The sequence below is a fragment of the Canis lupus genome, chromosome 31 (genome assembly GCF_003254725.2).
Source record: "Canis lupus dingo isolate Sandy chromosome 31, ASM325472v2, whole genome shotgun sequence".
Taxonomy (NCBI): Eukaryota; Metazoa; Chordata; class Mammalia; order Carnivora; family Canidae; genus Canis; species Canis lupus.
In genome coordinates this window covers 29,725,927-30,297,102 of record NC_064273.1, presented here as the reverse complement: position 1 = coordinate 30,297,102, position 571,176 = coordinate 29,725,927, and the positions used below count along the sequence as shown (strand labels likewise).

The 571,176-nt window shown below is 42.8% G+C and overlaps 1 protein-coding gene, 5 long non-coding RNA genes and 1 other non-coding gene across 16 annotated transcripts; 3 read left to right on the top strand and 4 right to left on the bottom strand.

Moving 5' to 3' along the window:
* The first annotated feature begins 32,507 nt into the window (after nucleotides 1–32,507).
* On the top strand, nucleotides 32,508–34,756 carry LOC112661881 (uncharacterized). The gene is made up of 3 exons (XR_003138065.3): nucleotides 32,508–32,586; nucleotides 32,903–33,080; nucleotides 34,488–34,756. It is a non-coding gene; the product is annotated as an uncharacterized LOC112661881 (long non-coding RNA).
* Nucleotides 34,757–216,326: 181,570 nt separating this feature from the next.
* Nucleotides 216,327–216,429, top strand: LOC112661945 (U6 spliceosomal RNA). The gene has a single exon (XR_003138103.3). It is a non-coding gene; the product is annotated as a U6 spliceosomal RNA (small nuclear RNA).
* A 60,480-nt stretch (nucleotides 216,430–276,909) lies between these two features.
* RUNX1 (RUNX family transcription factor 1) lies at nucleotides 276,910–530,854 on the top strand. 5 transcript variants are annotated; one of them, XM_049104777.1, is made up of 9 exons: nucleotides 276,912–277,136; nucleotides 277,257–277,373; nucleotides 430,654–430,692; nucleotides 436,618–436,871; nucleotides 443,115–443,271; nucleotides 463,892–463,996; nucleotides 487,059–487,250; nucleotides 519,123–519,284; nucleotides 525,777–530,854. In XM_049104777.1, exons 2-9 carry the CDS (start codon nucleotides 277,316–277,318, stop codon nucleotides 526,247–526,249), a joined length of 1,440 nt encoding a protein of 479 aa, XP_048960734.1. In that variant the 5' UTR covers nucleotides 276,912–277,136; nucleotides 277,257–277,315; the 3' UTR covers nucleotides 526,250–530,854. The 5 variants fall into 5 exon arrangements, with proteins under 5 accessions (XP_048960735.1, XP_048960734.1, XP_048960732.1 ...); XM_049104775.1 differs by having other exon boundaries at nucleotides 276,914–277,136; nucleotides 525,774–530,854; XM_049104776.1 differs by having other exon boundaries at nucleotides 276,918–277,047; nucleotides 525,774–530,854.
* LOC112661564 (uncharacterized) lies at nucleotides 318,885–339,456 on the bottom strand. Of its 4 annotated transcripts, XR_003137792.3 has the most exons (7): nucleotides 339,092–339,456; nucleotides 337,728–337,827; nucleotides 325,383–325,450; nucleotides 325,088–325,283; nucleotides 320,933–321,077; nucleotides 320,283–320,473; nucleotides 318,889–319,821 (listed from the first exon to the last, which is right to left on the bottom strand). It is a non-coding gene; the product is annotated as an uncharacterized LOC112661564 (long non-coding RNA). The 4 variants fall into 4 exon arrangements; XR_007407681.1 differs by having other exon boundaries at nucleotides 318,885–319,821; nucleotides 320,283–321,077; XR_007407682.1 differs by having other exon boundaries at nucleotides 318,886–319,821; nucleotides 320,283–321,077; nucleotides 339,153–339,456.
* Nucleotides 470,148–472,227, bottom strand: LOC112661563 (uncharacterized). The gene is made up of 2 exons (XR_003137791.3): nucleotides 471,997–472,227; nucleotides 470,148–470,787 (listed from the first exon to the last, which is right to left on the bottom strand). It is a non-coding gene; the product is annotated as an uncharacterized LOC112661563 (long non-coding RNA).
* LOC112661565 (uncharacterized) lies at nucleotides 498,080–511,256 on the bottom strand. 2 transcript variants are annotated; one of them, XR_004811204.2, is made up of 4 exons: nucleotides 501,105–511,256; nucleotides 500,713–500,769; nucleotides 500,225–500,455; nucleotides 498,080–500,080 (listed from the first exon to the last, which is right to left on the bottom strand). It is a non-coding gene; the product is annotated as an uncharacterized LOC112661565 (long non-coding RNA). The 2 variants fall into 2 exon arrangements; XR_007407686.1 differs by having other exon boundaries at nucleotides 500,225–500,451.
* Nucleotides 515,193–525,636, bottom strand: LOC125754162 (uncharacterized). Of its 2 annotated transcripts, none has more exons than XR_007407684.1 (3): nucleotides 525,352–525,636; nucleotides 525,039–525,184; nucleotides 515,193–518,934 (listed from the first exon to the last, which is right to left on the bottom strand). It is a non-coding gene; the product is annotated as an uncharacterized LOC125754162 (long non-coding RNA). The 2 variants fall into 2 exon arrangements; XR_007407685.1 differs by having other exon boundaries at nucleotides 525,480–525,636.
* Nucleotides 530,855–571,176: the final 40,322 nt, after the last annotated feature.

Sequence of the window (571,176 nt, the reverse complement as noted above, 5' to 3'; positions counted from 1 at the left end):
AATAATATTATTCCTTGCAGAATTGTCTCTAATAATAAAAAGTTATCTGCTCATATAGTAAAACACTTATAAATATTAATAATTCTTGTGGAGGACTACAGTGATATATTGCAAAGATGTTCACTATTGACTTAATACAGAGATGTTCCACAATGCCATATAATCATTTCTCAGGAAAATATTCTTTAGATTAATTGTTTTCTGGGATGCGTGGGTTGCTCAGTGGTTGAGCCTCTGCCTTTGGCTCAGGGTGTGATTTCCCGGAGTCCCGGGATCGAGTTCCACATTGGGCTTCCTGCAGGGAGCCTGCTTCTCCCTCTGCCTATATCTCTGCCTCTGTGCATCTCTCATGAATAAATAAATGAAATCTTAAAAAAATAATTGTTTTTCTACTCAGATGCTATTGATTAAAATGGGGATTTATAGCAACTTCTGGTATGAAGGCTATACTTTTTAAAAGATATATTTATTTATTTATTTTGAGAGAGAGGGAGAGAGAGAGAGCACATGAGCAGAGGGAGGAGCAGAGGAAGAGGGAAAGTGAGAATTCCAAGCAAACTGCGCTGAGTGCAGAGAATGACACAGGGCTCGATCCCACGACCCTGAGATCATGACCTGACCCGAAATCATGAGTCTGAGGCTTAACGACTGAGCCACTCAGGGCCCCTGAAGGCTATACTTAATTTAAAAACAAAAACAAAAACAAAACAACAACCCACAACGTTCAGATAAATTTCCATTTTCCAAGGAACATGATGATTCTCAAATTTTGACTCTTAGAAAACTACTTTGTTAGTGTACTCAGCAGTCACAGTTACTTTTGATGTGTTAAATAAAGTAGTCTTGCTATACTTTTAGTGTCACATTCCTCTGGAATCTTTGGCTCCTTAGTGGAGGATGTGAAAGCTATGAACTGGAGCATGGCCGCCCAGGGATGAATATTAAGTAAACGAATGGGAGGCTGCATTTATAGAAGAGTAACCCTAAAGAGATGGAACATTTTCTTCCCATTCATTTATTTAAGAACATTAACTGAGCGCCTACTATGTGCTGGGGATACAGGTGTGAAGAAACACTGTCCCAGAGGAGCTCCTGGTCTAGTATGGGTCTGATTAGACCAGATCATCCTGCTATAAATCAAATCAACCTCATACAAGTTTAGGAACAAGAATTATAAAAAGAAGTGCAGGGAATTATGAGAACACTGAGAGGCAGGGTGCCTAACTTACCCCAATTTGCCCCAGGATTTCTTGTTTTTAGCACTGAAAATACAGAAACCTCTTCAGTCTTAGTTTGGGATTGTTGGCCATCTCAAAAAAGGCATCTAACTCAGCTAAGCTCTCCCGAGGAGGTGGCTTTGGACTTCTGGACTGAGTCTCCAAGTCAGGAAAGGACGAGCATGGGGAGGATAGGTTGCAGGTGGAGGGCCAGAGGAGTGAGGGAGAGGAGAAGATTCCAGGCAGGGGAGGCTGATTCGAGAATCAGCACAGTGTATGAGGGGCCAAGCAGCAGGTCTAACATCCCTCGAGCTTTAGGAATGCAGTATTAGGATGAGGCTGGGGAGAGAGGAGTGCTCAGGTAGCCAAGGTCTGATCCCAGAGGACCACAAGGGGCCATGGTAAGTGTATCAGTCAGCTGGGGCTGCAATAAGAGAGCACATAGTTGGGGGGCTTACCCAGCATAAATATATTGTCTCACAGTTCTGGAGGCCACAAGTCCAACACTGAGGGGAGGGCAGGGCTGGCTTCCTCCGAAGACTGTGGTTGCTGGCGATCTTTGGCATTTCTTGGCTTGTAGATGCATCCCCCTGGTCTCCACTCACATTTTCACGTGGCATCCTCCCTGTGTTTGTGTCTGTATGCGTGTTATTCTGTATTCACTAGATTTCTCCTTGTTATCAGTCCCTAATGGATTCAGGCCCAACATAATGATTTTTTTTTTTTTTTTTAGAAATAACAATACATCTTAAGTCATTTCATTTTCAAGGTGGTTTGTTACACAGCAATACGCCGTAACAGGAGCAGCAGCAAATTAAGCAAAGACGTGAACAGAAAGGTGGCAGCTCTTCCATATTTTTTAAAATTGAGGTATAATTGACATATTGCATTGTATTAATTCCAGGTATACAACACAGTGTGACTCAATATTTGTGTGTATTGCAACATGATCACCGCAGTAAGTCTACTTAACATCTTTTCCAATACATAGTATGGTAAAGTTAGAAAAAAGTTGGAAATTTTTTTCTCTTATGATGAAAAATTTTAAGATTTATTCTTTTAGGGGCACCTGGGTGGCTCAGTCAGTTAAGCATCAGACCCTTGATTTCAGCTCAGGTCATGATCTCAGGGTCTGAGATTGAGCCCCCTATTGGGCTCTGAGCTGGGCATGGAGCCTGATTAAGATTGTCTTTCCCTCTGCCCCTCCTTACCTCTTAAAAAAAAAGTGAAAAAAAAGAAAAAAGTGATTTATTCTTTTAGTAACTTTCAAATATGCAATATAGTATCACTAACTATAGTCACCGTGATGTCCATTATAGCCTCTGATTTATTTACTTTATAACTACACATTTGTATCTTTTGACTCCTTTCACCCATTTCTCCAACCACCAATCTGTTCTCTGTACCTGTGAGTTTAGGTAGTTTTCCTTCTCTTAGACTTATTTCACCTCGCCTTATTTCACAAGGTCCATTCATGTTGCAAATGGCAAGATTTCATTCATTTTCATAGTTAAATAATATTTCATTGTTTGTATATATATCACATGTTCTTTATCCACTCATCCACTGATGGACATTTAGGATATTTCCATTTCTTGGCTATTTTATATAACATTTCAGTGAACATGGGGGGGGGGTATAGATATTTTTCAAGTTAGTGTTTTCTTTTCTTTTCTTTTTTTTTTTTTTTTGGACAAACACCCAAAAGTAAAATTGCTGGATCCTTTTAAAGGATCTAGCAGTTCCTTTTAAAATTTTTGGAGAAATCTCCATTCTATTTTCCACAGTGGCTTCACCAATTTGCCACCAATATCACAGGAGGGTTCCCTTTTCTCCACACCCTTGTCAGCACTTGTCCCTTGTCTTTTTGATAATAGTCATTCTAATGATCTTATATTTTTTAGAATTTTTTAAAGATTTTACTTATTTATTTGAGAGAGAGAAAGACAGCGAGAGAGGGCATGAGCAGGGAGGAGAGGAAGAAGCAAGCTCCATGCTGAGCAGAGAGCCTAATGCAAGGACTCATCCCAGGACCCTGGGATCATGACCTGAGCCAAAGGCAGACGCTTAACTGACTGAGCCACCCAGGCACCCCCTAATGATCTTATCTTATTTTAACTAATTACATCTGCAATGGCCCTATTTGTAAATAAGTTCACATTCTAAGGTACCTGGGGTAGGACTTCACCATATGAATTACCGGTGGGTGCAATTCAGCCCATTACAGTGTATGGGGTAAAGGAAGTTAAATGGGGTGCCTGAGTCCTGGTGGCCTTGCAGCCCAAGGAGACTGTTGTTCTTATTGGTCATTGTGGGAGAGATCCAACCATGTAGGAGAAGACTCCACTTCAGTACACCAGATACACAATAAGGGTGAACAGCTGAGCACTGAGGAAGGCTCTAAGAGGGGCTGACCATCCCCATGTGGATGGTGAGAGGAGCAAGGGGTGAGGGCCGTCTCCTCTGGGCAGCCAACACTGAGGCCCCTGAGATCTCTCTTCAGGTAGGAATAAACTGGATACGACACAACCTACTAACCATTCCTCTAGGTCTAGAGGAAAGAACCGTTATCCTGAGGAATATATTCAGAGGAAGCCTTCCTAGCATGGCTTATCAACATAGCCAGGAGAAAATAATACAGCAATTAGGATGCAAATATATATGGTCTCCCTCCCTCGAACAGCTGTGAAGAGAGGACTGGGACAGGAAGACATGCCTTAGTGGAACAGGAAAACTGCAAATAAAGTGGAAGGAAGCAAGATCAACGGCTTCATCACACCCTGTGAACTGCAGAATTGACAGAGCAGAAAGCAGCTTCTAGAGTTTTCCCAGAACATGGAAGTAAAAGGCCCACAGTGAAAAGAATGGAAGGGCCAAGAAGCAAAGATTTCCAACGCACTTGTGGACATTTGTGAGAAAAGGCCAGACCAGTCGGAAAAGAAGACCATTGAAGAAAACATTCTTGATCTGAAAAAAAAAAAAATAAACAAACATAACTGTAAACTCATTTAGGTGGTTTTTTTCATATATTATGTTTATTGATTATACATTTAACTTTCATTAAACTGTAATCATATTTTTCATACATGGCTTTGTTTATTTTTTCACCTGTAACAGAATATTGGGAGTATTTTCACGTCAATAGATAAATCACAAAAGAGATTCTTTTTTTTTAAGATTTTATTTATTTATTAATTAGAGACACACAGAGAGAGAGAGAGGCAGAGACACAGGAAGAGGGAGAAGCAGGACTCGATGGGACTCTATCCCAGGACCCTGGAATCATGCCCTGGCCAAAGGCAGACGCTCAACCACTGAACCACCCAGGCGTCCCAAACACAAGAGATTCTTAATTGCCACACGTTATTTTATCGTATCATTACACAATAATTTATTCTGTGATTTTTATTTTGTGATTTATTTTGTAATTCCATTATTTTATTTGTAAAAAGCAATGAAATTTTGCTTTTTACAAATAGTGCCGAGGCGTATACTCTTTGTTTATACATTGTTTTCTACAGAACACATTATTTCTGGAGGATCATTTCGTGGAAGTTGAATTACTAGGTCAAAGGGCATGTAAAGCCCTGGTTCCCAGACTTTAGGATTCCACCGACCAAGAAATTAAAAAAATAAAGGACCAAAATAGGGTTGTCTGCTTTTTCTTCTGTCAAAGTCCATTAGAGGAAAAAAGCCTATGGTGTAGCATGATCATGCAAAATAGAGAATAAATTTTATACCCAAACTCTGAGAGGATATGATCTCACCATAAAGGGCTATGTTTAAGCTGCATGATTTCATGACATGTCAAATTCAGGGCATTGCTTTTATTATTTTTTTCCTTTACACTAGTGACAATTCTATCATGAACGGATGATGGCCCGTCAGCGGGCACTTTGGAAACATCGAGTAGACCCCTCTGTCTCTGCAACATGGCAGTGAATTGTTTGCTTTTTTTGAACCTACAGCTTTAACTTTTCACTTTTACAATGTTATGCATTCTGTAGGTGCGTGGACTCATGCTAAATATGTCATTTTGAGTTCTTTTTAATAGTCCTGAAGGCATCAATCATTTTGTCAGTAGTTCCTAATGCAGATTAGCTCTTTCTGCATTGTCAGAAACATCCCTGTCTTTTGAGTGACACACAGAGAAACGTTTGTGCTCTGGAAGTGAGGTGAAAGGTAATTTCTGTATCAGAGAGATCTGGAATCAACTCCTGCTCCTGCCAGGCTTCTGTGTGTGTATTAAAGAAAAAAAAATCAACCAAAGCATTGAGTGTGCTGTCTGACATATTTTAAGTGCTTCGTGAATGTTACCTGGTCTTTCTGAAAATTCCTATTTGCTTTTAAATACTCTAAATCGAGAGGTGACAAACTTTTTCCCTGTAGATTAGATGGTAAATATTTTAGGCTCTGCAGACCCTGTGGTCTCTGAACTACTCAGCTGGAACACTGTAGCATAAAAGCAACCACAGTCATCAGGAAGCAAATGAGTGTAGTTGTGTTCCAATAAAACTTTATTTATGAACACTGAAATCTGAATTTCATATAATTTTCATATGTTATGAAAGATTCTTCTGATTTTTTCCCAATCGTTTAGACATAAAAACTATTCTTAGCTCAGGGGCTCTATAAAAACAGCTGGCTTTGGAATTCATAGTTTGCCAACCGGCTATAAACCATAAGGAAATGTTAGAAAAATTGTATCCAGTTGTACTTTTGTGAATCACACATTTTCTTGTAACTAAGATTAAAAATAGTTATTTTGGAAGGAAGGCTTGAAAACATTGCCCTGATGTATGGCAAGAAAAACTGTAGGATTGTTACAGGTATAAAAATTTCAAGTCCCACCTCATAACCCATGGATCAGGGAGCTGAGGGACCAGCTGGCTAAGCGAGCTACAGGTTCTCTCTGGAGAGAAGGAAGGCTGACATGGAACGTTCCTGACTCCTGGCCTCCTGTTCTTTCCACGGCATGGAATCCCATGATTTTAGAATGCATACTTCATAGTTAAGTAGACACTGAGATTTTTATTCGTCAATGAAAAGCTTATTCAAAACTTTGTTCCCCTGAGAAGAAAAGATAAACAATAATTTCACGTGGTAATTTTCCAAATTTCTGTATCGTATCTACATATCCAAACACAGCTGTATGAAGGCATAAATTGACTCCAGGCAAAGAATAAGGCTGCCTACCCTTGTTTTCCAAGGCAATGCATCTTATTTGTTCAATGAAATGTACTGCATGGCCCCCACCCCAACTAAAAAGGAAACAAAACAAAACAAAAAAAACCCTAAAATAATAATAACAATAATAATAATAATAATAATAATAATAATAAAGGACAGTGGTTAACAATGTTTCCCATTGGTTCTCCATTTCGGATGTTGAGAGAGAGAGGGGGAGAAAGGGAGGGAGAGAGAGGGAGGGAAGGCAAGGAGGGAGGGAAAAGAAGGAGAGAGAGGGAGAGGGGAGGGAGAGAAGGGTGGGAGAGAGGGAGGGGAAGATGGGAGGGAGGGAAGGAGAGAGAGGGAGAAAGTGAGAGGGGAGGACGGGAAGGAAAGGAGGGAGGGAAAAAAGGAGAGAGAGGGAGAGAGGGAGAGGGGAGGGAGAGAGGGAAAGGGAAGATGGGAGGGAGGGAAGAAGGGAGAGGGAGAGAAGGAGAGGGGAGGGAGGGAAGGAGGAAGGGAGGGAGGGAGAGAAAGGGAGGAAAAGAGAGAGACTTCAAATTTCAAACAAAAAGATATCCATTAACAATTGCTTAGTGAAATCCTTTGCCTCACTGTAAGAATTTAACTGAATGACATCTTGGGCGGCTTTCTCAGACCTGAGTTTGTGGTTAAAATTTATTTATGTTATATACCCTTATTCTTGGAGGTTCATAACTATTCCTTGTAATAAAGCAAAAATAGATTATGAATGATTCAAAAGTTTTCTTCTCTGTATTTTGTAATTTTTCTATAATGTGTCTACTAGTATATATGTACTCTATAACCATGTTCAAAATAGTAAGAAAATGAAGAACAATGCATATTGTATGCAAGCTTCAAAGAAAAAAAAAACCTCTTTTTCTTTCTTTCTTTTTTTTTTTTTTTTTTTAAAGAGAGGTTCTTAGACTTTATGGTACTTTATAGAACTGTGCTATTCAGTGTGGTGATGACTTTCCATATGAGATGTGTCTGGTCCAAACTGAGATGTGCCCTGAGTGTACCTATACACTGGATTTCAAAGTCTCAGTAGGAAAAAAAGAGTGTAGATATCTCATTAATATCTTCATATTGTTTACAGGTTGAAATAACCTTTTGCCTATATTGGGCTAAATAAAAATTAAGTTTTAATATTCATTTCACTAATGTAGCTACTAGGAAGTTTTCAATCCTATAGATGGATCACATTATCTTCTTACTGGCCAGTGCTGTGATAGCTGTTAAGCTCTTAGAGTGTATGTCTTGGGTGGTTCTTAAGAACTGTTAACAGTAGTTAACTCTGGAGAAGGGAACCAGCAGAGCTGAAGAGGCTTGTGCCTTTTATATTTTTTCCACCTTCATATATTACCTATTTAAAAGCTAAATAATTTAAAAATAATAACAAAATAAAGTTAGTTCTTAAAGAAAACTCTACAATTATTGTTACTATTGATCAGACCTTGGAAGGTCTTAGGTAGGGGTGGAGTGGAGGGGTGTTTCCTTTACTGTTCAAAAAAATAATTATTGAGATATACTATTTCTTGTTGCTACTCTCTGTGTTGAGGGGGTTGGGGGGGGGCGTGTGCCTGCATGTATGGGTTAGTGTAGGCATGTGCATATTTACAATAGTTTCTTGTGGACAGATTTAGATATCATTGGCTCAGGGCTTTATTATCCCAATATATTAAAAAAAGCACATTTCATTTAAGGAATAGAATAATATTTTTGTGGGGAAAATTAAAATACATTCCCAAAATATCCTGTATTAAGAGGAAGACAGTAAATAGAGTTTAAACCCCTGGCTTGGGACCCATTCTCCACAAAGGATGTAACTTAATGATTCTGTGGTCATTTAAAACAACAAATATTTTTTCCACTGACATAAAAATGCAATTGTTTGCTTTTAATATAAATTCAGTTTACTTTCAACTTAAAAAAGGAATCAATTGCAAGGCTATAATCTTTAAAATTAAACACTTTATCTCAACTAACATTTAATTTTCTTTTATGAGGAATTATTCCCTGAATTATAGCCAAAAATCAAATTCTGTTAATTTTGTAATTATCAGTTTTATTACTAGTCATCTGGTTTATCACACTCTTAAAAACAATTAAATTCTAAAAGCTACTTGAAAGACTAATTTGTATTCAATTAATAGCTTATTTTTCTAACACTGTAAAAATGTGATAAATTGCATAAAACTCACACGTTAAGACTCTAATTACAGCAACATCACCATTTAGAATTAGGTTAAACAGTACATATGATATTATGATTAATGACGAAAAATATATATTTGGTCTTCATCCTCTTTCCTGGCACAGGGCTCCTAAAACCTTTGGAATTTCCTAAATGAAGTGAGAGATACAAGTGAAAAGAGCGTGTTTTTTTTTGTTGTTGTTTGTTTGTTTGTTGTTGTTGTTGTTGTTTTTTAGTTTTTATCCAATTTCCAGTTAGTTAATGCACAGTGTAATGTTCATTTCAGGTGTATAATATAGTGACTCAGCACTTCCATACAAACACCCAGTGGTCATCACTCAGTTGCACTCCTGAATCCCCATCAACTATTTCACCCGTCCCCCATCCATCTCCCCTCTGGTGACCACAAGTTTGTTGTCTGTACTTCAGAGTCAGTTTCTTGAATTACCTCTTTCTCTCTTTTTACCCCCTTTGCTCAGTTGGCTTATTTCTTAAATTCCACATATGAGTGAAATCATAGGGTATTTTTCTTTCTCTGACTTATTTCATTTAGTATAATACTCTTTAGCTCCATCCATGTCTTTGCAAATGGCAAGATTTCATTCTTTTTATGGTTATGTAATCTTGTTGTTCATAACAAGCTCCCTTCAACCATACCCGAGTTAATGTTAATGAGGTGGTCTTTGGAAAACCTAATGATGGGAGCTAGTTGCTAGGGAAACAAACATGTGATTAGAAAGTTGGAACTTTCAGCCGCCCACCCTCACCTTCAGGGAGTGGAGAGAGCCTGGAGTTTGAGTTCAATCATCATTGGCCAAGGACTTAATCATGCTGATGGGACGAAGCCTCATAAAAATCCCTGAACTACAGAGTTAAGAGAACTTCCAGGTTGGTGAATTGGAATACATCCATGGGCTGAGAGGATGGCACATCCCAAAGTCCAGGGGACAGAAGTTCTTGTCCTTGGGATCCTTAGACACCTCCCTTTGTGTCTTTTCATCTGGTTGTTGATTTGTATCCTTTAATATCTTTTGTAATAAACTAGTATTCTAGTAAGTGAACTGGTTTCCTGAGTCCTGTGACCCACTCTAGCAAATTAATTGAGCCTAAGGAGGAGGTCATGGGAACCTCTGATTTGTAGCCAGTAGGTCAGAGGCACAGGTGAAATGGTATCTGAAATGAGGGGAGGCACAGTCCTGTAGGCTTGTGGCATCTGATGCTCTCTCTACATACATTAGTGTCAAATTGAGTTGAACAGTAGGACACTCAGCTGGTGTCCCAGCTTGATATGTGGAGAACCCATAGTTTTGTCTACCAAAATGGCACCTTTATCTGGTTCAACCCAGTACTTAGAGCAGTCTCATTACTTCCTGTTTACTGGAAAGAAACCTGTGGTCTATGGAATATAAGTCACTATTTCCCTATATATTTCAGTTTATTCATTCAGTCACATTTCGTATGTCTTTTTTTTTAATAATTGAACAAAAATTGATAGTTTTTGTTAGCAAGTTCATTCTTCCTATAAATGGCTTCCAAGCTGCTAAACAATATAATCTTTTATCTTGTGGCCTTCAGAAATATCACAGATTCAGCTGTTGAAATATTTTAGATATTTAGTAACTTTGCTTCCCAAATGCTCACTATAAAACTTAGTATTATCAATCTCAAAATATTATTCAAAAAAATACCCCACTATCTTAGCCTTCTTAGGCTGCCAGAACAAAATACCATAGACTGGGTGATGAAAAATCCAGACATGCATTTCCAACAGTGCTGGAGGCTGGAAATCCAAAATGAACATGTCAGACAGTTCAGATCCCAGAGAAGGTTCTTTTTCTGGCTGGTGGAGGGTACCTTGTTGCTGGGTCCTCCCATGATGGTGAGTAGGAGGGGAGCAAAGAGAGCAACACTCTGGTGTCTCTCTTTACAGGGGCACTAATCCTATCCCAAGACTCCAACCTCATGACCTCATCTAGCCCTAATTACTGCCCCAAACCAGTCCCACCTCTAAATACTATACATTGAGGAGTAGGCTTCAACATATGAATTTGGAGAGGGGAGCAACATAGTCCCTAACACACACACACACACACACACACACACACACACACACACACACCATCGCCACCACCAACAACAAAGAGCTATCTCTTATACCATTGAATGTTGTTTTCTAAATACTTCGAAGGGGGAAAGACTTTTATTTTTAAAAAGTATTCATTTATCTATTCATTTATTTTAAAAGTGCTTACCAAGCTACAGTCTGGCTCCTATCTACTTTTCCTGGAACCTGTTGTCTTTCTCCTACTCACTGACTACATCCTTGGCTCTTCTCACAGAATTTTACTTATTCTTCTTCAAGGAGTCTAACTAAGCATTAGACCTCTGGATTTTCCATCAGTATCTATGGAATGCTCCTCTTCATTGCTCTACCCCCCTTGTCTTATATGTGAGCTAGCCTGCCTTGCTCATCTTCTTAGGTTCAACTCAAAGGGCACCTCTTGCTGTGATGTACTTTCTTGTTCATCTCCTTAGGTTGTGAGCTGCCTTCTTGCTTATCTTCTTAGATTCAACTCAAAGGGCTCCTCTTCTAGAATGCTCTTTCTATTTCTCTGGGCAAAACTAGCCCTCCTTGTCTCTGTGTATATTGTTTCTCCATCCCCTCTGACATAGTTTCTTCTCCTTACATTGTACACTTTTTGGGGTATAAGATTTTGTCTCATACAGTGTCTCACACATGGTAGGAGCTCAATGAAGGCAGATGGAATGAGCGGTTATATAATTATTATTGTTACCAGGGACCAAGGACTCAGTCACTGAATTCAAGAGCCCATCATACAGAAGATAAAAAATTCCTTATATGTTCTCATTCATTTGGGGAATATAAATAATAGTGAAAGGGAATATAAGGGAAGGGAGAAGAAATGTGTGGGAAATATCAGAAAGGGAGACAGAACGTAAAGACTGCTAACTCTGGGAAATGAACTAGGGGTGGTGGAAGGGGAGGAGGGCGGGGGGTGGGAGTGAATGGGTGACGGGCACTGGGGGTTATTCTGTATGTTAGTAAATTGAACACCTATAAAAAATAAATTAAAAAAAAATTCCTTAAATGTATTGTGACTCTTAGGTGATGGGAGCTGAGGGCTTCTGGGGTTTTCAGAGGACCTCATCATAAGAATTTGTAGTTCTAGATATGCCCACAGATTTTAGGGAAGTATATTCTGACATAAGGCTAGCCTATGGGCCATTGCTGATTTTAGATTTTTGAGGACATGGTGAGAGATCGTTTCATGTTGAGGTTCTGACACCCACAGGTAAACAGCTTACCTGTGCTTTGGCTTTGTAAATTTCTCTACCTTCTCCCCACCAACACACACACACACACACACACACACACACACACACACACCTCCATTTGACTTTTTGTTCTCTTGGTCTAATGCCTTCTAGAAGTACATAATAAGTCTTAACAGAATTTTAATGCCTTTTCTGGGAAAGAATTTCTTTTCAGAATGTAAAAACTTTTCCCCCCACTGCGTGCACATCGCTATGAATTTATGAAAGCCAATGGGATCATTGGACTTATTTGATAGCACTTTTTTCAAAGCTAGCCTTCTTGATTGCATATATTTATTATATTATGATTAGAAAGGGAACTTTCATGTTGAAAGGGAAAATAAGATCACATACTTAACACTGGAAAATCAGCAAACACAGAAGTAAAAGCTGTAAGTTTATCATAAGGAAGGAGCATGTGATTGGAGGAAGAAGAAATATGAACATTTACCAAAATGCAATACTAATGGCAATTCAGGCCTGCTTAACAACTTAACTTGAAAAGCTTTGAAGGGTACGTTTTAGGGATAAAAAGATTGTGAACTCCCTCCCCTTGCTTAGAGGAAAAAAATCTCATGATTCCTTAATGTTTAGCTTCCAGGATTTGCAGGCTACATCGAAATGATAGTTTTTTATGCATTAATGTTTACATAACTGCTATTTTTGCAGACATTTAAATTATAGAGAACAGCAATTGTTGAGGGAAAAAAAGTAGTATAAATAAATAGAAGCTAGAATTTTCCCCCTTCAGAGGTAAGCTTTTGCTATTCCTAGCACAGAATTCTTGAGCTGTTTGTGTGAGGTTGTTCTTCAGGCCAGCAAAAACTCGTTTCCCCAAAATAAAAGTGTTGCAAGAAGGTGAACATACAGTAGGCTAATAAAACAATTTTTGACCTTCACAAGTGATATAATGAAGAATATATTTTTAGCTGTAGGTACATTGGCTCACATCAGAATCTCTGTCATTTTCAGGAAGAAAATGAGCAAGAAGAACAAGTTTCGTTTTGCAGTGTACATCCTTAGCTTGGGCACAATGTAAATCCCCTGTTATTGGGTAGCTTGGGATTTTATACCACAAAATGCATGTTTGGAGGTATTCTATCCTGTGATTCCCAGGATGGCTGCAAAGAAGATGCTGCAGGTCCTGAGGACTGAGAGGGGTAGGCTTGAGGGGATGGTATGGTAGTGAGTCTTGGTTGACCACACATCCCTTTGCCTAAATGATCCCTAGTATCTCCTCTTTTACTCCCCCAAAGGGTCCCAGTTTATTGGATGATAAACTTGATTATCTTCAATTTAGGATAAACACCAAGGATGGAGGGAGGACCCAGCTCCATGAGATCCTCAAGTCACCTAAAAAAAAAGCAGTGATAATATTCCTCAATATAGGCCGTTGATGCTTTCTTGATCTCATATAAAATGTGAATCGTAGTTCTTTTTATGGATCTGTAATTTGTCTTCTAAATAAAAATATGGAGCAAGCTAGCAAATGTAGGGATGACAAAGCCTCCAGCCCTTACTTCTCTCCCCTCCCCCACCTCTACCACCGGGTTTCTTCTGCCCACAAGTTTCACTTAGATGTCTCTATGGAAGCCCTGAGGTCCTCACTGCCAAAAACTATCCTGAAAGGGCATTACTGAGGAAGAAGGTGCCTGGTCCTGGGATCACTCCAGTTGGAAGGAGGGAAGAGATGAAGAAGTTCAGGAAATATAACAAAGAAGAAGTGTAACATTTTGGGAACGAGGAAATATTTCTGCACCCATGTTCATAACAGCATTATTTACAAGAGCCAAAGTGTGTAAGCAACCCACTTTATCAGTGTATGAGTGGATAAACAGAATGTGGTGTATGTATAATATATGTATATTTGTATAATTTAGCTTTATAAAGGGATGAAGTATTGATACATACTATGCCATGAACCTTGAAGACACTACACTAAATGAAAGAATCCAGACACAAATGTTCAAATACTGTAGGATTCCACTGATATGTGGTCTCTAGAGTATTCTGATTCAGAGACAGCAAGTAGAATGGTGGTTGCCAGGAGCTGGGGGAGAGGGTAACAGGGAGTTAGTGTTTAATGGATAAAGAGTTTATGTTTGGGAAGATGAAAAAGTTCTGGAGATGGATGGTGGTGATGGTTGCACAACATTGGCCATACACTTAATGCCATTTAATTGTACAGTTAAAAATGATTAAGATGTAAATCTTATGTTTTATGTATTTTCCCAAAATGAATACTTTGAGGAAGGGATGATATCAGGACAGGGGTACAAGCATGAGCCAGGGTTTCTTCTTTGGTGTATGCATTTCCTGGGGTTGTTGTAACAGATCCCAACAGATAAACTTGGTGACTTAAAATAACAGATTTATTTGCTCATGGTTCTGGAAGCTGGAAGTCTGAAGTCAAGGTGCCAGCAAGATTGGTTCTCCACAGAGGCCCTGAAGGAGAGTCATTTCCTTGCCTCTTTCTGGCTGCTGATGGCTGCAGGCCATCCTTGTTGCTTGCTCTTTGGCTTGTAGGGGCACCAATTCGGCCTCTGCCTACCTCTTCACGTGTCCCTGTGTCTCTGGGTCCCAAATCTCCCTCTGCCTTTGTCTTATAAGGATACCTGTCATTAGATTTGTTTTATCCTAAATACAAGATGATCTTATCTTGGGATCCTTAACTTAATTAAATCTTCAAAGTTCCCGTTTTCTAAGGTCACATTCACAGATTCAATGAGGACGTATCTTTTTTTGGTGGTGGATGGTGAGGGGTACAGTTTGACTCAGTGCATTTGGAAGAGCTGGCTTTACTCAGAATTATGAAGCAAAGCAAACTTGTCATCAATGAGCTGAGCCCACCCTTCCAATAGGCTATGGAAACTTGCCTCCTGCCTCTCCCCTGAACCTCCTCTACTACTCTCCCTTATGGACGTACCTCACCTGACCTGATAGATGCCTGAGCTCAGAATCAGCACAGATGAATTTTAAATTCATCCGTTGGGTTCCTTGTTTCCATTTTACGTGAGAGACCAAGCAGGCTGATGTCATAGGAGTGGGGGAAGGTTCTGTTTTATCTCCTGCAGTCATAGATTTTCATGCAATGGGGACTTCTTTAAGTAATACGTTGACCTTAGGGGCACTTATATGGTGGAGCTAGTATGTAAAAGTCCAGCTGAGCCTTTACACTGTCCTCAAAGTCATGCTGTATCAACACCCACCCCTCTGCCAAGCCTGCGTGTCTGCCTGCTACTCCCAGTCTATGCCTTTTCCTTGGCCAAACAAACTTCTTCCAGGACCCTTTGATCATTTTCTCTTTCCATGCCAAATATAAACCTTGTTATCCACTGTGTCTGGAACATCCTCCCACTTTCTAAACCATATTGTTTTTCATTTTTGCATTGATTTCAAAGTCTTCCCCCTTCAGGTGGGTTTAAGTGATGTCAAAACATCACAGTCGTTATTCCTCATTAAGATGGTGGTTTTTAAAAACAAATATTTCATTTTGAAAATATTTAAGAGCCAAGTAGTTGCCTATTTTACTGTAACCTGTGGAGTGGACCGGGGGGTGGGGGGGCATGTGGGTACATGAGACTACATTACAAAGCCCAATTCTGGGTAAATAAAAGATATATCTTGAAATTCCTGGGTCTTTCTTGTCAAATGGCTTTGAATAAGCCAACATATCTGGGTGAGGACAATTTACAGTGAAAGTATTTGAGAGACCTGTGCAAGATCTATCCCTGATGAACAAAGCAAGAAAAAATATCATAGGTCGATGGCCCCAGCATACATAAAGGTATGAAGTCCATTAACATTATTTTTTCTTTCTGCTTTGAGACTCTCATATTTCATTTGAATGATTTAAAAAAATGCTCAGTTCACTGGACAGTTTGATTACGTAAGTATTCTCTACTTAAATGGTAAAAATAAATATCAGGAGAATAATCGCACATGCCAAGTGTGTTCAGTGAAGCAATATGTGTAGGCAGCATTGAAAACAGTGACACAGTGATTATCTGTGCATAACTTGGTCATAATATCATCACTGTCTAGACTAGTAGACAATTAGCATCCAGACATACTATAGCTCAGATTGAAGAAGGTCATTAAAACATGAAAGAGAGAATATTTGGGAAAGAAAGACTCAGTCCATTCTTTTCTAGAAAGGTATACATTGGAATTTAACTTTGGATTGAGATATGCCTTCAGGGTTGGCTTTCTTTTTGAGTCTCTGCTTGGTCCTTAATTTCTATACATGTAGATAATGAAAGCTACTTCTTTCAATCATATAGTTTAATCATTTTATATATATATTGAGGGCAAGGTACATTTCTTTGATGTGACGTTTACTCTGGTTTCTACCACTTTGCACTTCTTATATTGCTTTAAGGGACAGACTTCAGCATTTAGGGAAATAGCATGTTATATGGAAGCCCCTATGCAGAAGATACTATGACCCCCCCAAAAATCTTCAGTGATATGCTTCTTCTACAAAAGCTACACCACATTTCCCAGACTCCTTTGCAGTTGGGTGGGCTTATGTGACTGGGTTCTGGCCAATGAAATGTGGACAGAAGTAATGTCTCACATCTCTAAGTCTGGCCCCTAATCTCCCACTTAATTCTGTATGCTTTCTCTCTTCTCTTGTCCACTAGCTGATGTGGATAAGAGCTGCAAAGCCCTAGATGATGGTAGATTCAGGGAAAAGAGAAGCCCGGAGTGGCAAGTCACCACTGAAGGAAGCACAGCCCCACCCAGAAGTCCTAAGTTTACCTCTGGCATGAGTAATAAATATAATTTGGTTTCACTAAGTCACTGAAATTTTTGGATTGTTTGTTAGAAAAGATAGCCCACGCTGAACGACATACATGGCTGGCACTATAGTTATTTATTCATTGTGCTAAAATAAGGGAAACTTTCAGATGCACAAAGGTAGCTGAAATCTATTTTTCATATGAGTCTAAGGAGCTACATCCAGTATAGTTTACCAGGAGTCAGTCACTCTTTGCATGGTTATGTCCCATGCAAGGAACGCATTCCCTATCGAACATCTATGGGTTCTCAATATGCAAACATCATAGAACATATGTATCTTTCAGTGCAGCATTTATACTTACATCCCTAAAGGTGAACCCAACACCCAGTCTAGTAATGAGAAAAAAGATGAGACAAAGTCAAATTGAGGAATATCCTATAAAATACCTGACCACTGCTTCCCAAAAAAGTCAAGGTCATTGAAAATGAGAAGAGTCTGAGAAACTGTCATGACCAAGAGGAAGCTAAGAAGACATGACGGCCACATGTGTTGTGGTATCCTGGATGAGATCCTGAAACATAAAAAGGACATTAGGAAAACACTGGAGAAGTCTGAATAAAGTAAGGACTTCAAATGATAATAAGGTGCCAGGGTTGGATCATTGGTTTGACAAGTACATAATAATGTAAGATGTTAACAATGAGGAAACTGGGTATGGGGTATACAGAAACTCTCCTTTCATTCCTTTTTTTTTGTATATCTAAAACTATCTCAAAACAAAACAAAACAAAATACTGATTTTTTTAGAGTGTAAATACAACATTTTGACAGAATGACTTATAGGAAAAAATCTTGGATTACATTCCAAGTACAATTGGGTGACCACGAGTGGTGAAAAGCACACTTCAGGGCAAGGAGTGGTGTGTGTACCTTGGACATGGTCGACACCATGAGAAGCCAGGCTCTGAACACACAGTAGCTGTTGTTAACAACTGTAGCCATTTTTTCAGTGATCAGAAAGCAAAGATGCAAGCATTTATGATGTTGACCTGACATTGATGAACGAGAGTCAACAGAAGGTTGGAAGGGTCTGATGTTTGGATTGAGGACATGTGGGATTGCCTTGCATCATGAACAACCTCTTGAAATCTATTCAATTATAACTTCTTTGGATTGTGCGTTCACTTTTCATCTGTTCTGTCTAATTTCAGCATTGGAAATAAAAACCCCTTAAAGGATTGGCTGAGTTATATTTCTCTTGCCCCCTCCCCATCTCCTGTAGCACACATGCACGTGTCCACATGTGTATGTACTCCCACATAGATGCACAGCCCCTAGCTCACAGGAGACCCTCAAAAACTCTGGGAGCATGGGGAAGAAACACCACTGCAGGGTAGATGGAGTAAGGCAGGCATTACAGGCAAAGGGCCTTGAATCCTCTGCAAAGGACAGATTTCTTCTTTTGATAGGCATTTGGGCAGGACGTTTTATAGAAATGCTGATACGGAACCAAGAGAGCTAGGGATGATGCATTTTCACTTGACTTAATTCTTTTCTTAAACATAGGTCAGCTCTCAAACTGTTGAAAGAGTTAATGTTTTATTTTTGTCCACTCTGCGCTGCCCTCACCACCCCCCCCCCCAACACGCCGGCAATGGAAACACAACACTAGAGATACAGAAAGCCAGCTTTCAAAGACAGATGCTGAAATAACAAACTTGCTTTTTAAATGAGTACTTAAGAAAATGGCCATTTTCCGTGGCATGGCACCAACATGGTCACACCAGTATTTACTTTTCAGCAGAACGTGTGTGTATGTTGTGGGTTGCAAGTAGAACTTTGGCCAACCCCGGCCAGGCATAAAGGAATCATTTATGGCCCTTCAAAATCATTAGGGCTATTAGTCCTGACTTGAAATGAGTGAAGTGCACAAACTCCTGCCAAAGGGGGAACGGGTTCTGCTGCTTTCAAAGTCTTCAAAGGGAGCTTCTTGAGGATGAACTGGTTCCAAGCAGAACAGCTTCCCATGCAACTGTCATTGACATGAAACATGCATGCCAGGCTGGGGCTTTTGGTGGCTTCACAGCCCTCCACAGGAGCGCACGAGGAAGCTGTCATTGGCCACCCTCCTGGTGTCTAGCAAGTGTCCTGCACGAGGCAGCATGGACACCTTGCTTTATCTAGGGGTGGAGGATGTGCCCATGCTAACCGACTTCCCTCCTAAAGAAGTCAGTGTGGGATCTCAAGTAGCTCCCCCTTATGAGAGGTCATGGCCTCCACTCTCCACCTCCCTGAAGTTCCTCCCATCATAGCACAAGGAAGACTTTGTTTATTTTACTGATCGTTAAATTGAAGTGTCACCTGACACCTGCACTGCTGAAAACCTTTCAAAATATGCTGATATGCATGTGGTTTGGAAGAGAACATTTGGGTAGATGAAATAAGCTGAGTGTTTTTCTTTTCAATAAGTGTACAAACGTACACACCCACATCATTCCAATCACATATATTATAAATTTGGAAAAGCCCCTTCACCTCACAAGAGCCTAGAGATTTTACTTTTTAAATGGAGGGACTGGTCTTGACCAGCAACTTTCAAACTGTGGGTTGCAAAATCAATTTAATGGGTTGCAAGCAGCATTGAAATATAAAGAATAGAACAAAACAGAATATAATAATATGAGGTTTTGCTTGTTTTTTCAGGTGGTAAGTGTAAGTACTCGTTTTAAGAAATCTGTACTATTAAAAGAATATGTATCTAGGCATATGGCCACTATGTTATGAAGTAAAATGTTTTCTGAATTCTGAAATCCCCTGGTAGAGTTGATATTCTAATCTCTTTACTAGGGATCAAGGCTTTTTTCCGTGTGCTGGTTACTTTCCTTTGCCTCTTGATCCTTGATCCTTCACAATGTCCCATGCTCTTGGAGAATGAATTCTGACAGTTGCCTCAGTAGACCTCTGCTCTCTGATTCCAATGGGGTTCAGCTAACAGGGAGCCCCGCAGGGCAGGAGGGAGAGTGGAGTGGTGATATCAAGCTCTCTGCTCCCATTCTGTGGGATCTCATTGGTGAAACACACCCTGCCCATCCTACTATATCCTCAGCTCATCTTTTTTTTTTTTTTTTTTTTTTTAGAAAGAGAGAGAGTGTGCATGTACATATGTGTGAGCTCATGCATGCAAATGGGGGGTGGGGGGCAAGGGGAGAGGAGGCTGAGGGAAAGAAAGAGAGAATCTTATGCAGGCTTCATACCCACTGTAGAGCCTGACTCATGGTTCCATGTCATGACCCTGAGATCATGACCTAAGCTGACATCAAGAGTCAGATGCTTTACTGACTGAGCCACCCAGGTGCCTCCTTATCCTCAGCTCATCTTAATTTTAGTGCGCTTTCTATTTCTTCTGGAATTGAGACAAATACAATGGGGTAGCCTTAAATCACAGTAGTGTATGTAGGCTTTTTCCAAAATAGTTTTATATATCAAGTTTAAAGGGAAGAGGTAGGGGATCATTGTGTTCTATAAAATGAGTGTTCACTTGGTGGTGGGGAGGCTACTCTATTAAAAAAAATATAGAAGATAGCAAGTGAGTTTCTTGGATATAATCAGTACAAATATATTTTATAGATATATTAGAATCTCGTTTTGTTGAGTGCATTCCCAGATAAATCACCAGACAGATCAGAAAAAGGATCATAGAAAACACTAAATGAACATATTACAGGTTAGCACATTTGATTATGATTTATTGTTCAATTTGATTTTCAACTCACGTGAGAGATTAAATTTCTTTTGAATGCTCTTATTTGCTGGACACTATTCTAGAGTTGGGGATACATCACGAAACGCAGCAAAGACTCCTGCCCTCATGGAGCTTACATTTTAGCAGAAGGAAATAGGAATTAAACAACATTTATTAAATACATGCTTTATATTAAAGGTGCTAAATGCTATGGAAAAAAAACAGGTCAAGGTAAGGAGGGTGAGGATAGGTGGAAGGTTGGAGACAAGTAGCATGGTTGCATAGAAAGACCAGGTTAAGCCTCACTGAGGAAATCTGAAGGGGAAGAGCTAATTGGCTAAGATGATGTCTGAGAGAGCACTCTGGTAGAGGAAACACCCTTACCTCGGGGAGGTTGACTGGAGGGCACAGGGTTAACACAGGACTAATTGTGGCTGGTGCTGATGGGTGAAGGGGGAGAGCAGCAGATGGGTGAAGATAGGAAATTGTGGAGGCGGTGAGGGACCCTTTATGCACTTCAGCTCAACCTCTTTTATGAAATGATGAACCATCGAAGAGTCTAGGCAGAAGAAGGACATGAACTGCCTGGGGTAATAAGTGCTCTAGCTGACGTGTTGGGAATAGGCCATGGGGAGCAAAGTTGGAAGGTGGGAGGTCTGTAGGAGGGCTTAAAGGGTCATGAGGGAGAGACACTGTTGGCTCAGAATACGGAAATACTAGAAGGTGGTGAGAGGTGGTTGGATTCTGGATATCTCTGACAGGGAGAGCCAAGAAGACTGCAGTGAGCTGAAGAAAATAGTCTAGGATAACTCCCAAGATTTTTGGCCTGATTAAACTGAAAAAATAAATGCCAGTCATTAAGCTCAGATCACAGAAAACTGTGGCTCTGTGAATCATTACGCTCTTCTCAAATGACAGGGTGCATCTCTTTGCAAATACTTGTTTACCAAGGAATTCACAATTAACTGATCCATTGGACCCCTCAAACAGAATGCAGTTTATAACCCTGACTTTTGGTCTTCTCGTGTTATTCCATGAACTTTTTGGGGAGGTTTTCGTTTACATGGGTCAAATTGCGCAAGGTGATTGTGGAAGATTTCTGAATGAGCCAGATTGCAAGTTTGGTGCCAGATTTCAAATCAAGTGTGTTTGGGTGAATAGCATCCTATTAAAATAACATTTTGTAGCTTGCTTCCATGCGCACATAGCTGTTGCTCCACATGCAGGCAATTAACCACTGACGTATAGACATTTGTTCCAACTGGTGCTAAAAAAAGACACATTCAGTGAATTATTTTTTAAGATTTGAATGCTTTATAGTGCTGATTGGGCAGTAACTGTATAAAAGGGAAGGGATATGAAAAGGCTGCCATGTATTGTTATTAATCCCAGAGAGAAGTGCTTTAATATGGTCCAGATAACCAACCGAAAGTCTTCATAAGACACAGACACAGAATTTGTAGCCAGAGGGATTATGTAAATCACCGAACTCAACCACCAGCATGACACGTTGAGGAAAATCAGGCACATCATGTTAAGTGGCTGAGCCAAGAGCACGTAGCTGGTTAGCAGCAGAGACACCCAGACAGGAACCTGGATGAATGGGCTGCTGGCTGGTGTTCTTTCTCCATCCGATCTATTTTCCTTCTCTCTATCCTATTACAATTGAGATAAAGTGGGCTTATCTTCTAGGGAGCAACAGCATGCCTAGGAAGCATGAAGACAGTTTTACTGGGGCAATGAGATCTCTCCAAAAAGCCCTGGTCAATTTTGTAAAGACTCTTCTCATCATCTCTCAATTTCTTCTTTATTTCTCTCCTAAAGCTACAGATGACCCACCTCTAAGTTCTACTGGCCCTGTTTTTTGAAGAATCCCAGCAAGGCAGTGTCCCCAGCCCCAACCTGCTCATGGGTTCTCTCATGGGTTCCACACTCTCCTGTCTCTCTCCTTCATATTGTGGCCATATAAGCAAAGAGTTTGAGATCAATCCTAAAGAACCTGTCATTCTTTTTGGTGAAAGAAGCACTGGACCACGAGTTAGGAGAACACAGCTCCTGGGAAGAGGAAAAATATGCCTTGCCCTGTGGGCTTGACTTACAGAGTTGCTATTAGCAGCAAACAAATAATTAATGTGAGTGTAGGCTCTTTGTAAACAGTGAGACACTAAGCAGCTATGGGATGAGATTATGAAAAAGCTATACTGCCTTTCACTGATGGATAATTCCTTTGAAGTGCCAGATTTTTTTTTCATTGGTTTTCTCATTCATTCAACATTCAATAAATATTTTTCAGATACTTGTGGTGGGTGGAATCTAAGATGACCCCAGAGATCCTGCTGCTGTATAGTCAAGCACTAATGTAGGTGAGCTATGAAGGGATTTAGCAGATGCAATTAAGGTCCAAAAATCAGTTGGCTTTAAGAAGGGGAAATTTTTCTTGGTGGGCCTGACCTAGTCAGGTGAGCCTTGAAGCAAGACTAGTCTCTTCCTCGTGACAGAGATCCAAGAGGGAGAAACATTCCATGTGAGGGAGATTTCTCACCACTGCCTTTGAAAATGGAAGGGCTCACATATTGGGAATGGGAGTGGCCTTTAGATGTTATTAACTGTCGCCCCCAGCTAATCGCCAGAAAGGAAGTGGGGATCTTGGTCTTACAACTTCAAAGGAATGAACTCTGTCACAAAAAAAAACTGAGTAAGTGTGGAATCAGAAATTTCCTCTAGAGTCTCCAGATGAGAACATAGCCAGCCAACACCTTAATTTCCATCTGAAGACCCAGAGCAGAGAACCCAGGCATAGACCACCCTATAGAACTGTAAGCTAATAATTGGGTATGGTTCAAGGCTGCTAAGTGTGTGGAAAGTTGTTATGTAACAATAGAAAACTAGTATGAAGGTCCTAAAGGCAAGATTATGATATCTATAGTCATACCTTTCCAGAGTCAATACAATGGCTTCTAGGTACTCAAATAATAAACGTGTCTTGAATGAGGTGGGTGAAGGCATCACATGGTTCTTCTAAAGCAGGATGGATATAGATTTCTCTGCTATATCACCAGCCCTCAATCAGGACTAATAGGAGACTGGTAAAGGGCCAGTGTTTTCAAGCAGCACCTTTGGTCATAGGCTGCAAAACCAGTTGGAGGACTTGGTGGACCAGGCCGTTGACCTTGGATTCTTTGTGAACTGCACTGGTCAGCTGGTGTCAGTGAAGACGGTCAATCAGATTTCTAATCTGATGAGCTTTCTGCCAGTCTATGTTTTCTTGCTAATGACTTTTCAGTTCCATGCAGTTCAGCAATTAGAAGAGTGAGTGTGTTTGTATGTGTGTGTGTTTTCTTTAAACAAACACATTTTTTTCTCTTTTGGGGCTATTGGATTGTGTTTTTCAAAGTTTAAACAGAAAAAGAAACTATAGCTTGGCCTGGTATTATACTGCTGTTCTATTTTTATACAACTTTATATATATATATATTTTTTCTCTTTTTATGAGTATAGTACACGAAAGTACCAGAATGGACATTCTCTAATTTCCTCCGATCATTACAATCCTCTTGAGTTTTGTTTCTTGCTGTTCCTCACCTGCTCTATTTGCCTTATTGATTTCTTGAAATGTTCCTTGAATGGTTTTCAACTTGAGAGGAAAAGAAACCAGTTAAGGAATGGCAGAGCCATCTAATTCTTCTAAAAAATGAAGCAAATGAGGGCACTTGATTTAGAAGCTTTTCAGCCTATCATATTGGAATTGCCCAAGCATGGGGAGAAGGAAGGAAGGAAGGAAGGAAGGAAGGAAGGAAGGAAGGAAGGAAGGAAGGAAGGAAAGAAAGAAAAGAAGGAAGGAAGGAAGGAAGGAAGGAAGGAAGGAAGAAAGAAAGAAAGAAAGAAAGAAAGAAAGAAAGAAAGAAAGAGAAGAAGGAAGGAAGGAAGGAAGGAAGGAAGGAAAGGAAGAAGAAGGAAGAAAGAAAAGAAAGAAAAAGAAAGAAAGAAAGAGAAAGAAAAGAAGAGAAAGCAAGAAAGAATAACAGAAGAAAAAAAGGAAGAATGTTAAAGGTAGGAAGCTAAAAGAAAGAAGAAAGAAAGAAAGGAAAGAAAAAAAGAAAGAAAGAAAGAAAGAAAGAAAGAAAGAAAGAAAGAAAGAAATTGCCCAAGTGATACCTACACCACTTGCTCTACCCTTCAGTCAAAATGAATCCCTACCTTTTTCTCAGACATGCCTGTTAGAACATCATCTCCCTGTTCCTCAATTTACCCACCTATAAAGAGGCAACAATGATGTAGATCGTGTCTACATAATAGTGGTATCAAGATCACACAAATTTATTGTGAAGGATCACACAAATTTATTGGCATTCAGGATATGCCAACCAAATTGTTGCCACTTTGGCATAAGGATTATTTGGAGCCAAAGGCAATTGAGAACCAACTGATGTAGAAAGAGTTCTCTGCCCTGCCTTCATCTGTCTAAAATCAGGGTATAAATTTCTCTTTGAGAAAGGTGCCCCCTGTCACCTCTTGTAGGAAGAAAAAGCAACTCTTATCACTGAACACAAGGAGTCGACACTAAGATGAGTTTGCATAAACAGACCTTATGAAAATAACCCTTATCTTCAATTGGTTCCCCCATATATTTCCTAGCCACTTCCCCACAATTTATCAACCCTTCCAACCCAAGCCCTCTTTCTTTTGTTGAAAGAGTGTGTAAACCCCCAAGTCTAACCACTTACTTGACTTTTACTCCTTTTTTTTTTTTTTTTGGTGAGATCCCACACACATGAGTATTAGTAAAAATTGCGTGCCCTTTCTCTTGTTCATCCATCTTTTATTAGCTTAATTCACACACCCCTAGATGCTGAACCTAAGAGGATAGACAAAAAGATTTTTCTCCCCAACAATTAATTTAAAAAAATTAGCCCTGTGTCTGGCATTGAATTACATAATGTTAGCTATCACCATTATCATTTTTCTATCTCTATTCCTTCCAAATTTTCAAACACCTGTCATTCACATTTCATCTTCTCCACACAGCCTCCTCTGCCTTGCATGTTCTATCCCTCATGGTCAGGTTCTCCCGCCTCTAATTCTGGAGGCATTGATTTGCCTCTCCTAACATTGATTACACAATGATTTTCGTTCAATACTGTTTATTCATTACTCTTACTGAGGACCAGAAGCCTATTTAAATTGTGTGTGTGTATCTTCTCTTAGATTTAACTCAGAAACTGACACAAAAATATGGCAGCAGGTGAGTTCTGTTACCTTTCACTGTTCTTGTACCTTCTCTTCTTTGGAAATGTAACCAGATTTCTCATCCGAAAGGAATCATTGAATTGCCAATATCACTGCTCATTTTTCAGAATGGAGAATAACGCTAACTCTTGTTCTTGTTTGTAATGGTATGTTTCAGTGTGGGGACCAAACCTTTTCCCTAGTAGTAAAGGTCTTTCAGAATTTGGGCCCACATTCCACCTATCAAATAGTTATTTTTTCTCTCTCTTTATATAGACATATATTTTTTCAACTCCTTCTTTTCAAGTTAGAACTATCTGCTGGACATCCTTCTAAATCATGACAGCCCTGCCTTAGTTTATGCTATTCTGATAAATCCAAATCTCTATTAATATTTAATGCCTATGTTGAATCACATTTCCCAAGGAGCTCATCCTAATTACTTAAGTCCATCCCCTCCTCCTTGAATTTTTCCAAATTTCATTATTTTCTGTAATACCTACACTGTATATACTTTTTATACCATCTAATCTTATATTTAATAAAATAAAAATATAGTATCCTCCTATTTTAACCTATACCTTAAGTCTTAAATATTGAACAAAGTTTCTAACACTCTGAAGGACAAAAGACGGGTTTTGTGTTGGTATTTATTTTCTTTTGTCTCTCTCTCTCTCTCTTTTTTTTTGCTCCTTGGCAAAAATACTCACAAGGTCATATATGAAGTCATAATTCATGAACATTCCGCTTATTTGAATATAGTTGAAATAAGTTGCCCTTGTTGACATGATCAGACACTGACTCTAAGAAAAAGTGGAAAAGACATGAAGAAAGAAAACACCTTTTAATATTTGGGAGGATGGTGGATGAAACAATGCCATTCCCCATCCTGATATCAAGCCCTACTTCCTGGACAGTGTAAATGTTACCTTACAAGGAAAGGGGGACTTTATAGATGCAGGTAATGATTTCAAACAAGAGAGATTATCCTGGTTTATCTGGATGGGCCCTAAATCCAATCACAGGAGTCCTAATGAGAGAGAGGTTGAAGGAGATCAGATAGAAAAGATGTTGGGACACTGTGGCAGAAGTTGGAGTCGTGGCCACCGCCAAAGAAGCCAGAAGCCATTGGAAGCCAGAAGAGGCGAGGAAAAATTTTTTCTGGAGCCTCTGAAGGGAGCTCAGCTCTACCCACATCTTGATTTTAGCCCTTGATTTAGCCACCGTGTTGGACTTCTGGCCTCCAGAACTGTAAGAGAATAAATTTCTGTTGTTTTAAGCCACTCTGTGTGCAGTAATTTGTTACAGCAGCCATAGCAAAATATAATGTATAAACTTGAATGTATTCCCATCGTCTGTTTATATTTTTAATAAAAATGGTATTATACTATTACACCATGCAGATTATTTTTGTAACATGCATTTAAATATCCTAAATAACTTCTTGTAGAGAATTTTAATGGTTACAGGGAATTTATTGTTCATTATAATTTATTGATGATTCAATTTATTTTCCTATGTCCACTGTTGCAGATTTTTAAAATTGTTGCCAATTCTTTGTCACTATAAGTTATATTAAATAACAATCATTTTAATGAAATCTTTGTACACATTCATGTATTGTTTTAGGATACAAATCCAAAAAAATTGAACTAGTTTAAAAACATTTACGGTTTAGAATGCTTTTAATAGTCATGTGGTTTGTTCAGGCATCCTCTTTATTTTAATATTTAAATGTCAGCAACTAAAAAATTAAAACTTAAAAAGAAATAAATGTCAGTAACTCCAGGTTCCTGCCTATATGGTAGTTGTCAAATTCACGCTATTCCCAATACACATGCAGTATTTTCTGTCCTCCTCACATGAACCATCTTCCCTGCTCTTCTCTCCATCTGGCTACCAAGTGGCTGCAAGTACTCCCATGACACCACTTTGAGAGGGTCAGTCTGCCTCCATTACATGCATGTATTATAAGTTGGAGATCCTTATTTCTGAAGTACTGCTTCCAGAAGCTTCCAAAGCGACAATGCTCAGGACACTTAATCCATGCTGGTTTCCATGCTGGAGTCCATTCTGGTTAGGGAAAATGGTCTCCTTCCCAAGAACATTCCACATGTGGACATGGAGGCCATCCCAAGTCTTACCCTCACACAGAGACTATCTCTCTAAGACATGGGTCCCAAAGCCAAATGTGAACCATACTCAGGCCTGGAGGTGGCAGGGAGGTGAGATGGAGGGCAGCTGAAGAGGTCATCTTTTCTCCTTCACACTTGTGATTATTGACTGATCGGAATGAGGGTCTGGTGTTGCCAGACCTTCAGATTTGTCAAAAGGAGCCTAAAGTCTCTAGCTTTATGGGAAATATCTATAGTCTTATGTGTTGAAAAATTATCTAGTATATTTTAATACTGGACAGCAAAACAAAACACCCCAGCAGCTGAATCTAGCTCAGTGGTCCAGGGTAGGAGTGCTGCACCAGCTAAGGACTCAGGTCCTGCTTTCCATGTATTTCTCCTCCTGCATCCCCAAGTTATCTCCATAAAGACCTATTTTTTCAGTTCTTTGAAACTAAATCTTCAAATACCTGTATATTATTAGGGCTTTTTCTTTACCTTTGCATAACCTAAAACCACTTTTATTAGTTTCAAGGGCTTTTCCCCCAAATCAGCAACCACCTGCCTTGAAACCCAAATTCAAGGCATTACATGTTAAATACAGAAATGTTTAAAACTTTGAAAACACTGAGATTTGTTCTAACTTTTATGCCCTAAGACTCTGGAAACATTGGCAGCAACTTTTATGCAGAAGGCAAGTTCTATGGGTTCTATGCTGATTTTTCTTCTAAACTCTTCTTAGGAAGGAAGCAGACATGTCCCCGTTTCCCTCACTGTCATCTCCGCATTTCACACATTACAGTGTGTGCACAGTAAAATGAGGCTCCTTGTCCAGTCATTTCACTAGCACATAGTATTCCTGCTCATCCTGCTTTCTGTCATCCCTTCTCTGTGAATTATCCACATCTGCATTGTGGAGCATTGTGCCTTTTGTGGTTTTGCTCGGTTTGGGCTTCCAGGAGGCACAGTTGTAATGTTGGTGAAGCCTCTCAGCTGCCTGAAGTCTTCACATGTCTTATGTAGATTCTTTTTTCAACTTCTGCCTTAGAAAAAAACACTGAGATTTGTTTACATAATTTCTTTTAAAAGTTTGCTTCTTGAGGGAATGGATATGATAGAACAGAAAACTTCCAGAATGTACTCCTTCTTAGCTACCTCGTATCCTAACTTATTTGATTGTTGGAGCCTGTAAATTCCTGAATTGCTTAATCCCCTTCATTGCCTGGGATATAAGTTGTGTTCCTTAAACACACCCAAAATGTAGAAAGAAAACCTCTCAAAAGCATCAAAGGAATTTGACTCTGTTCCAACTCAAATGATCTTGAAAATCCAATTTAGTGAGGTGTCCTTAACTTCTCCCCTTTTGTTCTCTACATCCAATTGGACTTCATGTCTTCAGTGCTAACTTTTTATTTTCCTTTAAATTTTGTCTCTTCTTTTGGTTCCTGTGCCGCTGCCTTGTTCTGTCCTCAGTCAGTTCTCTAAGTTCCCCTCAACTGCCTCTCACTCCCTGACAGACAGGTCTTATCAACTTCAATCCCATCTTTGTGTGGCCACATAAACTTGGTTGTGTCACCCTTGAGGAGCCCTTGAGGAGCATTTTTCTCTGGGTCCCCATGGCCACCCATGTAAGGAGCAGCCTATAGAAGGGTGTGTCACAAGCACTCTGTGAGTGGGCTGTTGGTTATGCTTTACCCTCACTTCTTTTCTCCTCCCAAGAGAATTAGGTATCTTTGAGGAATTAGAAGCAAGGTCACTCTCTGGAAGTTAAGCTATAAAACAAAACACAAGGATGAATCAGGAATCTTCCAAGTCACCCTAAGACAATGGACTGGGTCACCAGCTAGTGAGTTTTACCTGTGAAATGACTGAATGTAGCAACACACTAAGAACCAATATGGCCATTTTTAATTAAAACATACAGATAAAAAGCTTATAGAGGTAAACTAGCTCATAGCCAATGGACTTCCAAATGTTCTAGTCTTGCCTTCAAGGAGAGTATTTCTACTAACATCATGAATGAATCAGGCCATCCTAACTTAGAGATAAGAACTCTGAAGCTCATCTGTCAGTGCTCTCAGCCAGGGGCAATTCAGCTCCCTCTAGGGAACATTTGGGAATATGTTGGGTGAGTTTTGGTTTGTCACAATGATGGGGAAGAGGGAATGGCATTTACTGATGTTTTAGCAGCAGGACCAGGGGTGCTAATGGCCCTCATCATAAGGAATTGGAGATCTAAAGGGCTAATAGTACTCTCACTGAGCACATACAGTTTTGGTTCTGATCTCAGCTTCCCATTATTTATCTACCTGCAGGAAGAATATGGTGGTGAGATCGAGATTCAGACATCAAATCTAATTCAGAGGTTGGAAAAGAACTCCACCTCTTTAATTAAAAAGCTTTAAGGATGGGCAGCCCAGGTGGCTCAGCAGTTTAGTGCCGCCTTCAGTCCAAGACGTGATCCTGGAGACCTGGGATTGAGTCCCTTGTGGGGCTTGCTGCATAGAGCCTGCTTCTCTCTCTGCCTGTGTCTCTGCCTGTGTCTCTCTCTCTCTGTCTTTCATGAGTAAATACATAAAATCTTTAAAAAAAAAAAAAAGAAAGAAAGAAAGAAGCCAAAAGTAAGGATTAAAAAAAAAAAAAAAAAAACCTCCAAGGAAGAACTCCAATTGGGCCAATTATCCCTGCTCCTTCCCTTTTGCCAAAGAGTAAGGCTGCAGGGATGGACACTTGGACACTATGATCAGCTCAGTTTGAGTTTGCCCACCTCTGAGACTGTGATCATGGCCTCCCATGGGTTGAGGGGCGGGTATAAAGCAGATGGGTATCAAGTAGACACAAACAGTAGCCACCACAATATTTTTGGCTCCTGGTAAAGTCTATGTAAAACCTATGTTCTGACCTGAACACTGGGGCATGTCTTCCTTTGTTCCAAGGAACTCAATGACTCAACAATTAATCTTCATCCAATGTCACAGATTGACACTAAGTATGTGAGATTCCTAGGGCTTCCTTAATAAACACTACAAGCTTATTGGCTGGAAACAACAGAATTGTATAATCTCATGGTTTTGGAAGTCAGAAGTCAAGATGTTAGCAAGTTAGCCCCTTCTGGAGGCTCTGAGGGGGAATCTGTTCCATACCTCTCTCTTGCTTTTTCTTGGTGGCTGGCACTCTTGGCATTCCTTGGCTTGAGACTGAAAGTCTCAACCTCTGTCTCTGTTTTCACATGACCTTTCCCTCTGTGTCCTTGTCTCTTAAACAGCCCTCTTCTCTGTCTCAGAAAGACACTTGTTATTGGGTTTAGGGCTCATCTTAATCCAGAATGATCTGTTCTTGAGATCCTTAGTGACATCTGCAAAGACCATATTTCCAAATAAGGTCACATTCACGGGTAGAGTGAGAATATGTACACATCTTCTTGGGGATAGAATTCAACTCACTCCCCTGAATGATATGGTTATATTCCCAGAAAACCAAGGTAGCTTTTTCTTCTCTGAGTGACTTGGTTCCCCAAATTCATAATCTATACCCATGGAGCATGAATCATTCATAACAAACACACTTTCTAAAAGTAAAGCTTTTGAACAAATGTGTGGATGGAGAAAATGAGCCCCAATTAAGCTTCCCTTTGTGACAAACCTCTCAGAAAAGCATTAACTCTAATCTTCAGTGAAAAGCATTGTAAAATCAAGGTCGAATGGGAAGATGGTGTTTGAAATGGCCTGGGTTTCCTTTAATGGAATGAAGAGAGGTAGATTTTACTGTGATTATGATATGCTTTTAGCCACACAGAAGTCAGGGTCAGAGAATTAAGTGAAACCAACAAAACTGTGGCCAACTGTGGTTTTGTCTTTGGGAGACTTTGAATTATCAACAGGCGAGATGGAAATGCTCTCTCCATTCATGATACCATCAGGGATTGTGTGAACTGGGCTTTCTCTGGTCTTCAGAATAGTTTTTGCTTTTCCATCCGCATTTTCAATTTTATTATTTTGTTGTTAGAGGATTGCAAAATGGGTGAGAAGTTGTGCTTTGGTACTGGTGACAAGAACTCGCTTTGGTTAAGCTAAGACATTAGCACATAATTTTATTAAGAAAGCAATAATGTTCCCCAGGTCTTCATGGCTTCTGCTACCTTCAAGTCAAGGCTTGGCTCAAAGGTGACTTCCTCACAGAGCCCTTTCCTCTAACTGGAGCATCCTCCCCACCACGCTCCACCCATGCCTTCCCATCTCCTAGTATCTCTATCGCTCTCAGTTTCCTGCTCAACTTTTCTTCAAGGCACTAATGATATATTATTGAAAACATACTGATTTGGCTGAGGTATGTTTCCTTTCCAGACTATAAACTCCAGGAAGAAAGGTACTCTTATCATCTTGTACACTGAAGACCTAGAACATTGTCTGACACATAAGAAGACCTCAGTCAATATTGCTTGAATGGATGAATGAGTACATGTGTGGATTCCTTGGCTGTGTGCTGTGTGTACTGATTGGTTTCCTCCTCAGAGCAATATTGTGATTCAGATGGCTGAAGTGAGTCAGACTATTTCTCTGGTGAGAAGCCTAGTGGTCTGGAAATTAGAGAGGCAGTATAAGGCATGTGTGAGAACACCAACACTTGCTCTACCTGGGTATACCTGGGCACTGGGCCTTTGTTTTCTTATTTGTAGAATGGTGTGACAGTGGTACCTGCCTTGTGGGGTTGCTATTATGACAATTAGATGACATTGCATTTGGTTGGAACAGAACTTAGAACATTGTAGGTGCTCAATAGATATAAGCTACTATGGTGCCCTTTTCCAGATGAATGAGGTAATGTGAGCAAGAATACAGGTGGCAGAGGCAGACTCAGAACCCAGATCTAACTTCTTCTAGAGGCTGAGTTAGGTCTTGGCCACAATGTTAATTTTCTTGATATATTTGAGGTAGGCTTCAAAGAAATTAGGCAGATAACATGGGAGCACTCTAGCAGTGGAAGGATGGAGTGTTCAATACTACAGATGGCGTGGCTACCAGTGGGTCACCACAAGGACACTGGTCAATATAGAGAAACAATATTAACCAACACAGGAAACTACTTCATGGCTGTATGAATCAGAATCTCATGGCTTTCATTTTGATTTCTCAGAGATGGAGATACAAAAGGAGCAGGCCAACCTATGCCAATTTACCAACAAGCAAGTTTCATGAGAACCACTTCACCAGATGAGAGAATAGTTTAGTTCATACTGCGGTATTGTATGACAAAAGGCAGAGGTCAAGTGGATGACTCATAGCATGGCCAACATCACTCAGCTACAGCTGCGGTAACCCCAAATTCCTACCTTGCCTTTACCAGTGTATCTGCTAAAGCCCTTTGTGTAATTACTTCTTGATTTTCTGCTTTTCAGTCCATTGATCAGCTGATTCCATGGTTAATTCCAAATATAGGCACACTGTTCTGTCTTTTCAACCTTACCTTAACTTCCTGGCTATGTTTTGTTTCACCAGCAATTATTTTATTTTTTTTTTAATTGGAACACAAACCAGTCACAGAGTTTTGAGATCTCACTAGGTATATGTTGGATAAAAGAGATGAGGTTTTGAATTTTTTCCACGGACAATGCGCAATGCAATTGTGATTCAGAACTAAGAGTTCTGAGCCTCATAGTGGTACTGCACTATTAATAGTCCTGGTCATCAGGCTTAAGGATGCTTGGAATAGTGCCACCACGGTCTTGAAATCCAAGCCAAGAGACTGGGTCCTTTTCATCTGTTGACCTTCTTTTCTTATATGTGGCTTTTAGAAATAAAATCTATTGAAGATAATTGACCAGCTACTTAGCTCTACCAGGAAGAGATAAAAATAATTTTCTTACATATTTATTTGTTTAACTGATCACCAACAGCCCTGAAAATACTAAACTGAAAAATATACTACTTTCCTCTCACTGGTGACACAATTAAATAACTATTTTACTACAAAGTAGTAATAATAATTGAATGTGTTTCCTGATATTCTGCACAAATATTAATGAATTTCCTAGCTGGTTTAGCTGGTTTATTTTTATTTGATTTCTGTCTATCTTTGAAGTGTCCAAAGAGCACTCACATAGGTTTTGTTTTGTTTTGTTTATGAAGTTTGTTCAGTATTAGAAGAATCACTCATTCCTTTTTATGCTGGTTGTTGGGGATTAGTATCACACTCTAAAACACAGTGAAATTCGATGTTAATAAAACGTCATTTTTCATTTTCTCCTAGCTTATACTTCTTTTCCACACATATTGCATGTACTAATAGGTTATGAAAGTTTTAAGTTACTACAGCTTACACTGTATTTAGAAAAACTTGTTTCAGAACAATCCAGTAAATTATCTATTACCCTGTACTGTGTTAGAATGTGCTGTGCCCTAAGAATATAGCAGACAGAAGTTCTCACACAAATTCTTACACCTTCGAGAGATACAGAGCTCTCTTCCAGAAAGCACATAATCAGGGCCTCCTACACTAAGTGTTAAGTGCTTAACATCTTTACAGAGACCTCCTGGGCTTCTGACCAAACCAATGGTGAACACTGAGCTAGGAGAAACTTCTCTGTAAGAAAGCCTTGTGGTTGCCAGGAATGAGAAAATCTATTGACTATTGCATTCTGCTCTTTTGATATGTTTTGTTATTGTTGAAAGCAAAGTGCAGGAAGCTGCCATTTATTAATTTCCTTCAATCTCCTTCCCAGGATCTGTAGCATGTTCTCACTGGCCAAGAGACTGCTGATTCAGGCAAATCTTCTGTGGGCTGGATTATGTGAGAAAGAAAGTGTCCATTTTTGGGTCTCTGGAAGGAAAAGGAGACTCAGTTTTTAAGGGAATTAAGAGGAAACAAGGCAAAAAATAATTTCTCTCACAAAAAAAAATAAATAAAAGGGTGTGCTATATTACACTTTACTTCAGAATTTTAAGATAAATTTTGAGATTGTTTATTAAGAATTAACTCTTGGGGTGCCTGGGTGGCTCAGTTGGGTAAGCATACAACTCTGATTTTAGCTCTGATTGTGATCTCAGGGTCATGAGATCAAGCCCCAAGTGGGGCTCAGCACTCAGTGCAGAGTCTGCTAGAGATTCTTTTTCTCCTTCTGCCCCTTCCCCTTGTGCTCTCTCTCTCTCTCTCAATAAATACATAAATAAAATCTTAAAAAAAATTAACTCTCTCCAACCCATATAAAATTGCTGCTTTATAGAACTAAGGCATTTCTTATCTAAGATGTTTACCTTTTAATAGCTGAATCAGGGTGATGTCAAGACTTTCAAGAGATGATGTCTCTCGAGTACAGTGTTTCTCAGTGTTGATATAATTGGCATTTGGGGCTGTCCTGTGCATTGTAGGATGTTTGGGAGCCTGTCTTGTGCATTGTAGGATATTTAACGGCATCCCTGGTTTCTACCATTAGATGCCAATAGCGTTCCTCCCTCCCTGTTTGTGATGACAAAATGCCACTAAGTATTTCCAAATGTCTCCTGGGTGGGGGTGGGGTAGGCATAATCGTCCCAATTGAGAACCATTGCTCTAAGTGCAAGAAAGCAAGACTTCTAATCTACAACTTGCAATTAATTCTCATTGGCTGGCTATGGCTATCTGGAAGACTAAGTTGAGGAAGATTTGGAGGGTCTATCTGTAGAGAATGTCTTATTTTGGTCACTTAGCAAGGTCTTTCATGGGTTTGGGAGTAGTAGAGAGAGGTGCTACATTAGGGTTCTCTGAAGAAATAGAACCAGTAGCATGTGTGTATGTATCTATAATAATATCTACTTCTATCTTTATCTATCATGTAGATAAATAGAGAAAGAGAGAGAGAGGGATAAATTTTAAGGAATTGACTCACATGATTATGAGAGCTAGCAAGTCCAAAATCTGCAGGGTGGGCCAGGAGGCTGGGGATCCAGGGAAGAGTTGGAGTTCAAGTCCAGATGCCATTTGTTGTTGGGAGGATTTGTCTTGCTCAGGGAAGTGTATTTTTGTTCCATTAAGGCCTTCAACTGATTGGATGAATAATGTTTAACCAAATATTTGGGTACTATGGCCTAGCCCAGTTAATGAATAAAATTTACCATCACAGATGCTCACTACTCTTTCTAATGAAAGCACTTTAGATTACACATTTTATTGTATCATACTTGACCTGCCTGCATGGTCAACACCAGCTATATCCACTGGGTGGGTCCAGGAGAAGAGATATCAGCCTGCACATCCCAGGGGTAGCCTGCAGTGCCTTTGCTGCTGTAGTCAGATCAGCATGTCTGACCTGACAAAGGGAAGAAGTCAGAAGATGACAATGAACTATAACATGCACATTAGAAGAGAAGAAAATATTCCTACCAACTATAAAGATGGAAATAAATGTATCCCAGGCTGGGCATTAGGGATAGATTTTTTTAAATGGAAAGATTTGGGGCATCCAACCTCAGGGTCATGAATTGATCCCCACATTGGGCTCTGAATTCAGTGGGGAGTCCGCTTGAGAGTCTCAATTTCTCTCTCTCTCTCCCCCTACTCACACACACTCTCTCTCTAAAGTAAATAAATCTTTAAAAAACAAATAAAATAAATAAAATGGAAAGAATAAATATGCTGCAACAGATAAATCTCATTGACAGGAGCACAAGTGAAAGAAGCTGGAAACAAAAACCATGTACTAGAAGATTCCATTTCTATCAAATAAAAAAAAAAATAGGTAGAATTTATCTATGTTAGAATTCATGATGGTGACTTCCCAGATGGATTTTTGGGGTGTCAGTGCACTCTTCTTTGGAGCTCAGTGCTGGATACAAAAGTGGGTTAAGTTTGGAAAATTCATCAAGGTATATTTATTTTGTATATACTTATCTGTAGGTATATTATGAATAAAAATGTAAATTTAAAAGGCACAAGTGGCAAGGAAAGGTGAGTGGGAATGGGAAGGGGAGAGATGAGGGAGGTGGAAATAATGATGTTGTCAAATCCCAGGCACCACCCGCTGCTTTATCTGCTCTGCAATATTTTAATACTGGTTATGCTAGTGTTACAGACTTACTATTTTTTTTTAGACTTACTATTTTTAATTAAGGAAATGAAGAGACCTTTAAAAAGACTGACAATGTCCATTTTTGACAAGTGATTAGATAACAGGATCACAGGAACCAGGAGGTCCTGAACTCCAAAAGCTGAGCCTTTTGAAGCCATTAGTACCCCACAGGCCTATTCTATGACAGATAAATAAGTGTCCCACAGAATTCCAGAAGAACTCAGCTAAGCTAGATAGATTTTCTTTTAGGTAGAAAAGTGGAATATGTCAACACAAGCAGACTCACTATGCTAGCAAAGAGTGCTGGGCTCTTCAACAACACTCTACAGAATGACCATGTTGGCTCACCCCTGGGGTTGACCAGATGACCTCAAAGCCTTTTCGGCTATCCATGTTCTTTATTTTCTGTATTTGTCACACTGTGTGAAATATCCACTCAAATTGTTACTATAACACACTGTTATGATTTAGTATTTTTCTTCCATTCTTAGCTTCTCCTTTAACAAGGAAAACAGAGACCTCAATGCTCATAAGCAAATCACTGTTTTGTTTGGTCTGAAGTCAGATGGGAGGCCTCCAAGGACTACTCCCTTTTAGCATTTTCCAATTAGAAAGTGCTGCACACTGCACTAAGAAACCATGTTCTTTCCCACTTTCCATTTACTTTTATTGCCATTATTTATCTGAGAGGATCATATTTCAAGAAAGACTTTTTCCCTAACCAGAGGGAAAAAATACATTTCTTTATAAAGAAAAAAAAAAAAAGTACAGCAAATGCAGATCCTGTAGAATGTCTATCATTTTCAAGGCATGACATTTTTAAAGGAGTTTTGAATAAGAGGATATTAAGAACAGTGGTAGCTTATGAAAGCTTGCTGGATAAGGACCTATTTGGAAAGGCTTTTAAAAAGTGCATCATTTACCCAGTGGAGCTGTCAGGTTACTGTGTTTACTCAAGGGAAGACAGATTTTCTTTTTTTTAATCTGGCCTATGCTTTTCTTAAAACAGGCTATTGACTGAAATCAATGCAGAGTGGCCTGAAAGACACAGAATGGCTGGGCCTCTCTGGTACCTAAATAAATTGTCAGCCCAAGGTTATCCCTTCCATCGGTATTAGAAGCTATTTTTGAGTGGCTTATATGGAATGTGAATTACTAGAGGCCCAAAATATAGATAAGAAACATTTTGGGATGAGAAGCCACTCCAAAAAGCCCCCTGAATTCATCAGGTTTGCCTCCAACGCTTAAAGAAACAAAAGCACATTTTGCATGTGACAATGTCCATTTTTGACAAGTGATTAGGTAACAGGATCACAGGAACCAGGAACCATTTTGCATGTCCAGTGTGATACACTTTTATTAGTAAAACTATTTGTAATTGTGATTTTGTTTCTTTGACTGATCACATAATTTAACCAAAATTAAATGTGAAATATAATTGATTTGTCTTCTTTCTTAGTTGGGCAGACTCATGCTATAATCTGTGATTTGCTCCTTTGTCAGAAGTGTCCATAAAAGGTTCCAGAGGACTCAGAAACAAATTCAGACCCTATTCCTCAGGGGATGCACCACTGAGTTACCCGTACATGATAAACAACAAGCTTGGTTAGGCTGCTATAACTAATATGCCCCCAATCTCAGTGGCTGCGCCCCACAGAGATTTATCCACCACATACCAACCTGGCAGTCCAGACTCTTTCCATCTTTGACCGTGTCAACTCAAGGCTTTTTTTCACAGCAACCACAGCAAGGCCTGCAGAGAGAACTAGTACTCTGCTGGTAACACATTGAGCAGAACTAGCCACATGAGTCCAACCTAATGGAAGCATAAGGAAAGTAGAATTGCCATATGCCTGGAAAGACAGGGTGGCTGGATACAAAGAAGCCCCAGAAATTCTACCACAGTGGGAAAAAGGAAGCAATCTAATGGTTCATCTTTTGGATAAGAAATTGCATATGCATGTGTTTGCATATGTTTGTGTGTGTGAAAGAGAGAGAGAAAGACAGAAAAAAAGAGAGAGGGCAGAGAGAGAGAGAGACAGAGAGAGAGACAGAGAGAGAGAGAGCTGTGTGACAGTGGTAGTTATTCTTCTGACCTGAAAATGAATTTTTAATTAAAAATTTTCAATTGGTCTTTTGCCTAGATAATGTGTATGCGGTTGACCATGAGGAAGTGTGGGTTGTGCTACTAGAACATAGAAAGTAGCCACTTTAGATGATTATATTCTTATTATTTGAGATGATTGATTGAATAGGAGCTTTGCAAACTTAAAAACTTTTTAAATGAAAAAAAATTATATAGGTAGAGAAAAACAACATCTGAGAAGGCTCTTCTCTATCATTCTACAACTGGTTCTCAACCAAGGACAACTTGCTCCCCAGAAAACTTTTGTCAATGTCTGAAGGCAATTTTTGCTTTCACAGCTGATAGGGGGAGGTGTCATTGGCATCTAGCGGATGCAGGCCAAGGATTTTACTAACCACCCTACAATTCACAGGAGAACCCCTACAACAGAGAATAATCTGACCCAATACATCAATCGTGTTAAGATTGAGGACACTCAACCTTGAGTTCCAGATTGTGAACTTAGTGGTCTCCTTCTAAGCAGGTTCTACCTGATTTAAGTTTTTCATTTAAAGCAGGTAACTTGGGATCCCTGGGTGGCTTAGGGGTTCAGTGCCTGCCTTTGGCCCAGGGCGTGATCCTGGAGTCCTGGGATTGAGTCCCACATTGGGCTCCCTACATGGGGCCTGCTTCTCCCTCTGCCTATGTCTTTGCCTCTCTCTCTCTCTCTCTCTCTCCCTGTCTTTCATGAATAAATAAATAAAATCTTAAAAAAAATAAAGCAGGTAACTTTTTTCATCTCTTGTATATTTAAAGATTGGTAAATAAGAAATTATAGACATTGGAGTGCTTGGGTGGCTCTGCTTCACCTTCTCTCTCTGCCCCTCTCCCCTACTCATGCTCTCTTTCCCCTTTCCCTCTCTTGAATAAATATATAAAATCTCTACAAAAAAAGAAATTACAGACCTTGAATGACGATGGATCCCACAGAAGCAGAATTCTTCACCTAAAACATCGTCAACATGGAGAGATACCTGGTGATGTCACTTATTCATTCAACAGACTTGTAGACATTCCCTGAGCACCTGTCATGCTCCAGGCACCATGTTAAGCACCAGTTGGGTGGAGATGAGCAAGGCACAGAAACCATACCCAGAGACCAAGTCTGAAGCAAATGCATAAACAGAGTCCAGTCATGTTTGGTGGATGTTGCTGGGTAGGTTTATACCACAAGCCATGATCACTTCACTTAGGCATATGAACACACACACACACATACATGAAAGGATGTGGGAACAGATAGATCTCAGTCTGATGAGGTAGGGAGCAGCTTTTCAGGCACAGAGATGTGCACAGGCAGGGAAGAGAGGCAGATCATAAGGAATGACTACACTTGCAGGTGGAGTGGGCTCTGACTGTTGCCTCATGTAAGAGGGGGCAAAGTAAGGAAGAAGGGAATGACTTTCAAAAGTCCAAGGTTCAGAGAGGTTGGAAGAGGACAGAGAAAGCCAAGAGGATCTCACAGGCTCTGACAAACGGGGTGACCTGCCTGGAGTCAGATCATAGGTCCCAGGAGCTTAAGTAAATTGTGACTGGCTTCAGATTGGGGGCTCTGATGTCCGCCTACCCTCCCCAACTCCACTAAGTGAAGAGCAGGAATTTGAACCTAGCTTTGTAACACCCAAGGATGTGACTCGTGCTCAGGAAAAGGTATTCATTTAAATCTACTTTAATTCAAGAGGTAAATCTATCATTAAAATATTAGGAAGCAGGCAGCCTGGGTGGCTCAGTGGTTTAGCCCTGCCTTCAGCCCAGGATCTGATCCTGGACACCCGGGATTGCCACGTCGGGCTCCCTGCATGGAGCCTGCTTCTCCCTCTGCCTGTGTCTCTGCCTCTCTCTGTGTGTCTCTCATGAATAAATAAATAAAATCTTTAAAAATAAATAAAATATTAGGAAGTTTTTTGTGAAGCTTACTAGATACAGTATTTTGCTGTGACAGCCCGCCAAACTGGCAAAGCAAAACCATCGCATTTTGTTTTGATTTACTGAGATATAATTCACATAGCATAAGTTCACTCAATTAAAGTATCCAGTTCAGTGGCTTTTAAGATATATTCAAAGTTGTGCAACCATCACAACTGTAATTCCAAAATATTTTTATTGCCGAAAGAAACCCTATACCTGTTAGTAGTCATGCCCCATTTCTCCGCTCTCCTCGGCCCCTGAAAACTGTTTAAAATCTATTTTCTGTCTCTATAGATTGGACATTTTCATGTAAATGGACTCTTACAATGTGTGGTCCTTTGTGACTGGCCTCTTTTACTTGGCATAATGTTTTCAAGTTCATCCAAGTCGTAGCGTATGTCAATGTTCCATTTCCTTTTATTGTCAAAAATATTCCTGTGCATAGGAATATTACTGTTATGACTGATTATTTTCCCCAAATTCATATGCTGAAGTTCTAACTTCCCAGTACCTTAGAAAATAATTGTATTTGGAGATAAGATCTTTAGGGAGATAATTGAGTTAAAAGGAAGTCTTTATGTTAAGTCTTAATCCAATATGAATGGTGTCCTGGTAAGAAGAGGAAATTTGGACACAGACATATGCACGCACAGTAGAGAGACCACATGGGGACACAGGGAGAAGGTGGCCATCTACAAGCCAAGGAGAAAGGCCTCAGAAAAAAATCAAATCTGCCAACTCCTTGGTCTTGGATTCCTGGCCTCCAGAACTGTGAGAAAATAAATTTCTGCTGTAAGCCATTGAGCTTGTGGAATTTTGTTATGACAGCTCTAGCAAACTTGGATGGTCACATTTTGTTAATCCATTCATCAACTGATGGACATTTAGGGATCAAATGCTTTTTATAGGCACATTCCATCTGGCTCTGAAATGCCAGATCCATTTCTGTGTGTCTTCAGGGCTCCAGAAGCTCCCTCCATTGAGTCAGTCCGTGGGAGCTTGTAGGTTGTAAGTCAGCATAGTGGACTGGTTTCCAATCTTGCTTTCTCCAGGATAGAGATTCACGGGCATACATATTGTATGCCGTGAGGATGGATACTGTGATTTCAGGGCCCTGGAAATGCCCATTTGCACAAAAGTATTTCTCTCACTGCTTTGGCAAGGTGCTACCTACATTCTGGTCTAGTTGTATTGATTCCAAAGAAAGGTTCTGGTAGAGAGTAACACCTGAGGGGTGCATGGGTTTATAGAAAGCCTCCATGAAAATATATGTTCTCACCTGGTCTCTCCCCAGCCAGACAGATGACAGTCAAGTCCAGTACCATGTGGGAAAATTTGCCAATCTGAGCCAAGTGGGATAAGACAGAGGATTCATCGATCTTGGGGGAAGTTATGATTCACAGAGGCATTGACTTAGACTCCCAGCAATTGAAAGGTCACAGAAGGCCCTGTGTAGATTAGGGCAGCCAGGTCAGCCCAGCCCAGCCAGGAATGCAGAGCAAGAAATTGCAAACACTGTATAATTACCTATAGCTTTACAGCCTGCTTTTGTGCGTTTGCTCACTGCACCTCTTATGCATGCAAGAATATAGTTATATATGAACATAAATAGTGAAGTGCATTATGCTCAATTTAGAGAGATTGAGGATGAAAAGGCATCATTCCAGACTGTAAAGGAATGTTCTCCTGTTCCGTTGGCCTGAGGCAAAAATCAAGTTCCTGTGGCTTCACCATGGATGGTGACGGCTGCGTACTTTTCTTATGTTGTTCAGTTCCTCCTATTAGGAAGCTCCCCGGGGCAACTGAGTGATGGAAAAAGGGGAAAGGTTTCTATCTGGAGGTGAAGCTTTTTGCTTATTGACACACTAGTCTAGGCTTAGTGCCATAAGGACAGTGAAAGGTGGGGAGCAACAGGTAAAGTGACCTATCACATCATTGACGCTTTCTGTGTGAGGGTGGAAATCATGCATGTATAACAGATATTGTGCTTCTACCCCAGCCATCCTTTTATGGGATCTTGGATACTCAGGGCTGTTTGTGTAATTGCTTCTTGTAAATGAGCTCCTACTCTGCAACACTTTACAGTAAACCACTTTCCTTTGCCATCTGGTATCCAGTTGTTTTAACCGGGTTTCCAGGATTTGCATCAGTCATTTCCAAGAACCTTTTTAACCTTCACGAAATGAAATAATTGAAGTCTATCCTTTCAACTTCACATTTGCTTGAGAAAGGCTTTGAAATCAAGGAATGGAGAGGCTGAAGGACGGGATGAGATATGAAAACAAAAGGGCTCAGCTCTTCTGCCTTAGAGATGGTCAGAAATGCTGCCTTTGGGATGTGGGGGTCCCAAGACTTGAACAGGTTAGCACCTCTGCTGTGGGCTCATCTGGACAAAAAAGCTCTCTTACGATGGTGAAACAGATTGGTTGGTGAGCTGGGAAAAGGAGTGCCCTTCCCTTGACCCGATCTAGAAATCCTCTCTTGATCTAAATCGGTGTCTCTCTGCCCCTGCTTCTCCATTATTCATCCTCCTTCCCCTCCTGCTTAAACTGAATTACCTGCTTGGCTCAGAGGGAGAGGGAAACGAAGAGAAATCTGAATGTGTGCGTTATGTTACTTCTCTTGAGCAATTCCTGTTCCACTGAATGTGCAGGTGGAAGGGGCCTGGAGCACTGGGTGAGATGGGTGCATGTTACTTAAGTTCTCCAAGCAGTTAGAATATAAAACACTTCAGTTGCAGGTAAGTGGATAGTTCAAAGCGTTTCTCTCTTCCACTACCTGGCCACCTCCTGTCTTCCCTATTTCTAGTCCTAATCACAGTAGATGCAGAGAAGCCTCCAGAGGCCTAAGTAAAGGGAAGATTTAATTAAAAATAAACTTTCCACCTTTCCCGAGAAAGACTTTTCCAACATGCCTGTTACTTACATCTTAATCGCATAATGACCTGCTAGCCCTTTGAACAGTAGCAAAAATTCATTTCTGACTCAAATAAGCCACAATTTGCTTTGGTTATTCTGATTATTTTCTGATGAATAATTCTAATAGCCCCCAGATCTTCTTCATCTGAGAGCTACTTTTTTTTTTTTTTTAAAGTATCAAAAGGTCTTGAAGTTTTGAATGCTTTCTAAGGAAAAGTTCCCATTCTCATTTATCTTCCTGTCTTTCACATTCTGGCTTCTGATTGTTGAGAACTCAGAGAGTTAGGAGGAAAGCATGGAAAGTGTTCATGAGAAAGAGCTCAATCTATGGAATTGGAATAAAATGGGATCCTTAAAGCCCATCTCAAGCAGGATACGCATCCAAAAGAAACAAATATCCAACCGCAGGAGAAGTGACCAGTAATGCAGTTACTCGCTGTGTCTTGGTTTGGGGAAATAGGGTATCATCGTATTGTCCAGGAAATCTTCCTGAACATGCGCACACCCTTCTCTCTAAATCCTCACTCTCTGTAGCATTGGCTTCCCTTACTACCCACTCCCCATACACGTCCACTGACCACTACCCTCTCTACCTCCTTAGTGTTTCTCCCTCCTCCTCATCCCCCATCCTAGACAACTTGGTGAGCTCTGTAGCGGCTCCTCCCCACTTCCCAAAACAGAGGTCTGGTGGCTGGTCCAGGAGATCCAGGATCCTATCCCCTTAGAAGGCTAAGGTAGGGTTAGGGATGTGGATACTTGTACTTGAATATCCTCCAATTCAGTGGAGGCAAGAAGCACCACTCAGCGGGGGATGCAGTCCAGTGAGCTGCTTTCAGGGCAGTTTACAGGTTCGTTATAGTCATGTCCTTACATTCAAGACTTCAGTTCAGAGCTGCCTTGTATGTAGGTTGTTCAGTGCCTTGATGGGCCCCTGGTTACTTGCATTGTATTAGGTGAGAGAGGAGGACAGGCATCCTAGAAAACCTGCATTTTCCATTTCCTTCTTTATTGTATTCATTTTCCTGGTTTCTTTAAAATGCAGGAAATAAAAATAAAAATTAGAAATTAAAAATAAAAAAATAAAACCCAGGAAAAAATATATTCTTGCACCCAAAGAGAAATCTCAGAATGCAAAATGTTGATAGGTTTGAGTAAGAGTTTTTACTGTGTTGTTTTCTGTTACTGTGATCAAGCAAGGCTTCACTTGCAGTGTGTCCTAGTGTCTCCTAAACCCATAAAGAGAGACTGCTTCTTCAGTTTGAACCCATGGCCATCCAAGGGTGGGGCCCTCCTGAGAGTTAAACCCTACAGGATTTTATCCTAAGGAAACCATGGGGTTCATGGAGGAAGTGGGTCCTATCACCAAAGCTAACATGGTGAAGATCCACCCGGGAGAACCAGGTCCCCTTAGGGAGTCTGCGGTTCAAGCCAACATTCTCTGCTATGAGTGTTGAATTTCACCCAGATGAGCTTCTGAATGCTCAGACTTGTCTGTGATGTTGGCAGTGGAGTTCTGGAGGAAGGGGATGCGGCCGTCATCTGCGCACCAAAGAGGCCTATAAGGACTACTGCACCCAAGAGCTTCATTCATTCTCAGTTTGATGTACATCCTCTGAAGGTGGCATCCGAGACAACCAGTATCAGAAGCGCTGATGGCCAAGGCTGGTTTAGAACAACTGTTCTGTTTAAGGAGTCTCGAAGACTCAATAGCAGATTCATCTGGTGCTTTTAAGTGGGTGTGATGTGTTTCTTTAGTCAGGCACCAAGCGTGCCCTTGCCACTGGCTTATTGGAGGAAACTAACTACCTTCTGTGGGGGAGCTTGGCGGCTCGCCTGCTGGGCACCTTCCTGTGTTTGCCTGGGTGTGATTCCCCTTTAAGGAGGGAATAGATCCATCATGAATCGGAGCCTGTGCTGAAGCCGATGTCCAGTGTAAGCAGAGCAGGCCTGGATTTTTACTGCGTGGTGTTCCAAGTCAACGTTTTGCTGAGAAATATTAAGTGTAACCAAATATTACAGGGAACACACTGTTCCTGCTGTATTTCCAGGGCATCTGATCAATGGGAAAAATGAGAAGTAGAAATAAACAGAAAGGACAGGGAACGGAGCAGGCGACTGGGCTCAAAGGAAAACTGAGTAAAGCAGAGGAAATGATTTTCAGAGTAAATACAGATAACTAGGGGGCCGGGGGGGTGGATGCTATACAGAGAAGAAATGTCTGACTGTCCTGCTCTGGGTCCAGGTTAAGCCAGGGAGTGTGGTGGGGCCATGCGGAGCATTTTCCTCAATAAGTCCAGCTGTCAGAGGTAATGCCAGCAGCCGGCAAGATGCAATGCAGTTGGGCAAGGAGGTCGAACGTCCAGGAGAAAACAACCCAGCAAAATGGGAGCGGAGGAACTGCTGCCAGCAGGCCAGGCAGCCACAAGGCCCTGCAGGAAACTCTGCAAGAAAACAGGGGGCTCCTGGGGGAAGTGGATCCTACCATTGAGGCAAATGTGGAGAAGATCCACTGAAGAGAATTGGGAGCCCCTGGGGACTCTGACCTTGAAGGCAATGGTGTCCACCTCGAGATTTTCCCCTACATCAGCTCCTGGCACATCAGAATAGTATGTGATGTAGGCTGCTGGTGCCTGCTCTGGAGAACTTTTTCATTCTCCTTTGTTGTGAGGCCATCTTTGCATTGTGGGGTGTTGAGCAGCACCCCGGCCTCTAATCAGGAGATGCCAGGAGTGCCTCCCTGCAAACTGTGACAACCCAAACATATCTTCAGATGTTGCCAGATACCTTCTGAGGGACACAATCCTTCCATGATTGAGCACCATGCAGCTGTCAGAGTTGAAGAATAAGGACCCCAAAGTCTTTGTAGCATGTCTGGGATTACACAAGAAAATTGATGCAACCTGTAAACTCAGACCTTTATAGGTATCCCAGGCTTTTCCATGAGTGCAACCCCAACCCAAGCAGAACAGCACACAGAACTCAGTCCTGGGTTCAAGGTTGGGATCTGCACTTGATTTATTGTCTATATGAGTATGGCTACCCTCCCCTATTTTGTTGTCTCAGCATATTTATCTAGTAGAACAGCTTTTTCCACCTTACAGGGTGTCGATGAGTCCAACAAGATCATCCAAGCCAAGTGTGTAGCACAGGCTTGCTGCATAGCAGGTTCTCACAACAGATGGTCTGCACCTTCTCACCGTCCACAGTTCTATTAAACTGCTTTGAGTTTCCTTTGCTCCGGTGGTCCCCTCTCCTTGGAATCCCCTTCTACCAACTTCTTCACGTGACCAACTCCTTCCTTTCCATTGAGACACAGATTAAATTACATCCTTGCAAAGCAGGTTATTGGTCCCCATGCTATGTCCCCAGAGCTGCCCCCAATGCCCTGCGTTTACTGTATTAAATGTGTTGAAATGTCTGTTTGTGTCTGTCCTTCTAACCAGACCTTCTATGAACAAGTAGGTCAGGGAGCCTGTGTAATTAATGTGTACACCCCGTGGCACTCAAGGAAAGGATAGCATTTTACTAGGTAGGAATGGGAATGGCAGGGAGCCTGCTGGCTGCAGACAGCCTTATGAGAAGAAATGATTGAGATGTCAGAGAGCAAGGAGGATGCTGAGAGTAGAAGTCAGCTGGAAGGCCTTAGTGCCATGCTGCGCCCCCTACAGAGGCCTCCCATGAAGCTTTTGTACTCAGTTTACCAGTCAACTGGGAAGCTCTCCTATGCCTTTGGGAGTATGCGGTTGAGGTGGCTTGATCAAAACAATGCCACGAGCAGATTAAACTGGCAGTGGTGTGCAGTATAAATTGGACTAGACAAGGTCTGGAGGCAAGGAAAGATTAGTTAACAACGTAAGTAACTGCAGGAGAGAGGTATTAAACACAGCTGTAAAGTATCTTCAAGTTAGTAAGTGTTACTTTCAAGAGAAGGCTAACAAATGATGGACCATTGATTGTTTCCGGAGATGAAAGAGAGGAAGAGCCCTCAGAAGCTGTGTATTTTGGGTGTGTGGGAAGGTTGTTCTGACAGTGAGGATTATTGCACGGAGGGGGTGGGTAATGTCCAAGAATGTTCTAGAGTCTTCTCTGGAGATCTTTAAATGATAGATATGGCCCTTCCCAGTGAGGGGTGGTTAAGTGCCCCGACTGCAGTCAGGGAATGAAGGCAGTGGGGAGGGGGGATGGGAAGGCTGGTAGGGATTGAGTGGAAGGTCCTGTGTATTCTGGGCATTGGAATCATTTCTCACAATTTTAATGAGAAATCTCAAATAATGTCTTTGACCAGTTAGATCTTTTTTTTGTGGGGTGGGTGAGGAGAAATATTGAACATAGCAACCTTATAAGGGGGGAATATTTGAGGACTAGGTGGAGAACAAACAATACCAGAGGTAAAGCATATTGACGATTTTAGAGAGAAGAAGGTATTAACACCTGCCTGTGTAGGTCCCTGCAGCTCTGAGACTTATACCCAACCTGGAGGTAAAGGCCCATTTCGCCTCCTTCTGGACCTCATGTAGAAAGTCTATCCAGCTCAGGCTGTAAGTAGGGTCTCTTCAGCCCCAGCCACATTTTCATCTTTGAGTCTCATATGAATATTTGTAAAATCAAATAATGAATTCAAAGTCCCCTTACCTGGTCTGGTGTAGGAAGCTTGGGTCCGAACCTGGGATCAGAGACTTCTGCAGGTAGCTCACTGCTGCTCAGAAGGGACAGAGAGGCCTCCACCCTAGCCATGGCCTCTGATATTCTCATAGAACAAGGAGAGCTGGTAAGTAGTTAAGAGAGAACACAAAAGCAGATCTCAACTCCAAAGTCAACGCTTACCGTGCTTTCCTCTCCAAGTGCAGCTGTGGTCTGGCCAGTTAGGAGCCTTGTGTGATCTCCACGGAGTCTGGCAGGAGAAAGCAAATGAGCTGCTGGCCTGGGCTAGGCCCTTTGCCCTCACCTGGGCTTTCAGAAAGGGAGCCAGTGTCCTGAATTATTCATGCCCGCCTAAGTAAAGGGCTGCAGAAAATAGAGGAACCCCCTCCCCTTCCATCAGCATAAGGAACAGAGGAGGAGGGAAGTATTTCTTCCAGGGATAGTAACAAATTTAAACAGAATACTCCTAGAAGAGTTGGGTCAAGGGCAGCCCTCACGTGGAGCCTCCTTTCCAGCTTCCCTGCATAGAGATCTCTCATTTTCTTTCTGAAATTAAGACTATGATAATGAACTGGAAGATGCCACAAATTAAGACACTCTGAGCTAACACAAAAAGAGACATCATGCTAATGTTTGCACTGAAGTACACACACACAAAAAGCCCTTTAAGACAGGAAAGAGAGAAGGAAAGGAACGACCAATGTTTTCCTTACCTGGCCTGATTAAATGAGCCAAGGAAGGAGGCTCTTTGCCAGAATCCCTGCCAGATAGAATGAAGGGTGTAGGACATGGGAAGGGTGAACGAAATGGTAGAGAAAATGATATGACTCCCAGTGATGGCAGGCAACAGGTCAGATGGGAAATAGTTGATCGTACTTGCCCTTCCATTTTTATCTAATGACTGCCAGGTGGCGATTGGGCCAGCGTAGGCAGGGAAAATGTAGTGGGCCTGCCTCTCAGTGGGCTCCCTAACTACAGAGTGAGCTGCCACCAAGGGGCTTCTCCTTCCACGTGGGCTCCTCAGGAGGCTCCATGCTCATATGGGCCATTGTGCATTGGACCAATGTGTCCAGAGAGCCTACTGGGCACCAGGCTCATGTTGTCCTGCCTGTGCTAGACGAATAAACCGTGTTTAAGGAGTTCACAGTTGAGTCATAGGAGCAATTGAGAATATACGACTGTTGGCTTAAGCACCTCCATTTACTTTGAGTAACAGGAGTTAATTGAACACATTTCGTGCTTCCCCACAGCCCTTACCAAGCCTTTGGAGATTTCAGACCATTGTTGCTGCCAAATGCAGCCCACCAGGGACAGATACTATGTGTAAAAGAATAGTTTTGCATCCTCTCCATTGAGCTGCTTCGGAAATGACATTGAAAGGAGCTTATGAAATAAAAATAAGATGTTAAATGCAGAGAAAGATCTACATCAGCAAGGACACAATCATTTATTCCTTCAACAAATACTACTGCACACTCACGTCTAAGATACTGGACAGAGGTGCTAACTCTGAAATAAGGTACAGGAAGACATTGAAGAGGCACCCAGCTCATCCAGTACTTTCTCACACAGAATGGAAAAGCTTAAAAATAATCAGGATATGATGTAGTGTGCTGAACACTGCATATATGAGTGATAATTTGCGCTGGAAACTTTTCAAGCAATAAAGGGTAAAATTCACAGAGGAGGAAGATAAATCTGAGGTCTTGAAAGGTCGTTGAAATCTCCAATGGAAGGGAAGTGCATCCCGGGCTGAGGAGTGAAGGTGAGGGTAGGGGTGGGAAGTAGAGCAGGGAGGAGTCTGAGCAGCCTTGGGAGTATTTAGTCCCATCTGGCTGTCACCCAGCAGGTGTGTTCTCATCTCTCTGTGCCCCAGCTCCCAGGATCGTCCAACCACCACCTGCATATCCTCTTGCTAGATGCCACTGAAGGTTCTTTACTGAACTCCTGCTTCTACTCTTGATGCCCACATTCCACCTGAACCCAGTCTCCATAGACTGGCCAGAGTGGTCTTATTTAGACATGACTTAGATCATGTCATGCACCCTTAAAAAAGAGGCCTATGTACAACTCAAAATCCTAACCTCCTCCTCTCTCCTGCCTGCTGATTCTGGCCTTGTCTCAATGGGTTTCTTTCTGCTCTTTGCACGACCATGCTCGTGCCCCCATTACAGGTTGCAGATTCAATTTGTCAAGAATGGCCTACCCCGACCCTGTGAATACTGAGTCTCTTCTCATTTATCCATCCATCAGCGACTTATTGAGTGCTCTTCTGTACCACCACTGTAGCAGATTCTGGGGATACAGATTCAGGGAGTTTCTGGAGTGCCACCTCCCCAGAGGAAGATTCAGCTACTGGCCATGGAGTGTGCTTCCTTGCCCTTCCCACCATGACTGTTTCATCCGTGATATTTCTCACTAGCTGTAATGATTGGGTATGTTTATTTGCTTGTTTGTTGTCTTCTCTGGTAGAAAGTGGGCTCTGTAAAGACAGACATTGTCTTATTTTTTGTCCTTAGTATCTAAAATAACACTGGGCACATCGAAGGCCTTTAATAAAAATATGTTTAATGAATGGATGAGTAATGAGACATGAAGCCTGAAGAGGTTGATGAAGACCATGTTTTAGAGGGCAATACCTTAGGGAAAATCTTATCTATAGTCATGTATGCTCTCAACTCTCTCTACATGGAGAGATGGACACAGATAGGAGTAAGACAGAGAAGACACCTGGTATCCTGGGGCTTACATTTTAGACCATTGTTATCAAGTAGAACTTTCTGTGATGACAGAAATACTCTATCTGCTCTGTCCAATATGGTAGCCATTAGCTACATATGGCCATTAAACACTTGAACTGTGTGTGACAGGTGAGACTAAGGACCTGAATCTTTGGTTCCATTTCATTTAATTTAAATTTATTTATTTATTTTTTTTGTTTTTTTTTTTATTTTTTATTTATTTTTTATTTTTTTTTCATTTAATTTAAATTTAAATTGCCATCTGCAGCTAGCTAGTGGTTGCCCTATCACACAGTAGAATTCAAAGTGACCGCACAGCTGCTTGATTAGATGTACTTCTGTGTCTTTCATTTAAAAAACTTAATTTAAACTTGAAAAAATAGCATAAGTCTTAGTTTTACCAAGTCTTACTCTGTCTTATTACTAACTCTTAATTAGTCTTATTAATAGTGTAAGTGATAGGACCATGTAAGTAATTAATTCCAAGTCTTTTGGACAAATGGTAACTCTTCCGAGGCTTTGCTTCTGACACTTGCCCTCTCCCTCAACCCCTTAGCCAGCCAAATCCTGCTCTCTCAGGTGGCATCTGGGCACAGAAGGCAGCCTCTGTGTACTCATGGCAGCAGTGAGGGGAGGGCCTCACAGCTACATATGGATTATTTTTTTTTTCTCTGGTTTCTTCTGACTTTTCAGACATGTCCTTATCCTACCTGGTCACAAGATGTCCCACTGACACTGATCACTGAGGTCTACAGCTGACAAAGTCCAAACATAGACAAGACACATGACCTTTCTTGGAATGTCCTGGAAGTCACTGGTACTGCTTCAGTACCTGCTGCTCTTCAGCCCCACCACCCTGCCATGCCTTGGGCTGTCCACCTTGCAGACTCACCCACAGGGTGTCATTGCCTTAACATGGTAGTCTCTCCTGAAACTCCCCCGGGAACATAAGGTACATAATGCAAGAACCAAGGAACATGGGTGCTCTGTCTACCCCAGGCCTTAAACTTAAATGTCCATGCCTCTTCTGCCTACTATCCTACATTTAATCTTGCACAGGGTGATGGCACAGGCCTCTAGCTGAAACAGGTTGGTTTAGGCCCTGAGAAAGTGCTCACATACAGTACGGTGAGTTTGAAGCGCCATATATTCCTGCAAAAGTCTGAACGCTTGGGCTACTGTCTCAGAGCATCATCTCTTTCCTTATCTCTTTTCAGGAAGCTCATGAGTGAACTGCTTGGCCAAGGGTAGGATATCTGCAGGGACCAATTTACACAGGGCTCAGCAACTCTCATGTCATAGGTAGGCCTCATTTCTGCTGGAAGACACAGAGAGGCCATATAGTCCATTCCCAGTGGATGGGTCTGTGCTGGTGTGCTGGTGTAGCCTTCCTGTTCTGTGCTGCCCCATGACTGCTCTGCAGGCACTGACTGGCCTCCCTGTGGGTTTTGGTTGTGTAGGGCAACTAACACTCTAAAAACACAATTTTCTAATAAGATTTGTTAATTGGTTTGCTTATGACCATCCATAAATTACCATTGCAGGCTCTTGACCCTGCTAGAATTTGCTTCCTAAAGCTCATGAACTCCAAGGAAAGCAGAAATGGGGGCAGCCCAGGTGGCTCAGCGGTTTAGCGCCACCTTCGGCCCAGGGCTTGATCCTGCAGACCCATGTCGGGCTCCCTGCTTGGAGCCTGCTTCTCCTTCTGCCTGTGTCTCTGCCTCTCTCTCTCTGTTTCTCATGAATAAATAAAAGTAAATAAAATCTTAAAAAAAAAAAAAAAAAAGCAGGAATGGGTTTTCTGTAAGACGTTTCAGAAACTCCGGTAAATGAAGGAAGAACGGATCAAGAGTGGTCCACACAGCCAAAGACACACAGGGCTATCTTCTCCAGGGTCTCAAGTCACTAAATGACCAGAGGCCAAGAGCACTGCACAGGTGGGGCTCACAGTGACAATCCCAGGAGGACGGGGAATTAGGTGCATTTGGGGGTGGGGTCTCCATAATAAAGCAGAGCAGGGGGCCACATCAACACATGGCCTGTCATCATAGAATCATAGTCTCAGACTGGGAAGCGTCCCAGACCCTGCCTGTCACCCCTCTTAGACACTTGCTTCTCTGAGACATCTGAGTAGATAAGATAACAAAATACCTTCTGAAGGAGTCAGCAGCAGACGCTGCCAGTATTTTTGCTTCTGCTGAATTTCAAAATGGTGTGTGTGTGTTGGGGGGTGGGGGGAGAACACAGGAGAATCAGCGCTGCAAAGGCACTCCAATGGCACTCCAGTGCTCTTCCTGATGTCTTTGCCTCTTCAGGTCCGTAACTCCTTCACACTGGGCAGTGAGTGTTTGCCCCTAACTGTATCCCAGGCATAGGGCCATCGGCAGGGCCTTCAGTCTGAAACCGAAGACCCCGGTCACGCTTTGTGTTGCCAAATCTGCACCCTCCCTGCACCGCTTTTACCGCTGCGATGCAGCCAGACCTCTAGGCTCCAAGAGAGAGTGTAGAAGTGAGCTGCACCAGCTCTGATTTTCTTCTTACATTCCTGCTTACTGATGCACTGCCACTACGCCTTACCAGGCCTCCATCCATGCTTCTCTGAAAAGCTGGAAGCAGCAGAACTGGGGCTCTGCTTGGCCCAGAAATAACGCCTCTGACCCAACTTTTAGCAGTGCGAGCTAATGCAAAGGCCACGAACAAACCGACTGCTATGCATTCTTGTACCATGCTATAACCTTTTGTGTAATAAGAGTGGAGACTAAGTTCCTTAATTCTCTGGAACACATTGGAATGAGGAGATTTCTGTACTCCTAGTCAGGTTCTCACATCACAGAAATCAGGGAACCATAGCCAGCTTTCTCCACTCCCACAGAGTCTAGCCTCAAGTCTCTCACCTGTAGAGGAGCAACGATACTATCTCCATCCTGGGGCTCTGGTGAGGACATGCACCCCTTGGTAGAGTGCTAACAGGTGGGCCTTGTGACTAGTTTTCCTGGTAAGCTTGCCTCTCTTGCCACCCTGGCCCTCTCTGAAGAAAGTCATGACCCAAGAATCCCCTTCTTTAGCATGCTTTATCACGAGGTTTTCAGAAAAGAAGCTGAAAACAGTAAACACACAACGGACAACCCATAAAGGGAGATCTGGTCACTGCCATTTCCTAAACAACTAGACTCCCACTCCTGTGGCTGTATTCCATTCCTGGTTGCTGCTGTGATGGAGCCATCTGGGTGCAGCCTTCTTACTGGTTTCCATGACATGTGACTCATGTCCATGGCTCTGACTTTCCCCCAACCTCAGTCATGGTCAATACCTTTAGTTCTTATGAAAGCCCTACTCCTTCTGGTCATGTCCTAATTTCCTGATTTTATTTACATCTGCCTCTTGTACTCCCAGTCTCAGTCTGAGAAAAGGCAGAAACCCTCAATCACGTTTGGGAGAGGAGATGCTATTCTCCTGTGTTCTTTCACTCAGCCTCCTTCCTCCTTGTCTCTTTCTACATTTCAGAGAAGTGGTTCTGGAGAAATGCCCTCAGAATCACTCTCCCTCATCAGTTTCCACTCTTCCCTTTCTCTGGTTTCCTTCTATCATCCCTGTTTGTGATAAGCTAAGGATACCCTTTTGGATTTTATATCTCATGGTAGCCATCTTATCCTCGTTATCATCCTCAGTCACCAGGCCCCAGAAATTCAAGGGAAATTACTTAATGAAAATGATTGTTAGATTATGTCCCTGAAAAGGGAGTGCTGAGTGTGTTGGGAATCAACAGTTCATACCCTTCTGAGAGATAAACAGCTTTTGCTGATTGGCCCCGGATGTGGCAAAGCAATTCAGCTGGAGAGCTGGAGAGGATTCCAACTGAGAGCTACGGTATAAAAGAATTCAAACAGGGAGTTCCAGAGTAAACCCAGGGGATGTCCAAGTGCTGAGGCTTAAACCATGGCATAGTGGAGTATAAAGACCAAGCCAGGGCATTGCAAACACTCTGCATGACTCCTGTTACCTAGAAGGAATGACATGAGTGTCTAACAAATTGTTCTTGCCTGAGTATCAAGATCAGCAAAAGATTGCCAACTGCCAACCAGTCTGCCTTGTGCCTGAGTAAGCTCAACAGCACAAAACTAAAATTTAATGAGATGATATAGTGATAAATTTTGCTTCATCGACTTAGAATTATTATGTCTTAATAATGAAGGCCAAATTCCAAGGGACAAAAATTTCAAGCATAGTCTTAATTATTATAGATAACTAAGAAGAAGACTCTTTTGTTAAACATACATTTTTTTTTTTTTAATGGAGGGGCAAGTGGTAAAAAGTGGACTTATCACAAAATAAAGTGAGAAGCATCGGTCTTACCAACATGCATCCCAGTGAGTGATGTAAGAGTTCTATCCAACCCCACTACTGTTCTTAGGGGCACCATTAGGTATCCCCTCCCTTCTATGAGAATTGACCAGTGCTATGCAAAGCACCCTTCTCCTTAGCCACAGCTGATTGGACAAGGGAGTAAATTAGTTTCAACCTGGGCCAATCAACCTGCCTGAGAGGGTCTCTAGGGCTGCTCCAGGCGGCTGGCTCTGGACCAGGAGGAGAAGAGACAGCCAGTCTGTAGACAAAAAGAAATGAAGAGTATACAGAAATGTGATTCTACACACTGCCAGAGAGATGGAAGGAATAACTTGTATTGATAGCTTTACGGTTCATGGTTTCTGTCTCTTACAAAACTGGACTCTATCTCCTTCCTGGGATTTTTGAGATACTTCCACGTGCTTCCAATTCTATTGCCTGAATCTTTGGTAATTCAAGTGAGTTTTTGTTCCTTCAGAGTAAAATTGAGCAGGAAATGTTCCTTTAAGATTCCCCACTAATGTCTCTATTAGTTAGGGTATCACTTGCCGTGCTAAGAAACAATCCTCAACATCTCAGGGATTTCACATAATAAAAATATATTCCTTGCGCATAACAACAGATGTGGATGCTCAGTGAGTGCCTTCCACCTGGTCACACAGGGACTCAGACCCTTGTGGTTCGCCATCTTTTAGGGTCTCCTGATCTTCTCTAGGATGTTTGCTTCCAGCTGACAGACTAAGAAGGAGAGTTGTAGAGTATTGTGGAGAAGTTGTTATGATCAGGCCTACAAATAGCTTGTATCATTTTTGCCTGGAAGCCAGTCACATGGTCACATCAAGCCACATAGGGTGAAGAAAAAGGAATATTTTAGATATAATTAAAAGAATAATAACTCAACAATAACAGTAATAATAATAGTTATAATAGCTATTGGTTTTTGAGAATTTCCATTTGCTGGGCACTGTGTTTAGTAATTTCTATCCTACTTTTATCATTGTAATAAAGGTTCAGAGAAGTTAAGCTACTGGCCCAAAGCATACACTTTTATATGACTAGTAGTTGGAATCCAGAGCCTAAGGTCATCGCTGCTGAATAGGACCAAACTCAAGAGTTAACTGTATATGAGAGGCAAGAAGGCCAGGCTAGCTTCCTCGAGCGTAAGAGACCACCTGGAGAAGGAGACCTTGCTGACGGCCAAAGCCAACCATCAGGCATGTGGATGAGGTAATATTGGGCTACCAGTGACTGTTGCCACTGGCTGAGCCCAAGGAAGACAGGCAGAAGAACTTCCCAGCTGAGTCCTGCTCAGATCGCCAACATACAGAGTTGCTAGCCAGTGAATGATTGCTTTTTTTCAGTCTTTAAAAAATGTATATAGGCCTGCCTGGGTAGCTCATCTGCCTTTGACTCAGGGCGTGGTCCCAGGTCCGGAGATCGGGCTCCCTGCAGGGAGCCTGCTTCTCCCTCTGTCTATGTCTCTGCCTCTCTCTCTGTGTCTTTCATGAATAAATAAATAAAATCTTAAAAAATAAAAAATGTATATATAAGTCATATAGATGTGTTCATTATTTATTATGATAGTTATTTTACTTTATAATATATATGTTTTTACATATATTTATAATATATAACATTACATGTTTATAATATATAATCTATTACATATATGAATTATATATAATTATAACATTAACTATAGTAATTATATTTATAATATATAACTTATTGCATATTATATAACTTATTACATAATAAATATTATATATTTATACTATATAACTTATTACATATTACATAATGTATGACTCATTACATAATATAATTTATCACATATTACATATAGTATATATACTATACTTAGTAATATAAGTAATATATAAATATATAATAAATTGGGGCACCTGGGTGGCTCAGTCGGTTAAGCGTTCACCTTCAGCTCAGGTCATGATCTCAGGTCCTGGGATCGAGCCCCCACATCAGGCTCCCCAATGAGTGGGGTACCTGCTTCTCTCTCTGCCTGCTGCTCCTCCTGCTGTACTCTCTCTCTCTGTCAAATAAGTAAATAAAATCTTTAATATATATATAAAATAAATTATTATATATATTATGCATCATATATCTCATACTTCCTACATTTTACAAACATTTATTGATTCTTCACCTTCTTAAAGCATTTAGTCTAAATGTTTTGACTGGGCATATAAAATCCTTTTCACTCAAGCCCCAAGGTGTATTTCTCTCTGGGGCAGCTGTCCAGATTGAGACCTCTTCTTCAGTCAGACAACAGGGTATCTAACCCCATCCACAAATAAATGCAGATGCTTTGGCTAGAATTTTGTCACTAAAAGATCCAAAGCCTCAAAAATGAGTCATTTGGCCAGCTCCTAAATTTTAACAACTCTGTACTCTGTAGTGGAGCTAAAGCCTCTTCAAAATAAATAAATAAATAAATAAATAAATAAATAAATAAATAAAAGCAATTCAAATAAATCTGTTGTGGATCTCTAACTTAAAAACTGCGAATGTAGGTGATGTTTTGAGACATATGTGCATCTGTTTATTTCAAGTGAAAGGTAATAATTTTCTTTAATGTTTAAAAACAGATGAAAGGATGGGAAGCCTGGGTGGCTCAGTGGTTGAGCATTTGCCTTTGACTCAGGTCATGATCCCAGGGTCCTGGGGTCGAGTCCCACATCAGGCTCCCTACAGGGAGCCTGCTTCTCCCTCTGCCTGTGTCTCTCCATGTCTCTTATGAATAAATAAATAAACTCTTTAAAACAAAAAAAAAATATATAGAGTTCTGTTCATAGTAATATACCAATGTTGGGTTCTTAATTGTACCTAATATATGATAGTTTGTAAGATGTTCGCTGTAGGGGAAACTTGGGTGAAGGGTATATGCAATTGTCTGTGCTATCTTTGCAACTTTTCTGTAAATCTAAAGCTATTCTAAAATAAAAAAGTTTATTTTTTAAAAAGCTGGCTCTCATGGTCATTAACAAGCAGAGTGGGCCATTTGAATGCTGTGGGATAATCTAAATTGACGTAGTTTAATGGTTTTCTTCTGTCTGATTCTGTTACTCTCTGCCTGTCATTGCGTATGGTGAATGGTGAATTATTCTCTGTTATTGGGCCATTTGTGCAATTGCATAACTTGAAATTATTTGCAATATCACTTTGAAAGCACTTATATTTGAGTGATCTGTGCTTGAAATTAATATTTATAGCTTCTGCAAATCTTCATGTTGCATATAAAAGGATTCTGCTGGAATTTTTTTTAGATGATTCGAAAGCAACAAATATTTCCAGCTTTCACCTAGAATGACCTAAGAATTTGTACAGAAAAAAAAATGTAATTTAGAAGATAAATGAAACCTAATTTTATGCTCACTGATTATTTATTAATTTTTTAACATTATAAATTTTTAACATTTAACATTAAAATGTTAAGAGAGTATATGGTATGTGATCTATATGTTTTTTGATATTGATAAATACTTAGTTGTAATGATTTATAAAGCCATTTATTGATAATCCATAATCACATGATCATGAAAACAGCAAGTTGAACCTCTCTTTTCTGGTTACCCATGTTTTAAAAAACTTGGTCCCATATATTGAAAGCTTATTGATCTTCAGCTTTACAAATAATTTTATTTTTTTAAAGATTATTTATTTATTTATTCATGAGAGACACAGAGAGAAGAGAGGCAGAGACACAGGAAGAGGGAGAAGGAGGCTCCATGTAGGGAGCCCGATGTGGGACTTGGTCCCGGACTCCAGGATCATGCCCTGGGCCAAAGGCAGGCGCTAAACCACTGAGCCACCCAGAGACCTCCTACAGATAATTTTAATATACTTATTAAGCAATTGCATTTAAGTGATGACAATGGTTTTCTTATCTTTAAACAGGGCTTTGAAACAAAACATAAAGCTTCTATAAGGTTATTTCATGAATCTTGAGATTCTTCAGGGTATGACTGGATTGATAAGGTGAAGTCATAATCAGTACTATCTGACTACAATCATCTCCCAGATTTTCAGATCTAGAGAAAGCTTTACCAATTTACCAGGATAGAATGTCAAACTAAGCTTATTTGTGCTCTACACTCAGTGTATTAGTCAGGATTCTCAAGAGAAACAGAACTAATGGCTGTTTATATAAAGAGATTTATTGTAAGGAATTGGCCCATGTGATTATGAATGCTGGAGAGTCCAAAATCAGGATAGGCTAGCAGGCTAGAGACCCAGGAGACCCAATGTTCCAGATTGAATCCAAAGGCAGTTTGCTGTACAAACAGGAATAAACATTGTTGCAGATCAGCTCTGAAGGCCATATGCTGGAGAATTCACTCCTGTTTAGGGGAATCTGGTCTTGGCCTCCTCAGGCCTTCACCTGATTTGTTGAAGCCCACCCACATTAAGGAGTACAATCTGCTTACTCAAAATCTATCAATTTAAATGTTAAAGTCTCCAAAATGCCCTCAAAAAAAACCCCCAAAATAATGTTTGATCAAATATCTGGCCATTCTGTGGCCCATACAAATAGACACAAAAAATGAACCATCTCACTAAGGATCCCTTTATAAATTTGGAGTAATAAAACAAAGGACTACTATATATCTAGACCTGTCCTAGATCAGCTCTGTTCCATGAAATCTTCACTTCAATATCCCAAGATAGGTTTATTATCTTATTTCATAGATGAGTAAACAGAAGCTCAGAGTTACTAGCCCATAACAACACACCTTAGAATTGGTTGAGCTCTGATGTGGACCCAGATTTATCTGTTTCCAAAGTCCACTCTATTTCTTGTTGGGTGAATTGCTCTCACTGTGCTTCTCAGTGAGTGGCCCATGTGTCTTAGATCCCAACACTTGCCGAGAGTCTCAACCAGGATCCTTGGTTTCTTTTATCTCCTATGAGTTGCTCAACTTGGGAGTGAATGGGAAGGTGGGACAGGATGCCAGAGAAATCTTGACCCTTGCCCAGCCTAGAAGAGAACAATAGTCTTAGGTCAAGATCATTCTCTTCACATAAATAATTACTTTAAAATCATCTCAGTATCTCAGTTGTCAAGGCTTTTCATTGTTGCTATTTATTTTTATTTATGTTTCATTCAGTTCTATTGAATATTTATTGTTATAGGCTCTCTATTAAATGCTTGGGATCCAAATTATCTTCAAATAATTTCTTTTCTGCAAATACACATGAGTTTTATTTGTTAGAATGGAAAATCCAGGCTTCATAACTAAAAAAAAAAAAAAAAAAAAAGAAAGAAAGAACAAATTTATACCCACTCCCATGTCAGTTAGGATGATCACTGCTAGTATCCACACAGAAAACCCCCCAAATCCTACTGGCTTAATGAAAAAAGTTCATGTCCTGTCATTCAAAGTTCAACATGGATCATTGATAGCTTCTGTCCATCTGGTGACTTAGGGATCCAGGGTCCCTTCAGCTTATATACTGGCATCTCCCCACTGTGGCTTCATGGTGGCAGAAAAAGTTCCCAAAAGATATCTGCACCCTAATCTCAGAACCTGTACATGTTCTTATATACCTTATACAGCAAAATGGACTTCGTAGATGTGATTGAAGTTGCAGGTACTGAGATGGGACTACCCTGGATTATCTGATTATGTGGGTGGACCCAATCTAATCCCATAAATCCGTAAGAGGATTCATCTCCCAAATGAATCAGGAGAAATGTGACTACAGAAGAGTCAGAGACAGGTGTGAAAATCACTTGACCTGCCATGGCTAGCTTTAAAGATGGAAGAGGGGGCCACAAACCAAGAATGCAGGAGTCCTCTGGAGGCTGAAAAACTCAAGGAAACCAATTCTCCTCTGGAATCTTCCCAAAGGAACTCAGCCCTATCAGCATCTTGATTTTAGCTCAGTGAAGTCTACATTGCACTTCTGAGCTCCGAACTGAAAAACAATAAGTTTATATTAAGACATCAAATTTGTGATCATTTATTAGAGCAGGAGTAGAAAAGTAATACAGCTTCTGAGCCTCTTTGGCAGGGAAATTAGGAATGGAGGTGGCACATAGAATTTTCCATTCCTCAGAACACAAGGGGGAGTTGCCAAACCTTGAAGAACTCAGCCACTTCAAGGGAAGGTAGCCTCCTGGGAAATCTGAAGGAACCGTGTATATGTGGGGAGCACCAATATGGAGGAACTTTGGATATTTGGTCTTTGCCAAAAGACCCTGACACTGTTTTTGGCACATGACAGAAATACATAACACTAAGTAGAAAGTCAACAGCTATACAAGAACTGATCTCAATTGCCTAAATGTGCTCAGAGGAGCTTATCTGGTTTAGAAATAGCTTCCACATAGCAGGTGGATGACCCCTTTTTGGGTTTGCAATTCTTTCTTCCATTCCAGGTCTGAAGTAACTATGGAAGATATACATAATTCAGTTTACAACCACTTTCATATTTCTCAAACATACTCTTTTCTGGCCCCAAATAATTCCCATCCTCTTTAGCCAAATGTAAACTATCTACTATTCAAACACTATAATTTAGATAAATGATGATTCCAGAGTGTGATTATTTGAAGCCTCTATGTATCTGTGCTGCTAGTTTAGACCTGGTCCTACAGAGAGCTGATAATTGGTTATACAATTGAATTTCCTTGAAATTGACTTTGCATTCAGTAAAATGGGAAAATGAAAATGTAATTGCTTTAATGGATTGGATTAAAGAAGTCCATTTGAAAGTTTTAGGGGAAGGTATAAGAATCCACTTTGAAAAAAATATCTTCCGGCATCTAGGAGGTACTTGGTTAATACACAGAACTCCTGTAGTCTTTCATCTGCTGTAACTAAAGGTTCTAGATCATATAGTTATGCCAGCATCTAAGGTTGCTATTTGCTGTTATTCATTTCTTCCTTTTTAAAAAGTTTTAGTTAAATTTTTATTATTTATTTATTCATGTATGTACTTATTATTTTCAGACATAGAAATTAGTGATTCATCAGTTAATAACACTCAGTGCTCATTACATCAAGTGCCCTCCTCAATGCCCATCACCCAGTTACCCTATCCCTCCACCCACCTTCCCTCCAGCCACCCTCAGTTTGTTTCCTAGAGTTCAGCATCTCTTAAGGTTTGCTGTTTTTCATTTCAAAAAACATTGAGTAACAAAAGAGCACTTAAGTTGAAATTAGTTTTTCTCTTATGTTTTAAATTGGTAAGCTTCACATTCTTCAGCTTTCTATCTCAAAAGCTTTATTAGATCATTTAATATTTCCCTTCCCTTAACTCTCTCAACTTTTTGTGTCTCTGTTGGAAGTTGGCCAAGGCAATATCTGATTTGTGTTCATTTCATAGAATCTGTTCCTGTTATACTTTGAAATATTGATTTGCTCATCATTCCAAATTTAAAATCTGTAATGTACCAGTTTGTCTCTGGTGCTTAAACATGTCCCGGGACATTTGCTAAAGATAAAAATAAGATCCTGTCATTAAGTGAAATTTAGTAACAGATCAGGTTTTTTGGAACTCGAAGCTTAAATTGCTAAAGGGCATCATTATTATTTCATAGTCTGGGCAGGAGAAGCGTCTTGCCAACAACAGAATGAGCCTAAGAATGGAGGATTCCATCCTTTGAGCCACATTTAAAACTCTGTGTTCAAGTTCATTTATTCTTGGCAAGAGCCAACTTCCTGTTTTTAACAAAAATGGAATTGAGAGACTCAGAACTCTGATGAATATCAACCACCTTGCTCACAAAACAATTTTTGTGAAGTGAAGAAGAGTAATAAATTTATGGATTTTTGTTAAGGATGAATGAAAATAAGAATCTAAGGGAAGAAAAGATTTGTGAAAAGCTTTAGAGATTTAATCAAATACTTGGAGGTTTGTTTGATGGGGACAACTATTCACCCATCCTTTAATTTTATTCTGATTTTACTTGTAATCAGATTTGGGTTGGCTTGGTTCAAGTTAATGACATCCTCCAGCTTCAAAGTGATAAAAACCATACTACAGGGTAGATGCTTAAACAAAACCAGGCTCCATTACAAGTTACCACTGTTCACATGTGCACCATAAACTCCATGTGTATAGTATGAAAAGTTTTGGTTACAGTTAAATATATTCCCATTGCTGCATTTTTCCACCCAGAAGGGGAATTGCATTAAGTATACAGGGCTTAACATTTGTATTGGCATGATTAAATCTATTTAACTATTTAAAAATACTGTTAAAAATAAAATAAAATGCTGTTAATAACAGACATGCTGCCATACTAAAAACATTATTGCTACTTCCTTCCTTCATTAATTCATCTGTTCAATCAATCCACAAAAACATATGAACCATTTGCTGTATCCTCAACCCTGGTCCTGAAACATGCTCACATGGTTCTAAAGAGAGAGTTTTTCCCATGTCTTCCTTATGGGGAAGACGTTCTCTAACCCATTTCCTTCTTATGTTCCCAAGCCTCAAGTCTAGGTGGTCTCCTGTGACTTGCTTGGCCAAGAGAGGATGGGAAGGTGTCATGGTGCACTTCTCATGAAAGATCACAAAAGCCTTGTAGCTGCTCCCTTTGTCTTTCAAAAACCCTCCTCCCTCAGAATCCTAAGTCAACATATAAAAAGTCCCAGTATACACAGATTGAGGCTATCACGTGTGCTATGAGGAAGCCAAGCCACAAAGAGAGGCTCTGGAAATGTCACATTTTAAGAAATCAAGGAGTACCAAGGAACCAGATGTGTAAGTAAAGATGCCATCCTGGGAGTGGTTCTTTCTGCTACAGTCAACCTATAGTTGATGCCATGTAGAGCAGAGATGGATCACCCAATCTAGACCTTCCAGAATTCTTGACTCCCAAAATTTTGAAGAAAATAAAATGAAAAAAAAAAAAAAAAAAGAAAAGAAAATGGTTGTTTTAAGCTGCCAAATTATGGGATAATTTGTCGTACAGCAATAGATAAGGGAAACAAGCCTTTGCAAGTAGATCACTAAAGTATTAAGGACTCACAAGCAAGAAGAAAATAATTTTCCTTGGAAATTTTTTAAAAATTCAGAAAAAGCTATAGTACTTTTATTTTCTGAATGCAGGCAGTTGAAAAGTTTATACCATGACACCACCCTTAAAAACTCTGGATCTTATATAAAGTCAGTTTTTCATTATTATAAGGATCTTATATAAAGTCAGTTTTTCATTATTATAAGGATCTTATATAAAGTCAGTTTTTCATTATTATTGACAAATCTACAATCAGTCCCTTGTTTTCTTCTTTCTTTCTTTCTTTTTGTTTTTTTTGTTTGTTTGTTTGTTGTTGTTGTTGTTGTTGTTTTTTCTAAACACTTGATCCATACTTATTAGATTCCAGGTACTATGTCAGTGCCTGGGGACTCAACAGTGAAAAAAACAAATCCCAGTTCCTGCCTTGAAGGAATATAATGAGCAGTTGAAGAAAGAAGACAAATAACCAAAAAGGGAGTTGTGGCTCAACATAGTGAGAGCAAGCGTGATGGTGTACAGAGGATGCCAGGGGCCCCAGACGTGAGAACCAGAGGATGTGTAGATGGAGATGCAGACAAAGGTGCAGTTGTAAATGTGGATACAGATATATCCAGTGCTCTTTTAAAATAAAACAATATATGTACATATTGTATGTTATTTATGCTATTTATGTTATTTATGTTATATACACTCAATTATGTGAGTGTATATATGGATGTTTTGGCAGTTATTCCCTGGAAACCATTTCTTTGACATTATATGTTATCATATAAATATATCAGCCATCTAATGCTAAGTTCTTTGTTATTCTTTTATGTTTTTAGAATGTAATACAATAGTTAATGCTGAATAATGAGGATGCCAAATATGTGCTTTTAAAAAAAATATCTCAACTCAATACCTACATTTTCTGATAAAATTATGCACAGTTTTTTTTCTGTAAGAAACTCTACCATATACCTTATTCCCAACCCATTGCATTTGCTCATAGTTCTTCTTTTTAGATTTAGAAAGGAATGGTGAATTTGTCAAGAAGGGAGAAATAATCACCTCCCACACTTGAGAACAAACCTTGTATTCTTCCGCATCTTAGCCTTCAACTTGGAAAAGTTGAAAAGCATGACCCAGGAAAGCTACACATAGCTGCAGAATATTCATAGAAACATAATAAAGACTAACTCCTCTGCCCTGCCCGCCTCAACTCTAGTATTTCCATATGTCAATTGTTCAATGGGTTGACCTCATTTCAGACTTTATTGCAGATTGATTTAAGAAATATGTCTGATGAAATTGCCCTTTCTAACAGTATGTAGGAAGATTTCTAAATGATGCGAATGTTAAATTTCATTTGTAAATAGTGTGTATTTTATTATGCCAAAGACTGGAGATGTGTTAAAACTGGGATTCTTAAGTGCTTTTCCAGCTGGCAAAATTGTAAGTTTCCAGAATCTTCTTCTAGTTCTTTCCCCACAACATTGTTCTTATGAATAGCCACACACACACATACACACACACACATATATGCACACACACACGCTAATGTACAATTTTTCATATGTGTAGGGTAATTAAATCAAGCAAGAGCAAAGTGTTCAGAAATAGACAACAGGCAACCCAGAAAGAATTTGAGTTTTGGGTGAGGAAAGGAATTAAGGAAGAGAAGTAGCAGGGCTTGTCCCATTATCTGACCAAGTGCCTGAGCTTATTCTAGGGACTGACTCACAATGGGTCACATGGAAGGGATGGACTAAAAACTGGAGGAGACTATGTTGTGTTCATCTTCATAGGGAATTTTTATGGTTCTTTAGGAATTCCTTCTGTGGCTACACTGGTAGATCTTCTGGACTCATCCCTAAGTAATGGCAGTTAGTCATTCATTCTACAAGCATATTTTGAGGACCACGTACTCAATGGGCAAAGTGGTGGAAGGTGAAAACCCCATCTCTCTCCACACTCTGATGAGATACCAGCTAGGAACAGTGACTAGCCATGGCCACATTCTTAAAGTCTGGGCTTTTGAAAACAGGCAATCAGTGGACAAGTCAATTTGTCCCCGGTCCCCTTCTGAGGCCATTTCACTGCCCCAGATGGTATTGAAAAGAGGGCATATTGTATGGGTCAAGAAGATGAGTAGGTTATCAGGGACAGATATGAAAAATAAATCTCTAATAAAAAATAAGGCACATTTTGGCTGATGGGTTAATATTTACAAGTGATTATTATCACTAACTTGTCCACAGGACTGCTTCCTTTCCCTCTTCTTAACCACGTGGTTGTTGACATTCCTATTCTTTCTTCCACTGAACTTGGCCCCCACTTGGTTGAGAGTCTTGGCTTTTCAGTCTAGTTTTGTTTTCCAAGGTCAGCCAGGAGGTAGAGACATTATTTACTCTTTCTTTTTCTCTCTTTGGTGAAGGCAAAAAGGCAACTCTTCTTTTCTTTTTGCCTGTCAATTAAATGTAATGATATGGTGGGAATAGTTATGGGAAATATTTTCCTGCAGATATTTTTTTCTTCTATCCCAATCCTGTTCTCTGGGGGTTAAGAAGACAAACACCACAAGTTCTGAGAAAACTGGGGGAGGATGTGCTCTCAGAACCTGCCTAAATGACTGTTACCAGAAGATCATGGCAAAAGGACACTTGTTCTAAGAGTCCAATGTGACAGTAACAACTAAATCAGCAAGATTTTGTTTTTTGTATAATATCATCTGGACACTTTAAAAGTTAACTGGAACACTTGGACTACAGATCTGCTTTCTACTTATTTAGATTACCTGATGAGTAAGTAGTTAGCAATTTTGCCTCTTCTGACAGCACATAGATATGGTTCCTGCATGATTTAAATATGACAATGAATTGAACTAAATGTGGTTTTTTTTACTGTTTTTAATTCAATCAAATTAAACTCATTGGAATTTGTTATAACATGACCATCTTTTTCAAAATTGCTTATAATTCTTTTTAAGAGTAAAATATTTGACAATTAGGACAATAGCTCTTTCACAACCACACTGTTTCTTTTTTCCCTTCCAGTTGCGGACATTGGAAGATGTGAGTTTAAAAATATCAGTGGGCTTTGGCATGTATGCTTTGGTTGGCAAAGCAATTCCCCAGCTGCTACTTTCCAGTAGTTTGCTGTCATTTTCCATGCATCTCTTGATACTGGGCTTAAAAGTTTGGTCATTCAGCACCACAAGCCTTCTTAACATATATCCATAACCTAAGGATGTGGCCTCCTATGCACCTGTAGATGCCACCATGGTGGGCAATACACATGCAACACCGCTGTGGTGGAAAGGGCAGTTTTGGAGAGAACTTTCAAGGGGACATGGATTCTAAGAGGGGTGAGTTGAAGACCAACCAGTGTGGGATATTTATTGGGGAGAAGAAAACATCATCCCCCTATTAGCACAGCATCTGGAGCATCTGGCTAGTCCTCATAGACATAGGAGTAAGGGGAAACTCAGAAAAGAATAACAAACTTTTATTTGAAAGTGTATATGTGTGTGTGTGTGTGTGTGTGTGTGTGTGTAACAAAGAGGAGTATACTTGTTGGTCATGGCCACCTGGAAGGGTAAATACATACCAAATTACTCTTAAACTGTGTCTTAAAACAATAATGTTTATTATCTCAGAGTTTCTTTAACTTAGCCACTTGGGAGTGGCTCAGTGGGATGCCTTTGGCTCAAGGTGTCCTACAAGGCTATGATCAAGGCATCAACTGGGTCTGTGGTCACCTGAAAGCTCAGTTAGGGGAGGATGTATTTGCAAGTTCAGTCACATGGTTGATGGCAGGCCACCTTTAGTTCCTTCTCCATCTGGCAGCTCACAGATGGCAGCTGGCTTCCATCAGAATGAGCTAGAGAGGAAGCACAGGATGCAAGCCACAGTCTTTTTGTAACCTAATCTCAGAGTGAACCTCTATCACTTTGGCCAGATTCATTCAGTAGAAGAAAGTCCCTAGATCCAGCCCCGATTCAAGCAGAGAGAATTACAGATTGTGAAAGCCAGAAGGCAGAGCCTTTGGGGAGCCAAATTAGAAGCTGTCTTCCACATGATTCAATTTTCAAAAATTCATATATCATTACCTCCAAGATTGGTACCATGTTTTCTCTTGCATTTATGGCCATTTATCAAAAGGTTATGAGAGATATAAAAGAAGAAAAAGAAACATGTTGGAAACTTACATTGTGATAAATCCCTGCAATAGATACTTATATGATATCAAATCTCCACAAGAGGATTGAGAGGTGGGTCCTTATTACCATCATTTTCAAATAAGGAAACTGAGGCTCAAAAAACAAGGCTTTAGACATATGGTTTTGTGGCACAATCTTACATTTCCACAAATATACATTAGAAACAAAATTATTATTTTCCCATTATATTTTCCTTTCTATAAGTTTGTATTCAACTTAATACTAGAATTAAGCATTTAAAAACTTATTTCATTTATTTTTTCAATTACTAAAATAATACATGTTTATTTTATAAAGTTAAGAAACCGTAAAGAGTTAGATATATGAGGAAGAGCACACCATGTCGTGTCAAGTATATGTGAGTGAACACTGTAGTGTTGTTAGAGCAAGTTTTAGCCAGTAGCAGCAAGGCAAAAGCTGATCTCCATGGTTACAGAATCCAAAGAAACAGGAATGCAGCGAATCTTGCAAAGCTCAAGGGACCAGCCAGGTCTTGCTGATTGAGAAAGATTCCATTTAATAAATTTCTAGGTAGCATGGATCAGTAGTGCTAGTGAAGAGGATGTCAAAGTGATGCCAATGACTAAGGGTTAATGGCTTATTTTTTATAATTAATCTGTTCCTACAACTTTTTATGGAAAGTTTTATATTAAAGATTTGTGGCCTTAAACTGACAAGTTCATAATTGTATCAGTTGTATAGGTATAAGTCTTATGGTAGATATGTTCTAGAAATGATTGCCATACCCAGATTGATGAATCAGAGACCTAAAATGGGGCACATGAAGAGTAGGAACCATAGTAGTTTATGTCTGATAATGGTTGACATTTGTTAGGAAAACCAACATCTATTAAGCATCTTATGTGCCAGATGCAATGCAAAGAACCTGACATATATCTGTGCATCAAATCATCAATAAAGGAGCCTCGGTGTCTATCAGAAGATGAATGGAATGGATAAAGATGTGGTCTATGTATACAATGGGATATTACTCAACCATTAGAAACGACAAATATCCACCATTTTCTTCAATGTGGATGGAACTGGAGGATATTATGCTGAGTGAAGTAAGTCAATCGGAGAAGGATAAACATTATGTGGTCTCATTCAGTCGGGGAATATAGAAAATAGTGAAAGGGAATAAAGGGGAAAGAAGAGAAAATGAGTGGGAAATATCAGTGAGGATGACAGAACATGAGAGACTCTTAACTCTGGGAAACAAACAAGGGGTAGTGGAAGGGGAGGGGTGACAGGGTGATGGGCACTGAGGGGGACACTTGAAGGGATGAGCACTGGGTGTTATGCTATATGTTGGCAAATCGAACTCCAATAAAAAATATACAAAAATTAAAAAAAAATAAAATAAAATTACAAATGTAAAAAGAATCCTCAATAAACTCAAGAGGGAATTTATTATTAGTAGCAGTATTCCCATTTTACAGAGATGGGGATCTGGGGGTAGAGAGATCAGAAACCTGGTTAAGGGTTTCCCGTCATGCATAACTTAGGGCTGCTGCTCTGGGACACAAGCTGGGTATCATGGTACCATGAAGTACCACCAACTGGATGACTGAAAACACCAGGAATTTACTGGAGTTCAGATGTCTGAAACCAAGGTATCAACAGGGCCATGCTTTCTCTAAGATTCTTAGTAGATCACTTCTTTGCCTCCTCCAAGCTTCTGGGAGTGGTCATCAGTTCATGAAGTTCCTTGATTTGCTGCTCCATACTCCATGTCTGCCTTGGTGGTCACATAGACCTCTCTGCATGTCTTGGTGTTCATATGGCATTCTCCTGTGTGTGTGTGTGTGTGTGTGTGTGTCCCCAGATTTCTCTCTTCTTATGAGGACATCCATTATATTGGATTAGGGGCCATTCTAATGATTTCATCTTAAGTTGATCGCATCTACAAAGGTTCCATCTTCAAATAAGGACAAATTCACACACATTGGGGGTTGGGACTTTGACATATCTGGGATGGTTAATTTTATGTGTCAAGTTGAGTGGACCACAGGGTACCTAGATCAAATGTTTCCCGTTGTGTCTGTGAGGGTTTTTATGGAAGAGATTAGCATCTGAATTGATGGACTCCAAAAAGTAGACCGCCCTCCTCAATGTGAGTGGGCATGATCCAATCTATTGAGGGTCTGAATAAATAATAAGGTGGAGGAAGGAGGGATTTGCCCCTTTTTTTCTCCTGCCTCTTTATTTGAGCTGGACACCTCATCTCATCTTCACCTGCCCACAGATTGGGATTTACAACATCAGCTTCTCTAGTTCGCAAGCCTTCAGATTCATACTAAATTACACTATTGTATTTCCTGTGTCTTTAGCTTGTGGATGGGATATTGTGGGACTACTTAGCTCCCATAATTTGTTAGCCAAGTCTTAAAATAAATCTCCATGGGGAAATCTATCTATCTATCTATCTATCTATCTATCATCTATCATCTATCTTCTATCTATCATCTATCTCTGTTTCTTTGGAAAACCCTGATTGATATAATATCTTTAGAAGGGACATAATCCAAGTCATAACAGTAATAAGTGACCAAGCCAGGATGAACATTTACCATTGCTTGTGTTGACAGCCCAACCCATGTTCTAATGAGCATGTTCTATCTTCTTAAGTAGTCCTAGATGGCACTTGCCAGGATGATTCACAATTCTGACACATCCTCTTCAGTATCGATGGTCTCAGCTGAAATTGAAAGGAAACTCACTTGCATTAACTATCAGATGATGAGGGACACCAGGGTGGCTCAGTGGTTGAATGTCTGCCTTTGGCTCAGGGCATGATCCCCGGGATCCTGGATGGAGTCCCACATCAGGCTCCTGGCAGGGAGCCTGCTTCTCTCTCTGCCTGTCTCTCTGCCTCTCTGTGTGTGTCTCTCATGAACAAATAAATAATATCTTAAAATAAAAAGCTATCAGATGATCAAAAGTGACTAAAAGTATTATCAAAGAATTTATAATATTTTGTAAATTACTGTCAAACCAATAGTCTTCTAATTTATTTAGGACTAATACTAGAGCTGAGAATACAGATTGGCCTGACCAGCTTAGGTCAGGCTGTGAGACTATCCAAGATTTTTTGATATGGTAAAGAACTACTTCTTATTTCTAAAATACTTGACAAATTTGAATTCATAATTAATGAGAATTATCAAGATTGAGGGGGAATCATTTGATACTGCAGTACTAAAGTAAATAAGTATATAAATAAAACTGTCTAATCTGAAAGCTACCATGAATAGCAGTGGAGATCCCAGATAAAAGACAAAGGAACAAAGGGAGAGCTAATCTGTCTTTTCCTGGATCAATGAGAACAGGGATTTAAGGTTGTGGAGGTTGGAGAAGAAAGGACAAGGAAAGAGGAAGAACATAGTGAAGAACATCCCCAAATACCTGAAGGACTTTTATGAATGAGAACCTAATATCTAATTTAAGTGTTTAGAGTTTGACATCTTTGACATCTCCTAAAGCAATATCTGTTGTATACAAGGATGTTATATAAAGGTTTTGCATGTGTGAGTGTTTGAGAAGTGGGTATGTGCTTGTGAAGGAAAGAGCCTGAATCTGTGTCTGAAAGAGGTGTGACCATGTGTGTCTGTATGTGTGTGTGTGGGGGGGAGAGGGAGAGAGAGAGAGAGAGAGAGAGAGAGAGAATGAATATTTGTTAGAAAGGGAAATGTAGGGGCACCTGGGTTGCTCAGTGGTTGAGCGTCTGCCTTTGGCTCTGGTCATGATCCCAGGGTTCTGGGATCCCTCACCACAGGGAGCCTACTTCTCCCTCTGCCTGTGTCCCTGCCTGTCACTGTGTGTCTCTCATGAATAAATAAATACAATCTTTAAAAAAAGGGAAAGGTGGTGAGCATGTGTGTCCACCTATGTGTGTGTATGAATGCATGTGAGAAAGAGAATATGTGTCAGAGGTGTGCATGTGTGTGTGAGAGAGAGACAGATGGAGAGAGAGAGACAGAGAGAAAAGGGTCTAAGGGATAATAACCGCTAAGTCCTCTGTCTGGGTTCAGGGGTCATAGAAGGAACAACATGCATGGAATGGCAGGCAGACACATAACCCCTAACTATTTCAGCTGAAACAGGAGATGAGAAGGAGCCAGAGCAGATCTCGTGCCCTCATCACCTGTTCATGGGTCCACATTCTCACCTCAACCCTTCTTCTCTCAAACACCAGAGTTTGAAGAACCTGGGTATGGGTCTCTTCTCCTTTCCACAAATAGCAGAAAAGGCAGTTGAGCTAAACTCTGGATCTTCAATAATTTGGGTACTCCAGCTGTCGCCAGAGTTGATCATAAAAATGAATCTAGACACTTAGCTTTTAGCAAAACAAAATGATCATCTATACCTGAAGAAGATCCTATATGATAAGCACAGGCGGTGTTTGAATGTGATAACAGCACCCTCACATGTTCATATGGTTTGGGGCTTGTCAACAGTGATGGCCAAGCAATCCTAAACACTAGATCCCAGAGATTAACTAAAAAACCAGGTCAACTAGTGACCATGTCTAGCACCTGCAAGATAATACTATAGTAAATTTCTTTCATTGCTTGAAACACCTTCTAAAAATGATAGGGACCCGAAAACTCAGATTGTTCTTGCTCAACCAGACAAGTAAAGTAATCAAGTCCTGACAGGATAGACTTGTGAGAGTACCTGGACTATAATTGACCGCATTCTGTTCTGAAGTGCTTTTGTTTCCGTCAGGGCCACAGGTTCCCCTTAAGCAGCCCAGAGGAGGTGAGAGCTTCCCATTTTAGCAGAGTGGTTGAGAGGTTGAGCTTTGCTATAAAGCAGGCCTATCTGCTGACACTCCTAAGCTTTGGAACATTGTACTGTTAATCTCACCAAGTTCTAGATCTTCTTCTCTAAAATGATTAAACAGTACTGCCTTGTTAAGGTTGTAGAGAAGAACTCATGAAATATTGTATGTAACATGGTTAAGACAATATATGGCGTACAGAAAGTATTTTTTCAAATATGGGTTAAAATTGTTAGCATCAATGACAAAAGCATTTGAGGGATATTGTAATTATTTCATAGCAGACACCTGTCCTCCAGGCAAGAAATAATACTCAGTAGCCAGAACTTTCTGCCATTCACTTGTGAGTTGTTTTTCCCTGATAAGCCTTGGTTGAGCTAATGGAGAAAGGCCAGTGGGGACTTTTCAGATGTGTCACTCAAAGGTAAAAGTCACATCACTAGCCTCATTTTCTTGTTTTGATAATCACCTTTACTTCATCCAACCCAATTGGTGATAAAAAGCAATTTGAGCTTGGTTGGTGAAATGGAAACTTTGGGGGTTGCAGTTCACTTTTTTACTATAGCTGATTTGCCCTTGCTTTTTAGCATTGATAAGGAGATACAAATATAACCAGACCCTAGGTTGAGAGAGAGTGAGAGACAATGTAATCCAAATTCAAAACAAAACTAGATGCCCCATGCTGATATGAGGGCTCAGGGCCAGTGTCTGGCAGCATGACAGGAAAGGCTTAAAAAAAAAAAAAAAAAAGGAAAGAAAGAAAGAAAGAAAGGGGAACAGAGCCTGAGCCCTTCACCACGTAGTAATTGGACACAAGGAAACTTAGCACTGGCACCTGGCCTTTGAGGTAATTATCCTTCTTCTAGGAGCATAATAGCCTCATTGTTTGACTAGCAAGTAGCCCAGGAGTCCTATCAGAATGGGAGAGAAGTCAGAGGAAGAGCTTGAAAAGAGGGAAGGTGTGGCCTTTGATGTGTTTCCAGGCCAGGGTTGGGGACCTGCACTGTGAGAAATAAGCATGTCAGTGATCTTTGTCTTCTCACCTGGGAAGACACTTCTAACATTGCAAATCCCGCCTTTATCTGCACAGAGCCCATTAAATCAACTTGGCCCAGCTGTCATCAGCTGGGGCTTGAAACCAAAGCACACACTTGGATTTGACTTTATTGACACGCCTCACTAGCAAAAGCAAGATCGGATAACTTTAGGCTGAGATAATTCAGGTAGATCTAGCGGGAGTGTGATGTTTCTTAGCATGGCTTATCAGATATTTCCCAGACAAGTTCTTTTGGTACAAGTGAAACAATACTGAAGTTCAAGAACTTCACTACACTTTTCGGTGTAGAGGATGCCAAGGGTGCTTCACTCAAAGGCCCGTGTTCTACTAAGCAGTTGCATTCACTCACTCATTGGTCCCTGGAGTATTCGGGGAAGCCTCTCAGGCACAGCGGTGCTAAGATACCTCCAAGTGGACTTGAATGTCAAGGAATGTCTAGTCCAGAGGTGGAATCACATACATACAACTATATGACTGTGATAGAAATAGTACCTGCTATAAAATAAATAATAGCTAAGTGTGAGAAAACTCTAAAGAAGATTTTATTTTATTTTTTCTTGAATGGAGATGGGAAAAGATCAGACAAGCCATAATGAAGGAAATATCATTAGAAAGGGACTTTGAAGGATTCCCCGGGTGGCTCAGTAGTTGAGTGTCTGCCTTTGGTTCAGGGTGTGATCCTGGAGTCCTGGGATCGAGTCCTACTTTGGGCTCCTTGCAGGGACCCTGTTTCTCCCTCTGCCTGTGTCTCTGCATCTCTCTCTGTTTCTCTCATGAGTAAATAAATAAAATCTTAAAAAAGAAAAAGAAAAAAGAAAGGAAACTTGAACAATGGGATGGGGTTTGAAATTCTAAGAGGTAAATATCTCTAATGATAAACATATACAACTTGTATTTGTTTTCCCTTACATTACAATTCAAGATTTTATTTGTGTTATAATTCCAATGTGTACATTCCAAGTTTTGAGTGTAGAACAGAGAGCATGGAAATATTTAGAGAACAGGGAAAAATTCCTTTTCATTTACCCATTTGGCATTAGGGCTCCTAGTCACAGAAAACAACATTTAAAATTACTTTTAAATTTTAAAATGATTCCATATTTATTATGCTGTCAATTGCTCAGGTACCAAGCACTGCATCAGCTATTGTGAGAGAGAATAATATGCAAATATGACAGAAAGCATTAGGGGATCAGCAGGTATCTAAAAAAAAATTAGGCATTAATTTTGGTGCTCTTCAAAATTAGGTGAAAGGAAGAAAATAAATTTGCAGTCATAATTTTCAAGGCCATAAGTGTTCTTCTTTTCCAAGTTGCTTTTGGGTTTTTTGTTGTATCCTCCATTCTCTGTTTGACACATTATTCTCAATTCATTTTCTCCCTGAAAAGAGTCTACTTCTCAGGCAGGTTTACTTGTACACCAATTAAATGTAAAAATTAGAGTATCCTGTCCAGGCTACAGAAATCCACTTTTTTTTTTTTTTTGTCTTCATTGTTTTGTATTCACATACAATTAAGTTCAATAGACATCAGTGCACCTATTAAAGCTCTCTTTAAAGTCATTATAATATAGCTTTACAATTGATTCTGTAATTTGAATGCAAGCTTTTATGCTCAATCATGTATTAAATGCACCCCTCTGGTTTCTTTGCTTTCAACTACTTTGGCTGAACAGGTGGCGAGGAGCACAGCCCGAATGCTGCCATTTTGGTGACCAATTGGTTACACAAAGAAATGAACTGAGTACTCTCTTGGTGAATATGATGCTACAATACATTTGGAAGTTGAATGAGTCTGTTTAACAGATCCTTTTCTAAAATAAATTAAATTTGAAATAATTTTAATTTTGCAAAATTTTCAAAGCCACTTTAGAGAATTCACAAGAATATCTTTCACCTAGTTTCTGCAATTGTTAACATCTTATGCTACTATGGTATATTCATCACAACAAAGAAGTCAACATTGGTTTATTATTGTCAACTAAACTCCAGATCTCATCAGTTTTATTTTTTTTATTTTTGTCTTTTTTTCTGTTCCAAGATCCAATCCAGGGCACCACAGGCATGTAGTTGTGTCTCTCCAATCTCGTCTGGCCTGTGACACTTTCTTAGTCATTCCTTGTTTATCATGACCTTGAAAATCTCAAACAGTATGCAGGTATACTAGAGAAGGACCCCTGATCTTGGTTTGTCTCTCATTTTCTTAATGTGATTATGTGACTTTGGAAAGAATGGCTGAAATGCTCTGCTCATCACATTCTCTTAGGAGGTACATGGTACCCACATGATATTATAGGCTTCCTAACCTTCATCACTTGGTTAAAGCAGTGTTTCTTATGTTTCTTCGTTGTAAAGGCAATATTTTCCTTATCTGTCTACCTTACCCTCAAGGTTGAAGGGAGAGGAGGGCAACTGAGCCTCACCTTGTGGAAGAGGAGGTATCCACATATATTACTTAATTTTTCCTGAAAATATTTGGTCCTTCTTATTTATTTATTCATTCATTTCTTCAATCACTTATTTATATCAGTATGGACTAATGGATAACTTTGGGTTATAATTCAATGATATTTATTTTGTTGCTCAACCTACATTAGATATAGTTAGTAAGAGCTCTTTTAGGTTTGCTCTAGTCCCTTTGATGTGCCCCTATCCTATATGTATGTATGTAACTATGTATGTACATAGTGTGTGTGTGTTTTACCTTTCAGTACCCCTAGGTACTCCAGGCATACTTTGCACATTCCCTTCTTCAGCCCCCAAATTGACAATTTCCCTGAGGAGCTCTGACTAACAGATTCCTTTAATGTACTAATGAAAAAAAAATTATCCTTTCAAAATGTGGTATCACCATTTGATCAGCATATTATTTTTAGAATTTCTGGAAGTTAACGGACTTTCAGACATTTGTAAAGGTTGGGCACCTGGGTAGCTCAGTTGGTTAAACATCTGCCTTTTGCTCAGGTCATGATCCCAGGGTCCTGGGATCAAGTCTCAGGGAGCCTGCTTCTCCCTCTCCCTCTGCCTGCAGATCCCCCTGCTTGTACTCTCTCTCTCTCTGTCAACAAATAAATAAGATCTTAAAAAAAATTTATAAAGGTTAATTTTCATTTGCTGAGATACTATCAAATTTTATTAATTTCTATTTTTCTTAGCCCATAATGTTTCAAAAAATAAAATATTTCTTAACCTTTAAATAATTTTTAGCAATAAATACTTCTAAAGAAGTTCTAAAGGAGTGCAAATGAAATATTTGATCACATTTCAGTTTTTAAACTATTTCCCTTTAAAACATTTACCTCAAAATTTAATCCATCAGTCAGAAGGTTCCAGGTTACACCACAGTGACAGGAAACACCAAATTCTAGTGGTTTAAGACAGCAGTAGTTTATTCACATTCAGGCTCCATTTCCACCTTGGGTGGGTAAGAGGCTCTGCTTCATGGTGTCCCCCTAAGACTCCAGGCTGAACAAATTTCTACTGTCTTAATTGAAATTTGTCATGTCAAGAGGAGGAGAAGACCATGCTTATGACCATGAGTGAAACAAGTTACCTCTCAAGTATCATTAGCCAAAGCAAGGCACCTGGCCATGCCCATCCTGCCATGTATCCTGAAGGAAAAGAACTAGAAATATGAACAGACAGCTCTAATGATTACTTCACCTGAGCACATATCTACTGCCAGGTGACCTAGCACTCCCTAAGTTTTCCATACAAATAAGATTCATAAGACCCGCCCTTCTAGAAGATGGAAGGAGGTCCTATAGCTTTCCCTAGTATTTGTGAAGCCCTCCTAAGGGGACTATATTTTCTTGGTTGTCGCTTGTGACCTCTCATTATAAGCTGGTTCTTCAACTCCAAAACCACTCTGTGCTTTTGAAATTATCCTACCACCAGCACAATGGTCTTTGAGAAGAGTACAGCTCAGAGAAGACTGCATTTCCCTCATTAATTTATCCCAGGTACAGACACTATCCACTATCCTAATTATGAACAATAAATCTAGAACTGGATGAAGGTGACTATTAAGTTTTACTGAAACACTGTGGCACAAACTTGACAAAAGGTAAAATTAGATATCCTTCATCTGTAATTACCTATGATCTTTCCAAAGACAAACATAATTACCATGCTACTGCATTTTTTTGCTCTATTACCTTATTTCTTCCATAGGTACCTATATTAATAATATAGTTTTGGATTCTACTTTATCCCCTAACACTACTGTGTTTTATGTCATTATACAATTTTTTAAAATCTTGCTTTAACAATTCCATAATACTTTATCATAAGGAGATTCCACAATTTAAGTAATTTCTATGGTGGACATATCCTTATACTGTGAACCTCAATTGTTACACTGAAATAAACTAATATATATATATATATATATATATATATATATATACTCTATATTTTGTAAATATATATTTATGATTATCTCTGGTTAATATCATACCATACATCCCTCAAAAAAGAGCTACTGAGTCATAGGATTAACCATTTTATGCTCTTACTACTGACTGTTAAATTGTTGATCAAAGGGATTGATTTCAGTTTATGTTCTCACTAGCAGAGTGTGTGACTGGATCCTCATCAACATTGAATCACCTTGGGAGGATAATTTTTAGTTCTCATTTGAATAAACAAACCCTACCAGGAGAAATGAAAAAAATACAGAAATGGCATAGATAGATTTTGAGGTAACAGAGTATCATCTTATATTTTAATTGAAGAGCAGTAGGACATCTATTTGGCTGATAAATAGCTATGATAAACATTAAACAATACTTGGTTATAATAGACCTAATGTGAAAATAGCAACCTTTCTAAAACCTTGTGATCATTAAAACCTGTCTCATTACTGACATGCCAGTTTTAATAACCTGCTTTCTCAAACATGAAAAGGTCTTATTTGTATGGTTTTATTTTTTTTTAGAGGAGATTATACTTTTGTATAATTAAAAACTGGGAAACATACCACAAAAGAACATATGAACACCATAAGTCAGTAATTTAAAATCTGATAAAAAGTCTTGGAAAAATAATAAAATTCAAGATAATGGAACTGTATTTGTCAGTTCCCTCAAAAAAAAAATTAGTCCATGTGACTGAACTAAAAACATTAGAATTAACGTAGAAGAGTTAAATTTTACACTTTGTGTAAAGGAGGAGATTTCTATTTTACAAAAACCACCATGGAAATCATCTACTGAAAATTAATAATGGTGTTACTCTCTGTTTATAAGACTTGGAAACAATTTCAAGTTCCTGCTAAGGGTTATGATTCATAGGACAAGATTGAAACCAGAAGTAGGAGTGACTTATATGATTCCCACATACAGGCTAGTTTCGTAGACTTCTATGGCTTAGTTACAATGCCCTATAACTTGTATGAAAATCACCTACAAATATGCAAAAACATATACATACACACATAGCTGTTAAAACAAAACTAGACAACATAATTTAACCACAAAATCCACAGTTCCTAAAAACCAAGACAGCTCCAATTATTTAACCACAGAAATACAGAATAATTTAACCACAGCATATAGTGCATATAACCAGAAATATTAATTTAATATTCATATCCAAGATAGTTCATATCATAAAAAGATGAAGTTTCTTTTTAAAAAAATATTTGTTTGTTTGTTTGAGAGAGAGAGAGAGTGGGGAGGGGTAGAGGGAGATGGAAAGGAAGAGAAAAACTTCAGTAGACCCCCTGCTGAGTAAAGAGCCCTAGTGGGGCTTAATCCCATGACCCTGAGATCATGACTTGAGCTGAAAACACGAGCTGGAAGCTTAACTAACTGAGCCACCCAGGTGCGTCAGATGATAATATTTCTTAGCTCCCCAGCCAAGCTATCTGAAAGATTGCCTACTACATTGACCCTAGATTTGACAAACAACATTATTTACTGTAGTGATACATGTTTAGCCAGCTTGGTTTATCCCTGTGCCTGTAGTTCAGTAATGTGATGTATTTCAAGCTTCTTTCAAAAACTTTGAGAAGTCAACACTTCAATTAAAATATGATAATTCAGTTAAATGCAATACCAAAGCCAATTAAGTGTGTCTTACCATGAACAGTTTATCTTGCCTAAAGGGAAATAACTATTAATGGAGAAAACATTAAGTAAGATAAATGGAGCTGGTGCAGTGTTTTCTCAAATTATCTCTGTGTCATTGTTTTGGTGAATATAGAATGGGTGTTGACTTTCAAGCTATAGTGTTGAATGATAACTACATAATGTCCTATATCTAGTGCCTTATTTAGCAGTATGCTTTTTAAAAGTGCTAGTTAAGTGGATGGCAAAGTGCATTGTACCACAAACTCAATGGCTTTAAAACAACACACATTTATTGTCACAGTTTCTGTGGGTTAGGAAGAGTCTGGGCATAATTTTCCTAGTTCTCTGCTTCAGGGTCTTACAAGGTTTCCTTGGAGGTGTTGGTTGGGGCTGTGGTCTCATCTGAAGCTTGACTGGGGGAGGATCCACTTCCCAGCTCACATTGTTTTTTACAGAATTCGGTACCTTGGGGTTGTGGGACTCAGGAGCTTATTTCACTGAGGGTGTCTGCTGGAGGTCCTTGAAGGCTGGAGACTGCTTTCAGCTTCTAGAGACTGCCCCTAGTTCTTTGCCATGTGGTGTTCCCCAACTTGGTTATTTGCTTCTTCATTTTTTAATTAAGGATTTATCTATTTATTTGAGAGAGAGAGTGAGAGAGAGAGAGAGAGAATCTTCAAGGAGACTCCCTGTGAGCAAAAAGACTGAAACAGAGCTCAATCCCAGGACGCTAAGATCATGACATGAGCCGAAATCAAGTTGGCCACTTAACCAGCTGAGCTACCCAGACACCCCAGTTATTTGCTTCTTCAAGGAGAGCAAGGGAGAGAGAAACTCCAGCAAGATGGATGACATAGTTTCATGTAATGAAATCATATAATCACATACATGCAATTCCATCCCATATGTCCTATCATCCTTATTGTATTTTGTTGGTATTAGCAGCAAGTCACAGATCCGGCCCACATTCAAATGGAGGGGAATCAAACCAGGAAGTAAAAACCATAAGGGAGGAATCATGGGGTCACTTGAAGAGTCTTTCCATTATAGGTGGGTATTCAAGTATTAAATGATGACTTTCAACATGAATGACTGTATATTTTTTTGAAAGGAAATTAGAATACACACACACACACACATATACCTTTTTAATGGTGCACTTGTATTTGCTGTGTAAAGTGGCTGAAAGTGTCCTTTCATTATGAATTTTTTATTTTATAATCCACATATTCCACACAACATTGGCCATGTAGAAATTAGAGACTGATGTTCCCAGACTGTGGTTGCATCTTTAGAAAATATTTGATGGTATAATGTGGTGTCAATTATGTGCTATAATATCAATAGTAGGAGTAGTAGTAATAATGGTAACACATAATAGTAGTTTATTTGTTGAGCGTCAACTCTACGTCAGCCCATGTGTGTGTGGTTCCTTGTGCGACTGAGCTTCTATATAAGAACGAAGCTCAGTCGCACAAGGAACCACACACACATGGGCTTAGGTTGACCATATGACTCTAACCCTCAGCCACACTTAATTGGCTCAGGGGGTCAATTAAGGGGGTTGACCATATGACTCTAACCCTCAGTCACACTTAATTGGCTCAGGGTTTGTCTTCTCACAATACTCTGGGGCTATCTGGAAGGAGTGGGTTGCCTCCTCACATTCTCCCTGGACTTTTCAGCACCACAAAGAGAATATGGCACTTAATGATGCTTAAAAGCTACTGTGAGAGAAATGACAAGTCAGGAAGCAGAACTTACAACTCAGGAAGAAACAGAAACTGAAGGAACAGAATGTAATACTTGTATGTTCAATAAATATTAACCAAGTACTTAAAAATATGCCAGGCACAGCACTGGATGTTAGGAGTTTAAAAGTAGACAAGATCGACAGGTCCTAGCCCTCACAGAGCTTAATTCTACTGGGGAAGACAAAAATCAAGATCAAAAATTAAAACAGAACTCTTGATATAAGCTGTGAAGGCAAAATATACACCTGCCCTATGATCCAGCAATTCCATATCTAGCTGTATATCCAACAGCAAAAATGAGTTCTTATGACCATCAAAAGATGTGTGCAGTTTTAATTGTAATAGCCATAAACTGGAAATAGCACAAATGGCCACCAAGGATAGAATGAATAAATAAGCTTTTTTATGGGACCCCTGGGTGGTTCAGCAGTTGAGTGTCTGCCTTTGGCTTCCAGGGTGATCCTGGAGTCCTGGGATTGAGTCCCACATTGGGCTTCTTGCATGGAGCCTGCTCTGCCTATGTCTCTGCCTCTCTCTGTGTGTCTCTCATGAATAAATACAGAAAATCTTTAAAAAAATAAGCTTTTTTAAAATTATCACACAATGGAATATATATATATATTCATAATAAAAAAGAACAAATTATTTTCTATACAACTACATGATGAATCTTAATGTATTCTATTGAGTGAAAGAAGCCACACACAACAGAGTCCATGCTATGTGATTATATTTCTATGCAGCTCAAGAACAGGGAAAACTAACCAATGATTGAGAGAAGGCTGAATCGTGGTTGCTTCTGGAAATGGGAAGAAGGCCTGTGAGGATTGACTTGGAAAGGATATAGGGAAATCTGGAACTGTAGTAATGTTCTATTTCGTGATCTGTGTTGTAACGACATAAGTAGGCTATACTTATCCATCAAGCTACACACTTAAAATCAGTGCACTTTACTATATGTTATAATGCAATAAAAATGAAGCAGATAAAAAAATAATCACAAACTGCTTTCTGAAGGAAAAAATAGCAGGGCTGAAATGGGGGAACACTGTAGAGTACGGCTTGCTTTTGTAGAGTGGTCTGCATGGGTCTCTGTGGAGGTAGCCATTTGAAGGAGCTTACCATGCAGAGATCAGATGGGAGAGTCAGGGCACTGCAAATGCAAAGACCCTGAGGTGAGAATGAGCTAAGTATGAAGGATAGAGCTCAAAATTAATGTGTAAGAAATGACCTGATATGAGGTGGAAAAGTAGACAGGGACAAAATCTCTCAGGGCCATGGAGGCTGCCCTGAGAATGTAATTTTACTCTCAGTGCACTGAGAAACCCTTGTAGGATTTTTAGCAGGAAAGTGAAATGAGCTCATTTACAGTTCAAGAAGCAGTCAGCTGAAAAACTAAAGAGATCGGTGGTAAAAGGGTGAAAAGATAAAGAGATCAGCGGTTAAAAAAAAGGGACCAAGAGTCTTGGGTAGTGGCAGGGAAATGAGGATGGGACCCTGACACGGCATCAACAGAACTTGCCAGAGAATTGACTATAGGATGGCAGTTCTGGCTGGATTGTTTCTATGACCATGATACCATTTTCTGAAAGGTGGAACCAAGGAAGGGTGGGGGTGGGGTAGGCAGGAAGCTATAAAGCCACTTGGAACATTTTCATTTTGAGACATCTGTGCTCCAAGTGGGGGAGGAGTTGGTTGCATTAGCTGGGACTCAGCAGAGAGCCATCACCATTAAGGTGGTACACTCATCCTTGGGGATAGAGGGGTTCACTCAGGGGCATGTATGGAGGGAGAAAGAGAGAAAAGGAGAACCACAGCAGGGGAGGATGAGCGTGATCATGAAAGTGTGGACTTATGTCATCTAAAAGAGGCCCCTCACTGTGCCTAATCTGGGAAGGTCCTGGGATCTGCCTCCCAATCTGAGATGTTTCCTCATGGCTCTGGGTATAGCCCCACCACCCTCATCCCTCTGAAAGTGCTGGTGTGAATGCATCTCCTGTTCTTATAATACAAGAGAATAACTTTTTAAAAATGCCTCATTCAAAGCTTGCACAGCTCTGAGATATTAACATGCCCATTTGACAGGTGAGAGAACTTAGTTTAGAAGCTAAGAAATGTATCCTGTGTCAGAGAGCTATTAAATATCATGGCCAGCACTCGACATTAGGTTATTTCCAAATGGGTGTGTGCTGAGCCACAGAATGAAGGGAGCATCTGGTTACAGTTTATGCTTGAAGTAAAGAAAGACTATCTCCCCAAAATGAGAAGACAAAAATCACCCTTGCACGGGCACAGCTGGCAAAGCAGAAAACCAACTTCTCAGGCTGGGGCAGGCCAAATTTGTTCCAGTTAGAAGGATCCAAAGCACAAGAAAGTCCTTGCGTTTGGGTGGAAACAAAGGCAAGACCTGGTAGAGGTTCCTGAGAAATGCAGAGCGACTGCCTGGCCTAAGGATGACAAGAAACGAACGGCAGAGTCCCCAGACCAGCTCTCCACCAAGGTGTCCTGAGGGTCACCCCTGAAAGGCGCCTCCCACTCCTTCCTGGGGACATAACAGTGACTCATCTCAGAATCGGCCCCATGCCCTATAGAGACGGCTTTATGTAAATCTGTAGGGTGAATAATACACACTTCCTCCTGTGTATCCGGTAACAATTATCCAAGTCTTCTGTGATCGTCATAAATTTCTGAGTTGAAGAGCTCTGAGGGCTGTTTTATCAATCCCTGAACTGAAAATGGTATCGTCGATGTGTGAAGCCAGACTGAGAGGAAAAAGCCAGTAAGATATTTCCTAAAACATGTTCTTTCTTGATGAGGCTTAATGCTGTTGAGTGTACTGCACCACACACACACACACACACACGCACACGCACACACACGTGCATTATGTGACATGCTTTTTTACACCTTATGATAAACGATGGGTTCTATTTTGTGAGCTATATTATCTGTTTTGGCTAAATGTACATCTGTACAACAGGATTCGGGGGGTGGTTTCCCCGGATTACGTCTGTGATGCCCAGTTCACATAAACTGTTTTTCTCCGTATTTTGAATTCTAAGAAAATCAAAACAAGAAAGTAGATGCATCTAACTTCCCCATTTTCCAGAATATGTCTCCTCTTTCCCATGTCATAATTATTTCTCTTCCCCTTTGCTACAGTGCAAGACCATCCTTTTCTCTCCGTAGAGCCCTGCCTTTGCTGCCTGCAGCCTTCAGCCTGAGCCCCCAGGCATTGCTTTTCTGAAGCCATCATAACAAGACATCATAAACAACAGAGATTTATTCTCTCATAGTTCTAGACACCAGAAGTCCAAAATTAAGGTGACAGCAGGGCCATGCTTCCTGTGAGGCTCTGAGTTGAATCTCGAATCCCTTCTTGCCTCCTCCAGCTTCTGTCCTTTGATGGTGATGCCTAGCATGATTTGTCCTACAAGCGACTTACTCTCATTTCTGCCCATGTGGTCACACAGAGTCCTCCTTGTGTGTCTGTATCCAGATCTTCCTCTTCTCATGAGACACAAGTCATACTTGGATTAGGGCCCACTTTAATGATGTCGTCTTAATTTGATTACATCTATGAAGACCCTATTTCCAAATAAGGTCACATTCAAAAGTACCAGGGGTTGAGACTTCAGCATATCTTTTGGGGGACACAATTCAACCCCTGACACCCTGTGCCATTTATGTTTACTTGTGGTATGAGTTCAAGTCCCAAATGAGTTCAAGTCCCAAGGAAATGTGGCTTAAAATTTCCTTAGTAAGCCACATATTGAAGGCCTTATAAACAGAGTTCTCCCAAGGACAAGTCATCACAAAAATTACCTTTTTAAAATAAAATATCAGTATTTTGAAGACACCTTAGCATTACCATGCATGCTTACAGGTGCACATACACACAGTCTCTCTCTCTCTCTCTCTCTCTCTCTCTCTACCTCCCTCTCTTTCTCTCCTCCTCCCCCACCTTATTTATTTCTTTTTTAGGGGTTTAATAGTAAATTGTAATACACAGCTTGAATTATTATCCATCCAAGAATAAATTTTATTCTGGTTTTGCTCCTTTCCATTTAAAATAAAACAAGAAAGAAACTAAAATGTCAGGCCGATGAGCTCAGCCACCTGATGTGACCCCTCCTTATTTTCCATTCTGGCCTTTCTTTTAGCCCTCACAGTCTTAAAACCAGAAACCAGGTAGGATTCAGTATTTTGCTAGCAGAATGGTGTATTGATTAAGAGCATGAGCTTTGAAGATATTCAAGTTGGGTTCTCACTGACTCATGGTATGGCTTGGGTTCTGTGACTCAGCTGCCCTCAAGCGATGGTTGTAGAGATGACATGAGGTGATACATGCAAAGTGCTTAGCACTTAGTAGATGATCAGTTAACACTAGCTGGTTATCAGGCAACATATATGTAATGCACCAATCAACCACTGGCTGTAACTTTAAAAATATTATCTATAAGTGTTATAGAAGGAATTCTGTAATTACGTTTAAAATCTTTTTTAAAAAAATATGCTTTAAATCTTTGAGTAAGAAAAGGGTTAGGAACTTGTATTTAGAATTTCTGGAAATGAGAACATTTTATTTTATTTTGTTTGATAAGTCCTCGAAAGCTATAGACCTTGATTTGTGTGAGATGTCTAGTATAGGACTCTTCCTAGTTAGAGTTTATGAAAAGCAGCCAGCTTTGATATTAATATTACTAGCATGAGATGGTCCTTGGCTCAGAACAAGTACAGGATTTGGAGGCAAACAGATGTGAATTTGCACATGACATTGGGCAATCACTGAACATTTCTAAGCCTCAGTTTCCTCATCTTGAAACTAGAATTGTTAAGAGCCAAGAAGACTGGAGCTTAAATGGTATGACTCATATTTTCAGAAAAATTGAATGTTCCTTATTTTCCATAACTGATCTCATTGTCTTTTGGAGCTTCCCTATTCCCCCCATGAAAGGGGAAGAAGAAAACTCAAACTGGTCAATATGAATTATCTCAGTCTCTTCTGGTTTAAAACATTCTCTTTCAGATGAACTCAGTTACTTCTAAATAAATTCAGTCAACTTGAGATTTCTTCCCAGGCCCATCAAAACCCTCGCTGGACTTATACATCATCCAGGTATCAAGGTGTAAGAGGTGGGTACTGGAACCAAATAAGAGTCCCTGGGGCTGACTCATGGGTCTTTTCTGGCTCACAGAAGTTTAGCACAAAAAGTCACACACTGTATGATTCCACTTATATGAAATTTCCAAAATAGGTAAATCCATAGAAAAAAAGTAAATTAGTTATTGATAGGGGTTAGGAGAAAGAATATGTGGAGAGACTGCTGATGGACATGGGATCTCTTTGGGAGGTGATGGACAGGACATGTTTTGGAAATCGATAGTGATGATGTTTGCACAACTTCATGAGTGTCCTAACTAGCACTGAATTGCATACTTTTATAAAGTATGCAAATTTTTTGATATGTGGATTATAACTCAATTTTTAAAAATCACATGTGATCAGAGTTACAATTTCTGTCTTTTATTATTATTTCTTATATGCATAATTTATTACATTTGGAATTAACCTTCTATAGAAAAAAATCAGTTGGTCATATTGATGTGGGTTTATTTCTGGATTTTCTATCCTGTCACGTTGATCTATATGTCTGTCTCTCACTGTCTTGATACCATACTGTCTTGATTATTGCAGCTATATAGTAAGCCTTACCATCAGAGACTGATTCTTCCCACTTTATCTTTTTCTGTCAAAATTATTTTAGCTATTATAGGGCTTGTGCCTTCCCATGTAAAATTTAGGATGAGCTTGTCCATATCTACAAAAACCTTGCTGAATTTTGATAGAATTACATTAAATCTCTAAATCAATTTGAGGAGAACTGACATCTTTACTTATGTTGCATTTTTTTAATCCATGGCCACCGTATGTCTCTCCATTAATTTGGGTATTATTTAATTTCTTTTATCAGCATTTTGCAACTTTCAGGCTCAGATCCTATACATGTCTTGTCAGATTTATAGCTAAGTATTTCATTTTCTTTGACACAATTGTAAATGGCACTGTTTTTTACTTTAGATTTTCACCTGTTAATTTTTAATATATAAAATATGCAGTTGATTTTTGTATATTGATTCTGTATCCAGCAACCTTACTTAATCCATTTCTTAGTTCTGAGAGTTTTTCTTTTTTCTTTTCTTTCTTCCTTGAGATCTCTGTAGACATTCACATTATTTGCAAATGGGGACAGCTCTATTTTTCCCTTCCAATTTGTAAGCCTTTTCTTTATTTTCTTTGCCTTATTGCAATAGCAAGAACTTCCAGTACTATGTTGAATAAGAGTGATGAGAACAGACATCCTTGCCTTATTTCCAATATTGAGAAAAAAGCATTCAGTCTTTCACCATTAAGTATGATGTTATGCATGAGCCATTTTTAATCATGTCTTGGGCAGCACTTCTCTGCTCCTACACCATGCTGAGTATCAGGCTTTTCTTAGGAAGTTGATGTTTTTCTGGAATATGCCGTTGAACTAGAAAGAAGTCCCTTTTCCTTGGGGGAAATTCCCTCAAATCTTTCTGATTGTTTCCTACCTTATGTCTGAAAAGCAGGAGGACATGGTCCCACCTACCAGTAATTTTCTCTCTCCAATTTGTTCCACAAAGAAGAGACAAGAAGATCTTCCCTCCTTCCTGAAAACTACAGGGAATGGGGGCTTCTCTTCCATCATATTTCTGATTACTCTAGGGCAGCAGTCTTCGAAGTGTGATATGTAGACCCCTCAGGACTCTGAGACCCTTTCAGGGGGTGCATGAAGCATTAAACTATTTTAATATACTGAGATACTTGTTTTTCTTTTTAAAGATATATTGATATTTTCACTAATGTTGCAAAAACAGTTGTGGATAAAATTGCTAACATTTCAACAAAAATTGAGTCAGTGGCACCAAACAGGGCTAGTATTCATTGTGTCCTTCACCACTATCCACTCCCAGTAAAAAAAGTAAAAATAGGGATCCCTGGGTGGCGCAGCGGTTTGGTGCCTGCCTTTGGCCCAGGGCACCATCCTGGAGATCCGGGATCGAATCCTACGTCAGGCTCCCGGTACATGGAGCCTGCTTCTCCCTCTGCCTGTGTCTCTGCCTCTCTCTCTCTCTCTCTCTCTCTCTCTCTCTGTGACTATCATAAATAAATAAAAATGTAAAAGAAAAAAAAATTTTAAAAAAGTAAAAATAAAAATAAAAAAGTCAACTTAGTTAAGCAATGTCTTTGATGATACAATAAAGATTATTAATGCTATTAAGTGTTAACCCTCAAGTACACATTTTTAATATTTCATGTAACAAGACTGAAAGTATATATAAAACAGTTCTACTTACAAAACTATGGTGGTTGAGGCTAATGTTCTAAGAGAGGACAGACAGAAACTACATACATAAACACATTAAAAAAACCACATTGGTGGTAAGAGTTCTGAAGAGAAACAGAGCAAGGGAAGGGAATAAAGAGAGTATGTAGGTGAGCTTTTAAAGATAGGACCATTCCGAAGTCCTCTCTGACAAAGTGGCCTGAAGACACTGAGAAAGCTGAAGGAAGCGAGGAAGAGCTCCATGCCAAGGAGGGCCGTGCAAGGCAGAAGAAGAGAAAGTTCTGAGCTCTGAGGTGGGGGATTGCTTGGTACAGTCCAGAAGTGAGAAGGAAGAATGGCTGGAACAGTGGCTGAGAGCAAAGCAGAGGAGCAAGGCCAAGAGGGTCCTTGGGTAAGGACATTGCATTTCATTTCAAATGAAGCTCTAGGGCACTAGGAGTTTTAGGCAAAGCAGTGACACTTTCTTTTTCTTTTTTTAAATTTTGTTTAAATTCAATTTGACAGCATGAAGTATAATAGCCAGTGCTCATCTCATCACGTGCCTTCCTTACTGCCCGTTTGATAAACGTTTTGAAAGGTCACTTGCAGGGTGACGCCTGGGTGGCTCAGGGGTTGAGTGTCTGCCTTCAGCTCAGTGCGTGATCCTGGGATCCTGAGACTGAGTCCCACATGGGGTTCCCTCCAGGGAGCTTCCTTCTCCCTCTGCCTATGTCTCTGCCTCTCTCTGTGTGTGTCTCTCATGACCTCTCTCTCTCTGTGTCTCTTGTGAATAAATAAATTAAATCTTAAAAAGGGGTGGGGCAGGGGGACGTTGTCAGAAGCAGCAGGTGATGGTGGAAGCAAGATGAGTTAGGAGGATATTGCAGCATTCCAGGTGAGATATGATGGAAATGTGAGCGAACGTGGGAGAGCTGGATGTAGTGGGAAGTGTGCAGTCCAAGATGCAAGCAGAGGGGAGCCAGCAGCATCAGATTTGGGAGTGAGGGATGGTGGAAAGTCGGGGATGACCAAAGGCTTTCTGCCAGAGCACACATCTGGTCCTTGCAACAATTCTGTAAGGTTGTTGGAAAAGCGCGTTCTGCAATTTATGAATGAGACACGGAGGCCAAAAGGAGGGTAAGTGAATAATACAAGAGTGATAGAACTGATAGTGCATAAGTACAACCACTCACCACCTGCCAGCTCTTCAGGCTGCAGGTCCAGTTACTCCTACTTTGTCCATCTGTGAGGCTGCAGTGATACATAAGAGCAAATCTCACTTGCCTGATGTTTATAATCTAATTGTGGAGTCAGGACCTAGAGATAAATACTGTATTAACTGACTTGATGCTAACTACCATCTCAAGATCGGAGATGATCCCAGGTGAGTGAGTTGGGATATCTGGGGGTAGAAGAATCTAGTAAAAGGAAGTTTCAATGAAAGGGTTTCAATGAAAACCATCATTACTCAAGGAGTAAAGGCAAGGAGCCTAATCCATGTACACATCACATCCAGACTTCAAAGTATAAAGCTATTTGATTGGACCAGAGGGTTTTGGATGTGTGTCAGGAGAGAAGAGGGTAGAAGAATCAAGGAGCTAAACATGAGGTTAAAAAGATAATTTGGGACCAGATTATAGGAAGCATTAAATGCCCACCTGATAGTGAGTGAGCCCATAGCCTCTTAATAGAGATAACAGAGATTAGAAAAATATGAATGTGATTTCAAGGTGATAATTAAGCTTATTAGGAAAGTAATAATAAAATCTTCAGGAAAACAGGTCCAGAATATAGTTCTAATTTAATAACAAGCTGGATTAATCAGCTAGTCCTTAGAAGAAGTTTCATAATCCGGAGAGCCTTTGAACTTGATGGGTAATTATTGTCAATAAGAACAGACATCCTTTTGAAATTATAAGACATTAAAATAAGGTGTAAAAGCAGTTGAGTGGCTTTCATTTGTACAAAACAGCAAAACAGCTTTAGGCCAAATGTGTGTCTGACTGGGGAGAGGCTGGAAGCAGAGCTGTATTTGCCCACCCGGCTCTAGAACATTTTCATTTGTTTTGTGGGTGTAGCCAAGACGGAACAACTGGGAAAATATTTGAATGGCAAAACTCTTTCATTAAAGCCTGACTGGTTTGGGGAGTTTGGAGGGTGTGTTCTCAATATAAATCGGGGGTATTTAGTTAGGTCTTCAATCCATCATAACATTACATAAGGTATTGAGCAAAGAAAAATGAGCCAGGAAAATGATCTAGACATTTCAGGGTATTTTTGTCCTAAGAAAGAAAATTGGGACAAAAATTATTACCTAAGAAAACTATGTCTTAAATTGTGTTTTTAAAATCAAAATTGTGTACTACTTCGGAAAACTGTGGCCACACTGAATATGTTCAAAAGAGAAAAAAACATGAAACTGAGTTTCTTTAGCCTTTTAAAATATGAATCTACTGGATACCTTTTCTTCTGCTTTAGAGGAACAGTCAACACGAGTAATATGGTTTAGAATTGGAAGTATCTTTAGCAGTTTAGACATGTTCAGAAACAAAGAAGATGAGTTCAATGGGGTAAAGAAGTCAGTGTACAGTGAAAAAAGAACCGGTCCAGCAATTTTGACACCTCCTTTTCCCAAAACACTTGGGTAATACTATTGCATGTTAAATGTGTGTAAATCTTCAGCTATCCAAGGAGAAACTTAAATGTAAAAAAAAAAATAATCCTGAAATCATATAAGTAAGGTGTTGAAAAATCAGAAAAACCAAACAAAAACAGGAGAAAAAGAAAAACATTATCACTGAACTAAATAAACATAAGATGGTGCAGAAATATTTAGATGTTGGGTTATGAGATGAGGTGAGGGATTGGTTTCCAATTGCCAAAGTGGATTGGTTACATACTTCTGGTGAATCCAAACTCTAGATAAAAGGAAGATGGAGGAGTACTTTGGGCCCAAGTATGATGTGTGGGATGGGAATGGATTACTTTGCTCTTTGCTTCAGTATACGTGGCACAGCCCTTCCAGATGAGTTTGAGGGAGAGTGACCAATCCAACGATGTGTTTCTCCTCTACAAACACCTTCCATCTGGGGTGGTCAGAAGAAAACAGACTAAATTGCAGCTTTGGTGGAGCAGGAAGTGTAAGCAGGAAGAGGAGGGAGGTGCGGACCCATCCCTCTCATCTTGCGGCTGCTGTGGAATCTGGAAAGATTTTTAGATGTGGAAGAGGATCTTCAAATCCAACTCAGCCACTTACTTGTGATGTGACTGTGGATAAATAACTAAATTCCCCTCTCCCTTTAGCCACTTTTCTAAATGGGAGTGATTAATGCCTCACATTTGTGTGTTTCGCTTTGTTTTATTTTATAGGCATAGAAGTGTGTGAGAGCTTTATGTAAGGGAGTGTGCATAAATGCTATTGAAAATCAAAGCACCACACATGTGGGAGGTACTGTGATTATTTTTACTGGTGGTGGTTCGGGAGGGTGGAAGTAAGGATTGACCATGGGATCCCTGGGACTGGTTTGCCTTTCCTCATGCCTGTACCCTGGCAGTGGTCGTGAGGAGGAAAATGATTTTTGTCCTCTGATTTTCATTGTGAAGTCTGGGTGAAGGATGCCAGGGAAATGGAAAGACGTGCAGAATATTTTTAGGTAAGCTGCACATCATCTGGCTTTGTGATCTGCTTTCCAGGACTTAAAAATTGTTTTTGTTTTTGTTTTTGTTTTTTTGTTTATGTTCAATGGAGAAAATGGTCTACTTCTAAGTCTCAACCACAAATTGCTGTTATATTTAATATTCTTAAAACTCATAGTGTTATAATAATATAAGAGAATTCATGTTGTTTCTTTGCATTTTTAACAGAACAAAATGACGATTTTTCTTAAATCCCATGTAAGGGATTTTGCCTTAACACAAGGAATAATTTCTTGGTGCTTTGATTGAAGACCCTATGGTGGGTTCGTAAGAAAGGTGGCTTATCTGTCCAGAAAATATTGAAAAATAGGGCAAATTTCTGCCTAACGTTATGAAGGCAGATTCTATTTCATTTACGCTAGTTTATTATGGTTGGTTTGTTAATCAGTATAATCAACACTTCTTTTCTTACAGAATGGTACATCATTAAATTGCATCCTCACTAGAAAATCACCAGGTGGTGATTTATGGTACGAGGGAATATACAGGCCTCACAAAATGGTTTTGAGGTCACGAGATCTCCATGTGCTACAGCCGAAGGATGAAATCCAGCCTGCTTCTCACTAGCCAACATTTGCCAAAAGAAAAATGCCGCAAACTCATCAAGTAGGCTAAGAGCTTCCCTAGAAGCTTCCTCAGATCATCACAAATATCTCAAATCTTGTATCAAAATTTCTATTCCTAATCATAACCCATTGTAGTTAAACATACAATAATCTTGGGCACAATATATACTTCTGTCTATAAAAGGGCATTACTTAATTTATATACTGAGGAAACATTTGGTCATGAAGTCAACAATTTTTTTAAGAAAATTGAAATTATCTTCTTGGCCTCATTTATCTCCAAGCATTTTATGATAGACACTGCGGTGGTTAACTTTATATGTTAATTTGAAGTGCGTTTTTGGGTGAGATTAGCATTTAAATTGGTGAACTTTGAGTAAAGCAGATTATTTTCCATGTGGGTGGGCCTCATCCAATCAGTGGAGGGCTTGAGTAGAACAAAACGTTCAGCCTACCTGAGCAGGAGGAAATTCTTCTGCCCAGTGCTTTCAGACTTCATCTGTATTATTGACTCTTCTAGATCTCCAGTCTGCTAGCCTTCAGACTAGTACATGGGGCACTGAGCACTTGCAGGAAATAGGAAAATCTCATTTTGGTCACAATGAGGACATCTGGACTTCCAATGTTTTGGCAACTCTGATACCCACAGTGTGTCCTGAGGTGCCCGTTCACCTTTCTTGGGGTTATCACCCATGAAATGGGGTGAATAGTATTACCTGTCATCTCAGTGATGAGTTGTAAGCATTTACTAGGCAAAGCTTGTAAAGTACTTTGAAGATGAGAAGTGTTGCACCCATCCTGTTTTATTGTTACGTCTTACATTTGATTATATTCCTCCTCAAAGATCTCCACAGATTGATCTCCAAAGATTGATGCACTCTTTGTGTTTTAGTGGCTGATTTCTGTGGTAGATTTTATATCTCAATAAAAAGATTATATAATGTTTTAAATTGTTTGAGATGTTTTTCCTAGGCATCAAAGCCATGATTTCTAAAACCTCTAAACCAGTTTCTTTTGCTTTCTCGGCATGTTAATGTGGGTAGGCAGGGTCAAAGACAAAAGGAAGGGGCAATAGCAGGCCATTTATAATATCATTTACAGGAGCCAAGATACCATCCCTAGTTCACAGAAGCTATACAGTAACACACAGAACCTCCTGGACCAACTGAAGGTAAAGGATATCTGTCTCTTCACTCTGTTTCAGGAGATCATAATTGAAGGCAATAGGTCTTTTTCAGCTATCCTTGGCTCTTCAGTTTTTTCTAAATCATGAAGAATATTGTTCTTTTTAGAGCCTGAGGTATAGTTGAGAAGTATAAAAGGGCATAGATCCAAGACCTTTAAATATATATGCCAAAATTATTCATTCTTCCAAATATAGTCTAACAATCTGAATATGTATTTGGCAACCTTTGTTTCCTAGGTACATATGAATTCTTGTATTTTCTTTCAAAGGGTGCCAGTAAAAAGAAGAGGAGCTAAATAGGTGCTCCTCTTTTATGGTGATGAACATGGGAGGGGTATGAAAACATTTGCCAAATATTTCCCAGATTTCCCACATCCCCAGGGGGCAAGAATTAATGAAATTCTGAATCAGACAGTCCCATAGAGACTGCCTAATCTTGAGCATTAGCCAGAGCTCAGCTTGTACCTCAAAGTGCTCATGGTCTGTCTATTGTTCTTTATCTGACGCTGTAAATTCAAATTCTTTGTCTTCCCGACACTGAAAAATCTGTCAAAAGAAAGACTTACTGGGGTCAAGATGTTTCAATAAAAATATTGATCATAAAATCATGCCTCTGGACATTGATTTGACTTCGGGTGAAGACAGAATATCATCTGAGAGGATTTGTTTCTAGGTTGAATTATATCAAAATGATGTTAATTGCACAGCATCTTATTTGACATCGAAGACTGATTCCATTTAAATAAAACATGCAGAAAGCATAATGTCATATTTTAAAATGACATAGATTCAAAAAGGAAAGTTACTCTGGTTAATGACAGAATCTGGATTTTGGAGTATCTCCATTGGCCATGATGTGGGCTAAAACCAACGAGAAGAAATCTACTGAGAACAACTAGGAAAGTCTGCACAAAGGTTACATTGCAAGGTTTATAGTTTTAGTATCAGTAGATGTAATGATATAATTCATTTACCTGTTTTTCCATTTAGTAATCAGTAGTGCATAGAGAGTGGAGGAAATTGGGGAATCAGTAATGCCCAGTCTTTATGTAGCTTAAGTGAATGGTGTTATCGTAGGAATTCAGGATCTCTGTTCCAATTTTTTACTCATTTTCTAGAGAACCTGGAAATTTGGGATTTCATTGAAAAATAATTTAATTGCACCAACACCTCGAACTTTTAAAAACAGGCTGTAGCTAACCAACAGGACTCCCATTTTTACTTCTGTGTTAGACATATTGTCTGAATCTTAGGAAAGAGATGTGGAGTGGAGACAGAGGTTAAGATTTTGTCATTTTATAGGTCATCTTACAGGTGCAGGTGAATCAATGAAAGTGAGTCACTGGGGTGTGTATATAGAAGAGGAAGTTAAAGTCTTATGTGTGCTTTATTTTGGGGTAACTATATATTTTTTAGAATTGATTTTAATTTATCTGCTGACTTTTTAGCTGCACTTCTTTGCATTACTTTTATAATTGTTGCTCTAAGTACTACTAGTCACATTCTTAAATTTCCAGTACGCTTAAAGTTCTTATCATACTACTTCATATAAATATACAAACTTTCCTCTATATAGGCTCATTCATCTATTTTCCCATCCTTTATGCTATAGTTGTTATGTATTTCATTACCTCCTTGTTTTACAAATCTCATAATACAAGGGTATAATTTTTTTGTTTTAAATAATATTCACCCACATCTTTATACTATTTGGAATGTTCTTCATTCCCTTATAAAGATTCAGTTTGCAGCTAGTATCAATTCCCATCAGTCTAAGAACTTCTCAAAGCACATTTTATAGTATAGATCTGCTGACAATAAATTATCTTAGTTTTCATCTATCTTAAAATGTATTTTGCCTTCATTCTTGAAGATTGTTTTCATTATATATAGAATGCTAACTTGAGAGTTTTTTCTTTTATCACTTCAATAGGTATTGATCCATTGTCACCTGGCTTTTATGGTTTTTGATGAGAAGATAGCAGTTACTTATATTGTTGTTCCCCTGTATATAGTGTGTTACTTCTCTCTGGCTTTTTAAAGTATTTTTTGTTGTTATCTTTTGGTTTTTTATTTTTGTTTTTTGTTTTTTTAGATGAACTATGATGGGCCTCATTAAAGTTTTCTGTGGATCATGATTGTGTTTATGGAGTTTCTTGAATCTGTGAATGCCTTTTACCAAATTTAGGAAAATTTCAGGTATTACTAATTTGAATATTTTTATGCCCTATTTTCCCTCCCTTCTCTTTGTAGAACTCAAATTATTTATATGTTAGAATTTTTCCTATTGCTCCACAGGTCAATCTGTTTCCTACCTGTTCTTCAGATTTTATAACTATATTCATTTACCTTCAATTTCACTGGCTTTTTCTTATGTTGTCTCCTAGTTGTGAAGCCCATCCAGTTAACTTTTCATTTCAGATTTTGTACTTTTCAGTTCTATGTACTCTATTTTGTTATTGTTTATAAATTTAGAACTTGTTCATTTATTACACGTATTTTCTTTGTATTTTGGATCATTTATTTTATAATCTGATAATTCCAATGTCTAGGTCATTTAGGGGTCAGATTTCATTAAGTCCTTTTTCTTGGGTTTGTGTTGTATTTTCATATTTCTTTGTACGCTTAGAAATTTTGTCTTGTATGTCTAATGATCCTGGACATCATGGATACTAATGTTCTAGAAGCACTGGATTCTGCTATTTCCTTTAAAGAGTATTGAGACTTTGGATTTAAGCAGGCAAAACATTTGATTAAAATTCTAGTTTTGTCATTCTTGTGGTGGGCAGCAACTGAAATTGATGTTCACTTCCCTTAAACTCAGCCTTATGGCTTGGACTCTGCCTTGTGCATAGGTATTTCAAGAGTTATTCAGAAATTTGGGCAGATGGGGATCCCTGGGTGGCTCAGCGGTTTGGCACCTGCCTTTGGCCCAGGGTGCGATCCTGGAGTCTCGGGATTGAGTCCTGTGTCGGGCTCCCTGCGTGGAGCCTGCTTCTCCCTCTGCTTGTGTCTCTGCCTCTCTCTCTCTCTTTCTCTCTGTCTATGTCTATCATGAATAAATAAATAAAATCTTTAAAAAAAAAGAAATTTGGGCAGAGTTTATATATAAAATTTTGTGTATTCTTCTCTGACTATAGTCTATTTTTTTCAGTCTCTCTAAGATGTGCCTTCTGGTTCTTCATGTATGTAAGACTGCTACTTCTTATTCAAATTTAGTTACCCAGTACAGCCAAACTAGTACCTGTTGTCTGGGAAAAAGAAAAAGAAAAAAACAAAAACAAAAAACTATGAAAAGCAGAAAACTTATCAGTGCTCTTTCCTCCTTCTACGTATACTTTGCCTCCCCATCTCTGCCTGCCTTTAGTATCTCTCCAGTGCTTTCAGTAATGGATTTTTGTATTTTGTGCAGAGTTTATAGTTGTTACCTGTGATACAGTTTGTCTGATAGGAGCTACTCTGCTGTTACCAGAAGCAGAAATTCCAGACTATTCAAGAAGAATGTGAAGTTTAGAGCAATTCCTCAATTCAGGACCAATAGGCAAGTTGACCGCAACTGGACTAACTACTCACAATGGTCTAGGATTCCTTCTCTCTGGAGCTCAGACTACCCTAGAAACACTGTGACCTGCATATAATCTTCTCAACTAAACTGGCAGCACATAAGCAACCAGCTTTCTAATTGAGCCCCTCTGTATCCTGAGTTTTTCACCCCAAATCCACTTCCTATACTGAAAAATTTTTATAAATGCAGAAATTGTGTAGAAGGGGCACCTGGGTGGCTCAACGGTTGAACATCTGCCTTTGACTCAGGTCGTGATCCTGGGGTCAGTGATCGAGTCCTGCATCAGGCTCCTCACAGGAAGTCTGCTTCTCCCTCTGCCTATGTCTCTGCTTCTCTCTCTGTATCTCTCATGAATAAATAAATAAAATCTAAAAAAAAAAAAAGAAATTGAGTTGAAAAACTATAAGTCTATAGTTAAATTATTATCATCATCAAAGAAGGTAAGAACTAACCTATTTGTTGTCTCTTCTGAAATCTCCTTTAAACAAACAAAAATAGTGAGATGGGGGAAAACTTTCCAAATGAAAAAACTATATTTACCCTAGTCATCTATTTTTTTTAACTCTTGCTAAGTCCCCAAAACCTATATTGCTGTTTGTTTACTGCCCATAAGATGGTAGATAATCCCAAGAGAACAAGTACATGGTCACCTCCTCCATGACCCTGGTAATACAAGAGTTTTTTTTTTTTTAAATGTATACATGTGTTTATGCACACAACAATGTACATATAAATCATGGACTTCCCCTGAAATGAAACTGAAGTCATGTGAGCATATTTCAGCCTTTAACTTAGACACTTAGGCTACATGCCCAGCTATGACACATAGCCCATGTTTATAAAGTCAATTTAATTTCAGTTGTTAGTATCAGTTACCATCATTCCAGATTTAAAACCACCAGCCCAGAGCCTTTCTCTGAGTTCTTGCAGCCCCTAGTAGCTGTACCAGGCATTTGGCACTCATATGCACCCTCCTTCATATTGTTCCTGGATGATCTATTTAAACAGGCTTTTTCTCTTCATTTTATTACAAATTCTTGAATCCAAGGATCGTGTCTGATATTTCTCAGAATCCTCGTTAATGTCTAGTCCAGAAGCCTGTTCTAGCAAATGCTCCAAAAAAATTGTTGATCGATTCAAAATGGATTTTCAGTTTTATAAAAAATATTTTTAGAGTAAAGGAAATATTCAGTTTTGTGCTCGGAAAACAGGATGGATATGTTTAAAAACAAGTGGAGATGAGGTGACATCTTAGGAGCCACACATTTCCACATCAGCACATAATCTCAATATAAAATCCCAACCCAACTTCATGAGAAAAATAATAAAAGACAAAATAAAGAGAATATGACAAACCATGTTTAGTATTTCTTCTTCAAAATTTGTTTCCACCATAATCGATGGAAAAAAACAGAGTTGTCAGTCTTCTGTGAGAGGAGGCATATGTGTTTTCTCTCTTTCCCTCTTCTTCCCTTTCCCTCCCCCGTGTCCCCTTCTGAAACTGAGTCAGACCAGGCCATATTTCCAGTTAGAAGTAGACACTGGAGCCAAGCAGCTGTTCAGAAATGTCCAAGTGGACAGCAAATGGTGCTGATGGAGTTAACGGTGGTGACTCACTTAGGACATTCACAGCAGGTCAGCTGAAACCACCCCTTGCTGTAAAGAGAATTTAGTCCCTGTCGGGCAAGCACCCAAGAATACGAGCTGGGGTTGATAACAGGATAGTGCCTCTTAGTTGCCACTGGTTGCTCTGCTGCTCTCAGTTTTCACAATTTTTTTTAAAGGTGGATTTTTTTCTAACGCAATCATGAACAGTGATGGGAAGAACAGGCTGAGCAGCTGTTGACTGTTTGAAATAACAGAGGGAGGTTTGGTATCTGGAAATGCTCAACACAAGTTGTCTTGCAAGCTTTGATGATGACTTTCACATATAAAATTATGGGTCAGAAGCAGGAAGCTGAGTATGCTTCATGCCAGTAAGTCTAGCCTGGCAAATGTAAGATTTGGGGGATTTCAGAAAGATTTCATTCATCTAGGAATACTTTTCTACAAAATATTGTGATGGTTTAAAATTTACTCAACCTAACAACAATAAAAACAAAACAAAGCCACCTCAACAAAAAACATGGGAAGTAGAGTGTAGTCATGTTTTGTGAGCTTATACAACTTTCTCCTTAACACAGAAGGGGATGTATAAAAATATGATGAAAAACTGTTGTGTGATTTTGTATTATAAAATATGATATGAAAGACTAATAAAGATGTTTTTGGAGAAAAACTGTAACTGCTGGAAATAATGCAACCTTGACACAACACCTATTTTTATTTTTGTCTTTTCTTCAAATTATTTTTCTTAAACCCTTTTAAGGCAAATATCTTAGATTTATTCTCTATTGGTTGACATTTTAACAAATAAGGAATAATAATTACTGATATTAATGGTCATTTGACTTAAACTCCATTTCCCTAAAATCCTGGCATGAGCTCATGATTTCCACATTTAGACAAGATCTTATTTCCTTTTGCACTTATTTGGTTGAAAAATCTGATTTGGTGATCTGTGTTCACTAAAATCAAGTTCCTTTTTGTGACTGGATCGTAAGCTCATTCTGATAGTTTCAGACCAGGCCAAAGACAGAATGAAAAAAAATTAACTTCCTTTCCCAAGAACAAGTCTTTGCCTTACATGAGCTTGGTAAAATAAATGACTGTTTATCAATCAGTATAGTTTGCTAGGCACTTTAATGCCTTCAACAATTTTAAGGTACATAGTTTTAAATGCATTCAACAGTTTTTTCAGCTCTGCTCCCTTGAGAATATCTATTTTAAGCTCAAGGGAAAATAGTTGTGTGTCTATGGTTTTATAGACACTGGTGGAGGGGAAGTTTATAAGGGCAGGGATTGTGTTGGTGTTGCTTGCCTACCATTTACCTCATAGTAGAGGCTTAATACATATTGATTGAATTAATTAATTTTGGCCACAGGAACTGGGGGATGACAAGGAGTGTCTTCTTGGCAAAAGAACAGATTAGTCATTAGGATCAAGTCGAGGAGAAGATGGGATTTAGCATGATTTATTTTTGTGTACAGTGTAAGACAATGGGCTAGTTTCATTCTTCTGTATGTGGCTGTCCAGTGTTCCCAGTACTACTTATTGAAGAGACTCTTTTTTCCATTGGATATTCTTTCTTGCTTTGATGAAGATTAGTTGACCATAGAGTTGAGGGTCCATTTCTGGGTTCACTATTCTGTTCCGTTGATCTATGTGTCTATTTTTGTGCCAGTACCATGCTGTTTGATGATCATAGCTTTGTAATACAGCTTGAAGTCAGGCATTGTGATGCCCCCAGCTTTGATTTTCTTTTTCAACATTCTTCTGGCTATTCAGGGTCTTTTCTGGTTAGAGTACTGTAGCAATTTGTAGTTGAGGCTGGGAGGCACACTGGGGAAGGGAAAGATGAATAAATCTGTAGTCGCTTGGGCCGAATTCATTTCTTCATGCGGCATCAAAGGCCAACCAAAAATTCTACACTTAGAAAAATGAAAATGAAACAGGTCATCAAGGTATCAATGGGGGCAAAGAGAGAGGAATGAGAAGACCATAGTGACACAAATACATGGGCTTTGAAAATTTATTGCTTTGTTTCTGTTGCTTCCGCTCTGTTCTTTTTCACCATCCTTGATGTCCTCTCTTATATGTTCTTGATTTCCATCTAAAATTGGACTCCCAGGGTGGCTCAGTGGTTTAGCACCTGCCTTCGGCCTAGGGCATGATCTTGGAGACCCGGGATCAAGTCCTGTGTCGGGCTCCCTGCATGGAGCCTGCTTCTCCCTATGCCTGTGTCTCTGCCTCTCTCTCTCTCTCTCTTTCTCTCTCTCATCAATCAATAAATAAAATCTTTAAAATAAAAAAGTAATAAAATTGGACTGCCAAAGAAAAATGACTGGTTAGATGTTAGAAACTTTGGCAACTCTTCTACATTCTTGTGAGTATACATGTTTTCTCTCCTTGATTCTGTTTGTCTTTCAGACACATTATTTCTGACAGTGAACCTAATCATCCTATGATTATGGTAGTGAAATGCAAAAGGGCATTGCTATTTTCAGGTGAGAAAGAACTGCTCCATATGTATGGAGATATATTTCCTATTTTTAAAAAAATCAGTTCTATTTCTCTATTGACGGAAATAGAATGGACTTTTTATAAAGATAAGAAAGTAAATTACTGAAGTTTTTACCTTCTTACTATTCTGTGTATAATTTCATTTTTTCTTCCAGCATATTTTAAATTGCTACCATTTGATATGTGCCTTTTAAGATATTCTAATTTGGGGTTAATAATTTAATATTAAATGATAGCTGTTTTAATTATACTAAGGACAAATCACACTATCCTAGTCATCATCGTGGAGTAGGCACTGACTGTCTTTTTGGTGATAGCAGATTGTTGAGAAATCCAAGTTCTACACAGATGTGTAGAAAGGCATCATCTGATAGGTGACAGGTAAATAGATACACATACACATGCACAGGCACACACACAAATACCAAAGCATAAAAAAAATGACCCCACAGTAGGGGATATTTATTATAGCATACCAGTACATTTACATTGTTTAAAAAGCTGAAATGAGTCCTTCCACTCCCTTTGTTTTATTTCATTACTTTAGTTTCACGTAAAATGAGACTGAATCTCCTACATGAATATCAGGGTGCTATTTGTCAGGTCTGTATCAAGTGTCTGAGCTCATTTTTATTCGCAACCCATTTCCCCATCGTACTTCCTGTGTTTGGTAATGCAAACAAGCAGGACATTGTGTCATTGTGCTGGTGACACTCCCTTTGAAAGCCCTCCCAGAGTAAAAAAAAAAAGCTAAAAAAAAAAAAAAAAAAAAAAAAAAAAAAAGCTGGAACTGGAGTTAATGGGACTTATTATTACAAGGAAAAGAAACTGTTTTGGTACCACTCTCTGATGCAGAAGACCTGCTAATCTTGAGATACGAGCGAGGTACCTCATGCTCCATGGCACACAGCTTCCTCTAGAGAATGTCCTGCACTTAGTGTCACATTTTGTCTAATTTGCAAGAAGAGTATTAAGCGATTTGTGAACTGATTCAGGAGATGTTTGCAATACGCTGGAAGAGTTCTCCTTTCAATGCGAGAAGCTAATGAAATTAGGCAATCTGTAAACTGAAAAGGGAGGGTAATCTATCTGGTTTCAAGTCATTATTTCTGAAAAATGTCCTTATTCCCAAAGTGTAGCCTGGCAGTTTGTAAGGTATATTTCGAAGACCTCAAAATGAGTTTGGAGGAAAGATCAAAGAGGTTAATCCAAGGTTTAAGGCAACTACAGAGCTTCATTTATGGGTCTATGCAGTACGTTTTCCATTTTTTTGTCTGGACAAAGTCTTTCTGGCTATAGTGCTGAGCTTCAGAATCTAGGGTTGTCACTTTTCACCAAGTACTAGCTTTATCTTTCAACACTGTGCCTCAATGGTACCAGAAGATCATTTAAAATGAAGTTCTGGTTGCTTTTGTGAAATGTTCCTCCATTGTCCTGTAAGGAAAATTTTTTATAAAGATTATCTGATTTGTTCAATTTTGTTATTATTTTTAGCCAGCTGTATTTGGCATTAGAGTCTGCCTAAATGCCTGTCCTTAACACTAGTAAAAATGATCTAAGGTGAGATGGCTGAAATCTGAAAATGTTCAGGGTTTAGACCCCTACACTGAGAATGCCATGGTGTAGGACAAACCAATGGGGACCATTGGGTCCCAAAGTTTACTCCATCAATGAGAGTCATAAAATTAAGTCTCAATGGAGGTTAGGGCTTAAATAACTTAGTGATACTGTTCACATCAACACTGTTTAAATGAAAGAAGGTAAATCAGTCATTGCTGTGCTGGCTTGAGTATTAGCCTGTCTCTTGCCAGATGGGATTGGAGGCAATGCCATCTATATTTAAATCCTGGCTCTGGTTTCTAACTGGATGCTCTGGCGCTGTGTTTCTCAAACTAGATGGCTAGGTGCATCAAAATCATCTGAGGGTTTTATTAAAAATGATTATTGAATCCCATCCCCAGCATTTCTGATTCAGCAGGTCTAGAGTAGGGCCTTATGGTATGCATTTCTGGTAAGTTCCCAGGTAATGCTGATGCTGCCAGTCTAGTGACCACACTGAGATCACCAACCTAGGGCAATTAACTTAATCTTTTTGTTTTTGAGTTTTCTCCTCTGTAGCATAATAACACTTACCACAGAGCAGTTTTAAGGTTAAATAAAGTGCTATAGGGAAAGTCTTAGAATCCTATGCAGCAAATTCAAATTGTGTTAATTAAGCATTAGCCATTACCACTAGTGATAACAATGATAGAGCATTCTGTCCCTCAGATTGATTTTTGTTTAGACATAGGCTGGCTTTACATTGGGAAAACCCATATGAAACATATAAGCATTTATTTTAAAGATTTATTTATTTGTAGAGAGAAGAGAGAGAGACAGAGACAGAGAGAATGGGGGGAGGGGCAGAGGGGGAGAATCCCCAAGAAGATTCCCAGATGAATGAGGACCCTGACTTGAGGCTTGATCTCACAACCCCTGAGATCATGACCTGAGCCAAACCAAGAGTGCTGGATGCTTAACTGGCTGAGCCACCCAGGTACCCCAAACATAAAAACATTTTAAATAAAACTTTTCAACAGCACTGAATATGTAAGCTTAGGAAAAACCATTGTGCCTTTGGGGTTTTTAATAAAAGCATTTTGCCATTGTAAAACCTCTTTGGGAATCAGAAACTGTTTGAAAGGTTGGAAATATACTTGCGCTTGCCATAGACCCCCTCCCCACAAAGTTGCTCACACACATGTACCTGAACATGTGTTTATGCAATGGTTGCTTTGGATCCCCAGGTGAAAGATACTGATGACAGAGTTGCCTTGGTCAGAGGGGCAGTGGGTCCAGCAAGATTGTGCTTTCTCTTCATTATCTCTTATCATTTAAATTATGCAAAATGATTCCATTCTCTCTGAAGACTTACCTGCGGGTAGGGAAACAAAAGGGTTACAGCAGATAAGGTCTAATCCATTTCCCGAATGGATGATGGCAATTATCTTAGAAGATAAACATGTTGAGTGGTCTTAACAACATGGTTTTCTTTCTCACCCACTTTCTGTAATAAGTTTCTTACATCACTGCTCAGTTATATGACTTTTCCTATTATTAAACTTGTAGGAATTCGAATTCTATAAACTCAGTGTCCTATAGATCCTCTAAAACATTAATTTTGATGCTCTGCCTTTTTTACCTGAGCCAGTTGGGGCCATCTTATATTTATTCTCACTTAGATCATGAGCATACTGTATTTTATCCTCAGGGCTTGCCACCTGGTATTTCCCCTGTGTGGATCCTTCTTTCCTTCCTACTTTACTGCCTTTTTAGCAGCTCTCTCCCTTCCTCAGTACTCATCTCTTGCCATCCCACTCTGGCTTCACAGTATCCTTCAGGTGGTAGCTTAGATTCATTTCCTCTGAGAAGCAAGGATTGGGCTAGTGCTCCCCACCCCATGCAAACCCACAGCACTCAACCCTTTTATTGCATTTCTATTGATGTTCTGACTTTGGAATCTGATACTCATGCACTCGCCCCTTTAGTTCTGTTAGTTATTGACAGTATGGCCTTGAGCAAGGTTCTTCACTGAATTCCAAATTCTTAATCTTCTTAATAGAAGATAGTAAATAGCTACCTCATTCAGCGGCTATGAGGATTAAATAAGAAAATGTGCAATGCCTGGTTCAGTGGGGCTTCTTTCATGACCAATTCATCATCATTATAGTCTTTCTTAAATGTGCAATATCTAAAGTAAGCTTTTAGAAGGTCGTGGATCACAGTCAAATTATGGTTGAAGTCTCGGCCATCATACTGATCAAAAAAGGGGCTCCATTTGCTTTATGTCAATAGTTTTCAACCCTCTCAGGCTTCACAATGACCTTGGCAGTTAAATCTTGCCCTGTCCCCCCAAATCCTGAGAGCCAGTCATCTGGCTTGGGGGAAGACACAGCCTTTGAGATCTGCACAAACTACCAGATTATTCCAATGAGCAGCAAGTTTGGGAGCCACTGTTTAAGGTGAGCCAGAAGCAGGAAGAGCAGAGGTTGACCTCTGATGGAAGTCTATTTGCATCTTCAAAAGTGTACCTTATACCTTTATTCAGAAGTGACCATGGCAGTACTTTAATAAGAGATATTGGGACATGGGAGCAAGAACAGAACAAAATCTTTACATATACTCTTATACATACACACAACTGGGAGCTCCACCTCATACAATGGGAAGATTAAACTGCTCCAAAATCCCATTCTAACATAAAATTTTAGTCCCCAGAGTTTCCCAGTGGTGATCTCAGCCATCAAAGTGTGGCCAATAGGAGTGCTTGAGTGGCTCAGTGGGTTAAGCATCTGCCTTCAGCTCAGGTCATAATCTCAGAGTCCTGGAATCTAGTTCTGCATCAGGCTCTCTGCTCAGCAGGGAGTCTATTTCTTCCTCTACACTTCCCCTCTGCTCATGTTCTCTCTCTCAAATAAATAAATAAAATCTTAAAAAAAAAGACACAGGTTTTAGAGCAACATCAGGAGCCTAGGATGGTTATCACATTTATATAAAATAACCATAGTGTGTCCAGAGCTAATAGAAAGTGATGAATGCTTGTAAAAAGTCAAACATCATTCTCTACTTTAGTTCATGGACTAACAGAAGTTATCACTCTCAACAGACAGTGGAATAAAATTCTCATTCTTTTTTTTTTTTAAATATTTTATTTATTTATTCATGAGAGACACAGAGAGATAGAGATGCAGAGACACCGGCAGTGGGAGAAGCAGGCTCCACGCAGGGAGCCCGATGTGGGACTCAATCCTGGGATCCCGGGATCACGCCTCGAGGGAAGGCAGACACGCAACTGCCAAGCCACCCAGGTGTCCCTAAAATTCTCATTCTAACATAAAATTTTAGTCTCCTAAACTCACTATTCAAGTTGTGTATAACATCACAAACTAGGATTGTGTATGTGAAGACCAGCACTAGGAAAGGAATATAAGCAAAAATATAACTCTTAAGAAGACAAATATCAAATACTTCATAAAATATGTATTTTAATTGTGGCAAATAAGGAAGGCTTATTTTCACCTGCACAGTAATTCTGATCCCTTGATAATAATAAGTAGAATTTTACCTATTCTTCTCAAGGGTTGTTATATAGAATTATAGGTTGTCATAAAGTAGATTATGACAATAAGTGAATTTCAACCAGGCATTTGACTTTTTCTGTGCAGCTGCTCCTAGAGAATTGAAACACAGGGAAGCACCATTGCTCACCTGTTTCCTGTGATAGGATCATTATCAATCCAGCATCACCTCTGCACCCCCCCTCCCCTCTCCCACATACCCTGCCTTGCATTTCCTTTGTGTCATAGATTGGTAGGCTGAGTAATGCCCCCTGTAAAAAAAATAACAATGATAAAATAAAAATATCAGTGACCTAATCCCTGGAATCTGTAAATATGTTAGCTTCTATTGCAAAGACCTTGCAGATGTGATTAAATTACAATTTCTGAGATGGAGAGATTATCCTGGATTGTTTAGGCGGGCCCTTAACGTTATCACAAATATCCTTATGAGGGAAAAGCAGAGATTTCATGCAGACAGAAGATAAGGCAATATGACCCTGGAGGCAGAGATTGGAGGGATACAGCCAGAAGCCAAGGAATGCCAGCAGCTAGCAGAAGCTGAAAGAATTGTGTCCCAGAGACTCCAGAGGGAGCACAACCCTGTTGACACTTGGATTTGGGCCCAGTGATACGGATTTTGGACTCTGGCCTCCAGAATGGCATTAAAACACATTTCTGTTGTTTTCTGCCATTGGATTTGAGGTGATTTTTTGTTATAGCAGTCAGGGGTAACTAATAGAGACAGTAATTGTAACCTCCTATCACACTATAAAGATTGCTTCTTCATTATATTTATGGTTCATATTGTTGGTTTTCCATTACTAAAATGAAAGCTCCAGGATTTTTGTCTGTTTTTTCCCTCATGTATCTCAAGTGCCTAGAATAGTACCTGTACGTAATGTGCACTAAAGTATTTACTGAGTAAATAGTGAATGAGTTGTTTCCACTTGCCCATATCCTCCCATCTTCCCAATCACTCCCCAACCTGTTTTCTCTTAGATTACTGACTTTGTGAATATTATCCTTTTCTCTTCATGTTCCTCAATTTTCTCTCTTCCTTGCCCCCTGCATCCAGCCAGTGACCACAGCCTATCTGCTCTACCTCTTAACTCTCTCTCAATTCTTTTCTCCTCTAGTCAAAATCCCCAGCCATGTCCCTGGTTCAGTCATTTATCATTTCTTCCTGGATTGCAATAGACTCTTGAGCCTTCATGGTTAATTATACTCTCTTTTCCTGCTACTAGGTGCCTCATTCTGACCTGCTTACCTCGCCAGCCTTTGCCCTTCCACAGCATGGAGCTATATTCTTGCTAAACTAGGCACCAAAGAATCCTTGAAACCCTGCCTTTATTCCCCTGTGAGCTTTGGGTGCACAAACTGATTCCCCCCTTGTCCACCTGCAGGCTCTAGAGTCAGGTATCCCCTGGTACCAAAGCTGTGAGCACAGTTTACTCAGCTATCAAATGAGTGTAATGATATTACCTATATCAGAAGTTTGCTATAAGGCTTAAATGAATCAATGTGTGCTGTGTTTGATAACAAAAATGTTTCAAATTTTCCACCCTTCCTGTGTCCATATCCCTTTGCATTGTGCCTTGCAATTTCTCCTGTCAAAAGGTGGAGTCTATATTCCCTTGAATCTTTTTCTCTTGGTTCCCCTGAATTTTGTGTCCTACTACTCAGTTGAAAAGAGCAGTAATGCTATGCTATTTTCCTGCATCTCAAGGGACTGTGGCTTCTTTCTATGAACAAGCCTAGGACTAGCATACTGGAGGATACAGTCCATGTGAGGGAGACTGAGGCAGCCTAGTCTCTAGCCATCTGGCCTCCAATCTGCGAGAGAGCCCAGCCTGGATCATTGGAGCTGCCCACTTGAATCGCAGATAACCACAGATATATGAATGAGTCCAGCACATTCCAGGAAAACCATCTGGATGATTGACAGACTAGTGAGCATAAACAAGTACTTATTATTTTAAGTCATTAAGTTTCAGAGTGTTATGCAGTAGTAGCTGACTGATACATAGACAAAGAGCAGCTAGCTATCATTATTAATTCATATTAACATAGAATGTTACTATTCCAGAAAACATTTTTTGTATCTTTCTAAAAAGACTATCACTTTGACAGTTCATAGCACTTGGTGTATAACATGTCTTCTCTTACTGTTTTACTTATCACATTGGCATTTATACTATTTGTATATTATTTGTATATGAAGCAGTGTGTTGTAATACTCAGTGTCCCAGGCTTTGGAGCCAGGCCGTGTGGGAGTATATCCTGACTCCACCATTTATTAGCATATGACCTTGGCAGACTCTTCCTCTATCTGTGTTTCAGTTTTCTCATCAGTAAGATGGGGATAATGATAATATCACTCCTTCTAGAATTGGTGAGAAATAAATCCAATTAATGCTATAAACTTCCAGGTGTGTACACTTTGTTCTGTGAATGGTGAAAGAAGATGAGGATGAGGATGAGGAATATTTTTCTTCCATATGGACAATTGACTTCTCAGGAGAAGGTTTTCTTTTCTCTTCATCACTGTGTCACTGTATGACACAGTATCTAGTACTCTGTATGTTCTGAAACACAGCAGACATCTTTCTAGAATGAATGACTATGGACAATGAAGACAGATCCAGCTTGACAAGAAGGACATGAGATGTTATATGTTTTACACCTGTGAAACCCGCTGAAGAATGGCTGATACTGCTAAAAATTCTATAGATCTTATTATAGGTAAAGTACTAGTTTTCTATTGCTGCTTAATGAGTTGCCATAGATTTAATGGCTTAAGCCAACTCAAGTTCATCTTATAGTTCAAGAGGTCTGACTCTAATCCTGGGTCTCCTGGGCTAAATTAAGGCATGGACAGGGCTGCATTCCTTCAAGGAGGTTCTGGGAGAGAATCTCCTTCTTAGCTTTTTCCAGTCTCTAGAGGCTGCCCATGTTCTTTAGCTCACAGCCCCTTCCTCTGTCTTCAAAACCAACATGTTGCCTCTCTCTGGCCATTCTTCAGTTCCAGTTATCAGGAAAAGTTATGTACTCTTAATGACTTACATGATTGGTATGCACACACCTGGATAATCCAGGATTATTTCCCCATCTCTTGGTCCAACATAACCATATCTATAAAGTCCTTTTTGCTATGTTTAATGTAACATGTTCACACATATTCATAGGTTCTAAAGATTAGGATGTGGGGTGGGGGTGACTGGCACTGAGGGGGGCACTTGATGGGATTAGCACTGGGTGTTATTCTATATGCTGGCAAATTGAACACCAATAAAAAATAAATTTATAAAAAAAAATAAAGATTAGGATGTGGAAATCCTTGAGGGGTCATTATTCTGTCTAACACAAGGGATAATAACATTGGCCAAATCTGTAAGGATGACCATGGAATCACCAGAGAAGCAGTGAATCACCAATGAAGACCATTTCATTCACCATCTTGGGGTACTTTGTGCAAGTATACAACATGAATGGAGCTCTTTGGAGGAATGTGAAGTTAACAGGACTACCAGAAATAGGGTGAGAACTCAGAGAGGGCTTGCCAGTCATCCATGTCATGATCTTTTTTTTTTTTAATTTTTTAAAATTTATTTATGATAGTCACACAGAGAGAGAGAGAGAGGCAGAGACATAGGCAGAGGGAGAAGCAGGCTCCATGCACCGGGAGCCCGACATGGGATTCGATCCCGGGTCTCCAGGATCGCGCCCTGGGCCAAAGGCAGGTGCCAAACTGCTGCACCACCCAGGGATCCCCCATGTCATGATCTTAAGTTTCAACTGTGAACCTGTAGTTTTTCTGTGTATATCTCTAATTAGAATTTTTAAAAATTCCATTCAAGAAATCCTAAGTCCTACCTTGCCAACAGGAAGGCTCAGTTTATCTACAGTCTAGGCTAGGTACAGTCCAGAGCACTGGTTCTCACACTGTGTTCCAAAAACTACTTCAGAGTTTTCATGTTTCATTTAATTTTCATGTTAAAAAATATTTCAAACATAAAACTGTATAATAAACCTGAGCACCCATATTAATCTACTGAATTTTGATGCACTTATTATTACTTTATTCTTTGACATTCACTGGTTTGGAGCTGACCTCAACTAAAGTGTCTCCAACCATCTTAGTTTAGTGGAAAAGGGTCCTGATGTCACCAAGCAGATGATTTTAAATAAATAAGTAATAAATAAATAAATAAATAAATAAATAAGGGAAAATGATCTTTCATGGCTGTTTCTGTGCATGAGTTAAAAGTTTTTTTCCCATATTGTGTCACAAAACATCAACCAGCAGGGCAAAGAAATAATAAACTCAAAAGAAATAAACTAAACTCATGAGGCGTTTATTGCATACCTAGCACTGTTGTAAACATTTTACACACACACAAATATCAATTTGTGTAAACTTTGCGATAATCTTATGAGGAAGGAACCATTTTTCAGATGAGGAAATCGCGATATGGGGAGATTAAGTGGTTTTCCTGAGGTCAAACAGCTGATAAATGGCAGATACCATGAGGCTCCATTCTGTGCTTTAAACCACAACATGGCCAATATTTAGTTATAATTCTGATTTATCAGGACCGCCTGTGTTCTTACAAATTGACCTGTGTTAAGTGAATATAATTGTTTAAGATTGGAAGAGAGTGAGAAAGTATTCTTGTTCTCCCTGCCTAATTAGGTGAGCGATAAGAACAGGCATCAGACCCATGGAGATAAAAGCACAGCATAGGTCATTACCTATGAACAAAAGCTAGATTGAAGGAGGACGTTGAAGTTTGTTGCTGTAATAAACAACTTAGTACCGCAGAATGGGATTTGCCCACCCACCAGACCAGGCATGGGGCAGGCAGTGTGGGGCAGGCTTTCCCTGCTGGAGTGCATTGATGACAAGGCAGAGAGCAGGTGTATCCCAGAGAGTGGAGGGAGAACAAGGCCCAGTCATGCCTGCTTGGCTTCATTTCTAACTTCCAGCCTCACCCCCTAAATCCGTGAGAGGCTGGAAGAGATACTTAGTGCGGAGGCTTAGGGACCTGAGTTCACATCAAGATAAGTGAGAGGAGAAGATGAGTCCTCCAAGCAATTACAAACTAGAAAACTTATTAAATACGGTTTTAATTTAAAAAAAAACCCACTTAGGTATAGTATGTATCAGAGTTCTAGAGACATTTTTGTTTGAAAGAAAAATAAGTTTCCATTGCTAAATGATTTTGTAAGCCATATGCAAATTCGTTATGTCCTATTTCAAAAGGCTCAATCTTACCTTTTTCAAAGGATCATTTAGAAATATTTTTTCAAGCTTTTATTTAAGTTCCAGTTAGGGATCAATCAGAAATTTTAAGAGAATTTTGTTCTTTCCAGAAAACATAACTGCGCTAATTCAAGGCACCATCCCTGAAGTCTGACTTTCCACTCGATACTGACTTTCCAGCCCATGATACTGTCTCCGTTCTCAGGGCCAAGGAGTAATTGATACATATTTATGTTCTCCATAAATATTGGAATTACAAATGACTGATGAAGAAGGCTTGCCCAGTGCCAGAAAATTACATAAGTCTAAGACAAGATCTTCCCATTCCTTGAGATCAAGCTACTCAGTCAGTGGTTATGAAACACGGCTGCTTCTGAGAATCACTCTGGCTGCTTTTTAATTAGTAAGGAAGTCTGGGGCCCGGCCCAGACTCACCTAATCATCAGACTCTCTGGAGGTAGAGTCCGCGAATCTGTCCTTTTAAATGCTCCTAGAAACCAAACGAAGTAAAGTAAATTGGGATAAAAGATATTAAGACAAAATGAAATGCTTTTTGAAAAACGTTTCTAGATTTAAAAAAGAAAATCACTGAGATTAAAATAGCCTAGTTTATCAAAACCACTGTGCTCTGGAGGCAACAAACACTACAAAGGCAAACAGCCTTTAATCCCCAGGGGCTGTGCCAAAGAAAATCCCCTTTGGAGATCCAGATGCATGAATTTCTGCGGAGGTCCATCGGAGCTTGGGGTTCCTTGGCTGGGGGTAAGACCCTTTGTCACAGGCAAGTCAGAAAAGGGCTTCTGCAGCTGATTCTCCTGCCAGGCCATTCACTGTCAAAATCCTGGGCCAGGAAACTGTCTCTGTTCCTCTCTAGCCCTCTGGTCACCTGCAGGCATCCATTATCTGCTTTTGGATGCCCAGCCTTGGGCTGAAAACAGTGTGGATGTGTAGAATTTCGATTATTCCTTGTCATATCCTGAATAGAAGGTTCCAGGGTGCAGGGCATGAGCTAAGCATCAGGGACTCCAAGGTACAGTCCTAGTCTTTCTACAACTCAGGATATCGTGAATGCTTTTTATCTATCTGAAGAGGAAAAAGATAGGTATTTGAAAGGAAAATACTTACAAAGCCAACTTTAAACAAATCTATGACAACATACGGTGAATTACTTGATATCAAGAGAGAAGGAGACGTATCGTATCATTCACCAAGGCTTCTATAACTACCACGTATGAGTTACCTATTAGCAGAGAATTAGAATACAATGCAATTATTTGATGACTGTAATTTAGTCTTTTGATGAATCAGGAGGTACGCATGCTTCTAAGCCATCAGTAAGACAGTCATTAGTGTTACAGCAACGGAGCGCTCACAAGCTTATTATTCAGCAAATCAATCTAATTAATCTATTAATCTAATTAATAGACTGACAAAATATGCTTTATCAGCATGTGATGATCTATAGTTTGCATAGTCTCACCATGTGCTGTTGGGTATATGGTATAAAATATTTTAGACCAATGTATTTAATAATAAATTGAATCATACCTCCAATAAGGTATAATGGGGTAAGGAGTGAACTTCAAATGAACTCAGCAAATACTGAGAGGAGAAAGAGAAAGAAGGATATTTAGAGAATCACAGGGGAACAGTCCCCTTGATACTGATTTTATTTTCTCTCTCAAATGCCAGTCTTCCAATGTGAATGACTCACTTGTACTCTGAGCAAACCAGGAATTTGGGTTGGATGATTGGTAGATTGGACACACCAGGTGAGTGCTCTGACAACATGCAGAAAGAAAGTGTCCTCAGATTTTTAGTAAGTTATTCATAGTGCACATAAATCTAGAGTTTTGGCACATCTTCCTCAATCCATCTCAAAGTAAGACAGTCAAAATCTTGTGTGTCAATAGAGTGGAAATACACCCTGAGTCAGCTAATTATCACATGTTGCTGTAGCAAGTAGCACACCCAGACTAAATTTAAGGTAGGAGCTACCCACATGCTTTTGCCCAAACTGGGAACTAGAATCTATTTTTCTCAAAAAGAAAATATCTTCACTGTTTTTTTAGATTGCAAAAATAATAGTATGACTTACAAAATCCCAAATGATACATAGACTGGCTATATGGGAAGAAAAATCTCCAGAAACATCATAAGAGACAAGAGCCATTAAAAATTTGATAAATATCTGTCTAGACACATCTCTGTGTATATATAATTTTATATAAAGGGAATCAGATAGTTCATTAGCTTGGTTTGTTACTTAATAATCTGCGGTCATCTTTCTATGTTAATATGTACACACTTAGACCATGGCTTTTGATAATTTCCCAGAATTTCATTTTATGGCTGTATTAAAATGTTATTAATTATTCCCCAACTAATGAATTTTAAAGTTGATGAGATGTAGGATTTAAGAAACAAAACAGATGAACATAGGGGAAGAGAAGGAAAAATAAAATAAGATAAAAACAGAGAAGGAGGCAAACCATAAGAGACTCTTAACTATAGGAAATGAACTGAGGGTTGTTGGAGGGGACATGGTCGGGGGATGGAGTAACTGAGTGATGGGCATTAAGGAGGGCACTTGATATAATAAGCCCTGAGTGTTATATGCAATTAAGGAATCACTAAATGCTATCTCTGAAACTAATAATATAGTATATGTTAACTAAATTGAATTTATTTTTACAAAATTGTAAAAAATAAATAAAAGTTGATAAGCACTGCGTGTTATACGTAAGTGACGAATCACTAAATTCTACTCCAGAAACTAATATTACACTATATGTTAACTACTAGATTTTAAATAAAAATGGAAACAAACAGAAAGTTGTCTTCAATGTTATTAACAATGTTTTAATAACCATCCATATGTATATACATTTTTGTGAATATATCTGCTTTTATTCTTAGGATCAATTCTTAAAAGTGGATTTGCCAGGTCAAAGTGTATATACATTTTTAAGGCTTTGGTTTCTTTTTATTTTATTTTATTTTATTTTATTTTATTTTATTTTATTTTTTTTTTTTTTAAGGCTTTGGTTTCTGTTGTCCTATTGCCCACCTGCAGAAAAGTCATCTCAATTTACTCCTCCACTCACAGTGTTTGAAAAACCTGGTAACATTATTTCTAATAATCAGACATAGTCCACTCAACTTGAGTGTTACCATAACAAGTGGAGAATTGTTGGGTGCCGACCTTCATGAAACCAGTTAAATGTTCTGTTACAGATGACTGGATTTGAACTCTGGAATGAGATCTATGTGCCCTCCATCACCTATAAGGAGCACAGAGGACTGGGGATGGGTACCCAATTCATCCTCACGAAGAAAGTGACCCTCTCCTTACCTAGTATGGCCATGGAAAGAGGAGAAAACTCCCTCCTCTGGTCCTACGTGGGTCATGCCTGCTTCACCCTGACATTCCTATTTCTTGATCCAGGCTCCTACTCTAGTCCCATGCATGTCAGCTGCAGGAAGCCCTTTCGTGGCCATGATCCCCCCACTAATCTGACCTTACTGCCTTTGTGGCCAGAACAATATGAGAATTTCTAAGACTACAAAGCATGAAAATGATTTCTTCTTGTTTGAAGTTCCATACAGACAGAGATGTGCTGTGTGCATAGAACCATGGTTCACTTTCTGTAGTCCTTTATCATGTGTGTAAGATTGGGACTCTATCGGACACCTCTTACAACCAGATTTTACGCCAGCTATTTACTGCAGCAGACATCTGCATGTAGCTATGACCTGATAGGATCTTGCATTGGCTATCGTGATATCTCTCTTGTTTTCTGGGTTTAGCTCAATTACATGCCTTTGGTAGCAAATGTTTCCTTTTTAACCAACCCGTGATATAAGAGATGTCAAACATCTTCTTAAAGAAAAAAAAAATGATATTGACTTGCCGTAAAATTCTATTCTAGAATTAAGAGCCCAAATTGGGGAATTGAATGGGAAAACTTAGGGCCACAAACCATGAGAGACTCTTCACTCTGGGAAACAAACAAAGGGTTGCGGAGGTGGGTGGGGGATGGGATAACTGAGTGACAGGCACTAAGGAGGGCACTTGGTGGGATGAGCACTGGGTGTTACACTGTATGTTGGCAAATTGAATTTAAAAAAAAATAATTAAAAAAAAGAAAGAAAGAAAAAAAAAAACCCAATGGTGACATTGGAGGAACAGTAATAATTCTATTTTGAGAAAACAGGGGTGGAATGATGGGTCCAAAAATTATTTCAGTGACTCACACTAAACAAATTTGTGTCCTAGAATATATAATGGAGAGTTACATTATCTATACATATATAACCAATTTTCAATGAGCTGCCTTGGCTAAGTAAATCTGAATCTTTTATGCTTTTTAAGAAAATAAAATTTTATTATAAGTTTTCTGTTTATATTCTTTATAAGACACTTTCCAAGAAACAGATTTTTTTTTTCTTTTTTACAAAGATATACAGTCTTGAATTAAAAGGCCCCAAAAAGGGTGGCACAGTTGGTTGAGCAACTGACTTTTGGTTCCAGCTCAGGTCCTGATCTCAGGGTCCTGGGATCCAGCTCCGCCTCAGGCTTCCTACTGGGTGGGAGTCTGCTTCTTTGTCTCCCTCTTCCTGCCCGCCCCCCACCTGTGCATGAGCTCACTCACTCTCTCTCAAATAAATAAAATCTTTAAAAATATAAGATAAATGTCAGTCTTTTAATACTCACCAACTCTAATTCATATTATTAGATACATAGAAATCTGTTAATCAAAAGCCTTTCTAGAACTGTCCAGAACAGGAAAATCCATAGGATCAGAAAGTAGATTAGTGGCTGACAGAGACTGAAGGCAGGGAGGAACTGGGAGTGACTGCTAATATGAAATGGGTTTCTTTCTGGGGTGATAAAAATGTTCTGGAATGGGCAGTGGTGATGGCTAAGTACCTGTGTGAATACGTTAAAATCACTCAATTGTATACTTTAAAAGGGTGAATTTCTTGTATGTGAATTATATCTCAAAAAAACCAACAACAACAAAAAAACAAAACAGAAAAAAAACACCCAGAACCTAAAAACAAAACCCTTTCAAAAATAAAAAGCAAAAATAAAACCCTTTCTAGAAGTAGTTGATAGTTTTCCCTGGGAAATATTTTTGAGCACTTATGCTCACTCTTTTTCTTTTGCTCTTTTTGCTGAAAAAAAAAAAAGAAAAGAAAAGAAAAGAAAGAAAAGAAAAGAAAAGAAAGAAAAGAAAAGAAAAGAAAAGAAAAGAAAAGAAAAGAAAAGAAAAGAAAAGAAAAGAAAGGAAAAGAAAAGAAAAAAGAAAAGAACAGCAGGAAGCTCCCACCTGACTTCTACCACAGACATGGTCAATTCTGGCCATTTGCTGTGTTATAGGAGATCAAAGTGTCCTTTGCCCCCACCCCTGGAGTTTAGCCCCCATAATCTCCCCCAGTTGGATGCCTCTGCCTCTATCAACGGGACACTGTGATTTTATGTCTATGAGGAAGCTTGCCTACATTCTTCCCTAGATCAGGTCTGTTGACTTGGTGCTGTCATACATGGCAGGGCTGCAAAGAGGACAGTAGTCACAATCCTTGGGACCTAATCCCCATCACCACCATGAGCTGCCCTGTGCCAGAGCAAGTTAATAGTCAGCAGAGGAGATGTGAAGGCTTGGCTTTTTATTCACAAGAAAAAAAAAAAACATTCCCTATTGGCAGCTGAGGAGACAGTCCCTCTAGGGACCAATTATTCTATTTTGTGCTGTACATACTAGAGCGGGCTGCTGCCAGCCCCCCTGGGAGCCGCTCTGCTGGGCTTCTCTAACGGAGGCCAGGCTGGTGCTCCAGACACAAGTTGCTCTTCATGTCAAAACTGCTGCTAATGACACAATTAAGTAACAGGGGACCACAGAGAAGCTCTTAATTAGGTAAACACGGCTCTCTGAGAAATGATTGCCCAGTTTTAGGCTAGCCATTACTGTCAGATTGCTAGAAGATGTACATTCTTGGATACACGAAGAAGCGTTTTAAGGACCCAATTGCGCACTGATTATTTCTTCTTATTTAATAGAAGATTCTTACTATTTTATGAGAAATAGTGAGGCTTCCTCCATTTTAAGAATTTATATCCCACGGACTTGCAACACAAAAGGAATCGCGTGGAGAGGAAAGAATTGCTGAACATTTTCCCAGGTGCCAAACAATTTGTGCCCAATCATCTTTTGGGATCTCCAAGCAACCGGTGTGCTCTTAACATTGGCCAAACTAGATTCACACACATTTAGGCTGATTTCCTGTTCAGAACTTCCCCACCCCCACTATGAATCATACACTTCCATAATTTTTTCCTAATCATCCTTATTTAGATTGTTTTTAATATCAGATTATATTTAAGGACTGTTGAAGATATGCGACATTTTTTCCATCATCCACCAACTCTATTTTCATGGGCTCCACTCAGCCCAGAAGCTGGAAGAGCTACATCCCACTGGCAGGTCCGAAAACGAAGACCACATACGATTTTGCAAAGCAGTACTCACATACACACTCTCTTTCTCTCACATTGTTCAGATTTTGGTGTTGCTTTATGTACACTTTGTAAATTTATATATTAAAAAAAACAACTGAGCCAATGCTTCTAATGGACTCCACTGGTTGTCAATGATATTTTGTTTTTTTGACCAACAAACCTAGAAGTTCAGTTAACTTATCTTTTCACATTACAAAATGGCAAACCAAGTCAGTGTTTTCTTCAAATTATTTATTGACCCAATTATTTAGCACTCCCGAGTATTTATTGTCATGTAATAATGTTTATAGGAACAATATGCACGTATGTCAATTTTTATCATTTTTTCCCGTCTTGGTTCGTTCTTCTATTGGGTTAGCTTAACCTATCCTAAAATCGATGGTCAGACATATCAAACATGTGGAAGAGTCAGCATAATTAGGATAGCTTGTGGATTGGAAGATTTGTGGTGAAGGACCATATTAAGTGGTATAGAGTCCAAGTGGCCATTTCACATGGTTCTCGTTGTATCTTTCTTAACTGGATGCAATTGCTTATCCTTAGAACTAGTTCTTTGTGCTTTTATCAACCCAGTTTTGTGTCTATAAAATTCAGATCATTGGTGGATGAGAGAAAGAGCACTCTCCCTTCTCTTTGCGTCCCACTGCTCCGTGACCCTCACTCCACTTTTCGTCTAGGGCTTCTGCCATCTTCCTCATCATCACTGTCCTCAATGGCAACCTTAGTGGCTGAAGCTCAAGGTTCTTTGCTATAACCCAGCTGACTCAACTGATAGCACTCTTCATTCATAGTCGCCCAGAAGTTCAGCCGCCACTCCTGCTGTATCCACTCTTTGTCCCCAGTGGATCCTCCAACCTCTCCCCCTCCCTGCTTCACTTCATTTTTCCCACCGACCCTCTCAAGCTCTGTTCAGCTGACCTGCTGTAGTCAGATGCTTCAGTGTTGCTCTTGAGTTCAGCTGGGAGTCTCAGGGCCCCTTTGACTGGCTCATGGGCCTGCTGAGCCAAGTACAATTCCTGATCACTCCCACAATTAGCTCTTCAGTTCTTGATTTTACACTTCAGAGTCACTTAAGAAACTTGCAGACACTTGCACACCTGACCCTGGTGTGATGTGATCCTGGTTCAGTTCCATAACCTCTCATTCCTCTGGGCTGTAGGCTTAGGTATACTCCCCACAAGGAAGCTGAATAATGCCTTTCCTTGTTTAAAACCTGATCTTAATGTTACCTCCTGCCTTTTCCTTATTTAGCAAGCATGTTTTGACCATCTCCTACGTGCTGTGAATGAGTGTGTATGTGCTGAAGATGCTAGGGTAAAGAAAGCAGGTACTACACGCCCCTTCAAAGAGTTTATGTTGTGGTGGTGGTGGGAGGGTTGTGGGGAGGACAGGTAAGCACTTAGGCCACTGTGAGACACCATGTGAGAGGGCTCAGAGACAGGGAAACAGTGTGAGCCTCTGGGCCAGAAAAGGGTCAGGTGGGGCATTTTGGCTTCTTTATTCACTGAAATCAACACCATCCGGCATGAGCTACTTTAGCATATCCTCCAAACATCAAAGAACTTCACCCTCTCTGGTTCCATCTTTAATTCCATTCTGACTTCAGAGGAAATGCTGTCCATTCTTATTACTAATCACCTCCTCCATCTGCTGTCTTAATGCTCTCTTCTCCTACTTATTCAGGGGTCCCACCATGTAAACCATCACTCTTCATGGAATATAACCAATACTTCATGGAAGTATCACTCTCTTCCTACAGGCTGGCTTCTTTCCCTTTAAAATGGCACAGGTCACCTCAGTAATGAGCAAATTCTGCTGCTCACCTTTGCAACAGTCTGCTTTCTCTACCAAGTATCTAGAGAGAATCGGTCTCTAGTACTTCCTTCCCAAGTACTTACCCCTTTTGTCTAGATGTTTAAATATATAGTAAGTATTTTATAGGCACAAAAAGGAATAAAGGCTTGTATAATAAAATATACTTGATTAATCAATTAATAAAATTAATTAATTGATCAATCAATCAAAATGGTATAGTGATGACTCTTGTGTTTACTGTTCAATAAAATATTAGTATAAAATATTTCTCAGTCAATTATGTCCTCTGGTATTATTGACCTCCTAGTCTCATGGAAAATACCAGTCTCTGGAGTTGGTGTTTCTCATCCCCGAGCATTTCTTTATAACTTTACTACATGCTTATTATGAAACACACCAGAGGGTCACCTGAGTAGTTCAGTCAGTTAAGTATCTGACTCTTGATTTTAACTTAGGTCGTGCATGATCTCAGGGTTGTGAGATTGAGCCCAGCATCCAGCAGTGTGCTCAGCGGGGAGTCTGCTTGAGATTTGCTGTCTCCCTCTGCCCCTCTCCCCTCTCATGATCTCTCTCTTTCTCTCTCTCTTTCTTTTTTTCTCTCTCTCTAATAAATAAATCTTTTAAAAATAAAATAAAATGGGATGCCAGGGTGGCTCAATGGTTAAGCATCTGCCTTCAGCCCAGGTCATGTTCCCAGAGTCCCAGGACTGAGTCCCACATCGGGCTCCCTGCATAGAGCCTGCTTCTCTCTCTCTGCCTGTGTCTCTGCCAATCTCTCTGTTTCTCATGAATAAATGAATAAGATCTTAAAAAAATAAAAATAAATTAAAATTAAAATTAAATTAAATACAGCAGAGTATGAATTTCCATATAAAGTGCAAATAAATGGTACCGTACCAATATGTCCTACTTAAAATTGTTACTTTCATTCAATACTTTACATCTTGAGATATGTATATGTCAATACATACATTTCACTCCTGTATCCCATCAATTTTGTGTGCATATGTCCTCACACACACAAATATATGGACATGCGTGCATCCCACTTAGAATCTATTCTCCTGGTGTTAGAAATTTACATTTAAAAAATATGTACCATTTTTGGGGGTTGAATATTCTTATCTGTGTGTTTCTGTGCACATGTGCCAGAGTTACTCCAGAGTAGATACTTGGGAGTGGAATTTCTGGGCTGTTTGAATGAATGGACAGAAATAATGGTGTCCTTGCCGCCTTGATCACATATCTCCCTGGACGCAAGGAACCCCACTTTGTGGCTATAATAAAAATGAGGCAAAAGGAGATAATGTGGCATGATGGCATAATGATGGTGGGACACAAAACACAAAGTTAGATTCCAAACCTACATGCAATAGTCATTGAGCCTATAGGTAGGTTGAAAGACATGGAAACCCAAGAACTAGACTTCAAATTTTGGGCATCCAGTTAAGTTATTTTCCATTAGAAAGCATGACTCATGCATTAGATTTTTAAATGCCTTTTCTCATCTCTTTGTCTCTTTTTATTTTAAAATCCAGAGCAGTCTTTGCTTGTTGAGCTAACCAGGACTAGCTTGGCCAAATAATTCCAGAAGGCATGTGTGACTCTCCTGATTGGAGTCCAAGTTAGTCTAAATTAACCTGCTGTGGCAGTTTGCAAATTCCTTTCCCTACCCTGAGCAGTTTTTTCCTCTGCTCAAGTATGGTAACTAACAACTGTGCGATCGGTCTGAAACCAAAACCATAATTGCAGTGCTTAAATTTAGGCCTTTGCCTTATGTTGCCAATTTAGAGAAGATGTGGTTAAATCAACAGTCACTTCGACTGCTGACATTTCTGATGTTTTGAATTAAAAATAAAAGTCATTTTTTCTTCTATAACAAAATTAATTTGCCATTGACATGGGAGTTAGACGACACATTCATCAAGATATTTCTCACCCATATAATAAATTGAACATCTCAACCCGAAAGCCTCATGGGATAGTAATTTGCCAATATTTAATACTTACTCTATTTCAGTGCTTCCAGTAAATTAAAAAAAAAAAAACTTTTCTTTTTTTTTAAATTTTCTGCTTGTGACATGATTTGTGTAACTGGCATTAAAATATTACAGTTTCTACCTGTACTGATGACATGCTTATCGAGGAGGAAAAATCAAAATACACTGAGATGATTGGGCAACGGGAAGATTCCCCATGGAATATGAACCCACTGATTTACATTCTCCTTCCTGACAACATACATTAATGGACACAGGAAGACATCAGTGGGAAGGCTAGCTCATCCGTAAGTGAAGATATTGTGCCTTTTCTATCTGAAGCACACTTGACAGCCATGTTGTCATTTCCACCAGGGGACATAGAAATGTAGGAAACAATACTTTTTCCTCAAAGTCATTTTTGATGAGATTTTCAGAAGACCCCAGTCTGTCTCTGGAGATATTCATCTCTTGCACAACCTCAGCCTAGTACGGCTATAATGTATTCTGGATTTGGGATTATAAAGGGACAATATACATATTAGATAGTTGGAGATGGAAAATAATGCAAATTGATTTGTGAAAAACAAGGGAGCTATTTTTAGAAGAAATCTTTGCTCTGCAATAAGGAATACAGCTGAAAAAATATTTTAATAAAGATCTGTAGAGTCACTTTACATGTAAGTGGACTCTGATTCTGGTTTGGTTATTAGGGCTAGAGTCATAATCCTTCTATCACTGGGAGCACTTGTGAAACCAAACCAAAGTTTGGTGCATCAACATCAGGTTCTGGTCCCAAGCTCCATTTCTTCTAATTGACACCTGAAAGTCAGCTATGGATTTCAAGTCCTCACTATTCCGCCTTTATTCTTTCCATGGTGGTAGATGGTACAATTATCTATTGCTCTTGAATAATTAGGAGAAGGTATAACAAAACCTATTGAAGATCTTCTCTCTCTCCCACATTATCAATAAAAAATGGTTAAATTGAACCTGTAAGTGCTAGCATAAATCCTCATATTACTTTGGCTTTCTGTTTGCTCATTTTTTTAAATAGTTGGGTGCCATAGAAGACAAATATTTATAAATACTCTCCACAGCAAATTTTCCTTAGAAGCTTTAGGCGATAGGAGTGTATTTTTAAAAGGCCTGGAATTAAATGACTGAAAATAAAAGAGATGAATTGAACAAAAACAAATGTGGGTAAATAAGGTTTCAGTTTGAGTAGAATACAGAAGCAATAAAGGATTAAATTAAAAGAATATAAACTAATTTGGAAAGGTTTTGCTTTTGGATTAAATTATTGAAAGAGACCTAGTTTCCTTTAATGAAAATCATCATCATTTTTTAAGAGCTGACAGATTACAGAAAGATTAACAAACTTTAAAAGAAAAGTATAAGCGTACATAAATGAGTATCTCTCTAACCATCACTGAGCCACTTTGGGCACCAAGATTTTATAAACCCATATTGTAAATAATTGTCTCAGTAAGAAGAGAAGTTGAGTAGGATGGGGTGCCTGGGTGGCTCAGTGGATTAATCATGGCTCAGGTCATGATCTCAGGGGTCCTGGGATCCAGCTCTGTGCCCTGCTCCCTGCTCAGTAGGGAGTCTGCTTCTCTCTCTCCTTCTGCACCTTGTTCCCCTTGTGCTTGCTCTCTCTCTCTCCAATAAATAAATAATTTTTTTTTTTTTTTAAAGAAGAGAAGTTGAGTAGGAGAATAATCAATGACTGGGTGTTAATGATTCAGTAGATGCCAATCCCTATGTCATTGCTGGCCACGATTCTTGGCTAAGTTTTAGGAAGCTTGGCCCTTTGAAGTGGTCTTTTTTTTCCCCTCCAGACTTAAAACCATTGCTTTGACCTGGCTGAGTCATTTGAGAAAATGCCCTGAAAACCTTAGATGTACAGGAGCCCTGACACCGATGTCTTGACCACTTCCTAACTCAGAAAATTACATTCTGATTATCAGCGTTCTCTTCTTGTGGCTCTATTTTTAAAAGATTAATGACTCTGGTTGGAATCTAATTTCCTCTTAGAATTAATGCTGCAAAATGAATGGGCCAGCTGGTCACATTTCGAAGGGCAAACAAATGGCTCTCCTTGCTATGGTCAGGGTCGCAGTTAGGGTTCCTCAGGTCAGGGGTGTACACGGATGATTGGACTCGGGGGCTGAGAAGTCACCAGCAATCAAGAGGGCACCCCACGAGAGGAGCTGGACAACATGCTCATCATCTTTCTCCTGACTTATTCAATACTCTGGTCTTTCCAGGAATTGATGATTGCTATGGGAAGGGAGCACAGCCAGGTCCACAGACTCCTTCACTTTCTGAGGACGTGTATGTGCACACGTGCATCCATAACCCACTATAAGTCCAATCAGGGCAGGAGATGTATCTCCCAAATCTGGCACAATGCCTAGCCCTCGTATGTGTTCAATACATGTCTATGGAAGAAAGAAAGGGAGCAAGGAGGGAAGGAGAGAAGGAGGGAAGGACAGAAGGGATGACAGAGGGAAAGAAGGAAGGAAGGAAAGAAGGAAGAAAGAAATTGAAAATAAATGGAGCTGGGTGATGGGCATTAAGGAGGGCACTTGAAGTAATGAGCACGGAGTTTGTATGCAATTGTGAATCCCTGAATTCGACCACTGAAAATAATAATATAGTATATGTTAATTAAATTTAATTTAAATTTAAAAAATTTTTAAAGTAAATACAACAGCATAAATTGGAAAGCCTTCCTTTCCTTCTTTCACCTCGCTTTCCACCAGTGTGATCCTGAACACTGTCTTGAGTCTCATGTGCATCCTTGCAGTTGAATAACCCATCACCACGTTCTGCACATATTTGTTTGGGAGAGCAGTGAGGCTGCTCTTTGCACATGCTCGTGCTTGCTGGCGCACAGCTGAACATACACTCGCTCCCATCCTCAGAGGCATGCTGATGGCTATTGGGAACATTTTCTCCAAACAGGACTAACACGGATTTTCTCCATTTGGAAGGATTGCCCCCATCTGAAAACTCCATGACATTCAATCATGACTCTCGGCCATTCCTCATTTTTTAGTCTTATTTTTTTAAAGATTTTATTTATTTATTCATGAGAGAGAGAGAGAGAGAGAGAGAGAGAGGCAGAGACACAGGCAGAGGGAGAAGCAGGCTCCACGCAAGGAGCCCGATGTGGGACTAGATCCAGGGATCCCAGGATCATGCCTTGGGCCAAAGGCAGGCGCTAAACCGCTGAGCCACCCAGGCATCCCCATCGTTTTTAGTTTTAAACCAAATAACATTTATAAGTAAATTAACTTCAATTTTAACGCTCGTATTTAAATTCTACAAAATAGCTCATGGAGGAACCAAAATTTGCACTTACCGAGCAAAATGACTGCATCTTGTTGTTTGCACTCTGTTTCATTATTGTAAGTTTTAAACATGAACAGAAACACCTAAGTGGGCATCTAAAACATAAGAATTGGAGCGACTCAAGCTCTTTTTCTACTACTTTATAAGCAGAGTGCTCTCATCATGATTTTGAACCTACTCTTAAAAGGCAAGAACACTATAAAGGCTGGAAAGAAACAGAGCCCAACCTGTGACAAACTTGTTCTCAAAACAAATGTATGTAGCAGAGTCCTCAAACATTATATACCTAGGAGTTGTAGAATTCACTTCCCTTATAGAATACAATGTTTACAAAAGAAAAAGTGATAAAAATTTGCTGATTAAAGTTGATATATATATATATATATATATATATATATATATATATAAAATCAAAACTCATTATTAACAGAGGCAATTGTTTAAAACTGAGACCAGCGGTTGGCAATCTTTTCCTGTAGAGGCCAGATAGTAAATATTTTATCCATTGCATAAAGAAAGACCATCTGGTCTCTGTCGCAACTACTTAACTCTGCCGTTGTAGCACGGAAAGAATGCAGCCTTGGGTAATACATATATTAATGAACATGGTTGTGCTCTAATAAAACTTTATTTACAAAAACAGACGGTTGGCTGGATTTAGTCTATTCATAACCAAGCCCTGATTTATTTTTTTATTTTATTTATTTTTTAATTAATAATAAATTTATTTTTTATTGGTGTTCAATTTGCCAACATACAGAATAACACCCAGTGCTCACCCCATCAAGTGTCCCCCTCAGTGCCCGCCACCCAGTCACCCCTACCCCCCGCCCTCCTCCCCTTCCACCACCCCTAGTTCGTTTCCCAGAGTTAGGAGTCTTCATGTTCTGTCTCCCTTTCTGATATTTCCCACCCATTTCTTCTCCCTTCCCTTCTATTCCCTTTCACTATTATTTATATTCCCCAAATGAATGAGACCATATAATGTTTGTCTTTCTCCAGTTGGACTTATTTCACTCAGCATAATTTAAATCAACAAAAAGACTTTCTTGTATTTTATCACTGACTTTATTTAGAATGACTGACTTTTAATCAGTTGTATTATCATTTTTAAAATTCCCTAAGAAAATGCATCCTTTATTGCCAAAGCTGGCTCGTACCCCACTGCCTTGTCTACTTCTAACTATGGTTTGGGCTCCTGAAGGCAGATTACATGTCCAGTTCTTCTTGGCAGCCCTGGGATCTACCCCAGGACCTTGTTCTTTGAGTGGGCTTAATAGTTGTTTTTGAAATATACTGATCCAGATATTACTTAGATTTAAATCAAGCCTCACCTACCATCTAATCTCATATAGTTAATTCACAGTACTCATCACAGACTTTTAAAAAAATTAATAATTTATGTATATTTATAGTTTATTTATATTTATAAATGTATTTATTTATATTTATAATTTTCTTTCCACACTAAGCAAGCTTCTCTTGCTATTCCTGAAAATCAGGTCTGTTTCTCTTACAAATAATATTTATATATATACTTATGAGGAGCTTTGGGGTTCAGCAGATGGATTTTACATTTCCACCCTCTTCCTTCTGTGGCATCCACTTCACCTCTTACCAGACCCACAGCCTCCTGATCCGTTGCCTTTTGGTTTCATTTATAAACCTCACAGCATCAGCTTCTCTGTTGCTGCCACATTGTTTCCTGCCCAGTCAGAATCCTTTGTTCTTTCTTATTTGTCTGCCCTTATTTATCGTCCTCTGAGGCCAGAACTGGCCCATCTTCCTGTCTGTCCTCTTGGACAAATGCCTCAGAGCCTGTGGCCGTGGCCGATTAAGAGGACAGATGCTGCTGTGTCACTGCCTCCTCTCCCGCCGCGGCCTCTGCACAAGCAGGTGCTGCTTCTCCTAAAACAGACACCTGTTGGCTTTTGCCATCAGCTTGTTTTGAAAAATGCCGCAGGTGGCATCTCCCCGAATCTTCTCTCATTTTCTGAAGATGCCTTTCTTTTCCTTGCAGATTTTCTTCTCTTCCACCAGTTTCTTTAGCAGTGTGTATGTGGATGGCCCTTTGCACTTGTTTTCCTGGGACTTAGAAGAGTGTCTGCTAGAAGCAGGCCCCCGAGGGCCAGCACAGTGGGACTGGATGCCAACCTCTCCTTGAAAGGACGGCCTTATGAAAACATCCTTTTTAAGCCTCAGTTTACCCAATCTTTAAAATGAGAAGAATGATATGGTATGGATATGAAAATTCAATGAGATAACGTACATAGCGTACCTAATCTGGTACCCCCTGGCCCCAGCAGGAGCTCAGCGTGTGGAACTGTAATGTTATTTTTAGGGCTGCCATGTCTGGTTGTGCAGTTCGTGCACTGCACAGAGATGCCTAATCAGCATCGAGGGGAGTGATTCTCCTTGTTTGAATCTGTCTTCCTACATGTCTGTCTTCTGTTTTGTGAGTCTGCGGGGAGGGGTGTCCTTAGCCTGCCACTGATTGGAGGTCTTTCTGCTCTGACATCATTCACAAGCTGCTCCTTTCCATTCTCCTTAGGATGGCTTCTGAGGGCTTTCTCCTCTGCAGCAGGACAGAAATCCTATTCTAACCCCTGGCACGGTGGCTGACACTCATCCTTGGTTGGGCAGAGAGGAGCTCTCTGTGAAGCTGTGCACTGTGCCAGCCCTGAGCTGCAGAGGAGACACTGAGGCCTCTCCATGGCTTAGGGTTTCATGGAGGAATGAGCTGCGAAAAGAACCCACATCCCTGACATGGGGAGTGCTGTGGGGGAGGGACGTTACCCACAGGGTTCTCAGAGCAGCTGATGGGGCCCCTGCCTAACCTACCCATGGCTAAACCTCCCTGGAGGAGGCCTATCCCTGTTGAATCTTAAAAGACCAACAGTAATCACCCAGGTGTAGATAGGAGACAAAAGCTTTCAGGTGGAAAAAATTGTGGATAAAAATTAACCTTCATGTTGGACTGCTGTGCACCTTGCCAAGGGACAGCCCCAGAAGCGCTGTCACCAGGACTTTTGGATCCCGGCATGCTCAGTCTCTCAAGCTCCCTTGGTTTTCTGGGAAGTAGCAGGATGGTGTTGTCAGAGCCCCCTGAGGAGGTGAGGAAAGGGCCTGCCGAGGCTTGTCCCACTTGGCTGAGGCCCTTGGGGTGAATTAGTTCCCGGGCAGTTCTCAGGCCTTGCTTGACCCCAGGCCTGGCCTTTGCTCCAGCTCCGCAAGCCTGTAACCGGACCTCCGTGGCCACTTGCAGAGGAGCCAAAACCCTGTTCCCAGAGGAAGAGATGCCAGCACCCATCGGACAGCCTCCTGCCACCAGCACCTTTGACCCAGTTCACCCAAGAAAACAGCGCTCTGACATCGAGCTGCTCCCGGGCTTTCTCCAGGAGCTGGGTGGGAGCTGTTGTGTTTTAGCTGGAGAGCTGTTTTGTCCACAGAGAGCAAGCCCAGAGAAGGCCAGGGCGCATTTCCCACTCCCACAGCTCTCCCACAGCTGATCGCAGGCCCCTGCAGGGGATCAGATCCAGGGAAGCAGCTGGAGACAAAAACACAGCAAGGGGGATACTGTGTCTCTCTGAAGAAGCTCCAGCCCTCTCTAGCTGGGACAAATCAGATCTGCTGGTGCCCCATTCAGGTCCTTTAATGCCTCCCTCTCTGCCTCCCTGCCCCTGTAGACCTGCAGACAGACCCCCTCCCCCGCCCCCAAGAGTGGGAGTCCCAGAGAGGGGTAGGCTCATGGATCTCCTGGGCTGGAGCCCACAGTCAGGCCCGCTGGGTTCTGCACTCACCAGCGATGTAACCTTGGGCAAGTAATTTCGTCTCCCTGCTTCTCACTTCTCTCATTTGTAAGATGATATGATGCCATTACCTACCCCATAGAGACCTTGTGAGTAGCCCGCGAGATTATGCACGGAAGATGTTCCGCATCCTGCCAGGTATAGAACAAGCTCCCCAGACATCCTGGCTATTCCTGCCTTGAGTCTCTATTGACATGTGCGCTTCTGAAAGTAGTACTTAGGCAATGCAAAAACCTTCAAGATACTGGACCCTGTACAGAAGAGAAGGAAAGAGAAAGAAAGGACCCAGAGGAAACAGGAAAGGAGAAAAAAAGAAAGCAATCTCCTCATTCCCTCTCCCAAAAGATGAAAACCATTGAAACTTGGGGTATCCCTTTCCAGTCTGCTATTCATGCACATACAATATTTCAACAGTGTATTATGCATTATGCCTTTTTCTTTTCCTTATTTACAAGAAATAGAAACCCAGTAGACAAACTACCCTGGAATTTGCCCTTCCTGCTTTATGTGGGTTGGAGATCACTTCACAGGAGCATCTGAAGACCTCTCTCTCTTTATTGACCGAGCAGGATCCCACTGCCTAACTAGACCACCAGTTATCCAACCCATAGCCCACGGACTGACATTTGTTGTTACTAGGTGTTTCATTTTATGAACAACGCCAAGCAAAGCATCACTGAGTGGATCTCCATGTGCTCCTCTGGCAGTAACTCTTTACGATGAAATCCTAGGGGAGGAATTGGTGGATCAAGAAATAAGCGTATGTAAGTTTTTAGAGAAATTGCTGAATTATGCTCTCCAAAATACTGAGTTGTTTTCACAAGGAACAGCAGTGTGTAAGAGGACATGTTCACCATACTTGCATGATACAGGGTGTCAACATTTTATATTTCTTTAGAAACATCACATAGATGGACCACATTTAAAGAGTCCTTACTGGCTCTAACCAAATAATTTTCAGTGTGCCGACGTCCACAGCCATAGCCCATCCTGGTGTGCATACCTTGTTTGCTCTCCCAGAGGACAAAGAGCTACTCCACTCAGTCAAACACTCATTTCTGTGGAGGGGAATAAACAAAGTGATTCCTTGGGCTTATAAATTAGGGGTGTGTGTGTGTGTGTGTGTGTGTGTGTTTGTGTAAGAAGGTCACATCCCACCCCTAGTGCCAAACATGCTCTTATAAATTAAGCATCGAGCTCCACAAAGGCCCAACCTGCGTCCCATTGGCGAGAAGGAGCAACAGGATCTAGGGTTCCTGGGTCTCAATTTTGCATGCACTTATTGGGTAGACTATTTCCCTACCTAAATCTGGACAATGTACCTACCTCTCCAGAACCTGATTTGCCTAACTGGTGGAGTGAGTCCATGGAAAACAGGGACTTGAACTGACTCCCCAAGAGACTATGACAAAACCAATTCCTTTGTACAACAGATCCTCATAGTCCAAAAATATTCGGGAGACATGTTTTCTTTACATGACAATCCAGAATTTATCATATTTTCCAGTTTCAGGAATGTTGACCCATCCAACGAACGACCAGTTTTATTGAGAAAGGGAAGGAGCACTTGGGGGAATGATGTCAGTTGGATAAATACCTGTACCCTTGTAGCAGTACCATGGTCGAGTGGGTGGGACAGCAGGTGGGACAGAGGTGTACCAGGACCAAATTGCTAGTGTGAAAAGAAGCTCTGAATTCGAGTCCCGATTCCTCCACACAATAGCTGTGTGACCTAGAACTAATAACTTAGCCTCTCTGAACTTCAGCTTCCCCATATACAAGGTGGGCATGACTCCTTGCATAATTCATACAGTGGTGGCGAGGAGAAACGCAATAATGAGTGTAAAAAACATGCTGTCCAGTGGGAAACACTGACACATGAAAGGTATGGTTAATATTTGGTTTTAAAATCTAGCCTTGATTTTATGGTGTCTGATTTTCTTGGCATTCACAACATTTAGAAACCAACAATAAAGCCATGCTGTCAGGAGTACAATTAAGGGCAAGTTGGAAAACTGCCCAGTCCCCGTGCATTTGATCTCAGTGAAGCATAGCACCATCGAAGGGCTTTTGATGCAGGAGCCAGATTTCTGGGGAAGTCCCTCCGTGTGGTCCTGTCCTTCCCACCCATGCCACCTCCTTCCACCTCCCCACTCCTCAGCAGTTTGCCCTGCTCGATCCCCTCCAACCCTATGAGTCTATGATCCCATAGTCAAGGTTTGTCCCAGAGACTCTTGGGCCCAGGCCACCCCACCTTTCATTCCCTCCTTTCTCACCCACCTAACTTACTTGTGCTAATAAATGCTCAGAAAAACCTGGAAGGAGGTTTGAAGAGGATACAAGGATCTCTGGTTTCAGCAGGTGTGGAGAAGGAGGAGGGCTATTTATGAGAATGTCCGACTCTCTGGGCCATGAAGGGGGATCTCCCTTGCCCTACTTACCATCTTTCCAGAAGCTGGTAGAGAAAGATCTCCTGGACATACCGCTCATCAACTACCTTGCTGCTGGACTTCCTGTGCAGGTTGTGTGGTCTTTTATGCTCTGATCAAATCTCAAGCAGCTCAGGAAACAAACCGGGTAGAGATGTAGTGTCACAGATAATTCAGTAGCTGAGTCCGGTTCTACCTACAGGGCCAACCCAAGCTCCAAAAGCCATGTACCCATCTCCACATCCTGTGTCACTCCCCCGGGGATGGGGACTTGAGAAGGGGGCACCTGACAAGCTCTGTGAGTGAGAAGGCTGTCTCGTTTTGCTGAGGCCAGGTCACAGGCTTGGTATCCCCGAAAGTGGTGACAGCACGACTTCCTGTAGGGCTCTGAGGGCAGGAGTCTCAGATCCCACTCCCCACTTCCTACGTTCACACCATACCAGCTGCAGCAGGTGGTTCTGGTTGGTTCTGAGCAAAGGAACTTGGGTCAGAGTTCTTACCAGAAAAGGTGAACGTAGCCAGGGGAGCACAGAGCTGGACGGTGAGGCAGTTTTGGTGAACAGAAGGACCTTTTCAGAAATGCTCTCTGATGCTACCCAGCACTCTCTACCTTCCTTCCTAGAAGTCGGTGACAGCCATGCACGGGGGATCCCCAAACTGCCCAGCACAGCACCAGTGCCCTGCCATGCATTAATGTTGCTTCCCATTGGCGGCTATCTCTGCTCTCTGTGGCTATTTCAACTTCAGTGTCTTATTTTTTATGAACTCATACTCTTATGACCTGGTAACATGTGCAGAATAATCTAAAATATTTCATGTGATACTGACTTTAGAATTCTCAGACGATGGCATGAAAACATTGTGAAACGTTTGCTTGTAAGTGATGTATGTGTGGTAAATGTGGCTTGTGTATATGGCTTGTGTATGTGTGTGTGTGGTATATGGGGTGTGTGTGTGGTGTACGGTCTTGCGTGTGTGTGCATGTCTATGTATGTGGTGTGTATGGTGTGTGTATACGTGGTGTGGCATGTATAGTGTGTGTGTGTGATGTGTACATGTGGTATGGTGTGTGTGTGGTATGATGGGTATGGTGTGGGGAGGGCATGTGGTGTGTGGTATGTATGTGTGATATATATGTGTGGTGTGCTATGTATGGCATATGTAGCATGGTGCGTGTGTGTATGTGTGTATGTGGTGTGTGTGGTATGTGTGTAAGGTATAGGTGCTGTGTATGGTGTGTGTGTGTATGTGTGTATATGGTGTGTGGTGCGGTGTGTATGGCATATGTAGCAAGGTATGTATGTGTCTATATGGTGTGTGGTGTGGTATGTGTGGTATGGAGAAGGCATGTGGTATGTGGTATGTGTGGTATGGTGTGTGATATGTGCGTGCACGTGCATAGGTGCACACAGGTTCATGGGCATGCACACGCACATGGCCAGTGTCTGCTACACTGAGCAACAGCGCACAGAGCAAAGAAAATGTACACAACAACAGATGCATTTATAGATTAATTGATTAATCAGAAAACCATTTACAAAAGGTTCAAATACTCAAAATACATGTTGGCCTGGTGCATACATAGGAGGAAACCTATAAGGGCAGCCTGTATTGCCCGGTCCGTGATCCACCTTTTTACCTCATGGACATGTTTTCAACCTCTGTTTAGTGTTTTCCCTCAGCTCAGCCCAACCCGCTGCTAGTCCCTGCCCTGAACTTCACATTTTATTTATTATAGATTTATTTCTGAAGCTATGCTTATTACTTTTTCAAATCAGAGTCATCAGTTTTATGTTCTTTTTCTCTTTTCATGTTTTCAAGACACTCCTTCCTTTTTAAAACACGTAAAATATATTTATTTTATATTTGTTTTCAATAGTTTCCAAATCTGATAGTCTCTGTCTTCATTCTGCGGTGTATTGCGTCTGCAGACTCTCACTCATGGTACCCTGTTTACTTATGTGTTCTATCATTTTTTTTAACTCATGAATTTTGGAAGTCTCTTTGAAGTCTGAGTTGAAGGCATTTTACCCTTTAAAGGCTTTCATCTACTCCTGCCAAGTGCCTGGGGCCACCACCGGTCTGGCACCGGGATGTCCCATTCTTAGCCTCATGTTTTGCAGACCATGTGCGTATGTGGAGATGGACCTCAAACCTTCATGAAAGATGGTCAGATATTCTCAAAGAACACGTCTCTCTGCCTTCCCAGAATCAAGGCTGTTACCAGATAAGTTCCCTGGCCATTTACACTCCTGGAAGAATGAATTTTGGTTCATCTTTTCACTGAAGGCACAGGTTTCCAAAGACCCTGGTTTTACACGGAGTCACCTAACCCAAGTTTACCATTAAGTTAAACCCACAGCCGAGTTACCCAAATAGCCAAGCAATCTAGGGCTCCGGACAGCGTTGGCACTCCCTTCTCTGGATTTGTACTCTTACTTAGTTTTTGGCCTCTGGTCTTTTCCCCAAGCCATGCACTTAAAAAACATATCAATGTTAAAAGAACAAAAACAGAAACAAAAAAACATTTAAGAGGCATCAGTTAGGCATTAAATCTTGATTTCGGTTCAGGCCATGATCTCAGGGTTGTTGATTTGATTTGAGCCCCCCATAGGCTCTGCATTGAGCATGGAGCCTGCTTAAGATTCTCTCTCCCTCTCCTTCTGCCCCTCCCCCTTTACCATTTCCCCAAGCACACGTTCTCTCTCTTTCTAAAAAAAAAAAAAAAAAAAACACATCTAATATTTTCTCCAGTATTGTTACATGTTTGAAGAGGGAGAAGGAGGGTTTTAGGGTGCTACAGGTGCCTCATTTCCTGAGCAGAGAAGTTTAACTGCTCTGTCACAGACCTTCACAGCTGGGAGCCAGATCTTCAGCGTAAGAAAGCTCATTTTATCTAAACCTAGGGGAATGAAGTCTAGCAAAAGGGAAAAGATTTTAGGGGAAGAAGCTGACATTTACAGAATGTCTACCATGGGCAGTTGTTAGAGAATGTAATCCTCACCCAACCCTTTGGGGTAGGTCCTTTTGTCCTTAGAAATGGAGCCCCTGGGGTCACCTGGGTGGCTCAGTCTGTTAAGCATCTGCCTTCAGCTCAGGTGATGATGCCAGGGTCCTGAGTTCGAGCCCCGAGTCAGGCTCCCTGCTCAGCAGGGAGTCTGCTTCTCTCTCTCCTCCCTACTTTTGCTCTCTGTCATTATCTCTGTCTCTCTCTTTCAAATAAATAAAATCTTAAACAAAAAAAAAAAGAAACAAAGCTTCTGATAGTTCAGAACCCATTCACAGTTACACAGGGTGGAGTTAGGAGTCAGCCTGATTTCGCAACTTTGTAGATTCAATTCTTTGTGGCCTTTCCTCATCTATGGAAGTTTTTCTCTGACACTTAGAGATATCTAGCGTCTCCTTAAATAGCAAAGGACTAAGACTTAGCTTTTATCAGCTGATGCCAGACAACCTCAAACAAATTCTAGAATTCTCGCCAATTCTTTGAAAACTTAATTACCAACATCTTTATAACCTAGGAAAGAGAATATACAAAAATAGGCATATACGTGTGTGTGCATGTATGTATGTACATATATATACATACGAGAGTGTATATGTGTGTGTGTGTATTTTTTTCTTTGAAAATAGTGAATAAGAAACTTCGGGACAGAGACAGACCTTGCACACCTTCATAGCCTTCACAAGTCCCAACGCATGCCCTCAAATGATAGACATTCAATAAATACCTCTTAAGTGAACAATTGCTGTTACTCGTTGCAGAATCAGAATGTATACACAAGCATCAATGCTATGGGCAATTCGAAATGTGTCCAGGCGAAGCCTTGCAGCCCTACAAAGGCATATGTCTCCAAGATTAGGGTTTGGACATTCCAATCCACCCATGCCTTTCTCGACCACATTTCTTCTCCCTGAGTCAGTAAGCATCAGCTCCTCGTACTGTGTCATTGACTTTGGCCCCTTGCACCCTTCTCTAGGGTGCAAGAGAGTTTGAATCACAGATTTCAGTGACTCTCAAATCGGTCCACTCAGTTCTCGTTCTCAGCTGCCATCCCTGGTCTAGGTGCGTGCACCTGCCCCTGAGGGCATTGATCACTTGGACCCCTCCCGTGCTGGGCTAACCCGGGTGAATCACTGCCATCTTGCAAATCTGCTATGCTTCCTGCTGCATTATCATATTTCCTGTGAAGGGACACTTTGGGTTCTTTCCTAGTCCCCATTAATGTCTCACTTATGAAGGGCAACATCTCGCTTCTCTTGTTGGTGGAGTCGCCCAGTCTCATTCCGAGGATTACCTTCCATTAGTGGCTTTGAGAGAGCCAGTCTCTTTCCCTGGCTACTTCATCTTTGGAAAGAGGTCACTCTTGAAAAAAGTGGATCTGCAGAGGCTCCAGCCTTGCTTCTCCGCCCTGAAGGGACAAGAAAAGCAAATAACTCTTTCAATCTCACTTAAATATGAAGTGTACGACTTAGAACTGGAAAATGTTTATTCATGAATGCACAGCTCCTGGCAGGTTTGCATCAAAAGGCTCTATGTAGGGGGAAAGGAGGTGGAGGTAAGTTGATTGCCTTGAGAGAAACAACTTATAACATTAGCCTCTTTCCTCTATCAGCAAGTAGGAGGGGAAAGAAAGCTCAGCTTGTAACAGTGAGTCCTTGCCTGGATGCTTGAGAGCTCTCATTCCAAAGCACACCCATGTTCCAGGGAGACAATCTCTAAGTGTTTTGAATATCAAGAAACAGATTTTCATAGAGCCTGCCCTAGCTTATTGAAGGATTTTGTAAAATAAAAAAAAAAAAAGGCACTTTTATTTGGCCTCCTTCTCTAGAAGTTTGATATTAACCAGTGCCAAGAACCAACAAATATAGTTTTTCAGAACACTAAGCATTCTTCAAAAGGTAGTTAGTTTCAGAAAACTGATTTTTTTAAAAAAGATATATTTATTTATTTGAGGAGGGGAGAGTAGAGGGAGAGAGATTCTTAAGCAGACTCTGTGCTGAGTATGGAGTCCAGTGTGGGGCTTGGTCTTACAACCCTGAGATCAGACTGGAGCTGAAGCCAACACACCAGTGCTCAACTGACTGTGCCACCCAGGCACCATTAAAGTGATTCTTAATTACAAGAAAAGTTAAGCTTGCATCAGCTGAACAACAGGCAATTTAAGTAAACTCACATTAGAAAAGGAAACTTTATTTTTCAAATTGGTAGCAGAGACCATTGAAAAATATCAGACTACATTAAAAATAGTGACTGCATACTATGTATCTTCAGTGAATGAGCCCTAAATAAATGTGGCTGTATTGTGATGAATAGAAATCTGCTTTTTATTTTGGGAGGAAGAAGACTTCAACTTTTTGAAATTGCTAAGCATGATTTTAGAAGGCTAGCTAGAAAATGCGATACATCAGGATAAAACAAGGGCCTCATTTATTTTCGTAGGATTTTTTTCTTGACAAAAAGGCACCCTATTTGCTCCCCATTCAGTAACCTTACCCTTTTCACTGTCATCCTGCTTGAAATTTTATTCTTGAAGTTCTTATAGGTGAGCACAAGTTCCATTCCCAGACATTCCTTCCCATCTGTCCCAGTCCTGGCTGGCTGACTTGTTTGTTTGTTTGTTTGTTTGTTTGTTTGTTTGTTTGACAGAGAGAGAGAGAGAGAGAGATCACAAGCAGGGGGACCGGCAAGGGGATAGGGAGAAGCAGACTCCTCACTGTGCAGGGAGTCCAATGGGACTCGATCCCAGGACCCTGAGATCATGACTTGAGCCAAAGGCAGATGCTTAAGTGACTGAGACCCCAGGCACCCCTCCCAGCCCCCGGCTGACTTCTCTTTGGCCTCTGAAGGCATGTGCTGCTCTTGTCACTCATGAAGCTCTAGTTCCTTCAACAAATCATTGTCCGACCCCCATGTTGTTCCCAGCTCTGTTCTGGGTCCTGGGGACACCATGGTGAGCATGACCCAGTCCTCGCTACCCAAGAGGAAGAGGTCAGTAAAATTCAGGGTGAGTATCACCAGAGGGGCAAGTGCAGAGGGTACTGGCAGCCCGAGGGCTGAGCATTCTAGACACAGTGAAGAATGCACCCAGAGGTGCAACTGTAAGACCGCTCTGCTTAGCTGCTCTGGGCCCCTTTTCTTCATCTTAAAGAACAAGTGCGCCAAGAGTCTTATAGAGATTAAAGGGAGTAACCCGCCTCAGTGGCCAGCGCTTCTGCACACTCAGCACATCCCATCTGTGGGGGGCTCCCTTCTAAAGAGCTTCTGCCTCCAGAAAACAGAAGGAAAGTCAACTTTCAGCTCAAACCAGCAAGTTTCTCAAACCAAAAGTTTTATAATAACAACACAGTGTTGTTCATATTAAGGAACTTCTGTTCCAAATTATATTAAAAAGTCAGCATAACACCAAAAAAAAAAAAAAAAAAAAAACCCACCCTAAATAGGTCTGTTCGTGAAATGAAGGTTGTCATTTCTATTTCCACCAATTCAAGAGCTAACATCTGCTGCATCTTCCCAGAGGTGCACATATTGCTTAAATTCTATCCATTCAGCTCATTTCTTAAAAATGTTTGAGACTGAACTGGAACATAAATAGATTCCTCTGTATACATCCCACCATTCCAGTGGGGGAAGTTATTTTTATAGAGAAATTTTTGGTTAAGTGCTAATGTGGCACCTGGCAGTGAACTCAACAGATATTTCTGTTAAACTGGGTATAAAATAGTGATTATTTGAGGACATTTATTTGCTACTTGGAAGCCATCAGCTTATGATTTGGGAACACTTAGTAGTTTTTACTTGATCCAAGTTTGTTGAGGGTGCCTTTCAAATTCAGTGGTGACAAACATCTAAGGGGCCAAAGCTAATCCTCTCTAGCCCCTGTAGTGCTGAGCAGTGGAGTTGCATTTGGTGGATGAAGGGCTGGTAGACAAATATTACTAATTGTCTGGGGCCTGACTGAATTGGAGTTTTGCCTCCTGGCACTGGTGCCATGGCTTACCCTCTTCTCCATACCTCTCTGTCCCTGGGGTCCTCCTGTGCTCACTCTATCTGTCTGGCCCAATGAATAGAGGGGCCAGGAAACTCAAGGTGTAGATATAAAAGAAACATAACTTAAAAATTGGCTTGGAGCAATTTTGAAAGATTTTATATATTCAATTGCGTGTGGGAACATTCTGATTATAATTATTTTTTAACAAAAACTGGTACTACACTTGATTTATCATTCATTTTTTTCACCAGCCCATTAGTCATTTACAGAGTTCCAATCTACCTTCTAAGGACACTGGATGATAGATATATTTTTAAAATCGTGGCCATCTCCAGAGCTAATCTAAGTATAAGCTTATTCTCATGCAAAGCAAAAAAAAGGACAAAAATGGGGGGAAAAAATCCATTGAAACCTAAAGCAATTTAAATTTGACTCACATTTGGATGTTTCCCTTCTCATAAAGTCAGGAAACCTTTTGCTAGCTAATTCCCTTATGGAGTGGCTGGAGGAACAGATCCATTGAATGAAGAGAACCAAACAAATACAGAAACATAAGCAATGCTTCAAAATGAGTGAAGCATTGAAATTCTAACTCATTCTCTGTATGGAGAGTATCCCAAGGGAGTATCAGACAGTGCTCCCTGACAAAATAATCAATTTCAAAACTCTTGTGCTACTCTACACTCAACTTAAAGGGCCTCCCTGGACTTTGCACACACTGCTTCTTTGCCTGAAAAATTCTTCCATCCCTTGTCTGTCTGGATGTCTTATTCAAACAAGAGTTCATTCTTCAAAACCTAGAACTGTCACTCACTCTTTTGTAGAAACTTTCCTAGTCCCCTAAGAAGAATTGATCACTTCCTCTTTGCACTGCTGTGGAATCTCATGACAGCCTGTCTTGTGGCATGTGTCCCTCATGTGTTTTTTTTAAATTAATTATTTTCATATACATACATATATATATATAGCAGACTGAGGCCTCTTTATTTTTACAACATTGCACACAGTAACCGGGGTGGGGTAGGTGCCTTGCAGACATTTCTTAAACTGAATTGTACTGACCTTGAACTTATATTACTATATAGTTCATTTTCCTTCCATCAACTCTTCCTTACATTGATCCCAATTCTACCTCCCTATTACTCCTTATCACTCCCATTCGTTGACCCTATTTCACTTCTTTGAAGCAACACGAAATAAATCTACTTCTTACTACAAAATGGAAGGCACCATTCATGGCACCCATAATGAAACACCCTTCAATCTTTCCCCTCATGACACTTCTGAGACCGTATGATGCTACACTACTGACTCAATAAAGTTCACTTTACTTTAAATTTACTCTAAGTCAAAGATTATCTGGCATTTATGTTACTATAATTTCTCATATGCAGATGTTAACAATTGGAGTGGTGGCTGTTGTCTTAAAGGATTCTCCAGATATGGACAAAGACCATCTCGCAACTGGCAAACAGGGATGTCCCTCTGACCTTGAGAAATATCCAATTGTAGGTCATCATGTAAACAAGGTCGATAAATACCACAAGGATGGACAAACAAGATGATTATTAAGGTTGAGGCTGAGGATTCTCCAGTTCTTCCACATTCCACAAATATGGAAATACGTCTCATACCAATTGGCAAATTGTTGTTTCTCTGAGCCCCTAGAGTCTTTGACAAAAAAGCCTCTAGGAGCCAGCTCAAGCTCTGTGGACAGCATCCATTCTGAATGGGTAATGCTGCAGCCTTAACAGTTGTTAAGTTTTACCAGTTGTTAAATATTTTGATCACTCATCCCCCCTCCCCCTCACTGAGCTGAAAGGGGATTTCACTAATGGCCTCCAAGTACACAAATGATTATTTCAGTGAATCATAGCCAGTTAGTCTGAATCCACCAGGAAGAAAGCAAAAGGAAATGAGTAGAACTCTAGCAAAAACTTAGTGTGGACTCCAGGGTGTGGGGGAGTGACACTGTATGTTCCCATTCTCCCATTTGGTCAGACTTTGTAAAGCAGATGGAGCCCCAAGGGTCTTGAGGATAAAAGCCCAGGCCTGCCAGAGAATGGCTCTGCATGGTTTTCTCAGGGTCTAGGATCCTCTAGGCTAAAAGCCAGAAGAAAAGGAGCATGTGTGGGAGGAACTATTATCTAATATTAGTCTCTTGATGCTTATAAGAACTGAAACAAATGATCGTTTACTGGTATCTTACACCAAACCCGCCTGGAGAAGAGAAACTATCAGATGTTTCAACTCAACAGCTGCACATCAAAAATAGTAGTCTTTTAGACACCAGGAGCTTTGTGACATGAATGCTAGAAACAGGTCCAGTATGTTGGAGGCTCTGATGTGTTTTCTTTCTGGAATGAAATGAGACAATACTGCTGCCACAGGTCCAATTCAATGCATTCGTGGTTGGGATCACACTACCTTTGTACACGTGCATGCACATAAGCACTCACTCAAACATAGGCAAACAATGATTAAGGAGAGCGTATGCTGAATGGCTGGTTAAGGATCTATCCTTAGATACTTATCTAACCTTCCAAGGATCTATCCAAAAGTATCTATGGATATCTTTCTTCTGAACAAACCCATTAGGAAAGTCACAAAGAAAGAAGAGCAACCTCCATAGACGTGGGCATTTTGTACATGTTATAAGCATTTCTCCTGCGTGTTATAGCATGGATTAGTCAGAATGGGGTCATGGTTACTGCACAAAGGCTGCTATTGGTATCATCAGACTGATACCACGCCAGCACTCACCAGGATGGGCATACTAGCTGTTCCATAGCCAGCATCTGTTCGGATTGGTCAGGATCCAAACTGTACAGATTGATAAATATTTTGAATATTGTTCCCAGTCATCATTGGCTTGTGATTGAGAAATAGCACCACAAACATAAGAAGAAAGGCTGTTGTGTTCTATGCTTTGGAAAACACAGCTGCTTTGTGGAGTGACTGGCTGCTCAGTTGACATTATATTCTTTTGTTCCCAGTGGCATTTGTGAAATGTTCTGCTATGTGTTTTGAATCCAGAAATCCACGGATTTGGGGCTGATATCTATAATTTGCTTGGTTATGTTTTTTAAAAAAAAAATTAAAAATAAATAAATAAATAAATAAACCTCTTACATTAATACTTACAATAACTTAATCAAATTAACACCAATACCCCCCAAATTAACGCCAATAAAAGCATTATGCTTTTAAGATTCCATTATGAAAATTCTTCAATAAAAATAGTTTGGAATCCTTTTAAATCCTCTTTTTTTTCCAACTGAAACAATTGCTTTTGTATGTGTTTCTTAATAGATGAGGTTTCCTTTAATCCAAGTAGTTTGTACCAGAGCATAAAAGTAATAATTGCTTTAAGCAAATAAAACAATCAGAAGGTAAGAGGTCCAGGCTGGTATAAGGGTTACATTCTTGAAAATACTCAGAGACCCAGGCTCCTTCCAGCTGTGTACTTTACCAGTGCTAAAGTAGAGCCTTGCTCCTCAGAGTCCAGAATGTCAGTCAGAGCTCCAGCCATCACATCTTATTTCCAGGCATCAGAGTGGAGAAAGAGGAAAAAAAGAACACAACAAAGAATGCATCGCAACTGTCATTCAAGTAGGATTCCAGAATCTGCTACACAAAACGCAGTTAATGGGTGGCAGTGTCTGGTGGGCCTTGACTACATACTTTTAGCTTGGATTTTGCAGAGAATGAAGTGAAGATGAGCAACACCTGGCCTACGTCTAACTGTAAAGGATATTGGTGAATGTAGGGTTGTTAGTTAGTTTGTTTTTTTTAATCAAGGGCCCCACTAAAAATCAAGACTCCTGTTGCTCTGGGAGAAGAGGGGAGTGCACATTAGGGGACAGTTAGTCTTTTTTTTTTTTTTTTTTTTCAGCAAAAACCATTCCTTTAGAGAAGAACAGATTGCATCCTATTCATTTCTTCATTGAATAATCGACATCCTATTATTATCTCATTTAGAGATCTATTCACTTCTGAATTGAGCCACCCTGAATGAGCAGATTAAGAATTTTGAGTCCCTAGGTGCACCTGAGTGATTCAATCAGTTGAGCATCTGGCTTTTGGTTTTGGCTCATGTCATGATCTCATGGGTCATGGGACTGACCCCCCTCCCCAATTGGGCTCTGTGTTTAGCAGGGAGTCTCCCTCAAGACTGTCTCCTTCTATCCCTCTCTACCCCTCTCTCTAAAAAAAGTAAATAAATCTTTAAAAACAAACACACAGACAAAAAATAATAATAATTTTGAGTCCCCTAAGCAGTTTCATAACTTTATTCATTCCTTCAATAAATATCGATAGCACTCCTATTTGGGGATAGGAACTCTGCTAGAGCTTAGGGATAGCAAGATGAGCAAAACATAGCTGCTGATTTCATAGACCTTCTGGTCATATGGAGAAGATCTGTGCAGAATGAGGAACTATTATGGAGTGTCTGCTCTAGGAAACATAGGGCAGGGAGACCAAACTTAGAGCTGAAGTGAGAAAGGCATTTAAACTGATATGTGGGTGAGGAGGGGATGCTGATAAAGTGTTCCAAGGAAAGGAAACACAAATTCCAAGTCCTGGGAGTTAGAGAGAATGCAGGATTTTTTGAGGAACTGAATGATTTTCAACATTTCTAGAATATTGAATTCAGAAGGGAGAGTATTGAAAGATAAGGCTGTTGAGACACTGGACCCCAAATATGGAGGGTGTCCCAGCCATGTGAGACTTCATACATTTCCTATAAGCAATGGGAAGCTATTGAAAAGAAAGCCCATCGAGATTGCTATATAATAGCCATCGTCAGCATCTCCTGAGTTTTGAATATGTGCTTGACATTGTGATAAGTGTATTCCATGCATCATCTTATTGCAAGTTCACAACAAACTCTAATAGGCAGATAACATGCCATTGTCCTTGTTCCATAAATGAGAAAAAACGAAGCGTTTAAGAAACTCTCTCAAGGTCATTCAGTTGACAAGAGGTTGAGTCAAGATCAACCAAAACCGTCTGATGCCGTACTCATTCCATAGTCTGGACTCCGCTGAGATTGGATTAGATGGAGTCAGGGCTAAAGGTAAACAATCAGAAGTGACTAGGTGCCAACACATTTTCAGAACCATAACCTTCATTGCTACTGTGAATCAGTTAGAAAGTCCTGGCTCTGAACCCGCTCTTTAGTGCTGGTGCTGTGACAGTTTAACCTCTCCTCTAGACCCCTCTAGACTTCTTCACCTTAAAGTGGAGATTGCTTCCTAGATTCTAACAGTCAAACAGCCCTCCTATCATGCTCTGCCCACCTGAGTTGTCTGACTGGGGGTCACAGGCACCTCTGACTGATGCTAGGACCACGTGAACACTCTCAGCACCGACTCCACCCCTGTTACACTGAGCATGTATGATCCCCAGTAATTTACAAAAGAAAGGGGAACGGGGTATGCAAAGAGGCAGAAGACCCAACGTTGATACTTTTGCAAAATCTCTCTTGCTCTTGTTTTAGAACTTTTTTAGAGTCCATTTGCTTCCTTTGGCACAATTAATGTTACTAACTGCCATGGGTCAAACATGAGTGGCCTCTGAGTCAGGTGGATCCTCGGACCTATGTGCACTAGTTTTCTTTGCTGCACTGAAACTGCACAGCCTTGGGTCTTGGTGCACAGTTTGAGTCAAACCTCCAGGGGCTCCCACCCCTCTCTGTGCATGCAGGCAGCCTCATCTCTGTTGGCTACTGTGCAGATAGCTTAGCCAGCACCAGGCAGCATTGAGTCCAGATGCCAGATACTGTTGTTACTATTTTTGACAGCAGCGGTAACTTACCACCAAACCTTGGAACTGGAGGGCCAGGAAGGCCCATGTTCTCATCCACATCTGGTGCTGCTGCTAAAACCAGTCTGTTTTGTCTGCATTGACAGCATACTGAAAATATCCAAGCCTCCGCAAAACAGAAAATCTGACAAGTAAAAATACCTCAGTAATGTACAGGGAGTTGAGGTAATGGGTTTATTCATTGTAAAAGCAGCTGGTCTTCCTTGTTAATGTTTGTTTGGTTTAAAACAAGGGAAGATCCCAGTTGCAGAGGGAATGGATGGGATGCACTCTGATTTCTGCTCTTCTGGCTCTTGCACTTCTAATGGAGGCAAATTGCCCATGACTCTGCCAAAAGCCCTAATCTCCTTTGTCTGGATAGTTTATTAGGTGAAATTTAAAATTCGAGGCTATAACCTTTTCTTTATCACATGCTTCTCTTTGTGGGTGAATCATCATTCCACCTTCACAACATAAATTCTATGATGGAAAAGAAAAAAGAAGTTGAATTTATTCTGATGAAATAGTGTATCATGCTCAATGCTGTCTTCTTTCCAGACGGAATCAGAATATATTTTAAATTTGTTTGACATTCACCAAACCATAAAATATTCTCAGTGAGAGTGTTGTGTTGACACTTACCTACACTGTAGCATGAAACGAGAATTAGTCATGTGGTGGAGGGGAGAAAAGAGAGTATTAATTTGGTCTGTACCACAAAACTAGTGGGAAATGAGACGTTCGGTGACTTTTGTCTTTTATTTTGCAAGTGTTTGTGCATGCCACAAAACACAAATCTGTTACTGTGAAAATGTAGGTTGTGATTTGAGCTCTAAAGAAGGAATCAGATTTACTGGGCCTTCCAGTTGAGTTTGGTTGGAATATCATTGTTGGTGTTTGTGATTGACAATGGGTATTCTGAGAAAGAAGGTAAAGGTAGAGAGAGTGAGCACAGGAAGAGAAAACCCCAAGGCCCCCCAAAAGCAGCAGAGGTGGGTCCCGTGGGACTAAACTTCACCATCTGGGACAGCCTGTCCAAATACAGCACAATTTCATTTTTGATCTACATTTTCCATATTTCCCAGAACTGTGGGCTGTTTACAGAGTCAGGAGAATTTTTGCTTTGACATGAAGTAATCCTGTCCTTTGGGAGCCCCCAAAAGTTAGCCAAGGTTTAAGAGAGTTCCAGAAACCACATTTTCAGTCCACTGTGGGTTTGTTTGCTTTACTGTTGTGGGTGCTTATGTTGGAGGAACTAAACAACACCGCTAGCACTTTTAAAGCTCTACAATATGGGAATCTTTTTTTTTTTTCTCCCTTTCTAAAACCGGTTGTGTTGTGAAAATTATGAAACTACTTCAAAACGTTCTTCACTGTCATCAAAATCAGCTTGACTCAAAATATTATGACACTTAAAATTAATTGTACATCAGCAATTTATTTCAAGATTATCTGGGGCTGAAGAAAACAAATAAAAAACAAAAAAATATTGAAACGATTCTGCAAAGCAGATTGCTTTCATTAAATATATCCATTTGTATTCAATTCATTTGAGCCTACGTAGGGCAACAATTTCTAACGAGCACCCTTACAGTGAAGACTGCATGGATGGAGGACATTTATTACTGAGTTCTGTGCCAGGAGCTTAACACCCTGTACAAGGGACCAGAGTCTTCCAGAAGGTTCTAGCTCTCCAGGTGGAAACACTGCGTGTTCTGACACTTCATGTTGGTCGTGAATGTAGGTTGGCCCCATCAGGGTCTGATGGACTTCTCATCTTTTTTCTGGGATGGAAACTAGTGATGGATCTTCTCACATGTTAATAATACCAGGTCAGTTAACCAAATGAAAGCATTTGGAAGAGGGAACCTCAGGCTACCTCACAGATACCCTTACAGTTCCTGGAGACACTTGCTGACTACACATGCCAGTCAGGAAACCTCAGTTTCTTTCAGGAACACTTTGAATGGTGAAGCAGGTGGGAGGCTGCATATGTCCCTTTGGGGATCAGCTCTGGGCTTCCAGGTGGTCTACGTGGTGAACCGAGGACAGGGGTGAGAAGGGCCTGGGCTGTGAGAGCCCACAGCAGAGTGTCCTTGCAGACCTCGCTGGGGGCCTGCAAGGCCACGTGCTAGCTGCAGTGCTCTGTGCTGGACATAAGGCAACCAGCAGGCATGTCCCCCAACCCCAGAGGCTCAGTCGGGCAGGAAGACAGACACACAGACAATGAATCACAAAATAGAGCCCAGGGTGGGGACCCAGGGTCCTGTCCTCTCAGGCTTTTAAATCCCAGTTGAGCACTGGGTGTTATACTATATGTTGGCAAATCGAATTTATTTTTTTTATTATTTTTTAAGATTTTATTTATTTATTCATGAGAGACATAGGCAGAGGGAGAAGCAGGCTCCCTGCAGGAAGCCTGATACGGGACTCGATCCTGGGTCTCCAGGATCACAACCTGAGCCGAAGGCAGACGCTCAACCACAGAGCCACCCAGGTGACCCGGCAAATTGAATTTAAATTAAAAAAAAAAAAAAAAAAAGTCCCATTTTACACATTTGACTCTATATTGCAGAAGATGTTCTTTTCCTCCGGGTGCTTTGTTCACTTTTCTTGTTTTCAGTCACAGAACCACACCATGGCACGAATTATTTCACTCACAGAAGGAAGAGAAAGTATTTTTACAATTTGAAGTGCACCATGGTGTGAGTACCAACACCCATGACACAGGGACATCGGGGTCCCTCCGGAACACTTGGGTGTCCTGTAAGGTTTCCGAGGGCCAGGATGTGCTTACTTTTCTTTGCCTTTGCATCCTTGGGGTGGGAAGGACAAAATGAGGGAGGAAGAGAGAGAGAGAGAGAGAGAGGACAGAGAGAGACGTGACATGCACTACGAACAATGAATAGAGTCACTCTTGTCTCTCCGGTGGCTGGTCGGTCTGGACATTTACCCACCGCCTCCTGATTACCCACGCTCCCCTTTCCTTCCTGCACCAGGGTCCCTTAGCCCAGGCAGATACTGTGGGAACATCACTCACGTTTCCCCAACACCCTGGAGTTAGATGTTAGATGTGGGAGATTTCCGCACCCTTCCCTCTTCTGACAAGTGCCAGGGTGGCTGGTCCTCAGCTGGCAGCAGAGGCCCCCCTCCATCCTCGGGGCCCCACCTCTTCTCTGTCCCCAAGGCAAATGGAAAGCCAGGTGTGTGTACGAATTCCAGCGAGGCAAGGAAAACAGAAAGCGAGCAACTGAGATGTTGAGATTAAAAATAGGATAAACAGGAACTGAAAAGTCTGGGTTTCTATTTCTTTTCTGGTTGACTTTGTTTTCACGTTCCCCCCAGTGAGCCGCTGTACTTAAGAGTTTCTCCCCATTAAGCAGTCGTTTGTAGTCTGGGAGGAGAAAGTGAGGCTTCTCGGACCCCTCGGTGTAGACTTCTCCACCCCTCAACCCCAGAACGTGTTAATTGCCAGCACATATGAGAACAATTGTCTAGAGGGGAGGGGAAAAAAAAGAAAAATCCACTGCAGGCTTTGCCCAGAAATGCTAACACAGTTCCCTCCGTGGCCCTCAATGGCCTCAAATTGAAAATGTCATAAATGTAAGAATATCTACGCCACATAAACAGCCAGGCCAGGCACACGCTTCGAGTTTGCATTACTGGGGTTCAGCCCTGAGGCTTGCTGGCACCACTGCCTGGGATCAGGTTTAAATATCCAGGCACCCACATCCTCCATTCGGCTCGCCTGGAATCTTCCTTAAGACCAACCCAAGGGAAAAGGTTTGTAGGCCTCGTGTGTGTAGAGATCCATTAGTTGGACAGCCAGAGCTTCATTTATCATGGCTTTGCTTCCTAAAACTTTAACTACAGGCATGTAAAGCTCTTTATAAATCAAAAGGCCCCAGAGCCTCCGCTAGCCTGGGCCGGTAGAGACAGTGGGAGCCGCCTGTGTTGTCTGAGTGAGCCGCCCACTCGGCCAGCTGCGGGCTATCTAAAGCAAATATCCCCACGGTGGCCACTTGCCCAGAAACAGCAGCAGCGCCTGCCTCCCCAGGCAGGAAGGAAAGACAGCCCAGCCTAGAACAGAAAGCTGCCCGTGCGAGGGTGGCGGCGATGGGGAGCTTGCTCTTGGCCCCACTGCCCTGAATCACAGTAGAGTCTGGAAAATGATACCAAATATGGACCATCTAACTGCTACCCATGTTCATTAGATTCTTAGGGGCAGGGACTCTTCTCGACTTCCTGTGATCAAAAGTGCTTGTTAATCATTCTTATTAAAAACCAGAATCTCACAGTATACAACTTTGTTGCACAGGGACCAAGTTAAGAGCAGGGGATTGATTGCGTCTCCAGAACACAACTGATGCCAAAACAAAATGTACACTAAAATGCTGGACCTTTTTTTTCTTCTTCTGCTTCTTCTTTTCTTTATTTCTTCCTGTATTTTCCCCTACAGGAGGCAGTGAAACATCGGAAAGAAAAATGAGTAAACTAGAACCTGAACCTCAGGATTACTGGCAGGGAGTTTGGATGGTGTCTGCGTAGAAGTGTCGGGTCACAACAAGATTCATTAAGTCGTCCTGTTACTTTTACTTTTCCCCTGCTGCTTTGCCTGGAGTTTGCTCTACGGTATGTGTCAATGGCTGGGAAAAGCCCCTCCAGAGTAGCTATTTTCTTGCTTTTATTAAATATTTTTATATGCTTCCTCTAGAGTCTTCAGTCCTTGCAAGAAAATATTCTGAATGTGTTTGTAATAAAATAGCAGCGAAGTAAAGGCCTCGCATCTCATAGCGTTGCCAGATGAAATCTAGGTTACTCGGTTAAGTTTAATTTTCAGATCAACAACGAATTTTTTTTTTTTTTTTTAAGGTTCAGGTGAACGACAAACAATGAAGTGTTGCTTGGGTCCAACGTCCATTGAAACGATACTCGTGTTTATCGGAAATTCAAGTTTGTGTGCCATGTATTTTTATTTGTTAAGTTTGGCATTCTAGAACAAGCTGGCAACGTCAGACTGAAAAGCACACTTGGACTTCCCGGTCACGTTTTCTCTTTAAGTTTTTCACGTGTTTCGTTCAAGCCCAAAAACAGCCACTTGCTGATAGTAACCTGTTCTCTGGATCTAAGAATTCTGCTATGATTTAGTTAATTCCTTCTTGGTTCCAGGGTAGCAACTGTTTGCTGTAACAAGTCTTTCTTTTCTATGCTGCGGCTTATACCAGGTACCCAAAAGCAGTTGAGTCAACTAATCTAATATTGCCAATTTGTTATCAGGTCATATGAGACCATCACTGGTAAGCCACAGCGAGAATCTGGAAAATATTCCAACCACAGTTTCTAACAAGCTTAAGCCCTTTCTACATGATTGGAAAAAAAAAAAAAAAGATTGAATTTTAGCATGAGTGGAACAGGTTCTCTAGTACTGAATAATTAGAAAGCCTGGGTATGGAGAAGGGTGGCCACATTTCTATGCATGAGGCTGAGTGCCAAGGCCAGGGGTGCCTGTTATTTGCAGAAGAGTTTCAATAGAAGATTTTCCCCCCCAATCAGTTCCAAATACCCCATTTTCTGGAGTGTAAGGGACTGAAGAGTATGTATGACTATGATTTAGGACCTTTCTTTCAAAACTCAAGTGCCAAAGTCAGCGGATTTGACTCTGCATTTGCTCTGCATTTGAAAACATTCCCAGGTCCAACACACAAGATCTAAAATTAAACTTAATTATCATCACTTCATGATGCTCTATTAGAGGAAAGTCTGTGAGTCAACACGAGGCGTCCCACTAAACCTCTGATCATCACCTGCAAAGTGGCCCAGCCAAGAACTGCTCGTGACGTCATCACCCACATGTGGTCTAGGACATTGTATACATGATCGGATATTCTCGCTTTAGACATACATTTTCTTAAACAGCAAAAGCAGTAGAATGATTTTCTTGACATACTATTGGATGCACCTTTTTGCATTTAAAATATGTCCTTACCACACTAGCAGAGATCCTGCTGCTTGTTCACTCAAAACACCTCCTGGGAAACTCTGAGAAATGCTTTATTTAGAAGCAAATCAGCCTGTGAGTCATGCAACTTTTTGCTTGTGTTTTTCTTCTTCAGTTCTCCTGCTACCATAAACATTTATACGAAGACAGGATATTTTACTGCGTTTCAAAAGTCCATCTGCCACAGCTGCTTGTTCCCCACCTGAAGTCATCAACTTTCATGAAAAGAAAATATCTGGTTTTCTTTCAACTGCTGATAAAGCCAAAAGGAAAAAAAAAAGAAAAAAGAAGAAGAAGAACTTTGAGCAGAATTCCCTCTTTTCTTCACTGAGCATTTCTCACACTTCCCCGCAAAGCATTGGAACTTTTGGACATTGGAATTAGTCTTGTGGTCAGAGGTATAGTTTCATAGGAGGAACAGTATTTGAAGGCAAAGAACTCACCAAACACTTTGTCCCTTTTATGAGGCAGTGAAAATATTATTATTCCTTTTCTTTTGGTGGGGAGGAGGACCGGAAGGGGAGTGGGAGTGGTAGGCGGTGTAGAAGGCACACATTGACTTCTTGATCACATTTTCTTCCTAAGTTTCTCACATGTTTCATTCAGGCTCAAAAGCAGCCACTTATCTGACAGTGATGCATTCCCCAGATCTCAGAATTCTGATATGATTGAGTTTATTCCTTCTTAGTTCTGGGGTATAGGTTTATGGATTTTTAGACATTTGATTAAAAGGTAAATTTCATTTACAATCCAGAATATTTCTCCCTGGTGCCAATATCAATCCTCTTTCAGTTACAATTTCCCAATACTTCTTGGATTTATAAAAAACAACAGAAAAGAATTCTTTGTTTTTGTTTTCCCACCAACATACAGCTACCCACTTTCTTTTTGGATATCCTTTCCTGTTCTGATTGTCCCTTGTCCCCAGTGCACTAATGATGCTGTCAAATGTCCCCAAGATGTTGCTTAGTCAGTGACAGAACTAGGTTTAAGAGGTTGCTTTCTCTCCCGTGTCGATACAAAGTAGATGTTAAGGAAGCAGAAAAAAGACAATGCACGTCATTGCACATCATCCACTGGACCTACAACCTGAATCAAGAGCCCCAAGGGAAGCAATGTGATGCAGCGATGGAGAACAGGGGCTTCAGAGGCAGTCCACCTAGATTCAAACCTCAATTCCATCATTTGCTAGCTCCATGAGCTTTGAAAATAACCTAACTGCTGGGAATCTCATTTTTCCCATCTGTAAAATGGGGATAAGAGTGGTATCTACTGCATTGGATTGTTTGTGAGTACTAAAGAAGTTGGTATTGATATTTAGCCTACTTGTCTAGGAAAGTAGGGGAGACACTCAGGGGGATGGTCATGGAAATTCTGCATATGATGAATGATACAAAAATAAATTGATATTAATATGCATTTGTTCAATATTTATTGAGCACTTACGCTGTGCCAGCTACTGTGCTAGGTGCAAGGAGACAGAGATCCAAAGATACAAGGTGCGTCCTAAGGTAGCTTAATTTTGGGAGGAAGCTGTGGGTTCGGTTGTAGTCAAAAGTAACAGAATACAATGCATGCACAAATTGGACTCAATCAGGTTATACATTATGTATGTGCTTGTTTATGTCTGTCTCTGTGTATTTAGAGAGTGAAAGAGAAAAATCATGACACAAGATAATGCTCACTTTGGTAGGTTTGTTCCAGGTGAAGTTGAAGGACAGAGGAAGAGTCCTAGCCTGCCTCGAGGGTCCCAGGAAGGGATGGGGTGGCCACAGTCGAGACCACAAGGACAACCCAGTGAGCCCTGCAGGAGAGCAGATGTCCTGGGCAAAGTCAATAGTATATGAAAAGGCACAGAGGCTGGAAGGATGGCGGATTTGGGAATGACCAAGGATGGGCACAGAAACGTGTAGCAAATGGCCCTGCACCCAGAGAGCAAGTGGCTCACACCTTTGCCAAGATATCACCATCTCATGAGGCTTTCCTTTATCACCCTATTTAAACAGTCCCCTCCACCAGCATCCCCAGGACCCTGCCCTACTTTGTTTTTCTCCAAATCAACTTCTACAACTTTTCACCAAGTCACTTTTTATTTTTATTTTTTTTAAATTATTATTTATTTATGATAGTCACAGAGAGAGAGAGAGAGAGAGAAGCAGAGACACAGGCAGAGGGAGAAGCAGGCTCCATGCACCGGGAGCCCAACGTGGGATTCGATCCCGGGTCTCCAGGATCAAGCCCCGGGCCAAAGGCAGGTGCTAAACCGCTGCGCCACCCAGGGATCCCCCAAGTCACTTTTTAAAAAAAATTTTTTAATTAGTCAACATATAGTACATCATTAGTTTCAGATTAGTTTTCAATAATTCATCAGTCACATATACCAGCAAGTGCTCATTCCATCACGTGTCTTCTTTAATGCCCATTCCAGTTACCCCCTCGCCCACCCACCTTCCCTTCAGTTTATTTCCTATGATGAAGAGTCTCTTATGGTTTGTCTGCTTCTCTGATTTCCCATTCAGTTTCTAAATATAAATATACATGTGCATATGTGTGTGTGGCATATGAGAACATGAACTTTGATGGCTGCTGTACCCCCAGCACCTAGATCAACACCCCTGGTGCAAAGTACGTGCTCAATAAATACAGGTTGACTCAAATTAATATCTAACCTCCTCTGACAGGCAAAAAAGGTGATCAAGGACATTGTAGCAACTCAGTGGTTGACGAGTGATTAAAAATAGAAAGGAAAAAATGGGCTGGTTGGATTCTATTAATTATTAAACCTATAGCTTTTCTGAATTCCGTGTGGTCTGAGAAAGGTGATAAGACTTGAGAAAATGTCTTATTTAATAGGAATGGGAAGAATCCAGCAAAAATATATCTGTGAAGACCAAATGACTTATTGACAGTATTTCACTTTATATTACCATTATTTGCTTTCAGAGTATTCTTTCTGCCCAGTTATGAGCACTGTAGGTCATCTCTATTGATCGACATCCACAAGACAGGCTGAAGAACCAGTGAAATATAGAAATAAAATGCAAGATTCTTCTCAAATGCCTTCAGGGGCAGATGTAGCATCCAGGAGTCACCAAACCTGCATGATGACCCACCTAACTTACATTTACAGAACATACATGTATCATATGAAGTTCCGGGCCAGGTTGTTGAGCTACTCCCACTTCCAAAGAGGGATAGAATCCCAGGAGGTCATGCATTTGGTGTGTCTGGGTGAAGTCCTTCAATAGCCTTCCAAACACTGGGACCCAGTGATTCTAGGCAATGGCAAGCCCAGCAGGGACCCTCTGTTGGCTGGCCTGGCAGACACCAATGGGATGGTCCAGGGTGTAGCATTGCCTACCACTGGCTAGGCCATCTTAGAGACCAACCTTTATTTACCTCATCCAGTAAATTAGGATAATCCTGCACTGTTTTGGGGGTATTAAATGGAAAAAGGCCATTGAGTGTCCAGCACAATGCTTCAATAGGAAGGTGCATGATCAATGGCTGTTAGCTGTGCGGTCCTGTTAGTGCTCAGCCCTATCTCTACCTTGGTGGTAACCTTGACCAAGTGCTAAAGGAAGATATGTAGATACAAGTTCTGAAATGAAGAAAATAGCAAAAATAAATCATTGCAATACTAAGCAAAAAGAAAATTTGAGTTTCATGAAACAATTTGATAATTTTTTCCAAATTGACATCTTTAGCTGAAATGGATAAATACGGTTAAGCTAATTCAGCATCTTTATGACTTAATATGGACTATTATTGTTAATATTTCAAAAAGGGTATTCTGTGAGAAGAGTGTCTTTTTTTTCCTTCTCTAACATTGTGCTTCTGTGTGTTTTACTGTGTTCTTCCTCTGTTTTTGACTGAAATAGAAAAAAAAAATTGTTCCCTAAAAATATACATCTCTGATTTTACGTTGGGAATCAATGAAAAACCTGGTTATATTTTTTCGAAATTCACTTTGTGGCAAAATTTGAGAAGCTCTAAATTCAGTGGGAAGTTTCATAAAATAAAATATATCAATATCTAGTGTTACTTCAATTTTTAGCTCAAGTCAGCTCTGCCAAGATTCAATATTTTGAAACAACTCATACATATGCATTCCCATTTATCATCTTAAAAGTCATATGTTTAGCTTGCTAATTTACCACTTCTAAGGCCTATCTTTCCTCCCATCATTTTCTCAAGGTTGTTTTCTTTTATATCACTTCTCTTTTCCTTTATATTGTAATTTGCCTTTTATAATAATTTAGTTCAAAATCAGGTATCAAATACTGGCTATGTACTGTGTATTGTCATATCAAGTAAATCTAGAATCTGCTGTGCCCAGAACAACATTTGATTACTCTCTTTTCCTCCTTTCTCCAATTCCCAAAAGAATTTAGAAGAATCATGCTTGCCAGAAGTTTTTGATTGGAGATCAAGCTTTTGGAAAACACTCTTCTCCTCTTATTTCATTCCATTTGAATCTATGACTGTTGAAGTTTGCCACGTTCTTTTACTGACTCAACAAATGTCCCTTGGGGTAATTCCATCCTCTAACCATTAGTTCACTTTCTTTGCTTATTCATTTCCAGTTGCTTCACGGACTGAGCCAGGGTATCAGTGATTAATGACGCAGGGCTATTTCAGGAATCCCTAGCATTTTCCATATGCTGACTCACCTAATAGTTTTCTGTGTTCACCTGTTGGGAGCATGGCTGTGGTATAGCACATGTGGCTTTGAGTGACCAGAAAGCTCCTGAAACTTATAAGGAATTGTAAAGCTGTGATCTGAACAAAGTCCATTTGCCTGTTTTTTCCTTTGGCATTTTTCTTTTCTTGAGAACAAGGGATTTGTTGTAGTCATCTTTGAATCACCAGTGACTACCATAACACCACTATAAAACATTCATGCTCAGTAAATATTTACTGAATGATGGAATAATGTAAGGTATGTTAAAGAACTTGAGAAATGTTAAAGATTGTTCATTTGTTTTGTGAATTGTTGTCATTGGAAAAATGGAAAAACCATTTTAGGAAGAAAAAGGTCAGTATCTGGAGAGGTATTTAAGTGACTAAATGCCTGGAGTTACCTATAAGGAACGTGTATGACCAGAAAGTGACAAAAATAGTTAAAAGAGTTAAAGCAGTCGAATGAAAACCTGCCTGAGTTTTTATCACCACACAGCCTTTTGAGTAATCATTTTCTTAAGCCCATCTTTCCAGTACTCATCCCTCCTATATTCCTGCTCTTAGCATTCAATCCAACTCTCTGGTTCATTCTAACCTCTTTCTTCAAATATGTGACATAAACTCATGAAATAAGTATACATGTTATATCAGGGGTCCCCAAAACCATCTCCAGATGTGATGATTCACCAGAAAGATTCATTGGACTCAGCATGTAGTCATACTCAAGGCTACAATTTATTATAGTGAAAGCATATCAAGAAAAATCAGCAAAGGGAAGAGGCACATGAAGTGAAGTTCAGAAGAAACGAAGCATGAACTTCTAAGAGTCCTCTTCCAGAGAACAGGACATGCATAACTCCTCCAGCATCAAATTGTGACAAAACATGTAAACTGTTGTCTTCCAAGGAAGCTCATTAAAGATTCGGCACCCAAGGTTTTTATTCGGAGTTGGTCACATAGGCACTCTCTCCCCAGAACACACCAATATTTCAGACTCCCAAAAGGAAAGGAGATATTCAGCATAAATCCCATCATGTGTACAAACAGTTTAGGTACAATAAGCTACCCTTATCAGTTGCAGAATGGTGACAATGCTACTGAAATTCAAGTTTCCAGATGTCAGCCAAGGACCAGCCTTGCAAGAGGGCCTTTATAAGGACAACAGTCTCAGGTCTGTTTGTATTTCTTCTTTTCTGGACACATTTGTGTACCAACCTCATCTTCTTTCCCTATTTTGGAACATTCCACCCTCCCAACACCAGTTCTCTGCATGGCTGATTTTATTAATCAAACCTTAACCAAAATGATATCTCCTGAGAGAATATTTCCCTGGCTGCTTTCATAGAAGTAGTTTCCCTCCAAGCTACCCTTTGCCATATTTTTTTAATCATGTCTGAATTAAGGCTTGCAAATTCCATGTTTCCAGGGATCTTTTATGGGTTTTTTTTTTCACTACTCTATGTCCAGGACCTAGAAAAGTGGCTTGCCTGAATCTTAAGCAGGAGCTGAACAAATGTTTGTACAATTATGTGACTGATAGTACTCTATGAAATTTTCTTGTTCATTAATGTATTGACTTTTATATTATCAGAATACTCTGCACCCTCTGGAATGTAAGTTCCCTTAGATCAGACTTCTCCTGTCTCTAGCAGCTAGAACAGCACCAGGCATATGGCAAGTTCTCCGTAAATACTTCCTGAGTTAAAATGAGTGCACACACACATACACACACACATATACACATCAGACGATGCTTTTTCCAAAATATAATTACTATTCTATATATTCTGGTCTGCTTAACTCTGAAAGAGATGGGACTATGTTTTTTCCTGAATGATTTCCTGAAGGACATATGGATGGAATACAGAATCTTCATTTAGTCCAGGTACCATGGTACTCACTGGAAGTTCATTACTGGATTTAAGTTGTTCACAGTGAATAGGGCTAGGCAAACTCACAAACAAATCATTGCAAGTGTAATAATATATAAAGTATATAGGTTTGTGTGTGAGAGTATGTATACATATATATCACACAAAAATATATACTATAAGGCAAATGAAATAATAAATGTGAGCTTAAGGTTTTGTTCACACAGAAAGGAGAGGAATTGACTTGGCCTAGAGTGTTATAAGAGGCATCCAGGAGGAGGTAATTTCTGAGCTTAAAGACCCTTCAAGGAGAATCTAGGTAAAGAGGGGTTGTTGAGAAGCATGGCATACTCAGAAACTTCTTATTGATGGAGCACAGGGGTCAGGAAAGGTGAGAGAATTTTCTAGGGAAGTAGGCAAAAGTCTTGCTAAGGAACTTTGGCTTGATTTCGTAGGTGGTGGCATCCACTAAAGGGTTCAGTCAAGGAACATGTCATGTTTGGGTTTGATTCAGGGCTAGGCAAATTTGGTAACTCCAGAGAATGGCTTTCAAAGGAATAATGTTAGTAGCAAGAAGAGTGGTTTAGAGGCTCTTGCACTAATTCAGATAGAGTAGTAATGCATGGTGGCAGAGGAAAAAATAGTTGAGAAATGACCAGAAATTAAATAAAAAGAACTTGGAGTCTTACTTATTGAGGGTGAAGAAGGTGGCAGGCAAAATGATGTCTGCACACTTTATTTCTTTAGGTTATATGAGTCAATTGATGAGAATGCATAAAAATAAAGAAGCTTAAAGGAAAGATCATGAGTTCAGTATCAGTCAAATAAAGTTGGAAGGACCTATGGATTACCTGGTGTACAATAAATAGCTGGATATGTAAATCTGAAGTCCACTGTAATGGACACCAGTGCTAACGGTGTGCACAGAGGAATCAACAACCTACCCCAGGCACTGGAACACATGCCAGCAGACAAGATCACGTAGAGACAACTTCTGGGCAACAGTATTTCATTAGTGAGCAGAAGAAAATGTGGCTAAGAAAGAGATAGAAAGGGTGAAAAGAGAACCAGAAGCATGACAACTCATAGAACTAAAAAGTTTTAAAAGAGTGAAATTGCAGGACCTCTTCATAACTTCTTCATAACTTCCATGCTCCTCAGTTGAGCACATAAAACCTTCCATTGGCTTTGGGTGTATCTTTCCAGTATCTTCTTCTACTGCTCCGTGAACAGCAATGTTGAGAGCTTCAGAAGTCCTGGAAATTAAAGACTGAAAATTTTATTAGAATTTTCAATAAATTTTCAGTAAAAAGATAGTTACTCACTAAGAGAACTATCACAGTAGAGCATGATGATAGATGCCAGATTGCAAAGGACCAAGAAGGAAGGAGAAAGGAGGAAAGTACATCTAGAAAATATATGTGGCTGTTGTGAAGAGGTGTGGACAAGATGGGACAACATAGAATAAGGTGATGGCTAAAAGGAAGCCCAATCCAGGGAGAAATGTTTAAATTGGAAAAATCTTGAACCTATTAATAGTTGAAGTTGTATTAGGAATAACTCGGTTCTCCTCCTGTGTGTCTTCTTCATTCTCGTACTATTACCACACTCACAACATTTCAGACACCAGAAGTGTGGGGTTTTTCCCACACTGAGCAATTCTTTGCTTCCAGTTTGGAGCTGTACAATTTAATTCAACTCTGGTGCTATCTACCTGGACATAGCATCAGATCCCAGAGAATAAGGGCTCAATCCCATGAGACTGTCCCCCACTTCAGATGCTAGTCACAAGTAATAGGTTCCCAAGTTACCCACAACTTTTGTCTGACTTGGCTACAAATCAGAGACTCCCATGAACTCCTCCACCTTGGATTTGATTATTTGCTAGAACAACTCACAGAGCTCAGGGAAACACTTATTTACATTTATCAATGTATTAAAGGATATGGTAAAGAATATAGATAAATAGTTAGGTAAATTCATAAAGAGAGATCTGGGAAGATCCCAAGTACAGAAGCTTCTGTCCCTGTGGAGTTGGGATACATCACCCTCTTAGTACATGGATGTGTTCACCAAGTGGAAGCTTTCCAAACTCCAGACTTTGGGGATTTTTATATGGAGGCTTCATCACGTAGGCATGATCAAGCACTAACTATTTTCAGCCTTTCTCCAGAGAGGGAGATGGAGCTAAAAATTCCAAGCTTCTAATCTTAGCTTGTTCTTTCTGGTGACCAACCCCCACCCAGGAACCCATCAAGATTGCCTCGCTAGAGCAAAAGACACTGCTATCACCCAGGAAATTCCAAGAGATTTAGGAACTCTGTATCAGGAGCTGGGGTCAAAGACCCAATATTAGAGCAAAAGATGCTCCTAGTGCTTTTATCACCCAGGAAATGACAAGAATTTTTGGAGTTCTGTGGCAGGAACTGGGGTCAGACATATTATCTTTTATTATCTTATTATCTCACAGAAGTACATAATTCAACTAGGAAGAGGTTGAAAATATGAGAGAGAACAAGGATGATGAATAAAAAGAACCTGAAAGCAGAAAAAGATGCCATCAAAGAAACAGTTTGTGGATTCCAATAGGAGAGAGATACCTTGTGGTCTAAAATGGAAAGCATAGCATATGGGGTTGGTACACATAGATTTCCAACAAAACTATGGAATAAACTGTCTATTTGCCTTGATTTTTACATTAAAGTGGCAAGTTTGTCTACCATTGCTGAGAAGTTTGTACAAGATAGGGTTCTTAAAAAGAGTGATAGAGGTTCTTAACAGACATTGAAGGGTATTTGAAAATTAGTCACCCAACAGTAAGTGAAAGAATTTGATAGGTGAGGGGCACCTGCGTGGTACAGTCTGTTAAGCATCTGACCCTTGGTTTTGGCTCAGATCATGATCTCAGTTGGGACTCTGCACTCAGAATGGAGTCTGCTGAGGACTGTCTCTTCCTCGCCTTCTGCCCCTCCCCACCCAAAGCTATCTCTCTCTCTCTCTTTCTCAAATAAATAAATATATAAATCTTTTTTTAAATAAAAGAGTCTGACAGGTGATGTTAAGAATCTAGTTGAAACACGAAATTAATTTTCTCCAACAGTTCTCAACCACCTTGGTACAGGAGCCAACAAGGGGGTTTGAAGCATTGATAAGATATTATAGTTTTGTGGAGTGTTTTGGAAGGATAGAGGGTAAGGGAGCCAAGGGTCCTAGTGATATTTGTTATAGGGTCAGAGGAAAGAAAAACAAAACAAAACAAAACAAAACACCAGAAAAAGGCTAATTCTGAGAGAACAGGAGGTATCAAAACATGTGGTAAGTTTAAAGACCACTTAAAGATAGAATAGGAGTAGTTACAAAACCAAATGAATTGAAATTTTTGATCAAAGAGTAGAATATTTGCGTTTCAGAACGTAAGGATGAAGAAATCCCTGGATTTAACCTGGCGACAGCGCCTGAAGGAGAAGAGAGATGAAGGTAGTTGGAGATGAGGAGGATAAGAAGCAGAGGGGAAGGAAGTCAGGAGGGTCATCTATCTAAACTGCAAGGTCACTGAAGATAATGGTGGGTCAGTGGAATTTGGGTAAAGAGGCAAACCTTTTTTTTTTTTTAATGGATATGTAGAATTGGCTTAGAAGATAGCAGGCAACTAAGATAAAAAGTGGAAAAGGATAATGTGAGAAGAAATTAACCTCAGTGGAGCAATGATATTTAAAGGGCCATTGGGGTAATGATTTGGAAGCCTCAATGGGAAATAAGGAGAGTATTTAATCCCACCCCTGACACATTTTCTCTAGGGGCTGCAGGGAAGGAGTATAATGTTCAAAGAGAAAATAAACCAAACTGAAGTTATACTCAACCCTTAAAGTCTTTATCATTGTCTTCATTATAATATGAGTTAACTATCTGGGGATATCTTGCCTTCTCTATAGTAGATTTAGTAATGACATCAGAAACTTTCAACAATGATCCGTGCCTATTTGTATTAAGCCAAATCAACATAGACAAGCCCACGTTCATGAAATCCATTCATTTCTAAAGAATGAAATATAAGAGTCCTTTTCCTAACTGACAATTAATTTCAAATAAATATTCAGGACTGAATTTTAGCGGAAATATGTATATCATAGGGTTTTTGCCAAGGTTGTGTCCAGTGGTCATGGTTTTAATACAAGCAGTTTGGTGTGTAGGTAACTTTATTCCGGAAAAAAATGCAGATACTATAAATAGCATAAAGTGTGTTGTCAACAATGGGACACTAATAAATATTAAAATCTGGTTGTCACATAAGATTAATGAGTGATTACTTAAGATTGAACACATGTTAAAACAATTTGGCCACAGAGTAGCCCATTAAAATAGTGATGATATGAAACCAGATATAATCCAGAAGCAGTTAAAACATGGTAATATTTAATCTGTCCATCATTTTAAAAATTACTATTCGATATTCATAATTCAAAATTCTCATGTTTTATGCAAAAATCAGCAATTCGGCAGATCCTATGTGAGAGAGCTAAGCAGTTTCATATGCTGTCCAGGTGTCTTTCTCAAAATTATTCTCCGAAACATTTTTAAATATATTATTCTAGAAAAGCAATGATTGGTGTAAGAAATGTAGTAACTGACAGGTATTTTCCTCCTGCTAGCAATATTATTTCTATTGAACATATGGAGCTATTTAGGAGCTATTTCAGTTCCTCCAGAAGCATAGTGTCATAGAGTTGTAAGAGACAATCAAAATAATCATAGTAGCTAGAATTCTTTGCTTTTATTATGTCCTTGGCATGTTAAATAGCCTTATTTGCATTATTTTATTTAGTCATCACCGCCTCCCCAGCCAAAAAAAGGACCCAGAAGACAAATACTATTATTCTTTACATTTTCAAAATGAGGAAACTAAAAAGTGCAACCCATTTCACAAAGCTATTGCAGGTCAGGCTGGGATTTGAACCAAAGTCCGCCTCTCATGCTGTGCCTGTCCATTTACATGATCTCAGAAGTCTAACTTCCATGGACAGACCCTCAGCAAGGAATGCTGACAGATCTGCTGACCCTTCCTGTCTTTCAAATACATTAACTCAAGCTGTAGACCAACCTTCCTTAAAAGGCAGAGAGCATGAGGAAATTTCTAATTCACTAATGGATTACTTTTGGCATTTCCTTAATGATTTGCCCATGTTTCTAAACATGAGACAATGTAAAAAGTAGAGGGAAACTTATAGTTCTGGAGCCCAGCCTCCCACTCTGGGCAGAAATCCCTTTCCTCTTCTTGGCCCTTCTTAAACTTTGAAAGCCTGGCTTTGGATTAAATATTACCTACTATTAAACTAGAGTATGCTGGTTCCTTTCTTCTCTATTCCACCTAGTGTTCTCATTACAATACTGACTCCTGACTTTGCCCCTCTTTGAATCTTTTGTACCTCGTAGCCAGATCCTAATACTCTTAGTTGGTAAGAGCCGGTGTGTTCAGTGAGCATTAAGACCGTTGTTGCTATGGATCTGCAGGCACAATGAGAATGTGAAAGGAATCAAATATTTCATTCAATCCTTTCTGTTTCAGTTAAGATAGCTTCAGGTACAAGCTAAATTCACATTATGAGACGTTCAGAGGTAGGCATGACCAGTCTCAGTTTGGTGGCACACTGATATCATCGAAAACCCGAGACTCTTTCTTTCTTTCTGTGTGCTGTCTTCGGGTCACAAAATGGATGCAGCTGTTCCAAAGATCACTTACAGACACAGCAACATCTGGGCAGAAAAAGACTGGCATGCCCTCCTTGGCATTGTTTTCTAACCAGGGAGTACAACTTTCTTAATAAGTCTCCCATATGAGTTTTCCCCCAGTCCTAGTCTATAGTCAATGCCCATGACCTAGCTATAAGGGGGGTTGATGAATCCAATACCTGGTATTTCTGGACACGCTATTTGAAAATAGCAAGGAGGGGGGTGGAGGGAAGAAAGAGCTGAGTGTAGACAACCAACTTACCCTCCTATTCTACTAGCTATGTCATGCTTACGTAGCCTGGCTAACTGCAACGAGAACTTCATACGTACTTATATTTCATGAGCCACAATTTCTTAGGCAAATAGAGCAACCATTGGGCTCTAGTTTAAATGCATTAGACAGAGATTAACATATATATTTATCTGTCTCTAAATTAAAAGTCTCAAAGAATTTTAACCTAAGAGGTCGATTAAACTAAAAAGTATCCATAGTCAGAGCAAAGCCAAATACTTCTCATATTTGGCTAAACCAACTGGCATTGAGACTACCAATAAGGTTAATTTTCATTACTGTCTCTCTGGTGGTACTGTGTTCAGACTCCAGGAGTTACAACCTTACTTACCTTCCCAGAGGCCAGCAGTCCCATGGTTGTCTGGTAAAAGTTTACGCTAACGTAGTTGAATATGTCAGGAATGTTATTAGGCTCCCCAAAATCAGATGAAATAAAAGAGCCCCTGGTGATGCTGAAAACCCCGCACAGAACATCTTCATGTGAACTAGAACTTCATTTGACCTTGACCAGGTTGAGATAAGCAGCAGCAGCCAGGAGACAATGACTCATTTCTGAATAAGCAAGGATAATTTTCACACCTGTCTTTGAAAAACGTTGCTCCAGGAGTCTAGAGTTCCAGCAAGAAATCTATCTAATTCTGAAAGTCCTTCAAAGGACAGGGTCATACTTGCAGGCTGAGGGGTGTTAGTTCCATTGAAAAAAAAAAGGCGGGGGGCGGGGAGTTACAGCATTGTGTCAGAACTCCACAGTTACCAGTGCTGGCAAAAACGTTCGTCTGAACCCCAAAACCTCCTCCTGGTAGTCGATGAAGCTATCATGAAATGATCTTAAAAAATGAAATGTGACCTGAAATAAAAATTGAAACACTGACTCTCTCTCTCCCTCTCTCTCTCATCTATCTAACCATCCATCCATCTATATATTCTATCTATCTATCTGTAGATACTTATATACATACATCATAAGAGCTACTTAGGAAGGATATTGTATTTATAAAATATTTAATATCCAGAAGTTTAGGGCATGCGTAAATGTACAGACAAGGTTTTCAAATTACATGTGTAATGCCAATTTGTCTTTTCGAGAGTGCAAATAATGATTCCTTTTAAAGTTGTTTTGGTGTTTGGAGATAAACGACTTAGCTATCTTTGGTTAGCTGTTAGGCATCTGTCAAACTCAAGGATGAAACAGAATTTTGTTATGTGTTTATGAGCAATTTTCCTGAAGCCACCTGTTTTCTTTCTTTCTTTCTTTCTTTCTTTCTTTCTTTCTTTCTTTCTTTCTTTCTTTCTTCTTTCTTTCTTTTCTTCTTTCTTCTTCTTTCTTCTTTCTTTCTTTCTTTCTTTCTTTTCTCTCTCTTTCTTTCTTTCTTTCTTTCTTTCTTTTTTTCTCTTTCTTTCTTTCTCTTCTCCTTCCTTCCTCCCTTCTTTTTCCTTCCTTTCTTTTTCTTTTCTTTTCTTTCTTTTCTTTTCTTTTCTTTTCTTTTCTTTTCTTTTCTTTTCCTTTTCTCTATTAGTAAACATTTAAATGTATTCTAACCTATGGAGCTTTCAACTGTGAAATTCACCTATCCCCAGCCTCATTTGAGTAAGACCAGGTGCTTCATACTTTCCCCCTCCTACCCACAGCAAGAATCCCTTAGAAAAAAAGGGAGGAAGTGGGACATTTGACATTGGTGCAGTTAAAAAGTGTCAATTGACAATCTGAAAATGACCAGAGGCATTCTATCAAAACCTAGTGAAAATGATCTAATAAGCCCCAACTTTTAAAATGTAATACAAGATTCATCTCCTTTTCTTGCTTAAAACAAAAAGCGCTCCTCCTTTCTCATATTTAAACAACAGCTATCAAAGATTTAACGATTGCACCATTGGACACAGTTCAAACAATACAGGCAGGAAAGAATGTACAGCTGTCAAGGAACCGGCCCAGTCAGAAGTGCCCCAGACAAATCGCCGTACATCATCGGCTGGTTTTAATTAACAGCAGACTCCAAGCTGCTTTTTCTTCCCCCTCTTTCTTTGGTAACTTTAAACAAAGTGATTTGTAGGGTTCTGTCTTATATAGTATCTACTCCAGTGGAAACGGAGGACGTCCATGGAAATCTCTTGAACCAAAGTTCAAAGCAGATTACAGCATCTGAAGGATACCTTACGATTTTTATCTTGGCCCTCGAAGAAGATTGAACGAAGTTCATTCATTTTCCCTCCTGAAGGGCTGAGTCTCTTGTGAAGGGAGTTTATGCAGTTATTATTATACTAGATTTCTATGAATGCTGATCTGATTTCAAGGACATTTTTATCCTGTAGTTAATGAAAACATATCTTATACTGCAAGCAGCCACAGTCAAGAGAGATGTTTAGAGCTTTGTTTAATGGAGGACTTTCATAGTAAATAAAGATGTTCTTCAGCAAAGAATGGCTCCCCTCCATGTGCAAATACTACTTGCTATTGCCATTAAGTAGTAACAATACGACTGATGGAAGATGTCCTAGAGGCCATACAGTCTGATCCTTTTATTGTACAGATGAGATGGCATGGTACTCTATATAAATATCTACAGAATAAATGAATGATATTGATCCCAGAGACAGAACTTTCCCTGAGGTCACAGGGCCTGGTGCAGGCAATGCCTCAGGCTGCATGCCTCTGACCCCCACCACCCCCCCCCACCATGAAGGAAGGGGGCTTAAGAATGATTAGGAACCATTTAACATATTGACATAAAAGATGATGTTAAAAGTAACAACAATCCTTTCTTATGATAACATTGTGAGCACAGAGGCTCAGTGCCATAGAGACTAATCAGATGATTAGGAAAAAATTGAATTAGAACCCAGCGCCTCCCAATTGCCTTGAATAACTCAAACAACTTAATATAGTCCACTCCATCCCTGAATTGAACACTGTTCCTTACACAGCAGGTATTGCCCCCATAGGCCTAACCATTTTTCTGAGTCAATTCAAATGGATTATCTGGTTTTCTGTGCTTCTCCCATCTGAGAAGGGAGGAAGTGGAGCTTTGCAGAGATTGCCCTGAGGATTAAATAAGTTATAAGTAAGAGTTAGAATTGTGCTAGGCACACTGTAAGTTCTATAGAAATGCTGGCTATTGGGACACCTGAGTGGCTCAGTCTGTTAAGCATCTGACTCTTGGTTTCTGCTTAGGTCATGACTTCAGGGTCCTGGAATTGAGCCCCACATCAGGCTCCATGCTCAGCGAGAATCTTCTTCAGCCTCACCCCCTGCCATTTGTGCTCTCTCTCTCTCTCTTAAGTAAATAAAATCTTTTTTTTTAATACCCTGGTATTATACGTTATATTGAACTTCATCCTTCCTGATTTGATTTCCAACAGTATGACACCAAAGATCCAAGGCATTCTCCTTGGCCGTGTTATTGCTCTGTAAATTATGTGGCTCCAATACTTTCTGTTGTGATTTCTGATGTCTTTTGGGAAAAAAGAAGGTTTTGAATTTGTTTTCCAATTTCAATAAAAGTCACTGGTACTTTTAAATAAAACTGTCAGGAACAAGGACATCCATATCTATGAAATATCACCTGGTGCCATTTTCAGGAGCAGAATGAGGGCTGAGTAAGGCATAACCCCATTCCAGGGCAGCATGTGGAACCTCCTATAAGCCTGACCCCTACACAGAAGTTACTCAAGAAAATGAGTTCACGGAGTATAGATAGTATACACTCAAAACACCCTTCCAGTTTTAGTAGATTCCTAATTCTCAAAAAGAGATGTAAATGAAATATTCTTATTAATCCTGTAATTTGACAGAGAGATTACACAGATATCATACCCAGTATATCAAGCTTTGATGAATTACCAGGGGTTTGGAAACCACAGCCCATGGGCCAAAACAAACAAATCATGCCTTGTTTTGAGCTAATAATGTTTCTGCATTTTAAAGGATTGTAAATACAACAAATTATAACAAATATGCAATAGGGTCTGATGGTATCCAAGAGTCAACATTTACTATTTGACTCTGTCTAGATAAAGTATTGGTTGTGGAATTAAGATGTAACAATATACATGTAACATAAAGGTCTCACAGAGCATGATTTAATTTTTTTCATGATTCAGAAATCACTTCTGACTCTTGTAATATCCTAGGCTCAAGAGTAAGAACATTAGTTATGAGTGAACTACATAATGGTTAAACGTGTAAATTCCAATATCAGATTTCCTTGGATCGTATCTAGGCTCGACCACTTAAGTGTGTGATCTTTTTCAAGTTACTTAATCTTTCTAAGCCTTGGTTTCCTCATCTGCAAAAAATGATCATTAGAGCAACCGCCTCATCCGGCTGATGTGAGGATCAAAGGCGATAATGCATTCAAAGCACTTTCACATGGCAGACGTTCATTAAACGTTAGTTGTTGCTGTTAAAACTCCCAGCTGAAAGAGTCTGGTTCTCTGAGCTTCCTAGTTATTTACATGTAACATGTCATGTGACTAGAGGCCGACAACACCGTCATCCTGCCAGAATGGTCTACCAAGTTTCCTGACTCTACTTGCTGGCACATCCATTATCATACATTGGAATTAGATGTGCCATGTGTGGCTGTCACACATAACTGGAGTATGAGGAGAACACTCCCTGCCAAAGTTCCATACTCACACTTACACCCTCCTGTCATATCTACTCTAGCGCTGGGAGTGATGCATGCCCTTGAAGGCTTCAAAACCACTGTCTTGTTCCTAAAAAAAAAACTAGCTTGATAATGGTGATTATTTCACAAGGCATAAATACATTAAAACATCAACTTCTACTCTTTAAACATAATTTTGTCAATTTACCTCAATAAAGCTGAAAAAAAAATACATGCCATGAAAAGGATACTTACACTTACAAAGAGGTTTTGAAATGATGCTTAAAAAAATAAATGAAATGATGCTTAAATAATAAATGTAATGTGGAACTAAACCAAGAAAATAAAATGAGAGTCCCAAGAAGGAGAAAGAGAATGTGTGTGAAAATAATTAGTTTATAGTCACAAAGGTAGGATGAGTCCAAATTTGCATTCGCTGCAATTCTTGGCTAAGGCCATCCGTGAAAGCCTGCTTCTTTAATTCAGATGCTGGAAAGGAAGAAGTACCTGACATATAACATGAGTGAAAAATGAACTTTCATTTTTAGAAGCCTCTCAGATTTGGGAGGTCATGTATTATTACAACATAACCTCGCAAAATCAGATTCATGCAATGACCTAACAGGAAAAATGTATTTCTGTAAGGTTTTCTGTAAGTCTAGATTCTTCAAATGAAGATCATCATTTGCCCCATTTCTAAATACAAAAAAAAAAAAAAAAAAGAGGGAGAGAATAAAAGAAAAAAAAGTAAGCAATGTAAAGAAAGAAAATCCTTCAGATTTGTGATTGGAAAGGCACAAGATCAAAACGTAAGAAAACATTTACATAGGAAAACATAAAATCACAAGTTCTAAATTCTACTGGAAAGTGTTTCTTTATCCACATTTGAATACCCTTACATGCTCACTTCTCTGTTTCTTTAGCATCCAAAAAGCCTGAATTTTCCTTTAGGCTTACATGACAAGTATTTCCTTTTAACACTTCAATAAAAAATATATAGAAATTTTCCATAGATCTAAAAGGCTGACAAGCAAGACAAAATTTCCACCGAATATTGGAAGTCGGCCTCCCAGATGGAACACAGAGTGGAGCTAGGAAAGCAGTTTTCTTTTACAAGGTTTGGAAGCCCCATAAAATTTCTCCAACTCTCAAAACAGTCTTTGACCAAGGGTAAAAACAGCCCTGCTCTATAGAAAAAAAAGAAAATGCCCGTGACTTAGAGGAATATTGAAATAAACAATTTGAGCCTCGTGCACCCTCAAATACAACATCAAAGGGCTTTTATATTTGGGGGAAGATAAAGCAACATTCCCTTCTACTTGGTTTATCAAAGATAGCATAAGTATGTTCTAGAATATTTCATACAACTTTAGGTAAGATGTAAAACCTTAGTGGGAAATTGCTTTTAAAGATTTTCTCATTAACCAAAAAACCTGTCATTTTAATAATTGATTTGAATCACTCAGATTATCACCTTTGATAGCTGAGAGCCTAGGATTGAATAATGAACGTAGGCTTTCTCAAGAGTTTGCTCTTCTGTTTCTTTCTTAGCAGGATTCCCCAGGAGCAGTGTTTTTCTTCATAAAGTCCTAGGAAGATGATAGAGGGGGATTTGGTTATACACTGCATGCTGTTTAGTACATGCCACAACTGCAATGAAATGCTTATTTTCCACTTCTTAAAGAAGTCACTTCAGCTTGCAACATTGCCTCATTACGGCCATTAAAAGACTTCATCTTTGTGTGTGGAATGAATTAGTAGAATGGGTCCAAATTTGTTCTGTTACTAGAAGCAACTCCCCATACTTAAAGTAGAAAGCATCGTTCTTGGAGACTCTATGCAATTTCCACTGGAATTCCAGCCTACTTGATGATCTCCTTAGACTTCATCAAATGCATGTATTGGCTCTGTTGTTGTTTTTCTGGAAATGTTCTTCTTGGCCCCAGCAGATACATGCGATCGTAACCCTCATGTCTGTTATTTTATTCTGCAGTCAAATATAGTATGAGAAGCAACTCATGATGGAGATGATAACACTTCTTTAATAATCAGGGCTGGTGTCGTACAAATAATGGCTTCATTAGAAAGAGAATTTCTTCATGGAGGCTCCGAGGTCCCTGAGATTCCATCTCTCTCAAGGTGATTACCACTAACTCCCATTTTTGTTCCTTTCCATGCTTCCCAGGACCGAAGTATAGCCTCTTTGAATATCTCTCCCCAGCAAGGTTATTCCCAAAAAACTTCTAAACACAATGACCAGTTCTCTCATCATCCCACTTCAAGGGCATCCTCCATGGCCTTCTGAAAGCTCAATAATGGTGACTTCCCATCCCAACAGGAATTGTGACATTCTTTTTTCCTTTTCAGTTGTAAGTCCACCCAACAGGCTAGGCCAGCAGGTGAAGACTTTCTTATTTATTGTCTTTTGTTTCCTTTCGGTCTCATAAAACCTCCTGCCAGAAACTTCCATCTTTTTAAATATATGTAATCCTCACAATGATTTTAAGTGTTATTACTTTTATTGCTTGAACAGATAAGGAAACTAAGACTCAGAGAGTTTGAGCATTTGTCCAAATGTTGCAACCAGCAGGCAGAGAAGTTCCAAATCATTACCATGCATTGCTTCTCTTTCAGACCCTTTCTGGATTAATTCTTTTACCCATGTCAATGTCTACCTTTATGTTATTTATATCCCTATTGGATCTTCTGTTTCACCGAATCACATCTCTTCCCTCCCTTCAAAGGATCTCTGATAAATCTGAATCTCATTCCTGCCTCCATGCTTTTTCCTAACTGATGTTTATTAAACATCTACTTTGCCCAAGCTACTCTCAACAGTATCATCCTTTATTACCAAAACCAGATATTGACAACAGACTCATCCTGTTGACAGCCATTCCAAGAATAGTCGGGACACCAAACCTGCAGAGTCAAACTGCAGATTTTATACAGACAGTAGAGCTGAAGGGTTCAAATTTGTAACCAGGTTCTTACGGAGCTGAAAGCATGAATCTGTCTTTTTCTCCTCACTTATCTTGTGGGCTTCCCAGCAACTGCCCATAGCCTGGGAATAGGTGATGCCACCAGACCATCTGTGACCCCTGTGAAGCTAGTGGTCTGGAGATGGGGCGGGAGAGTTTGGGTCTCCCTTGGAACTAGTCTTTATGACAAGATTTAGTTGGGGGGAATTTTACTTTGGATTACCTGTATTGTATTCTGTGGAGCATACTGGAATTCCAAATTATTTTGATAATTTGACAACCTAATGTCACCTGGGTTGAAATATCCTCAACTTTATGAGGAACCTTGGGATTTCTCCTTTCAGTTTCTTTTAATTTTTTCCCCAACATTTTTAAAAGAGATTTTTAAAAATTTATTCATTCACGAGAGACACAGAGAGAGAGGCAGAGAGACACAAGCAGAGGGAGAAGCAGGCTCCATGCAGGGAGCCCGACATGGGACTCAATCCCGGGTCTCCAGGATCAGGCCCTGGGCTGAAGGCGGCGCTAAACTGCTGAGCCACCCGGGCTGCCCCCAACATTTTTTAAATGAAATTTGCAATCATATAAAAAATTGGAAGGGTTGTAGAGAAAATGTCCACATCCACTACCTAGATTCTACAGCCAATGGTTTGCCATGTTTGCTCTGTTACATATCTAACTATTCATCTCTCTATCAATCCATATTATTTCTGATGCATTTTGAAGCAAGTTTCAGACATCAGTACTCTTTATCTGTAAACATTACCACATGCATACCATTAACTAGAGTTCAATGTTGGTTAATATATTTTTTAAGGAAAAAAATACCCACAGTGAGATGCATAAATCTTATTGTAGCTTTCTAAAAGTTTGAGTAATGTATACAGGTATATAATGTAACCCTTATCAAGATATAGAAAAAGACCAGTGCCCACATAATTCTCTCACTCGCCTTTCTGACTCAATCCCAGTCAGTCTCAGAGGAAACCACTTGTTTCTTTTACTTTTCATTATATATGAAATAATATTTTTCCAAAAGGAAAGTAATTCAGAGTTTACATCCATACCACTGATGGAATTTGGAGACAAGTCATCTATTACTATCTCTAGTATAGAATTTTCCTAAATAGGAATCTCACACTTGCCTCATATCGCAACTAAGTCCATTTGTCTTTTCTCTAGCCAAGTGTTTTCTTCTACCATTGACCAATGGTTCATCCATCTTTCTGTGATTCCCAAAGCTGCTTGAACAATTTCAAGGAAGTGAAGACTGGCACTCTGTATTTTCCTTGTTTGGCTTTTACAGCTTCCGTTTTGCAATTGAAGCTTCCTGTTTGACTTTGGACATGATCTTTTTATTGGGCACTGATTATGCACCATGCACAGAGATCACTTGTAGCAGGCTGACACTGAAGATTTCTCTGGACTCATTCATGAGGTTCCTTGGCACAACTGGGCATTGCTCATTTGACACAGGGTACTGTAGAGTGATGGGGCACCTGCTAGGCTATACTGCACAATGTTCAATTCAGATCGTCATTAGTCATGTGGCACATGTTTCTGACTAAGCTGATTTTGTGCATGTGTCACAGGATGCCATGCAGCAGAGTGACCTTTTACAGCATGAGCTGGTACATTCCATTGTAATCAGTGAGTTTTTGTTGGATTTTCTGCTCTAAGAATCTGCCAAAGAAAATTTGTAGGAGAAAGAAAAGTAAATCCATGCTATAGTGCTCCCAGTTCAGTGAAGGAGAGAGCTGGTAAGAAGCCACAAGCATGGGTACAAGTTGTACAGTTGCCACTGAGATGTCCTTGGGCAAAACTTTAAGAAAGGAGAGGGGTACTAATAACATCTCTGTGGCTTGTGTCAAAAGAAGGTGGAAATATTCCTTCAGCAGATATAGAAGAATTCTTTTAAAAATAAAAAGGAAATAAAATAAATAAAATAAAATAAAATAAAATAAAATAAAATAAAATAAAAAAGGCATAACACAAAGCAAAGTGCTCTCAGAATTCTCAGGCTCCTTTGGAGGTACGATTTCCATGTGGTGGTCAACAGACTAAACAGGTTAATCCTGTAGTTCTTTCCCAGGTAAAGACAGGCTCTAGATTCTCACTAGAGATACCAGAGCATAAGCCAAGGGTAGCATAATAGTAATAAAAGTAATTGCTAATATTTCTTGGTCTTACTATAACCGTTAGATTCCTAGTGGGAAGCAGCTGGCCCACCACCAAAATGTGGAAGTTGGGGAGAATTTAATGAAACTATTAACAGATGTGTACAGTGGGGAAACTAGCAGGGAATGGTGAAGTGCCCAGGGACTAGCGATTTCTAGGTCTCCAAGAGCAAGAGGAACAGTGATGTCCTCCAGCTGGTTGAGAGCTGGAGCTACAGAAGAGGGACCATCCAATAGGAGCCGTGTCTGGAATTGGCACTGCCCCATAGAGGGTGACTCTGGGAGACACCACCTTTCCATGCTTGTCCTGATAGGAGCCCCACTGAGAACAGAGATTCTAGTGTCAGCCTCTTGGGGGTCCTGACAACTGGAGGAGCCTCAGGGCAGAAAGGCAGCTGAAGCTAGGGTGAGTGGGGTGAGGACCCTCTCTGCCTACATCTGCCCACACAGGCTCAGAATGAATTCCCATATGCCCAAGGCTACAGCATCCCATCATTTTGGTTGAGGGGGAGGCAAGTCCTCCCATGTGGGCTCAAGCTGCTGACTCTGGCCTAAGGCACTAGGGGCTTTCACACCTCTTTCTTCTAGTGCCCAGATACCTTCCACATGTTGTATACACGGGGGTGCTAAATCATTTCCTTCTTTTTTTACTCTGCTGATTGGTTGCATATGCCCATTCTGTGGGGGTCTATCCTATCTGAGGCATCCGACACACCCGGAGACCATCTGAGCAAGCTTGGAAAGCTTGAGACCTGGAAGTCAGACATGGGCAGAAGCACATGCATTCAGGGAAACAGGAATGCCTCGCTGCTCCCTGGGCAGGAAACACTCTCAGTTGGTACCCCATTTTCATGGAGGGATGAGTAGTAAAATGAGTAGGAGTCTGAAAGATGTGCTTTTCAATCTTGATGTTACTTGATTCAGGGCAAGTTGCTTGTGGCCCCCCTCAAGCCTCACCTTCCTCCTCTGTAAAATGGAACCAGCTTTACCACAAAGGAGTTTGTGAAAGCCAAATGAGATGAAGAATATAACATGCTTTGTGTATTGTACTTCAATACTACTCAGTGATCAATTGTTCCATAACTAACGATAGGCTTATCATTTTGCTCTACACACCTGCCTGGTGATATGAGCACACCCAGCAAAACACTTTACTGAGCATCTGGGGAAGAAGAGAAGCAGGGAAAGAGGGGGACTCATGAGCCAGTTGTCCACCTTGCCCGAGGCCCATCTGCACAATCCCTATCTGATATACTACCTGTCAGAGTACTCCACATGCTGGAGTGGAGAGAAGGCGACGTCTGATCTTTAGGGCATGTCAAGTTCCTCCACCACCCAGGCAGCCCCATTCTGTGTTAACTTCAGGAATATCTTTACTGTGGCCTCCAGGATCTCTAAACACTTTATGGAGCAGATTTATCACTCCATTGCTTACAAGCCTCTTTTAACTCCAAGCCCAAGTTTTATTTCTTCCCCTGGACTTGCCAGCTGAGCTATGTGATGGGGAAGGAAGCACCTACTGAAGTGAGCCACAAATGATGTAAAAGGAGTATCTGCTGATTTACTTATTGATACATTTGGCCCCAAAGTCAGTGTTATGAGAACACAGAGCACAGCATTCATGTCATAGGTAATTATACTATTGCATCATTGTTGCCTATATTTTGTTATCAGACATTTCTAATTCATAAGAAAGCTTACACACTGAAAAAAGGTAGACACTCTTATTTGTTTTTGATGAGGTTAGGAAACTGATGCTTATGCAGTTTTACAGACATTGAATCAAGAAAAGGAGATCTTGAACAGAGCATTCACCTACCTACTCACTATACGATTTTAACAAGTTCATTATTTCATCAGAACTTCTATCTGTTGACCTGGTAATGACAATATATATTTCTTAAGGTCATTGCAAAGAAAAAATTAGGTCACATACACAAACCATAGTGCTTGGTACACAGCAGATGATCTTACATAAAACAGTGAGAAATGACATTCCGCAATAGGCATTCAGTAAAGCTTCCTGCCCTTCATAATCACAGGACCTGGACAGGAATAGACAATTTTTTTTTTCTGAAAGCCAGATAGTAGGAATTTTCAACTTTTAGCCATATAGACTCAATTGCAACTATTCAACTTGCTGTTATATCTCATAAGCAGCCATAGTTATTGTTAAATGAATGATTGTGATTGTGTTTCAATAAAACTTTATTTAAAAAAAAGCAGAACTGATTTGGTCTATAGCCCAGAATCCAATGACCCCTGCCTTGGATAAAAAGTTGTGTATGATATTATAAATGATAACATCTAGAAGACAAAACCTCTTTTCATCCTTTAGCATTCTAGTTTCAACCCCCTCTCTTTTGTAGAAACCGTTCTTCCCCAGCAATGCTGGGCAGACTTAAGGATCCTATGACCTCTGTCTTTTGGACACATTACACAGCAGCCCACCTTTCCACTGTGAGGAAAATGCAAGCATGATTTCCCAAAGGTCCTTGAGGTCCTGGAAATTAGTGGCTATCTCTTCATCTTTCTCAAATAGTTAAAAAGTGAACAACAGTGCTTATTATCTTCCCAGAATTTAAAAAAAAAAAAAAAAAAGACTGAAAGACTTTAAAGCTGATGTTGGGAAACTTTAGACTAATCAGTTCTCAACTGTGGGTGATTTTTTTCCTTGGGGGACATTTGACCATGATTGGAGACATTTTGGGGTGTTATGACTAGAGGAGGGTGCTATTGGCAACCACTGCGAAGAGATCAATGTTGCTGCTAAATATTCTCCGATGAACAAGAGGATGTACAAGAAAGAATGACCTGGTGCACATGTTAGCAGTGGTGATGTGGAGACGCCTCAAACTAGTAAAAGTGAAGCATTTTGTAAGCTATTGGTGTAAATCATGCACACAGCACTTTACAGTTTATACAATGCTACCTACCCTGTTCCCCCAAACCTGAGAATCAAATGCGATTATGTATGTAAAGGAAGTCTGCATAAATCATTAAGTTTCTGCAAAAGCAAAGTCTTTTCTGTCAGTGCAAAGTCAGGTAGGTTAATTCTAGAACATTCTTCAGCTTATCCCGCCCAAATCTCTCCCTTCAGTTTAAGCCCTTTTTCCCATCACTCTCTTCTCAGCAGGAATAGGAGTGCCTCTGGCCACCTTTCAAATGCGGGGGACTGGGAAGCCACACCTCAGTCTGCTTTTCTGTAGGCCAAATTATCAAATTCCTTTTAGCTTTTTCTCTGGGTCCTATTTTTGAAGCCTTTAATTATTTTAGCTTTTACAAAGATCCCACTGTGGATTTTCTCCTAGTTTGCCACATACCTCCCACAGTAGTCAGTCTTAACCTAAAAGGGCTTCCAATTAATCTTCCCCTTGGACAGAATTACCCCACAGTTTTTGCAAGCCACACTGGCTTTCATCTTACACTCACATATGCATATAACTTTAGTGATAGTTTGTCTTCCTGCTTGAAAGAGTTTGGCACACTTTTCTCTTTAATGTGAGCGACTGAAGTGGGAAGTTGCAGCAGCTATTGTTTAGGGGAGCTGATCTAAAACATCTAGGTAGACAAGGGGCACATTTCCTTGTTAGGTGTTGCCCACTTGGGGATGCCAAGTGGGACATGGGGGTGGTTTCTTTCATTTGCTCATGTTATGGGTTGAATTATGTTCCCTTAAAAAAGATATGTGGAAGTCCTGGCTCCCACTCCCTCAAAATGTAAACTTATTTGGAGATAAATAGTCTTTACAGAGGTAATCAAATTAAAATGAGGCTGTTAGGGTGGGCCTGATACAAAGGGACCAGTGTCTTATAAAAAGGGGAAAATTGGACACAGACAAACCTGGAGGAAAGATGATATGAAGATGCAGAGGGAGAAAATAAGCCAAGGAACAAATTGAGAGACCTAGAACAGATCCTTCTCTAGAGCATTCTGAGGGAGTGTGGCTATACTGTTCCCTAGATTTTGTACTTTCAGCCTCCAGAACTCTGAAAAAAATATATTACTTCCTTTCGGTACCTTGTTACAATAGCCCTAAGAAACTAGCTGCCATAGTTTCTGCCACTGATGCCCTAGCTGAAGCTCATGAGCATCTTGGAGCACTTCTGCCAAGGACTGCTCACCACTGACTCCTCTTTGTATCAGATGTTATCAGTGCTCTACCCATTTCTCCTCAGCGTGTCCCTGGGAGGCTTGCAGCCACAATGAGGGCATCCTGCTTCTCCTGGTGAATAACATTCTCTGACGATAGACACATGTACCCACATACAGAACAGGCTAGAAGGACTAACAAGGTTCTGGAGTGACTCTCAATGAAGGACAGGCAGCAGTTGTGAATAAATAGCTACGGTAGGGCTGACTGTTCTTCACCCCTGGTAGGATCACTTGGAGTCAGATTCAACACGTTTCAGAAGCTCCCCAGCAGACAGATCCCCAGTTTCTAAGTAACAGAACCTACAGATTTAGGCACCTCTTTATAGTTTTCCATCTTTTACTTTATTTCCCCACTTGCCCCAGTGCAAATAAAATACCTGGCCTAAATCATTGTCTGGGAACTGCATTAGAAGAACTGTACCTAAGTCACCCCACAACAAGCATATGGATGAAAAGCTGGGACCTGAGAGCCAAAACCATCTTTTTGGCTAAAATCCAAAGGAAAGGGAGCAGAATTCAGTACTTGTCCCAGAAAAGACCATCACATATCAACCGGGGGCAAAGTCAGAAGTCAAAGCCAAAACCTGAACAGATACTTGATAAGACTCAGAGGCCCCACGCAGAGTCACATCTGAGAATAAATGGTTCACGATTGTTGCCATCCAGCCACGTGGCCATTCTTAATGTTCACTTATGTACCATCCATATCCCAGACAGTGGGATATGAGTTAGAGGTACAGGAAGAGATAAAACTCATCCCCTGAACTCAAGGAGCTCACCTTCTTACGGGAAGAGACCAAGGTGCAAAAAAAGTATGATTAAAGAGCCATGCGACAAATGCTGATTGGAACCCTGGGAACCCCAGGGTGGAAGCTAGAGGGTCACATTCTGAAGGGCCTTGTACACTATGCTAAAAATTTGTAAGTAATAACCAGGGCTGGGTTCATGAACCTGTGACCTGGGCAGTCAAACAAGACCCTGTGCTTAGAAGAGCTCCACATTTGGGTTACTGTTCTTCCATCACTATCCTCAGAGTATTAATAATTTTTTAAAAAAGGGCATTGATTTTGCACTGGGCCCCCAAAATTTATGTCTCCAGGCCTGACAATAAGGAACCAGGAAACGAATATCTTGAAGAGTGTTTTGAAGCCAGGCCTAAGGTATACTGAGTTAGAGATTACTATGGAAAGCAGAGTGCTAATGGGGCAGAGTTGGAAACCAATGGTGGTTGCTACATTTGGGGGATTTTGAGGAGCTCACTGGCCAATCAGAACCTCTGCTTCAAATTATATTGGATATAGAGGCACTCAGGCTTTTAATGCTTGCTCATTCATTCATTCATTCATTCACGCAATATTCATGACTTGTTCCAAACGCTTCAACATAGTAAAACATACTACACAACAATATTTATTATAAAGTGGGGTCCACATGTGAGTCATGTCCATCTGGCCTGACAGTCGAGGAAATTTAACCAATGTGCTCCGTATCTACCATAAATTAGAAAGCATTTTTTTACCCTGGAGTATAATTCTTTCAAAGTCTTTCAACAGAAGATAAATCTGAAGCTCAAGGAGGCTTCAGTTTTCCCAGGATAAGTCCAGATTTGCTGAGGGTCACTTCCACAGTAGGACTGGTGAGCCGAGAGGAGTGTGCAGGGCCCCATTCTCCTGTCTATCACTGCCCCCCTAAGTCACCAGCTACTGTAAGGGCTCCCGTAAAGTTGTCTCCAGATGTGAGAGCTTCTTAAGGTGGTCCTTGTTTCTTATGGATTTATAAGACAATATTTTATAAGCAGTTTTTTCCCTCTCTTTCTCGATTATCCTTCAGATTTGTAAAGTATTTCTGAATCTCTGTGGGAAAGCATTTCCCACGGCATGTGTGTAGGTGCAGGTATGAGCTCATCCATATTGACTATGATGCCCGGTCTCAAAACAGGGACCACTGCTGAGGGCTGTCCAAGCCGTGACCTTGTGCCCCCGGTTCTCCTCCAACACTCACACAGGCATGGGCACAAGGCCATGATCGTAGTGGAGCCTGACCCACACCCAGCTCCCAGGAGCCTGATTGGCCTAAGGATATCCCCTCCTGCCATGATTGGTTTAAGAATGAGTATGTGAAAAAAAAAACAAAAAAACAAACAAAAAAAAACAATGGGTATGTGACCGAATACTGGCCAATGAGACATGAGGGGGAAATTAAGGGCATGGAATCCCTTCAAAGAAAAATTCTTTCCTCTCTTAAGAAAAAGTCACTAGAAATTTCAGACTTCCCCTGATGTCTGTGCATAGACTTTACCTACACTGCTTCAACCACCCCAGTAACCCTGGGGGAATCACTAAAATGTGTGTGTATTTTCATAGATTTTCTTAATTGTCCCATGTTTGTTTGCTTGAACTGAGGTGGAATTCACAACATAAAACTTACCACTTTAGAAGTGAACATTTCAGTGGCATTTAGCACATGCGCCGTGTGTGCATCTACCACTTCTAACTTCAAAACGTTTTCATCACAACCCATCCCCTGCTCCCGAGCAAAATAAGCATTTCCCTCCATTTCTTCTCCTCGCGACCTCTGGCAACCACTAACCTGCTTTCTGTTTCCATGGAGTGAGCTATTCTGGATATTTATATAAATGGGATCATACAATATATGACCTTTTGTGTTTGGCTTCTTTCACTTAACATAATGTTTTTGCGGTACATCCATGTTGTTGCATGTATCAGTACTTTATCCTCCCCCCCTTTTTTTGGCTAGGTAATATTCCATTGTCTGCACCACAATCTGTTTATCCATCCAACAGTTGCTGAGTATTTGAGCTCTTTCCACCTTTTGGCTATTGTGAATGATGCAGCAATGAACATGCATTTACATGTATTTGTTTGAGTACCTGTTTTTAATTCTTTTGATATATACGTAGGAGTGGAACTGCTAAATCACGTGGTAATTTTAACTTTTTGAGGAACTGCCAAATTATTTTCCACCCTGGCTATACCATTTTACATTCCCACAAGTATAGCACATACACTATCTTATTTTGCCCATGATACTGACCTGCTAAGGTTAGGTTATTTTATAAAGGAGGATCCTGAGATTCAGATCTAAAATCATTTGCCCATCTAGTTTGTCAAGTGTCAGAATTTGATTCCGCGTCTTTGACTGAAAGTCCCATTCCTTCTTATTGCATAAACATCTCAGCTGTTTAGCTTCCTCCTTTGGAGGGAAAAACCCACAGATCTAGGATAACTATGCTTGTCCAGATATTAATTAAGAACTATGGATAAATCCCAGCTCAGAGGCCCAGGTGCTTAATACTATATTAACACAATTATGAATGTTTACTTTGCAAACCCAGCATCTAGAATAATATCCAGTCCATCATTGGATAATATTTGTTGAGTGAATGAGTCTTAGGCATTCAGCTATGGGGTGTCTGTCATCTAGGGAGGTAGCTAGAGATCTAGATCCTGCCGTTTCTTTCACACCCTTCTTTGCTAGTGAAGTACTGCTCGTAGAATAAAGAACTGGATCTACCTAATGTGATATACATCCAACAATGATAGAATGTCTCTCTAATCCTCTAAATTGAAAATACGCCATTTTCAGGTATGTCAGTATTTTTTAAATTGGGCAGCACTGCCTTTCTCAATCTGACTTTGTATTATTTAATCTATAAACAGATATATCACTGACGTATTTTAACCAGCATGTTCACTGTTTATTTATAAATCAGTTTTCATCCCTCAGTACTTTGATGTTTTCTTGCCAAGAAGTAACTAGTACCAACTCCAAATAACAAATACATTTTGTAGTTAATAAAAATCTTTTCAGATCAATAACGTTAATAAGTGATACTGTCACTTGGGTATGTTGATAAAGTTAAAAAAAATAAAAAAACAAAGGCAAGCCAACTGAAAAGCTGGAACTGAAAATAGATTATAGCATTTTGCCCCAAGGCTTTGGCAATGATTGAAACAAAGTGTTTTGAAACAGAGCAAATTGGCATTTCTCTGACTTCTAATGTTCGGTCTGTCCAAGCTCAACACCTGGTTCAACTACACAAAACAGCCATTCAGAATTATAGTCTGGGCTTTTGTTATGCAAAGGTAAATGAGGGCAGCATGAACTCTTCCAGGAAAAGCTGTTTTTACTTTTTCCCTAGGGAGAGCTCTCATGAAAAAAAGAAAGAAAGAGAAGAAAGAAAGAAAAGAAAAGAAAGAAAGAAAGAAAGAAAGAAAGAAAGAAAGAAAGAAAGAGAAAAGAAAGAAAAGAAGAAAGAAAGAAGAAGAAAGAAAAAGAAAGAAAGAAAGAAAGAAAGAAAGAAGAAAGAAAGAAAGGAAGAAGAAGAAAGAAAAAAAGAACGAAAGAAAGAAAGAAAGAAGAAAGAGAAAGAAAGAAAGAAAGAAAGAAAGAAAGAAAGAAAGAAGAAAGAAAGAAAGAAAGAAAGAAAGAAAAGGAAAGAAAAAGTAAATCGGTGTTGACAGGAAATTAAGAATCTTGAAGATAAGTGGGTTCTGAACCTATTTAATAGAAGAAAAGTTCATACAATGTTCTAAAATGTGTCTACTATAAATGGATTATTTATTTTAAGATTGTATTTATTTATTCGTGAGAGACACAGAGAGAGAGGCAGAGACACAGGCAGAGGGAGAAGCAGGTTCCCTGCAGGCAAACCTGATACAGGACTCGATCCCAGGACCCTGGGATCACGACCTGAGCCAAAGGTAGACACTCAAACACTGAACCACCCAGGTGCCCCCTCTACTATAAATGAATTAAAGTGAACCCTAACTCTCTCTGCTTGGGAACATTAAGCTACGGTAAAACATTTTGAACCGTTTCCCACTGGTCCTCCTTTGCCTAGCTCTCAATCTGCAGAGACTTTGGTTTCAGTTGCATTTATGTTCTAATCAAAATAATTTGACCAAAACAGTGATTGGCCCATTGTAAGAGGACCCACATCTCTATATGATGATAAGCCTATGAACATCTGCACATACTCATAGGCATGGATGTGGTTTATGTAATACCTTGTGAACGATGTCAAAAACCACACTTGGATTGAGTGTTTGAGGTTGCCGGCCATGTGGCACAGCCTAATATTATAAAAGCTTAAAGTCCAGAATGAAAGTTGAGTGAAGAAAAAGCCATTTCACCAAAGCAGGTGCATCTAAAATGCCTGCCATTTGCCTCCATGACTTGTAATTCTCTGGATCCAGTGCCCCCCACCCCCACCCCCTTGGTGAGTCCCTCATTATGTTGAGTGAGTGTTAGATATACATGGAGCCAGACAACTTCAAAATCTAATTGAAGAGTTTTTACTAGATGAGTACTGAGAGAGTGAGGGGAATCACACACCACTGTTCCTCAGGAACCTTCTCTACCTCTCAGGGCAGGTTTCATTCCCTCCTCAGTTCATTTGGCAATTGGCTGTTGAGGTTCAACTGTGTGTTGGGCCTTTGAAGATGGGATCTACAGCAGTGAACAGGACCAAGCCTGTGCTATCATGGAGGTCACCTCATAGCAAGGAAGACAGATGAAAAGAGGCCATTAAGCATTATAATTGCATATGATCAGAAATGCTATGAAGAAAGGGGAGGGAGTGGTGGGAGAGAGGAGCTAGTTGGTAGGATCAGAGAAAACCTTAGGAAGGAGCACGCTGTACAAACATTTAGGAGAAACACCAGAAGGAGCAGTGAATGCATGTCCTTAGGAAACAGTGATGTGTCTGGGAAATCTAGACTAACCCAGGAGGAATACCAGAGACAGTAGGTAGGGTAGGCAGGGCCAGAGCTTGAGTACCCTATAGGGCAGGATCTTTGACCCATAGCACTAGTGACATTTAGGACTAGATGTCCTAAATGCATTGCAGAGGGAGATGGTCAGAGTCCTATGCAGAGTAGGACATATAATAGCATCTCAGGCCTTTATCCACCAGATGCCATTAGCACTTGCATAAGTTGTGACAACCCCAAAAGTTTCCAGACATCACCAAATGTCCCTTGATGGCAGAGGGAGGGGAGTAAAATTACTCCCATAGATCATGGCAAAAATATGTGGTGGCAATGACCCTGGGTTTTATTCTAAGTGTGATGGAGATCTGCTGGAAGGTTTTAGCAGAGGAGTGCCACGGTAGAATTTATATTTCAGAAAGAATACTCTGGCTGGTGGGCAACAAGGGTGACAGCAGGCACAGAAGCTTGGGCTTCTACAGAAGATCTAGCTTAGGCGGAGAGCCTCATCTTCATGTGTGTCCCTGTGTAACCATGGCAATAAAATGACTCTTCTCTGCTCTCCAGCACCAGCTCTAACATTGCTGAGGCCAAATGTAACCTCTGATGGGAAAGGCATCCAGAAACCAACTTTTCAGTGGCTGAAGTTTCAGTGGTCTGCAGCTAAGGCTGTGCATTGACCAAGTAGACCCAATCACACACTGTACCTTGGGCACATGTTCTCCCTCTGGCCCTGACTATCCCATAGCCTCGAGGGGCGCCACTGTCAGTACCCCTAGAAAACAGTAGCTAGCAAACCTTCATACTGGAAGGTCATTTTCTTCACATTGCCAATCCATTGTGGGGAAAATGCAGATATCATCTTACCCTGGTCTGCAAGCCTCCGAAAGTCAGTGATGGGTCTTCTTATCCATGTACTCCTCTCAAGGGGTGCATCGTTCCTTTTAGATATCTCCTTAGAGAAACAAACTCCCTCCCTACCTCTGAAGTACTGGGTCTTTGGAACTCCATTCCATGTCACTGTTTCCCATCACAGCTCCTGTCACTGACTGAATTGTGCTCCCCGCCCCGCTCCATTCCTATGTCGAAGCTCTAATCCCCAGTGTGACTGTGCTAAATGGTAAGGCCTTCAAGGAGGTAATTAAGGTAAAGTGAGGTCATAAGAATGGGGGCCTATTTCAATAGGGCTGATGCTTTTATAAGAGCATAAGGCGACCCCAAGAGTGTGCATGCACAGAGAAAGGCCCTGTGCTTATTAACACAGTGAGAAGGTGGTCATCCATAACCCATGAAGAGGCCTCGGGAACAAAAAGATCTAATGGCACCTTGATCTCAGACTTCCAGCCTCCAGAACAGTGAGGAAAGAAATTTCTGTTGTTGAAGCTCCCCTCTAACTCCAAGTCTTTGGTATTCTGCTATGAGCCCAGCAGACTAGTGCAGTCCCCTAAGTGTTATCCTCATATGGACAATTTCATTTCACCTTCAGGATATTATCTCAGACCTCAGGTTCTGTAGCTACTTTTGAAATTCTCATTGAAATTCTCACCACCCACCCCCTGCCCCAAGTTTTCCTCCCATGGTGCTTCTGGATTCTCCAAAGGATAGTCTGACTTGTCTCCTTAAGTTTCCCTCACTGACTCATCTTTCCTGGCTCCACCCTTACACGTTAGTGTTCCCTGGGGTTGTGTCCTCAAAGCTCCTCACATCTCAAGTCTAGACACTCTCCTAGAAAAACGCGTTTATTCCCATAGCTTTAACTATCACTTCCATGTGGATGACTCATGCATTCATTTTCCCAGACTCAGTATCTCTCATCTCTTTACTTTCTGCCTTTAAATTGACCTTCCCCAATTAAGGATGTCACCACCAAACCTCTCACCTAAGCAAGAAAGTTGAAAGGCACCTTTGATTCTTTCTTTTCTCTTTTTCTCCAAATTCAGATAGGTCACAGGAGCTTTTTGATTCCCTGTCTCCCTTCAATGTGTCATCTCCTGAATCATCTTTGTAATGCTTGTGTCTGATCATGCTGTTCCCCTGCTTATAAGTTATTAGTGGCTTTCCATTACCTATTGAGAAATACCAAGTCCAGGCTCCATGGAATGCCACCTTTTTGGCATCACCTTCTCCCATTTTCCCACTCAGATAACTCTTGTTTCAGTTCCACAGACACCAGTTCTGGTCCCCAAAACATAGGTTCCTTTGCCTGTTTTGCTTCCTCTGATTGTAATAGCTTCATTATCGACCCCATTCCTTTGTAACCAATCCTTCTCCTGAGTCCCTTTTCTACTTTGACAGCCGTACTTATACTCATTCTTAAAGACCACATTTAAAGGTACCTTCACCCACAAAGCCATGTTCTCATTTGCCAGAGTCCCCTGCTCCATGTTCTGTGTCCTCAGAGCCTTTTGTGTGTCTATCTCTTCCGATTGATTAAGCTCTTTTAGTATTGTAATCATGTTGTATCCATCCTTGAAACCCTAAGTAATCTGGTACATTCCTGACATTCAATATGGTCTCTGAAAAACATTAATTGAATGAAGGAACAATGAATAAATAACTTCTGTGATTATCTCTGATGGAAAGCTCTTCCTTAGTCTGCCATTCCTAAAACTTTGAGATGATTATAAGGCTTGTAATTGGAATACAACAATAAAGGGTATAATTCTTTCACTAGAACTAAATTCAGAAGAATATTTGGGAGAATAAAAATAAAAAGGCATACATTTTTCATAGATATCTTATGCCTCAGGTCCAAAATAATTTGTGAAATAGCTGAGTGAGAGGAACAATAAAAATAAAATAGTATTCCCCAAATGAATGAGAACATATAATGTTTGTCCTTCTCCGACTGACTTACTTCACTCAGCATAATACCCTCCAGTTCCATCCACGTTGAAGCAAATGGTGGGTATTTGTCATTTCTAATAGCTGAGTAATATTCCATTGTATACATAAACCACATCTCATTCATTTGGGGAATATAAATAATAGTGAAAGGGAATATAAGGGAAGGGAGAAGAAATGTGTGGGAAATATCAGAAAGGGAGACAGAACATAAAGACTGCTAACTCTGGGAAACGAACTAGGGGTGGTAGAAGGGGAGGAGGGCGGGGGGTGGGAGTGAATGGGTGACGGGCACTGGGGGTTATTCTGTATGTTAGTAAATTGAACACCAATAAAAAATAAATTAAAAATAAATAAAAATAAATAAAATAAAATAGTATTATCAGTGTCATGAAGGTTTTTAGAGGTTGCCTAGCCAGGTAGAAAATACAGAAGATATTGCCCCATACCAAAATAAGCTGTGACAGTGATCAGAGATACAAAACATGCAGTATTGTACCAGTATTGCTTTACTCTGTTAAATGCAATTATATTGAAATATAGTTATCAAAATAGTTTTTTAAATAGTGGTAACTAGTAACAATTATACTTCTTTATTAGTTCATTAAATAGTAGGACTTGTTGCAAAATGAATGGCAATAATTTTAGGATAATAATAAATATACATAACATTTTGATACATGTGCAACAACTATAATGTGGTTTGGAAATACCTGTGATTTCTATTGATAAGAAAGCTGTAAGTACTTATAATACTACTTACATGGGTTATCTATATTTATGATTGAAGAAAATACTATATTTGAATTAGTGGTTAGTAAAAATAAAGATGTATTTTGTCTTTACCCAGTTTATAAAATTCCTAACTGTGGAAGAACTCCTGCGATGCAGAAAAACTAGTTTACCTCTACTTCCTCCTGGATGAACTACCGTCTGAAAAACTTGTCGTTAGAAGAACACCAAGAAGTATCCAGTAGGCTCTTTGATTTTTCAGGGTAACCAATGCAGGATTTCTGGAAGGATTGCAGAGATTAATGCCACCTTGAAGGACTTGAAAGACACAGGGATGATGATTCCCATGACATCTCCATTCAACTCTACTATTTGTCCTGTGCGGAAGGCAGGTAGATCTTGGAGAATGACATTAAATCATGATAAGCTTAACCAGATCATGACTACAATTGCAGTTGCTGTACCAGATGTGATTTCACAGCTTAAGAAAATTAATACATTATCATGGTACCTGGTATGCAGCCCTTGATCTAGCAAATGTTTTTTTCTCAAAATATAGTAGTAAAGATCACCAGCACTTTGCTTTCAGTTGACAAGACTGGCAATACATGTTCATGGTCCTACTTCGGGAGTCTATCAACTCTCTCCACTATGTCATAATTTAGTTTGTGGGCATCTTGATTATTTTTCACTTCCATGAAAGATGATACTGGTCCATTACAGTGGACAGATGATATTGTGCTGATCAGAAGTAGTGAGCAAGAAGTAGCAGCTCCTTTAGACTTACTGGTAATACCTTTGCATGTCAATGGGTGGGATAGAAATTCAATAAAAATTCCAGAGTCTTCTACCTCATTGAAATGATTACATGCCTACTATGCAAGAACTGTTGAGATACGCCTTCTAGGGTTAAGGATAAGTTGCTGCATCTGGCCCCTCCTACAAAAAAAGAGGTATAATGCTTAGTGGACCTCTTAGGATTTTAGAGGCAACATATTCCTTATCTGGATGTGCTCTCCAGCCTATTTACCAAGTGACTCAAAAAACTGCTAGTTTTGAGTGGGGCCCAGAATAAGAGAAAGCTCTACAAGAGATCCAAGCTGCTTTGCCACTTGGGCCATATAGTCCAGTAGATTCCAGTGGTGCTTGAAGTATCAGTAGCAGAGAAAAATGCTTGTTTGGAGGCTGGGGGTGAATAGCAGTGCAGTGCCTTAGGATTTTGATGCTGATTAATGTAGATAATATTCTTCTTTTGAAAAACAATGTGGCCTACTACTGGGTCTTACTGGAGATTAAATGCTTAACCAAGGGCCACCAAGTTATCATGTGACCTGAACTCCCATCAAGAATCAGATATTTCCTGACCCATCAAGCCATAAAGTTGGGCATGCACAGCAACACTCTGTCATCAAATGGAAGTGATACGTATGTAATTGCACTTGCCTGAGTAGCCCTGAAGGTACAAGTTACACAAAGTAGTGGCATAAATGCCTATGGTCCTCTCTCCTGCTACACTACCTTCTCTCTCCCAGCCTGTACCTATGTCTCATGAAGAATTCCCTACAATCAGTTGACAGAGAAAGAGAAGACCTATGCCTAGTTTTCAGATGTGTCTGCATGATACACAAGTACCACCTGAAAGTGGACAGCTACAGTACTTGGCCCCTCTAGGACATCTTGGAAGGACTATAGTGAAGGGAAATCCTTCCAGTGGACAGAACTTCAAGCAGTGCACCTGGTTGTGGACTTTGCTTGGAACAAGAAATGGCCAGATGTGTGATAATATATTGCCTTATGGGCAGTAGCCAATTAGTTGGCAGGATGGTCAAGAACTTATAAAAGAACATGATAGAAAAATTGGTGACAAGGAAATCTGGGGAAAAGGTATGTGGAGAGATCCCTCTGGTGGGCAAGAAAAAGTGTGATGATATTTGGGCCCTGTATGAATGCTCATCAAAAGGGTATCTCAGCAGCGGGGTATTTTAATAATCAGGTGTAGAAGATGTTCTTTTCTGTGAATACCAGTCAGCCACCCCATCTCATCATTACCCAATATCCTCATGAATAAAGTGACCATGGTGCCAGGGATGGAGGTTATGCAAAGCCTCAGTAGCATGGACTTCCACTCCCCAAGCCGAAATGGCTATAGTCCTTGCTGAGTGACCAGTCTTCCAGCAACAAAGACCAACACAGAGCCCTTAATATGGGATCATTACCAGGGATCATCAGCCAGTCACCTGAGAGCAGGTTGATTACATTAGATCACTTCCATCATGGAGGGGACAACATTTTGTTCTTACTTGAGCAGACACTCTGGATATGGATTTGCCTATCCTTATGCAGTGCTTTCACCAAAACTACCATCTATGAACTTACAGATGCCTGAATCATCATAGTATTCCACACAGCATGTTTTCTAATTAAGGGTCTCAATTCACAGTCAATGAAGTACATCAATGGGCTCATGCTCATGGAATTGACTGGAATTCTAACCATGTTCCCAACCATCCTGAAGCTGCTGGCCTGATAGAACAGTGGAATGGCTTTTTGAAGACTCACAGTGCTAGCTGGGTGGAAATACCCCTAGAGCTGGGACAAGGTTCTCCAGAAGGCTGTCTACACCCTGAATCAGCTTTCACTATACAGTGCTGTTTCTTCCTTAGTCAGGCTTCACAGGTCCAGGAATCAAGGGTTGGAAATGGGAGTGGCACCACTCACTATTACCCCTAATGACCCTGTAGCAAAACTTTTGCTTCCTGTTCCCATGACCTTATGCTCTGCTGGCCTAGCAGTCTACTTCCAAAGGGCAGAGTACTTCCACCAGGAGACAAAACAATGATTCCATTGAGCTGGAAGTTAAGACTGCTGCTTTGCCACTTTGGGCTCCTCAAAATCCAAATGAACAGACAAAGAAGGGAGTTACTGTCCTGGCTGGTGTGCTAGATCCTGACCAGCAAGGAGAAATCAAATTTCACCTGGGTGACTACAGATCTCAGGACTTGTTGACCTCCATCGTTGCCTGTCAATTCCTTATGGTAAATCTCTTTATATAGAATAAGCCTTATATGTGAATCTTATTAGTTCTCTTTTTTCTCAAGAAACCTAATATCAAAATAGCTATCAAAATAGGGTTTTTATAAAAAAAAATTGTATGTAGAAACAGTTATACTTCTTCAAGTCATTAAATAACAGGAACTACTGCCAGGCAGAGTGATGAGCATACACAATATTTTGATACATTTGTAACAAATATAACATGATTTGATGTCATCATCAAATATCTGTGATTTCTACTGGTGAGAAAGTTGTATGTCCTTTTAATATTATTGCCATTCGTTCTCTGTGTTCATGATTAAAGAAAATACCACGTCTGAATTAGAGGTTGGTAAAAATTAGTATATATTTTGTCCTAACCAAGTTAGGTTAAGAATCGTAATCATGGATCCTCAGCATTCATAGACTCTAGAAAAAGACTCAAGGGTAAACTACCCTTTGAGAAACTAACTTTAAAGGAACATAGTAAATAGACAGCAGGCTCTTTGATTCTCAGGATAACCAAGCATCTAAGCAATATCATATCAATAGCAGTAGAAAAGGAAATTGAAATTCACCTTGGTTTAAAAAAAATTGATCATGAAGTCTCCTTGGCCATTATTGATTGGTCTTTTATTTTTTTATTTTTTTATTTTTTTTTGATTGGTCTTTCAGACAAAAACTGGATCTCTTCCCAAACTACTTTAGCCCCTTGGCCCCTAGCATAGTACTTCCATATGACAGACATGAAATACATATTTGCTAAGAAATGATCATGGATGGATGGATGCATGCATGCATCTATAAAAATATCACTTAAGCTTGCAAAGAGAGCAGTGGACTCATTCAGGTTGTTCCCTTTTGTGTTTTTCTCCAATGTCCTCTTTCCTCTCTTCTCTTGGCATTCATAAGGTGTTCCCAGACAGGTCTTCCCTTAGAGCAGCTGGCTTGGGCCATTGCTGGACATCATCTACCAGAAGCATTGGGGCCCTCCATGCTAAAGCAATGGGTGAAAGACAAGTGAGCCCAAACCACTTGGTATTCATTGTTGGGTTTTCCCTGGAAGAAAACAAGCCTATGTTCTATCAGGAACTTTGCCATCTTTGACTAACTGATCCTTTTCTAAATGCACTCAGGGAGAGCACAAATACCCTCTCCTCAGATAAGAGAAGATTTCACCATTTCAAACCACCATATTTGGTGTTAATGAATTTATGTATTAATTTTAATGCAGGCCCCAAGGAGAACTGGACAATAAAAGAGGAACAAATACATGTCTAATCCTACAGCCCAAATAAACATATTACTAATATCTTAGTGTATTCACTTCAAAACTATATCAGATTTTGCACAGTTCTCTTTTTCTTTGGGGATTTTTTGTCAAGGAGAAAGGGGGATTGTATATATCTATGATTATTCTAGCATATGCTATTTGGTTTCCTTCTCTGTCACTTAATATAATGGCTTTTTAATTATATACATATAAATGTTGTATGTATACATAATGCTTTTATTTATCAGTACCCTTTCAATGGCCAAATATTACCTCATTCACTGAACATCATCATTAATAACACATTTACACTGTTTCATTTTTTTCTCTGTCACAGACAAGGCTCCATGAACTCATCTCTGCTCATCCATTTCTTCCTGTACTTAATCTTTGGGACAATGTCCTAGAAGTGCCAGGGAATACTACACCCAAGAATAACACTTCCTGGGGCTCTTACTATTAATGGCCACCAGGCTGCTCTTGATGTGTTTTTTTTTTTAGTTTAACTTTTAATATATTGGTAGCTTCAATTTTTAATTCTGGAGAGATTCCTAAAGTCTCACACTATATTTTCTTTAACACCAGACAATAAGTCTGGAATTCTCTCAATGATGCCACATGAGGGGCAGAATCATATAGCCCAACATGGTGATCAAAAACGCAGGCTTGGTAAGAGACTCTTTACTATAGGGGACAAACTGAGGGTTACTGGAGTGGGGTTGTGATGGGGTAACTGGGTGATGGGTATTAAGGAGGGCACTCATCGTGATGAGCTCTGGGGGTTATATACCAGTGATGAATCACTAAATTCTACTCCTGAAACCAATATTGCACTGTTTGTTACCTAACTGGAATTTAAATTAAAAAAAAAAAAGAAGAAGAAGAGACCAGGACATGAGTATGCACAGAGGAAAGATGGTGTAAACACACTTAAGCAGAAGGTATCTGCAAACCAAGATTTCACCAGAGCCCAATCATATTGATCTGGAATTTCCAGCTTCCAGTCTATGGCCACACTACCCGAAAGGTGCCCAATCTCATCTGAAATTTCCAGCTTCCAGAACTGTAAGAAAATAAATTTCTGTTGCTTAAGCCAAAATGCAAAAACAAAACCAAAACACAGGCTTGAATTTTTTTTTTTCAGGCTTGGATTTAATTGCACAGTTTCAACCCCAACTCTGCCCCTATCTGCTGGGTTATCCTGGGCCAGTTATTCAACCACTCTATGCCTGAATTCCTTAATTTTTGAAGTGGGAATAAATAATGGTTCTTTAGACAAATGAATGCCATGAGGAGTAAATGAGTCACTACTTGTTAGGTGGTTTAACATATGACTTCCATAAGTTAATATTTTTATTGTTAGTCACCAAAATCACAGTTTATAGTAACTAGGTGTTAGAAATACTAATATATTTGATGCTGAATTTACCATCTTATTATTTGCTTTCACCTTGTCCTACCTGTTTCTAGATTCCTTTTCTCTCCAACACAGCATTACTTTGGGTTTATGGAGTATTTAACATCTGTCCTATTTTCACACCTCTGTGAGTGTGAGAGGTCTTGCACAGCTTCCTTAGAGATGCTGCTGGCCCTGATGCACCCAAACCTAATCCTTTCCACCCTAGTCACACATACAGAGACTCCTTTTCCTCACTCCCAGTTTATTTCCTTTTGCATATATCTTTGCATATTCTATTCAAATATTATTGTGGATCCATGCAGTCAGAATTCACTTTAATATACAGACATAATCGCCTTTCCCTGCTCTTCAATCTTTCTTGCATCTTCAAAGCTCCACCTGGGACCACCTCCCTCCCTCCTGAAGAGTGCCTCCACAATTCCCCTCCGTTCAAGTTTTACCAGCCACAAATGTGCTGTTTCTGTTTGTCTGCAAATGCCTTTATTTTGTCTTCATTGCTGAAGGATATTTTTTACCCAATGTAGAACTCTAGGTTGAATATTGACTTTCTTTCAGCATTTTGAAAACTTTCATTTATTATCTTCTGGCTTTTATTTTATTTCATTATTTTTTTTATTTGTTTTACAATTTTTATTATCTATTTTTACTGTATTTACTGTTGAGGGAACAATTGTCTGTCTAATGTCCCTCCTTTGATATTCATGTGTCTTTCTTCCTCTGGTAACTTCTCATATTTTCCCATTGTCTTTGGTTTTCAGTGGTTTTCTTGGATGGAGTTTTTCTCTGGATTTCTCCTGCTTCTTGAATCTCTACCAGTTTGGAGCATAGTGAATAATGTCTCTTTATAGACTATATCTGTACCATTCCTTTCCTTTTATTTTTCTGGCAGCAACCTCATTATATGTATAATAGAACTCATCACTTTATTTCCTCTTTTACTCATTCTTCTTTTTCCATCCTTTTTTACCCTGTGTAATTCCCTCTGGATATTTTCTCTGAATCTGTCTTTCAAGTTGCTGGTTGTCTCTTATTCTTTAATATGCTTTAGTTCTTTCATTATTTCTAATTCCAGCTATTGGGATTTTTCTAAGATTTCTCTTTGATTATCCTGACAGTTCCCAAATACTCATCAAAATTTTGCATCTTTTTCTTGTCTCTTTGACCACTTAAGCCCTGTGATTTTAAGTTCTGTTGTTTGGTAACTTTTGGATCTGGAGCCCTTTGGGATCTGTTTTGATTGTTTCTCCTGATCACCTCCTATGCCTTGATATTTTTGATTGACTACCTGATATATGTGGCAAATTATAAATTTTATTTAAGACCTTATCTTCCTGGAGAGATGATTTACTTCTGTTTGCACCAGCATTCTGGGACCAATTTCAAGGATTGATGTGACCCTTAGGAAGGCTTCAGTTTCTGAAGGGCTGTTCTTCTTTCCATCCATCCCAACTCCCAGGATGTAGGACTCATTTGTCTTAACCCAAAGCATGAGAGATATACCAGGACTCTTGGCAGGTCCTAAATTCCCGTTTTTCTCCCACTCACCTTATGAAATTGGCAAAAGCTCTGAATATCTTTTCAAGGTCTTAATATCCTCTTCAGGTTAAAATTTTTACATTATGGTGAAAATGACCCAAATGTAGGAAACTTTTCTGTGTCTCCTGGATCTTGGCCTCCCACTTTTTCACTATATTGACAACTCTCTAGAGCCTTCAATCAGAATGTGTATGTGTGTATGTGTGTGTGTGTGATCCACTTTCTACTTGTCTTCAGCAGAGAGTTGAGCCAAATCATCTGGACCACCTAGTCCATTGTTTCAGGAAGTAGATGTCTGGAGTCTGTTTTTTCAAAGGTATGCTTTTTTTTTTAATTACTATTATGAAACGAGATCCAGGATAAAATATGTTTAATTTCAGTATTTCCAAACTTATTTTACTACAGATTGCTTTGTTTTTGTGAAGCAGTTCATGAACAAATGTTCCATGGCATCTCAATTTACAAAAGGCTTAGATTTCAAAAGGCTGTCCCTAAGAACTTTGCTTCGAAGTTCAAAGTGGTGTTAAACAAGGCACCATTGTATTCACGTTTATGCAAAGTTAAGTTACAAGAGAAGAACTCTGTTTGATGGTTTTGTTATGAGTCATCCCACCCAAAGTAACAATTGACATTCTTTCACCACTGTCTTTTTTTAAAATTATTTGTACTTTTATTTTCATTGTAATTGTACACATAGGGAACACTGGATTGGTGAAGAAGGCACCTGGAGACAGATATGCAATGACATTTTTAAACATGTTTTATTTTGAAATAAGAATAGATTTACAGGAAGCTATAAAAGTAATACAGAGTCCAAGTGTATCCTTCATCAGGCTTTCCCTAGTGATGACATCTTACATAACCAAAGTACAATGTCAAGACTCAGATGTTGATATTGGTATAATACTGTTAAATTACCTGAAAATCTGTTCAGTTTTTAGCATTTTTTAACATGCATTTGTGTGTGTTTGTTTGTGTGTATGTGTGTAATTCTATGCAATTTTATCTAGGGTATGGATTCATGTAACTACCAATACAATCGGACATAGAATTGTTCTGTCACCAAAGGAATATTCTCTTGCTGCTTTTCCTCCTCAATCTGTTCTCCAACTCTAAAATTGTGTTCTTTTAAGAATGTTCTATACATGGAATCAAACAGCATGTAACTTTTTGAGATTTACTTATTTCACTAAGCATAATGCCTTTGAAGGGCACCATTAAGCTATATATATCCTTTTTACTCAACCTAATATCTTTTCAACCTTATTCTTGGAAGATGACATTTTCTTCTTTCTTTCTTTTTTTTTTTAACAAAATGAGAAACTAAGAGAGAAAACAAGAATTTGTCTAAAATCACGAATAGAATTAATGACACATTTCTTGACACTGTAGTTCAGGGTTCTTACAATAGACTTTGTTTCCTCTAAGACCCTTCCTTCTTTCTTCCTGTCTGGTTTGGAACAACAGGTCACCTGGAGGTCATGGTTGATAATCACAATCCACAGAGTATCTAATCAGAATTTTGTGATATGAAAATCAAACACTCAACTTTGCCTGCAGCAACTACTGCATTATTCTACTTAGTAAGAATTATAGAGTGGGAATCTTGGAAATCATTCACATAGTTACTTTTGAAAGAATGCCTAAATCTGAATAGAACTTCTAAACTCTTAGCTCAAGAGTTGATTACTTCAAAAACAAGAAATGAATGCATGGACTGTGTCAGCAAGTGACATTTCCTAGTTTTCTTCTTTATCATCTCTCATCTTTGGGGGTTTGCCTAAAGGTCACCAAGTTTTGAATGAACCTAATAAGGATTCAACAGCTTTTGTGTAGTGGCAGAGAATGTTTCTGGAGAGGGCAAGACTACTTAATGAAGTCCAAAAGCAGAAATTAACAATCTGGGGTTTGTACAATCCCATAAGTACTCCTGAAACATCTTTGGGAAAAAGTACTGGGTACAAAGAGGCCTAACATAATCTGTAACTATGTTTTCTCAAGTGACCTCCAATGTAGATCAAGGAAGCTTTCCACCCTAGCCTTTGCCTGCTGTAGATTTTGTATGCATGAGGCTCAGGAGAATATCTGAGGAGAAAAAGGCCCTTATAGTCTCCATCTGAGTACTGATTACTTTGTACAAGTGTAGAAACACCTGTTAAACACTCTATTAAGAGGTAGAATTTAAGGATAAGGAAGGAAAAGGCCTCATTGCACAGGATCTTACATTGCACAGGATCCAACCAAACATCCCACTGGAGTTATATTGCTTGGGAGGGAAGGAAACTCTCTTCTTGACATAGAAAATATAGCAAAGCAATTATAACCTAAGGAATCACAGGAGGATTTTAAAAATATTAATATCTCTGGCACAGTCTCTCCCAAACCACCTTCATATCCATCTTCAAAGTTGTGTTGGATTCTTAGGCTGAGACTGTGGCTCAATGAGTGATCTCCCCTATAGATTCTTGAATACTAAAGATATTCTTATACTTAGACAATCAACTTATACAATTTATTCACCTCTGTAATAACAGATGAACTCTTCTCTATTTAGGGTTTTTAAAATTCACTTAGTCCTTTTTCTCTGATGTTTTTTCATTATAACTAGATTTTTAAATTTTTGGCTCACAGGAGATCTACCTTAAAGGCATTTCTCTCAGTTTTAAACAGAGTAAGCCTCATAGTGCCATAGAACAGATTTGGAAGTTGGAAGGTGCTTATCTAAACAGAGGCAGACTTTGAAGACCTCACCATTCTCTCATGTATGCTCCCATCAGTGATGGGTTTCTCCATCAAAGGGGAGAGACTGTGTTTAATTTCCTAAGCAAGGCAAGTCAGCCGCTAGGAATGGAAGGGCTTCTACCCCTACCAATTTGCTGTTTGGAGAACTGAGACAATTTAAGATGTGGAAAAATTTAAGTTGCAGAAAATAGACTGAAAATGCTGGATATTGAAGATAATGTGCCTTTGGCAAAGGCAACATCCTTTTTCTAGGAAAAGAGCTTAAACAAGTCTTATTTAAAAAAAAAAAAAAACACTGAGTATATTGGACCTTAAATACCTCTTAAACAAATAACATTTGGGTGAGTTAACTGTAAAGGTACCAATTATGTATTAGGTTTTTTTTTTTTTTCTAAATAAAAAACTCATGGGTATAAAAAAAATAAGGAGGAAAATTCACAGCTTTTTCCTCACACTTATAAGGTAGAGGCCACCCACCCAGTTTGGGGGGGTCTTACACACTTCACATTGAAAGTAGATCAAAGGACCGGAAAGCCCAAAGCTGACAATCTAAGGATATTTTTATTACCCAAGGGAAGGGGGAGAAATCACTTTGCAGTTTCCATCACACATGGAAAAGTGATTAATTATATTGGGAGGGGAAAGCTTATAATATTCAAAGAAGCCATATTGAGTGCGTCTATGACTCCTCATTTTATACATGATATAAAGGCCAAAGAGCTTCATGGCAGTACGTGGGAAGGGAGTTGCATGGAAATGAATGTTTTCAAGAATCTACTATTGAAGTTTACAATTTGTAGACATTTACCGAATTCTCAATGGTGGCAAAGTCTCTAAAGATGAATTAACATTGTTGTTGTTTACATCGAATGAACATCCATGCATTTCAAGAAGGCTACAAGATAAAATATGAAGTGTTACCTTAAAAGACCATCAACAATGAGTCTATTTTGCAAAAACCCCACCCCATCTAACAATGCTATCATTTTATCGACTTTTCCCTTGGACTATGCCTTCCAAAGATGGGGCTGTCCTGACTTGTAGAAACAATAAACAATCTTGAGAGATTAAAATAAATGACTGCAGGCTTTTTTTAATTTTGTGCAAACCTTTTATGAGAATAAAAGAATCACTATCCTTAAATAACTGTAGAATTACATCATTGATCAACTATGTCCCTAGTGGATAAGAACTCAAGGTGAGACATGGTGTATGCGAGGAATTACTTCTCTGGTAAAAACCCCTCAGCAATTAAAAATTCCCGACAAAGGGCTTTCTCTCTGCACCCCTGCACTATCCAACCGCCACTCCTCCCCAACCCCACTGGTGAAAAAGACCAGAAGTTTGGTTGTGGGAATGTGACATAGTTCTGGGTATATTTTTGCTCCCTCTAAGGTTAATCATAAAAATATTATGAGCTGTGGGTTGGAAGTGGTTTTGGAGAAAGTGTTTTTAGGCATCACAAATGTTGAATAGTTTGAGAAAAACTGACTGTATTGAACTGAAAATTCATTCAAGTGGCATTTTTTTCTCCTGCTATTCTAGAGTGAGTTTAGGTTCTTCTTGGAGATACTTCTGGGGTTGGTTCTGTGTTGAGTTTCCTGTAAACCACTGCAGAGACCCTCTTATAGGAAAGAAGGCGAGCTGCTAAGGGGTATATTCTGCTCAGTGAACAGTGATCTCCATGGGGACTCGAGTTGATGGTTGGGAGGTTAGACAGCTTTTCTCTGGATAGTGAACCATGTGCAACAACCAAAGAACAGGATTCTTTAACATTCACTTTGAACAGAAAGTATTTCAAATTGTGCTTCTATACTAACAGGTTACATAGATCACTTCAGAGGATGAGATGACTATTTACAAGTCAAAATGCTTTCACCCTGCTGTTAACTAGCCTGGGAATGATAATGACAGTGGTGATTATTACAGTGATGATGATGACCATGATGTTAATAATGGCTAACAGTGAGCAGTTACTGTGGGCCAGGTCTTCCACCGAGCATTTTAGGTTAAACATGTCAGTTATTATCTGAGATAAATACAATTATTCTCAAAGAAAAACAGGTTACAAAACCTTATCATGTGCTCATGGCCACACAACCAGAAAAAGATACAGCTTGAGAAGGGATTCTATATGTTACTGAGCCTTTACTCATCCTGTCATGGTTTTTCATATCAGCAATGCTTTGCAATTGTTACTTGAACTTCTTTGTACAAAACCTTTCTGTCTGAAAAACAAGTGACATTCAGATTCTGCTAGTTCCCCCAAACTAAACAGATGATTCCCATTTACTTAACCAGTTGTTGCTATGGACTGAATGCATCCCTCCAAAATCATATGTTGAGGCCCTAACCTCCAACATGATTGTAATTTGGGGATGGGACCTTAAGGAGGTAATTAAGGTTGTGAGGTCATAAAGGTGGGGTCTTGATCCAGTAGGAGTAGTGTCCTTATAGCAGACTGAGGGACACCAGAGCACTCTCTCTTTTTCTCTCTCATTCTTTCTCTCTCTCTCTCCCTCTCTCATTCTCTCTTTTCTTTCCCCCCTCCCTCCTGTTCTCCTCCTCCTCCCCCCTTCCTCCTCTTCCTATTCTTCTTCTTCTTCTTCTTCTTCTTCTTCTTCTTCTTCTTCTTCTTCTTCTCTCTCTCTCTCTCTCTCTGTCTCTCTCTCTCTCTCTCCCTCCCATGTGAGAACATATCAAGAAGATAGCCATCTACAAGCTAGGAAGAGGGCCTCACCAGGAACCAAATCAACTGGCTCCTTGATCTTCGACTTCAAGCCTCCAGAACTGTGAGAAATAAATTTCTATTGTTTACTGCCCCCTGCCCAGGTCTGTAGTATTTTGTTACGGCAGTCTGAATAGACTAATACAATTGTCTATAAAAAAGGAAGGAAGAAATAAAAGGAAATAATTAAAAAGAGCAAGAAAAAGAAATCAAGTGACTCATAAACAGATAAATTGTTAGAAAAGTGACCCTGAAATCCATTATCCAGTGTTAGCCACTTAGTGGCAGACCTAAGACGGCGATTGAGGTCAGGGTTTAATCAATTTTGATATTTAAAAGAATTGGTTGAGAAAAGAATTGGTTGGTTCATTTTCATAATTTTTTGTGACATAGCTAGATTTTGACAAACTAAGTTAGTAATACAGTAAAATTAGTTCAAAGCTTTTACTATATACACAAACATTCTATTTGGTTCTCTTTTTCCCAAATCATTATAATCCCATAGCTGTGTTTAAGGGAGTGACATTTGGATTAGTATGTTATTTTCCGGAGTATCCAGAGAAAATACACACAATGCTTTTAATGGTCCATATTCGGAAATGCAATTTGTATTTTCATCTTTCTGGGTTAAAAATGTATTTTAGACAGGAAGAGTCTGGAGCTGTGCATTAACCAGGGACAGTTGCATTTCCAGCAAGCCAGCCTGGGATCTGATGCGCCTGCAGTCTAGGCACCCTGACAGTAAGGAGGAGATTGTAAATATGCCTAGGAAAACTTTGCAAACCTTTTCTGATTAATTAAAATAAATTTGGGGAAATACACTTCAATAAGGAGAAATGTACTACAAGAGTACTATTAATTTATCATCGTTCCCACCAAACAATTTGTAAAACTGCAGTAGGAATGTTCATGTGAAAACCTGTCAGGAATCCTGGCATGTGAATCAAACCACTCACGCTCATGAAGGAAGTCATCAGACTGCCTCATCAAAAGCAACGAAGAATGTTTTGGAATCCAGGTGTAATTTCCAGACACAGAAGGAAGTAAAGGGGTTCCCAAAGGCAGAACTGTCAGTGATTTTGAAACTACCTTTGTTTTTTCCCAATATAGAGAACAGAGCACAAAGAATAAGGAGTTAGGAAAAAATTTCAAAAGTTACGGTGTTAACAATTGTATCCAGTATTCAGGTGTTGGGTTTAGGCACATGGCCTGGGGGTCTGTTGGGAAGATGGTAGCGGGTCTTTGCAGGGCACAGCCTCTAATTTCTCTTGCTTTTTCCAGACTTTTCCAATGTCTGCAGCTGTTAACAAGACAGGTGAGAAATTGGTGGGGGCACTTCTTCTAGAGGAAGTCAGGACCTTAGATATGTGAGAGGTACCAGAATTAGCTTTCCATCTCATGCATGTCAGAATGTGCAATTTGGACATTTCAAGGAACAGTCTGTTTGATCTCTACCCACCTTCCAGGCCACGGCTCATGCCAGGAGACGTGTGCCAACTTTTCCTTCCCTATCACCATCTCTAATCAAACTAAGAGAATCTGTGCTTGACCCAAATCTAAGCCTTTTTTGAGACATTTCCTCCTGTTTCCCCAAACTCAGGACTGCAAAACTTAGGACGGACTGCTTCACTTGTCAGTTGGACCCTTCTGTTAATAAACTAATATCATCAATACAGGATTTTTCCAAAAGCATCACTATTGAGCCTTATCAATCAAATGAATATTGCAGGGCTCTGGGTAACTCAGTCGATAAAGCATTGGACTCTTCATTTTGGCTCAGGTCCTGATCTCAGGGTTGTGAGACTGAGCCCTGCATCAGGCTCTACACCCAGCTCAGAGCGTATTTGCGCTTCTTCTCTACCTCTCCTTCTGCTCCTTCCTACCCCCACCCCACTCTAAAAAAATTAAAAAAAATAGAAACTTCCAAGGTGAACGTTTTTAAGCAACCCATACTCACTTGGAAAATTGTTCGTAAGCTGCACCCTTCTTATTTTGGGAACAAAGTAATTAAGTCTTTTCAGAGCCAAATCGAAAGTACACTGAATCCATATAGGGAGGTTATTGCTATTTCCATAAAAGAAGGAGTAATTTTGGTTTATTCCTTTATCATTTCTGGTCTAACATATTGTGGTCATAGAGGGGGAAATTATCCATTCTTCTCTGTTCTTAAATCTCTGGTTCCAACTTCTGTTTTGTAGTAAATGTCTGTGATTGACATTCTGTGGAGACACTTCTTTACTATCATTTTGCCATTCTCTTGGTACCGAAAATAGACCCTAACTGACCCTGGGGTTATTTTTAATATAAACCACTTTTTGGGGGATGCCGGGGTTGCTCAGTGGTTGAGGATTTGCCTTCAGCTCAGGTCGTGATCCCGGGGTCCTAGGATCGAGTCCCATATTGGGTTTCCCACAGGGAGCCTGCTTCTCCCTCTGCCTGTCTCTGCCTCTCTCTGTGTGTCTCTCATGAATAAATAAATAAAAATATTTTTTAAAAAAACACTGTTTTTTGTTTTTATATTATGAAGATGGTGGATATGAACTCTAAAGAAATATTGAAGAAGAAGTTTTAAAATGCCTATAATTCACCCTCCAAATAGAAACATTGTTAATATGGGAGTGAGTACAAATTTTCCAACCACTGCTATTTCAAATAATTTGTTTTAAGAAAGGAATATTCTCCACAAGCATGAAGAAAACCATGTTCAAAGTCACACAGCTAGTGTCATCCTTGTTTGGTCATATTGTCCTTGGGTTAAAATGGAAAGTCTCACTTTCTGGAAAACCTCTCAGTCCCTGAGAATCCTGGACTTTGGCAATACCAAGACTGGGACCGCAGGTTTTGTGGTCCATATGTAGTGCATATGTGGTGCATACATACTCATTCATACATGTTAAAAAGTGAGCTCCTGCGATATATAGTTTGGTAACTTTATTCACTTTATATACATGGAAGATATTTCTATGCCAACACATGTAATTCTGCAATATGATTTTTAATATTTCCACATTATTCCATTGTGGGGATCAACCAAAATATATCTTGTCAATTGTATATTCCTGGCTGATTTGTATTTTTTCCGATGTTTGATATAATAAACAACCCTGTGATAAAACAAAGATACTTACATATTCATCCTAATATCCTTACCTCTTAGGAAAATTTGTTTCCAGTAGAATTTCCAAGTTAAAGAGTAAGCACATGTTAAGGCTTTTGGTACATATTGCCAAATTGCTCCGCAGAAAGATGATGCCAATTTAATCTATCACCAGCAGCCATAGGCTACCCAATAGCAGAGATGATCAATCATGTAGTCATTCATAATTTGATGAGCAGATATTAATAATTCACTGATAACCTAATTTCTGTCTTTATTAAGGAAGTAAAATACATTTTTATATTTTTATTGGTCACTTGAATTTCTTTTTGTCAATTTTCTATTCATTTCGGTCACTCTTCCCTGGATTATTCATCTTTTTATTGGTTTCTAGAGATTTTTCACAGAAACTTTTGTCATTTATGTTACAAGTGTTTCCCCAAATTCATGCTTGTCTTTGAACTACCTTAGAGTTGATGGTGGTAGTGATGGGAATCATACAGAAAATTTTGACTTCTATGTAGTCGAATGTTTTACTAAATTCCAAATTTAAAATTTTTTAATGTTTTATTTATTCATGAAAGACATACACACACACAGAGAGAGAGAGAGGCAGAGATATAGGCAGCGAGAGGAGAAGCAGGGTCCATTCAAGGAGCCAGATGTAAGACTTGATCCCGGCACTCCAGGATTATGCCCTGAGCCAAGGCAGAAGCTCAACCACTGAGCCACCCAAGCATCCTCTAAATTTTAAATTTTTGAATGATGGTTTTTTTTTTTCTTTTCTTAAGCTAATGTAATCAAGACCTTTTCCTTCACATTTAAAAGAAAACTTATATCAAGGTATTATGGGCATCAATCTAATGTGGTGGACAGAGTGAGAAGCAGAGTCAGAGGCTGGGGGTGTAGCCCTACATTGCCACCAGCCATTGGACAGCTTTGGACACAATTTTTTACATCTTTGGAAGATTAGCTTCATCAAACCCATTCATACTAGTTCATTGGTACAATGACAGAGCTTGCTCTAGATCTTGGCTGCCCATAGTAATCACCAGGGAAGATATTTAAAACTATGGACATTCAGACACTTCCCAACACATGTAAATAAAATCTATAGGGTTGGATCTAGCCATTCTCATTCTTCTAAGGTCCCTGGTAACTTGAGACCACTGACCTAGATGGATGCTGTGCTTTCCAAATTTGCCTGATGATTTCTGTAATTCCTTGCCAGGCCTCTGCCAAGAGTTCGAATATACTAAGTCTAGGTTGGGTCCTGAGAATCTGTGTCATTAGCCAGCATTTTAGTCATTCTTATTCTTGGGCATCTGGGGACACACTGAGATAAGATTATTCCTGATCATCTTTTTAGGTGGCCTTCTTTCAGAAATCTTATTCTGATGTGAAGTTATCCATGAAGGCTTGAATTACATCTTGGGAGTTAGCATTCTGACATCTGACCAGTCTCCCTGCTACCATCACAGATTATTCAAACCACATGGGACACTGGGGATTGTCCATCCCAAACCCCTAAAAGAAAGTAAAGGAAAGCACCCAAAGTCACACTGCTAGCTACTGAGTTCAGAGCCAGAGAGAAAGGATTCAGACACCTGGCCTCTAATCCAAGACCCCCCTCACGTCCTCCTAACTCAGTGGCTTCACCTGAGAAATGGGGCAAGAGTCTTTCCTTCAACCTTCCTTTGAGAAGAGTTCCAAAAATGAGTCTGGTTATGTCTGCAAGGCTCATGAGCAACTTAAACGAAAGACACTGTAGTAAATATAAAGAATTATTTTTCATATTATACTTCCAAGCTCTGCAAACATCGAAAGGCCCTTTTAATATAAATATGCAGAAACAATGGTTGGAAGGAAGTAGCCCCTGTATCCCACTGTATCCCACTTACCATTCATTTTGTCAGTGTTGCATCAATAGTGCATTGGCCTGGCTGGGAGCAGGAGGAAAGAACGCAGATGACAAAGCACTGTTCCCACTCTGCTGTACTACTCTGCACTTTGCTTTTCACAGCACCAATCCCAGCTTACACTAAAATATGTATCTACTTAGTGCCTGACTACGCCCCCAGGCATGACACATGCTTTGTGTTCCCAGAGCCTAGTACAGGGCCCACTCCAGGTGTTTTTTTAATAAATGAATACATGAGTCCATGAATGAATGATCCTGGTCAACTGCAGGGTTAATTGCTGAGTATGGCCAAGAGGGTCACTTTTACAAGCAAAAGGGTCAGTTTGTACTTGAGATTTGCACCTTTCATTCAAGGAACTTCATGTGTTCCTGGGCACATTATCCCCTTCCCTCTCTACCTCTATAAAATGTGTGTATGATGCCGGCTTCGGTATTGAAGTAATTGGGGTGTATGGGACTTACAGGGAATATGAGGAGTGAGGGTTGGGGTCTGGAGTACTCAGCATTTTTAGTTATTTTGACTGAGTTATAAATGTAGATGAGGGATCCCTCCCTTTTTAGTTGAGGGCTTGCTAGGGGATAATATGCATTGTCTCATCATCATCACTAAATCTCTGGGAAGTAGGTATTACCAGCCCCATTTGGAAGATCAATAAACCAAGGCTCAGAATGGTTAAGCAACTAGCACAAGGACACACAGCTAAGACTTTAATCAAGTCACCAGGTTCCCAAATTCCTGTTCTTTCTGCCAATGTTGTACTGTCTCCCTGACACATGAACTCAAGTTTATTTTTTCTAGACTGTTTCTCGTGGTCATTCATAAGTAGGCTTTATTTTTAAAGTTTAATCATGACCAAAGAATTCCACAATCTACAGAGAGATCAGAAAGACAGAGAATGAGGGGCAATAAGGTTAAAAATGAATCTTCCTCATGAGGAGCAGTTAGTTACATTCATGGAAAAATGTGCAGTTAAACTCAGAGTGAAAATACCAACGATGGCTCACTGTAGAGTGGAAATGATCAGTCAACCAACCCAGTGTTTTGTCTACATGACATAAATAACTGTTTGGGGTATTTTTTTTTTTCCACTCCATTGGCCAATTTAAGTGTACTGTGAACAGAATACTTGATTCATTCAAACCGTTTCCAAAACTCTAATTTAGTGCAATGTATGGCTTAGAATTTACCGTTAATATTCTTGAACCCCCATCTGTAAGAGTACCCACAGGAGCACACACACCACCTTCATTACTGTGCCTTCTAAGTGCATTCTGCACTCACAGAGCTGACTTAATAAGTAAAACATGGGTGTGTTTACTCTCTCATAGCAACGTCACATCACAAGGGTGTGTTGTCTCCCCCTTGAGAACATTTGTTTATAAAGGGGTAAGAGTTTTTAATATATATGCAAAGAATGATAATGAAATGTGTCTGGCCAGAACATAATCAAGCGAGATTCCATCTAGTTTCAACAATGCAGAGCGCCAGAGCTGAGGCCATTTTTACCGTAACTCACATTTTCTGCCCTGTGAAGTTGCCGCCCACACAGGAAATGACTTGGAACAGGTGGTCCACGGAGCTTGCTGGTCTTGTCTGGCTCCACGGGTAATGCTTGTGGGCTACTGAGTCACTGAATAATTATGAGCCTGAACAAAAGGCTCTCAGATAAGCCCTAAGTCAAGACAGAGAGAAAGGCAAGGTGTAGCAAGTGACTGTCTCAGCGTGCTAACTGCTCAAAAGGAGTTGATGAATGAGCATCCCTTGGGAAACAATGCCCCTTTGGTTGACACCCCTCTTTGCTCCCCAAGCACCTGGGAACAGCAGGATGAGAAAGAATAGGTGAAGGAGGAGCAATTGCACACCTCAGATGTTGATGAATGGAAATGCAGTGGAAAACATCCTACTTGGGATCACTGCTCACACAGACAATGAGCTATCGTATCTCATGTGTATGAGCTATCCTGCACATCTATGTATGTGTGTTCTGAGCACATATGTATTTTTATCTCTTTGGGTCCCTCCTTAGACTGGGAGGCAGTGATGTAATTCTTCCCACTGAACAGATGAAGGAACTGAGGTTTAGGAGCTCATATACGCCACTTTAGCTTTCAAAAAGGTGGAAATGGGTTGAACTGTGTCCCCTCTGAAAAGATATTTTCGTGTTCTAACCACCAGTACCTTAGAATATAACTTCTTTGGAAATATTTTTGCAGATGTAATTAACCAAGGTGAAGTCATACTGGAGTAGGATGGGTCCCTAATCCAAGGTGGCTGGTATCCTTATAAAAGAACTTCAAGTGAACAGACAAAGAGGAAAGGCCATGAAGACTGGGTAAAGGCATCTACAGGTCAAGTAACATCCAAGATTTCCAGCAACCCACCCGAAGCTAGGAAGCAGCAAGGAGGGATTCCCCTACAGTTTTCAGAGTGGGGATGACCCCGCTGACTCTTTGATTTCAAGCTTCTGACCCCTAGAGCTAAAAGACCATGAATCACTATTGTTTTGAGCCAGCCAGTTTGTGAGGTTTTCTTATAGGAGCCCCAGCACACCGATATGGGTGGGAATGAACATTTATTGAGACCCTACCATGTGTTCTTTGGTTGACCTTTCGCCATTCCCAGAGAACCTGTACATTGTGTCAAGGTCAGGAAATGGAGGCTTTCTAAATCGTCAAAGAGTAGAAAATTTTCCTTTCACCTGCATATGTAAGTCTTAATAGGATCATTTAAAAAATTTTAGCAGCTGATCATAGGAAGCAATTGCTAGTTTGAATGTAAGTATTCATATGAAAATAATATAAGTGGATCATGTGCAGCTGAGAGGTCAGAAATGCAAGTGGCTCTGCCAGGAAGTGGAGAAATGAGACAGAAAAGATCATTAGCACAAATCCTGGAATATTCCTCAAGTCAGAGCGTCAGGCCTCACCAGGAAAAATACCCTGGGTGAGACCCCCCTCTACCTCCTGCAAATTTTATAGTCAGTGTCTATAAGACCTCCTTCACTTCTAACTCCAATGATAAGATAAGGGGTTCTGAAAGCACCCTCAGTGTCCATAATTCCCTGGAACAGAACTCACTGAAAACTATTACATTCATAGTTGTGGTTTATTATAGGGAAAGAATACAGAGTAAATTTAGCCACGGGAAGAGGAGCATAGGGCATGGTTCCAGGAGAGGTGTACCAGACACAGAGCTTCCAGCTGTCCTATATCCGTGCAATCAGTACAGCATTATCCTCCCAGCACTAGTTGCGGCAGTATGCAGAGATCATGGCAACCAAGAAATCTCATCAGAGCCCTGGGGTCCAGAGTCTTTCCTGGGGTTTAATCACATGGACATAGCTGAGTGGTTGATTGCAGTTTCCATCACCTCAAGAGGCAGAACTGATCATGGAACTCAAAGCCCCCATCCTGAAGCATGTTGGTGTGGCTCACAGTCCCCACCCTAAATCACACCGTTATTATCTGGCTGGTGCAAAGCCCCAAGACGAACAAAGACACTCTCATTAGGCAGGATATCCCAAGGGCTTAGTGATTACCTCCCAGAAACCAAGGGCAAAGACCAGACCCCTCTCTGGGCAAGCTCAAATTCTTTACTAGATCCTAAATTAGACACAGACTTCCATTTTTTTCCCATAAAAACTCACCCCAGGGAAACATCTTTGCATCCCTAACTCTGGGAGGAAGCTTTCCTCCAAGTAGACCCCCAGGATGGGAAGAGATAGGGTCACTCCACATTCCTGCAGGCTCCATAGTGTTTTTGGAACAAATCCTCCCCCTAGCCTTCTCGCTGGAGGGTGTCTTTGTGCAGCTGGATGCTTACAATGACTACTCTGCTGTGTTTGCTGCGGCTACTGAGTTTCAGAACAAGATGGACCTGGACCTAGGAGGAGTAAGGAAACCCAGGTCAAAGGGAGTAGACAAAAGATAGTGGGACTGGGGCATTGGAGAGGCCGAGGAGCCAGCAACCCAGAGGTGAGGTGGGGTGGGGTGGGGTGCAGCGAGCAGAACCAAGGTCAGAGTCTGCCGTTCTCTTCAGCAATACTCTAGCTGGAGGACAGGTTGATGATGGGGGTGATGGGGATATTCAGCTCTTTTTATGTGACCTTCCTCAGAAGCTGCCTGCATAAGCCAGTTAATCAGAAGGAGTAGCAGGGGCTGCTCCTTCAGAAAAAAAAAAAAAAAGGACATTCTTCCTTCTGCTTCTAGCATCACCCTCCTTCCTTTCTGGAGGAAAAGTCCAGGGTCTTTATAAAGCAGTCGCTTCTCTTCTTCCCATAAGGGCATTCATGCATCTGTCTAATTTCTTAGATTTTATGACCAAAATGTAGACATTAGACATTATTTCTATGTTTTCATTTAGCACGCAAACATTCATTGAGCTCTCAAAGTATTTTTACAATGTAGACAAACATTACAGAGTGAAGGGGGGAAGTTTCCTGAGTGACACCCGTATCCCAGCTGCTGCCTTAATATGGATCTTTTGTCCCACGCACATTTTTTATGCAAAATGTGCCACAGGCAAAAGGAACAATTATAAAAGAGAAAAGAAATGGGGCGGGGAGGTGGGTGGGAAATGAGGATAATCATTTGCAGCCAATCTGAACTTTTTCCCCACGACTTTGCAGAATTCAAAAAGATTCATTGCATGGTAAATGACTGAAAAGAAAATGTTTCTTTGAATAGAACTCCAGGAACCCCATACCTGCCACTGGAAGCGGAGTTAAAGTTACTGAAACCACTTCCACGGATGCGTGAGACCTACAGGATAGAAGAAATGTGTTTCAAATCTTGAGTTTTGACCCATCATTTGAAATTCATTTTCTTTGACTTTTCCATAAGCCATGCCAAAGAAAATAAAGGAGCCAGCCTTTGCCCCTTCACGAAGCTCCCCCCTCGCCCGCCAGGCCCACGAGCTCTCTCAGATCGCCATGTGGCAACTCAGAGTCCTGAGGATTCAGACGAATATTGAGCAAGTTGTCCTGACGTCTGTTTTTCATTGACAAGAGCAGAAATTAGCATCACCTTTGGCCAGATTCTGCGCTGTATTCCATAATGCATTAGGGGCCCCTTTCTGATTTTATTTCATATTCTGGCTTGATAGCACAGTTTCTCTTCACTTCAAAGGTCGTTCTCTGCCTGAATAACTCCTCCAAACTTGGGGGATAGAAAATGGGGGGGAGCTTTATCCTAAGTGGAAATTTACTACCTCCTCAAAACCTATATGGGATGCAAAATGCAAAAAAAAATCCTTGATAATCGAGTAAAAGAAAATAAAACCTTAATAAGAATGTGGATGAGAAATGTTTCCTTTAATTTAGAACAATCTAGACTCAGCCACATCCTCAGATGGTGACTAGTTATGTCATAAGCCTCCTGACCCAATCCACTGCAAGCCCTGATACTCAGAGCTAGCTGTGAATCTTTGCTGCTAATCCATTAGGGGCCTTAGCATGACTCTGGCTTTTCATGGTGTGTTTGTGCTTTTCCAGTTTTACACGGATCCTTTATAGTATATTAATATCATGCGTAATGTCAACATTTGGAAAAGGTTTGTGACTGACGGGGCTGAAAAGACGTATTTCTCCAACAGCCTGTTTCTATAACTGAAGTCATTCTTCTTTAAGACACAGACCACCATATGCTTCCACTTTTTTTTTTCTCTCTGTTTTTATCAGGGGACCTCAGCACATTGGATTTCAGGATAAATTTCAAATATATTAAGGCAGTTCCAAAAACTCAAGCCAGCACACTCTCGGCTCCTTGTGGTCCCCTCTCCTGAGGATTTATTGTGCCTTAGAAGACTCTCATCTGTAGTCGGGGTCAAGCCTATAATGTAATAGCTGATGTTTATTGAGTATTTACTATATGCCAGGCACTGTGCTAAGTGTTTTATGTGTGTTGGGATATCTAGGGTTTCCGAGAACTCTATAAAGGACAGATGAGAGAAAATGGTAGCATGAGACAGTCAAGAACAGCTTGCCTCAGGGCTAGTGTGACATTGCAGGCACCCAAGACCCAAATCCGTGCTCTTCATTTTTAGCACATTGACCCTGTATGACCAAGATTGGCACCTGCTCACAGCAACACACTCACAGAAGCACAACCACACATCCCTACACAAACATCCCTTCTGGAATGCCTCCCTCTACCAGAATTCACTTCTCTTGCTAAGGGAGCAGGGCCTTTTTTCCATTCCCTAGGTCACTGTGAGCCTCAAGGGGGGCAGGGGGTCCTTTCCTGGGCCAGGGGCCATTATTGTAAGAAAGCATCAGACCCACAACTAATTCCTTCCCAGAGCCACCCATCCACACGATTGAGAAATAATCGAGTGCAATAAATATTTAGCAAGCATCTATTACTTATAATACTTGTTTTATGATGATGAAGGCAAATATGTTCACAGATCCCTACCCTTAAGCCATTCTGCATACTCTACCTCCCAAAATACAATACATATGCATAGAATTTAGAAGTTTGGCCTTCTGGACTCTGGAGCCTTTGTGAAGTATTCCAGAGTTGTGATGTAGAAGAGGATTAGAAAAAAAACAAAGCTTGGCTTGGAAAGGCTCTGAGTCATTCACAAGAGAAAAGAGCAAGTCTGGAAATGGACAGGAGAGACTGAGAAGGGAGAAGGTGGATAGAGGCTGGAGAGCTAAGTGGCTGTTGACAGGGTTTCACTCTGTCTTCCTGTGGACGGTGAAGCCTTCACCTTTTCAGGAGACGGGAGACTTCCTTCTCCAGACCATCTCACATGGAAACTGCACCCCTTCTAGACATGTAACTTTGAAATTATTTTTTTTTTAAATTTTTATTTATTTATGATAGTCACAGAGAGAGAGAGAGAGGCAGAGACACAGGCAGAGGGAGAAGCAGGCTCCATGCACCGGGAGCCCGACGTGGGATTCGATCCCGGGTCTCCAGGATCGCGCCCTGGGCCAAAGGCAGGCACCAAACCGCTGCGCCACCCAGGGATCCCCTAGACATGTAACTTTGAAGGTGGAAGTTGTCGGTTGGGAGGGAGGCAGCCTAAGTATATGAGGCACATAAGGATGGCCTCTGACTTCAGAGAGCTTATAATACGCTATTTCAAGCAAATGCCGGGCAACTACAATTCAGAATAAACGAATTGTCCATGCAAGGTTAAAACATTAATGGAAAGAAATTAACTCACTGGTAGAAGAAAATGAAAACATGGAGATGGGCTTCAGGGTGTTTCCTGGAGAGACAGGGGTGGGGTGTGAATGGAGTTTGGTTGGGTGCTGCCCAGGTGTGAGTGGGGAAGGCCTGACTCCCCATCCTGTGGCAGTCCTACCTGGGAGGACCCTGTGCCTGGGAAACCCACCAGTCTAGGACAAACTGGCAGAGCTGGTCAACTGACTCCTATTGGTACCTAGGAGCTACAGGTCCTATCTCTGCGAACCCCTCCTATCTGTCCTCATTTCCTCACTGCCACCACCACCACCCAGGAAGGTTTCCAAAGCTCCCCTTCCTAAATGATAGAGTGGAAGATATAACACAAATAATAGGAGTTCCAGAAGGAGAAAACCTTACCTGTTGAGGGAAAATTTTAAAGCAATGAAAAAAAAAAAAAAAGAGAGAGAGAGAGAATCAAGACATCTCTCTGCCGCTAAGATAATGGGTCAGCCTTATCTGTCTGGTACATATGGCTTGTCTGGGTTTGCAGGTGGTTGTACAGAATTATGATTTTCTCCTTGATGCTTACAAAGGTAAGCTTGCTTCCCTGTGAGTATGAAGCAGAGCTTCCCCCAGGCCATCTCTCTTTCTTGGGATGGCAACTCGTCTGGGGTGAATCCCTCTCCTGGGTTGCAGTAAAGATGTAGTAGGTGGACCATGAGCCTGGGGGAGAAATGCCAGGCAATCTGCAGTCCTGCTGGATCCCATGCAAAGGGACTGGGCCTGCCACTTGCCCAGTCTTGGCATTCACATTTCCTTCATTTGTGATGTTCCCTGCCTTAGAGCCTTTAGTAAGACCATTTTGAATATTACAAACTTATCTCGTCTATTTCCAGATATTTCATGGGTGCCAGCAGCCCCTTGGATCCATGCAGACATGGTAGAAACAATCAAGAACATTCCCATAACCAACCACAAGCCAAACAGATGAGGAATCATAGGAGCTAACGTTTTCTAAAAGATTTTTTTTTTTTTTTTTTTTTTTTTGGTCTAGAGTCAAACTGGGTGGTTCCTGGCTACTGTTTTTACTAGGGCAACTGTTATTTCTGCATACCTTACTCACTTCTGTCCAGTTTGGGGATAATATGTCTTTGAATATGTATTTCCTCTGTGGCAGGTGTGTGGGAAATTAGCTTACCTTAAGCCACTGCATTTGGAAAAAGATCTGTGAAGATTACTGTCTAAAGCAGATGTGGGTGACCTATGCATGGCTCATCTACCTCCCCTAGGAGAAAGGCCAATATCTCTTTGTACCCTGATCTACTGCTGCCCCAAACTCTTCTTGGCATCAGGCTTCTAAAGTTGGCCAGAGCCACAAATAACTGTACCCCCTTGGATGAGAGGAGCTTGAAAAAGGATAATACAAATGTTCACCCAGGAAATTAGACTCCAGGAACTGTCTGGTTGGCATGGGCTCTTCCCACATTGAAGCCTGTCCCCCATGTTGTTGCCAGTCAGGCACTCAGTCTCATGCTTAGTTTCCAGTGCAAGGGAATAAAAAATACAAAACTCAGATAATCATTTGGATTTTATCAAGCAGACTGCTCAGTGCTTGATATCATGAGGATGAAAACATTGGTACCCATAAAGCATAAATCGCTTCTGAGTTTTTTCACATGGAAGCATCTTCAAAGAAGAGGGTGAGATAGTTGTACAGTTCACATCTTGTATGTATGCAGCCACAAAATGTTCCAGAACAATCTGACTCAACTCCTGGTAGAACCACAAGCCACTGCCCTATGCAACAGGACCTAAAAAGCATCAGCTTCTTCCAAGTCTCTCTTTTCATCCTTGTTAAGGAACCTTGATGTCTTGACCCACAGTTTTAAGAGGAGTTTGGAAATCCTCAGCCAATACACATATAGACGCGGCTTCACTTCAGTGTACCGGTCTGTTGTCTCTGGAAGTCTGAAGGTCTGAATTCCTCACTCTTGCTGGTGTGCATAGGCCAAGGAGACATTTTTTTGCCTGGATCAATATGGATCAGAGAGATGGACTGAGCAGCTTCCAGGATTTGGAATTGTCTTGATCGCTCTGTCCTAAATTCAGGGCACCCATTTTGTCCTCTAGGGAATGTTGGAGAATGCCAAGTCATGTGTAAATAGCACTCCTGACTTGTACTGTCAGGATTCCCATAGAGATGTCATGGCTGAACACAAGCCACACCAGGAGGATTTGGGTTGAATATTAAGCCAGGGGCCAAATTACCCCTTGAAGACCCCATCAACTCTAGGACTAAAAGTTTGATAAGTCTAAAAAAATCAAACAAGCAAACAAAAACCAAAACATAAGATAACCATCAATAGAAATAAATCTTCCTGAAATTTTAGAAATCAGCCTTCCGCATCTGCAGCTGGTCGGTTTTCACAGTCCTCCGAAGATTTATGCCCACGGTTTTATTGTAATCATTAATCTCGATGATCTAAGATTATGTTATTGCATTCAAGCCTCATGTGTTGAAAAGATCAAGGTGCTTAATGAAGTGCAAAATTCATCCCACTTAAGAAAAGCAACATCTTGCTCCCAAGAGAAAACCACATAGAAAACAAGATTTTTTTTTTTTTGCATGAAAGTTATTTGTTTCTGTTTAAAATCCTGGATAGCAGGACAAATTTGTGTCATTTTCACACATAAATAGCAGCAAGTGGCAAGGAAGCAATTGAATTCCTTGGCACGGACTGCATCCTTTTTCTGCTGGATACCTCCTCAGTTCCGTGAGATGCATCAGCAGAAGGCTCCTTCAACAACTGAGGGGCAGAGATTAGGAAAGACCTCCCAGGGTTGGTTTAGGAAGTAAAACACCCAGTGAGGGCTTAGAAATTTGCACCTGCCACAGTTCTGTCTCCACTGCCTTTCATCGTATAGCTTATTGCTTAGCTGCGGCTAAAATTCTAGTTGTTGTTCTAAAAAATATCATTTATTTCTTTTGTATTGTGGAAAAATATACATCGCATAAAATTTACCATTTTGACTGCATTTAAGCATACAGTTAAATGGCAGTAAGTACATTCACACCTTCCTTTCTTCATAGTAAAGATCTGGGTGAGTGTTAAAAAAGGAAATTAAGGATAAGAATACACATAGTGTGGGCGCCACAGAGGATCTGGCCACAGCCATCCCACAGGGTCACTCTTTAGGCACCCCCTGGGGAGGAATTGTGACAAGAATCATTGATTGTTGGCTGTCTTTGGCCATTGGAAGAGTTCAAAGAAGAAGCAAAACCAAAAGAACAGCCGCGTGAAGAAACTATAGACCCCACACTTATGAGTAATTCTAAATGGAGAAGTTGATGAATATTGGGGTGGGTTCAGAACCTTTCCACAGTAGAAATCTTGACATGTTTATTCACTTTTTTCTTACTCATATAAACTAAAGCACCACAGACCCAACTGTGTTAATGTCTGGCTCACAGAGGTCGCTCTTGGATGACAAGCACTGATGTGGTGACAGGCAACTAATGGGAAGACAGTCAACAGCGCAGAACGTGTTTAAGAAAGAGTCTCAGATCCATCTCCTGTGGAAGTCTAGGACCTTGTGACCTTATGACCTTGTGTATAATCTAACTTTTCCCCTAAACTTAATCTTATTTTTTTTACTTCTTATCTTATGGTAGGGAAGCTAATTTTTTTTTTTAAAGAAAGAGCAAGACATAAAAATAAACAAATAATTGTTTCCAAAAAAAAAAAGAAACAGTCGTTCAGATACAGAGAAGATTAGCATGGCCCCTGAGCAAGGATGACACGCAAATTCGTGAAGTGCTCCATAGTTTTCTGTAAAAAAAAGAAAAAGAAAAGAAAAGAAAAAGAAAAAAGAAAGAAAGAAAGAAACAGTCATTCATTTACGCAGAAGCCAGTCAGAATATTGGACCAACTCTTCCTCAGGACCTGAAATTCTCTATTTCCTGTGAATTAGCCCCTGAGAGTCCTGGAGCACACAGTACTTTTAAAACTCTCTGCCAGCACCAGAGAGCACCATCTTCTTCGTTCTTACTCCTTTTCAGCTATGCCAGTGTCTTTTTGTCTTTCTTGCCTGCTAGCCCGCTGAAGGCACTCCTTCAAGAAATAAGTGACTAATCCCTAAAACTTTGGGGACTTGTAAAAACCACCATGGCATGTTTCTTGCAACTAATTGTATCAACCGTTGACAGCAAAGCTGAGAGGAGGGAAGATGGTCACAAAAGTGTATTGTCCAGATTCTGCTTGCATCTCCAGCTATAAACATGGACCAGGAGAAGAGGAACCTGAGAATTCATTTTTGTCCTTCTCCCCAAGAGCAGCTGGGAAGTGAAATATCCCCCCTTTGGGGTTGGCGGTCTTGAAGGTCAGCATGGATTGAGACAGGCATTTGGAAACGTTACATGAGGTTTGAGTTAAAGCGAAGTAGGAAATGAAGACTTGCTGGAACGAAGTGAAGGATGACAGTGGGCTCCAGTTTGTAGTGTAATAGATGCTGAAAAATGTCATGTCACTCTTTAGGCACGAATGCTTCTGAGCAGATGTCTCTGCAGGAAGGGACCCACCCAGCGTGGGGGAAGGAGCCCAGAAGTAAGAACCAGCAGTTACATGATCAAGGCTTGCCTCTGACACTAATTGGTTGTGGAGGCTCGAACAAGGACATAAATTCAGTGGCTCTCAACTCCCCTGTAAAACGAGGCCATGTGGGCCTCGAAGGTTGACTTCAGCTCCTACAGAGAATTGCAATGTAAATCACAAAGAGAAAACCAGCCTGTGACTTTAATGGTCCCTATTAGTGGCAGCCTAAAAACCTTTCAATTCCAAACTTCCTTCCCAAGGCCACAGGGATGAGAGATGTACCTGGGGTCATCTGTTCCTTCACTGCCAGAGCTATCATTTGTCAACATAGCCCTTGATGTTTCGGAGTGGTCCTGAAGGCTAGTTGAATCTCAGAGGGAAATAAGAAGTAAAAAAAAAAAAAAAAGAAAGAAAGAAAGAAAAAGAAAAAGAAAAAGAAAGAAAGAAAGAAAGAAAGAAAGAAAGAAAGAAAGAAAGAAAGAAAAGAAATAAGAAGTTACCTGCACCTCCCTTAAATTACCTCTTTATGCCATGCCTGTCCCCTAATGTCATATCCACTTTCTAGGTGACCAATTGAACCAAGCCAGGATCAGCTGGAAAGTCACCACACACTGCTGGCTGTCTAGCGTATACCTGGTCAACCAAATTTGCCTCATCTCTTTGTAAGGAGCAGTAGAAGAATCCCAGTAGAAAAGCTTGCGAGGAAAAACAAAAGAAAACAAAGAGTTTTTCTTATTCTGGTGTGCATTAGTCAGGCAGTTGGTGAAATGTGTAAATACCTCTCTGCATACTAAAGACCGTTTAATAGAAACCTTCCTGTATGCACATTCATTCTTTAGCAGACCTTTAAAAAATAAATCTCAGCTGTTTTATTTTCCCTTTATTTTTTTCATATGCTCGATAGAGGCTTCAGTGGCATTCCCATATTTTGGGTATAGAGATGTACTCTGAACATTTTGATAAGACCCCCCGTACTGTATACCCTTATACTGTGTAGACACAGTTTATGCTGTTGTAAATGCCTACTCTGGCCCACACTTTTTAGACTGTTTTGGGAGCGAAATGTTTTATGACAAGTGTCCAAAGGTGGTATGGGAAGGCAGACTGGACGTGGGAAACCCGACCTACATAATTTCAGGGTGTTTTTATATCCCTCGGAGGGGGACAACTATGCCCCAGAAGGCAGTTTGCCCACAAAACACTCAGCCACAGCCCTCTTTTTGCAGTGCCCTCTGAGAAGAACACGTATAATTGACCCCTACACTCAGTCCCTGGAATCTGGAAGTGGTAAGAAAAGAACAGCAGAGGAGAGGCTCTCACTTCTCTCTCTTGCTCTTTTCCAGTTTCACTTGCCTGAGAAGCTTAATTTTGGAAGATAGAAACAAAAGAGTCTCTATTTGGGGAAGCCGAGAAAGATAATTATCACAGAGAACCCTCAGCTTTATAAATAGCGGCTCATTTCATCCTTACTATCTCTATAGGGTAACTGCCCATTTTACAGATGAGGAAACAGAAGTGCAGAGAGGTTAAATAGATTGCCTGAAGTCACACAGCCAGCAAGGGGCAGAGATGGGATGATAGCCCAGACAGGCTAGCTGGAGAGTGCATGCTCTTTCCCATCACTGTTCCTCTCCAAGATAACCTGTATGAGGGGCAGAAAGGAAAGGACAAAGCCCCTAAAATGTGCCTTTTGGGGAATTCTCATACGTTTACTCTCCAGGCTTTTAGAGATTACTGCCCTTGCCTCATTACCTTAGCCCTTACCTCCCATAAATGAGTCCCCTGAGGATGACCCACCCTGAGTCATTCTTGCCTGATGCTGGAGATATAGTCTTAGGTTCTCTCTCCTTGGAGTCTAGGAGAGATAAAACAAAACAAAACAAAACAAAACAACAAAGCAATCCACCCCAGACCCATCCTCTGATTACCACCTTGTCATCACCATGGCCTTCTGCCAAGCAATGCTCTTCCTTGCAAATCAGGCAAGCCTGTTGCCCTCAGTGCTGGGTGCTTCCAGGCTGCTGAGCCACCCCAAGTCACAGCTCTTCCCCAATCTGCCCTCCCCCACTCCTTGTTATCCTAATCTGTAAGACTAAGTACACTTCATTTGTGTGTACACATGTGTGTGTGTGCATGTGTACACATGTATACATACGCACCGCTGATGTGGGGGGCTGGATCATTCTGTCTTGTGCATTGTAGGATGTAAGCATCCCTGGTCTCTACCCAGTAGATGCCAGTAGTGCCCTTCCTCCCTTGTGATACCCTAAAATGTGTCAGACATTGTGAAATAGTCCACAGTGGAAAAACCCCCAAGCTGAATTTAGACTTTAATCCCTGTCATACTGTTCCCGAGCCCTTCCCCAGCCCATTGCTTTACCTACCACCCTGGACCTCACTGTCCATGAGCACATGTCCCTGGTGGCCACATCCTCACATACCAGTCCTGAACCCCATTTGTTTCTCCACATCAGTGACTTACCCTCAGATTGGAAAAGGCTGAGCAGTTCTAGAGTTGACGAGACTATCAGACATGGTCTGTCATGGCAATTGGCATCTCTGAAGTCTTACTCCAGGGCTGACTCACCTCTCCCAGCCCCTGTGTGCAGATGTCATCCCTGGTCTCGATTTTGCCTTGAAGAGATTTCACCGTCCTTCAAACCTGAGTATTGAACTAGGATAGAATCCTGAATTTAGGAACAACCAACCAACTATGTATCATGGCCTTCTTTTTTTTTTTTTTTTTTTTTTCCCTTGGCGCCAAAATTGCCAGGGTGGAGCACTCAGGGGAGAAACAGGTAAATAACTCTTCCCCTTGGCTTTGAGAACATGAATGGAATATCTATATGGGTGGCCATTCTGATGGTGGCAACAGCTTATTTTTGTGTGCCAACTCCACAAAACCAGCTGGTGGCAAAAGAGTGAGAAAACACTTCATACAGGTCAGGGAAAAATTTAAATAGCAAAGTTTATAATTTAAATATTTTCTCTCTGATAGAGACCCTCTGCTACTCAGTTTAATTCAGAGCAAACATACTCATATATGCTCTGATAACTAAGTCAAGGTCTTCTATATCATCAAGATCTCTTGTGGCTCCCCATTTTGAGGTGACTCCAGGAAAATAAGTCATCCCATAGGGTCTGCCAGACTCAGCAAGATGGGAGGGGAAAGGGTCTCAGGAGGTTTTGGCTCAATAGTCTATACTCACTGAGAGACATTTGTGTGTTGGACAATATGATGGTTAGCTTCATGTCAACTTGATTGAGCCATAGGGTGCCCAGATGTTTGGCCATTATTCTGGGTGTATCTCTGAGAGCGTATCTACATAAGATGAGTATTCGAAACGGTAGACTGAAGAAAGCAGATAGCCTCCCCTAATATGGGTGGTCCTCAACCAATTTGCCATAGATCAAATGTTTGCATCACTACCACTCCCTCAAATTCGTATGTTGAAATTCTAGCCCCAGTGTGATGGTATTAGGAGATAGAGATTTTGAGAGGTGATTAGGTCATGAGAGTGGGACCCCATGAATGCAATCAGTCCCCTTATGAAAGAGACCCCAGAGACTCCTTCACCCCTTCCACCATGTGAAGACATTGAGAGAAGACAACTGTCTGGGAAAGTGGGTCTCAGCACATCTACTAGTGCCTTGATTTTGGACTTCCGAGCCTCCAGAACTATGAGAAATAAATGTTTGTTGTTTAAGCAGCTCATCCATGGAATTCTGCTGTAGAAGCTTGAACCAGTTAAGACACAATCAGTTGAAGACCTGAGAAGAACAAAAAGGCTGAGTAAGAGAAAACTCCTACTGCCTTACTTCCGAGCTAGGTCTCTTAACTAAAAATGAAATAAATAATAATGACCATGATACAATTAGAGATCTCAGCCTATTCCATCTTTATTACAAATGCTTATTATTACTGAATCAATGAAGATGTATTGTAGAAATGTTAGAAATTACAAATAAGCAAAGCAAAGGAAGAAAAAAAAAACATCTTATCTTCCATGATCCATGACCCAGAGATAACCACAGTTAGAATCGGTAGACTGAGGTGTGTATCAATCAGGTCCTGCCACCTCATTTGCGTGCACGCACATGGTGTGGGTTGTATGCAAACACACATACGTGTACATGTATATCCATATGGAGTCATGCTGTGTACACTATCTTTATAACGTTTTCTATTTTTAGTTGGTATACATCATGGACACCTTTGCATGGTATTAGACATACCATGAACAACCCAGATTTCTCCATGCTTGCACGGTAAGCAGTGCCAGGTCCGGGGCCCTCAGTGGTGGCTTCCAGCCTCCTGTGTTGCCCCCAAGCCCCAGCTCTCCTCCCTGTTCCACACTCCATTCCGGTGGGCAGACACCTGAGCTGCTGAGAACATTCTTGCACTCACATTTCTCCACCTTTGACTGAAATATTTCACGGATGAACTCCCTGAAGTAGAATTATAGACTCAAAGACTGTAGAGTCTGTGAAGACATACTGCCAAATTGCGCTCCAGAAGGTTCTACCAACCTGCAACCCTTCCAACAGCCTGTGTGCCCTGCTCTCCCCCTGAGGGCAGTAACCGCTTGTCTTCATGCAGTAAAGGATGATCCCTGGAGCCGCACACTTAATAGTTTGGAACCAATTAGGGATATTTTATTCAGTTTTTTTCTTTTCTTTTTTCTTTCTTTCTTTTTTTTTTTTTTTTTTTGTCCTGAAAGATCTGTGTCTTCCCTCATCTTTTGCGGCTTTGGCAGCAATGATCATCTTTTCAGCCAAATTGAGCTAAAGAAGCCAGCGAATGAGATATACTGATAAGAAAAGTGTGCCTATTGTATTTTCTCCATGCACATATGGTGTCCAAGACTCAGCCCTAACTTTTTTTGTTCACACAGTGCTGATATACATTCCTAGGACAACTACCTTAATTTTTGCGCTCTCTCTCTCTTGTTTTAAAAGCAGGTATATAAGCTCTGACAAACCCTCACAAGGCAACAGCAGGAAGTAGAAGATAGACCAAGAAGCTGGGAAGTGGGCCACATAATTGTGACCTGGATCTGCCCTACAACACTGGGGGACTGGTCAAGCCATGTGTGAGCCTGTCTCTCTTCATCTTTCAGTGGCAGTAGAGTATCTAACCCCTGTGAAAATAGGAAAATGATTCCTACTTCACACTGATAATGTTAGGATTCAACAAGATCTTATATATGTAGGGGAACTTGGGTGGCTCAGTTTGGTTAAACATCTGCCTTTGGCTTATGTCATGACCCCGGGGTCCCTCTCCCTCTGCCCTTTCCCTCCTACTTGAGTTCACTCTCTCTCTCTCAAATAAATAAATCCTTTTTTTTTTTAAATCATGTATATGTAAACATTTACAAAAACATTTTCCATTAGTATTAAACTTGTAATGATATGATTAAATAATCGAATGGTAGAGCTCTGTATTAGTCTGCTAGAGATGTTATAACAAAGTATCACGGATTGCTGCCTGAAACATGAGAAATGTAATGTTTCAGTCTGGGGACTGAGAAGTCTGCAACCAAGGTGGCAGCAGGGTCAGTTCCTTCTGTAGCCTCTCTCCTTGGCTCATAGATGACCATTTTTTCCTTATGTCTTCACATGATCTTACCTTCATGCGTATCTCTGTGTCCAAATTTCCTTTTTATGAGGACATGAGTCATCCTGGATTAGGACCCACCCTAATGATCTCATTTTATCTTGATCACCTCTATAAAGACCTATCTCCAAAGAAGGTCACACTCTGAGCTGCTAGGGATTTAGGACTTCGACAGAGGAATTTTGAGAGAACACAATTCAGTCCACAACAATCTCTGTAGCTGAAAGGAAACTGAGAGCTCCTATTCCATAATAATCCTCAGCCACCTGGAAGACGGAGTCAGAGAGGTGGTGTGCTCTCCCAGGAACCCAGAGGAAAGCAGTAGCAAATGCAAGACTTGATCTTCCTAGGTAAGAACAAGACTTTTTCACTCGGCTTCTCACAGTGCAGTTCACTTTTATTTCCCCAGCCATTAGAGTATATGCAGACACAGATTCTCAATCTTCCCACTGAATCTAGACAAGAAGACTAAGCTTACATTTTCTCCATATGCAAATTTTCAGCCCTCAGACAAGGCAAAGGAAGGTTTCATGGCAGCTCAGCTGGAAGGAGAAAATAATTTCTGGCTCACATCAGAAAACGTCAGTGTCATGTTATTGTGTTTGAACTCAAGTTATATCAAAGTACCACATGTAAATATTAATACAACAATCCCCAGTTAATACACTTGGGTCAAGACTGGGAAGGAAGGAAGTTAAATTTCATAGATCATGTTCTACATGGCAGATATGGTGCTCAGTGTTTTCATGTAACTTATCTCAATCCAATCTCCATGCATTTTAGATAAATTCACGTTTTGAATTATCTTCCTCCATGCTTGTGTCCACCTACAGGGAAATTGAAGTCTGCCTCTGCATATCAGGGGGTGGAAGGGTCAATACTTTTCCCCCAGACTGGGCACCAGCTAGTGGGCAATGCTTAAATCTTTGGATTCCTTTGTCCCTTAGCCATTTTATCAGAAAAGTAGGGATAATTGGCTCTGTGTCCCTTTATCTTCCATTAAATAAGGAGACTACTAACTACGGGCATTGAGTCAATGAGAGAAGTCCAGACATAAACAGGGCCAGTTAAGTGGTTAGGGTTACTATACATTATTTCCTACAGGCTCAAACCCAATGAAAACTTTGTAGAAAGTTTAGTGTGGATAAAAATATAGAATACGACTCAGAAGTCAAAAATGTGAAGAAAATGGAGATAAATTATTTCTCTATGCTACTAGAAAAGCTACAGTATATTTTAAACAAGGAGACTTGGAAGTTCTTTCTTAAACTTCACATAAGTTGTCATGATGGGGATTTAAGAACAAAATAGAATAGGTTCTAATTTACCAAACTTGACTTTCTGGAAATGAACAAGCTGGATTCCAAGGGTACAGAATCTCCAACCGGGTTACCAGAATCAAAGGGATGACCTCAGCTTCCAACACTGTCCTTTACACTTTCCAGCTGGAGGCCTACCAAGGCAGTGACTAACAGAAAAATCCAGTGTGTGCATCTCCACCCCAGCAACTCAGGTAGATGGAGATGGGACCATAGGAATGGTTAAAACACTATGTCCAAATATAGGCAAGAAGAGAATGGAAGAGTTCCCACTATCATTTCTCAAGCACTCTTGATGTTCATCCTCCAAACAAGAGCAACTGTGTCATCCAGAAGCCTTCCAGTCTCCATGGCATGTGCTGGGTATTTTCCCAGAGTGCTGCTTTTGCCAGAGATTTGCTGAGGCTGGGACTATGCTTTCCACTTTGAGTTTGATGAGTAGATGAGCCAGTGTGTGGGGCTAGCGATGGGGGGTTACAAAGGAAAAATAAATAAACCTAGACCTCCATCTGTGCCTGTGTCTCTCTGTAACTTGGTTTTTGCTCACCTTCTCCAAATACTCTACTCACTCAAGGTCAAGTTCAGAGTCGCTCATTTCCCAGATCTAGGTTGCTCTCATCCTTGTTCATGGATCCACTTTAGTTCATAATTGTAGTTTCCAAGATATATTGGGTCTAACTCTGCAAATATTGCTCATATATTATATCTTGCTTTTTAGTTCAGTTCTTTATGTCATCTTTATGTGGCAGCTTCCCAATTTTTCTCCTTATGTGGCAGACGCTGGGGTCCATTTAGCAAGCATGCCCACTCATCTTCTCCCTTGTTATTTTATTTCCTTTTTAAAAAAGATGTTATTTATTTATCCATGAGAGATGCACAGAGAGAGGCAGAGACATGGGCAGAGGGAGAAGCAGGCTCCCTGTAGGGAGCCTGATGTGGGACTCGATCCAGGACTCTGGAATCATGACCTGAGCCAGAGGCAGATGCTCAACCACTGAGCCACCCAGGTGCTCCTCCTTTGCTATTTTAATTCTAATTTTTGTTAGATATGACCAGAGAACTCCTGATATCCATAGAGGATGTGTGTGCTCCAGGCCAGGGAATGAGTTTGTAGCTCAGAACCAGCCATGAGATGTGCTGGGAGCCATGAGATGCCTGTTGGGAATTTCTGAGGGAATTTTTTGGTTCCTGACTGTAAAGGATTGAATTGTGACCCCCAAAAAGATATGTTCAAGCCCAGGTTCCCAGGACCTATGAATGTGACCTTATTTGGAGGTATCAAGTTGAGATAAAGGTCAAACTAGATCAGAGTATGTCCTCCAGTCCAAAGACTGGTATCTTTATAAGAGAAAGGAGAGGGGGATTTGCACCTACAGACACAGAAGCAACACACAGGGAAGAATGCCATGTAATGTCAGAGGCAGAAATTGGAGAGATGTAGTTTCAAGCCAAGGAATGCCAGAGATTGCCATAACCCTCAGAAGCTAGGAAGAGGTAAGGAAGGATCCTTATGCAGAGCTTCCTGAGGGAGTATAGTCTTAACAAACTTTGTTTTCAGACTTCTAGCCTTCAAAACTGTGAGACAACACACTTCTATGATTTTTAAGCACCAGTTTATGGTATTTTGTTAAGGCAGTCTGACAAATGAATACATTGACTAAAGGTAAGAGCATCCCATATTTCTTCAGCTCTATATCCTAACTTACTATTCCTATATTCAGCTGCTCTATTAGGGAAGGAACCATGTCTTTCTTCTTTACTCTCTGCTATGCCCAGACCCAGGAGACTCAAAACTATCTCCTGATTGAATGAATTAGTTTCACGTTAGACAGGATACCAAGGCTTAGCAATACCACAGATTTGCCCAATAGCATACGTCAAGAACATAAGAGGATAGATTCAGCCCTTGCCTGTCTGATTCTAAAGCCTGTGAATGAGGGGTGCTGGGGTGGTTCAGTCTGTTGAGCATCCAACTGTTGGTTTCAGCTCAGGTCAAAATCTCAGGGTCGTGAGATTTAACCCCTCGTTGGGCTCTGCACTAAGCATGGAGTCTGCTTCAGATGCTCTCTGTCTCTCCCTCTGTGCCTCCTCCATGCATGCTCACTCTCTCTCTCTAAATAAATAAATAAATAAATAAATAATAATAAATAAATAAGCCTGTGAATGAATGAATGAATGAATGAATGAACAGAAGTAAGAAAACTTGTCCAGAGACTGAAAACAAAAGTTAGAACACTTTCCCACAGAGAGTTTTTATCTTTCTCCATTCTCAAAGTTCATTTTAGTCCCTCAAAAGAACTGTATGCATGTCTGCAGGATACCTATGGGAATCCTTGTCAGATTACCCTCCAGCATAAGTCAGTGGGCGACAATAAGTGGTGGCATTTAGCACCTTCCATTCACTTTAACACTTAAATTCACTTTTAAGTTAAAAAAGATCTTAGTTTTGTTTTAATTTTTAACATTGACTACATAGGCATGTTGACCTAGAAAGTCACAGAGAAATTACAGTGGTACCTGTATTTACAGGGCTTAAACTACATATGGAATATTCAATGTGGATCAGATTAAGAAATTAACAGATTAGTGTTAGAATATGGCATAGAACTTTTAGGCCCTTTCTGGCTAGTGGAGGGGCCGTTCATATATTGACACTTCAAAAAGGGTAGGCAGAGAATGGAGAAGCAGCAAACCACACATCCTATATCTTAGTTTCTCCCTGGTATTGTCCCATTAGATCTAATGTACCTCTGAATGGTTCACCATAGGTTTTTCCAAAAGCCTTGGCTGATGGCACTTAAGGCCTGACCTACTGGGCAGGGCTGGCCTGACTCCAGGCAGTGGCTATCTTGGCACAGGCTCCTTCCTGCTGTGCTGACAACAGCTGGAAACTGCTCTGGGAGCCACAACCCGCACCAACAACTGCTGGTCGATCTTGGGAAGAGTTTTTTCCCTGGCAGATAATTCAGGTTAAAAGAACAAACATGTTGACAACCAAATCCAAGGAAAGTTGTTAATAAGTGTGAACAATGCTGATGATAACAGTGCTTTTCTCAGAAGACCACTTAGAAGAGCATTGTTGTTCACATTTATTTAAGGCTTCTGGGGTCTTATCTTGCACATACCATGTGCTCCCACTTATCTTCCAGCAGTTACTCTGCTGAAGTCTGCAGTGAGGTCCAGTTCGGCACAGCTGACCACCACATGAAGATCAGGTGGTACCAAAGAAAGCATTTCTCCCCTATGTTTATTCTCAGCAGACATGTGTATGTGACTTCATAGTAAGAAAAACACCTTTCTAAAGCTATCACAGTCATGCTTCTACTTTGTGTCTAAAATAGCATTAGGCCCCTATTTCCAAGAGAAGATGAAGATAGGAGGTGAGTTACCAAATAGCCTTTGAACAGTAGGATCATGTATAATCTGAATAATACCTCCTCCCCATGGCCAAGATCAGTTTCCCCAGAGTCATCTATGCTTTTGAACAAATGGTGTCTATAGTCAATAAGTGTGGCTATCCATTGAGTTGACCCCACACAGTAAGGCAGGATTGGATTTGCAGTATTAAATCAAAGGATTGGTTATTTCTAAGTGAAATAATAGAATTCTGTGTACACACACATACACACACAGGCTTCCAGGTTTGTGCTCACACACATAGGTCATACTTACACACACATGGACAATATAGGAAGATACATCTGCAGAAAGCCCAGCGCCATAGTTAAGAGCATTGACTATGAAGCTGCACTGTCTGGATTGGTATCCTAACTCTTAAAAGATGTGTGACCTTGAACTAAATATTCAACCCCTCTATCCTGGGTTCCTCTCCTGTAGAAAGAGAATAATAATAGTATGTACCTCAAAGTGTTCTTGAGGAGATAAAAGGAACTGGTATGCACAAGGGACTCAGGAGACTAGCTGGCACTCAGGAAGTGCTGTGTAAGTCTTATTAACTAGGAGAATCCCTCTCTAAGGGAGGAGAATGTGGTCTCTGTGTCTCTGGCTGGACAGTCATGTGTCCAGCTGACTCACAAATTCTACCGCCAAGAGGTTGTAGATGATGGTGAGTGACCATTGGTCTCTTCCATGCCTATTCACAGGGCTGATTTTTATTTTTATTTGTGTGAATATGTGATTAACATTTGTGTCCCTCACTAGAAAGCAGACTCTCTGGGGCCAGGAAAGTTTAAGAATGTATCACGGTTTTCTCTCCAGCATATAACATCTTGCTTGGCATATAGTAGGTGATTAATATTTGTTGAATGAATGGTAATATTCTTACTACTACTACTATTGTTACTAGAATACATACCACTGCTATTGACTTTACTGTCAGGACTGAATTTGGTTTTCTCTGAAATATGTATCCTTGGCTAGAAATTATAGTTTACAAAGATTAACCAAAAACTTTCAAATAATAATAATAGTAAACTCTGTTTTCAAAAAAAAAAGACTAGAAAATAAAAAGTTAAAATTAAAAACAAAACTCAAGAAGAAAAATAATCAAGGCTTTATTCTGCAAAGAAGTGTAAAATCAAATAAATACTGGGAAAATTTTGTGTGGAAAACAGAGAAAATAATACTGCTAGGTGATGCCATGTAATTCACAGTCAGGAATAACTTCCCAGAAGCCTAAAATTAGAGGTATGTCCAGGTACCAAATGGGGAAGCATAAAATATAGTTAACAAACAAAACAATAAAATGTTAGATTTTAACATGGGAATGTGAGTGCCACTACTTGCCATCACGAAGATTTAAAGAAGCAGGTACATGACTGGTCTAGGACAGCAAGTTCTCAGAAATATCTTGTTCAAGAGAACCAGATTCAAGTTAGGTCAGTGAGAGCCAGGCACACCTGAAGTAAAGTATGTGGCAGTGATGAGGGATTGTGCGGGACAGAGTTTGGTTGAAGATTAAAGAAAAAGCAGAGAGGGAATATGCTGGGACCACCCATCCAGATGGAGGAAGCGATGATGTTTTCCAGGCATGGATCAAACAGCAGGCACAGATGCAGCAAGAGGAGCTGGGAGATGGCAGGGGGTGGAGGTTCTGCCGGGAGAGGCCATGGGGACATCTGCTAGGAATTGACTTAGCCAAAAGAGGAAGTGATGCAGAACTGCTTCTCTGGATCTGTTCTAACCAACAAGGAAGTGTCAGGGCTCTGGGAAAGAAAAAAAAAAAAAAAAGAGTAGGTTACTCTAGAGTCTGTGATAAACAACAATGGGTGAGCTGGGTATTGTCAGATGGATAGTCTGGTTCCGAGAAGACGGGATTCCAAAAATTTAGAGCAAAGACCAGTGGGACTCTAAGACATGAGAATAAAATAGCAAGTTGCCTCAAAAGGAATAGAGTCCTTGTTAAGAGTATACTTCCGACTGGGAAGAAAATGAGGAAGTATCTAAAGAGGTGGCCAACAGGAAATTATCTGGTGAAGTCAGATGTAAAAACACTTGTACACACAAAAAAATTGAATGAAGATGAATGTAGATGTGAGTAAGAAATAGTGTCAGGAAGGCATGCTTTGAAGGGTTTTGAAAAACATGCTAAAGCTTAAAGTGGGAGTCCAGAAAAAGAATAAGGACAGGAGAGACCTTCTGTAAGGGCAGCTGGCATATACTATACACAGACAACGGAGAGAAAGGTTAACAACTCAACCCAGTTAAATTAAACAAGCATTTATGGACTGTCTTCTCCATAAACCACTATTAGGCATGGGGCCATGACCCTGCTCACTAGAAACTCACAGGCCAGATAAAGTATACAAACAAGTTAATTATACAGCAAGATACTAGGTTTCCACAGTGTTATATATTTTTAGGAGAAAGTTTAATGTGTTAGGGTCTTCAGTTAGGAAACACTTCACCATGGAAAATAATGCAGAGGTAGGTTTTGAAGGGTACTGATAGAGGCTGTTGATTGAGAGACACAAATGATTTAGGGGAAAACAGAGGAAGAGCAAACAGCTGAAGAATGTGAAAAGAAATGCTCAGGGAAGGAGAATGTACAGACAATGATCATAGCAATCTGGGGAGGACAGAATTTCCAACAACAAGTCCTCGCAGAGGTCGAATGATATGAAATGGTTGTGTATGCGTAGAGGAAGATCCTAGTGATCTTCAAATAATTTTAGTGGAACTGGAGGCAGAAACAAAATCCCTAGAAAGTATACAAGACAAGGTGGATAACACCATTGTTTCCAAATTTTGCCTGTGATCGGAGCAAAAGAGAAGGTGGACACTTAAAGAAGATACAGGGTCAAGGATGAATTTTGTGCTTTTTTTTTATTTGTAATTTCTATGTGTTTAAGCATAGGAGGGATACTTAAACACAGCTAGATGGCTAGAGGAAAGGGAGAGTAGAACAAAAGTCACTGGAAATTAAAGATAATAAGGAGGTAATTGATAAGGAAAGACCCTGGAGGAAGCAGATAGCGGATAGGAGTTGAAAGCCATGTGAGGACATTAACTGTGAGAAGTGGATGTTGGCTTCTCCATGAAAATTTCAGGACTCTGAAAATAGATCCACCTATCATCAGTGCTTGAGGCAGAATATGAATGTTTATTTCATGTGATCTCCATTTCTTGGGGAATTAAGAAGAGATGGAATCCCCTATGAGGGAGAAGAGACTACCTCCCAAGGGGATTTGAGAACTATAGAGAAATTCTCTCCAGGGGACTGTAAGAAGGAAGAGTCATGGGGTTTGCAGAGGGACAGTTGGGTAGAGTTGAGATCCCAGTTCAGGATGGAGACCATAACTGCACGCGACACCAGTCTACATGGCATCTGAGTTTCACCAGTGGGCCAGGTGCAGACAAGATGAATGGTTGTATTGGCCCAAGGATGCAGTCTGCCAGGCAAGTAGGTGAAAGCTTGATTGAGAATGGAAGATGGGTCATGAGATGGAAGTTACTTAATGCTAGAAGTTAGAATAGCACAGGGTTGCAAGCAAATAGATCTTTCCAGAGATAAAAGTGTGTGCATAGTAGGCTTACAGAAGCAAGAGAGCAAGAATACAGTATTGTGGCAGAGAGGGATACCCGGATGTAAGTTCCCATCGGAAGAAGAACTCCAGGTTGTATCAATGTCTAGGGTGTAGCTATGGGAGTCTGTGTCAGGGGATGGGCTAAATGGTGTTTGGTATATTAAGAAAAGAGCATTGAATGGAAAAATTTTTTAACATCATGGCTATATTTACTTGCTCTCACAAAGAGGAACTTAATCATGCTTCTGTGTTAAGGGACAAAACCTAGGAGAGAGAGAGAGAGAGACATGAGGATGGCAACAGAGTGTAGAGATGTTGGAGGAAAGTTCTTGAGATGTCAGAGAACATGCAATGCAGACCAGCTGGTGGGATCTGCCACAGAGAACAGAAATGAGGAGTAGGAATTAAGATGGAGCTGGACATGATACGTCCTTTGGGCACTTGAGGCAAGAACTTGAGGGGCTGGAGGTATTCCAAGGCCAGGCCATGTGCTGCCTGTGCTGTGAAGCAGCAGTGTGGAGGGGAGAGGTGGAAGCCGGGTCTGGAATAGCCACATGCATCTCCTGTGACTGGCTAAAGTATCCTGGTGACTGTCCCCAACTGTGCTCAGTTGGCTTTTCACTGGCTCTGGATGCTAAGAAGACACAGGGGATTACCAGTAAAAACAAACACATCCTATAGACCAAGGAGTTTGGGGTAGAGAAGGAAGGAAGTAAGGCCAAGCTGATACTGATGGGTTTGAAGCAAAATGGAGGAGCCAAAGAACGGAATGATATGAGCGTCAGACTTAACTAAGCATCTGAGTCAACTCCAAGATGAAATGGCCGTGATAGGAGGTGACCTCGTTACACTCAAACTGAGACATCACAAGCATGTTTGCAATCTTGTTTAGCAAAGCTCAAGGGCTGGGCTACCTCTTGGGTCTCTGGCCACTTGGAGAGTCTGTGTAAACCTCTGCCCAGCTCACACTCAAGCACACACCAGTCAATAAACATGTTTCCTGTAAAATCTTACATGAACAGTTAACCCCTCAGGGATCTGTGTTTAATTATTTATTATGCTCTTCATTCCATACATGTGTACGATGCTCTTTTAGAACAGGTTGCATTTTGAGCTAGTCTACATCATCATTGGGCTTACACTGTAAGGCTTATAGGGGAAGAAGGGCCTAAATAAATATTTTCCTTAGATGAGTCCTATGGGGATGAACGACTTGAATTCCTGGAATTAAGCTTTTTGACAGCCCTGGAAAAGAAGGCATGTACAAATTAGGTTGCATTTGTGACACTGGAGTATTTAATTTATAATAATACCACAAGAAAAATAGAAAAACTGTAATGAGCAGGCTTTTTCTTAATTTAACCCAAATGTATTGGCTACATGTTTTTCTTTATATCATGCTCTTAAATCCAATTTTTACACTCCTATATATAGGAGAAGTTTATTTGTAACCAGAACAATGTGTCCAATGGAAAAAAAAAAATACCCTGGTGGTACTCTGATTTCTCCCTGAACCTTTGTATATTATACTTTAACCTTCAACGAAGCCAAAAATGCAAATTATCTGGAAAAGAGCAACTTAAAAAGGACCTCAGTGAGCCCTGTGTCTAGCTGCGAGTAACAAGATGGAGAGTCATAAAGATGAAGAACATATAACCCCCCTCTCTCTTCCTTTCTCCATGGCCACGTGGTCTACTGTTGGTGCCAGCATAAACCACAGTTCTCAAAGACCAAAAGTCACCCTGAAGCCTCCAGAGTTAAAACACACTAGAAGGTTTACTTTGCCTCAGTCACATCCATGTTAGAAGTTACCTTAAATGAGATAGATGATAGATGGACAGGTGATTGGTAGATGGGTAGATAGATGACAGGCAGATAGATAGACAAGTAGATAAACAGATGGACACAGGCTATACCCAGACAAATGGGGGTGGCCTTAACAATTCCCCAAGGACCAGTCCTTACCCCAAAAATGCAAAATTGTGTAAGAGTTACAGAAATGTTTCCATTTGCTGCCTACCTCCAGGTATAGCTAATACCTGTTCCATTTCTTCCTGTGCCTAAAAGCCCTCTGGCAATGACCGGTCACACCTGAGGCATTAAGTCTTTATAACTCTGGAGTTGGTAGTCTTAGGCCAGACCTAGGGTCAGGTTTGTAGGTGGCAGAAAAGGAAAATATTTCAGAGTCCTACTTATTATTTGACTATTTTCCTGCCTCCTCCACATCTAGGTATGTTACTATCCCAAGGTGTAGAACAACAGATTTTCTTAGGTATAGGGCTGAGTTTTAGGCCAGTGAGAAAATAGCTTTATGACCCATGATTGAAGCAATGAAGAAGGTGCTGTCATAGTTTACTCCACAGAAGAAAGCCTGTTATGTTAGAAGGGGTTCTATACAGACATACATAAATGAACAATAAATCAATACAGACTATTTAATTTCCTACTTCTTAAGAAAACTAGCTCATAAATACTATTCAAATAAAATTAAATCACATCTGCTCCAAGAAAAGAAAATCTTCTGGAAGAGTCTCAATAACAGGACAGATACCTTCCCTCCTATATCCTTGTTAAGGTCTCAGGAATGGGACTCATGCTACTTACTGAATTGTACAAAATATTTCAAGAGATCATTTAAAGTGTTTTTATTTTAATGTACCTGGTGGATACAAATGTGGTTAAAATATATGTTTTAAAATATCAAAGTTATAGAATAAAATGCCACATGTTTCTGTCCTTGATTGGAGACAGTTAGATAACCTCTTTAAGTGATGGATGCTATTATTCTTAGATCATGGCAAATGGAGCACAGATAAATATATATATAGGCTATTTCTATTAACATAATAATTTGTAAAGTCATAAACTCAATAACATAGATATTAACACTAGGAAAAATATATCCCTGGAAATCTGAGACTGAATCCTTTCTTGCTTCTTTGGGTTTGAAATCACTTACAAATATGCTTCCTAAGAATATCAAACTCTCATCGCAGTGACCTGAGTTGATGAAATGATGCTACAGGTCAAAAGTCAAAATGTTTCAGTGTATTATACAAATATTATAAAAATAACCACCATAGAGTACCCAATTAAGAGAATAAATGGCTTATTTTACTCACCTCTCAGTTGTCCCAGTGGATTATACACGGTAGAATCTAAAAATGATCTTGAAATTGCTCTACATGAACTCTAGGGTAGAGAGGCAACGTGAGCAGCCTAAGCTTGTCAACTTCTTCAGAAAATGAGAATAAGTATCCTCTTGGCCCTTAGCTTGTCTACTGGCATCTCTTAAAGTATAAAATAGTACAATAGAGGTATGAGTCAGGCTCTGTAACCAGCCTGCCTGGGTTTGCATCCCAGCCCCTCCTCTTGATAACTGTGTGAACATGGTCATGTCACTCAACCTCCTATACCCGAGTTTCCCCATCAGTTGGAGGGGGATAATAAGAGTCCCTTCTCCATAGGGCTTCAGCAAAGATTAACTGAAGAAATGATAACTGTAGCCATACATTAAGTGCTTCAGAAGTGCTCACAGTCATTATAAACCTTTATAAAGTTTTCTGGGAGTTCTATAATTGGAATCAATGCTATTTTATTGAATTCCTTAAAAATCTGGGGTGGGGGGGAGCACCTACAATATGCCTGCACTCTGCTAAGTCCAAGGACTCAAAGATGAAGACCTTCCTACGCTCTGGGGGCTGCCCGTCTTGCTGAAGATGCAAGTGTAATTCACTGAAATTCAGGGTGACAGCATCTCTCTCTTTCTTTCTCCGTCCTAAATCTTGGTGTGAATAAAATGCTATATTGCAGAGATGAAAATGACTCAGTCTGCCTGGGAAGTCACATCAGGGAGACATTTAATAGAAGGGGTTGCATTTGGTCTTGAACTTCAGAAGGAAATATGAATTAGAAAATATAGAGGGTGGGCAGCCCGGGTGGCTCAGCAGTTTAACGCTGCCTTCAGCCCAGGGCATGATCCTAGAGTCCCAGGATCGAGTCCCACATCGGGCTCCCTGCATGGAGCCTGCTTCTCCCTCTGCCTGTGTTTCTGCCTCTCTCTCTCTCTCTCTCTGTGTCTCTCATGAATAAATAAATAAAATCTTTAAAAAAAGAAAAGAAAATATAGAGGGTAAAAATAGATTCAGGAGCAGCATTTGTAAGTGGAGAAACCTTTGGGGTGACAAGGTTAGACAATTTGAAAGTACAATGTGTTTCCAGAAAACAGTGAGACGTCAGATGTGACAAATACTTAAAATGAAGGGGAGGGTGAATAAACCTGAAAGGCCCCCACTGACAGCTGTGGATGCTCTTGAATGCTATGCTAAGGAACCTGGCCTTTATGTTATGTGGGTGTGGGCAAAGGGTGAATCAACCAAATCTTCTCACCTACTACATAAAAGTTTAACCTTTGATTAGCTCTCTTCTCTGGTAAGATTAAAATGCCAACTGTGTTCCTAGGCAACATTCATTATAGTAAAAATGACCCTGATGGGTAGCTCACATCTGGACGAGGAGAAACTATCAAAGAACTCAATTAGGATACCCTGTTTTGAGGGTCCCCCTGAGTGATAGCTCTTATAATGAGACCTTATGGGGACCCTGGAAGCTATACCTCTGGAGTTGCTATAAGATATATTGGTGCACTTTGGGGGTATGAGACTTTGAAGCCAGGGCAGAAGCCTGATAGGGATTCATCTTCTTGCTGTGCACACAACTGCCACAAGAGTCCTCACTGAGAGAAATGATGAGCACTGCTTGGCCAGCAAACCATGACTTATGTCCCATAGCCTCTGAGTGGATGGGTGTTAGGTGTATCCTATAAGCTGTGAATCTGGAGGGTTAGCTCAACCCAAAAAACTATTGCAAAGGGGGACGGGGAACCAACAAAGCAGTTAAGTAAAACTGTTACTTAAGTAAGAAAGATGAGTCTGATAACAGTATTCAGAATTATTGTTATCATACCTAATGGGAAGAGTTTTCTAGAACATCAAATTTCTAAATTAAAGCATTTTAGATGACTACATAAAGCTCTATAAAAATTTTTCTCAAAATAAAATTTGGAAGGCTGTGACTGTCACACATACATATTTCAGGGTAGAGAAGTTCAGCTGACTAATGGAAACAATAGAAGAAACTGGAAATGGCTGGGGAATTATTTTCCTGGTCCAAAAGATGAGTTGAAATGGACTACTGTGACCTGGTTCACCTCACATTTCTACAGAAATTAGATAATAATTACCACAGAACCGAGCTTGGGTTCTCAGCATATTTTTCTTTTTTCTTTTTCATCAAAACATCTCTCTGTGAAAAGTATATCAGACTGAAAGGGATTGCATTCATTGACTCAACAAGTGTGTACTGATAGTCCTCCATGCCAGAGATCAGCTCTGCAAGAAGAAAAGGCATGTGATGTGATCCCACCCCTAACAAAACTGATCCTCTGTCTGGTGAGGGAGACAGACACACAACTAGCTAATTACAGTCAACCCATTAAGTGTGCATAAGGAATGTGCTCACATTCTTAGGGGGACCCAGAAGAAGGAACCATTAATTCTGCTTGATGAGTCTACAGAAAGTTTGTTAGAAGGAAAAAAAAAAAAATGAAGAGCTGAATTTTTAAAAGTAAATCAATATTTTCCAGGCATAAAAGAGACAGAAAGTGTGTATGCATGTGTGTGTGTGTTGTGTGTGTACAGTGTAGGAGTAACTGGTGAAAATGAGGGATGATGGTAGATAAAGCAAGAATAACAAAGAAGTTTCACATTCCATTCACACTGCACACCAAACTGCTCTAAGCACTGCAGCTCTGGGTGATGTTCCTGCTGGCATCCGGATCCCCCCATGCTCTGGTGATGGAGGACCTTTCTAACCTCCTTGTCTTAGAAAAGCTATTGACTGACTAAAGCCTAGTCTAAAAATGACCTTTCTCAATTTGGAGATATCTTGACATTTCTCACATTGTCATCACCTACTATTCCCTCTGGTGAGCAATGGTCTTCTGCTGTGTCCAGAGATAAAAAACATGAGTAGCATATGGCCCCTGTTCACAGTCTAGAATAAAAGAGCAAGCATGTAGTCAAATAACATTGGGAAGTGCATTACACTAAAGGTAGGGTTATTTGTGGCAGTAGAAGGTGCAAAACAGTATGACATTGGTCTATCAATAGCCAAATTATTATGAGCCCTTGTTACCTACCAAAAGAATAAACAAGGGATCCCTGGGTGGCGCAGCAGTTTGGCGCCTCCCTTTGGCCCAGGGCACGATCCTGGAGACCCGGGATCGAATCCCACGTCGGGCTCCCTGTGCATGGAGCCTGCTTCTCCCTCTGCCTCTGTCTCTGCCTCTCTCTCTCTCTCTCTGTATGACTATCATAAATAAATAAAAAAATTAAAAAAAATTTAAAAAAAAACAAAAGAATACACAATATGAAAAAGGCAATACAAGAGTGGTTTTAATATGATGTGTAGAGCAGTAGTGTTATTTCAGTGAGGATACAAGAAAAACAGAGCCTACAGTCAGGTTATGGAGAATTAATTGCAAAACAGTTGGAAGTGGTGAACATCCAAGTTGATGATCAGGCTACCCAGCAATGAGCAAAAAGAAGCCACTCCTACCCCATGGGTTGGAGGGAAAAGGGAAGTAGTGGGATTTTCAGAGCCAGAGTCTGGAACCACAGCAGGAGTTGCAGACCCTGCTAGAATTGCCACAGAAATGGAAAGAAGGAGAAATACCCTGCCTTCTCCAGCCACAACCCAATCAAAACTAAAGCTTTGGTGCTTAAAAAGTTTCCATGATAAAAGCAGAAAGACATGACACAGCAAATTGAAATATTCCCATATCCAAAACACTGATAAAAATTTGTAGGCAAGATATATAAGAAATCCTTGCATTCATAATAAGAAGACAAACAACTAAATCTAAAAATGGACAGGAGTTGGTGTGCCTGGGTGGCTCAGGGGGTTGAGCATCTGACCCTCGGTTTTGGCTTAGGTCATTATCTCACGACCATGAGATCAAGCCTTGCATTGGGCTCTACACTCAGCTCGGAGTCTCCTTCAGATTCAAACTCTCCTTTTCCCTCTGCCCCTCCCCCTGCTCACTCTCTCTCTCTTTCTCACATAAATAAATAAGCAAAATCTTTAAAGAAAATAAAAATAGATAGGAGGTTTAAACATACATGTTACCAAAGAGGATGTATAAACAGCTAACAAGTACATAAAAAAGATGCTGAACATCATTAGAAAAATGCAAAATAAAACTACGGTGGAAAACCATGTTAAATCCAGTAGATAGTTATAATAAAAATGACAGACAAATACAAGTGTTGGCGAGGATGTGGAGAAACTCAGATCTTCATATTTATTGGAGGGAATATCAAATGGAATATCTAATTGGCAAACAGTATGCCATTTTCTTTAAAAAGGCAAACATAAACTTCTCGTATGACCCAGCAATCCCACTTCTAGTTATGTATCCAAGAGAAATCAAAACATATGTCAACACAGACTTGTTTATGAACGTTTATAACAGTATTATTTGTAATAGCCCCAAACTGGAACCTGCAAATGTCTATCATCTGGCGGATGGATGAACAAATGGTGATACCTCCATAAAATGGAATACTGCTCCAGCTATGAAAGCAAACAACTGCTAATAGACACAACACCGTGGATGGATCTCCAGCCATCAAGCTCGTTGAAAGAAGCTAGAATCAAGAGGCTACTTACTATATTATTTCATTCACAACATGTCAAGGAGAAGGCAAAACAATGGGAACAGAGATCAGATCAGTGGTTCCTAAGGCCTAAGGCCATCAAAAGAAGACTGACTACAAAGGAGCAAGAGGGGCAAAGGGAGACTTTTGAATCCAATAGAAACATTCTGTATCTAGTCTATGGGGGGTGATTTCACAGTTGTTCAGCAAAACTCACTAAGAGGTACACCTAAAAATGGTGTTGTGTAGTATAATTAAAATATACCATAGTGAACTTGACTTTAAAAAATAAGAAACAGCAGGGACGCCTGGGTGGCTCAGCAGTTTAGCACCTGCCTTGGGCCCAGGGCGTGATCCTGGAGTCCCAGGATCGAGTCCCACATCAGGCTCCCAGCATGGAGCCTGCTTCTCCCTCTGCCTGTGTCTCTGCTCTCTCTCTCTCTCTCTCTCTCTGTGTGTGTGTGTGTGTCTCATGAATAAATAAAATAAAATCTTTAAAAATATATAAATTAATAAATAAAAAATAAGAAACATTACATTGGTGGAGAAGCAAGAACAGTGCTGAGCCTAGAACAGTGAAGAAAGAGAAAGGATTTGATGAGGGGAAGCCTGCTTAAGAAAAATGAACATAATAGAGACATGCTTCCTGGAAGATGAAGAGTTTAGATTATAAATAGGGGAGGCAGAATGATAAAAAAAACATGACAACAACAGAACTCAAAGTCATCTCTTCCTAAAGGCAAATACCCAGATAAAGAGGAAGGTTCTGGTAAGTCTGTCATGAATAAGAGAGAAAAGCATGTGCACCCTCACTCACTTCATTCATTTATTCCTCAATGTATGCATTCTTTCATGCATGATGCATGCATGCATTCCATGTTCATTGTGTACTGACCAGGGGCAGTGGTCAGGGCAAGTGAGAAGACTAAATGCTAAGCCCACTCTCTAGGTTCTAGAGTTCCTGGATACAAAGCCCAACGTCAAACTGGTTCTTCACGGTTCCATGTTTGTCCAATAGTTGTGCCCTCCCAGTTTTGTTTCAAAATGTTCAACAGAGGTGTTCTTATCTCCAGGAAGTGTATCCCATCATGAATTTAGGATGACTCTTGATTGGCCTGAACCAGCCATGGAAATCCCAATTCCCTTCATCAGTGATCAATTATAGTTAGGAATATGCCTTAATTTCCCACCATGAGACACAAAGGAAGTACACTGGAGGATGTTCACATTCTGAATTAAAAAAAAAAAGAAAGAAAGAAAACACCCCAGCTTCTCAAGGAGGATGCCTTTGTATCAGACCCTTCCTTCCTGCTTGGGTAGCTGGAATGAGAATGTGTCATCTGGAGCTACATCAGCCATCTTATGACCGTGAGGTGACAAGTCTGAAGACAAAAAGGTAACTTGCCAAAATCCTAGAGAAGAAGGAATAAAAAGAATCTCTGTCCTTAAGGACACAAACCATCTGCTACACCAAGGATGAAACCATCTACCTTCAAACATGGTGCAAGGTAATAATAAAATGACTGGATTGCTTGAGCCACCATTAATTTCTTCCCGTTCCTTGCCATCATAACTGATATAGACAGTGACTCTGGCAAAGAGAATTCCAATGTGAGTTCTCAGAGTGGGAATCTAACAATGACCAACCTGGTTGTGCATGTAACCCTCACCCCCTTTACTCATCAAAGAGGTAGAGAGGGTACAGGAACTTGCAAGAATATGGAGAAGTAAAGATCCTGCTGGATTTCAGGAAAGGATTCCAGTCCCTGAGACAGGAACTGGTGGGGAAATGAGAAGTCTCAGAGACAGCATAAAAGGTCAGCTCCGGTTTCTGGAGCAAATGCATGACAATAAAAACAAGAGATTGGAGATAGGAAGGGCTCGTTGTGTTAGGAGGGAAGGTAAGAGACGTCCAACTGGTCAAAGTATTTTTTGTACTCATGGAAAATTAATACAGAGTTCCTAAAATATAAACCCAAAGTATCCTAATCAGTTCATCTGTGGTCACTAAGTCAGTGGATGCAGGGGAAATATGTGATTTCCAGTAGTGTCAATTCCTATCCCATCTAAGGATAGACAGAGATGGAGGGATGAGGAATTAGGAGTTCACATCTGTGCAAGGACAGTGAGTCAAGGCCCTTTGAGAATAGCCACACGGCTAGACAGTTGAAAGTCTAAAAGGTCTTTCCTGGCTCTCTTGGATTTCCATGCAGAGTTGAATTTTTCTTCACATGATCCCTCTCTTGCTCCTACTCCCCAGGAAACACAAAATTTCCACAATGCATCTCTGCCAGTAATTTCCCAGAAAAGCAGAACTAGAAGGGAGGTAGGGAAATGTTAGAAGATTACAAGTTTTGGTTTCATGAAACAGTAAAACCTCTTAAGAAACAGATGCATTGTTTGGGACCGCCTTCTCAGTATCTTGTTCTACATATTTCTCGTATTCTGTTTTTTGTTAATCAATAAAAACTCTGGTCCAGTGACTGTCTTTTTTCTCTGTGTTGGCTTATGGTTTGGTCACGGAAGTTGGGGCCCAATTTTGCCTCAATCCAGCTCTTCAGCCACCTTAGTTCAACCTTGTTCAGTGATACAACTTCCCTTTTTGTCCATGGTCCATCTCTGCCAGGCCTGACCTGAAACTGGTGACACTAAGCCTTCTAAACCCAAATCAAGGCAGAGAGGAAGCAAAGATGAATTTAGTGGAAAAACACCAGTATCTGTCAATATTACAACATTTGCATCCGGGCCTTCCTCTGTACTTTGCTAGATGTGTGTGTGATCCTGGACAAGTAGGTTAACTTCTCCTGCATCGTGGTTTTCTCATCTCTAAAAGGAAGTAGAGTCATTATTTCCAGCCTACTTTACAGATATGGTGGGGATGATTCAACATTGAGTTGCCTCAATTTTTAAAAATAAAGTGGGTCAGAATTAAAGTTGAGACTGTGTGTTTTGAGCACTAATATGTTATAGAATTGTAAAGAATTATTGATCATTACATAATTTTATAAATCTTTGCATAATTATTGATCTTTACCAACAAAGCACAGAAATGCACCATGAGAAAACTTAATAAATTGATTCCATTGTTCAAATGAAAATTTTCCTTTAAAGCCCTCAAATTTATCTCTTTTTTTTTTAAGATTTTTTAAAATGTATTTATTCATGAGAGACACACAGAGAGAGGCAAAGACATAGGCAGAGAGAGAAGCAGGATCCCAGCAGGAAGCCTGATCTAGGACTCAATCTTTGGACCCCAGGACCATGCCTTGAGCCAAAGGCAGACGTTGAACCACTGAGCCACCCAGGCGTCCTCAAGTTTACCTTCTTTAGTTTCTGTTTTTACACCCAGCAAAGAGCCAAGTCAAAATAAAAATGTAAAAGGATCACAAGGGTTTTTTTTTTTTTGTCTTATTTTACAGCTTACTTCATTACTTCTGACATGTTACTGGTTGCATCACAGAAGGCACTTAAATAAGCGTCCAGTACTTCTCTGCTTTGCAAAAGGTCTCGATGACAATAACATTAAAACTGAATCCACGTTCAGTATCCACCATTGTGGATTCTTTGACAAGAATGATGCTTTTCCGTAACTAGACATATTTGTCCTGTAGAGTTTTTAGTGTTTTTAACTGAACACTTTTACTAAAGTATAACATACATTCAAACTATAATGGTAAAGCTTGGGGATCCCTGGGTGGCTCAGCGGTTTAACCCCTGCCTTTGGCCCAGGGCATGATCTTGGAGACCCAGGATCAAGTCCCACATCAGGCTCCCAGCATGGAGCCTGCTTCTCCCTCTGCCTGTGTCTCTGCCTCTCTCATGAATGAATGAATAAATAAAATCTTAAAAAAAATATATATATATATATATAATGGTAAAGCTTGATACATTTTCACAAAATGAACAAACCCATTTAACTGCCATTCAAATCAGGAAATGGAATATTTTTCAGCATCCCAAAAGTCCCCTTGTATCTCTCCTAGCCAACTCCTTCTACACTCCAAATGTAGCAACCTAACTACTCTCAGTGTGAGTTCAATTTGTCTTTTTTTGGTCTTGAAATAAATGGAATCATGGGGGAATCCCTGGGTGGCTCAGCAGTTTAGCGTCTGCCTTCAGCCCAGGGCGTGATCCTGGAGTCCCGGTATCGAGTCCCACATCGGGCTCCTTGCATGGAGCCTGCTTCTCCCTCTGCCTGTGTCTCTACCTCTGTCTCTCTCTGTGTGTCTCTCATGAATGAATAAATAAAATCTTTTAAAAAAATATAAAAATAAATAAATAAATGGAATCATGGAATTTGTGCTTTTTTGTGGTATCTGCATCTTTCAATATTTGGTTTGTGAGACTCATTTGTGTGTGTGGGCATGTGTGTGTGTGTGTGTGTGTGTGTAGCAGTAATTAATGTATTTATTTTCATTGTTATATAGCATCCTATTGTATGAATACACAATTCATTCACTCTACTGTGGATTGGCATCATGCTGCGATGACTATTCTTCTACACGATGTTTACTGCCCAATCCAGTTATGTACTGAAGAAGTGCAATTTCTAGTCAAAGTATGCATGTACCTTCAACTCCCAAACATTTTTCTAAAGTGCTAATATTCATTTACACTTCCACTAGCTGTGCAGGAAAGTTAGAGTCCTGATAACCCCTCATTCTCAGTAACACTTGCTATTGTCAGTTTTATTTGTTTGCTTAGTTTTAGTGGGTGAGCACTGCTATTTCACTGTTATTTTAATTTGCATTAGTCCGACTCCACTGACATTCAGCATCTTGGCATGTCAGCCAAGTTGAGAACTTCTTTTTTTTTTTTTTTTTTTTTAACATCTATCTATTTATCTGACAGAGAGCACATGCAGGAGTGGTGGGGTGGGGCACGGAGAGTCTTAAACAGACTGTGCTGAGCCCAGAGCCCAACATGGGGCTTGATCTCATGACCCTGAGATTGTGACTTGAACCAAAACCAAGAATCAGATGCTCACCATACTACACCACCCAGCCACCAGAGAGCTCCTTTTCTGAAGCATTTGTCCAATCCTTTCTGTTTTTCTATTTGGTTTTCTGGATTTTTAAAAAATTGGTTTCTCAAAGGACCCATGTCAAAGTATGTATTAAAGATACCTTCTCCCACTGCGTGACATGGACTTTCACCCACTTTGTAATGTCATGGAAGGAACAGAAACTCTTAATTTTAATACCATTCAATTTGTCAATGGTTTTCATAATGGTTAATATTTTTTATGTCCTAATTAAAAAACATTTTCCTAAATCTCTAAGGTGATTAGCTTGTGTTATCTTCCAGAAGCTTTTTACTTCAACCTCTCACATTTAGTACTACAACTCATCTACAGTTAATTTTTATATATGGAATGAGGTAGGGGTTGAAATTTATTTTTTTCTTTTCCAATATGGATATCCTTACGGATATTTGAAAGACCATTCTTCTTCCCGTGGATGTTTTTGTTTACAGTTTATCTTTTTTCTTCTCATTTTTTCTTCTCTCTTTTTCTCTTTTTTTCTCTGCCATTCATCTATTGTTCCAGAAGAAGTTGTACTATCATAGACTATAAACCTTGGCAATGATAACCATGTTATTTCAAAAATTGTAGCTTTCTCATAAATGTTGAAATCTGGCCTATGAGTCTTCCAAATTTGTTTTTCTTAAAAATAAGCTTGACTCTTTTTGGTCTTTTGGATTTTTACATACATCTTGTTAACAGTTTGTAAATTTCCACACAAAAATAATACAAACTGTGATTTTTATTTGGTAGTATTGACTTGAAAGTTCAATTTAAAGAAATTGTCCTTTTTAAATAATATTGTCTTCTAATCCCCAAAATTACTGATTTTTTTGTGTTTATTTTCATTTCTTTATCTCCTTTTCAATTTATCGCAAAAAAATTTGTAGTTTATAATCTTTTCTCCCTGCTTTCATTTGGTTATTTTCTACTGACAAATATTCCAAATAACTAATCTGCCCTTCAGCTGTAATCTGCTAGTAATCACATCTACTGTATAATTAATTTCAGATATTATGTATTTTTTTAATTTCCTGATTTTCTATTTAATTCCATTTCCATTGAAGTTATACATTCCAGTTCTGTGGTAAAATTCTTTGTCTTGTCATCTGTTTTAACACATTAATCACAATTTTCTCTTTAAATATGCATCTGGAAGTTCCAATATTGTGTGGGGATTCTGTTTGTTTTTTCTCTCTCTCAGTCCTGTTTTTGGTATTCCTGGTAATATTTAGTGAATCCAAAATATTGTTTATAAAGAAAAAGAAAATTTCTGGATGATCTTATCTAACTTCAAAAGAACTCTCTTAGGTCCTTTGGAGATGGGTAACATGGAAGCAGATCCCTTAATCCAATAAGAGATTGAGCTGGTTTAAAATTGGATTTTAGTCCTTGCAAGGCTTTCTTTAATTTCTGGCCTGCCCTTACTCCTTAAATATAGTACTTCAGGGGGTCCCAACTGGGTTGCTAAGTAGGTATCTCTCCTGTGGAGGACCCTGTATTACAATTTCCTTTTACTCCAGTATCATGAGATACCCAATAGTTCCGTATGGAGTTTGTTTTCTCTTAACGACTAATTTCTATTTAAATAATTATCTCGACCTGAACAGTTTAAGAAACAACAAAATCCAATAGGAAAAAAGCAGCTCATGGTATGTGTCTTACATGTCCCAGGTTCCTGGGACTGAGCCCTGAGTCAGGCTACATGCTCAGCAGAGAGCCTACTTCTCCCTCTCCCACTCCTCTTGCTTGTGTGCATACTCTGTGTGTGTGTGTGTGTGTGTGTGTGTGTGTGTGAAATAAATAAAGTCCTTAAAAAAAAAGGACTCTTTTAAAAAATGTGTCTCACTTCTCTGAGCTTACATTTTCTCCAAAATTCTTGCCCCTCACATTCTGATTGCCTTAGTAGGACTGAGAATCAATTTTTATCTTCCCAGGCCTATAGGACAAGCAAAAGCTCTGCTCAGATTCTTTCTTTTTGCCCTTGAGTTATGCTTGCCTTGTTTCTCAGTATATTTGCCCAGGGTATAACTAGATGAGCACCTTAGGGAGAAATCAGCATAGAATATCAGGTTCCCCTCAATAAGTGCCCTTTCTCTTAAAGATATTGGAGACTCAAACCTAGTCAATTTTGGTAATTCTTTGTATGTATATGTGTATCTGTGTGCATGCAAGTGCATGTGTATGGCCATACTCTATGCAGCTTTTCGTTTTCTTGACAACAGGATTGGTCTATCTCAAACTAGTCCTTCAGAGTTATTAGCTGAAGCCCTATCCTAAAAATCGAAAACCAAAGAATACAAAACTTACAATAACTTTCCCATTAATTTTTCCCCCTGTAGGATAGTCTGGAGGAAGGGATTTGAAGAAAAGTCTTGAAATTACCAAATTTCTCAATAGAATTCCATGACACTGATAAAGCACTGACACATGTCAGGCATAAAATGTGTTCTGTTTTTAAGGTCCTTCAACATACAGAGCTATGAATTCTTAAATTACCATAAATGTGGTAGTCATTAATGCTGGTTTCCAAATATTCTAATTCCTCCCCCTTCTGGCTACTTCCCCCTTCTACAAGATTGCCTCTCCTGGCTCCCCAGTGGTAGAGAATGACTAGCTCTGGCCTATGCATTGTGACTATGAGTAACGTATGCCACTTTATGACTGAAGCATTTCTTTGCCCTCTGAGACCCTCTGAAGATCTCTTTGCTTTCTGCCACTGTAACCATACAAATCTTCCAGCTAGTGTTGTCTCCCAGAGTGAAAATAAGTACAACATAGAACAGAGCCCTCAACCAATCCTCAGAGGCTGAATATCATGGAAGAAATTAATGTTGGTTTAAGTCACTGAGATTGTGAGATTGTTTGTTACAGCAACATAACCCAGCCTGTGCTGATCAATACGTTAAGGAAGATGAGAAATACTTACAGTCCCACTTTACTGATGAAACTAAACAAGACTCATATCCTTGCCCAGAAAACTCCTGAGGCATATGAAGAATGCCCTATTTATTCCTACTGGCCTTTTACCAAGAGTGGTTTAACTAAACTATTCAGCACAGATGATATCTGAAGGATTTTTGAAACTGCTACATGAATGACCAAATTAATCCCTTTGTGTGAATTGCATTAGAAAACAAGGAAACAAGGATAATATAATCTCATGGATTTGAAATAAGATAAATATGGTTTCAAGTCCTGGTTCTATCACTATCTGCGTGATCCTGAGAAAGTATCTGAGTTTCTTTCAATCTCTGCTTCTCAAAAAATAAAACCAACCTCTAGGGATTGTTATGACAATTAAATGAGATAATGTAAATAATTAGCATAGTTGCTGGCACATACTAATACTAAAAAATGGCAACTATTATTATTATCCCTCAAAAACTAGTGAGAAGAAAGCAAAATGTAAGAAGCAATGTAAGTGGGGGATGTCAATACTTCAGAAGTCATTCATGCATTCCTTCCAGCTTCACATCAAAGTCTAAGAAAATGAATGTAGAGAACAAAGCAAATCTAATTTCCAGAAAAATAGATCATCAAAAGCTAAAATAATTGAGCCCGTTAATCCATTCCAGGAACTATGAAATTAAAATATTAAAATATAAAATAAATGCACCTCACTTAATATTAAATGTATATTAAGTATATAAATGTATATTAAGTATAAAATGTATATTAGATATATATGAGATATATTTGACATTTGAGATTTCTGATGCATGGGTAGATGATAGATGATAGATTGATAGATAGATAGATAGATAGATAGGTAACAGTTAGTAGCTAGATATTGAATATAAAGACCATACACAAAGATACTGGCAAAGTTCTTTTGAATAGGGTCACCTTGTAGAAAATGATTGCTACTGGGACATAGGGCCATTAAAAGGAAAAGATTCACAGCCCAGAAGAATGTACATCATTTATACTTGCCAACAATGGCATGAAATTTTTAAACACTCATCTTAAAGACACCATGGTATAAGCAACTTCTGGCCGCTGATGTTAACAAGACTTTTTCAGAAAAGCAACTTTTTTATTCTCAAAGAAAGGGGGTGATGAAATGCTAATGCAAGTTAGCATTTGAATGTCTGAAGTTTTGAATGAGCTGGATGTCCAAAATGGCTACTCATAAGACTGGCAGCTGATGCTGGCAGTCATCTGGGGCTACTCACTTGGTCCACACCTGGTCTCAGCATGGCAAGTAGGTTCTAGAGGCCAAGGCAGTAGATACTAGTCCTCTTAAAAGCTAAGTCCAGAGCTGGCATATTGTCATTCCTACCAAACTGCATTGGGCAAAGTAGCTCAATGCCACCTCCAAATCAAGTGAAGAAATGGGCCCTTCTAGTTGAGAAGGTACCAAAGAGTTTACAGCTATCTTTATTTCATAAGAGTCTGGTACATAGAAAGCACTATGCAAATATCTTTTTATCAAGTGGATGATTAAGTAGTTGGCTGCCTTAAGCTGTTCCTTAAGCCTGTTTTCCTTCACCTTCTGAATATATCAATTTCCCACGTGCTCCAGACTTTAATTTTTTTTACTTCTACCCTTCCCTTGTATATTCATTCCTTTTTTCCCTTCTTACCAATTTCTCTCTAAATTTTTCTCTCTTCATCCCCTTCCCCCAACTCACACACATTTTCCCATGACGAGAAACCTTGGTAGTAATGAGAGAGACATGGAGACTCAGGCGCAAGCAGTTGGCATAGATGCTTCTGGAAGTCATGTGTTTGCAAGTTGGCAATGCCTCCTTTGAAGCTTGGAAGAGAAAAGAAAAAAAAACAGCAGACGCACATTTTTCTTCATTGTACAAATTTGTGGTTTCAAGTCTACACTTTGCAAAATATGATTTTCCTTTTTCAAATTAAAAAAAAAGACTGAAGAGATCTGTAAATCACAGAGGCATCGTTGAGTAACATCTTGATGATTTAAGTGTAAATGGATAAGAAACATATGGATTTCATTCCACACAAAGCACACATATTGGAAATGAGTGGGGGAAGCATCTGGCGAAACGTGTTTTTGGTTTGGTAGAATTTGGACCGCTTGGGAGGTGTAGTTCGGGACATTAGCAACCCAAATGCCAAGTGCGAGCTGAGTTCATTTCATCCTGCTGCCAAGGCAAAGCTGGGGTTTCATTCACGTTCAAATGCACCTCACTTAAATTTTTTTTTCTTCACATTATAGACTTGGCAAATTTGAAGATTCCTTCCACTCTGGGTTCATATGAGCTCTATGTCCTGGCATGAGGAAAGTAATCTAATACAAAATGACATAAAGTTTGGAAAAACCGACAATTTGATCTCATGTTCACTTTAATATGGAAAGGTTGAATAACATTCAATTACAATTCACTCCAATTTTCATCTTCTCAATGAAAGGCAAGGAGCTGCGGAAGCGAGGTAAAGCTGGGAGGATTCCAGCATCCAGGAAGGAATGGGGAGGATGGGGAAGGGGCTCTCCCAGGGATGTGAGCAGCCCTGCAAAGATTGAAGGATACAGAACATTTCACATTGACATGATTATCTACCTGGTTTCCTTTCTGGTAGTAAGTTAATTCATAAGACAAGTTTAAAAAAAACCACAAAGAACCATTTTACTCTGAACTAGATGTGAAACATTTGAGAAAGGCAGATCACTAATTCTAATCACAAGAATAAAGAATGGAGAGAGGGGAAAGGCTGATAAAAAGATAGTCAGAGATGCTAAACTGTAGTGAGGCTGTCAAATCTCATCCCCACAGGAGATCACAAATTTAAAAGTGTTTCTGTCTGGGTGACACAGTGGGTTTAATGTCTCTTGATTTCAGCTTAGGTCATGATCTCAGGGTCCTGAGAGAGAGCTGTGTTGAGCCCTTCGTAAGGGCAGAGCCTGCTTCAGATTCCCTCTCCCTCTTCCTCTGCCCTTCCCTCTTATGCTTCTCTCTCTTATCTCTCTCTCTCTCTCTCTCTCTCTCTCTCTCCCTCCCTCCCTCTCTCTCTCTCAAATAAATAAATACATATTTTTTTTAAAAAAGTGTTTCCACATGATGACCTGCCCAAGCCCCAACAGCCATCAGCATATGGAACAAATACCATCTTGCTGACTTGTACTTTTGTAAATACTTTGTGTGTTCACCTGCTGTCACTACCTTAATTCTGGCCATTCTCACACTTCACAGGGATCCTGCAAAAACTATGGGCCCAGGCCCGGACTCCCACCTCCAACCCACCTAGACAAAACAGCCAGAGCTCTTTCCTCAAAAGATAAGTCTGGCCATAATACTCCCCAGCTCAACAGCTGGGTAGCTCAATGAGCAGCCCCAGCTACTCGTCAGTGGCTCCCTGGTACTCTTAACATAAGGTGTGTCTTCTATAACATCTCAGTGCAAGCGTGGTCAGTCCATCCTCAAGCTTACCCCTCTGGCCTCATCTCTCCATGGTCATGAGCCTCACATTCTATATTCCAGCCATAATGACTTTGTTTCAGTTTCTCCAACTCCCCATGGTTTTCTTTTAATCTAAGCTTCCTCTCTGCCTGGGATGTTTGTCCTTCCCCTATCTTCCTCACTTCTGTTGGTTCACATCTATTTTCCTCCAACTCTGGAGGAAATATTCTGACTTCTGGGACATCAAGTGAGGCTCCTTGGGTGTTCTCTTAACTTCCTATCCACATTTCTGGATGCTATACCTGCCATCTTATTCTGGTCTAGAGTGATGGGTGAACTATTAAACTCCGTGACAGTAGGCGCCACAGCTGTCCCATCCACTCTCATATCTCCAGCAAGTGTCACAATACCATGCCCTTGCCACGTTCTCAGGAATATCTGAAGAACAAGTCTAAATTCCAAGTCTATTAAGTCTACACTCCAGCATTTAAATGGGCTGGTTCATTTTATGTGTTGACTTGGCTGGCTACAGTGCACAGTTGTTTGGCCCAATACCAGGCTAGATGTTGCTGTGAAGGCATTTTTGGGATGTGATTAGCATTTAAAACAGTAGACTTTGAGGGATCCCTGGATGGCTCAGTGGTTTAGTGCCTGCCTTTGGCCCAGGGCGCAATCCTGGAGTCCCGGGATCGAGTCCTGCATCAGGCTCCTGGCATGGAGCCTGCTTCTCCCTCTTCCTGTGTCTCTGCCTCTCTCTCTCTCTCTATGTCTATCATAAATAAATAGATAAATATTAAAAACATAACAAAAAAACAGCAGACTTTGAGTAAAACAGATTATTCTCCATAATGTGGGTGAGCCTCATCCAATCAGTTAAAGGCTTTAGGAGAGCAAAGATTGAAGTTTTCTAAAGAGAATGGATTTTCTCAAGACTGTAGCATAGACACCCTGCTTGTGTTTCCAGCCTGCTGGCTTGTGGAATTAGGACTCAAAACTGTGACTTCAGTTTTCATCTGACTCTCCAGCTTGCTGGCCTGCCCTACAGATTTCAGACATGCTGGGCCCACATTCACATGAGCCAATTCCTTGAAATTAATCTCTCTTTCTCTCTTTCTCTCCACACTAATGGTTCTATTTTTCTGTAGAACCCTGTCTAACACAGTAAAAAAAAAAAAAAATACAATTTCAATTTTTCTTTTGACTCCCTGCTCATTCAGTAGGACAGGAAGCTTACCTTCTCCAGCAGCGCCCTCTTGCCAAGAGTCAAAGTTCAAGAGTGTGCCATCTATGCCAGACCAGGACACAGGATGGGAAAGTGGGACCTGGGTCTTTGGTAAGCTTCCATTTCCAGGTCTCAGTCTGCAGAGGTGGCCATTGCCCCACCTAGCCTTACCCTGTGCTTGCCACACAGGCCGTTCCCTCCAGGTATGGCTTCCCTTTCATCCATCTCAATGCCTCTGTGGGGCCCCCAGGCATCATTTTGCTGAATCTAGAGCTTGGGAATTCAGAGACTTCCAGAGACCTGTCTCCTTATGGAACCCCAACAGCTCTTTGTCTTTGAGCTCTTCTGTCCTTCCCAGCACTTCTCCAGGAAAGAAGGCCCTACCCAAAGTCAAAACGAAGGGGGACTCAGTGGCTCTTTCTCAGGGACACATGGACACCTAGGCTTCCCTCACTACAGAGGGTTGCATGGTGGCTGCCAAAAAGATATGTCTGTGAGCTAAACCCCAGAACCTGTGAATGTGGAACAAAGATCTTTGCAAGGGATCTCCAGATGAGATCACCCTGGATTATCCAGGTGGACCCTAAATCCAGTGACATTGTCTTTATAGGAGACAGAAGAGGAACAGACAAGGGGGCAGAAACTAGAGAGAAGCCTCCCCAAGCCAAGGGATACGGGAGCCCCCAGAAGCTGGCAGAGGCAAGAAAAGATTCTCCCCTACAAACTTCAGAGGGGATATGGCCCTGCTGACATCTTGATTTTGAACTTCTGGGCTCCAGAATTATGAGAAGAATAAATTAGTTATTCTAAGCCACCTACTTCATGGCAACTTGTTAGTGACACACTAGCTGATAGCCTTCCCTTTTGGGGGATCCTTTTGTGGTCAAGACACAGAGTAGTAGGCTATTCTTACTCATCCTGAAATTCTTCTGATCTAATAATGTATATTCCAGGAATCTTTTCCATTCCCCCTCTGGGACTCAGCTCCTGGAACTCAGAACATCAGTGAGAAACTAGCTGACTAAGCCAGAGAGGGTGAGTGAAAAGGGTAAGCAGTATTACGCCAGGGAAATTATTTTCAAGCAATCTCTCCTGAGAACTTTAAAGAACATCATTTTTTTTTTCTGAAATTGTCCTAAATCCTCACTTAAAGAGTAATCACACAGTCCAATAGATACATGGCTTAGGAATTCATCCCAATTGCCGCTGTCTTAAAGATGGAAATCCACTCATCCCCCACTCTTGCATTTGCTCTTTATAAGATTCAATCATATCTGCTAAATTTAAATTTGACTCTCTGTGACCAGAGGGATTCCTGTGAGCGAGGAAATAATTTCTGAAGTGATATTTCTTTGACGCAGAGGTTGCTTCTGATCATTATTTGTCACCCCTACTTGTCTGTGTCATCAGATACTTCTCTTGGTTCTATGGATTTTCCTATATGCTGTTTCCTAAAGAAACCAACACACCTCAAAAACCTCTAAGGCTCTAAATGATGTGCTAACCCAAGGACCTTTCTTCAGAATACAACATTAAATTATGTACAGCTGTCACAATGATACACAATGATATAAGCTTTCCTGTATATGCCTTCCTAGAGACCTGGGTCCAACTCCAGCTTTGTTTTAATAAGTGTGGACTGTAGCTAATGATTAAAATTCTTGGACTCTCAGTTTCTTTATCTATGAAAGTGGACAGAGTAACAGCTGGTTTAAAGGCAGTTGTAAAGAATAAAAGGATTATAGTAGGAAAAGCAATTATCACTGATTGAGCCATCTTTTCTCTGCTTACCATGTCTCACTTATTCCTGAATGAGTTCTTTACCAATCACAATGGAATATTATATAGCCATGAAGAAAAACTCCTAGGAGCGTTTGATGATGTAGACAAAAACCTGTATCATATTACAGAGTGCAAAAGATTATGAAATAGTATGTATGATGAGATCCCAATGTAACTTAGAAAAAAAATACAAGAACCTATATAAATTCTTGCATATAGATTCATAGAAAACTAGACTTAGCTTTGCATACCAAAACTTTCATGGTGGTTATCTAATTGGTGGTGTTTTGGGAGTAATATTACAGTAATAATATTTTCTGTTCCCCCACATTTTTCAAGTTGTCTGTACAGTATACTTATAATCAGAAAAAATATGTGGTGTGGCCTTGGATGACTTTTCCTGTTTGCTTATTGGCAGATTGGAGATAATAACTTTTTGAGATCAAAGGAGAAAATCCATACCAAAGTGCTTGGTAAAAAAAGTAAAAAATAAAAAAAATAAAAATAAAAGTGCTTTGTAAGCTATAAAAAACTTACCTTCAGAAAGCAGTGTTTCCTTTGCTAACATATTATGACTGGGTTCCAGGGAACTGATGTTGAGCTGAAAGGGAAGTTGTAGCACAAAGTAGAAGTTCAGTTGTTCCATGCACATTCTTTGCTGTGTACTTGAGTTGTGCATTCTGTGTGTGGTTACTGATATCCAGGCTGACTTCATGGGCATGAGATTCATATTGTCCCAAAGGTTCTTGTTCTTAGAAGGGCCCCACACTTGGTTTAATGCTCTCTTGTCATCATCTTGAATTTTTATTTATTTTTTTTATTTTTGGAGAGAGGGAGAGAGAGAGATTGAGGCAGAGAGAGAGAGAGAGAGAGAGAGAATCACAGGGCTTTATCTCACAACACTGAGATCATGACCTAAGTCAAAATCAAGAGTTGGACACTTAGCTGACTGAGACCCCCGGGCACCCTCCATCTTGAAATTTTTAATAAGTTTTGAACAAGAAACTTGCATTTTCATTTTGTACTAGGCTTCACAAATTATATAGCCTGTCATGAATGTAAATGATTGTGTGCTTGTATGAGTGTGTGAGGCTTTGCATAAACTTAAAGAAAGTAGATGTCCTACAGTAAGAATGATAGATAGTGGATGAGAGGAAGTATGTATCTTTGGCTGAGCCTGGAAAAAGCTACAGGCAGAAATAGAAGAATCGGAACTCACTCGGAACTAACCAAGTGGGAATGACAGCTGGTTGCCTTTGTGAAATATATAATCTGCTGGCAAGCAAAACCAGTTAATTGAACTCTGATTAAGGGGCTTTCTCTTCTCAGTTCATATTAAACATTTGAGAATTTGTTCACACTTTAGATAAGATTCTGAGTAAAATGGAAGAGACACCTATAAAAATAGAAAATGCTCATTCTAAAATAAATCATTTGGCGCTGTCTACGAAGGAAAAATATTAGCTAAAAGGACGCCAAAGTTATGCTGTCTATGGGATCCATTTCTGCCACAGAAATCCTTAACATGATCTATTTATCCGGAGATAAAGGCATCTCAGGGATTTGTATAAAACTTGGCTGGCTGCCCCTGGCTTTGCTCACCCCTACTCTGAAGGCTGGGGTTACAGGGCTGGACAATGAAGGATGGATAATAGTGATTGGCTGTGGCCACTCCATTCCAGCCAACGTGACTGGCTATTTTGAAATTGTATTTAGCATAGAGTCTTGGACATTTGGGGTGATGTCATCTTATCTCATTGGGAGGAAGTTGGTTGCTACCAGTTTCTGAATTAATCAGTTCCTCTCTTAGTGAAGTAACAGATTTCACACCAACTAATTGAAGAGCTCAACGTTTGAAACCAGGGTCACCACCTCAAACATCACTCAAGCCATCCTTTTTTGATCCAAAGAGTGCCCTTCTCACACCTTCTTTTTTAAGTACTACCAACATATTTTTTAATCATACTGGTTATTTTTTAATTATGGAAAGATAATATGAAACATGGAAAACCTCCCACACCTACAGTTGTCTTTTTCAAAATGCCCTAGCATCTCAGAAGTAATTGTAAATATCTTAAGTAATGCACTCTGTTATTTGAGATTTTCAACTTACTTACCTTTAGAAATTGGGTACTTCCAAAGTTCACAGGTAAAAATGGAAATTTGAGAAATAACAGGAAAGTCTATTGGTTACCTATTTCAGGCTGAGAAAGTATCAATGTTATGATTTTTAGTTAAAATTCTTACTTACGAGTGCCCATTTCATTCCCTGGCACAGTGCAAAGGTACAAATCTTTGCTCCCTTGTAGGGGAATTATATCAACCAATTATTCTCTCTAATATGAAGAGTTCAGAAACCCCAGTGTCAGAGTTTTGAGAGCCCTAGGATACTTCACTAATTTTCTATAGCTCACAACTGCAGAAAGAACGCAGTGTGTTTATAGGCAGAAGGATGGTTTCTATACTAGAACTACAATTATAATTTTCTCAAAACCGCATATAGGTATGTTCTGAAAGGCCTTTCTCCAAGCCGTTCTGCACCTTATTAACTCAGAGCCAGGAAGTGAAGCTCATTCCTTTCTGAGCCTGCTTTGAAAACATCAGTTAGGACTCTGCTTGCTTTAATAAGGAAACAACTATAAAGAAATCCTCTTAATTCACTAAAAAAAAAAATTCTTACATCTCTTCAAGAAGTGAAAGTGCTTTCCCTGCTCCAGTTTTCCAATTAATTCCTCGCAAAGCGATGACCGGAGGTCAGGGAAATCGTTATTTAACCCCCATGCTTGGTGAGCAGGTCTGTATCACAAACCATAAAGCAAAGAGATAACCAGAAGTGAGCACAACCACCCTGGGTTAAGGCTGGATAAATTCACACCAGAACAGTGGTCTTTCCAAATTCACGTCGGATTTGTCAAACGAAGATCGGAGTTCTGTGGCCATCCAGAGAGCCCAGTCCAGGGAAGGGACCAGGTATGTGCTCTCTGGATTTACCCACAGACAGGTCAAGCCTGCTTCCCTACCTGATCTCCGTTCCTTGTCTTTGTACAGTCATTAGGAGCTTAGAATAGAAATGGTTTTGTCTGTATGTAGTGGAAAACACCAGTTCAAACAGGATGTTGGAGATCACAATGACTGACCCAGAACACGGGCCAGGGCAGACATGAAAGCAGGAGGAGCGTTTCATTCACAAAGGTTCTCTGGGACCAGCTCTTTCTCAGCCTAAACAGAGTCACGCACAGGCTGGCCCCGACGCTCCCACACTGCTTCCAGAGTGCTTTGAAAGCGCTGCAGAGCTGCAGCCTCCGTGGACAGCAGCCATGAGCAGGACTGGGAGTAATTACCAGCTGAAGAGCATGTTCCTTGAGAAGCAAGCCCTTTTGCCAGCTACTACCCTTGAGAAGCATGAGGGACGGAACACAGGCTGTCCCACGCCCACTTGTTTTCTTTCCCTTCAGTGGGACAGTTTCAACTGATTTTGATTACCCTGGCGCCAAATAAATGAAAACATTTCATAGACATATAATCATCCATCACTGTGAAGAAAGGAAAAATGTTTCATGTTCAGTATGTTTATAAATACACTTAATGAAAAAAGGACAGTGCTGTCTTTCCTCTACTACTTCGCTGCTGCTGTTGGCCAGATAGGCTTGCTCTCCAGTCACCCCCAGGGTCCCTCTCCCTTGCCCCCTGACATCTCAGCCTGGCAGCATCATGGCCGTCAAAGTAAGTCAAGATGGAAGACCCGTCCCTCCAAGGCTGCTTTCGAATTTCTAGCCCTTGTTCTAAGACCGGGGAAGGACAAGAAGCCAGGAAAAGGGAAGTGACTTGTGCCTAACTCTGGGAAACGAATAAGGGGTGGTGGAAAGGGAGGTGGGTGAGGGGTGGGGGTGACTGGGTGACAGGCACTGAGGAGGGCACTTGATGGGATGAGCACTGGGTGTTATGCTATATGTTGGCAAGTTGAACTCCATTAAAATATATAAATAAATAAAAATAAATTTAAAAAAGGAAGGCAAAAAAGCCAGTTGATTTTTCCATCTAGCTTAAGGCAGCCCAAATGAATGAAGCAGCACCATTTCAAAGGAACTAACAATTGTATGTGCAGAATTAGTGCAACCCTTGCCTTGGGTTTGCTTTTAAATAAATGGCAGGGATCCCTGGGTGGCGCAGCGGTTTAGCGCCTGCCTTTGGCCCAGGGCGTGATCCTGGAGACCCGGGATCGAATCCCACGTCGGGCTCCCGGTGCATGGAGCCTGCTTCTCCCTCTGCCTATGTCTCTGCCTCTCTCTCTCTCTCTCTCTCTCTCTGTGTGTGACTATCATAAATAAATAAAAACTAAAAAAAATAAATAAATAAAAATAAATAAATAAATAAATAAATGGCAGCTTGAGTTTCATACAGCATGTGAGTTCTATCAATGCCAAGAAGAAGGGGAAAAACGTCTCTGCTGGTTTCACATCCCATCAGTGTGCGTATGACGGATAACACCGTCCAAGGTAATTTGAGGTTTAGGATTTATACATGCAGTGATAAGTCCTTTGGAGAATGAAATCTAAAACAAGTTCTCTCTAACCTTTCCCTCTTCATAGCTAGGTCTTTTCATTTGGGATCCCACATGTTCTCAGGCACCATAAATGCCCACAGATTGTCCAGGGGCTTCAGTGACTGACTATGAGTTCTCAAAGTGTGGAAAAATAATGTGGGCTCTCTCCCACACGTATTAAATCAGTTTGGGTCCTCTTTTCCCTAAATGTCATTTCTTGCAATGTGCTAAATATTTGCATTAGCATTTGACTCCTAAACAGAGCCAGACCACTGAGATATAGAAGAAACTCCTTCCAAGTCACTTATGCAAAGCATATTTCCATTTTAATCACAAGGAGCACCACAAGATGGGGGAAATCCATCCATTCAAATACTCCAAAGTAGTCTGTTACCAATATCACGGAAGACCATGTCTCACTTCAATAAGCACGATGAAATCATCCCAGGAAGCAGAAGAGGGAAGGCCTCAATCACAGTGACATCACAAAATCTGGAAGAGGGGAAGTTGTGACTTTATTTTAAGAGGTTGTTAATCCCTCAAGCAGAAACAAATGCAGGAGGAAGGTGTTCTGCGTGTCACCCTCCTTTGGTGTGGGAGCCACCCAGAGCAGGAACAAACATCTGCTCTTCCAGAAAGTAAGGGGTACAGCTGCATGTTTAAAATGTTTCCGCCTTTCGAGTGAGCACCTATGATGCCTTGATACTCTGTTCTCAAAATGCATCAGATCCAGTCTTGGAGCAAAGTGAGAAAAATGTTGTTTATGAGGATTTACACTTTCTCTGAGGGGTGCTATTCAGAATCTGTCAATAACTGGAAGTTATTGCAGAAGTTTCTCACACTTCAAATGAAACGACAGCAGTGTTGGTTCACACATGCAATGAGATTTATAATTTACAAACCAATTCAGTGTGTTTATCCCATTGGATTCTCCCAAGAAACTTAGGAAGACCCGAAATGGTGATTAAGGATGTGACATGACATAACATGGCAAGTTTGTGGTCATGTAGCTGTAGAAAGGGTAAGGACCATGAGCCACTTGCTCCACCCTTTCCCTTCTTCCCACTTCATGACATCACCTCGGATTAGCCTTTCTTTTATTCTAATTGTGTCAGATTGGTCCCAATTCTTCACTGTGCCCCCTTGTACACTCATGCGTCATAACATGACTTTGCAATCCTTTCCATTAAAAGATCTAGCCCATTTTCCTCACCCTTTGAATCAGGGCTGGCTTCTTGACTTCCTCCAGTCAATAGAATACAGTAAAAATGATAATGCACCAATTCCAAGGTTAGATGTCCAATGCTGTAGACATTTCAGCTTCCTTTCTTCTCTGCCACCTCCACTTCCATAAGAAGCTGCCTGAGTGGGCACCCTGGAGGATGAGAGACCAGATGGAAGGGAACCTGGTTGCCCCAGCTGCACCTATCCTCGACTAGCCAACCCCAACACATGGGAGCCCAGCCAAGATCCACAGAGCTACCTAGCACACCTGCAGCTGACAGAAGATGTCTGAGTGAGCCCAACTGAGATCTGAAGAAGTGCCCATCTGACTTGTAGACTCAGGACCAACAATAAATGTTCATTGTTAAAAGCACACAAGGTTTTTGGATGTTTTCAATTCGGGATGGTTATTCCAATAAATAACTGATGTACCAGTCAACAAAAAAGTGATGGGCCCCTATCACATTCTTAAGGTACCATAGCTATGAATGAGATATACCCTAGTGCTCAGAATTCTACAGTCTGTCAGGGAAGATAAGGCTTCTGATAGCTATCATCTAAGGTGGTCCATAATATTTATTGCATGAGTTGTTAAAAAGTGCCTGGAATACTTGGAGGAAGGAAAAATGCAATGGTCATTTTGAATCACTTTGCAGACGATCTAGTTATCTGCTAAATCATCCCCTTCTCTCATTGAATGAGATCTAAAGTGACCCAAATGCATCCTGTCTTTCATAAAGACATGGATGAGTACAGGCCTGGTCATGGTCAATTTATGTTATCCCTCAAAGATGCTATTTAAATCTCCAAAGGGAACATATGACCCCTTTGTAGTATAATTGAACACCTTATAAATAATGTATATTGTAGAGATAAGAAAGGCAATAAAATTTGGGTACCACCTCCTACAGACCTTCTGAGCTTTAGTGAAAATATTTCTCTTAACCTTTAGCAAATGATTCCAGTGCTGGGCTACAAAGCATGTGAAATTTGAATTGCTATTGCAACAAATCTCCTCTTTCCTATTTTAGCTGATTCTTGGATTAAGAATAAATACAAAGAGTAAAGGTAAAGATGTGGAATATTCTGGATACTACTGTTTACTCATGACTTGCACAGAACTTGCAGCCAGCCTGCTTAGGCTTGATACCCTGGGTCTCCCATTTTCTATCTAGATAGCTTGGAAATTGCTTAGTCTCGTTACACCTCATTTTTCTCATCTGTAAAATGCGAAAAAAAAAAAATACAGGTTTGTGAGAGTTAAATAAGGATAAGACACTTAGTGGGAAGGAGTAAACTAATGATATTTACTAGTATAATTAGTAAATTTTTAATGAATTTTATTATTGATGAAGTTAACATCCAGTGTTTTCCTACCATTTTTTAGTTTTCTATTTTAAAAAAGTACTTTTAAGTTATCAAAGATCATTAATTTGAATATTGAAATCAATAGAATTATTTTCTCTTTCTGTGTGTATAAAGAAACCATTTTTCCAAGTGCAGATATGGTCACCAAAGCAGGAAGAAATATTTTTTTCTTATTATTATTTTGTCTTTTTAGGCTAGTTACTTAGTTTGGTCAAGATGCAAACTCCATCTGTCCATGTCTACCTGAAATATCAGGTTAATTTGTTTTAGAGTGTAGACCTATTATAAGATTTTAGAATGCATTAAAAATGGAGTCATTTGGCAATTAATAAGTGATGTACCCAGGATCCTGGAAAAAGTGACCATGTGCTCAAGTTTAAGAGGTTTTACTCTGCTACTCCTAGACCTCAGTGCATACAAAATTCCAAGTGTGAATGTATAATAAGGGGACAAAAAAGTAGAATACTGAGTCCACTGCTTAGAAATTTCTGGTCAAATACTATGTGAACCAGAAATATGTTTGCAGCATTTATCAGCTAGATAGTTCTTGGGAGGAAAATACCCAAAAACCCATCATCTTCCTCTCCAACAAGATAATAGGAGTTAAAATCTGGAGAGATTTTGATTACTCTAGATATCTGCCCCAAGGAGAAAAGCTATGGAGGTGTAAGTAGCCATTTAAAGTAACTAATATTATTAAGGAAACAGAAGGGACATTTGATGAGAGGTGGATTTAATTAAGGGGACACAGCCTGGAAAGCTAAGGAGCAAGAGATACATATGAGTTTTAACCCTTATAAAGATTATAAATTAGAAAAAAAAAAAGATTATGAATTAGAGCAACCCCTAAGTCAATACTAACTCATCAAATGCTATAACTACAGTCCAGCACTTGTAGTTGAAACCTGGTGATAGAAGTGGAGCACAATGTTACTTTGTACAGCATACTATGTGCCTTAAAACAAAATTTTCCACTCTTCTGATAAGTACCCCCAGGATAGGGACCCTGTCTTATACATGTGGGAACGTTGGCCTCCTTCTTCCAGCACCCCAGCCCAGAAAGTAACATAGATTGGGTATTTGTGAAACCTAAGTAATAAGTGAATGAGTAAAGAGTGAATAAGTAAAAGAATGGTGAATTTAGATAAATGCATGTGGGGTGGGTCCATAATAATTTAGTAAGGGAACAAGAGTTGTTTTGGATGCAACCCTTACTTTTTAGTACATGAAAAATAAACACTTCCTAAAAAAATCAACCAACTAACAAAGAAGTAATATTTGACATCAGAAAAAGAGCAAACAATAAATTAGGTTGTTTTGGTTGGAGTCAATGTATCAGTCAGTATGGCCTCAATTATGGCTCCAACTACCCAAATCTCATTCACTTACAACCACAGAGATTAGTATCTTCCTCACATGTTTGCCAGCTACTCTTTGGCCTTGGCTCTGCTCCTTACCATTGAACAAGTAGCCTGAGCCAAGACATTGACAGTCTCTCAGGAGAAGGAAAAGTGAAGGCATGGGATATGTGATGGGAGGCAGAAGGGAACCTAGAGAATGTTCTGGACAATAATTTAGTCCAATCACCCAATAAGATACCTCTTTTTTTAAAAATGATTTATTTTTGTATTCATGAGAGACACACAGAGAGAGGCAGAGACAGAGGCAGAGGGAGAAGCAGGCTCCCTGCAGGGAGCCCGATGTGGTATTCCATCCCCTGATCCAAAGGTAGATGCTCAACCTCTGAGCCACCCAGGCATCCCCCAATAGATAATTCTGATTTCTAACTTGGTAATGATAAACATGGTTTCCACATGTCTATAACCATCATTGCTGTTCTGATCATTTTTATAGAATTGCTTAAAGGAAGAAATGCTTTTGATATTTTGGGACCAAAGTAGAATATGGCAAATAAGAACAATTTCTTAAGTCATTGGCTCTTTATGGGATGGAGCACGAACATAAAATCACATCTGCTCAGACTTCCCCTAAGAGATTTGAAAGGTAATCTTTTTTCCCATTCTTCATCATTTATGGAAAAGCTCCCAGAGATAACACAGATAGCATGTTAATTAGGAACTTTGTATTAAATAGCAACACAAAGTTCCCATCAATAAGAGCTAATGTATACTCATTGTGTGCCAAAACTTTTTCCAAGTGCTTCATAGGTGCTTAACCAGTTTACTCTCTTCACAACAATTCTATGAGGTTATGTATTTGGCATTTCACAACAACCCTATGAAGGAAGTAATGGTATTATCCCCATTTTTCAGGTGAGATGGTGAGATCACCAAGTCACAGATACATTAGGTTGTTTGCCCAAGGACACAGAGTAAGTAAGTGGCTGAGCTGGCATTCAAACCCAGGCATTCGAACATAGCATGGGTTTATGTTCATGTTCAGAGTTCAAAGTTCATGTTCATAACCTCTATTCTAGGCGGCTTTGCCCCTAAAAGTAAGTGGGATAGGTGTTTTGTCTATCTTGCTCACTAAAATGCCACCTGATACACAGGACGTTCTCACTAAACACATAGAATGAGTGAAAAACTCAACCTCTAAGGTAGAAAATGGTGATAGTATTTCAACTGTCTCTCTCTACTCCTTGGGCTTCTCTTTCTAATATCCCTTTGGAATTTTTCTGCCAAAACCTTTCCTGGGGGAGGCGGAGGAGATACACTCTATCTTTTAACAATTTTGCCATTAAATACTTCATAGGTGATTATAAGAAAGTCAAAATTTTTCCCAAAGTTTGTACCATTTCATATTCCTCCAGCAATGTATCCGGTAATGGTTGCTCTACATCCTCGAAAACGGTATTGTCAGTCTTTTTGATAATCACCCACCCCACCCTTTACCCTAAAAATTTCGCTCCTATATATTTATCCAAGAGAAATGAAAATAAATTCCACAAAACACTTTTGCAGATGTATTCATAGCAACGTTATTTATAATAGCCAAAAACTGGAAATGGCCCAAATGCCCATCAATAGGATGATTAAACAGATTGTGGTGTGTTCATAGAGAATACTACTCAGTAAATATAAAAAGGAAAAAACAGACCTACTCACTAAAGAAGCTAGTCACAAAAAAAGTGCATATGGTGTGACCCATTTACATAAAGTTCTACAAGAGTCAAAATTATGGTGAAGGAAAAATGAGAACAGTGGTTTCTTCTTGGGGATGGGGTAGGGTGGAGATTTTCTAAGGACTTCTGTGAAGTGGTGGAAACATACTCTATCTTGAGAGGGGTGTTGGTTACATAGGTGCAGCTATTTGTCAAAAACTGTAGAGTTTAGGGGTGGCTGGCTGACTCTGTCAGTAAAGTGTATGATTCTTGATCTTGGGGTCATAAGCTTGAGTCCTACATTGAGTGTAGAGATTATTAAATAAATAAATAAATAAATAAATAAATAAACAAACAAACAAGCTTTTAAAAAAGTTTCATAGTGACAAACTTAGATAAGTCTGCCTCTTTCCCTTTATTAAATAGTGTTCCCAGCACCATGTGTGACCTGTGCCACTTGTTTGTGCAAAATAAATTAGGAGAAAAACTTTCAAAGTTCTCCATCCTTGGCAGTAAGGAAATCAGCTGTCGCAAAACACAAGTGAGAGGGAATCCTAGACTCAGACCCAGAGCCTGGCCACTGACAGGAGTCCCACCGCCCCTCCCCACACCTGCCCCCCTCCCCCAGGCACCCTGGGGAAAGTCAGGGGCAGCAGTAGCCCATCCTTGGGTGTTTTGTTGTTGGAGCGTTTGCCGCCTGCCCATGGTGGTTGGTAATTGCTGGGTTCATTGTGTGTCTTTGGTTTCTCAGGTGTATTTCCTTAACCAACATGAAAAGAAAATGATAAGGGGCAAGCGCACGGAGGTGTTTATGTTTTCGGCTCTAGCCAATTGCTTGAGACCCAAAACAAAAGCCAGTGCAGATGGGAGGATGCAAGATTATACAATGGAAACCCCAAGCTCTCCTTGCAGAACACGCTCAGCTCCCAGCTGTCGTCCACTTCCAGTCACATCGCTGACACCCATCAATTAGCACGCTCCAAGTTCTCCTTTGGAAAAGTAGCTCGGGAGAACAATACCACCAACAATACCACACCATGAGTCCTCCTGGACCAGAAAGCAGGTGAATCCAGCTTGGAAGAAAAGCAAGGTAAATGATCCTTTCGGCCATTGCTTCTTACTTTTGGACAAACTGCTGGCATGATGAGCCTGGTATTAAAGACTCTTCCAGGGTCTTGAAAGGACTGCAAGAAAAAGGAAAAAAAGGAAAACAGCAACAATGAAAACCTCCACTCCAGCGTACGGTGATTGAAGTCCACTGTTGTTCTGTTATCTTCTCTCATATACTTAAATTCACCCTGAAGCTTCCTGTTTCTTGGGTGATACGTGAAATTGCATATCTCACAACTTGACTGTCAATGAGGACTGCCAGATAAAATACAGGACACCCAGTTAAGTTTGAATTTCAGTTAAACAGTGAAAAATTCCTTACTGTAAGTACCCTTCATGCATTCATTGGGACATACTGGGAACTTAATTCATTTTCTTTCTCTAAAACTCAACTCAAACTCTAATGGTGCTTTTTTTGTTTTGTTTTGCTAAATCTGGCATCCCTACTCTCATGGCATCATGCAGTCATATTTTTGGTAGAGATAAACTTGAGCTTGACAGGAAGTGATAGACTCAAAATATAGTACTCCATTCAGGTGATGGCTTGAAGTGCAATGAAATCGCCTAACCATTCGAAATGTTTCAAATTCACCTTAAAAGAGAGAAATGAGCTGAAGCCTAATTTACTCATTGGGTGAGTGATGGGTGAGTGATACGAATAAGGATGAAAATCGTGGAGTTGAAAAATGTAAGGTTTATTAGGTGAAGGGTTCTGAACCTAAAAGAATTCATCACCTATTTCTCAACACCTTAATAACCAGGTCCTAGGTGGTCCAGGGACAACACTATCCCCAAAACAGCACAAGGAGGTGTAATTACCAACACGGAGTCATTCCTCCACCTCTTATTTTGGATTTCCATCGGCATCTCTGTAAAGGGTGCCCTGGGAGGCATGCCATCCTAAAGGGATTAAACACTTTAATCAGCATGACTCCATGGTTTCATCTGACTGCACAGGGGAGCAGGAAGCCTAGAAGGGTATCAGTGAATATTTGAGTAAATCCAAGGAAAAGACAGGTATTGGGTAGGAATCAACACAAAAGGTAGCATATTTCCAGTTTAGGCATCAAAGAAGTTAATCCCTGCATATAAGAGGCTGAGGGGCAAAGATTAATCATTTGACTTATTATTAAATCAGTTATCTCTTCTGGGTCTGCCCTTTGTGTGGCCCACTAACTAAGGAACAAGAAACACAGAAAGGTGATATGTTTGGACTTGCTTGCACATTGGTGCCAAATGAAGGCAGAGCACAAAGTGAAATCAATATTCTGGATTCAACTGTGTGTGAGTGTGTGTGTGTGTGTGTGTGTGTGTGTAGCCAAGTGTGTGGGTCTATATAGTTTTTGAAGTGAAATGTAATATAAGCCAGTTTGTATGTTGGAAAAAAATCTTATTAAGTTTCATTTTGCTTAATTTATTAAGATACAACTGTAGATTCTTCTAGAGCAAAATTTAGGTTAGCCTGTAAGATGTGACCAGAGTCAGAAACTTTCTGAAAGAGACTCCCTTTTCCTGAGCAATCTTCTGATTATTTCCAAGTATTGTACAAATAATAAAGATATGATTAATGTCTATCAGGTAATCGCTACTATACCAACTGTATCACCCACTGAATTAAATTAGCTTTTTTGAGTCTCAAGCCAAAAGGTAGACTACCTTGACCCGCTTACTTAAAGGTAAGCTCCAGATGTTGGCTGTATCTATTTTAAACTGAGCAACAGAGTATTGCTAAGGGGAATAAGCATTACCAAATAAATAAACCCCACTAGCTACTCATCCTGGAGATGTGGGGACCAATATACAAAAGAATCCCATCATGGATGCAATCAATTATTTTGGTCACAGAGAATTCATGGATCTAATTATAGAAGTCACTCGATTTGTTTTATTATAGTAAAATACACCTATTTTATTTATCATTTTAACCATTTGTAAGTGTACAATTTTAATTTTATTCATTGCATTCGTAATGCACCATCCATCTCCAGAACTTTTTATCATCCCAAACTGAAACTTGGTATTGTTATACACCGACTTCCTCTTCATCTCTCCCTCTAATCCCCGGTAACCTCTATTTTACCTTCTTTTCTATGAATTCACCCATTCTAGGCACCTCATATAAGTAGAATCACACAATACTTGTTCTTCTGTGTCTGGCATAATGTGTTCAAGATTCATCCATGCTGTAATACATATTGAAATTTCTCTCCTTCTTATGGCAGGAAAGTATTCCATTTTAAGGGTAGGCCATATTTTGTTCATCACTCATCCATTGATGGACACTTTGGGTTGTTTCCATCTTTCGGAAATCTATTTAGTACAAGTGATCCTTTCCCCATCCATCACTTAGATAAGAAAAAATTATATTCATTCTATATCATAAATAGAGTCTCAGATCATCTAAATTGCCAGCTTGATTGGATGCTCATCACTGCAGTTGGAGCCTGTTGGGCTGCCTACCTGGTTGATTCATGGGACTCCTTTCTGCCTATAGTACTACCCCATCCATCCCTAATCCTCACTAACTCAGTCTGCACGCTGCTATGCTGGAGAAGATGAAGGAAGACCATGGGAGGGATTAGGAGAGGGTCACTTTTCAGCCGTTATTTTTCTTTTTATTTTTTTTTTTATTTATTTTTTTTTATTTTAATTTTTTTTATTTATTTATGATAGTCACAGAGAGAGAGAGAGAGGCAGAGACACAGGCAGAGGGAGAAGCAGGCTCCATGCACTGGGAGCCCGATGTGGGATTCGATCCCGGGTCTCCAGGATCGCGCCCTAGGCCGAAGGCAGGCGCCAAACCGCTGCGCCACCTAGGGATCCCTTTTTTTTTTTTTTTAATTTTTTTTATTTATTTATATTTTTCTTTTTAGATTTTATTTATTTATTCACGAGAGGCAGAGAGAGAGAGAGAGAGGCAGAGACACAGGCAGAGTGAGAAGCAGACTCCATGCAGGGAGCCTGATGTGGAACTCGATTCCAGGACTCCAAGATCACGCCCTGAGTCAAAGGCAGTCACTGAACCGCTGAACCACCCAGGGATCCCTGTCAGCCATTATTTTAAGTGGCCTGGTTCTCTCTGGACTCATGGATATTTAACATGGATTGTTTCTCTCCCGTGCACTTTCATTGGCTCTCTTACCTGGCTCCTTCTGATGCAACTCCCCATTCAGGGCAGTGCCCTTCTCTAGGACCTTAGCCCCTGATCCCATCTCAATGCCTGCTCCCAATGGTCTACACCACAAGCTCTTCAGGCTGAGATCTCCAGGCTTGGACATTCCATCCTTGTGGGCATAATCCCTTTTAAAACAGTACCAAGCCAACATCTTACTTGGGGATTCCATATTTGAGGCACCTTGGAGGGGGTGCTGGAGATTCCCAATGCAGCTCCTGTCCCGCCTTACAAGAGGCCACTCACTGTCACAGAGGTGAGTCAGGCCCCAGACTGAGGGACACAAGTTCTCTACCCCTTTCTTCATATTTGACACAAGTGTCAGACTTGCCCCTACACCTTGGCCACTTGTGCAGGGAGAGAGGAATAGAGAATTCACACTTTAAAAGACTCTCCTAAGACCCTCTTCTTCATTGCCCACTCTTGAGCCTTCATGTCCTCACTGAGAATCGGTGGTCCAAGTGGCTCTTGAACCCGTTTTTGGAAGTTTCCCCAGGGTCCTGTATCACCCCTCATTCTAATATGGAATATCCATTGGTAGCACAAGGGCCATTTCAGCAACTCACTAAGTCTCAACATGTGTGGCTGCTGTGGAGGGTGACCAACCCTCTCTTTGAAGGTCATTTCCTTTTGTCCCATCAGCCCATCCTCTAAACATACCCTCAAGATCCAGCTGTTTTGTGGAATGCAATAACAAAGAATACTCAAAGCTTTCTTTTTGGGGTATAAGTTCTCTCCATTCTACCGCAGTAGGTGCTCTATTAATGTTTTTTGAATTGAATTGAAACAGAAAAAGTCACATAACCAACTTAGATTCGGACAAACATATACATGCACTAATTAATTTCATGTTAGGTTCTTTTTAAGCAGAGGAGGAGCTACTTGTCTGCATACCAGCGCAATTGGATGTTCACTCTTCTGTTTAGTCTGAGGAGGCGTCTTGAGGGAAGAGATCTCAAGTGGCTCTTTCTTGTCAAATCTGTTGACCTTCCCAGAGTAATTTTCTCATGTCTATTTTCAGCATCTAACTCTGTGTGTCTCTTTGAAATATCTTCCCTTGATTTGTACCATGCTCACTTTTGCTTTGTCCTTACCCCCTTATCCCTCTTCCCCTGGCTCTTGTCTCCTTCCACCCCTTTACAGGTATTCTTATCTTGAGTTTCTGACTTCCTTTCACTTTGAAAATATCTGACTCCCTTATTACCTTAGTCTGTAGCTCAACACTGATGCTTTCTGTATCTTTATCTCTTCTTCAACAAAAACTATCGCCATGGTAATACAATGCGATGAGGCACTGCAAAACACTGTAGCTTAAAACAACCACCATTTCTTGCTACTCACACCTCATGGGAAGGCAAGGCAGTTCTGCTGGTGGTGGCTGTGTTTGGCTGGTTGGTACTCCTGGGTTAATCTGGAGCTCACCTAAGTGTCTGATGGTGAGCTGGCTACTGGATGGTCTAGGATGGCCTTGACTGTGACAACTGGCTCTCACCCATGTGTCTTACCTTCCAGCACACCAGCCCAGGCACATTTCAATGAGCAAGTACTTTTCCAGGCCTCTGCTTCTAGCAGGTTGGCAACTGCCTCATTGGTCAAAGCAAGTCCTGAGACTGAGCTCAGGGTCAGAGTGGTGGGGGACCACTGTTGTAGGGTATGGTTACAAGGGGAGTAAGAAGCTGAGACTGCTGATGTTGTCACTCTACCACAGTCCCATTGCCCTCCACTCTCACTGCCCATATCCTTGTCAGGGTGCTTGTTACCTCATAACTGAAGTAGAACTGCCATGCTGGACTCTTCCCTAGAGCCCAACCATACAGAGCTTATTTCTGATCTGCCTTTGGCCTCAGAGCTCTGCCCATCTTCACTGCTCTCCCTGTCCTTTTTATCTACCAAAAATACACATACCTGCTGCCAATAAAACAAAATGTGTATCTGCCAAGGCCTAACCCAGGACTCCACTATTTTATGTGCTACAGGTTTTTCAGCCACATACTTTCTTCCTGACTGAGAAACCACACTTTGCCCAGCCCATGGTCTCTGTTCAGTTTTATGAGCCGTACACAGGGTCAGGACCAGGGTGAGGCAAGTAAGATACATAAGGAACAAAATTTAAGTAAGCATTCACTGTTAGGGTCGCCCAAATTTAGGGTCAGCACTGACAGTCAGCGGTTCCCTGAATTGTGTATCCTGGGAGCCTCACTCACCTCTCCCCAGTCCCAACCCTGGCCATACCAGTCATTTCGATATCAATCTTTCATTTTTCATGTGAAATGTTCATAAGATTGTGAACTTTCTTTTAAGCAGGACCAGGCCTGCCTAGCTTGAGATTAGGAAATAAATACTCAGTGAGGTAGGTAGTTTCAGAGAAAGTGAGGTATTCCTGATATATAGTAAAGCCTAGAGGAAAAACACTGGAAGAGACGAGAAATGTAGGGATAAAGAAGGGATTGACTAATTTTGCCAAAGATTAAGACATGTGAATTCATGCCGTGATAACAGGAGAATTCAAGGAAAGCATCATTGCTGTGATGTAGAGCATCCTTGAGAGGTATGTTGCACACCAGTTGTAGAGAAGATTCATGATCTCTACTGGGTCGGGTAGAAACCCAGATGTAGATTCATATGCCTAGGGAGATGGAAGAAAAGGGCTCTTAGGCCTGAATTTTGGAGTGAAGTTAAAGCTAAATGCATGCATACATACATAAATGGCTCTGACCATCACCAAGGAAAAGAGTAGGTAAAGGAGGCTTCTGATCATGGAAATGTTGTAATTTTAAAGGAGGATGAATTGACAAGTGACACCAGTTAAAAAGGAAGTGATGGATTTCTGTTTAAAGACAGGGCACTAAAAGAAGAGGTCACCTACAAAATTTGGCGAAGTATATGTTTCCTGAACATCTTTTCATTGACAGGGATACTCACGAAGACCTAAGGGACAATTTCAGGCTTGTCAACATTCATGAGATTGATTTCCTGAACCTTTCTAATGTCTGTTGAACAACCACTCTGAGTTTAAAGAAATTCCCAAGTCCCAGTTCACACAGTGTGGCCCACACGGGCAGAAGCATATCCTTGAGACACCATTTTCCATATAAATCTGAGAATTGTCAATGAGTGATGGTAAAATCTTGAAAAGCAGAGGAAGGGGATCCCTGGGTGGCTCAGTAGTTTGGCACCTGCCTTCGGCCCAGGGTGTGATCCTGGAGTCCTGGGATCAAGTCCCACATCAGGCTCCCTGCATGGAGCCTGCCTCTCCCTCTGCCTATGTCTCTGCACCCCTCCCCGCCGTGTTTCTCATAAATAAATAAAATATTTTAAAATAAAAGCAGAGAAAAACAAACTAAGACCAATATTTCCATAATAATCAAAGGCCACCAAACTCTCATGTGTCCTGTAAGCCAAGACCATTGTCCTCTGATGACGGAAACTCAGATGAACTCTCCTCATCTTACTCCCCTCCCCGGGAATCCTTTAGTTCCACTAAAGCTTGCCATTTCTCCAAATTTTTTATCCTGGAAGGAATATCATCTCAAATAGAAGTCCTGTGTGGGAAACAGTATCTTCAATTAAATATATGTGTATATTCATATCTCACTAATACATTCCAAACACCAGTGAGGATGTTACATGACTGGCCGCAGAGGCTGAGGGACTCTACTCTTATAGTTGTAGTGTAGTCACAGTGGTGTGGCACATGGTGATATCTCGGTTTCTTCTCTCCGCTTTGAATAACCTGAAAACTCGAGAAGAAGATGAAATCAGAACCAGAACATGGGCAAGTTCTTTCTTCCCACTCTCCACCCAGAAATCCAGCCAGCTGTTGAACTGGCAAAGGAGGGGAAAGGAGTTTAAAGAAGAGGAAATTAAAATACACACCCACAGTTCTAAGTGCAATATTTTGTTTTCTCAGGACAGTGGATGTTTTCTTTTAATTTTGACATTTTGAGGTTCTGTTAAGAATCTGCAGCTTGCGTCGATAGGGCTGAATAATATTCTTCCAAAGGAACATTTAATTAGAAAATTAAGTGATGCACACTGAAGATTTCTCCAGCAGCATAGGCTATCTTCAACTTGTTCTTATCCAGACCTCTCACGTAGGGTCCTGATGTCATGCGTTGGTGACAACACCCGAAAAGTCCAAGTATTAAAATTCACATATTGCACATTTCCATATTGAAGTATCAACCACAGGTGTCTTTTTTAATTCCATTCAAAACCACTTTGCATAGTCCAAAAATTACTGATCCTCATAGCCCCCCAGTGAAAAAGGTAGTATTATGCTTTAGTTGGTAAGGAGTCATGTGGAAGTTCGTTAATTTGCCTACTACCAGGAACATGAGTAGCAATTATAAGAAAAGTCCAAAGTCCCCAAAGCCAGGTGCTTTGATCATGCTGGGGACACTCATTATTTGCCACCTAAACTGAATTATTGAGTCTTACACTATCTATCCAATGTCAATTCTGGCTTCTCCAACTCAGAGTAATTTTAGTTGCTTCGTTTCCTTTAGCTTTCCCTGCCTGAATCTCATGCTAAAATTAGCCTCAAGGTTGGAGGAACTGGCTGGAAAGTTCAGTACCAACCCGGAATGTTTTCCATCATTTGACCAAACCTCGAATGCTGAACATTTCTAACATTCAAAGAGGGTTTGTTTAAGTTTTCCAGTTTTACCCTCCTGGTTTCAAATGGCACCAGAAGTCGAAGAGCCAAAACTCTGTAAGGAGAAACTGTTCCAAACAAGATTCCTGGCCCAGGGCAGGCCTGAAAGGATCCAGATGCATTTGAAAGAGGTAGCCAAACTCCTGGATGCCTGTGTAAGTGGGTCCTCTGGACTCTGGCTTGGACGATCCAAGTGGGGACAATGTAAGGCTGGGTCCCTCCTTCTGGAACAAAGCACAGGATATGACATGTGCAAGGCCACGGCTGGAGAGCAGAGGCAGCTATCCCACAGGGAGGACAACCCATGGTGGGACAACGGAGGCCACCTGCAATGCTGCCACATGGAACACGTGGTACGCTTCTGGAAAGACTCACAGGATTGATGTGTTTCCAAAATGCAAACTAGGTGAAAACTCAGAGTTTGAGGCCCCTGGAGGGGGAAAAAAAAAACCCTTTCTGTTTATATCCATGTGGCCACCAGCTTGGTAGATGGAGCACACAGGAGCCTCCCTACATTGAGTGTCAAACCTCAAACTGTAAACTTGACCCAAACCCAGCACTTGAGATGAGAGGTCTGAGTGACAATCTGAGAAAGCTCTATCTTAGAGGATATGAGCCACACCTCGTGTGGGTTTCTGCTGTCTAGAAACAGCCAGGGTTTACAAAATTATGCCAAAGCAACAAGGTAGAAAAGTTAGACTTTTTAGAAAGTTCTAAGGAAAACAGAGATCTCAAAGACTAGAAAATTATCATAGCATGTTCTTTATCAAACCCTTCCCTATGCAAGCCTTCCTCAGAGCCACCATCTCCAGCTTTGATGTATAAAGGGATCATTTGGGGAGCTGGTAAAACTGTAGACTCTAGTTCAGTAGGTCTGGGACGGAGCCGAAGATCCTGAACCCTCACAGGTTCCTGGGTGATGTCAATGTTGCTGACCCAGAGGTCACCCTTCAAGTAGTGAAGCAGTTTACACTCTTATATTGGAAACAGTGATCATTAAACAGCTTTTCATGTCATCAGACAGCTTTGAGTGGATGGGTTGACTGGTTTCATTGATGGGTTTCAATGCCTGCTTTCTTTTTTTAAGTTCTGTGTTTTTTTGTTTTGTTTTGTTTTGTTTTTTTATTCATGAAAGACACACAGAGAGAAGCAGAGATATAGGCAGAGGGAGAAGCAGGCTCCCTGTAGGAAGCCCTATGCGGGACTTAATCCCAGGGTCCCAAGATCATGACCAGAGCCAAAGGCAGATGTTCAACCACTGAGCTACCCAGGTGCCTCTAAAGTCCTATATCTCCACAGAGCAATACATCTTCATCTAGGGCAGGTTAAGAAATAAATCCTGAAATCCTTGTCTGGCCATACAATAGAGTCTTATGGGGACTTAAATTTGAATTGTACTTTTACCAGAGTGAGAGACTTGTGCATAAAATAGCCATGCTCCACTGTGGACACCATCATGAGAGGCCAGGAAAGAAGATCTGTAACACTTGGGCCTGCAGAACTCTCCAGTTATTTCAAACTACTGGATTTGCCAAGGGCCGATTGTATTTATTCCGTGAAGCTCTGACGTCCGTGTCTCAGTTTCAGATTCGTCACTGAGGTCATCGTCAGCATGGCATGGAAGTTTCTGGATAACACCTCTGTTGGAACAAAGATTGAGAAAAGAATGAAAATGTGTTCTACAGAGAGATAATTCAGCAGCATTGTGTGCTTGGAATTTTACACTACCTCGGTTCTCGAGGTCCTTCTTTGCTTCTCTTTCCTGGCCAGAGAATCTGCTTTACGATAAACACGCTCAGAGATAGGGTGCAGTGTCACGTAATACAAAAGCCTAACAGAGAATGCTTTAATTGGGTTGGACTGCACACAGAAGTTTATACATTAATTACAGGGTGATGCAACCATGCATCTTTCCACCTTTGGTGGTATTTTTATAGAACCATTAAAAATGACACCTGAGCATATTCCCCACCCCCACCCCAATAGTGGTATATGGGAGCTGTATCTGATTTGAGTGAAGTTGAAAACTGCCATCCAATGACTTGGCAAAGCCACAGTCGGTTGTAGCCGCTTGGGTCCAACTCCCAGGCCAGCAGCCCAGGGTCTGAGTCACTTGCAGGAAGTAGGTCACAGGGTGTGGGTCAATGCACAAACTTAAAGAATCCTCAACAGTTCTAGCTAGGATTGAGTATTCCTCTAGGCGGCTCATTGACGACATATGTGTCTTTTCATCTTGGGCTCCGAGGAAAGTGGTAAGGCCAAGTCCACCAGAGGCCGGTTGAGGCTTTGCTTATTGCCACGACTTAGAGGATGCCCAGAAAACCTCCAACTATTGCCTCACCGAGCTGTAAGGTTCTACTGTGGCTGTGATGGCAGATGACCCAGAGGAAGGCAGAGCAGCCCAGAGTGCAGGCCTTCAACTCTGCCCTCTGGTGCCCCCTCGAAACTCCGGCCCCGACGATTTCAGACCATGACAGCAGGAGGCGAGACTTCAGCTAACCCCAGTCTTAGAATCATCTTTAAACTTGACCTGTTCTACAAAGACTCTGCTGGGAAAGATATATATTCAGCTCTAGCGAGGCCCAGAGAGAGAAGCCAAGAATGTGGGCAGTTAGCTGACACATCCAGAGCCTCCTCTCAAGCATCTGGACACCTAAGGCTGAAAGCATCTGGGGAGTTTCTAAAATGAAATATCAGAATTTATCTGTGTCGCCACTTGAATTGCTAAGTCATTAATAAGTCTGAGCCAGCTCTCAAGTGGCAGCTGCATGTTACGGCATTCAGCTCTCAAGACCCTACTAGAGAATATTACACACAGAAGGAAAAGAGTCTGACGTGGGATCGAACCCAGACTTGAGTTTGTCAGGGAGCACAGGGACGTAGACGTCGTTATCTTCACCAGGAATTTGCACTGAAAAGCAACAGGAACCGTGCGTCATGTTCGGATATTAATAAGCATCATAGAGGAAATACATACATTATTTTTCTTTTAAACATTAATAAGGTATCAACACTTGGTAAGCTAACTTCACACAGGGCTGGGAGAAAGCCGTCTCTCGAGTTTCAATTCCTGCCTTAGTCAAAACAGGAGTAAGTAAAAATCATGTCCTTTCCTTTTAAAAGACCTGCGCCATTTGCCCTTGAGCACGTTGTCACCGTGGGTATGGGTGGAACTGAGTGGCTACGGGAAAAACCGAGGGGATCTTGTGATGGTTCAGACTCTCTGATACGTCTTTGCTGGCTCTGCCTGTGTCGCTAGGAACCCAGGGTGAGCATTTTAAGCTCATTGCATCAATTGCTCTTGACCCTGTGGGTTGAAGCCTTGTGTGTACATGGTGCCTTGGAGGATGTGTGGGGAGCACAGCAAAGTGAATATAGAAACAACTTAGGGAAGGAGAGTCTCTCTTTATCTCAGAACTGCAAAAAAGCACGATATTTCATTTGTTAGCCCTTAAAAGCAACGGGCAGGAAAGAGCAATAAGTCTGTGCCACATCATCCTGTGTTTAGCACTTCCACACAGGCTTGTCTTCCTCCTAAGGTGGAGGATGAGCTGTGTGATCTTCCTGGGCCAGGCCCATGAGAAGGGGCTTGCTCCGGAGAAGCATCCCCCCTGGGTCCTGTCTCTGCGGTGAAGTCTTCTTGAACGCGCTCAAAGTGTAGTTAGGGTAGCGCTCGCCTGAGCTTTACCTGCAGGTCTGAATTAGCTTATCGATGCCTGTCGAAGTAGAGAAAGGCCACGCGTGGGACTTACACAGGTGAGAAGGTGAGAACAAAAAATAAACAGTCACAGGTTAGCCCCTGCTTTGGCTCAAAATACAGATCCTCTCTTTTCTTTGTTTTCCTTTAGACTCTTAATTTCAGTGTGCGCGTAAGCAAGAACTCTGATTTGGCCTCTTTACTGAAAAGATGTTCATTTAGGAGGAATAAAACCACATAATTTTGCTTTTATGACAACAGCCTTTTCATCACAAAATTGCAACGCTTCCCCTTTCTCTCGGCTTCACAATATCAGCAAGTTGCTAGACCCCCCGTAGGGGTCAGACGCTCCGCAAAACATTTCCTTTTATTTTGTTTTTCCTTTTATAGTTTCACTTAGGCTGTTATAGTCTTTACCAAGGGCTGGATTCTCCTGAGCGGATGCCCGGCTCCGCTTAAGTGATGGGATCCACATCCTGTCTGAGCAGCAGCCTGATGCCAGGGTTGAATTACTATTGAATAAGCAGCAATGAAATTGTTATCAAAATAATCGGTCGTTCCAAAAACCACAAATAACAACAACAGGACCCAAGTTGTACTAAATCAGCAAAGACCATCGATATAATAAGAGACTGAGTCACTTTTCTCTACAACCCCTCTCTTGCAAACTCTACTCGGCTATTTTCTTGCACAGCCTGGAGGAGGGCAGGTGGGGGGAAGGAAGGGCATGGCTCAGAAAGTTAAAAAAAAAAAAATTGACATCACTTAAGTCACATGGTTGGCAAGAACCAATTAAGATGGGCTGTGGAAAGGGGAACAGTTAAATTTGTAATTTGGGTTGTGTGAAAACTTCTTTGGGCCTCATAAACAACCACAGAACCACAAGTTGGGTAGGCTGGCAGTGTCAGAAGTCTGCGCCCGGCATAGTGGTCAGCAAGCAGGACGAACCACACTGACTGCAAACCACAGGGTTTCGCAGAGTGGTGAGCATCACCAACCCACAGCCAAGGCGCCGCTTTTTTTTTTTTTTTTTTTTAAATCTTGAACAATTTGAATATTTGTTTTCGCAAAGGTACCTTTTTTCATAGGGCTCGGGGAGCCCCAGAGGGATGGGGGGAGAAAAAAAAGGTGCAAGGAGCCATGGTTGGGCATGAGGTTGCAACAGTGACCTTTCTTGGTTTTCACTCCAAAGGTAAAAGAAATCATTGAATCCCCCGCCTTCAGAAGAGGGTGCATTTTCAGGAGGAAGCGATGGCTTCAGACAGCATATTTGAGTCATTTCCTTCATACCCACAGTGCTTCATGAGAGGTGAGTACGCTCTGGTCTTTTGATACCTACTTGGGCTCAGCTTTGCAGATAACGAAATGGCAGCCTGTTGGGACCCGGTGCTCGGAGCTGGGGCCGATTTCCCCGTCTGTTTTGTGGAAAGAATTCAAACGCGGGCGTATGATTACAAGGCTATTGGATTACTTATTCATCAGATGGCAGCTCTTCAGCAATGTTTTAATAAATACTTAGCTAAGCTGTTGAAGTGTTCGGTCGGTGTGTGAGAACTTTGTCAAGTGCAAGTAAGTTGGGCTGCTCCTGATTAAAGTCCTAGAGATTAGAGAGAGCTTGCAAAGGAGCTCTCCGGGTTTTGCTTCCTGCCCCTTTGCCTGCAAGGACTGTGGCTGAGTGTCCCCCACCTGGCCTGCCACCCGCCCCGCATCGCAGCCTGCCCCGGGCTCCAGGGGGCACATGTGCAGCTGGCCAGGGAGGGGGGGCCGGGGCCAGCGCGGGGCAGAGGCGGAGGGAGGCTGGCAGACACACGCTAGACCAGGCTGGGGACCTCAGGGGCCCAGTGGCAGCTCCGTTGTCCCCTAAAGGCAGAGAGAGCAGGAGACAGGCACATCTGTCTGCGTTACAACCACCCAGATGGGGCCGCGCTCCTCTTCCTGTGGCCTCCCGTTGCACAGAGGCAGCCAGCATCTTCTTTCAAGGGAAGAGGAAAAAAAAAAAATGCAAGCTGTCGTGTGCAGAGGTCTCTCTTGCAGAGAGCAATGAAGACGTTTCCTAAGTCAAGCGTTGTCGCAGCTCGGGTCATTAGATTGTGCGCTTCCTAATAGGAACAGCCAGTGCGGAAAACCCGTCTGCAGTTTTGCAAGCGGCCTCTCGAAATGTGCAAAGCTGCAGGGAGGCTACAGCCAGGAGTGTGTGGGTCCGTGTGTGCATGTGCCTTCTGCGTATCGCTGGTGGGAAAAGAGGGCCGTGCTTAAGCAAACAAAAATAATGACATAAAAATGTCATGAAGCCATCGCAGTGTGTCGGGGCACGCACTCTGACCAACGCCTGTGAAATGTGGCTTGATGGTTTGGCACAGCCGGCGTGGAGTGGGACGGGACGGGGGAATAATTAATTTTCTGGCTAGAAACTCGCGCGCGCACCCAAATAGTATCTGTGACTCATTATTTATTCATACAGCCAAATGAGCAGGGGAATGCAGAGGCCTGCCAGCCACTTTGTCACAACAAATGCTGTTGTGAATGCCACAGAGCCTCTGTGTTTCCGGGTCCCTGAAATGTAAAAACTTGACAAAGCTTGTGTGTGTGTGTGTGTGTGTGCGCGCGCGCGCGTGTGTGTGTGTGTGTGTGTGTGTGTGTGTGTGTTGAGGGTGGTGGGGGAGGATTTCAGGAGAAGGGGAAGAAAGCAAGTCATTAACCGATTCAAAGCTTCAAATTAGAGGGTTTGCAAGTGCTTCTTTACTGGCAGCTGAGGACATTTTAGTGAAGTTGAATCATGCGACGTGCGTGAGTCACACGTCCTTGCAGCCGCGCCGGGCTCCCGTGGCAGAGACGGCGGCCGCTGGTGAGAAGCTGTGAACTGCTCCCTGGCTGCATTTCCTCTGGGCCACGAACAAGAAAAGGAAGCAATATTTGTAGAATAACAGACAGAAAGATCTTCCTGCCTTTACTCTGCTTTCAATACCCTCCCGGCGATTATTGTTTCCTATTTTATCAACTCAGGAAGGCAGATGCAGGAAATTTGAAAACATTCCACCGGGCCCTAGATCGGACTGTGTGCGTGGAGCGGGGCTGCCTGTGAAGTTCGTTGTCCTTACTGGCCAGACAGCAGAGACGGGGAAGGGACCCAGGGACCTGCTCGAGCGCCAGGAAATAGAAAGCGCCCAGGCTCTGACGTGGCCCCTGTGCTGATGGAAGTCACCCAGCTGGCCCAGGTCAGGCAAAGGGGCAGTTTGCTTTCAAGGGAGCAGGTGCGGAGAGAGCCCCGAGAGCCCAATCGGGTCTCAGAAGGCCTGATGGAAAAAGGCCTTTTTGATTGTGCACCCCTTCAGCTCAGGAAAAGGAACTTGGGGGCTTTTATGATCTCTTACTTAATAATATCATATCGAGATTTAACGTCAGAGAACCAAAGCGAAATCTTGGCAATTTCCCAGTTAACTTTTATCAAGGTGATCCACCACTGCCCGGGTTAGGCATGCACACTCAGGGGCGCCAGAGAGGAGACAGCATGTCACTGCTTTTTTTTTTTTTTTAATTTTTATTTTTTAATAATAAATTTATTTTTTATTGGTGTTCAATTTGCCAACATACAGAATAACACCCAGTGCTCATCCCGTCAAGTGCCCCCCTAAGTGGCACTGCTTTTGGTGCCATTTGGGCCCCGCCTGAGAGCGTGCTGCTAGGAGAATCGCATCTGGTCACCTCCAACAGATTGTTCTGAGTTCTTAAACTGCATTCCCATAGACTGGCCATCAGTGGTGCTCAGGCTCACACTCACTCCTGGCTACGTATAATTTATAGTGAGTGCCCCCCCCCCACACACACACACCCACTGCAGCTAGGAGCTGGAGGGGGAAAACAACATCTTGTTTTCTTCCTGGGATGGTGTTTTATCAGTCCGTGCAATCCTCACAGAAGGAAACGCATAACTCATTTTGGGCGAGGTACCCATGTGAACCATGGGGGGTGGAGGGAGAGGCGTGAGACCAAGCACCCCATTGTTCCCTTGTGTGTGAGAGGCAAGCCAGGGTCTGAAAGAGGGCATGCAAAGCGAATGTGGTCAACCACAGAGAGCACCGCTCCTTTCCCACCACACCGCACCAGGCTCTCGCTTCGTTTGCTTGGGTGAGGAGGGAAGATGCGATGAAAATTGCCTGGGATGAACACCTGTGGTTCGCGACGGGACGTTCTTGCAGAACCCCAGCTCGTGTCCTCTCACGGGGTGCAAGGTGTCGGCCCGAAGAGCGGCGGTACGTGTGGAAAGGGAAAGCGGTGGCACACGTATACTCTTGCAAAATCCCTCAGGTAGCCTTGCTCTTAGAAGTGGCTTAGTGGTCTATGCAAAGCCTGAATGCTAATATGCCTCGGAGTTCCTAGAACCACAGGTAGAAATCTCAGCAAGGCTGACTCACCACTGTCTTCTTGGAGGTGTCTTTCAAAGGGAATGGCAGCCCTGAATGTATGAAGCGCGCTCCTCTGTTAGCATCCCCTCTGGCTCGACTGAAGAGTCGGGATCACAGAAAGCCATAGATTAAACCGGGTACCCATAGTTAAAATGCATGAGGCCTGTGTGATTTTTCTGGGGCTGCCATAACAACGTACCCCAGACCGAGTGGCTTAAGCCTCCGAAGCACCTTGTCTCAGGATGCTGGGGGCCAGAAGTCTCACGCAGAATCACCGTGTAGCTTTAATTATTGAAGGTTTCAAGGTGTCAGGAGGATTGGTTTCTTCCAAGGCCTCTCTCCTTGGCTCCTCTCTGTGTCCTCATGTGGTCTTCCCCCATGGGTGTCTGTGTCCCAATCTCCCCTTCTTATAAGGACACCAGACCTCTGGCATCCGATCTCATTTAGTAGCCATCACCTCTGTAAAAACCCAATCTCCAAACACAGTCGCGTTCTGAAGTGTTAGGAGTCAGGACTTCAACACAGGAATTTTGGAGGGGACGCGGGGCAGCCCACGACGTGCCTCTTAGCAGGTCTGACTCCCTCGGGCCCACAAGGACATGGTGCCCTTCTGAGCTGCTCTCCCAGATGTTGAAGAATCAGACCCGAGCCCCCTCTGTACAAAACGGAGCCTCATGTCTTCAAACTGCCCACGCATTTTGAAACTAAGAAAAAAAAAAGGTGCTAAAAATCCATCTAAAGTCATAATCACACCCTTCGCCATTTCGTTTCTTTGCACGCTAACAAACCTTTGGAAATGATGAAGCAATTCTGAAATGTTTAAGCTTTAAAAGAGCAGAAAGCAGTCTCCCAAAGAAGCCATGCCTGGGTTCTGCTCCCTGAAGCGGGATTGTCCCCGTATTTCAGAACCCTAGGGACAGAGGGGTTGGGGGGGGGGGGGACGGAGGAGGCCCTGCACCTGCTCACACACCGAGTGCAGGCGCAGTCAACAACCTGTAGCAGGAGCATCTGCAGAAACGGCCGCTGATCCAGGAGCTAAACTAGGCAAGAAGCCTTTGGGAGCTTTTGGAAAGAAATTAGTAGCTGGGAGATTCCTTTGTTCCCTTGAAATAGGTCTGAAGTGTGTGCTGAGAGAAGACCTGGGCCTGCAGTGAGAAAGTGAGGTTGGGTATGATGCGGAGGCCGCCACACACAGAGACTTTATTAGAACAACCAGGGTTTGGCTGGGCACAAGGTAGAGGACAGAGGCCTGGAGTTTATGGGAATAGGCGATGTTGGAAGAAGGGGGGTGGGGGGAGGCGGGTGGATGCGGAGCACACAGCCCAGTGATGATGGACTTCTCTTCTCCTGACTCCAACCAAGTAGTTTCCCTCTGCAGCCTCAGTTTCTCTTTTTTTAAATATTATTTTTTTAAAAATATTTATTTGTTTATTTATGATAGACATAGAGAGAGAGAGAGAGAGAGAGAGAGAAGGAGAGAGGGGCAGAGACACAGGAGGAGGGAGAAGCAGGCTCCATGCCGGGAGCCTGACGTGGGACTCGATCCCGGGACTCCAGGATCGCACCCTGGGCCAAAGGCAGGCGCCAAACCGCTGCGCCACCCGGGGATCCCCGAGCCTCGGTTTCCTAGTCCACAAAACGTAGTAGTAGTAGTTCCTCTTGGGAAAGTAGTTGTGTGGCCTGAATTAAGTAACCTGTGCAAAGAGCTCGGCACAATCCCACAAACGGGCAGTAAATGTTAGCCTTGGCTATCCATGTGGGGTGATCTCAGATGACACTGTGGGAATACAGAGGTCACAGGGTCCCAGAGGATGCCAGGGGAGGCTCCCTGGAGAAAGTGACACAGGGACTGGGGAAAGGAAAGGGTGGCCTTGGTGGAAGGGGGTACAGCCGTACAGCATGGGCAAAGGTCAAGTGGCAAGAACCCCAGTGGGCTGGGGGGGTGCTAAGTAAGTCAGCCTGATGGCTTTTCTTATGGGCAGGTCACCCTTGCTTTACCGCAAGGACCCACACAGAGGACGGAAGACGAGCCTGGGCCCTGGATAGAGCTCGGCTGAACAAGGGTAGCTTCTGAGTGTGGAGGTTATTGGGAACGTGTTGTGACCTCAATCTTGGCAGCTGTGTCTCCTCCTTGAGAGTCCCGGTGTCACTTTCTTTTCCTCAAAGTCCTTCTTAGAGTAAAAGCCATGTGCCCTTGGAGCACACGCGAGTCCTCCAGGCCACCAAGAGGCTGCCTGCTTCCGTGCTTCTCACGACATTTCTGATCCTGTACTTTTACCAAAGCCCAGAAGGGCAGCCCCCACCCCCCCCTCCCCCCTCCCCACCCCAACCCCGCTCCTCTGGTTGAGGGAGGCAGCAGAAGCCAGCACAGGAAGCTCGAGCTCATTTTCAGTTTCTCAGGTAGCTTCCTAGTGACCTAGATGAGTCATTAAATGTCTGTCTCTCCTTCGGGTTCTACAAAAGGGGCTAGTGATGTTCTGGACACGCTTGCCTCCGAGTTAACAGAGTTCCTGTTCGAAATCTTTGAACGCGCCAGAGAGCGACTGAGGCACATCACAAATGTTCACAGCTTCACAACACGAAGTGACTTTTTTTTTTTTTACTTTTAATTATTATTCTACTTCCTGATAGGAAATGGTCATCCGACCATTTCACCCACGCGAAGCATTTTTCCCACATTGGCTCAAAAAATGTTCCAACTCCTACTCTTTAGAGAATTCTCCAGAAGCTGCCCTGCTACCTGAACAAATATCACGATCTGCAAAACACTTTCCCTGCAGCTCTGGTTCCTTGAGGTCCCCCCATCCCTTAGCTTTGGTGCCACCAATTCCCTGCGTTACCCTATTTTGCTGAGTAAAATAAGCCTTAAGAAATGTGTCTTTCATGTCCTGTCCCTTACCCTTTAGAAAAAAAAGAAAAAAAAATGTCATAACTATGATGGCCCAGAGCTGTCAAAAGGAAGCTTTTCCTTTAAGAGCTTTACAGATCCTGAACATAACCAGGGAGAGCTTTAGGAGAACTAGGGGTGGTGGTTCCTGTACAGGAAACAGAACTCAAAAGCCTCAGGACACCTGCGTGGCTCAGTGGTTAAGCATCTGCCTTCGGCTCAGGTCGTGATCCTGGGGTCCTGGGATCGAGTCCTGCATCGAGCTCCCTGCAGGGAGCCTGCTTCTCCCTCTGCCTATGTCTCTACCTCTCTCTCTCTCCATGTCTGTCATGAATAAATAAATAAATAAAATCTTAAAAAAGAAAAAAAAATAATTCAAAACCCTCACTCAAAACCCTTTGGCATGCTGGAAAAGTCGGCTTGGTCACTCCTCTGGATTGCAGACTCCCCCCTTTGTCAGAGAGACACACCCTCATGCTCTCTCAGCTTTGTGAGTCTCTCGCTGTCCCTCTTCCCCTCTCGTCTCCTGATAACACCGAACGAGGCCGAGAAGGGAGAGAGGAGTTGAGATAGAGGAATGAGCCCTGAATCCAAAAGATGATGGCAGTGATGCATTTTACCACAGTGACATAAAAACGTGTAAAGCTCTTGCTAGGGTTTATCAGTGAGAATTAAGTTTGGCTGCGCATTTAGGAAAATCTGACTCTCGTGGCTTGGGTGGCTGGGTATTGGCTTGCCTCCTGTGGCAGGCAGTTCAGGAGCACGGCCCCACGGCTAGTTCAGTGGGGCCTGGATGCTCCTGTGTTTTGGCCTCAGATCTGTCCAGGCAGGAAGGAGATGCAAGGCCTCAACCCCTTCTCTTTGTGAGGCTCTTTTTCTTCAGGAAAGGAAGCCCTTCTCTGCAAACTTCCCCTTATATATCTTGTAGGCCAGACCCATGTCACAAGGCCTGTAGCTGGCAGGTGCCTGGGACAGAGGAGTTGTCTCTTTCCCGCCCTAAGAGCAGAGGAGAGCAGAGGGGAAGGGAGCTGGACCTCCGTGCAGCATCTGCTATGACAGCCAAAGCTGCTTCTAGACCGACTGCCTCCCGATGACATCTCATCTCATTTGTCCCAACCCTTTCCGTGTCAGCAGTGCCTTGAAAATACACACAGAGAAACCCCGAATTCTCTAAGTTGTGGATGGAAGGTCAGGGTGGGGCAAGGCGATATTTATTCCTGCTTTACTGACAGCAAAACAAGCAAGAGATGGGATGGGGCAGGGCCGGGAGCTGCTGAATGGAGTCGAGGCCACACCTATGTTCTTTGCCAAAGACAGGATCACATTTGCCTCCCCTGCGAGAGAAGAAAGGCACACAGCGTCTTGTCCACAGGCATGTTGCTCGTATAAGAGCCACCACACCTGGCCTTGGAGCTGGCGTATCTGCCTGTAACTGGAAATAGCTCACTTTTCCCTGGCCCTCACTCTTCTGCATCCTCAAACCCCATGGCCCAACACCCCACAACTTTATTTATTTATTTTATTTATTTATTTTTTTTTTTTTAAAGAGAAAATCCTTTTCTATGGAATTTCTTGAGAGGGCATTTATTCCTTTTAAGTTGCCCTCCTTAAACTCTACTTCAAGATATTTTTATCTTTGATGGAACTATGAGAGCCAGATAATAACCCTCTATCTAGGAGATAGAGCACTTATTCCCACCTTGTATTTCTGCAAGTGATAGATTATTTCTACTTCATAATGACTGGCCCTGTCTGCTTCCTCAGTTCCGATGCAGAGCTATCTCCCTGCAAGTCAATGCTTCATTAAGACCATATATATTTTTTTTCAGTTTCTCCGTGACATGTGAAATAACATAAATCTTTCATTTTGTTGTGCTGTAAGATCGGTGCGTGCTTAGAGAGTCATTGATTTTGTGTATGCCAATGTCCTCGCGGTCCATGGTCCACATGTGTCTATTTTCACATGGACTCCTTTCTCAATAGCGTGCTCTCCCAGGCATTTTAGGAGCCCAAATGTAAAAGGTCACCCAAAACAGAAATCTTAGTTGGCTAGTTAGGTTTACCCAACGGCTCTCCTGATTTTAAAACTGATGCTTCTTTGTATAAACTCGCAGTCCATGCTAAATTGATTCTAAATCAAGGACTCGACTTGCCAAATCTTGAAACCCTTTCAATTGAAAGAAAGAACTACATGATGGCTCTGACATTTTGCAAAGCTTCTACTTTACCTTCCTTGCTAGCTATCCTGGTATTTGAGATGTCCTCTGCAAAGACTACGACCCCTAAAAAGAATCTTTTCTGATCTCTGATGGAGAACGAAATCGTAAGACAAGCGATCAATCCAGTATAGCCTGGAAGCAGGACTTGCAAGACTTGCTTCCAAAGCAAGGCTCTGTCTCTCCCTTTCCTTGAGAGCTATATTAGTTCTGAACAATGCTTAGGTTCTTCTGGAGATGTATAGGATTTCAGACAGTATTTTTTCCATTATTAGATCTTAAAGAAATATCTAGAAAATATTACAGTCAGTTTGCCAGATAAGGGCATGTTTAAAAGAGCAAATGAATCACTTAGAATCCCATACGTACTGCATGGTACTCTGTGGTCACGGGCCACCCTGGAGCGAGCTTCCTAAGGGAGGCTAAACAGGTTGTCAGAGCTGCTCTCTCATTGCTCAAGGTAGAAGCAATCTCCTTTTGCAATGCAAAAAATTTTAGCACACATATCCTTCAATGGTTATTTTTTATTTTAGCCTCAAAATGTGCAAAAGCGGGATGCCCGGGTGGCTCAGTGGTTGAGCGTTTGCCTTTGGCTTAGGGCATGATCCCTGGGGTCCTGGGATCGAGTCCTGCATAGGGCTCTCTTCGGGGAACCTGCTTCTCCCTCTACCTATGTTTCTACCTCTCTCTGTGTGTCTCATAAATAAAGAAAAATTTTTAAAAATCTTTGCTAAGGAGAAGTTTGATGAACTGAAATACATTGGCCTGGGGCCATTATTTTTTCTGGGATCAGTTTTAACACCAACCGCAATTTGCTGCCCTTTATCACATAGTTTCTACTGACCTTTGAACTACGTGCACCAAGCCCCTCATTCCACACTGTGTGCCGGCAGCCTCTGTGCAGCCCCATCCACCTCCCCAGCAGTCATAGCTGGACTTGACACTGACCCACTTTGCAAGCGCATAATGTGTAAAAATCAGGAACTGCGTATATGTATAAAACCCATGCGAATGGGTTACAAGCAAACTGCTACGAGGAGGTCAAGGACCGCTGCTCCCTGGCAGAGAAATTGGGGACAGTGCCGTCATCTCTGGAGGGCAAGCCTTTGTGAGCCCCCTCCAGCCCCCTTCCTGGAGCATCTGGCAGCCCCAGACCTGCCCATGGGGGTTGCATGCTGCCCCCTTCCTGCCAGGCTGGAGGGACTGGGGGGATCCCAGCAGGGTGAGGGCAATCCCTTCACCCTAGTTTCCAAACAGCCCCCTCTCCTCCTGGACCTTCCTCCTCCCTCTATCCCTGATGGTTCTGGCTTTCCCAAACCACTTTTGATCTTCTGATTCCTCTTGGATTGAAGCAGACCAAGTTCCCCCCAGGCACCCCAGTTTGGGGGGGGCTGTATTTTTTTAACGACACCCAGTTCCCCACCTGTTCCTCCCTTTTCCCATGCTGCCAACTTCTAACCGCAATAGTGACTCTGTGCTTGTCTGTTTAGTTCTGTGTATAAATGGAATGTTGTGGGGGAAAAAAAATCTGGAGGATCTGTGAGGAAGGAAAAATAGTTCTATGCTTCAGGAGTCTTCTCTCCTGTCCCAGCTTTTACATAATACGGTGGGAATGGGATGGGCGGTGGCCGGGGGCGGGGGGGTGGGGGGGGGGGAAATGAAATTACATAAGCTCCTGACAGGTGTGAACAGAAACTCAAGCTCCAACGTTACTATTATTGAACCTACTGTTTGTTTATAAAGATCAGAATCGGGACGCCTGGGTGGCTCAGGGGTTGAGAGTCTGCCTTCGGCCCAGGGCGTGATTCTGGAGTCCCGGGATCGAGTCCCAAATCGGGCTCCTTGTGGGGAGCCTGCTTCTCCCTCTGCCTGTGTCTCTGCCTCTCTCTCTGTGTCTCTGTGTCTCTCATGAATAAATAAATGAAATCTTTAAAAAAAAAATAAAATAAAGATCAGAATGGCTGTTACTCCCCAAGTTCTAGAGCAGAGGAACAATTATTAAACAAATATTAGGACTGTGCAGGGGGGGTGGGGTCATGTGAGGAGGTACAAATGCCAACAATGGAAATTGTATTCAGCTGTCAATCACCCAACCTCATTGCTTCATATTTTTAAAAAAAAGAAGTTATGCCTCCCATACATTTCCCACTTCCCACTGAGTTGTGTTCCAAAGAGCTCATTGTATCAGAAAGATGGGTGAATCTGTTTAAATAACAAATGAACGATGAAACATGATCCTGTATGAGGCTTTCTAAGTTACTCCTGCATATAGTTCTCTATTGCCCTATGCAGTGCCAGTTGGCATTTGAAACTATGTAACCATAGACGTCTCTAAATGCAATTGTATGTATCATAGATGATACATAGTATACTCTCTCTCTCTGCCTTAGGGCCCCAGAGACATTCACCTTTCCAAGGTGTCACAGCTGGTCAGGACCTGAGTTAGAACCAGCAGCTGGATCTGCTTGGCTCCTGTCCCCCCTGCCCGCCCCGAGTTTTGGAGACACTGGACATAGGAGGCAGATTCCACTTGGGGTTCTCTGATTAGCAGACACCTCTCTTAATCCTCCTTAATTACTCTTCTCATCGGTCAGACACCACAGCCCTTTACAGGCTAAATCCCTTTCATTGTGGGGAAACATCAAGTCGAGCAGTTTATAGGAGCCCGCGGCTTAGGGGCACATTAGGAATGAATCTCTCTGCAGAAGCGCCTCCTCTGCCCTGGTGTGATTTGGATGTTCTCGCTCACTCTGTGGTTTGAATGTTCTTTTTTTTTTTTTACCCAACACACCCAGCCATGCCTTAGGTAAGCTACCCACCACATACCCAGGGCCCCCTTAAGCAATTTTAGGGTTAACCAGGTTGGTTTTAATGAGAGTCTCTGGTGAAATCTGAATAACCAGAGGAACTACAAGTGTGCATGTTCACCCAGAGGGGTGAGAGATGGCTTTGGCCAACGCTGCCAGCCCCCAGCTCTCGAAGGAACCCCCGGGAAGTGCGAGAATGCCATCTTCCCGCAAGATTTGAACCCAGGCTACACCTCCCATCAGGGATATATGTCCTCACAGCACTCCTGATTCAAAGCACCCATCCTCTCAAGCAGCTTCTCTCGAGAGAAATAAAGGCTTTTTCCTCTCTTGCTCTTTCTGTCTCTCTTGTGTGCACATCCACGTGCACACACACACACGAACACTCCCAGAGACTCACGTTAAAAATCCGTGTGCCTTAGAGAACCCGCTGGGATTTCTTCCCCTGGTGTACTGAATTGGACAAAGCTTTTCATAGGTGGAACAGGAACTTCTGAAAGTCGAGTCATTTCCAAAGTCTTTTGATCATGTGACATACAAATAAAACTTAATTAACATGCCTCAGAATCTATGCATAGTTATTTACTTATAAATGACATGCCTGTAGGACCATACTGATGTAATTACGGTGCATGCCTTATTAAACACATCCTAAAAATAAGATGCACCTAAAAGTGCAAGTTGTGATGCTTCTTCTTCCCCCTCCAAGAATACCTCAATTTGACACCGAAAGTGTCCAGATACTTGCTACCAGGGACTCAGCTTCTGCAAGCACACCTGTATTCTTTCATCTGGAGGCTTCGATTGATGTTTAAGCATAAACTTCACTCCAGAAGGAATCATGTGTGCTTGACCGACCACCAGGCCCTTTTCGGTGAGCTGTCTCTGATAGGGAGACCAGAAATACAGGCCTGGCCAGAGGGTGTGGGTCATGGGGCAGGGAGCCCAGGGGATTGGGGTCAGGGGGGTGGTTTCTATCCTGTCACCAGCACTTACTACCCGTGTGAATCGAAGCCAACTACCCAGATCTGCAAATTCCAACTTTCTCATCGGTAAAGTGGGTGCAGTGATCCCTACCTTGGATGGCTGTCAAGAGGATTTGAGATGAAATGTATGAAGCAGTGGACACGTAGAAGAAGGTGTACAGATCAGAGGCTACGGCAGGAAAGTAACCTCTGCTAAGCCCAGAACATGGCCCTGTAGCTGTGCCAGGAGCCAGGTATGTGCTAGGATGCACAATTGGGTCGACTTCTCTCACCAAGTGGCAACGCATTAATGATCTTAGTGCTTCTTGGCAGAGGGCTGAGCTTACCAGCATTAAGCTGATCAGAGTAAAGCTGTTATTTATTGAGCATAAACTATGCACCACCACGGCATGGTGCCAAGCATTTTCTTCTGTTAGCTCATTAAATTCTTCTCACAAACCTATGAGTAGGAATTCTCATTACTAATCTGGTTTTATTGAGGGAAGTGTGGCGTGCAGAAGTTGGTTAACCTGCTTGAGGTGAGGCTGCTAGTCAGTGAGGGAGCCAGGTACAGATGGAGGTGTTCACGGCAGAGCCCACGGTCCCCCTGTAGGGAGGTCACCATTGTCTTGGTCTGAGTCCCTGGACAGCAGGTGACACTGTGTGTGTTGGGGATGGGAGGGGGGGCAGGTGGCTGAACCTCAGGTGGCTTTAAGCTGCAGCACCCCCCGTGGTCCAGAATGGCTTACATGACATTGGACACACTCAGTGGCTGGAGGTCCCTCCCATCGACGTCAGAGCTGCTCTTACCCACTCCTTTTATCATCATGGCCCCACCCCCTCAGAGCTGCCCCCAAGGGAGATATTCATGTGACTCCATGGCAGTCCCCAAGAGACAGTGGTGGTGCTCAAACCAGAGTGTGAGCCAGAAAGACCTGTTCTCAAGATGGTAGTGAGATGCTGGTTTTGGGTGGGGAGAAACCATCACTAAGTCTTTCTTCCCAACCAGTTGTCTTAATCTATCAGTTTGGGAGTCCATCAGGGATAGCGTTCTAGTGAGACAGGGGGGCACTTTCCAAAAACTCTTAAGAGACACTCACTCTTGAGATCAGGTAAGGCTGGTCCTGCATGCTGGCATGACCTTGAGAGACAGCACCCCCTTATATTTGTGTCCCAGCTGCCTCTCTTTCTCCACCCTGGTCCCTGTCCAGGGGCCCATATATAGAACCTAGAGAAGGATATGGACAGTCATCAGGGGCCTCACACCTGAGTTCATCCTTTAGGAAGCCCCCCAGAGCCTGCCCTGTCATGACGCCGACCTTGGCCAGGGTTTCCAGTGAAGGTCCCAGCAAAGACTCCTATCCAGTTATTCCCATGGTTGACATAAAAATTCTCCCCGGAAGCAATTGACTCACCTCAGACAGCAAGCAATGGCTTCAATCCCTCCTGTAAATAGGACCCTCCACATCACCAGGGCCCAGTTGCACAGCAAGAGACCCACTCCCTGGTGAGCCTTTGAGAGCAGTCTCTCCATCCTTCAGCAGGAACATTTGTCATTTCAAAAGTCCGTGCCACCAGTCCTCTGACATCATTACAAATCCTGTTTTCAAGTAGGTGGGTTTGAGGTTTTCTTTTTCTCTTTAACCTTATTTGTATAAAAGGCATGTCTCATCTTATTATCCCACAACCAGTACCACAGAGTCACAGAAAGTTCCTTCCCTTTCTCCTTGGGCTCCACGTGGCAATGGCCGCAATAATTAATTACATTTCCCCCCAAAGCCAGCTCACAGCCGGTGAGAGGCCCCTGCTCACGTAGAATCGCGGGGAGCCCGCCAGGCTCTAATTGCTGCTGTGCAAACATCTTAATGGGAACAAATTAAAAGGCGCTCAAGCTAATTATTCTCCACAATAAAAAATAATAGTAAACTAATAAAGCTCCTTTGGAAAGGTGATTCTATATTACCTCAAAAGAGTTGCTTTGCTTGTGCGGAGTGTGCAATTGACAGGGAAATAAAAACTCCACGGAGTACACTAGAGATGATATTTTGGGAATTCTTGTGACTCAGAAAACGCCCGTGAGTGCTTATTTAGGGCCATCTGCACACACTCCCGGGCCTGCCCCACTCCCTGGCCCCGCTTCCCTTCCTCCCTCTTCACTCCTCTGTCTTTCTTCCATGATCTCAACTTGACCTTCAGCCAGGCTCTGGATCTTGCTGGGGAATCCTGGCCCCCAGGCCCACAGTGACCCCCAGCTCTGAGGCACAAGCTGCCCCGGTCAACAAGTCAGGTTAGGCTCGAGCCCATCATTCACACAGAAGCAGCCAGCATTGTTTCAAACAGCATCATCTATCCATTCCATGTTTCAGTAAAGATCATGCAGCCGGAAGAAGTAGAAGGGTCCTTGGCGTCCATCTCCAGAGATGAGCCTGGGCAGCTCCAGCTGTTGGGCTTGATGGGGTCTGGACCAAGAGGATGAGAGGGAGGAGCCCCCACCACCCCCACCAGGCTCAGTCAGGTCACATACCCTCTGCACTATTGCTGGGAAGGGTTCCAGTTTGTGTGTCAGGTGACAATTAAGTTTCATCACTGCTTAGTAATGAGAAGGACAAGCAACATTCACCAGGTGCTTACAAGGCATCAGGCACGTTGCCACCATCATCCCTTTTAACAGAAAGCCTTATAAGTACAGCTCTTAATCCCCATTTGATAACAATAAAAAAAGATACATGAAGCAAAGCTAGGTTAAGAAAACAGCCCAGGCCACAGGGCTGGTGGGAGACAGAGCCCAGCTGGAGTGTCTCTGGTTTGCTCCCTCCTACCCCATGAGGAGGCTGGCAATGGATGCAGCCTATGGGATCCGAGTGCCTCTTCCAAATACGAGCTCTGCCTTTTCCGCTGAGTCACCTTATGTAGACTGCTTACCCTCTCTGGGCCCCCTCTCCTCATCTAAACAGTGTGATGATGCTCATGCTCACCTGACAGGTTACTGTGAGGACTAAGTTAGGAATACCAGAATGCTGCCTGACAAGTGCTAAACTCTAGTTGAATTTACCTGTGGTAATGGCTTTCCCTGCCCACGTGACTTGCCTTTTTTTTTTTTTTTAAGTAAGATACAATTCTGCTTGATTTTCCTATTTTCCTCTCTACACACCATGGCAAGCCAAATATACAATGTGAACCCAAATTCTGGCATTCATGTGAACACAGATGAGCGTCTAATGCATCCTTGGGGATCGGATTTTACTCCCCACAGCAAGTGGCTGAAGTATGGGACGTAACATGGAGCATGGGAGAGGAGCCTTTGGCTGACTTGGAGTCTGGGCTCCGGGCTGTGTGCACCTTGCACTGTGATCCTCTGCTCCCCGTCCCACATGTATAATGAGAGGGCAGGTGTTTGAGACCCTTTGGTTCTGATGTTCTAAGTGAAAGGCATCATGCAGCTGAGAATTTGCCTTCCATTAACTGTGTGCACAGCTTCTCAACCTCATCACTGTTGACTCTGGAGATCAGACCATTCTTTGTTAAGGAAAAATGTCTTGTGTATTGTAGGATGTACAGCAGCATCCCTGGCTTGTACCCACTCGATGCCAGTAGCACAACCAAAAATGTCTCCAGACATTGCCAAATGTCTTCTGAGAGATTAAATCACCCCTGTTTGAGAACTACTGCTCCAGAGAAACCTTAGGAACCGATGCACTATTGTTGCTTCCCATTTATTTATGAGTCATCCAAGAAAACAAAAAGATGTGCTAATTCTGATCCTTTCCATCATGTTTGTATCCACCATACCTGGTTTGACCCCTGCTGCACCCATCTTCCAAGATTGAGTTAAGCCATCCAGAAAAACTGACAGCCCATGGTCAGGGGCCTTGAAATTAGAATAGTCAGCCATCATGTCCCCATAATTAAGAGGAGAAAATAAAATGCACCCATGATTCCAGTCTGCTGAGAACAAACAAGAAAGAATTGGTAAACTGGGATTGCTTTCTAGAAGAAGCCAGGCCTGTTAACCTGATCTTCAATAGTTTTTCTAGGGCAAGGGAGAGAAAAAGAGGTCCTCCTGGAACAAGACCTCCAGGTTGCTCTGGTTGGCATATACAATGATTAAAATTCAGAAGAAAGAAGTCATCCCATAGGAAGTGAAGAGAGAGCACTGAAGAGAGAGCATTGTTGGAACATCAAGTTCTATTGAGCAAGCACTATTATACAGCATTTTCTAAAGACCAGGCCCTGACTTAAGTGCCTACCGATAGGAACTCACATCACTGTTGTCACCTATACAGTGAGGACAATTAGTCTCCTTCCTTTACGTAGAGAAGACTAGGGCACAGAGTTGCCATGAAACTCATCCAAGTTCTCACAGCTGGGAAGTGGCATGATTGGACTCCCCCCTTCATTTGGTTTGGGGTCCTGAGTGCTTAACCGCTAAACTATGCATACTTAAGAGATAGTCTTCTAGAGAGGGTGTGACCTGGACCACTCATGTCCTTTGGAATAAATTAAAATTGAGTAATCTTGGCCTCTGATTACAAATGTCAAGAGAAATAGAATGGTGAATTGATGACAAAAGAGCTCCTCACTGTTTCAAAACTATTTGAAGTGCTTGGGTTGCACTTCTGAATCATGATTTTGAACAACTCATTTATTTCCTCTTTCATATTGGGTTTATCAGTATGTCTTTGATGAAGACTCTTGATATCTAGAAGAAAGGTAATCAAAAAGACCAGGTAAGGATAATTTCAAGGACCTGGAGATCATTGAAGATTTAGTCAAAAGTTTCAGGAATGCAAAAGCATCTTCAATTTCAATTTCACTTTTCTATTATGACTTTCGAATTCTCTTTGGGACAATACTTCTTCTGTACAAATACCATTTCTTCCATAATTTCTGGTAGCAGGGTTATTAAAGCCAGCCACTGGGCTTATTGTTTAGTGCAGAGAAGTCATTATGCATTTGTAAGTCCTGGGATGTGTCTGTGGAGAATGCTGAAGAACAGAGAGCAAGACGTCCCCACATTCCCATCACAGACATAAATGGACACAGTCTATGTTTGCTTCCTGAAGCCATGGGGCTACCAGAATGATGTGGTGATGGCCAAGACTTTTAGGGTGTCCGTCAGGATCTCATGCAACAGGGCACATCCCAAGTTCTAACCATTATGTATTCAGTTCATATACATAGGGAAGTACTTACCAAAATGTGATTCAAGGTTTTCTGTTTGTAAATGTATTCTCCCAGAGACTCAAACTCTTTGAGAAATAATCTCATGTCTCTCTTTTCTCTTTTTTCACAGCACCTGGCAAAGGTGTGGGCATTAAACAAATGTTGGATAGATGGATGCATGCATGCATGCATGCATGCGTACCTAGATGTTCAGATGAATGGATGGATGCATGGGTGGATGGATGTTTGGATAGATGGATGTATAGATGTTTGGATGAATGGATGGATATTTGGATAGATGGATGCATGGATGTTTGGGTGCATGGATGGATGGATGGATATTTGGATGCATGCATGCATGCATATTGAAGGATGGATGAGTGTTTGGGGGGGTGGATGCATAGGTGTTTGGATGGTTGCATGGATGTTTGGATGGATGGATGGTTGGATGAATGGATGGATGCATGGATGGATGGATTAATGGGTAGATGAATGCATGGATAGATGTATGTTTGGATAAGTGGGTGGATGCATGGATGATGGATGCATGCATGGATGAATTGATGGGTAGATGAATGCATGGATGGATGGATATTTGGATAGGCAGGTAGATAGATAGATGGATAAATCCATCAGCTTCATGCTTACTGCTGAGTTGTAGAAGCCACAATGGTATGAACAGAAGAGGCCTCAGTAGTCTCTCCAGCCACACAACCACAGCAGGGAGCAAGAAATTAGGACCTCTATTCAGAGTTGGTTCACCTCTAAACTCCTATGATTAACTAAGGATAGGAAAGAGTATGTGGGGATATTAGGGTAAAGAGAAGCAGGCAGCATGGGGCTGGTTCCACTTCTGTCCAAAAGGTGTTGGGTTGGAAAGTCTAGTGGATGTCCATTGTGGGAAGCTGAACAGGTATGCAAGGAGAAGCATGTAAGAAAGTGCTTTATTTTTTAAAAAAATATTTATTTATTTTAGAGAGAGAGTCAGGGGGGAGGGGCAGAAGGAGAGGAAGAGAGAATCTTAAGCAGACTCCACGCTGAGCATGGAGCCCACCTTGGGCAGGGCTTGATCCCATGACCCTGAAAATCACAACCTGAGATTGTGACCTGAGCCAAAACCCAGAGTTGGAAGCTTAACAGACCACACCACTCAGATGCCCCAACTAGTTTGTGCTTTAAATTGAATACCTATGCGGAGAAATAAATGTTTATGACCAAGAGAGGTTTTTTTTAAAGATTTTATTTATTTGTCATGAGACACACAGAGAGAGAGAGAGAGAGAGAGAGAGAGAGAGGAACAGACACAGGCAGAGGGAGAAGCAGGCTCCATGCAGGGAACCTGACGTGGGACTCGATCCTGGGTCTCCAGGATCAGGCCCTAGGCTGAAGACGGCGCTAAACCACTGAGCCACCTGGGCTGCCCCAAGAGAGTTTCTAATCACAGGATGCATAATGAGATCCACCCCATTTCCCATTGGGTTACCTCTAAGACATCAAGCAAAAAGCAACAGGAAGAATGCCCTCTATTCTTCCATTGCCAATTCAAAAAGACCTTTTTTATGGGAAAGCTGAACCATATTTATCCTGTCCAAAAAAGAGAACTAGTGGAAAACCAGAAGAGGTTCAGTAAATAAAATGCAGCAGATTTGTCATTAGGGTCTCTGTTTTGCCTTTCTCAGCAAAGTCCCAAGAAGCCGAGAAGGCACACAGACTGTCCCATGGGTGTCTAGCCCAGGGCACCTGGCGTGCTTTCTGCATACCTCTCAATTTAGGAGAAAATGTTCTTCATTGAAGTGTTGGCCAGGTGATGTTGCATGTATGTTCCATTTCATTGCATATATGTCCCTGATCCATTCAAAGACCATCAGCATCTGCTGAACAACTGTCATATCCTGTGCTCCTGACCATACTGACCATTCCCCCAAAGCCCTTCTGCACCTAAATGCCCCTCAGCCAGGTCTGGGCCCAGGTCACGTGGATGCACTCAGCTTTGCCCACAGGAACATTTCCAGTTAGAAGGGATCCTATCAAGATTGAGCTTCATTTTTTGTTCCATTCTGGAACATTCCTTAATGGATCATCTGTCCAGATAAATGCCTTCTTATATTTGTAATTTCTTTCTTTTCCTTAAGGTGTGTTCCCATGCTTCCTTCCCCATGGATCTGCTTGTTCAGTCCTTTTTCATTTATTTAGTCCATACATTGGGAACTTCTTCCCATACTAGCCTTTCTTGTTATTTTTCTCATTTTCTTCACCATGCTTTTCACTTTCAGATATCTTAAATGAGTGGTTCATAACTAGAGGGAGAAGGTGAGAGACAAGGGGTAATGTTGTCCCTGGGGCACATTCAGCAATGTCTAGAGACATTTTTAGTTGCCACAATGGGGGTAGTGGTGGTGGTGGTAGGGAACAGGAGAAGTGCACCTGCATCTAGCCAGTTGAGGCAAAAGGCGCTACCACATACCTTACAATGCACAGGACAGTCGCCCACAGCAGAGAATGATCAGGCCCTAGTAAATAATGACAAGCTTGAGAAATCCAACTTTGTATTATCACCAGGGTTATGGTTGCAGAGATATGTTTCTGCCCTTTATTCCCTCTCAGTGTTCTACTTTCTGGAAAGTGGGACCCCTCCCCTGAAATTGGGGAGGCAATTGTGCATGTCTTCAGAGGGCAAGAACCTGTCAAAAGGTAAATGGAAAGCCTGCAAGGTCTTAGGAATTATGATCACAGAGGTCATTTGGGGATCCCAGGGACATTCACAGTCCAGTATCTACTGTAAGCACCTTAATAGAAAAGAGGATCCTAATCTCTTTGCTATGTGGAGCAGGAAGCTATCACCTTAAACAGATGGTCTGAAGACTATCGTAAGGACTTTGAGTATCAGAGGAAAAGAAGAAGACAGATAAAAGACAAGAAAACCCAGCATAAAGAGGCAAGGCCAGAGACAGCATGTAGAGACACCAGATCACAGGCTGGAGAAAGAAGATAAGGAGAAGGCAGGAGTCCTAGGAACAGAGTTAGGGGGGACCACCACATTGGTCAGGAGAGTGACCAGAAGGTCAAAGGGATGTGCCTAAATGCAAGAAGGAAGGGATTCCTAGTGAGGCCAAAAGATTCCCTTAAGAGAGAAGTTAAGGATTGGAGGGCAATGGCGGGCATGTGATTGAGAGGCAGTGAAGGTGCATGAAGCAAGGAGTAGCCTGGAACACCAGAAAACATTCCTCCAGGAAGTATACTTGAACTAAGCAGCAGGGCATTATGGGTCACTAGTACCTACTGTGTGCCAGGCTGTCAGGTGGTCTCCATACATTATCCTATCTGCCACCCAATGCCTTATAAACTGATATTATGCTGAGTTTGAAAGCAAAAACAGGGAAGCTCAGAGATAACAAAAATAAGAATATTAGAATCTAGAAAGGCTAGGAAAGGACAGCCCGGGTGGCTCAGCAGTTTAGCACCTCCTTCAGCCCAGGGCCTGATCCTGGAGACTCGGGATTGAGTCCCACATCGGGCTCCCTGCATGGAGCCTGCTTCTCCCTCTGCCTGTGTCTCTGCCTCTCTCTCTCTCTCTCTTTCATTCTCTCTCTCTCTGTCATAAATAAATAAATAAAATCTTAAAAAAAAAAACATATAGAAAGGCTAGGAAAGTAAACCAAGGTTGCACGAGTGGTAATGCTAGCTATGTCAGGAGTAAAGCTGAGGTGTATTTATTGCTTTCTACTAAATTATTAATGTACTACAATACTTTTATTCTGTTTGGTTAAATGTAACACATGAAATTTCCTCTAACTCAAGTTTGCTGTTGAGTTGACCAACAGCTGCAAAAAAAGGAAGGAGAGAGGTCAACTGGAGCAGGGGAGACAGTGAGGAGAGGCCACACAAGGGTGTGAAAAACAAAATCCATCCTTTGGTTCACAGACTTGATAATCTGGGTTTCAAGTAGAATGGAAACTCTATTTAACAAAAAGAAATTCTTTCCCCACTTTATACTGCAAGCAGATGGGCTGGGGTCCACACTCCCTTTTCTTCACTCCCTCTGTGTCTTTCATGACTATATAACCAGGTTCTCAACCCTATCATCACCACTCCCATTTCCCTTCCCAGCCTCTTCTGATCCCAGAGCCACAGTGTGCCTGTGTACAGGCACGTTAGCAGTGACCCGTTGGCAGATGTACTGAATGGTTGATACGTATTTAGAAGATGGCCTGAAATACAAAGATTATGTGGCATGGAATAGCCCTCAAGGAGCTTACTGCCCAAGCAGGAGAAATAGTCCGTGAATAGCGTGGTACTGGAATAGCACAGCACAGATGTAAGAAGCATCACAAGCAGGGAGGATGACTGGTTGTTAAGTAAGAAACAGTGATCTGAAGAGGGCCCAGAGGAGCAGAGGTCATTTTATCCAGGGTTGGGGAAGATGAAAGAAATGACATGAATGAGGTGGCCGGTCGAGTTTGTTCAAGAGATGCTCATGGGCAATGAAGAGCCCACTCCGGTTCACTAGTCAGCAGCAAAACTGAAGCCAGATCTTTGAATGCTGCAGCAGCAGGTTGGACTTGAACTTGCAGCCAGAGGGGTCCTAAAATTTGGCAGTACAGATGAATCCCTTGCAGGGCCTGTTAAAATGCAGATTCCTGGGACCGCCTGACAGACCATGAGAGGCCCAAGAATCTGCATTTTAACAACCCCGTAACTTTGGCAGGACTTTGAGAAACACTTGGTAACAGGAAGCCTTTGACTGCTTTTGATGAAGTCAAAATAGAATCTTCATGCAATTACAAGGTTTGGCAAAATGTAGCAGAGTGTATTTCTACATCCCACAGCCAGCACCACCTCTGGAGGGACTTATTCATTCTATCTAGATGGCGAGTCTTCTTGTGATTTTTCTCACAAGCAATGGGTTTTTCTAGTCTGGTCTCTCAGATCCAAGATCATACTTTCGGCTTATTACATGTGAACTCAAAAACATATATTTTAAAATGTGTGCAATAGGATTCTAAAGTTAATGTGAGATTAAGTTGGGTCTAGAATACTTAAATATGGTCTCCAAATTCCATACGACAGCCTCAAACTATACAGCTTCTGGAAATGTTGTGAACACGTGGGAATTCCAACTGTGAGACGCACATGTTTGCATGAATAGGAAGACCCTGACTGACTGGGGGGTTTTGCGTGTGAATTTTTATTTATCTGTCACATCCTACCCTTCCCCACTGTCTGTGGGCTCAGAATCAAACCTAGACTCTCCTGAATTCCTGAAGGCGTTCCCAATTGAGATGTTAAAATCCTCTTAACTCTTTCAAATTTTCCTTCCTTCTAGAGCAGCAATTAATTTCCTTTTCCACCAGCAAGGTGGTTGATGTTAAACCAGGAATGCATTCAGCTTGCTGGGCATCCATTAGGATTCACTGTAAGATGGTACCCCCTGCTAGGGGCTCGTACCCTATGCAGAGGAATTTATGGAGAATCTTATGGACAGAAATCTTCCAAAGCCTTGCTATGATTCCAAATGTGGGTTTTGGACCAGCAGCATCACCATGACCTGGGAACTTGGTAGGAGTGCAGAATTTCAGGCCCCAGCTCAGACCTGCAGCATCCGTCTGCATTTTCATAAAAGCCTGCCCCCACCTCCCCCATCAGGGGCGGGGGTGGTATCTGTGTGCACAGTAAAGTTTGAGGAGCATTGAACTAAATCTCCAACCTGGCCCCCAGGATTCGGCCTCTCTGTCTCCGGATTCTTACAAAGACGTAGCCCTGTAATCAGTTACAGGGTGGAGGGTGGGGGACCAGGTTTCGCTCCCTCCTGCCTCGTCACCCCATCTTGACTTTCCCAGCGGCTGCACCTGCAAGGTTGTCGCTTCTCTGGGAAGCCTCCTGAAACAGACACCCCCCACCACCACCACCCCTCCCGCCCCCCACCCCCCCACCGCCGCTGCCGCCGAGCCTCTAGGGTGGGGCTGCACTACCTCTTTTCTCTCTATGAGCCTGGGATGCTGACAGCCTCAGATGGAGGCATCCTGTTTGTCGAAAAATAAACCGGCAGTTAAAGCAGGGTTGCGAGAGCGAGAAAACCACAGGCCTGCGCGCCGCTGATAACGCGGGCAGGCAGCTTTTGCAGAAGTTCCGTCTCTGCAGCGCGCAGCGCACCAGGACCCGCGCCACCGCCTCCCTTCCTGTGTCGCCCGCTCGCGTCCCCGCCGTTTCTGGCTGTTGCTTTCTACGCTGCTCTTTCAGTTACTTTACCCATTGCTTTTTCTCAAGGATCTCCTCGCTGCTGCTCGGTGCGGAGGGATGGGCCGGGCCGACGACGCCCCGGGGCGGAGACCCGCAGATCCCGGGGCGGGTGCTGGACTGAAATTTATGAGCTGTCAGGAAAATAGCAGAGTGGAGGAGGAGATGAAGTTGCTTTCTCTTTTGTATAGTGATGGCTTTAAAAAAAGAAAAAAAAAGAAAGAAAGAAAGAAAGAAAGAAAGAAAGAAAGAAAGAAAGAAAGAAAAGAAAAGAGAAAAGAAAAGAGATAGAAGAGCAAAAAGCAATCCAGATGAGACCAGCAATACCAAACGTGTAAAAGGAACCCCAAAGTCCAATATCCAGATTGTTTTCTTTCTTGGAGTAAATTGACCTGGCCTGATTCCATGCGGTGAATAACTAATTACCAATCTTCCCCTTTTGGGGGATATTAAAAGCTCTTTCCCCATTTGCCTGTTATCAGATAAGCAAAGCAGATGAGAAGTCAGTGGGTAACCACAGGTACAACCACAATATTCGCTGGAAACCAAACGACTTGACCCTCCAAGGCAAAGGGTGTAATTGAGAATTAACCTGAAAATAGTTTCACACAAGCTATAAAACTCTGTGTTCTCAAATAAGTAACACAAACTTCTCTGTGTATAAAAGAACACCCCCTACACACACACACACACACACACACACACACACACACAAATCTTTCCAATCACGGAAAGTGGCTCCTATTGGGGTTGATTCAGAGCATAGCAGGACCAGGCCACGGTGCATCAGACAGGTCCTGATCATTGCTGGGGCCTCTCTAGCTAGCCATACTAAGGTTCTCTTCCTGATGTGTCAAACTTGTTTCTGTTCTTCTTTATCCAAAAACACAGGGAATAAAACAGACCATATGCATCTCTTAATTTTCCTGTGTTCATAATGAATAACTACCTGGGGGAATAAAAATTGGACTTATTTTTTAAGGATATCCAGAGAGTCTATCGCTCCCATTTCCTCCCTTAGAAGCTTCTTCAAATTTGTCAGTTCTCCTGTCAAGCAGTTCTTCAGGGCAAATCACTCCTCACGCTCTGCTTGTGAGCCTATCTTCCCATTTCTTCAACCATTTATTCTTTATCTCATGCATGCCTCCTGCCATGTTCTCCTAATTAAAGCTGCTTTGCTGGAGCCAAGTAAATAAAAGGCCCCATACATTTGGGCTAATCCAGGTATAGACTCTAAACATAAATAACTCAATTTTATGATGAAATAAAGGAGTAAAAACTCAAGTCAAAGGATGATTCATTCTTAGGGGAGGAGAGAATGAGCCAAGACTAGCATGAGCCAGGTATGAGTGGTGAAGCTGACGGTCTATTGGGACCTTAGGCTTCCTTGTAAGACTGATGTAGAGCATGAGAAGAGCTGTGGAGGGATAAGCTGCTCAGCCCCTGGAGGGCCAGGCCCTGGAGAGCTTTGAATACATTCAAGAAAGAACTTTCTGTAGTGGACATTTGCTTAAATTGATGCATGATTATTTTCATAACCTTGCAGAACTCATTGAAGTGTCCTCTATGAACTTCTTTCTCATTTAAATACGATCATAAACAAATGAATAAAAAGACTGTGAATAGAAAATAACAAATCTGATTTGCACTATATATTCCAGAATTTGCACACCTCTAATTGTAATGTCCTTCAAAGTAGTTCTCCCGGCAAATCTGCCAGCATTTCAACAGCTCCATAATTACTTTAAGCATTTTTGGAGTTGTTCTTTTGGAATGACTTTAGGGGTCAGTTTATGGGCTAAACAAGTAAAACAGCCCCCTGACTTGGAGACAGCACTTTGTTTTTGACCAAGATAAGCCTTACCAGGCTTCATTATCCTTATTTATCACTAGTCTTGGTCTTTAATGGCTCTAGTTGTTTCTAAAAATCAAATCTATTGCTAATGTTCCAGACATTGTGACTATTTCAGAGACTATGTTCCATCCCATAGTGCTCTTTTGGAAAAGGAATTGCAACTGGATGCTGAGAATTTCAGCACTACTAGAAAATAATGCAAAGTTGCAAATACACCCAGACTTAAAGATGCAACATTATCAACCTACAACATCTTACACAGGGTTTAAAAAGTCAACTTCAAGTTATAGCAACACCTGGTTAAAAAGAAAAAACAAAAAAACAAAAACAAAAACAAAAACCCAACCAGCCTGATGTCATGATGTAGCATCTTTACCTTTAGGTCAGGTGCACTGTGCTGGAATCTAATTAGATAACTGATTCTCACCTTTGAAAAGTTAAAAGAAAAAAGATGCAGAAAGTGATTTAAAATTCTGCAAAGTCAAAAAAAAATCTGCAAAGTCTTTTGGGAAATGCTAAGAAATCTACTTTTACCTCAGACATGCTCTAATTGTTAATAGCAGGCAGATAAATACATTGTGTTATATCCGGATATTGGTTTGACTGCTGTAATAGATTTCCAAATTACTGGGGCTTAAACAAGATAGAAGTGTGCTCCTTTCTCTTATAGAGTATGAGTAGGTTGGTGTGGCATTGTCATAAATAAAAGAACCAAGCATTTTCCACCCTGATGGTCTACCCTCTGCAATGCCTGGTTCTTACCTCATGGCTCAAAATGGCTGCTCCAGACCCCAATACCATGTTCACCTTCCAGCCAGCCAGAAAGGACAATTCAAAATGGGAAGATTTACTCTTTCCCTTTAATGGCAGGCTCTGAAATTTGCTCATAGCACTCGTGCTGGAAGGCCACTGACCAGAACCTAAAGAGATAGAATGCTTAGGTGTAAAGGAAGCTGGGAAATGTAGTCTTTTGCTGTGCAGCCATGTACCAAACGAAAAAATATATATTGATATTTTTATGTCTCTTTATATTTAATTTATATTTAATATATTTAATTTATATTTAAATTATATTTAAACTAAAGTGTATATAATATATAATATATGCATGTAATATAAATATATTTGATATAATGTATTTAATACAGTCTATAATAAAGCATTTGATCTAGTATATAATTATATTAATATATCACATATATCAATTAATATTTTATATTAATATATCTCATTGAGGGATCCCTGGGTGGCTCAGTGATTTAGCACCTGCCTTTGGCCCAGGGCGCGATCCTGGAATCCCGCATCAGGCTCCCAACATGGAGCCTGCTTCTCCCTCTGCCTACATCTCTGCCTCTCTCTCTTTCTCTCTGTGTCTATCATGAATAAACAAATAAAATCTTTAAAAAATATAGGGGATCCCTGGATGGCTCAGTGGTTAAGCATCTGCCTTTGGCCCAGGGTGTAGTCCTGGAGTCCCAGGATTGAGTCTCACATCAGGCTCCCTGAATGGATCTTGCTTCTCTCTCTGCCTATGTCTCTGCCTCTCTCTCTGTGTGTCTTTCATGAATAAATAAAATCTTTAAAAAAATATTTAAAAATATATCTCATATATTAATATTTTATATTAATATATAAATATATTAAAATATTAGTTCATGTATTAATTTTATTAATATTGATTATAATGTGATAGAAATAGATTGATACATGAATTATAAATATATTAACATATTATAATTATAGTAATGCTAATTATTAATATAATATATAGTAATATAATGTATCACCTAATGTAGAAATAGGTGATTGATTTATTAATCATATATAATATATATTTAATAAAATATTAATTTTATATATGTTATCTCTGTACAAAAGAAGCAGTGGACACCCGGGACCCTCTGGCTCCCACAGACACTCATCTGGTTCCCTCCCCATCCATCCATACTTAGGCATATGCATTCCTCAGCAGTCCCCTCTCGACCAAGCAGTGCTGACCTGGCTTCTGAGCACCATCTTTTCCTCGTACTCAGGCTCCCGTCCCATCTGTATCCAGATGCATTTGCACATGGGGAATGGCCAGGAGGGAAAGCAGGGCTACTGTCTGGGACACAGAGTGAAGGGAGGCCCTGCTCTGGCCCCAGACCCCTCAGGTCAACTGGAAACATGGGAGCCCCGTGGCCTCTCTGTGGGAAGAGGAGCTGGTCACTTGCAGCCCAGTCTGCTTGCCGAGCAGCCACTGCTCACCAGCCTGATCTGCCCTGAGAGGGAGAGAGATTTACAGAAGAAAGGGGACCTTTTTGGGGTGAAGGCCTGCCTCCTCTTCCTGCAGCAAGGACACATGAGTTTCAAGCATTTCTCGTTTGTGTCATCCCAAAAGAGCTGATGCTTAACTTTCAGGACTTTTGTAAGCTGGTCATTCTACACAACCATCATTCAAAATGAGATGATATAAACTTAGAGCTCAACAGATGATTTTACAACGAAAGTAATAAATACTGGAAACCCATCACTGCCTAATTATTCTACTGTGGTTGACAATGATCCATGTGCTTGGGGTTATTTACGCCTATTGTCTCTACTGATGGAAACAGCGTATCACAGACAGCTGCTATGGTTGGAACTGTATGGGTCACCAGCCATTGCTGGAATCTGCAAATGTGATCTTGAGGCCTTTTATGCAGGAGAGCTGGCTTCTAGACTTCCTCAAGCCCCCCCACCCTCCCCTGGGTTAAGGCTAGGACTAAGAGCCAACTGCTGCCCTCTGACATCAATTACATTTCAGGCCATGCTAGGTGGGCCCAGTTGGAAAACCAGCAGGTTCCATCCAAAGCAACACCAAGAAGGAGCCCCTCCTGCACCCCGACTCTATCCCTTGTCACCCCCTCTTGACTGTACAGACCCTTCAACTCTGTTTATCCTGTTCAAAGGCAAGCCACATCTCTTTCCATAATGCCCCAAGTAAACCACAGAGCCACCAAGCACTCCCTCAAGGAAAGTTACTATCATCTACATTCCCTGTCAGCTACCCTTTAACCTGTGCCCAGTTTGGAGTAGACAACGATCCCCCTGGAAGCTGCTTATGATCCAGAGGTGGACAGTGTTACAGAATAATCACAAGTCTCTCTCTATGATATGTGCGTTGGGGGGCATTGTTGCCTGCCCCTGGAGCTCTTGCCAGCCTCCCACTTATGGGAAACTGAGAAAATGGCACTGAGCTGCTTCTTACCTCTGCCCTGTAGGAGGAGGAGGACCCACAATGGGAGAGACTGGGAGGAACGTGTTTTCTTCTCCTCCTCTCTCCTTGGATGATGCTCCAAGCAGGGCCTGCCTTCCGGAGCTCCTGCTCCCACCTAAGCCCCGTCTCAGGGCTCAGCAGGGGTGAGGCAGTACAGGCCTCTGTGTTTGGCTACAGGGTGTCTAGGGTCCTTTCCATGGTCCACACACAGGTGGAAAGTGGAGGAAACTCCACTTGTAATTTTCTGGCCTCAGAGTGTTCTCCAACCTGTCTTTACAAGCACAATGCCTTCTGCTTCCATTTGATTCTAGGGCATATTTCTTAGTTGCTTTGGAGGAGTGGAGAGGAGAGTACTCTTTGGGTCGGTGTATTTCTATGTTGCTTACGCACACAAACATACCTAATACCCACAGTGCCCTGTTTTGAGTTGCTATATTTAGAGTTTCTGTGATTGTTGCTTATTCCACAAGTAGCAAACAAAAATCTGCCCAATAGAGAAAAAAAAGGCATCCAGCCCTGGAAAGTTAAGACCACCTCATGTATTTAGTTACTTAGTTCACAAACACTTATATGGCACTTGCTACATGCCCGACATTATTCTGAGTACTTTGCAAAGAATAACTCATGTAATCCCCAAAACAATCCTTCCATGCTAGATACTATTACTAGCCTCACTTTACAGATGGGGAAACTGAGGCACAGATGGTGCCCCAAATCTCAAGTTCCAACTCAGACCATCTGGCTCCAGGTTCAAGTCCACTTTGCCTAAGCATAGCCCCAGACCAAAGGACCAAGTGCCCGGTGGGCTCAGCCATGCATGAGGTTTTCTCTTGAGCAAAGACTATGGCTGCAGGCATCCCAAACTCCCCTGCAGGGGCTTCCCGGGTGCCACCACCACAAACCTGGAGGGAAAGTGGATGGCCTCACCCTCCCTGGTAGACTGGTGGACTCGTTCCCCACACCCATCCAGATCTCGGGAAGCTTTCTGATGAGTCAGAGACCAAACAGATCCCCATTTTGTGGAGCGGAGTAGCAGGAGGAGGAATGAGTGGCCTCCATCAGCCTTTTCAAAGGCGGCCAACAGAGGCTTGAGTCAGAACCTTCTGTGAGCTTCGTGGAAACAAAGTGCTCTTTTAAAAGTGGTAGATAAATTGTATGTCCAAAAAAGAGTCACTCTTTTAAGGGCATGATTTAAGGCATCCACAGGCTCAATTAATTGGGTTACTTATTTTTTTTAAATCATGATTTCCACCCACACATCAGTCTAGCCCGCGGTCCCAGCTGCATTCTGAGACAGAGATGGATCGTGAGGTGAGAGGAAGAAGTTGGGTGCTGGTAGGTGACATTCGCAGCTTCCTCTTCTCCATCCTCAAGAGGCAGTGAGACTAAGCAAGCCACCAAGGCCAAGGGCCTGCCTATTCTCTGCAAGCCTTTTGGTTTTTAACTTTCCCCCTCCAGTTCTGGCCTCTGCAAAGAGCCCCACAGTCCATGCTTGCTTTGCCCTCTCGATAGAGCACTTCAGGAACATCCCTCAGAAATTAGGGCTCATTCAATCTTCAGATGCCACTTTCCCAATGAGGGCAAACCAAACCCAAACACCAACCCACTGTGTTTTCTACCCGGTGCCCTATCAACCCAAGATCCATCCCTGTGCTGTTAAACGCCAGACCTGGGATGACACATGCCCAAGAGATCCTTCTGTGTTTCCAAGCTCCTGGAGTGTACGTCTGGGAGGAAATGACAAAAACTCTTTATAGAGAAAGACAAATTTATGCCAGTTCTTTTTAAAAACCATGGGCCACTCTTAAGGTTTTAGAGAGTAATACTTTTTTCAGTTATTTGCTGTATGTATAGTATTGAATCATTTGAGGGGAGGGCCTTGACTTGCTTTAAAGTTTTCCATGTTTGAAAACTCTACAAGTAGGAAATCCTTGTGTCCTGGACAAGTCCTGGTATGCCTGAGACTGTGCAAACAGCCCATCATCTGCTCACAGTTCCCTATTTTGTCATGAAAATGACATCTTCCTGGATAGCACTCTTCTGCTAGAATTCTGGATGCATGTAGGAGGAAGCTGGTGCTGTTGGCCAGCAAATGAGCAAATGAGCTTCCCAGTGAGTCGTGTATGCAAAAAGCAGCATTGACTGTCCCTTTGTTCTGGTGATGCCCTTGGCTTCCACAGGTTTGGGTTTATGATTAACCAGGCAAGAGACTGGCAGGCAGTGGTCAAGCCTCCTGCCCTGGATGATTGCTGAGAATAGGATCTTACTCATTTTTCTAGGGTGTGGGGGTGTGTCATATGATTGCATATGACTTGCAAAGGCCCAGGGACTCAAGAAACTATATTGTATTTACTAACTGCAATCCCAGGACATTTTTCCCAACTGTGAATAACCTCAATATTTTCCCCAAATCTTTAAGGCTTTTGAAAACACACACTGAGTGCATCTGACTTCCTTAATGTCAGTGTTCTACATCGGTTTGCTGCTAGCTTGCTCTGTACATGACAATCTTTTTTTTTTTTTAATATATTTTTTGAAGATTTATTTAAGAGAGATAAAGCAGGGGAGAAGGGCAAAGGGAGAGGGAAAGAGAATCTCAAGCAAGCTCTGCCCTGAGCTCAATTTGGGGCTCTCACAACCCTGAGACCATGACCTGAGCTGAAATCAAGAGTCAGACGCTTCACCGACCACACCATCCATGCACCCCTGTGCATTGACAATCTTATACTGGGCCTCTGGTAGACACAAAAGAGGACTATGTAGCTTTTGCCCCCATTAGTTACAGGACCACTAGGAACCAAAGACATGCACATGGAATAGCTGAGTAGCATCCTAAAACTACATGGTAATACTGTGGCATTTCAGAAGACTGGCAGGTCACAGTGTAGCTGGAGGCATTACAGAGGCCTCAGGTAGAGTCAAGATTTAAGCAGTAAGAAGAGAGCAAAGGAAAGTCATCCCGGAAAGGGGAATAGCGTCTGTGAGGCAGGAGGTGCTGAGTGCGTGGTTGAGTTGATCACTTTGACCAAAGAGGAATATGGTGTTGGAAGGTAATGATGGACTGGTTGAGCCAGTCTAGGTTAGTCCAGGCCAGTCTAAGCCAGGTAGTAGGATTTCATCCCCAAGGCAGTGGAGACCCATGGAGATTTTGAGCTAGAGGTGTCCTGGTGAAATTATTCCTTGCTTCCCTTCAAATGCTAAAGCAAATCAAGCTGCAAAAATTGGCTAAGAGTCCTTGGAAAGCTGGCCCTGGGCTGAATCCTAGGGCTCCCAAATACTGAGATAAGCCTTTGTCCCTTAGTTACCCTTGGTCTCATGCAGATTCACTTTAGACAGTTGAGCAGGTTGGGCACTGTGTGAAAACACTGATTGAGGCTGAAATCCAATCTGGGCTCCACTTGCCAAATCAAGAGTCACAGCGTGGGGTAAGACCACCCAGAGGATGAGGTGCCTTCTCTAAAGAAAGGGATCATCCATTTACCACGCTATACACCCATGGACTTACATATGTCTAGAGTGCCTTTATCTGGCCCCCACATTGAGTAATAATGAGGACAGTATCAGATCACCCTAAAAATCAAATTACTCAACAGTCCTGCCAGGGAGAACTTCTTTCATGACATGTGTTAGTTTGCTAGGGCTGTCACAGCAAAGTGCTACAGGCTGGGAGACTCAAACAATGGAAACGTGTTCTCTCCCAGTTCTAGAAGCCAGGAGTCCAGAGTATAGTGTCACCAGGGCTGGTTCCTTCCCAGGGCTGTGAGGGAAGCATCTGTTCCAGATTTCTGTCCTTGGCTAACAGATGTCTGTCTTTTCCCTGCATCTGCACACCACCTTCCCTAGGAAATTATGTCATACCAGATTAGGACTCACCCTAATGACTTCATTTTAACTTGATTACCTCTGCAAAGACCCTATGGAGACCATATTCTGGGAACTGGGGGTTGACACACCAACGTATGAATTTAGGAAGGGACACAATGCGCTATGCTATCCATATGATTCATTTGACTGAACATAGCTGTTTCATATCTGAGCCTTGTGGGTCACCCCCAAACCCTGGTCTGGGCCTACAGCTTCCTTTAGAAGGGAAGCAGCATCCTAGGTGAGCAAAGATAGAGGGTCTGGGCCTCTCACCTGTTTAAGCTCTTAAGGACTGGGTCTGTATCTTAATCTTTACGTGAGTGTAAACTGGTTGCCAGCATGTAAATCCTGGGTCTTGGTGTGTCCATGCTGCCCCCAAAGTTACCAGCCCTCCCAGATCCAGTGGACAGTTTCACTGTGTGTGTGTGTGTGTGTGTGCGCATATGTGTGTCTTCCATTCTTTAGCCAAAAACTTTAATTCTCTGGAAGGATTGATGGTCATTGGTATCCAGTGTGAAGAGCTCAAAGATCCTTTCCTGAGAGCTGGTTGTGATTAAAGTAAATTGGAGAACACGGAATTCTGAGAAAGATTAAGAACACAGACCCCACTGTGCTTGTGTGGTCCCCCCAGTATAGACCCAGAGTGAGTCACAGTCAGACAGCCTTCAGGGACCCACTCATTCCCTGCCTCTTTCAAAGATGAGCACCTTCTGGGCCACAGGGGTGAAGTAACTTGCCCCAAACCACACCGGATGGCATGAATATTAGACATGGGCATCTTCATTCCCAATCCTGTCTTCTTGCACCTTTGTAGGCTGGCTTGTGCCTTCTTAGATTTTCTGGCCAGATCTTCTGCTTTGGACCCTGATGGAAGTAAGCCAGATCCCTCAGCAAGGGGTCACCTTCTGCAAATGGATGACTTCTAGGTCTTACTCCTCCTCATGCAGGCTCCTTTGCTCACTCAGGGTTCAGGACTCCCCTACCGGCTAAAGGCTCCCCCACTGGCTCAATGATCTGTCCTTCATTCCTGTCCTCTGCCTCAGTACACCCAAGCTTTTGCATATTGAAGGCTCAGATTTCACTGAGGAATGAATGTCTTCACCCCGACCAAAGGTATTTCTCATCCTAAGCAACTGAGGAAAGTCTGGGTCCAGGGAAAGGGTGGCTGGTACCCTGTCTCTTCAGGCCTCCTACATCACAGCAAATCTAGCTTAGTTAGGGGGAGACCATCTCTGTTACTGCTTCCCACTGCTCTTCTCTTTCCATTTATATCTCGGTCCCCTCCCATCACCTGTCCTCCTGACCATCACTCAGCACTCCCTGAGCTTCACTGTGTCCCTCTCCATCTCAAGGCCACAGGGATACACACATACAGGGAAAATATGCACAGGCTTCAAGGCCCAGAGATTGGGATATGGCTGCTAACTTAGATCCCTTCTGTGGGATGCCATGAAGGAGAATGTGTGGGTGCCTGGGGCAAACACTGGGAGGTCCCCCAGGGCTCCTGTCTTGGCCCCTTTATGCCTGGACCCTCTTGGCCCCAGAAAATGGGTTCTGGGGTGACCACACTGGAAAGATTAGGACTGCTTTATTGAGATGGTCCATGTCCCCTTCGTAGAAAAACTTGCCCGTGTTACCTTAGTGAGGTCGATCTCCAAGCCCTGGGTGAGAAGAGTGCTTGCATCACAGCCCATTAACCTCAGGAGAACCCCATAGGGCAGGTGCTATTTCCATTTTAGAGATGGCAAAACTGAGGTTCAGAGAGGTGAATAGATCAGCCAAGGTTGAGACCTGTTTAATAACACAGCACAGAGTTAGGCCTTGGGCTTTCTGGCTCCAGTGCATGGGCTGTTTCACGCCACCCTGCACAGCCCGATAGCAATTACAGAAATCATCACGTGCATATTAGGTTAATTTTGTTGTAGGTTTTATTTGATTACGATAGTATACTTGGTGCATGGTGATTTGGACTTCAAAACTGCTCACGTGGCCCCGGTCACCTGATCACAGCTCTGGAAACCTGCAAAGAGCCCCTCAGTGGGATGGAGACACAGCTGGATTTTTGGGCTCACTGGCTTCTGTTTGGTGACTTTGTCTGGCACAAGCCTTGGGTGTGGTTAACTATATTCCCATCACTCTCCATCTGCAGCGAGATATGGCCCTGTCTTCTACGGCCTCTCTACCTACTTCTACCACCTGAAGTGGTCAATCTGGAGCAAAAGTTGCAGGATGGACGCAGCTCCTTATAAACAGCTTCTTTCCAGAAGAGCACCGATGAGTCAGTTGTTTGGAGCTTAAATAAAGTTTTCTATTAAAATAAGGTTATATGTGGGAATTAGGTTTATGAGGCAGCCCCCATCCTATGCCAACTGCAGAAGTAATTGAAGATCTGCGTCCTAAGGTAAAGGAGCCGTGCGCTAGAGGAGGAAGGAGTGGCAACCACTCCCTTTCTTGAACACAGGCAAATCGTAAAATGCATATAGTTTGGTTTTCTTCACTTCTTTCTTCTTCTGTGCTTCTCTTGCTGGCTGTGCTCCCTTCCCTAGGGCGTTCTGAGTTTCTGATCCCCACCCTAGCCACCCCAAGGAAGCCACATCCCAAAATGTCCTATTGCCTTCACCACATCCAGTCAAGAGGTTGCTCGTAGCTTAAATCAATGGGCACATTGGAACGAGCAGCCTGTACACATGGGTATTTCTTCTTCAAAGTGGTCCCTTTGAAAATGTGCACATTCCTTCCAGGGAGGAAATCTTGATGGCAAAAGGAAGCACACCTTACTGTCATTCTGCGTTTCATCTCGGTTCTGCAGCTAGTTAGCTTTGGGGATCCAGCTAAGTCCCCTTACCTTCCTGGGATCATGCCTCATCTCTTCACTCATTTGCTTCACTAAAGCGAATTTTTCCCAAGAATGATCCCAGAACATTGGTTCTAGAGATGTTTATGGCAGACATATTTCTGCTGCTCATAAAGATCCCCTCTCCTGGAAGTGTCACAGAGCCCATTAGCACCCTAAAGGCTCTGAGAAGTTCTGCAGCAATGAAAACTTCCTACTTGTGTTTAACTCCATTCCTCAAACCTATTTAACAACAGACCCTCCATTGCTCTTTCTCAGTAATCCCTGTGACTACCTCATGACCCATCCACACTGGGATTTGCTGAACAGATACTATGGAAGGGTTTTGTGATCTGTTTTGTGATCTTCTCATTTGGAAATAAACCTCTAGTGAACATCCTCAGAGGTGGGGAAGAAAAGATTCTTTCAAAAGGTGATTGACTCTGAAAAGGCATCACAATTCATTTGAATCTGAAAATGGATAATAAAATGAGTTAAAATGAGAAACGTGGTTTACACTGTTGACATCATGTGTGACACCCAAGCAAGCTACCTCTTGAGGTTTGGATGGCAGTGATGAGGCTGGCGGCACCATGGAGGCTCCCCCAGGACTCCCACGAAGGGTTAGCCTCTCAGTGCCCATCTGTCCAAGTGCACACCAGCACATCAGTCAACCGGTTGCAGGATTCACCGCAGAAGGTAGCAGGAGAGATAGGGAGGCCATGACTCTGGCCTAATGTGGACAAGAGCTCAGAATGAAATAGAGAACTGGACCAAAGGTCACTCAGGAGGGACAAGTCAGGCTAAACATCCTTGACTAAGGTTTGGTTTCTGAGGTCTGTGTTCTTACCGCAGGTGGAAGGCAGAGTAGAGACGGATGTCGGAAGATTCAGACACTTGTCTGTTGTGCTTCCCGTGGCACAGACCAGAACTTGGGATGCTGTGTCTGTCTGTTACCTGCAGACCTTGGCCTTCCTGCATTCCACCTACCCATCCTTTCCACCCCCCTTGCTCCTGGTCACCTGCCTCTGGGAGGCTGCTCTTCGCCCCACTTTGGTTCTAGTCTAGGAGCTTGTCCCCTCTGCCCCAATCACCCTGTGGGTCACTTAGCAATGCTCTTGCCCCTCTAGCATCTCCCTCCATTCTATGAGTATCTGCACTTCTGGCCAGGGACCTCACTACCACCGTCCTTCACCACTTTCAACTTAGAAGCCTGAAGTGCGCTAGGAGAGTTGCCTAACTGGGCAGTCATGGATTGCAGGTTCTTTTTACTTGGCCTGGAGGCAGCCTGTCCATTCTGCACCACAGCTCTTCCAGATGCTCCTTGTCCTTCTTGGACACCTGCCTCCCTTGCTGGGGAGCCAGATCTGTCCTCCTCACCTGCAGACCTGCTTCCTCCACACCCAACTCACAGAGCCTCCTGCCTACCCCAAGCCCTCCCTCCCGCCTGCCTGTGAGAACTGTCCACCTGTCTGTCAGGCATTCCCCACCCACCCCCCAGCTCATAAATATGCTCAAGGGCCTCTCATGCAAATAAATAAATAAATAAAATATAAACAAACAAACAAACAAAAAAACCAGGGGCACCTGGGTGGCTCAGCAGTTGAGCATCTGCCTTTGGCTCAGGTCATGATCCCAGGGTCCTGGCATCAAGTCCATCATCGGGCTTCCCACAGGGAGCCTGCGTCTCCCTCTGCCTGTGTCTCTGCCTCTCTCTGTGTGTCTCTTGTGAATAAGTAAATGAAATCCTTAAGAACCAAAAAACAAAAAAACAAAAACCATGCCTAACTATCCTTCCTGGACTTCCCTCTAACAAAAGCAAGGATAATAGCACACACTTACATGGTGTTTGTCCCCAACACTTTGCATTTATTAACTCATTTAGTGCCCACAGCAACCTCACAGTTGTGTAGAATCATGTGATTCCCCACCTGAAAGGTGAGAAACCGAAAAGCAAAGGGGCTCAGGATCCTGGGTTCTCCTCTCTGAGAGAAGGCAGCGCTGGTGACCATCTCAGTCAGGTTGGCTTCAGAGTCCTGCTCTTACTTTAACTCCATGAGCTGTTTTCTCTCCTTCTTCCCCAAACATGTCAAGAGTTGGGTACAGCCTCTTCTTTCCTCAGCTGCCACAGGATGACTGTGTCTCCCAGACCCTGGGGGAAGCACTCAGCAAACCCAGGGTGGGTAGACCTTGCTCTGAGCAGAAGGTTTCCCTGTATAGTTGAGGACAGAGAGAGACACACACAAGCCATGGCAATGCAGCATCTCAAGGGCTGTGAGGGGCCCCGCAGCATACAGAAGAATTCGAGTTAGCTAACATACAGTGTATCATTAGTTTCAAAAGTAGAAATTAATGATTGATTCATAAGTTGCATATAGCACCCAGTGCTCATTCCATCACGTGCCCTCCTTAATGCCCATCACCCAATTATAATTATCACTTCCCCAAATGCTCAGCATCACTCAGCATCAAGGTATTGATTTTTAAATGTTTACTTTTTTCTTTCTTATTTCAAAAGCTTATTGGAGACATTTTTTTTTAAATCAGGAAAGTATAAAGAAGTTTGCATCATTCATAATCTCTATCTCAGTCTCCTGTTAACATTTTGGTGTCTTTTTTTCATACTTCTAAAACATATTTGTAGTTGACATCATTTTTGGAGTATTGTCTTATAAACTGCCTTTTGTTTCTTAAAAAAATATTATGGGCATTTCCATGCCATTAAAAATTCTTCTAAAATGCTATTTTAGTTGTTGCATAGATTTTCATAACACCATCATTTATTTAGTAGTCTCAGATCTTTGGCAATTTAGATTGTTTCTGTTGTTTGCCTGTAATGATGAACGCTGCAGTGAACATCCCTAAACATAATCTTTGGGTGCATTTCTGATTGTTTCCTTAGAACACTTTTGTAGGAATGGAAATGTTGGTTCAGAGGCTTCAAATATTTTTAAGAGTTTTGATAGTGACACATTGTACTCCAGAACAGCCACCCCCAATTTACATTTCAACCCATCATGCATGAAGCTGGCTCTTTTTTCCCAATCTTTACCATCACTGGATACTAGCTTCACTTTGCTTATTCTTTTTGTGATTATAACCTATCTCCAATTTGAGGGCTGAAGGTCTTTAATAAATTCACGTCTGATAGCCTTCACCTCTCATTTTAGCTTTTCAGAGCTGTTCCTTTATTGTGGTCCCCATTCTTTACCGTTTGTAGATTTATGAAAAAAGTATAGAATGAACAAAACAGTTGACTTCCAATTAGAAACTATATTCATACACATATTTAAAGGTGCCAATGTATTAGTCTTACCTAGATAAGACTTTATAATGAGCAAGTGCCAACTCTCAAATGTGCTGCCTTAGCCTGGCTCTCTGCTCTGCAACAAAAGTGTGAAAATTCATCTCTACCTGTAGAGCTCCAAAGCAATCTCATTTTCTTACAACCCTCAGTGGCGTGAAGAAAGGTAGATGTTTCTAATGCAGATAAATGATGTAGACGTGTATATCAGCACACACTGGGATAATATGTTTGCAAACAAGCTATAGTATGGACATATCTATTGTGCAGTTGTGATAAAAACTATCATTCACGTCAGGGGTCAGCAATTGATAGCCCATGGACCAATTCTGGCCTACTACCAATTTTGTAAATGAAATTTAAATGGAACAGATGCCCATTTATTTATATGTACTGTCAATAACCTCTTTCTGTCTATAATAGAGTTGGGTAGTTTTGATGGAGCCTATCCACAAAACCTAAAATATTTATAGTCTGCTCTGTACAGAAAAGGCTCACTGACCCCTGATTTATATTTTACAGTAGAGTTTGTCAAGGGTTTTCAGAGGAACTACCCCCTTTACCCTTACTGTCCTGAGAGGGAGAGCAAGCATTATTACTCATCTCCCTGTATAGGTGTGCAAGTGGATCTGCCCAAGGTCATGCTTAGTTTGCATGAGGCGGGGGCCAAAGCTTGGATTTAGGTCTTTAGATTTGAAATCTAGGGTTTTATAATTTTTAGATACCAAAAGGTACTTTATTTTCACCTTCTTTAATCTCTCATTAATAGCAAGCGCCTGTCATTTCCTTCCCAAATTCTCCTTATGGGTTCTTTCCCTTTGATATCAAGTGCTGTGATGGTGGTAATGACATACACAAGTAGATTCCAGCCTATATCTTGTATGCATGTAACACGTGGATTACCAGCTCCTAATAATTTGAGTACTAGGTGTATTAAGAGAGAGTTGACACCCCTGAAAGTAGCTGCCATGTAAGTTCACTTTCTTCAAAGCATCTTCAGAAATACCTGAGAGTTATCATGTGAAAATTGATTAATTTATTATGTCCCAAAATCACAGGTGTTGAAATCTGTTCTGAATCTCCCTAGACCTTATAATATCCTTTAAAGCTGAATTTTAAAAAATTAATTTCCCCTTGTAAGTTCATTAATGTTCCACTTGATTTTCTCTCAAAATTGCAAAAAGGAAAAATAATGTAGATATTTGAGCTTTTGGAATGCTTATATTATGATAAATAGGAATGTACTGGAAATTTCATCATTAACACTAAAATATAACTCTTGGGGCAAAGCGCGGAGACCTATGGACACACATGCCGACCAGTTTTTTTAACCTCACTATTAAATTTGAACCTCCTGTTAGATATGGGGATTAAGCTAACGATCGTATTTACTTTAGCGAACTATTTTAAAAAACCCTAATTCAAAGTTTGTTTCTGACCAGCTACCTCCTTAATCCCATAGCACCTGCCAGAAGACATCCAATAACCCGCTCTTTAGGTCAGATGAAAACATACAAAAGAGAAAGCTTGACTGGAATGACTCATGTTACAAGCCAGCTGCTTTCCAGAATCCGTTAAGCTTTAGGGTCCAGATCTCCTTTTGTGGCTTTCTACAGACTTTATTTGAACAGAGAAATTACAACAACCTTGCCCACATAAAAGCTGAGGAAAGAAACTAGTTAGGGTAGAGAGGGTGCCCAAAATTTCACCATATTTTAAAACAAAATGGCAAGGATGTCAGCAAAAATTATTTTCTGTTTCGTGGTAATGAATGTTTCTCTGCTTCCATTCACTATTGAAATGATGACACTTGTACATGATAGATTTCCATCTGATAAGCAGCAGAGAATTTTTCTCCAGACAATGACTATCAAGGTCACTGAAAGTTCATCTAACATCTTTGGCTAGTGCAGCTATATCACCTATATTCCTCTGTTTTCTTTGACCAATCCCAACTTGTAATGGGTTCTTCTTTTCTACTTCAACCCATCGAGATATGTATTAATCTCAGTATGTGAACATAGTCTTTGCCCATAAGAAGTAAAGTCTAGTCCAGACATTGATTCTTATCACAAGCGACAATTCATGAGTCAGTAGTGGCTGTCTCAGTGACTCAGAGCTGGGGAGGTAGAGAAGAATTCTCAGAAGAAAAGTTGTCAGGGATGGGGGAGGGTCTGAGAAGGTGAAGTCACCCATTCCTTCACCCATTGATTCATTTAACAATTTCATTGAACATCATTCTCTACGAAGAAGTATTCCAGAAGCTGGGAAGAGAGAGAAATTCAGATACCACCAAATAAAGACCTTCTCATAAACAAAGGCTGTGCCTTTATTGACATGTATAGCAGGAATGTTCTAAGTGCATGAGTTGTTGGTGCTTTGGGACTCTGCTTATTGCAAACATTATGATGGAAATGATAATGAAAAGGAAATTAATTAATAGATTAAATTTCCAGGACGTGTTATCATTACCCCCAAATCCACAGTATTGGGTATTTTTTTAAAGGTTGCTGAGTAGTTTATGGAATAATAATGCCTTGCTAGTCTGGTCTAACTGGGGGAAGAAAACTTGAAGTCAAAACATGCATTTCAGAGATGAAACAGAATCCAACTTAATATCACCAAACAATATTCGACTATCATGGACTGAAATGCTTTCCCTGAATAATTCTAACGTAGAACCTCATTCTTCACATTATCCTTTGATGCGTTTCCTTTTTTTTTTTCCTTGATGCGTTTCCATGTGAACTCTCAGAATAGACTCTCAGTGAGAATATCGAGATAAGGGTGGTTTACCTAACATCGCCTCAACATAAACTACTAAAACTTTTAAGTTTGGAGGCAATATATACTCACCTGCTCATGATTTGCAGGTGAGGAATTGAACCACAGCCATGTTAAGCTATTTGCTCCATTCCACATTTTAGTTAATGTCAACATGTTAATCCAACCTGGAAAATAAGAACCTAAAAAAGAGTCATCCCTGAAGCATTTGGATTTTTTTTTTCTCTGTAAGCTTTATTTCATCTAAGTTACAAGCGTACTGTATCCCTGCTATGGGATCCTGGCTGGGGACAGGGATAAGCAGAGCCAACTCCTATCAGCCCAAGATATGCTGCATTGAATACATGAATGTCTATTGTTTTCCAGCTGATCTGGCCCATTGGAGCGTCTGAACTGTCTTGGTCCCCCTTATTTCTTATTGGTGAGTGTTTAGGTAACTGGTATGCTCATATGGAATACATCATACCTCAGGAATATAATGATGTATAATTAACACTAAAGATGCATTGACCAAAGTGTCATTTTCTCTCTGAAGAATCAGGCCAAACTTCATAGTCTTGTACCTCAAGATCATTTGGGTGAACAATATACATTTGATTTGTGCACAAATGTTGCTTCCTCCCTTACAGATAGACTGCTAGATAGCAGAGAAGACAATGAGTGGGGTTTAATTCAGTCTTCAAAATCACTCAGCATTTTTCGAGCCCCAGTCTAGCCCCTTCAAAGCATATGACCTGGGAGAGAAAGTTATCCTCACACTGACTTTCATCAACAACTATTTGTAAGATCTCAAGAATAAACTGCATCACAGAGAGGTTCCACCCAGCAGAGTTGACACAGGGTTAAAAGATGCAGCAGGATTTCCCTTCTGATAGATCATATTTCCTTTTGACACAGTTCTAAATTCTTCAGGGCCAACAGGGAGACCACCGATAATTGCCTGTAATTCAACACACACACGACCAGCTCTCCTGAAAGCCCAGTGTCAGCCTCTCCATTACAGTTAGGGGCCTCAAGGTCCTTTTCTTCCTTTATTGTCTTTCCCTTTGGATCAGTAGCTCTTTTCATGCAAGGTCCTGTTTGATGTCCTAATGAAAGTGTAATTTTATCTTTCTCCAGAAGCCTTCTTATTCATGGTTCTAATGATCATTCCATAATCAGTGTGGTCAGAGGAGCTGAGTCCACCTCTAGGCATCTGTCACATCTGTAACAAAGGGAAAGAAGGGAGAAGTGCCAGGATAAGCCAAGTTTGAAGCACAATCTGGGCTCACCAAGACTGAAGTTTGATCTTGATATTAAATTTTCTTGAAATGCACATTCAACAAATATTTTGACATGGCATGATTAGAGAACCTCCTTACAAAGATGTGCACAACCTAATTGTTCCCTTTCTCTTTTCAAATGCTACCTTGGTCTGACCCCTCCTCATCAATCCCCAAAGAATTGTCCTAGTGTAAAGCCAAGACAAGCCCGGGCAGCCATCCTTCCAGGGTACATGCTAAGCTCACATTCGTCATCGACTTAACTTGCCCTCATGTATTAGCACCTTCCAAATGATTGTTGGAAATCAGAGCTACTTATTACGAGGAGGGGGTGTCAGAAGATGAATAAGTAGGCATCAAATACTAAAGAAGTCCACTTCTAGGTGGAGAAGAAAGTGCTCACCTGCATGATGCTAACACAGAACCAACTGGAATGTGCTATCATGGTGTCATGATCAAAATGCTCTTCGATATGGGAAGATGGATCAATTCCAGCTAGGAGAGGGCCAGGAAAACTTCCAGAGAATGTGGATTTTGACTTCACCCTTGAGTTACATAGAACTCCCAAAGCAGATAAAAACAGTGAAGGAAACACTGGTGGTAAAAGGCAATACCAATTGAAGACTCAGAGGGAAAAGCATGCTGGACATGTTCATGTTAAATAGTGTGATCTGATGGTGGTGAGGAAAGGGGAGGTGGGAGAGGCAGTGAGGTTAACACAGGATAAAGCCGGATTCATAAAGCAGGGCTGGATCATAAAGGGTTTTGAATGCCGGGATAAAGAGCTTGGATGCATAGAAGTTCAAGAATATTTTTTAAGCTAGGACATAAAATAATAGTTCTGGATTGTATTAAGACCTCGCCAATATTTCTGAGAATGTTTGAGGGTTGGCATTTAGGCTCACTGAGTTCAGGTCCCTTTTGAACATCCATGCAATGGCATGCAACCATGGTGCAAAGGAGAGTCTGCAGTATGGAGGAAATCCAAGGTCAAAGGCTAGGACTTAGGAGTAGAGATCTAATGAGCCAATGGTATTACCAGGCAGGTATTACCTCTAAAGCCAGAGAGAAAATTCACTGGCAGGCCACCAGCATCCGGCCAATGCAGGTATGTGTGCAGTATCCACAGCACTCAAAGTCTACAATAGTGCTGTTTAATGGAATATAGTGCAAGCTCACGTATTTAATTGTTGATTCTCTATAATCAAAGAAGTAAAAAAGAAATATGTAAGGTTAATTTGTCTTATATTTTTATTTAGCCATTGTAGTCAAATATTAACATCTCAACATGTATCCTATATAAACATTACTAACGTGATCATTTATATTTTTTCATAAGTCTTTGAGATCTGGTCTATATTTTATACTTAGAACACATCTCAATTCAGGCCAGCCACATTTCAAAAGCTTATTAGTCACATGTTGGTGGCTACAGTATTGGACAGTGCTGCTCTGGAAGCTACTTAAGGAAACTCTTAGAGAGAGTGAGCATATAATTTGTCTTCTTGACTGGGGCACTTCCAAAAGCAAAATGCAGCAAGAGCAGGACTGTCCTGGCAGACGAGGAAGGGTGATCTCCTGCACGAGGTTCCTTCGTAAGGCCTCTTGCTTCTCTCTTCTGTTATTTCAACACCTTTAGTCTGGTGGATAAAGGCCGTGGGCCACTTACAAGCCCTGGCCACAGCCTTTCTAAAGCACCAGGCTGGGACCTGCAGTCAAAGGATTTTCTGGCACTGCTCCATCTCCATGCTCCTGTGCTCATCCCAAAAAAGAAAAGGTTAATAATACAGTGTCACTGGGTGCATACATATATGACACCCATGACATTGGTCTTACTGTTATCCTCATGAGGCTCAGAAAGTTCACCTCATTTGCCCAACATTGCTCAACAGAATAGAGAGTCAAATCTGTATCTGTAATTGCCAGGGCCTTAGCATCTGAGCCATTCAAATAATCCTGCTCCATGGTTCCTAGAGGGAGGTGGTTGCACGGAATGTTTTGGAAGGCTTGAAAGAGAGAGTGACGTGGCTTACCAGATGGCATATCCTTCTAGTTGTGCTTCCTGTAAAGGATATTGAATTCAGTTTACCTACTTGAGGCTTTTATGGAAGCAAAGCAGATTTTCCATGAAAACATTAGGGGCATTTAATTTTTAAATCTCCAATCTTTTGAGATTCAGATTTTTAAATCTCCAATCTCACGTGTGTGTATGTGTGTGTGTGTGTGTGTGTAAATCCATCTCTTTCTGTGTCTCCTCTCTCTCAAACACAATACAGCCAACTACGAAGCGCAGCACCTGTCTGCTAAGGGACATGTTAACTTCTCAACATTTCAAGAACTTGTGGCCATAGCTGGTGAGATATCTTGTCAATCTCGTCCTAGAGGATGACTTCAGATTGGGGTCAGTCTGCCAAGGATGATGTGAAAAACTTAGTCAGTGTTGGAGACCCTGGGGAAAGTCTTCCCAGCTATGAAGATACTGAGCCAGTAAAACACAATCCCAGTCATTCCAGCAGGGGAGTGGGGATGCTGGCTGCCACGCATTCCGGTTGAACAGGGAGTAACTAAACATGTCAAGGCCATGGAGCAATCCTGCCGGTACAGCAGGAAAATCACATAATAGTTACACCCCTCCACTTGAGGTGTTGGCATGAAATTCAAAGGAAGCTTAAAAGATATGAGGTGGGTAGCAGGTCCCTGGTACAGCCAATGCCTGGCTCTTCCTCTGTGTACAGCACCCACAGCAGTGAGGAAAAGTGTCCAACTGGCAAGGGTTCATGGTATCTTTTAGGGCCCCACTCTCCTGAGGCTGAGCTTCAAGAAAGAAGCTAAGGGGCAGCTAGAATAGTGTCTCTTAAGGGGAAAACAATTCAGGGTCAAGGACCAGGCTGGGATTGTGAAGACTGTCTCTTAAGCAGTATGTATATTTGGAAAACTGTCAGTTCCTAAGCTTAAAAATAGAGACTAAATAATGTGGAGTTTCTCAGTGCAGATTAATTAAGTAATTAGTAGGGGTGGGCATCAGTATAATCTGACTCCGATTTGACTCCGTTCTGGAATTTAAAAAGTGGTGCTTTGGAAAAGAGAAGAGACTATTTTCTGGGATTTAAAATGAGTCACGCAGAATCCTAATGGTGTTTATAGAACTGTAGATAAGCTGGGGGAGGGGGATCTTTAGAAAGTAATATGCAGTCTGTCTGTCTCTGTCTCTGCCTCTGTCTGTCTCTCCTTTCCTCCTGTGTGTGCATTAGTGGAGGGTAGGATTCTGTGTCTTTCTCTATTTCTGTGTCTCTGTGTGTGTCTCTTTTTCCATATCTCTCTCCATCTGTCTCTCCCTATCTCTCTCTCTCCCCCCTCTTCTGTCTCTGTCTCTTTTATCTCTATCTTTCCTATTTTCCCATCACTCTATCACATGCAGAGAACACATTGACATAAGGAAGAAATCCTACCTTAATAAGGAACATGATTTCTACTTCTGTATAGATCAATAAAATCTATCTGTGACTTCTCTTTGAGTAACTGGGCAGTGACGGCACATTTAGAGGTCAATGTTACAGGTAGAGAAAGGCAGGGATGAGATTGTCTTAAGACACGGAGATACAGATGTTTAAACCAAAATATAAATTTCCCGATCCCATCTTAGAAAGGACCAAATCAAATTCCCTCAGTGATGGGAAACTGATACGAATATGAAATATGGGCATCATGTCCAAGATGTGCTTTTGGAGGCCTGGCTCTTGGTCTAAGTGATAGCCTGGCCTGGGATCACAAGACAGTCACCTCTCCAGAAAGCAGGCAATGAGCAGGGACCTGAACTGTGTGCTGCCTCCTTTGTGAGCTGAAAAATTTAATGTTTCTGTTTTCTCTGAATATGATCCCATCATGTGGTGATGTCTGCAGGTGCAGAAGCAATGGGATGAACTAGAAGTGAAGTGGAACCAGATAAGGCCCCATTTCAAATGATCCCATGTCTTGAAAAAAAAAAAGATTAATTCTATCATGGATAGGATGATTAAGAAAACTGAGATCTATCTGAGCTTTGCTGACTTTTCTCATGACACCTCCTCATCTTGGCCCTGAAATCGCCATGCTGTTCTCCATGGAGCATGAGTGAGGAACAGACTTCATTCAGGGTCCTTTGAGATTTGCCATGATGCTGAGGTCTGCAATTCAAAATGCTGACAGAAGATACTACTGCAGAGCAATGAAGCTCTTTGGGGTGTCCCAGTTTGAGCTTCTGGGCCTCCTGTTTTCTAGAACTACTTGATGCAACAGAATTCTGACACAACCAAAGACGCTCTGCCATCCTGTGGGGTGTCACCATCACAAATGTGACTGGCATCAAATTAGTCCCTTGCCCCAAGTTTATACAAGTGGCCATGGTGGCTCAGCTAAGATGAGCAGCCTCTGTATTAGCTCTGTTGTGCCAAGTTCTTCCTGCTTTGACTGTACCACTTCCGGAGGGTAGCTACCAGAGTCTTCTCATTCTTTCATTTTCTCAACAGCAAGGTGGTAGTGAAAAAAGTTACCCACTTCAAAGAAATCTTATATGGGTGGGATTAATGAGTATATATGGTTATTTTGAAAATAGGTTGAATAAATGGGTAAACAGAAAGTTGGAAGATACTTATCTATACTCCACCAAAATGATACATTTGAAAGAAAACCCCTGAAACATATGTGTTTTGATTTTCATTGATCTTACTCCATGGGTATTTTAAAGATATTGTTCCAATGAGTGGGATCACAGTGCTCACTGCAGGGCATTCGCCTTGTCAGTCTCTGGGTAGGAAGTGCTCATTTCTGGTCTCAGGGAGCAGTGGACTCCTTCTCCGAGGGGCAGCAGCTGCCCCCTGAGAGTAGAAATGCAAGAATTGAGCCTGAATGAGGGGCCATGAGGATGTTTGACCCTCCACATGAAGTGTGGCTTTGTGTTGTTCTTCTGGAGATTTCATGGATTCAGGAGGTCAGTGATGTAATTTAGGGGAACGCTCCCAAGAACCATTTAAAATAAGACATAGATGAGTCATCTTTTAACAGACAGCTTTTCTCCTTCTTGTTCACTCATCATCATCAAAGTGAAAATCACAAGTTAAGTATGTGAAATTGTAAATTTGTTTGGCATGTAGTTGTGTCTACACGTACTAAAGTTTCCCACTTATGGGAGTCTCCCATTACTGTTCATCCCCTTCGCTCTTGCATACATACCCATTATTTTCCTACCAGCTGTCTGCTTGCTCCCTTGATATCAAGATTTGCTCTCACCCAGCCAAAGTCAAGCTCTTGGCGTCCTGCTGATAGTCATAACTGCATCTGCATGCGCTCAGGTCTTTTGCCATTGAAGATTAGGATGGATTAAGATATCCTGATGACTTTTTCAGGCCGGGAAATGATTTCAAATATACTGGAATTCAGGGAGTAGGATATTGGAAAGAGAGCTGATCATTTGAAAACAGCCCAAAGTGAACATGATTTTCAAATAGGAAGAAATATGTGAACTTACCACTTCTTTGAGTGTGCAGTGAAGCTGTATTGTTCTTGCACCACCGTGTTTCACAGTAAGATTGAGTTCTGTTAAGGAAGGCAAGAGGCAAAAATCCCAATAGTAGACCCTTGCTGGTCTTGTTTCATTACAAAAACAATAGAGCAAATGTATTCACTTTTCTTATATGTCTTACATTCCTTCTTGGACACAATAAATATATGTCTTGAATGGCTACTCTGTGCCTAATATATTTTAAATGTTGGGAATATAGCAGAGAACAGATAAAAATCCCCGAACTCATGAAACTTATGTTCAAAAAGAAGATGTGGTATATATGATGGAATATTACTCAGCCATCAAAAAGGATGAAATCGCACTACTTACATTGACATGGATGGAACTGGAGGGTATTATACTAAGTGAAATAAGTCAATCACAGAAAGACAATTATCATATGGTTTCATTCATATGCAGAAAATAAGAAATAGTGCAGACGACCATAAGGGAAGGAGGGGAAACCGAATGAAAAAAAAAATCAGAGAAGGAAACAAACCGTGAGAGACTCTTAACTCTGAGAAACAAAATGAGGGTTGCTGGAGGGGAGGAAGGTGGGGAGATGGGGTAACTGGGTGACAGGCATTAAGGAGGGCACTTGATGTGATGAGCACTGGGCATTATACACAACTGATGAATTATTGAACACTACATCCGAAACTAATGATGTACTACATATTAGCTAATTGATTTTAAAATTTTTTTAAAGAAGTCACAAAATAAATAAATAAAATATACACTGTGGGCAGATGATATTAAGAGCCACGGATAAAAATAAGGCACATAAGAGGGGACCAGACATGCCAGGGTGGTGAGGGAAGGCCACGATGAGAAGATGACAGGTGACTGAGGTGGTAACAACCTCACCTGGAGGAGGTGAGACAGGGAGTCCTGCAGATATGTGGGGCCAGAGCATGCCTTGCATGAGGAATAGCAAGTGCAAAAGCCAATCAGAAACTTAAGATGACTTTTTCGATTTCTGTAAAAAAACACCCTTGGGATGCTGGTTGTGGTTGCTTTGAATCTATAGATTGCTTTGTGTAGGATCATAATCTTACTGATAGTTAAGCCTCCCAATCCATACACGTGGCCTGTCTTTCACTAGTTCTAAGGCTCCTTTTATTTCCTCAAGTAACGTTCTGTAATTTTCAGTGTTCAAATCTTTTGCCCCCTTGGTTAAATTGACTCCTAAGTATATTGTTCCTTTTGATGTGATTGTAAATGGATTGATTTTTCATTTCCTTTTCAGATTGTTCATTGCAGGTGTACAGAGATACAATTGATTTTTGTGTGTTGGCTTTATACCCTACAACTCGGCTAAATCAGTATATTAGATTTCTCATGTTTTATGTGGAAACTTTAAGTGTCTACAGATAAGATTGTGTCAGGGCACCTAGGTGGCTCTGTCGGTTAAGCGTCTGCCTTCGACTCAAATCATGATCTCAGGGTCCTGGGATGGAGCCCCAGAGCCTGCTTTTCCTTCTCCCTCTGCCTCTCTCCCCACTCATGCTCTCTCTCTCTCATACACACACACTCACCCTTTCTCTCAAATGAACAAATAAAAGCTTTTTAAAAAAAGATCATGTCATCTATGAGCAGAAATGTCCATCTTCCTTGCCAGTTGGGGTGTCCTGAATTCTTTTCCTTGCTTAACTGCTCTGGCTAGAGCTTCCTGCTCAGTGTTACATAGAAGTGGCAAAAGTGGGCTTTCTTGTCGTGCTCTTGATATTAGAAGCAAAGCTTTCAGTTTTTCGGCTTTGAGTATATTAGTTGAGGGTTTTTCATAGATATCCCTTATTATATTTCCTTCTATTCCTAGTTTATTATTTATTTGGAGTAATAAACCAGTTTTAGTGATAGGAAATGGTAATGATTGCCCAATAACAGCTGTGAACGTAATTAATGCCACTGAACTATATGCTGCAAAATGGGAAAGATGAGAAATTGAATGTTGTGTATATGTTACTGCTACTCACAAAATTAATATTGTAATGTTTTTTAGAAACCATTGATTTTTACACTTTAAATAGGTGAAATATATGATACATGAATTTTATCTCAATAAGGCTGTTTAAAAAAAAAAAAAAAACTGTCCCCTATATGTATGTGCAAGGCTATCATCAAGAGTGGCCTCCAATTCCAACTCCCTTCAAGTTAGGAAGCAAAGATGTGACAGTTGAGAGAGATAACAAAGAATTTCCAAATACTGAGAGTAGCTGTTGCCATGTGTACAAGTGCAAACACCAAGGACCAAGTTGGGTTATGCCACCAACGTGGCCAACTTTCAGAGCCACTTGTAAAATAACCATCTCTGTATACTCACAGGACTTTACACATGGTAGGTATGTGATAGATGTTCACTACTTGTCTGTTAAACAGTAGTTTCAGTGAAATTTGTGGGATCGTCTTTCCTATAGATTTGAAAAAAAAATCAGTATAGACTTGAGTTTCCCTTTAAGCAGTTGCTTCAGGCTCCATCCTAAAAATCTCTTAGATATCTTTCAGTCTCGCATGTGGCTTCTATTGGTCTTATATTGCTAATTCTAACTCTGGAAATCATTTGTCCTCATTTGGATTATAATTAAAGACTCATTTGTGGGGACACCTGTGTGATTCAGTAGGTTAAACATCTGCCTCTTGATCTCAGCTCAGATCTTGATCTCAGGGTGGTGAGTTCAAACCCCGAGTTGGGCCCCATGTTGGGGGTGGAGCCTACTTAAAATAAAATAATTAATTAATTAATTGGCAAGCATCATTTGTGTTAGAGTCAGATGTTACAAGTATGGCTTGTAACTGACTTTTTTCTTGGTGAGAAGCTTTTTTTTGCTCTGCCCAATGAGGATGCAGCTCAACCTGGGTAGATCCAGCTGAAATAATTTGGAAAATGTCACTTAACATCAGTCCAAACAAGTTCATCTTTCTATTTAGTCTGGTGGGATGGTCACATTTTTAAAGGAAGAAAGAGCAGGATCTGCATGGTCTTGTGCTTGATGGGAGAGAAGATCCAACAGAGAAGAAGGAGCCGGGTTTTCCCTTCATTTTCATGCACTTCCTAAGGGGGAAGGCCTAACCACGTGTGGTCACAAAACCCAGCACTGAAACAGCCGTCCCCTTTCATCTATGTCCACACATGTTGAACACTATGAACACTACATCGTGTGTGTGTTTTTAATACTACTCTCTCTTCCAGGGAGTTCAGAACACACGTGTGCCTTTTAACTCTCACCAGGCCCTGAGATCTGCAAACCAGAAAGATCATTCTGGAAGGAGCTTAGAGAGGTCAGGGAAGGCTGTTGTGCACCAGCCTGAGACTCAGGAAGCGAGGTCTCCCAGGACAGCCCGTAACCACTCATACTCACATGGCACAGCTCAAAGGCCTTGCTGTATCTTGCTTTTGCTGCCCATAAAACACAGATAGTAACACTTGCAAAACAGACACTAAATGGAATGCATTTTGTGATCTCTGGGGAAAAGGCGGCCTGTTAACATATGCTGACAGTGTGTTATTCTGGGGCAGGCCTGGAACCACAGCCTCTCGTTGCCACCAGGATCATTTCTGGAACCTCTGCCAAGAGCAGCCCGAGCACTCCAGCCTCCGAGCCCCATCTCTGGGTCCAGCTGGCATGAGATTAAGGGCCATCTCTGCCCAGCTGTTTATGCCCTGCTCACCCACAGGCCTGAATTCAAGGCCCCCGATGCTTCACAGCCACCGCAAGTCACCAATTCCACCTCGTAACAGACCTACTTAGTACCATATGCCTGCCTCAGGTCAGGTCTATTAAATCTCCTGTTTGTGGGGCCGAGCAGTAAAGACTGGATCCTTCAAAGAGAAGGGTTTTGCTTTGGAACACAGATTTCTTGATTGTACTCCACGGGTGGATATTCAGTGGGATGGGGGGCGGGTGTTGTGGGTTGTTTCGTCTTGAGAAAAAAAGAAGCAGGCGAAATGAGGACCGGGCCCCTGGGGCTCTGGCTCCCTCCTCACCCTGCAAAGCTGAGGCTCCGGGCGCCCAGAGCTAGAGAGAGATCCTCTGAGGAGGAGGACAGATGATGCAGGGGGAGGGGAGCGGATGTCACAGGAACTGTCCCTGTTATCTCCGAAAGTCACGCAGTGGTCTCTGGACACTGTGTGGTCCTCCTGAGGAAGCCACAGGGGACATTCTCCGGGAAATGGGGTTGATCTCGGTGGCCCCACTCAGGTCCCCTTTCCTAAACGCCTTGCTTCTCCTCCCCATCCCCTCTTTCTAGCCAGTCTCGCTTCCCTAAATATTTCTGGAGAGGAAATCGGGGTAGCAAAGATATTAATTTTAAGGGACTCAACCCCTTCCTGGAGGACTCAGAGTTTGAAAGAGAAGCATAGAAGGGGGGGCAATGCTCACCCCAAAGCATAAATCTCCAGTGGCAGCTGTTCGGATGCTTGTGTCATGGTAAGGCAGGTGGAGAGGGAGGTAAAGGGGGAAGCATCGCAGGTGACCACATGCTCAGCCCCAGTGTGAGGCTGGCCCTGACCCTTCCTACCCTGCCTCGCAGAGCCCACCTCCCACATGCATCCCACATACACAGAGAAGGACAAAAATGAAGCCCGTACGACAGCATCCCAGATGAACAAGGACAGGGAGAGCCAACGATGGACTCAGATTATTAAAAACCACCTTAGAAAGCCCGGAGGGAAAGAGCCATGCCTGGCTGCTCCCCATCTGCGCTGAGCCCCAAAGCAAGAGGAAATTGATTGAAATATCGGCAGCAGGAGCTCAGGACAGAGAAGGATCTCGAAAAGAAAGGCATCCCGCCTGTTGCACAAGCCCTGCTCTTTGCAGGGTCTCTAAAGAAATAAGGGTTCTGTCATCGATTAAAGCAGCGGATCAGCAAGATCCCCACCAGGGCTGAAACAACCTCACCCTCTAATTTTAGCAACTCGCCTTGGCAAGGGAAGGGTCCCCCCTTCCTCGGGCTATCTGCTGCTCCACACACCATCTCCTACAGCTTCCTTTGAAGTTGGCGGGCGCCCTGTGGACTCAAGGCCAGAAACGCTGCAGGAAGAGACATGCTCCCAGCCATTAGGCAGCCCTATCTCGCTGCAGCAATAGAGGCTGTCTATTTTTAATTTCTTTTTTTTTTTTTTTTTTTTTTAATTGTCAAACTGTGGCGCTTAGTTTGAAATTACATACGAGAGGTCAGGTTTGGGGTTGACACTCAGAAACGATCATGAGGTCATTGCCCCCTCCAATGCTCTCTTTCTGCGCAGGGGAGGATGTTTAAACCATGACTTTATTTTAACACATTTATAGATTTCATTCATATTTTTAACTCATTATACATGAATGCAATTGTAGCCTGTCGCACGGTGACGAAAAGTGGCCGAAAGCCATGGGAATGTGTTTCTCACTGTGGAAAGTACGAATTTAGGCATTTTCTTCTCTCAAGCAAATTTCTGTAGTTTGGTTAAGGAGATTTTTAATTTTGAAAAAAGAAAAAAAAAATCCTAAATTCCAAAGTACTTTTTCATCTCCAAAGTTAACCCTATAAAAAATAGGGCAACGTTTCTAATTTCGCAAAAATGTTTTGATAGTATCTATGTCCTATTGCTCAAGATCTAAAACCTTTTTTTTTTTTTTTCATGTTTTGGTTTGAGTTTTTTGTTGTTTTGTTTTTAGCCTCTTGGTCCCACAGTGTAAAGCAAAGCGATAAGGCCAGGGGAAAGTCTCACTGCAGGAATGCTCAAGTTTCTAGGGAACGTACCGCACACCTTCTGTGAGGAGGATCTTGGCGATTCTAACTTTTTTCCACTTCCCGTTTTACTAGAGAGGAGATAGGTTAGGAAGTGAAGCAGGGAGGACCCATAGAGGGAAGAGTTTGGTGTTTCCTTTCAAGCTAACTATTATTTAAGAAGTGTCGGGGATCCCTGGGTGGCGCAGCGGTTTGGCGCCTGCCTTTGGCCCAGGGCGTGATCCTGGAGACCCGGAATCGAATCCCACATCGGGCTCCCGGTGCATGGAGCCTGCTTCTCCCTCTGCCTATGTCTCTGCCTCTCTCTCTCTCTCTCTGTGACTATCATAAATAAATAAAATAAATAAATAAAAAAAAATAAGAAGTGTCGACGTTGAGGGGTGTCTGGGTGGTTCAGCAGTTGAGCGTCAGCCTTTGGCTCAGTGTGTGATCCTGGGTCCTGGGTCCAGGGTTAGAGCCCCACGTTGAACTCTCTGCAGTGATCCTGATTCTCCCTCTGCCTACATCTCTGCCTCTGTCTCTCTTTGTCTCTCTCTGTATGTCTCATAAATAAATAAATAAAATCTTTAAAAAAAGGAAAAAAAAAAAAAGAAGATTGACGTTGTTCCAGAAACTCTGCTTTTAAGCCATAGTTTCCATCTTCCCAGTCCCAACAGCATGCAGCACCCCCAACAGTGTGTGATGGGCTGACCTCATAGACCGGCCCTGCGGCTGGAGGAAGAGTGGCCACAGGCCAGAGGCGGGAACTAGGGGAGAGCATCCCTATGGCCTTCCCTCTTCAGGCGCTCACACCAGCAGCCCCATCTACTGGGGCTAACCTCTCCTGGTCACCCTTTTATTTCCTCTCATGCACTTCTCTCATTTCCCCACAGCTGAATTCCCTCCTCCTCTCCTCCTCAGCACAGAGCCACATCTTAGCACAGCTGAGCTAAGTGGTGGGAGGGAATATGGGGCCTGGTCCTGATCCCGGGGGAGGGGGGTCCTCTGAGGTGATGATGCTCTAGAGGGAATTCCTGTCTCATAGGTGGGGATCCCCAGTCCACAAATGCACAGCCCGACCAAGTCTGGGGTTCCTTTATTCTACACACCTAGGAACGGGCTGCAGACATAGCAGGTTCAAGGTCTAGGTGTTGGGAAAACAGACCCACAACTTCAAAGAATTCTTCATGTTCAAAATCCTGTAAAGCAAGTCTACACTGAGGGCGGGGGCAGGGGGATTCTAAAAGGTAGGAAAGGCAGAGAGAGGAAACCTAAGGTAGAAAGCCATACCTACACGAGCGTTTTGAGAACGTAGGAGAACGTTGCTCCCTAAATGGCCTTGGCTATAAACCACGTCCTGTGACAACACAGGACAGCACATAAATTATAGCCTTGGTAACGTTTGCATCTCCAATTCCCTCCCAGAAGGTTACAAGCCTGATTCCAAAGGAGTTAAGTCGCAAACAGAATTGTGATACTTATTTTTCAATTAGGAAAAAAGATGATTTTAACATATTACTCATTTCTATCATTTTTGAGTTTACCAAAACCAACGAGAAATGAGTTCTCAGGCCATTAAATTCCACCCTTTGCGGTCAGAGCTGAAAAGGCTGGAAAGTCTCTGCTGGGAAGGGTGGAGTTTGGTGCGGAGGGCCCACAGGGACACGCTGGCGGGGTGCTCCGGAGCCAGGCCCCCACCTCTCCTCTCACCCAGGCCGCCTTCCGAGCATCGCCCGCCCTGCTCTGGGCCCCTGGTTGACTTCGGCTACTGGTCAAGTTTCCTTCCCAGCCCCAGTGAGTGGCCCGGTTGCCAGTGCTGAGCTGACTCATGCCTTCTCGGACTTCCTGACACCCTGTTCACGGGCCTGTCTGGAGCTCGAAGACTCTCTGTGGCAGAGGTGTCGCAATTCCAGTCAGGAAACCAAACTAACCGCCCCAGAGTTTGGCTGAGGCATCTGAGGGTGTGCGAGAGCAGAGGCTCCCGGGGCACGATGGACGTTGGAAGTTCATGCCAATGTTTTTTGTTGCTTTCTCTTCCATTCTTTTTATTTTTTCCTGTCTAGTTTTATTGAGATACAGCTGATGTGCAGTGCTGGTTTGGTCCGAGGCAGACAGCCAATGACACGACTTACATATATTGTGAAATGTTGGCCATAGTTGGTTTAGTTGACACCCATCCTCTTAAATAGATACAAAAAGAAAAAGAAAAAAACTCGTGCCACTGTTGATTTTCTCTCAGGTCAACCTACACCCATTGACCAGTTTGTCTACAAGCATAAAAATGTCAATACAAGTGTGCAAAGGCTTCAGATGCAAAACCCTTTCTTGTGTCCTTACCAAAGGAAAAAGACAACTAATCATTTGATTCAGATCATTTACATCTTGGGTAAATGTCTTATCCTTCCTCCAAGGTGGTGACATTTCTTCAAAGAATATTTCTAACTTTTTATTTTTTTCATCTGAATGGCAATGCAAAGAAATTTTGTTCCTCCTGGTTGCTCTGGAACAAGTCAGTGATCTGATGATTGTCGAAATGACAATTTCCCATGTTTCCTACAATCACAGCCTTCATTTTATTCTTCCCCATTCACTGAGGGGAGAGGAGCTTTCTCTTGGTGCACAATGGGCTCTTGAGACCGTTGGGCGTATCACTCGCCATCTCAGAGGGATCATGATTTCCGCAAAAGCCACGTGCCTGACTTCAAAGGGTAGGAGACAAATCAGCATTTAGGGAGATTGGGAAGTAGGGAATCTCAGTGATTGGTGTGGAAGCAGTTAGTGCATTGCATTTATTCCAGTTCTTACCCTGAAGCCCTCCCCCCTCCCCAGTTCCTCAGCCACTGTGTATGTCTAGGGTCAAGCAAATAGACCAATCTCCTCGAACCCTGCCCTGGACCAGCGTAGGGGTGTTGAACCAGAGAAGTCATATCAAGTGGAAAGTCACTAATTCACAGTTTTGTTTGATCCCAGAATTATTCCTCTCTCCAAAATGGTTCTATTTTAAAATAGTGATTTCTAGGGGCATCTGCGTGGCTCAGTCGGTTAAGCATCTGCCTTCAATCCAGGTTATGATCCTGGAGTCCTGGGATTGAGTTTTGCATCCGGCTCCCTTGCTCAGTGGGGACTCTGCTTCTCCCTCTCCCTTTGCTCCCTCCCCCCTCCTCATGTGCTCTCTCTCTCTCTCTCTTTCTCTCTCACACTGTTCTCTCTCAAATAAATAAAGAAAAATATTTATTTCTAAAAAATAGTGATTTCTATGATCTTATGATTAATAGTCCCTATATTTTATATTACCTTGTTCTACAGCTAAGTCACTTTGCTTGCATTTAAAAGTATCCATGTTTATGGGGGAGTATGTCTAAGGCTTACATACTAGGTTTGAAAAGTTTGTCTTGGGGCACCTGGGTGGCTCAGTCGGTTGAGTGTCTGCCTTTGGCTCCTGGGATCGAGCCCTGTATCGGGCTCCCTGCTCATGTGGGGAACCTGCTTCTCCCTCTCCCTCCACGGCCCCTCTTGCTTGTACTCCCTGTCTCTGTCTGTCTGTCAAAGAAAGAAAAGAAAGTAAGAAAAGAAAAAAAAGAAAAGAAGAAAAGAAAAGAAAAGAAAAAAGAAAAGAAAAGAAAAGAAAAGAAAAGAAAAGAAAAGAAAAGAAAAGAAAAGAAAAGAAAAGAAGGAAAGAAGGAAGGAAAGAAGGAAGGAAGGAAGGAAGGAAGGAAGGAAGGAAGGAAGGAAGGAAGAAAGATCTTAAAAAAAAAAAAGAAGGAAGGAAAGTTTGCCTTTTTTCTTCCTAGACACTTTGAAAGCTCTTGAAATTGGCTCCATGCGTCTTTCTCAAAGCAGCTACCAGAGGAGCACCCTCAAGGGTGATGGCATCTGCCAAACCAGAGGCACATCCAGTGCCCGGCACCTCACACGGGTGCTCCCCATAGCGCCTCCCCCCGCCCCCCCCCCAGGCTCTCTTCCTGGCAGGGCAGGAGAGTGGCCCTTTCGGGGAACTGCTGGCCTTGTTGCCAGCTCAGCCTGGAGAAGCGGCCCAGGGGAGCCTTGCTCTTCCTGAGGTCTGGGCAGACTGCCTGTCCAGTCATCTTTTTCATAGCTGGCCCCATGATGGAAAAAGTAGACTTGGACGGCCAGTCTGGCCACAAGGTACGCTGTCCTATAAAGCCCAGCCACCGGGCCAAGGACCGCCAGAGTCTGAGCTCTGCCTAGACCACCATGCAAACCTTGGTGTGAATGTGCGATCCTTGACACAGACAAAGGACATCACCCTTCAATTTGCTTTTTTGTTTTGTTTTGTTTTTATTTGTAATGTTTCATTTCATGAAACCTCTTTATCTTTCGAGAAGGAGATTTTTCTTCATATCCGTGACGGCTCTTAGAAATCATCCCTTGTTTGTTTAGTGACTGATTCATGACCTTGTCCCCCAGAAGGCTAATTTCCTGGAGACAGAGACTGTGGTCAACCTCTTTGCCTATTGTACCCTCAGGACCTAGAACAGTGCCTGGCTCATGTTCCCCTAGAGGCCCCATTTGTTAAAAAGGAAAATAGAGGCAGTGAGTGGGTGCTTTGGGTCTTCCCAAAGTCCAGCTGCCTGGAAGGTGCCCCAGTCTCCTGTCTGGTGCCCAGCACCATGTCGCTCCCAAAATGCCATCTTGTGAAGGAACTGGCAGGCCTGTGCAGTGTGTGAGCAGCCTGGGAATCTCCCACCACGCCCATCACTGGGCAGAGCTTCCAGGGAAAGCAGGCCTCCTGGCCGTCTCCCCCATCCTGGGAAAGGGTGGGGATGCCACAGCCCCTAGAGAAACCACTCCCTTCACTCTCTGCGAAGTACTTTATTACTTTCCTGTGGCTGCCGTAACAAATGACCACAAACCGGGTGGCTAAAAACAACAGAGATTTTTTTTTTTCTCTCACGGTACCAGATGCCAGAAGTCTGAAATCAAACAGGGCCACCCCACCTCTGAAGGCTTGAGGGGAGAATCCTTCTGTGCCTCTTCGTAACCTCTGCTGGTACCGCTGGCTCCTAGCTACATCACTGCAATCTCTACCCATGATCAGGGCCATCCTTCTTCCCTCTGTGCGTCTCTGTTTTCTCTCCTCATAAGGACACCAGTCCCTGGATTTAGAGCTAACATGACCTCACTGTATGAAGTTATTTCTGCAAAGACCCTCTATCCAAAGAGGGTCATGCTCTGAGTTTCTGCATGGGTGTGAATTTGGGGAGACGCTACTCAACCCAGTTCAAGCCATAGGACACAGGAGCTACTCTCCCGTTGACCACTTATTGGCTGTGTGACCTCAGGCAAGTCAGCCAAGTAAGTGCCCATAGATGTTTCATGTAAGTCAGTGGATAGCTCTGTCATCAAGGATCCCACTGGGGGTGACAGACAAGGGAATTGACCCACAGAGTCAGCCAGCAAGTATAGGAAGGGACACCCAACCTGTCTAAGGAGGTGATGGCAGATGGGGCTATACTTTATCTAGGAGAATTTAGCCAAAGGGAAAAAGCGGGGGAAAGGAGTGTCAGGTGGAGGTAAGGTATGTTCAAGGACCTGGGGCCAGGGAGGGACCTGGCATATCCAGAAAATGCCCAGTCAGTCTGAGACGACTAAAGCCCAAGGCAAGAACTGCAGCTGGGATATAAGCAGAGAGGCAGATGAAGTGCCGTCACAGAAGCCGAGCCCCTGGGTTGCACCAGCCCCGCAGCCAGGGAGGTCTCCAAGTCCAAGGTCACCTCTAGCTCTCAACCGTCTTCGTCCATTTGCCTGCTATAGCAGAAATGCAATAGACGGGGTGGCATATAAACACCAGGTGTTTATTTCTCACCCTTCTGGAAGCTGGGAAGTGCAAGATCCAGGTGTTGACAGAGTCAGCGTCTAGTGAGAATTCTCTTCCTGGTTCAGAGTTAGCTGTCTTCTCATTGTAACCTCACACGATGGAATGGGTAAGGGAGATCTCTGGGGTTTCTTTTATAAGGGCACTAATCCCATTTATGAGGGGTCTACCTTCATGACCTGATCACCTCCTAAAAAGGCCCCACCTCCAAATACCATCCCACTGGACATCAGGAACTAACATGACTTTGGGGACAAAAGACAGATATTCAGTCTATGGCATCCAAGTCCCTAAACTCCTGGCTGGTCAGAATGTCTCAGTGCTCTCTTGAACTGTCCAGCCCTCAGAGCAGATATGGGCTACCCAAGACATTCTGATCCCAAATGAAGCATGGTGCTGATACATCCTGTGACAAAGTTGCTGAGCTTTTGTCCATTTCTGTGGAAAAGAATGGATGGATCAACAAAATCCCATTCCCTGTCTCTCAGTGTGGAATCTATTAACGGAGACATACCAAATGTGTGTGTGCATAGGTCACCCTGGTTCGTGATAGGATAGCCACAGGAAACTGAGGCTCACCATCTCAAAAGCTTTTGACTAAAACCCATCCTTCCGATCTACCCTGATGACTAGAACTATTGTATTTGCTGATTTTTCCCCAGTACAGCAAATACCCATTCCTTGTTCTCTTTGATAAGAGGCCTAGACACACAGGTGACCCACTATCACACATGCAGCTCTACCATTCCAAGGATTCCTGCTCTTACCTGGGGAAGCTTCCGGAAAGAATCACCTTGTCTGCAAGCCTTCCATGGTTAGTAGGGTCTAGGTCTTACTTGCATCACAAGCAAAGTCATTGTAGAGTCTCTGATTGAAAAAAAAAGGATCCTCTTTTCCCCCCGATCTACCAATGCTTCACCCTGATGCATTTTCCCATCTGGTCCTTCCAGATGGTCAGGGGTTCTCCAAATGAAAGTGACATAAAAAGCAACCTCTCAGGAGGGGAGCTGTTCAGTAAAACAGCAAAGGGATAGAATCTCAGAAACCCAAGTTCATCCTTAAACAGATAAATAAATCCTAGGGTCATCGCTCAGGACAGGAAATGAGCCTAGCAATTGAAAAAAAAATAGTTCATTCACTGGGCTTCCACCCCTGAGCTGGATGTTCTGTGCATGTCATTTCATTTCCTCCTGCTGCCACCCTCTGAGCAGGACCCCCTGACGGATGAGGAGATCGAAGTGGAGAAAGGTTAAGGAATCTGGTGCCTGAAAGCATATCCCCTGCTCTCTCCCCATTCTGCAGATCTGACTGGTAGGGCCCACGGGTCTACAAGAAGGAATGCGGCCTTGTTACAATCTACACCCTGGGATTTCTTTTGCATCACTGCCTACAGCAAGCCAAAGAGCTCAGTAAGAACTCTCATTAGATACCTCAATTTTTACAGCACAAAGGCATTTATTTATATTATGCCAGAACAGACATGCCTGCAGCCCACAGACTTCCATACTTTACCCTGAAGCTACTTTGGGTGGATTTGATGTCTTTCAAGTTAGGCTGGGTGGACAGAGTCCAGAGAGAAAGGGATCGTCTTCAGAGTGGCCTGAGCAGCCTAGACTGAGAAAAACTACATTAACCGAGGGGCACATTACGCCAGGCAGCTGCCCAAGGGGGTGATTTCAGAAGCCTGGGAAGGCCCTCATCCTAGAAAAATACTTTCCTCTCCCTCACTGACCTTCTAGCACAACCTTAGGCCTTCATCTTCAAGTTTAAGTTAGCTCTGAGAAGGCAGCTCTCCCAGGCAAGGGTAAATTATTAGTCATTTACACTTTAGTACAAAATAAATAATAGGCTGCCCTAAATAAGATAGAGTGACAAAGGTCAGTATGAGGAGAGTTTAGGGCACCAAAGATACAAAATGGATCTCTCCATTTACTTGAACCTATACTTGTTGGTACCACTCCCTTTGAGGATGTGGGAGCCCCCAGGGGCTCAAAGCTGCCCTGCCCACTAGTAGCTACTGTATCAGAATCTACCAACTGTTAACCATCACATGCAGGGTGTTGCATCTGGGACAAGACTAAGGCATGAGAGACGGCACCCAAATAATAATCATAATAGGTTGAGTCACCACCTAGCTTTAGAGTTAACGGATGCACCGGGGAGGACGGAGGCAAGCAGTGAGCAGAACTAACAAGGTATGGTGGCCCAGAGGACATGCAGTGCGCTAGGGCAGGCTCAGGCCAGGCTTCGTGGCGGAGGAAGCATCTAGGAAATTGTGCCGGATGGAAATGAAAAGACAGGCCCTTGCAGCCAAAGGAAGAAACGTGGGTGCTCACAACACAGTTTGGGACGGTACTCAGTGATGCCGTAGCTCAGAGGAAAGCAGGGGCCAGGGCTGCACACTGGGTGTCTGGGCTCCAGCCATTCCCTTCCCTGGGGTCTGCAGGGCGCTGGCCCATCTGGAGCCCCTGGGAAGGCCCTGCTGATGCTCTGGAAAGGACACGCAGTCTCTGTCTCTCTGCCTGCCTGTTTCCTCCTGGCTGTGTCACAAACGCATCACAAATGCTGATGCATGTCACAAATGCTGATGCAAGGAAAGAAACAACAGTCCCAACCCACCGGAGGTCCCGGAGCTGGGCTTTTGTGGGGACCCTTAGCCGCCCACTCAGCTGGTGCCCGACTCGGTGCGGATAAACGAGATCACGTAAGGCATCCTGGAACCAGCATCAGTGGGTACCTGACCTTACTTGTGTATATTTATAAGATGCTTGGGAAGGTATAGAGAGATTTCCCTGAAGGGAAACTGTCTCCCTGGAAGCCCACACGACCCTGCAAGGGAAGAGAGGGCCAGCAGCCCCATTCTCAGAAAAAGAGACTGAGGTTTCTAGAGGCTCTCTGACTTGCCCCTGGCCACTGGGGCATCAGAGGGGGAGCTGGCCCTCTTTCTGGGGCTCCAGGCCTCACACCAGACTCTTCCCCTCAACAGCAAGCCTGCCACAGAGGTAGCACTTCCCAGACCCTGGAAGAAATCTTGGTTTTTCTTTAGCTTTTCTCTTCCTGAGTGACTTCAGGTTCTGTCCATTCCTGTTTCTGCAGAGAGCTGTAACCATTTCTCATTTCCATATTCTTGGGTGCGCTCCTAGCCAGGATGAGATACTCTTTTTTTCCTTTTTGGTTTTATGAGAATTTTTTCAGTGATGTCAGACTTCAAAGGAAGCCTCCCACCATAAAGATCACGACCAGACTCACACTGTGATTCTTTCCCATCCCTGCGGCAGAAGGACGGTGGTGCGAACACATGTCTCATCTCCCCTTGACATGCACACTCTGCGGAGTGATCTCCAAAGCCCCCCACTTTCTCTTTCAGGTCCTGAAATAGTGTGTCAGGAATCAGCCGCGCCTCTCCAAGCCAGGAAGCTGAGTTCCTGGTGCCTCCATTTGTCATTTGCCATCTTGAGCTCCCTAATCCGTGTTCCCTGCCCTGTGTCAGCACTGGGTCCTCCCCCCCCCCCACTGCTCCCCCCCCCCAATGTCTGGCTTTCCTCAGGAACTCACTAAATGCCCCTGTTCTCGCTAAGTCACTGAAGCCAGGCCGCAAGGCAGCCCAGTGAGATTTAATGGACTCTTTGGGCAGTGATTCACTGAACAAAGCCTGACTGTCTGACCTGGAAACCACACAGTGGGGAGTTTAGAAAACGTAGGGGTAGTCAAAACAACGTCCCTGGGGCGGCCATTGATTGAAGTTCAAAGGAGCAAAGATGTAAGTCAGAACCTTGTAATGACAAGGGCGGGCCAAAGAAATACATTGACCTGGGCATGAAGCCTTCTGGGACGAGGCTTCCTGAGACTTTAAATCACGCCGGTTACATCGGGACAGGCTCCAGGGGCAACGTGGCCTCCTGAGAGAAGCTTCCAGCTGGGCAGTGAAAAGCTTAGTCATCAGAGTCAGAAGACTGTATTGGTTTCCTAGGGTCGCTGTAACAAATTCTCGCAAAACAGGATGGTTTAAGACAACAGAAATGTGTTGTCTCAATTTTCTAGAGGCTAGAAATCCAAAATCAAAGTGTTGGCAGGACCACACCCCCTCCTGAAACTCTAGGCAAGACTCCTTCCTTGCTTCTGGTGGCCCCTGGCAATCCTTGACACCCCTTGGACTGTAGCTGCAATACCCCAAGCTCTGTCCCTGTCTTCCCATGACACCCTTCCTGTGTGTTTTGTGTGTCTCCTCTTCTTACCAAGACACAGTCATTAGATTTAGAGCCCACCGTAATCCGGTACAACTCAGACTAATCACATCCACAGAGATCTTCTTTCTAAATAGGTCATAATCTGATTCCAGGCAGACATGAATATTTGGGGGACACTCTAGGGACCATGGCTCATGTTCCTCCCACATCACCTTTTGCCCCATTTGTAGAATTAGTAATTCCTGGCCTTGACTTTGGAACCTCCTCCACATACCAAAATCTTCTTGTGTGATGTTGAATCTTGACCTTTCAACTTTCACGTTTGAGAAAACAAATGGTGCCCATCTGTGACACATGGCTTGGCATGGTCTGATGAAAAGAGCATTGGAAGTTAATACGCAGCAGGCTGGAAGGTGAAACAATGGGCAGCATCCAAGGACGTAAATTATCAGTGTATAGAGTCTGGTCAAACAGTTGTATCTCAGATAGACTGCCAAACACAGTAGGGAAGTAGGGAATCGGGATGGGGGTGAAGCACAGTTGGCCTTGAAGTGTTTTAATGCTGCCATAGGCTGCTAGCTTTTTAAGTGAAAATGGTACCATTGCCACGAGCTCACATTCTGGAATGTTCCTCCCTTCACAGCCTCTAGTCCTTTCAGTCTACCATCCTCACCCCGATTGATTATACCTGCCACCTTCATGGTGACCCCAAATGCCTCTGGCCACCTCTCAAGCCAGCACCCTTAATCATCATCCCACCATAATGGGCCTGACCCTAGGTTCCATCACCAGTAGCCTGTACCTCCCCACCCCGATCAACCCTATTGCAAGGCCCTGTGATGGGCCCTGGGGAAATAAAGGGCTGTTGACCTAATATTCACATGAAATACCCTCTGCCTTTCAGTTCCTAGTTCCTTACTGTCACTACTTGGTCACATAGAATGACTGCTGCAAGTCACCTCCCTTGTACACATCCTACAACTTACTCTCTCTGCTTTTATTGTTAGTATTCTAAGTATTATTGGAATCACAAACTATTTTGACACAAATTATTTTCTTCTAACCCCTGCATTCAATGCTCAATTTATCCATGCAAAACACCCGACCAAGCTGTATCTTTAAGAGCTGTTCAGCCCGACCCTAGGTTGCAGAAAGCCTTTCCTCTGGGAAGATCTTCTCCCCCCTTATATTCTTGAGAAGAGTAGTGAGTACTGAGGAAAGCACCTGTTCACCCCCTCCTTCCTGAGATGCCATCTAGCTGTTCATTTACGTGCCTTCTTTCTGAGGAATATCATATTTGCTCCACCTCTTTCCACAGAGGTGGGAAGTAATGTGTTCCCCCACTCAAACCCCTCTGCTTCCTCTGGAACCTGCTATGTCAGCTCTTCATCCGCCCCTCTCCCTTCTCTACTCTCCTCCACTCTTGGTCCCACTCCACACGCTGTGTCTCTTGTCTTAAAATGCCTTTCTCATTTACTCAGACGTTCCTTCTCCTCTCCCTGCTGCCCCCACTTCCTTTGGAATGGTGGGTTACAAACCATTTCTCCTCCACGGCACACCGGAGAGTTGTAGCCACTGTGACGATCTCCTCCACAGAGAAGTGATGGGTAGACTGTGCCCAGCTCTGGGATTCTTTGCACTTCCCTCCTTTCTTTCTGCCTTCACGTGGGACCCTCTGGTGCACAACGATATACTGAGATCGAGCTAACTTATTTGCTCCTCTGAGGCCAACAATCTAGGCCATCTCATTCTTTGAAAGAATATGAACTTACCCCTTGGCCCTGTTATTTCACACTGTGGTGATTACTTGTCTCTTACTATTACTACTTTTTCCACAATTCCTTCTCTGCCACTCTTCCCTCTCTCTTGCCCCAGATGTGTCCTAGACCTTGTTCTAGACTCTCTTCTCTATCTGGTCCACCTTTTCCCCTTTGGGGATCTCCTCACTTCTGCCTTGAATGCTGTAGTCTTGTGATGCGCAGTGCTGGCCCTCCAGGCAAGCCCACCTCGAAGCTGTGGCTGAGTCTTCAAGTGATCCCTGAACACATCATCAGGACATCACCCCAAGAAACGTCAAGGCAAATGTGTCCCATATTTAATTCACCATCTTTTCTCAGACTTTCCAACTCTCCTCTTTCTGGCAATGGTAACACCGGTCCCTTAGTCACCGGGGCTAAACCTTGAGAACTGACTTTGATACCCCTACTTCCCACCCCCACATCCAACGACTGGCTAGGTTCTATGTTTCACCTCTATCCAGTTTCTAAAACCTACTAGCTGTCTAAGAATTATGTGTGTTGTAGACACAGAACACAAGAAAAATTATGTGAGTGAGATCAGACAGTTAAGATTGTATATCGCTATAGTTATTCCGATTAGCTTTTATTTTACACCCTGAAGGTACGTGGCATGCTATTAACTGTTTTGATAAGCAAATAGTTCAACATGTTTATAACAACTTGTCAAAAAGTGGAAGCTATTTGTTATTAATAGTAGTAAATTTATCTTAGTATTTATAGTAGGAGCAGCATCTTTTAAGTAGCTTTTTATTCTATCCTATCTGTTAAAGTCTATCAAGAGTTTTAGAGAAATAAATGCCAATGTTTCTGGAAAGAATGACTCATTCAGTACTTTAGCTTAGCACTTCCTATGATTCACACCATCACTAAAGCTTCTAATACTTCACCTTTCTACGGGCCATATTGAGAGAAAAGACTTAAGGATAGGGTGTGATTTGGATGTCCAATAAGGCCTTAATCCTCCAAAAATTCTACCTCATTCACTCTACATTTAGCACCTTTACAGCCTGACATCTGTGAGCTGGGAGAAAAAAATACAGAGGACATAGAACAAGGTGCTTAGAATGTTCCTGAAGGGAATGTTCCTTGGGAAACAGCATAAAGTATACTCAAGTAGTAAGTAGACTTTAGCAACAGGTCAACCTGGCTTCAAATCTTGGTTCTATCATCTCTTGACTGTGAGATCTTGGGAGATGACTTAACTTCTCTGAATTCATGTAATATTTTTAAAAATGGAGATATTATCCATTTTTTCCCATAAGTTAGATTTTTTTTTTGTCAGAAAGAATAAAAACTTGACAATGAGGCTAAAAGTCTAGTGGATGGTAGCTTTTGCACCCCAGTCTCGTTCTCTCTCTCTCCTTCACACACACATGCATGCGCACACACGCAAACGTATCTTCTGATCTTATAACTGAGTCTTGGGATAACCCTGGACTCTCATTAAGAGTTGCACTTTCATCAATCATACACCTTCTTCATTCTAACATCTGATATCAATGGTAGTTTCTTATGAACTCTTGATTTCTTTTTTTAAAGATTTTATTTCTTTATTCATAAGAGACACAGAGAGAGAGGCAGAGACATAGGCAGAGAGAGAAGCAGACTCCCCACCAGGAACTCGATGCAGAACTCAATCCAGGACCCTGGGATCACAACCTGAGCCAAAGTCAGATGCTCAACCACTGAGCATCCAGGTGTCCCGGAACACTGGATTTAAAAGACTGTCCCAAGAAGACTCTATAGCTAACATATGGCAAAAGATAGTTTTGAATCCTTGATAGGAAAAGGGACAGTATTTTATAGTTCTAACGATTCAAGAAGATAAACACTAATATGCATATGGTAAAGGAAATGGAACAAGGCACTGGGTGGTTGCTGGATAAAACGAAGCACCTTCTGTCTGTATGGCTGTCTTCAGCATGGGCACTTACTAATGAATGCACCGAGCTAACTGTTGGCATTGAACACTTCAGCCTTGTGTTACAGCTATGTGTTCAGCAGCTGTTCTAACACCCATCCTTTCAGGATTTTGTTCAAGCAACAGAAAAGTTTGAGGGGAGGTGACTCCCACTGTGCTGATGGCAATGACCTACAGATACCAAAAAAAAAACAAGTCTCAGAACCATTTGGTTGCTAAGGAAATAGACACAGCCATTATGAAACTTAAGGCCACATTTGGTGTCTTGAAATACCTAAATGATCAAACCAAATGGATCAAATGAGTTACCAAGTAAAATCCACAACAAAAAATCAGTTATTAATATAGCAGGAAGTAATATTCTTCCAAATTCCATGGCTCATATGGATCCAAAGATCTGTCAAATCTATTCATTATTAAACCCATAAATAATGCAATGGTAGACACTGAATTAACAAATCTTTTCAGGCTCTCAAATACACTTCTAGGAAAAAATAATCCATTCCCAGGTGAGCTAAGATGGTCCACGCAGACCAATCCATTGGTGCCAGGTCCAAGGGCTCCAGATTTTTATTTGTTTGTTTAATGAGAAGTTTGTATAGTACTGTTGGAGATTTTCATATCCAACTTTCAGTGGGAAATCAGAAGAGTATTACCACAGCTCCATTATCCTAAACAACCACAGATTTATAATTCTGTTGCCACCAGATTAACTGTGTTCTGTGTTTGTGTAGCCAGAGCAAGGACTTCAAGGGGAGGCAACTTCCTATTTTGTTTCAACTCAGATTGAGGTAGAAGTCAAGGAACTCAAAATCTGCTCCCCCAGGAGTGTGCAACTTTCTCATATTGAGACCCTCAGCTGCTCCTGATCTTAGCAGAGGACTTTCCCCAAACTCTTCATCTTCCTCTTTGATATTTTACCCTCTTAATCACTTTAAGTCAACAATCCATGACTGACGGTTTTGCTGATAAAGTACCTTTATAATGATAGACTTGGTACTTAAACTTCCGCCTACATCTTCTCTAAGTTGGTGACCTAATTGTAGCTGATTCTTCCAGTAGAAATACTCACTTGTTAACCTCAAGTGATTTCTGGGCATGGCTGAAATAAAACAAATTGCTTTTTGAGGTTATGATTCCAGATTCTGTGTCTTATTTTCCATTGCTTCTTGTCCATTTTTCCATGTAGGTTTTATCTGCTACTTATAAACCATGAAAAACAAATTATTCCATTCAAATCTTTGGAAAGGGCCGCTCACTGGCACAAAATTGCATTGTCTGATACTTTTTCTCGGTTTGAATTTCTGGAAGGGAAATCCTTCTTATGAGGAAACTTAACTTTCCATCGGTAATGGGGAAAACTGCTTCTCTCAGGGTAGTATAGGTAGCTTTATAGCAGAAAATTGGGCAGAAATAAAAGCCCACATAACTTACGTCTATCCAGGTCTGTTTCTTCAGTGATATTTATCCCTCTTCTGCCTGTGACACAGGAAAAAATGGAGACCTATGTTGCAAAAAGTGTGAGATTGTGAAGTACAGCACACTTCAGAAATTATTGTTTCAGTTGTGTGCAATTTGAATGCCATCCTTATACTTTGAAGCAATATACCTGTCCCCTCAAATCTCCAAAGATAGAATCTCCCATCTCCAGTCTATGAATGGCCCACGGCATTACCTACTGTATATGGATCAACAACCCTGGCCTGGCTGATGCCTGGTATCCCAGAGATCTTAATTACTAATAGTATCTCCATTCAAGCTGAAAAGTTTTCGGTTTTGATGATAAATAATATGATCCTTTACTCTGAGTGTCTTTTCCTAGGTGTTTGCAAAGTCTTATTTAAAAAGAAAACAATAAAGCTTCATGGTTTCAGAGAGTTTAGTCTGTTGTTCATATGAGAATGGGACTCAGAGAGGTTCCCCCACCTATACCTTGGTGACAAAGCCAGGATCAAAACCATATAACAGATCTTCATAAAGCACTTGCTGTCAACCCAGGAGCTCTTCTAAGTTCTTTGTGTAAATTGACTCATTGGACCTGTGGGGTAGGTGCTACCTTTATCCCATCTTACAGCAAGTAGCTTGCCCAGGCCACGCACTAACAAAAGGCAGAGCCATGCTTGGTGCCAGCAATCCATTCTAGAGTCTGGGGAGTTCAACATGCCCCAGTGCTTTGCACAACCAGCACTTCTGACAATTGGTCCTGCTCATTATTCTATTATGTTGCTTTTGGACGAAGGAGAGAAGAGCTTATTAGTGAAAAGTTAGCTTTTCAAAGCTGATATTTTTTATAGTACTAGGAACATCATCCAAGTGCTACTTAATACACTTAAAAACTGGGTGTTACACACAACTGATGAATTATTGAACTCTACATCTGAATCTAAGGACTACTATATGTCGGCTAATTGAATTTAAATTTAAAAAAAAATTTTAAATTTAAAAATAAAAACAGAAAGGATGTAGACTTACCAGACAACGTATATGTTCCAGGGAAGATAATCAAAATATCGAGCAACAGATACAGCACAGATAACAACCATTCAGGAATGAAAGCAGCAATAAAGTGACCAATATGGCCACCCCTAGATGGACTGGCTAAATATCAGTCTGATTACTTTTTTTAAGATTTTATTTATTTATTCATGAGAGACAGAGAGAGAGAGGCAGAGACATAGGCAGAGAGAGAGGCAGGCTCCATGCAGGGAACCTGATATGGGACTCAATCCAGGGACTCCAGGATCACGCCCTGGGCCAAAGGCAGGCGCTAAACCTCTGAGCCATCCAGGGATTCCCTAATTATTTTTATACTAACATTCGTTTGTCAAGGCCTGTCTGAATGATTCCATAGACCCCCTCTAAATTATGTATGTGCCTATGTAATTCTCTTCATAGACCACCTGGCAAAGCACCCATGGAAATATTTTTCTTAATAATTATTGTTTGATGGTGATTATAGAGAGTGCTTGCAATGACCTCTAAGTTGTAAACCTATGCAAACAAACAAGCAAACAAAACCAGAAAACAAATGCATTGTCCATAAAGACCATGACTTATAGGAAAAACTGTAGAGAATTTACAGCATATAAAGTTTGGAGCCAATCTTTCTCTCATTCCATGGGCTGTGTGGGTCACAGGTGCTATCCTAGAACATGGTCATGGGAATATATACAGCATCCTTGAGACTTCACAGTTCTCAATCAGGCCATGCATGGCTGGAGTCTTTAGTGCTCAGAGCCTACTACAGAAAGTGGAAATCACCATGGAGCTTTATTTTCTCCAATTCAAGAGAGAACAGTCTGTCTCCTAAAAGACACAAGGAGCCTATCTATCCCAGGATGAATAAAGGCACTATTTTTTGCATAAGAACTCTGGCAAAGGGGATCCCTGGGTGGCACAGCAGTTTGGCACCTGCCTTTGGCCCAGGGCGCGATCCTGGAGACCCGGGATCGAATCCCACATCGGGCTCCCGGTGCATAGAGCCTGCTTCTCCCTCTGCCTGTGTCTCTGCCTCTCTCTCTCTCTCTCTCACTGTGTGCCTATCATAAATAAATTTAAAAAAAAAAAAAAAAAGAACTCTGGCAAGGGAGACCTGACAGTCACCTAAAAAAATCTTTTTTATATTCAGGTGGCTTAGAAAGACTTGCGTCAGTATCAAAAAAAAAAAAAAAAAAAAAAAAGCCTTCAAGCATACAGAGGTTTAAATAATAAAGCAGCCCACAGGTTATCAGCAAAACTGGCAGAAACATCACACAATCCGTTAATGACCCTCTACAGCTGTTCTTAAATATTGCAATTTCCTTACCCTGATCAGGCTCACAAAGTGAGCAGCAAATGTCGAAGTTGTGGTAGACAAGTCAAAAGAAGAAGGAGGAGGAGGAGGAGGAGGAGGAGGAGGAGGAGGAGGAGGAGGAGGAGGAGGAGGAGAAGGAGGAGGAGGAGGAAGAGGAGAAGAAGGAGGAGGAGGAGGAGGAGGAGAAGGAGGGGGAAAAAAACTTTCCAATACAGTAACGTTCATCCAGAGACATCTTGTTATTCCAGTAAAAAAATAGAATCCTCAAGTTAAATATTACTTTTTTGCTCCTGGGAAACTACAAATAACAATACAATAAAACTAGGCACTTTTTCCCCCATATATCCAAGGGTGGTTAAAGGGGAAGAAAGGTGTCCATTTCTTTTTTTCTTTGTAAAACAGCGTCCCCATTCATTTCCCCCACAAGAACATTTTGAGCTCTGTAAGAAACCAGCTTAGAAATGACACTCTCACACTTATTTTTTTATTTTTATAAATTTATTTTTTATTGGTGTTCAATTTGCCAACATATAGAATAACACCCAGGGCTCACTCTCACACTTATCAATGGAAAGTAAGGCATTGTGGTAGAATTTCTGGAAGATTGTTCATTGGCCATAAAGAACTCTTTATTCAGTGAAGTCACAGGACATTCTTCAAGTAATAGACATAGCCAACAAAAAATTTTTTAAAAACCCATGTGCTCAACCACTCTAATCTTTTAAAGTGTCAATGATTATATTTATAAATCCTTGTAATTGAGGTTTCTCCAAACAATATCTATCTAATTGGTTAAAATGAATATTTTCACAGCTATCACATAAAGGAATATCATAGTTAGGAGTGAGAGAGGTTGGAAAAACTAATCCCAAGCCTTCAGAAGCATGTTATATTGATGATCCCCTACATGTTTTGTTTTGTGTGCTCTACATAGAGCATTCTCTTGACTTTCCTACTGCTACCACCTAGCAGAATGCATAGTAAAAATAATAATAATTAGCTAGAGGGAAATGTGATCAACCAACATGTTACTCACCGTTATGCTCTGACAAGATTGTCCTTCCTGAAAGTTCCTAAGTTTTCAGTATATCTCTGCATCTAACCTTCCAGGTGGCATCTCTGTCAACCATCAGCCTATTGGGTTTGGAGGTTGTATCTGTCCTCCCTTTCTGTGACACAGACTTCACCTGACATTAGAGCTTCCATTGTGTCTATTAAAGCAGTGTGCCAAAGCAAGCTTGGGTCCATATCATGCATTCCCAATAGGGGCATTATTGTGCCCCAAAGAACAAAAAGTGGTTCTCAGGAGTGAGAAAAATTTTTGATATCACGATGGCTTGTGGCCCTCCAAAACTCAATCCTACTTGACAAAACCTTATCCCTTAGTATTTCATTTTTGTTATGAAGAAGAATTTAAATTAAATTTGCTTTTTCTCCTGGGTAGGGGGGAGTGGAGAGTAGGGAATAATAATGAAAAAAGAGCCCATATATTTGGGGAAATTTTTCAATTTGGGAAAGTAGGCAGTTGAGAGTATATTCATGTAAGATGTGTGCTAATAAATTTTAACTTCAAAATTCAAGCAAGAACTTGATATTATTCTGTAATTTCAAGTATATATCATTGTTGAGCTCAAACAGAATAAGGATGATTAGTTTTTATTCACTGAGTTTTTTAAAGGCCAATTACTGCATATTTTAAATCCTCATTTGAATTTCCAATGAGACACAACTTTCAGAGTTAAATCTTAGGCTTTTGCCTGCATTTTGCCCTGATTTTGCCAGTTCTCAACTCAAGAATACTCAGTGGCTTCCCTCTGCAGGTAGAACACAACTCATTGGTCATAAAATGAAGACTCCAAGATTTAGCCCCAACCTCTCCTTCTGAAGTTATTTTCCTCAACATTCCTTTATAACCTTCACTCCAACAAACGAAATTCTCATTTTTGTGCTTTTACCTGCCCTGTTCCACCACCATGGCTTTTTTCCCTTTCCCCTACCAACTCCACATTCAACGGCTCTTAAGTATCCCTATTGCTAGTTTTCACAAAGATTTTTTCTGAACTTTATTGATACATAACTGACATATAACATTGTGTAAGTTTAAAGTGTGCAATCCCCTGGTTACAAGGGAACTGGAGGGTATTTTGCTGAGTGAAATAAGTCAATCAGAGAAGGACAAACATTATATGGTCTCATTCATTTGGGGAATATAAAAATTAGTGAAAGGGAATAAAGGGGAAAGGAGAGAAAATGAGTGAAAATATCAGTGAGGGTGACAAAACATGAGAGACACCTAACTAACTCTGGGAAACGAACAAGGGGTAGTGGAAAGGGAGGTGGGCGGGGATGGGCACTGAGGGGGGCACTTGGTGGGATGAGCACTGGGTGTTATGCTATATGTTGGCAAATTGAACTCCATAAAAAAATAATAAAATAAATAATAAATAAATAATAAATAAATAAATAAATAAATAAATAAATAAATAAATAAATAAATAAAAATAAAAAAATAAAGTAGTGGTCTCCCTTCTCCTCTGAACTCATACAACTTGCCATCTGGACAAGTCTTATGGCACTTCATGCTTTCCACTACATACTATGATTTTCCTTAAATGCTATGTTTTGGTTCCTTTTTCCAAATTAAAAGCTCTTGAAGGGAAGGACTTTGGTCTGATTTCTAGGCAACAGGTATACTAGAAAAAGCTAGAGAAAGAACAACCTTTTCATCTACCACTCACCGGTTAAGTCTCCCTCATATTGCTCTTGCTTGCCTTACCTTTTATTATATGGAGAGGTTATAAAATCACTCTGAGCCTAGTTTATTCATCTGTAAAATATTATGGTAATGAACTCAAGTTGAAAGAGGCAAGCCTGGGTCTCAAAACAGAGTGCCATTATCCAAAGGAACCAGAGCAGTTGAGAAAACTGTTTATTGGTGGTTGAACTTTGAAACTACAGATGATAGTTTAAGAGAATATTTTGAAAAATGAGGCATATTTACAGATTGTGTGATGATGAGAGAATTCAAACAAATGTCCCAAGAGTTTGGGTTTTGTGACTTACCCTTGTGTTGAAGAGGTAAATGCAGCAATGTGTGTTCAAACACACACGTTTGATAGCAGTGTAATGGAACCAAAGAGAGATGTTTCCAGAGAGGATTCTGTAAAAGCTGGTGCCCATCTAACAGTAAAGAAAATTTTCATCAATGGTTGTAAAGAAAATACAGAAGGATATAATTTGAAAGACTACTTTAAAAAGTATGGCAAGGATGCCTGGGTGACTCAGACAGTTAAGCATCTACCTTCAGCTCAGGTCATGATCCCAGGGTCCTGGAATTGAGTCCTGCATCAGCTGCGTGCTAAGGGGGAGCCTGATTCTACCTCTGCCTGCCTCTCTCGTGTGCTTTCTCTTTCTCTCTCTGACAAATAAATAAAATCTTTTTAAAAAATAAAAATAAAAAGTTAGAAGTACGGCAAGATTGAAACCATAGAAGTAATGGAAGACAGCCAGAATGGGAAAAAGAGAGGATTTGTTTTTGTAACTTGATAATCATGGTATGGTTGATCAAATTGTTGTTTGAGGGCACCTGGGTGCCTCAGTTGGTTTAGCGTCCAATTCTTGATTTTGGCTCAGGTCATGATCTTATGGTTGTGAGATCAAACCCAACATTGGGAGTGGAGCCTACTTAAGATTTTCTCTTTCCCTCTGTCCTTCTACCCCTGCTCCTTATCCTCTTTAAAACAAAACAAAGCTGTGGTTCAGAAATACCACATTATTATTGGATATAACTGTAAGTGAAAAAGGCCTTTTCTAAACAAGAAATGCAGTCTTCTGGATCACAAAGAGGTCATGGAGGTGGATCTGGCAACTTTATGGGTTGTAGAGCAACTTTGATAGAAGAAGACGCTCTGGTGATAGGGGTGGTGGCAGCAGAGATAGTTACGAGAGAGATGATAGTGGGTATAATGGATTTGGAGGTGATGATGGCAACCATGATAGTGGTCCTGGTTATAGTAGTAGAGGAGGCTATGGTAGTGGTGGACCAGGATATGGAAACCAAGGAGGTAGATATAGTGGCGGTGGAGGGTATGATGATTAGATCAAAGGAGGACATTTTGGACGTAACTATGGTGGGGTGGGAACTATAATGATTTCGGAAACCAAAGTGGAAAACAGCAATCAAACTATGGACCCATGAAGGGGAACAGCTTTGGTGGAAGAGATTCGGGCAGTTCCCATGGTGGCAGTTATGGATCTGTTGGTAGAAATGGTGGATAAGGTAGCAGAAGGTTCAAAAAAAAGATCAGAAAAAAAAGGCTACAGTTCTTAGCAGGAGAGAAAGTGAGGAGTTGTCAGGAAAGCTGCAGGTTACTTTGAGGACAGTTGTCCCAAATGCATTAGAGGAGCTGTAAAAATCTGCCACAGAAGGAACGACAATCCATAGTCAGAAAAGTCACTGCAGCTTAAACAGGAAACCCTTCTAGTTTAGGATGTCATAGCTGTAGTTTGCAAAATTTGGTACTGATTAATGCAATGTAGTGTCAATTAGACATACATTCCTGAAATCTTTTATCTGTTGTAGCTTTGTCTTTGTCTTTTTATTTTCATTACAGGTATGTTGCCCTGTAAACTATGGCAGTGGTACCAGGAATAAAAAACTAAAGAATTTTTAACTTCCAAAACAATATTATGATATATTGAGAGAATTTAATAAGTTAAAGTATCCAACACAGAGTAGATACTTATATCGTGCTAAAGAAATCCATACTACATAATGTCACAGTTTATTGCTTAAAATGTTTTCTCCAAAAGTTTTGATGACTGACCTGAAGACATGGATTAGATAATGGATCTATTAGAAAAAAAAATAAGATCAAAATTGGCTTTGCTATTTTTGTTCAGTGTTAATAATTCTGCCTCTTTAAAGAAATCCCAAGGAACTATTTAGTGTGCAGACGATCCTTTCCAGAAGAAATATTGAAAGAAAACAGGAACAGATAGCAACCCGAGAATGATATGGCCCTTATAAAGTGAATGCTATCTTCATCTGCACCAGATTTCATGCCACCTTCACTTTGTTCATTTTGCACCCTTCATCTGAACCCCAGATTTCAAGTTTGGGAAAGAGAACCAAATGGGACATGAAACATAAAACAAGATCCAGTCAAGCACAGTGAGCTCTCTCTGGCTCCAAGTCAAACCTTGGCTGAACCACAAAGCTTCACCTGGTTTTATGTAAAAACCACACTGAACCACCATTTTTTTTTCATGGTTTCGGTTTGAAAATGGGGTTTCATGCAAAGCTTGCCCTAGTTTCAGATGATCTTCTTGGCAAAACATGGGCAAGTCTTTAGCTCATGTGGACTCTACCTTAACAGTGCCTCCGGCATTGATGCAATGACTTCTTGTTCTACCCTCAGAAGGTCCAGGTTTTGAATAATCTTTTAAATAATAATCTTGCTCATGTGATCATTAAGAGGACTGAAAACCATCAGGCATACCAATAAAAATATAGTTAATTAGTTCATCTCTTTGCACTTGGCTTTTACAAAAACAGAACATTTTTGAAAAGCAATGAATCAAAAAAAGGGGCGGGATGGTAAACATAGTCTAAAGCTCTATCTACATGTAGAGAGAGGCAAAAGGAGGTTTGAAGCAATTCTTAGAATAATCCAGGGGCACCTGGATGGATCAATCAGTTAATCATCTGATTCTTGATTTCAGCTCAAGTCGTGATCTCAGGGTTGTGAGATCGAGTCTTGCTGAGTGTGGACTTTGCTTAAGATTCCCTCTCTCTCTCTCTCTCACTGAGCCCCTCCCCTTGCATGTACAAATGTTCTCTTTCTCTCTCTAAAAAAAAAAAAAAAAAAAAAAAAAAAAAAAAGGGTTAAAAAATCCTGGCCAAAATTCCACAGTTATTGGAAATACTGAGATAATAAAAGCAAACTGGGTTACATATAGTATACAGAAGGATGAAACCAATCTTCTCTTCCTTAGAAAGGGATTAAAAGCCTCCTTAAAAGCCAACAGTGTCAAATGAGCCATTTGCCCTGGGTGGGAACAAGATTTGAACTAGGTTCTAATATGAAGGAACTCCATCAAGCTGAGTTTTCCGTGACATTAAAGGAAGCCACCATGGTTACCTTAATAAATTATACAAGTGTTTGACATTTCTAAGAGGATTATAATAATGGATCCGTGACGAATGGATTGGATCTGTAGTAAAACACTTATTACATCAATAAACGCAAAATTTTAAAGATTGGCAATAAATGAAAGAAAGAAAATAAATGGTTTGTTAAAAAGAGCTTCTATCTATGCTATACTGTAAGATTCACATGCAAAAATATCCCACATATGACCACACTGAATCCCACAAAGTCCCACCATGAGGTCATCCTTGTAGGTCCTGTAGAAATGATGTGACTTGTCCAATCCAGGCCCAGAAGCCAATATACTGCAGGAATTTGACCTCCCTCATTCATCTCCTTTCACAGAAAAAAGAAAAAATTGCAGGCATGGTTACTGCACATCCAGGGAGATGATCAAAGACACCAACCTGTGCAATCTAATGTCGGGAGCCAGGCTGGAATATCTTCTGAGGAGTTAGAAGGCAGGAATGAAAATCCCCTCTGCCTCCTCCCTCTATGACCTCTATGATAGAACGCAGGACTAAATACTAAGAGATACTCTAGGATACGGATCCTAGAAGAGGAAAGATATTTAAAATGTGGTGCTTTTTAATGCACTAGGGAATCCATCCAAGTGAGGGGCTCAGTTTGAAGTATATTGGTTTTGAGGGTCCCCTAAAATATACATGTAGAACTCTCAAGATCCTCCAGAAATCTGGTCTAGAAGTTCAAGGAAAGAGTTCTGGGCTGGAGGCATGGATTAGGGGGTGACTAATTTAAAAGTAGTAGGTCAATGATATCACCCAGAGCAAGATGTCGAAGAAGAAGCGCGTCAAAGTGAGCATCAGGGTTTTTGACCCCCATGTCCTATACATGCAACTGGATAATATGGGACAGCATAAGAGAACAGGCCTACCAAATGATGACTAGCAAAGACCACACACCACTCAACTGAAAGAGATCATCATCACCTCGCAGAGCTGATCAATGGAAAAATCCCAAATCATCTTTTAAGTAGAAAGTCACATCTCACTTTTCCACCCAGGGATGGTCTATAATAAACAAACCTTACATGTAAGCAGCACCTCATTTACACAAAAGAGCAATCGAAGGTGATCATTTATGTTATGATGGGTTTTACAATGGAATTCTATCAAATAATAAATGTCTTTGGTGATAGTAACCATGACTCACTACACCAATCACAAAACAAAAATTGCACTTGCTCACACTTTTTTGGAACATGGGTTTGCTTTTAATTATTTTTGTTTGTTTATTAGGGCAATGCATACTATAAATCTCTTTAAACAGATCATAAGCAAGTGGTTAAATGGGATCAGCAATTATAATCAATTTTTGCTTCCGAAGGTTCTTTGGCACAGAGCCTAGTGAAAACTTCTATTTATTTAATTACCATGAAATTAGAAGATGTTTTGCTATAGAATATTGATGTGGAGGCAGAAACCAAATGGACATTTCTCTGTATGAAAAGTATTAATTCCAGGCCTCGGAGGTCACTGTTGGGCTCTCCAGTTCAATATTTTATGAATCGCTTGGTAGTTGGAGCAGTGGGCAATGAAATTTCCAGTTTTTCTAGAGAAAATCCAGCTGCCATATGAATGGAATAAACTACACAGAGGTCTCGGTACTGGATATAAAAATGCCACATAAACTTAAATGTTGGCCTGCTCTTATGTTTGGGAGAAATTCTTCCAAACTGTATTTAGAAAAATTATGGCCTCTAAGTGATCAGTTACAACCCTACAAGGGTTATTAAAATTGTCCCAGAGATTGTTCTTCCAGTGGAGACATCAGGGCAATGCACTGCTCCATCCAGGCAAGCCACGGAAATCTTTTATAAGGAGCTGGCAAGCCACACATGTCCTTATCCTTGTTCTGTGAAATATGTGGTGTTTGAGGTTTGATTGTTACAATTCATGCGTCTGTTAGAAGAATCATTTCTCCCTCCTCTGACTGCTGGAGCTTGCCTCTCTATCATTCTTTCACCGGCCTGACTTCTTCCTACCTTCTAGTGTGGTTATACATGAATCTCTTTCTTCAACTCAGTGGAGAAAATATATGTACCTTCCCTTTTTGACAAAAGCTTTGTTAATATACATACACCATACATAATGGAGGATGGATGGATGGATGGATGGATGGATGGTTGAGTAGGTAGATGGGTTGTGGATAGAAGGAAGAAAGTGTAAAAAAAAAAAAAGAAGAAAGAAAGTGTAACAAAAATTTTAAATGTGTCTGGAAGGTTGGGAAGCCTGGGTGTCTTAGCTAGTTAAGCAGCCAACTCTTGATTTTGGCTCAGGTCATAATCTCAGGGTCCTAGGATCCAGCCCCTCATCAGATTCTGGGTTCTGTGCTCAGCGGAGTCTGCTTGAGGATGCTCTCTCTCCCTCTCTCTATGTCCCTCCCCCGCTCACACATGCATGCATCCATGCGTGCATGCACACATGCTCCCTCTCTGTCTAAATAAGTAAATAAATCTTTTTAAAAAAATATACCTGGAAGGTGATTAAAGTGATCAAAATAATAAGACATTTTCTCGTAAGATAAAAAGAATAATCATTCTTTAATCTGTAATGATTATAAGGAAAGGATAAAATTAATGAAGTTCCAAAATTTTAGCCTTTCCTCGGTTCCCCTTATTGATCTATTATCTAGAAATTAATTAAGAGAAGCTAAGGAATTTCAAGTTACATGCTACATCTTTTAAGGTCAGAGTCTTGATTGGAACCTGCTATATATTCCATAAAAATTCCTTCAGTGAAAAGAATTGACCCAACATTGTATTCCTTCAGAGTTCTAGTAAGTGTAACACTATTGATAGGTCAATTCAAGCTATGTGGATGAGCACAGGTTTTTTTGTTTTGTTTTGTTTGTTTGTTTGTTTTTGACATATTCTTGGACCTCTCTGAGGTTTGAGTACAGCTGAGATAAATATTTAATAGCCATCTCACCGTATAGGATTATGAAGATCAAATGGTCTAAAATATGAAAGCCCTTAGTTCACAAACAACTAGTAAGTGACCAAGCCAGTATTGAAATCCAGAATTACTTAATTCCTGAGATTTTTTTAAAAAAAATTTTTTATTTTGAAATGAGTTGAATGTACAGGAAAGTTGCAAGACTATACAAAGAACTGCTGTATACTCTTCACCCAGATTTCCAGTTGTTCCCTTCTTGCTACATGAGCCTATGGTTTTCATCAGTATGCTATGGAGTTTATAATAGTCTGTAAAATGGGAACAATACTGATGTCTACCTCACAGGGCCATGGTGGAGATTGAACGAGCTCACAGATGTGAAATATAAGACACAAATGAATAGCTGTAGCAAAGCCTAACAGGCCCTCTGATCACCTTTGGAGCCCAGCATTTTGGGACAGAGTAAGAAGTTATCCTGTCCTCCAGGATGAAGGGAAGTGGCAGCTGAAAAGGCCTGCAGGGGAAATGACTTCGGAGGCCAGTATTTAAGCATCCAGCCACCCAGGATTGGAGCAAAACCACGATTTCCATGTGCCACTACCTTGTCTTCTCCCAGAGAAAGGGCTGGATTTGAAAAATCTCTGAAGGATATTAGCTAATTTAATTTGGCAAAGTGAGTGCCACTGAGCCCAACCTAATTCCACTGTCATCAGTGGAGTGGAGGTCATCCACAGGGCTTCCAAAACTTGTTACTGCAAAGAGTGGAACATCCTTCTCCTCCATGTCCTTGCAAATCCCAGCCCTGGAGTGGAAGTCATGGTTTCCCAGTGCTTATCTCGATTCTCGGAAGTGAGAAGTAAACTTTCCAAAGCATCTATCTCATGTGGCTACACAAAGCCAAAGCCCTGTCCAAGGGCATGAAAACCGCTTAAATGTCGTGCATATAGCCCACATAAACTATCTCCATACATAATAAAGTGTGTGCTCACGGGGGACGAGCCCTAACGGCTCGAAGAACTTCACGTCTGCCACCCAGGCCTTCCCGTTCATGGGGAACGCTCACGGCCACAGCAAGCAACATCAAAATACCCAGAACATATCTGATCCGTACCTTGTAAAAAGTTCTGTATCACATAAAAACAACCCTGAAGATGATCAGTTTTGCAAAGTAAGCGTGACACAAGCCTTTTGTCCTTTCAGTTCTCATTCTACTTTTGACTTATTTGTGGAAAGTTATAATTAGGTTGTGCTTTGCCTTTTCCCCTGTAACTGATAAAGTGCTGTAAATCCTGCACATCATCCATGAGTGCAGGCACTTATGAATTTTGCTATTTTTTGCACATTGCGCCATATGCAGGCCCGGCAGAGAGGCATGGTTCCGTATTCCTGGCATGCAGGAGAGCCACTGAGAGATATCATATGGTCTCCTGGCAGAAGTACAAAGTGCCTCTTGCTGTTTGATCTACTGTCTTAAACTTAAATGCAAAATCTGATAATTGGGTCAGGCAGGAGAAGAAACTGAGCAGTAAAGTTCTTTTCATTTCCTTTTGCTATTTCTCCACGTTTCATCTTTTCTTCCTTTTTTTTCCCCCTCTCTTTCTCCCATCTCCCTCCCTCTCTTTCCCTAGTTCCTGGAAGGAGACAGACTGCCTTGTGAGTACGGGAGATTCCAAGGGGAGGTGGGTTTGTGGCTGGAAAACCTGTCAGAAGGTCTCCTGTCACCTCCATTTGATTTTTTGTTCCATTAGCAACGGTCCTGGATAACCATGTTGAGCTTTGCAAAAGCCCAAATCATGGCTGGGTTTACTTGTTTAGAAATATTACTGCCTTTCCAGACTTGGATTTGTTTAATGTGAAAGGAATTCATCGTAGTCTCTCTGGTTTAGGGCAGTAAGCAGACAGAGGCTTGTACTTCAAAGGGCACGAGAGATAAATGAAAACTGAACCTTCTTCTCAGACAGGAGACTGTGGTATGAAATGTCTGACTGAGACCTCTCTGCCCAGCAGTTCCTAAAGAGGGAGACAGAAAGTTCTGTGCATGGTTTCACCACCCCACGGCCAGTTGCACAATTGCCTGCTCGGTGACCGAATTGTTTGGGTCAGATGTAAAGCCCAGTATGGCTTCCTGATGTCTGTGAGTTTAGCACTCGCCAGGGAGGGTATAGACTTTCAGAAATGACAAAGCTTTCTATCAGTGTCACGTTTTCAAATCTCAAAGGGCAAGTACTCACCCTCAGGTGAGTCACTGAAGTTTTCCAGAGGTCAGGTTACCTGCTCACAGTCCTAGTCTTGAGTTGAAAAAGGAGTCACAGGGAGGCCACCTGAAGGGAGGGTGAGACCAAGAAAGATATGGCTGCTATGAGGATGTAGAGAGTGAAGTCTCACCAATGGTAGCAGAGCCACCTCCCTCCACTGGGGGCCTGCCACTAATGGCTTCCCATGTCACTGCTCTCTGAGGGTCCCGTCCCAAATTTGGAATCTTTGGAGGGCCATACCAAAGCATCCTTTTACCTAGCACCTCCATGTTCAAAGTTTCCCAGCATCCCTTCCAAATATCCCACACTTGCTGGCAAGTCTGAGGGCCTCTGTTGAGGGATGCCTTGCTTTGGACGAATCACCAGGCCAAAACAGCAAGCCAGCACCAGAGCCCCACAGAGAGCTTAGAACCAACTCGCTTATTCAGACACAGACGGCCAAACCAGGACAGTCCTAGATCTAAGTGGCTCCGCAACCTGCCTCCTGTGGACCTTCTGGCCCCAGGGAAGGCTGCAGAGAGCTAGATTCAGGGTCTGGGGCTGGAGAGAAATCCAGCAGCCCAGAAATTCCAATCAGTAGTTTTTCAGACCTCAAGGCACAGGCGAAAGGAGGTATGAGGGGAAAAGAGATGTCCACTTAATCTCTAGCTTGCTCAGCCTAAGCATCTACATTTAGGAGGCCTCAAACCTGGATTTGACCTGAAATGGAAAAGAGGCTGTTTCTCTGAAAGGCAATTATGTGACACAGAAGATCGCAACTCTCTATGATGGAAGCTCCTTGGAAACCAGTGGCTGCAGCCCTGGGATAATGCAACACGAAGTTCTGTATTCACATGGCAACTCTTCAAGTATTTAGGGCTCTGCTGAGGGTCTCAGAGGATCCGGGTGCTGACATCAGGTAGCCACCCTAGCTGGCATGGTCACCTCAGGCCTTGTCATTCTACTTAATGCAACTGTGCATCACTCCTCCCCACCACTGGAGAATCCTTTGGTCTAAAACACTAGATTCAATCTTTTCAGTGTAATGCCGGAAATGACTCTTATACATCTTGTGCACACCTACAAAAGGTCTGATTTGCAACAGCACCTGGCCCGGGTGTTCAGGGCTTCTCGAATAAAAGGTCAGCCCCCGCTCCCGCCCCCACCACTGGTGCTGACGCTGACACCTTTAGGAGAGCAGCTGATGGGTTGCAAAGTGTGTACAGTCTAAGGGTCCCAGTGAGAGGGTCGTCCAATTATGCCTTCAATCCAATCTAAAGCTCAGTGGAAGGACACAACACTATTTTTAAAAACATGTTTGTGAAGTTGTTTTAATTATACCCCTAAGATTTTGCCCCATTCCTGAAGAAATGAGATAAGTGTCTGAATAATTCTTTCATAAATGCCCCCTTTACCCTTCAGCTCCTGTCCCATCGTTGCTCCGCCTCATCTGGCACGTTTGTGTGACGAGAATGATTGACCCCAATTACCTTGTTTGTAGGCTCCATCACCATGAAAAGGGAAAATCGAAAACTCTTAGGTGGAAATTAATTTAGAAACAACATCACCACAATTCTTGTATGGCATATGTAACCATAATAGCAATTTCAGTGGGGAGAGCAAAAATAAATAGAAGGGTAAATGACATTAATTTCCATTTGCAGCAAACTCATAATTGGATCAATAATCTGATCCTTGGGGAGAAAGTGGGTGGCCATCAATTGGTAGGGTGAAGCCCTCTATAGATGTCAGGAAGCAAGGGGGTGCATGTGATGTTGCTCATTGAAAGCCTTTGGGGAGGGGTGGTGACCTCAGGCCTTGCTCTGGATTAGTCCGAGGCATTCACTTTTCCATCCATTGGCATGTGGCTTCAGGCAAGTTGCTTGACCCTTTGGCACTCAACTTCTGCATCTGCTCACTGAGGATGATGAAAGTGCCCACTTCATAGGGATGTAAGGATAAAAGGCTGACCCATATAATGCCTTTAAAATGGCAACAGATACTCGGTTAACCCTTCAAAAATATCAGATGATGATGATGATGGTTAATTTTTATTATCACTGATTACCCATGATACAGTAGAAAAAGGACTAACTCGGGCAGCTTGGGTGGCTCAGTGGTTTAGCGCCGCCTTCAGCCCAGGACCTGATCCTGGAGACCCGGGGTTGAGTCCCACGTCGGGCTCCCTGCGTGGAGCCTGCTTCTCCCTCTGCCTGTGTCTCTGCCTCTCTTTCTCTCTGTGTCTCTCATGAATAAATAAACAAAATCTTTAAAAAAGGGGAAAAAAAAGAAAAAAAGGACTAACTCTGGGCTTAGAAGATGCAAATCCAACTGTGAGCTCTCCTACTTTCTTGCTGTATCATCTTGGACAGATTAGCCACCAGTAAGCCTTAGTTTCTTTTTTGATAGAAAATAGCTCTGTCTAATTTGCATAAGTATGCCAGTGAAATTGAGTAAGCAATGGGAAAGCATTTTGTAATTCAACATAAGACCTCAAACTTGCCCTTCTCCAGAAGATGTTGGAAGTGCAGTAGAGGGGATAGTTCCAATATGGCACCCTGTGTTTTGATTGACCAATCCCTTTCCTGGTATGCACAGGTAGGGATGCTCACCTTCTACATGACTTTCCTGAACTGTAACCCTCAGGACGCCCAGGTGTTCCCAGAAATGCCATCCTCAGCATTTCTCTGTAGCTATGGGGCCATGTCAGAGAGTGGTGAGGGGCAAGGTAAATACTTGATCCGGAAATGCCCTAGATCTCAGAGAGGAGACCCAGAGCCTCAGGATCCTCCAGCCCTAGTGCGTGTGTATGCTTTCTGTGTCTCACATTTTCATCTGAAGAGCCCCATAGCTGGTGAGTATGACCACCAGGAATTTGAGGGAGGAAATGGGGCTCCACAGAAAGTAAACAAAGACATGTAGTTCTTTATACAAATATTCTGAAAGAACACTCCAAACATCCTTCCACTCCCCTGCCCTCCCCATGTGAGGGTGGAAGGGCTTTTCTCCTTTTTCTTCTTTTGCGCATTTCTTTGTTCTAGCTCTTTTCTCTTAATGCCTTGTTTCCCTGAAAGAGGTATCTACATAAAAACCAAAGTATCTGGCCCTATGCAGTGGAAAAAGGAACTCAACCAGAGGCAACAAGATCATCAGAAGCCCATAAAAAAACCCTCCAGATGATTTTTATTTTCGTTTCCTGACCAGTCTGTTACTGTTTTCTGAAAATTTGGAGATGAAGTGTGGAATATGGATGAAAAGTGGAATATATACTCAAGATCTTTATGCATGACAGAGTGTGTGAGCATGTGTGGGAGTACATGTAAAGAAGTGTGTGGGTGTGTGTGCTGCATGTGCCATGGAAGTGTGTGAGTAGGATATGTATGTGAGCATGTGTGTAAGCATGTGACAGTGTGCATGTGCTAGAAGCACTCTGGGTGTTGGTGCTGTTCTATCTATCCATCATGCCCTTGGAGGAAGCCAGAAGACATTTTGCATTCAGTTCATAGATGAGGAACCTGAAGCCCGGAGGGGGACATAACTCACCGGTCGCAAAGCTTTTAATGGCAGATGCTGGATCAGAAAGCTGAATATCCGCATCTACTTCCCTTCCTTTCATGCTTCTTTTCCTTACTCTTGGATGGTCTCTGAGACACTACCACCTGTACGGCTGGTTCTCCTTCCTCAACTGCTTGTTTCTTCACCCCTTGCTGTGAAGGACATGCATATAGGTGTAGAAGGGTATCAGTAATTCTGGGTTAGTATTAAAATGCCCTTGTATGCCTTAAAGCACACAACTTCCTACACAGGTCTTCACTTCTTGAGGAAGACAGCTTCCATGGTACTCATGTTGGAATCACAGGTCCTGATCACCTGGTTGAGTTAGTTGGTTGTTTCCTATGTTACCTCAGTGGTCACCATCAATCCAAGAATTCCAGAGTCTCTCTAGTCTGCTCTATGAGAACAAGGTTAGGGCCTGGAATGAATGTATGAATGAATGATAGAATGATAGAATGAGTGAATGGTCCCAGTCTTCCATCTACGTATGTAAGTTTTATTTACTGGAAGTTGAAGAAAGCAGGCTCCAAGATCATTCTGATCCCAAGAGCCCTGCTCATATGTGCCAGGTTCAGTGCTCCTCATGCTGAGAGTAAGGCCCGCCAAGCCCTTCAAAAGCCCCCCTTACTGAGGAATCTGCTGTGTCTGCTGTGTGCCAAGCCTCCCTGTTCTAGCATCATGACAGAAACAGCTGTGCTGAATAACGTCCCATTGATCCACTGTCAAAATCCACGTCTTGTCTAGCCTTCAGATCTTTCTCGCTGTAATATGTCTTAGGGGTGGTCTGGACCTTGAATGGCATATCATATGGGAAGAAAATCAAGAACTATATCAAAATTCCCCTATTCAGGTCTTTCCTTCCACCCCTCCCTCTGGTTGATGGGCCTGGCATTGTAACAAATGTAATGATGGGTTTTTAATAGTGCAAAGGGCCTCAGAGACCATCTCACTGCAACCAGATCAGGTCTTTGAGGATGTAGAGGCCCAGGGAAGTACTGATACTGAGCCAGTTGGGGGCCGAATATGGCAAGAGAACAGCTCCATTCTAGGCTTTTCTGTCCTCACCTACCAGCTCCCTAAGCCTTACACCAATGCCTCCTCTCAACTAGAGTTTGAAAACCACTGCTGTTGTGGAAAGCCATGGAGTGGAGCAGGGGGATTGTGTGTCTTCCATGCGGGTGCTTAGAGAGTGCTCCTTCCATGCTGCCTACAAGCCAAATGCAGAGATATGAACACCCTTGCGGCAGGGCCCTGGCCTCAAAGGAATCACACCCTAACCTACAGACACTAAATGCTCTGTAACCAAGGCTCTTGACCTTGACTGCACATTGGCATTGCCATGGGAGTTTTTCAAAAATATGGAGAGCAAAGTGCTGGTGTTGACATGGCTTTTATTCCTTTCCTCTGTTTGCTGTGGGCTCCCTTAGAGATACAATAGGACAGACCCATGGTTTTTGACTGGCAAAGTACAAGAATCTATATTCAAATTCTTTCCTCAGAGGCAGGCTCTCCAAGGTTGTCGGGAAAGTGGCAACTGTGGATCAGTTACACATTTGCTTCACAAAAGAATGACCATGTTCCCTCTATTCATCACACTTTGCAAAATGGTGGCAATGAGACTAGGCATGTTTGTGGCTGAGGAAGTGAAAAATTACATGGTTCTTAAATCTAGATTTGGGTCATTTGGTCAAGATCCTTTGCTTAACTGTTTGTACCCAAACATAGCCTCGAAACACCATGGAGGGGGAAAGAAACAAGCATACAAACAACACCAACACTAGTATCAATGGTTGAGAAATCTCAAGTATTATTAAAGGAATGGGGGGGACTACCTCATTATTGCAAATTTCTTTAAGTCATTTCTCCACTGGCAGTCTGCTGATATTTCTCTCAAATCCCATCAAAGGGGAAGAGTTAACAGGAGCATTAAAATCAGAGAAAGAAATTTCTTTCGGTCAAACAGAACATCCTGTTTTGAGTCCTAAGCAAACTCTCAAGTCACAGAGGGTGTTCAGCCCTTTGCCTTTGGCAAAACACAGCCTCTTCTTTCTAAATGTTTTTAAATGTTTGGTGGGAGTGAAAAGTGCAATGAACTTCTCAGACATCAAAAATCTATAAATTAATAAAACACATAAATAGAGCTTCCATTAAACTGGAAAAGAGCTTGGAGACTCAGAAGAATGCATTCTTGGAGAAGTACACTCGCTCAGAAATATAATTCACTAAGGAAAGAGCTAATCCTGCATCACCCAATGTGCCTATTCTCCTTTTCTCACGGAAGTTTTACTTGGGAAAGAATATTGTCTGTGCAACATGACCAAATCATTGCTCACTCTAGGAACTATATGATAGCAGGCTGATTAGGGTCACATATCATTATTAGTAAAGCATAGGAGACACCACTGCTTGCCTTGAAGTCATTCTCCTCTGTCCTGTCATCAAGGAAAGTTCAGGGTCAGAGTATCAGGGTTATCAGGAGCACTAAATTTCAAAGTCTATCACTGAAACATTCCCTGATTTTTCTCTATATATCACAATTTTAGGAAACAAATGAATATCCTGTTTCTTCAAACATATTAGGCTTGGTAAAAATCCTGTCACTAACAAATGACTTCTCCTGGGTGCAGTGGCTTCTCATGCCATAAGAGTGTTTTTTCTCCATCGTTGTCTATCAGTCCAGAAAGGAATTAGCTGATGATATGATTCCTGAATCATACAGGACCTTCACAGGACAGCCCCCCACCTTTCCCTCATCTCCCCATCATCCCTCCTCTGGAGACATTTATGATGCCCCTATGTCCATACTTCACTCAGGATTGCTTCTCCCCCCTTCTACAATGGGCCCATAGACATGTCTGTTCATCTGACAATGGTCAACAACATGCGGGACACTTGTTGGTAAAAAATTATATAGTCAAGGGAAAATAAACTCTCATAGAATTAAGCCACCTTCCAGGGTAATGACTGAGGACAGAAGGGCCTTCCATTGCTCCCCAAGGCAGGGCAGGTCTTAGGATGTCCTGGACCTTGATCTTAGATTTACTCTCTTCATGGGAATCTCAATTTAATGGATAACACCAGCTGATAGAACAACTCACAAATCCATTATCATAATAAAATCCAAAATAGGGGCTCCTGACCTGATTCTGTGACCCAGTTTTCTCCCACCCTGTGGCTCTACCATCTTGTAAGGGTGCAGTGCTGATCTGCACCTAGCTGGCAGGAAGGAAAGGGTATGGAGGATTGTGCATGAGAGGCTTTGGGGCCAGGCCTGGCATGAGGCCTGGCACTTCTGCTCACATTCCACTTCCTGGACTGACTCATAAGCAAGTTTCCAACCACCAGGGAGGCTGGGACACTCCTCTGGTCATACCCACGAAGAGCAGAAAGTGGATTTGTTGAGCACTTGGTTTAATGTCTCACACATAGAACAGTTCTTCCCCTGGAGACCACAGATTTTGGCCCAAGTTTCTCCCTTTAGCCTGCTGCCCCTAGTCTATCACTGACCCCTGCCTTCTGTATCTTTGCTTGAGGCATGGGGCCTGTGTCCTGGTGTGCTTTGCTTTGTATTCCCATGCTTGCTGACCTCCCTTGCATGTGCTGATCCCCTCACCAGGTTTTCCAACTGGTCCAGCTCTACACCCACTAGATTGAACCTCCTAGTTCAATCCCTTGCACTGCTTAGTAAATTGCCCACCTACATGAGTGTGTCCTCTGCAGTCACTGATCTTCTGCTCACAACCAATGGGCACCTGGCTGGAAGCAGCCATGCTCCTGGGAGCATTGGCATATCAGCGCTAGCTGAAACCTTGAGTCACTCACTCTGCCCTTGACATTTCTCCTCTGCTTCTGCCTCCAGCTCTAAGCTGAGTTTACTCTCTCTCTGGCCCTCATGTTTATGAAGAAATTAACTCTCCCATTCCACCACTCATCCAAAATTGGACATTTCACTTCCTCAACTTTTCTAAACACTTGTCTTCCCAGGAAGTTTTTATCTCCTCTCTTCTGGTTTTATTTTAATGTATTTGTGGCTAGTTAACGAGCCTTCAGCTCACTCTGTCTCTCTTGAATTACCTAAGGAATTCATAGTTTAGTTTCTTTATATTTATTGATAAAAAACCACATAGCATTTATTATGTACTATTCATGGTTCTAAGCGCTTTACACATATGAATTTATGTAATCCTCTGAATTCCAGGAGGTAATTACGGTGTTGTCCCCATTTTGAGGCTGAGGAAATTGAAGTGCAGGATGGTTAAGTAATTTGTTCAGGGTCACAGCTAGAAGTTTCTCCCAAGCGAGTCATAATAGTTCTTTCTTCCTTCCTCTGGTGATACCATTCCGGAGTTTAAAGGACATTGAGCCTTTAAAGCTAGAAAAGAACTTAATGTCACTGGTCCAGCTACACTTCATCTTACAGGTGTTGATGCTGAGTGTCAGAAAGATGAAAGGGTTTGCCCACAACCATGCAGTTGGTTGCAGGCAATTTTCAGACACGGAACCCAATGTCAACCATTCCCTCAATAAGAAGGGGCCTTCTATTACAGCCACATACCAGCTTGTTAGAAAACCCTTTACCTAAAATGAGGTAACTACATTGTCATTCTTAGGAGTGCCCCAAATTATTCTCTATCTTTCAAAAAAGATGTATTGGGAGGATTTTTATTTCACCATTATCCTTCCCAAGGATGCATTTGATGAGAAACTTGAGCAGATAAACCAACAGAGAGACTGGAATTTCCATTGGCGCCATGACAGAGGGTTGAACATGGCATAGACATCTTGCTCCGGCATCCTTCGTATGAAGCCATATAGTCACTAGTCCATACGATATGTGCCCTCCGTTAGACATACCATCAGTCTAATGGCTCCAGATGACCCATAAAAGGTTAATGTTTTCTGAGATGAGAAAGCTCAAATTTGTAAACATGATCAAATGGCCAAAGGAAGCATTCCTCATTCTGAGAGCTATGAATAGGGTGGCTATTCTAGAGTGTATGAATATCTGAACAACTCAAGGGTCTATTACCCTATTACTTCCAGATAATAGAGAAAGGATGAAGAGAAAGCCCAGCCCAAACCCCAAATGAGGTGTTCCTTCCATAGGACCCATGTGGTGGCGTCATGCTCCAAATGCACTTCCTCTCAGGAAGGAAGAGGAGCACAGGTACACCAGCCCAGGATCCCATGGATGCTTGAGAAGACAGATGTCTAAGGAAGCTTTCTTCTCACCTGCCCCCAACATTACTGCTTTAATTCAAGGAAGCACTGACTCTCCAAAGACAAGTGAGTTCTTTGCTTGCCCGAGGTGAGGACACTCTTCATATTTCACAAGCCACCCTGGCTCCTGGATTCCTGTCAGAAACATTAATATTTCCTTCCCATTTGTCACTAATTTTCTAGGTAGTTTTGTGAGGTTTTATAATTGATAATTATTGCTCTTAGTTCCCCATAATACTTTTCATCTTCAAAGCAGTCGGCAAATAGTAGCAACACCCACGTTGGCCAAGTCAGCATTTTCCTCCTTATTTGGCACCTGGATGCTATGAGACAATGAGGAGGTGACCTGAGCCAGAGGTCAGGGCGAGCAGAATGTCACAAAGCTCAGATTCATGATGCATGTATATGCTTCTTTCCGGTGCTACCCTCCCTAGCATCCTTTTATAGACACCATTATTTCAAACAAGAACAATCTGGTTGCTTTTCCTGGGGGCACCTGCTGTTCTCTGGAATCTGCTGCCCTGCCTCATGGAAGGCATTACTTTATTTTTGAGCCCATCTTCACAGCAAGGCTAATGGGAAAATTCAAAGCTGAAGGAAAAGAGCAAGTTTACCTCACAAATAGAATTTTGTAAACTTGGAGGATTGATACAAAAGGTAGTAATATACAACCTGCATATGACTGTGTAGATGGGAGTCGATAAGGAGGAGGAATATGGGGAAAATGAGGCTAAAGTTCTAACAACTCAGACTCTCCTTGCTCAGTGTCCAGGGCCTTGGGGCCACAGCCCATCAGAGAGGCAGTCACCCATTGTGGTGTAAGAACACACAAACTCATCAAGTCATTTCTAGTGTGTAGTGTAAAAACAACACTCCTTGTCAACACTTTGGTGACAAACAGGACTGACCAAGAATTTCACATCATATGGACAAAATGGCTGAGTAACTGTGTTTCCCCTTAGTGGCTGTATCTTTATGAATGTGTAGACATAAGAGTGGCCTTTAGAAAACCCAACGGCTTGAGATCACATAATGACAACTTCAACAAAAACTGACAATTTTTCTATTTATATTATTGTTTCTAATCTTCATAATTTTTCCCCATCGCATCTTTCAAATGAGAAACTCTTCAGACTTCATGTTCTCAGGAAAATGCTGCCAATGGGAAGCACTTTAACCAGGACACATCTCTCTCTGGTTGGGTTGTAGCAGAGTGTACAATGACCCTCCTAGTCAAGTCTGTGTGCAGAGCTGCCTGTTGTTGTAAGTCACTGGAGATCCTTCTCATCCCAGCTGTGCTGCTACTCATTTCAGACCTTCGTACTATGTCCAAACCCACACACTTCCCCCTCTAAAAATGAAAAACAAAAATACCTCTTTTGCTAAATTCTATTTCAGAAACACAGGGCTCATTGCAAAGGTACTATTTTATCTTGACTAGTAGTTGACTTTATTTTTAAATGTGTGCTTGCAGATGTACAAGGGGAAAAAATATATGTTATTTGAACTAAAAGAAATTTGAGCCAAACTCCTCTTGACAGTTAACCTGGTTGGAGTACAGTCGACTTCTTGCCCGTTCTAGAAAAGCAACCAAAGCTTCCCAGTAGCTCCTTAATGCAATTACTTGATTAGACGAAGGCATTTCATTTCCTGACCACTACAGGAATAAGCAATATAGCTGTCAATAATTTTTCAACAGAGCTTCAGGCATGATAGTCACCATCCAACCACTTTTTTGTATACTCATTAACGCATTTCCATCAATGCTTCAAAATTCACCTTCGTAAAGCCTGGGAATCTTCAGGGATTTTGCTGATGAGAAAATGACCTACTCCTTCATCTGGTTTCAGGTTGTTATTTTGTTGCTGAATATGCACCACATCACAGCCATTTGCCTTGATCTCCCATTTAAGTCAAATCCGGTTACGTTCGGTATGCCTACCCTCCTGGCTTCCTCGGAGGCCAGACTGATGAGTCTAACAAAGAGCAAAGCCTTCTCCCTTTTGACCCTTCATGTACTTGACCAGCTTCCCTGGGCAAATTAGAATCTGACACCATAGTATTCTCCATTAAGAAACATAACTGCTGCCATTTATTGAGTACTTACAGTGTACCACATATGACGCTGTACATTTGTTCCTACTGTCTCATCTAATCCCCACAACCTCCAAGAACGATCATTGTCAAACTTCAGTAAGTATAAGAACTACCTGGGGAGCTTGTTTAAAATGCAGGTTTCTTAGGGCACTTTGGTGGCTCAGTGGTTGAGCATCTGCCTTCAGCTCACAACATGTTCCTGGGGTCCTGGGATCAAGTCCCGCATCAGGTTCCCCATGGGGAGCCTGCTTCTCCTTCTGCCCGTGTCTCTGCCTCTCTCTGTGTGTCTCTCATGAATAAATAAGTAAAATCTTTAAAGAAAAAAAAAACAGGTTTCTTGGGGCACTTCAGTCAGTTAAATGTCCGACTCTTGGTTTTGGCCCAGGTCATGACCTCAGGGACCTGGGATCAAGCCGTGCATGGGACCTGACACAGCAGGGAGTCTGCTTGTCTCCTTCCCTCTCTGCCCCTCTCCCTGCTCACTCATACATGAGCTCTCTCTAAAATAAATAAATTTTTAAATAAAAAATTAATAAAATACAGGCTTCTAAACCTCCCCTTACCCTGTAAATATTTGGGTTTACTAGAGTCTGGGTGGGCACCCGATCATTGGCAATTTAACAGTCCTGAAGTTCCCCAGGTTTAATTAACCACTGAGACTTAAACCTCATTTCTTCACCCTTCTGTGTCCTGCAACTTTTGTCTCCTGCCCTCCAATATGACTCCTGGGATGCTATTGTCAGGGAATCCTCCCTGCCATAAGTAATAAGGTATAAAAGGCATCTGTCTTGGTCAGCTTAGGCTGCTACAAAAATATATATATGCCATAGTTTGGGGAAGTTGGGAGGGGACTAAAGAGTTTCTCACAGTTCTAGAGGCTAGAAGTCTGAGACCGGGCTGCCTATATGATCAGATTCTGATGAGAACTCTCTTCTGATTTGCAGACAGTCTTCTTACTATACCTTCACATGGGAGACAGAGAGAGTCAGCTTTCTGGTCTTTTATTATAAGGGCACTAATCCTTTCATGAGAACCCCACCCTCTTGAGCTCATCTAAACCTAATTACTTTGCAAATGACTCATCTCCTTATACTTTCACATTGGGCATTAGAGTTTCAGCATATGAATTTGGGGGAACACAAACCTCTAGTCCATAACAGCATCCCAGGAGGGATGCCATATAAATGATATCTCTCCTCTTGTTTTCTCCTCCCACCTCAGACACCTTTTTAAACCTTGACCAAAAATGTGAACTGAATCTTCTAAAAACCATCTCTGCTCAAATATAGCCGAATATATAAAGGCAAACTACTCCTTCTATAGCTTACAATATTGCCACTCAAAGTGGTATGTCTGAAGAAAAGAACTTGAATGAGCCAGTAGACAATATCCCAAATGACACATGAGAACTTGCTATTTGGTTTAGATTTGTCCCTAAGAGCAAGATTTGTAGCTGGTGGCCAGTGCTTTGCTGAAAATTGCAGTCAAATCATTTCTGAAATACCAAAGCCATTTGTGGCAATGAATTCGCCATCACCTAAATTTGTCTTCTCAGTCTCCAGGTTTTTGCTTACTGAATTTTCTCTTCTGCCTCCTATCTCCCTTCATCCAAGAGGTAAGAAGCTTTTCTGGACACCCTCCTCTTAGCAGAATTAGTTTTTGTTTTGTTTTTTGGTTTTTGGTTTTTTGGTTTTTGTTTTTTTTTGTTTTTTTTTGTGTTTGTTTGTTTTTTGTTTTGTTTTGTTTTGTTTTGTTTTGGCTGAGATGCTTCCCCACTAGGCTTCTGTTTCTATTAGATTAAATCATATTCAAACCATACTCTACTGAGCTTTGCATTTTTCTTTCCTAGAGGCCAATAAATGCAGTTTATTCAGCTCCCCTGTACCCTACCAGCTATAAATTGTATTTAGAGATGAGAAGAAAATAGTCATTTTAACAAGATAAAAGTTTATTTCTTTCCCATTGTAATTTCAGGTGTAAGTAACTGTGGCTGACCTGGCAGCCCTATCCCTCTTCCCCATGATCCTTAAACCTGGCTTTCATTCTCAAAGATGCCTCATGATTCAGGTTGGCTTCCTGAATCAAAGCATGCCCACTTTCCAGTCAGGTGTAAGAACAGAAGAATCCTTCAAAGATCTTTCCTAGAGCCCCATCCAGAATGTGAAAATGTATTTACATGACTGCCTAGCTGAAAAAAAAAAAAAAGACAGGAAATATCATCTTTTACCTAAACACACTGCTGTCCTGAACAAAATTGGGATTCAGTTTCCAAGGAGGATGGACAGCGGATCCTACGCAGAACTTGCACAAAATAGGCGCTCATCAAAGCTTGTTGAACTTAGTTCAATTCGACTACATAGTAATTCTCCAAAGTATACATTTTTTAAACTGCCAAAAACAGACTCCTCACCTGAGCTATGATAGCTTTAACCCTGCCTTGAGTCAATGCTTTGTGCCTTTCAGATTTTTAAAAATGAAAATAACAATAATCCCATACTCTAGTTGGAAGGGTGGCTGGGTTACAGCAAGAAGGTTGCATGCTCTTGAGCAGAGAGACCTGGGATCAAAGGCCAGTGTGACTAGTGCCAGCCTGTGTGACTTGATCAAATTACATAACTTTATTGAGACTGGCATCTGAACAATGGAGATATAAAGACTATATCCGGCTGTGAAGATATAATTAATGAGGAACAAATGAAGTGATAGAAAGTATGAAAAATACCTGCTGATACCAGTAGGTAGGATGTTCAGTTAATAGAATCTCTGATTAGAAATGACAATGTGGCCCTTTGGGCAAATTAAACTTCCCAAACTTCAGTTTCCTTTTCTATAAAATGAGGACCTTATATTTTAACCTTCCAGAGTGGTGAGGACTATGAACAAGAGAGCTTAGAAGCCATAAAGCAGTTAGAAACTTATAAGACATTCATTTCTTTGGATGCTATATATTGACTCCGGTCCCTGCCAGACATTAGGACATATGAACCAGAGGGGCTGAAGTGACCCAAAGCTGTAGTCTCAGGCAGCCAACATGATGACAGGCCAATTCCACACCCCCCCCCTTTTTTTTTAATAAGAATTCTTTTGTTCAAAAGAATTACAATCCACTAGAAAGATACAAAAGAAATTCCATGCAACTTCTAGAGTTTAAGTGACAGGGACACCGTCCTTGGTGGGATTGCTGTCACTCTCCTCACCCACTTGTAGAATTGACTATGGCTTGTTTCCAAAACATCTGAGCCGCCTGTGTGAACTGTCCCTTTGGTAAATGAGTTAATGAAGAATCCCCACCTGTGAGGAGGTACCTAACATTTGGCAACACTGTGAAATGTAAATAACTTGTCACTTGATTTCCAGAGGCCATTGACAAATTACTAATGTCCTTCCTAATGAACATCATAATGAGCTATTAGAGAGTGAAGCAGCACGTAGTACTGTAATCATTTACTAAATGTCAATAAAGGATTTATAAACAGAACTTTTAATTACATTCTCTGGGATTCTACAGGATGTTAGTGCTTCCTGAACCATGCTGGAAGTTAAAACAAAGATAGACACCTGCAGTGATTAGGGTGGGAAATCGTGGGGGGAGGGAAGTATCTTAGGATCCTGCCTACCACAGATACTCTATAAAATACAAATAAACCATCACATAATTAATTATTACCTAAGCATACTTACAAGTGCTTGAATTTATTTATTTATTTATTTATTTATTTATTTATTTACTTATTACTTACTTATTTACTTACTTACTTTTAGGCTATTATTATTTATACTTCAGGTGTGCAAAATTGCATTTCTATATTTCCTGGTCCAGTTTTTTCCCATCACTTCTATGTATGTTATTTATAATATAGTCTTAAAAATAAGATGCGAGTTTTGAATACTAAGCAAAACATAAAGTGTGAGTTCTAACTATTACCCAACATGTATAGTGACGGGGCTATTAGACCGTGGACAGCCACTCAGCTTTGTGTCAGATTTCTCCTTCACAAACTGAGACCCTTACACCATGTAATAATGTTTGTTCAGCTCTAGGCAGTTTATAAGGGACTATAACAATGGTTTAGTTTTATCCCAATGCTAAAAGATGTCTAAGGTCTCTTAGAGTCATAAAATTCTAGGATCCTATGATGTCAATTAAGCAGATTTTATCACTTTGAGCATGAAATGCCCACATGCCAGTGTCATTCACTGGTGTCCAGTTAGTTCAGAGGGAAAGCTAACTTGGCTCACCTGAAGGAACTTTAAGTTCCCTGAAGTAGTTCCTCATACATTAATTATCTTTGTGCCCCCAGGACCTAGCTCAATACTTGCCAGGAGGGATATGACCAATAAACATTAGCTATTGGTTGGATAAACAAAGCTGGATAATGGCATTGAGATGCTCCCCACTCCACACCGTTTTGTGTGGCAGGTTAAAAATCTGAAGACAGGTCCTATTGGCCATTTCTCATTGGTGTGGTCATCTCTGGGCTTGGGGCTGCCTTCGTGGTTTTTTGCTGAATTAATGAGCACACCAGCCTGGTGGGCAAAATTTTCTTTTCCTCGTCCCATGGAGAGGTTACATTTTCAAAAGTTCCCCTTAACCATTCCCTGGCCAAACATTCAGTCCAGTCTCATTTGCACAAAGGTCACATCTCTATTTTTATTACAGAAAATTATGCTTAAAAAAAACCACAATAGACTTTATGGAAATTCACTTAACAGTTCAGCTGGAAGGCATGTATTCAAGGAGACAGAGGTTACTGTTCTTAAATCCTGCCATTAGCAAAAGCTTCCAGTGACCCTCAAAAGTGGGCTAATGCACATATTCAAATGAATCACTGGACTGACATTGGTTATTTCACTATATGTGTGTGTGTGTGTGTGTGTGTGTGTGCATGTCATTTAGTTATTTGTTCTTTTTATGTCAATTAACTAAAACATCACAAATATCTCTTCATTCCTATCTTCCAAATCTCCAGACAAGCCCAGGGTGGTTGTTTTGGAGGGATGGGGCAGGGAAGTGGTGTATAAATAGATGAGCATCACCAGTCAGGAAATTCTGCACCATTGAGTCAGACTGGAAGAGGCCTGCTCTGTACATTCCGGCTGCCCAGGTAGCCCCAATCTTGTCACTGATCATTCCCCAGTTAGGGAAGTGCTAACCAGTGAATCCATGATGCTACCTGGGTTCTCTTCACGTTCCCACACCCAAAATGAAAGTCTGTGCACTGTGGCTCCATCAGTTTGAATCTGGGCCTTGGGTAAGTTAAACAGAATCCTTGGGACTTCCTCAGAGAAATGTTCCTATGAGAGCCTACTGTTATCTAGAAAAGAGACTTTTCTTACTATTTGTGGCAGGACACACTGAGAGTTCTCATGAATGAAATGAAAGTCTGGGTTAAGATGGAGTCCAGGTGTACTTGGCCTCTGGCTGCCCTCACAAAGTCAAGCAAGGGCCTCATCAGCATTGTCTGAGGACATGATTGAAGAAGTCTGATTTTCTTGTGGTGCCTTTTTCCATTTATATAAAGAAGTGCATTTTTACAATAGGTAACCATTCTCAATTTCAAGACAAAACACCAGCTTTCATTTCAAAAGTGAAACAAAAGAGGATTTCTTTTTAGTTCATGTTTGGGTAGGAGTAGAGATGATGGGGCTACTGATCAACCTTTAAATGAAAACTCTTATGAGAAGATCCGACTGGATGTTGGAGCTAAGGCCTTTGGTATTAGCAGGGAGGTGAAATGTTTGCAGAGCCCCCAGCTCTGAGGTCTGCAGTGCTCCCTGTCACAGGCACTCCAGTGTGACAATTACCTCCCAAACATGAGCAAAGAGCCACAGTCTCTGCAAGAACTTTTTTTTTAAGATTTTATTTATTTATTCATAAGAGACACACAGAGAGAGACTGAGACATAGACAGAGGGAGAAGCAGGCTCTTCTCAGTTGCAGGACTCTATCCCAGGACCCCGGGATCATGCCCTGAACCGAAGGCAGGTGCTCAATCGCTGAGCCACCCAGGCGTCCCTCCACTAGAACTTTTATGAAGAGCTCAGAGGAAACACCTCTGAGAAAGGTTTAGGTGTGAGTGTGTTTATGAGCAGCACAACTTAAAGTCCCTTCAGAACATGGCCAGGCCTCTGATAGGAATGCAGGGAGAAATATAAAGATCTCTGTGGGGAAACTGAAGGAGTTGTATTTAATTTACCACAATATAGGGCTTCTGTGGAAAGTGTTCATACTGCCAGAGAAATAGCTGTGGGTTCCTGTATTTATGAAAACGGTAGGGGGGAAAATGACAAAAAATAAGACACAGAGTGCCCCATAATGGCTAGGCTTTCCACTTTCCAGAAATAACTGATGCTTCAGCATATTTCCTTGGATTTATATAAATAATAAAGCTTGAGATTATTTAGTCATTTATGTGAGAACACACATGTGCATGTGTGTCTTTATTTGAAAAGCTGCCCTACCTAGAAGCCCTTTGAAAACTCATCAATATGAGCAGTAGGTTGAGAAATAGACACATGCTTGTATAGGACATATATCAACACATCTGAGAATGATGGTGGTCCAAAAAATCTGAGACTTTTTCCTTCAACATTTTTTCAACTAACATTGATTAAATCCTAGCTATGGGCACAAGACTATGTTAGGTACTATCATAATGAATAAAATTCAGTCTCCCACTCAAAAATCTCCCAATCCATTTGGTGAGATGACACACCTAAAATACAGGAGTGTTAATCAGGTCAATTGAGAAACAGATATATCACCATGTGTGGTCAGAAGAGGGAGAGAGCATGAATTCAGGGAGGATCATGGAGGAGGTGCCCTCGAGCTGGTCTCTAAAGGATGCATTGGCTTGGCCAACGTGAAGAAAAGTGTTCAATTACAGAGGGGAATATTGAGTGTAGTGCATATGGGTGAATCTGAAGGTAAAAGCTGGCCTCTTCTCGTCTATGCATGTGATGCCCACATTGTAGTTCCCTGGAGGGCTCACTGGTCCCTTTAAGATGACTGGGATAGTCTGGAGACAGCTGCATGTCATAACCCAAACTCATTTATTACCGCCACCCTGGGTCTGCACATCACCAGATGACCCTAGCCAGCGAGGCTCTTGTACGCTCAGCTTGCAGAGCTGGACCATTTTATAAATACACTTCTGCTCTCAGCAGCCACTGTCTATGATGATTTGTCAACCACGTGTTGCTGTATGATATAAGGCCCCCTACAACCTTTGTTATCTGTAGTGTATTAATCAAGCCGAGCTATGGGAAAGGGCAAAACTGTTCTAATATTCAGAGCATCACCAGAAGGGGAAGACTTTGTGGAGAAGGGGACAACACAGCTGGGCCTGGAGACATGACAAGGGCAGAGATGTGTAAAGGAGGGTATTCTAAGTGGCTAGATGAAGAGACAGTAGGAAGAGAGGGGAATGTCATATGTTATTTGGCCCTATCGCTAAGTTCATTGGGCTTGAAGGACATGGTTACATGTTTGAGGAAGAGCAGAGAAAAGACTAAGAACATGAGCTTAGGAGTCAGAATACAGTAGAGCATTTCTGAAGAAAGCAATGGCACAATGATGTCATTTCTCTGGAAATATTAGCCTAGGGAGCTTGCAAGACATGACGACATTGGAAAGTGAGAAGAGACTGGAGTTAGCAAGACCAGTTCATAGAAGGAATTCATGAGAAGCTTAATGGAGGTGGTGGCAGGATGAGCCAAGAGGTGGGATGTCACTAAATATGGCTAGGGTAGGACTGAGAAAATTAGCAACCAACTAAGAAAGAGAATCCACATCTATGATCACATGGGCAGCTGGGAGAATAAGGTGCCAAGTCCCAAGCCAGAAAACCTGGAAGAGAAGCTTATTGGGGAGAAGGAGTCAATGAGTTTATTTGAGAATATGTCGAGTTCCAAAGCTCACCAAGAAATGAGGCATCCTGCTAACAAATGGGGAATTGAAAGTGAAGTCAAGTCCAAAGGAAGAGTTTGAGAGTCACGTTTATAGATATATAATCATTGAAGTCTGGGAAAATAACTAAGTTCTGCAAGAAAGGGTACACACAGAGAAAAGAAAGTCCTTAGGAATGCTTCTATCTGCAGGTGAGAGCACAGAAGTTGGAAGGAATTGTCAGAGAGGTGAAGTCGTGGGCTGCTGCAAAGTCAACGTGACACTAAGGGTACAGAATGTTTCAATGAGGGTGCTATCGAGGGCATTGCAGAGAAGTCTAGAAGGGAAGAATTGAATCAGCAACTGTTGACACCAGTGACATTTGAGAAAGCAATTTCAGGAGAGCAGTGGGAGTAAAAAGTAGGTTTCTGGCCTGGGAAGTGAGGAGATGGTAAGAATGTGGAGGTGGAAGGTGGGGGTGCTCTTGTGGGGGACCAGGCAGAGACGTGGAGCAAGGAAAATCCGCTGTCAAGGAGGTAGGCAGTGAAGTCTAGGGAAGGTGGCTTACATAGCCTTTAGGCAAGCCTGAGCGTGTATTTAATCACAGAGAAATGGACTTGCATATATCTGTGAGGTTGTGAAATTGGTTTTTCATTTTTGTTTTTGTTTTTTTAAAAGGGGATAATTTTTAAAGGTCTTTAAAGAAGAGGAAACAGAGAGAGATAGCACAAGTAGGGATGAGGAGCAGAGGGAGAGGGAGAAGCAGACTCCCTGCTGAGCAAGAAGCCAGATATGGGACTCCATCCCGGGGCCCTGAAACCATGACCTGAGACAAAGGCAGACGCTTAATTGACTGAGCCACCCAGGTGTCCCTGGAAGTAGTTTTGAAAAAGAAAAATTGAAGAATGCTTTTCTGTGTGTATTTTATGTAATTATGTTTTAGTCCACCTGAAAATATAGATTATGCATATATTATAACTAGTGTCCATGAAAGATTAACAGATGTTGGCCAATGTGTAGCTGGCACAGAGTGGATGCCCAACAAACCTGTTTCTGGCAAATTATGTGTCTTGATAATATCTATACCAGCATGCCTGTTCTCAATGAAATGATTTATTTAACTATAAATAACTACTCATTATTAATATTAGGTATCAAAAAGTAATTTAGAAAGTAACATTGGGGAAAAAAAGTAACATTGGAAACAATAGATTACACTCAAATATAACGCATCATTTGCGAAGCTTCATAAGCCATGCTCTGATGTGTAACAGTTCCCAAATACGTCGGAAGACATCTGTTAATTCATTTGAGAGTGGAAGTGTTAACACTGAAATTATCTATTACATTGTTAATATAGTCAGTTATTAGCTGATTAATGAACATTAGCCAAAAAGGTTTCGAGTTTTAGATTTATTCTCAAACTGCTCCCTTAGCTACTGGCATCACTGAAAATAAAATAACTCCTTATGGCCATAACATGGTTGTGATAGCATATTCTCTAGTCACAGAAATACAGACCCATCTCTTTCCAATTCTAACATTCCCAGTGCAGCATTTACCTTCTGATCTTAGAAGAGATGCCATGTCATTCACCTGAGCTGTGAGGATCAACTTTGCCAGATGACGTTCATGCTAGTGGAAGAACTTGTATTAGGCCCAACACACAAAGCAGTGTGATATTTATCCACATATTTCACGTGCTGGCATGCTTGTGCATCTACATAGTAACCAACTCAGAACAATTGTTCAAGGGAAAAGTGTTACACCATGTGAGTCTGCCCAATTTTACCCCAATTATTATGTAATTTGGAAAAACTTTCTTTGTTCACCAAGGTTGAGAATCTCGAAGAGTAAGAAAATTGTTGGGGGCTGTAGGAAGCACATGATATGATTCCCTAAATCTCCTTTCTTCCTATTTTATTTAAAAAAGGAAAGAAAAGAGATTTGGGGAAAAGAGAAAGGATATTTCATAAGCAAAAGTTTTATTTAGGCAAATATCCCATAGCATCTATGACCACCATCCCCATCAAGTGACTATAAGTGAAAATGTGTGGCTCAGTCACATGTGTATACACTGGACTTGAAAGGGTTGGACATCTATCCACCCCACCCCCCAGTTTTACCAGACCCAATTGTCAATGTACAGGTAAATTAATGTGTAATTTTTACTTCAGTGCATTAGAAGAAGCCCAAAGGCACAATCTTATAAATCTCTGAGCCTGTTTTGAGAGGTGAGAACATGCCAACATAAATAACGTTTGGAGGACCATGTGGTCTGATAATTGAACCAACACTGAGACTCAGTTCTATGTTCTCTCCTCATAACCACATTGACTTTCTGTAATCATCTCTCTCTTTTGCAGAAAGTAAAATATATTTTGATTAGTTGGTCCTTTTGTCTCTCTTTGGTGTACAACTGGAAAATTGGTGATTCATGTGCAGTACTTTGCCAGGAAGATATTAAAGATACTTTTTATGCTTTAAGAATGCACATTTGAGGTGTTGTGTGCTGGAATGGGCCTAAAGTCCATTGTGTGGTTCTTATTGGAGCCTGCATGGGGTACATCTGGTAAATACAGCAGAGAAGTCAAGGGGGAAAATGTTCCTCAAAACAGATTCTTTTCTGTTTTTAGTTCCAGGGCAGTTCTTTTGTATTTTTCCACCCAGTGTGAAAAACATGGTCATAAAACCAAGAACAGTAGAACAGTCAGACTGAAATTAGTCTATTTTCACTCTAACATTTGTGGTTGTTTTCTTCAGAAACTGATCTTGATGACATGATTGATTGTTCCTGTAGACGTTTTCCATGTATGCTTCCCATATATCCCAATTACTTGGAGATATACAATGTGCCAATACAAGCGAAAGGAAAGTGGATTAAAAGCTGACAGGGTTACCTGGGTCTCTGAATCCGGTTTTGGGGGAGGCAGTTGATAGAACTTTATGAAATTTCAGAGTTCACACTTGAGATGCCTGTCTGGCCGGGGAAGAGGCGGGAAACGTTCCTCCAATCTGACCCGAGTCTTCCAGCCTACTTGCTGTCTCACTCAGCAGTACAAAGTTGTACCACTGCTGAACTGAGCCTTTGGGGTTCAAAATCAGTTGATTTGCCAATCTTCCTTGAGAATAAGCACAGACTTAAGCATGCACTGAGTGCAAGCAACAGAGGGGCATCTGGTGTCATCTCACCACTGGAAAAGGTCCATTAACCCTGCTAATTGTCCTCACCACTCTGCCTTAAAAACCCTGCTCACTCTCCCATGTGGATGCGAAAGATGCCTCATATTCAATTTGTGGCCAGTCCTGGCATTTAATACCATTTATATTCATCAGACTAATGGAGATACCAATTAAACACAATCAAGAGTAGTTCTCAGAGCAATAATGGACACTTACCTGAGCTTGGAGCAGAGTGAAGAAAACCATGCACTCCTTGAGGCATCTGGTTAGTGATTGTCAAGTGACTATGGAACCTGCACAGCACTCCAATACAGTGAAATTATCTGCACATTTGTACACATTCTTGCCAGACACAGTTATCAATGTATAAGCAAATGAATTTAACATTTTTCTTTGAGTGCATTAGAGCAAATTCAAAGATACGGTCTTGTAAATCTTGGAAAACTGCAATGTAAATAATCTATGGAAGGTGACTTAGCCTATTAATTTAACTGGCACTGGGACCTGGTTCCATATTCTACCACCAAGAATACAGTGGCCTACCCCAACAAAGGTGGGCCCCTCAAGGGAATGTTCTAAACAGTCCACCACCATAACATCTTTGGTGTTTGAATCTCATTCATTTAGTCTTGGATTAGGTTGCTGAGATTGGGGGTAGGGGGAGGAATGAAGAGGTCATAAAATATAAAGGTACTTTTTCTTCCTTGACTTCTAATTTTCTTTAAGGAGCCAGACCATATTTTGCATGGTTCAGAATGCCCTCTGAAAGAAAATCCACATTTTAAGGAGTTTTCTGTGTTACCAAGATGAAGTAAGCTAGCAAGCTTTAACTTGCTGCGTATGTCTCTCATTAAACAATCCTCTAAACTTCAAAAAAAAAAAAAAGAAAGAAAGAAAAAGAAATCATCATCTATAGCTAAACATCAAACAATAAAACTGTTATTAGCCTTTCATACCATTAAGAAATTAAATCCCATACATTCATCTTTCAGATATCTGGCTTTAGTACAATGACCCTCAAGAAGAATGTGGATAAATAGAGCTGAAACATTTTCTGCAGACTATCTGGGCTGACATTTAAGAGAGTTCTTTAGTAAAAGTCTTAACATGTCATACATGAAAAGACGAGAGTTTTGAAAGACTGATTGGTAGATTATGTTAAGAATCACAAAGTAAAGCATGTTTCTTTGGACTTAAGTGTGGGTAGGTCTTTGTAAGTCTCATATTCAGACTCTTATGTATAGTAATGTCAGATACCTTGCTCAGGATATATTGAACTGGACACGAGTCTGACTCCATATGGAAAAGTAGACAGCTATTCCTGTAGAATATTTAGAAAAAGCCTCAGGAATAGCTATAGGAAGAGAGAAGCTGAAATTCTGGGATGAAAGGAGAAAGGAGATTTGGTCCTGGTATTTTGGAGTATGGTCAGCATCAGCAGAACACAGCAGCTCTCTCTTCTTCTACCAAATACTCCCTGTAAACTCAACCTCAGCTTTCTCCCTCAGAGAGTGCCAATTGTGCTCAGTTTACTTATTTCCCATATTCTGAAATGGGTGGGGGTACAAAATAACCTATGCATAGGACTATCCCAAGAGAGAAAAGGGTAGGGGGTGATGGTGCACTATCCCAGTTCACAAATATCATTGAATAGCCTTCATTTTAAAGGTGTGGAAATGGAGTCCCGAGGAGGAAAACACTCTATGTCTCACTCCTAGTTAGTGGCAAAGCCAGGAGGAGAGAGTAGGTCTCTCTTTTTTTTTTTATTCATGAGAGACACAGAGACAGAGAGAGAGAGACAGAGACACAGGCAGAGGGAGAAGCAGGCTCCATTCAGGGAGCCCGACGTGGGACTCGATCCCAGGTCTCCAGGATCACACCCTGGGCTGAAGGCGATGCTAAACCACTGAGCCACCGGGGCTGCCCGAGAGTAGGTCTCAACTCCCAACTCAGTGATCTTTCTCTCCCACCTGATTTATTTAAACCAGTGTTCCATGAGCAGACCTGCTCCCCCAGAGGCAGAGAAGTATATCCTTGAGCAACCTGTCACTCTTGCCTTGGACCCCTGGCGGCAGAAAGAGAGCCAGACTGACATCTAGACACTAGAGTGAACATAGCAATTGTCACACTTCTGTATTAAGGCTTGTCAAAAGGAAACTTTGGTTGTTCATACATTTATCAGATGATTAAAGAAAAGGACAGAAGAACTCTCAGCCAAGACTTTTAGAATATAGGGGAGGAAGAACCATTTCATACTCGTGACATCTGGGAGCCATAGTCATCCTTCCATGGCTGTGACAGGATCAGACATTTCCAGCTCTCTGTATTGCTGTTTGAACAGTGTTGGGTCATTGCTCTCATCAAGAAGGCAAACTAGGTTTGCATTTCTTTCTATTTCAAGTTGAAAAGCTCAAATATATTTTAGAGGTGCCAGGAGCACAAATCAAAGGTTTCCAAGCTCAGTGAAAGAGATGCCTACTAATTATCACTCTTTAAAGCACCAGAAAATTCCTACACTTCCTCATGAAAGTTGCAGGAAAAGCATCATCTCACCGCACTTGAAAAGGAGAGCAGCTCAAGGCTAAGTGAGTTTGACTAAAGATGAGGCTTCTGAAGATCTCACAGGCTCTCTTGCTCCCTAGAACAAAATTAAATGCAGTTGATCTCATTTCTTCCCTCAACTTTGATTCAGGACTTAGAAACAGATTGGAGACAATCTGTTCTTTTTAATCAATCTCTGAGTTAGAGTGTGTGTGTGTGTGTACACATATATGAACATGGTCATTGTGCTATCAAAGAACTGATTTTTAAAATCATGAGGATAATTATTCCTTCTAGTGCCATTTATTATTGTCTATGTGTTTAGAACTTACATTGAGCAATTCTAGAATTTGATGACTGATATAAAACCCACAACAAATACTTACCTCTTGATAGACCATAAGCATAAGTCCTAAGCAATCCCTTTCCTTACAATCCGTGAATTCTGGACTGTGGCTTGTGTGGAAGCTTCCATTATTAAATGCCTTTAAGTCACTAATTTCTTCCATCCCATTCCTTCCATTCTACAAAGTTCTCAGCCACTTTCTGACATTATTTCTCAACTCATGCTACCACCAAATGTATGAAACAAGTAGCAAAAGTTGATTGTGACCTGGAAGAAGCTAACACCTTTTTTTGACACTGAAAAGAATCCAGAAAAGTTGAAATATTCCTGTCTCTTCATTGAAGATTATAAATGGGTTATGGCTATGGATTTCTCTTTAAATTAAAAACAAAATAAAATGCAAAGGGAAGAGGCATATTTAGTTATATATTGCACAATTTGGGGCAAACCTGAAAGGTCTTGTCTGAGAGGAAGAAAAGAAACGTAGAAACAAAGTGATGCGAAGATCACAGAATTTGAAATGTTCCAGGGTTTTCCTAACCATTCGTGCTGAAGTTGGTTGGGGTTTAGCATCTCCATTAATATGTGCTTTCAATGGCTATTATTTCTATGGTTAAGTATAGACTCCCTGGGTAGACAGTTTTAGGCAGTCTCTAGTTAGCCCCTATCTTGAGGAAAGTGCTCTTAATGTTTATGTTCCATACCTTCCTGGGAGGCTGGACCCTAAGGCCCAAGTGCTGATGTTTGTTTAAAATGCTCCAGACTGAGACTACAGAACCCCTGTTTCTTCTTTCATTCTGACAAGGCAGATGAACTTTGGCTTGCCAGGGCCAATTCTCTCTTATGTGTTTTCTGCCAGAATGGGTACCCCTGCTATATATCACACGTGACAATTATGTCCTTCCCCAACGGAAGAATTCAGTCTATTTTAGCAGTTGAAAAAGTCATCAATAAGCAAGATGGAAGACAAGACAAGATAGAAGCAAGCTGATTCCATCAACAATCAGTGATACAGAGAAGTGGCCATTTCTATTTTTAAATGATATTTATTTTTTGTTGACTATAGAAGCAGCTTTGGAATAAGAAAGTATATCTGTTGAGCCTATAGAATATTAAATGTTCTTTCTTGAACTTTTTTGTTCCCAGAGAAGTGGCCATTTCTATTTTTAATGATATTTGTTTATTTTTTGTTGACTATAGAAGCAGCTTTGGAATAAGAAAGTATATCTGTTGAGCCTATAGAATATTAAATGTTCTTTCTTGAACTTTTTTGTTCCCTTGATACATTTGTTTTATAAGTATTTTTTACAGAAAACCCATCATACAATCCATTAGGATTCTCTGCTATAGACAGTTATATTAACCATTTACTTGTTTTTAAAAAGTAGCAGATACACAGTATGCTCAATGATTAATCATCCAATTTGTTTATAAATTTCACCTATAAAAATTTTGTGAAGACTTTTAAAATATGAAATACACCATTTATAAACTGAGTCTAGAAAAATAGTGATAAATATGAGTTTCCCTTAGAATGGTAGTTGCCAGTAGAAGATTGAAGTTCCTTTGGTACCAACACTTACCGGATAGTCAATAAAACCAAGATTATACTTCACTGTTAGAATATTCTCAGGGGACCATATCTGACTAAAAGTTGTCATCATGAAGTTATTCCTTTTTGCTACCCTATGTGTAGGCAAAGACATAATGGAGGATTATTACAAATGTTAATATCAAGCAGAAAAAGATGTTGCGAAGAAAGAGAAGGGCATTTGTTGTAAAGATTTTAATAAAGAGCCAACTTTCCAAACTTTTTTTTATTATTGTTAGTTTTATAATTACTTTTTAAATTAAGACTTCACTTTCTGAGGGAAGTTTTAGGTTCACAGGAAAACTGAGGGTAAGGTAGAGAGATTTCCCACATATTTCTTGTCAGCACACATGCATGACCTCGTACATTTTCAATATCCTCCATCAGAGTGGCATATTTGTTACAATTGATGAGCCTACACTGACACATCATAATCACCCAAAGGCTACAGTTTATATTAGGGCTCACTCTTGGTGTTGTGCATTCTGTGGGTGTGTACAAAGGTATATGACATGACATCATAAAGAGTATTTTCACTACCTTAACGATGTTCCATACTCCACCCATCCATCCCTCCTTTCTGCCCTCAAACTCTGGCAACTACTAATCTTTATACTGTCTCCATTGCCTTTTCCAGAATGTCACATAATTGAAATAATGAAGTATGTAGCCTTTTCAGATTCATATCACTTAGTAAAATATATTTGTTTTCTCACATCTTTTCATTGCTTGATAGCTCACTTCTTTTTAGCACTAAATAATATTCCATTGTCTGGACATACCATAGTTTATTTATCCATTCACCTACTGAAGGGTATCTTGATTGCTTTTAAGTTTTGGCAATTATGAATAAAGCTGTTAAAAATATCCATGTGCAGGTTTTTGTATAGATGTAAAATTTTAACTTTTTTTGGTAAATACTGAGGAGTGTAATGGTTGGATCATATGTTAAGAGTATGTTTAGCTCCATAAGAAACTGCCAAATTGTCTTCTAAAGTGGCTGTACCATCTTCAACTGCCACCAGTAATGAATGAAAGTTCCTGTTGCTTCACATCCTTGTCAGCATTTGGCATTGTCAGTGTTAAGGAATTTAGCTATTCTAATAGGCACATAGTGATATCTTGTTGTTTTTTAATTTACATTTCCCTGATGATATATAATATGGAACATCTTTTCATATGTTTATCTGCCATCTGTATATTTTCTTTGATGAGGTGTCAGTTAAGGTCTTTGGCCTACAGTGTAATCAGGTTATCTGTTGGCTTGTCATTGAGTTTTAAAAGTTCTTTGCATGTTTTGGATCATAGTACTTTATCAAATGTATCTTTTGCAAATATTTTCTCCTGGTCTATAGCTTGTCTTTTCACTTGCTTGACATTGTCTTTACGTTTCCATTATAATTAAGCTTAACGTATGTTATTTATTTCATGAATCATGCCTTTGCTGTTGTAATCTAAAAAAAGTCATGTCATGCCCAAGATGATCTAGGCTTTTTCCTATGTTGTATTCTAGGAGTCTTACAGTTTCTCATTTTACGTTTAGCTCTGTGATCCATTTTGAGGTAATTGTTGTAAAGAGTAGAAGATCTGTGTCTAGATGCATTTTTTTTTTTTTGGCATGTGGATGTCCGGTTCTTCCAGTACCATTTGTTGAATCCACGCTTATTTTTAAACAATGTGTGTTCAGCATTTTGGCAGATGTGGCATTTGGCAGGTCAGAAAGAACCCCACGTATAGGAAAAAAAGAAGAAGAGCAAATGCAGAGCAGGAAGAAAATGGAGAGGAACTAGAAAAATAAACAAAATTTGTCTGCATTGGACCTTAAACGAGGTCCAACTAAGAATTCATCCAAACTTAAGGGAGAAGAAAACCACTCTAATTTTTCATATTAATGAGAAATAACTTAGTTCTAAATCAGAAACTGGAATAGTGTAGTCAAATATTAAGTTCTGAGAGAGGATCCACTTACTTTTGATCTTGAACACTCTTCAGTGGAAGAAGAAAGATATACCTTTCATTCTCCCAGGGACATAATTGGCGTGAAACTACTTAGAAAAAAAAAATCACATATATTATGTACAGGCATTTCATGCCTCAGTCTCTTAGTAACATTGGGTTTTTTTCTGGTTAATATTATGTGATACGTGGTTTATTGATTACTCCTATTAATCGAAATGTAAATCCTAGAAACCATTAAGTAGCACCTGGCACATATGAAATGCCAAGTTGCCTCCCTAACGAAAGCCCTCAAAAGCTGTGTCTGAAGGTTTGGCATCTTTGGGGAGAACTTCATAGAAAATAGAGATGGTAAAGTTAATTTCATTTCTTTGGAGCCTGGAGACCTACTATGAAATCCATACATCAAAGAGAAAGTACTTTTAGAGAAAGGTTCTGAACCTCACCCGGTGTTTTCTGTTGAAAAACCTGGAATATGTGGGTGCATAGCAGGCCTCCTGACACATTAGGGGGTTTTCCTTTCTGTTCTCATATCCAGGAAACAAGAATTTTCCTTTTTGTTTTTTCACTATGAAACTGTCTCACTTTGTGGAAGTGTGACATAGAAGATGAACCCCAGAACCCCACATTGCGCTTCAAAATGTTTTTTGATCCAATGCTTTAAGATTTTTTTTCAACTGAAGGAAACCATTCTTAGAATATTTAGAGTGACTTCGAATAAAACGTGGCCATTAATGAGGTCATCTTTCAAGGTGTTGGTTGGTTATTTAACTTATTCTGAATTTACCTAGTGTGTTGTTAATTTATACGATTAATTTATTCTGAGTTTTATTTGTTAATTTCAAAGGAGATGAGATGTGGAGACAGAGGAATTAAAGCAGAACTAGTCGATTAAGTTATTGGGATGATTTCAGGCATGTTACCCCAGAGCCTCTGTGAATCACCCAAGGCGCTCTAGCTCTCAACAATGGATTATTGTCGTTTTTTGGCTGGCGGCCACAATGCTACAATGGTGTCCTACCAGGTCCATCTGTGTTTTAAAATATTACAGCAACAACAACAATAATAATAACAATAACTATTTGAGTAGTAAGAAAAGACTGCATTAAAGAGAGAATGTTGCATTAGTCAGTCCAGCAGAATAAATGATAATCTGGCCTTTGATTCAATGAGTCTTTATTAGGTGACAAAGATTGGACCCATCTGTGCACAATCTTGCATGCTTTGGGCCAGGCCCTCTGTCTGCACACGGAGGAAAGAGACATGGCATGCCTAGGTCAGTGGTACAATAGAATCCTTTGTCTCTCTCTGTTCTAGGCAGGTTTTTTTAATGCTTTTTTTTTTTTTTTTTGAAACCAAACAGAGAATCATTTTTAGTTTTTAAATCAAATTAACCCCTTTACCCACGAAAGAGCCATAAATAGTAGTCTGAATGGGGAGAAAAAAAATCGTTCTTCTCAACTCCCAAGTATTTATATAGAAATGACAAAAGAGAATGTATGTCCTGCTGAAACCAGAAACGAATGCTTCAAGAGCCTGAAAACAGAGTGCTTGCTTTTCCACCCGGGCTGGCAGTTATTAGCAAGCAGACTAGACTAACGTGGCAGCCTGTGGGCCTGGGCCCTGCCGATCATCTATCTGTCAAGATTTCTTGCCACGCTGAGAGTTTTTTTCCCCTGTCCACTTGGCATTCTTGCAGTCCCATCTCTGGGCAGTGGGAGAGAGGCAATGCCGCACCTGTGCCGGACCCATGCGTGCATACAGTTACCAGCTTTTTATCACCAATGTCTTCTCCACGGATGGCCATCCTGTTTCCATTTAAATTCGTGAACATCTGTTACACAGGAGATGGGGTAGCTACCAAACACTACTGTTAGATTTCTCGCCAGCAAGTCTCATTCCTTCATGTGGTTTCTGTTTTCTTCTTTAAACAGTTAATTATGTTTTATTCTTTCTTCTATAAAAGCTAAATTTAGCCAAGTTTTATACTAATTTAAAACATTTTCTGGAAATGACAGAGTGCTATATTGTTAAAAAAAAAAAAAAAAAGAAAAAGAAAAAAAAACCCAAGCTGAATTCTAAAATGGTTATCACAAAAGAATTTAGGGGGAAAATGCACACAGCAGCTTGTGTCTTCAAGTCTCAGGTTTTATGTGATGTGTGTGGACAAATAGGGTTTGGGTTGTAAATCAGTTCACAGGCAGTACTCACATATGAATTCTGACCCAGAAGGGAGCTTCTGGGAGGGGAATCTCCTAGCTTCTCGTCCCCTCATATACATCACTTCTTAGTGTGGGCAGAAAGTAAACCCTGAATTATGGGCCGCTGTGGCTGTGGGGAAGTACTGCTATGTATTCAGTATAAATTAAACATTGGCAAACGCGCTGTTGTATACACGAGCTGCATCAGCACACATGTTGCTGTTTCTGGGGGTACGTATCATGTTTGCTTTCTAACTCTTAATCAAAATGTTAATATAAGGGAGGCTAAACTGTTGCTGTCCTGAGCATGCTTGTATTTTCGTGGTTCTCAACTGGGAGTGATTTTGCCTGGCAAGAGAACATTTGAGAACGTCTGGTGACATTTTTGTTTGTTATACCATGGGTGGAGGGTGCTACTGGAATCTAATAGAGAGAAGCCAGGGATGCTGCTATTTGTCCTGCAATTCACGGTACAGCTCTCCGCAAAGAACCATCCAGCCCAAAATGTCAATAGTTTTGAGGTTGAGAAACCTTACTTTATCCAGTTTACAAAAAAACTCAAGCTTATTTACTGAGGGTCTAAGTCATTGATTATCAGGAGTATCAATCACATTATTACCACCAATACTAAAGTCCCTGAACCCAGTGAGTATTGATAAGCTTCCCTACCCTTTCATGGCATGTACGGTCCTGAATGTATTATCTCCATTTCTCCAACCCATTCTAGTTAAAAATCACCAATGACATGGGTCCATGAAGGAGAATCATGGCAGCAGAAGGAGGGCCTGCAGTCCCAAGGATCCCTTGTTTGGTTCTCTTTATGTTCCTCAAGACACATCAACTAGAAGCAGCTAAAACATGAGTAACACATTACTTTAATTATGGAAGCACACTTTGGTTTCCCCTCTAATTCTTTTTATTAATTTTACTCTTTAAAAAATATTGGTTGAAAAATTCATTAAGTGTTAAGAGATCATACTTTGAGTCATCACTTGTCAAATGAAAACACAATCAAAAGTGTAAAAAAAGAAAGGCAATAATGGAGAGAGAAAAAGTAAATGAAGGAAAGTCCAAAGAAAAAAGGAAGAGTAGAAAAATGAAAGGAATGCCTGCTATTTCCATTTGGATGGCTTAAAGTCTGACTTATGAGACCTCCACGGAATCCCTAGGTCAGCTGCCCGTTCTTCATGCCAGCTCCCACCCTGCCTTCATCCTCCTTCCCTGATTCCCACACAGCCTCTTTGCAGGAGAGTCAAGGTCCACACAGCTTTGACCTCATGAGTCCTTCATGCCCCACTGTGTCACTGCTAGACCTGCAGGGTCAGTGGTCACATAGATGGTCCTACACCTTCCACTTCTGCTGGTATGGCTTTCATGGCCTCTAAATCATCAACACATGGGCCATCCTGTGAGTTCCTATCTTGGAGTCCTTTTAGTTCTTTAGTACCTCCAAGGCCAAGCTTTCCAACAACTGGTAAGATGCAACAAGCAAGACCAATAATAATGGTGGAGAGTTGAGCATGACATGAAGGTCAAAGCCAAGCTGAACTGAGAATTTCTGGTGTCCTTGGTTAAGCTCCTTTCAGCTAGCCTGCCAGACATTTTCATTCAGCAAACATGGGTGAAATATCTAGACACCGTCAATAGAAAGATGAACTTGACTTATGCCTTCCAGGAACTCAAGTCTAGTAGAAAGGACAAACAGTGTCTTAGCCTAACATTCCTAGAAAATAGAAAGTGAGTCAGAAGCTTACATGATAAAACTTCACTGGGATGGTGCAACAGGCTGTACATTCCCAAGGAAATGAAAATGAAAGAAAAAGAGTCATGGAGAAAGAAGCAAAGTCAAGAGGGTGCATTACTGACCTGGCCCAGAGCTTACAAGAAACCTAGCTAGGTGGTTGATCTGTCACAACCAACATCCAGAAAGGCTGAATGAAGCTGCTGTGTCTGGGAACAAAGATGGACAATTTACTGCTGGATTCTTCCCATTTACTGTCCCCCACTGATCAAAAATTCACCCAATAGGGCATTAATCCTCCTGCACTTGCAGGCTATTACCTGGCACCTCCTACAGATGCCGGGGAAGCAGAACATCTATAAGTCTGGTCCCAGGAGTGCACGGATGTGGCCAACTTCCCTTGTCAGTTGGCATCACATGTGGAAATTCTTTGGTCTCTGGTGGCAATAGCAGCAGCCATGGCTTTATGATAGTGGCCATCGCCAAAGCCATCTAGACCCAGAGGCAAGACAAGCTCTCTGGCCAAGAGCTAAGAAGGTCTGGTGTGGCTCATGAGCTGGGTGCATCACACACACACACACACACACACACACACACACACGCACCAGTAAGCACAGTGCGGTGTATCACAAGTCCAGCCAAACCAAAGACAAAGGCAATTCATAGATACTTTTTATTTAAACAGAACATAGATCTTGGCCGTTTTCTACTTTCACCTCCAGTACACAGAACATAATGAAATAACGGTATTTGTCCCATTGTCTGGTACTAAATTTTAATGACTCTAACTTGCCAAAAATCATAAGAAAAAAATGCATTAAAACTTGGTGAAGGACTGATAATCCACCACTCATAAAATGTCAGATGTCAAGGTCATTTTTAGTAAATGTCAGATTCAATGAAAAGCAGATACAAAGACCATCAGAGCATCACAGCCTAGCTCTGGATATAATTTGACCTAGCTACATAGATATTTGAAAACACTGATTCCTACCTACAGGGTTATTTGTAGCAAGTAACAAACACACACCTCCCAAGACCCATGCACTGAGCTCTGTAGATGGCTGATGAGTATTCAGGCTGAAGAAGACGTGCTTAGTTCCAAACAATTTCACCGTTATGGTGGTCCCCATCACTAATTTCCCAAGACAAATAGTTATGCCCTGTGCATTTGTCCTTACAATCTCTAGTTAAATCCAGCAGCTTTGCTTGAACATATACCACAATATAGCCATAGTTGTCCCACATTTTCTTGCACAAGTTTTCCTAAACCACCCCAAATGCACGTGATCTTTATGCACATGTACAAACATGTACCCATGAGAGAAATAGGCATATAAAGTGAGAACAGATGCTTTGGGAACACAGGTGGGCATAGTGAATGGGAAAGAGGGGCTAATTTGTCAGAGAAGCAGGGATGAGGGAAATTGATAAATAAGCGAGAAAAAATAGAAAATGTAATGGGGATGTGGGGTCCACTAAGCATGATTATTTAACATGAAATCAACAGGCTGGGATGGGCATTTTCTAGAATGTATCACCTAATAGTGAGAGATAGTGTGCAGAAATGGAACAGTCATAGAATTTGGAAGGAGTGAGACTGGGTCTACATCCCAGCTATACTTAGTTGAGTTAGTAACCATCTGTGTGGACTTTGGCAAGTTTTTTTAACCTCTCCATGGCTCATTTTCTGCTTCTGTAGAATGGGGAAATGATACTGTCTTCAATATTAAAAAAGTTGTAAAGGTCAACTGACTCATTGTATCGCCAGTAATATCATACAATGGAGTCCTCAGTTAATGGTTATTGTTTTATATAGAAATCCCTGGTATGATTTCCTGAAGGAGCATCTTGGAATAGCCATAGGGAAAGTGCTGTATAGGAAGTAGTTGTTGAGGAGGAAAGAATCTACAGTCTATCAATAGTAGAATGGTTGGTTTAGAGAGGCCCAGGGACTTCTCTTCTAAAGAGATTCTACCAACATCCCAAACTCAATGTCTAAAATAAAAATTGTCCTCTTTTCCTCAAAACTACCTCCTTCCCCCTAACTTTTATTCACTCACTCATTCCTTCTTTCACATATATATTACTCATTGGCCAATTTAATATTGTCCATGGTATACTAAACATTCTATAGATTTAAAAAAATGAAGAATAGATTTTAAAAATTACCTTCTTTATTTAAAAAATAAAGGAAGCTCTCTATAAACCAATCAGCCTCATGGTCATCATTGGCTCCTTGGCAGTCCCAATGTTTCTCTCATCCACCCTGTCTTTGTCCCTTATTTAGATTGGACTCCTAGCTCATTGGTTACCCTGCCCCACTTCACTTCATTCTACACATATGGCCAGGCTGGTTTCCAAAAAGTTCAGATCTGACCATAACTTCTATCATGCTCAAGAATTCCGTGACTCTCCACTGCCTAAGGAATGAAGTACAAATTTCAACATGAACCCAATCTTCCTTTGCTGCCTTATCTCTCACTGCCCTCTCCAAATGCTTAATCCTCTAGTCCAGAGATTAGAAATGTCTGGTATGTATATAGCCACAGCTTTCCCCTTTGCCTGTTACAAACATCCATAACTGATCACAATATTCCTTCCTGCTTTGTCCTGTCATGGCCTCAGAACCCTCCCTTCACCCACTACCAACCAATCAGAGGTGGGACTCCAGATGAACCTTATTTGGCTATCCTTCCTCTTGTCCCCTTGCCAGAAAAACAAAACAAAACAACAACACCAGAATCTAACTCAAGTTCAAACTATTCAATTGCTGTTGTTAGTTGTAAAAAAAAAAAAAAAAAAAAAAAAAAGTTGATTAACTAGTTTTCAAATGTAAACAATCCCTAGCAAACAAAGATGCTACTTTCCAGACACTTAGAAAAATAATAATATTATTGGAGGAATTTTAAAACAGTGAGTCACCTGTCACCTGTAGGCACAGGTGTGTAAGGACAACTACCACAAACTACTTCAAATTCCTTTTATACATTCATCGGGATGCTCGTCTCCAAGAATCACATTAGAAACCCAGAGATAAATTAGATAATCCTTTTGCTAGACAACAAAACCCATCTGATTCCAACCTAAACAACAACTGGATGACAAAGATGGGACTTCTCTCACTAATTCCCTGCCAGCTTTGTTCACTGCCACTGAGAATGCAGGGCAAACTCTTAGGATAGTAAACATGAATTACCTGGGACATTCAGTTACCATAGTTCCCAAAAGAAAAACTATCATCTTATTTCTAAAAATCAAGAAAGAAATGGATATGACTTTTGAACCGAATTAACTACGTCAATATACAAGGCATCACTTATTCTTAAAGACCAAAGAATTGTATCTGATGCCTTTTTGTATCTATTACAGTGATGAGTACTTAAAGGGGGACCTATGAATACTTAAATATTAGAAGAGTTTCAGACTTTTCCAGGATGACAACAGTTTAAAGAATTCCTGGGAAGCACCATCAAGAGCTCTAAAGAACCCACTGTAAGGAGTCTTCCACATACATTTGTGTGTGTGTGTGTGTGTGTGTGTGTGTGTGTGTGTGTGTGTGTTTATTTAGTGAAAGGCATAGAAAAACACAAAAGGAGGATGACTTGGGTAAAGATTATTAAGATCAATCCTTGAGTTAGTTCTTAGCTTCATCTCTTAAAGAACCAGTTTGTGTTCATGTCACTTGTTTTTCTCTGATGAATAATACAAACACTGTTTCCTTATTGGTTTTTTGTCAAACCCAGCAGCAGTCCCTCCATTGGTGGTCATACAATTCAGCCAAATGTCTTTCCATGAAAAGACTGATTTGGGTGGTCTGGGAAACGTGAAGCTTGGGGTAGCTCCATAAATATATATATATAGAGAGAGAGAGTTCAGCATCCCATGCAAATGGCCTCTTTCTCTGTTGGCCCCCAAGCCCCCTCCACCAAAAAACAATTTTTTCCTGAATTAAATCTATTTCTATGAGTTCAAATTGAGTCAAATTATCAAAACTGTGCTATTTCCAAGTAAACCACTGAACTCCACTTTGTGTTTTCTCCTGAGATGGTCATCATATAGTTGCTATAGGAGCGTTTTATGATCAAACCCCTAAATAAATAATTATGATGAAATCAGGCAGCTTATTGAGACCCCTAAATTATATATCTGACTTTTCTAAATAAAGGCTACACTTAATAATTTCCATTCCTAAGTTTGAGAGGAAATCTGCTTCTCAACTATTTTTTTCGGTGGCAAGTTGCTTCAAGCTGATGCACAGAGTGGGGATTAAGAAATATACCTAGATGCTTCCTCACAAATTCAAGGACTCAAGGCAGAGAACCCTCTTTACTTTCTAAAGAGGATTTGTTCTCAAAATGAAATCCTAAAATGATCTAGAGAAGTAAACTTGCAAGGCTGTTGGAGCCCTAGAACCCGTCGGTGCATTCTGAGGGGACTGTCTGTTCTAATGAGCTTAGAGCTCCCATGGGTGCCAATCATAGCCATGGGCTCCAGAAAGCACAGTACTGTTTGGGCCAGTACATCAAATTTTTTTTCTCCCTAGAAAGATGTAGCTTTGGCCAGAAAAGTTTAAATGATTTTAATTAGCCTTCTGGTTATAACATGACCCCTTCAGAGATGGGTGGCAAGATAGAAAAACAATGGCGATACCCAAGAACAATTTCCTTAAAATCTTACTGGCAGTGTGGACATTCAATATTCATTCAGATGAAAGAACTAGACATAAATCTAAGGCTTCAGATTGTACAGTAATACTGACCAATGGGAACTTCTGCAATGCCAGGAATGTTCTATAATTCTATACTGTTCAATATAGTAGCAATTAGCTACATGTGCCTGTTGAGTGCTTGAAATTTGACTATTGCAAGTGAAGGACTTTATTTAAATTACATTAAATTTCATTTAAATTACCACATCAGACTAGTGGCTACTTATGGAGATTATAGCTCCAAGGTAGTAAATGGTTCTTAAACTTGGCTACTTATTGTAATTACCTGGGGAGTTTTTATGAAATACCAGGAACTGGGTCCTACTTCCAAAGGTTCTGACTTAATTCGGTAGGAGAAGTAGTCTGGGCATCATGATTCTTAAAAACTCTCCAAGTAATCATAATTTACAGTAAAATTTGAGAATCACTGTTCTAGAAGAGACATTACTAGAGCTAGCTGGCAAGTCTATCCATTAACTATGGATGGAGTCAATCCCTGAATATCTTCAATGCCATATACAGTTTGATTGTGTCTCCAAAGCAAGCTCTTTTCAGAAAACATGTTTCAGGTACCCACTACATGGCAGGTACTATGTGGTTTTTTTTTTTTGTTTTTTTTTTTAGGTACTATGTTTAACCTATTCTAGTAACACCCTTAATATCCATGGTACAGTACTGCACTCTTACAAACTACCATTGGTGTCAAAAAATAAATGCTCAAGTCAAGATAAGAGAACCTTACTGAATTCAGAGTCCAAATAGACAAGCAAGTCATCTATAGTCAAAGGAAAAGCCTCAGGAGAAATGAAATGCCCCATCTTCCCAAGGCACAAAAAACAAGGAATGTCATCTTTGGCACAGGGCATTTCCACGCCACCTGCCATCTTTTATCCCAAACAAAGAATCATCTCTGGAAAATTAACTGCCTCATGGGAAAGAGTCACCAAACGAGAGACTAATTAATGAATGAGTGTCCAGTTACCCTACACTTGCATGCCCAGAACAAGAAACCACACATATGGCTTGGTGTTTATGCCTTCTACGTAGCATGGACTGTGGCAAGAGAAAACAAAGCTGAAGCCCTGCCTCTTGTCATGATTCTTGAGTGGTGTATCCCAAGACAGTTCTTTTCCTGTGTTGGCATCTTGTAAATTCTGGGTTTTAATGGGCTCACTTTCTTCATGGACTTTCTCCCTGCTCTGATAAAGTAGGAGTCAAGCTTTCTGAAATGCTTCGATGACACTTTTTCACCCATTCCCAGCTGAGCAACTCAATGTTCATTCCAGCAGCTGACTGGGTGACAGTACTTTTGCCAAAGGGAAAGCCCAGGACCTCTGGGGGGAAAGAGATGCAATGGGAGAAACATTTCCAGCGCTGCTGAATCACCCTTCCCGGACAGTGTTTGCATCTCTCACTATCCTTGTGTTTTTCTTTTGAGTAGCTTTGATTTTTATGTAAGGTGCTGATGTCTTCAGGGAAAATCTGTTTTATCTGTCTGGCTGATAGTAAAAGCTAAATGCTCTAATACAAAGTATGATAAACAACCACCTGATTCTTCCCTCGCTTAGGAAAGAAATCCTCTATTAAACCTTCACTTCTTATTGCATTACATTAAATCCCACTTGGAGAGACTGTTTCACATACTTTAACCTGATATGTTCAAAACATTGGTTAAAAAAGCCTGCTTTATAAGAAACCCCAAAGAGCTTTAGAAAAACCTGAATTTGTTTTTGCTGTAGATCAAAATGCTGACAGATTTAATCAATCAAGGATAAATATGGGCTGTCTCTTAATAATGGGCACACAAAACATGCACCTTTTCAAAAAATATATCTTTTTTTAAAAACAAAAAATATATGTATCTCTTATTATTAAAATAATACATGTGCAATTTATTAAAATTAGAAAATGCAACCAAGCAAAATGTTGATCAAAATTAGTCAGTGTCACCCTATAGAGATAACTTCTGTTAACAATTATGTACATGTTCTGCTCTAATTTTTGCTTTTAATAACCATAAAAGAGGATAGCTAAGTGGGAGAGAAGTGCAGCTTTTCCACAGCATATGAGATACACAAGTAAAGCCCATTATAGCACTGACATTTGGGGAAGACAGATGACTCTGTGCCCTTCTGACTATTCAAAATTCCCATCGCCACTCCACGTACCTATTTTGCAACCAGTAAATATTTCTTGAACATTTTTCTGAGCTATTCTGTAATAATACTAAAATATTTCATCTATTTTTGTTCTCTAAAGAACTTACAATTGAGTAGGATTTATTAGTTTCCTAGAGATGTCATAACAAATACCACAAACTGTGTGATTTTAAGCAACAGAAATTTTCTGTCTCACATTCTCTAGGGGCTGGAAGTCCAAAATCAAGGTGTCAGCAGGGCTATGTTCCCTGTCTTCCTTGCCTCTATCCTTCCTTGCCTCTTCCTACTTTCTGATGATTGCTGGAAATCCTTAGCATCCCTTGGCTTGCAGCTGAATTACTCTGATCCCTGCCTTTGACATCATGTAGTTTCTTACCATGCCTGTGTCTTCCTATAGCATTCCCTGCTTCTCATAAGGACTCCATTCATATTGGATTAAGACCCACACTAATGACCTCATCTTAATTTCATTGGAACTAAATTTACGCCATATCCAAATAAGGTCACAATCACAGAGATGAGGGGTTAAGACTTCAACATATCTTTTTAGAAGGCAGAATTAAACCCATAAAATTGGGGAAGCAAAACTCATATTATCCAGTTAGATAACAATAAAAGATCTGTATAAGTAAGTTTTCAGATATATAACCCAAGTATCAGTGCTATAAAAAATTAAAGAATCATTCTAGTAGCATGAGGTAATTTGGGAAGAGTTTCTCGATTTCGTTGTACTTGGGATTAATCTTGGTAGGAAAGGTAGATGGGGGAAGAAGTGGACATTCTAGGAAAAGGAACAAAATGTAAACTCTTGAGCGTAATAAACAAGGTACTTCTCCATCTGGCTCCTACCTACCTCTCTGAGTTCACGTCACAGGAGACTCTGATGCTAAACCACACAAAAGTCCCCAGACACCTTCTTCTTTCACACCACACCTGTGGACATATTGATTGTTCTAACTGAACTGTCTCCTCTTCAGTTCATACACTACCACTGTCACCAATCAATTTCCTATTTATCCTTCCTGAAGCCCAATCTTGACATCATAACTTGCAGGATAGCAGGATTCTGGGTTCCCCTAGGGAATTAGCCCCCACCCACCCAGTGCCCCCACTATATCTGGTAGATATTGACTATTAGCCTGGTTTGTCTTGAGGACAAGAACTGCACTGCACTCCTTTACATATTCCCAATGCATAGAGAGACCCTAGCACTGAAAATGGTCACCAAACATATACTGAAAAGTAATTTAGCTGATTTGAAAGGGAATGAAGAGATAAGCCAAATTGGAGTGATGCAAAGGGCCAGGATCTGAAGATGAGCTGATGACTAAAGATGATGTTGTGAAGAAAAGTGAGAAATCACAGGGGAAGGGACAAGACACATCATGGAGAGTCACCTTGAGTGAAGGCCCTTCTTGTGAAAGGGCCTGACATGTTGAGGAAACACAGAAGAGTCAATACAACAAGAGCATCAGATTCAAGAAAAGGAAGGCAAGAGGCATGGATGGAGGCCCCAGTGAGCAGGGCCTCCAGGCAGTGAAGACTACAAAGATTTAAAGCAGGGAAATAAGTTAAGATTTGAATTTTAGAGACATGGTATAGTGGCAGCATGGAAAAAGGAAATATGGTGTCAAGTCCAGATGCAGGGAATATCCTAAGTCAAGTCTAAAGATGATATGAGCAGGCAAAAGAAATACTAGTGATAGGAAGAGGGTAATGGACATAAACTAACCATGAAGTAAAGATTTTTTTTCCTCTTTGACAAGGTTACAATGTTGGGAAAGGACGAGTTGAGATTTCTCCCTTGAGTGATGGGTGGCAGCTTGGCTATTCATAGAAATAAGGAAATGCTGTAGGGATGAGGCTGGCCACAAGTTCAGCCTTGCACATGAGTACTTTGAATTCTCATGGGACATCTAGGTTTACAAACTTAACAACTAGGTTGTAGGGGTTGGGTTTGGTTTTGTTTTGTTTTTAGTAGCAACTATAATTAGAATTTCATTTTGTGATCAAATTCTTTAAAATTTGTCACAGGTTTTCATGACATCACAATTTAAAAATGTATGTAACTGACACTCAGGGTGAGCAGAACTCAGCTTCTTGCCAGTCAGCTTCTTCAGAAGTCCAGTTGTGAACTGGAAAGAAATGGAAACCACAAAGCTAACGGACAGTGACAACCCACCTCTTAAAGAACACAATTTAAATATAGATATTTCATCTTTACTGTTGCACAAGATGAAAGGAAATTAGCAGCTCCTGGGTGCTTGATAGTCTTTACTTTTCTTTGTGAGGACACTGAACTATACAGCTACCTGTCATAACAGCTAAGGGTAAGAGGTGTCACAGAGGGTGAAACAAGAACCTCACCACATCACACTGTGACAAAGGTGACATTTAGGGTCTGACTCATAATAAAACACTGATAATAACTATCTACAATTTTTCAGACCTCCATATACTTCAACTCATGGCCCTGACAATTCCCAGCTATGATACCATAAACAAATTCTTATCTTCCCTGGGATTCATTTTCCTCCTGTATAAAATAGAATGATCCTGGAGCACCTGGTTGGCTCAGCTGGGAGAGCATGTGATTCTTGATCTCAGGGTTGTGAGTTCAAGCCCCATGTTGGGTATAGAGCTTACTTAAAAATTAATTAATTATTTGATTAATTAACTAGAATGATCGTGAAACCCACATCTAAGAGTTGTTGTGAAAAGATAGAATGTTAATCCATGTGAAGTACTTAGACTAGGGCCTAGCTTACAGTAAGCATTAAATCAATGGTAAATAACATATGTATTCAGCAAAACAGACTGTGATGTTTTCCATCTGTTTATGCCAAAATCTTCTGAGCAACAAGGGAGCCAAACTGGGCAGAAAATATCCTGTGGTTTCAGAGTGCCCAGTGTCTCTGGATGTCCCCCTGGTGCCATCTTACTCAGAAGGACAATGAGGAACAGATGGGAAACAGGGGATTCATCTCCAGGCCTAATCATTGGGGATGTCTAGCAGACAACTGCAGTAACCCTCTTTTTAAGCCACATGCAGAGGATGACTTGCATGAAATTCCTTCATGCTTCTTCATCAGTCTTTGTATCCAGCTCACCCTGTTACCCTACCTTGTCGGTTCCTTATTCCAAACACCAGTATAATGGAGGAGTTAAGAGCTACAAAGTGGTGTGTTGCTTACTAGGTGTGTGACTTTAGACAAATTACTTAATGTCCCCAAGCCTTGATTCCCTATCTATAATTTAGGGACAGTAAAGTACCTACCTCATAAAACTATGGAGAGGATTACACAAAACAGCATATATTAAGTACCTACCCCAGGGATGGCACATCTCATGGGTTCCATCCTCAGCTCCAGTATCACGACTATTCAAAACCTCCCCTGACCACTGAGGGATGATAAAAAAAAAACAGCTGCACTCCCTCCCTTTCTAACCAGTACACACATTGCAGAAGGCACACACAGCACAAGCCTAGAACCCCTCACTTACAGATCTGTCTTCTTGAAAAGCAAGAACCAATGCTGGTGCATACTGGAATCCCCAAGACCTAGTATAGTGTTTAGCACACAAGCAGGCACTCACTAAATCTCCATTGAACAAATGAATGCATCTACTGAAAGGGTAAAAAGTATTCAAGGAAAATTAATTGAGAACATCTTATCCTGCTACAGATTTTGAAAAGAGCTTGGTCATAGCTGAGTCTGTCACACTTTTAAAAATCAGCTTAAAAAAAAAGCAGCTTATATCAAGATAGTGAATAAAAATGTTTTCATTTGTGCACTCAGGTTCACCGCAGCATTATTCACAATAGCCAGAAGGTAGAAGCAACCCAAGTGTCCATGGGCAGATGACTGGTAAACAAAGTGTGATACATAAATGCAACTGGATATTATTCAGCCTTAAAAAAGAATGGAATCCTAACACACACCACAACATGTGTGAACCTTGATGCCATGCTCAGAGAAATAAGCCCACTACAAAAGGACAAATATCATATGATTTCACGTTTGCAAGTTTCCTCGAGTAGTCGGATCCATACACAGAACATAAAATAGTGGCTGGGAAAGGGAATGAGGAGTTTCTGTTTAACGGACAGAGTTTTGATTTGGGAAGGTGAAAATTTTCTGGAAATGCATGGTGGTGATGGTTGCACAATGATATAAAGGTACTAAGTTCCACAGAGATCTGTATACTTAAAAATGGTTAAAGTGGTAAATTTTAGGTTATGCATATTTTGTCACGTTAAGAAATAGGTGCAAAAGGAACGTTTAACAGCTCCTGGCATTTATTTATACAAAAGGGCTTTTTTAACAAATGTGTGACTTGCCCATGTGAACATTACAAAGCGACCCCCCACCAGCAACAGCATCAGGGGAATTAGGGAGAGCACCAGATCCCAGGATTTTTATTCTAGGTTTTAGGTGACAAACTGAATAGTGCCTTCACTCTGCAAAGAGTTAAGGCTTCTCCAGAGAGTCATACCAAAAGATGTTTTCACGTGTGCCCAGGAGTGTAATTATGTACAGCTTAAATAATAGGAAAGTAAGAAATGCTCAGGTAGGCTTTTTACTGGCTATTCAATTTGGTCTAAAATTAGCAAATTTCTTCATGTGTTTCTGGTTGAAAGTTTTCCCTTAGCAGGTGGTACAGGAGCCTCAAGTGCTTTCATTCTTTTTTTTTTTTTTTTTTTTTTTAAGATCTTTCGACTTTGTTTATCTTGTGGTTGAAAGTTTGTACCATTTCGCAAACTCTCCCTATTTCCTCCCACCCCTCAACCCCTGGAAACCATGTTTCCACTCTCTGTTGCTATGACTTTGGCCTTTAAAAAAAATTTTTTTTTAAGATTTTATTTACTTTTTCATGAGAGACACAGAGAGAGGCAGAGACATAGACAGAGGGAGAAGCAGGCTCCCTGTGGGGATCCTGGTGAAGGACGTGATCCCCTGACTGGGATCACATCTGAGCTGAAGGCAGACGCTCAACCACTGAGCCACCCAGGCATCCCTTAAAGTTTACATATGAATTATACATACAGGATTTGCCTTTTTGTTTGTCTTCTTTCATTTAGTATAATGCCCTCAAGATCCATCCACGTTGTTGCAAATGGCAAAATTTCCTTCTTCATGGCTGAATGATATTCCATTATATATATCATATACCTGATATATATACCACATCTTCTTTATCATTCATCCATTGATAGTCACTTAGATTGTTTCCTTATCTTAGCTATTATAAATGATGCTGCAATGAACATAGAAGTGCAAATATCTATTTAATATCTTGTTTTTATTTCCTTTGGGTCACGGCCCATTTTTAATATTTATTTATTTATTTTAGAGAGAGAGTGGGAGGAGGGGCAGAGGGAAAGAATCTTCGAGCAGATCCCCGACCTGAGCACAGAGCCCAATGTGGGGCTCAGTCTCACAGCCCTGAGATCATGACCTGAGCTGAAATCAAGAGTCAGACACTTGACCCACTGAGCCACACAGGCGCCCCAAGACCATGGCTCTTTCTTAATCATATGATTAAAACAGACAAATTTTGGACTAGTAACATAATTTAGGTACAAGTGCTTTCATTCTTGCTTCATCTCTTTAGCCAGAACCTGGGGAAACTGACCATCCATGATGACTTGGTCATAATTTACATTAGAAGAAGGAAAGCCTGGAGCCTTGGGGAAAGCTTTTGCTGAGGACTAAGAAAACACCAAAAGTAGACATTTATTTAAAAAAAAAAAAAAAAAAAGGCTGAGGATGAGGTCATAGAATGTGCGAAGATACTAAAATATATCCATGGAAGAAAAGAGTTGAGAGTCCTCAAAATTGGTACAATGGTGTGAAGACAAGTTTCCAAAGGCAAAGAACGTGTTTGTCTTCGACAGTGGTCATTTCACTTTGTCCACACATGAAACACAGAACTTGAATTCACTTAGATTTTTCCATCTGAACCCAAACCCGAGTCAGCTTCCCCCAAGAAGAAGTTTTTGCTGTTTTGGTCACTATTCTCTGTCACTGTTCCTAAAGCAGTGCCTGGCCAGATGCACCAGCTTGAAATGATGTGTTGAATGAAGGAATGCTTAAATCTATTTATCAAGTATGCTCCAAAAATATAACAGTAATACAGAATGCACACATTCTCTTTACAACTCCATTCACATCTAAAAAGGTTCATCTGAAATAGTCTTTCCTAAAGGTCAACAGAGCTTGTTTAGGGCCAAAGCACTGAGTCTAATAATACTCAACTATCAAGCATCAGTTTCCAAAATACCTGCCACTTCCTGGATCTAATTTCGTTTCAGCTCTATAGGGAGACCACCCAATGGAAGAAGGAAGTATTTTTATCTCCATGCTAATTTGGTAAATCATCCCCCTCCCCAAGAGTCAGGCTGCTCTGGCTGCAAGCCAGGTATGTGGTAAGGAACAAGCCCCTAAGGAGTGAAGGCAGCCCACCAGACCCACTGAAGAAAAGGTCAGGCCAGTGGTGCAATGGGGGCTTTCATGCAAAACTGGTAAAATAGTAGAGTAGCTCAGAGGCTCAAGGAGTCAAAAACACTGGGTAGATCCCTTATCTGGTTTCCAGCAAAAGGGCATAGATGACAAATGCAATCTTTAATGAGTTTACTTCTCTGGGTCCTCATTGATCACTAGAGCAGAGGTCCCTTTGCTCCATGGTCATCACTTTTCAAAGACTGAACTTGCAAATTTGCATAAAGAGTGGGCACTTCAGGAGATTGATTAAGAGTATGTGCTCTGTTGCCTCAGTCGGTTAAGTGTCTGACTTCAGCTCAGATCATGATCTCAGGGTCCTGGGATCAAGCCCCGCATTGGGCTCCATGCTCAGCAGGGAGTCTGTTTGTCCATCTCCCTCCGCCTACCCCCCCCCACCTCTCTCATGCTGTCTCCGTCTTTCTGTCTTTCTCCCAAATAAATAAATATTTTAAAAATCCTTTTTAGAAAAAGAAAAGAGTATGTGCTCTGGAGTCAAACTGTCTAGGTTCAAATCCCAGCTCTACTAGCTGCGTGACTATAAGCAAGTTAATCAATAGCTCTGTGCCTCAGTTTCCTCGTCTATAAAACTTGAATGGTAATAATGACACCAAACTCATTGTCTGGATGGGAAAGGAACCGATATATTAATTTATAATGAATTGACATATTGCAACAGTCTCTGGCATATCCTAAGCATTATAGCATGACTCTAAGTACTCAAAAATCAATATTGTAATTCTATGTATATATCTAATGTATCTTATCTCATGTAATTTATTAAACGAGTGAAAGATTTACAGTCTAGCCCTCATGATTATAAAGCCATGACACTTATTCAACAAAGAATAAAAGGACATCCGTAAGAGAGCACATACTTAAAATAAGCACATTTTAAAAAATAATCCAAAAACATAGATGCTTCCCCGGGCGCCCTCCAGCTGGATAAGCGCTTCACTGAGCGCTCATGCTAATCTGGCAATGCTGGTGACAGCCAGATTGTTTTCAACTCCTAGGCCAGAGAGGATGGTTGTCATAAACCTGTGTTGAGAAATCTCCCCAAGAGTTTTCCAAGGTGAAAGTTGTCGTCATCCCCTATATTTCCCATCTCATGAGCACCCTCAAGGGAAAAACTCAGATTATTTGCACATCAACCTGACCTTGACATAGCATCATAACTTGGGTAAAAGCCAAGGCCTTTAAAATCAGCCCTTATTCTTCTGGTTATACGTCAGGAGTCCAGTTGAGCCATCTTACAAGTTGATCCCAAGTTCCAGTGATGATCATTGGCTTCCCTTCCATGCCCACCGGGCTCCACATTCACTCCAGCACTTACATGAGGGCTTAACACTCCAGGCTTTCCCTCTCATTGCCCCTCTGTGTCTGCCCACCGTTACATTGCTCTGTCTTCTTTGAGATATTTCTGCCAAGAAAGAGAGCTATATCAAGGGATGCTACCATTTCACTACACGTCTCACCGGTAGAGGTGTCCTTGGTTTGACTTAGTGCTACAACTCTGTCCAATGTGTTTTACTGCCGAAGAACCAGAGGCTCATGCCCTCAGAATTAGAATGCAGGATGCTAACATGGAATTCTAATTCTTTTAATTAAACTGAAGGCCCCTCGGGAACCCTGGGTGGCGCAGCGGTTTAGCACCTGCGTTTGGCCCAGGGCGCGATCCTGGAGACCCAGGATCGAATCCCACATCGGGCTCCCAGTGCATGGAGCCTGCTTCTCCCTCTGCCTGTGTCTCTGCCTCTCTCTCTCTCTCTGTGACTATCATAAATAAATAAAATTTAAAAAATAAATAAATAAATAAACTGAAGGCCACTTAAGGATTCATAACATGGGTTTTGTCCATCTGCCAGTCATGCAGACTAAAATCCCAGGCATTCATCCCGGTGCCTCACACCAAGGGTCCAGTTCCAAAGTTCTGAGTCTTCTCTCCCACCTCGTCTTCTCCATCTGCCTCCTCTTTCCTGGAGGCCACAGCCTCCTCACCAAGGTAATTGCTGGATCTCCTAATGGGTTTATAGGCTTCCATCCTCAACCCACTCAAGCTCGTCCTTCTCCTTGATCCCTGACACAGTCCCTGAAGAATGGCTTTGCTTAGGACTGTGATGCCTCCAGTGATGCCCACCTGCCTTTAAGAAAGAGGCCTCCAAACCCCTTAGTGATAGGACAGTATTGTACAGGAAACAGCCTGCTTTCAGAGAGCGGCTTGGCTGTCCACAGCCTTGAATCTGGGTCCCAGCTCTGCCACTGACTATCTGGGCAGCATCGGGTATGTTACTGACCTTATATAAGCCTGTTATTTCATTTCTAAAATTAGAAAAATCATGATGTGTTTTTCAAAGAACTGTTGTTGCTGTTTTAAGACTTTATTTATTTATTCATGAAAGACACACAGAGAGAGGCAGAGACACAGGCAGAGGGAGAAGCAGGCTCCTCTCTCGGGGAGCCCGACGTGGGGCTCTATCTCAGGACCCCAGGATCACAACCTGAGCCAAAGGCAGATGTTCAACCATCGAGCCACCCAAGCGTCCCTAAGAACTCTTGTATTAAATTAGATAACACATGTCCAGGTCTGACTCAGGGCCTGGCACACTGCAATAAGGGCTCTGTAAATACTGCCCCTTACTGAGGCTGGCCTCCCTGCAGCCCTGTGTCCCTCCCAGCCTTCCCCTCCCCCTGCCAGTGTGTGCTGTGCTACATCCTGCATGCATCATTCCATGACATCCTCTGTCCTCCGTGCTTCCCTTCTTCCCTTGCTCAGGTCAGAGAACTACCCCAAATTCTCTTCCCAAACCCTCCACTCCCTCCAGTTTCATCTCCTCCTCGGAGCTCCCCAACCTTTCCAGATAAAACTCATCCCTCCCCTTTCTTGTGCTCCCCTAGATGTGCTTTGTATCTCCAGGATTACATTCACTGCATTCTACGTCAAATTGTCAATATTGGTGATCAACCTCCCACCCCTATGAAACCATGCATTCGTTAAGCATTTGGGGCCACGCCTTCATCCGTTCTTACTCTCCAGGAATGTCTGAGATGGGTCTTTGCACAAGGGAAGTGCTTGCATTTCATTAATTGAATCTGGAATTCATATGTTGTTGATTACTTCGAGAACTTTATAGGATGTATCAACTACAAAGAAGCAAAAATCACCACTTCCACCCCACCCCACCCCACCCCCCCGCAACCCCAGAGACACAAACTTCTAGGCCCTGTGATGCATCTCTGCATTTCACAGGGGGCCAGGTGTCTGATGTGCAATGCCAACGGGCCGCTTGAGTTTCCTTTCACTTGTGTCAGAAAATCAATCAGTGACTTCTGCAAAATCCTGAGATTTTCCTCCATCTCTAGAGCCAAGGTAAATAATTCATGTCGCTTTCCCCACTCCCTTTGCAAAAACTCGTCTGTGTTTTACCTAAACAACTTTCAGAATATGCATTATTGAATCTGCCTTGGATCTCTTGTTACCGTACTTTTAAAAAGTAAAGAAGACAACCTGCATCTCTGGGTAAAAGCTTTCTACTTCTCAAGATTAAGAATGTGAAGAGGCTTTTGGTATTCAACACCTCAGGCCCCTGAGGACACTTTTCTTCCTATTTTTATAATGTTAACGTGTGTTCTCCATGTCAGCAAAGTAACACTGACCTAGAAAAATGGAATTTGCAAGTGTTAAAATTTGAAGACGATTCTTAAGTGAGTTACCCAAACAATACTGATCACTTGTATTTATTTCTCTAGTCTGACACCTTCCACTTTGCCAAGAAACAACAAACAGGTAATAGGCACAATAAAAAGTCATGTGCATATTAATTAGAACATGTTTTATTTGCATATAATGCTTCTAGATGATTTTTTATTTCTTTATTTATTCATGAGAGACACACAGAGAGAGGCAGAGACATGGGCAGAGGGAGAAGCAGGCTCCCTGCAGGGAGCCCAGTGGGAGACTCAATCCCAGGACCCCGGGATCATGCCCTGAGCCAAAGGCAGACGTTCAACCATTGAGCCACCCAGGTGCCCCTCCTAGATGATCTTAAAATGCTGATCCCCTTTACTGCCCACGCTGACAACCATTCTGTGCCTTCAAATCAGGTGCTATGAACAGGAGCCTTTATGCCCACTTGGGTTGAGCTAGGCAAGGAAGAAGGAATGGTAACTGAAATAATTACCAAAAGAATGTCAGGTAGGGCTCCCAGTAGGACTAGATCAGCGATGAACTGGGACTTTACCTATTTCTTTGTCTCTTCCTCTTGAAGGGTCCACTCCCTCCTCTCCAGGGGGTCTTTCACTTCTTCACTACATTTTCCTCCTCAGAAGTGTTAGAACGGAAGATGTTCTCAAATTAGTAAAAAGTATCATAGCAAAAATACAGAAATGTGTTAAGGTATTTAAATACTTTTCGATGTCTTTCTCCTGGTGCTTTGCAATAGAAAATGGTTCGAGTCCTATTAATTGGCAACAAATAGGCTAAACATAGTCTAAGAATTGCCTCAGAGGATATCTCATCTAATCCTCATACCATAGCTGGAAAGGAGGAATTATCCCCACCCCTTCTATTACTCAGGAAACAGCCTAACTGAGCCGCCGAAGGGACCTAACACAGCCAGAAGCCAGGCTGAGCTCCCTGTGTATCAAGTTCAAGTGGTCTTGCTCTCCTGACGCCGCCTGTCCCAGATCTCTTTGTGGATGCTGAAGACTGAAGCAGGTTCAATAAATGGCAGCCTTTCTGGATTCCGAATCAATTAAGGGATAGACAAAAGGAGCGGGACATCTGCAGGTCAAGAGGCCAGCTCTACGGCCTTTAAAGCCAGACTGTGGGATGGGGCTCAGACACACAGCAACAGCAAGCTTCCCAAAAGTAGCCAGGCACCACGGAACCAGTGCTGGACCTCACACCTATCACACGAAGACACAGGCCAGAATGTGTGCCTCCCGTAGCCACTCACCCTTGGGAGCGGGGAGAGGGGGCCAGGTTCCCAGACTCACCGATGCACCAAGCGAGGGGGAGAGAGGCAGGGAGCCACATCTCCCCGAGGTCCCCTCCGTGTGGCAGGTGGCATCGGGATCAGGGAAGAAACCCTGCTCCCCTGAACATTTACTCTAAGGAAGCCCACACAGTGGGCACTCTAGGTGTTCAGGTGAACATGACGATTCCCTGGCAGATAAATGCATTTAATATCAGACCATAGTCGCTGCAGAAGCTTGTCAACATGAATCCGTCCAGAGGCCAAGATGTCAGGAAGTCCTTGTTTCCAGCACTTCACTGACTCACTGCGTGACCCAGGGCAAGCCACTTAACTAGTCTGTGTCTTAATGTCCCCATTAATAAAGTCTGCCTCGTTGATGGGAACCCTCCCTGTGGAGAAGTCTCCCATCATAGGCAGCAGTGAATGGATCTTGCAAACTCAGCTACAGAAGAGCCAGCCTGCCAGCAGAGGACCACTCTACGCACAGTCGGCTGCTTCACCCGAGAGCCCCGAGCAAACCGTGTTCCGATGGAGTTCCTCCTGGAGTTCCAGCAACTGAGAGAAGTCTCTCCCCAAAGCCACGGTGACTTTTCATCCAGAGTGTCGAGCCGATTGAGTAACAGTTAGGCTATTTCATGCCTCTCGAATCTTCAATGTCTGAGCAGCTCCGCACACCCGAGCCTATATTTTACCCCATTGACAGGCCCGGAAAGGACATATGGTTTAGATTTTTAGACAACACTCCATGTAAAAAGCTCTTCCTTTTCAGAGGCATATTTTTAGAGTCTCTGAAGCTAAACTCTGGGGCGAATTTAATCCATCCAGTCCTTGGGTCCAATCTAAAGCCTAAACACAACTTTGTGTCAGGATAATACATTGTTAACTGATATGTCAGAAAATCAATTAATTACTTTTAAGAAGCAGTTAAGAGGATCCCTACAATGCTGCCATGTGAATTATTAAAGAATACAACATAAGGGCTCCCACCCCCAGCCCAAACCGAAGCCCTGTGTCATAGGATGGTGCAAAATAAGCATTCTGAGCCGAAGCCTCGGTGAAAATAGTGCAAAGTTTTGAGAGAGAGAGAGAGAGAGAGAGAGAGAGAGAGAGAACATGATGAGGCTTAAGAGATGTGCTGCTTCTGAATGCTGCCCCAGCAGGGATGTTCTCTGTCCCGGGTCTCCACCATGCACACCTATCTCTTCGGATTTTGGCTGCAGGCCATCTGCCCGCATCTGCACAGCACTGTTCGTTTGCAGAAGGGCAGCCCCGAGTCAGAGCCCTATAGCTTTCTTCCTTTCCTGGAGCCTTGCTCATCCCAGGAAAAGCGCATGCAAAGCCCACTGCTCCCTCCTGCACCTGCCAATTCTATGCCTGTCTGCAGCCTAGACTGGGACAGCCAGGTGTGGCCTCATGGGTGGGAGGCCAGGGGCTTCTCACATCTCCTACTGCGGCGGAGTAGGAAGATTTAGCTCAGACCCAGCCACACTCATCCATTTATGTCCTACATTTCTGGCAACGATTTAAGACTGACTTGAAGTTTCAGATACGCAGCAGACGTGGGTTCCCCAAATGCAGAGAGAATCCCTTCCCCTTCTGCTTAGCCTGCACCCCCAAAGACTAGGCAAGACGCTGGAAACGGTAGTCTGTAGTTGCCAAATGAGGGAGCAGGCCGGGGGCCCTGGGACCGGGGACTCTACACATGAGTCTTCCTTGCTGTGTTTCTTTGGTTTTGATTTGTCCCGGAATGTTTACCATCTGAGCGAGAAAAACCATACGTTTGCATAACCGAAGCATCAGAAACTCCGCGTTAGGAAGCAGACTCCTGCTACCGCTGCCCAGCTGCGGTCATCACTGTGCCCCAAACTCGGAGGTGCCTTCGGAGGCTGCTGACCCTGGTCAACTTCCAAAGCCCTCAAGGCACCAAGAGTCGCAAAACAGATGGGAGGTTCCCCAGGCTTCTAGACTTATTGGAACCCAGTGATTTTAAAAAGCAAGTTGCAAAAGGGAAGTTTATTTTCGGTGGATTTTTTTTTTCATTATTCAACACCTGGAAGCAGTTATCTCCTCACTCTGAGATATCTGGGCGGACTCGGGGTACAACAGACTGGAGATGAGGTGGTGGCTACGGTTCATGCATGCATTCATTCATTCATTCATTTGTAGAAAGTGTTTATTGAGAATCTACACAGTTGCAAGCACTTTTCTTGATACCGGGCGGTCTCCAGCAATGAACAGGAAGATGTTCTCCCTTCCTGGACCCACTCCCCTAAAGGATGGAAGCAGACAAGAAACAAGTAAACACAGAAACCAAATAGGACAAATGCAATGACGAGAATAAACCTGATTTATTCTCCTTCCTGATTTAACCTTCCTGATTTAACTCATGAAGCTTCTCCCGGGATGGTACAGGACCCAGGGAGATAAACAGTAGGTGCTCCATAGATGCTTGCTGAACAAAAGTTGGTAGAAATCAGGATCAAGGGGATCCCTGGGTGGCTCAGCGGTTTGGTGCCTGCCTTTGGCCCAGGGTGTGATCCTGAAGACCCGGGATCAAGTCCCACATTAGGCTCCCGGCATGGAGCCTGCTTCTCTATCTGCCTCTCTCTCTCTCTCTGTGTCTTTCATGAATAAATAAAGGTTTTTCTCCGTGTCTTTCATGAATGAAAAAAAAAAAAAAGAAATCAGGATCAAAAAACAAAAAGATTTATGGGGAAACAGAGTGTGTGTGGGTTGATATGAGGGACGGTGCGGGGGCAGGGAGTGGGGTCGCCTTAGCTGTTGCTCTAACAGATGACATTTGGGCAGCCGTGGGGAAAAGTGGGGGCCCCGTGTGATCCAGGCAGAGGGAAGGCATGTGAAAAGGTCCTGAGGCAGGAAGAGCGTGTCTGAAGGGCAGGAGGGAGCCTGTGGCAGAGCAGGCTGAGGAAGCCTGGAGTTCTGAGGACCCTGGAAAGCCCTCAGGGTTTGGTTAGAGGAGAGACAGGATCTGATTCATGCTGGTCTCTGCCTACCGGACTGCAGTGGGGCTGGCCAGAGGGGCTCCTCCCCTTTCTCCCCGCTGAAAAGTCCCGACACCAACCAGACTGCAGCCCCTCCTCTATCAGGGCACGGGTCCCAACGTGACTGTCAGGTGCATGACCTTGGCGGACCTCCCTGCCTCCCTGTACCTTACTGACAGGACCAAGAATAAGGTCCCCCTCCAAGGTTGCTGTATGTGAACTGTCTTCATAGACACTGGTTGCTGTCATTATCAACGTCATCTTCATTCCCTATATTATCACCAAAATCTTTTTTTTGTTTGTTTGTTTGATCCTGATTTCTACCAACTTTTGTTTAGCAAGCATCTATGAAGCACCTACTGTTTATCGCCCTGGGTCCCGTACTATCACAGGAGAAGCTTCATGAGTTAAATCAGGAAGCTTCTCCTTCCCCCCTCCCCGTCCCAGTCTGAGGGCTCCCCCAGCCCCCAGAAAGTCCAAGAAGGTTTCCTGTGCCCTCCTCATAGGCCCTGTATTGATGTTTTATGCAATATGAAATAAGGTGCTAACGTGAGCAGTAAAGAGTCCTGACCCATGTGTGATTCGTGAGCAACCTGACCCCACTCCCACCCCCGTAGTGCCCAGGACTGGCCAGGGTGCAGATGGCACCCAGTCTGGCCAGTGTGCAGAGGGCTCTGTCCAGTGCAATCAGAACAACTGCCAGGGTCCAGTGGGGAAGAGAGGGACTTCACTCTCGCGTCCAGGGTTAGAGAGAGAGAGACAGGGAGAGAGGACAAAGAGTAAGAGAGACTTTTGCCTTTGCATTTTGCTTTCATTATGCAGTTGTTGACTTCAGAAAGACAGTTCATTTGTCCTCAGTTCCCAGAAGCCTAAATGAATTCCCCACAAAAAAAAAAAAAAAAAAAAAAAGTTTTGAAAGTGATCTCCATCATTGATGATTCGATCAGGAAATTACAAAAAGAAGAAAAATAAGACCTGGGAGAGCCTTGAGCACTCTGGCCAGTGGGGAGGGTGGGGGTGGCGGGGAAGCAAGAGAAGCACAGCCCTTTGCTTGTTTGCCAGACACCGGGGAGCCACAAGCCATGACTCAAGCTCTGGTTCCCAGGATGGTAGGAGGAGAGCGAGTGGGAAGTCCAAGCGCCCATGGGGAAGAGAGAGCTAGGCCATGAGTAAGGCAGCCAATTTATGTAAATCTTGATTTGTTTAAAATTCGTTGTCCTGTTTCAATGTCCATGCTGGCCTGTGGGTGTCCCTCACACCACAAAACACCACGTGGTGGCCCATTCATGGTGGCCCATACCCTGGCGCGGGATATGGTTTCAGAAAAGGGGAAGAGTAGGATGAGGACAAAGAGAACCATGTGGTGTGAGCCAACGGAGTTTGGTGAGGGGACCCACCATCCTGAAGATCGAGTTTTAATCTTGCAAAGATTCATCTGCTCCTTTATACTTTCCACCTATGAAATAAGCTCATCTCCTCTCATGGAGAATGGCCGGGCTGGAGCCAGAGAGTCCTGGGACCCCACCCAGGGCGAGCCCTCCCGACCTCCACCTGGAGATGTGCAAACAGAACATCACCTGTTTTTCTTCTTTTCGTTTTTTAAAGACATGTGACGTGGTCCTTATATGAGCTTGCTTGCTACAGCACATGAGCGGCATTAGGAGGCTGCCTCTCTGCCCGGAGGGAGGAGTGCCAGCCTCTTCATCTGTCCCGCTCTGTCCTCCTCCCTAGCTGGATTTTCACAGTTGCAGGCAGGGGTTTGACATGAGACATGCAAAAAATGAAAGGGGAGGGGCAAAGTTATAAACCTATCTGATGTGATCCAAAACGATTCCATCTGTTTTCCACATAAAGGAGGTATAAATAACACGAGCGAGCATTAATTCGTCCTGCGAGGGTTGCTGCTCGGTTCCAGAGAGCACCCTACCAAATGAAGGCAAAGCAGCAGTCTTGTGGAGACCCTGGCTGCCCTGGGTCTACCCACAAGCTACGCAAGGAAGGGAACACAGAGTTGGCTGGGGGTGATGTCAGTCTTGCCCTCAGGGGGCCTTTCTACAATCCGAGACAAGCTGGCCCTTAGCATTTGGGGGTTTTATTAGTGCAAAAACAAAAGGCATAAAGTTTTGGCTTGGGATAATCTGTTGCATAATCCCTTAAAAATACATAAGATGATACCTCGGGTCCCCCATTGCACACACATGCAAGTGCACACACAGACACACACACACACAAGCCCTAAGAAGATCTATTACAGCAGAAAGATCAATGACCCTATTCCTCTTTCTTAGGAATTATAGATAAGCTTTTTACAAACCCTGAATCATTGGTCACATTCAATGTATATGCAAAAGAAGTTCAAAGGCCGACCTTGACAAAGGACGTTTGGAGAAAGATGATAAAGTGTCTCTGATAAAACACACACAAAAGACTTTAGCAATAAAGACCTACCAATTAGGAAAGCAGGGCTTGGGCAGCGGGTGTGAAACCGTGTTATCTACAGCTTCAGCACTCAAAGATAGTGGCCCTGGGCAGAAGGCTTTATCTGGCCTCCACAAGAAGAGAGATTGCACCTCCCCCGAACCATCCTGTCTGCAAAGCCCAGGAAACACCTTGCAGAGGAGTTGGTGCAACATTTGCCATCCCAGCCCTCAGTGACAGTTAAAATAGTGTCACAACATAGCATTGAGCAACGGCCTTGCCAGATCAGCGAAGCCTGTGTTCCAGCCTGCTTTTCCCCCCTGGAGAGACAAATAGGACATTCTGGTGACATTTTTTGGTTCCTCCCTTTACTTTCAGTTTAGACTATTAAAGAGAGGAAAGAGACATTCTTCCTTCCACCTTTCTTTTCCAATAGAGTTTGAAAATCCTTTCCCGATTGACAGTTCAGGCAGGAGATTGGTAATATTTACCGTTGGCATTTTACTGCGTTATTCTCGAGATGTTCAAAGGATTCCCCGTATCTCTTCTTGGAGATTTATTACTCGGTCCCCACAACTTCTTCGGGGCTCCGGTTTAATTTATGTGATTGCAATCAGGAAACCGCTTTGAAAGGGAAGAAATCAATTTCGCTCTTCTTGAGTTGTAAATTTTCTGTAAATAAAATTTCACAAGATCCTGCTTTTTTTTTTTTTTTTCCAACAAGTAATAATACGGCTGTTGGCACAGCAGCAAGTTTTGGGGAAGGGTTCTAATGACCAGGTCGGGGGGTGAGGGGAGTCCCAGGTCCATCACTGTTGTGGAATCTTGGAGAAACCACTCATTTTCCAGAGCTTCCTTTCTCTCTTTTATCACGAATGGAGTGTACGTAGTGTTTGTGAAGGCTGCCTTCACCTCTCAAAGGGATTTGATGCTATTCCATGAAAGGGTGGCTGTCAAAACCTCTTCCCCCTGGTTTGTTTTGTAATGACACTTTGCCTTTGATGACTGTGTTTGGCTCTTCAGAGCACTTCAGCACTTATGATTTCATTTGGGCTTTTTGAGACTTGGACAACGGCTAGACTCTAGAGCCAATGAGGATACTGAGGCACGAGGAAGCTAGGGCCCCTCCCTGCAGACAGTCACACACTGAGTCACAAAGCAAAATGAGGATGGCGGGGGGGGGGGAGATCTTTTAGGGCAGAAACTTTCAAACTTTTTTGAATAGCAGGCGACACTGAGAAGACAACTCTGTGCATGACTCAGGAGTTGGAACAACCAGTCAAAAGATGGCCTTCAGGTTGCAATACTTTCTCTCACTACTTGCAAAATTCCCTGTTTCCCAGTTATTCACTTCTATTTCTTTCCCTTCCCTTTCTTTAATTTGTGTCGTGACAGTAATAATTAGTATTATGTGTAGCTTACAACGAATCCGTGGGTCACAATCTATGGTTTGGAAGTCACTGTTCAGAAGCTTTTTACATGGCAGCGTCCTGCTTTTTTTCTAAATCAGAAATCAAGATGCATATCTCTGAATTCCCAACCCACAGGCGAGGGCCGAGCGGGGTTCTCCTGCCATGGGTTTCTTGCTCTGTAGCGAGCCCCCGAATCTGTACACTAAGGAAGCATGGTCTTGAGAGTCAAGCCGTCCACTTGTGGGAAGCTCATGACCCTCCTGGCTTTGAATATACCATCAAGTCCTAATAAATAATGAATACTAATGACAATATCGAGACACCTATTTGCATTGTAGTCCCAATAAAGTCAGAAGGAGAAGTGGGGCTGCTCCCTAAAAATGGCATATGGCTCTCTAAATAAAGGGCTTTAATGCATTTTATATTTAAACTATAAGGTCATGGGCTCAAACCCAAATTGAGATGGACTCTGCTCCTTAAGTACATTCTGGAAAAGTCGTTGAAATATTTATCCATCTATCTGGGTTTCAGTGTCTCTAAAGCAGCTCATTTCCTTGTACCACACATCTAGAGTGGACCTGTTTGCAAACCCCCTGGAACTGGGCAGGGGCTGCCTGTCAGAAGCAAAGGCAGCCCTTTTGGAAAGTCATTGTCTAGGAAACTTCTAGAATGAGAACTAGAACAACATTGTTTCTAATACACACACACACACACACACACACACACACACACACACACACACAATCCAGAGACTGATTTCTGTATGCACCTGGTCAAATTCTTCCTTTCTGTGCTTCGTCTCAATGAGGCCACATTGTTTAACCCATTAAGCCTAAGAGGATAAGAGTTCCAAACTTAATAGGATTATTTAAGAGGATTATATGTGATAATGCATGAGAAGCCCTTGCCACAAGGCCTCTAACTCAGGAGTAGCTCACTCATTGTCAGAGCCCATTATTATTTGCCCACTAACATTTGCTAAGTCATCAGAACCCTATTAGCATTAATAAGGCTTTCCCCTCGGATGAGTCAATTCCACAGCTTTCTCTGTTCTCAGAGACTAGGATCACTCAATGGGTCCCCCAGAGGTCAAACCACCTAGTGTCTTGATGGCAGGTAGAAGAAACCCCACACCCGTTAAAACCTAGCACACCCAGAATCTAGCGCATCCTCCTGTGACGCTGTCCAGGCTGTTCCTGATGTGACCGGTTATTTCCTCGGCCTATTAAGTCAACCGTATCTATACTTTATATTCGTGATCTTTTAAAAACTAGAAAAGGCTCACATTTTCTTTTAAAGATCCAAAATTTTGTGCCCAATGGGGAACTTAGCTTTTCTCGGGAACGCTGACTTACAACACAAGTCAAAAGTGCCTTTCCTCCTTCTGTTTCAAGCAAAATAAACAGACTTCCAGCAGGGAGATGGTTCTTGTTCACAGGTTGCTGCTGAAGCATTATTATTTGGGGCATCGTACTTTGGAATTCAGCATGCCAAAATCTTAAAGACCATTAAGAAGATATATCTTATAGAAGGTTGTTTTTTTTGTTTTGTTTTGTTTTGTTTTGTTTTGTTTTGTTTTTAACCCAGGATTAGCGGGGAGGGCAGAGCTACTTGATAAACTTCAGGTGATCTAGCAGTTTCTAGATATGTAGCCACTTTTCTTTTTTAGTTCCAGTTATTTGAGGCTTAGTAAAAAAAAAGAAAATATTCCGCCACGTGTGCCATAGCCTCTCTCTCCTGCACAGTTGCTGCTTCAGTACAACTTCCTAGGTTGTATCTGAATTTGTATCTAACTTGACTCAGAAGAATTCTAGAACACTCTTAAATATAAAGATGACTAGTAACAGGATAACATTCTCATGAAGGAAATTTTTCTTCTGCTGCTTTGCCTTTAAGGTACTATCATGTTTTCCCTGAAGAACCGTCCTTTGGGGGAGAGTATGATTAATCAAATCTTCGTTTTTTCATGATCGAGAAAAAAGAAAGAAAGAAAGAGAGACAAAAGTGAAATTAAGTTTTTGTGTAACTTAAAAAAAAAAAAAGTTTTCGTGTAACTTTATTTCCTTCTCATTCCTAGTATCCAAGGGGTTAATCAGAGATCTTCATCCATTTCTACTCTAATTGGGAAGTAGGGGGTGGTGGTGGAAATCATTTCAGGAATGAAATGAAAATTGCTAGCCTCTACATGCCTAAGGCAAAAAGAGAAGAAATGAAATCTCCTGTGGGCTTGCTTAGTGAGGGGGAAGAAATCTACATCTTGCACTTCGCTTCATGTCATTGTTCCATTTGCCACTCTTAAATCATGATCTCCGGGACAGTGTGGGACTCAGGAGAACGGGTGTGCCCAGGTCGCTTAGACGGGGCCCACCAGGCAGCTTCTGGCCAGTGCTTGTCCTTCATTCAGCTCACTCTGGAGTTTGACAACTCAACCTGGTGTGTGCAGACAAAACTGGAGCCCCTACTGGCATGTTTGGTCAAGTTGTCATCTTTCCTCCTTAGAAGCCCATTTCATCATGTAGTGTCTCCAGCAAAAGAGTTCTTGGCTAAACAAATAGTGTCTACTTTAGAAGTGGTAAGGGATGTTAGATCTGGAATATTTTTCTCTAACAAGTAAGATGCACCCTAAATCAAGAACTTGACAATCACAGAGTGTCTTCTAATTCAATGCTCTTCAAAGATTCTTAAAGTCAGCATTTATTTAAATACTTTCTGCTTGCCCTTTTCCAAAACTTACCCTAGAATGCTGTGTTAACCCCTAATGCTTTGAAGTTCTCCTCAAGAGGTGTATCCTTACAGGAGTTTGACTTGTTTAAGATAGCTAGAGAGGCAAGAAAAATGGAAGCACTTTATAGTCATTAAACACCAGCACACTCATTGGTCAGTAGTTCAACTAGAACTTCATCTGGGGGCTCACTTGTCATCACGATAGAACAGCCATCTGTTCCTTTGCTCTTAGTATTTAGGAAAAAAGAGCTACCTTCTCTGCAAAAATGTGTAATAAAAAGTCTTCAAGTGTTGGGGCACCTGGGTGGCTCAGTTGGTTAAGCATCTGACTTGATTTCAGCTCAGGTCATAATCTCAAGGTTATGAGATCGAGCCCCTTGTTGGGGCTTGGTGCTGGGTGAAGAGCCTGCATAGGATTTTCTCTCCCTTTACCTCTGCCTCTGCTCCCCCCTCCTTAAAAATTAAGTTGTTTATACGCTTAATCATTTTTAATGATTTTTTGGATGGTGATTTAATGATTTCTGCATATTGCTTTCATTGTACATACAAGTGTAAGTTGGAAACTAGCTAATAGATGTTCAGTTTTTAGATTTTTTTAAATTTAATTTTGTTAAAAATTTTTGCCCTTCCTATCTTTCAAGAATAGGTGACCCCTATAGCATTAGTATCATTTATTCATTCCAAAAAAAAGGTAGCAAATTTGCTTTGATTTTTTTGAAAAATACATTTTTTAAAAGATTTTATCTATTTACTCATGAGAATCACAGAAAGAGAGGCAGAGACATAGGCAGAGGAGGAAGCAGGCTCTGTGCGGGTAGCCCAATGCAGGACTCGATCCCAAGACTCCAGGATCACAACCTGAGCCAAAAGGCAGATGCTCATCCACTGAGCCACTCAAGTGCCCTTTGAAAAATAGATTTAAATCATAGCACTTTTCCAAGCAAGCACAAAACAAGCATATCAAAAAGCTTAAATCTTAACCACTTTTTGATCGAGAAATAAGCAACGATATATCATAAGAAGTTTCCACAAAAGTTTTTAATATCCCCTTTCATCATGTGTATGGTACACTATTCATAAAAATATGATTATTACCAGAACATAGTATTATTATATTAATGTAATCTGAGAATATGTAATCATTACAATGCAGATCTTAGGATTTTTAAAAGGCAGAAAATATAATTATGTAATTAGAGAATGGAATGAGCACTTCTATTGTTGCTTTTTTAAAAACTGTTTTTTATTTCATACTACAAGGTGAAATTTTAGGGCTTTTGTGGAGTGTGATAATTCCATGGCCCCACAACAAAGCAGAGCAGTTAGCCCACTGTTGCATATGAAATTCCGTTTTCCACATCTACAGATAGCGGGATTAACATGAGAGGATCTGCCTTCTTACTGGAGTGCCTAGAGGACACTCTAAGACCAACATTTGGCAATTTATTATTTAATTGATCATTATAGATTTCCCAGCAATTCCTCACAGATACCTCCATTGCTTATTCCCTCTTGATTCTTGAACAGAATCCCAGGTCTAGGGCAGATGGTTGATTCAGCACCCAAGATTTATCTCAAACTTCTATGGTCCCTCTCTAATCATTTCTGCTACAATTGTGGCAAATTTCTCTACAGTCTGTGGGGGACCAGTGGTAGGACAATTGTGACTCTGTGTTTCTCTTTTTCCTTCTTTCTCTCCCCACTCAAAATCCAAGTTCACACCAGCCGTATGCTCACCTAGGTCAACACCAGACCAGGTCAATTTCTCACAGTTCCAAGTGGCATTTATGTGTAAATGTTCATGGTGCTGAAAAGACTCTCATTTTTGTAGGCAAGGAAACTGAGGCTAGGTCGAGGCATGTATCTACGTGGCCCTGAGCCATCTGGCTAGTAGCACACTGAGGCTTCCTTCTAGATATGCGTCTACCACTGAGAGATAAGTTGGGTGCCCCTATATCAGATATACCAGGGATTATGTTGGTTGCATGAACCATGCTGTCTTTCATCCAATCATGTCGCCAACAAATTCAAAATTTAACTTCAAAAGTTCACTCTTGCTGTTGGGCAGGGGCCAACATCACAGGGGGCCACTCACTGCTCTATCAGCTCACAAGGGGTCATTGGGCATATTTTATCAAACTGACCTACACTTCATCCCCAGCCCTCCTTCCTATGTCTAGCAGTTCAGGGACTGAGTAAGAGGACTCACCTAGTTATTTTTCAACACAAATATTGCCTTGCAGAGAAAAATCATATCTTCCTATTTCATAATTCCCCCAGTGAGAAAGAACAGGTAAATCATACATACAAAGAATACAATAAACTGCTTCCCTGGGGGGAGGAGAGTTCACTGCAGAATGATGTGCGGAATGACTTGGGGAATGAGGCACGAGACTCCTGTGAATTCATTCTGACATTTGTTCATTGATTTTTTTTATTCAACTTAGTAATATGGTGTGTTGTTTCTCATTCATTGCAGTGGGAATGGTTTTAAATATATTAACAGAATTTTAGCCTAAAGGAAAACAGACTTAGAAGTTACAGCTGCTTTACAGACTCTACTTCTATCACCCACCGGAAAAGCTTGCTGCTGTAATATTCTCCAGCTAGGAGGCTCAGAATCATGGGAAAGCACATAAACTCACCTCCCTGTTCTGCAGATTTAGAGACACTTCTTGATACTTGGATGCTTACCCCTAGCACTGGAATAGGGATATCACTCAAAGAAGAGACCAGTTTCATGCACAGAGTGGTTTCTCAGCCTTTCATTGAAAACCACCTTCTGTTCATGGCTAATGGAGCCAAAGAAAATGTGGAGAAGATCCACAACCCTTCTAAATCTCCACACATCAGCCTCTTGATTCTGTACTCAACCCACAAGGCCAAGGGGTGGAAAGCAGGTACATTTGCCCTATAGAGATGTTTGAACGTTCAGAGGTTCCCAGCAACCTCTGAGGATCAACGCAGTGAGATAGAGCCAGTGGCTTCTGTCACAGATCTGGCCTCATGTATTCTCCTTTGTTATTTTTTTCTGAGCACTGGAAGAAAGAGACGTGGATCCACTCCATAACTTAGACCAGGAGGCCAAACTGCCTCACCAGTTTGAACTACTCATGTATTTTAACTGGATGATTGTCAGCAAATTGATGCATTGAGTGATTTTTTGGGAGGAAAAAAATGCTGTATTTCAAAATAAACCTGTTTATGGGAACTGTTATTAGAGAATGAGTATCATTTAGCCACTTTGCCATCCTATTTTAGAATCACGGTCTATTAAAAATAGAACTTCTTGTTCTAATCCATGTTGCTTACATGAAATTCATAGGAAACTAATCTAGTTGTAAAAGAAAGAGATAAGAGGTGCTTCAGTCATATCCTTTCAGAGCTTATAGAAACCCAAGCTCTGTTGTATAGGCTGAGCCCTCCATGGCTGGTGGACGTTACTTAGGAGTGAACAATTCATGGGGTTAACTTGTGGCTCTCCTGTGGCTATGAAGCTGCAGTAGTGGTGTTGACAGTGGTCAGTAGGCTTTTGCAGTTCAGTTGCTGTCACTGTGTGTGTGTCCTTCTGCCTTTTAATCAATCAAGTGTATATCGTGATACAAATGCTGAACTTTGCTTCAGGACAGCCCAGAGGGAAAATATGAGTCAAGAGAGATGCATTACCTAATGGGCTTCACCTTCGATGGTTCAAAACAGGGCTCACTTGAGCACTGGCAGGATAGTAGCAAAATTGCTTTGGGAAGGGAACTGCGTCTTGAGTGGTCACTCTAGAACTGCCCTGTCCAAAATAGGAGCCACTTGCCGCAGGTGACTCTGGAGGGCTTGAGACATGGCCGGACTGAATGGAGATGTGCTATAAATGTAGAATGCACACAGGACTTTGAAGACTTAGGGCAAAACAAACAAAGGAAAGAAAGAATGTAAACTACATCAATGATTTTCATATTGATTATATGTTGAAATGAAAATGCTCGAGATACACTGAGAGAAAGAAAATGTTATTAAAATTAATTTCACTCATTTATCTTTACTATTTTAATGTGGCTCCTAGAAAATTTTAAGTTTGCTTTTGGCAATGTTAACAAAATCTTTTAGACACTGCAGGCTCGATTGTTGCCAGACACTGAGCAGGCGCTCTTGCCATCTCTGAGTGTGGTTGCAGTTCCAACACTTGTTGGAAATATGGGATCTCAGGTGCCACCCAAACCTGTTGCATCAGAATCTGCACTTAACCAGATCCCCAGGGGCTTCCAAAAACACGTTAGGTTTGTGCAGTGCCATCTAGAGATTCACAAAGGAGTAAGCAGCCTCACCAGCAAGGTCTTCAAAATCTAGTAGTTATGTGTTTGCATGAAGGTGAGGGTGAATCAGAAGACAGTAAGACAATGATAGAGTTGACATTAAGCCCAATAAAAGATATCCCTGCTCCCCAGTGATCCAGCACCAACTGTGAGGCAGACAAAGTAGTCAAGCAGACAGGAATTAAAATATCAGCTTTATCATCAAGGATTTGGGAAGAACTCAGAATGAGGCTCTTTGCCACTGAACCCCAGAAATAGAGACTTACTCATTAACACACAGGCAGTGCTTCCCCAAAACAAAAAGGGGAGGGGAAAGGTATGCTCAGAGTACTAAGTTTCTATTGCTGCCACACTACCAAAGTGCCCCAAATTTAGCAACTTACACCACACCCGCATATTAGCTCATAGTTCTGTAGGTCAGAAGTCCAGTTGGACTCAAACGAGTTCCCAGCTCAGACACTCACAAGGCCAAAAACCAAGGTGTTGGCCAAACTGAGCTCTTATCTGGAGGCTCTGGGGGGGAAATGCACTTCTGGGCTTCAGTAGGTTTTTGGCAAAAAGCAGTTCCTTAGGACTGCAGGATGGGGTCCTATTTCCATGCTGGTTGTCCGCCAGGGGTCACCTATAGTGACTGCTCTCCATTCTTGCACATGGCTCCCTCCATCATCCAGCCAACAGGGCACGCACATCAGATCTTCTCTACCTCATTTCTGCCCTAGCCTAGGAAGATTCTGCTTTTAAAGGTCTCCTGCAATTAGATCAGCTCAACAGGATAATTGTCCTTTTGGTTGACTCGAAGCCACCTGATTAGTAACATTAATGATGTTAGAAAAATTCCTTTTGCCGTGTAACATGGCCAGGTGTGACAACCCAACCTATTCAAGGCCCTACAGGTGAGGGTGAGAAGTCTTGGGGGTCCATTTTAGGATTCTGACCACTATGCCTGGTTTCTATCCCCAAAGCAACTCACCAAGCAATTTAATCTTTTATGGTGGAGGATGAATGAGCCCTTTTGGCAAGAGGCCAAGAGTTTTACACCAAAGAATGTCACTCCACATAGAAGCCAGGAATGTCACATATAGAAACCTGAAGTCAGAGAAGAGTTGGTTCCATTGCTTCCCTCCTACCCACTCTACTCCTCAATATATTCAAATAGTTCTAAAACAACCTAAGATATAGTTCAAGGGTTACTCAGAGGACATGGAGAACACAAGGAAGCATATATTTGGTCCTTGAGAGAAAATTTCACTCTAAGAACAGGGATCTGAGCCCCCTCCAACATGGGGATGGAAGGTAGCCCTTAATCCTGCAGGACCATAAGAAGAGCTTACTCTGAAGTTGGGGTGCATAGGGGATGCATTCTGCTACAGAATCAGCAGACCAGTGGTATGGGAGAGTAATCTGGAAGTACTATAAGAAATTAATAGAAACTCCTTTATAGGAGACCTTTTCAGGAGATCTGGCAAAAGTCCCTAAGAACTCGAAACAGAATGATGGCAATAGGGCTGGAGAGTGTGTGTGTTGGGGGGGGGCGGGGGGCGCGGATTAACACAAAGAAACCAAAAAGAGGACCTGGCAGCAGGTTGGATGAGATCAAAGTAAATCCATGGATCCAACCCTGGAAACCAGGAGATGAATGTGCAATGGGCAAAGCAAGAAGAACTAGGTTGGGGTGGGAGCTGATGAGTGTGACCTTCAGAAAAATGCACACGGCAAGTGTTAATTTTCTCACAGGTCTTCTTCCATCTTCAGCACACACACATGCACACACACAGCTCAACTTTGGGTTTTCCGTCTCCTTGCCACCCCATCTTTTCCCACCCTCCTCCACTAAGCACCTACCCCCCCCCCACACACACACACACTACAACCATTTGCTGCCCCTCCCATCATCTGCTCCACTGAAACGTCTTCTAGCAAAGGATACCATGGCTCCCCCAGACAAATCCAAAGTAACTGTTTCAGTCCTCACCCCCATGGCCCTTCCTTGGCCTTGGCCTTTGAGACACCCTTTCCTCTTGAAACTCCCATCTTCTTTTGTTTTGAAGACTCTACTCTCTCCTCTTTCTCTTTGTAGCTCAATCTCTTTGGTGGTTCCACCTTTTTCTAACCAACCCCTTAGATGCCAATGATCTCTGACTGTCAATGCTCCCTTCTTCCTGGACACAGTCTCTGTACAATGTGAAACCAGTGCAGATCTATGAGGACGTCTGCCCTCAATTCCTGGCTATTTTCCCCACCATTACCCACAGCTCTGTTCTGTTCATCGAAAGCCAGATCCTCATGTCTACCTCCAAACCCTTCCTCTTCTGGTCTTCTCTACTGCTGGTAATGGTGCCTGCGCCAGAAGCAGGGGAGACTCTTCTCTCCTCCCCCATAGCTGCCTCTTCCATCTCCATTGTTCCCACTTTAATGCAGATGTTCATAATTCCTCATGTGACAATTGCAGTAGCTCCCCACTCATTTCTACCCCCTCCTACTCATCTATCCACCTCTGACAAATTTACTTCCCTCAAACATGTATTAATCAGATTGTTCCCCAGATCTCAAGGCTTTGATAGAACCCATTGCCCTCATGCGCAAATTGCTTCGGGTCTATAAGCTGCCTACGACCCATGTTCATGTCTGCCAGCACTGCATTATTTGTGAGCACCCCGATCCCAAACCTACACTCCAATTATACTAGAACTGACATGTTTCTGTGATCCATTTCACAAATTCACGTTTTTTCACACTGATCCTTCTGCCAGGAGTGCCTTCTCCCCTGTCCCGTTCCACCTCCCTAAACCCTTCCTCCAGCCCTGCCAACCACCTGGTAAAAAACCTACCTAGCCTCTAAGAGTCACATCAAGTATCACCTCTACTACAAAGGAAGGTCTTCCCAAACCCACCAGGTGGTATGCTCTTTTCTTTTTCCAGGTGGGATGATGTCTCCTCCCACCATCTTCCTGGAACCATGACACTCTGTGGTCACTCAGCAGCAGCCATGACACTCCATTGCTCTTCTGTATTTGTCCTTTGTCACCAACTAGCCTAGCACTCTGCCTGGCACACAGAAAGCTTTAGAGAAATGCTAAAGGAAGAAGATCAAATACTTCATATCTGGAAAAGTCCCAAAGATGTCACTTTGGTTTATTTTTAAGATTGTATTTATTTATTTATTTGAGAGAGATTGAGAGCCCAAGTAGCAGATGGGACAAAAGAAGAGGGAGAAGCAGACTCCCCCCTGAGCAGGGAGCCCAACTGGGGGCTCCATCCCAGGACCCTGGTATCTGAGCCGAAGGCAGACAGTTAACCAACTGAGCCATCTAGGCACCCCCCAAAGATGTCATTTTGAACATGTGGAGGCAGAAAAGGACTAGAAAGCCATTTAATATTTAGTAAGACTTTAAAAGCTAAACAGACCTTGACCTACTCCTCAAAATCTGTGGATGGCCAGAAATAACTTCATACTGTGACTCCTAAATATTTGAGATTTGCAATGTGCAGAATTTCAAGGATAGTGTCTAATGGAGATGATGAGACAGGGAAGCATCAAATTGACAGATGAGTTCAGAGCTTAATTTTTCAGAGCTCTACCGAGGATACCTATAAAAATACACAGCTGTAGCCAAAAAGAAACATGGCTCATCATTCATTCAGACCCATATGTGGACGTGTGTGTGTGTGTGTGTGTGCACTTACACAGAGTGGAGTGATTTTGTCAAGTTTCCTAAACCCTCTGAGGGTGAGGTTCCCCATCTGTAAAATGGGGGTGGTAATGGCATTGTGGCAAGGATCCACGGTACTGTTGCCGCATGGTAGAGAAAAGCATTTTGCGCATTACCTGAATGCACTTAGCAGCATTCAGTGAGAGGAAAGGAGCGAGAAAGATCGGGATGGAGGGAGACAGCTGGGGGATGAGTTAGCCAAATTGAGCTCTTGCTGTCATGAACACCCTAGACATGTCGTCTCTTACACTTTAGGTTCAAGCACCTTTAACAACTCTTTGGGCACTTGATGGGATGAGCACTGGGTGTTATACTATATGTTGGCAAATTGAATTTAAATTTTAAAAAGACTGAAATTAAAGGGAAAAAAAAAAAAAGAACAACTCTTTGGGCAAACAACTGCAAACCTCCACAGGTGCTACCTCACCTGGAGACTACCCCTTCCCCCAGCTTAATGTGTGGGCTATGTCCTTAAGGCTACTGACACGGGGCACCTGGGTGGCTCAGTGGTTGGGCAGCTGCCTTTGGCTCAGGTAGTGATCCCGGAGAATACCCGGACTGAGTCCCAAATAGGGCTCCCCGCAGGGAGCCTGCTTCTCCCTCTGCCTATGTCTCTGCCTCTCTCTCTCTCTCTCTCTCTCTGTCTCTCACGAGCGAATAGATAAAATCTTGAAAGAAAAAAAAGGCTACTGACACAGGACAAACCAAGGACACTTCCAACAGGCACACCTTTCAAAATTCACTCACTTTTGCCCTTACTTTTAGGTTAAAAAAAAAAAAAAAAACTTGGGTTTTCTCTGAGAACCACTGAAACGTTAGGTGTATAAACAAACCATTTGCTTTTCTACTTTGCTCCTTCTGTTTCTCAGCCTCTGACATGGAAAGGCTTCTCGGGGTCTCAGGAGAGAATTTCCAGGGAGGTCGGTTCTGCTGGGTCTCTTTAGCATGAATTTGGCTGTCAATATTACTGTTGTGGATTCCTCCCATGCCTATGAAAAGTGAACTTCCTAACTTCAGGGTACATTTGATATTTCTTACCTTATCGTTCACAAGTAGTGCAAATGATCTTTTTCCCTGCTCTATTTTTTAAAAATCTTCATGGAGTCATTTTTTTTTGTATGTACATGCACACCACAATCTTGGCGGGGTTTTTCTGTTTGTTTTTTCTGTGTGTGTGTGTGTGTGTGTGTTTAAGGATGCTCCTTGGACACCGTACCTATTTAATTGCTTTACTCTTTCATTATAGAGCAGTCCTTCAGAACCCCTTATTATTTTAGTTGCTCTTTTTGCTTTGGCAAAAAAAAACATAAGACTAAAGAGCTGTAAATCTTGTTCTCCTGCCTATTTAAACAGCGTCTGGAAATCTGAAATAATTACCTCCTTTTTTTTGTTTAAAAAATTTTTAAGATATATTAATATTGTGGAGTAAAGTTGAAAGCTTTAGGTCCGCAGTATTTGAAATGCTCAGATCCTAAGGCTTTGAAAAATGGTTTATTTTTCATGTTAATCATTCAGTGTCGAACGTTATCAATATACAAGGCTGATGCAGTAGTTTCAAAATCAGAACATTGCATGTACGTATTCAAAGGAAAGAAAAGTAGCTTCAGATGACTTTGCTTAATGGGTTAACTGCTAACTGTACCTGCAGCAGTATATAGGAAGTGATTCATATATGGATATGTGGATATATTATCACACGATGGTCATTTTCAATAAAAATTGATATCATCTGTTATTTCAAGAATGAGAAGTTTCAGTACAAATAATCTGCACCCCTAGCAGAGGGAAGGAGAGTAAAGCGTGCAAGGAGGAAATATTTCTAAACTGTCCTCTTGGAAGTAAATCATGGTAATGTTTACCTATCAGTCTGCTTCTTTCAAAAGATGTCTTCAAAATTGCTTATCTTCATTGCTTTAAAAAACTTCTGTTTTTACATCTTGCATTTCACCTCTGCTGTAATGCCAATTTTCAAGTGTTTTGGCAGTAAGTTAGGGTTTGGTTTTAATTTCACCTTGAATTCTGATTCACTTTCACATTCTCCAAATGAATTTCTAATGTTCATAAATAAATCACACTGGCATCACATACAGAGCTTTAAAAAGGTGATCCTATGAAAGATATTCAGTACTAGCTAGCAATGGAAAACATTGGTCAAAGTCCCATAAAACCATGTGCAAATGTAACAGTTCATTTGTTATTTGCTGGTTTACTGTTTTAAGCTATTTTTGTGCCAAAGCAGGACAACATGCTGTAAAAATCCCCAGTGCTAAAAAGTCTGAGGGGCAATCAGCCAACAAAAAATTAAATCAAATTAAACAAGTGGGGGAAATTTAATTTTTATACTTGCATGGATTACAATTAGAATGGAATTCATCAACTATCAGTAAATTTGGTGCTTGCCATCAGTATATTTATACAACTTTTATTTTCCTACTTTCTGTTCTTTCAGAATGCATACATGGAATGAATCCATCTAGAGATGTTCACGGTATGTTGGATTCCAAATCACATTTTTAATAAAATATGTACGTTCATATGTGCATATACATGATTTTTTAATCTATGTAAATCTATAAGTAACTTATGACATAAAATAGCCAAATAATTAAGGTTTTTTTTTTTTTGCTGATTCAAAAATACTTAAAAGCTGTTCTTCATATTGCAAATATCAAACCATATAAAACATTCCAATGAAACTTTAAATGATACCTTCGGTTCTACAGAGTAGTTTACCACAGATGTATTCTGCTCTTATTAAATGACTCTATACAACTCTCTGGAAAAATGGAGCTTGGCTTCTATCTGTTATAACCTAGTTTATTACCTTTGTTACAACAGTGGCAATGCAAAATTTTTATGACGGTAAAATGTTTAGTAAGCATCCTAAATTTGAATTGTACACTTGGGAGCTGCACAATTATGATGTCAGAGTGAACAACTCACACATCGACGACCACATCCTATGGAAACACTCACATGGAGGAAGGATGTAGCGACAGAACGAAAGAATCCTGTCCCCAAAGTAATTAGGTTTCAAAATTAAAATAATCTCAAAGAGGGGAGACGGAAATGTTTAATTAAATTCCAGTGTCGAAAACTGGATGGGGTGTAGAGCAGGTTATTTGCACAGACACTCACATGTTACTCTTCACTAAAATGTTCTCCATCCTTGTGACATTACATCAACTGCACCAATTTGGTCCAGAACCACCAGCAAAACACATCCTCTGGTTTTTATTTCATTGAAATGGTCCACCGAAATAGAAATAATTTTTTTCTAGAAATATTACATTTTTAGAAATGTAATTTTAGAAAGATGTTACTTAGAGGAGAATTTTAAGAGAATGGTTGAGATTTCAATCCTATCTTTAGGCACATTTTATTTTTTGAGAGGGCTTTAAAACAGCACAAAAATGTAAAAATATTTAGATATTTCCTGAGACCACTTGCGGATTTACCTGAAGTTGAAGAAAAGCATCAACGAGCTGTTATTTTCCCCCATGAAATTATCTTGCTTCCAAATTTTGCTAACCAAATACTACTTTAAAAAATGCCCTGTGAAAACTTCCATTTCATTCCTGTTATGAGCATTATTGGAGTTTCCCCCCACGCAGCAAATTTGGAAAGATCCGTCATATAGCATCCGCCCAACACCTCGCTTCGTTGTATTTTTTTTTTTTTTTTTTGTATTATGACAAGAGGGAGTTTTAGTATTATTCCAGGAGTGAATGTGGTCATGTTTCCTTTCTTAGAGAGGCAGAGGAAGGGAAATTCTATATTGCCGCTACAAGGAGCGCCTTTGGTGGAAAAAGAGTTCTTCGTTTCGTATGCGATGTTCAGGAACTTTGTGAGCTCTGTAAAAAGCCCTCCAGACTAAGGGCTTCCAGGTACATCTCAGCTGAGCCTCCTGCAGCCCGATTTGCAATGCATTTTAGCTCCTCTGCAAGGAGGGCTGCAGTGCTTTTGTTAGTTTGTTTCTGGTTTTCCAGGGTGCACCGCTCTAAGTAAGCAGTTACAGCCAGCGCAGGTCCCGGGAACCTCAAATGCGCGGCGGCCGGATTTAGAATAAATCAGCAAAAGCTTTCCTTGCTCTTATCATCCTTGTCAACGTTCAAACTCGAGATTTATTGGTTGAAACTCGTAGCTGAGCAGCGCCCAGGGGGCTGCCGCTGAAGGGCTTGCTGCACTCGGTGCATCTAACCCTGTACCTCTCCCCTAAGTTAGGGAACTTGACCCCGCCCGGGGGACGGCCGCAGAGTCCGGCCCGCAGCCCCTCGCAGGGTTTAGGGTTTCAAACCGCCCCGGCCCCCGGAGGAGCCTCCTTCTCGGACCTTTCCGCCGGGCGAATCACCCCGGTCCGCTCTATCCCGGAGTCAGAGCCCATTTTCGCCGCCGCCGCCGCCGCAGCCCCGAGCCCTGCCCTGCGTCCGCGGGGGGCCCTGGGGATGCACTTGCGGGCTGTCCCCGGGAGCGCTCGGCCGGCTCGGAGCCGCGGCCCAGGGGTTCGGAGCCCGGGCAGGGGGCGGCGCACAGGGAGGTCTGGCAACTGCGCACTCTTTGGAATCGCTGGGCCAAGGTGGAGGGAGGCCTTTTTTTTGGGGGGGGGGGGGGGTCTTGACTGCTGAAATGCGGCTTCCTGAAAATCGCTTTTAAGGAAGAATACGAAGGAGTCTTCTGAGACCCCAGACCCATTAAAACAAAACGCAGCTGGTTGCTGGTGGTTCTCGGGAGTGTCTCGGGTGCCCTGGAGACGAGCGAGGGGGCGGCCCACCTGGGGACAAGCTCGCAAAGGCCGAGGGCCCGGCGCGGTACCCGGGACGCCTGGCGCCCCGCGGGTGGAGAGCCGGCCGGTCGCGGGGTGCGTGCAGAGGGGTTTCGGGGAGAGACCGTGATGCGGGCGGGTCAGGATGCCGGAGGCCCCCGCCCGAGGGTTCCCGCGCCACCAGCTCCGCCGCCGGGGTGGCAGGGGCAGGACGCGCCCGTTTCCAGCCTTTTCTACCCAAACTGGAGTTGTTACCGGAGCGGCCCAAAGGCCGGGAGGAGGGCCGGCGGAGTCGCGCGCCATCGGGGGCGTTCCCGGGCGCCCGGGGCGGCAGCGAGGACGGCTGCTGCCCCCTGGCGTCCGCCCCGAGCCCGCGGCCCGCAGCGCCTCCCGCGGGGCCGGCGCCAGCCTCCCGGCGGCTCGGAGCGGCCCGTGCGGCCTCTCCGGTCCTGGGGCCAGGGAAGCAGCCCGCGCGCCCGGGAAGGGCCCCCCCCCCCCCCCCGGCTGGCCCGCCCTGGCCGACGCCTCCGTTAGGCCCCAGAGGCAGCGCCGAGGGAGAATCCGGCGCTTCGGCGCCCCCAGCACCCTAGCCGCGCGTCCGCAGCCGGGAAGGAGGCGGCGGCCGGAGGGGCTCCGCGGGGGGCGGGTGACGGACCCCTGCTCCGGGGAGCTGCAGCGGAGGGTCCCCTGTTGGGGGTGGGGATGAGCGCCCTCCCCCGGGAGACGGGCGGCCCCGCCGCTGGGAGTGGGGCACCGGGTGGGTTCCCCGGGGAGCCAGGGAGCTGCGGGGCGCGGGGGGTGGGGGTGGGGAACGGGCCCTGCGCGCCGGGGCGGGGCCCTCTAAGCTCCGCGAAAATGCCCGCGGCGCCGCGGGGACGGACGCAGGGGAAGTTCCCGCCCGCGCGCAAAGCCAGGCTGGGTGCAGCACCCCGGGCCGCTCCGGCGCGCGGGGGCGGGGAGACGAGCCAGCGCCGTTTCCGGGGAGCCGGAGGTGGGTGCGGGGCTCGGGCGACCTGGGCCCGGCGGTGGGCGCTCGCGCGGCCTGCGCGGGGGCCGCCCCAGCGGATGCTTTCAACTTTCTTCCCCGTCGCTGGCTGTTCGGGGTCGCCTTTCGGATCAGGACCCTCCTCTGCTCCCCGCGAAGCACAGCCCGGCGGAGCGCGGCCGCGGTGCGTAAGGAAGCCGCAGCCCAGACGCGGTGAAAAACACCGATGAAAGCAAACCGACCCGAGAGAGAAAACTAAAAACACAAAACCATGTTGTGGAGACCGAGAACCTTCTGGCCTCGTTAAATGAATCAGCGCCACTTCTCTGCAGCTGCCCCCCCCCCCCACCCCACCCCCCCACCCCCATGGCTACGGTGGCGCGCGGAGCCGCTCTCCGGCCCCCTCGCGGCCGAATCCCACCCACGCTGGGGAAGCAGAAGCTCGGCCGTGGGTGGCCGCGCAGGACCCGGGGCCGCCCCGGGTGGGGGGGCGGGGGTGAGCTCCGGCGCCGGGCCCGGGAGCCTCGCGGCGGCCGCTGCATCTCCAGGGCGCTAGGGGCGCCTCCCCTCCGGCTGGGCTCCGGGCACCGCGCGCGGCCCGAGCCCTCGCTGCGCCGGCCGGCGTCCTCTCTCTCCGCGTCCTCGCGGGGCCGCGTGCGCCCCGGGGCGGGGCCTCGGGCGGGGGTGCGTGCGTGGATGCGGGCGCGCGGGGCGAGCGGGGAGGCCGGGCAGCCTGGGGCGCTCCGCGCGGGCGGCGTACAGTAGCGCGCGGCGGCGGCGGCGGGGGCGCGCGGGCCAATTCCAGGAGCCCGCGGCCGCGAGCCGCGCCCTGGCTGATACCGGAAAGGCCCGTGATTGGCCGGCGGCCGCCCCTATGCAAACGAGCTGAGGGAATGGAATTCCTCGGGCCGGGCTTACAGTAAAAGCACGTTCATTTCCAGGCACTCTCATTCATAGAGCCAGCGGGCGCAGGGGCACGGGCGCCCCGAGCCGGACCAGCAGGGCACACGCCGCCCGGCCTCGCGCCCACAGGCACCGCGTCCCGGGGCTCCCGGGGACGCCACCCTTGCTGCTTCTCCTGGACCGCCGTTGGAGCTACGATTTTTTATTTTTTTCATTTTTTATTATTTTTTTCCTTTTTAACCTTTCTCTCTTACTTTTGAATGAACTGGCCTCTTGGCTGGATGTTTCAACTTCTTTCCTGCCGGTGAACTTTTTCCCCCGGTCGTTTCCTTTGACAACTGCGGGAGAACGTGTGCCGCGCGTCGAGGCGAGCCCGTGAAGTTGCGTGTGCGTGGCCCGTGTGCGTGGGAGTGTGACTGCGTGTGTAACTCGAGCCACCCCGTCTGTTCCGACCTGCGCTGCGGAGCCCACGCTCCAGGCCCGCTCCACCTGCTGCGGTTTCGCGGTGATCGTAGGTATAGGCGCGTCCCGGCGTCTAAGCCGAGGGCGCTGGGGCGACGTTGGAGGAAGATCAGCTCGCTACGGCCCAAGTCGGGCTGACTCACCGAGCCGGTGTAGACAGTGGCTGGCTTCGGAAGAGTGCGTGTCTGCGTGCGTGCGACCCGGCTGCGGCTCAGCTCCCACCAACCACAGGATCAGCCACAAACTTAACCAACATCCCCAAACCCGAGTTCTCAGATGTGGAGAGCTGTACTCTGAGTGTCATCGACTTGGACTTTTATTATTATTATTATTATCATCATCATTTTTTTTAAAGATTAGCTTTTCTTTGAAAAGCTGAGTTTTCTGAACTGAGCGTTTTGCCAGAATTTATTAAGAGAACATGACAAGTATTTCTAGCCCAGCCCTTCTTCAACTAATGAAGCTTATTTTCAAGGCTACTTAAAAAAAAAAAAAAAATCAGCAGCGAACATTAATGGATTTCTGTTGTGTTTAAATTCTCTACAGATTGAATTGTAAATATTTTATGAAGTAGAGCATATGTATATATTTATATATACGTGCACATACATTAGTAGCATGACCTTTGGAAGTCGCAGCTCTTGCTTTTGAGGACCGAAGCCGGTTTTGCATGATCAAAGTGGCTCTGTATATGGAAGACACTCGTATATTTTGTGTTGTCTTGGGACTTTAGGCAAAACTCACCTGAAAACAAAAACAAAACAAAACAAACAAAAAAACCCTGACAGGCGTTTAACTACTGGAACTTCCAAATTATGTATTGGCTGGCCCGTTTGCTCTGCGTATAAATATTTTAGAAACTGTATGGGAATTTTGCCTCCGGGAACTTTTTTTTTTTTTTAAACAGCCAAAGACTGAAAGTTAAACTCTCAAAGCAAGACTCAGAAGATAGCCTCCCTTGGCATTTGACTTTGGATTCCAGTCGCCCGATTTTTTTTTTTTTTTTTTTTTTTTTAAAGCATTAGGCGATCGGTTGCTAGGAGCCCTGCCTGGGTCGGACGGAGGCTGCCCTGCAAAATAGAACTTTCCCCCTCCGGGACTGTTAGTGACTTCGTCTCCCGCCCGCCTCCCCCCAGCCCCCCGCCCACCCCCGCCCCCCCTGCAGCAATAAAGGGCCCCTGAACTTATATGTTGGTCTCCCTGGAGCTGCTCGCCGAGGATCCGCGCCCTCGTCGCCGGCTGGTAGGAGCTGTTTGCAGGGTCCTAACTCAATCGGCTTGTTGTGATGCGTATCCCCGTAGATGCCAGCACGAGCCGCCGCTTCACGCCGCCTTCCACCGCGCTGAGCCCGGGCAAGATGAGCGAGGCGCTGCCGCTGGGCGCCCCGGACGCCGGCGCCGCCCTGGCCGGCAAGCTGAGGACCGGCGACCGCAGCATGGTGGAGGTGCTGGCCGACCACCCCGGCGAGCTGGTGCGCACCGACAGCCCCAACTTCCTCTGCTCCGTGCTGCCCACGCACTGGCGCTGCAACAAGACCCTGCCCATCGCTTTCAAGGTACTCGGCCCGGAGCGGGTGGCGGGAGGACCGCGGAGGCCGGGGGGCGATCCGGGAGGCCCGCGGCCAGGCGGGCGGGGCCGGGTCCTCGGAAGGGGCCGGCGCTGCCCCCCGCGGCCCCTGGTCCATCCTCCTGCCCTCGGGACTCGGGGGATGCTCGGTTGCCCTGGCGATCCTGGGGGAGGGGGGTGTGTGTGCACGGGGACGGGGGATGAAAAACATCCGATTGCCCCCCAAAGACGTGCACTGAGGGCCGGTCGCGACCTCCCGGACCTCCCGGACCGAGGTCCTGAGTTTGCACAAAGTAGGCAAAGTTATACCCCAGCTCCCCCCCACCCCCCCACCCCACCCCGGCCTGCCTGCCTGCTGCCATGCTTCTCCCCTCCCCACCCCTGGCTTGACACCCAAGCCATTCCGCTTCCCTCCCAGGGAGGCATCAGGAAATAAAGATACTTTTAGACTTTGGGGTCAGTGAAGATAAACTGACAAGGAAAACCTGTCCGGGCTTCCTCCCCACCCGCACCTCCTCGGTAACAGCCCCGTCGGAATTAGCATGTCCGAAGTCCACGGAGGGCGTAGTTAACTTTGCAGAAGTTTTCTTTGGGAGACTTTTTGCAGCCTCTAGGCTGCTCCTGCCAGAAGCCGCGAGCCGCGAGCCCCGTCTCTTTTCCCGGAACCCTCCTGAGCCTTATCTCCCTCCGGCTCAGCTAGATTGAGCCCCGGGGCCTCGAAAGGTGGCCGGGCTGTCTCCTGCGGGTCGCGGTGGGACCCCGCTCGCAGCGTGCGGGTCTGGGGAGGCGGGTGGCGGGGACTCAGATGCACGCAGCCCCGGAGGTTCACTTCCACCCCTGATCTTGCCCCAGCTTCCAGCTGCCTTTAGAAACCTCGGCCTTCATCGCGGGTGTATAAACAACACCCTGCGTTTTTAAACAACCACTGCCCCCCCCACCCCCCACCACACACACACCCCGGCTGCAAACAGTAGAATTTTAATTCTGGCGGTGGGGATTCTATTCTTCTGTCTTGAGTGAGTGGGTTTAAGAAGGGGCAACTTTTTAGTACAATCTGTAGTCATTTCCTGTTCATTTAAAGGGCTAAGAAAAGCAGGTGGAGGGGGAGGCTGTAAAGATCAACCACTCTTTTTTTTTTTTTTTTAAGATAACTGTGCCCTTTAAGGGGAGATGAATTTAATATAAGTTTTTTTTTTAATGGCTCCAGGCCTCTAGTGGATCTTGATCTAGTTACGATGGACAGTGTTCACCTTTCTATAAAGTACCGTCGGAGTTCTTATATTTTAAGCCTTAGGCACCTTCCGAAGTTACATTAGGATCCCTACAGCAAAACAAAATGTGTAGTTGGCTTTGTCTGTAGAAGTGCCCCAGTTTTCTGAAAGCAGAAGTTTTTGAGGAGGAGGTTGAGCAGCCCCTGGACTCTTTCCCTGTAGATTTGGATTGAGAGCCCGATTCAATTTTAAATCATTCTAAGCTCTTTGCATAAACAGACTCCTCTAGCTAGAGGACAGGACCGAGTCCCCTCAGTGACAGAGGACTTGACAGGGCTCTGCCCCGGGGCCACTTTCAGATAGAGAGCAGAGGGAGACAGACGGGCTGATGATCAGCCCCAGGGTCATTTAAACCTGGTACCCCTGACACGCCAAGGGAGTGGGTTCCAAGAGATCTGTGGCTTCCTTTAGGGGTAAATCAGGATCTCTTGTGGATGTCCCCTCCTCTGCCAGGGAACCAACGCCCAACCATATCAAAACACTCAGCGATTCATAATCTTCAGGAGGAGGTGAAATGATGTCGTTTCTCAAGCCACCCCAAGAAAAGTATTATTTTTTTTCTTCTGAAAGACTGAAAAAAAAAAATCATATAACTTGCTTGTATGAGCAAGCCATCAGGGAATTCTTTTTCAGTAGAAATCTTAGTAACCAAAGAGATTTCTTTTTTCAAAATGACTTTTTGACAATTCACTTAAAAAGAAGATCTGATTTGTTTGGCTGAGTGATAGTTTGTAGTCTCCTAAATGGCCGAGGCATAGTTCTCTTGAAAAAAAAAAAAATGTTCGAGGGAGTCTTGAGAACATATGGGAGAAAGGGAAGGACAGCGGGGGAAATGAGGCCACTTGGGTAATATCTGTCACCACTGCGTCCCCATCAAGAAAGGCCTCTTCCTGAAGGAAGCCTGCTCACTCGCTGCACAACTGAAGTAGCTGATAGAATTTTCAGGGAGGGAATAAACCCAAAGGTTAGGGAGACAAACAAGCTAACCCTCAAAACGGGACTGTGTCTGGGTTGATTCCTCCTGTATCCTTGGCCCCACTCTGCCCTTAGCCACCTACCCGCCTCCCAAACAGTTTCCAGAGAAATTAGGACTTTAAAATGTGGATTTCACATAAGCCCCAGACAATCTTTTTAAGAAGTTAATCAGTAAAGAATGGTTGTGTTCCCTGTAATAAGGAGGAGAGAATGTGAAACAGTGATAGAGTCTGATATTGATGAAAAGAGCATTTAAGTGATTCTTTACCAGTCTTTTGAAATCCTACGTGTAAATCCCCTGCTTTCATCTTCGAAACTAAAGGGAGATTTAAAATTCTGAATTTTCCTTAAAATAGATTAAACTCTTCCTATTTGCTTATCCTGGGCCCCAAAATATGCCCCCCCCCTTCATTTTTCCCATGGAGCACCTTCATTTTTTAGCGTAGAAAAGAGATATATTTTACCACTGGGAAAATCTTAAATTTGCTTACATGTTACCTACAATTTACAGAAGCAGCCTAAAAAGCTATATATATATATATATATATATATTTTAATACTGCAATATTACAGTTTGTTTCAGCCCTGGTACACACCAGAGTCCAAAGGCATAAACATGCCGTCAGCAAGTTCAGGGGTTTTGGATGCTAATAGTCATATTCTTTCCATAAGAAAGAAGTAAGCAGGGTTTCTATCGGCAAGATTGCAGTCCCTAGGTATGCATTAAATGTCATCTTGGCTGAATTCTGGGTTCCACTCCACAGCTTTCTTTGAAACCCTGGAAAATTAAGGGATTTGAAATAAATGAATTGTAACTGTAATTTCAACCTAATTAGAGTTGTTTGAAATGCCAGTTTGAACCGTGAACAGACTAGCCAAGAGCAGTGTGGGGAGATCCATGCAGTACATAGCAGGGCTGATATTTTGCCCAACTTCCTGATACTTTAAAAACAGAGAAGTAAAACAAAATATGAGATATCCTTTGGCCAGCAAGTCCCTTCTTGTCTGTTTGGTCTGTGTTAAAATGTAAATGTTTGTGTTTCCTTACCTATTGTTTATAGCTTTTCATTCCAGTTCCTTCTTTTTTGTGTTTGCAGTTAGATTTTTTTTTATTCTCTTCTTATTGACTATCAGTGGCACAATCTGTATCAAATTAGCAGACATGTTAGTTTTAATTTTTTTAATTTTTTAATCCGGTCTAAGTGTGCTTGTTAACAATTAGATGATATATACGTTATTAGCGTAAATTAATATTCTCCCCTTTCCTCCTGCCAAAAAAAAAAAAAATCCCTCTGAGATCAATAAAAAAACAAACAGAAAAACAGTCATCGAGCACCCGAATATCTTGGACTTTTGCTTCATTTTTTAGAAAGACAGAGGAAGGAAGGGTTAAACTCCTAATTTTGTTAGTCTTAAATTCCAACATCAACAACCTTTTCATATTTAGCCACCACGATCATTTTACTCTATATTTGTTTCTAGTTGGTGAAGGTCTCGTGAGTTTGCCAAATTACTGACAAGGATAGTTTTGGAAAGATGAGAGAGGCGCAGGCATGGAGCCCCGTGAGAGGAGCCAGTGGGAGGAAGGTGATTTAGTGTTCATTTTGGAAGATATACAACTAGATTTACTTACTTTAACCTCTTACAGATCCTGCCCCAACAACGAGTTATTCAGTTTGAAAACCACATAGTTAAGTATACAGCCCCTGTATACTTACTAAATGTTGGATTAAAATAGAGAAGCCAGGTCATCACAGGGAGATGGGGATGAGGAAGTAAAAATATGTGCTCAAGGAGGGCATTTCAACACTGTGAGCTAATTTTACAGAGGGAAGTGAAAATAGTGAGAAAAAAAAAAGGAAAAATTTTTAAGAGGCAGAAAAAAGCAGAATAAAGCAAGCACATTTTGTGGGAATAGAAACGAAATGGTAAAATAAGTAAATAACCGATCAAGGAGATTTATTTCAATGATGTTTTCGAAACAAAAGGGAATTGTCATATTACTGCTCTTAATTAAAAGGCAACAAACACATTTATAATGGGAACTAAATATCTAATTAGAGAGCGCTTGGGGAGTAAATAGCTGTGTTTTTAAATCTCCTTCATAGAAAACATGCCCAGCATTGGGATGGAAAGGATTAGAAAGAAAGATAAAAGGCCCAGGCCGTGCTCGACAGAGCAGGTGGGATAAGGCAGATGAAGAACATGCCTCCCTCTTGAGGGCTGGTTCTCCTGGTCCTCTAGTCACTTGTGGTGAGATGGCTCATCCTTCCTGTCATACTCTTCAGAATCTGAGCTGATGCATCACAAGGATTAAAAGCAATAGATGGTCACCTGGATGACACCGGGAAGGGGTAGTGACCAAGCAGGCAATGAAGATGGGCATTTCCATAAACAATGGCCTTGCTATTGTACCAGGGAGCCTAGGGCAGCCTCATTTACAGACAGAAAAAGAGGATTGAAAATATAAGTATTACCCCAAAATTACGTAGTGATGATTAGGTAAAAAGGAAGAGGACTCACTGGAGAATTCATTGCTATTACAACTCAAATACAGAATGGAGAAAGGGCTTATAGAATTCAAACGATTAAAACAAATTCCCTACTGACTGAGAAAGTACCATGAAGAATATCAGAAGTGATAGGAATAGATACAAGTTGGGGCATTTTGATTTGAAACCCTATGACTGCTTTAAAAAATAAAAATAATGAAAATAGAGCTAATAATAATGGTCTAGCTCCCCTACACACACACACACACACACACACACACACACATCATTTCCAGAAGAATCAAATGATGGCCAAGAAATAGAATTAACTGCACAAAGCAGCTTTAGGCCATGCTCTTCAGAGCATTTTACCTTGAAATTACTGCTTTTTAATCACGTGAGTATAAAAAATATTTATCCACCAGTTTCTTCAGTACCCCTGTTAGGAAATCCACCCCTATTCAATTAAATTAAAGGCATTTTTCTTGAAAATAAGCTGGGTTTGGAGAAAACCTCAGTCATCTATCAGGACATAGTTGATGCATCCAGGGGACCCACAGATAGAAAAATGCTACGTAGTTCCACTCCTGAATTCAGAGCAGCACCTAAAAGCCCTCTTCCCTGAGGTCTGTTGATTTTGCAATTAGTAATAAGCAAAGGGCAGGTTTCTGATTTTGTTTCCTTGTATGCCAGATTTCCCTGCTACTGATAATCAAAATAAGAGAAGCCAGTAGGGGGTTTCAAAGATGAACCGCAAACAGAGTCATTCAAGGATCATCTGCAATTCAGTTTAAAGATCATTTTTTTTTAATTTCAGCAAAAATAAGTTTAAACACCTAACAGCAAAGTGGGCCCTGTCAGTAGACATCTAGACAAGAGAGAGATGGGTCAGATTCTAATCTTACCAAAACGAGACATTGCATTTCTCAAGTATGAAGGATTAAGATCTTTGCATTCATGAGAAGGCATAGCTTCCGAAGTCCTGGCCATAGTCAGTCTTGTCCCAACTATGTCATGGGACCTTAATGACTTTATTAAGTGAATGTTTCAGGACTCAAAAATTTATATTTAGTTCTACATAATGGAATTCAAAGAGATCCTTCCCATTAATAGCTTTCCCATTGCTTTGCTATTCCTTTGCACACTTAAAAAGGATCACTGGGGCACCTGAGTGGCACAGTTGGTTGAGCGTCTGACTCTTGATTTGGGTTCAGGTCAAGATCTCAGGGTCGTGAGACGGAGCCCCATCCTGTTCTCTGCAGTCAGATCACAGTCTGTTTGAGAATCTCTCCCTCTCCCGCTGCCCCTCCCCTTGCTCGCTTGTACACATTATCTCTCTCTCACTCGCTCGCTCTCTTTCTCTCTCTCTCTCTCAAATAAGTCTTTTAAAAAAGGATCAGTTAATATACATTTAATTTTAAAGCAATTAATACACCAATGGCATAAACGTTTACAGCATTTCTGATGTCTGCATCTGTCCCTTGGTTGGCTTAGGTGGTGGCTCTGGGGGATGTCCCCGACGGCACTCTGGTCACTGTAATGGCGGGCAATGATGAAAACTACTCAGCTGAATTGAGAAATGCCACCGCAGCCATGAAAAACCAAGTTGCAAGATTCAATGACCTCAGGTTTGTCGGTCGGAGTGGAAGAGGTATGTATCTATCAAAACTGATATGGGAGTACGAGTCGTTACATGGCAACAAATCTAAATTTCAAAACTTCTAGAAGTTTCTCTGATGTTCTAGAAGTTTTCTGTGATGGGATCCCTGAAAGCACAATCTTTCTTGATATTGCTGCTTCAAGCTTTTAAAAAATACTGATTCAAAGTGTAGTATCTTTTCAAGAATCTACCTTTACATTGTTGCTTTGTAATATTGGATTAAAGACTGATTTGCAACATGCAAAGTGCGGATTATGAATTTCAAGGAAATCCCTCTGATTTTTGCTAAAACGTAAAAATATAGAACTCATCATCATGGAAACTAAGATTATACAGCTGGTAGTGTCTACTTGATAATTATCAAAAATCTGTATCATGGAAGCTTTTAACTTAGAATCCATGTGCTGCCTATGACAAGGGACAGAGTTTCAAATGATCACTTCTGATCATTTTAAGGGATGTACAGTATATGGTTATTGAAATGTGGTTTCAAGTAAGTTTACCATTTTATGATAAAATATGAAGAGACAGCGATAGTACCACTCTGGTTTGGCAAATTTGATAGCATTTATGACCTTCCTGTCACATATAATTTGGATGCCTTCTTATTATCTGAGGGAGGGGCCAGACCCAGTTAACATTTTAGCACTGATCTTTTAAAGACTGGGTTACCCAAAGGAACTGTTGTCTCAGGGCAGTTCGGTGTGGTTTTATTTTTCTGTGCCTGTTACTGAAGTATTAGAGCGGAAAGAGGAATTTTTGGACAGTAATCTCCTCTGGTTTCCAATTATTTTCAAATATTGTGCTTTCTCTGTTTTGTAAGAACTGAAGTCGTATTTTATAAATAGCAATAAATACGAAAAGTTTAATTGAAGGAGGAAGGGGAGCTTGTTTTGAAAATTTCATTTTCATAATACAGTATTGAATAAGCTAACGAATAAAAGTTATTTTGAGGATAATAAAAAATGATGTGATAAATGCATAAACAGCAGTAGATGACTCTTGTATTAAAAAAATTAAAGTATAACCAGTGGACATTTAAACATAAGAGTATCGTTACTCTTTATAAAGGCATTCAAAGATACAAGGTAATCTGTGTTTGGTTAGTCAAAGAGGGGAAGGGGTAAAAGTGTGTTGTTTTTGGGGGCCTTCATCTTTGCTATCTTAGCTGCCCACGGCATTTTAAAATAGAATCCTACGTGGAGAAAATTAAAAAAAAAAAAAAGAAAAGAAAGAAAAAACAAACTTACAACATGATTGAAAATATATGTCGATAATACAATGTTAATAATAGAGTAATACAAAGAAAATTATGTCCACTTATTGAAAGCATGAGAGATGCTATAACATATGAAAGCATAAAGTCATTAAATGGGTTCACTTGTTATATTACAAGTCCCCGCCTTCCAGTAAATGGAATTCACATTATGATTCAGAGATGTGTGTTTGGAAAACATCTTGGAGGCTTCAGATCAGTAGCTGGCAGAGTAGGTGAGAAGCCAATAAAACACAAAGGCCCTCTTGCCTGGTCCTTGCCTACCAGCCTAGCTAATAATCTTAATTCAATTCTTGGGTATTTATACTACTTGGGACGCTGGCTGAGTCTCATTGGGTTGCCTTTCCAGAGAAAGTCCTATTATCGTAGTGTGCATCTATGTGGGTCCATGTGTCAGGTGTTGGTTATAAAAGTTTGGAAAACTTGAGTGGATCGTGCCTGTGATATTTTCCCGTGAGAAGTGCTGTAGTGGCTTTGTGGCAGTGTGCAGTTCAGTCGGTGATAATAAAGAATGAGATTTTGAAAGCAGCATGGTTCCTTTTCTGGCATCGAGAGCTGGTCTCTTGTCTCTCATTGGCCATTTCTGTTTTGAGTGGGTGACTAATAGGTGCTTGTGTTTACTTGGGTAGCAGTGAACTGTTTCCCCAAGGTGTGGATTGTTTGCAGTTGGCTGCCTGATTCGTGCTAGTATGCCCGAGAGTTTGCATAAAACCCAAAGAGTAAAATAGCTACAACCAAGGCCGGGCTGTCTTCTGATAACCTGGAACAAGAAAACCGATTTACATGCCATAAACGGTCAGTATCTGTTTTGAACGGGCTCGGCTTCCCATGTGTGATAATAAGGCGTCCAAAATACAGGAACCCTAATTGCACGTTTGACCCAATTACGGTTACCCTGTGTATTGTTGGTCTTGAGTGGGTTTGTTTGTTTGTTTGTTTGTGTTTTTCCGGGGTCAGTACTACACAGCAGAATGAGCTGTCAGAAGGCCCCGTTTGACTTTGTCTCATGGTCTCTCCCCAGTCATAAAATACAACTCGATTTTACTCTCTCGAGTCCAAGTGTCAGCATCAAAGCCTGCCAGATTTTTTTTTTTTTTTTTGCAATTTGCTTCCCATTACGAAGAGAACAGATGATTCTCACTAATTTTGACAATTAGTCTTAATCTTCCTCACTGAATCTTGTCCTTTAAAAGTTTCATTACGTCTTATTAAGCGATCTCAAGACTATTTGCTGTTTCATTTTCTGTTTTTGAAAATGTGCCTGAAAACACGTCATTGGCATCAACACATCACAGTGGCGGAGAAGGTCCTGGCTATTGGCTCATCCAAGCATTTCAATGCCAGTTTTGCATTCTGTCAAACAGCACTGATCCGATGGTTTCTCCAAAGGCCTTGGTTCTCAGTTCTAAACGAAGGGCAGAGAAAGAAACTCCTTTCTCTTTGACCAGCTGCCGGCCCGTGGGATTGGAAAACCTCACAGAAATTGCCAGAGGTTGGACATGGAAGGGTTTTTCTCTGTTCGACAAAACTGATTTGTCTGGGCACTGGCTCATATCCAGGATCACAACTTATAACCTCAAGTTCAGCCTGCAACTGGGAAAACCTGCCCGTCCGGCTTTTACGGGCTTGCTGACAACATCGGGCCCCTAAAAAATACTCGTGAAGGCTTCACCCTCTTCTTTTTTCCCCCTTTCCTCCTTTTCCTCCTTGCCGATTTAAATCTCATTCAGGGGACGCTTCACTCTTGGGCTTTGCTCCCTTAGATTCAGTGTCTGCATAGACACGGACCCTTCCTTCACAGTGGAAGTAGAGGTAGCAGTCCCCAGGGCATGAGAGGTGATGCAGAGCACACAGGCTGTGGTTCAGAACCTTTCACACTTAACCACAAGTTCTGAAACCGTCCCTCACCTCCGGAAAATCGAAAAGTCAGGATCAAGAGTTAGTTCTTGGCACGCTTCATTAGCAGGGGCCAACCAACCTGTTGTTGACATCAACAGTCAAGGCAGGTCATCCCTGGGTATTTTCAGTTACAAGAAAGCACATCGTGGCTGCAGGGGAGAGACCTTGAAGCAATTTTAGCCGTGAGATCTGTGAGTGCTTCTGTCGCTGTCCTACTACATAATCGGTTGGAAAGGAATCGATCAATCAGGGAATACGACTTTCGTTAATTCATTTTAGAACCAAAGAGGAAATCTACTAGACCGTATCATCAACCACATCATAAATGGGGGGAAGAGAACCCAGGGCGGATTTCCTTTTAATTTCTAAGAATCTGATTTTTTTAATCTTTTGGGAATGTCGTAGATAAGTTTGAAAAATCCTTGGGGAAGCCTTCTCCCAAGGGGGGGGGGGAAATATATATATATATACATGTGCTCTTGCATCCAGAGTTTCACGTACGGTTTCAGTTTCCAGGACTGCTGAGGCTCATTTGTGAAACTTTCTGGGGATCCATGGACCCCTGACTTGATACTTGACCCAGCCAAGTATCTGAATTTGAACTTTGCCTTGACTGTGGAGGGCCAGCCTCGCACGGGGCTGCACACGGCAGATAATTGGAATATGAATTAAATGAACAGACAAGGTGGACACTCTTCTTGGACCTCGTGTGTTTTGGTAACACCTGTTCTTATTATAGCCAGGACCTGGTTTGTGTGATTAGGGAAGTAGATCCTGTTCAAACTACCGATCTACACCTCCCAAAGGCCATCAGGTCTGCACATTTGTGGTCGCCTGAAAGGGGGAGAGGCCTTTTTTTTTTTGTCACAGCCTCTTCTCTAGTGAATGCCTGTGCCCCCCTTTTCCCCCTCACCCACCCGCCTGCCCTCTCCACCCCTGCAGAGCTGCAATGTGAATTCCACACTCAGCTCCATGAGGTCTGGGAGTTCTCTGGGCCGTTAGAATGGGGGGTTTAATTCCTTGGAGGCATTTCTGTTCATGGTGACCTCCCTGGCAATTTAAATCCCTCCCTCTTTCAAAATAGTACCCCTTCCCAATGCTTTTATAAAATGAAATTCCTTCATTACGTTCTTGCTATGGATGTCTTCCCAGACATAATATTTACCCCGTCACAATGTGGGTTATTGCAGATTTGTGTAATGTTTGTCACTGAAGGCACTTTCATTCTTAAGTTATTTTATGTTATTTGGGGAACAGCGTGGGGAGGTTGCTTTCAGATGAGGGAAAGACCACGGTTGAGACGGAGGGAAGGTCCATTTAAACTGTCCCGGTAGTCTACACGAAAAGAGACGTGTCTTTGTGGAGTGGTGGTTACTAAGAAATGCTCAGAATGACTCACAATATTATCATGGGATCCAAGTCATTCTCCCTTCCATACCGGAGTCCTATAAAGCGAGGTAGGAAAAATTTAACTGAAAACCCCAGAGATGTGCCATGGGCAACAATCAAGATACTAAACTGGCAATCCGATCTCCTGGAGAAAATACGAGAAAAAAAAAAAAAACAAAACCATGAATAAAATAAAATAAGGTAAAATATAAAATAAAAGACCTGGCTTCTGCTACAGCAAGCCCCAGGCAGCCCTAGCAAATAATTCCTTCAGATGGCAGGTTGAAAGCCTGTGTCCCCGATCTGATGGAGAATTCATCTTTAGAGATCAGGTTTCTCATCCTGTTTCCCATTTGCCAATAAAAGGGTAGACACTCGCTCAAAGCAACTTGCTCCCTACCCCCAGCCACTACCACTGCCTGTCCTCCTCGTCCGGCTACCACCATGGCAAGGACCAAGGAGAAAAGTTCTCTTGGAAACTGCTTATGCCTGGAACATCGAGTTTTCCAATTTATCTCTTCATGGTTTTCTTGCTGATTTTATGAAGTGCCAGACATTGCCGATAGTGTCCGACAGCTTTTTTTAAATTGAAGTTAATGGTATGGACCGTGTTGCAGAATTGGTGGGCAGATGCTAGACTTCACCCACCCTCCACCCCTCCCCTGCCCGCCTGGCTTGCGTTTTGGTCAAGGCAGTTCCTTTTGGTGGGGACAGAGGACTATCAATCAGAAAGAGCCTCCGCGAGAAATAATGGTTGAATGATTTTTAGAGCTTCCTGTTTCAGCAGCAAAGCATTATAGACATAAACAGTGATCCGGCCAACGGCCGCAATGCTGCTCTGGTTCTAATAAATCAGTTTTGTGTTTTCTTCTTGTGCTGGTTGGCGAGGGGCAAGAGAGGGTGGAGAAGATTGGTTATGGAAGAGCATATTCTGTTTTTTTTTTTTTTTTAAGAAAAATTACTTGTTGGACGAGAGAGAGGGTGTACTGTCTTGGTGACTGTTCTCGTTCTGTTGATGACTGTAAAATGAGTTCACATCAGTAAGGGGTTGTTTATAAATAGTCATGTCCTGTCAGGATGTCGAGGTTATGTGGTTTTGAAGGATCTGTTGGACTTTCAATTAGTGGGGTCTGTGTGTGCGTGTGTGCGTGCGTGTGTGTGCACGTGCACGCCTCTGTACTCCCATTGAGAAGTCTTCTTGGACCAAATTATCTTTGGGACTAAATGCATGCTAATCGCATCTTCTCATCGAAGCCTAAATGATGCAATTAACAAAAATTAATAAGTGAGCAGCGTGGATTGAATGAGTATTCGTAGGAACACTTCCCAATGCGCCAGTTTTATCTGCTCACTCTCGGGGCATCGGGGGCGAATTGCTGCTCCTTAAGATTTGTACTCATGCACACGCATTAGTGGACACCAGGCGACGTCCGCCCCCTTCATCGGTTGTGTTGTGAGTCCCGCACTCCACAGAGGCATGTTTTGATCCGTGTTCAGAACGGATCTCTCTGGGGCATACCCTGCACTGATATGGGACTCAAGCACATTGCCCGGCCTCTGGTGGCCTATATGGGGCTTGGATCCACGTAGGAACCCTATTTGTTGTCACTGAACTTTCTCCAGTGAGGGTTTCAGGTAGTTGAGGACACCCACACCGCAAAGTGATCCTTTGAGAGGCTCGTGGCCTTTCAGCTGCTGGATTCAGAATGTGTTTCTTGTGATTTCTTGGTGACGCAGCGTACACTTAGAAGCTTTTCAAAAAAGCTGGAAGTAAATTTCCTGTTTATTTTCCAGTTTTCCAACTTAGATTCATCTCTGCTTTTACTTGGAGATTTCAGACCGTCGTTACTAATGTGTGGGTGGCGCAAAGTGCGGGTCTGTACCACCCTCCCCAGCCTCCCGACCCAAGGAGGCTCCTGCGTCTGGTGAATGGGAGGGCTGGCAGGTATTCTCATGGGTGCTGTGTGGCCCTAACTGAGTCACCTTATGCAAACAAAGGAGACTTTCCTTGGCTCAGGCGAAGGCAACGCATAGGAATATGGGTGGTTTGAGCACAGTTGGTGATCTGTGTGCTTATCAGATCTGGGCAGACAAGGTGAGGAGGGATGGGCCCATTCTGAGGTGGAAACATTCCAGTTTGCTCAAGGCAGTGGTTTTGGGTCTCTACAGATGTTTTTCCTTCATTCTTATTTGAAACCATTGTATGGAGTACAGTCAGTATCTATTTATCTATTTATAAATAACGAGGAGCTGACCTAAACTCATGTCATAATAAGGCTTTGTCTGCCCTGTTAAATGGTGTGTCTCCAGCACGTGCACGGCTGCGTCCTTCCAGATGCTCTGCCTTCATCATCCCATTTGAAACATCCCGGCAGTCACTGTTGGTATTTTATCTGTCTATCTGCTTATCAATTCTGATGACGGTCTCACTCAGTGGTTCCCACTTTGGGTTATTTTGACCCCCGCGGTGGGGGGGACACTTGGCAATATCTAGAGATGTGTTTGGCTGTCACAATGGGGATGCAGGAGTGCTGTGAGCGTCTAGTGGGTGGAGGCCAGGGGTGCTGCTCTCCACCCCACGGTGCATAGGACAGCCCCCTGACAACAGGGTTACCTGTCTGAAATATCCGTCATGCCGAGATTGAAAACGCTCATCTAACCTCACACTCCTTCATGAGACATTGTGAAATGTCTCCCTTCCCCCTCTACCCTAACACTTTCTGCCTGTCTACAAAATACACGAAAAACTTACATTAAACAGTTCACAGAGAATAAAATAAAATTAGAGAGCATCACTGAATATTGAAGCCTTCCTCTGAATATGAAAACATACCAGTGTTCTGTATGCATAGAATTGCCCCGTCTCCGAAGAACATGAATATCCCCCGTTGGGGGGGTGGGTGGGAGGAGTCAGGAGAGGCTGCAGGTGGGGTGGGCCACAAAGCAGGAGAGCTCTTCCTGGAGGACCCCCCCACACACACTCCCTTAGGAATGTCCCACAGCTGCAGGTCTCTGGGCAGGACTGTCAGAAATAATGATAGTAGCCTACTGGCTTCTCAGTGCTCAGCATCACCCCCCACAGTGCTCCAGTCCTCCAGTCCGGGACCCCAGATCCAGCAATCCAAGAACACGAGTTGGTGAGTGCTCAAAGCGAAGTCCTGGAATGCATCACTGACAGACACCAGAAAGGGCTTGGTCTGCACACCTGAAAGAAAAAAAAATGGGGAGAAACGCATAGAAGGGACCTGAGTTGTTGGCCATCTCTGAGATGGCCTGGGCTTGCAGGTACCACAGACAGACAGGTGGGTTCTTCCAGAGATTTCTTCCATCGGCCCCAACACAGTAGTTCTGCTATCACCTGTTTCCATACTGAGATTCAGGGAAAGGTGGTTTGAAAAAAAAATCTCAGGAGTCCTCTAGGGGTTCTTCTTGCATCAAGGTAACATCTGCTGCAGGTTGAGTTTCTTGAATAAGTGCTGCTGTGAGGGCTTTCTCTGGTTTTTGTTTGTCTGCTTGCTTTTCCCGTGCATGGAAAGCCCCACCCCTAACTTTCTTGCCCCATGGATACATCTGCTTCCCTTAAGCTCCCCTCCGTAAAGCAACCGTCTCCCAGATTCGGCATGGAGATCCATTGCGTGTCAAATAATTTGAGATAGCTAGCTATCCGAATGGGAGTTTATGGGCGTCATCTGCGCTGGGGACTGCACAGAGCCCACGTGCTGTCCCTAGATGTGCTTGGGAGTGAAGGTCGCCAGGGAAAGAGCTCCAGAACAGCTGTGGCATGCATGGGGACACTGCAGTGGTAACTGACACCCAAGCACCATGAGAGACGTGCCTGGAACTCCCAAGAGGTGGACACCCAAGAATTGTCAAAACCTAAAAGATCCAGTCCTTAACTAGAAAAGCACCTTGTGGCACAGAGCAGAAACTCATTAAATACCTTCAAACGAGTGACTCCTCCGGGACTCTTTCACTCTGGGCAGCGTAGCATGGTTAGAACGTGGGCTTGAAAAAAAAAAAAAAAAGAATGTGGACTTGACTGCATTCTCTGCTGAGCACGGGGTCTGATTTAGCACTTAGGGCTGATTTTTCTTTGTTGTGGGGCTGTCCTGTGTGTTGCTGGATGGCTAGCAGGATCCCTGGCCTTAGCCCAGTAACCAGTAGCATCTCCCTTCCCAGTTGCGACAACCACAAGTGTCTGCAGGGATTGCCAAATGTCCCTGGGGGCGGGGGGTGGAGGGATGGCCCCCGGTTGAGAACACTGGCACAGAACCGCGCATCTGTGGCAAGTTACTCAACCTCTCTGAGCCTGATTCTGTTTTGTCCCTTTTGTCCTTGGGGAAGAGGTTGGGGTGTGCAGGAAGGACTGCCTGACATTAAGACTTACTTTCCAGGGTAGATCTGCTTCGGTGACACTCACTCTGTAGAGTAGGCGAAGGAAAGTCCGTGAGCTCTTAACCAGCAGTGGCAACGGGGACCTGCTTTTCTGTTTATCTGAAGGGCTGGGTTTTCCAGGAGGGGACATCAGCCCTTGTCCTTACTCCTCAGCCGCGTGGAGTTCCCAGGTCGTGAAAGAGTTATACGCGGCGGGCCCTGAGATTGCAGATTAGCAATGGCAGAGGCGAAATTAAATATGTCCTGTAATATGAAGCAGTGTTTTTCATGGGAAAAGAAGTTCTCCCAACTTAGCCATTCCAAGTCTTTTGTCCAAACATTAATGGCATGCAAATATTTATGATTCATACATGCCCCTTTAATTCCCAACCGTATTTTAACAATAAACACTGCATTTTCACAATGAAGCAGAATAATCCCTTTGTCCTGTCGCTGGGCTCCACAGGCTGGCACCCAGCAGCATCACATTCTTCCTGCACGGTGATTGCTGACTCCACCCAAGTTTAGGGAGTTTTATGGTAGTGCCACGGCAGCTTGCCTTGGACCGCGTGTAAGGACACCCTGGCTGTTCCACTAGAAGCCATTTTAAGGTTGGATCTCAGCATTTTCGGAAACTGCAAGTGAACATTCATGCACTTTTATTTTCTCTTTTCTTTTCTTTTCTTTTCTTTTTTGGCGCCATGTACAAATGGAAAATTCACTCTTCTGGCGACAGCTTGGAAAGGTGTCTTACTATACTACCGTCTTGCCTTCTGTCCAAATGCATGGGTTCTAGATGATACTAATGCCATCGTTTCCCATTCGGTGTCCCTCGGATTCATAACAACGACATAGAACACACATGTCTAGTAGCGATGATTCTACGAGTCTTGCGCGGTTGGGGGGGGGCAGCCTGACATGGTACGAGAAGTGGGTGCACTCGCAGGGCTCGCTAAGACGTGCTGGACTCCGTCCCCCCGTCTATGCAGTAGGTGTGATGGTGCCTTTCATACACACTTCAGAGGTTGTTGGGATGATTGAAAGGAGTGATGTCTGTGTGGCAGGGCTCAGGAAAGAGAGCTCCCCCTCACCTCAACGTAGTCCTTCCCTCTGTGGTGAGAAGGGCTGAGGGAGGTGGGGAAAGAGGAGCCGGAGTCAGCACAGGAGTCCCTGAATCGGAAAGTCAGGAAAGAGGCTGTCTTCCAGTGTCCACTCCTGGGTATAAGAAATTCCTTTGTCCTGCAAAGAACCTCGTAAAATGAGAGTGCCTGAGACCCAGCAGGAGTTTCATAAATATTCATAAATAAAAACAATAATAATAATACGATCCTTGCAGACATCTGCTGAACCTTTTGACCCAGGCTGGACCTTGGGTTTATTTGGTGAGTCTCGCACAGGCTTTGGACCCTTCCAGTTCAGGGAAGTATAGTGTCCATTGCTTTTTTTCTGAGAACTCACCCCCACCCCCAGAGGTCATTGGATGGGGGTATTTCATTCATTCTTTACTCAATAATCGTTCATCAGATATGCATTGCGCGCCTCCTGTGTTCCGGGCACTGGACTCCCTTTGGAAATACAGAGGTCAGCCAAAGAGAAGCCACAGCCGTGGGCAGGCGCGACACAGCAAATGAGCAGCCGTGCAGGACCTAGTGAAGAGGGGAAGGGTCTTCCTGGACAAATTGTCATCTCAGTTGAGACGTTTCAGGATGTGGAAGAGGGAATCCAAGTGAAGGCATGGAGAAGAGTGTCCAAGTGGGGGAAACAGGGTGAGGAGGAACGCTTGGCCTGTCGAAGAGCTTGGGTGGCCAGCTCAGGAAGGTCTTGAAGCAAGGTGAGGCCCAGAGGGCTGCTCAGGACCTTGACATCCATCCACACTGGGAATTTGATCTGGCCCCAGGGAAGTAAAGAATCACTGACTTGCTTTAAGCAGAGACTTGACATACGCAGATACAAACTGTAGAAAGATGGTCAGATTGCAGATTGAAGTAGGGAAAGGGTGCTTGGGGGTGCAGAGACCAAGAGCTCCCCTTTCTCCCTGCAGGCAGCCTAGGACATGTGCATACCCAGTTTGCAGATAGCTCATTTGGTTAACTCGTTGTGCCTAGAGTCCACTCCTGCCAGGCCCTGCTGCCACACTCCCAGCCTTGCCTGGAGCGTCCCTCTTCTTCCCTTGGAGCCTCCACACCCCCCTGCACTCACGCTTCCTGGAAGCGGCCACAGTGTAGTCTAAAAGGCTGGCAGCAGGAACGGGGGTGGGGGGCCCAACACTGCCTTCCCTTCTGGGTGTCCACCCTTGTACCTCTGGCCTGCTCCACGTGGTGTTGGGCTGCATATTTGAGGCTGTGGGCCATGACACAAGCAGAGTCAAGGCTAGGATGAGGCCCCTTTGGTCACCTGTCCTATGTCAGCTTCTAGCTCAACTTCCACCGAGGAACTTAGGCCACAAACGAGAGGGCTCTCCTGGCAGCAGGCATGGCCTTGTGCTCCAGAGACCTGTGAATTCAGGGTCTTAGAAGTGTTTGGGCTAAGAAGATCAAAACTTGATTCTTCCACCAAGACACTCAGGAGCTGTGATATCAAAAGAAAAGGGAAGATCAGCGAGGGATCATGAAATCTCAGGAAAAGAGTGCGAAGTCACGGGAGCATCGTGGAGCCTTGGGGATTAGTAAATACGCTCCATGAAGAGGAAGGCTCGCCCTCCATCCCTTTGGTAAAGCCAAACTCACCCCCGAGCTGCAGAAAAGGAAAATGATGCTTTCAAAGTGAAATCAGACAGCATAAAAAACTAGCTGTCAGGGATCCCTGGGTGGCGCAGCGGTTTGGCACCTGCCTTTGGCCCAGGGCGCGATCCTGGAGACCCGGGATCGAATCCCACGTCGGGCTCCCGGTGCATGGAGCCTGCTTCTCGCTCTGCTTCTCTCTCTCTCTCTCTCTCTCTGTGACTCTCATGAATAAATAAATAAAATCTTTAAAAAAAAAAAAAAAACTAGCTGTCAAAACTGAAAGTTTATAGAATAATTCATTGATCTAATTATCAAACATTATTTATTGCCTCGGAACAGAAGACTCCAAGATTAGGAAAATGCTGTCCCTCTCCTCAACTTATTTTTATGGAACATCTCCAGATGATGCTTTGCATGTTTTTTGGTTTTCTGTAAGCAAAACCACTGCTTTTCAAACAATCCACCATTCCCCCAAAAAATGCTATTTTTTATGGAAAACTGAGTTCTGTGTTTTGAGCACCTGTCAGTAGACTTGGGTGGGGGGAGAATGCCAACAGCACCGGTCTCTCGTCTGCATTTTACCTGTGTGGATGCAGGTACAATTAGATAAACACGCCTGCAAACATATGAGCCCTCTTCCTGCAAGTGGATACACAGCTACATCTTAATTTTGGTACAGTTTAGAGAAAGCAGGAAATTCTGTGCAACTCCAAGGATTTCTGTCCTATTCAGAGATCCCCAAATAAACAATGATACAGTTCGACTGTCAAAAGTCGTGGTGTCTGGATGACGAAATGGACCAGGAGCAAAAGCGTGAATTTTGGCTGTTTGTTCCAGTGGAAAAATGAGAAATGTAAAGCAAACATATCTTGTGAAAAATATCCCCAACTCAGGTTTCCCCCCGAATCGGAATCAGAATCTGAGGGTGTGCGTTAATTTTCACACTGAGTTAAGTCCTCGGGGAAAAGTCGGCCCAGCACAATCTACACAGTAAAAGGAGAAATCTTCCTGCCACATTTCAGAATCTGTTAAAATTTCCAGAATTTGCAAAGAGCAAAACTTGAGCCTTCATGGGCTTGCTTGCTTTTCAAAAGCTGCATTTTTTTTTCTTTGATTTTCCCTCACTTGCTGCCTTAAGGGTTCAAAGTGTGTGAGCACAACGGGCTTTCCTGCAGAGATGCACGCCTGAGTGACAGATGTGATGGTGTGTCGTGCACTGTGTGACCGCCCCCCGCCCTCCGCCACGGCAGACAGGCCTCTGTGTACAGCCTTCCCTTGCGTGACAAAGGGCAAGTTTCACATCCCCCTGAAAGTGCCCAAAAAGGAGAAGATGACTCACAGGTCTAAACCGACCCCAAGAACCACAGGCCCGGGGCTGAGGAACCGAGGCAAGGGGGTTGGCCACCGTGGAACCAGACCCAAGGAGGGACAGTCACCACAGGACCGTTCTTTAGAAAGTCACCCCTGGCATCATTGGGCGGAGTGGGGACATTACTGCGATGCGACAGGGCCCCCACTTCTTTTTTTTTTTTTTTAAAGATTTTATTTATTTATTCATGAGAGACACACAGAGAGAGCCAGGGACACAGGGAGAGGGAAGAGCAGGCTCCCTGCGGGGAGCCTGACGTGGGACTCGATCCCGGGACTCCAGGATCATGACCTGAGTCGAAGGCAGACGCTCAACCGCTGAGCCACCCAGGTGCCCCCCCCCGAGCCCCCACTTCTGAATCCGTTTCTCCACTCCTGAGCATGCAGTGATTTGGGTGGCCGTCCTGCCTCGTCTTCCCCTGCCAGCCTCGGCCCTTTGGGGAGCCGTCCTGAGGTTTAGCCACTTCCCAGATGTGGTGAGGAAGTGGAGTGTGCGCCGGGGCCATGCGGAACTGCCGTGTCCAGCCACGGCTTTATGAGACCACAGTTGGCTGTCAGAGTTCCCCAGTTCCCGGGCCTGTGAACCCCGAGAGCGAAGGTGCAGACCTGGGGCCTCCTTGGGGCCCGGCGCATGGGACCAGCGCCCGGGAGGACTGGCCCGTGACCTTCTTCCCGACTAAATAAAGCAGTTAGGATTTCGCCCTGGCACTGGGATGAACAGGCTGGCGTCGAGGGGGACGACACATGCTCCGCTGGGGAGCATTTGGCCCGGCTTGTTTATAAGGCCGATCAGCCCAGCCGCATTTGTGCCTGACGCAGGTGGCCAGCTGGCGGGGCAGGGGTGAACTGGACATTGGGTTCGGCAGGCGGCTCCCCGATGTGTCTGTGGGCTCATTCTGCTGCCCTGCCTGCCACCCTGGGCCTCGGCCTCGCTTTGCTGGAATTCCTGGGGAGGAAAGGGTGGGCCCGGTGGAGCGCCGTGGGCCCCCACAGCCACCTCCGCCGTCGGGCCACCAGCTCCTCCCCGTGGGATCGCCCACAGCTCAGTCTTTTTGGAATCGTGTTTCTCACGTCCCTGGTGGTAATTCAACTGATGGTTGCTGGCTCATGATTTCATTTAACTGGCACCATGACACTCTAAGATAGAAGGACAGGTGTCCCCCTCCCCCCCCGTTTTGCAGAGGACAAAGCGGAGGCCCCAGACGGGTTCAGTGACGCGCCCAAGGTCCCACAGGCTAGCAGGTGGCAGAGATTTAGACACAGGCATTCCGGTTTGGGGGTCCGTACGGCAACTAGCACTCTGTAGGTTCCGGGGTCCACCAGATTGCATAATCAGTGCCTTATCTTTTGCTGCTTTGGGGCGTCAGGCCCTTCTGTCCCTTGCCGTGTCCTCCCGCCTTCGTATCGGGCCCTACTGTTTGGGCTTCTAAGAGAGTTTCCTCCTGGAAGGCAACCCCTGGGTAGAGCTGAGGCTGCTGTTTGGGTGAGGGGTCAGGTCTCCGTGAGGGGGAGGAGGAGGGCCTCAGGTGCCCCCCTTCATTAGCCCCCTCCGCTGCGACTCCCCACGCAGGGCACCTGTTACCCTGCAGCCTGCCCCCTGGGGAACCCAGAGCCATGGCCTTGCCTTTCAGCAGCACGCCCAGGGTCACCTGCACGGCGGCCAAGGCCTCTGCTTGTCTCATGGGGCCCAAGCCCGGGCTGTGGGGAGCCTCGAAGGCTCTCCTGGCAAGGACTCCCCCAGGCTGCAAGAGTGACCATCAGCTGTCTCCATGGCAGCACCATCGTCCCACCCTTGCCTGTGGTCCCCCAGAGCCACTTTTGGGGTGGCTGCTGTTTAGCCAGCCCTACTCCTTTGCTCTTCTCTGACTTACTGTTCTGGCTACAGCTTGCTGAGAAAAACACTTGACAGTCTCTCACCCTCCACACCCACGCACTTAAAATACCAGGCCCGTAGGTCATTTTAATGAGGGAATTTGGCTAATAACGCGTGCGTGCTGGGGGGCAGCCACCACTTCCGCAGGTGCTGGCCAAGAAGGGCTGTGTCTCAGCAGGGATGGGCCGGCACGGGGCGGAGGGCAGAGCGTGGTGGGTCCCGAAGCTCAGAAGGTCAGTCGCCTGTGCCCCGTTATCAAGGACAGGGCCAGCTCCGGTCGCCCGAACACAAGGTAGTGGAAGGCAGAGTCTTCCCGGAGTGGAAAAATATCACACACACCTGTGAACAAGATGTCATCACTTCTTACCTCCGTCTATGAGGTAAGAAGCGGATGTCCTGGTGCTCAAAGCTATAAACGAGAGCCCATTGTGAGGGAAGTGACCGGACTATCTCCACCTTCGTGAGCCACCATCCCGGGGCCAAGACGCTCCAGCTAGTAGCTTTTGCTGGACAGACTTATGTCTGCAACATAAAATGATGGGCATAAACTGGTAGAATTATAATTATGAGCAACAATTTCACAAATATTCACTTTGGTTGAATTTCATTCCTGATTAAGTAGGCCGCTCTGTGGTTAACCAGGGGGCGGCATTAAACGCTCAACTGCCAGGCGTCCAAACTCAAGCTCAGTGAGAAGCTGCTTTGGAGTTATAACCCAGGCTTCCTGTTGACTGTCAAGCACATCCTAGCTGCAGTCAAGTCACCGGGGCTTGATTCATTTTTGGGGGGCAGTGCTAGAGCAGGGGAGAGTACCAAGAGTCTGGATTCCTGGTGCTGGTGTCCATGAGATTGCAAGTAGAGATTTGTGATCTCTTGACAATAATGTGAAGGTCAGTGGGTGTAAAGCTGAGAGATCTGGGTTCCGCGGTGTATAAAAGCTGTGTGACTTTGGGCAAATTGCTTAACTTCTCTGAGCCTTAGTTTGCTACCTATTAACCAAGAACCATAAAGGCTCTCTTGTCTTTTTTTTTTTTTAAGATTTTATTTATTTATTCATGAGAGACACAGAGAGAGAGGCAGAGACATAGACAGAGGGAGAAGCAGGCTCCTTGCAGGGAGCCCTATGAGGAACTCGATCCCAGGACCCTGGGATCACCTCCTGAGTCAAAGGCTCAACCCCTGAACCCCCCAGGCTCCCCGCTATCTTATTTATTGCATGAGAACGTTATGAGGAGCAAATGCATTCGTATAGGGGCAAGTGTTTGAAAGGTTAAGTTCTACACAGATCTAGAGACGCCAGTATTATAAAGACGATAATTCTGTGCTGTCATTTAGGAAAACAAGAATAGGGTGGTCGTAGCAGGGCTGCCACCGGACTGGGACCATTTCAGGGGGTAAAATGCACAGGGTGCCTATGGAGCCGTTGTCACTCCCCGTGCCAAGGCTGAGATGGGATTCTTAAGACATTTGGTGTCTGAATTCTAACTAGATTAAATAGCGTTCCCCCAAAATTCACGTTTGCCAGGAATCTCAAAACGGGTGACCTTATTTAGGTATAGGAGCTTTGGGATCCCTGGGTGGCTCAGCAGTTGAGCATCTGCCTTTGGCTCAGGTCATGCTCCCAGAGTCCCGGAATCGAGTCCCACATCGGGCACCTTGCAGGCAGCCTGCTTCTCCCTCTGCCTGTGTCCCTGACTCTCTGTCTGCATCTCTCAGGAATAAATAAATAAAATCTTTTAAAAAATAAAATAAAATAATAAAATAAAATAAAATAAAATAAAATAAAATAAAATAAAATAGATATAGGAGCTTTGCAGGTGTAATCAAGTAAGGCGAGGACATGCATCCTGGGGTAGGGTGGACCCTAACTCCAATGACTGGTGTCCTTATAAGGAAAAGTGGGTTAGGAGACTGAAGACATCCAGGGGGAGGAAAGCCATGTGACCAGGGAGGCAGACAGTGCGTGATGCGGCTGCAAGCCACGGACAGCCAAGGATTGCCAGCAAGCAGCAGCAGCAGCAGCCTGGGCAAGGCCAGGAAGGATTCTCCCCTGGAGCCCTCAGAGGAAGCGTGGCTCTGGTGACACCTTGATTTTGGACTCCTGCCCTCCAAGTGTGAGAGAGAGCGTTTCTGTTGTTTTAAGCCTCGGGTCTGTGGTGGTGTGCTGCAGCAGCCCGAGGACGCTGGTGCAGCGTTTCCCGGGGAGTCCGCAACGTGGAAGCCGCAGGCAACCGAGGAAGCACCCGCATGCACGGGGACGTGGGTGCCTGGAGGGCTGCGAGCCCAGAAGATACAGCCAGAGTTGGAAGCCACCTTGCGGGTATCCCACAAACACTGAATTCCCAGTTAGTGGACCAGGAGACTGAGATCCAGGGAGGTCAAATCAGTTGTTACAGGAACTCAAATCCAGGGTGGCTCAGGGCGTGACCCCGGGGTCCTGGGATCGAGTCCCGCATTGGGCTCCCCACAGAGAGCCTGCTTCTCACTCTGCCTGTGTCTCTGCCTCTCTCTGTGTGTCTCTCACGAATAAATAAATAAATAAAGTCTTAAATTAAAAAAAAAAAAAAACTCAAATCTAACCCTCTTGCGGGAAGAGCCACCTGCCCCCTCACACAGCCAGACCTGCTGGGTCCCTGGGACAACGTCATTGCATGTGTCCTCCAGGCGCTTGATTTTCTTTTCAGTCCCCCCCCTACCCTGAAGCCGCCCTCCCACTGTCATCCTTTCCCGCTTTCCTCTGAGGGATGCACAGAGGTCTACACCGCTGTCCCTGCCCCCGGGCCTTCACAGCCACAAACCCATTTGGTCCCCATGGGTCAGTGGTGAGGACGGCTGTAGGAGGCAGATGTTGGGGAGGGAAAGGTGGAGGCCGCCTGAGACATGAGCCCCACTCCGAAGCCAGGAACACCGAGGCAGGGGCCAGAGCAAGGAAGCCTTGATGGGCTGGCCCGGGGGCTGGAGGAAGACAGTCCCAATGTGGAAATGTGTACCCCTGAGTGGGGTTCCAAGGAGAGGAGTCCAGCTGGGGGAGAGAGGGAGTGAGCGAGAAATAACTCATGGGGGGCACCTGGGTGGCTCAGTGGTTGAGCATCTGCCTTTGGCTCAGGTCGTGATCCCGGATACCTGGGATCGAGCCCCGCATTGGGCTCCCCACATGGAGCCTGCTTCTCCCTCTGAGTCTCTGCTTCTCTCTGTGTCTCTCATGAATAAATAAATAGAATCTTTAAAAAAAAAATTTAAAAAGAAAGAAAGAACTCATGGGGGAGTATGGGTGAGAAGGTCCTGACAGCTGGCTAGTGGACTCCGTCTTGATACAGGTCAGACCCTTGTAGGTTCTTGACCGAGAAGGCAGACGGGCCACAGTGCTTGGAGGACTGCGCGGATGGGCCACCACCAGGGCTGCAGCTACCTCTGCTCCCTTGGCCAGCTCCTAGATGGGCAGTTGACCTGGGTGTGCCCACCTGGCTGGGGCCCGATCTGAGGCCCCTCCTGCCCATTCCCCTACTTCAGCAAGATGCCACGAAAGAAGTGATCTGGTCAGGTGGTGGTGGTGGGGGGGGCAGTCATGTGGCCACATAAGAATGATGTCCTAAAGATGGCAAAAGGAATCTTCCTAAAGCCCAGAAGGAATCTTCTCTGGGTTCCAGGAGAGAAGAGCAATTGATGGGAAGATAAATTTGGGGACCAGGTCTCCTGGGCTTCTCGGACAGAGCAGCCCTCCCCAGAAAAGCAGCCTCACCTCGCCTGTCGGACAGGTCAGCCGTGACTTTGGTTGTAAAGCCAGGCGGGGGCGAAGCCAGTTTCGGCATCCAATCGTGGCTTGTCATTGTTCTTCTTATCATAGGCTTCCCTGTAGACACAATGCAGATCCTTGGAGATTGTTCGCTGGGGCTTTTTCATGATTAGGAATCACCGGCTTGTTGTGGCCAAGGATGACACAGTTGACCCTTGAGCAAGGGTTGACCCATGCAGGTCCCCTTACGTGCAGATTTTTTTTCAATAAATACAGTACAGGACTGTAAACGCACTTTCTCCTCCTTACAATTTCCGTAGTAATATTTTCTTTTCTCTAACTCACTTTATTGTAAGAACACAGCATGTGATATGTATGAAACAAAAAATATGTGTTCATTGACTGCTCATGTTACGAGTAAGTCTTCCGGTCAGCAGTAGGTGGATGGTAGTTTTGGGGGAGTCAAAGGTTGTAGCAGATTCTCAACAGTACGGGGGGCCGACGCCCCCACCCCCTGTGCCGTTCAAGGGTCAACTGTATTTTTACTGAGCTTCTTGGTGGCTTTTTTTTTTGTATTACAACATGCATGATAGTTGAAGGTGTTCAGCTCTTTCAAACTTGGGGAAGGAAGACAATTTGATCTTTAAATGATCCTTTCATTTCTTCTTGGTTTTTACATGATTTTACATTGATGATTTTACATTTTACATGATTAAGAGGAGAAACCGTTAAATAGAAACTCGGTGCCCTGACGTGGGTGGTCCAAACACCGTGTTTAGTCAAACCTTCGAATTCTGTTGCAGAGCGCTGAGAAACAGAGAAAAAAGTAATAAAAGTGAGCACAACACACACACACACACACGCCCACACACTCTCTCGCATGCACCCCTTTGAATATCATACCCCAGATACGGGTTTAATGGTTTTACTCCTATTAACTCATTTAACCATCCCCCTCAAATTCTATAAGGTACGAACTGCTATGTGTACCCATCCTCCAGGTAAGGGCACTGAGGCCCGGAGGGGCCTAGGACCCTGCCAAAGGTCAGCTAGCCAGAGTTCAAACCCAGACTTCATCGTCCGAACCACTTGGCCAAGAAGAAATGTTTAAATTGTTAATAGATGTGCATTATTTTTTTTAGATGTGCATTATTAATACTTATTGTTATTATTATTTGTTGGTATATATATTAATTATTTGCTTTATGTCAGTAATTGCATTCTAAGTTACAAATATATTTTTAAATAGTCTTTAAAAGTTACTAGAAGCAGCGCGATAATGAAAACACGCTCACGTCCCATGCGTGTATGGAAAGGGTTTAGGTGGGGATCCACGTGCCTATATATGTTTATAGTCTTTATTGAATCTCAGTCTGTCAATTACGTATCGTTAAGTCAGTTTATTGACTATAAATTTTGTCTGGCCAATCCCATGGGTGCCTCTGATACCGTCTAGCATTTAAAAATAATATTTAAGATCAATTAACCAGCAATTAGTCTTTTTGAAATACGGAGGGAATAATTTTAACTTCGCCCATCCACGAACTCAAGGCTTCTGTCCCTGCTAACCCTTGGGGGGGGGGGGGGAGCAAGCGGTATTAGAAGGGAGAGACGGATACGGTTTCCCTTACTCCTTGGGGACTATAGGGGGGCAGTGGATAGCTGCCAATCCGATCCCACGTTCCCGGGAGTCTTGACTTGAAAGAAAACAAAGCCCAATCTCTCTTGATCCTGTGTTGTTTATTGATGATTTAGCGAAAGCCATATAACCGTGAGAAGTGTTAACATCTAGACAAACCCCAGAGAGGTGTGCATTCCAGATTTTAAGCAAAGCCAAGCCTAAGGGAGTGCTGGGAAAACCACTAACTTGTGCTGCAGCTTGAGGGCCGGGAAGCATAAATTAATGGTCAACTAACCCAGCAGATCCGTTCGGACCGTCGCCTCATTTTTTGGTGTTCTCCTTTGTGTTCCAACAGGGAAAAGCTTCACTCTGACCATCACCGTCTTCACGAATCCACCGCAAGTTGCCACTTACCACAGAGCCATCAAAATCACCGTGGACGGACCCCGAGAACCTCGAAGTAAGTGGGCTCCTCATCGGGGCTGCCTCACCTTCCGGGCTGGTACCCGGAGGCACCAGGGGCGATCCCACAGGAGCCTTGGGTTTGACTGGCATTGCTCAAATGTGGCCCAGTCCTCTGTCAGAGAGGAAAATGAGGCTCCTTCCTGCAGGGAGAAAGAATTGTATTGTTGACACCCATTCAAAGTTTGTGTCTGAGCACTGGGCTCCTTTTGAAGCTTCCTCTTAGGGGGGCAGAGGAGCAAATTGGGCTGAGTCATGTGCTTGTGTGAAGCATTTGGGGGTGCAGGAGACCAAGGGCGAGTCCCTCAGATACACGGTGAAGTTCACCAGGATCAGAAACAAACATAAATGGAAGATTGGCCAGCCACAGGGGCGGCCAGAAAAATGCCGGAGGGTCAGAGTGGACCACAAGTGGTTGATTACTGTCCATGCTGGCCTTGTCTTCATCTGTGAGGGCCAGAGATGAAAGCTATGAAAGTGACCTTTTTTTTTTTCCCTCTCTGTGGCACAGATCAGAATCTTATTGCAAGGACCGGTTAAAATAGAGAATGGGAGGGCAGAAGAATTCCTGGGGGAAAACCAGTAAATATAGAAAGACGGTCCCAAAAAAAGAGCTCCTGTGAGGAAAGCTTTTTTAAAAAGCAGTGGGGTTGTTTAGTCTGCAGAAAGATGTCTTCACGGTGACTTAATGACTATCTTTGAGTAAACACAAGAGTAACACTCTTCTCCAGGGCCACACCCTGCCCCGGGTGGAGGCTGGGCTCTGGCCAGCATCTGCGTGCCTCCAAACCCTATCAGGTCCCCGGTGGAAAAGGAGTCCTCTCTCTTCTGCTGGGAGACGGAGTCAAAAACGGGGCTGCCCACTGTGCCTGGAGGTTGAGACGCAGCGAGGTCAGGGCGTAAAACGGAGTGGTTAAGAATCTGGGCTCCGGGGACACCTGGGTGGCTCAGTGGTTGAGCATCTGGTTTCAGCTCAGGTCATGATCCCCGGGTCCCGGGATCGAGTCCCGCGTCGGGCTCCCTACATGGAGCCTGCTTCTCCCTCTGCCTGTCTCTGCCTCTCTCTCTCTCTCTCTCTCTCTCTCTCTCTCTCTGTGTGTGTCTCTCATGAATAAATAAAATCTTAAAAAAAAAAAAAAAGGAATCTGGGCTCCAGGGGCAGAACAAGTGGAGTTCTGGTTGAGGCATGTCAGGCTCCGGCAAGTTACGGGGCCTCCCTGGACCTCGGTCTCCTCCTCTGCGAGATGGAGACACAAGGGAGAGCTCCCTTCTCAGGCAGGATGAGACGGTGCTTTGTGCCCAGCACAGAGGACGAGGCCTGCAAATGTTCTCCATCCGCAGTAGGGGCCCCCCTGCCTGCACCTGACGCTGCTGCTCGGCGGGGTGGCCCCCGGGGGGGCTCCGCGGGTCACCCTGTGCTCAGCCCGGCTCCCGCAGTGCTTGCTGCGGTGTTGGCCGCGGCCTCAGGGTCCCGAGCACCTGCTCACACCGTCCCCTGTGGTGCCTCCGCTTTCCTGACACCCCAGAGTGGGGTCCCCCGCAAGGAAGCCCCTTAGCCAGCAGGGACAGCCCTCGGGGACACGGCATTCCGGTCTCGATCCCCCTACTGCCGTGGGCCTGGGCCATGTCATCCCTTGTTTCTGAGCTCGTTTACCCCCTCTCGGCCTTTTCTCTCGGGGTCCTGGAGATGATCCGGTCACGCCCGGACTCAGGAAACCCCGGGAGTCAGTAGCATCCCTGGATTCCAGCTGACACTTGCAAAGCAGATCACGGGCACGGGGACCACACAGTGACAACCAAACCCGCCTTCGTTGGGTTCCCCAAAGTAGGAGCGGCAGACTGATGACCCGTGGTGACCCCGTTATGTTAACGATGCATCAGAAACCACGCAGGTGCCTTGGCTGTCCGCGGAGGACCAGAGGGGAAGCAGGCTTGCGTTCTAGCAAGGCTCGGGGCTGGGCCAGGCAGTGGCGAGGGGCACGGAAATTGTCTTTGAGGGTAATTAAACTTTGAGAAAGGCCCACTCCGGTGGCTATGGAATCTCTCTCTAGAGAACTCGAAGCGGTTCAAATGCCAACCTGCCTGGAGGAAGAAGCTTAAACCGGTGACCCTTTGGTACGCCTCTGCCTCTGTTACTCTCTCGTGCATAAAAAGAGGGGGCGATGGCTTTTGCCCCACTGCCAGTATGTCCTGAAACATTTAAAAACCCACCCAGGCAGCTGAGCTTCAGAAGACAAATGGTGGGTGCTCTGACTTTTAAGAATTGGCAGTCAGAGGAGAAAAATACGTATTGTAATGGCCTGCCCGTATATACAGTTTACTGCTGTTTTATAACTTCAGAAAACAGTCATTATTGAGAGGGGCTCTTTGAACAGACAGGCGGGATTTGCTCCAAGGAGGCACCCGTTTTTATGGAGTCTTTCCTGCCAAATGGAATTTAGGGTCTTAGGAAAAATTAAATGGAAGGTAGTAAGCATGGTGCAGAGAGGTGTTAGAGCCCCAGGTAGATAGTCTCACCTGGCACAAAGGACTTCTAGAAAAACAACTGAAAGCGCACAGAGCCTCCCAGGGTGGCTTGAGTAATGCTGACTTTTCTGTTCATCCCAGGAAAAGAAGGGTGGGCCCTCGGTGCTGATTTTCGTAGGTTGTCTTCCTCGTTATGTGAACATCTAGGTTCAAGGTGGGAACTATTTTTTGATGAAGCTCGGCTCACAGCCACTTTCTTCCTTTTTTTTTTTTTTTTCCCCCAAAGAGAAAGTGAACAGGGTTCTTTTCAGCTTTATTGAGATATAATTGACGCATAACATTGTGTAAGTTTTGGGTTTACAACATGATGATTTGATATATGTGTGTATTGCAAAATGATTACCACAATAAGGTGAGTTAACACATCCATCACCTCAGAGTTCCAGTTTGTGTGTGTGTGTGTGTGTGTGCATGTGTGTGTGATGAGAACTTTTAAGATCTGTTCCCCGAGCAACCTTCAAATATACAATACGGTATTGTTAACTTTCGTCATCACGCTATACGTTACATCCCTGGGACTCGTTGATCTTGTACCTGGAAGTTTGTAGTCTCTGACCACCTTCACCCACTTCCCTGCGCTCCCCCTTGGCCCCCATCCCCTGGCCTTGGCATTCACCAATCTACTGCTCTCTGTTTTTTTGAAATTTTTTTGTCTTTTTGTTTTTTTCAGATTTTACATGTGAGATTATACATTATTTGTTTTTCTCTGACTTATTTCGTGTGGCACACCGCCCTCAGTGTTCATTCACGTTGCTGCAAATGGCAGCATTTCCTTCCTTATAAGGCTGAATAGTATTCCATGGTGTGTGTGTGTGTACGTGTGTGTATATTTTTTATCCTTTCATTCATTGATGGACACTTAGGTTGTCTCGGTCTTGGCTACTGTGAAGAATTCAAAGCCACTTTCTTTTTTTTTTTTTTTTTTAAGATTTTATTTATTTATCCATGAGAGACACACAGAGAGAGGCAGAGACACGGGCAGAGGGAGAAGCAGGCTCCCTGCAGGGAGCCCGATGTGGGACTCGATCCCAGGATCCTGGGATCATGCCCTGGGCCAGGGGCAGATGCTCAACCACTGAGCCACCCAGGTGTCCCTCAAAACCACTTCCTAATGTGATGTTAAGAGAGGTCATTGCATGTAATCAGAATGCCCAGTGTTACAACTGTGGATTAATAACACCTCCCAAGTAAGTCCCTTCTGTTATTAAGATGCTATGAGTTTTGGCCAATTCTGGCAAAGTGGCCCTGGCATTGGCAAGTCAAATAGTTTTGAAAAGTTCTATTGTTTTATGAAATCAAAGACTGGGGGAGCTGAGGAGAGAGCCTCCACGCCTAATGGCCTCAGAGGAAAAGGAGAAGCTCAGAGAAGTGAAATAATTTGCCTTAGTTGAAAGGAAATAATTGGTGACGAGGGCAGAAAGAGAATGAGAAGCTCGTGGCATGTAATCCTGTACTCCCATCCGTCCGTCTATCCATCTGTCCATTCACCTCCTCATCCACCTGTGCCGTCTGTACATCACCTATTCCAAACTACCTGACCTGGCTTTGTAGCCTTACCCTCGTGTTTGAAATGAAGTGTTGGCTTATAGGACTTCTCACAGTCATGCCAATTGTAAGATGGTCTAGAAAGGGCAAATGCTGATGCCTCATTGCAGGCAGGGGTGAGGCCTTCAACTTGAAGCCCTCGTACAAAACACCAGAAGGAAAGCTTATCCCATATCCTGACACTCAGGGGAAAAGGAGTAAGAACTAGAGAACACGCCACACCTGACCATTGGCCAGCCCAGTGGGATAACCTTATGCTTCCCACTCCACTTTCCTGGGTTTGGGTTGGTGAAAGTCCAGGAAAAAGTGCCTTCTGAAGAGGATTGAAAATGCTTTTTGCTTCAGATGGTTACTTGCTCTTTTACAGTAACTGACCTGCTATCTAATGAGTCAAAACTCGTTCCCCCCCCCCACCCTGCCCATTCCATGGGATTTTGAGAAATCACTGATTGATGAAAAATTGAATTTATTATGGAGACAGAGCACCATCAGAAGCTGTTCTGTGTTGGGATCAGTTCCTGCAAGCAGCAAGGGGGAGTCTGTTTTCATTTCGTAGATGGAGCACTTTGTGGCGTGTTAACATATTGAAAGATAGTCTTCTCAGTAAGCGTGAGAGAGGGACGGACAGGATTTTTTTCGGAAAAGGGTATTTGAGAGCTGTTTTTAATGGTTTTTTTTTATATATTTGGGGAGATCTAGTGAAAACTCTAGCTCTAGCCCATGCATCTCTTACAGAATAACATTAAGATACTGAAGCATATTCTCTGCAGAGAAGCTGTAGTAGCTCGATGCCATGGGGGAAGATAGTTTGCCAAGGGGAGAGATTTTTTTTTATATAAATTTATTTTTTATTGGTGTTCAATTTGTCAACATATAGAATAACACCCAGTGCTCATCCCGTCAAATGCCCCCCTCAGTGCCCGTCACCCAGTCACCCCCACCCCCCGCCCTCCTCCCCTTCCACCACCCCTAGTTCGTTTCCCAGAGTTAGGAGTCTTTCATGTTCTGTCTCCCTTTTTGATATTTCCCACTCACTTTTTCTCCTTTCCAAGGGGAGAGATTGAGGAGAGTGAGCAGTTGGGACCCTGAGTCACCCCATAGCAGGGGGTGGGGATCCCAGTGATACGGATTGGGTAGTCATTCTGATGTCACAAGCCATCACCTGTCTGGCCAGGTATCTGTTACATTGGGAACACTGAGTAAACTAATTAAGAATTGCAAAGATTAATACAACGAACATTGGCCATTTCTGGGACAACTCCTGGCCTCAGGTTTAAGGAGTCCTTCACAGAAACTGTGTTGTGCTTGCTTAGTATTCACAGTAACAGGTAGGCAGGTGGAGCTGCTACTTTAAAACTTCAGAAAATGCTATATTCCTGGGGCACTAGCCCTCTTGCCGACTTTTTTTAAAAAAAGGGAATCATAGTTAACATAGGTCCGCTGAAGGGCCTCACTCTTTATCACTCAATTGCTTTGCTAAGGACTTTGTTGAGATTACATCCCATAAATATAGTTCCGTCTGTGATTTTGAATGTGAGTAGCAAAATCTCTAGCAGAGAGACAGAAGAAACAAGGTCCTTAAACATGGAGAGCATGTTTGGAGGGAAAAAGAGCAATGCGTGGGAAATACCTATAAACTGGGGCACCTGGGTGGCTCAGTCGGTTAAGTGTCTGCCTTCGGCTCGTGTCATGATCCCAGAGTCCTGGGATCGAGTCCCACATCGGGCTCCCAGCTCCGCGGGGATCCTGCTTCTCCTTCCTTTGCTCCCCCTGTTCATGCTCTCTTCTCTCTCTCAAATAAAATCTTTAAGAATAATAATATTAAAAACACCTAATAATAATAATAACTGGCACTTAGTGCTGTCATTTGCCCAACACGGTTCAAAGAGCTTCCCGTATATTAGTTGACACCACCTCTGCAAGAACAGGTAAGCAGGCTGAAGCAAAGAGAAGTGAGATCCCTTGCCCAAGGTTACAGGGTCAGAAGCCAGAACTGGAAAGAAGCAAGTCCAGACACCGCAACCCGCAGACGCCAGTGTCTGGTTTTAAGAATTGCACCAACTGCTCCTTGGGCTTCCTTGTATTGAAATTTCTGTTTCAGAACTTTTTTATTAGGAGGGTTTATCAATACAATGCTGGTTCGAATACAGTCTTCCAGAAAGCAGAGCCTCAGAGCCTTGGCAGACACTGGACAGGCAGGGCACCAGCATTGTCCTGTGGTTGGAGTTGCAGTGCACCCCGGGGCAGGGGGCAGGACCAAACATGCAGCCACATGGTCCCACGTACAGATGGCTCGCTCCGCGTGTGTCACCAGGGTCTGCTTGGGGGCCTGGCATCAACAGGGACCTGAAGCAGGGACTCCCAGTGTTGGCAGGCAGGAAAGATGAATAATGTGACAAAATGGTCACCAGGCAAACATTCCAAGTCCTGGTCCCCCCACCCCTCTTTGGCAAGGAGCTTCCCCGAGAATCCAGGTGGGGACCAGAGGGTCCAGCCCTCTGGAAGGATGAAAACCTGTGCCCTTTGCTCCTCACTGGTTAGTGGAATGCCAGGCAGTTTTGTAGATCTGTGATCTCAGGATTATAATTATCCATCTACAGTCACTTTGTTTGCTCAGAACTGCTTAAGCATTTCTTGCAGGTAATGAACAGTGATCTGCTTAATCCCTTGGATTCTTCAAATATCAGATTTAGACCTTAGTTCTTTCTAGATGAAATCCTGATTTGCAAAAAAAAAAAAAAAAAAAAGAGGGAAGTAATGCCTTCTTCCCTCCCACTTGGATATAAAGTAGGAGACAGACAGAGGCTCAAAGAGGAGGAAAAGTACTACATATATTCCTCCTCCCCACTCTGAAAGACATTTTCGTGCTAAGATGGACATTCTGGGTGACTTCCACTGGTACCATAATTTGCACTGGACTAAGCTCCCCGACTACCCCAAGACTTGGCAAAAGCAATTTTTATAGGATTAATAATAACCTGCCTAAATGTGTCTAATGCATTTTAGAATCTCATTCTGTTCATCATTTTTAGTAGTATCAAACTAGACTAAGAAGAATTGTATATATATAAAGATGTCTCTGACCCTTGAGCTTTTGATGGGCTTAATACAGGCCAAGTGAGAACCCCATGAAAGGATTTAGGTACATGCTCAGTCTAATAGGGAGAGAGGAGAGAAGAAGCACTTAATGAAACTTAGACCATTCCCTTGGATTTCTCCTTCCATTGGGACCATTGCAAACCGAAGCACTATTTTAAATGTCACTCCTATGAGGTCGGGATCTAAGCCAATGTATCACAGACCTTGTTAGAATTTAGTATATGAAGGGCTCAAAGGGGAAAAAAAAATCTGTCTCTATTTAGGCTTCCATTTCTTAATCTTAAAACATGTAGAAAGGTCTCTGGATCCTGAACGGAGGACCTGGGTTTCACACTGGCGCCACCAGGCCGGTGGGTGTGATCTTGGGCAATTATCTTAAGTACTTTAGTCCTGGTCCTCACTTTCCTCTTCTCTCCAACCAGGTGACAGGATGAGATAATCTCCAAATTAGCTCGCACTCGGAAGGGATAACAAAATATTGTCAGAAAAACAGAGCCATAGGTTCACCACAAACAAAGCTTCTTAGAGGCTGAGTCCCCCTGGTCCCCTGCCCTGGGAGAAGGGGACTCTGTCCTATGTGACACTGGACATATCCATGTGCACCCATGTGCGTAATATCTCCTCCTCCTCCTCCTCTTCTTCCTCCTCCTTCTTCTTCTTTTGCTGTAAATTTTTGAAAGGGCTTTTCTCATTTATTTTTGAAATTATCTGGCCATGAGTAACTTGTCTCATTACCTTCGGCCCCGATTTCACTGCCATGAAGAATGTGATTACAATCAGGGTTGAGATCCCCATCCTGTTACTTGCTAACCATGTGGATGACCATACCTGGTGGCAGGTGGCTGAGCCTCCGTAAAACAAGGACAGTGGCTGTGTTGACCTCACAGGGCTGGGAGGCTTGCGGAGACAGCCTCTGTAGAACATTTAGAACACACGATAAGTCTTCAGAAGGTAGAGCTATTATTTGCATTGAGTCTTGGAATCCTTTGGTGATGAGAAAACTCTAAACAAACAAACAAACAAAAATTGTGAATCCTACGTTTAAAAATTCATGAGGTTGCCATCATGCTGCATTTTTTAAGACATTTAATTAAACATTTATAAATTTTGATTTTTTTTTCAGTTTTCTTTTTGTATTTAGATCCAGTGAAATTTCTTTTCTGGCATTTTTATGGACCCTTGAAATGCTCTGGGCACTGTTCCTAAGTCCGTCTTTGGTAAAATGGACTTACTCTCAAATGGTGAACTTTGTGAGAAATTCCGGGGGAAAGAAAAATGCTGAGTAACAGCGAAATTCGGTAATGAGATCTAATGTGTGGGCTCTTTTCAATATATGCATGACAAGCTGTAGGAGAAGCTCTTCCACATTGTTCTAGAAGACTGACATGAAGTATGCCAAAGTCTCTTGGGGTCTGAATTCTTGCCCCAGAGTAAAGCATCTCACCTCCCGGGGTGCCTGGACCAGCTAGCCACAGGTGTAGGAAACAGGTGTAGGAAACACCCTGTCACCCTCTAAGTTCCCTAAACCAACATGTCTTTCTAGACTTGTTCTGGAGTTTTTTGGATATTTTGGTACCTCTTTGGTAGGGCTTTCCTTCATTTCCTCCAAAAGACAGTGGCACATTTCAATGACAGGATGCCCTCACCATTGAGTTGGAGACCTTTCTGCACGTGTGCAGCTCCTTGATTTGTAACCTGCATGCCCCAACATCATCTGGGTGGTTAGGGTGCATCTCAGTCGATGCCCATGCGTGTCATCCAGTTGCACTGTGGGGGGACCTGAGCCAGGACACTGGTCACCTCTGGTGCTGCAGGAACAGGTGGGTCCCAGTGCTGGGAATGCCACTGTGACAGCCAGCATGGGGACCCACGCCTGCGGATAGATTGTTGTTGGCAGTGCCACACAGTATTATCCTGTTTAGCTTCTTGGCTTTGGGGTGGATTGAGAATTTTTCCGTACACTAGCCATCCTCCACTTCTCATTTTGAAGACAAACAGACAAAACTCTGCTTGAGTTTTCCCCCCAAAGGCTTGGGGTTTTTTCTGTAAGCCATGTAGCCAAGAAAGTCATCAAGTAAGAATTAGATCCAGGGATCCCTGGGTGGCGCAGCGGTTTAGTGCCTGTCTTTGGCCCAGGGCGCGATCCTGGAGACCCGGGATCGAATCCCACGTCGGGCTTCCGGTGCATGGAGCCTGCTTCTCCCTCTGCCTGTGTCTCTGCGCCTCTCTCTCTCTCTCTCTCTCTCTCTGTGTGACTATCATAAATAAATTTTTTTAAAAAATTTAAAAAAAAAAAAGAATTAGATCCAATGGGTCTCATAGAACTCCACCACCACCAAAGAGCAACAAAACAACCCCAGAAGTTCAGCTTGAATAAGTTAAGGAAAAGCTACCGCCTTGCACTAGACCTGCGTTTAAGGTCATTTGAGTGAACTTGTCATTTTGGAGTTCTGTTCTTTCCATGTTCTCGTCTTTGATAAATAATTTGCTTTAAAGGTTTTTTTGCTAGGGAAAGTTGGCAACAAAGAAGGGATAAATTAGGTATAATCTATTACTGGGCCTCTCAGCCGTATTATCACACAGCACATGAGACACTTACATTTGGTTGAATGTGAAATGCCATTTTTGTAACAAGACCAGGGGAGTGCACCTGGCGTATTTGTATCAAGTCTTATGTGCAAGTAAGTTACGCAGCCTTGCGGTAAAGTTTGCTACAGCCAACAGCTGACTATTGTGGGTACACATTAATAGATGAAAACTAAGGTCAAAAAAAATTTAAGTACCCAAAGCAAATTTCTTTTCTGTTTGCAGTTTTTTTTTTTTAAGAAACACCATTGAATTAACCTGCCAACTCCCTAGACCCCTATAAAGTAAGTTAATGGCAATACATTAGTTTAGTACTTCCATGATTTACATGTACTCAGGTTCCATTAAAGCCAGTATTGACTAAAACTCAGACCGTTATGGAAGTCTTTCAGGATTCTTTCATATACTGAAATGTCGAACATTTGATATGCTATGTGTTTGGTTGGTTTTGTTTTTATTTGCTGCGGCCTCGAAGTCAGTCTTCTGGTCACCTGAGATGAAAAGGAAATATTTTGAACTAGGTCAATTCGTAAGGACTGTATGCATTCGTGCCCCCTTTTGGATTTGTTCCTGGTGTCACCTTATTTTTACTTAGCTTCAGAGTGCTTCTGTGATGCTTCCAATTCATTCGTTTTAAAGAGCTCAAGAGAAATGCACACGATCACGTCTTTCTTGTTCGTCTTCAGCATTGCCAACAGGGCATGGGCCCCTGGGTTTCAGAAATGAAGCAGAGAGCTCTGAGCCGGAGGGAGTGAGAGAGGCATTTGGAGCTGGACCGGCCTGGCTTCAAGTCTGATCCCTGCGATTTACTAGCTGTACCTCAGTTTCCCCACCTGTAGAATGGGGGCTGTAAAGAGAAAATGAACTAGGCTGAGAGGCAGACTAGAGTGGTGGTTGGCCACTGGAGAGCTGGCTGCCTCATTCAACGTCTCCTCTGAGACCAGATTAGGTGTAAAACCAGGAAGGTGATATACACCCCTGGTGGGGTGGGGAGGGGCGGGCCAAGGTCTTGTGCAGATTGATGGCAGCACAGCCTGGCACAGGGGAGCTTCTTAAATATTAGCACATGCCCTGGACACAGATCCCTTTCCCTCATCCCTTAGCCCTTACCCAGGGAACTACTGGAACTCTGCCCAAGTGGGGGCCAAGCATTTGCCATTGCCAAGTTATTAAAAAAAAAAATCCTGGCAAATCAGGCCCCCAGAATACAATACAATAAGGGCTTTTTTCTCTTTTTCCCTTTTACCCTATCTATTATTAATTCCAAGTACTGAACCAACTTCAACAACTTATTCCTCACTGAAGCAAAATCCCGTTAACTGAATTGCCTTGTAGAGAGAGGTGGTCCTTTTCCAAACAGAGATTTTATCAAAGTGTTCTTGTTTCTTAACTGGATGCTAGTTAGCACTTAGGGTGCTGTGTGCCTGCAGAGTCTCTCAACATCGAGAAGCTTCCGCTGGGCCATCTATAAGATGGGAAGAATCATAGGAACGGTCTACTGCGTAGGGTTGTTTTGGATGAATTGAGATAATAGATGTCAAGATGCTTCGCAAACAGTCTTAACAATTCGACAATAGAAATCTGATGGCTAGGTAGCAAAATAATAGAAAAATGTAATAGAAAAATTGTGCATATTACACAAAAAATCTGAAATAAAATAAAATAGGAGTCTGAAATAAAATCATTATTGGTTTTTTGGAGGTATATTTCATCTCATCAGGTCTTTTGCAACTGAGGAGAAGACAATTGTAGAGAAAAAACAGAGACATTCAAATCAGACCTGCTGTAAATCCATACTGCTAGGAATTTTACCTTTTGCCATCAGAATATCTTGATATTTTCTTTACCTACTGCTATGTGTGCTTGATGAAGATTGAAAACAAAAAGAAGCAACCCTGGTGGTTATGAGAGCTGAGTTTTCTTTTAAGATGTATTTCTTTTCCAAAGCCAAGTGCAGTTTTTCCTCCAGGACCCTAGAATTCCCTTTTCTCTCAGTGAAAGGCTTGGGAAGAGCGCTGGAACACCCAAGGTCCTAGAGCAGCTGGCGGAGTCCTTATTCTTTTTTTTTTTTTTTTTAGCTCTTTACATATGCTGCTTGCCTGAGATTTCTGGATTAGATTTCAGGGAGGTGAAATGTTACACCCTTGAGCCTCCATGCCAGTTTCCCAGGACAAGTCAAATCTGCAGCAGCTCAGAGGTGAGAATCTTTCAAGGCTCCAGAGAGAGGCTGGCTTTCTGTCCTGTTCATTTGCTGACTGGTTGCCAGGAACAGGTTGGGAGAAACTCGTTCTCTTCCTTGGGTGATTCAGCCAGTCTCAAAATAAATAGGCAGCCGAGTGCAGGCAGAAAGGACTGGAAACTGCTGAAATTTGAGTCTCCAGGGCTGGGCTCTTCTCGGGAGCTGCTCTGTTGAACTGTAAAAAGAATCCTGAGCCCTGGGCAAGGGAGCGGCGGCCTGGTGGAAAGACCGCTGGCCTGGGAGACACAGCTTCTGGCCCCGGCTGGCTCTGCGAAGCTCAGCGGCCCACGTCCACTCTCAGAGCCTCTGCTCCCCTGTCTGCAGAATGAGAGGGCATCCGACGATTTTAAGATCCTTATGGGCTTCTCAAAGGATGACTCGATCGATGTCTGTAGGAGCAGTTGCACTTCCAATGCATCATCTTCCAACCTGGAGGAGGAGAGCCCTGCAGTCAGCCCACCAACCTAGGGAGGCAGAGATCCTGGGAAGATGGGGGAGAGCCTGGGGTTGGGAGGGGGGAGAGGAGGGGTGCATCTATCACTCCCCCCGGCTGGAGAAAGAAATGAATAAAAAGGTCCACTCCAGAGTGACATGCCACAAGCAGGGGAAATCATCCTAACTAGATTTCCCATGGCTTTGGCATCATTTAAGAAAAAAGGAAAAAGAAAAAAAAAAAAAAAAAAAGACATCCTTATATCCACAAAGTACTCAATTGTGCAAGCCACGGAGTCCCAACATGGCCAACTTCCTGAAGCTGGCCGGTCAGAGACCTCGGTGTTAATTCCTCAGCCAACTAAAAAAGATGGTTTGAGTCCTGTTGACTTCATTGTTAGATGTTTCTGAGCGAGGCCTGCCTCCCTTCTTCGCCTCCTTGCAACATTATGGGCTGTTCTTCATTACCTGCCCTACCTATCTGCACAATCTAGCCGCAAACAGCTTTGGTTGACCACACCACTTCCCTATTGAAAGTTAATACTGTTTGACTCATTCTGTGTTACTAACCTGAAGCCAAAGAAAACAAGCCAGAGAATAACCGGCTTGTATGGAGTTTGGAAAGCTCTCAGAGGCCCTGCTTTCAAAATCCTATACAGTAGCTTTACTATATCTCTCTGCTGCAGCTGCAAAGAGATGAAGGAAGCAGAAGTGGTTAAAAAAAAAAAAAAAAAAGAAAAAAAAAAAAGCTGAGGGTGGAGAAGAGCCAGGGCAGGAGTGGGGCGGGTGCCCCGGAGGCTGCGGGAAGACTCAGCATCATCCGCAGCACTTTCTGAGTCTGCTCAGGGAGCCGAGATCCTGCTTTCACACACCACAGTATTCAGACAGAGGAGGGACTGTTTACGGAGTCAAAGGGAAGAAAGTTCAAAACATTCGTGGAAAAGGAGGGTCTCCTCTTGCATGTGGAGCGGAGGGGAGCTGGGAAGCTGGTCCCACCAAGCCGGGCTTCCAGAGGCAGAGTCCCAAGGTCACGACAGAGAAAAGGGCAAGTCTGTTCCTTTGAGATCTAGGAAGATCCCAGGGATCTAGGGGAGAAGGCTGCTTGCCTTCTCTAGGCAGGTATCCCCAGCCTCCTTGTCCTTCATTCCATAACTGGCTCAGATGCTGGTCACCAGGGTTTAATAGAGGGCATTTGGCTCAGATGCTGGTCACCAGGGTTGAATAGGGGGCATTTGTGTCTTGCAATAAATAGACTATTCCCTCCCAGTGTCACCTGTTTTCATCACCATGTCACAGCTCTTTGGGAAGCCCAGACAAATAGCCACTTGCCTATTGGGGGAGGAGGACTTCCTCCCCTATAGATGCATGCTGCTTCTCAGCTGTACATGGACAACAGGTTGGCTCAGTGAGGTCAGCATCCCCCACACAACCTGAAAGCTTTTCCTCTGGATGGTGTGAGGTATGGCTAATAGCCCATTAAAAACGACTTGATGCTTTTCTGACCAGCAGGTGCTCAGGAGCCAGGGTGCCATGGTCCTCTGTGCACCTTCAGGGCCCGCTCAGCCCCTTTCTAAAGGACTTTGACAGCCCCTCGGTCTCCTGCTTCCACGAGGACAGCCCCAAAGTCAGTTGCCATTTATGACATAGAGAGAGAGAGAGAGGGAGAGAGAGAGAGAGAAATCAGATGCTACCCCCTGTCCCAGCAGACAGGGCTGGAAAACCCAGCAGACAGGGCTTTTAGGAATGGGAGGGCGTTTACTTACCCTTTTCAGAAATACAGGGGAGTAGAGAGCAGCTTGCACACTGCTGGGTGCACATTCCAGAATAAGTCCAGCCTATGAAAGGGGAGTTTAATCACCCCTTCCTTCATTTATTCATTCACCTAGCGTTTACTTGGGTGCCAACCTGGCATGGGCTCTCATGTGGGGTGTGTGCTGATGCGGAGAGGAGAGCTGCAGGGAGGGTGGGTGGCCAGTGTGGAGAATAGGAATGCCCGGGGCCACACAGTGAAGCAGGTGGAATCTGTGGACCTCTGGGATCATGTTCTTGTCCTCGGGGCCTTGCCCTGGGGCTGGCTCTGCTGAAAACCAGGACTCCACAGCTGGTTCAGAAGCTCCAGGCAACATTTAGGTCCATACTAACCTCTCAGTATTGCCCCCCGACCCCGCCACCAAAACGTACCCCCTGAAGTCACCTTCTGTTCCCTTCCGTGGGAGCAGGAGCTCCTCCGTGAAATGAATCCATGTTACCAGCCGTTACTGCTCTTGGGTTGCCTGGGACTCGCTCGCTAACGGGGCTTTCTGGAGACCTGCCCTTAATCGAGGAGAGTGGCTAACGCTTGCAATTACAGGCTGATGGAGAAGAAAGGGTCTTGAACTTGTGAGCTGTCTGCACCCCGCCCTCTATGGGGTTGCCTCCACCACCCCCACCACCGAGGGCTGCCTCTGGTCAAGAGCAAAAGAAACCAGGCGGGTTCTCCGCCCTAAGCTACAATTACCTCCTGAGTCACCAGACAGAAACAGGAGGTAACCAGTGGCGACCAGCGACTGCAGATTTGGACTCCTCTGCTTTCAGGGAGGTCCAGGTCTCAAAAAGCTCATGCAAGTGAGCTAAAAACGCCACTGCCTGTTACTTGGAGGCTCCAATGGCAGCAGCTCAGTCTGGTTTCTGTTTTTGTCCGGTGAATCTTGGGGGCCTGGCTTGGGAGGGAGGGGGGCAGGCCCCACGTGGGCCGTCCTTCCGCCTGAAGGCTGTGCTGGTTGTTCCCCTGGCTCTGGCCCAGCAGCCGTGGCCTCTCCGTCCGACTGTTGCTTTGTATACACTTGTCTCTAGCAGTTGGTTAGGTCTTGGCCCACAGGACAGTGTGCGTGTGTGTCTGCGTGCGTGTGTGTGTGTGTGTGTGTGTGTCTGCGTGCGTGAGAATACTCACTACCAAAAACCCCAGGGGGAATTGCAGCAGCTCGTTGCTTCCATGAGGGTGTGAGGCTTAACTTAGCACGAGGGCCTTTTATCCATCCTGTTGTATTTTTTAGTCCAATGAAGAAAACACTAGAGAGCACAAGCTTTGCAGACTGTCTGACTGCTAATGAGACAGAAACCTGATGAGCTCAACTATGGCGTGTTTCCGCAACAGGTAGCTTTTCGGAGCCCTCCGCGGTTCCACTTCAGCTGAAAAACTTGAGTTCGAGCTTCCTTCGCCTCAGCCACATTCTGCTTTCCAACAGGCTGGTGGAGCACAGGCGGACGGCAGCCGTCATGCAGGGTCTGAACACCCGTTCAGTGTTTGGTGAGCCTGTCCTGTGCCAGATGCACCCATAGGGGAAGAAAAGAGGCAAAACCCCACACCCTCGTGGGGCCTACAGCCCAGTGGGCACGGACAGACCACAAGTAACATTAATAAGTACCATGGAGACAACCGAAGCAAAAGGGCTGAGGAGTGGCTGGGTCGGCAGTTTGTCATTTAAACTAGAGTGTTGGGGAATTCCTCAGGGAGAAGATGAAATTGAAGCAAAGACTCAAAGGTGAGGGTGGATATATGGTCCACAGATACCTGGGAGGAGGGTGTTCCGGGCAGAAGAAATAGCAGGTACAAAGGCCCTGAGGCAGACCTATAGGACTTATAGCAAGGTGGCCAGTGTGGCTGGAGCAAAGTGGGGGATTCAGACTGTCTGCCTTCTAGCTTCAAAATAGGGAGTATTCACCTGAGAGAGCAGGCTTAACAAAATGCCAGCCTGGCCTCTACAACATGTGCTTTATGCCACGTGAGGGGCCACGGCAGGACCATGGTTTGGGAAGCCCCAGGATAGGGAAGCCCCACGTACTACCAGACTTGTGGTCACTCGCTTACCTACTGCCACCTGCAAGAGAACCAAAACTCTTTCCAACCAAAGGCATGTCCCCGTTGGCGATTCTCCTGGGGTAGAGTATCGTGTCTGTGGATCCCTAGGTATGTTGAAACACATTACCTCGGAAGAAGCAGCCTCCTGATGGACTTTTCTCCACTGGCTCAGTGTGATTATCCATGTGTAGGAGGGAGGAGGGCACCTGCCCAAGGCGCGTGGGTGAGGGGGAGTGGACCACTGTACAGGCAGGGTGATGAGCATTAACCTCAGACTTGCGCTGCTCTTGCTGCTGATGAGAGGGGATGGGCAGGGGATCAAAAAGTATCATTCCTTTTTTTTTTTTTTAAGATTTCTATTTCCTTATTTATTTAAGAGAGAGAGAGAGAGAGAGAGAGAGTTCACACGCACACAAGCCAGGGCAGGCAGTGGGGCAGAGTGAGAAGGAGAATCTCAAGCAGACTCTGCACTGAGCACGGAGCACAGAGCCTGATGCAGGGCTTGATCCCACGACCCTGAGATCATGACCTGAGCCTAAACCAAGAGTCAGAGGCTCAACTGACTGAGCCCCACCCACCCCAGGCTCCCCTTCTGTCATTATTTTCTATCCAATCAGAAAAGCAGGAAAAGTGAGACCCTAGAGTAAAGTTCAGCAGACTGGCTGCCACCCCTGACACTTGCTAGGAGGTCTTGAGGTGAATCTAATGGCCCACTCACTGCCTCTGGATGTAGCCTTTCGAGGATAATGAGGAAAGGGCCAAAACCCAGAATGTGATGCTCCAGTAAGTAGGATGGCTCAGTAAGAAAGGCTCAGTGAAGGCTTAAGGGGAGGGAGGAGAGGACCCAGGAAGACTTATGTCCTAGGTTGCCAGTAACTGTCCGAAAGGCCACTGACAAAACAGCAGGAGAATGAGGGAGACGCAGGTGTCAGGAGGTGTTGTGCAAAGCTGCTGACCACCAGCACACCGGAGGGTAGAACCCTAGATCCAAGCCCGAGCTCCAAAGGCCAGTTTGACAGTTGAGCCTGGGACTGGCTCCCACGGGCCAGGTGTCTGGCAGAAAAAAAAAAAAAAAAAAAAAAAAAAGACAGAAAGAAACCTTTGAAAGTCCTAACGTCATATGAAGTTGTTCAAGAAAGCCTGTGCTTGGAGGCGTCCAACAAGAACCAGTTGAGTAGCTAATTGCTGCAGATATAATTGCTGTGAATGCTTTTAGAGCCCCTCGGAGTAATCCGTCTTAGTCCTTTAATTCCAGGCTTTCAGATAAGGAGGCTGGGTGATGAAGAGACTTGCTCTTGTCCGCAGGAAAGTTGGGTGGAAAAGGCAGATTTATAATGGAGGTTCTTAACATGCAGACTGGTAGCCACTTCCCTGGTGCCATGTTGTTTCTCTAGGGGAGGGAAGGATGAGAGCGCCTGCGCTAGCACCCCCATCCCTGTGGGCACCCAGAAGTCTCAACTGGGATGGAACAGGCTCCTCATCAACCTTCCCTGCTCTTCCTCAAAGCCCTTCCTTACATGGCTGGGCAAGAGTTACTTTCCCACTTGAAAATTCTGGGCTCCCCTTACAGATCAGCCCAAGTACAGCCACAGTGACTCACTGACTCATCCCAGTGCTGGTGGGAGAGAGACGGTCAACGGTCACCCATCTGTCGGGCAGACCCTTGGCATTTTCAGCTGCTCTGCATACATTGAAGAGTTAAAAGATTAAGAAAAAGGCCACCTCATAGTTGTCACCAAAACAAGGCCAGCACTCGGTGCTCGTGGACACGTAGGCTAATCACGGTTCTGGTGTATTTGGGGTGTTCGTGTCTAGCTCAGGGCAAATGAGAAGCTCACTGAAGACACATGTACCATCGGGAAGACTCACTCAAATCCCCGGGGTATAGTCCCTGACCAGCAGCATCGGCATCACTTGGGCCTTATTAGAATCTAAATTCTCAGACCGCACCCCAGACCTACCGAGGCAGACCTGTAATTCGGATGCTCGTTCAGGTGTGTGAGAGTCACTCTCTACTATGGGTCACAATACGTCTCTAGCTCTAGGTGCAAGCTGGGAATAGAAGTGGGATCGTCAAATGCAAATCCTTATGGCGCTCTGGGGGCCCCGTGACCTCGAACTACCTAACAGTGCACACCTCTCCTCTCTACTCACTGGGGGCGCACCGAGATTGGTATTTATAGTTGCATTGAGCGAGATTGCAGGGGGCAGAGGGTGGGGTGAGGGAGTGGATGTATTTTAGGGCCTGCCTTCTTTTTCCTAATTGGCTGTGTGAGATTAGATAAATGACATAACCTCTCTGAACTTCACTTCTCACGCGTGGGTTAAAACACAAGGCTGATTTCCCCAGCTCGTCTCCAGTTCCGAAGTACTCTAACTTTGTACGGATCTCCTAGTTTAGTAATAAGGGAAGAGGCTGGAGGGAAAAGTTAGGCTACCGAAGTTTATATACCATTAGGCAATATATAAACATATATATGTGTGTGTATATATATAATATATATTCTAATTTATAAGAGAGTGACATAGATATCACATGTCGTATTTTATATTGTGATATACACGATGGGATAGTGCTGCCCAACGTTAAATTAGCCAGCAGACAGATAGGTTTGCAGTTAAGAAGATTTATTTCATTACCTAGGAGTTGCTTTAAGGAAGGATCACATTCACATTCAGTAGGATTACTTTCCTGTCCTCGGGACTTTAATGACCTGGAGTTGAGACTGTTGTACCAGGAAGAAATGAGCTGTTCTCCGCACACATCCGTTTCCCAAGGCAGTAGCAAATTAAGGGTCGGTGGTGGTGGTGGACAATCCATGTTTTTTTAATCCAGATCTGTGTTGTTAGTATCAGATTGATTGGCAAGCATCTTTTGGAATACATGTATGCTTTTAGAAGAATCACAATGTTAAGGTTGTTAAGCTACAAATGGAGATGGACACACACACACGCGCGCGCGCGCAGGTATCTTCTTGGTATTGTCGTTTTGCATACGTTTTCCTCAACTGCGCATCATGACCATGCTTTTAGTCTACACCTTCCTACGTTTTCTGCTGAGAATCTATCAAGACAAGTAGTAAGCCCGTACCAGAAACATGGACTAACAAACCGCCATAAAATTATTCTCTCTGGCCAGAATTTTCCAGGGAAAGGTGACAATTTAGCCATACCTCCTTTCTCTGATAGAGGAGCATACGGCATATTTCACAGTTCAGCAGTGAGTGGTTTTTTGAAAAAGACAGTTCAGTTATGGATGAGATATGCATACCTCCTCAGTCTAGTTTTTATAGCAGAAAATTGAAAGCTGGCCTCATTATCCATCACAGATATCATAACATTTAGGGATGCCTTGTGGGCAGCCAGCCCAGCAAACTACGGGACATATGTCTTTGGAATTGAAGAAGTAAAATTTAACAGATGGGATTAATTTCTTTTTCTTCTTTTTTTTTTCTTTCGGTTTTTTTATGACTCTGCATTTATAATAAAATCCTAAGCGAAGACTTTTCTCAAAATGTGGGAGTGGTAGTAGAGAAACACAATTTAGCATCGTTTTCAACTCTGGTCAAGATTCATTAAGATGCCCTAGTATGAAGTCTCTTGGTAGCCACTATTTTAAGGACCACTGTGTCAACATTCTCAGTTGGCTTCCAGTGTGTTCAGAAAGCCAGGCTGCCGACATGCAAACGTTTAGGGCTGCCTTGTAAGTCTACTAGGTTTGATCCAGCGTTGAATTCCCTGCTGCCCTCTGAAGCCCAGTACTCAGCAAGAAGGAAGAAAAGTGAGTTTGATAGTGGACATTTCCCATACTCCTGTATTTAAAATCTAGGGGGCAAATTGACATTTTAATTGCACACAGATACAGGAAACCGGAGACATAAAGCATTCATTTTCCCCCAGCTTGAAAGTTTATATCGGAAGCTTCTGTATTTCGTACAAAATATTGCTCTTTGGCCCATGAAATCTGATGGCCTCGGAAAAGAAGAATGAGGTGTTCTTTTGATCTAGCTTATAAATGCATCCGAACCACACCTTTAATATGATAATGCTTTTTATTCCCCACCTCCACCCCCTTCCCCCCCCCCCCCCCGCCCCACCGTGCCTGGGTGTTACAGCCGGGTTCCAGCACCTCGGTGAGGAAGGGGTTCAAGATTCCCTGCAGAGACAATAACACTCTTACTTACTGCCAGGATCACATGTGGGGAGGGTGTGGAGTGCATGCTTCCCCCGCTCCTCCAAGCATTCGACTCAGCCTCCCGACTCCCAGGGCTTAGGAAATAGCTCAGAGTGAAGAATTGTTTTCTCTGAAAGTTATGCCTGAACATTCCTGCTAAAGCAGGCAGTCATCAGCTAATCTCTGTAAATGACTACGATTTTGGCAGGTGTCAGCTGGTACAGAAATTGCTCACATGTTAAAACATTTTTTTTTTAAACATGTGAGCAACGAGAGGAGACTAATACAAATAAATAAATAAATAATAATAATCGCACGTTGTGCCCGGCCACGGTAGTGGCTTACCTAAAATGACTTAACTCTCGCTCCATTTTTTTGGTGGCACGGGGTCCCCGATCTTGGTGGCCGAGACAGACACAATTGACAGCCTTTCCTCAGAGCCCGACCGTAGACCTGAAAATGCCGAGTGTTTGCATTTAGAGTGATCTCACACACATCATTCTCCTGGATCACCCACTGTCCTTGACACGGTGTTCTTTAAAAATGCCACTGGGTGCCCAAGGAATGTGAAGTTTTGAAATGGGTACAAAACCTGCTGGAAGCCTCTGCACCATTACTTCGCCAGCCGGCATTCTTTCTGGGGCAAGTAGAAGCCTCCAGAATCATTTTTCCTGCCTTCTTCTCCGCTCAACTCCTAATACCAGCCATTAGGTCGTGCGAGGCATTTAAAAGGCTGAATTGCCATGCCTTGCGTGGCTTTTGCGTTGGAATTGTTTTTGCTGCAAGAATACCAGATTTTTCAGCCTAAGTCATCAGAAAGCTAAGAATCTGCCACCAAGATAAGAGGAAGGAGGATTCCAGAGGCACCACAGTTACACCATGATCGACTGAAATAGAATGTTCTAGAAAAAGACAGTTTCCCACTTCTGAGGGAAAGGGGTGACAGGGGTTGTTCCAGGACCTGGCCCTATGGCCTTTCGCCCACGAGGCCGGTGCTTAAAATACTCAGTCGGTAAGAGGCCTCTCACTTGTGTGCTGGCCCTGTGTGACTCAGGCTGTTTGTGTTTACGTCGAGTGTTGTGGGCTGCAGGGCTGAATCAGAGTCTAGATTTGCCTTGGTGACACATGAAAAGAGGGAGCATTGCATTTGAACTACACAAATATTATGCTTAAGTCGTTCTCCTCATTTCGGAGCCGACCAGGTCTTGTTCATGATAAAAATCACTGCAATATAGTGGGTCCTTTTTTTTGGTGTGGAATTTGAGACGGTGTCAACTGTGCCAAGGGGCCTGGCAGCGGGAAGAAACGGCAAGCCACGGAGATTTGGAACCATAATATAAGTTATAAAATTTAATTTTGTAATTGTAGCGACTGGGAGCTGGGCTGCGATCTACTTCTCCCACCCCGGGCTGGCGGGGAGTGGAGTCCAGGGATCCTCTTTCTAACTGAGGTCTGGGGCAGGGCATGTGAAAGAGCCCTTGATGGTGGCAACAGGCAGGCTGCTCCTCCAATGTTGTTTGGAGGCCACCTGACGATGGGGGGTGGGGGGGGTGCGGGACGGGTGTGTGAAATTGGTCAATGAGCCTTTATTCGAACCACAGAGGTGAGGAAGGAGCAGGGGCCTATCCTCTGAGGATGGTGGCTCTATCCGTACATCCTGAGCCTGGGTTCTGCTTGGCAGGCCTTGAGTCTCCAGTTTAAAGCCATCTTGTTGGGGGGATAAAGGGAGCAAACTGGAGGCCCAGCCCTCCCGGCCTGTCCCATGGGACTGGCCTCTGCTCACTGCAGGAGGAACACGGCAACACATATACTTACTGTCTATACGGACAGCTGAGTGGCCCAACTGTCCACCCTGGATTGCTGAGCCCCTGGGGGAAGCTCATCCAGTCTGCGGGCACAACCTCTAGGTTCCAGATGAGGCCCTGTCAACCCCCTCCTAGAGGGTACACGGGGGGAAGCGGGCTTCGGGGAAGAATGCTGAAGGATGCTCGTGAAAAGCTTTCGAGGAGAGGGAGCGAAGAGGGGCCGAGGGGCTGCCCATGCCCTGCATCTAGCAGGAAATCCGACCTCCCCCAGGACTGTGGGTTTGCAGCCACACCTCATTTCCTGTTGGACGGGGCGTGCGCTAAGCTGGGCGGCCCACTTTGCTGCCCGTGGCCGGGGTTGCAGTGAGGAGCGGCTGTTCTGATGCCACAGGGAGGGCACCTTTCCTGGCTGCCCTAGCTCAGCCCGCAGTGCATGGCCAAGTGCCAACAATTAATGCACCTTCCCTCGCTCCCGACCTTACACCACCACGATCCCCGCACGCCCGCTGCATTCTTGCCCCGCGGGGACAGGCGCAGAGGCTTGGGGAGATGGGGCGCAGGCTGGGGCAGCACCCCGTGGCCTGTGATGAAAGGGAGCCCCGGCTGCTGTGGGGTCGGTGGCCCTGGATCTCCCCTGGGAGCCAGCCAGGTGCGCCAATCTCCAGCAAATCCACGTTGGGGGTGAGGGGGCAGGGAGGGGCAAGACAAGAGAACCCCGACTTTTAGCAAATCCACAATACATTTTCTGATCTTTTCCCTCCCTCCTTCCTTGCCTCCCTCTCCCCTTCCCACCCCCCACCCCCCTCCCCACAATAGGACATCGTCAGAAACTAGATGATCAGACCAAGCCCGGGAGCTTGTCCTTTTCTGAGCGGCTCAGTGAACTGGAGCAGCTGCGGCGAACAGCCATGAGGGTCAGCCCACACCACCCAGCCCCCACACCCAACCCTCGGGCCTCCTTGAACCACTCCACTGCCTTTAACCCTCAGCCTCAGAGTCAGATGCAGGGTAAGTACCTGGAGGGAGCCCGCTTCCCGCCTCGCCCTCGGGCCACACCCCCCAGACCCATCCTGGCTTCTGCTCCTTGCTCAACGGGTGGTCCTCGGCCCAGCAGCCTGGGAGCTGGTTAGACAGCAGAGTCTCTGGCCCGCCCCAGACCTACTGAGTCAGATCTGCACTGTAATGAGATCCCCAGATCGAGAGGCACTGGCACCTAGGATATGGAGAGATAGATATCTATGTGTAGATAATATCTTGAATTTTTTGAGTTAGCTTTGGCTCTGCTGTTTTCCTACCTACCCATGAGGCTTGAACACACACACACACCAAGCAAGGTGAAAGTCAGGACATTTCAAGTTCTTATTGCCTTCAATTATTTGTGGGGTTTGTATCTATATGTTGTTGTTTTTTTTTTTAATATAAAGAAATACTACGATAGCCTGGATGCCATCACATCAAAGGTATTATTGACAATAAATAAATTTGCAATCAATAAAGAATGCAGGTGGGCCCCCCCTCCCGATACCCACATACCCGGGTTTAGCCAGCAATTGCAAAAACAGGGTAAAATGCAATAATTGCATAAAACATGCTGTGCCAAATGAGAGAAGACGCACAGTTCATTTGCACCATAGAAGCCACTCTTGTCTATGATGATTTGCTCTGCGATACCATTTCGAATTTCTGAAATCCAGTTGTTTTCTCTGTGCTGGGCAGGACGCAGCTGCATACGATACGGTCACAGTGAGATTCTCCAAGCAGCGGGCTTGTCTAACTCAAAGGGAGAGATAAGCAACACATCTGGGGGAGAGGGCAGGTGGCCAGCCAGGGACATGCTACTTGCCCTCTGGGACCGCAGAAATTAGCTTCCCCGGGGGGTTTCTCTGTGCGGGTCCTATCGTGGGACATGTCCCGGTCCTGAGTTCTCTAAGGTTTTGGGACCAGTCGCTCGCTTTGGGGGTTAGGATATGCTTTTGGGGGGCTCTGGAAAGGCAAGCAAGCACCCTTGCACAGAGTCTGATGGCTCATGCCTCGAGCTCTCCTAGTTCTGCGTCTGGGGGAGGTTCTGTTATTTGAATGGAAAGTTTCCAGACAAGACTTCCTGTCAGATAGCAGGCACATAGCTGCTAAGTGGTCCATCTGAAGGGTGGCCCCCTTGTCCCCAAACAGAAACATAAAGCTTGATTTGGGCGGGTTAGCTCTCATCTGCAGATGCATCTTCGGCGTATTTAGGAAAAGGCCTCCTTGAGATCCTCAGTTTTGTGGTGCTTATCATGAATACTTGTTCGAGATATGCATATTGATTTTTTTTTTTAATGCCAGAATGCAAGCGTGTACGGTAAATCCGATCGAATGGCACGTTAAGTGAGAGGGATGAGTGAGGAGTGAAATGGTCCTTTCCTTCCGAACAGAACAAATTCTAGAAGGCGATCCCCTGATCCTGTGTGCGGGGCCGCTGAAATTAATTTATGCCATCCTCAGACCTCCATTCGTAACATCAGAGGGAAGACTCCTGTTTTCTTATGGTCTCAGCCCATAACTGACAATTTATCCTACTGGGCTGAGTAAGGGTTTTTCCTCGCTCTGCTGGTATTGGAACCCAAACTATTAAGCATCTTTAAAAGCAAGGGAAGATGCAGGGCGGCAAGTTGCAATGGTCACCCTTTAGGCTGGCTTCGTGGCGGACAGTTTTGGTGAGGAATGAATCAGATCTGATTTGCCTCCTGGTCAGATAGGCTCTTTTTCCCCAAAAGAAGAGGGGGAGGGTGGTAAGTGAATTCTTGTCCTGGGCCGCCAGCAGCTCTCGGGTGGAGACATTACCAAGGCCGGACGGGCATTCTTCGGCTCTTTGGAATACTGTATGCTTAGCAGAGTATCAGGTTTAACACAGAGCCTCTCCCCTTTCTTGTTCCTTTTAAAAACTTTTTACTTCTGCAACATGTAAGTAATAATAACTTGCTTTTAGAGTGCCCTAGAGGTTTGGTTGCTACTCTAAAGAATGTGTTAACTATATTGCTGAAGCTCTTTCTTTCCAAAATATGATTTGCTCTTCAGTCCTTCACTTGTAAAATTGGAGGAACTTTTTAAAAATAACTACCCAGGATACATTCATGTAAAACTACTTTTCCTTTTTCTTTCTTTTTTTTATTTCCTATAAGAAAAAATGTTTTTTTGTTTTTTTTTTACCCTAGTCATGTTTTGAGTAGACCCGAGGGATTTTTTTTCCCCCTGAAATTAGAAAGTTAACAGGGATAAGAGTAAAGTCTCTTTCAGCCAGAACCTTCATTTTGTTCTTGACAAGTAGGAAAATGCTTATTTTCCTGGCTTAGCTCTAGAGACTCCATATTATACTTAAGAAGATGCTTTATATAAAAATCCAGCATGTGTTTATGGCTCTCTTTGAAATGGCAGTCATCGTTGTAAGAAAAATATCCCAGAGGTGGTCACGGCAATTCTTCAGCGGTGCCGTACGGGTGTGTGACTGTTTTCAGCACCGGGAAACGTCAGCAGCCGGGGCTTTGGAGGGATCGTGGGGTGACAGAGAGGCTGGGACCTCATCTGGAGAGCTATGTCTGCCCCTTGAACTCTGGCACTAGGAAATCACAGATCCAGAAAAACGCCTTTATTTATCTAGAATCAGATGTGCTCGAGAATCCCTCAGAATAGGCATCTCAAATTATCTGAAGCAAGGGAAGAGGGAGGGGGGGCAGGTTGCCATGCCACCAAACCACTGTTTATTTGTTGAGGTTTTAACTATTAAAAGGGCTGAGGTTAATATCAACTTCCTCCTTTACCAGCTCCTAAAATTGAATAGAAAGTCATTTTGTCATGGCTACGCGACTCGTTTGGGACGTCATCGCAAACTTCTCCAGGCGAGTCTTAGGGCTCTTGTTCAGTCGTGGGAGGGAAAATGGACACGTGTCCTTTTAAAAGATGCGACCAGCACAGATCCCAGCGAGATGAAGTCGCTGATGCTGGATCGGTCACACATGCTCCCTTAGAGATGGCTCCAGGCAACCCCAGCAAGTCATTTGAAGAATTTGCCTCTTGATTTACCAAAAATGATGAACCACATTTAAGGCTGCATGACCCCTTCCTTTCTGGGGAGGATACCCAATATTTGCTGATGCAGAAAACTGTCAAAACTGGACAAAGAGGCCAGTTTTGTTGTTCTCGCGTGCGTGGTCATAAACTTCCAGGCGTGAGGCTTAACTCTTTCACTGGACCAGTTATGGTGTATTTTGGCACAGGTCAGGCCTTTTGTATACATTATTCCGCTCTCACCACAATCCTGTGCTGTGGTTTATAGACAGAGCAACTGAACCTCAGAAGCTAACAACTGCCCAGAATCTCCAAGAGCATGAGTGACAGACTTGGACCCAAACCCAGACCTTTCTGGCTACAGAGCCAGGGCTGACGGGGTGGCAGTTTCTCTTGGATAGAGGATCGATTAGACACAGGGCTGACCAGTGTCCAGAAGAATCCCGATTGTCAAAGGGGAGATGGGAGCAGTGCTGGGCCGGACGTTCACTTGGCAGGACTGTGTTGGTTGTGTTCTGTAGATATCGCTAATAATGAGAACCTTAGGGCCAGAGTCTGTGGCGGGCACCTCGATAAGCTGTCTTTTTTTGACTGGTGTGTGTGGGGGGTGGGGTGGGGGGAGATGTACATTTGTTTTGCAACTTGAGGACAAAAGAAAACTCAGAATAATGCATCTCTAGCATGAGGGAATGAGGGATGAGGGGGAGGAGGAGGGCTTCCCAGCCACCCTCTGTCTGCTTTACCGGGGCAACAGCCTGGCCTTCCTGCATGGAGGAGTCTCTCTTGGGGTCCAGTGGGACCAGAGCCTTCTTAATGTCTAAATCCAGGCAACCTCTGATGAGCCTCGAGGAGTGTGGGTGCCTCGCTTTGAGAGTACGGTCAGGCACTGGAGAGCCTGACATCTCCGATTCACCTCCTGAGTTTTAGTAATTCCAGTGATTTTTGTGTTGATAGTGTTTCCCCGAAGGTTGAAGTTACTTTGGAAAGACTATGTTCTCTGGTACTATTGTCTGTGAAGCTTTTTGGAGATATGAATTGACTTTGTTCTCAGCTATTAAACAGGGTTACTTATGTCAGTGTTTACCAGCTGCATTGACAAAAGGGGGAAAAAAAGCCTCTCCACTTCCCTGTAGGAGGAGAGACAAATCCCCTTTCCAGCCTTGGGGGTGAAATATCCAACTGCATAGCACTTTTCTCTACTTCTTCTTCTCTGTCTCTTTCTCTCTCCTTCGTTCTTCTTCTAGAAGTTCAAAATCAAAGTGGGGATGGGGCCTTACCGTCAAACACCAGAAATTTGGGGCACCTGGGTGGCTCAGTGGTTGAGCGACTGCCTTCGGCTCAGGGCATGATCCCAAGGTCCTGGGACCGAGTCCCACATAGGGTCCCCGCAGGAAGCCTGCTACTCTCTCTGCCCGTGTCTCTGCCTCTCTCTGTGTGTCTCTCATGAATCAATAAATAAAATCTTAAAAGGCAAAACCACCAGAACTTTGCACGTATAAACCTGTAAGTGGTCATTTAATGGTTACACAACAAAGTGAAATAGGGTGCTAGGAGTCAACTTAGAAGGCACGCTGTAAACGTGAAAAGTGAATGATTTAAAAATAACTCTTATCTAGGTATAGTAGAATTTGAGAGCCTTTCAAGGTTTACAACAAAATCTTCACACGATTGAAATCCAGCCGGAATCAGGTATCCCCATGAATAAAAAATAAATAAATAAGTGCAAGAAGGGCAGGAAGGGAGGGAAAAAGGAAAGGGTGGAATGGGCGCACGATGAAGAGCTAACGCGCAGGGCAGGAGCAAGCCGATGGGTGCCACCGCTGTGTCCTGTCCCTGCTTCTCCCAAGCAGGTGGACGGTCGAAGTTCATGGAGCTAGAAGCACTCCCAAGGCAGAAATCGAGAACCCGGTTCAGGTTTTCTGTGTTCTTGGCTGGTGCAGTGTAAACTCTAGGTTTCAGGAAAGGTTGAAAAGCTCATACTAACGAATTGCGTCATAGACATTTGGAAAAGGAGAAAGTAGGATGGGAAGAAAGCTAACTCTTGGTTTTCTCCTTGAAAAAAAGGCCCCAGAGCCTCTGCACCCTTTGTGCCCTTGTGGCTTGAGCCTGCTACGGCTGCACTGTGTCTATCACCCCTGCCCTCCACTCACTCCTTGGAGGGGCAGCCAGCCTTACGCGAGCGGTCCGCACTCTGTTGGTGGAGAGGCATCGCTACCGACGCAGAACCCCCTTGAACAGCACTGCTCAAATGCCTGCCCTGTATTTATTTACAAGCACCGCACAGCTAAGTACTTAATAAACCAGCCCTTCAAAGGAGCCGCCAGCCTGGCCGGCTGTCAGCACCCTAGTCATCATAAACCACATTTTAGCGGGCCTGCATTTTCACACCAAACGTTTTCGTGGATGTCGTTCAAGGTGACCAGACCGTGTTTTCCAGAGCATGTTGGTAATGCCTTGTGGACATCTTTTCTCATTACAAGAAAGAACAGTTCACTTTAGGGCTTTGATCTCAATGATAAAATATTCCTTCTGAGGATTGGATACGTTCTGAACTTTCCCCTCATTCTTGTCATCTGTGGGCCGGCGCGCACGTGTGGGAGCGCACACACGCCGACAAAGGTTTTGTTCAGAAGAGTGAGTTTTTAATAAAACTGCAGTTGGAGGCTTCACTTGATAGCGATGGGTTAATCGGCAGGAGAGCTAAGCTTGAAAACCGAATGTCCCGCAAAGCGCAGGGTGGCTAAGAGTGAAGGCTCCATAGGCAGGCCACCTTGGGCCCAACCTGGCCCCCACCACGTACTGCCATAGGACTTCTGGCAGGGGACGTAACCTCCTAAAGCCTAGGTGTCTCCATCTGCAAAATAGGAGTAACAGTTAATTCTTGGATCCTCGCACCACTGCGAAGCATGAAATGGTGAGCCGTAGAGCCAGCCCGAGGATACCACTAACAACTCTTAGCTGGTAAGCTCCGCATCCCCAAACCAAACGTCTCCATTTCCTGTGGCTGCTGCAACTTGGTGGCTTAAAACCACAGAAATTTCTGATCTCGTGTTCTGAAGGCCAGAGTCCAAAACCAAGGAGTGGGCAGGGCCGTGCTCCCTCTGAAGCCCTAGGGAACTGTCCTTCCAGCCTTCGGTGCCTCCAGGCATCCCTTGGCTTGTGGCTACATCGTTCCTATCTCTACTTCCATCTTGTCATGGCCTTTTCGTCTATGTCATCCTCTCTTCTGTGTCTTATAAGGACACGTGCCATTGGATTTAGGCCCCACCCAGATAAACCAGAAGACTCTCATCTCTTCTCACTGAATGGCACCTGCAGGTTGTTTCTCCAGGGAAGGTCACATTTACACCTCCATGGGTCAGAACCTGGACACCCCTTTTGGAGGGGCCAACCTTCTACCCATTCTCCCAAGGTAGAAAGGATAGAAGGCAGCAGGGGAGTCTAGAAATAACTTCCCTCTGTCCCCCCTACCCCAGAACAGATATTATTATGGGCAGGTAGGTATGGGCTCGGTGTCTTGTGCTGAATGCCTCAGTCACCTGTTCTGGCTACCAACACTTCAGCCCATCCTTGCTGGAACTCGGTATCATGGTATTTTTATTTCCCAGGCAGGAAAATGTATGATTTTTTTTTTTCCTAGAGGACATCAGGCATCTCTTAACATTTTCTAGAGCGTCTGTGCAGCAGGGCTGGATAGGGAAAGGGGGCCCTCTGCCCTATGTCATGGGAGCAAAGCAGCCCCGCAGCAGCTCATGACATGGTGGATGGTGGTAAGCATAGGCCCAGAAGGTGACAGGAAGTCAGCCAGTTGGGATGGACTCAAGAATTTGACCTCCCCGGGGCTCGGCATGTCACTGCCGTTGTGGACAAGCTGCCTTTTTAAAAATGGCTTTATGGCAAGGCATGGTTGACCAGACGCCCATTTTGAAAGGCTGGTGATTCGCTTTGCATACCTACCTCATAATCCCAAATTTACAAATCACCCCAAGATAGCCTTTCAAATTTGGATATTTAAAAAAGAAACTTTGACTACGGCCATAAAGTCGTGTCAAAGTTTACCAAAAGATCCTACCACGGGAGGAACAAACGGTACATGCCCGGAGGAAGGCAAGGCCCCCTCTAGAAAGCTACTGTGCTTTCTCGTAAGTAGTGGTTCCCCAAAATGAGTTGGTTTTACTCATTTGCATTATTTTTCCTCGCATCATGGAGCTGAAACGCAGGCCCGCTGTAATTCAGTTACATGTCTTAGGGCTCTGCAAAAAGTCAACATGTAGGAGTCAAATAATGCTGAGGAACCCTAGTGACATCTGTCTTTCCTCACGCTCCCTGGGCCTCACGCTGCCAGGCCTTTGGGGTAAAGTGTACAGAGGCAGGGGGCTTCTCCGAGAGCCACCTTTGTGCTTCCTTGTTTTTTATATCTTTGCATTTTATGTTCAAAGCCTTAGCCCCAGGGGCAGCCCGGGTGGCGCAGTGGTTTAGCGCCTGCCTTTGGCCCAGGGTGTGATCCTGGAGACCTGGGATCGAGTCCCACGTCAGGTTCCCTGCATGGAGCCTGCTTCTCCCTCTGCCTGTGTCTCTGCCTCTCTCTCTGTGTGTGTCTCTTATGAATAAATAAATAAAATCTTAAAAAAAAAAAAAGCCTTAGCCCCACAGGAGCTTTCTTATTATTTAACAATCGCCTCCAAAGCAGTAGAACAGCCCAATTGTTACGGAGATTAAAGGTACGGATTGCAAAACGCCTGTAAATGAAATCTTCACTGACAAACCCAGTTTCTTTCCATAGGCCTTTCTTCCATAATCTCTTTTTGGCAGAACATTTTATGTTTTGATACCAGAGATTCAGTTACCAACCGCAGTAAATAAAATAATTTTTTTAAGGAATAGTATAGAACTCACCCTAAAAACAAACATTGGCCAATCGTGTTTATTTTCTGTTTCTTTGTGCACACCTGAGGGTTGACAAGGGGAGAAAAGGGGGAAGGTACTACTTCTTCTCCAGTCAATTTTTAATTATCAAGCTATGGGAAGTCTTCAGATTGAGTATTAGCCAGTTCCAGCTGCCCTATGAGGCACGGGATCATATATTTATGTTTGAAAGAAGTCAGCATTTTCAGGACAAAACTGTATCGGACACCCCAGTCCCCAAACGAGATATTGGGCGGAGAAGAGGGTCATTTCCTCCAGACACAGGCTCAAGTGCCACAGTGCTGGGCACCATCATTATTCACAACGTCTTAGGGTCATATGTAGAGTCTAGAACATTCCAAAGATAGTATCAAGATTTTGAAAGACATCTTCCAATTGTGATCAACAGCCAGAGTTTACTCCTTTTTTTGTAAAGGTGATTCTCTGTAAGACGGAGAGAATTTTTCCCAATCTTCTCCGTTTTTCCAACTGGAGGAAGTGTGAACGAGACGGGGGAGGGGTGCTAGAGGACCGTCCGGTGCAGCTCACGTCACCTGATGGCTACTGGGTAGCCCCAAAACCTGAGCTTTAAAACGCACACCGCAGACTGACCTGGTGCTCCTTGCGGCTCATCATCTTGGTCCTTCCACCCAAGGTTGCTGAGTCTCCGCGTGCATAGGTCAGAGTGATCCGTGCGGTTAACAGGGTTTGGGTCACTGCAGTGGTGAGCTCAGTCCTACTGGGAGGATTGGGGGAGGAGGCCCTGTGATCCTTCAGCTCTGGGGTTTGGGTGTGACCACCAGTGGTATCGTAAAGGCAGAGCATCCCTAGGGAAGGCCTGTGCGTCGGCACCACCCTGGGAGTGAGCAGCTCACCCATCTGACAGTTAAAGCTCCCAGGTCTATGACTTGCTGGTGGCCGCAGAGGACATTTCTTTACTGACAGCTTGATCTGTTCTATCTGACTCAGCCCGAGGCCAGATCCAAGGCCCAGATAGCTGAGGTTGTGCCAATCCCCCCTTCCATCTTTGGGACGGCTGCTTATATACACTTACTTGCAAGAGTATGGGGAGGGGGTGAAAGAACATCTCAAGGTAAAAAGGGAGGTGGGAATCATCTGGCTAGCGACTGCATTTTTGGGAGGCGCAGGTCATACATACAAGGGAAGCAAACCGGGTTGTTTTTATTAAGTCTCATGGGGTTATGGCGCTGTGTGGCCACTTGCACTCCATTAGCGCATCTCTCTGCAAGATCGGATGGCAAATTACATGATAAAGTTATTAAAATATCTGTAAAAGTCAGCACAAGCGCAAGGGCTCGACTTGGCATTTCTGCCAGTTAAGTGGTTTATTTAGATCGCTTCTCTGGGGTCTGTTCATCGTCATCCGTACGATGTGGTAAATTGCCGGCTGTGTAGAACTGTCATTGCCTGCATTTTCAGCCATGCTTCTGTCGCTGGAACGAGAGGGCTGGTATCTTTGGGGTGAAAGCCCCAAGTGTTTGAAACGTGCACTTATTCACCGCCACCCACCCCGGTTTTGAACCTGCAGTGTATGTTTGTGATGGTGTCTACACTGGGGTGTTCTTGGAGCAGTTCACTGCAGCGAATCATGACAAGGACATCACCTGGTTCGCGGGTTTACCAAAGGCAGGAACAAAATAGTTAGAGCTCACAGTTACAGAAAGGACCGATGTGTGTTCATTTAATCCCCACCGCCTGCCACCCCTCGAGGTGCACGACACGGTCCTGAAGGTCCTGCCTGCTGCACCTGCGCGGGCCTAGAGCCACCGCGTGGCCAGGGCCGCTGTTCCCTTGACTGCCAGTCCGGGTCCCCCCATCTAAGCGGTTAGAGACGTCGTCTTAAATGCTAACATTCCGTAATTCTGGATACTGCAGCTCTTGGAGATTAACGGTCATGCCTAACATTCTCAGGGAAGCCAGTAGGGATGTCCGAGAACACCTCTACTCTATTGCCTGTGATTAAAAGGCCACCTTTTTTTTTTTTTTTTTTTTTTTTTTTTGGTAATATTTTTGCTGTGGGATCAGGCGTTCTGAGGCACCATATGTTGCTAAATGAGAGAAGTCATTGCCCAGACGTGGATCTGTTTAATTTAATATGATTTTCCACAAATTACAAAGCATGACTTTAAAATTGAATTTGTGCAAAATTACAGATGGCCAATTCAGGTGGAAGGGAGAGGAAATCTTGTTACTCTTATTCCAGAATCTCTTCCCGAATTCCTCATTTGATTCTTTCACGCCTTGGGGGAGGGGGCTCGTAGGGGGAGATACATTAGAAGGTCTGTAAGGAGTTTCTCGTATTTTTCAAACTTTCTCCCTGGTCATTCATGGCTCCCTCAGAGGGAGATACAGTGGCCTGGAGATGATGTCAAGACAATGCCCGTTCTTCTGTCCATCTATCCCATTAGGATATGGCTGCTTCTCCCACCTTATCATCAGAAGGGATTCAGAAAAACAGGAGAGCCCCCAGAATGCACTTTCTGAGGCAAGCAGAAGCTGGAGCTATCAATTGACAGTAATAGCTATGGGTATGGACTTTGGAATTCAAATCTCAGGTTGGGCTGCTTGGATAATTATAGGACCTTGGCAAAATGACTGAAGTCCTTTGCACCACTGCTCCCCATCTGTACGATGGGCACGGTGATGACAGTATCTGACTCACTGGAGAGCTGGGAGCATAAGTGAGTTAATAGGGATATGCCCTGGATGCCTGGCACGCAGTGAGCAGTTGCATGGATTTTCTCCCATTACCGCAGGAGCCTGCTGCGAGGCTTGAGATATATTTCTGTCAAGTATTTAGCATAGAGCCTGGTACACTGCACACAATAAATGGTTGCTGTTATTCGTTTTACTCTCATTGCTAGCATTGGTTTTTTTTTTTTTTTTTTAGATTTTATTTATTTATTCATGAGAGAGAGAGAGAGGAGACAGAGACACAGGCAGAGGGAGAAGCAGGCTCCATGCAGGGAGCCTGATGTGGGACTCGATCCCGGGACCCTAGGATCACACCCTGGGCTGAAGGCGGGCACCAAGCCGCTGAGCCACCTGGGCTGCCCTCACTGCTAGCATTGTACCCGCGTTGGTGGCGGTGGTGTCTCACCAGGGTGTTACAATCCGTCCGTCCTGCCAGATGAGCCACACAGCATCACCTCCAGGGTCTCCTTGTCCTGCAGGAGGACAGTAGCCCCGCAGTGGTTTTATGGCAGTGCCTTCAGTCAAGTGCCATTTCCTTGGGTGAACTCCCAGTGGGAGAGCCCACAACCACTGCTCCCCAAAGATCAGATGGGAATGGTGAAGTTAGAGTTGAAAGGGACCTTACGCATCTTTGCTCAAAGGCCCTCCTTTCCCTCATGAGCCACCGGAGGCCCGGGGCAGGACAGGGATTGGCCCGGTTGGAGGCAGGCCTGAAGTCCCCATCCTGGGACTCCTGGTCCAGGGCTCGTGCCACTGGTGCATCCCGTCCCTGCCTTGGAGGGGGCCTCAGGATACAGTCTCTGCCGTCGCTATGGAATGCTCGTGAGGACGTGTAATCGTGCGCTGCCTTCCACGGCCACTTCCTAGAAGTGGGCTGTCTCCTCGAGGGATCATGGGCCCCCATGGCTGGATTCTGTGTCACGCACTTCTTTACGCCTCCATTTCCAAAATGCTGAAAGTCCACGTGTAAGGAGTCGGGGCTTCCCTAAAAGGCAAGGACAGAGTACCCACGTCAAGGCCATCACCTCTGTCCTTCTCAGCCCTGCTCCCCGGGGGACAGCAGACAGCTGCAGAGGGGCTGACAGGACACTCCCCGACCACAGGGCCGACTTGGGCAGCAGCCACAGATGAACCCTGACCCGGCCCTTACTTGCATGAATCGGACACATTCAGAGAATGTGAATGGTCAGCCTCTTTGCTGTTTTTAATGAACCATCTACAAAAGGATTTCTTTGAACCGAGTTTCACCTTCCTGTGTGATTTTAAGTAAATACCTCCCTGGGCCGATTCCGCCCACAGGCCCGGGCCTTGAAAGCCTGCTGGCGGCTTGGGCTGGCGGGCCACGGGGAGGCCCGCAGACAGGTGTGCGAGCGCGGCGGGGCGGCCGGCAGCCACAGCTGGGGGAGCCGGGGCCAGGGGCCTGGTGCTCAGTGACAGTCCCACTGCCAGCGTCTGCCAAAGAGCGACCCCGGGGGACGCCTGGGTGGCTCAGTGGTTGAGGGTCTGCTTTCAGCTCAGGGCGTGATCCTGGGGTCCCGGGATCGAGTCCCACATCGGGCTCCCCGCAGGGAGCCTGCTTCTCCCTCTGCCTGTGTCTCTCTCATAAATAAATAACTAAAATCTTTAAAATTAAAAAACAAAAAGCAACCCAGGGACCTTGAGGCCCTGCGCTAACTAGCACATCTTCAGCTCCTGCACCCCACGGCTCTTGTCCTGTCTTGACCGCAGCCCCCCGGGGCTTCAGCTCCAGGAGGCCTCGCATGGTCTGAGGACCACAGGTTTCTAAAGAACAGGCCAGAGGAGGAGGCAGGGAAGGAAATGCTGTGATGTGGCCTTTTCTTACTCAGAGGATCAGACCCGCTCAGAAACATGGCATTCAGCGGTGTCGCAAACTATCCCCCAAGGGTCGGGATTTCCCCTGATTTGGGCAGATTTTACAGTGACCGTGAACTTCTGATCATGGAGACGAGGGAATCCTAGAAAGCTGGACCCGAACGAGATGACCAGCGCCCTCATTAGCTCGAGGAGGCCCCGGGAGCCCAGAGAGGTTAAGCGACTCGCCGATTATCACACAGCCAGCTCCTGTGCCCAGGGGCTTAGCTTTCCTGCCCGTCCTCTCCGGCTTGAACACATTCCTGGTATTTGGCTACAGCAAAGGGAACCTTCCCAAGGAGTCCCTGCAAAACAGCACTTATGTGAAAGAGGGGCTGTTGGAACAAGATAGGGCAAACACCAGTGTGCCTGCGCACTGCTCCACCCAGTTTCTCATCTTTATATTACCCCCACCTCAAAAAAAAAAAAAAAAAAAGGTCTCAAATAACCCAAACAGGCAGGGTCTGATCTGCAGACTGTCTGCAGGCATCCACCCAAGAAGCTGCCGGTCGGCTGGTCCATCCTCCGCTGATTTATGTTGTGTGTGTTAAGCCTTAAATTGTTGAGACTCTGGCTGGCTGCAGTGGTATTACTGGAGGGCTGGTGCATGTTTTCGGCTCACGGAGCTGGCTCCGGGACTGGAGGTGTTGGCCTCAGATCAAGTCCAATCTCACACCTGTCTGAGACAATGAGGGCCTTGTTAGACACATCTCCAGTCAAGGCGGCTCAGGCTGCTTATTTTTCACGTTCAGAACAGGGAGGGGCGGGGGGGCGGTGGGATCTGGGGGCCAGGGAGAAGCCAAGGCGAGACTGGGAAATGCTGGGGTCAGCTGCCTCTCTTGCCCTCTCCTTCCCCCTCTCCCCTGCCCACCCGCCCCCCCCCCCAATTTTATAAACTTTTCCTTATTTTTGGAAATTCAAAACAAACAAACAATACCAACAGTAGCCCTCTTATGAAGGCGAATTTCCCACTGCAAAACAAGAAGCTCAGGGCCTGTTGGAGAAAAAAAACCCCACAGTCATCAAGGGGGGTTGAGCCACACAGTGGAACAGAAGGGGGGGTTTGGGTGGGGGGTGGCTATAGCCCCCACCCCAGGGCCGGAATCTGAGCTTTTTCCACACGAACAGGGTCTGTGCAGGAAAGGTTTTTCTCTTCTTGTGTTTTTCCCTTCCACTGCTGACATCTTAGTGACTGGGGCAGGCAGGAGAGGGCTTTCCCCAGCTCTGAGTGATTATTCACTGATGACCTAGCAAACTGTTCTGTCCCCGCTCTGGCCCTCCTGTCCCTTCTTATCGACACAGAGAACACAGCAGGCCGCCAGCACGTACGTCTTTGGACCCTCTGCAAATCCAGCTCTCCAGAGACCCTGACCCGAGGCAGCCAGCGGGCAGGGCCTTCTCTGGGTCCAGGTCAGGAGCCCTCAAGGCTGATGGCTGTGAGTGATCATCATTCAGTCAAAGCCACCCTGAAATGACTTGCTTTGCGTGGGACTGCACGGTGTGGTGGCCCTTGGGATAAAAATCAAGGAAAGAGTTTCCAGGCGTTGTGAAAGCTACCCTTTGCTGCCAGGCGCCCACAGGAGGCCCCACGCTAGCACCTAGTGACTCCCCCCGCGTGGAACTCTCATGTCTTGGGGGCTTGAGTAGCTCGGCGAACCCCTCTGCATCCCTCTCCGTAAGCAAGGCTCTTACCTGAGCGGGGACGCACTTAGGTGCCAGTGGTCACTCGGCCCCGCTTGTCCTCCTCCAGGAGAAACAGGCAGTCCCCACCCTTTCACCTCCGAAAAACGGCTCAAGGGCCAAGTCCCACTGCTGACTCACAGCGTCGGCCTCAGACACAGCCCGGAAAATGTGCACGCTGCTTATTTTATCTGAGACCCGGGACTTCAGAGCAAATCACTTTGAACTCAGTGGCCCTGGTCTCCCTCTGCGCCCATCAGCCGGCCTCCCCCAGGACCACTTTCCGGGAGGCAGCGGACAGAGGTGTGGGGAGCAGCAAGAAGGGACAGAAAATCTGGGGGCCTCCGGCTCCCTCCTGCCGGGGTCGAACCCCTTCCGTGTGACCCTGAGCGACAGCACGTGCCAAGACCCCGGGCCGTTGGGAGGTGGCATCACTGTTAAGACCGTGGCCTTCCGGGAGGCCAGGGTGGACGCCGCAGAGCCTCCTCTTTGAGGCCACTCTGGAGGGTGGTGGCTGAGGAAGCCGACGTGGGCCCCTCAGGCCATCCGATGGCCAAGGAGGACCCGATACAGAAACCAAACCTGCTCCTGCTGAGACCACTTTAACCAGTGCTTTCCTGGCTCCTTCGCCAGCCAGGCCTCTGCCTTTCTCTGGGCCTCGAGGTTTCCATCTCTCCTGAGCCATCCGTGCTCTGAAACGGGGAGCAGACCCGGGGCGGGGTTGGGGAGGGTGGCTGGAGCACGGATGTCTCTGTGACACCTGCCTTATGGGACTCCTCCTCTGGCCTCTTAAACACCCACCCCGTTCTTCAGGGCACTTCTCTGCTCCCTCTCCTCCGGGACAGCTTCTCCCCTCCGATGATCATCAACTGGCCCATCTTCTCTGCTCCCGGGCCCATCGGTTGGGGGCTGGCCCTCCACCATCTCCCCACGTCTCACCCCGTTCGTTACCCAACAGGGTGCACGTTGCTGCCACCCTATCGTGGGCTCCTGGCCATGAGGACCCAAGCTTTCCCTCTGTGCCTTGAGATCATCCAGACCTCGAAACCCACCGTCAAGATGCTCTCCAAGCATCCCTGAGCCCCCGAGCACCTGCACCCTCTCCTCCCCACCTCCACTCATGGTTCCAAGAGCCACAGGCTCGCCTCGAAGTTTCGGGCCGGCGGGAGCTGTGTCTCCACTTCTCCGGGCCCCCACAACCCTAGCCCAGAGCTCCAGGGTAAGGGATGAGGGGGGAGTCACTGAGGAAGATTTCTCTTGCTCTCAGGACAGCAGGTCACAACTGGTGATGGACACGTTTTAATCTCAATTCCCAACAGTTCTGCCCCCAGTGACTTCCTCCCTCCCAAAGCACCAGTGCTGGGGCAGAGCCTTGCTTCCTCTTGGTTCTGTGGCTTACCCTTCCTCCTCCTCCTGGAGCCCAGCCGGGAGCCTGGGGGAGGGAGCCCAGGTGGTCCCACCAGGCGACAACATAGCCGCCCCTTTCCCTTCACTTCTGTGACAAGGAAAAAGGTGGGAAGTTGCTGTGCTTCTTGACCTCCTGACCCCATTACCTTCTAGAGTCTTCTGTTAGCTAAAGCTGGTGAGCTACGCTTCCTTTGGCTGCCCCAGGCCGGACTCCCTTGTGTGTCACCGTCTTTCCTTCCATCTGCCTTGCTCCTCAGACAGCTCACCTGACGCTGTCTCCCAAACACCTGAACCTGGTTTTACACTTTTAATGAGAGATGTGGACCCCAAAGGAAGAATAGGCCGTTTATCCGCTGTTTCCTTGGCGCTCCCTCCCCCCACCTCACTGCTGCCTCCCCCACACACACCTGTGCTCCGCCCCTCCCCCCACACTCAGGTGTGTCCCTGTGTCACCTCCTTCCCTAAAACCATTCCTGATTCCTCCTGGTCCTGGCAGTTTTCAGATCCATCTTTCGGAGTTCACCCTTGACCTTGGTGGCCCTCCTCCCCGCCCACCTGTAACCGAGCTTCTTTCCCAAACGGGCAGTTGCCCGGCCTCGGGGGCCTCCTGTCCCCCAGCACTGAGACATTTCACCTCTGCCACCTCGATGGCTTCGCTCCGAGCCTATGACAGAGGACAAGTGTTGAGTCACCCCCATCCCGTCCCCCTGGGTGGTGTCGCCTTATGGTCTTCAGCTGGTGGACGAAGGACATTCCAACCCTCCTGTGCCGGCCCGCCCGTCTGTCTGAAAAATTAACAGACCCTGGGCCATCGGTGTGTTGGGGTGGGGGGGAGGCCACTTGTCACCCTCTTGGTCAACCCTCCCTTTCGCTTTCTTCGCCTCCTATCCCCTCAGCTCCTCAGAAGCCTCTTTTGTTCCCGTCAAGGGGAAAGTACTTCGGACGTGTTGTTGAGACTGGTTTGCTGGTTTTTCAATTTTTTTTTTTTTTTCAAAGACGGGAAGTTCCTGTTTATTAGAGAGGTTGTTCGTTTCCAAAGATGTTGTTGCAGCGCCAGGCCGGCTATAGGATGATTTCTCGCTGCCTTTTTTGGGGTGGTACACAATACAAAAAAATAAATAAATAAGTAAATAAACCAATGAGAGAGAGAGAGTCCGTGAGCACAAAAGGAGATGTTATAATAGGTTTTTGTTGGTACTTGCATTTTCTTGTTGAAAAAAAACAGCAGAGACCCTGAGGTACAGAGGTGTGGACAGAAGCCTGATGTTATCTGGCCCCGAGAAATCCTGCCCGGAGTCCAGTGGCAGGCGGGATCCAGAACTCAAAAAGACGGAGGCAACTGGTCCTGCTCAGTACAAACGGTGCTGTTCGTCTTTCGTAAACAGCCTGTGCCCCAGGGCTCAAATCCTTCAAAAGTTTGCCTAGGTAATTGCGTTTCATTGCCGTCTGGCATGTGCTCATCAGTCTAATCTGGAGATTCAGACAGCCAGGCCAAAGCCTGCGAGACTGCAGGAGAACGAGACCGTGAATTTAATCCACTTGAAAGACAGACTAATACAAGTGCGGCTAACTCATTATTTTAAGTGATGGGAGCAGAAAAGGGTATGGCACTTTCCATAAAAGGGTTTCAAATGCTCGCGTCACAGCCACTTGGCGGTTTGAGGCCATTAGAAGAAAAGGCGGAACCAGGGCGATGATAGGATCCTTGCTGCCACCTCCTTGTTTCTGGAAGCCTGCCTTCCCCCCACCCACCCCAAAACACAAGGGGCACGGCGGGAAATGCTATACCTTTCCTCCCTCCCTCCCTCCCTCCCTGGTTTTGACTTGGGTCTGTCGTGAATTCACATGGACACCAGGCTTTGTTGGAGATTTGGGGGTGTTGGGGCTCAGTTTCAGGGTAGAAAAGGGATGTACATGGAGGAAGGACTCCCCGGTGAGCCCCACAGAGCTCAGAATTCCAGGCCTGTAAGCAGGAAAAAGGTTCCCTTCCGCTGTGTCCACTGGGTGCTATGCTTGGCAATGTCTGTCCTTCCTTCCTTCCTTCTTTCCTTCCTTTGTCTCTTTTTTTTTTTTTTTTTTTTTTTGAGGTTCAGACCAGTTTTTTAGTTTTGTCAGTCTGTGGTAACTAGGGTGGGGGTGGGGGTGGGGGGTAAAGGCTTCGAACATCACACGTTAAGAAACAGCCCTCTACAAAGAACCAGAAGGTCTGTCCCTGCCCCGTCACCAGCCTGCAGTGGGGAGCAGAGAGAGTCACCTCACCTGTCCGTGCCTCGGCTTTCTCCGAGGTGGGGCTGGCTCAGAAAGTCTCAGAGGTTGCTTTCTGCACTCTCATTCCATGAGACGTTGGAATGAAACCTTAGAAATGTTGACAGTGATTTGCATCATTATCTAGTTACATGTGACTCATGCCCGGGAAGCTGGGGAAAGGCAAGCATTGGCCTGTCCCTTCCCAGGTGGCAAAGCTGACGGTCAGCTCAGGAGTGATCTTGTTGGTCGTTTACACCTGCATCTCACTCAGGACTCGGCGTGCCAGCCCCAAGTCTGGGTGCCAGGCCATGGGGCTGTGAGAAAGAGTCATCCCAAATCCTGGCTTGGGGACGGAGTGCTCTCTGGGCACAGTGTGACAGCTGGTGCCACGCGGGCAATGGCCTCCAGCGACCCTGGTGCCCACCAGGGCTCCAGAATGTTCCCAGCACACCCCTTATCTCCTCGCACCCCTGAGTTGCATCTGTTCTGTGCCTGGGCGGGACGGGGCGGGGCGTGCCTAGCCTGGGCTGGATCTTTCTAAGGCACCACTGACATTTGGTGCCAGATCATTCTCCACCATGGGGGGCCATTCTGTGTGTTGTAAGATATTTAGCAGCACCCCTGGCCTCCACCCTCTAGATGCCAGTAGCACTCCTCACCCTAGTGGTGACAACCAAAAATACCTCCAGACATTGTCCAGTGTCCCCTGGTGAAGAAACAGCCCCTGTTGAGAGCAGTCTGGGAAAGTCACAAGGATCTCCTCGTCCACACAGGAGCTCAATGCCTGCAACAAAGCGGAGTTGCTCGGGCATCTCTACTTGGTAGTCACTTCACTTCTGTTGTCCAGAGATCATCCCTTTTGTTGAGCAAGAGTTTCCTAGTCTGCTATCTCAGACACTACTTTTATTTTTATTATTATTATCATCATCATCATTATTATATTATTTTAATTCTTCCATGTTAGTCCAAGTCACTGAAAACCTATTGCTTCTCGGAGAAAGCCTTCCTTGACCTTGTAAATCAAAGCAGTTCTCTGGAGGGAGGTTTCCCACCGCTGGGCTCGGTATCATCTTTCTCAGGGTGACCTCATCTATTAAAGTATGAAGGTTGTATTTGAAATGCCATTTACTTTCTCTAAGTCAATAAATGAAGCTGTGGATCTTTAGATCATCAGAGGTCTGCTTATTACCAAGAGTTTTTGTGTGTGTGTGTCATTTTTTAAATCGAGATCTGTGTTGGAGTTTAAAAGAATTCCGGCAGATTTCCATTTGCCTTTCTGAATCAGTTTGGGGTGATATTCCTCTGCGAGTGTAGATTGCCCCTAGATGAATCTGACTTTATTAGTTTATGTCCTTTGTTCAGAGCACCAGGGATGAGCTTGTGAAAGCACACACGGCTCTTATCTTCAAAGCTCTCCTTTATGCAGCAAAAGTGCACCTCAGCAACCTGTGTTATTAATCTATGGCAGTCCCAATTAGTTCACACCAAGGTCAGTCCTTTGGGGTGTGCAAACCGGCTGCAGACTTAAGTGAACTAGCTCCTCTTGAGCAGAGCTCCCGTGAAGGTGGGGGAGAAGGCGGCCAGGGAGGAATCAGACAAAAGGGGGTTGCCCGCTCCAGCAGGAGAAGTTGAGAGCGACTCCCCCTTGCTCACAAGCCAAAGAAATTCAGTTATTCTAAAGAACTCAAAACTCACATGGGAACCTGCCACCAAATGAGGAGACTGTTGGCCTTTCTTCGCCGTCTTGCTCTGATGGCAGATATCCTAGTGCTTTTGCAGTTGTTGGAGCATAAAGAGAAGCGCAAAGAGAGCCATTTCTTGGAGACTTTTGATGAAATGGAGAAGCCTTGAGCTTAAGAAGTAGAGTGAACGCTACTCCTCCAAAAAGGTGTCTGTGAAAAAAAAGCCAGAGCTGGTGGGTCGGTGGCATGTTGAGTTTCAGGAACGAAGGATGCTGCTGAGCTCACGGTGGCCCGTCCTGCTGTGTCTCGGAAGAAGACAGTACATCCGTGAATCCTGTGTCTCCAGTGGGCGGAGGGGGGGGGGGGGTGATGAGGCCCCTCTTATATGAAAAGAAATAGGTGTCCTTGGCCTGCCATCATTTCCAGGCCAACTGAACTGGCAGTGCCCTTTAAGAGGAAGAAGTTCATTGTCTTGCCGCATAGTATTATGGAAGATCTGAGCAGTGGAGGTGAAGGGACGGCTGGGAACCACACCAGGCCTGCTGCTCCCTCCAGGCGCACATGGAGTTTTTGGGCCCAGCCAAAGGCAGGATGCTAGAGGAGGTGCAGAAGGGGCAGTTCTCCTGGGGTGCTGGCTTCCTGGCTCCTGCTGCTGGGAATTCCCGGAGCCAGGCCCCCACCAAGTGGAAAAGGAAAACAAGAAGCGGGTGCAGGTAGAGGAAGAAAAGGCACGGCGGGACAGCACAGCCGGCAGTGAGTGTGGGGGGACAGGAGAATGCTGAAGCGCGCACCGAGGCCAGGCGCTCCAGCTTGGCACACTCACCCCACTCCCCTTGGAGTTGGGAGCACGGGATGCAAGCTCTCAGAGGAGGCGCTGCTGCCACTCGGTGGGCGTCCCGCCTGGGAAGGTGAAGGACAGTGCATTTTTCTCAATTTGCAAAGCTCAGCTTCTGGAGTTCTGTGGTGTGGCCCGTGGGGTGAGATGTGGCATGTGGCCGCCACGCAGCCACCTCGGCAGAGCGGCTGTGGTGCTCCCCCTGAGGGAGGCTGGTGCTCGGGGGGAGGGAGGGCTGCTGTTTCCCCTAGCTAACCTGCTGGAACCTCACACATGCTCACTGTGAGACCACATTACCCCTGGGGAAGGGTTCGGGGGCATTGTGCACCTCACAGATGGGGAAACTGAGTCTCCAAGGGCTTAAGTCATTGCCCCAGCACACAATCACTGAAGGGTGGGTCAGGGCCTCTCTCTTAATCTCTCAAACTCCCAAACTATGCTCTTGCTCAGGCCCTTGTGACTCGCTGAGGGACAGTCCCAGGCCGTGGTTTCCAAATCCTGGAAATGTTTGGGGGTAACACAAACCCAAGGCTAGTTAAGCGCCCTTCCGGGTTCCCTGCAGTGCTCTCTAGATAGCGTATTGTGCTGTGTTCTTGCTTCCCCATTCGGATGGCTCCCGATTTTATTAGAATGCCGTGCTTCGGAGTTTGCTGCTTCAAACCAGAGGGTCTGGCCGAAAAATCCAGAAAGGATGCGTTAGAGCCCGTGCCACATGGGAGCCGGGGACACAGAGGCTGCTTGAAGGGCTTCAGCCACTGTTCAAATAGTTGTGACTTGATAAAACCACAAAATCTCGGGTGGCGGCTGGGAGAAAGCACAGCAGGAGAGCCACGGTCGGGCTGGTGGGGACGGTGGCCTCCTGGTACCTCTGCCCCGCGCGACCTCTGTGTCTCCCACCAGGGACCTGTCTGAGGCCAGGTGTTGGCCGGAGGGTGGCACGCTGACGCAGAGGGCTGGGCGCTCCAGGGCTGGATGGAGTGGCCTCAGAGGAAGCCAGGCTGTGCAAAATGACATGACGTTGTGTGCCGGGCCCCGTTCTGAGCTGGGCCCAAGAGCGTATCCTCCAATACTGACAGCTCACAGGGTAGGGGTCAGTCGTCCCACCACCCTTGAGACCCCAAAGCTAGGCCACCCTGGGGCATTACAAGGATCCTAGGAAAGCTCGGCCATGTTACTTAATAGGAGCTGCCCGAGGGACGGCGCTTACTGAATCCGCTTAGTCAGAGAGATCGCTGATGCCGCTCTGGGAAGTCCTATGGGCACCCCCACCCCTATCACCACTGGGCCTCCCAGCCGCAGTCTGGACCGTGGCTTGGCTCTGACAGTCCCCCGCCCTGTGCCACGGGCCAGTGATGCTCAAACCTGCATGGTCCTCTTTATGACACGTGCTACCCCCTGGAATGTTCCACGGGAAGATTCCGCTTCTTTAGCCATGGGCAATCCCAGGTGATGCCGTGCCTCCCCTGCTTGGCTTGTAGCTTCCGTCTTTGAGGGGCCTGTCATTTGTTTCCTGCCAGTGAGGGTCCTCGTTCTGCGTCAGGAGCTTGATCCCAAGCCAGAGGCTGCCCAACACTTCCCAGCTGTTGACGCCGTGTTTCCGGCTCTTCCCTCTCCAGGAGCTGCGAAGAGGGCAAGGGGGCTAGGGAATGAGGGGATGGGAACAGAGAGCCATCCTCGCCCTCCGCGTTTTGAGGTTTTCGTTGGGGGAGAATGGAAGGATGGAAGGAAACGAAGAGGGCAGCCGTGGAACCGTTTGAACACGGCCAGTGGGCTGGCCTGACGGGAGCTGCGCGGCCCACGTGTAGCATCAGCGCGGGAGCGTGCTCAGGGCAGAAAGATCCTTCCGGAAAAGGAGTCTGCAGTGGATGTTTGTTCAATGCAGCACAGGGCAACAAGGGAGGGCAGAGGAAGGCCAGGAGGTGCCTTCTGTTCCCTCAAAACCGTGATTCCCTCCAGCCCGTGGGAATCGAAGGCTCCTCTCCCTCTGCCTGGGCGCCCCAGGCCCGCAGAGGACAGGAGGTGTGCATCCACAGGCCCGGCTTTTCTAGAAGCCAGAGACTTACCCCCAAGCCCTTCATCAGAGACAACTGTCCGGAGTCCAGAACCTTTTTCCAGACGCGCCTCAGACGGATGGGGCTGAGGGGAGAGGCCTCATGGCAAGAGTTGAACTGTTTCCCCTGGGAAGTGTCTGGCAGCTCTAATGAGGCCCGGCACTTTGCGTTTATAGAGCGCCTTTCATCTGTGGCTCTCAAAGCTGCTCCACAAACATTAATTAAGTCTCACACCTGTGAGGCAGGTGAGGCTGGGTGCCCCCATTTCTAGAGATGAGGAAAGAGCTTTGGAGGGGAAGAGGGCTGTGGTGAGCCGCCGGCCTTCTGCATTCCCAGCGCCCTGAGCGCAAAGCCACGGGGCCTCCCCGGGCCCGGCTCCGGATGGGGGACCCGGACTGCGCGTGGTGGAGACGTGGCCACGCGGCCCCCTTCTTCCCTCCCGCAGGCAGCCTGCCACCTCCCAGGCCCCGCCATCCAGACAGGACCCCTCAAAACCCTGAAGGCCTTGAAAACGCAGCATCCCCAGGCGGGTCTCTGCCCGGGCTTGGTGCTGGATGCTTCCCTCCGGAGTAATTGCTGGAACAATGAATTCGTCTTAGCCGTACATGACTAACCAAGAGGTCTGTAGCCGGCAGAGACAACGGTTGGCAAATACCAGAGCTATTTCACAACCTCGCTTTTTCCAGGATCCAAAGCTGGTAGGAGCTGACTCACATCATCATGGGGTTTCACTGATAGCCCGTCCCGCGTCTGCTACCTGGGCGCGCTCCTAGGCGGCTGCTTGCCCTCCCTCTTGGGCCCTGTTGCCATCGGACTCCCTGCCCTGGAGGTCGGAGGAAATGGCACCGAAGGACACTGCGACTTCCCGGGGAACGCCTCCGTCCCAGCTGGGAAGGACCCAGCGCCTGGGGCCGCAAAGGCCAACAGCACGGGGCTCTGACGGTAGCAGCAGAGCCTGGGGTGGGGAGGGGAGCAGCCCCTGGTGTGCAGGGGAGCCCAGATCCCCCCTCCCAAGGGTCCCAGACGGGGAGATGCAAGCCACCACCGGGCCCGCCCTGACACATCACCCTGGAAACTGACTCACATCTCTGAGCCCTGAGTCATATCCTGTTGTGCGTTTGGAGGCATCCAAGAGGGCATTATACCAGCTACCCAGGACTGAGGTGAATCTGAAGGGCACCCTGGGAACTACCCTGCCGTCTTCCAAACAGAAAGAGGGGGGAAAAAAATCCTCTGGGGAAAAAAACCCCAGGATGGCCCCAAGGGTTTATATGTTCACCAGGCAGGTTTGGCTCTTTTAAAAATAGACGCTGGGGCCCCGTGACATACATAACTGTCTGGTCTCTGTTTTTAAATGGCTCTGAAAGGTTACCAAAAGGTCGCATCTTTTAAAGATATCAGCTGAATAGCCAAAGAAAGGGCCTTCTAACTATAACAGCCACGCCACGGAGCCGCCAGCCTCCTCCTGGTCCCGGCCCGGGACAGGATGCCTCAGCTCAGGTGGTGCTGCTGGGAATCCAGGTTTGGGGGTGGGCGTTAAAGACCCCAGAGAGGCAGATGGCCAGAGGTAGAGGGGTCTCTGGCCAGGCTCTCCTGGGTGGCCTGGCTGGGGCCTGACGCCAAAGGAGGATGTTTTAAACTTTTCAAAGAACAGCTTTTTGGTTTTGTTGATTTACTTTGTCACTTTCTTGTGCGACACCTTCTCTGTTACTTTCTATTTCGTTGATTTCTTCTTTACTATTTATTATTTCCTTTCTTCTGCTTGCTTTTGGTTCATTTTGCTGTTTTTCCTCCACTTTCCTAAGCTAGAAGCTTTGACTATTGACTCTTGATCATTCTTCTTTTCTAATATATGCATTCAATGCTATACATTTCCCTCTAAGCACTGCTTTTGCTACGTTCCAGAACTCCTGGTAAGTTGGATTTTCACTTAGCTCAAAATGCCTTTTAATTTCCCTTGAGACTTCTTATCTGACCCATGGGTTACTTAGAGGTGTGTTGTTGATGCTCCAAATATTTGTTCTAGCTAACTTTGTTTGTTTGGTTTTTGTTTTGTTTTTAATTTTTATTAATCCATATGGTCTGAGAATATACTTTATATGATTTCTGGTCTTTCCAATTTGTTAAGGGGTATTTAATGGCCCAGAATGTGTACTGTCTGGATGGATGTTCCTTGTGAGCTTGAGAAGAAAGTGTATTCTGCTGTTGTTAAATGGAATCTTCTATAAATGTTAATTACATCAAGTTTGTTGGTAGTACTGTGTAGGTCAAAACACCCTAATTTTCAGCCTGCTTGATGTGTATCAATTACTGAAAGAGGGACATTGACGCCTTCAACTAAGTGTATTTTTCTATTTCTTCTTGTAGTTCTAAGTTAGTTTTTGCCACGTTTTTTGACATGTTGTTAAGTGCATACATGTTAAAGATTGTTACATCTTCTTAAGAGAACTCTCATCATCATGTACTTCCCCTCTTGATCTCTGAAATTTTTCCTTCTTCTGAATTGTTTTGTATTAGGTTTTTTTTTTTAGGATTTTATTTATTTATTCATGAGAGACACAGAGAGACAGGCATAGGCAGAGGGAGAAGCAGGCTCCTCAAGGGGAGCCCAATGAGGGACTCGATCCCAGGACCCTGGGATCACACCCTGAGCCGAAGGCAGATGCTCAACCACTGAGCCCCCCAGGCGTCCCAGTTTCGTATTAAATTAATATAGCTACTCTGCCTTTCTTTTGGTTAGTGTTAGCATGGTCTTTCTGCATCTCTTTACTTTCACCTGAAGTCTTTATATTTCAAGTAGGTTCCCTGTAGACAACATACAGATGGGCCTGGAGATTAATTCACTCTGACAATCCCTGTCTTTTAATGGGTGCTTTTAGAACATTCATACTTAAAGTGATTATTGGTATGGTTGCATTCATAGCTACCATGTTTGTAACTGTTTTATATTTGCTTACTTGTTCTTTTTTCTCTTTTCTCCAGTTTAATGGAGCATTTTATATGATTCTGTTTTATCTCTTAGACTATCAATTATACCTCTTTAAAAAATGTTTTTAGTGTTTTCCCTAGAGTTTGCAAAATATATGTATAATGAATCTAAGTCACCATTAAGTAAGACTACACCACTTCTTCCTTCCCATTCTGTCATTACTCCCATTCATCTCATTTACCCATACACTGTGTTCACCCAATACATTATTCCCTCTATTATCTTTTTAAACACAGTTATATTTTGGATCAACTAAGAGTAGGAAAAATAAGACTTTATTTTACCTTTTCTTATTCTTTCTCTAAAGCTCCTCCTTTCTTTGTGTCAATTTAATTTCCTGTCTTATATTTTCCTTTCCCTTGAAGAACTCCTTTTAACATTTCTTGCATGTCAGCTCTACTGGATAAATTACTTCAGTTTTTGTTTGTCAGATGATGTCTTTATTTCTCCTTCACTGTTGAGGTGTAATTTTGTAGAATATAGATTTATAAGCTGGTGGCTTTTTTTCTTTAAACACTTGAAATATTTACGACACTCTTTTTGCTTGGTTTGTGAAGAGAAGTTGGAAGTAATTCTTATCCTTGTTGCTCCCTAGATAAGGTGTTTCTATAGATTATTTGTATTTACCTTCCTTGGTGTTCTCTGAGCTTCTTGGATCTGCGGTTTGCGGTTTGTCATTAATTTTGGAAAATTATTGGCCATTAATACTTCAAATATTTCTTCTACTCTGTTTTCTTTTTCCTTCTGATATTTCTATGTATATGTTAATACCTTTTGAAATTGTCCCAGAGTTCATGGATGTTATGTTTTGGGTTTTGCTTTTTGTTTGCTTTGTTTTCTCTTTCTTCTCTTTACCTTTTGGTTTGGGAAGTTCTATTAAAGCTGATTCTTTCCTCAGCCATATCCAGTCTGTTGTTGTTTAGCCCATTGAAGGCATTTCTCATTTCTGTTACAGTGTTTTTCATTTCTAGAATTTCCTTTTGTTTCTGAGAGTTTCCATCTCCCTACTTACATCACCCATCTGTTCATGCATTGCTGTCTCCTTTATCCATTAGAGCCCTTGACATATTAATCATAATTAAATTCCCTGTCTGGTAACTCCAAAATCTATGTCATATCTGAGTCTGGTTCTGCTGTTTGTTGTATCTCTTCAGACTGCTTTTCTTACTTTTGGAATGCCTTTTCATTTCCAATTTGAAAGCTGGACCTGAGGGGTACCTGGGTAGTTCAGTTGGTTAAGCATCCAGTTCGTGGTTTTGACTCAGTTCAAGATCTCAGGGATTGAGCCCCAAGTTGGGCTCCATGCTGAGCACTGAGTCTGCTTAAGGATTCTCTCTCCCTCCCTCTCAGTCCCTCCCCCTGCTCTCATGCTCCCAATATCTCTATCTCGCAAATAAATAAATAAATCTTAAAAAAATAAAGCTGGATAGTATGTATCAGATGATGGGAATGAAAAGAAATAGGCCTTCAGTGTGATATTTTATGTTCATCTAGCTAGGAGTTGAGCTGTGTTTCATGTTTACTATAGCTGTAGACGCCAGAGGCTTCAAATTCCTCTAATGCCCTTGTTTTTGTCTCTCTTGTTGTCTTTGGACTTCCCTAAGAACTCTTCCCTAAATAGTCTCTTTCAGCCATAACCCACTATTATTATACTGGATCTCATGAAAACTTGGAGGAGTTCCTGATGCCAATCTCATGAAAATGTCCCCACCCCAATCCCCGTACACACCCACAAGATTGCAGCCCCCTAGAAGTTTCTTATTCTCACAGTAGTCTAAACTCAGTCTCCAACAGTTTATCAAAATTACCAGTTAAGTGTTCTGACCAGTTTATGGCTCCAGCAGCTTCTGCTCCTGGTACATAGACCTCCATGTGATTTTCTGTATTTACCTGCCTCTCAAGACTTCAGGATGGCGGTTTGCCTACAGTCTCAATTCTCTAATAGATCTAAGAAGAGTCATGGATTATCAGTTTGCTCAGCTTTTTTCTTGTAAAGATGAGAGTGGTGACCCCCAAGCTTTTCGCATTTCAGAGCTGCAAATGGCAGGGCCATTTTTCACTCTGGAGACTTTTTGATAATGCTGCATCAAAAAGTGAAGGCATTCTACTTTCTCGTTTAGTGATGTATGCCATGGATGCCTCTAAGTTCACCACTAGCCTCCGCTCCACCTTATCCCCAACTTCCCCCTTCTCAGACCTTGTTTCAAATGGAAGGGAGAGGGATCTCTGTTTTACCTATTTTTTTGGATGATCAGAATGCTGAAAATAATCCATCACAAAATGACTTCAGTAAAGTGGCTGCATCAAAACATTATGGGGGATCCCTGGGTGGCTCAACGGTTTAGCGCCTGCCGTCAGCCCAGGGCGTGATCCTGGAGTCCCAGGATCGAGTCCCACATCGGGCTCCCTGCATGGAGCCTGCTTCTCCCTCTGCCTGTGTCTGCCTCTCTCTGTCTCTCTGTCTCTCTGTGTCTCTCATGAATAAATAAATAAAATCTTTAAAAAAAAAATACACACACACACAAAAAAAAAAACCCACACACGCAAAAAAAAAAACCATTATGTACCCTGAAAAAAAAACAGGACACAGAAAGGCTCAAATTTAAATTTTCTGATCCAGTCCTTTTCTTAATAGAAATGTGAACTGGTTGAGACTGGATCCTTGCCTCCTCTATCCTTACCTGAAATCTCCAGTTTTCTTGCCCTTTACCACTTAATCTCCTGAGCCCAGTTCCCCTCTAATGCTGAAGAACAGCCATCAAGCCCTTTATCAGTGAACAGCGTGGTATTACCTGAGCCTCACCCTGGAGCAGGTGTGTGTGGCCTTACCAATAAATATCAGATAAATCCCTTGGCATGGATTTATTTTTCTTCTTAATAATATAATCATAAAAATTAGTCAGACTTATTGAGCATTTATTATGGGCAAAAACTGTATTACTTGCTTTACATATAGCTTATCTCACTTACTCTTCACTACTACCATTTGAAGTAGGAAAACTATGAATCAGAGAAAATAAGTGACTTACTCAGGGTAAAGGAAGAGTTCAGAATGAAGTGCTTTCCCTAAGTTTGCTCCTTGCAGAGGCAGAACGGAAGTATAATAAATGCCATTAGGATTATCTCTAATGTGGGAACAACTGTCTGCAAGTCCAGGTTAGGCGGATAATCCATCAGTTCACCTGAATACAGGTCCCCCACTCGCTGTACCCTAAAGGCAAAGACTATAATCCATTCACTACTGAGTCCCCAAAACAGTGACCCTAGTAAAACAAAAATGCTCTTTGGCAACAGGAATGAAGGAGGATGTGAATAACTTCGTGAGCCTATGAATGAATGGATGAACTTATTAATGTGAATAAATGAATAAAGGTAGGAACCCTCAGCATGATGATCAGTGCAATACGAAGAAACTTTTCCAAGCATCATCTACTCCCAGGATCTTCATTGATATCAGACTAGAAGCTCCAATGGGGCAGGGACTACATTGGTCTTATTCATAAGGCTATTCCTAGCTAAGTTGGCACATGCGTGGCACATACTAAAATTTCAATAAACTTTTTGTTCTTTTTGATGGACTGACTTACCAGAGGCACTTCCATCAAGAACAAGTAGCCCTACTCTCTGGAGAATGACAGACAGTGGTTCTCTTCTCAGCCTATGGCTTCTTTTCTGGATATCTCCCGTCTTATCCTTGCCTACTTCTTCTTCCCAGAAATCGGTATACTTATTGTTACAAGGACCATTCTTCACCCCATACTTCCACCTGAAGCTTTCTTAAATCTGATTAGCATACAAATTAAGCCGAGAAACACTGTATAGAACCGATTCGAATTAGAATCCTGCACTGTATAGAACCAATTCGAATTAGAATCCTGCACTGTTGGAAGGGGCTTGGAGATCATGTCTTTTCAGAGATGAGAATGAGGATGTATAAACAAGTGGTCCAGGCTCACCGCAAAGACAAGCATAGAGGCCACTTCTGCCTCTCAGTCCAGTGCTTGGGGTGGCCCACAGCACTGCCATTTCCATAGCTGCCTTCGTGTGTTCGCGTTGGCCCCATCAGAGCAAGAATGGTAACTGAACAGTAAACTCAGCATACACCGTATCATTGGCCCCAGTTTTTTGTTTTATTTTGTGCTTTGGTTTTTTATCAATAATATACGCAGAATTAGAAAACACCCAAAAACCAGACATGAGAAGCTCGCCATCACCACCTTCTGGCCCACCACTGGCAATGAATCCAAAGGCAGCTCAACTACCGTCACATGAATGAAAACTGATCACACAGGGGTCTTTGGGGTTTTTAGTGCTATCCCTCCCCTAACACTGGAAAGCTAAGTTGTGATGTGAAGCAAGAATGTTGAATATAGAACCCTGTGTTAAAAAAAAAAAAAAAAAACAATCACAGAACTTGGACTTTAATCATAAAGATCATTTTACCAAAGCATATTTTTAAAAGGCTGTGAAACATTATGCAACGTTTGCATGGTTTAATTATGAGTTTAGAAAAGCCTAGCACAACTTTTTCACTACAGTAAAACATGACAGAGCATGAATCATGGCATAATACTTTATGCTTACTGTGGTTTTAGACACAGGGTTAGGGGTGCTGGGCTGTCTACACAGCGAGCCATGAATTACTGAACCGCAATTCACACCCCAGAGGGCTTTATGACAATTATAAAACCTCTTTTGTTTGCTTCTTAAATGATTAAAATATTTGACTACTATATATTCACCTAGCAAATGTGTATATCTAGGATATATGCATGTCTTACAAAAATATCTGAGCCTGTAGTTTATTTTTCACTTGGAGCAAAATTGAACAATCAGCTATTGCTCCTTGCTTTCGATTATTGGAAACATTATCACTGGTGAGGCTGTGCAGGATCTTTGACTGTAGTTGATCATTCATTTCCACTGAGTTTAGAATGGACCAGCTCTCTTATGCTTTGCCTTCTGTTCAAAATCTCCAAAATATAGAATGGAACAAGGACCTTTCTTTAATATTAGATTTCAGAGATTCTAAGTTAAAATATTTGTCCAGATTTTTCCAACTTAAAAACAGAGTTATTTTAAAGAAGAGAAAAGAAAGAAATCGATCCATATGAGGGAAAGTGGGGAGGGGCAGGCAGAAAAAGAGGGAAGGAAGACCTGGATCATCAAACCCAATTCGGTTATCCATTCACTCTGATGGCTTCAAACAGATAGAAACAGCAAACTTGAACTGCTGGAAATGAAAAGCCCCTGGAGGAACTAGAACTGAATATTTTATAACAAGAATAACTCACTTCTTTATGTCCTGGCACATACACAGCCTGCATCCAGTATTTTCCTGAGGAACATTGCTCTTTCTAGATTCACCCCCAGGTGCATGCAGCCCTGGCTGTGAAGAACTCTGGGAGCCAGCGTAGTTTGCTGTCACCTTAGTGGTCCACAGAGAAGGTGGGACCCAAAGAGAAAAATCAGTGTTTAGCCCTAAAGAAATGGAAGGCTACTTGTGGTGAGACTGTGTTCCATTTAACTTTTCTTACACATATTGCCTAGGATCAGAGGGTTTGTTTGGTTTCTTCTTCTCCTTTTCATCTGCAGTGTGATGCTTTTGAAAACAAAGACTCCTATGAATGCTGCAGTCAAATTCACAAAATCCTTTTTACCTAAATCTTCTGAAGTCAGAGTTTTGTCTCTTCTCTCTCCCAGTCCTCATTTAATGGCCATCTATAAAATACTTGCTCAACATTCTGCCCTTTAAACGTTGCAGACGTGAGGTCTTGAAAAGGTGCGGGACACCTGTCAGTCTGGGTTGGTAGAGCCAGCTCTCTACTGCTGCGCTTGTGAACTAGTCCTCAGACCTCATCACCAGCCTCTTAGTCAGATCTTCTTTTCTAAATTCCTTGGGAGGGGATTCACCTAAATAGATGATATTTAAAAGCCCTTGGGGTATTTTTGCCAAAGGTACCAAAACAAACAAACAAACAAACAAAACCAAACCTCTGTGTTCTTTCTTGCTTACTGAGTACAGATGGATAGATGATCCACCTGAGTTTATAAAATGTTTCTGAGGATGAGAATTGTCTCTTGGTAAAGCTGAAACTGTCTGGGCAGTTGATACGTGCTATAGTTCAATAGGTAACGTTAACACTTCTACCTGGAAAGCATATTCAACTTCACCCCATCACTATTAGCATGATTAAATCGGATCTTTGGAAGGAACAGTTATGAGAGGAAAATATTCAAGAATCCCACGTAGACTATATTTCAGTATCTGTGGAGAAGGGGATGGAAATCATCAAACAAAAGCAAATACTTGGACTGACTAAACACTGGTCAACAGGCCACAGGCACGTATAATATATTTAAACAAAGAGGATCAGCTTTTAATTAAAAGACTTTTTTTTTTTTCTTAAATCCCACCCCACTCTACATATGACTGACCTGTCTGATTCTCTGCAGACACAAGGCAGATCCAGCCATCCCCACCATGGTCCTATGATCAATCCTACCAGTACCTGGGATCAATCGCCTCCCCTTCCGTACACCCAGCAACACCCATCTCACCTGGACGGGCCAGCGGCATGACAACCCTCTCTGCAGAGCTTTCCAGTCGACTCACAAGTAAGCTGCTTGAACCCACCCTTTGAAGTCAAGCTAGAGTGGAAGGTTCGAGAGACTGGAGATGCGTAAAGGGGTTTGTCATTTTGGGGGGTAAAAACCGGTTTAAAGACAAGGTTGTCTAAGGCCCGTGCCCATTCACTGATTTTTCCTGACACCTAGAGACAGGGATTATGAATGTGAAGGCAGACGTGGATTCTTTGGGCATCTGGGGGCTGCTCACATGTGGCAGACAAAGGCAACAGCTGGAGTGTTTATAACATAGCAGGCCAAAGTAATCAGCTTCTAACTCAGATGGGGCTGTCCCATCTGATGGTGGCGAGCATTCACAGGTCATGTGAACAAAACCCTGGCGTACCTATGGAATGGGAAGCGGCTACACCCCAAAAAGAGACATTTCGAACTAAGAGCTGTTCATACCAGATTAGAGGAACAGAATGGAAAGCTCGGGTGTCGTGGTTAGCATAATTGTTGTTAATACGAGCTCATTAAATATTAGTCATTTAACCTATGAGACCTTTGGGCTTGGCACTCACCTATGCTTGTGGGCAGGGAATTGGAGTTAGAGAAAATTTTCTTTGTTGAAAGCAAAAGGAGAAACTCCCTGTTTGGAGCTTTGAAATTGGAGCTGGACCAAACTGTGAAAATACTTCAGAGAACTTCAGCATTATGAAGCCTGCAGACACACACTTCGTTATGTGTAGGGAGGAGGGTGGTTGTTTTTGCTTTGCAGCTCTTGAGATCAGATTATAGTAGATTAGGGGGCAGGCAAAAGGGCAGAGGTGTCACGTCTGCCATTCTAAATGTTGTATAATGTGGTGTTTTCCAAATAGTTGTGATTACTTGAGATTTCACTCAATGCTTTGGCCTCTTCCCAGAGCTTCTCACCAGCAGCACCACTGGCATCTGGGGCCAGAGAATTCTTTGTTTTGGGGGGCTGTCCTGTGCACTGTGGGGTATTCAGCAGCACCTCTGGCCTCTAGATGTGGCAAGAGGCCCCCTCCTCCACATCAAGACAACCAAAAAATGTCTCCAGACATTGCCAAATATCCAGAGGGCCAAACCTGCCCCCCAGTCGAGAACCACCACCTTTGAGTATTCTTAGGCACTGTATAGTAAAATGGGAAAGATAACTGAGTTGCCCACTTTTTGTATTAATGCCAACATTTCCAGGGCACCTGCTGGGCTGCAGAGTTGAGGAAGTTGCATAAGGATTATGACGTCTGTCCAGTGTGTTGTTTCAGAAATTCTGTTTCCTCAGGACCAAATTGATTCCAAAGGCACTTGTCAACTTTTATTGATTCTTCTCCGTGGCACTGCTTTGCTCGCTGCCTCTAAAACAATTACTGTTTTCCTTGGTTATGTGCCTACTGTGGGTCCCTTGGAATTTATTACGTAAGACTTTTAATTTGGTCAGCACCCAAGATACGCACCTTATACTTTCCAGAGCTCTAGGGGGGCAGCTGCTCCAACTGACCAGTGTTCAGATGTGAGGGCAACTCCTTTTTTTTTTTTTAAAGGAATCAGTCACGTGCACTCCCAAGTCTCCCATGTTCTGTTACACTTATGAACAACCAGGACCTCAATTACCCAAGGAGTAAGGAAGGACATTTTGTGGCATTGAGGGTGTAAAGTACACAAAAGTCACGTCCCATTTCAGCACCCAAAAATGATCCTCCCTTGTCTTGGAGGGAGGGCCAGAGAGAATTCCAGATGAGCTTTCCCCAGTGGCAGAGAAAGGCATGGGAGACTGCTCTTCCACTTGGCAGATCTCCCTCTGAGAAATCAAGCCCGGAGTGCGGGCCTGAGAAGCGTTGTCATATGCCTGGGGGTAGTAGGGGGTTGCGACACATAAAAGAGAAGTGGCTGCCCGGCTGCCAGCTTTGAGAACCTGACACTGCTCTGCGTCTGCTTTTCCTTTTAATCCCGCCCCAGAGCTCTGTGTTCTGGCCCACACCCCAGCCCCCAGCCCCACCTGGACTTCCTTCTGCACGGGGGACTTGCACTCTGTCTCTTTCTCTTTCCTTTGCAGACAGTCTCCACACCTTGTCTGAAAAGACATGTCATCTGGAGGTTTTCCTTTATTTTTTTTCTTAAAAAAAAAAATTAATGTTTAGCTGCCAACCTGGGCGACAGACAGCATGCATTAATCTGAGTCATGCAAAAGATCCTTTTAAGGCAGCCATTATCTGCTCAGGCTGTTTAATCCTTTGGGGGCCAGTGGGAGGGGCTGAGGTAGGACAGCTTTCATCCATGTCAAGCTGCAGAACGAACACTTGAGCTGTCATGGCAAATATTTAGCCCCATCAGTGGGGAAACATTTCCAACTAAAATACCTGAACCTCCTAATCCCTAGATTTCCTACCCTTTAAAAGCTCCCTGAACATCGGGGGTCTCCACCCCCACACGCTATTGAGTAAGGGGGCCCCAGGCCCAGCCAAAGGGACAAATGGGCTATAGACAGGTGGGGTGAATGGTGCATGACAGTGGGGCTTGGTAGGAAATGTCGGACTGGACATAAAAATGGAAACAAATATATGTGAATAGATCATTTGAATTGGAACATATCTAGAGGGCTGAAGCCCTTTTATTATCAAAACGTGTAGGAAAACTATTTTGACCAAACGGATAGTCTTGCGTCGACTGGCACTGGTACCATGTAGATAGGAGCATCACGAGCAGTATTGGAGATCTTTCAGATATCCTGCCCACAAGTGAAAGAACTATTTTCCCCTGACAGCTGAGACCATAACATCATTCCATTACTTATGTCCGTGACCAGCCGCGGACTCGCTCGGGATTACGGTAACTTGGTGCCATCACCACATTACCACGTAGTAGCTGGAACAGACTGGAGAGCATGTCCAGACATCACCATGAAACAGGGTGACCTTTCATTCATTTTCCAGTGGATTCACCTTTTTGTCTCAGGGCAAGTGAAGCAAGAGGAATCATGGGCGGAGTCATTAATTTGTGTGCAGAGTATTGCATCAGATGCCAACAAATTGATTGTATTTGCCTAATGCTCGTCCTCCTACCTCGGCTTTTCCCTTGACTATAGAAATCTAGCTGGAAAAATGGAGTCAAGCTTCCTGTCACAGCTCTCTGTGTGAGCAAAAACAAGTGACACAGAGCTTGCTCACAGACCGCCCCAGTAAGCGGGCAGGGACACACCGTGTGGAATGAGGTGCGGCCTGGCTTGAGGACGAGCTAGAGCGTGGCCGTGGAAGGGCAGCCCTAGAACCACTGTCAGTTTACAACGTTTTCCCTGCCCACATGTCTGCCTGGCTTTGAAACGATTAACAGGAATGTTTGTTTGAAAGTCAGACTCCTGGTTTCCTCATTAGCAGAGAGATTGGCTGCAGACTTTGGTTGTTTCTATAAACTTTAATTACCTCTCTGATGAGGAGTATATACCTCCTCATCACATTCACCCCAAATTTATAGAAGAGTTTGGAGAGGAAAGGGAAGAAGAGCGGGGGGGGGGGGGGGGGGGGGAGGAAGAGAGAGAGAATGGGAGGGAGGGAAGGAGGAAGGGGGGGGAGAGAGAGAGAATGAGAGAGAGAGACAGGCAGCAAGAGAATGAGAACACTAGCTCTCCCTGCTGGAATAATAGGCTTGAAATATGAGGAAGTTGATCAACCCCGGATGCCTTCCAAAAACAGATTAATCCACCCTGGTAGCTTTCCTTTCAGAGCAAACTCTTGGCTCTGTCAAGCCTCTCTATGGGCCTGAACACAAAAGGACACAGACCACATGCCATCCTGAGCTTCGGAGTTATTTTGTATGTTGATTTGAGAGCTTACAAATTGTAAAACATTTAATTCTTGCCTCTGCTGTCTTTGGGGTTTGCTGTTGTAAAGACTATGGTCCTGGCCCAGTCATTTAATGAATAATTCTGAGGAACAGTTACTCCCCCCTCCCCCCCAGGACAACATCCTACATCTACAGTGGTGGTTCTCAGTGGGGCGCAGGGGGATTGGGCCCCCCCACTCCCTACCCCCAGAACATTTGGCAGTGTCTGGAGATATTGTTAGCTGTCACAATGTGGGGTGTGGGGCCACTACTGACATTTGGTGGGCAGAGGCCGAGGATGTTGCCAAACAACCTACAACGCACAGGACAGCCCCCCACTGTTCCAACAAATTACTATCTGGCCCAAAATGTCAATAGTGTCACTGCTGAGAAACCAATCTACAGGACGCAGGGAGCACTTCCTAGGTACCCAAACCCGCTAGTGGTTCCCAAGGGCAGCCTATGGGTAAGAAAAATGCAGAAGGATGCAATGAAGGCCAAAGCCAGTTTTGGAAACCATAAATGCACAATCCTAACAAAATGAGTTTTCTAGACAAAGCTCTGCCATTCCTGATGCAACTTCAACATGTGCAAAAATGGAGTAGATAAATCAAAGCCCTGAGGCCATTTGTGTTAACAAATCAGTGAACCACGTGTGAGAGAATACCAGGTGAAACTGGGGCTATATTTTTCTAAAAATGTGGAAGCAGTCTAAAGGTACACATGGGGGAGGAAGAGTGGTGTTGATAGTCATTGACATTCACAGGGTCACTACTACATGCATGCATTAGGTGGAATCATAAGAAATTGCCAGGTTTTTTTTGTTTTTTGTTTTTTTTATAAATTTATTTTTTATTGGTGTTCAATGTGCCAACATATAGAATTACACCCAGTGCTCATCCTGTCAAGTGCCCCTGTCAGTGCCCGCCACCCAGTCACCCCCACCCCCCGCCCTTCTCCCCCCTTCCACCACCCCTAGTTCGTTTCCCAGAGTTAGAAGTCTTTCATGTTCTGTCTCCCTTTCTGATATTTCCCACTCATTTTTTTTTGTTTTTTTAAGATTTTATTTATTTATTCACATCAGACACAGAGAGGCAGAGACACAGGCAGAGGGAAAAGCAGGCTCCCTGTGGGGAGCGCAATGTGGGACTCCATCCCAGGACCCCCGGGGTCATGCCCTGAGCTAAAGGCAGACACTCAACCACCGAGCCACCCAGGCATCCCCAGAAATTGCCAATTCTTAATTATCTGAGATCTACAGAAACAGCAGTTTCCTATGATTCAACCTAAATACTATGTATAATGTAGTACGGTGTTTTATACATTAACACTATAACACAGGGGATCCCTGGGCGGCTCAGCGGTTTAAAACCTGCCTTCAGCCCAGGGCGTGATCCCAGAGTCCCAGGATCGACTCCTGCATCGGGCTCCCTGCATGGAGCCTGCTTCTCCCTCTATGTCTCTCTCTCTCTCTCTCTTGCTTTCTCTGTCTCTCATGAATAAATAAAATCTTTAAAAAAAAAAAAAAACAAACACTGTAACACAGAATCATGTTACATGTGATATATTCTATTAGTATTAATCTACTGATGCATCCATTACATTAATATCATATACTTTTATGATTTACACGTTATAACTATATTAATATCAGTTTACATTTCTATCCATATTGGCACATTACTATGTTGATCACAGAGGGCTGGCAAACACTTTCCTGTGAAGGGCCAGGCACTAAATCCCTCAGCCTTTCCGGGTCCTATAGGGTTGGCCTGTGGTCGCCCTGTGTCAGGTCTACTCCCCCCCAACTGCGGCGGTGGCTCCAGACCAGCGACCCTGGCACCTAACACAACGAGTGAGGCTCATTCCAACGAAACTCCACCAACAGCCACTGATAAGGAGAATCTCACCTTTTCCACGTCAGGAAAATGATTTTTGACATTTTATTTAAATTCACTTTACCTTGGGCAGCCCGGGCGGTTCAGCGGTTTAGCGCCTGCCTTCGGCCCAGGGCGTGATCCTGGAGACCCGGGGTCGAGTCCCGCGTCGGGCTCCCTGCATGGGGCCTGCTTCTCCCTCTGCCTGTGTCTCTCACGAATAAATAAAATCTTAAAAAAAAAAAAAAAAAAAATTCACCTTGCCAACATGGAGTAGAACACCCGGGGCTCGCCCCATCACGTGCCCTCCTTCGGCGCCCGTCACCCAGTTACCTCACGCCCTCACCCGCCAACCCTTCCACAGCCCTTTGTTCCCCAGACTCAGAGGGGCCTCTCACGGTCTGTCTAGGTCAGCAAATACTCTTCTTCTTTTCACTTTTCTCAACCACGTATTAAAGGAACTCATTCTCAGCTCGGGGGCGACCGGAAGCCGGGTGTGCCAACCCCGGCATCGCCTCGACCTTACCCGTGTCGTATCCACGGATCTATTATGCGTCACGGCGCCGTGCTCCGCATTCTAGAACCCTGTGTGCCCTGCGGCCTACACCGCCTCACGCGACCGCAGGCCCCCACAGCCCCTCGGTGCCCCCTAGCATGCTGGGTAGGCGGCCTCCCTTCAGGGCCGGGCCAGCGGCATTCTGGGTAACCCGCCCGTGGGCGGGGCCGTGGGCGGGGCCACGAGCGGGAGGGGCGTGGCCTCGCTCGCTCCCGCCTCACGCTCTTTTCTCACCTGTCCCCCCTCCGCCCCCCACCCCTGCAGCAGCGCCCGACCTGACGGCCTTCGGCGACCCGCGCCAGTTCCCCGCGCTGCCCTCCATCTCAGACCCTCGCATGCACTACCCCGGCGCCTTCACCTACTCCCCGACGCCCGTCACGTCGGGCATCGGCATCGGCATGTCGGCCATGAGCTCGGCCACGCGCTACCACACGTACCTGCCGCCGCCCTACCCCGGCTCGTCGCAGGCGCAGGGCGGCCCGTTCCAGGCCAGCTCGCCGTCCTACCACCTGTACTACGGCGCCTCGGCGGGCTCCTACCAGTTCTCCATGGTGGGCGGCGAGCGCTCGCCGCCGCGCATCCTGCCGCCCTGCACCAACGCGTCCACGGGCTCGGCGCTGCTCAACCCCAGCCTCCCGAACCAGAGCGACGTGGTGGAGGCCGAGGGCAGCCACAGCAACTCGCCCACCAACATGGCGCCCGCCGCGCGCCTCGAGGAGGCGGTGTGGCGGCCCTACTGAGGGCCCGGCCCCGGAGCCCCGGAGCCCCGGAGCCCCGGAGCCCCCGCGGGCGCCACGGCCTCGGACGGCGGGGACTGCGCGCTGGGGTCTCGCCCCGCCCCCGGCCCACCTGCGCCCCCCCCCGGGGCCCACCTGCGCCACCTGCGCCCCCCCCCCCCCCGGGGCCCACCTGCACCCCCTGCGCCCCCCCCCCGGGGCCCACGGCTCACCTTCTCCGAACCTGACCCAACCTGAGGCTGGCTGCCCGCTTCGCCAGCGCGGACGCGTCCTAAGGCAAAACAGGAAGATTCCCAGAGGGAAACTGTGAATGCTTCTGATTTAGCGATGCTGTGAATAAAAGAAAGATTTTATACCCTTGACTTCACTTTTTAACCAAGTTGTTTATTCCAAAGAGTGGAATTTGGGGTGGGGTGGGGTGGGGGCGGGGAAATGCAACTCCTCCTGTTTGGTATCTAATTTCATATTTTTTAATTTTCTTTTCCAGCACCTTATAAATTGCAAAATGCGTATTTGCATTTGGGGTGATATATACATATATACATATATATGTGTATATATATATATATATATTTGAGCTTGCTTCCTTCTTGCTTTGACAATTGAAAGAAATATTCCTTTTTCTGTAAGTTTTATTTAACTTTTTCTTTTGGACTTTCGTGTGGTTGTTTTGTTGTTTTTCTTTTCTTTTTTTTTTTTTTTTTCTTTTTTTTTTTGAGAAACAGCTACAGCTTTGGGTCATTTTCAACTACTGTATTCCCACAAGGAATCCCTAGATATTTATGTATCTTGATGTTTAGACACTTACTTATGTGTTGATACTTTTTTATTATTTAAATGTACTTATATTAAGAAGAAAAATATCAAGTACTACATTTTTTGGGTTTTTTTTGTTTTTTTGTAGTAGCCAAAGTTCAATGTATCACATTGAAGAAGGCTGGGGAAAAAAAGGGGGTGGGCAATGTGATGACTTGGTTATCTAAATATTGTTTACATTAAACTCCCTTTCATGTTAATCAAACGAGTTGGTAGCTAACGCAGCAATGTTTTTAATACGCTTTTTAGATACTGAGGGTCACTTGAAAGATCTGAAGTATGGAATTTTTTGCCAAGCTCAACCAAGGGTCTCCTATCTGACTCCCTCCCTTTAAACAGAGAAGGTCAAGTCTGGTTCCAAGGAGGTTCAGGAAGATGCCAATGATTGCACCTCTGGAGAGGATTTATTTTCTGCCTAGGGGTTTGCTCCCTCCACGGGCTCTTGATAATTTCAGACATGCTTTGTTACGAATGAATCCAAAGTAAGCTATGTGGAAGAGCAGAATCCACATGGAAACCAAATGAATGGATTTATGGGTTCCTTAACTGCCCCCTCCTGGAGTAGTAAGGAGATCGTCTGAATCCAGAGTTCAGATTTTTTAGCTCCAAGAAAATACTCCTATTTGATACAGTACCTGTTCATGGATGCAGAACAAAACTTGTGGCTGTCCCCCAAGGCTGGGAGTGGAAGAAACTAGACTGGGTGCCTTTGATGCCTGAAGGTCTCCAGCTGAATTTTCGTAGGGTGGGCCCAGAAGCAGACCCGAACAGAATAGTTTTCCTCTGTGTGCCTCATGGAGTCACCTGGGAAAGCACTGTCCCACCTGTGCCGGACCCCATCCCATGCTGCTCGTTCACCACCCATCTTTGCGTTGCTCTCACCAGGCTGAGACCCTACCTAATGGGGTATGTGCACTTTTATCCGTGCATCAGCATGACAGGAAAGATTCATGTCACTGCTGCCCATGGCTACAATTCAAAAGTATCCAATGTCACTGTAAATTTTATGGCACTATTTTTTTATTGGAGAATTTGGTCAGAATGCAGTTGTTGTACAACTCGTAAATACTAACTGCTGATTTTGACATATGCGTGCTCAAAATGATCTGGTTGTTATTTAATGTACCTCTTAAATTAGTTGAAATTATTTCAGGTCAACTCTGAAGAGTATTTGAAAGCAGGACTTCAGAACAGTGTTTGATTTTTATTTTATAAATTTAAGGATTCAAATTAGAAAGATCTTTGGCTGCAGGCAGCAAAACAGCTGGTCTTATTTAAAAACAACTTGTTTTTGAGTTTTCTTATATATATATATTGATTATTTGTTTTACACAGATGCAGTAGCACTTTGGTAAGAAAGAGTAAAGCAGTTTGTGTTGTCAGGTCATTCTTATCTAGAAAAGAGCTAAAACGAATCCTGGAGAAACTCCGTATATTCATTTCCATTTTAGACATGATTCTTTCTCCACGATTCAATTTGACGCTTTATTCTGTGTTACATTTTTGCAGCAAAATTACCCTTAAATGTCAGCAAATTTAAATTTTTTTTTTATTTCTGAGAAGGACCTTTAGCCCCTTGACCCCAAATCGAACTTAAGTGTTCTTTTCAGCACATGTTGCCATATCTGACCTGACAAAATGTTGGGGGAAAATGAAGGAAAAAAATTTTCTATTTTTCAGTTCATTTCTGGTACCTGAAGATACTCCAACTCAAAACCAGCCTAATGCCCTAGAAGGGGATCAGATAATACTTCACAGTGAATCTCCACTCTCAATGGCATGTGTATGAGGAGGGCGTGTCACTTTGTTGTAGACCTACTGGTTTGGCCATTCAGTTTCATAAACCCTCACCAGCATAGGTAGTACTTAATAGTTCCAGAAAAAGCTAAAGCAAACGTTAGCTGTTTTGGAGATAGGCCTCACGTCACACTTAATGCTTACCACCACCACCACCACCACCCCCCAAAAAATTGCATTCATTGCCTTCAGGTAAATTAAGGTGGTCCTTTAATCAAGGAGACCCTTAAGCCAATAATGTAACTGGATGTATCTGGGAGCATTGGTCCAAGAGAAGAACGATTAAATAAGCCATTTCTACTGCTTGTTCATGCCTTTATTTATAATTTTAATATGGACATGTATTTTAATTCTTTTTGGTTTACTCACTATATTTCTTCTATAACTTATATTTCTTATATGACATATTTCTTTCCTTCTCTGGACCCCTAATATCTCCCTCTGTTTCTCTTCCCCTCCCTCTGCCAAACCTCTTCTCACTCCTCCATCCTCTCACTTTATATAAGGAGACAGCACACACACCCCTAAGTTCACACCAAATGTCCAGAAGCGAGGAGCTACAACTGTTGTCCAGAACAACAGTTCCCCTCCCTTTACATAAAGGAACATGGTGAGTCAGCCTTTCTCCTGCTCGTCGTGGGTTTCTTCCAGCAGAACAGAGACATTGCCAACCATTTTGGATCTGCTTGCTGTCCAAGTGCAGCAACAGAAGCCTTCCTGGACAAATTACAATCAGTGAGTTAATAGACAGCCTTTCTGCTGCCTCGCATTTCTGTGCAGATAAACAGAAATGCTCTGATTGGAAAGGAAATGAATGGTTTCACTCAAAAGTCCTGCAATTTAGGATTGCAGGCTTCTGTCCTGAAAGACCTGCTTCCTTTAGGACATTCCGTCCTGGTGATTTTTTGGTTTTGGTGGGTTTTGTTTTCTGGGAGTACAACATGTTTGGGGTCTTTTATACACGAAAAATCAGTTATAAATAATCACAGAAAACATTTTTTACATCTGAACAAACCTTTTTGTTTACCTGCAGTATACAATCGTTTGGGGTTTTTGTCTTGTTTGTTTGGAGTTTTTTCCTTCCCTTTAGCCAGATCAGTATTTATGAGGCTGATCATTTGGCAGTTTTTTTCCTTCCAGAAGAGTTGCATCAACAAAGTTAATTGTATTTATGTATGTAAATAGATTTTAAGCTTCATTATAAAATATTGTTAATACCTGTAATAACTTTTTTTCAATTTTTTGTGTGTGTTTCTAAGGACTTTTTCTTATGTTTGCTAAATACTGTAGACAAAAAAAATGCTTCTTTCTACTTTGTTTATTTTAGACTTAAAAATGAGCTACTTTTTATTCACTTTTGTAAAGAGCTAATAGCATGGTTCCAATTTTTTTTAAGTTCACTTTTTGTTCTAGGGGAAATGAATGTGCAAAAAAAAAAAAAACCTGTTGGTTATTTGTGCTATTCTGGATGTATAAAAATCAATGGAAAAATAAACTTCCAAATTGAAATGACAGTAAAACACATCTATTGAAAAAGTAACAATGAGAACTGCTGTCCTCCTTGGACAGGCCCCACCTAGTGTCTATTTGTGCAGCAGTTACTGGATCTGTTCACAAAGCATCCTGGAAATTTGTGTGTGCTTTCTTTCTCCCTGGTACTGACATATTGAATACTTCCCGAAAGGGAACTGTCAATCTAGAGGTTTAAACCAGATACGGTATAAGAGAACAGCCCCAGAAGCCCCTCTGCAAGGTGTTTCTAGACAGCACAGGAGAGCAGGCTCTCGGCCGTGTGTGGTCTCCTGCTCGGAGTCAGAGCGGCTCCCCCGCCCCTGCTGGGAGCCTTCCCCTTGCCCAGCCTGTGCAGGGCAGCTGGACTGCTGCTGCCCAGGAACCACTGGAGCCTTACTGTCTTTGTACCACAATTTCTTCTGTAAATCCAATATTATCACTAGTGAATGGCAAATAAACAGTTTGGCAAGTACATACACCATATCACACTGGTGGTGTCTTTTTCTGAGATGGAAGGGCTGGGCAGCCCAAGAAGCCACTGCGACACACAGGAGGACACCGTGAGAGCTCTTCATGGGCTTGCCAGGCTTCAGGCTGACCTTTGTGCCTTCTCCCCTGGTGCACCTGGCATCCCCTGGCTTCTGAGGCCAGCCTGGCCTTGGTAAAACCCAGCCCACCCCCTAGCCCCTGGTGCTGCCTCTTTGGGTATGGAGATCAGTGAAGCATGCTTTAATGTCTGTATAAAAAAATAATAATGATAGTTCAAAAGAACGACGCGGGATTTGCAAACACAGAGCAGAAAGGGTGTCTGTTCAGCAGGAGATTGGTCACCATCCCCAGTCTCCATTTCTTTAAATCGTAGGAGTCAGCCTTGAGTTGTAGTGGGGAGTTCTTTTCAAGTTCCTCCCTCACCACCCCCACTGTGCAAAGCATTATTTGTATTTCAGTCTCAAGACTGTGTGAACCAAGTTGCCTCCTGGCCAAGAGCCACCAGATAACCCTCCCTTCCCAGTTCTTGTCACTGCCTTCTCATGGTCTTCCATGGTGGGCAGGGTGGCCCCAAAGAAGGTCAGGAACCAGCGCATGTGGGATCAAAAGAAATGACTGACTGGAGAAGTAATGGTTAATGAGCAGAGGCAGGAAATGCGCGGGAGGATCAGGTTATACGTGTTCAGAAAGGGAGTCTAGTGGGGCTGCTGAGTGTCCCCTCAGGAGCCAGACTGCCTGGCTTTGAGTTCCAGTCCTGTCTCACGCTGGGAAACAAACCAGTGGCCTAGCTCTTCTCACCTAATAGAAAGAGACACTCATGCTATCAGTTTGGGGATCTAAACAACTTCATACATGTGAAACATGGAAAAAATTGTTGGCACGTAATACATGCTCAATAAATGGAAGTACACAGAACAATACTGCTCATTATTAAGAACGTAAACAGCATCCAATAAAAAGTTAAAATGCTCTCCACTTCTCCCAATCCATGCCTTGCTGTAACTGTTAACTGGCTCGCGTTTGCCATTCCAGACATTCTTCTATACCCATAATATACAGCACATATTTTATCTCATCCATGCAAAGAAGCAGCGTACAATATATATCATTGCACAGCTTTTGCACTTGATATACAATGTGTGTCCTTCAGCCCACTTAGATCTACTTCATTCTTTTTAGTGACTACACTGCATAAATCTGTATGGTTGGACTCATTAGTTTACCCTTTCCTTTCCTGACAGCTGAGGTGACCCCCCGTGTCTTGCTACCACAACAGTTCTCTGTATATATCTTATGACCTCATGCTTGAATTTTTGTCCATTTAAAAGGAACCGCTAGTTCAAAAACGATTTTGCATTTTGACGGATACCTCCAGAATGCTCTTTCAGAAGGTTTTAACGAATTAGATTTCCAGGGTCAGGGCCATGTGCTAGAAAGCAGAAAAAAGAAAGTTGCCAGATAAATGCTTGATTACCACTGTCTGTAGCAGGGTTTCAAACCAGACCTTAGTGCCAGAGAGATTTTGTACCTTCTGAAGTGCATTCCAGAGGAGGAGTGAATTGAAAATAACAACACACACGTAAGTGCTTACTACAAGCCGGGCTCTGGTGTAAGCGCTTCACATACACTAGCTTACTCAATTCTTATAGTGACCCCAAGAAGGTGGGGGGGGGATCACATTTTTATCCCCATTTTGCAGAGAAGGACTCTAAAGTATAGTGAGGTCAAGCAATCCACCCAAGTCCTGTAGCTGTTGGTGGAGAAGCCAGGATACGAGCCCCAGCAGCTTTGGTGCAGAACCCCTCACCCTTCATCACCTTCTAGACTGAAGCTCTGAGCAACATTGACATTCATCAATAACCAAGGACGTGAGTAAACCGTCATGGGTGGCCTTTGCCTTCAAAGAATGCCTACTTCTCACTAGTCTGAAGAGTGGAAGGGAGAAATGAGTGCATGAGAGTTTCCAGGAAAGGGGGAGCCCAAAGGGCTTCCAAAGAAATTGTTCACCCTTAGCTCAATGCTCAAGATCCTGGAGAGTTACAAGTGAAAAGTCTCGTCCCTCCAAGACTGAGTGTGTCAGACAGACCCTGGGAGGCCTGGGTGGAAGCCTCAGCCCTAGTCCTCCACTCCTTCTCAGTTCTGCCCTTCATCTATTTCTTTATTTTTAAGTAAGAAACTGTTTTTTAAAGTCCATCTTAGATTTACAGAGGAGTTGAGCAGATACCACTGAGAGTTTCCATCTCCCCCCGCCCATACCCTCTGACAGCCCCTCCACCAGCACACAATTTCCCCTATGACTAACATCTTAAACAGACTATGGTGCATTTGCAACAATTAATGAGCCAATATTGATACCTTATTATTAACCAAAGTCCACAGTTTATTCTGATTTCCTTAGTTTTCACCTAATGTCCCTGTTTTCCTGTTTCAAGATACTGCATTACGTTTAGTTGTCATGTCTCCACAGGCTCCTCTTGGCCGTGACATTTTCTTAGACTTCTCCTGTTTATGAGGATTTTTAAAAATATTTTATTTATTTATTCATGAGAGACAGAGAGAGAGAGAGCACAAGCAGAGGGAGAAGCAGGCTTCCTGCGGGGAGCCCCATGAGGGACTCAATCCCAGGACCCCGGGATCATGACCTGAGCAGAGATGCTCAACCACGAAGCTATCCAGGTTCCCCTATGAGGATTTTTTTTTAATTTTTATTTATTTATGATAGTCACAGAGAGAGAGAGAGAGAGAGGCAGAGACACAGGCAGAGGGAGAAGCAGGCTCCATGCACCAGGAGCCCGACGTGGGATTCGATCCCGGGTCTCCAGGATTGCGCCCTGGGCCAAAGACAGGCGCTAAACTGCTGCGCCACCCAGGGATCCCCCCCATGAGGATTTTTAAAGAGTGCTACTCAGGTATCTTGTAGATCTCCCCTCTATGGGAATTTGCTGTTTTTTCTCATAATTAGACTGGGGTTATGGGTTTTGAGGAGGAAGATGATGGAGGTAACATGCTATTTGTATCATATTTTATCAAGGGTATGTACATTCAGCATGATTTATGACTATTGGCATTGGCCTTGATCAGTCAGTGAAGTTTTTGGGGTTCTCCTCTGTAGAGTTACCTCCAATCCCTGTCCCCCTTCCCATACTGTGCTCTTTGGAAGGAAGTCACTACACATAGGCCATGTGAAGAAACGAAGAATTATTCTCTCTCCCTTCAGGAGGCAGGAGTCCTTGCTGAAAGCAAGCAGCAGCCAGGTGGCTCTCTGTTCCAGAGAGGACAGGCACCTCCCCTCCTGCTCAGTGCATGAGCTCCTGGTCTCTGCCCCCTTCAGCCTAGACAATCCAACGGCTCAGATTTCTAGAAGCAGGTCCATGTTGCCTAGTCATTTTGGGTCCATTGTCTTTGTTCAAAGCCAAGTTTTCCTTCACCCTTTACCTTCAGATGATGCTGATAAAGTCCTGACCAAAGTATCCAAATGTGGCTCAGGTTGCCAAAAAGATGCCACTATCTTTTTTTTTTTTTAAGTAATTTATTTTTTTAAAGATTTTATTTATTTATTCATGAGAGACACAGAGAGAGGCAGAGACACAGGCAGAGGGAGAAGCAGGCTCCCTGCGAGGAACCCAATGCAGGACTGGATCCCAGGACCCTGGGATCACCCCCTGAGCAGAAGGCAGATGCTCAACCATTGAGCCACCCAGGTGCTCCTCATTTTTTTTTTTTTATATTTGTGGATCATTGGCTGAGGTCTATCTTATGACCTTACAGAATAAGGTCGTGTACACTGTGGTTCCCGAATCTTTGTTCAAAACCAGCCCACTCTATATCCTCCCTTTAAGCGGCATCTCAGAATCCTAGATCCCAGAATCCTAAGGGAGCTTTGAAGTAAGCAAATGCTCCCCTCTCTCTGGGGCATAAATACCCTTCCCTACCCCTTACAGTATCTCGGGGATAAGCCTTGCCTCCTTCCTGACATGTTCTAGAATTAAGTGCCCTGCTCATGTTTTCAAAGGGAGAGGAGATGGCATGGAATGTGTTTACTGCCCCAGAAGGAGGAGTATTCTTTGTGTGCCAAATTTTAATATTGGTAATTAAGTTTTGCATACCTCAAATTCTCCCTCGTTTCCATTTCATTGATGCTGTTGTAAAGATTAATTAATGTTTTGAAAGTGTTTTGAAGATGAAAAGTCTTACATGCATACAAAGTATGATTATTTGTTATTACAAATAGATGTACCAGGCCACTTTCTTCCCTCACTTCAGTGATTATGGGAGGGTTTCTGCAGACAATTCAAAGCTGCAGTATCTTTTTACAAAATGGTTGCCTTTAGTCAAAAATTTATTCTGTGGCAATGAACAGTCTTTCCCTTCTACTGGGGGAGGCAGACCCCAAACAAATCAACAATATCATATTGTGCATCAGATGGTATATTAATTTCCAAGGATTTCTGTAACAAAATATCACAACTGGATGGCTTGCAACAACTGAAATTTATTGTCTGACTATCCTGGAAGCCGTAAGTCCAAGATCAAGATGTTGGTGAGGTTTATTCTATCAAACAGATGCAGCCTTGGAACAAAGCACACAGTTCAATGAGTAAAGCAGGGCTAGACTTCAGCTCCCATGCACTTATTCAGCTGGGTGCTCCAGGTAGGAGATTATTGCAGAATAGGTAAGGAGTAGTTGGATTCCGAATCTATTTTCAAAGTACAGCCATCAGGCTATGCTGATGGATTAAAGTTGGTGTGTGGGTGAGAAAGGAATTGAGGATACCTTCAAGGTTTTACGTCTGAGAAACCAGAAGAATGAAGTGGGCAGTCCTGGAAGCAGAAATCTGGGGAGGAGTGAGTTTGTCTAGAGACCTCTGTCTCATAGTGGGTCAGGGGAAGAGAAGGATGCGCTACATACTCTTCAAGATTTCTTCCAACAATGGAGAATCCATCCAGGTGGAAATAGAAGCTATGGTAGCTAAAAACGACGGACCTCCCTTGCTTGTTAGGAATTCTAGTTGAGAACCCCATACATGGCTTAGTAAGAACACAGTATTCCATTTTTCAATAAGTATCCTGTGATCTAGATCTGACTCTTTGCAAAACCAGGGAGAGGCCCTTGAACTCTCCTCACACCATGTTCCTATTCTTTACTTTGGTAGGGGTGGAATCTCCCCTTCATGTGGCCTTATTGCCCATGGGCAGGCAAACCCACAGCAAGACGTAACTGTTGGCTTCATCTTCTCCCTGCACCAATCAGCTGGCACCCAAGGATGGAGGGAGGATCTCACTAAGTCTGTGTGTACCTTCATTTTGGTTGCCAAACAGAATGGCCGGCATGTTAATACTTGCAAAAACAATAGGGTTCATATAGCTGAAATACTTGTATCTTCCTTTCATTAATGAATTTTAGAGAAACAAAACTTGCGAGTTGCCTACCCCAATATCTGTTTTCCTCAGTAAAGTTTCCCTTGGGCACATGACTGCCTAGAAGAAAGATCATAGCTCCCAGCCTCCCCTATAGCTTGGCATCACATGTGACAAATTTCTGGCCAATGATGCCTAAGTAGAGGCAGCTTCCAGATACCTAAGTAGAGGCAGCTTCCAAATTTACTTAGGGAAGAGTGAGTATGCATATGTTGCCCCTTCTTCTTCATCCCTTCCCCAGCCCTGCTGCCTAGAATGAAGAGGTGATAGTCATTGGAAGAAAGCTATACCCCAAGAGGTGGATGTCATTAGGAGCCTGGTCCAGTGTCCTCGTGGAGTCTCCACCCCACCTGAACTGCCTATGTCTGGATGCATCTACAAGAAAAAAAAAAAAAAAAAACCCAAAACTAAATATTCATCTCTCACTTATGCCACCTGTATGTCGGGTTTTCTGTCACCACAGACAAGCTTAATCTTAAGTGGCACTCACACATAAATGGTCACCTTGAGCAGGAGCACTGGCTGGAGGAAGAAGTGCTTTTTCTTCTCCCAAACTCTGATTCTTTCCAATTTATTAGGGGCCTTTCTGAGTGTTCAGGCATTGCAAAGTAATGAGGAAGTGAGAGGAGGTAGTGGGGTCACTCCAGAATCTATCAGGATGAATGGCCTCATGTGTCCACTGCTAGCACATCCCTAACTCTGCCCCAACATTTATAACAACCCAAAAATGCCTAGGTCAGTTTGTCAAAAACTACTTTGCCTGTGATCCATTTGCCCGATAGTCAAATTGCCTTAAATGTAATCCAGCTACAGAGTTTTCAGCTTCCTTTCATGTTCCATCCTCATCTGCCATCTTGTTTCTCTAACTGTTGAATATGGCTGAGGGCATTTCTGACTTTTTTTAAAAAGCCTTTTATAAGCAGTCATCAAATATGCAGTGTTTTACAGATAATGTTGGGTTTTATTTAAATTTGAGGATCCTGGGATCCCTGGGTGGCGCAGTGGTTTGGCGCCTGCCTTTGGCCCAGGGCGCGATCCTGGAGACCCGGGATCGAATCCCACGTCGGGCTCCTGGTGCATGGAGCCTGCTTCTCCCTCTGCCTGTGTCTCTGCCTCTCTCTCTCTCTCTGTGACTATCATAAATAAATAAATAAAAAAGGAGAATTAAAAAAAAAAAATTTGAGGATCCTTTTTTTTCCTTTGTAAGTAAATGGGGGACTTTTTAGTCAGTTTTCTTAAAGATCGTTTTCTCAAATTTTAACCAATGCTGGTTTTTATTTTTTACTTAATTTTATTTAGTTATATTGCTTTGTATTTAGTTTAACATTAAGAGCTCCCAAACAGATGCAAAATCTTCAAAAATGTGAATTTGAAGAGAACTGGCCACTAGATAACCAGCCATTAAGCTGGTTTTCTTTTTTTCTTTTTTTTTTTAAAGAAGCTTTTTTTTTTTTAAGGTTTTATTTATTTAATCGAGAGAGAGACAGAGACAGAGGCAGAGGCAGAGACAGGCAGAGGGAGAAGCAGGCTACATGCAGGGAGCCTGACGTGGGACTCGATCCCAGGTCTCCAGGATCACACCCTGGGCTGTAGGCGGCACTAAACCGCTGAGCCACCCGGGCTGCCCAAGCTGGTTTTCTATAAATTGGTTTTGAGTGATATGATCTCCTCCTTACACATATGACATTTCCAGAATCTATGCTCTTTAAACCTAATTGAATGACTTGAAATTCCCAAGCCTCAACTTCCACATGTGAGGTACAAATAAAAATGTCCGTTTCCTCTAACAATTTTGAATAATAAATGTTTGGCAAAAAATAAAAAGGAAGACAATAGAAAATTTTGAAGAGAATGAATAGCAGCTACAAGTCTCCTACTTCACAGATTGGAGTATAAATTGGCATAACCACTCTGGAAAACAGTTTGACATTACCCTCAAAAAATGAATATATGCTTGCCCTTAATCCCAGTGTGTCCACCACTAGAAACATACTTGATAGGCTCTTCATACATACCAAAAGATGATCTCAAATGCTTACAGCAGCATAATTGTCATTTAACAAAAACTAGAAACAACCCAAATGTCCATAATAGAAGATGGATAAATAAGTTGTGTTATATTCTTACAATGGAATAATATTTTGAGATGAAAGTGAATGGACTACCATTGCATGTAGCAAAATAAATTATGGCGAGAAAAATCAGAAGAAAGTACAGGGTGTAATTCTACTTATGTGAAGTTCAAAAGCAAACAAAATATTTTAAGGGATGCATACAAGGTGTCATGAGAAAATGAGAGGAATGATTAACACAAAATTCAGGATACTTGGTTACATTTGGTGGGTGAAGGAGAAACAATTGGAGATTCTAGAATATTGTTACATTTTTTTCTTAGCTTAGGGGATGAATATATGCATATTTATTTAGTTATATACACAGAAATTGGTTTGAGTAGACTACTAATGAGATCAAAACTCAACTTTGGATCAGTGACTCTGATCTATGGTCCCCTGGAATCCCATGAATCAATCTGCCATGTAACAAATACATACCTGTGGTCATCATGGGAACCAGGTAAAAAATAAAGTGGCTACTGTTGGAACCACAGCTCAGATCCCACATCCCAGTGCCTATGATTCTTATATATCCAGAACATTTAGTCGGAGGAGGAAAAAATGCCAACATGCTAATAAGACTAAAAGTATCCACGGGGGATCCCTGGGTTGCGCAGCGGTTTGGCGCCTGCCTTTGGCCCGGGGCGCGATCCTGGAGACCCGGGATCGAATCCCACATCGGGCTCCCGGTGCACGGAGCCTGCTTCTCCCTCTGCCTGTGTCTCTGCCTCTCTCTCTCTCTCTGTAACTAACATAAATAAATAAAAATTTAAAAAATAAAAAAATAAAAAATAAAAGTATCCACGGGGGCAAGTGGCATACTTATTTGACTTCCTTTGAATGTCTCTTAACAACAAACCATCCTCAAAACTCTGATGATGTTCCTAAATTTATTTATGAACCCTTTCATAGTTTCTCCATGAAACAGAGGAAATAACCATGTTGTCCAAAGATTAACTCTCCACATGCGGTTAATGGTTTTAACACTAAGGAGGAGGTATGTACAAGTGGATGACACAGAGGTCAGCGATAGTAAAAGTAAAAGAAGACGGCAATAACCACAAAGTTTAATTCAGAAACAAAACAGCCTTTATTTTGGTTTCAATTGTCTTTTTCTTTCCTCACAAATACCTCATGTCTGTGTAATGATTGGTTCAAGCTCTACTTAAAAAACAAGACCTTAGCAAGATCCCAGCTCATTGGTTAGCCAGAAGGGAAGAAAGCTTGCTTTATGCTGTAAAAGGTTTGATGTAATTGCCTTTCTCCCTGGCCTCTTTGTCTAAACCACAAACTCCTGCAGTCCTGAGATTCCACTTGGATTTTCTCCCAATATTTGAATACATAAATATAGGTCTGCAGTACACTGCCCTTGTTTATGAGCCTTTTAAAGATCAAAGAGTGAGTTTCAGCTCTTGGGCTTGTCACTTTGAAACATACTGTACTTTACCATTTAACGGGTAGTTCTTTCAGAATAGCCCATTAGGCTCTTCCCATCTTGTCTTAACAATGAGTCCTACAGTTTGTGTAAAGAAATGCCTTTCGTGGAGGACTCGCCTCTATTCCCAACATGTTAAAAAGCTCAGTGCCTTCCTTTAATGGAGCTGAATTTTAAAGGGTGAAAGTCTGAGCTTCCATATGTGTCAATCTGAAGATGCCATAACTGTGATTCCAAATCAAATGGTCACATTGACAAAAGAGAATATCACAAAACAGAAAAAAAAAAAATAAGAGCTCACAGGATACCACTTCTCTAGGTGTTGCCTGAACTTGAAGTGTAAAGAATGTCTCCAAAACATAATAATAATAATGACTCCAAAGTCATAGACAGCCCAGAGATCAGGTCACATTGCTTAATAGTCATTGTTCCTACATGTTTATCTTGTATTTTCTTGGCAACATTGGGTTCAAATCTAAACTTTGGAACAGCATATATGTTTCTTACATAGAACAAATAAGAGGGTAAAGAAATAAAAACTCAGAAACTGAGTTAAAATTGATACATTTCCTAAAATCATGGACTGCCTATCTTGAAGTTAAGAAGAATTATGCATTTGTATGTATGTGAAAAGTTGATTTTGAGAGATTTATGCCTCCAGTAATGTTTGGAGTTCTGTGTTGCAGATCAACACCCCCATAGGGAACAATTAATAAAACTTCAATGTGTGTGTGTGTGTGTGTGTGTGTGTGTGTGTGTTTGAAGACATCAAACCAAGGTAAGCAGGAACACTAAGAGGTCAATATCCTTGAAGCAAGGGAAGTAGAAAAGAAGTGAGAAGTGATATTATTTTGACATTTGGTATTGCTTTTCCCTTCCAGTCATTTTTTGTTTCTCAAGGATGCTAAAAAGCTAAACAATTTTTTTAAAAATTAAAAAAATCTTTTTTGATTAGTTTCAAGGTACAGGGACAAAAACCATGTTCACGGTCCTTTAAGAAAGAGACATGAGAGAGATGCTGATAAATTACCCAGGCTTCCCACTGAAATACTCAAAGAACCATATCTGGGAGCATAGCCTCACAAACACTGAAACACAGATTCTAATCATTGTAATATCTGCATTAAGTTACTCTAAACCGAACTGCTTTCCAAAGCATAACATCCTCAAGTTATCTCAACAATTATTTATACACAATGTTTGCTGTTCCATTGGCAATTTGTTGCCAGACCAAAAGGCATGAACAAATAACTGAAAACCAAGAGAAATGACAGACAAAAGAAACAGTCCCACAGGAGTTGTCAGATATAGACTTCATAATATATGAGACCAATAAGTGCAAGAAAATTAGATGGTCATATGTAGACCCTCAGCAGAGAACTTGAAACTTTAAAAAAAGTGGACATTCTACAACTGAAAATACATGAAATGAAATTAAGAACATAAGGGGCATCTGGGTGGCTCAGTTAGTTAAGCATCAGCCTTAGGCTCAGGCCATGATCCTAGGGTCCTGAGATTAAGACCCAAATGGGGTTCCCTGCTCAGCAGGAAGTCTGTTTGTCCTCCCTCTGCTTCTCCCTCACTTTGTGCATTCTCTCTCTCTCTCTCTCTCTCTCCTTGTCTCAAATAAATAAATAAAATCTTTAAAAAAAGAAATTAAGAACTTAACAAATGAATTTAATAGTAAATGAGAGGGATCCCTGGGTGGCGCAGCGGTTTGGCGCCTGCCTTTGGCCCAGGGCGCGATCCTGGAGATCCGGGATCGAATCCCACGTCGGGCTCCCGGTGCATGGAGCCTGCTTCTCCCTCTGCCTGTGTCTCTGCCTCTCTCTCTTTCACTGTGTGCCTATCATGAATAAATAAAAATTAAAAAAAAAAAAATAGTAAATGAGAAAGGGCTGAAGAGAAGATTAGTGAACTAGAAGATAAGTCAAAAGAAATAGACTGAAATACAGAGTTAATTTTTTTTAAAGCAGTATATACAGACCAGAGCATAGGAGACATATCATACATATATACATGTTTTAATATACATGTAATCAAAATTCCAAGACAGGAATAAGAGAGTAGTTAGGAAAAATATTCAGAGATGACAGCCAACAATGTCCACAACCAATGATATCAAGTCACAGATTTAAAAGTGTTTTTCTGTAAAAGCAAACAGTTTAATTAAATACTAAGAAAACTACACCTAAGTACTTCATACTAAAATTCTTGAAAACCAAAAACAAAGGGAAAAAAAAAACCTCCTAAAATCAGCCCAAGAGAGAAAAAAAAATATTACTTTCAAAAAAAAAAAAAATCAGCCATAAGATTGGCAAATAACTTTTAAACAAAAATAGTAGAAACCCGGGAATAATATGGTAGCATCTTCCAGCTGGTGAAAGAAAATAATTGCAAGCCTAGAACTTCTCACTCAGTGAAAATGTTTTTAAATGAAGACAGTTTCAAACAAATGAAAACAGATTTTTTTGTCAATAGGACTGCAATACAAAACGATTATAAACAGAGCCCTTTGGGTAGAAAGGAAAGAATTCCTTGTTAAAGCATAAAATGGAATTCAGAGGAATGGAAATGGTAAAACATGTATATGAGATATTAATAATGTCTTGTGAGGTTTAAATAATATAGAGAAATTTAAAATACATGATTTTTAAAAAAGATTTGTTTATTTATTTGAGAGAGAAAGAGCAAGGGGAAGAGATAGAGAGAGAAGGAGAGAGGAATCAGACTCCTTGTTGAGTGGGGAACCCTACACCGCTGGATCTCATAACCTTGAGATCATGACCTGAGCAGAACCAAGAGCTGGATGCTTACCCAACTGGGCTACTCAGCCACACCATTAAAATACATGTTAATAACAACACCAAAGGCAGGAAGAAATAATGTTAAAATGTCCTATGTTCCTTGCATTATCCATGAGTGATAAAAAAATAATAATACAGTAGATTTCAATGTCAAACATACATGCTATAATGTAGATTAATCATGTATTGTAAGCACTTGACAACTGGGTTTTTATTCCAAGTTTTTTTTTATATATAGCAAATAACTTTATTTTTTTCCCAGTCTTCTGCATTTCTTTTTTTTTTTGTAAATTTATTTTTTATTGGTGTTCAATATGCCAACATATAGACTAACACCCAGTGCTCATCCCATCAAGTGCCCCCCTCAGTGCCCATCACCCAGTCGCCCCCACTCCCCGCCCACCTCCCCTTCCCCCACCCCTAGTTCATTTCCCAGAGTTAGGAGTCTCTCACGTTCTGTCTCCCTTTCTGATATTTCCCACTCATTTTGTCTCCTTTCCCTTTTATTCCCTGTTACTATTTTTTATATTCCCCAAATTTATTGTTTTTTTTTTATTGGAACACAAGTGCGCAACTTAATTTTTTGATTACCAAGACATCCACTTCAAAGATGGCTACCCTGAATAAACAAATTGGCAATCACAGGATGAGATTGAGAGCCATTCCTTTCCTCCCAGAAATTTCCCTCTGTTTTGGAGCTCTCTAATAGATTCAGACAACTGACCATTTGGTCACTTGTTTTCTCCTTCCTACACTTTAATTCCCACTTTTATGTTTTAACCACCAATAAAGAGTGAACCTGCAAAACCCTAGGCCCCTATCCTTGACCCCCCCCAAAAAAGAACCCCAGAGCTGCTTCCCTCACCCCCTCCCCTTTGCATGTCCTCAATGTGAGACCCCAAGAGTGCCAGATGCCCTCCAGGACCCGTGAGTAATAAATCTTGTCTATTTTCTCAAAGTTTCTAAAGGTTATTCCTGAGGTCATCTTGCAATCATAATAAGAAGTACAAGGGCCAGTCTATTCACAACATTGATTCAAAAAAAAAAAAAAAAAAAAAAAAGATGCCTTGGAGGAACTTACCACAGGCCCAGGTGAGTGCCCTCAGGCATTTCTAGCCAATAGCATCACTATTGACCCACTGAGGCCCACACAGAACAAACTAGAGTAAAAGAATATATAACGAACAAATGTCTAACAGAGTAAAGGAGTAATAAGAAATAATTACTCCAAATAAAGTAATAAATGTGGCATCTTAAAGAAAACTTAGCAGCTAAAGAAACTTAGCAGGTAAACAACAAAATAGTATTCCATAGTTTCTGTGGGTTTGGAATTTGGAGGCAGCTTGGCTGGTTGGCTTTAATTCAGAGCCTCTCATGAGGATTCCATCAAAATATCAGCCAGATCTACAGTCATAGGAAGGCTTGACTGGGAGTGAAGGACCTACTTTTAAGATAACTCAATCTATAAGGCTATTGGCAAGAAGCCTCAGTTCCTCACTACATGTGAGTGGATGTTTGAGAGTCCCAATCACATTCCTTTTGTGATCTAGTTTTTAAATAATTCATTGTAATTTCTGCCTATTCTAGTTGATAGAAATGAGGCCATAAGTCTTGGGCACATTCACAGAAAGATAAAGCTGTACCCCTTAAAAGATGAAATACCAAACAATCTGTGAACACATATAATGCCATGAAAAAAAAACATGATTAGGGGAATTGTAGAGGGATGCTTGGGTGGCTCAATGGTTGAGCATATGCTTTTTGGCTCAGGTTGTGATCCTGGAGTCTGGGATTGAGTCCCACATTGGGCTCCCCACAGGGAGCCTGCTTCTCCCTTTGCCTGTGTTCTCCCGGTGTGTCTCTCATGAATAAATAAATAAAATCTTAAAAAAAAAAAATAAAGAAATGGTAGAAGGTGAGACAAAGAAAGAACAAAAAACAAAAAGTAGATCTAAACTACATATATCAGAAACCATTCAATATAAAAACAAAATATTCCAATTAAATGACAAAGACTATCAGACTGGATGAAAAAATATGCTGCTTATATGAGGCACACCTTAAATGAGTATACAGAAAAAATTAAAATAAGAGAGGGGCACTTGACAGAATGAGCACTGGGTGATATACTATATGTTGGCAAGTCAAACTCCAATTAAAAATATACAAAAAATAAAAATAAAAAAACACAATAGAAATAGATATACCTTCATGAGAACACTAAGCAGAAGAAAGTATACATAGCTATATTAATATCAAACAAAGTAGCATTGAAGGCAAGGAGTATTACTAAATAAAGAGGAACATTTAATAATGATAATGACATTTTGTAATAAAAAGGTTAATCCACCAAGAAAATATAATACAGATATTAAATAGACAAAAGATATTAAGAACAAAATGCCAATTATGTGAAAATTTAAATGAATTAAAAAATGCTTAGGAAATACTTCCAAAACTGACACAAGAAGAAACAGAAACTCTAAATAGGTCTCATGTCTATTTAAGTAATTGGATCTATGATTTGAAACCTTCCCATGAACAAACCTCCAAGTCTATATATTCCATTGGTAAAAGTTTGTTTACAATTGGTGTTAGTAATTCCGTAAATTATTAAATCTATTAAATTTACTATTAAATTTACTTAAATTTAAATTAATTTCTTAAAATATATGTCAATTATAAACAAATTTCTTCAGATAATAAAAGAAAAGAAATTTCCTACCTCATTTTCTGAAGCCAGGCTAGTCTTAACCTTGATACCAAAGCCTAACAAGAACACTGCAAAAAAAAAAAAAAAAAAAGGAAAAGTATACCCCAATCTCATTCATAATACCATAGAAGTAAAATGATTGAACAAAATAGTATCAAACTGAATTCAGCAATATAAAAAAGGATAAGACATCATATCAAGTTGGGTTTGTTCCAAGAATTCAAACTGGCTTACTATTCAATAATCAATTAATCTACAATATGGGTATACATTATGGGTCTATTTATGCAATAGGATACTATGCAATAACGAAAATTAGTAAACTACTGATTCAGCAGCAAGAGCTTTCTTCCAGAGGCACCTGGGTGTCTCAGTGGTTGAGTGTATACCTTTGGCTCAGGGCATGATCCCGGGATCCTGGGATTGAGTCCCACATCGGGATCCCTGCAGGGAGCCTGCTTCTCCCTCTGCCTATGTCTCTGCCTCTCTCTGTGTGTCTCTCATGAATAAATAAATAAAATCTTAAAAGAAAAAAAAAAAGAACTTTCTCCTTAACATAAGATTTAGTAAAGAAGCTAAACAAGGAATGCATACTATATGATTCCATCTATATAAACTTCAAAATAGGCCACAGTAATGAAAGATTATAAAGGTCAGGATAGCAATTACTCCCTCTAGGAAGAATGAAGGACACAGTGATTGGGAGTAAGCGTAAGGGAGGCCTCTATGGTATTGATAATGTTCTATCTCTGATATGGGTTCCATAGAAGTATGTTCATTTTATAGTAATCAATCAAGCTAATCACTAGTCACCATTTGTGCATTTTTATGTATATAAATGGATTTGAATATCAGAACTAAAAACTAACATTTAAACACCCAAGACCCGGTAAACTAAATTACACCAAATAAAAATTGCCTACAGTTTAGAATTCCAAAAAGTGAATTTATACACTCTCTTACTTGCTCTTCACTCCAGCTGTCAGAGGCAGTGTGTAGGCAACTGAAATATTGACAAGTTCAGTGACTCACTCAAAATAGTATAGCTATTATCACAATGCCAAGTCATCTAATAATGACAGAATAATCCAAGATTATTGAACCACTGACCATATTTTCCCCTTGGAGTCCAATTTAACAAAACTCATTTAAACCACTGCAGTGAAATCCATGAATATGACTACTCTGACTCCATTTTTCCCATTGCTTTACAAAGCCAGATCATCCTGTGCAGAATGGTGGGTGCAGCACAGACTTTGAAGTAAGATCAAATCTGGGAGGAAAAAATCCAGACCTTGTCACAAATCAACTATGTAACTTTGGACATGGTACTTCATTGCTCTCAGCAATGCTTTCCTAGTCTACAAAGTGGAACGAATAGCATGCCTTTCAATAAGGTTGTGTGAAGAGTTAATTAAATGACATGGGAAAATTGCCTGGCATGGTGCCTGAAAGCAGTTGATGCTCAGTTATGTTGGTTTTACCCCACCCTCCTCGCAGCAAGCTTCATAAAGGAAGTGAGTTGTCTGTCCTATGGAGGTCCAACCCCAAAACTCTTCAAAAAATTGTGATAACAGCATAGACAGACACCTGAATTTATCCAATCCAGCAGAGGTGCTTGCAGATGAACGGACTCGTTTAGGGTCATTACTTAGACAAAAACTCAACTTAAAACCTAGACTTAAATTTAAATTAATTTCTTAAAATTGATAATGTCAATTATAAACAAACTTCTTCAGATGATAATGTCAATTATCCACCTAGATGCACCAAAATCCACCTAGATGCCACACATTTGGGTCAATCTGATGCCGCTACCACTACCAACCTTTCTTTCCTCTGGGGAGAGAGACTGTTTCTGCTTTCAACCTCTCCAAAGGCAAGAGTGAAACATCCAGCCTTTATCAATATCCCTCAAGATCAGGCTGTGCGAGTAGAAGACTAACCCCAGACACAAGTAATCCCTCCTCCCCTTTTCTCCCATTACATTTTACATTTAATCTTTCTATGCACAAGTTCACATTTCATTGTGGTACTTTACTAGTTTACCCTGGTCTTCTCTTGGGAACTCAGAGAGGACAGAATCTGTGTATCATTCATTTTTATATGCCCAGTACAAAAAACAAATGTATTAAGCTTCAAAAAATCTGTATAGAGGGAAGGAAGGGAGAAAGGGAAGAAGGGAAGGAGAAAAAAGGAAACCAAACTAATTTGTGAGCAAAGGAAGCAAGGTTTGTCTTTAAATAGCCTGCCCAGCCTCTTTCTCTGTGCTCTTGTCCTCTCTCACTGCCTCTCTCACACCATTGAGCCTTCCAAATTGATCAGTATTTTTTCTACCTTTTCAATGTCCTCCCCACCTTATCTCAGCCTCTATTCTCAGAAACAAGACCCTTGACCAATTATTTATATTGCTAATGTGATTGGGAATCACTATGTTGCTTTTTTTTTTTTTCTAGACAGAAGATGCATTTCATGAATGCCCTGGAATTACAGAGGGCTTGGTATCTTGTTAAGAGAAAGCAGGTGAGGAATATGAGGCATAGAACAGGGAGCCTTCTCAGTAGCCATGAAGTTGACCCTTGCTTCACTCATGAAAACAAGTGGATTTGAGGCTGTTACTTAACCTCAATTTCCTTGGGCTTCATTCCCTCTTTGTCTTCACAGACCTTATACCTAATTTCCCACAGAGTCACCTATTCCTTGGAGACTGATCAGATGCCTCAGTCTTTTCCCACAGGTGTCAACATGTGTTGGGTTAGCAGCCACCGCACCTGGGTTCTACTGCTAAACATATCCATGTGGCCCAGCTATGTCAAATATCACAGTTGAGTAAGTTTGGATAGTATGATGTAATAATGCTGCTTTGTATCTTCTCCAGGTGGTTCATGTGGCATTGTCCTCTGCCATAGAGCCTGGGCTTGAATAATTTCCCATTTCCTGGATACACTGAATATGATAACCTCTTTGGTCCCTTTGTGCATGCCTACATCCTTTCCCATCAACACGAAGGGAATGTTTTTAGAGTGTGTCTAGGACCATCTTTTGGCATCCTACTGTTGGGAATGAGGGTTGCGGCACCCCAGCTTAGACACAAAAGCAGCTGAATTCAACCTAGCCAAGGATGAGGGCAGCCCACAGACACAGAAGTAGTTAAGGTAGGAGTCAAGGGTTCATTCGCTGGATTGAGAAGGATTCAGACAGATGCCCTCCAGACATAGGTCTGGGAGGGATAAGAGGGGATCACATTTTCTGTTTAAGACTCAACTTTATTTTGCCTGGTCCAAACATCCTTGCCACTAACAGCATGTGTGACCGTGAGAACATTATTCACAATTCTCCTCATTCACAATGAGGAGATTATAGCTCCTCACTTCCCAGGTTTATTGTGAAGCTCAACAAGTCAATAGACATGAAGCACGTGCCACAATGTATACTCTTCACAATGTTATTATAATTATTCTTAATAACTTTTGGTTTCTGTGCAGTTACTCAAATGTTCATATTTTTAGAATATTTAGAACATAGTTTGGTCAACCTACCTCAAAAACATATTGGTAAAATATATCTTGCCTTGACATATTTAATGTTAAAACACATGAGAAATCATTCTTTTTTTGTTGTTGTAGATATTTTTCCTTTATCATCACCTGAAATGACATAAAATACAATCAGTTTTTCTTAATTACTAATTACCATGGAAAAAAGTTCCAATTTCCAAAAATAATAGGTGGTTTATAGCTACCATGTATGTTCCTATGCTATTTCTTCTGAATCCCAATTACTAATGCTAAATGCTAATATCTAATGCTGATGCTAATACATAATCCTATGCCAATTCTTCATCAACCTAAAATTAAATTTCTTTCCTAAAAATAATTCTGAAAAAAAAAAGACTCAATTCTACCTGACAGACACTACCACCAATAGATGATTTAATTAAAGGGAATGCACACACATACAGAGACTCTTGGTAAGGGAGATGTGTACTCTCCAAAAAAGAGGCAATGAAATTTTTCTGCTAAGACTGCAAAGATAGGTTCATATTCATTCATCCTCCTACTAAATTATGAGACCAAACACAATGATGGAGCTAGTAAGGATCATAATAATAAATAGTAAACGTATTGAGTATTAACTCTGTGCTTAGCCCTTATGAAGTACTCTACCTGGATTATCTCATTTAATCTATATAATAACCATATGATAGGTACATTATTATTTTCATATTACAAGTAAAGCACCTGAGTCTTAGAAAATTTAAGCAACTTGCTCGTGGTCACACAGCTAGTAAGTGGCAGAGGCAAGTTTCCAACCCAAGTAATCTCTCTCAAGAGCCCATGCTCTTGATCTACACACTGTACTATTTCCCTACAGATCATGGTCTTGTTTACTGAATGAATTAATGAATGAATAAGTGAATAAGTGGGTGAAAAAATATATGGACTGAATGCTTACTACACTACACACAGCAAACTAAGAGTACTGCTGAATTTTCTAATTTTCACACCAGGTAGATGTTGCCACTGGGCCTGGAGATAAGAAACACACACAAAAAAAAATGGAAATCTGTGAAAAGAAAGGGTAGTGGGTTGAGACTGAGCTCTGTGGAGTTAGGATATCTACTTGGGCCATCCTGGGAGGCTCTGAATAATGATCTCCCTTCATACCTCCCATCCCTAAGTTTCCAATCCATGCTGAGATGAACAACAAGAGAAATTGCATTTCCTGGCATTGCTCATATATCTATCAGTTGAGTATGTCAAGAGCTTCCTAATCATGCTGGTAGCTCTCAGAGGATAGAGAGCTTCCTCATACATTTGCAGGTCCTGTTTCACTACTCAGTTATTGATTCAATATGACCATTCTCAAATTTGGGCCATGGATTGCTTGGGGGAGCTAAAGTTTCAAGAGTGCATTGAACAAACCTGCTTCCTAGTGACATGGTACGTATGTCTTTTGGCCAAGCAGAAAGAATTCTGCTGGCTTTCTGTGAAGCACCACTGACAGGCTGTCAAAGTTTAATTATGTATTTTCAATTAGTTGGTAATGGGTTTATTTCAGAAACAGCATCGTTCAAGACTCAGTACAAAGCCCATCCTTTCCATGAAGCACTCTCTGAGCATCTTGGCCCATGGCAATATCTCCATCCTCCATACAATCACCAAAACCTATTGTCTGGACCATAATTTGCCAATGCCATCTATCACTTTGTTCATTCCATGTCTTACACCAACTGTAAGTCCCATGAGGACAAAGACTATGTCTTCTACTCCTTTGAGTAGCAAGATAAGATTTTTAGATATGTATTAATTCCACAAATCCTTATTGCACATCAACAATATGTCAACCAGGAATTCAACAGAGACAAAACAGATCAAAACCCTTTCTGTAGTGGAGGAACTCTCCTCCATGCTGCCTTGTTCTTGCCACAATTCTCTTCTCCTATTCCTATTCCTGTAGAAACACACATACACTAATGTGTACAGAGTAGAGATCAGAGCCACATTCTCTATGGTAATCTCCAAAGAATGGCAAGCCCAGGTCAACCATAATGAGTCACAAAAAAAGCACAAATGAAAATTAGATGACCCTTTCTCTAGAGTTTGGAGAAGGGCTGCCCAAACAAGGGGATGGGAACTGAAAGGAGAAAAAGTTGTGGGTGTCTAAAGAGGCCCCCTATGCCTTATCCCAGTAGTAAGCTTGGAACTCACTCATGTTAGCAGCCATTTGTTAAATTTGTTAGATTTTCAGAAATTTTATGAACTAGTTGAGGTTAGCAGCTTGAAATTGGCCATGGAGTTAGTTTTCACACTTTTGAAAAAAACAAAGCTACAAATTTTGGCCTTTCTGCACCTGTTCCCCTCCTCAACACCAGAGCCAGTTGTTAGACATTTACCAGCACTACTGAGCCTACAGTGCTCTCCTAGCCTCTACCTCAAAAGCAGTTGGGTAGAAAAGGCAGCAGGACTAGAAGGGAGGACATGAGATAGCATCAGAGAGACTCAGAAAGCATTAGAAGTTTCCTTGCTCCCTGAGAGGGGTGCACACAAGGCCTAACAGAACAAGAAATAAACAGAATCATGAGCTGACTGGAGACTTTAGTGGGACACAGGCATCTCACAATTATTTTAATCATTATTAGAAATAACTAACACAATAAAAGTGGGTGATGGTGAGAGTATGGCATGAAGCAAGGATTATGATTAATCCAAATCAGGACTCCCAAGATCCACAGAAGAGGGAAAAAAGGAGGAGAAGAAAGACATAACCATACACTTGTTGCCTGGAGACGACCATGATGGGACAACAGGCCTCTCAGCAGAAGCCAGAGATGAGATGCCATGATTGTAGGCAGATGCTGCCCTGGAAAGAAGGGGAAGGTAGAAACTCTTAAACTCACCAAACATGTTCCCAAAGCAACCCTAGTGCCAAAAAGAAAAAAAAAAAACACCAAAATGATTAAGTTATCCTGAAGTAAATATAAATGTTTTCTGTCCATATAATCTGTTTAGGCTGCCATAACTGAGTGTCTTACACAACAGACATTTGTTTCTTATACCTCTAGAGGCTAGAAGTCCAAGATCAAGTTCCATCAGGATTCAGTTTCTGGTGAGGTCTCTCTTCCTGACTTGTGGATGGCCACTTTGTCCTCACATGACTTCTTCCTGGTGCACATGTGGGAAGAGAGAGCATGATCTCTCTCTTCCTCTTCTCATAAGACTACCGGTCCTACCGGATCAGAGCCCCAATCTTAGGCCCTCACTTAACCTTAATTACTTAAAAGTCTTATCTCCAAATGCAGTCACAGTGGGTCTTGAAACTTCAACATTTGAATTTGGGGTGATACAACTCAGTATGTGGCACTCTCACTAGGTAGAAAGGGAACTCCCAACAGGGACTGAGTTGATGCTCTGTTGTTGGGGTTGTGGCCAGCAGGCACTCTCTTCAGAGCTGGTGCAAGTCTAAATTGGCACAACCAATTTCAATATTCATAAAACTTACAAAACCATTTACTCTGTATTCCAGTGATTCGACTTTGGGAATTTTTCCTATTCACCTACCTTCCTCTGTACAAATTGACATATGCACACAGTTATTCACAGTAGTCGAATCACTATATTGTACACCTGAAACTAACATTACACTGTGTGTTAACTAGCTAGAATTTAAGTAAAAAAAATTTTGAAAAGATTGGAAGCAGCCAAATGTTCATCAATAGAAGACAGGTTAAGTCAACAATGGAATATTCTAAATTACTAAAAAATAATGATAAAACTTTCTACATAATGACATGCAAAAGATTACATATTCCATTTAATGTGCAAGGGAAAGAATAAGAATTTATGCTCACATTTTGTTCTATTTTAAAAGGATTCACAAGAAACTAATAAAAGGGGAACAAGACATCTTAAGGTATGGCTTTTTTTAAGAGAGTTTTTGTTTATTTATTTATGAGAGACACAGAAAGGCAGAGACATAGGCAGAGGGAGAAGCAGGTTCCCTGCAGGGAGCCCAATGCGGGACTCCATCCCAGGACCCAGGGATCACGACCTGAGCCAAAGGCAGATGCTCAGCCATGAGCCACCCAGGCATCCCAAGGTATAGCTTTTTAATACTATTATGCTTTTATGTAATGATTGCGTGATCTAATGAAAACAAAAGTAACATTGCATTTCTGCACACCTGAATTTGTGACATGTAAAGAATTACTACCTGCTCCGCTTGTATCTACCACAATAAGAAGTTCAAGAAGAGTTTTCTGGAGATCCCTGGGTGGCTCAGCAGTTTAGCGCTTGCCTTCGGCCCAGGGTGTGATCCTGGAGTCCCGGGATCGAGTCCCACATCAGGCTCCCTGCATGGAGCCTGCTTCTCCCTCTGCCTATCTGTGTGTGTGTGTGTGTGTGTGTGTGTGTGTGTGTGTGTCTCATGAATAAATAAATGAACTCTTTTTTAAAAAATAATATTATAAAAGAAGAGTTTTCTGATTGACCATTTCTGATCCCATTGAGTCATGAGTATGACATTCTTCAATACAGTAAAACTTGTGATGAGAATCGATATTATGTCTGACCCTGCCAGAAGTGTGGGTTGAGTCTGTTGATTAACATGTGACTTTAGGCAGGTCACCATCCTTCTTGTAGCTTCAATTCTTGCCTTATAAGGAGAGAAATCAGCTCAGTTCGGTAAATATTTATTGGGAGGTGCTCCCCTCCTGGAGACTCAAAGCTCATAAGATCCAGCGCCTGCCCTCAAGCACTTCGTGGACTGGTTGAAGGAGGAAGTCAAGACAAGGTCAAGGGCAACAGACTGTGGCAGGGACCATGACAGAAGTGCTCCAGGGAGTGCTGGTGCCTGGAAGAGGGCTACCCTTAACCTGTGTGATCAGGGAAGACTTTCCGCAGGAGAAGGGCTAGGGGGGAAGGTGTCCAAGGCAAGAGAAGAACAAGAGCAAAGGCATAACCAGGGCACAAGAGGGAAGCCCAAGCAGCACAGATTATTGCAGCATCAGCATGGGCCAGGAAGGTGTAGTAGATGCAGCTGTAATGGGCCCTTCCTGAGGTCCAGCCCAGCCCGATTCTCCAGGAGGTATGTTCTCTCTGTGACACTCCATGGGAACATGTGGAAGGATCCTTGACCTCCATGACCAGAGTGTGGACCACCCCAAAGGCAGTGAAAGCACAAGGGAATCCCATAGGGACTAAGCCAAGAGAAGGTTCCCTTGCACCCACTGGAGGCCCAGGCTAGGTAGACAGGAATACCCCCTCCATGCCCCAGTTCTGCCAAGCTCCATGGGAGCTGCCTACATCACTGCTGAGGGGGTAGGGTGGTGGTCCCCAGCACCGGCAACCCTCCACCCCCCACACCTTGGTGCCCCTGGGACCTACAGCTTGTTCTGCAATTAGAGAAATATGCCCACCCTAGATGTCTTCCCCTCTTCCCTCCCCAGGGTCAGTGCTGCTTCTAATTGCTGGCATGCCCAGCTGATCCGTGGCCTTGCAGGGCAGGCCCCAGGGCTTCTGTTACATGCCATCATCCTCCTCTTATTTGATTCTCACAACAATCCTGCAGGGTTGTAATCCTATACTCATTGCACATATGATACACTGAAGTTCGAAGGCATTAATTGGCCCAAGTTCTCAGGAACACTTAGTGTCAGAGCTAGGATTCGATTTCAGGTCCCACCTTTCCAAGCCAGGAACCTAAGCCTAGAAGGGAAGGCCTGTTTGTTTCCTTGACCAGCAGGCTGGCTGTTCCAAGCTTTGTCGCAACCATCTGGGTTGAGCTCCTCCCACGCCCCAGCCCGCCCCACTCATCCCCCAAATCCAAGGCCAGTGCTGCCCCCTCCCCTGAGCACGGCTGGATCAGATTAGCAAAAGCAGCCGCATTCACAAGATTGCCCTACTTGGCTCCAGCAATTAATTAAGAGCCGTCTGAGAGCCTCCAAAGGGCCTGCAAGCTCCAGCAAGATACAGCACACATAGTTTAATCCAAACTATTTGCTGTGTTTTTCCCTTCCCTGGAGAACCAGTCCTTACCTGTTACCTGAACCTGATTAAATTTTTAAGCTGCTCATTCTTGGTGCCAACCATGAGCCAACCTGCTGGTCATTGGAAGGTGGGGAGGTGGCTGGAAACTTGACAATGATAATAATTGATCAATACACACGTCGTTGTTTACTGGCTGTACTACGGAGCATCCAGGATCTACACCAGGCACTGCTTGTCCTGGTCAACAGTGCTGTTTGCACATATGGGACCTGCACTTTCAGCCAGGATATGGCAGGACAGGAGCCCGAAAGATCCAGGCTAGAGTGATCTATGTACAGGGCTGATTTGTGGCCATGATGGAGGCCTCTTCCCAGAGGCTGTTGCCCATTGGCCCATCACAGTCTTAGGAGCGGTCTTAGGGATCAGATGTCTCACCACCCACCAGCCTCATGGTCTCCATCCTGCCAGCATTAAACATCAAAGTCCGATTGACTCTCCAACCAAAATGTATCAGAATCTACCCACTCTACCTACCTCGGTGCCAATAGCTAGCCCTGGGGTCACCAAACATTTTCCGTAAAGAGCCAGATAGTAAATATTTTAGGTATGGTGGGCAAAGGGGCAAAATTGAGGGTATTACGCCGGTACTTATATAACGAAAGAGAAAACATACTTCTACACATTTTTATTGATGAAATTTAAAATATAACAGTGTTAATAATTGACTACAATTTTTAGATACAGGTCAACTAAGGAGAATGGAATTCTTTTGTGGGGGAAGAATATTTCCCTTAATTGAGGTTCAGAGCTAGTGCCCTCTGTCATCGAATCAATTTAAAATGTTCGCCAGTCTTATTTCTACAGGCCACACAAAAATAGGTGTCCAGCCAGACTTGGCCCATGAGCTGTAGTTAGCAGAACCCCGCCTTTCTTGAAAATATGTTGCCAAGGTCCTGAAACAACTTCCCAACAGATCTCCTGCCTTGACTCTTGTTCCCAGAAAGTCTGTCCTCCACTTGGCACCAGGAAGACCTTGGTAAAGATTATATTCGGTCTTTATTCCTCTGCTCAGAACTTTCGGTTGCCTTCCCATTCCAATGGCCTGGAATGCTCCAGTCTGATTCAGACATAGAGTCTCCTCGGAAAGCTCACACACCCGGGAGAAAGACAGCCTCCCCCAGCACGACTCCCCTGCCTTCAGGAGGCTAGAGCAGGACTCAGGGGAGGCCAGGCAGGGAGCAGCTGAGGGGTGCACGCCAGGGGTCTCAGAACCCCTGTGCCTGGGCCCTCTGCAGGCAGTACTTGCTCTACTGGATATTCAAGTGCAGGTAGAGCAAGGTGGACTACCTGAGTGCAGAAATGGCCGAGGAAACTAGTCTGCTGAGCCAAATATACCCAAGACATGGCATCGTTAGAGCTCAGTAATGAGTCCAGTGACAGCGTGGTTTATTGTCATCTGCACGGTGCCAGATCAGGAGATCAGCGTTCTGTTTTCAGCTTTGCCTCTAACCAGCTGTGTGACCTCAGCCAAGTCACCAGCTCTGGGGGCTTCTGTTTCTTCACGAGAAAAACGAGAGGGGTCATCCCCCAAACCGCTGGTAATCGGAATTAGTGTGCAATTTAAAAATAAAACAGATTCCTGGGCTCTACTCTAGAATTTACTGATTCGGAAGATGGGAGACTGTGAGTGTGTGTGTGTGTGTGTGTACACACATGCATATACATAGAAACATAATATGTACAAATATCATCCATGTGTATAGACACATGCATATGGACAGTATGCTATACATTTCCATATATTACATATGTACATTTTATATAGATGTGTATATGTGGGACGCCTGGGTGGCTCAGTGGTTGAACATCTCTGCCTTTGGCTCATGGTGTGATCCCAGAGCTCCTGGATCGAGTCCTGCATCAGGCTCCCCTCAAGAAGACTGCTTCTCCCTCTGCCTATGTCTCTGCCTCTCTCATGAATAAATAAGTAAATAAAAATCTTTAAAAAAAAAAAGGAGAGAAGGTGGAAAGGGAGTAGTAGAAGGAAGGATAAGGAGCACCAACATGTTCTAAAAAAAATGTATGTATGTGCATGCATACATGTATATACAAACAGATATAGATGCATATACATATAAACCACATACTATATATTTCTATATATTGCACAGATTCATAAATATTTGTATATATTATATATCTACATGTATAAGTATGTACACATACACACATTGGATATACATACACACATTTTTACATACATTTTTACATATGTGTATGCGTGTGTGTGTTCTCTTGGCGATTGCAATGATTAAATACCTGTTGTTTTTTAAAAATAAATGCGTGTATTGATCAATTATTATCATTGTCCAGTTTCCAGCCACCTCCCCACCTTCTAAAAGGTTGGCTCATGGTTGGCACCAAGAATGAGCAGCTTAAAAATTTAGACACACCATCCCCAGATTTTAAATGTCTATGTGATAAAGAAAAGGGGTGCCTATAAATTCTATATTTCATACAATTTAATGATAAACATATTTATGAACAAATGCTAAAAGTCGGAACCTCATGAAAGAATCTCATGTCTTTTGAGTTTAAGAGAGCACTACTGAACAACTAGATTTTTTTTTTTTAAAGATTTTATTTATTTATTCATGATAGACAGAGAGAGAGGCAGAGACACAGGCAGAGGGAGAAGCAGGCTCCATGCACCAGGAGCCCGACGTGGGACTCGATCCTGGGACTCCAGGATAGCGCCTGGGCCAAAGGCAGGTGCCAAACCGCTGAGCCACCCAGGGATCCCTGAACAACTAGATTTAGACTTTAAGAAAGATTCTCAACAATTACAAAGCACTCTACAGTTTGCCGTATTATGTCATTTCCTCTATGACCACAACAAACTGAAGATTATTATTCCGGTTCTATAGAGGCCGACCTTTCCCAACATCATATAGCTAATAAATTGCCAATCGGGATTTGACCCTAAGCTTCCAAACTTTAGACTCAGTGTTTTTTTTTTTCCATCAGGCAAAGAATTATTTTGAACATTTTTTTCAAGAAGAATGAGTTGGACAAGTATTAATTACTGCAAATTCCAAATTAGTAGAATCCAAATTAATGACATTATGGTTATGTCATTGACTGGCCCATGAGAGATTATAGTTCTTTAAAAGTTTCCTGTCCCTACAAATTTTTACCAAGAAGACTTTCCAACTCTCCACTTGCTCAGGGTTACAGAGTTCCTGTTTTTTAATACAAGGAAAGAAGAATTTTACAGTTAGATTTCTTTTCACATTTACATTCAAAAGAAGAACTGCCCCTGGACTGAACTGCTTTCCCTTTATCGCCTGAGGGCAATAACAACACAATTCCACATCCACATCCGTTTGTTTACTCAATAGACTTCTGAGGGTTTGAAACATCACTCTCTGACAGGGGACTTTCATCATCTTGTCTCCCATAACCCTATGAAGCAGAGAAGTGGGGAGACTGGGGGAGTCCTGTAACCAAGAAGGATACGGTGACAACCATGACAAGATGAGGTTGACCCACCTGGCAGTTGTCAATCCCCACCGTGAACTTCTCGGGGACTTCTACCTCTGTGAGTTTTGCCTGTCAACAGGCATTCGTCAACACCCAATCCCTGTGAAGGGTGTTGAGAACTGAAGACCGTCATGGTCTGATGCTCACGTGGATGAGACAATTGTTAGAAACGTTCCCAAGGCGTCTAGGTTTTATCACAAACAATATTACAGCCTTAATTAGCATTTGGTACACCACATGGGGCCTGAATTTGCATTCTTTTGTCACGTAGGCTTCCAGTCACCCCCATATCATTCGCTTCCCCCATGTCTGCTCCAATCCAGGCAACCAGTCCACAGAAGCCAAGCCTGCCTCAGTGTCCCCATAGGATCCTGGGGTCTGCTCCTTATAGCCTACTAAAGCATCAGTTCTCAACTTGGGGTGCATACCAGAACAACTCGAGGAGCTTCACAAAACACTGATACCTAGTGACATTATCAAAGATTCCAATTCACATGGTCTGGTCTGGCCACCAGGATTTCTAGAAGTTTCTGGGTAGTGCTTACAGGCAGCCAGGGTCAGAGACTTTGGTTCTAAATTTCTCTGAGCCAAAGATGTGTAAGTCTGGAGGTTCCAGCTCTACATAAAGGGAAAGAGTAAGGCTTTCATTGATGTGGGAAGGCGGAAAGTAAGGTACATGACTGAGTCTCTGTACTTCCAGTTCTCCTGACGATGTCTGACTTCCCATGGCCTTCCATCGTTTAGACCACCTCTCAAGCTTCCTGTGTAATGTGGTTTTGAGATGACGCACACAAACGCACACCCAGCTAATTGAAAAATAATTAAAACTTATCAACTGAATTTAACGAGCAGCTATTTTAAAAGCATAATGGTTAGCTTGTTGGTCTATAGACAATCATCAGTGTTTTATTTTTCTGAAACGCACGTGTACCTCAGATCCTGCCTGAAAGTGAAGTACTCACTGCGTATGTACTGAAGAGTTTTAAGCCTTTCAAGTAGACCTTCAAGGATTTACGTCTGTATTTGTTTCCTGCGGCTGCTGTAAGAAATTATCACAGACTAAGTGGCTTAAAACAACGCAAATTTATTCTGGTTGAAGCCTGAAATGGACCTAACTAAGCTAAAATTCAGGTATTGGCAGGGCTAGGAGAGGCTTTAGATTTAGATTCCTTTAGATTAGGCTTAGATTTAGATTCTTCCTTTCCAGAGGCTCTAGGAGATCATGCATCTTCTTGCCTTTTGCATCTTCTAGAGACCACACTGATCCCTTGGCTTGTGGCCTCTTCTCTCTCTCTTCAAATCTTGCACAGGCAGACTGAGTCTTCCTCACGATGACATCTCCCTGGTTCTGACTCTTCTGTTTTCTCACTGGAGGACCCCTGTGATTGCACCAGGATCACTGTGTAATCCAGGATAATCCCTTTATCTTCAGGTCAGCTGATTGGCAACTGTGGTTCCATTTATAACCTTAATTCCCCCTTGATGTGTAATACAACACAGTCACAGGAAGACTAGGGCCTGACATCTTTAAGGGCCCATTGTGCCCACCCAGTGCCCTAATGAACTGATGATGAATTAGTTTAAGGGCATAAATGGTGCTTTAAAACCTGTCTTACCCGGGGAGGGAAATGAGGAACTTATCACCAAATGGGGACCCATGTGTCATCCAAGTAAATAAAGAGTAGGGACGGCCCTCCTGACATCTGACCCACTCATTCCTCACCCGCTCAGCTTGGGTCAGTAAATAGATGCTTACTCTCTTATTCAGTGTAGCTCCTCGTCCCACAGAAGCACCCACCTGAGCCTTCTGCTTGGTCTACTTTTGTTTCGAGGGAAATATTTATTTACAGGCTTTACATTTGCTGTAAAACTTACCTGCAAGGAGGTGTACAGTCCCTTACGTGTGTGTTTACAAATCTTCAGTGTGTGTGCATGCACCCATATAACCTAAACCCTTGTCAAGATACAGTCAATCTTTGGGGCGCCCGGGTGGCTCAGTCAATCAAGCATCTGACTCTTGGTTTTGGCTCAGGTCATGATCTCAGGGTCGTGGTCTCTGGGTCCTGGAATCGAGTCCTGAGTGGGGCTCACACTCAGCACAGAGTCTGCTCATGATTCTTCTCCCTCCTCCCTCTTCCTCTGCCTCTCTCTGCTCCTCCCTGCTCTCTCTCGCTCTCTCTCTCTTTCTCTCTCTCTCTCTCTCAAATAAATAAATAAAATCTTTTAAAAAAAAGATATAGTCAATCCTTGCCTCTGGCACATTTCTCTTATTTATTTCAAATCAATGTATCTGTTGGATATCTAGTATGAAGCTTGAAATTTATTTTATACTTTACAATGTATGGAATAAAATTTAGTACATATACCACATGCAAAGTTCTAGGGCTCTTTGTTCATTGGTTGGGAGGTTGGTCAAATGGAGTCTTTGCTGTTCTGTTGCCGTTATTGAGATAAAACACACATACCATAAAATTTGCCATCTCAACCATTTCTACGCGTGCAGATCAGAGGTGTTAAATGCACCCCCAATGCTGTGCAAGCATCTCCCCAATCCTTTCATGTTGCAAAATTGAAATTCTATCCTCCTCAGTCCCTTTCGGTCTAGGATGGACATCCCGACTCTGCGTTTCCTCTCCATGATCTCCACCAAGTAGACTTCTCCACTCTTCTTCTCCGGGAAACAGTTTCTGATCCAATTAGTGAATTTTTTTTTCTTTTCCTTTTCTTTTATTTTTGTTTAACCTTCCCTTTTCTCTCCTTATTTTCCTGCCCTGGCTTTCTGTCTCCTCTTTCACTTTCCTCCTGTTTTCTCCTCTACCTCCCCACCCCTTATCTGTCTTCCTTTCTTCATTTCTGTCCCTTGGGTCTCCTCCACAGGCCTCCCTCTCCCTGTCCATCACTGTTCTTTGTCTCATCCTCACTCCCTTCATCAGCTCTTTCTTTGTTCTCTTTTGCCTGTCAAGTATCCTTAAAAGCTTCCAAACAATGGGCAGGGATCTACTCCCCCTGGGACAAACTAGATGAGGACAGAGTTGAGGTCCCTGGGTGCCAGGAGCAGGCAAGAGTGGGGTGCAGGCAGGATATCCCCAACAAGTGATCATGAGGAGAGCTCACCTGGCACAAGGCACCATGCTCAGCTCTGCAGTAAATGAAGGAGGCTGGGGACACAGTACTTTGTGCCCCAAGGTTTGGCATCGAGTTGGGAAGATAAGACATGCCCACACGGAAAGGCAGTGAGACTGGGAAGTACAGGAGGTACCTGACCACAGGACAGGCAGGGTTCCAAAGTTGCTGGTATGTTGGTGGCTTAGAACTTGTACACAGTGTAATGTGTTTTCCGTAAAATTGATATTCTGGGAAGAGGTAGGTTGTTTGGCTAGCTCATAAACACCAGCGTAACCAGAGAGTCTGTAAGCATGGCACTCTAAGCACCTTTTCAGCTGTACCTGCCCACCTAGCATTGAAACCTCAGCAGGAAAGTGGCTTCTGGTTCAAAAACACTCCCGTTACTTCACCACCACCACCAATAGGCAGCAGGCAACCCAAGGGCAGGGATTGGCGGGAAGAGGCGTTGGGTATTCGAGGAACCAGTAGCTTACTGAAGTGCTAAGTATCCTTCTCCTGACCAAGCATCTCCCTGATGGTTTGAACTGGGAAAACCAACCTGGACCTGGTGGATTGTTCATAAATTAAGCTATGAAAACAGAGCTCACCGTCTTGATCTAGATGCCTCATGCGTGGGCAGGGGGCCCTTGGTCAGAGATGCTTCAGAAAGGGGACAGGGACTCTGGAAAACTGTGTGGAGGTTCCTCAAAGAGTTAAAAATAGACCTGCCCTACGACCCAGCAATTGCACTGCTGGGGATTTACCCCAAAGATACAGATGCAATGAAACGCCGGGACACCTGCACCCCGATGTTTCTAGCAGCAATGTCCACAATAGCCAACTGTGGAAGGAGCCTCGGTGTCCATCGAAAGATGAATGGATAAAGAAGATGTGGTCTATGTATACAATGGAATATTCCTCAGCCATTAGAAACGACAAATACCCACCATTTGCTTCAACGTGGAGGGACCTGGAGGGTATTATGCTGAGTGAAATGAGCCAATCAGAGAAGGACAAACATTATATGGTCTCATTCATTTGGGGAATATAAAAAATAGTGAAAAGGAATAAAGGGGAAAGGAGAAAAAATGTGTGGTAAATATCAGAAAGGGAGACAGAACATGAAAGACTCCTAACTATGGGAAACGAACTAGGGCGGGGGGGTGGTGGAAGAGGAGGTGGGCGGGGGGTGGGAGTGACTGAGTGATGGGCACTGAGGTGGGCACTTGACGGGATGAGCACTGGGTGTTATTCTATATGTTGGCAAATTGAACACCAATAAAAAAATAAATTTATAAAAAAAAAAAAGGAAGGGGCAGGGACTGAACTGGACCCACAGGATATGCAGGATGAGGGAAAGAAAGGCACAGAGTGGGACAGGCAGACATGAACATCGGACCTCAGGAACCATGCTGGCAGTGGGGCACTTTGGGGACATAAAAGCAAGAGTTCCTACAGGGAGTCCTGAGTAAAAGGCTGAAGGGACGGTAGGGGCAAGTGGCAGGGGCAGGAAGCCTGGAGGCGACAAGTTGGCAAGAACCATGAGAACAAGTCTGAGGATTTCAAATGTCCCTTCTGAGCCAGTGATAGTACAAGCCATTATGGGGCCCGAGCAGCATAGATCTTAATGAAGTGGGATTAAATCAAATGGAATGGGATAAAATAGGATGGAATGAAAAGAGCCAGTAAATGTCAGACAGGGCTCCATACAGGAAAAGTAAACATTATTTCATGAGTCTTGTCTTGTGGTTGTTTGGGGATGGGGGACATATACATATATATGCATACAAGTATGTCCATATGCAAATACTTACACATACAGTGAGTCACACTTTAGAACACTTTTCTTGACTGTGGGCTTTTGAGTAATGACTGTTGACATGGTGGTTTTCAGGTGAATCTAGAAGGGATTTGAGGGATTGGGTTCAGAGGAGAGGACCTGGCAGGGAGTGGCTGTTAGTGTGGAAGCCTCAGATCTGGGTGGAACCAGAGGGACAGGAGAAGCCAAGGCACAGAGTCTGGAGAATGGGAGATAAGGGTCTCCCCATGGATTCAGTGACATGGATTCAGTGACAGCGCCCAGGCAGGGCAGGTCCCCAACTCCTAGTCTCAGGCGTCACCTCCACGCTGCTCTAGTTCCCAGGATGGGCACGTGTGTGTATGTGCGTGTTGCCAAAAACTGTATTTTTCCCAAGCTCCCACTGTTCTGTGTTCCATCTTGATTTTCTGTTTTGAATGTTTGAACCTCTAGTTCAAAAATGCTCAAATTTTAAATATCATACTTTAATAATTAATGTTGTGACTTCATATCACTGTGTACAGATAAGTATGACATCTGCAGTAGGTATACTACATATTGAAGATAACTGAGCCCCTAGAAGTCATTTTTAATCTGAGTTTCGAAGAACGGCAAAGAATAAACACAAACTCAAATTAAGACTGGATAAACGATGCCACATCTGTCACCTGTTCTAGCTCCTTTACTCATTCATGGGAGGCAGAAAGGAAGCACAGATTACTTTCTACAAACATGTGGTAACTTATTAGCAAACACCTAGAGATCTGGTTCTTATGTTTAATAGCTTAAAACTCACATCCATAAACATATTCCTTGCTGTCATCATGTCATTTTGCTAAATGCGGTCCCCAAAGTAAAGACACACATGTGCTCAAATATGCTCTTAAGCATCTTATGCTTATCATAAGATGCCCCTGGCAGGGGTAGCTGATCACATTTTATTAAGTTTACCAACAGCGTATTAAGTGTTCCAACAGCACATGCAAGAATCCGTGCCAGCTACGGACTGAGACATGTCACGGGGACAAGAAGATGGAGCGCTTCCCGCTTCCCACTTCCTGATGTCTAAGAGTATAAAACACAAAGATACCCTTTGTACTTTGAGGGAAGGTCAAATAGGCTGCTTACCTTCAGCAGGTAAGCTATTCCCGGGAAGCAAATCCGGTGAAGCTGAGTATACTGGGACGAGTCTTGGCCCCCAAAATTTATTTCCAAGTCCTAACGCCCCCATACCTGTGAGTGTGGCCTTCTCTGGGCACAGACAGCCTTCTGGAGTCGTGGAAGTGTTCTAGATCTTGACCAAGGTGGTGGTCACATGGGCATCTCTATACATACAAATTCACTGAGTTGTACACTAAAGATCTGTGTGTTTTATATGTTATACCTCAATTAAAAAGTATTTTAAAAACCTAAAAAAAAAGTTGAGATAGCAATGAGATGTCACTGTAAAACAGGAAAACATTCTGTAAATGAATAATATTCAGGGGGACGCCTGAGTGGCTCAGTGGTTGAGCGTCTGCCTCTGGCTCAGGTTGTGATCCCAGGGTCCTGGGATCGAGTCCCACATCAGGCTCCCTGCAGGGAGCCTGCTTCTCCCTCTGCCTGTGTCTCTGTCTCTCTCTGTGTGTCTCATGTGAATAAATAAATAAAATCTTTAAAAAAATAATAATACTCAGTGTTGGTGTCATACTTAGTGTGGCAGTGGGGGAGGACAGTTGGGGGTCGCTTGGGACAGCATTTCAGAAGGATTTTTGGTCCTGCTTATCCTAAAACCTTAAAAGTACCCACATTTAACCTAATATTTTCACTTGTAGAAATTTATCCCAAGGCCACACAGATGCACAGAAATACTTATTCAAGGATGTTCATCACTTCATTGCCTAGGACAGTGAAAAACAATTTGAAGCATTTAACCACCCACTTGGTGGAGGACTGAGTATATTTTGCCATATGTGCTGGACAGAAGACATTAAGGACGCATAAAAATGATGGAATATTTGATGGAATACGAAATAGCAAATGAAGATAAAGATCACAAAATAATGTGCTCATTATAATCATATTTTATTAAAAATAGGTGTATACTTAATGTATCCTATCTATCTATCATCTATCTCTATCTGATGGATAAGACCCAAATGTAATGATTGTTCTCTCTGAATTGTGGGATTATGGACAATGTTAATTTTGTTCTTGGTACTTCTCTGTATTTTTAAACTTTCTATTAACAGAAAACCTGGTAACCCTCGAAGAAAGAATGCTGTTCTGGTAGGAAATATGTAGTTAGCTAAAGACATCCCCAAAAGCAGTGTTCTTTCCTGCTGCATTTAGCATTCATGTGAAGCAAGAGGTGGCCCCCTGGTAGGGCGATGGTCGGGTGCTATGGTCGGGTGGGTCAGATGATGTATAAAAATATATGACATGAAAGGGCCAGGATGCCTGGGTGGCTCAGAGATTGAGTGTCTGCTTTTGGTGCAGGGCATAATCCTGGAGACCCGGGATCGAGTCCCACGTTGGGTTCCCTGCATGGAGCCTGCTTCTCCCTCTGCCTGTGTCTCTGCTTCTCTCTGTGTGTGTCTCTCATGAATAAACAAATGAAATCTTAAAAAAAAAAAAAAAAAAAGTCCGACTAGACAACTTGGAGAAGCCTGGTTCTCTAACCTCTCTCTCTCTCTCTCTCTCTCTCACACACACACACACACACACACACACACACACAGAGGCAAGCACACACTTGCACTTGCGCTCTGACCCCCTGGCTACCCCCCACTGACCTAATCAGATCTGGGCTCCTGGGGCTCTAAGGTTGGACCGCAAGGCCCAGACACCAGGAGTTGAGGACAGGCTACCTGAAGGGCAGCTTTCCTGTGCCACTGACAGCTCAGCCTGGAGGGGCCACCTTAGCCAGTAAAACTCCAGTCTCTTTCCAGTACATTCCAAGCTTCAATTGCATTTCGACTTGACCAATAAACCAGAATCTATTTCTGTGGTTTGTAACCAAAAGGACCTCACCGCCTACACAGCTGTTTTGATGGACGGAAGCCTCCTTCCTCCTTCCTCCCATCCCTTCACCTGCACATCCACGCTCTGGGCAAGCGCATACGGGAGGCAGGCCTGAGGCAGACCACGGTGCTCAGAGCTTTTTGGACTTCCAGGTGGCCTGAGTCGAGGCCGTGCACTCGAGGTCATAATGATCCAGCTAAGAGAGTTGCGCAGGCTCTCCAAACATTCGGTGAAAGGGCTTCCCCAGGAGTGTCAGGCCCTGGGCTCCCAGTAAGAGGAAGGAAGGAAACAGGTGCCCAGCCCAGCAAAGGAAATGTCACCCTGGATTTGGGAGCTTCTGGTTCTTCCTTCCAGCCTTTTACGGTGAATCCAGACTTTTTAGTTTCTTAACTGACTTCTCTTGCCCTTCGGCTCAGATGCAAAGGAAAATGACTTATCCGTCTACAAGAAATCACCTCAACTAAGAGCAGCAGAGTGTGTCCAAGACCCATCCAACCCCACACTTTCTAGGAATTCATTTTAAATTTTATTAACACAAAGGTTAATCTCTTAGGTTAGGTCATGGGGTGGGATCGTTGCTTTTAGGATTTTGCCTTCTACCCACTGCAGCAATCCCAACTAAGGGGAAGGAAAGAGGACAGGATGGGAGGGAGGGAGGGTCACAGCAGCTCTCAGAGAAGCTCTGCCCTCCTGGCCCCCTGGCAGCCCTGCATCTCCTCATCCTCCTCCTCCTGCTCTGGGCTCCTCCCACACACTCCTCCCAGGTTCTCAGCTTCTTCATGGGAGCCTTCTAGAGGCTCCTGCGAGATAATGTCCATGTGGAAACCCTTTGTCGACGATAGCATTAAAGTCACATCCCAAGGCTTCCATTATCACCTATGACTTTATCCCATTGGTACAGGAGACCTCCCCGTCTTCCCTCCTATTCCTCTGTTCCCATGGATGAAGACAGCCACAGCCACTGCTCACCCCGGAGCTGGCCTGGTATGTGCAGGCGCGGCTCACTTATGTGATCAATACCCTCTGGCCCGGGGCAGGGCCACAAAGCCACCCATGGGGCACCCATGTTAAGCTGTCTCAGCCAAGCAGAGTCCTTAATGGACCTGGACCCCCTGCAGATTCTCAGCCGCTGTAGGGGGCCTGTGACTAGATCAGGGTAAGAGGGACACACGCTGAGTGTGACCAGACTCCTTGCGGAGACCCTGTGGGCAGCCTGGTGTGGCTTCAGGTGGAGGAAGTATGTGCAAGTGGGTTCCCCTCGGACACACTTCCTTGACCCCCAGGGGTGGCCTAGGTGGTCCTCGTCACCACGGAAGGTCACCAGAGCGGACCTGATAGCTTGGAGAGATGCTCAGAAGAGCCCCAGGAAAGAGCCTTCCCAGTCTGGAAACAACAGAACTCACCACACACACACACACACACACACACACACACACACACACACACGTTTCATCTTCAAAGCCCAGAACCTCAATTAAGTAATTAATAGGTCTGGTCATGTTTTGCAGTTCTCTAAAAATGAGACTGGGGAGGCTCTGGCTTTCGCTCCAGGAGAAGTGCTTTCGTGTCAAGCCCAGAGAAACTCCTGAGAAGAAGGCAAGCAGTAATCCAATAATCATCCCCCCTCTCCCCAACTCTGGGGGCAAGTTCCCAAGCACTTTGCCACCCTGGGGCGGCCCCAGGAGCGCTCCAGTCATTGTGGTTTGCTGCCCCCTAGAGGAGTGCTGGTGCTAGCATGCACCCGGGTGCGCAAACAATGCAGCCGGTTTTGTCTGAAAAGGAGTGTCTGGCGGGCCCAAGACTTCTTAAAGAGAGGAAAATATTAACCCGGGGCATAATAAATCTTCCCTCCTCTTAGTCAAAACCTAGACGGACTGTGTTGATATTCCATGGGCTAATACCTTCCGAATGAAATGAGAGGTTTCTTGAATTAATGGATGAAAACTCCCCTTCGCACATCAGAGGACTCAAGGAAGGTAATTGCCCTCAATATTTATTTTCGATTTGGAAAGTCCAAAGCAAGAAAGCTTTGAAGAAGTCAAGATCTGATTATAATTCTAGGCTCGGTGCCAACGGGATAAATTGTCTGGCAACTTTTTGCAGAGTTATCGACGCTGTTTGCATCTGACGCCAGCGGCCCAGCATGGTACAAAGCCTCATAAAGCGCTCTGAAGAGGGTGTCATTCCTCCATCCCTGACAAGGTGCAGAGGGCCGGGGCTTCGGGAGTGCCCCCCACTGACCATAACCCAGTCGCCCTCGGAGGCTGTGGCATCTCAGTGCACCAGAACACCGGTAAACCGGACTCTCCCATGAGGACTCTCTCAGCTCTTACCTTAATGCCTGTCTGGCCTCCACGTTATGATTTAGTGCCCTGGGTTGGCATATCTAGTGACTTCTTGCCCTAGACAACATTTTTTAAGTGAATAAACAAATAGGGGGCACCTGGGTGGCCTAATGGTTGAGCATCTGCCTTCGGCTCAGGCCGTGATCCCGGGGTCCTGGGATCAAATCCCGCATCGGGCTCCCTGCGTGGAGCCTGCTTCTCCCTCTGCCTGTGTCTCTCCCTCTCTCTGTGTGTCTCTCATGAATAAATAAATAAAATCTTTAAAAATAAATACATGAACAAAAAGCCCCCCCGACACACACACACACACAAACACACATACACACATAAGCATATAGCATGTGGCCCAAGCTAAGCTGTCTCCACTCAAGCTTCCATCTGAGCAGGGCTGGTGTCACGGGACCTGGCCTGCAGGGGTTCCCCAGGGGGATGGAGAGATGGGTCGCAGTCAGCAGGCTCGAGGAGAGCAGGGGAGCAGCCAAGGATGGGCACAGCAGCCCAGCTAACTGAAGCCCAGCCAGGGAAGGAGATGTCATGGTTGGGGTCAGCGGGACACATGGCCAGGTAAGGCCGTGCCTGACGGGGCGCCCCACCTGCGCCTCCCCTGGAGCTTAGGTGGGTGAGGTGTGACAGGGGCGGAGAAGGGGCGATGGCCAGGGAAAGCCCAGAGATAATCACAAAGGAGCAGCCCAGGCCTGACATGGTGACAGCAATCCCAATTGCCTAGCAAGGAGCCATTGGACAGCCATTGGAGCTGGGTGTCACCCAGACTTTGATGGGCTCAGGAGCTTACAGGTCAGAAGGAGGCAGCTCCCAGGCCAGTGACCTCGTCCAAGAGCACCCCTTTCCAACTGACGCCTGGAGTGACCCAAATGCTCTCCCGGAAAGTCCAGTCTTAAGACGACGCAGCTGCCTGTTATGGAGAGGCTGCCCAAAACCGCAGGGGGGGAAAAATCCAATAACCAAATCCCGGTGACCCCACCCTGTCTGCAGTTACTCAGAACTCGCTGGCCGAGGCCCAGGGAGCAGACCTAGTCAGGCTGAAGTCTATCCAAATTTAATTTTCAATTGAAAATGGAAACAAGTCCAGCCAAGACAAACCCAGCGCCTGACTTAGCAGCGGCAATGGCCGCGGCAGACATTGTCATCTGGGGGCCAAAGGTCAGCTTCCACCGCCCCAGGGCCGTCGCGTCCAACTGCGTCCAGACACCGCTGAAGCATCCTTCCCCCAGAAGCTCATTTACCACGTAACCATCCGGTGACATAATCAGGGCCTCACGTTGTAGGTGGGGAAATGGAAGAGGTTGGCCGACTGGCCTCAGCCCTCTCGGTGGATGAGAGGAGGCCTGAACCACGGGTCTAGCTCCAGATCGGCCTCCTGGGATGGGGCTCCCTGCTCCAGGCCCTCACTCTCCCCAACTGCAGTCCTCACGGTGGTCAGGCGGGGATGCCCCCCCAGAAGGGGCTCCAAGTTCCCACATCCGCCTCAGATACCATTTGGTTGGAGCCAACATGCTCCTGGGAAGGAGGCTTCGTGTCCAAAGTCCAGTGTCCTGAAGACATGAGGTGACATCCTGAGGATCCTGAGGGCTGCTCTTGTCTCCCTGCCTCAGGTGTACTTCTAAAGGAGAGACTTGGACCCCCACTGCCTATGCCAGCCCCCCGATATGGGCCTCACACTTTGGGGCTCCTGGAGGCAGGTTGGCACACAACATGGGCCCGTGGACACCCCTCAGCTATAGAACCTGCACGAAGAGCTTTACTTCTCTGGGCATTATTTCCTCCTCTGGAAGATGACCATCATGAGGCTGGTTGCCTGTGTTGAGAGTAATTTCCAAAGACCAATTTAGAAAAATATAATAACAATAAATAATATTTATGTCCCATGGGAGTTCCCAGCCTTTGATGTCTAGAGAATATCTACCTACGTCTTATCTATCTATCTATCTATCTATCTATCTATCTATCTATCTATCCAACATTACCCGTCAGGTATGTACCTACCTAGATGCACACATCTCAGACATTCAGGCTGCTGTGTGGAATTTTGATTACACACTCCCAATACACCTGGGTTAGAGTCCAATTTCTGAAAATCATCAGCTAGGTGACCTTTGATACGTTACATAATATCTCTGTGCCTCCTTTTTGGTTGTTGTTGGGGTTTTTTTATCTGTAAAATGGGAAGCATCAGAGTGCTTATCTAATTGTATGGTTACAAGGACTCGATTAGGAAATCTGTGTAAAAGGTTAATCTGACAGTCGGGAGCTTGTGAGCACTTGATAAATGGAAGGGAAGCCACTAGGGGCTGGGGCCTGGGCCTGACTTCACCATGGCCCCAAAAGAGAGAGCCAAGTGATCCTGAAAGCTTTCAGAGCAGTGCTTTTGGGAAGAGCCCTGGCCTGTGCTGGCTGACCTGAGCTAATTTTTATAGTTTTCCTGGAGATAAGGCATGGAGAAAAATCAGATTTGGCTACCAGACAACCAGCACTGAGCTCTGCTCTAGGCGCATAAACGGGGCACCAGGAAGCTGCCAAGGGCCTCCA

Excerpts from the sequence above, each read along its gene's own strand:
- RUNX1 (XM_049104775.1), top strand. The coding sequence starts at position 277,316 with ATGGCTTCAGACAGCATATTTGAGTCATTTCCTTCATACCCACAGTGC. Across the intron at positions 277,374-430,653 it reads CCCACAGTGCTTCATGAGAG|AATGCATACATGGAATGAAT; the intron begins GTGAGTACGCTC and ends CTGTTCTTTCAG. Across the intron at positions 487,251-519,122 it reads GCCTCAGAGTCAGATGCAGG|ACACAAGGCAGATCCAGCCA; the intron begins GTAAGTACCTGG and ends GATTCTCTGCAG.